Below are 576,716 nucleotides of genomic sequence, written 5' to 3'. Positions count from 1 at the left end.
CTCATTCCACCATTATTGAGCTGCTTACAGTGCTGTGTGTGTGGTGGTGTGTGTTGGGAGGTGGTAGGTGGTGGTTCACTGCAGAGTGCTGGAAGGTATTCCAAACCTTAGGGTAAACATGGCAACCCTTTTTGGAGCATAAATCTCTTCTTGAATATGTGGGGAAAATAAGTGCAGTGAGATTATTTATTGAAACCTTAATTTGTATTTTGGTTGAGGGCGTGGAAGCATCAGAAAGAATGAGAACGATTTTTTTTTTAATTTTCCTGAATTCTGAGAAGGCCATTGTGTTCTTGTTGCAGTAGCAGCTTGAAGATAATCTTTCAGGCTTTTCTCAAAACTCTAAACTCTTTGAAATTGTGTAAGGGCATGCGTATGTATATGCAGGGAAGGAGAGATGTGAAGAAAAGAGTTGGAACTGACAGAGAAAGGAGATTCTGAGAAGCCTGGGAAGGGATGCAGGGCTATGAGGGGCCCGGATGCCCCTATCCCTGATTGGCAACTGAGAACTGCAGAGGGTAGGCTGGCCTTGGGTGCTGGGCTCTAGCCTTAGCAAAAGTCCCAGTGGTAGAGCAGAGGCTTGGCAGAGAATGTGTGGAGCTTCCTCACCCGCTAACTCCAAGGGCCATGCACAGTTGGGCAATGAGCCTAGTAGTGGTAACCAGTACAAACCAAGGACTGAAGGCCCTTCCTCAAATACCCTGTCCCAAATACCCTGAGACTTTGATAGTACTCTGGGAGATATAGATGTGCATATGGAGTTACAGGATTGAATAAGATAATTTCTTGCCAATCTGGCATAGAGAGGAGGGGGCCTACATTAGATTTAGTTTTGCAGAAAAAAAATCTAATGTTTGTGGAAAACTTGGTGTATTGGTTATTTATTGCTGTGTACCCCAAAATATGGTGTCTTAAAATACCAAACCCTGTAATCCCAGGACTTTGGGAGGCTGAGGTGGGTGGATTGCTCGAGCTCAGGAGTTCGAGACCAGCCTGGGCTACATGGTGAAACCTCGTCTCCACCAGAAAAAAAAAAAAAAAAAAAAATCAGCCAGGGTTGGTGACATGTGCCTGTAGTCCCACCTGCTAGGGAGGCTGAGGTGGGAGGATCACTTGAGCCCGGAAGGCGGAGATTGCAGTGAGCTGATATTGCCCCACTGCAATCCAACCTGGGCAACAGAGTAAAATCCTGTCACAAAACAAAACAAAACTGAATGTTTAGTTAGATGTCGCTGGCTCATGGTTTCTCATAAGATTGCAATCAATGTGTCAGCTGGGACTGAAGTCATCTCAAAGTTTGACTGGGGGAAGATCTGTTTCCAAGCTCACTCATGTATCAGGCCTCAAGTGTTCTCTGGATATTGACTGGAGACCTCATTTCCTTGCTCTGTGGACCTCTCCACAGAGCTATTACTCACAACATAGCAACTTGATTACCTTAGAGAAAAGGCTGAGAGAGGGAGAGAGACAGAGACAGACAGACAGACAGACAGACAGACAGACAGACAGACAGAGACAGAGAGAGAAGAGAGGGGGATAGACTGGGGAAAAGAAAAGGCAAGGTGTGGGGAGAGAGAAAGAGAGACTAACACAGAGGCATAGTCTTTTTGTAACCTAATCTCGAAAGTGGCATTCCATGGCTCTGCCACATTCTATTAATTAGAAGTAAGTTGGTAGGTACAGGTCATATACAAAGACAGGAAATTGTACAAGGGCATGAATACCAGTCTGTAAGGTGAATACCACCATACAGACTGCCCACTACACCTGAGTTTGAGAGGGCAATTTTGTTTCCTCTATTCGTAAGCAAACATAATTATGTTATGACATAGAATATGAGATTCTGGGGTTGTTAATTCATGGACTCCTAGTACAAAGCATTTTGGAAGCTTTGTATCCATATGGTTCCTATGCTTAAGGAATTGGCCCAAGTAGGGCTTCCACTCAAAGGACACTGGTTGCTATTTGGGGGCTGTGAAAAGACTGTAGGTAAGTGAGAAGGAAAAGAAAACATGTTTTGCAAAATACTTTGTTTTGCTGAATACAATGCAAGAGAAAAAGGAGGAATAAGGCACGGCCTTGCTCTCAGATGTGATATGGGTAAGTTGGAATCTAGAAGACAGAATAGAAAATAGTGCTGGATTGAATTTAAGCCAATGATCACAGTAAATTTTCATACCTAATAGTGATAGATGAGTGAGGCAGGGAGAATGTCAGAGGGCCCCACCTAGTATTGAGGAAAGATTTTGAAGAAAAGGTGAAATGTGACCTGCATTGGAAATTGTGGGGGTGGAGGTGGGGGCAAACAATGTGGGCAGAGGTTTAGAAAGAGGAAGAATGATGTATTTGGAAACTGACTTAGTTGGAGGGCAGGTTTATATGGAGTCTGGGTCCTGGATTTTTCATCATTGTTTGTTCCTCATCTTCAGTGTGTGTTTTTGGGGCATCTCCTGCCTGCATAGCTCTGTCCTTGGTGGTGGTGGAGAGCCTGAGAGCCCAGGGTGACTCTGGAGAACATGGCCCTTCTTTAGGGAGCTTCCTGGTGGGCTCAAGATTCCTTAATGCCATATCTGATGTCACATTGCTCACCGCTGTGATTCCAGGATGGAAAACTGAATAAGAAGCATTTTTTCTTTCTCTGGAAGGGATAGCCTTTGGGGGCAGAGGGGAAATTAGCTAGAAAAAAACCAAATAGGCTTCTCTGAAAAAACAGTGTTTAATCAAGGATCTTGAGAAAATAACCAGCTGTTTTATGAGCTAATTGGCTATTCTTTTGGAAAGAGTTAATGTACCACAAGGAACACAATTATTTTTAGAACCCTAAGGAAGCAGAGATTTGTTTGAAGCTCCAGATTAAAGGTGGATCCAAGGTTCTATGAGGTGACGGGCAAAGAGACCAAAGAAAAAGTTTTCTGAACTTTGAATTTGTGTGACTTGTAAGGAGGAGGGGCTGTTTTATTTTTTTCCATTTTATTTCCTAGATCGCTTGTCAGAGCTTAGATGTCACACTTTGGGGATTTAATGAGTTGACATTTTCACAGGCTAACCTGGTAATTAATTTCTGCTCATCATGGGGCCAGTGTCAGCTCATTCTTCCTTTCTGATCCAGAGCCAGGAGTGTGAGGTCTGAGTCCTGTTTGTCTGACTTTCTCAGGAGCTGGCACTGGGCAGCAATGGGTGCCCATAGGCTGGACCACTTTTGGGGTCAAGGCAATGGTTGGTTGAGAGATGAGTCTTGCAGAACAAGATGGGCCCCATAAAATTTAGGGAGTTGAAATCTTATGTCTCTGTTCACACAAACAAACACAGTTACTTTGTCTTTTCCTCTCCTTACAGTAAAGAGTTGGTTAAGTCATGGAATCATTTTAAAAAGAATCCAGCAAATATACATTAATATTTATCTACATACTATTTGCTTAATCACTCACTTACTTACTTAAAATATTTAGTTTAATTTTAATCTGAGTTTTTAGGGGAACTCCTGTCAGTTGATGTTGAGCCAAGACTGCTCTCTAAGGATGTATTGCTAATTATAATTTTGTGTTGTCTTTCTTGTATAAACATCTCCCCTAAATGCATCATCTCTGATTTCTAATTTTAGGATTTTAAAACATGGAGTGAAAGTTATACACACTTGCAACGTAAAATCTTAATATTTTATAATTATGGTTGTCTCATTCACATCTGACTCACTGATAATTTTTAGCATGGTGTGATGGATATTTTTCAATGTATTCTGCTTAATTTTTAAAATTTTTTAAATTTTAAAATTTTAAAATAGAAACATTCTTCCTTTTCACACTCATTTTATTAATATACACAATATTTTATTGAATTAGATATTTACATCAACACATGAAATTGACAAAACACATTTGGGAACAATTTACTCTTGGAAAGAATATAACTAAATTGGTGGGATGCAAGGATATATTATTATTTATTACTTGTTAGCTTTAAGCTCAGAGTGCTGTATGTTTTAAAGGGAATGAAGGATATCAGCTCATCTAGAATAGGGGTTAGCAAACTTTTTCCATAAAGGACCACATAGTGCATGTTTTAGGCTTTGCAAGACTCTACAGTTTCTATGGCCAACTACTCAACTCTTCCATCATAGCACAAAAGCAGCCATAGACAATGTGTAAATGAATGAGTGTAGTTATATCCCAATAAAACTTTGTTTCCAAAAACAGGCAGCAGATGGGATTTGGCCTGAGGGCCATAGTTTGCCAACTCCTGATCTAGAGTACTAGTTAAGCTGAAGTAGATTAAGAGAGTTGCTATTCCTCTTGATTCACTCTACCAAATGTTTATTAAATGTAAATTGCATGCCTACCTGTTCATATCTGTGATAGACAGGGTAATAATGTGGCTTATTCTTCCTAGCTATAATGTGATGCATGCCTTTGTGTTCATTCTTCTGTGGCTTGATGTCCTTTCCATGCCCTTTTCATCTCCTGGCACATTTCTGCCTATCTTTCAAAACAGCTCAAAAATTACCTCCTCAGGGAAGCCTTCCCTGTCTGCTGGGCCAACTTCAATGCCCCTTCTCTGGGTTGTTGCAATTGTCATCCCCTGCAATCCTCCAACCTAGTGCTTGTCATGCCGCATTGTAAAAAATGGGCTTTGTGTCTCTCTCCTTCAAACCTGTGACCTTTTTGAAGGCATGAACTGAGACTCAGTCATGTCTGTATACCTTTGTACATAGCAAGCATTCAATAAATGTTTGTTGAATAAATGACAGAATCAATGTGGCAAAGCATGACATAAACAGACTATATGAATAGCCATTGCTATTATTTGTGTGTATGTATTTTGACCTTGTAACTTTTTTCTTTTATTTATTCACTAAGAAGATGGAGGGAGTGTGGCAGCAGATCTTGACAAGTTTTCCCATAAAAACAAATTTACTTATTTGTTATTTATATACATTTTAAAATTTATAGACATCAAAACATAAAAGTAATATGTGTATATAGTTTTAAGATCAAATTGTGCTACAAGATTTGTGAGGCAGGCACTTGTTTGGCTATTTGCAGCCGTTCTCAACCCCTGTCTCTGTTGCTTGCTTTCTACCGCAGAGGATTAAAGTCCAGATTCTCCCATCACCAGCCTCTCTCATAGGCAGAGGTGGCCATGTGACCCAGTTCTGGCTAACGAGATGTAAGGCGGACTCTACTCAGGGTCTTCCAGGAAAGATATTTTCCTTTCTAATTGTGGTGAAGACTGCCAGGTATCTGTTATTTTGTTCTTCCCTTTTTTTTTTTTTTTTAGAACTTTTAAGTTTTAGCTGTGCATATGGCTACTAGGAATAAATACTGCATTTTCCAGTGTCTTTTCTAGGTAGTTGTGGCTTTGTGACTAAATCCTGGCCAGTAGGATATAAGCAAAAGTGTTTTGTGGCAGCTTTCAGGAAATTTCGTCAAAAGAAAGCTCTCATGTGTCCTTTTTATTCCTCATTCCTCCATCCTGCTGGCTGTAATGTTGACATGATGGCTGGAGCTGCTGTAACCTTCTGGAACTATGAAGTCACCTTGAGAAAGGAAGCTGTGACTAGTAGAATGACAAGAGAGATGGAGCCTTGTTTTCTGAAGGGATCACAGAGTAAGTAAACCTCATACCAACCCTGGACAACCTACCTCCTCTAGAGTGGCGAGAACAAGATTTTGCCTTGCTCTAGACATTCTAATTTTGGGTCCCTATCACTCATTATCAGAAGTAATCCTAACTGATTCACTAAGGAGAGGGAAGAGTTACATGAAGACAACTTTCTTGCTCAGTCACAGGCAATCTCTCTCCCATGATCTGCCTGTGAACACAATGTTTGCATCTGTGGCAGCCACCTTGCAGCCCTGAGTGAACAAGGTTGAAAAGCAACGCACTGAGGATGGTGGAGCAGAAAGCTGGAAAGCAATGAGTCCTCAGTGATGTCACTGAGCTTCCAAGCCCATCTATTTCTGTACATTTTTAAAAAAAGTAAACAACAAGTGTCCTCACATAGTAAGCCACCGTTAGTCCAGTTCCCTGCTACTGGTATCTTAATTAACTTGGTTTACACAAATCAGTAGTCCCTTGTCTCATGCCTGCTCATCCTGATTCTGTCTCCGGTAGGGAACCACTTTCAACTCTTAGCTGCTTTTCTTTGCTGTTTAGCTAACTATGTAAAAATAAAAGGACGATGATTTTGCTCTCTTAAATAACTCCTTTTATACACTTCCTTAATGTCTTAATGTCTCTCCTTCTGTCTCTCAATATAGCGAAGCCACTATTTGTGTTCATCTTGACTTTGTCAATATTATTTGCAGCTGAGACATAGTGTTCTACAACTTCATTTTTTTCTTTTGCAACTTTTCCTTGGAATCATTAATTGACTTCCTGTATCATTTGCTTAGTTTTCTATGTATCTATCAATAATTCATTCCCATATATTTCACTAAAGCTGTAAAACTCGTTTTACTCCATTTAAACACATGAAGTAATCAAATAGTTCCTTTATTCCTGTAGGAGACATCCCCCTGGGAGCCTCTAGTCAACTACTCCAAATGTGGACGAGCTGCTATCTCAGTTTGCTGCCCAGTTATCATCTTAGGATTCTTTTGACCTCTTTCCTGTGTTGGAGTCCCTATTCTTGATCCTCATGTCTCCTTCTTTCCTGGTTTTCTCAGTTGTTTGGTTAGAACACATTTGGCTGAAGCTTTCTAAAAAAGAATACATGGGCAATTTTCTATTTTTTTAAAAAAAGATTGAGCATGTCTAGAGATATCTTTATCTGACCTTCTTACTTGATTCATGATTTGGCTGGCATAGAATTCTTGGCTGGAGAGTGTTTTCCCTCAGAATTTTGTAGGCATCTTCTTTTAGCTTCTGCTGCTTTTAAGAAATAGGATGCTATTCTTACCTGCTTTTTTTGTTTGTCTGGAAGCTTTAAGCATCTTCTCTAATCTCCATTGTTCTGGAATTTCATGGGGATGGTTTGTGTCTTTTTTTTTGTTTATTTTACAGGATATTTACTAGGCCATTTCAATCTGGAGACTCATGTATTTTAGTTCCAGAAAGTTCTTTGTATTATTTCTTTGATTGTTTTCTTTCCTCTGACCTTCTGTACTGATTTCTAGAACTTATGTAAATCTGATATTGGATTTGATCTTCTGGATTGACTCTATTTTCTCTTTTATCTTCTACCTATGCCTTTTTGTTCTAATTTTAGAAATATTTCTTCAACCTTATCTTCTAATGTAGTAAATTGTATTAGTCCATTTTCATGCTGTTGATGAAGACATACCCAAGACTGGGTAATTTATAAAGAAAAAGAGGTTTAATGGACCCACAGTACCACATGGCTGGGGAGGCCTCACAATCATGGCAGAAGGTGAAAAGACGTCTTATATGGCAGCAGACAAGAAAGAATGAGAACCAAGTGAAAGGAGAATCCCCTTATTGAACCATCAGATCTTGTGAGACTTATTTGTTACCATGAGAACAGTATGGGGGAAATCGCCCCCATGATTCGATTATCTTCCAGATGGTCCCTTCCACAACATGTGGGAGTTATGGGAGCTACAATTCAAGATGAGATTTGGGTGGAGACACAGCCAAACCATACCATTCTGCCCCTGGCCCCTCCCAAATCTCTTGTTCTCACATTTCAAAACCAATCACACTTTTCCAACAGTACCCCAAAGTCTTAACTCATTTCAGCATTAACTCAAAAGTCCACAGTCCAAAGTATCATCTGAGACAAGACAACTCCCTTTTGCCTATCAGCCTGTCAAATCAAAAGCAAGTTAGTTACTTCCTAGATACAATGGGGGTACAGCCATTGGGTAAATATAGCAATTCTGAATGGGAGAAATTGACCAAAACAAATGGGCTACAGGCCCCATGCAAGTCCAAAATCCAGCAGGGCAATCAAATCTTAAAGCTCCCAAATGATCTCCTTTGACTCCGTGTGTCACATCAAGGTCACACTGATGCAAGAGGTAGGTTCCCATGGTCTTGGGGAGCTCCTGGCCCTGTGGATTTGTAGGGTACAGCTCTCCTGCTGGCTGCTTACATGGGCTGGCGTTGAGTGCCTGAGGCTTTTCCGGGCACACGGTGCAAGCTGTTGGTGGATCTACCATTCTGAGGTCTGGAAGATGGTGGCTCTCTTCTCACAGCTCCACTAGGCAGTGCCCCAGTAGGGACTCTGTATGGGGGCTTCAACCCCACATTTCCCTTCCACACTGCCCTAGCAGAGGTTCTCCATGAGAGCCCACCCCTGTAGCAGACTTCAGCCTGGACATACAGGCATTTCTATACATCCTCTGAAATCAGGCAGAGGTTTCCAAATCTCAATTCTTGACTTCTGCGCACCTGCAGGCTCAATACCATGTGAAAACTGCCAAGGCGTGGGGCTTGCAACCTCTGAAGCTAGAGCCCAAGCTATACCTTGGCCCTTTTTAGCCATGGCTAGAGCAGCTGGGATGCAGGGCACCAAGTCCCTAGGCTGCACACAGCAGGGAGCCCTGGGCCAGGCCCATGAAAAAATTTTTTCCTCCTAGGCCTCAGGGACTATGATGGGAGGGGCTGCCGCAAAGGTCTCTGACATGCCCTAGAGACATTTTCCCCATTGTTTTGGTGATTAACATTTGGCTCCTTGTTAACTTATGCAAATTTCTGCAGCCAGTTTGAATTTCTCCTCAGAAAAGGTTTTTTTGTTTTTTATCACGTTGTTGGGCTGCAAACTTTTCAAACTTTTATGCTCTGTTTCCCTTTTAAAACAGAATGCTTTTAATAGCAGCCAACAGCCAAGTCACCTCTTGATTGCTTTGCTGCTTAGAAATTTCTTCTGTCAGATACCCTAAATCATCTCCCTCAAGTTCAAAGTTCCACAAATCTCTAGGGCAGGGTAAGATGCCACCAGTGTCTTTGCTAAAACATAGCAAGTCACCTTTACTCCAGTTCCTAACAAGTTCCTCATCTCCATCCGAGACCACCTCAGCCTGGATTTCATTGTCCATATCATTATCAGCATTTTGGGCAAAGCCATTCCACAAGTCTTTGGGAAGTTCCAAACTTTCCCACATTTTCCTATCTTGTTCTGAGCCCTCCAAACGGTTCCAGTCTCTGCCTGTTACTGAGTTCCAAAGTCGTTTCCGCACTTTTGGGTATCTTTACAGCAGCACCCCACTACTGGTACCAGTTTACTGTATTAGTCCATTATCATGCTGCTGATAAAGACATACCCAAGATTGAGTAATTTATAAAGAAAAAGAGGTTTAACGGACTCACAGTTCCATGTGGCTGGGGAGATCTTACAATGATGGTGGAAGGTGAAAGGTATGTTTCACATGGCGGCAGCAAGAGACAATGAAAGCCAAGCAAGTGTTATAAAACATCAGATCTTATGAGACTTATTCACTACCACGAGAACAGTATGGAGGAAAATGCCCCTGTGATTCAATTATCTTCCACTGGGTCCCTCCCGCAACACGTGGGAATTTTGAGAGCTACAATTCAAGATGAGATTTGGGTGGGGACACAGCCAAACCATAACATAAATTTAAAAAGTATGCCTTTATATTTTTAATTTCAACACATCTTTCTTGTTCTCCAATTATATTCCTTTATATGGCATTTTACTATTCATCCATAGATTCCTTATTTGTATCTTTGAGATAACATTTTTTTGAGTGTATTTGAAATTCTCTTCTGCTTCTTGTGTTGTCTCTCTTCTTTTGGGTTTCTTTTCTTTTTGTTTGTTTGTATCTTTCTCTTTTATGTTGGAGGTTTCCCTCAAATACCTTTCCATTTTAAGAGGAAAGTGCTAAAAATATGATTGGAAGATGCGCATGAGGGAAAGGGGGTTGTGCCAAAATATGGATGATGGCATGCAGACTTAGCTGTTTCATTGGAGGACCCCTAAATATCACCATCACTATTTTTTTTTCTTGAGCTGGTCAGTTTCTGCAGAGGATCCTCACATCTTCTGCCTGGAAGTATAAGATTAGTTCCTAGAGTTCCAGAAACTGGGGATAGGGTGATGTCTCACCACTTAGGATGCTAACTTCCAATTAATTCCTTTGTAGTTTTTTTTTTATGCGTGTGGGGTTTTTTGTTGCTTTTTAACCGATTTATTGAGGTATAATGGATATATTTCCTTGCATTGCTTTTCCTCCCATCCTCTGTTGCATAACCCTCTCCTTTGTTCTTCCCTAGAGGGGGATTCTTCAGAAGTCCATGGTGATTTCAATTCTTAAGTTTTTCTGGGGACTGCAGCACAAGCCACCTTGACTCCTAGTTTAGGTTTTAGTTTTCTCTGGTCTGACAAGTAATTTACCACAGCCCATCTACTCTCCAGTTTTCACAATTTGAATATTATCATAATTTTAATGGGATTTGAGAGGAAGTGGAGAAAAAGGCACATATTCAATCTGTGAAGTTTAACCAGAAGCCCTATCAGTTGTATTTTACCAGCATTAATACCATCAATTCTTACTACTCATATGTGGGTCTCTTGAGCTGTTTGGAAGCTAGGGATTAGGAGTAAAGGATGTACATACATGTGTGCATGCTTCTATCTCTTTGTGTATATGTGAGGTTATAGTATGAGATTGTATGTGTGTGTGTGTATTGGTTAAAATGAAAACAAGTGTGTTTGCTGGGGAACTATTAATAGGACTAGAATGATGAGCTTCAGGAGTTAGAAGGTGAGAAGAAGAGCAGAAAAGAGAAAGGAAGCAAACCTGCAAGTTTTGGAGTGATGGGTTTCAGGACATGTTACCCCAAAATATGGCACCTTGGCAGTTGAGGAAACAGCAGAAGGAAGAAGATCTCTTTGACTTTCTCCTGCTCTTCTCTCCTGAAGCAGGCCATAAAAGAATTCTCTGATCTTCCTCTAAAGCAGTTCTTAAGACCCTCATGTGAGAAGTGCCTACCCCATAGTCAGAGGAAAGGAATATCCTTAACTTTGGAACCACAGGAGCACAGAGAAGAATCTAAACAAACTGGCTTGTCTAATCAAATGTCTCTACAACTATCCACTTCTTCATCAAACTTGGCATAAAAATACACAGGTTTCCCTGATTCTTTGTGTCTTCATTCCTGAAGGTTACTATATCATGTAAAGCTTGTATTAAATAAATTTGTATGCTTTTATCTTGTCTTTTGTTATAGGGGCTTCAGCCATGAACCTAGGGATGCATGAGAAAAGCAATCTTTTCTCCACCTTCAGGGGTAATGTTCTACCTCAATGAATATTTCCTTTTCTTAACCTGGCCCTTTAGCTCATTTCTTTAAAACAGAAACACTGGGAGTAGGATTGAACATAGGAAAGAGGGAACTTTGTTCTCTCTCCAGAGCCTTTTAAACTCTCTCTACTACCTCACTTGGTGACTTTGGACTTTTTTAGAGTTCTCTAGGTGCCCAAACTTCCACTTCCTTCTTACCTTTTATGTAGGGATCTCTGTTTCTGCCCACTTCTTGGATAGATTCTGAAGACACAAAATGCCTTCTTCTTTTTCTTCTTTTCTCTCTGTTTATTTTTTTTTATTTTTTTATTTTTTGAGACAGTATCTCACTCTATCACCCAGGCTGGAGTACAGTGGTGCTATCTCAGCTCACTGCAACCTCAGCCTCCCAGGTTCAAGTGATTCTTATGCCTCAGCCTCTCGAATAGCTGGAATTAACAGGCACATGCTACCACGTCCAGCTAATTTTTGTGTGTGTATATATATATATATATATATATATATATATATATATATATTTTTTTTTTTTTTTTTAGTAGAGATAGGGTTTCGCTATGTTGGCAAGGCTGGTCTTGAACTCCTGACCTCAAGTGATCTGCCTTCCTTGGCCTCCGGAAGTGCTGGGGTTATGAGTGTGAGCCACCGCACCTAGCGTGACTTCTTTATAAGCATTCAGCATCTCATTTATTTTCTCTAATACCTTGTACATAGGTCTAGTTTTTTTTTCCCATGTGATAGATGGAGAAACAAATGTTTAGAGAGATGCAGTCTTTTTCTCAGACACACAGATATCAAGTAGCAGAACTATGATTATTTAGCTGCTCTGGGTTTAAAGTCCATACTTTAGCTAATATACTATGCTGCTTCATTGTGCTAAATTGCATGAGTATTCATTTATAAATATGTAAAATGAGAACACATCAAAATCAATTTGATGAACACACTGGTATTTGATGTACACATAATTGGCATTTGATGTACAAGGTAAAATATAGATTCTTCTTGAGGTAGGAGTACAGCTCTTTTTTAAAAAAATTTCAAACTTTTATTTTAAGTTCAGGGGTACATTGTAGAATGTGCAGGTTTGTTACATAGGTAAATGTGTACCATGGTGGTTTGCTGCATAGATCATCCCATCACCCAGGTATTAAGCCCAGCGTCTATTAGCTATTCTTCCTGATCCTCTCCCTCCTCCCACTTTCACCCTCTGACAGACCCCAGTGTGTGTTGTTCCCCACCATGTGTCCATGTATTATTCACCTCCCACTTATAAGTGGGAACATATGGTATTTGGTTTTCTGTTCTGGCATCAGTTTGCTAAGGATAATGGCCTCGAGTTCCATCCATGTCCATGCAAAGGACATGATCTTACTCCTTTTTATGGTAGGAGTGCAGTTCTTAAGGGAGAAAGGCATAGTCCCTGCCTTCAAAGAACTTACTTTCTGCCTCTCACTGTCAACATCTAGAATTGGGAAAGACAAAACTTTAGGATTTCAGATATGGTGTAAAATCTAGGTTCAAATAATAGTTGTGTTACTATGAGCCAAACCTCTTCCGGGGTTCATAGGTGTGAAGATCAAGAAAAAGAATGAGAAAGAAGGGTTTACCACCACCCTATATAATGTGTAATTACACCCTATGTAGGTAATGCAGTATCATTATCTGTATGTTAAATGCAAGGAAAATGAGGACTGTGAAGCTGAGTTCCTTGACCAGCATTACATGACTGGAACCCAGTCTTCTGAAGATCAGCACAGGATTTTTGTCTTTTCACTGACATATTTTTCCAGCTCTATATAGTTTTTAAAGCAGTGATAAGGTAGATAATGAAGGTAATGTCATTTTCATTTTATAGATGGACAAACTGATGAAGAGCTATTTTCAAAGATGCTTTTAGTAAATGCTATTTTAGGATGGATCTGAATGGCACCCCCAATTTCTAAGCAGCTTGGGTCCATGGGATAGTAGGAGGGGTCTCAAGATGGAGGGAGGAACAACCAACATTTATTGAACTTCTACTGTATGCTAGCCAGCCAGACACTGTACCAGAGGTCACACATGATCTTGTTTAATCCTTACAACAGTACTGAGAGGTTATGATTTGTATCTTCATTATGTAAATGAAGCTCAGAGAGGCTATGAAACTTTCCCATTGTCACACAGACCTTCAGGCTATTATTAAGTGGGTTCATTTTATTAACACTTGACAAAGTTAATATTCAACTCCAGGACTATATAATTTTAGAGCTCACAGGAGTATGTGTTGACAACATTTTCCCCAGTGTCTGTGACTTGTCATTGAAATTTCTACGGCTTTCTTAGAACTGAAACCAAAGGTAAGCTTCTCAGCAATCACTTTGCAAAGATGCCTCTCATTTAAAAAGCACACTCATATCTTTTTCTCTCTGTTCTGGGAGAAGGATAAATCGTGTATTTGAGCAGATGTTTCTTCAGTGGGTACTTAAATAATGGTTTTTCTTTTTTTTTCTTACTTCTGGGTCCATAGACAATATTTTTAATTGCTCTGCTTTTTTCCCCTTGCATTATAAAAGCCATGCTATGAAAGTTATAAAAGTTAGCAAATTTTATTCATCTGCTAAACTCTCTGCCTCAGAGATATATTTTGTTGGTTTGGATTTACTCAAAAGTATTATAAATAAAAGATTTAAATATAAAATGTATTTGATATGGAAATTCCATAGTTAAGAAGCCCACAAAACTTGCCGTATGTTTGTTGAAAAGCTAGCAGTTCAGGTGGGTAAGTATTTATTGCTTCCTGTAGGGCCATATGAGTTACTTGGGAGCCATGAAATAAAAAAGAGACCCTTGCCTGCATTGGGGAAAGAGAGTGTAGTGACATTGACTTCGTAATTAGGGAAAAAAACCTAAATATAAGGATGTACTAACACACATTTCTCCTGTCTCAAAAATATCTTCTTATTCTAAAGATAATGACTTTGTATTTTCTTTTGCTTATGATGCTATTTTTTTTCCAGGGAATTCAAATTTTATGCTTGGAGGGTGACCTGAGGAGAAGTTTACTAGACATGAGTTTTAGAGTATGTAATTTCTAGGGCCATTTCTGGAAGCACATATTGGCTGTTGTCACGGATGAGGTGAATGAGCTGCTGCCCACGTCCGAGGGCAGCCTGCACACAGCAACACAAAGCCCTCTCAGGACTAGTCACTGAGATCCAAGTGGGAATTAGTTCTGTTCCCTTCCTGTACTTTACAAAGCAATTCAAGTACGTTCCTCAGCTTATCATATCAGAAGTACTTTCCAATGGGCTTGTTTTTTCTTCTGCTTAAATTAAAAAAGCCTCTCATTTTCATTATTTTAGTTTTCTTTCTAATTGTGCTGAAATGACAGCTAGTTCTGGATTTTCCCCAATTTTTCTTTGTTTCTTTCTTTTTTTTTTTCCTTTGGAACACATGAGGCACATGTTCACATATGGGTTTTAATTGATACTCTGCCTGGGAATTGTTGTGGCATCATGGGAAATATAAAGGAAGTGAAGTGATCACCTATATGAGAGTGATGAGATTAATATACTCAAATAATCAGAGGAAAAAATAAGGAGTAAGTACAACTGGACTCTCATGCCTGCAAATATTAGGTGCTCAAAAGCATTTGTTGGTAGAGTGATTGAGAGAAGTTAACAATCTAGAATCCTCAAATAAACAGAAAGAGGTTCAAGCAAAAGGCAGGATTTGAGCTGGATTTTGAAAGATCAGCTGTAGTTAGATAGATAAGAGGGAAGTCCTACCCAGCAGTGGAGAATATTGAACAAAACTGAAGAGTTGAGCAGTGGCTTGATTCATGAAGGGGCAAGTTAGATGATCTATCTGGATCAATTGGAGTGTCGTCTTGGGGAGAGATGAACAACATATCTGTAAAATCTACACATTTCTGCACAAGTCATCCTGGTTCTTCTTAGTTACTATTATTTCCAGTCTGTTGGCACTCCTAGGCTTTGGGGAGCTCCCTGCTGGGTTTCATCTATCCCTGTAAGCATCAGGGTCAGAGATACACTTGTTTAGAAAAGCAGCATATAATGATAGAGGAAGTGTCTTCAGGTCCTATAGGGTGTGTGTGTGCTAATGAAGAGAGGCATTCCCGAGTCCCTAACCCCTGGCACCCAACACTAGATAGCTTGTGTCAGCATTTCCTGGTCATGAATTTCCTCTTTGCAGAATCTTGCATTGTATTTCAAAATTATGCAAAGAGGTTTTTAGAAGCATAAAAGGAATGCTTAGTTATCCCTTTATTGGTGAGTAAATTAGATGGTTATAAAGTTAAATAAAATCCAGAAAGTTCCAACTGCATTTTCTTAAAATCCTTTGTCAAAACAAATAGCCTTGAAATGCACATACAAACTTAAATGACATTGACTCTAATGAAACATGGAACCTAATGAAGTTGAAGTGCTATGAGAGTACTGGGAAAGCAGGGCTGCTTTTATCTTGCTGGAATGTTTATGTCCTTGCATGTCTCCTAATCACACTGTGGTAACGTCATTTGGAGAAAATGCTTCAGGAAAGATTGCTAATAAAAACCAAAAATAATACAGCCTCCAGTTAACAGTCCAGAGTACCCCAAGAAGTCAGACCAAATCTGTTGTCTGGTATAGAGGGCACAGGGCTGGAAGAATACTATTAGAGATGTCTCTGATTGTATATTTGGGTATGTGAATGTTTGGCAACATTGATAAAGGGGCTGTCAACTATTCCTGGGATAACATCTCAAAATTTACCTGTTGGAAATAAAAGCCTTTACCATTCTCTGAGAAACCAGCTTTCTATCCACTGTTTCTATTTCTACAAGTGAGTCTCCCTCCAGGCACTCAGACTTGAGGCTTTGAGTCATCCTTAGTTCTCTCCTCTCTCCTCCTATACTCCAAAGTTACTAAATTTTTATCAGTTCTTCTCTCAATGCTTTAGAATCCTTCTCATTCATTCCGTGGCTATAGCCATGGCTCAGCAACTTCTACCTCATCCTGCTCAAAGTGGTCAGATTAATCATCCTAAACTCTATGAGTGTTCACCTGAACACAGCCCACAGGATAATCCTGATAGTCAAGGAGCTGACTTTAGCACCAGTTCCAATCTGCTTTCCAAGCTTATCTCCTGAAATTTCTGTATGAACATGAGTCCAGTTCTACAATCAGACTGATACTGCATGTTTTCCACTTAAACATGGCTCGTTCATTTTCTCACCGTTCTCTTGTTTACTTGTTCCTCTAATTAGGATGCTGCCTTTATTTGTCACTACTTATGCAATTTCTTGCAAAGCAATGGCTTGTAAAGTTTTCAGTTATCCATTCGAGAATCTGATGAAGGCCATTAACTTTATCTCACAAAAATGTATCTCTAGAGGGTTCATTGAGACCTGAAACTCCATTCATGTACTCCTTAGGAGAACATTGACCTTAAATTAAGAATCCTTGCTCAAGGTCAAGTTGAAATTCTCAAGCCTCCATGAAACTTTCCTAAATCACTCTGGCTAATGTTGATAACTTCTCTACCCCTTCCTTTCTCTTCTGAACTTCACTGAAATTGTTCAATTCATTTGGTACTTACTGAAGACCATTGTGTGTTGTTTGTTTTCTTTCTATGCACATGGCCTATTTACTCAAACAAACTAAAATCTCCTTGAAGGTAAAGCCCCGATACGTATCTCTTGGAATTGTATATAACTCAGTGTTTGTTGCTTTGATTGGTCAAAGAATACAATCAGGCATATATGGGAATCCAGTTATTTTCTTCTTCTACTCTAGTTGCTGTAGAACATGTTCTAGAGAGCCCTCTTATGCTCACCATGTTCACTGGGTCAATTAGAACCTGAAAATTCTGGAAGACCTCTTGATCTGTAAGTTTACCGGAATGATTATCAGAGTGACCACTGGTTCTAAAATTCCTGATCTAGAAGGAATAAAGGAAACTGGTAATGTCGATATTTAAGGGCCTTTTGGGATGCAATAAAGAGACTGTCACTTAGTATAGGATATTGGCAAAATTGTGAAGATGATGAATGTGTTCTTGGTGTGTCCACTTTCCTTTTCTCTATTTTCAAGGCTCGCTCTTCCCTGACATTATGTACCTGAAGTATCCCCTCTCCTAAACTGAATCCTAGGCTTAATGGAAGCTTCTTTATTCTTTATAATTAGTTATAAATATAATTATATAATTATTATATCAATATATAATAATTATATAATATATAATCATTATATAATGATTATATAATATATTATATAATCATTATATAATAATTATAATTAATTATAATTACAGGATTACTTGTAATTAAAATCTTATTTCTAATTATGGCATGAAAAAGTTTTCTGGTGAAGATAGTCCAGGCATCTGATAGTGTGTAAAAGATAGTCCAGGCATCTGATAGTGTGTAAGTATGGCTCATGCTTAAAATCACCCCATGGAATTTAACATCTATACCCTTGTTTTTAATCCCTAATACACACACATATACACACACACAGAGATGGAACTGCCTTCTGTGTAGTGGATCTACAGTCTTAATTACATTAGTCATTCATTGAGGAAACCCTTTCCTAAGTTTCTCAAATAACCTGAGCCATGAAGCCTTTACCATAATCCCATCATGTTCTCTGGTAGATAAAGAATATGTAATAGGAGGAAAGAGGTGATAAGGAACTGGAAGAGCAACACATTATATGTTTAACATTAAAAAGAATTGGTGTAGATGTAACAGTTGCAGGAGTGCTTGAGTCACAAAGCCTAACAGCAGCAAAGGCTATCTATATATTGCCGGCAGCCAAGATCAGCGGCCCTCAAAGTAGTTTGGGTGATATCACCTGAACAAGCCGGTGTTCTTTGCTTACAACGTACTCTTTGTGGAGCACCATAAAATGGTGATATATTTCACTCCAGCAGGCAAACAAGGAACAATGTTGCTAGCAGAAACCATGCCTGTATTATATGTATGCAATAGAATCTCACTATCAAAAACACACTTGCACCATACAAAATGAAGCATGACACCTCAGTCTGGAGTAGGGGACGGATGACTTCTCCAGACTGCTGACAGAGAGAGAAGGTCTGCAGATATTGGGTGTGGCTGCAGCTCTCCTAGAGCAGTGGCTTGAGAAGAAGTAAAGTCAGTGGCCAGGGCCATCTGGAGGACAAAGAGCCATTTCTCCCCCCTCCCCCTGCCAACCCCTTTTCTCTTGAAATTTTTAATTTGTGTTTTTGTAGAACTATATAAGCCTCTGGGTTCTGATTCAACCAAGGAAAGGTGGAGAGGGTGTCCTAAATAATTGCACATAGATTTTCTGCTCAACAGGTGGGACTGTTTAATTTGATTTAAAACAATAAAGAAATGTGATATTTCTTGCACCCAAGTACCATGGAGCAATTCTTATCATTACAGTTTTTGTTCTGATTTCACAGTTGGGACTGGTCATCCTCAACATTGCCTATATGAAGTCCTGATTTGAAGAATTCCTCCCATCATTCTGTTGGAATTTGGCTTAAGTGCATCCTGTTGTTACATTTCTGGTGATCACATAAGCTGCTGTCTGTCTGAGTGTGCTAATAGAACACAGGGACAGGCTGTAGGGGTTAGAACATAATGACGAAACACTTATGTCTTTTTTTCCTGTGAATTGAGGAAAGACCATCATCAGTCAAAGTCATGTGAGAAACACCTGGGTTCAGTTTCCATTGGATGACACAGAAGTAGAGACCTATAAAAATAAAGCAGTGCTTTTCAGACTTTAGTGTCCATGTGAATTACCCCAGCATCTTGTTAAAATGCAGATTCTGACTCAGTGGGTTTGGGGTGGGGCCTGCAAGTTTGCCTTCCTAACCAGCCCCCAGCTGAGGTCGTCCACAGACCACACTTCGGGTAGTAAGGGTATAGAATATTTGATGAAATTTCTGTTCCATCTCTTCTTCTAACTTGCTCTTTGACTTTAAGTTATTTAAACTTTCTAGATCTCAGTTTCCTTAACTGTAAAAGACGAGAATTGGCTTTAGCATTCCCAGGAAGGACATTTGTTATGTTTTGCTACTCAGTATGCATTGCCTTTTCCCAATAGCACTTTGATTTCCTTTAGGGGAATTAACTGCCTTCCTTTGTGTACAGTTGTGATGGGTAGATAAGTCTCAGGGCCTTCTGTCCCATCATGGCAGCTGAAGGAAACTCTAGAAGCTCATTTCCTAAGATCTGTCTTTCATAGCCTAGGTATAGCAAGAGGCAGGATAGGACTAAAACTTAGTGTGCTGGTTTCTTTCTCTATCAGAACTTTGGTCTTGAGTACAGTATACCTAAGGTAGAGGAACAGTTGAAGTTCAGCTCTTCCAGCTGTGGGGCCTGGGCTCAATTGACAGTAAGAACTTGTGGAGTCTCTTAATTTCTGTCTTTCCAAGCTTGGTTCCCTAATCTTGCCTTCAGTATTGTGAGCAGCACCATAGCTTTCCAGAATATTCTCTTTTTACTTACGTTACCATTTAATTCCAGAAAGTCCATTTCTGTTGCTTGCAACCAGAAATTAATATACTCCTCTTAGCTTCTGGCTAGAGATTTGTAGGATTTAAGTCCTGAGCAGCTTATTGATGAATTCGATTACTGTTTTCAAAAAGAAAAGGAAAAGGCATCAGAATATTTTCCCTAAAGAAGATCAATGGTTTTGAAATCTTGGCTGTGTAGTTGGGAGTAGGTTACTGGTGCTGGTGAGGGATGTAGATTATTTTCCAGCAAATCGGTAATTGTAGTAAGGTAATGAGGTTATTCTTCTGGAGAAACAGGTGAAGACAGAGATGGAACTTGTGCTTCAGAAGCAAGCAGTGAGGCTCCTCATGAGGCATCTTGGACCTATTTATACTTGGAAATGCCAGGGAGCATTTATATTCTGCTTACTTTGACCCTAGTGCAAAAAGTTTTCTGAGAGGCTCCAGAGTTTTCTTTCCAAAACTGAGAATAGTAGCTAAAAGCTGGCAGAGAAGATTCTGGAGAGCAAGATCATGGCTAAGCAGTAACAGAGCTAATGGCTCAGTCACCTTGAGTTGCAGCTTGAGGAATGAAGACACTTGACACCTTACCCTCATTGTCAGGACTGTAACAAGAATAGGAAATGCCATATGCATATGTTACTACCTCCTAACTGTGCTGGAGTGGCCAGCAGCTCATTAGCTGATTTAGGCTGCTCTTTCTGGTATAGAGCTTCAGCTGCTAAATCCTTTTCCTGTTGTCTGTCAGAGCCTACGAGGAATGAAGTTGCAGTCCATCAGTACATTCCTCATCTTTCTTGCCCGTATCCTACATTAGGGTTTTCAGGGGCCGGTAAATAACACTCCTCTATTCTCACTCCACAATTCTGAGGAGTCAGAAAGATGAAGAACACATGCTAGCTTTATTGACAAAACTATATTGAAGGATGCAGCTTGGACCACTGGCTGATAGGCTTTCCAGAACTTCATTTCTGGTCCCAGTCTGGCTGTAGGCCCCTGCGAACAAGGGGCAGCACCTGCTGCACACTATGTGTGTGTAAGCCTGAAAAGATAAGAGAGATGCAGTCAGTGTGATTCTGAGCTGAATTATGTTAGGGTTTTCTGTTCTCTAGTTTTCCATGACAAGCCAAATAACTTCTTTTCCTCCTTTCAATCCTGCCCGCCTTTCAGTATTAAATTGAACTGTTTGCTTCCTGAACAATTTCTTCATACTTCCATTGACCTGAATCTTCTTTGCTTTACCACCATATTTAGGGTCCAAGGACATGAAACAAGAATCTACCTTGAATATAATGTTCCTAGAATTCCTAACTTCAGTGAAACATGGTCAGCCTGAATGCTGAGGCCTTATCAAGCCACTTTGTGCAATAGGGCCAACTGTGAACCATTTGCTGAGGAAGGATTTTGATTCTGCCCAGCAGGTGCTTCCTTGGCAGAAGTGGGGAGGCCCTCTTTTTCAGGTGCTGTGCTACTCAGGCACTTTGATTTTCATAAGAGAATGTCTCTTATGGAAGAGATGTATGAAAAGAATGTTCCTCCTCAGTAGATTGTTAAAGGATACAGACCTGCCCTGGGATGCCTGTATTCCAGGTTTCTGCTAGAGACCATGACCTTGAACTCTGTTGTTCATTTCTTATCAAGAGCTCAATTATGAGAAATAAAACTTTCAGTGGATTGTTGGAAGGCTATCAGTTTTTCCAGGCAGCCCAAAATCCATCCCTAGGTCCAGCTAGACCATTAAAGAACAGCATACTTGGATGACATTGTTTTTGGTTTCTTCTAAACTGGACTTTACTAAGCTGGACTCTGGGGTTAAGCAAGTCATATGAAAGTTGCTTATTGTACTTTTTGAAGGAGTATTGGTGAGGGTATTGTCAACTATACCTCACCATGCCTTGTAATGAGGACCATAGGAGAAACTTTTTTCAGACATAAATACTAGGAAAATCTACCATTCTCCTGAACAAATGGAGTTGGAAAATTTTATGTTCTTTGTATTTCCTGTAATCAATACATTTTTTTAAAGCTGTGACTGCCTTGACACTTAGAAGTGAATTTGGGACACTTAACATTTGTATATGACAATCTGATATCTTTTTTTTTAATATATTCAGTTTGCTTATACATGTGCTCCTTGACTTATGATGGGATTGTATCCAGATGAACCCATCATAATTTGGAAACGTTGCAAGTAAAAAGTGCATGTAATACACCTAACCTACCAAACATCATAGCTTAGCCTAGCCTACCTTAAAAGTGCCCAAAACACTTACATTAGCCTACAGTTGGGCAAAATCATCTAACACAAAGCCTATTTTATAATAAAGTATTAAATATCTCATGTAATTTATTGACTAGTATATAGAAAGTAAAAAACAGAATGGTTGTATGGGTACTCAAAGTATGGTTTCTACCGAATGTGTATTTCTTTCACACTTAAAAGTTGAAAAAGTGATAAGTTGAATTATTGTCAGTTAGGGACCATCTGTAATTTCAAATACTATTCTACTGTTGTTTTCTTCTTTGCTCTGATCTCTTTATCAATTGTCTTTACCAATTTGTCTTACACGTTGTAAACTGCTTTAAACCCTCCTTATAAGGATGAGAGAGAGTATAAGTAAATTAATTAATTTGAAAAGTAAGTATGACGGTGGTCAAGATGGGTGACTAGAAGCTGCTAGTGTGAGCCACTTTAATGGAGAGGAATGGAAGGGGCAAGGAAATAGAGCACCTTCAACTGAAACATCCAGGTACATGCACTGGGACTAATCAAGGAAACAAGTCGACCCACAGAGAACAGAGAAAAGCTGGGCAGGATGATGACCCACCAGGAGCAACATGGAGCTAGGGGACCCTTCCGCACCCAGGAAAGTGGTGAATAAACGTGCAACCCTGGGAACCCATGCTTCTCCCACAGATCCTTGCAACCCCTCAGATCAGGAGATTCCCCTGGTGAACCCACTCCACCAGGGCCTTCAGCTGACATACAGAGCTACTTAGAGTTTTGGAAGAGCAGCTGCTCAGGCACATGCAGAGACCCGGGAGCCTTAGATACCTGGGTTTTCTGGGCTTCCTGACAAAAGCAGCTGCAAATCTGGCAAAGCGGGAGGTTAGACTCTCCCATACATATCCCTAGGAAAAGGGCTGAATGCAAGGGGCTGAGCAGCGACAGTCTGCAGGCGCAACTTGCATGACACCTCACAGGATAAGACCCACTGGCTTGGAACTCCAGCCAGCCACCGGTAGCAGTGTTATACCTCCCTGAGGCGGAGCTCCCAGGGGAAGGGGTGGGCTGCCATCTTTGCTGTTTGGCCAACTTAGCTGTGTCAGCCTTTGGGCTTTGGGCATTTCGGAACAATTAGGGGCTGAAGCAGACCCCCAGCACAGCACAGCTCAAAATGTGTGGCCAGACTGCTTTTTAAAGCAGGCCCCCAATCCCATTCCTCCTCGCTGGGCAGAACCTACTAATTGGGGTCTCCAGCTACCCCTGCCCGTGATCTCTAGCTGACAGAGGTTTAGAGTCTCCCTGGAATGGGGTTCCCAGAGGGAGGGGTTGGCTGCTATCTTTACTGTTTGGCTGATTTAGCCATTCTGGCCTTTGGACTTTGGAGAGTTCAGGGTGTCTGGGAGCTGGAGTAGACCTCCAGCACAGCACAACTGCTCTACGAAAACGTGGCCAGACTGCCTTTTAAAACGGGTTCCTGTTCCACTTCCTCAGTGGGCAGGACCTCCCAACTGGGGTCTCCAGCCACCCCTGCCAGAGTTCTGCCACTGAAGGAGGTTTCAAACCTCCCTGGGATGGAGCTCTTAGGGGGAGGGGCCTGCTGCCATCTTTGCTGTTTGGGTGACCTAACCTTTCCAGCCTTTGGGTTTTGGAGACTTCAAGGTGACTGGGGGAAGCAGACCCCCAGTTGCTCTATGAAAATGTGGCCAGACTGCTTTTTTAAGCAGGTTGCTGATCCTGTTCCTCCTCACTGGGTGGGACCTCCCAACCAGGATTTCCAGCCACCTCCTACAGGTGCATTCAGGCTGGCAACAGGTCAGTACCTCCCTGGGACAGAACTCCCAGAGGGAGGGGCAGGACACTATCTTTGTGTTTTGCAGCCTTCACTGTCGATACCTCCAGGAACTAGAAAATTTGAGGTGACTAGGGTCTGGAGGGGATCCCCAGCATACTGCAGCAACCTACAGAAAAGTGGCCAAACTGTTATGTGGGTGCCTATTCCCATATCTCCTCACCTGCAGGTCCTCCAGGTCTGAGTATCCAGCCAGCCACCACTGGGGCTATTGAGCCAGTAGCAACTCTGTAACTCACTAGACAGAGTCCCCAGGGGCAACCAAAAGCCTCTCTACCACTGCCTCTGCAGTGGAACTGCCGTTGCTGCCCTCGGACTAATGAAGGAGGAAAGATACTAAGTGCCTTATCCACCCCTCCAACAAGGTGCATTTGACCCAAAGAAAGGAGGCCAGTTCATCTCCCACAGGTCCCACCCACTCCCTCTGCTCATCAGTAGACAGGGAATCCTGACTTGGGCCCACAGCACAGACCTTCCATCCTGAGGTGATTGCACTGAGCAATTGCTGATCTCATCTCTTTGGTATGGAGCCCCCAGGAGACAAGAAAAATACCATTGGCCACCAGGTCCCTTCCTCTGCTGCCTGTAAGTTTGGGGAGGAACATAAACCCTGAGATCATCCCAGAGCTGCAATGGGCAGCATAGAAGTGCCAAGCCATGATCTATGGCCGGCACTCAAGGGGCAGAAGAGCCCACACTTTCAGAGTCTTGAGAGGGAACATGGCTGCAATGTGAGGAAACATAGGGGAGCCACACAACTGAGAATAAGTCTACCAACTGACCAGTACACTTAAGCACCAGCTACTGGATCACACCCCAAAGCTTCGACACCAAAAATACTTTGCTAACAAAACCCTCTGTGAAACCAAAGACAAGAAGTCAGCTTCAAATAAAGACCACGCACAAAGCCTCAGACCTGTGAAAACATTCAGAAAAGAAGTCTATTGACTGTATTCAATCTACACTTCAGTTAAAGGAATACTCAAACACAGAGATGAGAAAGAACCAACACAAGAACTCCGGCAACTCAAATGGCCAGTGTGTCTTATATCCTCCAAATGACCATACCAGTTGTTCAGCAAGAGTTCTTAACGAGGTTGAGCGGAGTGAAATGACAGAAATAGAATTCAGAATATGGATAGGAATAAAGATTATCAACATTCGGGAAAATAGCAAAACCCAATCCAAGGAAACTAAGGATCACAACAAAACAATATAGGAGCTGAAGGATGAAATAGCTGGTATAAAAAGGAACCTAATGGATCTAAAAGAGCTGAAAAACACAATGCAATAATTTTGCAAAGCAGTCACAAATATTAACAGAAGAATAGACTGAGAAGAGGAAATAATCTGAGAACTTGAAGACTGGCTCTCTGAAATAACACAGTCAGACAAAAATAAAGAGAAAAGAATGAAGAGGAATGAGCAATACCTCTGAGAAGTATGGGGTTATGTAAAGAGGCCAAGGCTGTGAATCACTGGCATCCCTGAAAGAGAGGGAGAGAAAGCAAACAACTTAGAAAACACATTTCAGGATATCATCCCTGAAAACTTCCCCAACTTTGCTAGACAGGTCAACAGTCAAATTCAGGAAATGCAGAGAACTTCTGCATGATTCTACACAAGAAAATCATCCCTAAGACATATAATCATTAAAATTTCCAAGGTCAGAATGAAATAATTTTAAAGGCAGCTAGAGAGAAAGCCCAGGTCACCTACAAAGGAAGCCTCATCAGGCTAACAGCAGCTATCTCAGCTGAAACCCTGCAAGCCAGAAGACATTGTGGACCTACCTATATTCAACATTTGTAAAGAAAAAAAAAATCTTTAACCAAAAATTTCATATCCAGCCAAACTAAGCTTCCTAAGTGAAGCAGAAATAAGATACTTCTCAGATAAGCAAATGTTGAATAAGTTCATTACCACCAGACTGCCTCACAAGAGATCTTGAAAGGAGCACTAAATATAGAAAGGAAAGACTGCTACCAGCTAATACAAAACCACACTGAAATACACACCAGTGACACTCTAAAGCAACCACACCAACAAGCCAGCATAAGGAGATGCCTTCTCACACCAGTCAGAATGGCTATTATTAAAAAGTCAAAAAATAACATGCTGGCAAGGTTGTGGAGGAAAGGTAAAGGTAGCTAACACCACCATGACAGGATCAAATCTACACATGTCAATACTAACCTTGAATATAAAAAGTTTAAATGCCTCCACTTAAAAGGGACAGAGTAGCAAGCTGGATAAAAAAGCAAGACCTAATGGTATGCTGTCTTTAAGAGATCCATCTCACATGTAATTACACCCACAGGCTCAAAATAAAGGGATGGAGGAAAATATACCACACAAAATGGAAAACAGAAAAAAGCAGGGGTTGCAATCCTAATTTCAGAATTAAACTTTAAATCAACAAAGGTCAAAAAAGACAAAGAAGGGCATTACGTAATGATGAAGGAGTCAATTCAACAAGAAGACCTAACTATCTTAAATATATATGCACCCAACATAGGAGTACCCAGAGTCATAAAGCAAATACTTAGAGATTTACAAAGAGATGTAGACCTCCACACAATAATAGTGGGAGACTTCAACACTCAACTGACAGTATTAGACAGATCATCAAGGCAGAAAATTTACAAAGATACTCAGGACCTGAACTCAACATTAGATCAAATGTATCTGATAGACCTTTACAGAACTCTCTACTGAAAAACAACAGAATATACATTCTTCTCATCGCCACGTGGCACATACTCTGAAACTGACCACATAATTCAACATAAAATAATCCTCAGCAAATGCAAAATAACCGAGATCACACCAAACACACTCTTGCACCACAGTGCCACAAAAATAGACTAAAAAAATTGCTCAAAATCATGCAATTACATGGAAATCAAACATGTTCCTGCTGCATGACTTTTGGGTAAATAATGAAATTAAGGCAGAAATCAAAAAGTTCTTCGAAATTAATGAGAACAAAGATACAACATACCAGAATCTCTGGGACACAGCTAAGGCAGTGTTAAAAGGGGAATTCATAGCGCTAAATGCTCACATCAAAACATTAGAAAGATCTCAAATTAACAATCTAACATCACAACTGAAAGAATTCAAGAAGCAAGAACAAATCAACCCCAAAGCTAGCAGAAGAGAAGAAATAACCAAAATCAGAGCTGAATGGGAGGAAAGTGAGACATGAAAAACCATTCAAAAGATCAGTGAATCCAGAAGTTTTTTGTTGTTGTTGTTTCCGTTTTTTTTTTTTTTTTTTTTTTTTGAGATGGAGTCTCTCTCTTTCACCCAGGCTGGAGTGCAGTGCCGCAATCTCGGCTCACTGCAAGCTCCGCCTCCCGGGTTCACGCCATTCTCCTGCCTCAGCCTCCCTGGTAGCTGGGACTATAGGCACCCACCACCACACCCAGCTAACTTGTATTTTTAGTAGAGACGGGGTTTCATGTGTTAGCCAGGATGGTCTTGATCTCCTGACCTTGGGATCTGCCCACCTCAGCCTCCCAAAGTGCTGGGATTACAGGCATTTGTTTTTTGAAAATATTAATAAGATAGGCCACTAGCTAGAGTAACAAAGAAGAAAAGAGAGAAGATCTACATAAACACAATTAGAAATGATGATGGAGATTTTACCATTTACCCCACAGAAATAAAAATAACTATTAGAAACAACTATGAAGGCCTTTGTGCACACAAACAAGAAAACCTAGAAAAGATGGATAAATTCCTGGACACATACATTCCCAAGACTGAACCAGGAAGAAATACATTCCCTGAACAGACCAATAATGAGCTGCAAAGTTGAATCAGTAATAAATAGCCTATCAACTGAAAAAGCCCAGAACCAGATGGATTCACAGCTGAATTCTACCAGATGTAGATCTGGTAAAATCATACTAGCTCTACAAAGAAGAGCTAGTACCATTCCTGTTGGAACTATTCCTAAAAATTGAGGAGAAGGGACTCCTCCCCAACTCATTCTATGATGCCAGCATCATCCTGATACCAAAACCTGGCAGAGACACAACAGACAAAGCAAGCTTCAGGCCAGTATCCATGATGAACATTGATGCAAAAATCCTAAACAAAATGCTTGCAAACTGAATCTAGCAGCATGTCAAAAAGCTAATCCACTATGATCAAGTAGGCTTTATTTCTGGGATGCAAGGTTGGTTCAACATATGCAAATCAATAAATGTGATTCATCACAAAAACAGAACTAAAGACAAAAACCATGCGGTTATCTCCGTAGATGCAGAAAAGGCCTTAGATATAATTCGACAATGCTTCATGTTAAAAACTCTCAGTCGCAGCCTCTGTTAACCATCCTTCTACTCTCTATCTCCATGAGTTCAGTTGTGTTAAGTTTTAGCTCTCACAAATAAATGAGAACCCATGATGTTTGTCTTTCTGTGCCTGGCTTATTTCACTTAACAAAATCACCTCCAGTTCCATCCATGCTGTTGCAAATGACAGGATCTCATTCCTTTTATGGCCTAATAATACTCAATTATGTGTATATACCACATTTTCTTTATCCATTAGTCTGTTGATGGACACTTAGGTTGCTTCCAAACTTGGCTACTGTGAGCAGTGCGGCAACAAACATAGTAAAGCAGAGCTCTCCTTTTTTTTTTTTTTTGAGACACAGTCTCGCTCTGTTGCCCAGGCTGGAGTGCTGTGGCACAATCTCAGCTCACTGCAACCTCCGTCTCTCGAGTTCAAGCAATTCTCCTGCCTCAGCCTCCTGAGTAGCTGGGATTACAGGCATGCACCACCACGCCCAGCTAATTTTTTTGTATTTTTAGTAGAGATAGGATTTCACCTTGTTGGTCAGGCTGGTCTCAAACTCCTGACCTCATGATCCACCCGCCTTGGCCTCCCAAAGTGCTGGGATTACAGGCATGAGCCACCGTGCCTGGCCCAGATATGTCTTTAATATACTGAATTCAGCGTCCAGAGTGCTCACCATTACACCATGGAACCTCTCTTAGATATGATAATATCTTTTCTTTTGGTTATATACCTAGCAATGTGATTGCTAGTTCATGTGGTAGCTCTATTTTTAGTTTGTGTGTGTGTGTGTGTCTGTGTGACCTCCAAACTGTTCTGCATTGTTGTTGTACTAATTTACAATTCTCGCCAACAGTGTATGAGGGGTCCTTTTTCTCCACAGCCTTGCTAGCATTCATTATTGCCTGTCTTTTAGATAAAAGCCATTTTAACTGGGGTGAGATGATAACTCATTGTAGTTTCAATTTGCATTTCTCTGATGATCAGTGATGTCAAGCACATTTTCATATGCCTGTTTGCCATTTGTATGTTATCTTTTGAGAAATGTCTATTTAGATCCTTTTTCCCATTTTGAAATTGGATTATTAGATATTTTTCCTATAGAATTCTTTGAGCTCCTTTTATATTCTGATTATTAATCGCTTGTCAGACAGGTAGTTTGCAAATATTTTCTTCCATTTTGTGGGTTTTCTTTTTACTTTGTTGATGGTCTTCAGTGATATGCAAAAGCTTTTTAGCTTGATGTGATCTTGTTTGTTCTTTTTTGCTTTGGTTGCCTGTGCTTTTGGGCTATGACTCAAGAAAATTTTGCCCAGACCATTGTCCTGGAAAGTTTTCTTGGTATTTTCTTGTGGTAGTTTCAGAGTTTGGGGTCTTAGATTTAAGCCTGTAATCCATTTGGATTTGATTTTTGCATATGGGAAAGATAGGGGTCTAGTTCATTCTTCTGTATGTGGATATTCAGTTTTCCCAGTACCGTTTATTGAAGAGACTGTCCTTTCTCCAATGTATGTTTCTTGGCACCTTTGTTAAAAATAAGTTCACTGTGGATGTATGGATTTGTTTCGGTTTCTCTGTTTTATTTCATTGGTCTATGGATTTGTTTTTATACTCATACCATGATAGCTCTGTAATATAATTTGAAGTCTGGTAATATGTTTCCTCCTGTTTTTTCTTTTTGCTTAGGATAGTGATGATTTGGCTGTGTCCCCACCCAAACCTCATTGTGAATTGTAGTTCCCATAATCCCTACATGTCCTGGGAGGGACCCAGTGGGGGGTAATTGAATCATGGGGGCAGTTATCCCCATGCTGTTCTCATGATAGTTAATTCTCATGAAAACTGATGGTTTTATAAGGGGCTTTTCCCTCTTTGCTCAGCACTTTTCTCTTCTGCTGTCTTGTGAAGAAGGATGTGTTTACTTCCCCTTCCACCATGATTGTAAGTTTCCTGAGGCCTTCCCAGCCATGCAGAACTGTGAGTCAATTAAACCTCTTCCTTTATAAATTACCCAGTCTTGGGTATTTCTTCATAGCAGCATGAGAATGGACTAATACAGAAATTGGTACCACAGGAAGTGGGGTGCTGCAGTAAAGATACCTGAGAATGTAGAAGTGACTTTGGAACTGGGTAATGGGTAGAGGTTGGAACAGTTTGGAGGGCTCAGAAGAAGACAGGAAAATGTGGAAAAGTTTGGAACTTCCTAGAGACTTGGAGGGCTCAGAAGAAGACAGGAAAATGTGGAAAAGTTTGGAACTTCCTAGAGACTTGGCGGGTTCAGAAGACAGGAAGATGTGGGAAAGTTTGGAATTTCCTAGAGACTCGTTGAATGGCTTTGACCAAAATGCTGATAGTGATATGGACAATAAAGTCCAGGCTGAGGTGGTCTCATATGGAGATGAGAAACTTGTTGGAAACTGGAATAAAGGTGATCCTTGCTATACTTTAGCAAAGAGACTGGTGGCATTTTGCCCCAGCCCTAGAGATCTGTGGAACTTATTACTTGAGAAAGATGATTTAGGGTATCTGGCAGGAGAAGTTTCTAAGCAGCAAAGCATTCAAGAGGAAGCAGAACATAAAAATTTGGAAAATTTGCAGCCTTATGATGTGATAGAAAAGAAAAATCCATTTACTAAGGAGAAATTCAAGCCCACTGCAGAAATTTGCATAAGTAACAAGGAGCCGAATGTTAATTGCCAAGACAATGGGGAAATGTCTCTAGGGCATGTCAGAGACCTTCATGGCAGCCCCTCCCATTACAGGTCCAGAGGCCTAGGAGAGAAAACTGGTTTCATGGGCCAGGCCCAGGACCCCCTGCTCTGTGCAGCCTTGGGACATAGTGCACTGCATCTTAGCTGCTTCAGCTCCAGCCATGGCTAAAAGGGGCCAAGGTACAGCTTGAGGCATTACTTCAGAGGGTGCAAGCCCCAAGCCTCAGCAGCTTACACGTGGTGTTGAGCCTGTGGGTGCACAGAAGTCAAGAATTGAGGTTTAGGAACCTCTGCCTAGATTTCAGAGAATGTATGGAAATGCCTGGATGTCCAGGCAGAAGTTTGCTTCAGGGTCATAGTCCTGTTGGAGAATCTCTGCTAGGGCAGTGTGGAAGGGAGATATGGAGTTGGAACCCCAACATGAAGTCCCCACTAGGGCACTGCCTAGTGGAACTGTGAGAGGAAGGCGACTGTCCTTTAGACCCCACTATGGTAGATCCACCAGCAGCTTGTACTATGTGCCTGGAAAGGCCGCAGACACTGAATGCAAGCCTGTGAAAGCAACCAAGAGGAAGGTTGTACTCTGCAAAGCCACAAAAGTGCAGCTGCCCAAGGCCATGGGAGCCCACCTTTTGCATCAGCATGACCTGGATGTGAGACATGGAGTCAAAGGAGATCATTTTGGAACTTTAAGGTTTGGTGACTGCCCTGTTGGATTTCAGACTTGTGTGGGGCCTGTAGCCCCCTTGTTTTGGCCAATATCTCCCGTTTGGAATGGGTGTATTTGCCCAGTGCCTGTATCCCCATTGTATTTGGGAAGTAACTAACTTGCTTTTGATTTTGCAGGCTCATAGGTGGAAGGGACTTGCCTTGTCTTAGATGAAACTTCAGACTTGGATTTTTGGGTTAACACTAAAATGAGCTAATACTTTGGGGGGCTTTTGGAAAGGCAAAATTGTGTTTTGAAATGTGAGGACATGAGATTTGAGAGGGGACAGGGTCAGAATGATATGGTTTGGCTGTGTCCCCACCCAAATCTCATTGTGAATTTTAGTTCCCATAATCCCCATGTGTTGGAGGGACCCAGTGGGAGGTAATTGAATAATGGGAGCAGTTACCTCTATGCTGTTCTTGTGATAGTGAGTGAGTTCTCAGGAGATCTGATGGTTTTATAAGGGGCTTTTCCTCCTTTGCTTGGCACTTCTCTCCCCTGCTGCCTTGTGAAGGAAGATGTGTTTGCTTCCCCTTCTGCCATGATTGTAAGTTTCCTGAGGCCTTCCTAGCCATGCAGAACTGTGAGTCAATTAAACCTCTTTTCATTATAAATTACCCAGTCTTGGGTATTTCTTCATAGCAGCATTAGAATGGACTAATACAGACAGCTTTGGCTATTCTGGGTCTTTTGAGCTTCCATATACATTTTAGGATTGTTTTTCCTATTTCTGTGAAGCATGTTATTGACATTTTGATAGGGATTACATTGAATTTGTGGATTGCTTTGAGTAATATGGATATTTTGACAATATTGATTCAATATTGATTCTTCCACTTGATGAACATGGAATATATGTTCAATTTTTTGGTGTCCTTTTCAATTTCTTTCATCAGTGTTTTATAGTTTTCATTACAGAGATCTTTCACTTCTTTGATTATGTTAATTCCTAGGTATTTAATTTTATTTGTTGTGATTGTAGATGGGATTAGCTTTTTATTTCTTTTTCAGATTGTTTGCTGTTGGCATACTAAAAGGCTTCTGATTTTTTTATGTTGATATTGTATCCTGCAACTTTACTGAATTTGTTTATTAGTTCCAATAGTTTTTTGGTGGACTCTCTAGGTTTTTCCAAATATAAGATCATATCATCTGCAAACAAGGATAATTTGATTTCTTTCTTTCCATTTTGGATGCCCATTATTTCTTTCTCTTTTATGATTGCTCTAGCTAGGACTGCCAGTACTACGTTGAATAACAGTGATGAACGTGGACATTTTTGTTAGGTTCCAGATCTTAGCAGAAAGGCTTTCAGGTCTTCCCCATTCAGTATGATGCTAGCTGTGGGTCTGTCACATATGCCTTTTATTATGTTGAGGTATGTTTCTTCTATACCCGTTTTTTTTAGGGTTTATATCATGAAGGATGTTCAATTTTATCAAATGCTTTTTCAGCATTAGTGGAAGTGATCATGTGGTTCATTTTGTTGATATGATGTATCCCATTGGGGATACATCCCAATGTGTATGTTGAATTATCCTTGCATCCCTGGGATAAATCCCACTTGGTTGTGATGAAGTATCTTTTTAAATATATTGTTGAATTTGCCTTGCTGGTATTTTATTGAAGATTTTTTCATTAAAATTTATCAGAGATATTGGCCCCACAGTTTTCTTTTTTTGATATGTCTTTGTCTGCTTTTGGTATCAGGGTAATACTGGCCTTATAAAATGAGTTTGGAAGTATTCCCTTCTCTTCTATTTTTGGGGATAGTTTGAATAAGATTGGTATTAGTTTCTCTTTAAATGTTTGGTAGAATTCAATAGTGAAGCCATCAGGTTCTGGGCTTTTCTTTACTGGGGTACTTTTATTATGGCTTTGATCTTGTTAGTAGTTATTGGTCTGTTCAGATTTTGGATTTCTTCCTGGTTCAATCTGGGTAGGTTGTATATGTCTAGAAATTTATTCATTTTCTCTAGATTTTCCAGTTTATTGGCATGTAGTTGCTGATAATAGCCACTAATGATCCTTTGAAATTCTGTGGTATCAGTTGTAATGTCTCCTTTTTCATCTCTGATTTTATTTATTTGGGTCTTCTCTTTCTTTCTTAGCCTGGCTAAAGGCTTGTCAATTTTGTTTATCTTTTCAGAAAAACAGCTTTTCATTTCTTTGATCTTTTGTATTATTTTCTTCATTTCAGTTTCATTTATTTGTGCTCTGATCTTTATAATTCATTTTTTTTCAACGAACTTTAGGTTTGGTTTGCTCTTGCTTTTCTAGTTCTTTAGGATGCATTGTTAGGTTATTTATTTGAAGTTTTTCTTCTTTTTTGATGTAGACACTTATAGCTGGAAGATTTCCTCTTAGTACTACTTTTGTTGTATCCCAAAGGTTTTGGTATATTGTGTCCATTCTCATTCGTTTCAAGACATTTCTCAGTTTCCTTCTTAATTTCTTCATTCACCTACTGGTCATTCCAAAGCATATTGTTTAATTTTTATGTGTTTTTGTAGTTTCTAAAATTCCACTTGTTATTAATTTCTAGTTTTATTCCATTGTTGTCAAAGAAGATGCTTGATATTATTTTAATTTTTTGAATGTTTTAAGATGTATTTTGTGATCTAACATATGACTTAACCTTAAGAATGATCCATATGCTGGGGAGAAGAAGGTATCCTGCAGCCATTGCATGAAATGTTCTGTAAATATCTACTAGGTCTATTTGTTCTATAGTGTACATTAAGTCTGATGTTTCTTCATTGATTTTCTGTGTGGAAGATCTGTCCAGTGCTGAAAGTGGGGTGATGAAGTCTCCAACTATTATTGTTTTGAGGTCTCTCTCTTTAGCTCTGATAATCTTTGCTTTGTATGGTTGAATGCTCCAGTGTTGGGTGCATATATATTTACAATTGTCATATTCTCTTTCTGAATTGATGTTTTGTCATGATATAATGACCTTCTTTGTCTCTTCTTACAGTTTTGTCTTGAAGTCTATTTTGTCTGATATAGGAATAGCTATTTCTGTTCTTTTTTGGTTTTCATTGGCTTGGAATATCTTTTTCCATTTCTTTATTTTCAGTTTATGTGTGTCTTTATAGATGAAGTGTGTTTCTTATAGGCAACAGATCACTGGGCCTTTTTTTGGTTTGTTTTGAATCCATTCAGCCACTCTGTGCCTTTTGATTGGAGAGTTTAGTCCATTTACATTCAATGATATTTTTGATAATTAAGGACTTACTTCTGCCATTTTGTTGTTTTCTGGTTGTTTTGTGATCTTCTCTTCTTTCTTTCCTTCCTTCCTGTCATCCTTTTAGTGAAGGTGATTTTCTCTAGTAGTATGATTTAATTTCTTGCTTTTTTGTGTATCAGTTGTATGTTTTTGATTTGAGGTTACCATGAGGCTTACAAATACTATCTTATAACCTGTTATTTTAAACTGATGACAACTTAACACTGATTACATAAACAACAAGCAAAAAGGAAACTAATACAAACTCTACATTGTAACTATTTCCCCTTGCTTTTTAACTTTTTGTTGTTTGTCTTTATGTCTTATTTTATGTCTATGTCTTCAAAAGTTGGTGTAGTTATTATTTTTGATCGTTTCATCATCTAGTCTTTCTATGTAAGATAAAAGTAGTTTATACACCACAATTACAGTGTTATAATACTCTGTATTTTTCTGTATATTTACTATTACCAGTTAGTTTTGTACCTTCAGATGATTTCTTATTGCTCATTAATATCCTTTTTCTTTTGGATTAAAGAACTTCCTCTAGCTTTTCTTGTAGGACAGGTCTGGTGTTGATGAAATCCCTCAGCTTTTGTTTGTCTGGGAAAGTCTATTTCTCTTTCATGCTTCAAGGATGTTTTCACCAGATATGCTATTCTAGTATAAAAGTTTTTTTTTTTCCTCAACACTTTAAATATGTCATGCCACTGTCTCCTGGCCTATAAGGTTTCCAGTCTGCTGCCAGGCATATGGGAGCTACATCTTGTGTTATTTGTTTCTCTTCTTTTACTGCTTTTAGGATCCTTTCTTTATCTTGATCTTTAGGAGTTTGATTATTAAATGCCTTGAGGTAGTCTTCTTTGGGTTAAATCTGCTTGGTGTTCTATAGCCTTCTTCTACTTGGATATTGATATCTTACTCTAAATTTGCAACATCCTCTGATATTTTCCTTTTGAATCAACTTTTTACTCCTCTCTCTTTCTCTATTTTCTCTTCAAGACAAATAACTCTTAGGTTTGCCCTTTTGAGACTATCTTCTGGATCTTGTAGGCATGTTTTATTCTTTTTTCTTTTGTTTCCTCTGACTGTGTATTTTCAAATAGCCTGTCTTTAAGCTTACTCATTCTTTCTTCTGCTTGATCAATTCTGCTATTAAGAGACTCGATGCATTCTTGAGTATGGTAGTTGCATTTTTCAACTCCAGAATTTCTACTTGATTCTTTTAAATTGTTTCAACCTCTTTGTTCAATTTATCTGTTAGATAGGATTCTGAATTCCTTCTCTGCGTTATCTTGAATTTTATTAGGTTTCCTCAAAACAGCTTTTTCGAATTCTCTGTCTGAAAAGTCACATGTCTTTGTTTGAGATTGGTTCGTGGTGCCTTATTTAGTTCATTTGGTGAGGTCATGTCATGTTTTTCTCGATGTCTTGATGATTATGGATGTTCATTGGTGTTTGGGCATCAAAGAATTAGGCATTTATTGTAGTATTTGCAATCTGGGCTTGTTTGTACTCATCGTTTTTTGGGAAAGCTTCCTAGGTATTCTAAGGGACTTAGGTGTTGTGATCTAAGTTTTTGATCACTGCAGCCATATCTGCGTTAAAGCATACCCCAATCCCAGTAACACTGTGGCACTTGCAGACTGGTAGAGGTACTGCTTTGGTAGTCCTGGATAAGATCTGGAAGAATCCTCTTTATTATCTGGCAGACACTCTATTTGTTTTCCCTTATTTTCTCCCAAATAAACACAATCTGTCTGTGCTATGCTGCCTGGAGCTGGGGGAGGGGTGACATAAGCACCTCTGTGTCCACTACTACTGAGACTGTACTGGGTCAGACCTGAAGCAAGCACCACATTAGGTATTGCCCAAGGCCCATGGTAAATACAGTCTGGCTACCATCTATGTTTGTTTAAGACCCTAGGACTCTACAATCAGCAGGTGGTGAAACCATCAGGCTTGTGTTCTTTCCTTCAGGTCAGTGAGTTTCCTTCAGTCCTGGCTGGGTCCAGAGATGCCATCAGGAGCCAGGGCTTGGAGTCAGAAACCTTAGGAATTTACCTGGTGCTGTATTCTACTGTGGCTGAGCTGGCACCCAAGCCAAAAGATAAAGTGCATCTCACTCATTCCTCTTCTTCCTATTAGCAGAGGAGTGTCTTCCCCCGGCCACCTTTATCCCAAGCCTGTGGCGAGTACTACCTGGCTACCACTAATGTTCACTCAAGGCCCAGTGGCTCTTCAGTCAGCTTGTTTTGAATGCTGCCAGACCTGGGACTCTCTCTTCAGGGCAGTTGGCTCCCCTCTGGTTCAGGGCAGTTCCAGAAATGCCATTTAAGATCCAAGTTCTGGAAGTAGCAACCCCAAGAAACTGCTTGGTGGTCTACTCCACTGTGGTCAAGCTGGTATCTAAGCTGCAATACAAAATCCCCTTTACTCTTCCCTCTACTTTTCTCAAACATAAGGAGTACCCTCACTGTAGCTACCACAGCTAGGAATGTGCTGGGTCTCCCCTGAACCTATCGCCTCTCTGAGTCTCACCGGGAGCCTATGGTGAGTACTCTGTGGGTACCATGGATGAGTATTGAGGGATCAAGGGCTCTTCAGTCAGCAGGTAATGAATTTTGCCTTTCACTTCTAGGCAGCAGATTCCTTTCTGGCCCAGGGTGTGCCTAGACATGTCATCTGGGAAGTAGGGCCTGGAATGGGGGCCTCAGGACTCTTCCTGCTGCTCTATCCTGCTGTGGCTGAGCTGGTATTCAAGTTGCAAGATAAAGAGCACTTTACTCTTCCCTTTCCTTTTCTCAAGGGGAAGAAAGGAGTCTCTCCTGGAGCTGTGAGCTGCATTGCCTGGGGTTGGAGGAAGGGTGATGCAAGCCCTCCAATGGCCACCATAGCTGGTATCTCACTGGGTCCTGTGCCCCAGAAGTCCACTGGCTCCAAGCCCAGCACAGCACCAGGACTTGCCTAGGAATTGCAGTCCTTGTGGCCTAGACTGCCTTTCAAGTTTGTTTGTTTGTTTATTTATTTGAGACAAAGTCTCACTCCATTGCCCAGGGTGGAGTGCCGTGGTATGATATTGGCTCACTGCAACCTCTGCCTCCTGGGTTTAAGTGATTCTCTTGCCTCAGCCTCTTGAGTAGCTGGGATTATAGGCATGCATCACCACGCCCAGCTATCAAGTTTATTTGGAATACCAGAGCACTTTAGTCCATGGTGGCAAGGCTTGCTGGAACTCAGGTTCCAACTGCTGGGATGGGCCATTCCTCTCTGGCTGGGGCTAGTCTAAATGCTCCTTTCCATGGGCACCAGCTGAGTTCGGTCCAGTGTTGCTTTCTGCTCTTATAGGGCAGCACTGAGTTCCAATGCAAAGTCTCACAATCACTGTACTCTTCCTCTGCAAAGTGCGCAGATTCTTTCTCTGTGCCATGTGGCTGCTGCTGGGGTGTAGGGGACGGTTGGCATTGGTGATTCAAGAGTGTCTTTTCTACCCTCTTCAGTGCCTCTTTCAGTTATATAAAGGTAAAACCAGGTAGTGTGATTACTCACCTGATTTTTGGTTCTTATGAAGGTGCTTTTTTTGTATGGACAGTTGTTCAATTTGGTGTTCCTTGGGGAGGATGATTGGTAGAGGTTTCTATTCAGCCATCTTGCTCTGCCTGTCTGCTCTGAGACATTTTGTTAAGTGACAAAAAGCATGAAAAATATGTATAATGACCCCATTAATGCAAAAAGTGTGTATATGTTCATATATGATTGAAATATATAAGTAAGTAACTTAAAGGAAACCCTAAGTTGTCACGCCTTTGGAAAGTGGCATGTGTTTGGAGGTGTGGAAGCAAAAGATACAATGTTCCATTTTACACTGTATATCTATATTTATAACTGTATCTGGATCTATGTCTATATCTATACCTATGTCTTGTCAATGTTGATATAGATTTCTATATCTGTATTGTTTTGGACTTTGAGGTCATAGAGTACTCATGTAATACAAATAACCTTTTTAAAGAAAAAATGGCCCTTCAACCTAGTCCTGGATTCACTCAGAAAATTATTACTGTCAGTAGAATGAAGGGGATGGCCAGAAAAGTCTAGAAAGGAAGAAATGGTCACTTCTTGGCTCTGGTTCCTTCTTTCATCTCCCATCTTTCCAGTATAACATGTACAGGTAGAGAGCATCTGGTGGCGCCTACGTGTGCTTGCCCAACCTTTTCATGACTCCTAGTCAAAATACACCTGAGGTTATATCTCTCTAAGTGGATGGTGCCAATTTGCAATGTTTTTACAATGCCTTGTTTCTTGTGCTTGGTTGATGTCTCTGGTGCTGCTCAGTGTGCTTGCTTGCTTTCGGTAGGTGGAATAGCAATTTGTCTTACACTCTGCTTTGTACTTGCTTAGTGGAACCACAAAGGAGAGCTTCTCATGCTGGGACCAGGACTGCAGACCATGAACTCAAAGCCCGTACTTTATTTATCAAATGGAATAGCTCTGCCAAAGGGATCTGTTGGAAACCCTGGTCTTATTTCCCAGGAAAAAAAGATAAAGAGCCTGCATTGAGCATTTGGAGTGCTCTGCATTGGCTCATGCTAATTAGAGGTTGGTGCTGGCATGGCACCTATACCTCAGGGATGCAAATCACACCTTCCACACAGGAAATGTATGGAATAGAGAAGCCAGAAAGGCAGAAGCTTAGGATTGTCCCCTCAGCTTTTCCATTGATTATTCATTTATTCAGCAAACATTTATTAGCTTTATTGACTCTGGTCTGCTTATGAAATTAATCACTAGGCACATATCAAAGCCCACCATTTCTATGATTTTTCTCACACTGCCCTCTCCCTTACCTATTTTGACTCATTGTTCCTGGCTTGCTTTAGTTTGTCCCTGGCTTGCTTTCTTTTGTCCCTGGCTATCTGCTCTGTTGGTTGCACCCTTCTTCCCCATAGTGAGTATTCTAGGACCCACTTGATTTGAAGGACTGCCTAGACACAATTTGCCTGCCCCAACCCACAGCTCTGTTCCTGGATTGTGATTTGCCCTTGGTTCTTTGGTTTGTTCCTGGCCCACAGAAACCAAATGAGCTTGGTCAATCCTTTGGGATCTTCTAGGCAGTGGAGAGGATCAGATAATTCCATAGCCAGGCATTGTACTGGGGACTAGTTGGGAGTGGGAGGAATTGGGGCTACAAAGATTCATTATTTATTCATTCAAAAGACAGAAAAGTTTAAAAATACATAAAATATATAGTCTATCAGATGTTGAAAAGTGCTTTGAAGAAAAATTAAGTATGTAAGGGGAATAAAGGGCACTGGGGTAGGAGGAGGGATAGAAATGTAATAGGGGGTTCAGAAAAGGTCTCGCTCAAAAGGCACCAGTGAGAGAGTCTGCATTGTGGATTGCTTGGGAAGAAGATACTCCAGATAATGGGAAGAGTAAGACAAAAGGCTCTGAAGTGACAGCATGCCTGGAATGTTGAAGAGTGACAGGCCAATGTGAGTAGTGACAGGAGAGAAGAGTCGGGGGCCATAAGCTCAGTAATATAATGGGTAGCCAAAGTGTGTGGAGCTTTGTAGTCCCTTATGAGGACTTCAGCTTTCATTGCCAATGAGGTGAGGAAGACAGTCACTACTAGTGGAGTCTCGTGAATCAAGGTGAACACCCTACAAGTGCACTACATTTGGATCATCTCATTTGGGTTGATGAAACAGGTGTCTTTGCAAGGCTGGTGGAGAATAGCCATCTCTGCCAAGGGTCACTGGGGAAGAGTTGAGTCTGGAAGTAGCAAGTGTTTTTCAGGCAGAAGGACTAGCATGGACAAAGGCTAGGATGTGTGATGTCATGACATCTTCAAAGAATGCATAATATTAATAGTTTGCTCAAGATGGCAGAACAAGGGTGGAGAGGCAGGAAGGGAGCTAAGGGAAGCCTAGTAAGCTGGCAGGCAGCAGATTAGACAAGCCTTATATGATGTAATAATGTGGTTAGATTTAATCCTTCAGTCATGGAAAACCACAAGAGGTTCACAAATACAGAAATGTGACTTACTCATTGGGAAAAAGAACATAATTTTACTCTTATACCTCAGTTTTCACATAACAGTGGGCAGGATCAGGATCTAGAAAAAGAAATGGGATTGAGTTCTCACTTCTCAAACAGTCCTAACTTTCCTGATTTATGAAATGGAGTTTTTATCTGCTTTATATACCTCACTAGGCTGCCACGAGGAACAAAAGAGATAGTGTATATGAAAGGGCACTGCTATCTGCAGAGTGCTCATTATCCCCATTTTCCCATCCACATGACCCAAGAGTGGGATTGGTGGACTTGGCAAAAGAATTGGGCAGTGTGCTCAAGTGGAAAATACATGGCTCTTGAGTTGAACATTAGCTGGAATCCTGGCCCACCACATACTGACTTTGTGACCTTGGACCACATGAAGGACCACTCTGAACCTCAATTTCCCAATTAATAAAATGGGTTTTTGCTTCCCAGGATTGGTGTAAAGATTGGAGACAAAGTGTGTGAAGTGCCTAGCCCTGTGTGTGGTCCAGAGGAGAAGCTCCGTGTTAGCTGTTATTTTCTGAGTGTCATCACGGTAAACACATGATCAGATGGATACAGTCGTCCTGTGGGCAAGATACTGTGTCTGGTGCCTTGAGGTGGAGCTATTAATGCTGGTAGGATGTGCCATTGTGCTGCTTCTTTAGTAGTGAGGATGTGTTTGTGCTGGTCCTTCACCTCACCTGGATCTGTTTGTGCCTGTGGCATGCTGTACATCTGCGGTCAGGGTACATTTTGGATACATGGAAAAAGTGTAGCTAATGGACCCCCAGGGTACCAGGCTTATGGCTGATATGATGAAAACTGCAGGCTCTGCATGTCTAAGCTAACTAGCTGCAGCCCAGCTTATGGCCTTTGATTCAGACAGGCCAAAGGGAAATGGAGGGTGAAACATGGGTTCATATAACTAGCTCATAATTTCCTGCTACTGAGGGGGAAAGGCTTATTTTGTCTGAATTTAACAGAACAATTGTTCACATTGATTGAATTTTCCAAAAATCTTCTCATCTCCCTCCTCTGTTTTGTTTCAGAGCACACAGCTTCACATTTAAAAGACAGAAAAAGAAAAATTACTGTACAGCTGCAATTTCTCATTTGGCAGGCACCCAGCCATTTTCTCAGAATTTGACAGAATATGATCTCTCACTTAACTCACTTCTTAATACTGCCCCTGGGCAAGACTGAATTGAATCAGACCCTGGTGCAATCGTTATCTTGGCTGAAGATTCACACCTACAGTTCTTCCTATAGATTGTTCAGTGTGGCCACAGTGGACTCTGAGAAAAACAATCAGAAAACAATGTACTTGCCAAGCTGAAACAGGGCTCACTGTTGTTTCCAACAGGGCTGCTTTTTAACAATTCTCCACAGTCATTAGTTATTCATTCATTCCATAAATAATTAAGAACCTAGCATGGTGCATAATGCAAATAGTATAATCTATGGTATCTTCCTTCAGGGAACTTACAATTTAGTAGAGAAGATAAGATGTACACAATTAGCTAGGTTGTCATGTGGGAGCACTAAGTGGATGAGAAATAGTAAAAGTAGGATTTGAAAGCAGGGAAAGTGACCTTTGGCTAGGAATTATTTCATGGGGCAGGTGGAAGGGTTTTGGTGGGGAGTTGAAGGAGTCGGGTATGCAGAGGTCAAGATGAGTAGCGATTGGTTGGTATCCCAATCTTAAGTGATGTGAGGAATAAGAATGGTGTGCTCTATAATTACTTTTAAAATTAAATTGAAGTGGTATCATTTGGAGTAATGCAGTCCAACAGTCTGAAACTTTTAAAGAGCATGCATAGAGGGAGATGAATTAGGAAACTAAGGGTAACAATGGATGTGGTGAGAAAGGGTGTGATTCTAGGCATATTTTAGACTTTCCAGTATCATTTTAGCTTCTGTATGTGCTGCCTTCCCAGAAGATCCTTGTCTTTCAGTTTTCTAAAAAAATACTATTGAGAGTAATTGCTGCCTGTGTGTGACACAGATATCTTCCCTCACTCCACCTATGGCACTACTGCCCTTTGAGTTATGGCTCTGCACCATTTCCAGCTGAGTTTCCTTAGGGTCATAGAACCACAGAATGAGAGGGCTTGGGCCGAGGGAGCTTATAGTCCAATGTCTCATTTTACAGATGAGGAAAATGAGGTTCATGGAGAGGTAAACTGGCTGGTCTAAGGCCTGACAGGTAGTTAGTAGTAGAGTGGGATCAAAACCAGTTGTCCTGATTCTGAGTCCCATGGTCTTCTTAGATCATCAACCACTATCTTGAAAGGAAGCCAAGATGTGCTTCTCCTTTGTGGCAAAGACCATGAACCAAACTCATTTCTTCCTGCTCAAGCTAGTCTTCCCAGTTTTCTTTGCAACTAGGTGTGGCCATGTGACTGAGTTCTAGCCAGTAGAACGTCTCTGGAAGTATGAATGCTCACTCTTAGGCCTGGCCCATTAAAAACTTCCTTGCACAAGCCTCAAGCTCTTCCCCCATTTACTGACTAGATACTGATGCCCAGGGCAACCTCGGAAGAAATGTGTTAAAGATGGAGGAGCATCCATTATCCTGGAACCTTGAATGACTTCATGGAGAAGATACTCCTACCCCACCTTCCCATCCCAATGATAAATTCTATTGTGTAAGCCACTGAGATTTGTGGGTGTGTTAAAGCAGCTATTACTATCTTATTAATTAGATAGCTATTACTATCTAATTGCACCTTGTCACCTTAAATCTGTAGACAGGGGATTCAGTAAGACCAATTGAAGAACTTAATATGTGCCCCCTGCAATTGGACTTGGGTTTGACTCTTCTCCAAGAAATCTAGAGGACAGGACTCTTACGCAGCAAAACTGGGATGGATGCGTTGAGATTGGCCTGCATTCCCATTATATATCAGGGCCAAAAGGGTAAGGACCATTTGGTCATGCAGGAGAAAAAATCTGCCTAGAGCTGTTTTGACTCCTGTCCAAGTGGACTTTAAGGGAAGGAGACACTGATAATGAAGAGAATCTCTGGGTGGTGGGAAAACCTGAGGTGGAAGAAGAAGCAACAGTAGAGGAACCAATGGCAGTGACCCAGCATTGGAGCTGCAAGTCAGAAGGAGCCTCCAAAGAACCCTGAAATCGCTCACAAAGAAAGAATCAAGTTTAAAAATTAGTTAGGCCAAGGGTAAGATGCCAATTTAAGACCCTATCAGTCAAGTAAGGGCTTTCTGAGTCCCTTTCTTCTTCTCCCTCCCTGGTGTTCCAATTCTGGAGAGGTCAAAGAGAGATGAAGCCAACCATATGCCTTTTCTCAAGGCAGGAAGCCTGTCTATCATAGGTTTCTAACTGGTAAAGAAATGCAAAAGAGTCTTAACCATGAATGAAGATGGACATGTGGATTAATATATTGGAGTGGAAATTATATTTTCTCAATCGAGTCTGTGTTTTACCACAGACAAATTACATCAGAGACCAAATTACATCAGAGGGCCTGACCGAGTTTTTATCTAGTGGCAGGGAAAAAATTCCCCAGATGATAAGGTTTTCAGGGTCAGTGGGAAACAAAGAATAAAGATGATTAATTCATCAAGTGACACTTGTTTAAGGTGACACCACCAGTTCCAAGCAGCATGATAAGCTCTTGAATGGGAGTGTGGGCTGGATGTTAAGGAAGCACATGTGAAGAGTACTGAATCCAGACCTGCTGGAAATGACATCAAAACTGGAACCTAATGGAAGAAGCAGAGTAAAGGTGGAGAAGGGCTGTCCTGACACATAGAACAGTGAGCAGTGAGCAAAGGGGACTTTAAGGAGCTGAAAAACAAAATGTACGATGACTAGAATGCAAGAAGCAGGTAGTCCAGAGTGTTGCAGAAGCCAGCTGGTAGTAAACATGTTGAGAAATTTGAATAAACTTGAGGGACCTTGGGAAGCCTTGGAAGGATTTTAAACAGAGGAATGACATGATCTGTGTTTTAGAAATATTTCTCTGGCTGCCATGAATTGATTGGAGGAGGTAGGAGTGGAGGCTGGGAGACAGATTAAGAGGCTTCACAGGTGTGTGATTTTTGCCAAGAGTGTTCATCTGCTACGTGTAAGATGTTTAGGTTTATGTAGGGTCACAGATTGGTCCAGGAGGTGTATTGGAAACACGAAGGACATAAAAACTTGTCAACCCCTACTGCTCTGCCTTCTGGAACTTCAGTTCTCTGACCACAGATTCACCTATATCAGATATTGGCAAATGATGGCCCATAGGCCAAATCTAGTTTGTTGCCTGTTTTTGTATAGCTCACAAGAATAATTCCTACATCTTAAAGTGGTTAAAACATAAGTTTTCACTGCATGAAAATTATATGAAATTCAAATTTGTGTCTACACACCAAGTTTTATTGGAACACAACCACACTCATTTATGTATTATCTATGAACCTTGAATGTTTCACACTTCAGTGGCAGAGTTGAATAATTGTGACAGAGACTGGTGGCCCACAAAGCCTAAAATATTTATTATCTGGACCTTTAACAGAAAGTTTGCTCACCCCTGCCATGTATCCTCAATCTATACTTAAAATATTTCTTTTTTCACTTTCTCATCTTAACTTATTAGAATCAACTTTGGCTTCGTATTGTACTTACCTGGGGATCCTAAAAAGTTCTAATATGGGCTGGGTGGGGTGGCTCATGCCTGTAATCCCAGCACTTTGGGAGGCCGAGGCAGGCGGATTGCCTGAATTCAGGAGTTCGAGACCAGTATGGCCAACATGGTGAAACCCCATCTCTACAAAAATACAAAAAAGTTAGCTGGGCATGTTGGCATGCACCTGTAATCCCAACTACTCGGGAGGCTGAGTCAGGGGAATTACTTGAACCAGGGAGGTGGAGGTTGCAGTGAGCTGAGATCACGCCACTGCACTCCAGCCTGGGTGACAAGAGCAAGACTCAGTCTCAAAAAAAAAAAAAAAAAAAAGTTCTAATACATAGGATTCATTCTGAGAGATTCTGATTTAATCAGCCTGGGGATATGGCCTGAGCATTGGATTTTTAAATATTTATCACGTGGTCCTAATGTGTATCTAAGCTTGGAACCCCTGCATAATAAAAACCTGCCTGCCCCCAAGGGCATCTCTTAAGTGGACACTGTGTTCCACATTTCACATACCTCAGGGCAGGATATGGGTTAGTATCCATCCTGCTTCCAGGCCATGAACTCCTTTCTGCGTTTCAAAATTATTAGGTTTGAGGGTTAGCCACTCAGCTCTGAATACCCTCGCCCTATACTGGTTTATCATGGAGATTTCTTTACCACTTTTATTCATTATTTTACCATCTGACTCATAGTCTAATTCTTCATATAATTCTTGGTGACTTCATCATCAACATGAACCATCCGGTGCTTGAGACCTTGAGTAGTTAAAACTACTCATCTTTTTTTTTTTTTTTTTTTGAGACAAGGTCTGGCTCTGTTGCCCAGGCTGGAGTGTAGTGACGCAATCTTGGCTCACTACAATCTCTGCCTCCTGGACTCAAGCCATCCTCCCACCTCAGCCTCCTGAGTAGCTGTGACTATAGGTGCACACCGCCATGCTCTGCTAATTTTTGTATTTTTAGCAGAGATGGGGTTTTCATCATGTTGCCTAGTCTGGTGTTGAACTCCTGAGCACAAGCGATCTGCCTGCCTTGGCCACCCAAAGTGCTGGGATTACAGGCATGAACCACTCCACCTAGCTAAACCTACTCATCTTTAATGACCATTCTGTTGCCTCCTCCTCAACCACAAAATCTCATGGCCACACCTTGGACCCCAGGACTGCCATCACATATAAAATCTCAATTTTAAACATGTTACTTTCCAACCTTAACTTCCCACCCTTCTAGCTTACTTGTGGAAGTGTGCCTATTGCTTCCCATTTTCAACCTTATTTAAATCTTCAATCCAGTCATCCTCCCTCTTCCTCCTTACCAATTTCAATTTTTTTTTTTTTTTTGAGACGGAGTCTCACTCTGTCACCCAGGCTGGAGTGCAGCGGCGCGATCTCAGCTCACTGCAAGCTCCGCCTCCCAGGTTCACGCCATTCTCCTGCCTCAGCCTGCCTAGTAGCTGAGACTACAGGTGCCTGACACCACACCTGGCTAATTTTTTTGTATTTTTAGTAGAGACGGGGTTTCACTGTGTTAGCCAGGATGGTCTCGATCTCCTGACCTCGTGATCCTCCCGCCTCGGCCTCCCAAAGTGCTGGGATTACAGGCGTGAGCCACCGCGCCCGCCTCTTCCACCAGTTTCTCACTCTTCATCAATGTACTGGCTTTCCATCCTTCTTTGACTTGCCTAGATGCCATGTTTATGTTTATAATCACTCACCTGTAACTTAGAGATGATAATGACGGGGCACCCACCTGGTAGAGTTGTGACGAGGATTAAGAGAGTTAATTTTTTTAGAGTACTTATGACAGTCCTTGGCATACATTAAGAAGCTCAATAAATGTTAGCTGAATGTCACTGGAGAAAACATACCCACAAGCTGACTGTTTTTATTCAAAACTTGTGATCATGAACCTTAAGTGAATATTCCACTGTTCTACTGAACCTACTGTGTTTCATTGGTAAATTAGCCTTCCTACTCCTTAAGAGGACTCTTTCACACTACCTGTTTTCTCAAAACTCTTATTTATCTATCCTCACTTCTAGCTGACGGCCTTACCTCGTACTTTAGAATACATCTAGAATAAAATCCAGACTCCTTAGTATGACTCATGTGATCTATCTGCAGAATCTTGCTCTGACTTGCTATAACTTCCTATATGTGGCTTTCCCCCTCAGTCTCTGGTCACCTCTGTAATACACCAAGCTCTCTCCCATTTCAGGGCTCTTGCACATGCCCTTCCCCTTGCCTGGAACGCTTTTCCTCCACTCATCTCATGACATTTATTAATGTTTTTGGGTCTATTTTAAATGCCATCTTTTTAGACAGGCCTTTCTATTTACTCTATATTAGTTTTCTATTGTTTCCATAACAAATCACTGTAAAATATAGAGGTTTAAATAATGCAGGTTTATTATCTTACACTTCTGGAGGTAAGAAGTGTAATATCAAGGTGCTGGCAGGACTGAGTTCCTTCTGGAAGCTCTAGGGAGGAATGTGTTTCCTTTGCTTTACCAGCTTCTAGAAGTCACCTACATTCCTTAGCTTGTAGCTTCTTTTTTTCCACCTTCAAAATGTGCAACAGTGGGTCATGTGCTTCTCGTACTGCCATATTTTTGGTTCTTCCTTCCATTTCCCTCTTCCACCTTTAAAGACCCTTGTGATTACATTGGGCCAACCCAGTTACTCCAGAATAATCTCCCTATTTGAGGACTGGCTGATTAGAAACCTTAACTTCATCTGGAGCCTTAGTCCTGTAACCTAACGTATTCACAGGCTCCAGGGGTTAAGATGTAGACATTTTGGGGGTCATTATTCTGCCTATCACACTACCTAAAGTAGGCTTCCCTAATATTCTCTTGCTTAGCTCTTGTTTGCTTTCATGAAACTAATCACAAATTTGAATTTATTTCATTCTTTTCTTGTTTTCTTTTTCTATTCCTTATCAGAATGTATTCTCTAGTAGGGCAGGAAACTCTCTGTCTTGTCTTTGTGTTTGTAACAAATAGTAAATTCTCAGTAAACACTGATTTAGTTGATGAATGAATAAAGGAAGAGTTGTGGATAGGATGGAGCATGGAATTTAAATTGGAAAGAGATTAAGGTGAAACCTTGAAGAGGTAGTGAACATCCAGACATCAGAGGAGTAGCTAAGGAAAGCTGGAAGGTGGGAGGCTATGCACTGACAGTAGGACATTGGAATGTATAATGTCACAGATGAAAAACACTGAGGGCAATTTTAATAGCCAGGGAAGTTATTTTTAATTATCCTGGGGGAGGTCATGGGGTCCTTTGACAATAAAATGGAAAGTATGGGCTCTCTAGGAAAGTACACAACATATGCATAAAATTTTGCATTTACTTCAGGAAGCCTACAGTTGTCCTCATCTTCAGTGAATGAGGGAGTGAGTTGGAGGTCAAAAAAGACATTATAAGGAGGATAAACTTATAGTGGTTAATGGTATGAGCCTTAAAAGATATTTCCTCCCAACACTCCATCATGGCACCTTAACTTATGCCAGAGTTGGTAATAGTGAGTGGGTTGCAAGTAAGAGATATATGGGCCACTTAGAATTGGTTACTGGGCCAAGATGGGGCAAAAGGAAGTGAGATTTTCACCCCCACCCCTTTATTTTAGGTTTGTAAGTATAATGTATGCTATAAAGTATAAAATAACTACTCAAGTTATCAACACTATTCTTTTGGGACCGCATGCTCTTTGAAAATGAAGCTCTGGGGAAATGGGTAAGATAGCTGTAGCCATAGACTCATGCAAAGGGGATGATAAATGTTGAATCTGGGGACAAGGGTCTTCTGACAACTGTTCTGAAAAGGTTATATTTCACAATTCTCACCACAAAGCATGGAATGAAATTTGAAGCTTTTATGTGATCATGAAGAAAGAATCTCTCATTGTTTATTAACTCTGCAGGGTTGAGAATGCTGAAAATGAAACGCAGAGATAGCATTTATAGTTGCTAGATTACAGTATCAGTTAGATTTACATCTTTGCCAGGGCTGTGGCTAGTTAGAACATTGTTTGGGAAGCAGTGGAATCTAGACAACTGAGATGAGGGTTTCCAAGAGAATCCTTGGCATTTGGAGACTCTGGTTCTCCAAACTGCTGTAGGCACATCACACTACCCTTTCCTTAGGGGAGAAAACTGGCAGTTCTCCCTCATTCTCAGTGGCAGAGACCGCTGGTTATCCCTTAATACTCTTTCTCCCTTTCTTCTAGAGAAATAGAATTTCTGATTTTTTGAGGGGTCCAAGGCATCTCAGAGTAAAGATTCCATTTTCGAGACCCCTTGTAGTTCAGTGGGATGATGTAGCTATATTTTGGCAAGTGGGATAAGAGTGACTGGCGCAACTTCCAGGAATGGATTTTTCTCTTCTCTTTCTCTTTTTTCCTTCTTACTGGGTAGAATTCAGATATGATAGCTTAGATCAAATCAATCTATTGAATCATTAGGAGCCTATTGGACATCATGGAGCAATAAGATAATAGAATCTGGGTTCCTGGCACCATGGAATGCTATATTAGCTCTGGGCCACCTACCTGGACTTTTACGTGAGAGAAATATAATCCTGTCTTGCTTAAGCTATTGTTATTTGAGGTTTTTGTTACTCTCATCTGCCTAATTCTTATCCTTGTCATTCACTCAGTGAGGTAGGGGAGGAATCTGATGATTTTATCAAGTAACCTGCTTTATGAATTATGGTTCGTGTTCCTGTGAGTCTTGCTTCTGCTGATTTAGAGGTCTTGATATCTAAAGGGGAAATTCTTCCATCAGTGACAGGAATAGGTCCATTGAATCAGAAGTTGAGACTGCCGCTTGGCCCGTGTTAGGCTTCTCACACTATTTGCAAACAGAAAAAGGTGGTTATGAAGTTGACTGGATGACTTACCTTGATTACCAAGGAGAAGACAGGTGGCTACTATGTAAAAAATGGGTGCAATCTGAGGAAGCCTTTATGGTGCCAAGCCAAGTGGTCAAGGTTAATGTGTAATTGCTGTATCCCTCTACAGGAAAAACCATCAGGGGCTCAAACCCCCTGGAAGAGTCATTTCTCCTGTCTTGACAACCTCAGCTGGTTCTTCAGAGGTTCTGGTTAAAGGTCAGAGGAACATAGAGTGGATATTAGAAGTCATGGAAAACTATAAACATCAGCTGTAGTATTATGGCCAGCTGGAGAAATGAAGTTACAGCCTCTACTTGCATCTTCTTTCATACTGTATAACATTTAAAAAAAGTTTTTCTTGCATTTTCGCTTTTCTACTCAGTTTACTTGGGGTTGTTTAACATTTATCATTTAACACGTAAGTGCAGACCATACAGATATAATCATGAGAAGTTCGAGACCTAGAGAGTTCGAGACCTAAAGAACTCTGTGTGTGTGTGTGTGTGTGTGTGTGTGTGTGTGTGTGTGTGTCCTGGGCAGCTACCAGGCAATGGACCATGGTAGTTATTTATTTTTATCTGCCTATTATACTTTCCTGACCCCCTTCCCATTCCTTTTTCTGGTAACAGATGCTGTTACCCCTGATACTGTTCCAGCCTGGGCCTTCAAATAGTATCCCACGCCCTGGTTCCAGGGATAAGTTGGGCCAATTGCAGTCTTTATTCCAGAACTTCTAAACTTGAGCCAAGGCATGGGTGGATGGCAGGCTGTTAAAGCTGAATCACCTATGGTAATGCCTTTGAATGAAGCACTGCAGGTTTCTGCTCTTTGGATTTCCAACACTTTGATTTGTATCTTCCCTATGCCTGACAGTTCAGTTCTTCCTGCAATTTTGTAAATGATCTCAAGCTGCTCTCAATTTTATATTTATGTTAGGCAGAGTAATTTTCTGTTGCCTGCAACCAAAAGACATTAACACAGGATCCATGAATTCCAAAGTTAACATCGGCTTCACGCCTTATCTAGTGAAGTTCAGATACTCCCACTTTACAGATAAGAGAAGGCAAGTGACTTTTTACAGCCAGCCAGAAAATTGGTGGAGCCAGCACTAGCACCAGCTCATTTGACTCTTTGTTCAGTACTCTTTGAACTAGTTTATATTATGCTCAAACTGCTTCCTCTAATGAAAACACAAATGGGTTGCCTTTTTCTTCAAAGCAAAGTGGATATAAACATGATGGTACAGGCTGTGAAACAAGGGAAAATGTGAATCATCTTTGTCCATATTGGGCTTGGAAGCAAAATAGCAAAACATTAAAAAGAAACACAACAAAACCTGCAAGTGTTGATTAAAGACAGAACAAATTGTCCCCAAAGTTTACAATGTAAAACAAGGCAAATCCTGAAAATTAAGTTGACAAGCATATACAGCAATGTGATTTTTTCTTAATTAAACTGACAAAGATCCCCAGTTCCGCACAAATCAACAAAAAGCAACAAAACTACAGCACTAAAAGGAATGATATTAAGAGCTGCTGAAAGGAGAGTGCAAGAAAAAAAAATGTAATGAAATCCACACTTTGCTGACTTGATATCCCTGGGGTAGGTGGTTGGTTGGGATGGGGAGGTGAGGTGAAGGGAAGTGACAGGTAAGTAGTGGGATCTACAAGTTAATTTCTAGTGTCATCCCAAGCAGAAGGTACACATGACGCAGGCACAGTGGCTATCTTTTTCTGCCTTTTGAATAAAAGAAATATGAAATAAAAATAAAGATGAAGAGAAGTGCCACAAGAACAAAGGAGAGCTGACCCAACAGAAAAACCTGCTTGGAGATGAAAGGGTGGGCTGTAAAAGGGTGTGGCATTGTGTCCATCTGTGTCCTTCTGGCACCACTCTGGGTGGGGGATTCCGTGTGTGCATAAGCTCATCTTCCTCCACTCCCTCAGTGCTTGATTCTTAGGAGATCCTCTTGATGGATTCTCTTTATGGCTGTGTTGATACGTTGCACAGATTCAAACCATCTTTTTCAATTCATTTTATTATATATAAGAAATGGCTTAACTTTCAGTAAACAGATGCAAAATACACATGCCTCCTGCACTCACCAAGTCCTTGCCAACTAATAATGGCACTGTTTCTCAATGAGTTTTTTATTGCATCAGAATTCTTCTTAACACAGCTTCTAGCTAGCCATACCAGCCACTCCGAACTGGTCTATGTTGTAAAACCTGTTTGCCACTTCTGGAAAATTAGAAGAGTAGGCTTTAGAGGCAGATGGGTGAGAATTTACCTGCTATGTAGCCTTGGGAAAGTAACTGAACTACTCTGAGCCTCATTGGTAAAAATGGTGCATATGTTGTACTAAATCTTACCCTGGATTTGTTTTAATCAGGTATGGTAAGATACACAGATATGGAAATGATTGTCATGAATAAGACTTTTATGTTCAACAGATCCCTAGAAACAGGAGGTATATAGCACACTATGCAGGGCCACATGGGGGAAGCACCAGACTGGGACAGGAGGCAGAAGGAGGGTGAAGGGAAAGAAAGAAAGGGCAGGACAGTGTCTTTTTGTGGTTTTTGTGGGAAGGAATGGGTGGTTATGTTGACCAGGTTTGGTACTGGCTAGTTTGAAAAATTTTAGCTGGTTCCAGGGTGTAGGGGCTGTCCTAGTTGTCTGATGCCTTATCCTGGGATAATTTGGGTAGAGGAATGTTGCCTCCTGGCATATCAAAGCCAGATAGAGGAGCTAGTTCAGAGTATGGGCTTTGGATTTGTTGGTTTGTGTATTACAGGCATGCTCCTGATGAACAAGTCCTTTACCGGCTTTAGGAATTAGCTAGCCCTGGGAGGGGCAGTCTCTCAGGATTAGCGAGTTCCCAAGATGTGAAACCATTATAAATTACAAAATTTTTTTTAAAAAACCAACTTGGTTAATACAGTTGTCCTAAAGTTTAAAGAAATACGTTCAGCTGGATTGTATTTGTAGGTATTAATTGTTTTTTCCTGCCTGTATTTCTCCTTCACCTCCCTGCTTCCCACACATTGTGCAGAATGCAATGTCCAAGAAGAGCTAAGTGAGGGGAAAAGAAGCAGAAGTAGCCTGCAGATGGTTTCCAGCTTTTGTTTTTAAATGCACAAGGCTATCAGACAATGTAGAGGTTTTCCAGAGGAAGTAGAAGAGAGAATTGTGGAAGAAACAGAGTGGTTAGAAAAAGCAAGAGGAAGGGAGGAGCTTTCCTCAGATGGAAAAAAAAAGATTCCCTAGTTCCTCTGGAGGTTCTGCATTTCTTTGAGAAGCAGGGATCCAGGACCTACTTCCTGACAGGACCCCAGACAAGAATGGCTGCAGGTACATGCATCTCTAGGTGGGGTTCCCTGCATAGGCCCCGTTTAGGGAGCATTGGAAGATGGAGTGAGCCACTGGATGAGAAATGCCATGTTGGCTGGGACAATGGATACACCTGAGAGAGGCTGTGTGCACTCACGACCCAGGCTGGAGGGCTGTAGTACCTTGACACTGTGTATTGCCTCTTGGATTGCCAACACCCAAAAGATGACTGAGGTGAAATGCCATGCCAGCCTGGTAGGATGGGATCTCGAAATAAATATTAATTTATAGAAAATAGAAAGGTCCACTATTTCATGCACCCCTGAGTCTGGACTGAGATTCATATCTGCTTCATCTGTGAAGCACCTAGAACAGTGCCAGGCATACAGTGAACACCTTTAACCACAGACACTGTTATTAGGAAAATTACTTGAATTCTTTTGTAAAAAAAAAAATCCATTACAATGTGCATAACTGTCCCAGTAAAACTACATTTTTCTCTTCATGCTCATTCCCTACTTGCTCCTACCCCAGACTCATTTATTCCCATTTTTCTGCTGCATTCTGCCCCAGAAGGCTGACTTTTATGGGCTGCCTGGCCCAGGTTCCTTTGCTGTTGGGCTCCGGGATTGGGCTGACCAGGGGGAGTCACCAGCAGGAGCTGGGAGTGTGGGAGAGACAGAATTAGGGGCTTTCTTCCCAGCTTCCTCCTTGCTCGTCACCAAGGGTCTGGTTGCATCCTTGGGTGACCACAGCTCCTGCGGGTGGCTCCCCCTTCACCTGTAATTACAATGATTTCTCCCTTGCTTGTTGAGGCCCCAGAGTGGGGATGGGATGGCTTTCTCCTGTGATTAGTTCCTTAAGCTCAGCACTCTGTTGGTTCTCTAGTGCTGCCCATTCCTCTCAGGGCAGTCCCTTCATTACATTCTCTTCATTTGAAACATCTAAGTAGAATTGTTTTTTGCTAAGACCTTGACCAATAACATAAGCAAGATTATTCTTTTGGTTGTTTTTCTGGCAATGGGAATGGTTATAGTGATCTGGTCACTTTGTCCAACTCAGATTCCATTAAGACCCATGGCTCCTATCAGTAAGCATGAAGGCTGATTGAGACTCTGAGTCAGCCAGCACTGTGGGGCAATGTTTGGTGGAACATGGGAAGATGTATAGCCAGGGCCTTAAAAAGTCTTAGTAGCAATTTGACCTGGGTTCAAATTTCATTCCTCCCTGCGATTTACTTGCACTTAGGTAATTTAAATAGCCTAAGTGTTCATTTCTTTATCTATACTGTGTGCTTCATATTAGTATTCATCTCCTAGGGCTATGGTAAAGATAAGTAAGATAATGATGAAAAGAACTGAGCACATATGTATTAGCTTCAAGTATGTGAATGTGGTTAGAGGTGTTGCTCTTTGGCATCAGCAGTTGGTTTCCATAAAGCCAAACCCTTGTCTTAGCTGCCTTAACATCTTGCTCTAAGCTAAAAAGGTGCAGGTTCTCCCATCCTGGGAATGCCTACTGTAGAGTGAGACTAACAGTTCAAAGCCCTTGCCTTATCTGTACAGGACAAAAACTTCCAGAAACAGAGAATGTATTCACTTCTTGATAGTCACTTCCTGGGTGTGACTTTTGAGGCAAAATGAAAGTCTGCTCCGAGCTTGATGGCTTCGTTGAATCTCTGATTCCTCAAAAGCCCTTTCATAGATTGCATAGTGAGACTCCAGGCCCAAGGTGACTCGTGGTTGAAGAAACAACCCAGCTTCTAATTCTCACTACTATACAAATGACCTACAACTGAGCCTCTCCCGAACACATGCTGTGATGAAGTCCTGGAGGAGAGGTTTGGGGTGCTAGGTGCTCAGAGGGGTGGGAGATCATGGAAGGAATAGGCAGCTTCTCTAGGGATTTTTCTAGGAGTAAAATCCTTGAGGAAGGTTAACTTGAGGCTCATTTGGGTTAACCATGTGGGACTGGCAAAGTCTTTTCTATGCAGCAAAAGGAGTCTGGGTAGTGATTCTCAGCACTGGCTGCACCTGGGAATCATCTGGGGAGCTATAAGAAATTGATTCTTGGGTTCCACCCCAATTCATAGAGGGCAGAGGCTAGCTCATATTACTAAATAATACCCCTCTCTTTAGGACCCTTTATGTACAAATATCTGTTTGCCTTTCAGGTTTGCATCTCTGTTCACTTCACAGGAGGAAGTTAGTCTTGTTTTGAGGACTTATTAATTCTAGCCAAGATCACTTGTTAGTAAAATACTGACATAGGTTGGATATTTGTCCTCTCCAAATCTCATGTTGAAACATTGTCCCAGTGTTGGAGGTGGATCCCTCATGAATGGCTTGGTGCCATTCTCATCCTCTCAGTAATGAGTGAGTTTTCACTCTATTAGTTACCATGAGATCTGGTTGTTAAAAAAAGCCTGACACCTCTTCTCTTTTCTCTTGCTATCTCTCTCACTTTGTGATACACTGACTCCCCTGTTGCCCTCTGCCATGTTTGTAAGCATCTTGAGGCCTCATCAGAAGCAGATGCTGGCACCATGCTTCTTGTACAGCCTGCAGAACCATGAGCCAAATAAACCTCTTTTCTTTATAAATTACCAAGTCTCAGGTATTCCTTTATAGCAACACAAAATGGACTAACACAAATACTAAGGGAAACAACTCATACCTTTGGTGTATCTTGCTGTAACCTGCCATGCTTCTCTGACTTTGGGACAAGTAAATGAGTAGGGGAGAATAGGGAGGAGGAAGAGCTTTGTCATCTGATAATCAATAGTTATTCCATTCTCCTCCCCTCCTTGATGAGGATTTTCAAGCACAGAGGTCATCTGAGCTGGTGCATCTGTGTTAGCACTCCTGTCTCTTGGCTACTCCTGGTGTTGAATTGGTTTCTGGTTTAGCAGCTGGAGTTTTGCCTCCTTCCCTTCCTCTCATGTCCCCTTTCCTTTCCACCTATCTCCCTCCTTAGATTTACCAGCCCTCAACACAGTCCCTGATACTCAGCAGAGAATGAATGTATTCATGAGTGAATACATGAATGCATATGCCTGTCCTCCTTGCTGTGGGACTCTCAGGGGACTGTGCTCCAGTGAGTCACTGCCCTCGAGTGCAGGGCTCATCATCACCAGCAAGAGCTCAGCCCCCAGTGGGAGTTTTCTTAGCTGAGGTCCCTGTTAACTGATCCTCTTTCTGCCCTGGCTAATATTCTCCGCCACAGTCTGTCACAGTGGCCAGCCTATCCAGCCCTGCCAGGTGGAGACCCTTGGTCCTGCTGAGAGATGTCAAAATGACCATCCTGTGGGCCTTTGCTAAGGCAGGGAGGATGCTTTCATTTTAAATGACAATTTGATACCAAAAATAGGAAGTGAAACAAAGCCTGACAATCAAGCTGGGATTCTAAGCTAGGTGAATGGGAAATCTTCTTGGCTCTGGGTGCTAATTAGTTCTTGTGACCTTGGGTGAATGGTCACCATCTCTGGGCCTCAGTTTCCCAGTATGCACATTTAGAAGAAGGAAATACATGATTTCCAAGGTCTATTCCGAGATTTGTTCTCTATACTGCTCTGCTACCGTGCCTCTTAGACAGATGTTACTTTTCCGGCTGCTAACCACCAGCTGCTCTATTTGGGATGCAGGAGCCTGTAGTAGGAAAAATGCCTAAAGTGTTCTGTGGGAAGACATTCCCAGCTTGAGTACAATCTCTGTCCTGTGATGGAGGCCATGGAGTCCCTGGGTCATGCCCCTTGCTTCTGGGGCTAAATGTTCTTGAAAGGGAATCTTTTAGAAGCAGGGGCTTAGCTGACCTGAGGAAGGTGACTGGGCTTATAAAACAGAGCTGGATTTGGAAGAGATTTAGAGCTTCCCTCACCCTGAGTCCTTCATCCATGTCTTTCCTACAATACAGGTAGGCCAGTGGAAACCAAACTCCAGGTCTCATTTATCTTTTTTCTCTCTAGATGCCCTGGCAAAGACCAGGCTACAACCCAAGGATACATTTGAATTGAGATAACATTTGGCAGCAAATCTTTAATAAATGATGGCATTGATATTATATCTCTGTTAGAGTAATTTACTCCTTATAGTAATTTTGACTCAGTTTGTTCTACACAGAGTGTTATTTTAATCATCTTTTCAGTTATTATTGATGAGGGCTCTTGGAGGAAAAATCAGAAGATATATTTAAAGATTTCCCCCGTGAATTTAAAACAAGAATAGGGATATGAATACAGACTAAAACAATTCATGGGCTACCATAGATATATTAAAAGACTGTTGTTTGCTACCATAGATGTATTAAAAGACTATTGTTTGATAAATTGGCAACATAATGGTAGCACTGATGGCAAGGTTCAGGCACACTCTTTCTTATTCAACTTGTCCTGAGATTACCCCTTCCTCTCTCCTGGCTCCTGCCTTTCCCTCATCACTGCCTTTGTGCCTTTGCTCATACTCTTTCTTTGTTCTGTTGTGCTGGACCCATCTAAATCTCTCTAGTCCAAAGGATCCTTTTGATTCTCACCTTTCCCAACTTTCTTTAAAACTGATGTCTCCATCTTCAATGGCCAGGGCGATATTGTCTGTAAACATGCCCATAATGTTAAGAGGGGTTTCTATTAGTTTCCCAACAAACTAATAGTTACTCTGAGAAGGGCATGGAGTTTTATGAACAAAGATCTTTGGGGAATGCTGAGCTAAAGGTAAAAAGGTGTTTTTTTTTTTGTTTTTTTTTTTTGTTTTTTTTTTTTGCAGCATTTACCAGAGCCTTTAATATACTGTTGTGCTTTGTTGTGAACCTCCCAATAGGAAGACAGAGTATGCAGCTTTTTCCAAAGCCCCTTGGTTTACCTCCAGTAATGGGGATACTTAATGTAAGATTTGTGGAATAATATGGAAAACATAAATCTTTCTAAAAATTATATAGTTACACTGCTGGAGGTTATGGAGATTGAGATATCGTCTAAGATCTGGAAGGCTCCAATGAGGTTTCAAGTTGTTTATATCCAGAGTTTAGGGACTCTGGTATCCTCTTAGAAATAGAACTCACATACTCACTGGGATATACTTCTGTGCCACTACCATGTTTCATTCTCTATCTCCAATTCAACTCAATTTTCATGAGAAAGTTAATGTGTCTGAATCAGCTAATAACTTCTCCCTCCGGTTGGACATACTCTTGTGCCAGGCCGTGACAAAGACCACTAAAAAAATGTGAGTGTGCTCCCGTTTGGTCTTTAGTACAATCAGTGGCCCCTTCTGCACAAAGTCAGCTTTAGCACCACTTCCCTAAAAAGGGGCTGTCTTCCAGGCAGCTTTAGTTAAGGGAAAGACTGGGAGAGGCCATCTCACAAGTGAACTAGGATAGTTCACTCCTTGAGTACAACACACACACACACACACACACACACACACACACACACACCACTTTTTTCCCTTTATATTTATTTCCAAAGAGACCACAGCTAATATGACCTAACTATCAGGCCTACAACTGCAAAGGCACTGTCATCCCCAGGTGGGAAGCAGCACAAAGTCATGGCAAATAGTGTATGTCAAGTTTCAGTTGTCATGAAGCCTCAGGTGATCAAGTCCACAGTCTCGCAGTGATTTGCTTAAAGCAAAGGATCTCTCAGCCCAGGAGGGGTCTGTGAATTACAGTCGTAGTGCTGAAATGCATCTTGTGTCTTTCAGATAGTGAATGCATTGATTGCTTTGCATCTGGATTAGTGGGTATCTAGATAGTACTTGCAAGTGTGTAGCAAATTGTTATGATAAAACACACCTTTTCAGTCAAGGCAAAAAAAATCTCTTTTTAGGTTTGAAGAAAGGAAAGATTAATTATATTGTAGCTTCTCTTGTAGATGAGTGCTTCGCTTTGGAGCTTGCCAACAGGAGTTCAGATGGGTCAAATGCATCTTTGCTTCTTTACTTCCATATGGCGTCAGCTGACTCTCTAGGAAACATGCTGCCAGAGATGCGCACCATGGGCTGTCTTTTTCAAGACAGTCAACCAACCCAGCCTTCAGGCTTTGTAAAAGCAAATTTTCTAGTAGTCTTAGTTTTAGAGCAGTTGGAGAATGTGATCATATATGTGAGTTTGAATTCATCGAGGAGCTTCAAGCTCTGTTATGGGAGAAACTATCTTATGTATCATAAATTGCATGTCCCTGGCTTCTAAGCATGATATTCAGTGGGAATGATAGGTGAATTTGTACTAAGTGCTGATAAATAGAGTGGGATGAGGAAAGCTGAGCAGGGCAGCAGAAGTTAGCACTCCAGGCCAGGGGATCCAAGACATTTTGACCATTGCCTATGCAGTCTGGCTGGTGTCAGTGTCCAGAGGGTCTGATTTATGGATGCAGATGTGGGAAAACACAACTTTGAAGTTTTATTAAGCAGTGGTGATTCTGATTGATTCTCTGTGTTAAGTTTAAGTATGTGTCTGGTGGAAGCCATATAGCATGGCTGAAAGTGAACACATTTAGGAACCAGACAGACCTGGAATGGTACTTGGATCTTACTACTTGCTAGATATTTACCCTGTATTAGTCAGTCCTCGCATTGCTCTAAAGAGATACCTAAGACTGGGTAGTTTATAAAGAAAAGAGGTTTAATTGGGTCACGGTTCCAAAGGCTGTAAAGGAAGTATGATGCTGACATCTTCTCAGCTTCTGGGAAGGCCTCAGGGAAACTTTCAATCATGGCAGAAGGCAAAAAGGAAGCAGGCACGTCTTACATGGCCAGAGCAAGAGCAGGTGGGTAGAGGTGCCACACACTTTTAAACAACCAGATCTCATGAGAACTCACTATTGCCTTGATAGCACCAAGGGATATGGTGCTAAAACATAAGAAACTGCCTCATGATCTAATCAACTTCCACCAGGCCATACCTGGTGATCGCGATTTGACATGAGATTTGGGTGGGGACATAGATCCAAACCATATCAGGCCCTTAGATTTATTTTTGCATAAATCTCTAGGAGGCTCAATATTCTCATCTGCAAAAAGAATATAATAATACCAACTTAACAGTTTTTCTTGTTTACATTACAGGATGCTGTTTATGCAAAAGTTTAGAAAAATACTGGAAACTTCACTGACTTTCAGTAAACTTTTCTCTTTTTTCTAATCAGCATGTAGGGGGTTTTGCCTTTTAGTTTACAAAACCAGTGGACTTATGTTGGTACACACATCTCCTCCCACTCCACCCTCTCCAACTCATTCCTTGTCCCCTTTTATTAAACAAAGAAAAATAACGGGAAGACAGTTGTGGCAAGAACCTCAAATCTTGCTTGACATGTTGCATTTTTTTTTGAGTTCTTATAATTCAGTTATTGTTAGTATTATCCTGCTTATTTTAGGAGTATATCCTCCTCACCACCATTCCCTGACTTTAAATTGCCTCATCCAAGGCATGGATATACTCAAAACTCAACTTGGAAGTTTTACTTATACATGACCTAAGAAGACATTCTATGAGAAGACATCTTCCCTAAGAAAATAAAAATCATTTCTGTTGATTCTCTTAGCACAGCTGAAGCAGCTGGAATTTTTAAGTACTACTAAATGTTAGAGGACAACAAATAGGAAATTAAAACAAGGATAAAAAAAGTTGGTTTACATACTTCAGATTTCTGATCCTGCCACAAGTAGTTTGCACTCAAGGTTTTCAGGCCTTGTTCTTTGATTCTTCCTGATAATCAACACAATGTTGTGTGTGTGTGTGGGCAGGGTGTGGGGAGGACAGAAGGATGGGGAATAGTGTGTGTGTGTGGTGGAGGGATTGGCACAACTTTACAGGCTGTGAGCTCCTCATTCTCGCATCTTAGTTTCTCTTCATTTGGAGATGGCAACTAACATAGGCTACCAACATATATCACAGCCACTTTTTCACTTTGTTTGTAGTCCCCTGAGGGTTCAGACTTCCAGTTTAACAGGCAATAGCTTACATTCCCAACTAGTTAAAGCCAAGAGTGATTTAGCCTGTAGGTGAGGTCCTTCCTTTTTCACACAGGGAAAGGTCTTCCTTTTGCAAGCTCTAATGATAATGGTCATAGCATCTGTATAATTACAATATTCACACACAGCAACTAATGTCTTTCCCAAGATCTCTCAAGTGGCTGGCAAAGGATGATATAGAGGAGTCCAACTGTGGAGTCCAGTCAAAGGCGAGGCTGGAGGGATTAGGCCAGAAGGTCAGAGCTTCCCTGTGGGAAAGCTGGGGTTAAAGGAGAACTGGACTTATAGCTCCAGAGACAGGACACACCTAGGAATGTTGGTTTCATACAGGTGTGTCATACAGGAGCTAAAAAATCATCATCTCCAAGTTAGAGACCAGGTGCTTGGGGGCCAGGTGCATGCCTGGGCCTTACTTGATGGTGGGGTAGGGACCTCTACAGGATCAGTAAGTCTGGACTTTGTGGACACAGGCCTTGGCAGGGCTGACCTTGAACTTTCAAGGGGCAGAGGTTGTTAATGGCAGCTGGGGAGACAGTGCTGGGGTAATAACTGGACCTCTCTCTTTTGGTATTGCTCTTAGCTCTCTGGGATTCTTTCTAGAAAAGGTTCTAATCTTTTCTCTATTTTCCCAGCTCTTCCTTAGGCCTAGATGCATAACATTCCCTTGAGTGCCTATTAAAATTGCAGTTTCCTGGGACCCATTCTAGTGATTCTCATTCTTTAGGTCTGAGCAAGTGCCCAATAGTCTGAAATTTTAACAGCCACGACCAGCTGACTCTGAAACAAGAGTCTCTGAACCCCACTTGACAAAGGTTATCTTAGAGAGCTACAAAATCTAGACCTGGATTTTATTTGCTGTATATGAAGGACTATTAAAATAATCTGTTCTTAAGAATGTTCACATGCCATTTGTAACTGTTGGCCAAACACGAACTTGCAGTTGACTTTCTGACTATATCATGGGCATTAGTCAGGAGTTAAAACTGGTGTAAGGAAAAGCTATCATTTTAATTCACCAGATACATACGTGTATAGTTCATGGCACTACAGTTATCTGTGTGCACACTCAGAGTTCATTTATGTTGAGTCTGAGTAGCAGAGATTGTCACTCAGGAATTAAAGCCCATTTCTATAAATTGATAGTGGCTGCTGCTGCTCCTGACTGTGGATTGAAATGAACAATCAGAAATGTTAATGTTTCTCTGTTTGTGTCATTATTGCTGCAGTGTGATGTTTCCCAGCCCCCTCAGCTCCAAACTCTAAATGCCGTTGCAATGTTTTTATTTAAAGAGGATATACAAAGCAAATGTTTCCAAGGTATTAAGATATACAGGGCTTCAAAGTTTAATCATTTTTTCTTTCAGGTGTGGAGCAGAAGAAATGTTTAAGGAGACTAGGTTGACTCTCTCAGGTATGCGATGGGCAGCCTCTGGCTTCCTTCCTTGTGATACTTGCTGAGGATGCTTCTGGAAAGTCTGGGCTCTTCTGGAAGGGTGTGGTGCTGCTACAGCCTGAGATGATGGTGCTGCTGGCTGATTGTGCTGATCCTAGGTTAGCCTTGGGATTTAATTCTATATTATTATTTTTTTCAGATCTCTCTTTACGTCATTACGTTTAGAGATAATTTGTTATGTGGTTGATGAAGGTCAATTCTACATACGTATTTAGTAGTAGTACTGATGTCTGAGATCTTGTTCCTGCCTGTCACTAGCCTGGTGTGTGACTTAAGACAAATCCCTGCATCCTTAGTTTTCTCAACTTATGACTGGGGATGGTACTTGTCTTATCTTCAAAGTCTTTGGGAGAGTCAAATGAGAGACTTGGTGGGGAGCTTCTTGGGGCAACATTAACTTGACCCAAATCCAAAAAGTACTGTTATTTTAGGCCTGGTTTTAATAGAAAGCCATGGTGGAAAGATGTATCAGTCTTTATGTTGATGCCTAATGACCAGAACCCAGTTTTAAATAAGTATCATTTTTATAAAGTTAAAAAATTAAAACCAGCAGCATTTGGAATCTCCTCTCTTCTTGATAATGGTCTGTTTCTTGGTTTTCAAAATATGTGATTCCCAGGAATCTCTTATCTGAAGAACTCAATGTATGCCTGAGTCCATTTATGTGTACATCAATACAGGAAGTAACCAATAAAATCTAAAGAACATTAAAGAATCATAGCTCTAGAAAGAACAGTGGTTCCAATGGTGACAGCAGAGATTAAGAACTTGCTGTGATCTTTAAGGAACTTAAACAAATTTATAAGAGCAAAACGAAAAACGCCATTAAAAAGCGGGCAAAGGATATGAACAGACACTTTTCAAAAGACATACATGCGGCCAATGAACATATTTTAAAAAGTTCAATATTACTGATTATTAAAGAAATGCAAATCAAAACCATGTGAGATATTATCTCACACCAGTCAGAATGGCTATTATTAAAAAGTAAAAAAATAACAGATGCTGGTGAGGTTGCAGAGACAAGGGAACAATTATACACTGTTGGTAGGAGTGTAAATTAGTTCAACCGTTGTGGAAAGCAGTAGGGCGATTCCTGAAAGAGTTGAAAGCAGAACTACTGTTTGACCCAGCAGTCCCATTACTGGGTGTGTACCCACAGGAATATAAATCATTCTACCATAAAGACACACACATGCAAATGTTCATTGCAGACAATCACAATAGCAGACATTGGAATCAACCTAAACGCCCATCAATGACAGACTGGATAAAGACAATGTGGTACATATACACAAGGAATACTATGCAGCCATAAAAAAGAATGCAATCATATCTTTTGAGGGAATGTGGATGGAGCTCGAGGCTATTATCTATAGCAAACTAATGTAGGAACAGAAAACCAAATACCACATGTTTTCACTTATAGGTGGTAGCTAAATGATGAGAACTTACGAACACAAAGAAAGGAACAATAGACATGGGGCCTACTTGAGGGTGGAGGGTGGGAGGAGAGAGAGGAGCAGGAAAAATAACTATTGAGTACTAGGCTTAATACCTGAGTGATGAAATAATCTGTACAACGAACCCCCATGACACGAGTTTACCTATATAACAAACCTCCACGTGTACCCCCAAACCTAAAATAAAATTTTTTTAGAAATAACTTGCTGTAGAATGCCAGTGTTGTCATTGGTTATTTGAAGTGTCCACTATCATGGAATATTTAAAGCAGGAACCATAAAGCTGTTTATCAGCTGGGTCAGTGGTGGCTTCACACACACCCCTTAGGCAATTAAAAACATCTGCAATTTAGCATATAGTAAGTATAAATCAGTAGATTAAATGTCACAACATCTGTCCCATCACTAGGAAATATCTGTCTCAAAAATAGGTGGTTGGCTGGGCGTGGTGGCTCATGCCTATAATCCCAGCACTTTGGAAGCCTGAGGGGGAGGATTGCTTGAGCTCAGGAGTTCGAGACAAGCTGGGCAACAAGGAGAAATCCTGTCTCTACAAAAAATAAAAATAAAAAAATAAAAAAAATTACAAAAAATTAGCCAAGCATGGTAGCCAGCACCTATAGTTCTAGCTACTCAGGAGGCTGTGGTAGGAGGATCACTTGAGCCTGGGAGGTCGAGGCTGCAGTGAGCCAAAATCATGCTACTGCACTCCAGCCTGGGCAACAGAATGAGACCCTGTTTCAAATAAAAAGGAATAGGTTGTTTAATGTCTTTGTCAATATCTGCAGGGTTGAATTGCATTAATATTAGGTTCATCCAGGTGGGAATAATTAAAATGCTGTTACTAGATTAGGAATTGGTGGAGGCAAAGGTTTTGGTGCAGAATCTACCACTAACATCCCATGCAAGTTACCATATCTCTGTTCTAAAAACAGCACGTTGGCAACTCAATCTATCTCTCAAGATTTTTTTAGTGCACTGAATGTGAAATTGCCTAGAAAAGTTTAAAGTATGGGACAAATATAAGGTATTATTTTGATTTTTCTAAGAGTTGTAGGCATCTCTGAGTTCATTCTTTAAAACAATTGTCTTTTTGAGATATAACATGCATTTCATAAACAGCATACATCTTAAGTGTACATGAGCTCATTAATTTTTAAAATTTTATTTAAAAATTTAAATTCTTTGAAAAATCTTCTCTGCTGTGCCTTATGTGCTTGACCAAGAAGGTGTTATTACAGTAGGTTATGTGTTAAGATTGGATTCATCCAGGCATTAAAGCTGATATAATAATATTACTGGAACAGAAACTAGCTTCATACTAGCTTCATGTGCACATGTCTCTAATCAGTATTGTATATGTGTATTTAAGCATTTACATTTGTGAGTAAAAGACCAAAATTATGAGGGTGTGTGTGACCGAAATTATGAGTTATGATAAGTTTGTGTGAGACCAAAATAGGTGTTATGATGAGAGAGACAGATTGTGTGTGTGTGTGTGCGCATATGTGCGTGTAGGGTTATTTCAACTACAAGGGGCAAAGACCCAGTGAATAAGTAAAAGGATAAGGCTACATGTTTCTTGACCTCAGCTGGAATGGAAAACATCCCAGGATCTGGGGATCAGATTCTTCAGCATCATAGGCTGCTGCCTGGTGTCTTTTTAAGACTTTTTAAGACGTGATATGACTGCTCCTCTATTCATTACTCATAGTTTCTTCTCTTTCATAAATATGTGCCTTGCTCATGAATTCAACATGCCTTGACTTTACTTTTCCATTAAGGCATCTTTTCAATTTTGGCTTTTACTAATAATGGACCAATCTTTTCCTATGTTTCTTAGTTCAAATTTCAGAGAGAAAAAATATTTTGTATAGGCTGCTAACCAGCCTACTGTTTGTCTTTGGGTTGAGAATTTCACCTCTGGCCCCATAAACTATGACCAAGGCATGGGTGGGGAAGACACCTGTGGGACAAAACATGGCAATCTATGTCTGTCTCTTAAGCAGGGACCATAGGCTGCAAAGTGTCACTAGAATACGTGGAAATTAACAGCTTTATTTTTTTATTATTGAGACAGGGTGATCTTGCTCTGACACCCAGGCTGGGGTGCTGGGGTGCAGTGGCGTGAACATGGCTTACTGCAGACTCATCCTCCTGGGCTCAACTGATCCTCCCTCCTCAGCCTCCCAAGTAGCTGGGACTATCGATGCATGCCACCACACCCAGCTAATTTTTGTATTTTTTTTGTAGAGACAGGGTTTTGCCATGTTGCTCATACTGGTCTTGAACTTCTGGGCTCAAGTGGTCTGTCTACCTTGGCCTCCCAAATTGCTGAGATTATAGGTGTGAGCCACCGCACCTGGCCAACAGCTTTAATATTAGTGAAACTGGACTGGGGTACTGGGTACCTTAATGGTCCCAGTAGATAGCAGGACTCTCCGATAAAAGAAGGAAAGGATAGGGAAAAGAGAGAGTGCTACAATAAAGGGGATTACATTTTTCCCACTCATTCTGTAGAAACAGGACTTGTTCAGTTATGAAAAATCATGAACCCAGATAAGTCAGCTGAACAGGTCACTATGGTGGCCTGGCTCACAGATTTACCATAGGTGCTAGCTGCAGCAGAGAGGAGCTCATATTGTGAGAAATGAGCCCTGGCAGATGTCGCTGCATAAGGAAAGCCCTGACTCATAAAGCAACATTCAGATGCAAGTGAGATGGATGGCTTCTCCAGGCTCAAGTATCCCATGAATTCCCATGTCTCTGTGTAGTTTATTCTTAGTGTTGAAAATACATGTGTGTCATACTGTATTTTCTAATTAATATAATTCTGTGAAATGAAGTCTTCTCCAGTATTTTAGATGTACCCAGGAGAAAAAGGAAAAGAGAGCAAGCTGGAGAGAGGGTATTATCCCTGGCATTATTCCAAGAAACAGAATGCCTGGAAGAATTCAGAAAGTTAACATGGAGGGAGGTGCTTCCTGGTTATATTTCTAAGAAAGTAATCTAGATTTGACATTGAGTATATGCATAAGATTAGAGGAAATTAACTACAGGCTGTAGCAAGACATGCTTTGAATGTTTGCTTAGCCAGAGACAGGTTCCTCATGAGCCTTTTGTCAGTGAAATCCCATTTGTGCATCGGGAAGTGGGAGACCCCTTCTGTCCTATTATACATCTTTGGGAGACGGGGGCAGTGCTGAGCAGTCCCAGCTCCTTGTTTCCAGCCATAGTGCTCAGCCTCTCCACTTCTTCCATTTTAGTTTGCCTTAGGCCTGCCTCATTCTTGCTCAAGAGAAACAGGTTAACGCCTTGGTTTACAAATCTGTCTGTGCCAGAAGCAGCTCTGGATGCCAAATGGCTGCACCAGGTCTCCCTCCCTGGCAGCGTGTGTCTGGAGGATTACCTATCTGGAAGTCTTACAGTTGCCTAGAGCTCTGGAAGTTTCTCTTTTCTGGAGCATCAAGGAGGTTAGGAGACAGAGAAGAAAGAAGTAGTTAAAAACACTTTACCTATTGTCAAAAGGATTTACCACTTGTAGATGTCAGTGATTTTCAACACATAAAGCCATCTGGGGGTGCTGCATTTACAAGAGATGCACGTTCCTTTCTTGAGCCTGTCTGCTGAAAGTCCATGGTAGGTCTGGGGGCTCACAAGCAATCAGACAGCCTTTAAGTGATAGCTCCTCCAAACCAGTAGATGTGGATGGCAAAGTCAATCTGTCATTTTGAAGTCACTGGCCAAGCCTGTGTTTTTCTCAGCAAACCCCGGGAGCTCACTGGAAAAGCCTTCTATTGCTCTGTCTTCAGGTTGACCTTTGCTAAGGGAGGGTAAGGATGGGCTACTTGGCAAGCATTTTCCTTAGTAACTGCAGGAGTAGTTTTTAGAATTCATTAAATGTGAGCTGAGGAGACTGGCTGAGGTTTGCCCTGTGATGTTAAATTATGGGGCGAGGAGAATTTGGAGATAGGGCAAAGAGAATCTGAAATCAGGAGCATGAAGGGAGCAAGGGCTCTTTCTACCTGTGAACTGCAGTGAGCAATAACCTGTGGTTAGCGTTACTCCTCAATTTTGAAAAAATTCTATATAATCTATACCGACGTTTTGTCTGCATCCCTGCTTTCTCCTGCTTTGTGCTGCACTTACTGCCTCTTTCACAGACCTTGCATGCCCACACAGCCTTTTCTTTTGTCCAATAGTTCAGCGACGAAATCAGTGTAAAATATTTGCAATCTGTCACTTAGGCACTATGTAACTATTTGTTCACAATCACTTTTGAAGGAGTTGAGTGGCTCTTTTACAGAGGCACCCAACTAACGTTTCTAAGATCCTGCTGTCCTCATGTCGCCCCTTGCTCCAGAAGCTACCATAGCCACCCATGACTAAATCGTAAAATCCACATTCCTCCATCAGTCTCTCAGTGTCTCCCATGATCTACCCATTCTCATGCCTCTGCAATCCTTTTTCCCACTTCTCCCCAAATAGCACTGTCCGTTTCAGTCACACCATCCCCATATCTGTTCCTTTACAGGGGATGAGCTCTCATCCCCTGTAAAGACCACCTGGTAAAGGCTAATCCGGTCTCAAGTCTGCCTTAAATCTTACTTTTGACAAATCTCCCATCTTCGTCTTCTCGTATTGTTTCTCCTTGCCCTGAGTATTCAAAGAGCCAGCTGCTTGAACAGAAAGTTATTGTTTTTAAATTTTAAAAGCTTTGAATATTAAGAAAAATATGTGAATGACTTAAAGCAAAAGTTTTTGTTGTTGATGATGATGTTTTGTAAAAAATATTAACCACAGAATAGGACAGAATGCATGATGATTACTGGGGAGTTTTTGGAGGTAAGAATTTTTTTTCTGGGCTGTTGGTGGGGAGTTTTGAGAGAAGTAGGAGAGGAAAACAAAAGAGAGCTACTCTTGGGCCCTGCTCAAACCCTGGGTTGGGAGGATGGAAAGTAGACACGTCTGGGTAGATTTGGGATCTAAGACCAGAGGCGGTACTCACCTCACTTCCTGGGGGGCATTTTGGGAGGAGGAGGCTCAGCAGGGTGCCCTGCCCACAATGTGATGGCTTCTGAAGCATAGAAATGGCAGCATGCAGTTTTAGGCAGAAAGAGGGCCTGCGTTAGACATCCTCCTTCCCTTTCCACCATGGTCTCATTTGGCTTCTATAAGGCATGGAGAATATCTAATAAGTCTCTCAGATAATAATGATAGGTAAAACCTGTGATAAGGATTCACCTTGGGATAAGTCTGAGAGCCCAAAGCAGGTGCTGTAGGCTGGACATTTCAAGTCTGAGAATAAATTAGGGAGAAGTGGCTGGGGCTGAGGGCCAGCAGAGCCAGTAAAGGCCAAGGTGTAGGCTGATGAGAGAGGAATCTAAGTCTTTCCTGGGGCAATCCCAGGCTTTCTTATGTTAAGAGAAATGATGACAGGATATTCCTGAGGAAAGTGAACTTGGACCACTCAGCTATTAATTATGATGAGTGCTATGAAGGAAATGAATGAAGCGTGGCGATAGAGGATTACAGGTGTAATGAGCTGCATAGGTGGCATTGAAGTTGGGGACAGGATGAGAAGAAAGCAGTCGTGCAGAAGAGGAAGGGTTCGAGGCAGAGTGAACTGTACATGAAGGCTCTGGGAGCAGAGGGAGCAGGGGAGCAGGTTGAGTTTGGGGAATTAAAAGAACTCACCAGCAGCTGTGCTGCAGTGAAGAGATGGAGGCCGGTCAGGCAGACCTTGTGGCCCTAGAACTGAGTTTGGATTTTTGTCCTCAGTGCAATGGGAAGCTTTCAGAGCAGTATGAACAAAGAAGTGACATGGTCTGCTGGGCTTTTGAAAGATTACTGTGGCTGTCCTGTAGAGACCAGATTAGAGGGGCATTAAGGATGGAAGCCTGGAGACAAGATCCTCCCACTCACACAGGAAAGCCTGATGTATTTAATTTCTTTTCTTTTTTGGTTCCTTCACCCTGAGCATCCTTTCTGACCTCGGGCTTGGCGTGAGACTGAGGTGCCGTAAAAGACTTTCAGGACTTCAGTTCAACCCAGTACATGTTTATTAAATATTTACATGTACTCGTCCCTGAGCAAGGCACTGTAGGGGATGCAAGAGACAAAGGTCTGATTTCTGTCCCCAAGGAGCTTTAAAATTATCTAAAGAGAAAAGGCATTTGTTTATTAATCTAACATACAGCCATACTCTACTATCTTGGTGCTGAACTTAGGGGAAGACTAAGATACGGTCTTTGCCCTAGAAGCGGTTGGGTTCTGGGGAGACAGAACTTTCCAGAAAAGTTTGTTCGATGCAGTATAATAGAGGTCTATGCTGAGTGCTAAGGGATGGGTCTTGCTGTGTGAGGCCAGAAAACCAAAGAGGAAGTGAAATTCATGTTGGATCTTAATCACAAGCAGAGATGGGTTGGGGAGAGAGGTGAGAAAGGGCATTTTAGGTTATGAATTAGTCCTATTCAAAAGTAGGCTGCTGGATGCTATTGCTCGATATGGGTCAACAGTATGAGCTGGCTGCAAAGAAAGTGTCATTTACGTTGCTTTTAATGAAAACATAGTTTCTAGAAGGAAGGAGGAGATGGTTGTGAAGTGCTCTTCTGACCACACAGAGTTGTTATGTGGAGATCAAGGTAGCTTTTTTTTTTTTTTAGACTAGGTTCTACTGTCACTCACCCAGGCTGGAATGCAGTGGAATGATCCAGGCTCACTACAGCCTTGAAATTCTGGGCCCAAGCGATCCTCCCACCTGAGCTTACCAAGTAGCTAGGGCCACAGGCATGCACCACCACAACTGGTACCTCTTTTAAAGAGGGTTTTAGACATAGAATTGAATGGATGGTTAGTCTGGGACCTCTGAGAAGAAGATGACCATATGGGATTAAACATGAAGGATTTTTTCAGGGAAATGCCTTGAGAGAATGTTAGGAAAAGAGCCAGGGAAGGCTGGGAGAGCCATCAGACCACAATACAAGTCTGACCCTGATTGCAAGAGTGGGGAAGGAAGTTGGGTGGAAGCATCCCAGACTACCATGCAGGCTAAGGAAGGGTTAGCAAGACTTTTAGGAAGTCCTTGAACCAAAGTTAGCTGGCAGAGGTGTTTTGTGTTTCTCAGGATTTAATAACACGAATGCACTTAGGCATTGAGTGGAAGCAGCCCAGGGCAAGCATAACCTGTGTACAAACAAGGTGGTGGATTTCTGAGAAAGCAGCCATAGCCCTTGGCTGATTAAACCCTTTGTAGCTGGGAGATTGAGAGGCTCACACTTATGTCTGCCCCCATAGGGTGGCTGTGGTGATGAGAAAATTCAACACCAGACATGCTGTGTATAGATCCCGAAGGCATCTCAGAGGTGGTTTGTTATTCATTATTTCAAAAAGATTTTTAAAATTTGACATGTATTTATTGATATGCCATATGCCAGCGATACCAAAAGGAAAGAAACCGACCCTACCCTCAAGGAGCTCATAGTCTAGAGGAGCACAACAGTTTTTAATGGAGGCTGATATGTACCAAGATGGCTGTATGAACAAAGAGCACCAGGAACACAGCTTGGTGGTGATACTGGTGGTTAACAGGGTCACCAGATTCCTGGAGGGGCTTGAGCTGGGTTTTAAGGACAAATTGCAAGTCTTTAGGTAGAGGTGGGGGAAGGGATTCCACTAATATGCAAAGAGGCATTGTATATGGAATGACATTTAATTTTTATGTCAATAATATAATTGGGTTATTTGGGCCCAAATTTTTGGAAACTATGGGAAGATAGATTTGGGATCGATATAAGCAAGAACTTTCTGAAGGACAGAGAAAGGTGAGATAGTGTTGTCTTGGTGAGTTTCTAGTGCTGCTAAGATCTAGCTGGGAGGCTGTTTGCAAAAGTGAAGTCAAGTCAGGAAAGGGTAGTTTTGGTTTTGGAGAGGACTTGAATCCTTAAGCTTCTGTGATTTAAAAGAGCCTTTTCTGCCCTATAATATCCAGAAGGAGGGTACCACGACCCCTGGGAAAGTGCACCACTTTCTGTCTATGACTGTCTTCTCCCAGCCTCGGGCTGCACACTGGCCTGCAATTTTCTTTTGGCCAGTAGTGGGGACAAACGGGCCTATTTCTTGGAAAGGCCAATGTTAATGCCCACCTTGTGCCGTACAACAAAGGCCAGGAGTCCCAGGCCATGACTCTTTCTCTGGCTGATCAGAAGAGAGATTTCCATCAACACTTGCCTGATTGCCGTCTCCAAAGAAAAGAGTGAGGTCATGAACATGCACGATGAAGTATGATTAAAGCAAATACCTCCCAAAGACTCTATCCTTCCTGGAGAAGGCTTCCCTGAAGGCTTAGTAAGTATGAGAGGCAACATACTGCTAATCAGCAAGGAAATTAGCTCACATATGGTCCTGACAGCGTTCATTTTTAATAGAGTCAGATGCTAGTTTAAAACTGTCGGAAGAACCCATAACGAAAAAGATGTTCATTTTTCAGAAGAAAAATCAGAGAAGTCGCTAAAGGGACAATTTCACATACTATTCAAAAAACATTGCTGGTAATTCTAGAAACTGCATGTCTTGGAAAAAATGCTGATCTTAGTCCCAGCACAGCCGTATGCTGGTTGTGGGGCCTTGAAAAATGTCAGTCTTTCTGGGACCCATTTTCCTGATCTGTGAAACAGGTATTAAATACCTCCTTACTCCACTGCTGCCCCTGAATCATTGTTAATTGCTTCTGTGTCTGTGGGTCCCTCCCTGCAGATGCAAAGCTCCAGGAAGGAGCATCTGATTGTGCATCCAGGCTCCATGCTGAGCCCATGTTGGTGAAGGCTGGAAGAAACAAGTCTGCCCTTTCGGTCTCTACAGTTCCTCCTGAGACTCCCAAAGAAAGGAATTCCCCTCAACAGGAAGATTTTGGGATTAATAGATGGCCAAACATAAGACAAAACAAAACAAACGGCCAGTGGCCACTATATTTTCTCTCCAGAATTTGTGAAACTGATGAACGTATATGAAAGTATTTCATGCCACTGAAGTACTCTGCTAATACCAGGATTTACTGAAGATATGATACTTGTCTTTCCCCATGTTTTATCCCACAGATAGATTTCATTTTTTGCTCTTCCATTTCTTGGCTTTAATTCACCTTTCCCGAAAAGCCCTTCTAGACTGGCCATCTCAGCTTCCAGCCCTCCCTAAACTTCTTTGATACTCCAGTCTTCCCCAGTTTGATTTAGAGCATTGTTGTGTTCTGTTTGAAGTCTTGAAGAAATCAGTTGAAGATTTTCACACTGGGTTCCAGGAAGAACCAGGGTTTAGCCTAGCCAGGGGCTGTTGAGATATAGGTACAAGGGAGATTGAAGGGTGATGCAGCCCAACACCAGAGTCTGTCTACTGCACAGGAGTCTGGAGCTAGGATGGCCTTCCATAGCTGTCCTGAGTTGGTCCAGGTTGAGCCAAGTTGGCTGGACTGTTAATGCCAGATGCTTATATTTGATCAGTCTTTGAATGTGGGCCACGCAGAGAAGGGAGTGTAATCTTGGTTGAGGGGCTCTTAGCAGCTGAGGCAATCTCTGGAGGGCTGGTGGCTGAAGGCTGTCTGCTGCCCTCAGCCCCAGCAGCTGTGGTAATAAGACCTCCCTTAAGGGGGGAATCTGAGTAGCACATGGCAGTGTCCACCACAGCCTTCCTCTCTGCTTTCCCACCCAGCCTCAGTAAGAGAGAAGCAGCTCTGCCTTGGTCCATTTGATAGATAGCATTTCTACATGAGTAAAAACATGTGTTCTCTTGCTTAAAAAGTTTGGACATCACTGCTCTTGTCCAGCTGTTTTATTTTTTAGGTGAGGAAATTGAGGACCAGCTTCTCTGGCTTCCAACAAGGTAACTTTTCCATTATACCATGACTGGCACCTCTTTATTTCCTGTCTTTATCTCTGACACCCCTGAGGACAGGCGAGGTGTGGCAGACACTGTCAATTTCCCAGAAATATTCTTTCTCCCTTTCTTTCTTTCTTTCTTTCTTTCTTTCTTTCTTTCTTTCTTTCTTTCTTTCTTTCTTTCTTTCTTTCTCTTTCTCTCTCTTCCTTCCTTCCTTCCTTCCTTCCGTTTGTTGTCAGTGGCACATGTCTAGCTAAAGAACCTGATTTCCCAGCTAGCTTGCAGCTAGTAGTATCCTGTAACAAAGTTCTGGCTCATGGGAAATATGCTGAGGGTTTCTAGGAAAACTCTACTTTCTTAATTTAAGCACCATCCCATCCATCCCCTTTACTTCCTCCTGCCACCTGGAATGCAGACATCATGGATGGAGATCTTGCAGCCATTCTAAGAATGAGGACAAGGTTTGTATCCTAAGAATGGCGGGGCAGAAAGCTGGAAGTGCCCAGGTCCTAGATAACCTTTGTGGAGCTCCCATATATCTCCTTTGCCATTGTGTTACATGAAGAAAATAAAAATCCCTGTCTAGTGAAGACACTACTGTTTGGAATTTGGGCTGTTAAATGCAGTTCCAGATAGATAACACCAAGTTAAACAGAGAAAGCAGGATCTTGGAGCTGATACATTCAGATTAATATCTTTAATAGCCCTGGTCTCTGAGGCATCCTTGGCTTTCTGCATGAAGACTTGATGTAGGTAAAGGACGATGGATTGAGAATTTAGAAAATGGAGCTCCTACTGCAGTTCTACCATTCACTAATTGTGTAAATTTGGACAGGTCAGATAGCCTTTGGGGGCTCAATTTCACGTATTATAAAGAGAGACTTAAAGTAGATCTGAAAGTTTCCTTTTATTGCTCTAAGCCACTGTTTCTCTCGTCCTGTGACTCAGTCTACACTGGGAATGGATCATGTAGAGTCATACTTAGGCAATAGTTTCAGGTTAAGAAGTTGTGAGTGTGACAAAATGTGAGAAATAGCTTTGCTTTTAAAGGTTATTTCTTGCTAAGTATTGAATATAATCCAGTTTACTAAGGATTTTCTTCATAAGAATTGTTTGTATTTTTTGTGGGTTACTGACTTAATTAGTGTAATTAAGCACAATTACAAAATTATTGTGGATCTATATAATTGGGTACTAACAATGTGTAATTAGGTAACTACATCTTGTAATTAGAGACTTGAAAATGTAGTACCATTTTAGAGTTCTTATTCTACTTTGTCAAAAATTGTACCAAATATACATACAGATCATTTAAGAAGTCCACTTTACCTTACAGTTGAATGGGTTTTATTCCTGTAAATTGCTAACAGCACTTGCCTGCCCTCCCAACCCCCCCGCCACCGCTGACATTAGGTAGAAATAGCTTTGTATTGTTTTTTAAATCAAACTTTGGTCACAGAGTTAAAATAAATTTCTTGTATACTTTTTAAAAAATGTATGACTGAAAGAATCAATTAGGGGGTTTGAAATGTGAAAGAAATCCTGGTTTCATTTCCGAGCATGTAAAATAGAATGTGGTGGGCTTAGAAACAGTGATTTGAATTCTGAAAAAGGAAATCCAAGTGTAGCATTTTATGAGTAGAACTGAAGTCATATAATCAGTCTTTGGAATTATATTGACTAATTTTTGTGTACTTTAGATGTAAGTAATTTTTCTTTTTTGGAAAATTCATTGTGGGGGTTTCAAGATGATAGAAATGCTTCATGTTTGTGAGGCCCCCAGTTATACAAATGGATTTGCAAGCATGGTCCTTAAGATAGCATCCAGAAAACGTCCAAGTCAATCTTTTCTTCCTTTTCATTAGAAAAAAAGAGCATGTCTTACTGTTCTGTGAATATACTAAGAGTTGTGAGCAGCTGCCATATTGGTGGAGCAGAAAACCATAAAGAGGCCAGGCACGGTGGCTCACGCCTGTAATCCAAGCACTTTGGGAGGCCGAGGCGGGCGGCTCACGAGGTCAGGAGATTGAGACCACCCTGGCTAACACAGTGAAACCCCGTCTCTACTAAAAATACAAAAAACTAGCTGGGTGCAGTGGCGGGCACCTGTAGTGCCAGCTACTCGGGAGGCTGAGGCAGGAGAATGGCGTGAACCCAGGAGGTGGAGTTTGCAGTGATCCGAGGTGATGCCACTGCACTCCAGCCTGGGCGACAGAGCAAGACTCTGTATCAAAAAAAAAAAAAAAAAAGAAAACCATAAAGAATGGCTCATATTCGAGACACATTGAGGCAAAATGATATGGCCTCTACTGTTCCCCTTCCTTAGAACTTGAGAGCAGCCCTTATAAGGTAGAGGATATGTCCTCAGCTGGGAGTTTGCATACTTAATTTTGGTGCCAGTTCTGCCATTGACAAGCATTGTGATTTTTCTGTTTTTTTTTTTTTTTTCCACTTGGAATATGTGTACCTAAAGGGTGGTTCCCTTAGTTTGTTTAGTTGTGAGTATCAAATGGACAAAGGGTATGAGAAAGGGAAAAGAAAATTATAAAGTACTATATTTGTGTTAGGTTTAAAATTCTATTATTATTTGGGGACAGTGGGTATCTTTTTGATGCCTTTCCATTTTCTTTATGTAAGTCATTACTTACTCGTCTTATTCACACAAGCATAGCTTTTTAAAGCTGGCAGGAATCTTGACAAAATATCCTTATTTTGCAGATGGAACTGAGGCCCAGAGAGGTCAAATGGCTTGCCAAAGGTTGAAAGTTAGTTTGTAATAGAGCCATTTTAGAATACAATTCTTTTGATTCCCAATCAAGTGCCCTTTCCAATCACCCTTATTACACATGGCTGGTGCTGTTCTTGGGAACTGAGTGAAGTTGGGAACACCATCTGCCCTTGTTGGAATATCTCTAGGAGGATAGCAGACTTTTTCTCATATTGACATTTTCCCTAGGGAAGATTTGAATGTGGATGCTTTTCAATAGTTCCCTTTCATAAAAGGCGGGAGGAGGCAGGCATTGCATTTGGTGAGCTAATACAAAGCTTTCCTGGGGAAATTATGAAAACTTGGGATGAAGATGAAAAGCATATGGTGAACTGGCTCTGCTTTCTGCAGTATGTGTAGGCTTATGCAGTGGGTGGTACTCTGAGGATCTGAGATGAGAATGGAGGGGTAGAGGTTATTAGGGTTGTGGAGAAGACTCTGTGTCAGGTATTTTTTTATCCTATGGAGGGAGGTGACTTTGTGGCTTTGGATAGAGCAGGCTGAGTGGCAGATCCAGAATGATGGCCAATAAGTATAGTATCATGTTCTTGTAACACTATAGTTTCATGTGGTTTGTTCAGTGCTAACTCCTGAGATGGCTGGGGCTGCCAGTGTGCCTCAAGAACTTTTTCTTACAATAGATAGAGAGTATTTTTCCCTCAGAATTTGAGGAGGATAATAAAAAGATTCATTTTGGATGACTAAGCTCATACTATGGAGTGGATATATAACTTACAGAGGAGTTAACTTAAATATAACTTATAGGCAGAACTACAATCATTATATAGTATGATTTTTTATTACCTCATCTCTCCTTAATAGGAATTGGAAAAAATGCTAGCCATTTCTGGTTTCTATTCAGCTTCTCTTCTTTCAACACTTTGCTTTTTAATTTCTTGTCTGTGTTCACTGCAGTTCACATTCCACACTGAATTGCCTTAGAATGGTTTCTTTACTGAATGACGAACTTTAATATCAATTAAGGAAACTTGTCAGCATCTTCTCATAGAATTCTTTAAGACTACATTTCTAAATGGACTGCATCTCTGAAGCTCTTGTTATCTTAATGCCCATTCCCACTGTTCCATGTCATACTAAATCTTCTAATTCATACTTAAAAAAAATTCTTGCCACTTTTCTCATGCTGACAAAGTCTGTTGGGCTTATATCTCCGCACAGAGCTGGACTGCTTAGACTTGTGCTGTAGTAATAAGAAGTTTTTCAGCCCGGTTTTTTTTTTTTTCCAGTTGAGAACAAAGACCAGAGAGTTTAGTCATTGCCTGTAAAACAGCGTTAAATCTTTTCTTATTTGGTTTTGCTGAACAGTGGCATCATATGTTTTTTCTACTCTGGGTCAACAGCATTGTGTGTGTTTTTTTAAATTATTTTAAGCCCACTGTATTGTTAAATCAGAAACTGTGAAGGGTCTGGGATTTTACTCTTCATGCAAACTAACAAGTTAGCCAGCCACACTGTGTTGTGTGCACGCACACACACACACGCACACACACACACACTCTGCAGAAGATCTCTGAGTTAGAGAAAAAGAGTCATATATACAGCAAAACTGTGGCCAAGGTAATTTCTTAGCACCAGTTCTCCAAGCCCCATATCTGCAGGTGACATGATGACCAGGTTGTACCTGTATATGCAGTGGGGTGCATTACAGGAGAGAAACCCCCAAATTAGGAAGTTCTGATCCTATATATGGGTGTTGGAAACCTGCCCATCCTTCACTTCTGAGTTGGCAACCTGCTCATCATTCATTTCTTAGTAAAGACATTATCTTTACTCTAAGAAGTATGCCCATCTTCTCCAGGTTGTGGTAGGAAAAGTCTTTATCTTTACTATTCTGGAATATCTCTGGGAAAGGGTTTTGAAGCTTTACTACATTGTTCAGGAGACAAATCCTTCCTCTGACCTGGAGGAATATACCATCTCTAGTTTCCAAGGTTGTTTGCTATTCTTGGAAGAGATAGTTTGAGATGTGCAGACATGCCAGTCTCCTGGAGGATTATCTTCCAACATACATGTAGGCAACACCTATTCCATAAACAAATAAATAATAGAAAACCAAAAGCATGTAAACGTTTGAGGCCCCTCATGACTTACAGGATAAACTCTAAACTCCTGAGCTTGGCATTCAAGGCCCTTCACTACTTGTTTCTTTCTACAGTTCTCCATCTCTAATCCTCCACTTGGACATAACTGGCCTTCTTGTTGCTGGCTTTTTCTTTTTACATAGTTTCCCTTCATGGCCTTTGCTGCTCTTGGAGTGTCCTCCCTCACCTCCTTTCTGCCTTTCTGAATGTTCCTCATGTTTCAAGAACTATGGTTCATCATCAGTCAGACATCCATTCTTTCCAGTTGTAGGCTAAGTACATCTTCCTTTTTGAGTTCATGTTAAAATTTGAAATCCATCCTATGCCAATAAGAGAATGTGACCTGATTTATGTGCAAAGAGACTAGCATCCCTGAAGCCCAGAACTCACCTATTTTAAGGTCAGATTACAATTGAGAATAGAGTGGATCACACTGGTCTGGGTCCCGGTTAGCCTAGTGACTCAACTCCTCAAAGTCTCCTTAGATTAAAACAGGATGCTAAGAAGGCCAGGGCTATGGATACTATTCTGGTTCTCTAAGTCCAGGATTAAAACATGCCCCCAGACTCTTTACTTATGTCACACCTCCAGCTTTAATCAGACTTCTAGAGAAAGGCTTCTCTGGGAACCTGATTCAGTAGGTCTGAGAAGGAGACCTGAGAATTTGTATTACTAACAAGCTCCCAAGTGAAGCTTATGCTGCTGGCCCACAGATTACTCTTTAAGCAGGGATCTAGATAATTTTTCATGATCAAGATGTGCATGAATACGTGTGCATGCATGTGAACCTCTGCAAATATTTTCCTAGAATTAGAATCCGGAAAAGGAACGGATGTTTTCTGAGCATATTACCTTACTTAATCTTCACATGAGAGTTAGGATTTTTTTCTTTCTTGGTTTCGCGGCTGTAAAAACCGATTTTGGACAGGATAAATGACTTTGTCAAACAAGCAGGAGAGCGGGGATTCACATTCATTTCCCTTCATTCCAAAACCCCAAGTCTGCCCATCACACTAAGGTCAAGCCTGGTATTTCAGGTCTCTGACTAAGAACGGGAACTAATACCCTAGCAGACCACACACTCTAACTAACCAGGCAGTGCTTTCAGCAGAGGTACACTGTGGAGCAGGTGGTCGGGGGTATGTATGTTGTCAGTTTGGCTCTAGTTGCTGAGAGCCCCTTGGAAGGCAAGACATCTTATACATGGAAGCGTGCTTGAAAGTTCACAGAGCTTTTCACCTACTTTATAATTTTCTCCGAATTAACCAGATAACTTAATCCTCTGCAATTTTCAGAACCTAATACCTTTTAAAGTCTTTTCTCAATATTTCATTCATTACTCTTTTGATTGGATCGTTTAGCTTTTTTGTTTTGAGATGGAGTCTCGCTCTGTCACCCAGGCTGGAGTGCAGTGGCCCAATCTCAGCTCACTGCAACCTCTGCCTCCTGGGTTCAAGCGATTCTTCTGTCTCAACCTCCCCAGTAGCTGGGATTACAGGTGCCTGCCACCACGCCCAGCTAATTTTTATATTTTTAGTAGAGACAGGGTTTCACCATGTTGGCCAGGCTGGTCTTGAACTCCTGACCTCAAGTGATCTGCCTGCCTCAGCCTTGCAAAGTGCAGGGTTTACAGATGTGAGCCACTATGCCTGGCTGAGTTGTTTAGCTTTTAACCAAATGGCATATAAAGGTGGGCAGTGAATATCAGGAAATAGGAGCCTCTTGGGGTTGGACAGAGGTGCCACCCCTCTCCCTTGGCCTCCCCCAACCTCTGCTTCTTCTCCCAGTCCTACCTTCCCCCGACCACACCTGCAGCTTCTGTGTGATCTCAGCGGGATAGAGCCTGGCTAGTAAGCCATGGGGAGGAGGAAATTTCATGTGCTTATCTTCTGATACTGCCTTTCACACACCAGAGGATCCCTAAAAGGGCATCAACTCCATGGAGGCCCCACCAAGAACAGTGTGGCGGCCACTGACTCTACCTAGCAATGTATCAGAGCCACTTGGGAAGCTTTATAACAATGCAGATTCCCTGTGTCACCCAGATCTAGTGATTCAAGATTTCTGCAAATGGGGACCTACAGTGTTTATTTTTAGAAAAGCTTTCTAGGTGGTATTGATACAGCTTGTTCTTTGATCAAGGTTTGGGAACCTTGTGTATAGAAGGAAAAACACCCTCATACCAGGCTGGCAATCAAAGCTGAACCTGGTCACCACTTATTCCTGGGGCTCTGGGCAGATCATTTCCCCTATCTTAGGCCACTGTTCTCACACCTATAACATGAGGAGTTGAGTTAGGTAATTTTTTTGGCTCCTCGTAGTTTTAACTTCCTAAGACTCAGTTGGGTTTGCTTGGCCCTAGAAAAAGCTCATCCCGACCTCAGAATCACCTCCAGTGAAGATCCTGTGAGGTGTGGTTCCTCGTTTAGCCTTTGTGTATTTCATCCTCGGATGCAAGACAGAGATCTTCCTTTCAAGGGTGGAAGGTAAGAAGGACTTACCTTCTTCCTTACCAGTCATGTGGAGACACTAGATATTACCATTTTCAGAGTAGTAATGTTTTAACTGGCTTAATTCAACTTGGCCTCAATTCACTCCACATTACAGCATGTCTAGCACTCTGCCAGAGTTTATGAGCTATGGTTCCTGCAGATGAGTGGCTTGTCATCTGGCTGGAGAAAGACGATGTCAGTACATTGAACTTGGCAGTGACTACAAATGGGATTTTAGGTGCTCAGGGTTGGGAAGACTGGAGTGGCCTGGAGGAGTTGGGAGGCTTCACGGAGAAGCTCACCAGCTTGGTTTCAACCAAGTCTTTAGCACAGGTAGAGGTCAGGTGGGCGCAGAAGAAAGGAGAGGCTGATACAGGAAGGAGGATCATCTTGGACACACATCCGGGACTATTTGTGGAACAGATGGGAGACTAATTGGAAGGAATGTCCTAGGGAGTATGAGATGAGGGTGGGGAGGCAGGTTGGCATATTAAAGGACTCAGAAAAGAAACTCTCAAGAGAGTAAACAGACTATCTAAAGAATGGGAGAAAATATTTGCAAACTATGTATCTGACAAAAGTCTAATATCCAGCATCTTTAAGGAACTTAAATAAACTTACAAGAGAAAAAAACCCATTAAAAAGTGGGCAAAGGACAGGAACAGACACTTCTCAAAAGAGGACATACATGTGGCCAACAATCATGAAAAAAAGCTCAATACCACTGATCATTAGAGGAATGCAAATCAAAACCACAATGAGATACCATTTCACAGCAGTCAGAATGGCTATATGAAAAAGTCAAAAAAAAAAAAAAAGAGATGCTGGCAAGTTTGTGGAGAAAAAGGAACACTTATACACTATTGGTGGGAGTATAAATTAGTTTAAACATTGTGGAAAGCAGTATGGCGATTCCTCAAAGAGCTAAAAGCAGAACTTTCATTCAACCCAGCAATCCCATTACTGGTATATACCCAGAAGAATATAAAGCACTCTACGATAAAGACACATGCCTGTGAATGTTCACTGCAGCACTGTTCACAATAGGAAAGGCATGGAATCAATCTAAATGCCCATCAATGACAGACTGTGTAAAGAAAATATGGTACATATACATCATGGAGTACTATGCAGCCATAAAAAAGAATGAGCTCATGTCTTTTGCAAGAACATGGATGAAGCTGGAGGCTATTATCCTTAGCCACAAGTCTCCTGGTGCAATACAAAGAAGAAAACAACAGACATTGGGGTCTACTTGAGTGGGGAGGGTAGGAGGAGGGAGAGGAGCAGAGAAGATATCTATTGGGTACTGAGTGATGAAAAAATATGTACAACAACCCCCCTGACATGTGTCTATCTATGTAACAAACCTTCATAAAATAAAAATTAAAATTAAAGTTAAAAAAATAAATAAAAGTTAAAAAAAATAAAGGACTCAGACACTGTTCCATGGCAAAAGGGATCTGTGGTAGATTCTTGAATGAGGCAAGGATGTGATCAGAGCATTATATTCTAGGAATACAGTTTCAGGTGGAGGCCTACACAATCATCTAGAGAAGGGAGATAGCAATTGTAATATTAGTCAAAGATCTAATCTGTGGCTGTGGCTGCTACCCAGCAGGGAGCCCATTTCTAGGTCTGTTCTTGCTTCTTCGGCCTGAGGAAAACACCTTGTCTTGTCCCCTGGTGCAATAGGACCTCAGTCAACTTAGTACACACTCAAACACATCTTTGGTTGCAGCACTCAGGCCCCACAGGGATATGAAGAAGTCAGGAGAGGGGCCCTCATTTCAAGAAGACTGTAATCTAGTAGAGAGTTGTGATCCTGATCAGTAGGTCCTGGCACTGTGCCAGTGAGGTTCAAGAATTGTCTTTCACATCCATTCATCCACCCTTTTTCTGAGCACCTCACTGTGCACCAATAACTATCAAAAGTGCTAACGGGAATTCAAGTCACCATAAAATACTCTCCCTGCTCTCGTGGGTCTATACAGAGAAACCTGTGGGGTTGGGAGGACAAAAGTAACCATCACCTTCTAAATTGTGAGATTTCACTGTAAGTGAAATGGAAGCCAAAGGAGGAAGAAAACATTGTGATGAGAGAGGTCAGAGAAACCTTCTTGGAGAAAGTGAGTCTTCATGTAGCAAGGTGATAGGATGTGCCCAGAGCAGCAGAGTCCAATAGTCTGTGATACAAGTCACAAATATCATTTTAAGTTTTCTAGTAGCCACATTAAAAAGTAAAAAGAAACAGGTGCAATTAATTTTAGCATGTCTTTTAACCAATTTTTTAAATCTAAATTATTATTATGTTGACATGTAATTGATATAAAAATCTTCACGAGCCAGGGCATATTTTGCACATGTGGTACACCTCAATTTGAACTAGTCGCATTTTGAATGCTCAATAGCCACATGTATTGGGCAGCTCAAGGGGGTGGGTGGATGAGCAATTTCATGTGGCTGTTGATCCCTAATGTCTGATCTGGAGTAGGGGACTCTGGGGATGGGCTAGGTGGGCACAGCTGTTGTAGGAGGGAAAAGGCTGGGACCAAGAAAGCAGAAGACTTTGGAAAAATGAGGAATAAAAATAACTAAGTTCTAGGGAGTTAAAAGACTTGGGGCAAGGAGGTACACACGTTTTCTGCCGCAACAAACGAATTCTAAATGGCTCTGGCAGAAAAGAGGGCCCAAATAGGAACTGCATTTCTAGAGAAATGAGAGCCCTTAAAGCTGTCTGAATAGAAAATAAGGTTATCATTATGCCTTATCATTAGAAGAGAGAAGAATATTAAAAGGACTCAGTTCAGCTTGAATAAAAAAGATAAATTTCAAGTAAACTGGCATACAGTTTATCCATGACTGGATTTGCTGTAATAAAGTCAGTGAGGGAATAGGCTGGGTGACTTACAGGGCTCCTGCTTCTGTAAAATTTACAAACTGCTGTGATAAAATGTCACCTTTTATGATGCATTTCACCCGGGTTGCATATATAAAGGGCACTGCAATGGAAAGAGTTGCAAAAACAAAGCAGCAGCCTAGCTCCCCAGCTGCCTTTGTCTCCTTTTCCAGCAGAATTGGGGATTTATAGAAAGATGACTTCCCCACTTGCTTTTTCTGGCTGTGGCTTGCAACCAGTGAAATGGCACCATTTCCTTTAGTTTTTATTTTGCGACCTGGGGTGAGGGGGACTGCTTACAATAACATAGACTAGGAAAACTTGAGGTGGGATAGGGAAGCATCAGATGAGGGAGGAGAAGAGTATTGACTCCAAGGGTTTCCAATCCAGTGGGGAAGGCAGACACACCCAGGAGTGATTGAACACCAGTGTAGCAGGGTTGAATTTTTAATACAATCCATGTTGTCATTCTTTACTTTAATAGATCAAAGTGTATCGCTATGAGTCTCCATCTACTTGTTTGATGAGAAATTAAATCTTAGTCATTATTGGGGTTTCCTCCCTGACTCTATGAGATCACAGAAGAGTCTGGGGCTTACCTGGTTCCCCAAACTGGGGAGGAGCCAGGTCCTTGGTCCGTGGTGTTTTCATTTTCACATTTGCCCTTTTGTCTAGACAGTGGCAATGTAGAGAGTGATCCTGTTCCTCTGTCTCTCAGTCCTGATGCTCTGTGGGAAGTCACAGAGATGCCCCTCTTATGTCTCCCCCAGTGACTGCAGACTGCCATCCAACAGCCACCAATCTCCTATCCTCACCCATCCAGGGCATTGCCTCTGAGTGAGGGCACTAGCATCTTGCCCTAACCTCTCTCAAAAGAAACTTCAACTCCCCTCACCTCTGTTGGCTTCTCCCTTTCTCCTTACAGCACTCATGTCCATGCTTCTCCTGCAACCACCTGACCTCAGTCTTTTTTAGTGGGCCTGAAACATAAATCCCTTCCTTCCTGAATCTCTGCGTGTGTGTGTGTTTGTGTGTGTGTGTGTGCACACATGTATGTGTTTGTAAAAATCAACTTGGATCTTGGAAAGAAAACATTGTTGGCTCCCTTATTCCAACAATGAATATAGGTGGATATAGGGAAAACAATGTTCATACCAGTTTCTTTCTCAGTAATTCTCCCATTTATACTAGGTGGACAAGGGTAAATGCCTTAATGGGACTAGAAACATGGTGCCTTGGCATACTATGGGTGAGAGATTACTTCAAACATGGTGGAACCAGGAACCAAGGAAGGCTGCATGGAAGGGGTGAGACTTGATCAAGGTTGTGAAGGCTGGGAGAAGTTTGCTTTGTGTAAGAGATAATTTCACGTAGAAGGAAAAGCTTGAATCAGGCCTGCAGCTGGGGAGATGGAGCCTGGAAAGAATATTTATTTGGTTTGTATATGTGGGTGAGGTATGGGGCTGGGGGATGTGGGAGTGGGGCTGGGGTTTGAATAAGTGGAAGGTAGGTTGGTGGCTATTGTGTGGGGGTGCTAAGCAGTATAAAAAAATAACATGGCTCTATCAAGTCCTTAGATAATGTTTGGCAGTTTTCAAGTAGTGGAAATAATTTCACTTATAAAACTGGATATGTAGGTGGCACTGAAAACAAGAATGCTTTTCTGAGACACTACCACAAAAATGCTTCTCCACCAGATACCAGAGAAAATCCCAGGCAATCATAGCCAAACGGGTACTTAGATAACTTTATCCAAAGTGCACTCCTTTACATTAACTTACCCAATACCTAATTCTTTGTTGCATTAAGGGCCCGGGGCAGCATGTGTACCTTCCAGTGCCTGGATCCCTGTCCATTAATAGTTCTGTGTGCAGCAGTTAATGTCTAGTCCCTGCTTATTGATCTGGGCGATTCTAGGAGGGGGAGGACTTGTCTTTCAGAAAACAGAGCCCAACAGAGGCCTCTGGGGTTGTACTGGCTTGGGAGGCTGGCAGCTGCAGGCAGGCTTGCTGGAAGAATAACCTGAGGACATGGTAGTGGAGAACCATGATGTAGTTAGTAGAAGTTGGGAACAGACTAAGCAAGCAATCAATCCCTTTAGAAGCAAAGAGAATTGAGAGCAAATTAATCCATGGATTGGGTAAGGTAAGTGGTTCAGAACCAGTGCTGAACCAGCAAGGGCATGCTCCCATTCCTCAGTTACAGGCTGCTTGGTACATATAGTGCTGGGTTGGTGTGGAGACTTGCAAGGACTATGGTCCTAGTTTGCTAATGAGGGAGTAGAGCTGTCTCATTTGAACTTTACCTTCCCATGAGATGTGAACTCCCTCTTAGCTGAAGGAAGAAAACATCAGCTTCCTTGTTCCACTCTGCCTTGGTCAGAAAGTGGCTGGGGAGTCTAAGAGAGTGGCCTGGACAGTCCCCTCTGTGCAGTCACAATCAGTCACATCTGGATAACATCCCAAACCCAAAATGTTGGGCTCAGTGCTTCTACGCCTCGGTTCCCTGTTTTCCTAAGTCAAGTCAGGCTTTGGGAACTGTCTATTAAGTCCCTGTCAATTGCAAATGATATATCTCCCAAATTAAGAGTTTAACTAGATTTCACTCTGGGAATTGAGCAAGAACTGGCAATAATTTAGCTTATAAAACTGTAGTTTAATGAAAGTATAAGACAGTAGGCCTGGTAGAGGCTTTTTACTATCATAAGATGAGAGTTTCTATGGGCTGTTCTGACAGATTTACTGTTGTTTTAACTTAATAAGCTATTTCTGTTTTAGCGTTGTTATTGTTTCTGTGGTTATAGGACACTCTGTATTGCTTTATTATATTATCCCTCCCTCCCCCTCAATTTTTATGGTGGCATTTTTCTCTTTGCTTAGCTTGTAAATATAAGAATTTTTTCTGATCCTCCCAACTCTTCCAAGCACATATAGAAACAGAGCAGCTTGTTAGCACATGGGGTAGAATTTGCCTAGTCCCTTCCTTCCTTCCTCCCTCCCTCCCTTCCTGCTTCCTTCTTTTCTTCCTTCTTCCTTCCCTCCTTTCTTTCCATTCCTTCAGTTCATAAGGGCAGGCTCTTCTTGAAGTTGGCACTCTCCTCTCAAATAGTTTCCATTTCTTCCTTGAAGCTGTCCAGATACAAATAACATTAGTAAGTTCTTACACTTGTAAAGCATTTTAACTTTTAAATCTGTTGTGATCTTTATGACTACTTTCTGTGGTGGGTCAAGCATGTTTTTTATCCAAAGCATGTCTATGCATTGGAAAATGAAGTTCTAAGAGAATAAATTAGCTGCACATGATAATCTAGCAAGTAAATGGCAGAGTATAGACAGAACTCAGGTTTCCTGGCCAGTGGTTGAGGTATGTCCAAGAATAGAGTGTCAGGTTGAGGGAAGAAGGACCTTCCAGCAGCAAGGACTAATAACCAAAGTGGTAGTCTGTTGGCTGCAGAATCCTCTATCACTAGTGCCATTATTAACTCAGGTGATACAGAGCCTCCCCACCACCCCCTTAAAATTCTCCAAGAATTGTAGCTGGGAAGGAAAAGTAAATCCAAATCTATCTCCTTCACTGTCATTGGGCAGAGCTGGTCAACACTGATAGGCAAAAAGGTGGCCACAATTAAGTAGAGTAGGGGAGTTAGAATGTTGACTTAGAACTGGTTTAAGGAAAAATTCAAATCTAGTAGGGAAAGAAATGGAAAGAGAGGCAATACTTGTCCCAGGTACAATGTCTTAGTCGATCCTTTTCAAGTTCTGCAAGGTAGGTGAGTCCCAGCTTGCAAAAGAGAAACCCTGGGGTTCAGAGAGAGTTAGAGACATTTTTGGGATCAAGCAGCTAAGCGTGTGGCCGAGTTGAGATTCAAATCTTCCTCTAAAGCCAATAGCATTGGGCACCTATCCACTTCTATTTCTGCCCATTCTCCTCCTCAGGTAATTAGAAGCCATATCCTTAGTGAGAGTCTTTATTCTCTCCCAAGACTAGGGGTTAAAAATTTAGCAGCATCTCATTGTCTCTGAAAGAGATACAGGGCCAACAAACCCAACCCTTTTGGCTATGTTTGAATTGTAAAGCCAGTGAAGTAAATTAATCTGTTAGATTAATCTCTTTTGAGAAGACAATAAGGGGTGAGAAAAAGTGAAATGACTATTCCTGGAGCTTCAGGCAGTCCGTCAGCCTCCAGTCCTTGTTCATCTGCATCTGTCAGCTTCTGGTTCCTGAGATAGAATGTAAAGATTTTTTTCTGGTTTTAACATTCTATGTTTTTAATGACTGAAATCACCTACATTGATTCCTATCTGGGCCTGGCCTCTGTGCTCTGTTCAGGAAGGGCATGCACTCAGTGTGTGCTGCCTATCGGTAGATTTTCTGTATGTTGGAGCCGGTTTCTACCTAGCTCACTTTCTGCTTTCTGTGGATAAATCACAGCCTTCAGAGAATCTCCTGCCCCAAAGTCCCTAACCCAGCCGAAAATCCAAAGTGTCGGGGGAAGGGAGCTTTAGCCTATCAGGTTCACACTCTCTTTTATGTCTCCTTTTGTTTTCTCTTCCCCCTACAGCCCTCAGAGTGAAGATTTCTGGGATTTGAGCATCAGAATGACAGGGAGAGGGTGCTTTTTTTAGAGACAGAAATTCTTCTTAATCTGAAAAGACCCAATTTACCTCTGTAGTTGATTGAGCCTTCTTATAATGTTAACTTTTCCCTCGACTTCTTGCTTTTCTTTTTCTTCTTTTTGAAATTCATTAATATTGTTTTTATTGAGAATTTTCCTTTGGGGCCCCCATCAGAGGGAATGCTAAACAGGATAGGTCATGGAGGTCCTCCTAGGAGCCATTCTGATATTTTTAGGGTCTATTCCCAGTGTGGTTTAGAAGTGCCAGCACTGCTAACTTGGGGTTATGCTTCTTGATTTATTATATTCTAAGAGAGTGTTTTTACTATTATTATTAGTATTCTTTTTTATGCTCTTTCAGCATCAGCATTCCTAGCTCCAGATGACTACCTTATTTATCACCAATATTTTAATTTTAGCCAATTCTGCTATTTCTTTGAGCCCCAAGTTAGCATCCCAAGTCTCAGCATCATAACTCTGAGAAGAGAATATATAGGGCATGGATACAAATTCTGATATAGCTGGTTGCAACTCAAAGTAGTTATTCTATAAGCACTAAATTCAGTTTGCACCAAAACACAGCCTTCAAGACAAAGAATACAATCAGTTTTTGGCAATGATTATAGACCTCAGACAATAAAGTACCTGCCAAAAATTTTGAGAAGGAGATAGACATAGTCAATGTATTATTTTATAAAGTATTTACTGAGATTTTGGGATACTTCAGGTCATCAATTGTGTTTTATTCATCTCTGAATCCCTGGTGTAGAGCTCAGCACCAAGCATATGGAGGCATGAATACTTTGAGTAGCATTAATGAATAAATGAATGAATAAGTGTGTGCATAGCACTGATTGTGAAGAGGAAAAATCAGAGGTTGGAACATTTTCAAAAGGCTTTTGTAACAGTGAGATAAAATGACATAGTGACTGATCATGTATGGAGGGAAGAAAATAATAAAAACTGATTTTAGGTTTATTATTAAAACTTTGGAGAATGGAGATATTATGTCTTTAGAAATAGAGGAGTTAGATAAGGGACCAGGATTGACATGGGGAAGGGAAATGTCAACATTTGTGTAGGCATGTTGGGCTGGAAGTGATACTGGGGCCTCCCGATGAACACAAAGGAGACAGCAGGAGAGAAGATAGGAGGTCAGAATAGGAGGTCAGGACAGAGGTCAGAGCTGGGGGTAGGGATGCTGGAATTCTCTTCTAGTAGGTGTGATATTTGCTGTAGGAGAAAATTAGATATCTGAGGGATGGAGTGGAAAGAGAATCCAAGAATGGCTGAAAAATGTCACTTGATGAGAAAGCAGTCTTTGTATGAGTTTGGTGGCTTTGACTAAATATACTTTAGTCACATAGAAAGCTAAATTAGTTATGGTACCATTTCCAATGCCATATGCCAACTCCTAATGACCACTGTTTAAAAATACTACTGTCTGAAAGCAAAGAATAAATTTTTCTTTGTGATATAGAGATCCATCCATTTATCCACCCATCTATCCATCCATTTATTCATCCACATCCATTTACCTGTTCATCTCTCTATCCATCCATCCATCTTTCTATTCATCCATCCATCCATCCCTTATCCACCTATGCACCCACTCACCCATCCACCCACTCACCTATCCATAATCTCTACAACATTTATGGTTATTCTAGAATAAGCTAAGGAATAGGGACTTTTTAGCACTACTGATAAATCTTTACACTCAAGTGAAACTTTCCTTGGAGCAAAAGTGTCAAACAGACCTAAACCCTAAAACTGATGTTTGGACCTTTTCCCTCTTACTTCTTCAGCACCTGGGGAAATAAACCTGAAAAAGGGATTCCAGAGCCTTCAGAGGTCAGATGTCAGTCTTAAAAATGTTTTATAAACCTCAAAAGTGAACTTTAGGCACTTCACTCTTCTTTCTCTCAGCAATTCCATCCTTCCTTCTTTGTCTCTAGGGTCTAGAGCTTGCTTATTTCCCTGTCTATGTGAAATATAGTGATTGATATTTGTTAATATGGGCAGGTGATCTATGTGCAGAGAGAGTCCCATTGTGGTGGTTGGTGGGAAGTGGGGGTGGATGAGCTGTTTCATGGGTGGAATTTTCATTCCAGATTCTGGAAAGGGTAATATGAAAAATGTGTAGGGGTGGGGGCATCCAAAGGAACAGGAGAAGAAAACTCCACCTGGTCTGTTGCTTAGGTCTGGGATGGTGGGAGATCCCTCTCTATCTCTTCCTTCTTCCTCCCTTCGAACTCTATTTTCTCTTCTTTCTTTCTTCTCCTTTGGGGCTCTTCTGACCTCTCTATGCTGGAGTGAAATTACTGACCCACTCCAGTTCAGCCTTCCTAGAGGTTTGGGGTCAGCTGTGTTTCCTCTTCAGTGGGGATGACAGTGCGTCCAGCTCAGTCTCTATCTCTCCTGTGTGCTTGGTCCCTGTCCTGTGATACCAGATGAGGAAGATTAGAATGGTCTGTGCTTCAGGAAGGGGAACATCACACTCTGGGGACTGTTGTGGGGTGGGGGGAGGGGGGAGCGATAGCTTTAGGAGATATACCTAATGCTAAATGATGAGTTAATGGGTGCAGCACACCAGCATGGCACATGTATACATATGTAACTGACCTGCACATTGTGCACATGTACCCTAAAACTTAAAGTATAAAAAAAAAAAAAGAATGGTCTGTGCTTATAGCAGGGTGGAAAACTTACCTTTTTCCTCCTTATCAGTCAGTTTAAGGAACCAACCGTAAGGGGCATTTCTGAAGGGCTGCGTTTGCACTGAGTCTGCCCACATATGTGTCCCAGTGGCATCACCTTCTCACTGTGTCTACTTGCTTTTTCTTCTGTTCCAGATTGTACAAAAATATGATATCCCACAACCTGTTGTATCCTCATGGTAATTTTCCCTTCTGTAACCATTTCTCCTTTGGAGCCCTCCTATTACCAGCTTAGTGTAGCTCTGCCCAAGCCTAATCTTCCCAGATGATAGGTTGGTCTCCAGTCCAACCCCCTAAATAAGACAAAACCTAGAATAAAATCAGTAGCCTCAGAGTTTCATTCTCTTGGGATCCTTTTGCAGCTGGCCATCTGCACTGGTCAAAATTTATTTACTTTATAAAAGGAACTTGGAGTGATATGCTTTACCTTGAAAGACCAATAAACCCTGTACTTGGCTAATAGGGATATATTTTGGGTGGAGGCTCTTCCCATAGTACCTCTAGGCTCTTTATGATACTTACTGTGGCAATGCTGGTCTTTGTACCAGTCTTAGCAGTTAAGAGCATGGATTTTGGAACTGAACAGGCTTGGTTTGAATCTGGCCTTGTGAGTCCTCATTTGTATAACCTTAGATAACTTCTTTTACCTTTTAAAGCCTCAGTTTATGCATTGCCAAAATGCTGATGTTATCTGTCTCATAGGGCTGATGTGAAGGTTAAACGGGATAGTAACAATAGCTATTTACCTATGGATGCTTAGTGTGTACCAGGAACCAGCCTAAATAGTCTCTACAGGAGCTGCATAATTTTGTGCTTACGATAACTGTATTATGCCCACTTGGCAGTGGAGGAAGTTGAGGCTAAGAGGGTTAGCTTGCCCAAAGATACATAGTTAGCAAATGGCAGAACTGGGGATGACTCTAACAGTATGACTCTGCAGGCTTTCTCTCAAATGGTTCACCGTACAGCCTAGATTATGAGTCCAGACTTTGGCATGTGGTTAGGACTCAGTAATTGTCACCTATTATTGTATACTGCCCCCCTCCAAGCCCAAATTTATTCAGCATTTTTACTCATTTATTTACTCATTAAATTTTTAGAATGTAAGCTTGATGAGGGCAGGAATGGGATTTTTGTCTGCTTTGTTTACTGTTGCATCTCCAGTGCTTATAACAGTGTTTTGTGTAGAATAGTCAAAACATTCACAAATGAATGCATCTGCTCACTCATTCATCCATTTATCATCAAAGATATTGAGCACCTACTATGTGCCAGACTCTGTGTCAGGTGCTAGGATAAGATAGCATCCCTTACCAAGTGGATATCATAATCTGGTGAGGGAAACAGATTTATGAACCAGTAACTCAATTTAAATGTATGTTTCAGGGTGTTACCAAATACTAGGGCAAGTTGAGGGGACAGTTCTCTTTTCTTTTAAGCTACTGCCTAATTTTCATTTAGTGCTGTCAGCTGATATTCTTCTAGTCAGCAAATTCCTATCAGAGTTATCTTGCATTCAGCTGGATGAGTTGTAATTTCCTGCAAAGAGAAGGCAGGAGGCAGGGCTGTAATTGAAAGTGTTCTGCCATGCCAGTTGTCCACTGCACAACTCTAGGGGGTGTCATTAATGTAGACTATGATGGGAATGGTGCCATCATAGTTTTGCAATATGGTGGACCTGTGAAAGCTGCCTTTAATTCAGATCCTAGGAGATTGGAGATGATTTACATAAAACCTTTGAAGGTACTTACCAATGCACTTTCTGGATCACAGTGACCTGTCTAGAGGGCAAGACATGGTCAGACAGTAAGCAGTGTGAACAGACTGCATTGCTAAAATAAATGAGCTCTACTGGGGTATCATTGCTGCTTAAGCCCAACTGGGTGTGGGCCACAGTGATGTCATCAGGGACATGAGTATGACTTCTAGGTTTTCTCTTATGCAAACTTGGGCCTCTTTGATTTGCCACGTATCTCAGCACTATATTGGAGTCTGGCAAAGCAGGCTGCAAGCTCAGCCTTTGGCAACCTTTTGGGAAGGAAATTAGCAGGATTTTTTTAAACCAAGTCTTCTTATGCTTTCCCAGGTCTCTCTTACTGGGTGGGGAGGTGGAAGGGGTGAGGAACTTCTGATATTCATCACCCTGGGATGGCGGGGACTCAGTGCTAAGGGTACACTGAGATTTTAGCAGAAGACTGGAAAATAGCAATACTTGCTCCAAAAGGGAGGAGGATGCTTCAATAAGGGATTTAAGTCTTGCTGACTAGGCTGTGTTCCTTATATTACATTAATTTGTCTAATGTAATGTGTCCCTTACATTAGAACTTGTGGATCTGCCCTGTTTCTGGATATGGGGGCTCTTCATAAGCCCCATAAGGGGACCCCGTAAGTGGTCAATTCTGACCCTTTATATCTAGGATCTAATGCCACCATAAAGGCTTTTGAGGCACACCCCAAGCTTAGCCAATGTTTTTCACCTGGCTCACTCTCCTTTTCTTATATTTGGATCTTCTCCCATGGCAACTTAGTTCCTGTCTTTTGTCTTGGGGACTCCAACAAATGGGTAAGAATTTCAGAGTATGGTGGAAAGAACTCTGCTTTGGAAAACTGGGAAAATTAGAGCACCATTCTGCAAAATTATTTCTAGATTTTGGCTCTGCCACTCATCGACCATGTAAGTTTTGGAATAGTTTTCCTTTGTGGGTTATCATTTCTCCATCTGTAAATGATATCGCATAAATCCTAGACGTTTTATGAGAATGCAATGGTCTGAATTTTTGTGTCCCTCCAAATTTCATATGTTGAAATCTAATCCCCAAAGTAATAGTATTACAAGGTAGGGCCTTCAAGGCAACTATCAGATCATGAGGACCCCACCCTCAAGAACAGGATTTAGTGCCTTTATGAAAGAGGCCCAAGGTAGCTTGCTTGCCCCTTTCACCATGTGAGGACACAGTGAGAAGATGGCCATCTATGAATTAGAAAGTGAACCTTCAGCAGACACTAAATCTGCTGGGACCTTAATCTTGGACTTTCCAGCCTCTGGAACTGTAAGAAATAAATTTCTGTTGTGAGTTTATGATATTGTTACAGAAACCTGAATGGACTAAGACAGAGGATAAACCAATATAATAAATGAGAAGGTGTTTGAAGTAGTATTTGTGCTATATGTGAAATATGGTTGCTTGTTGGCTGTTTCAGCACAGTTTGGCTTGATCTCATGGATCTATGGACACAGAAAGGTGCCTTTTAGTTCCCAGACATCAAGGATTGAGCCCCACCTATGGAAAGGTAATAGTGGCAGCAAAAAGCATTTTGAGTCTGTTTTGGAATAACAATGAAAATATTTCATTAGGTCTGGATTCCTAATGGACTACATTAGTTAGAATAATACTGGTTGCTGTAAGAACTAAATTTCCAAAGTATCAGTAGCTTAAAATATTAGAAGTTTATTTCTCCCTATCACAGTCAAATGTATTGTTGCGAGTGAGTTTTTTCCTTGAACTGTTTAGAGACCCAGGTTTCTTCCACTTTGCAACTTCACCATCCCCCCAGGGCAGTGGTTCCAGTCTTGGCTGATCATGTGAATCACCTGTGGAGCTTTAAAAACTGATGCCGGGATCCTAGTCCAGAGATTCTGGTTTAATTGGTTTTCGGTGTGGCGCTCGTAATGGGATTTTAAAAGGCTCAGGGGAGTCTAATATGTAGTCAACGTTGAGAACCACTAGCGTGTTTTGGAGTTCTTCACTTTTGGCTACAGAGACGGAAAGAAACAGTGAAGATGGTGAGTTTCCTTCTTAAAAACCTCAGCCCATGGTTGATGAGGACATCTGCTCACATTTCACTGGCAAGAGTAGCTGCATGGCTGCCCTGAGTGCAAGGTAGGCTGTGAAATGTAGTCTTAGGTTGGGTGATACTTTCTAGCAGTGGCTTTATACTATGGCGAGAGGACATGCATTTTGGTCATTTATTTATTTGTGTCCTGGGGCCAACAGGTTGACTTCCCCAGACCCTGTGAGACCTGACCTGTGGCACAGAAGCTTAGGGCTGTTGTTAATTCAAAGAGCCCGTATTGGGGTGGGGGTAAGTGTGAGAGGAATGGGTATCACCTGTTTGCCCTGGATTTGGGAGCCATACCCAGCCCACATTCTTGTCAATGTCCAGAGGGCAGTTCGTTGTAATAAAGAGTGTTGTTTTTGTAAGCAGGCAAACTTGGTTAAAATCTTCACTTACTGCTTACTAAGCCTGTGATTTTGGGTGTGTTAGATAACATCCTTAATCTTCATTTTTCCCAAAAGTAAAATATGTATAATTATGTCTATGTTGAAAGGCTTTATAATAACGATACAAAAATGCCTACCTTGTCTTTAAATAAGATAATGTCTGTTATGGTGCTGGAAAGGACAGGCATAGAGCAGAGGTGGGATCTTTGCAGACTCTTCTCACTGAAGGGAGTTGGGAGGGGCTCTCTGTAGTGGCTGGGAAAGAGGGAGTGAGGAGAGAGGCTGTTTTACTGAGAGGCTGAGAAACAGCCTCAGGACCACACTTGTCCTATAAGATTGGTCAGGATGCTCCCAGCAGGCTGGAGCCTCCTTTAAAGTTGGGGATCAGGCTCCTCTTATCAGCCCAGGGACACCAGGTATGAGCTGCCATCCATTTTCTCTGGATCCTCCCAGTACTAACTGCCCCCAGTAAGGAGGAGACCTTCCTCCTGGAGCCCTGTGCAGCTTGGATGTGAGACTTCCTTCTAGGAACAAAACTGTCTGAACAGGGAGGGGCCCATCCTGATCCAGGATGGAGGCACCTGCTGGGGCTGCTGGGGCTGCTGAGGCTGCTGCCTGGGGCTGTAGATAGGGAGAGATGGCAGAGATAGTAGGAAGCCTTCCTGTTAGTGCCAACAAAAGAATAGTTGGGCACAGATAATGCAGCCTGTCATTTCCTAGCCTGGAGTGTGACAAGACTGGCTTTGTGTGACTCAAATTAATTCTTTGTGTGTCTGTGTGTCTGGTATTCAGGGAGGGGTGGGGAAAGGCCATGGAAGGAGGGAGAGGCTGGGGCAGGACTGGGAATCTGACAGAGATAGTCTTTTGGGACTTTCCCATTTCCTCTTTCTAAACCCCTTTCCTCTTCAGCTACCCAGCTCCTTTGGAATTCCTCCACATCCCTTCCCTTGGTTGACCTGCAGTAAGCTGGGGGTAGGATTATCCTAGGTTTTTCCTAGAATGATTTCCTCTTAAAAGCCCAAGACAGCAAAAGTGAAGCAGCATCTGCTCAGAGGCCACTGCTTACCAGCTGATGCTATCAGTGTGTCTGACATTCCAGGCAGATGGCATCAATGCCCCTTGGGAAAAATCTTGCTCACATTGTTGTTTATCTTTTGGGGCCCTGAAACCCTCATCTTTTTGCTGTTCCTGGTATTCAGAGTCTGTAGGGAAAGCTTCTGTCATACAAGTTGCTGAAAATGATGTCAAACACCTACTGTGTGCAAGGTACTGTGCTCAACATACTTTCTAGTGATGGTTCAAGCTTCACAGCAGATGTTCAGGATATCTATTTTTATCCCATTTTTACCACTGAGAAAAATAGTCTCAGAGAAGGTAAGGGATGTGCCCAGGGTCATGCGGCTTGTTAAAAGGTGCAAAACTGTCTGGTTTCAAAGTTGTCTCCTGCATGCTCTGATTCCCAGCTGGTTTTCTAAAACATCTTTGTAGATGAGCAATGAATTATTATATATAAGAAATGGGATGCTATTTATGAGACAGAGTTTTGCAGTCCTAAACTCAAACATACTGTTCTCTATCCTTTTGGAAAACATGATGGTTCTGTATCAGTAGTTAGAAAACCTAAACCCTAAGATCCCGACATGCCTAATATGCCTCCTTGACCTAAGATGACACCCTATTATTGTGGTACCATCATCAGCAAGCCTGTTCCCTTTTCCCTGCTCCTTCTGACCATCCAGTATGGGTCAGTCTTACTTTTTTTTTTCTAAACTATGCTCTCTGACAGTTCTAAGCTGGTATTCCACCAAGAGGATGTGGCAGTGGAGGCGTGAGTCCTCAGATATGGAATGATCAGAATTTCTGGAGAGATGTTTTTATTTTTTTTAAAAAAGCATATTCAATATTATAATTTGATTTGTTTTAGTCATGATACTTAAATTGTGATAATGTGTATTAGTGCATTCTCACACTGCTAATAAAGACATACCCAAGACTGGGTAATTTATAAAGGAAAGATATTTAATTGACTCACAGTTCTGCATGGCTGGGGAGGTGTCAGGAAACCTATAATCATGGTGGAAGGGGAAGCAAGCACATCCTTCTTCACATGGCAGCAGCAAGGAGAAGTGCACAGCAAAGGTGGGAAAAATCCCTTTATAAAACCATCAGATCTCGGGAGAACTCACCATCATGAGAACATTATGTAGGTAACCGCCCCTATGATTCAATTATCTCCAATCAGGTCCCTCCCATGACACTTGGGGATTATGGGAACTACAGTTCGAGATAAGATTTGGGTGGGGACACAGCCAAACCATATCATAATGTTAAATAATATTAAAGTAATACATGAATACATGAAATATCAGTTTATCAAAAAGCACCACAGATTAAAATTTTAAGAAGTATAGTAATTTACAATAAGGTTTGAAAGATGAATATAAAGTGTCTCACCTTTCTCAGAATATTTTAACTTTAACATGTGGCTATGACAAAGGAATGATGGGATTTCTACGGTGGGTCAGGCCAGTGAGAGAAATGGGGGAGAGACATTTAGGAGTAGGAGGCTTTTCAGCGGCCCCAAATTGTACTCCATGGGGCCCAATGAAGGGGCTGAAAATGTATTGGGAAGATTCAAGTCCTTTCTGCTCTTTTTGACTCTCTCAGTGGTAACTTTGACTCCGTGAAGGTTCTCTGCTCCTAGGGAAGCTGCTCCCAGGCCAGAGTGTTTGTGGTGGGGGATGAAGACGTGAAGGACAGAAGACCTTGTTTGGGGTGGAGAGAGAACCCATTGGATCATTTTGCTCTAATTGAGAGCACTTAACTTGACTGTGGTTATAGCCATTTTGCTTATAACCAGTAGGGGGAAGAAACAGGACTTGTGAGGGAAAGAGAACACTACCTTCTCTAGATCTAGATTAACTCATTGGGGAGGTTCGTTCTGTGCCCCTGGAGGCAAATACTGGCAGGCTCATGGCCTTTGTGCTTATCTTTAGGAAATAGACAGTCAGGTGGACACCGTCATTCACACAGACTCAATTCAGAAATGAGAATAGCCAGTCTAAAATATATGTATATCAAAATTCTGAAGTGGACCAACTGAAATATTTCCCTGCTCCACCCTCAAGATTGCACCTCCTCATTGTGGGAGTTTTTGAGTGGGAATGGGGGATCTTGCTCTATGTTCCCCTCCATTCCCCCGCTACCTTTTTTTTTTTGGCTGCTGTTTTGATACCCCATGAATTGGTGTGAGAGGGAGGGAGAGAAGAGGACAGTTTTTATTGTCTGGGTGGATATGTGCTTCGCTTCTGGGGACTGGAAAGTGGTTAAAGCGAAGTTTCTCTCTGTTGAGTGCTTTTGTAGGCTCTCTGGGGTTTTCCAACTGGGCCTCTTTCCTTGTCCTCTTATTCCAGGTGTTCCCTTGGGACTCCTGCCTCAGCTTTTAGACACTGGATATACTGCCAGCCTCTTACTGGCATCCCTTCCAGGGCCCGCGAAGACCTCATGTCTGTTTTCTTTCCTGGGTGGCTCACATGTCACTCATGGGCTTGTTCCTATGCAGCAGCCTCTCTCAGCTGTCACCACGCAGTTGCTTTTTACTCAAATTCTGCATTTCCTATGCCACAGTCAGACCTCAGTCTACAGTCCTTTTGATCTTCCTCAGACATGAGCCAGGCACCAGTCCCCAGTGTTCTCCTGTTGTAGAAGCCATAGTACAGAGCATCCTGAGTGGTTGCCTCGGAGGCCCTCTTTGGTGAGTTGTTAGAGGCAGCTCATCCTTATCCCTGAAAAGAGAGTGGAGTGGTGAATCACAGCCTAAAACCACTCCCTCCAAAGAAATTTCTAATTTTAACATGTGGCTATGACAAAGAATGATGGGATTTCTACAGTGGGTCAGGCCAATGAGAGAAATGGGGGAGAGACATTTTAGGAGTCTCTCTCAATCAATTTAAGATCCTTCTATGACTCAATTTTATATCCTAAATCTGGTTGAGGGGTTCATGCCTCAGGAAACAGATTTGTCTTCATTCTCTTTGTAAATTCTTACACTGTGCATGTCGGCCTGGGAGGTCTGCCTTCCACTTCCTTTGATATACTGATATCTATCATTTTGGTGCCTACATAAAAACTGAAGACAGATGACCGATATTAGGACAGATGTGTTCTGTTCTAATACCCTGTGCATGATCCATCTGATGTTGGCTGTTATTCTTCAGGTACACTGTCTCTCTGAGTGGAGACACAGGAGTCTTAACAGTGATATGAGGATACCTACCACGCCACATACCTGCCATATCCACAGAGCAGTAGGGTTTTGGGATGGTGCAGCTGAAAAGGGCAGAGGATATCAGGGTGGGATTGGGGGATAAGTGGGTGGAGGAAGGGGGCCTCATATCTCCCATGGTGATAGAGTTCTTTAGATGAGACTTTGGACCCATATGAGCTGACTGCAGTATCCTAGGGAGGGGGTATAATCTTTGGATCACATTAGCCTAAATCCTAAGCCCATTGGCGCTTAGCAAGGACAAGCTACCCACCTAGAAAGAGCAGGAGGTGTCTGTGATGCTAATGCCTTGGCTCACACTGAGGAACCTCCAAAGCCTATCTTTCTCCCTGGCCCTGATTCAGCCTTTTCTTAGCTCCTTGCTGAGTTACAGCTCTGAGTCCTGTTGAAGTAGAATATAAAGATGGGCTGAGCTGCCCAGGCTTACGCAGCTTTCAAAGGCAGAGCCCAGGCAAGAGCATAGGTTGCTTGATACCTGAATGCTGGAAGTTCCAGGGAATGTTCCCATTGCCAAGAAATGCCTCCCATAGTGTACACATTTTGCCTAGTGGAGAACTTCACTTACCCCTTAGGGTCAGAGCCTCAGTGCAGAGCTCTGAGGCTCATAAACTCCTTCAGAACCTCAGAGCTTTGGTCTGTTGACTCCTTGCCTTTGAAGCAGCATCACACAGGGGCTCGGAAGCCTGTCCCTGGAATGAGGGGACTGACATTTGAATCTCTACGTTTAAATTGCAAGTTTAACAATGGTGAAACATTGTTTAACATTGTTTGACGTTTAAATTGCAAGTTTAACATGGTGAAACCCCGTCTCTACTAAAAATGTGAACATTAGCCTGGGTGTGGTGTCAGGTGCCTGTAATCCCAGCTACTCAGGAGGCTGAGGCAGGAGAATCGCTTGTACCTGTGAGGCAGAGTTTGCAGTGAATCGAGATCATACCACTGCACTCCAGCCTGGGTGACAGAGTGAGACCTTGTGTCAAAAAAATACAATATAATACATAAATTGCAAGCTGTATAACCTTCAGCAGGTGACTTGTTTCCTGGGCCTTAGTTTTCCCATCTGTAATTTGAGAATAATGGCAACATAATTATGAGATAATCCATGTAAACCGTAAGGCACATAATTATCTCTTTAACTGTTACTTTTATCAAATTACTTTGTGGCAACCCACAGAGAGATACACTTGGCACTTAACAAACACAAAGCAACCACAACCAAACACAGATACACACACACACATAGACACACACACATCATGCACATATACAAAACCTTCTACAAGTGATGGAGGTAGTGTAGGAGAATCTGTGTTGGGAACAGACCCTTAATTTGACAAACACAGATTTAATAATATTCATGCTCATGTGATTTTAACACAATGAAGCACTGTCCCCTTCCAACGGAGTACACATTGTTCTGTCTTGCTTGAAAGTGTATTTTCCTAAAAGTAGCTTGGATTAGCGAGCAGGGGTCAGTGATAAGCAATCTCACTTAACTGGATATCCTGGTTTGGGAACCATGTCTGATGTCCAGTTTCCTTACTCCACACCTCCCAACCCCTGAACCCCATCTACCATCTTGTTAATATTTACGGTTGCAGTTTGCTCTTCCAGTACAAAATGCCAGAAGTGTTCTCGAATTGCCTCATAAAATAAACTCAATTTAGAAAGCTTTATTCACTAAGGATTTATTAGCTCTTCACACTCTGGAAGCCTGAAGTTTTATTTTGAGCCAGTTAGTTGTGCACCCAAATCGGCTGAGTAATTCTACCCTTGAGACAACAGGCCGGTTGGAGGCAAGAGTTTTTGAGCTGCCAGCAACTTCCCCTTTGGCTTAAGGTCACGTGTGTGTGTGTGTGTGTGTGTGTGTGTGTGTGTGTGTGTGTGTGTGTGTGTGTTCTAGAGGTGGGTGCTACTTTTCCAGGGTGTAGCCATCCACATATACCCTGAAAGCCCAAAGGCTGACCCAGAAAGGCTGAAGTTTTAACCACTAGGTGTTGGGAATAGGGGTGGGACAGATGTTTCTACAGATTCATTGCCCACAATGATTTCCAGTAAAATTTACAGATAGTACAAGCTCTATATGTGGTCAGAGGGATGATGGGGGTAATGAGGAAAGGTCACACTTGAAGAGTTAAATCCCAGTGGGAGGCAACCTTGCCAATGTGGTCTCAAGGGGCTGGATGAATAACTGAGCCCAGAGCAGAGAAGGACATGTCAGAGTGGGTTGGTTAGGGAAGACTTCATGTCATAAAAAGACAAGATTTTAACTGGATCTGCAAGCTTGGGTTTATTTGCACAGGCAAAGAGGAAGAGGAAACACTTTGAGGATTATTAGAAAGACCTCCCTTTGGTTTGGATTTCAGCCAGGACTTGTCTGCCACTGTAAGGAGAAACTTACCAATTTCAGAACTATGTTCAGTTTTAGTTACATACACTCAGACCAACTATCTGGGAACATCAGGAAAAAAAGGAATTATCAGAAAGCTATCTCTATCTCTTCCTACTTTTTACTCTCCCACCTAAGGCTTAAAAACTAAGTAACTAATGCGGGCTAAAGGAAAAATACATTTTGTAAGTTACATATGTATTTAGTAGCAACCTATCTCCTGAATTTTTGGGGAGGCAGGGAGGTACTTCAACATCTGGAAAACATCCTCAGATATGGAAGTCAGTGCCAAAGACCTCTGAGGACAAAGAAAGGGAGCTGCCACAAGGCCTGTCTGTGAAGTCACTCTGCAGGAAACAATAGCAGAGGTGTCTTCTGGCCAGAATCTATTTAGAATTAGTTTTGTGAAAATTGAGGTTGCTGATGTGGCAAAGCCCAGGCAAGAGAGGAATGAGGGTGGAGGGAGGGAGTGCTGCTTGAAGCTGACGCTCCAAAAAGTTCCCAAAAAGAGGAAGAACATAGCAGAATCTGTAGTTTGAAGCCACTCAATGTAGAAGCAGTCTTGTGTCTCGGTTATGACCCTGGAATATCAAGAAAAAGCTAAAAGATGTACATTTTGTTCTGTGTAGTAAGTTAGAAAAGAGTTTTAGAAAGATTTCTATAAAAGTTGGTCAACAATGTTGACATATCAAAGGGGAAGTCTCAGATGTCCACATCGGAGAGAAGGGAGTGGGCCCGTGCTGAGAGCTTACTCTGTTAGGTGCTCTCAACTATTGTATCATTCAGCCATCACAGCTCTGGTGAGGTATTCTTATTCCATTTTTCCTTTGGGGAAACTCAGGCTCAGAGATACTAGGTAACTTGCCTGTAGTCAAATAGTAGCTGAGGAAGGATTTGAACCTACTTCTTAGGACATTACAAATCATATCACCATTTATGTAGAAACTTTGTTTTTCAACGATGTGCAGGACAGTTTGTTGTTCCACTTTGTGGGACCTCTTTCAGGCTGCTTGAAATAAAGCCGTCTGAGGACAGGCACTGGCTTGGTTTAATGTGAGTAATTAGTGCCTCGTGCCCCCTGATATTTAATGTTTTCCAAGGCTAGAAGGAGAATGAGAAGTGGTAATTCATCTACAATGACTTGCACATACTAAGAGTTCAATAAATGTTATCTCTCATCATGATGATGATATGAAGATGACTAAATAATCTCTGCCCAAAAGGATTTCCTCTGACAGACTATTGATTTCTGCCAAAGGATAAAGATTGTCATCTCAGCATCATTAGTTATGAAGCATTTATAAAATGAAGGTGAGGAAACAGGCTCTGCAGCCCAGAGCTTAACTCCCTGTTCTGCTGTCTCCTAATAGTGCTACAGAGCTCACCTGTTATGTAATGGAAGGCAAAGTATATCTGTTAGTAGTTTTTGTTATTTTAGGCAATGAGAAACATTAGAGGTTTTTCTCCTTTTAGAGCTAGAATAACTTTCTAAATAGTCTTGTGGAGGTTTTCTTTGGGAATATACACAGCTTTTCAATCCTGCTGAGTGACAAATGTTCTCTTAGCTAGTAAGAAGCTGTCCTTTTGCATAGCCGAAGCTCATCCTCACTTGACCAACCCCTCCATTCCTTTTGTGAAGACAAAATACTATGCATAGTGAAGTTCCCATTTGGGGCTAAAGGCAGATGAGGGGACAGCATCTTTTAGCCTTGACTTCCACACAAGAACACCAGAAGGGGAGTTAATTACCAATTAGATTGTGCTGAATGTAATTGCTAGAAAACTTCAGAGTGGGGACAGAAATGATGCCTGGGATGAAGTGGTTAGGTAGGTTTCTTGGAGGACACAGTCCTGAACTAGTGGGGCCCAAAATAGTCCTCAAGGCAGATAAAAGCCAGACTTAAACGGTATGAATCTCAACTCTGCCACTTACTAGTGACCTTGGTAGCTTTCTGCATCTTTCTGTGCATCGGTTTCTTCATTTATAAAATAGGAATAATAGTAACACCTACCTCATACATTGTTTTGAGGATTAAATGAATTGGTATATCTCAAGTGCCGAAAACAGTGCCTGACACCTAGTAAAAGCTGAATGAATATCAGGTAATTTTATTAAAGACTGGGGAGGTTTGGGTAGTCAGAGAGGAGAAGCCAGATCTCAGAGGCAGGAAAGAGAATTCAGGTTAAATTTACCTTCCCTCCCAGCCAAGGCAGGAGACCTGACTCTTCCCATTCCCCAGTGACACAGCCGAGGGCAAAATGTTTTCCTATTGACACCCCTGAAGACATAAGTGAGTGACTGCCTTGGTGGCTGCAAGCTGGTAAGCAGTTTTTGGAAGAGCTTAGTTTGTTTTTTTTTTTGGAATGTATTTGGGCCTGGGGAAATGCTGGCCCTGAGGGGCATATTTATTTCTCTTAGAAAACATTGCTTGTTGGAAATTCAAGACTTGACTACTCAGCTTCACTCAAAGCCATGCTTGAGCCCAGCTATTGATTTCCATATGAGACTTCAGGGAAGACCTGGGTCTCGCCTGAGGTTGGATCTGTTCTTAAGACACCATATGGGTTCTTTTAAACATGAAATAGGCATTTATTGATCATCTTCAATATGCTATGTTTCTGCCTTTGTGGAGCTCACAATTTATTAGGTGACAGAGTAAAGTAAAGAGGCAATTGCATTGTAATGTGACAAATTTTCTCATGGGAGAAGTGTAGGACACCATGGAAGCAAGTGGGAGATGCAGCTGGTCCAGTCCAGGATGGTGGAAGAAAAAACATGTAAATGAAGACCCAAAGGAGGGCCGGGTGCGGTGGCTCATGCCTGTAGTTCCAGCACTTTGGGAGGCCAAGGTGGGCAGATCACCTGAGGTCAGGAGTTTCAGACCAGCCTGGCCAACATGGTGAAACCCCATCTCTACTAAAAATACAAAAAATTAGCTGGGCATGGTGACGCATGCCTGTAATCCTGGTTACTTGGGAGGCTGAGGCAGAAGAATCGCTTGAACCCAGGAGGCAGAGGTTGCAATGAGCTGAGATCGGGGCACTGCACTCCAGCCTGGGCAACAAGAGTGAAACTCCATCTCAAAAGATCTGGTGGAGGAGGGTTTAGCCTAAAGCTGTGGGGTTTGGGGAATGGGTGGGATTGTGGAAAGTAGAAGGAATGTCTATGAGGCTGTGAGTACTGACCTGCTGATGTGGGCTAAGGTTAATACTGTGTGTGCATATATGCATATGTGTTGTATATGTGTGTAAGGGGAAAGAAAGATGAGATGGGATGATGCAGTTTAGGATAGTCAAGAAAGACCTGATCTGGATTAAGGAGGAAAAAGTCTGCTTTTGTAATGTCTTACTGGCCAACTTTGGGTAAGTCCCTTCACTTGTATGGAACTTGTAAAATGGAGAGAGTAATAATATAAATGTGGCCTATTTCCTAAGGCTATTTCATAATAGTAGTCTGAAAGCGCTTAAAACTTGTAGTAGTACACATATTTAAAGAGCTATCATTGTCATGTTACTATTTCATTTAGGAATCATGTTATGATTTCATTTAGACTATAAATCTGTAGTACTAGGAATATGTGAATGTGAATGATTAGGAATCATCATTATGAACAGTATCTTTAATATTTCCACTGCTATCATTAGAGGCAGAGAAGTAGAGCCTCTGTTTATGATGGTGGGCAGTGTTTGTAAATGGTCGACCATTCCTCCTGCCATTCCACCTGTCCCCACCTCCTCCACCTACTTACACACAAAGGTGGTGACAGAATATATTAACAAAATGGAGGCTGTGTTTCTCCAAATCCAGTTTACAGAATAGCAATTCTTGTGATTACTTTTCCATTATTGGTTTACAGTTATTACTTGGTCAGATGGGTCAGGCAATGGCGGGAGCACTGTGGATGGTGGCATAATATGATACAGCAGGGAGACTTCCCTGCAGAGGGATGATGGGGAGGACTTCAAAGACAAGCTCCAGAAATAGGGCATGTGGAAGCCAATCTGGTCGTCGGAAAAGTCTATTAATCTTCCATTCTGACTGGAAGGCCACCATGTGAACTTGGCAGGTTTTCTTTCTCAAAGCCTCAGTTTCTTTATCTTTAAATTGGAGATAATAATACCAATTTTATATATAATAAGTATGTCAGATTTTATGTAACTCATCAATAAATGAGGGAACCAGTGAGATGACATAACTGGCTTACAGAATAATTCAAAGAACCACACATAATATAGGCAATAAGGAATGCCAAAATGAATGTACAAATAAGTGCAAGCTGAGTCTATCAAAAGGCAACAATCGATTGCATTCCGCTGGGCAGATTCATTTGCATTTCAATGGATGAAAGTTATTTGCATCGTTGTCAGTTTTCTGCATTTTACAGTGTTGAGGAATAGCTAAAAATGGTCATAACCCAGATCATGGCTTGTTTTCCATTTATAATACTCAGTAATCTTTTTGGTCCATTTTAGTCTTTTTTACAATTTTCCCTCACTTAATTAAGTAGAGATAATGCATACAGAGTGCTCGACAAAGAGTAAGTGCTCATCAATGCTAGCTATTATAAAAATCATTTAAATAATAGTAATAATAAAAATTTTCTGCACTGCTGGCAGAGTTATCTCTCCAAAGTACAGCTTTAGCCATGATAGCTTCTTCTCACATTCAGTGACTCATCATTGTCTCTGAAATAAATTCCACACTTCTTAGCTAGATATTTAAAGTTCTTTGATCTGTCTCCATCTAAACTTGCCAGTCTATTTTCCACACATAACTGCTTGCAAGATCTGTCATGATGACTAGAATTTTACCATTTGGGATCAATCTTTTTTGATAATGAAGAGTTTGGGGTCTCTGAAGATGCAAATGTCACTAAGAAAGGATTTTGCCCAGAAATGATCTGGCAGCAACACAGTTGCCCAAATTAGCAAGTGTATTAGTATGCTTGGGCTGCCATAACAAAATGTTTAAGCTTGGGTGGCTTAAACAACAGACATTATTTTTTCTCACAGTTCTAGAGGCTGGGAAGTCCATGATCAAGGTGCTAGCTGATTTGGTTTCTCATACTGGCTCTCTCCCTAGTGCAGATAGCCATCTTGTTGCTGTGTCCTCACATGGCCTTTCCTCTGTGCATGTGGAGGGAGAGAGAGATTTCTGATGTTTCTTCCCCTTTTGATAAGGACCCCAGTCCTATCATATTTAGGTCCCCACCCTTATGACCTCATTCAACCTTAATTACCTTCCTCAAGGTCTTATCTCCGAATACAGTTACATCAAGGGGTTGGGATTTCAACATGTGAATTTTGAGGGGACACAATTCAATCTATATAGCGACATACTAGAAGATAGGGTATAGTCAAGAATGGAGACTGGGGGTTGAGTGCAGTGGCTCACATCTGTAATCCCAGCACTGGGAGGCCAAGGTGGAAGGATCACTTGAGCCCAGGAGTTCAAGACCAGCCTGGGCAACATGGCAAAATTGTATCTTTACAAAAAATACAAAAATTAGCTGGGCATTGTGGCGCATGCCTGTGGTCCCAGCTACTTGGAGGCTGAGGTGGGAGGATCACTTGAGCCCAGGAAGATGAGGCTGCAGTGAGCTGTGATTGTGACACTGCACTCAAGACTGGGTGACAAAGTGAGACCCTGTCTCAGAAAAAAAAAAAAAAAGGGAGAGAAACTGGGAAGGCCGGCTTCACCGTTGTTCCACAAAATTATTCTGCTGAGTTTTCTTTGTGATGAGATCAACACATGTCTTACTTGAAGGACTCTGAACCTGACTCCCATATTCCAGAACAGGAGTCTTAGCTGGGGAAGATGAAGTGTGGGACTGGGTTCTCTTCTGCCACTCTCTCAGCCTCCAGTGGGTGTCTCACTTAAGCTGAAAACTGGGGACAGCTGCCTAGGACTGGCTGAGATTTTCACTGAAAGACAAATGCCGAGAAATGCTTCTCTTAAAAGATTCCTAAGAATCTTTCCTAAGAATCCTTTTCCTAAGAAACCTTCTCTTAAAAGATTCCTAAGTTTCTGTAGTTTGCTCTTTTGAGTGTCTAAGACATATGATTTTCTTTGTTCATACATTTGATTTTTGTCCAGACATGTTTATTTTAAAGTTTTCCATTCATACCACTCTTTAGGGACATTATAGGGCGTCATTTGGCTTAATTAAAACATCTAATCCATCACAACGCTAATAGGTTAAAAAAACTACAAAATAGATGCATGATTTCGGGATAGCAAAACACTTGGAATTAACTAATGAAGTTTTCGATTTGGGAAAAGTATTATTTCTTTTTCAAAGTGTGTTATATGCCAAACTCAATTACTAAGGTTTACAGGAAGACATTTGGGTAATTTCAGAAGCAATTTCAGTAGGTACTATCATATGAAATTGTCTGCTGAGTGGGTAGATATCACTTTCTATTATTATGGTTTGTTTATTGGGAGCCAAGAGGGATGAGAGTGTTAAGTGGTGTGCACATTAAGTTGAGGCAGTGAAACATAGTGAAAAAGAAAAAATAACTGGATTTGGAGGCTAATAGACAACTAGCTCTGTGACATTGGTTAAGTCCCTTAATTTTTAGGCCGCAGTTGACTTATCTGTAAAATGATTGTTGATGACCTCTAAAGTTCTGTAGTAGTTAGGATAGTTTTAGCTGTTGTAATAAACTCCACAATTCCAGTGGCTCAATCCGATAGAAATAAACTTAAAATACTTTTGGCTGTTGAAGTTTTTTTTCTTTTTTAAATGAAATTTAAAATTGAAGTATGGGATGCATGCTGAAAAATGCACAAATCAAAAGCGTGTAGCTCAATTAAGTTATGAAAAAGTGAATGCCCTTGTAACAGCATCCCAGGAACATTTTCTATAGCTCTCCAATCACTCTCCCTCCAAATTCTTCAAAGCAACCACCATTCCGACTTTGAAAATCATAACTTAGTTTTGCTCGTGCTCATATACCATATAAATGAAATCATATATGGCCATTGATGTGCATAAAGTGTGTATACTTTTGTGTTTAACTTCTCTGAAAGAGCTATAATCATGAGATTCATACATACTGTTATATGTAGCAGCAATACACTAATTTTGATTGTTTTGCAGTATTCTATTATATGAATACACCAAAATTTATCCATCCTCTGTTACTGGATATTTGGGTTGTTATGAATAATGCTGCTGTGAAGATTCTCAGGCATTCATTTGGGGTTGTGTGTGTCCGTGTGTGTGTGTGTGTCCATTTCTATTGGTACAGATTTAGGCATTGCATTGTTAAAAAAAAAAAAAAAGCACTAACAGTTTTCAAAGTGGTTGTACAAGTTTCTTCTTCTAACAGCAGGATATGAATGTTCCTGTTCCTCCTCATTCTCACCAATGCTTGGTGTTGTTGATCTTTCTAATTTTAGCTATATTGGTGGGAATAAAGTGACATCTCATTGTATTTTTAACTTACATTTCCATAAGGAGCTCATAAGGCTAGGTAACTTTTCATATGTTTATAAGCCATTTGAATATTCTTTTTGTTAAGTGACTGTGTAAGCTCCTTACCTATTTTTATATTGGGTTATTATTTAGCAATCTAATATAAAAATAGACATTCCTTATTTATTTTGCATATGAGCTCTTTGTCAGGTCTATGACACTATATTTTTTAAAATTACTTTTTACTAAAAATGGCAGTGAATGCTAAATGTCCAGCTTTACAATAAGTACAGTAATAGCAACTCAAACTAAAACAAAACGTACTTCTGATAGCCATTATTTTTCTGTTTAGGACAATTTTAAAATCTTGTTTGTCACAAAAACAGGAATGTACCTTACAAAGGCTCAAAATAGGCCATCCTTTTAAACAAAAAGGCAATGATTCACAAAAGACTATGAATAGAACATGTAACTAGTTGACACAAATCTAATAGGATTTGTTAAAATCAGTCACATCTAACACATCTGAAGTGTTCTTGTATGAAGTATCACATGAAGAAAAGAAGACTTTATCAACATCTAAAAAAGTGGGTTTGCTCATGGACAGTCTGACAAGTTACCGTAAAAAGTGTTTCCTGAGACATAAGGAAATGCAACATTATCTTCTTAAACCTTTTAGTTCAAGTCTTTCCACTCAGTAAAACAGCAGAGGATCTGAAATTGAGAAAATATATTTGAGTACAAACAGCTTGTGAAACTTAACACTTTTTTCATCATTAGAGGGTTTTACCAAACAACCAACTTGTCTGCTCAGTAGGCATTTCAGATGTGAGAGACACTTCTCTGTACAGGAGCCTGTACCGTCTTCAATCCTATGTATCAAGTGTCTACCACAGGCAAACAGTTTGCTTCCCCATTTTGTAGTAATGCAATCTTCCTATTAGCAAAAAGAGGTAACCAGCCCCTGTAGACTGAAGGGACCAGAGTCACAGGATAAGGATTTCCTCTTAATATTTTTTATTTTGATGTTTGAACTCCTGATGCAATATTCTAGAACAAGGTGTCAGGACCTGCTATGCTCAAGGGACTGACAAAGGAAAAAGCTGTTTATTTTGTGTGATTTGATGCATGGATGAAAAACTCAACACACAGTAACAGAAGTTGGTTGTTAATAAATCACAACCTAGTCTTTCAGCACTTCCACAAGCAGATGACATTTTCAGTTTTCTAGCTCTTGTAGTTTTAACACTGCAACATCAATGATGCATATGTCCAGAATCAGTTAAAAAGACCGTCACATTATTTTATTTCATCTATTTGTTCACTCTCTTGGTCCCAAGTATATTGGAATGATTACCTTTTGGCATTCTCTGCTATTGTGCGTTGGGGTGCTCTCGATTGTCTCCGTGTTTTGTGGGCTGGTTGGGAGAGGGAGCTTGGGAAGGATGTACCACTGTCGGAAGATTGTGAATCACTGGGATGCCTCCAAGGATGATCCCTTCCGTGGCTGCAGGGAGTGCTCCTGGAGCCACACCCACGATGCCTGGCAGATACCTGTATGTGGCACCACTGAGCTCGAGATGAATTGCTTGCTGGTCTATTACTGACCAAGGCGCTGATGTGACAAAGAATTCTTGTTCACACAGTTTCTTAAGCTTTCTGAATGTAACCTGTGATGGCTCAACAGATCTCAGTGGCAGGTGCCTCTCATCTCCAGTGACGCCTGCTCACTGTACCAGGCAGTGTGGGGAATACAGATAAAATTCGTTGCATCTTTAAACGGACCCTGAGCAAAGCCAAAGGGCTCTGATTCCTGCATGTCGAGGGCTGCGCCTCTATCCTGCTCTCTTTGAGTGCCTGTCCTAAGGCTTTCTTGTCCACCAAGCCACCACGGGCTGCGTTCACAAGGAATTCTCCCTGCCCCATCTGCTTTACAGTAAAGTCATTGGTGAGGTTGTGGTTATGTTCATTGAAACTGCAGTGCATGGAGAGGCGGTCACTCTGATACAGCAAATCCTGCAGGGCATAGACCCTCTGCAGGCCCAGGGACTGCTCTATCCCATCCTGCAAGTAGGGATTATAAAATAAGACACTGAATCTGAAGGCCTTGGCTCGAACTGCAACTGCCTGCTCCGTGCCACTGAAGCCGAAGGGGCCCAGCGTCTTCGCAGGGATGCAGGCCGCTCCTGATCCACCTCTGCTCCGGGCTCTGTACCCACGTGCCTTCCCGCAGCGCCTGGTACAGCCACGGTTCCTCCGGTACAGATTGAGGATGTGGCAGGTGGTGGAGTCGGCTGTTTCTTCCTCGGCTCGGAAGGGATGTTGCACACAGCAATCCCGAGCTCACAGCCAGCCTTGATGTCCACATTGTCGTGGCCAGTGCCTATCTGCAACAGTCACTCTCAGGGCCTTGAACTTCTCCAGGTCCTCCCTGGCGAAGGTGATTTTGTGGTACATCATGGCGCCCACGGCTTCATTTAAAACATTCTGGTGGATTTCCTGCGTGGACTGTGCATCACAAAAGGGCATGGTGGCCAGGTCCTTCAGGATGGGCATCTCCACGGTGCAGTTGCGGTGGTCCAGCAGCGCCATAGGGGGTGGGGTGCTCGGGGCCGTTCAGGACGTGGGGGCGGATACCTTTACAGATTGTGTCCAATCGCTGCCTCTTGACCTTGCGCTTATCCACAAGGGCCATTCTTAAGGAACTGTGCAAATCTCAGATCAAAAGGCAAAGCAATCCTCTAAGAACTTAGGGAAACTTGCAGGAGTCTGCGTGCATGACGCCACCATGAACCCAGTATAAATCTGTCCACTGACTCTATAGCCTAATGTGATTTTTTTCTCTACTTCACTTTGAATGTCCTAAAGATTTTGCTTTATATTACTCTAGAGCTCATATATATTCACACTGTTTTATCCTCATTGAAATTTGTACCCTTTGGTATTAAAAAAATACCCGTCCCTGACTTGTTAAATACTTTTTAGCCTGAATTTAACTTTGTATAATATTCAGATTGTGATTTTCTCCTTTTTGTGTGAGTTTGCCTAATATATTTTTGTCCATTCTATTATTTTCAGCTTTTCTGAGACTCTATATTCAGCACAGAATTGAATTTTATGTTGTGATATAATCTGAATATGTCTTTTTAAAGAGGTGAGTTCAACTCTTTCACATTTATTAGTATAACAAATATAATATCCCAATCCTCTATTTCTTTATATAGTATCTGTTGATTTTCTCCTACGGCCAATGGATAGAATGAGGGCATACCTTTTCCTCTCTGTTTCCTGCTCTGCTTCCTGGTACTACAATTATATTATCTTCTTACTATTTACCTTTGTATTCTATATAATTAGGTCTTGGATTTGATTTTTAAAAAGCATATCCTTTATCCTCAGCAGAATCATTGAATCTACCATGCCTCTCATTTTTTTTTCTTCCTCTGTTGATATTTGTTGGTTATAATAATTCTACATTGTCAGGGCATATAACATTTGCATTTTGTTCTGTCACTCTTCACTTGGCATTTGTTTTAAGCTTGGTAATCCATTTAAGCAAAGGGGACTTTGTTTTACTTGTCTTTTTGTCATAACTTTACTAGTAATCTTTTGGTTGGATAGAGTTTGGCTTCTAGTAGATTCCTGTTGCAAATAAGAGGGCTTATGCAAATAATCCAATTTGTCCATTTTATTTAAACATAAATCACAGCTTCAATGAATATAAAAATCCTTGAATCTCATCTTCTTTTCAGAAGGTTTCAAAGGTGTTGTGCTACTCTCTTCTACCACTGAACATTGCTATGAACATTTTCCCTCTTGACTTCGTGACTCTATTTTTTGTTGTTGTTGTTGTTGAGACTAGATGGTAGCCTAACTAGAAGTGGTGTTTTTTTTTTATTTTTTATTATACTTTAAGTTTTAGGGTACATGTGCACAACGTGCAGGTTAGTTACATATGTATACATGTGCCATGTTGGTGTGCTGCACCCAGTAACTCGTCATTTAACATTAGGTATATCTCCTAATGCTATCCCTCGCCCCTCCCCCCACCCCACAACAGGCCCCAGTGTGTGATGTTCCGCTTCCTGTGTCCAAGTGTTCTCATTGTTCAATTCCCACCTATGAGTGGGAACATGTAGTGTTTGGTTTTTTGTCCTTGCGATAGTTGGCTGAGAATGATGGTTTCCAGCTTCATCCATGTCCCTACAAAGGACATGAACTCATCATTTTTATGGCTGCATAGTATTCCATGGTATATATGTGCCACATTTTCTTAATCCAGTCTATCATTGTTGAACATTTGGGTTAGTTCCAAGTCTTTGCTATCGTGAATAGTGCCACAATAAACATACATGTGCATGTCTCTTTATAGTAGCATGATTTATAATCCTTTGGGTATATACCCAATAATGGGATGGCTGGGTCAAATGGTATTTCTAGTTCTAGATCCCTGAGGAATCACCACATTGACTTGCACTATTGTTGAACTAGTTTACAGTCCCACCAACAGTATAAAAGTGTTCCTATTTCTCCACATCCTCTCCAGCACCTGTTGTTTCCTGACTTTTTAATGATCGCCATTCTAACTGGTGTGAGATGGTATCCCACTGTGGTTTTGATATTTGCATTTCTCTGATGGCCAGTGATGATGAGCATTTTTTCATGTGTCTGTTTGCTGCATAAATGTCTTCTTTCGAGAAGTGTCTGTTCATATCCTTTGCCCACTTTTTGATGGGATTGTTTGATTTTTTCTTGTAAATTTGTTTGAGTTCACTGTAGATTCTGGATATCAGCCCTTTGTCAGATGGGTAGATTGCAAAAATTTTCTCCCATTCTGTAGGTTGCCTGTTCACTCTGATGGTAGTTTCTTTCGCTGTGCAGAAGCTCTTTAGTTTAATTAGATCCCATTTGTCAATTTTGGCTTTTGTTGCCATTGCTTTTGGTGTTTTAGACATGAAGTCCTTGCCCATGCCTATGTCCTGAATGGTAATGCCTAGGTTTTCCTCTAGGGTTTTTATGGTTTTAGGTCTCACATTTAAGTCTTTAATCCATCTTGAATTATTTTTTTGTATAAGGTGTAAGGAAGGGATCCAGTTTCAGCTTTCTACATATGGCTAGCCAGTTTTCCCAGCACCATTTATAGATTCAATGCCATCCCCATCAAGCTACCAATGACTTTCTTCACAGAATTGGAAAAAACTACTTTGAAGTTCATGTGGAACCATAAAAGAGCCCGCATTGCCAAGTCAATCCTAAGCCAAAAGAATAAAGCTGGAGGCATCACACTACCTGACTTCAAACTATACTACAAGGCTACAGTAACCAAAACAGCGTGGTACTGGTACCAAAACAGATATAGACCAATGGAACAGAGCCCTCAGAAATAATGCTGCATATCTACAACCATCCGATCTTTGACAAACCTGATAAAAAGAAGAAATGGAGAAGTGGCGTGTTTTATGGTTGGTTTGGGGAATGTATTTGGCTTTCTCAGGCTGTTCCTAATTGGAAGCAGGTGGGGAGGGTTGCAGGGGTGGATGAGAACATGGAATTAAGCTGATAGTTCTTGACCAAGTCCTGGCTGTTTTGGGCCAGTTGCTACAGGGGTTGTTATTTGGTTTTCTGGTCACTGCAGAGTGTAGGTCATAGTTGTGTTTGTATATATGGTCTTGATATTGTCCATCTGTATATTCAGTCTATCAATTTTGCTTTTTCTTTTTTCTTTTTTTGGACATTCTGATTATTTTTATTCTGGCTAACTTTAACTGTCTTCCATATCAATTACCTTCTCTGAAGTCTCTTAAACTTTATTTCCACTTAATTTTTTTCTTTCCTTCATGTCTCTTTATGTCTCATACTGTGTTAACTGGTGGTTGTTTTCCATTTTGCTCCTTCTAATTTTGCTTTTATTTCTGTGACGGCTCTATTTTTTTCTTTTCTGAATGCTTCCAGCCCATATTTAGCTCTTCTGGTTTTGTTCTTTCTTCCTTGAGTTCTCGCATATGAGCTTTGTGTGCATGTCTAACAGAGGACATTGTTTTTTAGTTCTTTTAAATTTCTATTGCAATTTTCCTTTTCTCCATGGCACTGTTCTGTATTCTTCTTCGCCTTTCTTTAGAAAGCATTTGCTTTTCTTTATTCTTTTCTTTTTTCCCTCTTATCTTTGTGTGAATTCTATGCTTTTTAAAAAAATTACTCAACTTCAAAAGAGGCAAACATTTCTTGACCCACTAAACGCGTAAGGGAGGAGAAAGGCTATTCAGATTAGCATTTTTTTCTATGATCCAGGATTTTGTGTGTAATTTCATTTAGTCTTCATTCAACGAAGACAGTCAGCTCTACTGCTTTTAATTTACTATTATTTTAAATACATTTCTCTATTCTCTTCTGACGCCATAGACACAGATTGAAAACACATGTTTCTTCATTTATCCCAGCTTTCCCTGTTTCTTGGATCTCACAGATACACCCTTAGTTTGCATATCCCCGTCTTTCTATTACAAACTAAAATTGGCATCACAGTGTGTGCCCCTCACTTTCAAGGAGTAAATGTTGTCTCACACTTTTTGGAAGCCGCAGTTTAGTCTTTCTCTCTAGAATCTGTTTTCTGGCTCCTTCCTGCATGGCCCCTTCTAAATTACAATTGTTGTTTGCAGCTCTTGAATTTTTGTAGGCAGAGTTGGTGTGTGCATGGGTGTCTGTCTGTGCTGCTATCACAGAATACCTGAGACTGGGTAGCTTATATATAATGGAAATTTGTATCTCGTAGTCTGGAGTCTGGGAAGTCTAAGATCAAGGCACTGGCAGATTCAGTGTCTGGTAAAAGCCTGGTCTTTCTGGTCTCTGCTTCCATGATAGCTCCTTGTTGCTATGCCCTCTGGAGGGGACTAATGCTGTGTCCTCACATAGCAGCAAAGAAACAAAAGGGCAAAAAGGGTCAAACACTGTATAAAGCCCCTTTAAAGGCCTTAATTTCATTCACTAAAGAGGAGCCCTCATGACCTAATCACCTCCTAAAGCCTTTACCACTTAATACTGCTGCATTGGAGATTAAGTTTGAACGTGATATTTGGAGGCACACAAACATTCAAACCATAGCATTTCACCCTTGGCCCCCCAAAGTTCAAGTCCTTCACATATACAAAATACATTCTTTCTATCTCAATACCACCTAAAGTCTTAACTCAATGCTAATTGAATTCAAAAGTCTGAAGTTCAGAGTCTTATCTAAATATCATCTAAATCAGATATCGCTGAGACACAAGGTATGATTCATTCTGAGGCAAATTCCCCTCCAGCTGTGAGCCTATGAAATCAAACGAGCTATATGCTTCCAAGATACAGTGGTGGAACAGGCATAGGATAGACATTCTCATTCTAACTAGGAGAAATAGGAAGAACAAAAGGGGTAACAAGTCCCATGTAAGTCTAAAAGCTAACAAGGCAAACAGCATTAAATCTTGGGGCTTGAGAATAATCTCTGACTCCATGTCTTACTTTTTAGTCACTTGGTTGGGGTTGGGTTCCCAAGGCTTCAGGGGACTCTGCTCCATGGCATTCCTGGGTACAGCCCATGCTACAGCTCTCATGGGTTGAGGCCTAGAGCCTGTAGCTCTCCTGGGCTAGACTTGGACATTGGTGGATCTACAGTTGTTCAGTCTTGGGGGAAGCCACACCCCTAAGGCTTCATAGCGCATCCCCTTAGTGGAGGCTGTCTGCAGTGGCCCTGACCCCATAGCTGTAATGGGCATTGCCTTAATGGGGATGCTCTGTGGTGGCCCATCTCTGTGGAAGTTCTCTGCCTGGGCCCCAGGTCTCTCCAAGGTACTGTTTGGAATCTAGGTGGTGGTAGCCATGCCTCCTCAGCTTGTGCACCCTGCACCTGCAGAATCAGTACCATGTGGACACCACCAAGGCTTATAGCTTGTGCCCTCTGGAATGGCAGCCCAAGCCACACCAGGGTGGCTAAGGATTGCTGCATTAGCATGTGTGGAGCAGAAGCTTGAGGTGGCCCTGGGCAGCAAGACCCAAGTCCCATGCTACCCTGGGCTCGCCCCTTGAAACCATTCTGCTTTCAAAGCCTTGGTACTCTGACCTGTGGTGAGAGTGGTAGCCTCAAAGTTCTCCAAAATACCTTTCAGGTCATTCTTCCATCATCTTGATCAAGGCACCCAACTTTCTTCTATTTATACTAATCTCTCCATCAAAATGTTTGCTTAGCTACATCCTTGGTGTTCTCTCCAGAATGTGTTTTCTCATTTTTACAGGCTGAGAATTTTCCAATTAAGTTCTGCATCCCTTTTAGTTAAAAACTGTGCCTTTAGTTTATCTCTTTCTGCATTTTACTATAAGCGGTGAAGTAAGTGCCATGCGGCCCGTTCAATACTTTGTTTAGAGATTTCTTCTGCCAAGCATCCTAATTCTTCACTCTTAAGTTTCAACTTCCACAAAACACTAGGACAAGGACACAATTCAGTCAAGGACACAATTTGGCCTTTGCCACTTTATAACAAGGATGGCCTTTCCTCCAGTTTCCAATATCATATATTGATACCTATTTCCGTTTAAGACCTCATCAGAATGGTCTTCAGTGTCTTCATTTCTACCAACATTCTGTTCACAACCACTTAGATAATCTGAGAGAAATGAGGCTCTTTCTACTACTCTTCTCTTCTGAGCCCTCACCAGGATCTCCCTGAGTGCTCCGTTCACAGCAATTCAGGCTTTTTCTTGCCTGTTCCTCCAAACTCTTTCAGCCTCCACCCATTACGTGGTTCCAAAGCCACGTCCACAATTTTAATTATTTATTATAACAACATCCTACATTCAGTATCAGTTTTTGTCTTAGTCTGTTGTGTTACTATAACAAAATGCCTGAGACCTAGTAATTTATAAATAATAGAAATTTATTTCTCACAGTGTCGAGGCTGGGAAGTCTAAGATTAAGGCACAAGTAGGTCTGATGTTTGGTGAAGGCCCAGTCTTTGCTTCTAAGGTGATGCTTTGTTGCTGTGTTCTCACATGGCAGAAGCTGGAAGGGCAAACTAGACCAAGCTAGTTTCCTCTATCGAAAAACATTCCTAATCCTATTCACAAGGGAGGAGCCCTCATGACCTAATCAACTCCTAAAGACCCCACCGCTTAATACTGTTGCATTGGAGATTAAGTTTCAACGTGAATTTTGGAGGGATACAAACATTCAAGGCAGGGATCTGAGGTTTTAACTATCTTCCAGTTTTGCTGAAAGTGGACTTTCTTTCTGTTTCTTTTTGTTCTTGCCACTTTTGCATGATTTTTATCATTTTTTTTGCAAGACGATAAGTAGGAAATGTTGCAACTTCCTCTGAGATCAAGATAGGGCCACTACACTCCAGCCACTCTTTGCCATCATGTACAAATGATCATTTCAAAGTCCCCGTAGGAGGACCAGGGAATGATGGCATCTGGCAGTGACTAGGAATGTCCCTCAGCATGGCTCACTCAAAAGAAGAAATTCCACCACTCCTGTGACTAGATCAATTTATTTCTCTCTCTGAGTTTTCTCCACTTCAGGTGGCATTTAAGTCATCACATCCATAGTCTTCATTTTTAAAAATCTGGAGGACCTGGTGCCATTCCTTCGGAAAATATTCCAATCAATAGGAAAAGAGGGAATCCTCCCTAACTCATTTTATGAGGCCAGCATCATCCTGATACCAAAGCCTGGCAGAGACACAACAAAAAAAGAGAATTTTAGACCAATATCCCTGATGAACATCGATGCAAAAATCCTCAATAAAATACTGGGAAACTGAATCCAGCAGCACATCAAAAAGCTTATCTACCATGATCAACTGGGCTTCATCCCTGGGATGCAAGGCTGGTTCAACACATGCAAATCAATAAATGTAATCCAGTATATAAACAGAACCAAAGACAAAAACCACATGATTATCTCAACAGATGCAGGAAAGGCCTTTGACAAAATTCAACAGCCCTTCATGCTAAAAACTCTCAATAAATTAGGTATTGATGGAACGTATCTCAAAATAATAAGAGCTATTTATGACAAACCCACTGCCAATATCATACTGAATGGGCAAAAACTAGAAGCATACCCTTTGAAAACTGGCACAAGACAGGGATGCCCTCTCTCACCACTTCTGTTCAACATAGTGTTGGAGGTTCTGGCCAGGGCAATCAGGCTGGAGAAAGAAAGAAAGGGTATTCAGTTAGGAAAAGAGGAAGTCAAATTGTCCCTGTTTGCAGATGACATGATTGTATATCTAGAAAACCCCATCATCTCAGCCCAAAACCTCCTTAAGCTGATAAGCAACTTCAGCAAAGTCTCAGGATACAAAATCAATGTGCAAAAATCACAAGCATTCTTATACACCAATAACAGACAAACAGCCAAATCATGAGTGAACTCCCATTCACAATTGCTTCAAAGAGAATAAAATACCTAGGGATCCAACTTACAAGGGATGTGAAGGACCTCTTCAAGGAGAACTACAAACCACTGCTCAACGAAATAAAAGAGGATACAAACAAACGGAAGAACATTCCATGCTCATGGATAGGAAGAATCAATATCGTGAAAATGGCCATACTGCCCAAGGTAATTTAGAGATTCAATACCATCCCCATCAAGCTACCAATGACTTTCTTCACAGAATTGGAAAAAGCTACTTTAAAGTTCATATGGAACCAAAAAAGAGCCCGCATTTCCAAGTCAATCCTAAGCCAAAAGAACAAAGCTGGAGGCATCATGCTACCTGACTTCAAACTATACTACAAGTCTACAGTAATCAAAACAGCATGGTACTGGCACTAAAACCGAGATATAGACCAATGGAACAGAGCAGAACCCTCAGAAATAATACAACACATCTACAACTATCTGATCTTTGACAAACTTGACAAAAACAAGAAATGGGGAAAGGATTCCCTATTTAATAAATGGTGTTAGGAAAACTGGCTAGCTGTATGTAGAAAGCTGAAACTGGATCCCTTCCTTACACCTTATACAAACATTAATTCAAGATGGATTAAAGACTTAAATGTTAGACCTAAAACCATAGAAACCCTAGAAGAAAACCCAGGCAATACCATTCAGGACATAGGCATGGGCAAGGACTTCATGTCAAAAACACCAAAAGCAATGGCAACAAAAGCCAAAATTGACAAATGGGATCTAATTAAAGAGCTTCTGCACAGCAAAAGAAACTACCATCAAAGTGAACAGGCAACCTACAGAATGGGAGAAAATTTTTGCAATCTACTCATCTGACAAAGGGCTAATATCCAGAATCTACAATGAACTTAAACAAATTTACAAGAAAAAACCAATCCCATTGACAAGTGGGTGAAGGATATGAACAGACAGTTCTCAAAAGAAGACATTTATGCAGCAAACAGACACATGAAGAAATGCTCATCATCACTGGTCATCAGAGAAATGCAAATGAAAACCACAATGAGATACCATCTCACACCAGTTAGAATGTCAATCATTAAAAAGTCAGGAAACAACAGGTGCTGGAGAGGATGTGGAGAAATAGGAACACTTTTATACTGTTGGTGGGACTGTAAACTAGTTCAACAATTGTGCAAGTCAGTGTGGTGATTCCTCAGGGATCTAGAACTAGAAATACCATTTGACCCAGCCATCCCATTATTGGGTATATACCCAAAGGATTATAAATCATGCTACTATAAAGAGACATGCACACGTATGTTTATTGTGGCACTATTCACGATAGCAAAGACTTGGAACTAACCCAAATGTTCAACAATGATAGACTGGATTAAGAAAATGTGGCACATATATACCATGGAATACTATGCAGCCATAAAAAATAATGAGTTCATGTCCTTTGTAGGAACATGGATGAAGCTGGAAACCATCATTCTCAGCCAACTATCGCAAGGACAAAAAGCCAAACACCGCATGTTCTCACTCATAGGTGGGAATTGAACAGTGAGAACACTTGGACACAGGAAGGGGAACATCACACACTGGGGCCTGTTGTGGGGTGGGGGGAGGGGCGAGGGATAGCATTAGGAGATATACCTAATGTTAAATGACGAGTTACTGGGTGCAGCACACCAACATGGCACATGTATACATATGTAACAAACCTGCACATTGTGCACATGTACTCTAGAACTTAAAGTATAATGAAAAAAAATATATAAAAATTTAAGCAATAGCAATCCATTCATATATTTCCTAATATGTCTCATTTTCTGAACTAAAGATTAAAAATTTGAATTTGAAAAAAATCTGATTTATAAGGTGTAACAATCAAGTATCTATTGTTTTCCTCTAGAAAAAAAAGTAATATTCTCTTTAACTTTTTACTGTTAAATAGTAGAAAGCAGACTGCAAATCAGTGTTTGAGATAGTATTTTGGGGAAAACCTGGGAATAAAGTTTGAACTTTGATCGTGCTTAATTGGTGGCATGATAGTTAAAATATTTTATGATTTTTTTTTCCTTGAATCAGCTTTTCTTATAAAATTATCTCAGATCTAGCCTGATAAGAACAATGAAGAGATGAAGAGAAAGATGAAAGTAATCTCTAGTATGTGATTTTTGAGAGACTCTTGAAAACCCCCGTGGTCAAAAATGTGTCCTACATGGGCTTTTCTTCCTGCTTGACTTTGCAAGGATAGTAATAAATTCCTTTGAGGCTTCTCCTGCATTCCTTTTTCAAAATGTAGATTTTCACAGGTGAGGCAATGCACCAAGGACATGTTTTTAACCAGCAGTGAGCTGATTATGAGCCTGTCTTCTCATCTGATTCACACAACTGTTCTTTGAGCAAGATTTCCCCGAGAATTTTTTGGTTCTTCCCTCAAGGGTGACAGCCACATTTTGTGACTGATATTGGATTAGCCCGTCAATCCAATGGATTAAGCTATAATGTCAAGTTTGGCAGCAAAGATGGGGTTGAGTAATTTTACCTCTGTCTGGTTGTGGGGTTTGAGGTTTCATCTCCCTTCTGCTCAGGTGATTGGTCAAAGCCTGAGACTTTGATTAGCTTCAAAGGGAGGTGTAGAGTGGGGTCAATTATGTCTAAAAAAGATCAAAACCCAATCTTTTTACCTTTTTTAATGGTCTCAGCTGTTTCTCTCATTCACAGTTGATACTCATGAGTATCTTTGTTGTAATATTTAGAAAAGGGAGAGAGTAAATAGGGGTCCATTCTTTGACCTTGAACATTGATCCAACTCAGCCTTTAATTAGAGCTATGCACAGGCGTAGAGCATTCTTATGCAGCTGGGAATAAAATGGTACCCTCATTTCCATTCTGCATTTGTTTTCTGTGAATACCTTCCTAGAACTTTGTTGGGAGGGATGGGGTAATTAACTGGGCAAGATGAGGTCATTATCTGGTTCCTGACCAAAATATTGTTATAATAGCACCTGATACTCTCATCTTAACTTGTAAAGTAACCTCATTGAGAAATAAAGACCAAGGGCAGGAAATACTCTGTAGAAAGAGGGGAAAGCCCACCAGCTGAGAGAGAAAGGAGTCCTGGAACATGGGACAGTGAACTAGGAGAAACTTTGGGGCAGATGAATGTGTGTGAGGATGTGGGTGGTGGGGTTGATGGCAGCAGAGGATGAACTTTTTAAATCAGTGAATCATCTTGTGGAAACATACGGCTGATAATATATAACTTTCTTGTTTACAACTCTGTAGTGCCTCCCCATTGCTTGCTCTGAGGATGAAGTCCAAACCTTTTAGCAAGAAACCTCAGGCTGGGTCCATGGCTCATGCCTGTAGTCCCAACACTTTGGGACGCCACAGTGGGTGGATCATCTGAGGTCAAGAGTTAAAGACCAGCTTGGTGAAACCCCATCTGTACTTAAAAAAAAAAATTAGCTGGGCATGCTGGCATGTGCCTGTAATCCCAGCTTCTTGGGAGACTGAGGAAGGAGAATCTCTGGAACCCGGGAGAAGGAGATTGCAGTGAGCTGAGATTGCACCACTGCACTCTAGCCTGGGCAACAGAACAAGACCCCATCTCAAAAAAAAAAAAAAAAAACAAAAAAACAAAAAAAACACCTCTGCCTGATGTGGACCCTGTCTCGCATGTCACACCTCACGCTGTTCCAGACACACTGACCATTAATTCTTAGGCTAAGCAAATCCTGCATTGGTTAAGGGCCTCAACATCATTTGTGCTGTTCCTACTCAGAATTCGATTCACCTGCAAATACCTACTTTTCTAGTACGTCCCTGTTTAATGTCCTCCTTCAGAAAAGTGTAGTAGGTGTCCTCTGTTTAACCCACATAACTCAGGTGTGCAACAGATATGGACTATTCTATATTCTGTTTCTCAGCTATCTTACTTTTAAGCCTTGTTTTGTCTAATGGTGGGGGAAAACCCCCACAGTCTTGCTAATCCATTAAACCCAATCACTTCCAGGATTTTCTCTGTAACTCCAGAGTTAAGTTTAGTCATCTGCGATGTTTTTTCTCACCTTTGGGTCTCCGTGGGAATATGTCTAATTTGTGGGGGTGCTTGCAAATTGTCAAGGCATTTGGGAAGATATCAAGTCCTTGGTCTCTAGCCACATAGCGTTTATTTCTGTGACTGCTTTTAGGTTTATCTCTAGTCCTGGTGTCTGTCCTTCTGGCTTCTATCAAGGTGTTCCATCTTGTCTGACCATGGAGGGGTAATCATTGTCAAGAGAGACGAACATTCTCATATCCTCCGTAGCAGGGCAGTCCACCACCCAACCTCTGTTAACATGCTTCTTTTCTTGGTCATAAGACATCCACAAAATGTGCTGACTTTCCCTCTTACAGCTAACCCCTGGGACCATGTAAATATGTACATTCACTCTTCAATTATTCTCCTTTTGAAGCATTATCATGGAGTAATCTGGTACTCTGATTCCTTCAATGTTTTCTGATTGATCCTCAAGTGTAGGCTTTGAGAACTCAGAAAGCTCTTATTTCTCCAGAAACCCAGCTCTTGCCAATGAAAGCTTTGGTTTCCAAGTCAGTTTGCTCTTATAACAGATTTAAAAGTGTATTTTGGAACTCAAAATCTGTGAATGGACTGTTTCTTTGTCTTTGTATTCTTATTATAAAAATTCTGTTCATCTTTAAGAGTACAGAATTCCTCTGACTGTATAGGGGAGAGTCACTCTAAGAAACTGTGGGATATGGGGAGAAATACTTTTTTCAGGAAATTAATCCACCATGGAAGGTTGCTTCATTGTCAGGACTGGATCAGGCTTCATTGTTTTAGTCTGAAATTATGTATTGAAGTGACTTGGGTCTCTATCCATGTAACATTTGTGCGTCCCAACAAATTCTGAGCTTCATGAGAGATCTAAGACTGTGTCTGTGCCTGTCTTGCTTACCACCAAAGCCTGAGCTCTAGGTACAGGACTTGGCAGAGAATAGGTGTTCCACAAATTCCCAGTAAATAGTTGAATAATCTGGGGAGAGAGAAGAGATCAGTGTGGTAGCAGGAGGGTTCTGGTACCCAGGGGCAGAGTTGGGAGCTGAATGAACACAAGTGGGAAATGGCTGCAAGCTAGTTTCTCTTGATGAGTGTGGTGGTGCTTGTAGTGCAGTGAGGGCTTAAATATTGCTGTGGAGCCCATTGGTTCAGAATTTTTGTGCCCTACATAGATTTCAAATAGGCACTGGAGTTCAACTTGGAACAAATTCTGGGATAGTACCCATGTTCATGTAATAAAGGACAATAGTGGAAAACACATCATCTGCATGTAGGTAGCACTATTTGCGTCCCAATGTGGAGGCTTCCTTACAGGATCCTCCCCACCCCATCCCTCCCCATAAACATGGACCTAGTACAGTTGTGGCTCACTACAGAGGGGGCTGTAGGTTGCCATGGTGAGGAGAGGGCTTTGTAAAGTTCTGTGCTTTTCTGTGTAGCCCTGAGGTTAGAGATTCCCTGCAGAACAAGCAGGCTTACTTGAAGAAAACAAATAAGTTAAAAATAAGTGGGCAATTCACTTTCTCCTTATATCAGGTTGTCAGGAAATTTGTGAGTGTTGTGTGTGTTTTCATAATTTGAAAAGCATATCTGACTTTTTCTTGTCAGAATTGATTATTTTGGGATTTAAAAGGCAATACACTCCATCAGGGAGCAAAACTGTGGAAACTCCTGACGTGAAAGCAGATGGTGCAATTTCTTACTCATGCGGTTCTTAGGGAATCCTGGCACATTGCTGGTACTCCAGACAGAGGGATAATGTCATTAGAGTCACTGTGTCAATTTATTTTTCCCAGAGAAGGACACAGAGGAAAATGTAAGCACAGCTCAGCTAAATCTCTGCGTTACTCAAGCTCCAGAGGTAGGTGGCATGACATTGGCCTTGGAGCTTGACGGCAGAGAGAGATCTTCAGAAAATGGATTCAGAGACCAGGAGGAGATCTTCAAGGCCAGGGATCCAGCCTTCTTATTTTACAGTGAGGAAACTGAGGCCCATAAAGTGAATTGACTTGATGAAGATGGCACAGTTACTTGGTAAGTGGGAGTGCTGTGATATTTTAATTAAACCACGGCTTCTCAAACACTTATTTTCATCCAAATCACATGGAAATCATGTGAAAAATGCAGATTCTAATTCAGGACATTAGAGCCATGGCCTAGAATCTGCATTTTTAACATTCCCCCAGGTGATATTGACGTTTCTCTTCCCTGGGCAACACTATGATTTTTAAAATATTATGTTACAGGGACCTAATCACAAGCCATTCCTGAGTACCTCCTTCAGAAAGGATTGTTTTAAGACATGGAAGAAGGCTCAGGAGTCCAAGACTACTGACCTGGTGTGGATTCTCACCACAGCATGCCCACTAAAGTGAGGATGTCCTGTAAAATCAGAGAAGCCAGTCTGGCTTATAAGGCTCTGACTGTTCAGCTCAACTTCTTCTCTTTCATTGCTGACTTTGTCACTGTTTTCCTGCTTCTCCCATGGAATACAATCTGAGACAGATAGGATATGTGTTCATTGTATAAAAGACTTTGCAATACCCACCCCCCTGCCCACCAAAAGAAACAGAATAAAAGAGATTACTGGGTATTCTTTGGAATTCTAGGTATTGTCTAGCATACCCATCTGGATTATCTGATGCTATAGTCATCTATTCCTCTCATTGTTTATGAGCTGTTTTTAAATCTCTTTAAGTTGTATAATAGAACCTAAGCATAAAGCCAATGATTCTTGTCCCATTAAATGCAATGCATTATTGCCATATGGATATAGACCACATCTATTTTTAAATTTATTTTAGCATTCCTGATTGTCTATATGTTCTTTGAATTATTTGCATTGAGTGTAACATTTTACTGTTCTATCATCAATTAATAGGTTATATAAAATATTTGACAAATGTTCCTTTTATGTTTTATATTTGTGCAAGAGTTACAGTTTTACCCTTAAAAATTGTCCTTTAAAATGATCTTTGATTATTTGGCTGAATCCCTTATCCAAAAGAGGTAAAATTGAATTTGCTCTTTAATGTGAAAATCTAGGGTCTTAATTTTCAACACTTATGTAGCACTTAGAGTCACACCAGTTTGTGGAGTCTCAAAGGATCTTAAGTTACTGATCAGACAGCTGAATCTCAGAAAAATGAAGAGATTTACCCAGGGACACATGGCTGGGATGGGGTAGAGAAAGGAGTCTCCTTTTTCTCATACTACCCTTTAGTTATTGTGTGTTTGAATGACCCAAGTCTTTATTCACCATTGTCCTAATCGGTGAGTTGACCAAAGGTAGGAGGAGCATAGACATGTGGGAAGGGGCCCAAAGAACTGGTGCTCTTTGCCTCTTTTATTGACCCTTCTGCAGAAGAGGTCAAGGAAAATGTGAAGGCTTGTGCCTTGTCGTGGATAGATTTGTGTCTGCAGTTGTTTACCTGAGGCCTGTGGCCTGCAAAGACACAGAGAGTGGCCATGAAAAGTCTCTCTACAGCTAAATGGCTCAGCACTATTGCAGGTGACCATGATGACAGTGACGGCAATCATAAAAATTCTTGGAATGAGCATATGCTCTGGAGTCAGACTGACTTGAGTTTAAATTGTGCTCTGTTTATTACAAATTGTATACCCTTGGCAGAGTTGCTTAACCTCCTCAGAACTTTGTGCTACCCCATTTTACACATTAAAAAATAATCTCATAGAATTATTGTGAAGAATTTTTGAGACAACATGAAAAGCACAATGTAGTTCCTTGTCAGTATTCATCGAATGTTCTTTTCTCTTTTTTATCTTCACTTTTGCCAAGAAATGTATTCATTTACATTCAACTCTCTTTACCCAGAAAAAAGTTAACTGCTCAATGGCATTTATTGAACACTGGTTATGAATCCAGCCTGTGTCAGGGACTACGGGGTATACAGAAATGTAAACGTTCCTTCCCCTGCTTTCAATGAACAAACAGTCTAATTAAGGAAGGGTAGTAACTGACCTGGAACAAATAAAGACATCATTGCATTGAGAATTTGGAGACATGAGGCATCAGTGGAGGTTGGAAAAGGTAGTTGTGGACACAGCATGGACAAAGGGGAGGTGGTGGGAGGGAGGGAGCACGATGTGGGGAAGGAATTGGCTTAGTCCTCAGAGAGGGTATTGGTGGGGAGCAGTGGGAGCCTAGGTGGGGAAAGCAGGCCTGTGCAGGTTTGGAGAGAACCTTGGACGCCAAGCTGAGTAGCTAGGCCTTGCTACAATAGATGGCAGCAACCCCTGGCGGGTTCTGAGCAGAGGAATAAGTAACATGCTTTGCAAGCCCAGATGTTGCCCTCTGCAGTTTCTTTTATGGGACTCTGTTTGTTGTTGTTGAGCTCCCTGAATTTCTCCTGGAGGTCAGAGATGTCACTTGCTGCTCTGACACTGATTCAAAGGTTGATTCTGAGGAGTGCTGAGGAGGCTGATTTTTGTGGGAAGAGATGACAATTTAAATGCCCCATAGAGGCAGCTCCCCCAGATTCCTCTACATCAGTTTTTTTCTCTGAGTGTCTATACTTCTGGTTACTCTGAACAGGAATATGTTATCTGTAATTTTTCATTATAAGTCTGATTAATGATCTTTTTTTTTTGCTTTGTAGCCTCAATTTAATGAAAAAATATAATCTTGACTGCTAAAAAATTGAGCTTTGATATTTTCGTCCATATTTTTCATTACCATTGTCATTTCCAGACAAGCCTCTTGATAATAGAATTTCATATGAGCACTTTATGAAGATTTTGACAAACCTCCATTCAAAACCAAGGCAATTTCAATGACTTAGGGAGCAGATGCTCTGGGCCTTGGGGGGAAAAGGGATAAGGGCGACCTCCTTTTTTTTTTTTTTTTTCTTTTTTTTTTTTGAGACAGAGTCTTGCTGTGTCACCCAGGCTGGAGTGCAGTGGCGCATTCTTGGCTCACTGGAGCCTCTGCCTCCTGGGTTCAAGCAGTTCTCCTGCCTCAGCCTCCTGAGTAGCTGTGATTACAGGCACCCACCACCATGCCCGGCTAATTTTTGTATTTTTATAGAGACGGGATTTCACTATGTTGGCCAGGCTGGTCTCGAACTCCTGACCTCAGGTGATCTGCCCACCTCAGCCTCCCAAAGTGTTGGGATTACAGGCGTGAGCCACCCTGCCCGGCCCTATGACTTCCTTCTTATGGACATATAACTGCCGAGGGTTAGTGTCAGTGCAGGTATAGCAGGCAGATCATCATGACCATGCACACATGTTTATCAGTGATTGAAGTGGGACACACTGAGCCCTGGAGCAAAGGGAGATAGAAAACATATACATGAACCACTTGGGAGGGGAGATGAGGGGCCGTTTATGGAGATGAGATGCAGAATGCAACTGATAAATGATACTGATGGGAGCAAAGCCAGTGTAGCTGCCAGCCTCTAGAATGACCAAGATGATAATGAAAAATAAAAATAACAGATATCCTTGCTGAGTATTTTACATCCACTATTTCATTTTTATCCTCACAACAACTCTGAAAGGTCGATATTATTAATCTGATTTTATAGAAAATGACAGATCTGCATTAAAACCCTGGTCTTTGTGAGGCTGACAGCTGACCTCTTCATGGCATTGCACTACCTCCCTAGGGAGACATCTTCTAAGTAGAAGGGATCTTGGCTTGAGATTAAACTCATGCTCTAGAGGGCAGATGAGTCCTAAGGAAAGGTGGGTTGTGCTTGCCAATAATCTATTTGCATGGGAGACTGGAGAGTGTCTGGGAATGAACAACTTCTCAGTGAAAGAGAGAGCGAGCTAAGTCCTGTTAGCCAGACCAGAGTTTCCAGCTGAAATGGGGGACTGCTTTTGAGTATAGAGACAGACCTCAGGCCGTCTCTGGTTCAGTCTCTGTGGAATGATACCTGGATATTAGGAACCGCAGGATGATTGGACACGATGATATCAAGATGTTAGGACTAAAAAATAGAGACTGGGTGAAATGAATCATCAAGGCCATCATAAAGTGATGAGGGAAATAAGATTCTTGTGACAGAGGTGGGAGAAGAGTTTTTTGAAAGGTTTGGATTAGAGAGGAACTCTGTGAACTGCCCATGAAAGGAAGGTGGATGGGGAGGGAAAGGGAATTTTATGAACCATGTCTCCATTCAGTGTTTGATAAACGCAAGCAAAATTATTTTGAAAATACATTTTGGTTTCCTAGGCTGTATCTCTTTAACTGTGACTTATCTCTGAGGTGTCTGCTAGGTTGGTCATGGTTTTGTAGTTTTTATGCCAACAAACTTGGTATTAGCCATGGTAACTCATGTCCCTGGGGCACTTTTGTATAAGTAGGCATTTTTAACCAGGAAAATGGGCCTGGTTCTTAGTTCAAAGAGTTATTAAATGTGAAGTATCAGCAAAATCAAGAAAACAGAACGCTGTTATTTTTCCTTTTAGTTTTCTATTTTTTTATTTACCATTTTAATCTCTCGGCTGGGCACGGTGGCTCACGTCTGTAATCCCAGCATTTTGGGAGGCTGAGGCGAGTGGATCACGAGGTCAAGAGATCGAGACCATCCTGGCCAACATGGTGAAACCCCATCTCTACTAAAAATACAAAAAATTAGCCAGGCGTGGTGGTGGGCGCCTGTAGTCCCAGCTGCTTGGGAGGCTGAGGCAGGAGAATGGTGTGAACCCGGGAGGTGGAGCTTGCAGTGAGCTGAGGTTGTGCCACTGCACTCTAGCCTGGGCGACAGAGCGAGACTCCGTCTCAAAAGCAAGCAAACAAACAAACAAATAATCTCTCTCTTTTTTTATTTTTGTGAGATAGGATCTTACACTGTCACAGAGGCTGGAGTGCAGTGGCGTGATCATGGCTCACTATAGCCTCGAACTCTTGGGGCCAAGTGATCCTTCCACCTCAGCCTCCTGACTAGCTGGGACCACAGGCCTGTGCCACCATGCCCAGCTGTTTTTAATTTTATTTTTTTTGTTGTTGCTATGAGGTCTTCCTATGTTGCCCAGTCTGATCTCAAACTCCCAGGCTGAAGTGATTCTCCTGTCTCAGCTTCTCACAGTGCTGGGATTACAGGCATGAGCCACTGTGCTGGCTTTCCTCTCATTTCTCATAGTGATGTGAGTTCATGTTGCAGTGTAGCAGCAAATTACAAAAGTTTGCTATTGCTTGAATTTCATCGAATTGTAATTTTACTGGCCATACCTTACCTGCCATGGATACAAGAAACAATTTTGTCTTTTTCTTGGACTCACCAAGAGGTGACCAGGGCCAGTTTCATGTCCCACCACCAATCTTCCATCCCTGTAGAAAATATAACCTTGACCCAAATAGAAAAATTTCGAAGAGATTCTTGGATGTGTGACCTAATATTCATTAAGTCCCTTCTCTATTTGAATACCAGTCTCTGTGCCTCCCTTCTTGCCCGAATATTGGGGACCACATGTTAGTCCTTTGATAAATAACTACATCAAAAGAGAGAAGAGACCTTCACAGTCATCAGAAGCATCAGAAGGTGGGACCCATCTCTGTCTTTTATATATGCCATTCCCCTTGTAACAAATATCCTTTTGCTATAATAAGATATACCATTTGGGTAACTCAATATCCCTAGACTCAGTATATCTGTAAAATGAATGGGCTGAACTAGATGACTTCCAAACTATATTTTAAAGCTTTAATGTTCTAAGAGTCCATGGTTTCAGGCATAAACAATAGGCAGTGAAGGTCTCCCCCCCTCATCTTCCATTATGCCATAGCCTATTGTAATTCTGGCACTGGTTTTGAATCTTCTGTTTAACAGAGAGTCCAACTTGATTCTTGATTCAGAGAGAACTGGATTCCATAGAGAACTGGAGTGAACAATTCTCTCTCCTTGAATATTTTGGCTAATTCAGATTTTGCTGTAAGGACACCCAGCTATCCAAATCTCTCCTGGGTCCTAATGGAAATTTGAGAGCTCACATAGGCAGAACAGGTCAAAATTAGTAGAATTTAGTTGCATAATGGCAACTGGTGGGACCAGCCATTGATGTTGGTTGACACTGGTCACTTTCTCAGTGATTGTGGCAGTAACTTGGGAACTCCACAGAACCAAGCTCATAGAACATATGGGCACAAGGAACCTGGGATGGGAGAGGTGATGCCACAGAATGTTCAGCGGGAAAGCAAACAAAGGTGCTAAAGGTAAGAGTCTCTGGCTTCCTGTCTTGCTGAGGGATGGAGTTAGGACCTGGTGACCCAGGACAATCCTGGGTAGCTCATGTGTCCTATCTCAGTCTCTTGAGGTCAGCTCTACCCACATGAAACCAGGGACAAGACCAGCTGTGAGTCACCTTGAGCAGTCTGACATAACGTCGCTTTTTCTAAGCCCTATGGTGGTCACTGAAAAGTATCACCCAGGCATCGAGAAGTGTAAATGTTATTTGAAAACTAGCACTTACTTTCTGGTGATAAAAGAATTGTCTTTCTTTCATTATTGTTCCATCGACTCCAACTCACAGAGGGGCTCAAAGAGCACTCAAATAATTGCCTGCTGTAGTAATAAAGAGGTTATAGTCTCTTTCGTTGTGATGGCAACAGAACATTTTAGGAATTTCAGCTCCCCTCTGGCTTCTCCACTTGTGTTTTGGGGGAGGGATTCTGGATCTGACTCTCATTGTCTATTTTCTACAATTAAATTCCCCTGTAACTTTGTTCCAAATAATTTAGATGAAGGATCAAAATCATGTGCTAACTGGTCGATAACACTCAAGTTTCTCTCTGGTTTTGCCTGGAGGCACTTTTAAACCACTTTCTGGGAGAATCAGGGGGTTAGCTGTTGTACTTGGTTCTGGCTTTTTGAAATACTTGCCTCTCCCCAGTCTTTTTTTCCTGTTTGTTTCTCCATACTGGCAGGACCTATCCTTAATTCAGCTCACCACACTTCACGCTGGCCCATCTACCCTTCCAGCACACACACCGCACCATCACCAGGCCCTGGGGCCTCAGCATGGGTTCCTTTTGCTGCAGAAAACAGGTGGTCGGGGGAGGTGGTCACTCTTTGTCCCATTAGGTTCCCTTCCAAATTCTGCCAGAGACCACATAGGGGATACTTTTTGAGACTGTCTATTGATAGTTAGGCATTGATAATTACATCTGGACTATAAGAACAAACCAGGACCATCCCAGGCAAACAGGGATGTGTGGTCCCCACACCAATGGACTAGGCATTCTTTGGCCCTAGGCCTTTAAATATGCTTTTCTGGCTATCTGGAATGATCTTCCCATATCTTATCCTGGTTAGTTCCTGTTCACTCATTCTTCAGGTTTCGCTACAGATGATATTTCTTCAGGAAGACTTCCCTGATCCTCCCTTGGGCTGATTAGAGATCCTGCTTCCAAAATTTCCCCTTTCTCCCCCCTCCCCAAAAATAATGAGAATCAATAAGACTTAATATTTGCTAGCACAACAGGGTGACAATAGTCAATAATAATTTGATTGTACATTTACAAATAACTAAAAGAGTATAATTGTATTGTTTGTAACACAAAGGATAAATGCTTGAGGGGATGGATACCCCATTTTCCACGGTGTGATTATTACACATTGCATACCTGTATCAACATCTGAGGAAACTTGTGAATATATACACCTACTATGTACCCACAAAAATCAAAATTAGAAATTAAAAAATCGACAAAATTTCCCCTTCCCTATCACGCCATCACAATATCACACAGGTGCACATGTTCTTTCTCTCATGAGTATGCACACAGGGCTCTGGGGCTGGGCACTATTTACCTTGTCTCTGCAGCACAGCAGCTAGCTTGTTGACTGCAGCTTAGTAAATATTTATTGAATGCTACACTGATTTCCCTCCTTCCTTCCCTCCCTCCCTCCTTCTCTCCTTCCTCTCTTCTGGTGCCTTGAGTCTTTAGTATCCTCTACAATATTTGCCGGCATTTAGTTTTGTTTTGGCTTACTTCTGGTTTCGCTGTTCCTCAGTTTTCCTCCTCATCCTTTTTCCTTCCACCAAGCTCATCCTTTTCTCTTCCCTGCTTTCGCTGTGTCCTGTGCTATGTAGCTTAAATTCTCTTTTCGCTGTTTTCCCATCTTAAAATAGTGCCTAAGCTGAGTGGCTGGCTCCTTTTGTGAAAGTGCACTTCAAGAATACAAGTGTCTAGGTTATATGACTTTGGAATAAGAAAAATAGGATCCCAGAATTTGCTAGCCTATAAGATCTCTGCTTCTATTTTGAGTCAGTGATGAATTCCCTTTAGCAGGTGTGCTTGTTTGTAAGCCTTTACCTCTGCTATCTCCCTTTACAGTTTGGTCTTTTTCATAACTGTAGGTTTGAAGCAGGATGGCTGCTGGGATGACTTCTATTCCTAATGATAAATTTCATGTGAATCTTCAAGCATTCAAGATTTGAGAAGTGGGTAACATTGTTTGTTCTTGGTCCTCTCGGGCACTGAAAATCTGAGATGTATGGAAAGATATCCTGCTTGGCATAGATATTCCTCAAAAAGATGAGGCTTATTTGGAAGGAGGCTATTCTGTAGAAACTGAGCTTTCTTCCCTGTGCTGCCCCTTTGGATTCCACTTTCTTCCTTAGTAGAACTCCCTTTTTGAGTAGTTTTGCTCTTTGTATTTGTTTTCTTTTCCTGCCTTTATTCAGAGCCACAAATGAATCTGATATCTCTGCTCACTTCTGGCTTATCTGAGCTTCTTTGCCACCTTGTATGCTTTATCATGTGTGGCTAAGAAGCCTGTATCCCCAAAACAGAAGGCTAGACATTGGTATGCTGCAGCCGGCTGGCACTGGCTCGTGAGCACCAATCCTGTGTATCTCTCAACTCAGCATTTGGTGACATCACATCAGTGGTTTGAAATCTGCCATAGTGGGAGTATTTACAGCACGGAAATCAGCAAACTTGGCAAACACTGCAAATCGAGGGGGATGTGTGTATGCATGTGCCCACCTTGTTATTTAACATTTACCAGTATACCACTCACTGGCTAAAGCATCAGAATTCCAGCTCTGTGGTGTCCAATATGGTAGTCGCTAGCTATATGTGGATATTTACGTTTAAATTAATTAAAATGGAATAAAATTTAAAATTCGGTTTCTCAGTCTCCATAGCCACATTCAAAATGCTTAATATTATAATCACATGTGGCCAAGTGGCTACTTTATAGGTACAGATATGGAATGTTTCCATCATGACGAAGTATTGGACCCCCGAGACTAGCTGTTTTGCCTTGTTGGATGTTTGGTATCGTGGTCCAGTCTGAGGTATTAGGATTAGAATTAGGTATGTGTTGTCTCCACAATTCACATATGCCAAAGGCAGTTTATACTACAATCTATAGATTAGGGGGTCAGCAATTGTTTTCTGTAAAGGCATATAAGTACATGGCTATAAGTACATTGGCTACATGGGCTATAATGGTCTTTATTGAATGGTCTGTAACTATTCAACTTTGGTATCATGGTATAAAAGCACCTACAGCTAGTACAAAAAAATATAAACCTATCTGTGTTTCAATAAAACTTTGTTTACAAAAACGGGTAGTAGACCAGATTTGGCCTATGGGCCATAATTTGCTAATCCCTGACCTATGCAGATATCTGATTTTTCAATGGAACTTAGAAATATATTTGAAAAATCCAATTTGGGTACATTTAAAATTGACCAAATTTATTCTATTTTAGAAATTAAGTATGCAAAATTTCAAACAGATACAAAAGTAAAGACAATAGTATAGTGAATGCACGTGTACCCAGTCACCTAGTTTTGACAATTATCAATACAAGGCAAATCTTATTTTGGCTACCCACCCTGTTATACTTTTTTATGTATGAGAACATTTTATATTAAAATACAGTAAAAAATTCGAAGATCATTTGATAAAGTAGGAGCCCTTTTAACCTACACAAATCAAACTTTGCATATTTTCAAAAGCAAGCTTATCTTATGCTATTTGATTATAATCAGTGACTCCTGGGAACCAGACATTCTGAACTCATGCTCTAAAAGCATCTCTGCCTCCCAAGACAGGAGGCTCTCTCCACCTTGGTAGAGTGAGGCAGAGTTGCATGTCATGGGTTTGCTTGCAGTATTAAAAATGAAATGGGCTGTGTGGAGCATGCAGCAAAATGCTTCCACTTCTTTGTATTATCTCAGCCCCTGGGCTATTCTTTAAGCCCAGTCCTTGTCTCTAGGGAGCAACACAGGCATATTACAACACTGTTGTGAGCTTGGCAGCTGTTCAAATGCAGAACCCTCCTCCTCTTCTTTCCCTTGCACACCCTCCCCCTACTTTTGCTATGAAGAGCTCTCAAGGATGGGCTTTGTTTCAGTAGAGAGAATCGTAGAATCACAGCAAGTGAGAATGGAAAAGCACGTTCATGAGCATATAGTTCAACTCTCACAATTTACATGTGCTTCAGAAGGGGCTCAGAGAAGTGAATGATTTCCCCAAGGCCACACAGCCAGGTTGCAGCAAAGCAAGGTCTAGGATTGAGTCTCCTGATTCCTAGTTCAGCATTGGGAAGGAAAAGAATGTGGAAGAGGGAGTCTTGTACCACATCACCAGCTACTTCTTTACTCTGAGTTCCACTCACTTGGGCCCTACTAACCTATCTTGTTTTCAGCTGACTATTAACTACCTAATCCCTGGCTAAAGCATGTCACCAACTCAAATAGCAGCTGACGATGTTACATCTCTCAAAGAAGATTTTGTTATAATAGCAGAGGCTTGGGCGTAAGACCGATGCACTGATGCTAAGGAACAAGTGAGGCCTTTTAGTTTGTCCTTCCTATTTGCAGTATCTTTCTCTCCTCCCGGCTCAAATCAAGATCTTTGAATGAGAAGACCTACCTCTTCTCCATCACATACACACACAGATATCACCCCCACTGATAGCTTAGGAAGCTTCTTGTAACTCTAGGATAGGCTCTGTTTCCCAGTGAATGATCCACCCCCTCCCCGAATAGCTAGAGTCAGTTTTAACTGACTCATGTCACGTTTAAACTTCAACCCAAGTGGCTTTTTCCTTCTCTGGACTTCCATTTCATTAGAGAATGGATCAGTGACTGAATCAGCAAATTTGAGTGATTCCCAGTGTCCTATGCTGTTAAAACATTAAGCTGACGATGACACTCCTCTGCTTAAAATGCTCCAAAAGCTTTCCATTTTCACCGGAATAAAAGGCAAATTCCTTCCCTTTGCCTCAAGGCCCTGCATGCTGGGCCCTGCTCACCTCTCCATTTTCCCCTTATGCCTACTCCCCTTTGCGACGCATCTTTTCAGGAACTGAAGCAGTTTCTCATCTCAGACTTTGCGCATGCTCTTCCTCTGCCTAGAACACCACTCCCTGGCTTTTCAATGGACTGATGTCACATCGTGAGAGAAGCCTACTCCAGATCCAAAATTAGCTTCATTAGGCTACATGACACATGCTCTTTTTGTGCCACTTATCACATATACTTTTTTGTGTTTTTGCTGATTTAACATTTTTCTCCCTACATAGACTTCTGCTCCATGAGGAGAAGGGCCACATCTTATTACTAAATACCTAGGCCTACTATTATGCCTGGCCAATCAATATTAGATATATTTTTCTAATTGTCTCATCTCTGCCCCTTGCAATTTTTAATTTTCCCCAATCAGTTTGCAAACTCTTTGTGTTTAAGGGACCAAGATTTCTACTTCTTGTCTTTTTACGACAGTACCTAGTACAGGGCTTATTCAATAATTGTGCCTACAGCTTGAGGAGAAATAGAGAAATACGCACCCCCCAGCCCCCAACAAAAAAAGTAAGACATTTCCTGACAATTAGGTACAGAGACATGTGGGGCAAGTAAATTCCTTCTCAGTAGAAATGAGTTCATAAGACCTATATAATGTACTCCCAAAGCCAAGATTTAGTAATAATGTAGTCCCCAAATACCTGAAAGTTGTGTTTAAAAATGCAGGTAAGGCTGTAACTGAAAAAACAAAGCAAAATCCAAATACTGTTTTTACTATATAGAGAAGGGACCTTGAGGATCACAGCTCAGTGAGAAGATGTTCCTCTAATTTTGTAGTTATTCCATGTAGAATGTAATATAATTTTTTTGAAAAACTTTAATTTTTAGAGCCCTTTTAGATTCACAGTAAAATTAAGCAGAAAACATAGGGCAGTATCATATGCCCTCTGCCCCACACACCCACAGCCTCCCCACTGCACCCACAGCTTCCCCCACCAGAGTGGCACATGTGTCACAATCAGTGGAGCTACATTGACACGTCATTATCACCCAAGCCCATAGTTTACATTAGGGTTCCCTCTTGACGTTGTACATTCTATGGGTCTGGACAAATGGACGTGTCCACCATTATGGTATCATGTGGAGTAGTTTCGCCATCCCTAGAATCCTTTGTGCTCTTCCCTTCATCTCTCCTTCATCCCTAACCCCTGGCAACTGTTGAACTTTTTACTGTCTCCATAGATTTGCCTTTTCCAGAATGTCATATAGTTGAAATCATGTGATATGTAGTCTTTTAAGATAAGCGTCTTTTGCTTAGTAATATGCATTTAAGTATCTTCTGTTGATACAATTTTTTGAAGCTATAAGATTATCTAACCCAGCATTTCTTAAATGTGTGTTTCATTGGAAGGTCACTGAGCCTCTAGGTGAAAAAGTGATTCACGGCCAATTAGGTTGGAAAACCTGACTACCCTTTCCTCCTTTGGGAGGGTCAAGTTCACGTTGGCATTATTAGCATCATTTAACCCACGGTTTGCCTCAGAGACTGTTCCAGAAAGAACTATTGATCACTTGCTACAGGACATGGTCCACGAAGCCCTTATCTAACCCAGTGCCTTATTTTTTATCCCCTTTTCTGTTTTGATTCCTGCCCAGACAGTGGCTCCCTTACATTATCTTTGACTATCCTGGTGGAAATAGTACCAGAAAGTACTTCATAAAGCGGTATTTTAGCAGTACCACATGTTCTGTGCCAAATTTATCTGTCCAAATGTTGCTGTGGTAACAACACAAACAGCCAAATACTAGATAACACAAACTGGCAGGGAGAACAAAAATTCCTTTTAATAAATTCATGGTTGCCTTAGACAAACCAAGCACATTCATGGTATGTTAATTTAAGGTTGTGTAGGAATTGTGAAATTGTTAAAGACAGACTCACAAGTCTGAAAGTTTACCACTGACTGATGCTACTGGAATAGATTCATGCATATGTCTATTCATATTGCATGGTTGTTGGTCATTTGAGTACGTGTCAAACAAGCTAACACTGGAAACTGGCCAATATCTGCTAATTTTGTGCAAGTCTGATACCATATTGATATTTCTGCTCAAGTTTGGTAGCTGGTCCATTCCTCCTCTGTCGTCTGAAGTAGGAGCTCTTATCATGTCATCTATTCGCAGTTGCCCCAGTGGAAAATGTTCTGCTGTTCCATGCTCTGAGTACATCCTCTTCCTTCTATCTGTGACATTCTTCTTCCTCTTGACTGAAAAACATTCATCCTTCAAGGCCCAACCTAGGTGTCTCTTTTTGGTGAACATTTGTGGGACTCTACCCTACCGTCTTCCACAGAACCTTCTGTGTAGAACCTTGTCTGATTTGTAATTACAGCTTTCATCTTTCTCATTGTTTCACAATTTCTTGTCATGCTAGAATGCAAATTTCTTAAGGATAATTACAACATCATATTTCTCTAGTCCAGAAATCAGCCCCATCCCTGGCACATAGTAGACATTTTATAAACATTTGTTCAGTGAATGAATGAAAGAATGGATAAATCAATCACTCAAGCATATAAGTCCTTAAAATCAGCAATTAATGTTGGGACTATGAAAAAACACAAGTCTTGTTGATTGCTTTTTAGGCTCAATAAGCATCAATTTGATGAGCTAATCCTTTCAAGTATAATACGCATAATTTAGATTTTTAGGTTTCCAACGAAATGATCAAAACAGGCGCACACAACTAATTCTCCTCCTAGTAACAAAAGCTTGTTGTTTCACAGTCTTAGCTACAGCAGGGCATAAGTACACTTTTTTTTTTTTTTGGCTAATTAACTCCATCTTCTTTCAAATGTTTAGGAGTTGTTTCTTAACATATAAAAATGACTTTATAAAGTTAAGCAAGAGCTGAGGTTTAGTGAAACAATATAGGCATTTGCTTTTCCTCTTTTTTACCATTAGCTATGTAAAATGTCTCTCAAATTTTCTGGGTTTCATTACAGTTCACTTTATTGCAGAATACGGCATGAGATGGTAATAGAGCATCTTGTTCTGTTGAATAAAAGAGTTGAGGGTGAGAATGTTGAAGTTTTTCTGTATGCCTTTCTTTGCTCCTCCTTTGTTTTTTCTTTCCCTACACTAACACATAAGGCCCATCAGAGGAAGGCTGTTGTCTTGTTTGGTTCCTGCTATATTCCCAATACCTAGTCAGTGTCTGGTATATGGTCATTTCTTCAAAAATATGCTTAGAACAAATAGGTGCTGACAGATGTGGTCAGAGTAGGAGAGAATAAGAACATGAATCACAGTAGTGACCCTGGAGAGAGATAGAAAACTGGGATGATGAGCAATCAGTGCAGATGTAGTGCTGACTGTCCTGGGAACTGATTAGATAGAGGGCACTGGGAAAGGAAGGAGTTAAAGTAACAGGGAAGTGTGGAGCCTGATGGATTGAAATGATGAGCAAAGAGAAATGAAGTTGGGAGCAAAGCTGTGATCTCTGATTTGGGTACGTTGAGTTTGAAGTTCCGGTGGGAGATAGCCACAAGACAATTAAAAACGTGAAACTAGGTCGGGCGTGGTGGCTTACACCTGTAATCCCAGCACTTTGGGAGGCCGAGGCGGGCAGATCATGAGTTCAAGAGATCGAGACCATCCTGGCCAACATGGTGAAACCTTGTCTCTACTAAAAATGCAAAAATTAGCTGGGTGTAGTGGTGCACCTGTAGTCTCAGCTACTTGGGAGACTGAGGCAGGAGAATCGCTTGAACCTGAGAGATGGAGGTTGCAGTGAGCCTAGATCCCGCCATTGTACTCCAGCCTGGTGACAGAGCGAGATTCCGTCTCAAAAAAAAAAAAAAAAAAAAAAAAAAAAGTGAAACTAGAGCTTAGAGTAGACGTCAGGAATGGATATACAGATACTATAGTCAAAATCATAAATGTGATAGATTGTGAAAATAAAGACAACAAAAGAGAGAGGGAGCCCCAGGTTATATCCTTGGAGGATACATACATTGTTGGGAGGCATGGGGAGACTAAAAACTAGAAGCATTATCAGAAGTGTGCAGGTCTAAGAATTAAAATGGGAGACGCTTTTAGGATGAATACTTTGTCAAAGGTGTTAAGGGCGGCAGAGAAGCTCATGGTGATTGTGTTAAAAAGTGATTATAGAGTTTTGTGTTTAAAATATGTATATTTGTTTACTATGATGGTAGCAGGTTCCATAAAATAATGAGTAGTGGGCAGAATCTAGATTGCTAAAGGGCCGTTCAATGCTTATCTAAGATACTTCATATTATTTTTTGTAGCTTATAATAGATGTTCAAGAAATACTTGTTGTTTGAGAGTGAAATCAACATTCACATTCTTTTTAGAAGCAGCTATTTTTGTTTGGGGAGTACTTTCTGATACTGCCTCTGGAACAACTTTAATGAAAGTAGAGTCCGGCACTTACCTGAAGTTGTGATTATCTACAACCATCTGCAATGTGGTTCATCTCTAGTTTTCACTTGGAGCCTCACTGGATGTCAAGCTGCAGGCTACTAAGAGCAATCAGTTGGGCAGGTAGAAAATTATGTATATGTGAGTCTAGGTATATTTATATTGACCTGGTAGATGCCTAAATCTCAAAAGAATTTTAAAATTATGTCATGTTTTATGTAATGGAAAATTAACAATTTTATTTGTAAATTATTTCTGGAAGTTTGCTGAAAATAACATAAGCAGTGGCTTAGCCCATAGGCTTGGGGTTAGATGTGGGGGGTGCAGAGAAGAATCTGGTTTACTGTGTAGCCTGCAGTTACTTGATTTCACCACTAGATGGTGATTTTGTATTAGCCTGGCAAGCTGCCCACTAACAAAGGGTGGCATAAAGTCGACTACAGGTGGTTGAAACCTATTACATTGACATAGAGAAGCTTTTTTGATGTTGTGAAATGGTTGATACTTGAAGTAATAAAAATTAGGGAATGTTAGTGTCCTTCTGACTATACAGACTATGATGAACTGAGAACACTTGAGTATCTGGTTAGAAACCTACAGTGGGGGAAATGGGGAGAATACTGTCTTAGGAAGCACAAAATCTGCGTTCTAGTTCACCTGTTGCTGCTTGTAGCATATTTGGGAAGTCATTTTCCTTCCAAGGGCTTCAGCTCCTTCACCTGTAAAATGGGAGATGATGATATCTACCTTGTCAGCGGCTGTGCCAGTTTTCCCCAAGACCTTTTCCTGTTCTTTTAGTGGTGGGGAAAAAGAGGTGGAGGTGTAGTGTGTCTACAGTAGGAGAAGAAAGAAGGCACTGAGGAATCTTGGTTGGTCTTGGTCTACTTTTTTTCTAATTTTAACTTTCTTCCTTGGCCAGGTGGATGGAGTCTTAGTAAAAGATCTTTCTTTCACTGGGAGAACCGGGAGTGAGAGTCTTTGCTACAGACTGAGAGTAGAGAAAGGAATAGAGGAAAAAACTGAAAGGGAAAATGTTCTATAAAGGCATTGTGGGGGGTGTGTGTGTCTGCATGTGTGTCTAGAGCCACAGAAAGGTGGAGAAGTAGAAGATGTTCATTGTTGGGAATTCCATTATTATTATTGATTAGTTGAGCCCCCTTGATTATTATGATTATTGATTAGTTCAGTTGTCACTGAAGCCTCATAAAAAGCCATGATGATGGTCTTGTGTCCCAATTTTACAGTTGAGGGACATAAGGAGAGCTTGTGATACATCTTTATTCAATGTTAAGGCCTTATTTTCAATCTGAGAGTCAATATAATAAATAATGGCAGTGGGTTTTATTTCATGCTTAATCAAAGGGCCTTGTATGAGGGACATCTTAGCCAGTTATGCAGAAATAAATTATTTGGCTTATAAATTGATACTATTTTACTAGGAGAAAATAATATCTTTAGTGGGGTAAATTTCTTGGAGGCTCAAATTACAACTGTTTTTCTCAGTTTTTCACAGGATGCTATTCAAATGATAAATTGCCTTTGGCAGAGAAAAGGAATTTGATTCTGTCCTCTCTAATCCAGAAATTCCATAATGGAGCCACAGAAAGTGTCTTGCTCAGTTTCAGAGTGATTAGTGATTACCCAGAATTACTTGAAGGAACTGGATTGTATACTTTCTGATAGGAGAACCCATGAAAGACTTTATCCTAACCATTTTATATCTTCTTATTAGAATAGAATAGAATCAAAATAGATGAAGATTTGATCTTTCCTGGAAGGAAAGGAACAGATAAAGAGAAATGGGAGTTTGAAAGCATGTGCTGAGAGAAAAAAATGAATTAAATTAGGGCAGGAATTGTACCCTATAGAGGATATGGTTTTGTGACTGTCTATTCACTCCCCTCATGAGTTTCTGCCTTTGAGAAATTTTTGTTGTTTTGTTTGTTTTGAGACAGGGTCTCGCTTTGTTGCTCAGGCTAGAAATAGACTACAGTGGCATGATCATAGCTCACTGTAATCTTGAACTCCTGAGCTCAGGTGATACTCCTCCTGCCTCAGTCTCCCAAGTAGCTGGGAATACAGACATGTACAACCACAACCAGCTAATTAAACATTTTTTTTAAAAAGACAGGGTCTTCCTATGTTGCCCAGGCTGGTCTTGAATTCCTGGCCTCAAGCAATCCTCTCGCCTCGGCCTCCCAAGGTGGTGGGATTATAGGCATGAACCACTGTGCCTGCCCTGAGAAATGGCTAAAAGTAGTCAATTATTCTCTCTAAAGTACTCCTGGTGAACTTTGATCAAACTCAATTGACTCTGAAACTCTCTCTTTGGTTTGATGATGGTCAGGAAAGCTGTGTAGGCTGAGTTCAGCTAGAACATACTTGGCTCTGTACTTAGCCAAGATAAACTTTTTAAAATAAATTGTAAGATAGAGGGTATTAATGACAAAGCTTTTGTTATGTAGCCTTACTATTTTTGGAGTCCCACATGGCTCAAGTCTTTGCAAATTGTTGGTTTTCTTTTCTGAACCCAACAATGGAGAACAGCAGCAGGGAAAACATTGGCAGATCTCAACCATTTTCATTAGCTAACATGAAAATGTGAGAACTCTTAGGAAGATGAATGTGTTTGGCTGCCAGGCTGGGAGAAACGACAGCCTGGAGAGGAGGAAAGCCAGAGACATCCGGGTGGCAGAAAGCTTTCTAGTGTTTCCTTTCTTTTCCCCACAGTACTCTGGGTGACCGGTTGCCTAGATCTATGGGCAGGAAAGCAACAGAATCAGGCAGAAGTGGCAGGGTAACATCAGGGCAGCTCTGGAGTCAAAATGTGAAGCTAGTAGTGACAACACCTGGATGCCCCCTGAGCATTCTTGCCTTCTCCTTCCACCCAGTGGAGTAGGAAATTACACAGGCTTTTTGTTCTTAAGAACACGCCTGGTGATGAGAGGCCAGAGAGTGTTTGGTGGAGTGGTGTTGGGGTTTGGAGGATGGCTGAATTCATATTGCAACCTTTGAGACTTTCTGCCTTGAAGACCATCCTCCTCCAACTCACATAGAGAAAAGGGCAAGGCCTAAGTGTCTACCCCTCTCCCACATAGACATTATTTGCAAAAGCAGTCAATAGTCTAAAGAAATAAAAGATGAGCTTACGAGAAAAAATGGTAAGATGTGAGTAGTAAGAGTTCCGTGAAAGTAATTTAACAAAATAAATAAGCTAAACCAGAGGAAACAGAATGGACAATAATTTTTAAAAAAAGGTGTAGTAATTATCCTTAGAAACATAAAGGAGACTCTTGAAACAAACAGGGAGAAGAAAACATGAAGAACAAATTGGAGATATTGAGGCTCTAAACATAATTGCTGAAATTACTCAATAGATGGGCCGCATGTCAGGATGCATACAGCAAAATAATATATCAGCATACTGAAATATTGAGACCAGGAACTTCCTCAGGAGACATTGGAAAAGGATAGAGATAGAAAGAATTCAAGTCAACAAATATGGAGGACTGAAGTTGAAGTGTAAATATCCTTCCAAGAGCGTCATGTAGGAAGAAAAATAGACCTCAAATGGAAAGGACACAGAGTGCTGAACAGAAGAGGTGACCTCCTCACATAGAAATGTTCTACAGTAACATTAAAGAATATTAAAAATAGAACATTCTAAAAGGCTTCAAGATAAAAAGCATATTACCCAAAAGGAACATGAAAATTAGATTACAATCATTGTTTTCAACAGCTACGTTAGATATGGGAAAGCAATGAGTTAATATCTTCAAAGTGTTGAAGAAGAAAAGAAGACAGTAAAACTAAAATTTCATGATGGGCAAAATTATTACTATAATGTGAAATTGAAATACACGTAATTGCTATCATTTTGAAAGAACTCCTGGAGTTAAGTGAATTAAGTGAATTTTGGATGAAGCAATTAAATCCAATTAAATCCAAAAGGATGCAATGACTCCAGGAGGAAAGGTGAATAAATAATGAACAAACACAGAATGCACATTATTTTGAGTACACAAAGATTTATTTTTAAAAATTAACCATGAAATTATCCCACAAAAGATTTATCATTGAATCCAAAAAGTCAGCCTCAGACCAGTTTTTCAACTATAAGGAAACAGTTCAACAATGAGAAATAATTAAAAGCAACTTATATATTTATTGGCATTTCTTAAAGAATGGTGCAATGGTCATTCTTATATGTGTCTTCTTGTGCATAAGACTAAGTCTTCCTTGGGGCATATTCCCAGAAGTGAATATTCTAAGTCTTCCTTGGGGCATATTTGGCCGGAGTGCAGTGGTGCGATCTCGGCTCACTGCAACCTTGCAACCTCCACCTCTTGGGTTCAAGGAATTCTTCTGCCTCAGCCTCCCGAGTAGCTGGGATTACAGGCACACACCACCACTCCCAGGTAATTTTTGTATTTTTAGTAGAGATGGGGTTTCACCATGTTGGCCAGGATGGTCTTGACCTCTTGACCTTGTGATCTGCCCACCTTGGCCTCCCAAAGTGCTGGGATTACAGGCATGAGCCGCCACCATGCCCAGCCGATATGTGCATTTTTACTATAGCCAAATTGATCTCTAAAGTTCTATAAATCCCTACCCATGAACTAAAGTTTGGAATTTCATTGAATTGTATTGAATTTATACATTCATTTGGGAATGAATTGATACATTTGTAATATTGAAAATTCACATTGATGAATGTAATTTATCTCCTCGTTTACTTAGGCCTTCTCTCAATAAGTTTTACGCTTTCTTGTGAAAGTCTTGTCCTTATTGTATGTACTCTTGTGTACCTTACAGTTATTGCTATTGTGAGGATTTTTTTTTCCCTTTTTCTACTATATTTTCTAATTGTTACTAAAGGAACACAGTTAGATTTCTTTTGTGGATTTAAAATAAGTTGAGGTATAATTTACATACAACAAAATGCATAGATATTAAGTGTTCATTTGATCGGTTTGATAATTGTTTACATCTGTGTAACTGCCACACAAAACATAGACTATTTCCATTATTATAGACAGTTCTCCTTTTCAGTCAACCCTCTATCCCTGAGATGACTGCTTTTGGACTTATATCATTGTGCATCAGTTTTTCCTGTTCTTGAACTTTATATATATGGAAAAATACAGTATTTACTCTTTGGCTCTGCCTTCATTCACTTAATATACTGTTTTTGAGATTGATTCATCATTATGTACTGTATATCAGTAATTTATTCATTTTTTATGGCCGAGCAGTATTCCATGGTACAAATATACCACAATTTATTTATCTATTCAACTTTTGATGGACATTTGGGTGCTTTTCCAGTTTTTGGTTTTTATGAATAAGGCTGCTGTATACCTTTTTGTTATGTATATTCAAAATTTCTCTTGTGTAAGTAACTAGAAGAGGAGCTGCTGGGTCCTAAAGTAGATGTGTTTGCCCTCCCTTATTTGTTGGGTTATCTTTCTATTGCTTATTTGCAGGAGTTCTTTATGTATTCTGGATATGAGTCCTGGGTTAGAGGTGTCTTAAGTGTTTTTTCACAGGTTTGCCCTGCCTTTTCATTTTCTTAATGTGTCTTTTGATGAACAGAAATGTTTAAACTTGATCAAGCCCAATTTATCAATTTTTTGTATATTAATGCTTTTTGAGTCCTGATTAGGAAATCTTGGCTTGCTATAAACTTGTAAAGACAGTTTTACAGAAAAGTTTTATAGTTTTAGCTTTCAGAAGCTAAAAGATCTATTTCTATCTTTATTGTGTTTTCATTCAGTCATTGCCATTTCATTTTTAGCATATATTCCTAACTAAAATATTTTTTCTACATCTAAAGTTATTATATCTCTTTCCTTATCCAAAGCATCAGAAGGCCTTATATCCTTATCTATTATAGTCCCCATTTCCCTATGGCTTTACTTCTCTTCACAGGTCTGGGGTGGACAGCTCTTGCAGTCATTGCCTTCTGGAAAACCATCTCTGTCCTTGCATTTGAACAATGTTGGCAGAAAGGGTCACAGTTGTGCCCTCTGGGGTTACAGCTGCATTTTGCTAAGCTGATTTCTGTTGATAATCATGCCTTGCTGCTGGGTCCTCTGTAACTGACTGTCAGACAGGGGCTCACACTGGGCTCTGGTGCAGGAGTGTGAGTCATGTGACATGGCTGGGTTGCTGTTTAATGCTCCTTCATTTCCTTTTGGCTGTTTCTTCTCCTTAAACACCCATCTCCCCAAAGCTTTAATGCTGCCCATGTGGCTGCCTAGTAAGCACTGATTCCACATGGATTCACTCTGGCTCCCCAGTGCCCTGACTCTTCCACCTGCATCACACAAGCCCTGTGTGCACCCATTCCCTAAGGGTAAAGTGATGTGGTGGAAGGAGCTCAGCTAATTAAATCCCATTAGTTAGAGACTGTTCCCAACAACATTTGTATTCCAGCTGGACCCATATTCATGATGTTTGGGCAGTTTCTGACATTCTTTCACATACTCCAACTCACACATTCTTTCCAAAACAGGGTGAAGGGTAGAGTTCAAACTTCAAGCTAGTTCAAACTAGGTCTTTGGACATGTTTCATGCTCTTTCCACCATCATGCATCTGATTGATAGGATGGGGATTTCAGGTGTTGTGAGGTACTGATATGAAGGTGATATGAAGGAGATTGTTTTTTGTTCTTTTTTTTTTTTTTTTTTTTTTTCATTTTATGGAGTCTTGCTGTCGTTGCCCAGGCTGGAGTGCAATGGTATGATCTCAACTCACTACAACTTCTGCCTCCTGGGTTCCAGCAATTACCCTGCCTCAGCCTCCTGAGCAGCTGAGATTATAGGCACCCACCACCATGCCTGGCTAATTTTTGTATTTTTAGTAGAGATAGGGTTTCACCATGTTGGCTAGGGTGGTCTCGAACTCCTGACCTTAGGTGATCTACCTGGCACGGCCTCCCAAATTGCTGGGATTACAGGTGTGAGCCAACGTGCCCGGGCCATGGGGGAGATTCTGAATCAGTGTGAGGAAGCAGGTAAGGGAAAGAAGAGAACGGAGGGGGGTGCGAGGGGTGGTGAGTAGTGAGCTTCAACCTCCTTGGAATCTCAAGTAGAGGACACTGGTGAACAGACATCTAACCTGTAGCTCACAGTGACCTAACTAATTCATCCACAGTTGGCAAAGTACACTTTAATTGTAAATTTCCTTCCTCTTTGGTCATTAAGTGATATAAGCACAGACCCGCTTTTCATTCTGTTGAGGCTGAGAAACATTATAAGGATTCTGCAGCATCTTGGGGAAATAATCTGAGAGTCGTAGGCAATGGTAAGCTTTGCAGATATTTACTAGAGTTGGAGTAAGTGGTAGTATACATGAAACTAGAGTTGGAGTAAGTGGTAGTATACATGAAACTAGAGTTGGAGTAAGTGGTAGTATATATGAAACCAGAATTGGTTGCCATATATACTGCAGAGGCCCACTGGAGGGTAGAAGGGGTTGTGGAAAGTCTAGTGCTTTGCAACTAGGCAGATCCTTGACCATCCTGTCTCAGGTAGCATCCACTCCTTCCCAGATTCTCCTGATGATATCCCTCCTTCGTTTACTTATATTAATAGCACTGTCCCAATCTGTTATATTGCTTCTTTCTTGTTGTTTATTATCTGTCTTCCCCACCAGAATGCAAGCTCCATTTGGGCAGTGGCCACCTTGTTTACTGTGTACCTGTCTGTATCCATGAAGTCTGACATAATGCCTGGCATATGTTATGAGCTCAATAACTATTGAGTGAATGAAATAATGAGAAAATCCTGTTTGATCACTTGCCAGCCATATAATGCTAGTCAATTTTTTCCACTTCAGTTTCTGCATCTGTGAAATTGGATAACACAAATGCTCACCTTGTGGCATTGTTGGAATAATTACCTGAAATCATGATGTAAATTCATAGCATAATATTGGAAGTGTTAGGGCTCAGAACGTGATACCCCACAGTATGGTGTCTTGGTGTGATGAGTGCTTTGAACTGAAGGAAACTGAAAAAGCTTCAGAAACAAAGTCTTTCTGGCCTTCTCCCACCTTTCTTTCCCCTGCTCTCCTTTCTTCCCCAAGGCAGACCAGAGAAACTAGAATTCCTCTTCCCCAAGGTGGGTCATAGAAACCAGAACTCTTCCCTAAAGACAGCCATAAAACCTAGACATATTACTCTAACCTTCCCCTGCCTTTCTGTGTAGGGGCTGGCCATAAAGAAATTCTCTGACCTAACTTGTCTGATACATGATCATGAGACCCTCATTCCAGAATGAGTCCTGCCCTAAACCCAGGAGAAAGAGCTGCCACACAGAGAGGCAAAGAAGAATGTGAACAGACAGGTCTTGCGGGGTTTCCTCCCTCTGCCTGCTACCATTAGACCAAACCCTTTTTGTCCAATCAGATTTGACACAGTTGTCCCTTCTTCACTGAATCTGAGCATACAAATGGACAATTTTCCTTGATATTTGGGTCTTCATTTCTGAAAGCTCATGTGACGTGTACAACTTTGATCAAATAAATTCGTGCGTTTTCTCCTATTAATCTTTCTCTGCCAACCCTAGGCAGGTTGAGGAAACTTTCTCTTTGACAGGCACATCATAAGAGCTGAACTAATATTAGCTCCTTTATTTCCTAAGATGAACCTCTGTCTGAGTGCATGCCAGTCAGTAGAAGAAATCAGATGGGCTATTCCCATTTTGTCTCCAATGAATATATAGTTTTGAAGAAGGTAAATGAATGTGTAAAACTCCAGGCAGGGCATCCTTCTCTATCACCGGGCACAGTGCCCTGCCTGGTAAAACTGAATTTGGTAAAACCCTCTGTGCTCCCATAGTAACTTGTTCAAATGACCACACAGAAGGAATTATGTTTACTTGTCTGTTTCCTTAGTTGGTCTGTGTGGGGGAAGGAAGATATTTTACTAATTTTGTAATCCTGCTGCCTAGCATGGTGCCTGCTTCCTAGTGCTTAGTCAATGGACATTCAGTGAAAAGTGATATTTGAGCTGAGTTTTATAGATAAAGAAGGCATATCCAGCAGACAAATGCAGGGAGGGCCTAGGCAGGGCACATGGCATAATCAAAGGCATGGCAGCCTAAAAGGCAAGGCATGCTCCAGGAGGAAAGTTGAGGAGGTTGGTAGAATAGCAAGGGAGGAGGGAGTCGGCTTCTGAAGGTGAAGACTTCCGAGGTGAGGGGGCGATTTCTGGATATTTCAGGCTTGGGATTGTCGCTACAAGTTACCCAGGTCCATGAAAGTGTAAAGCACTGGGAACGGGTAAGTCAAAGCATCGTGAGGCTGAGGTCCAGACTGGGTGATCCATGAGGATGCTGAAGTCATCAGGAAGGTGCAGAAGTGGGGAAGGAGATGGCAACTGAGTTAAGTGCCAAGGGTTCTAACAAATATGGAATGATCTGAATGGCAGAGCCATAGCCAAAGTGCATGTGTCCCAAGTGAAGGTGTCAACACTGGCCTGCAAGTTGTGCTTTGAATGGTTTTCTCAGCAGTCGGTGAGGGAGAACACTGACTCACCTCTACTTCTTCATGAAGACCACCACTCACATCTGCAGGACTCAAGCAAGGGTGCAAGTGGAAACCCTGCCCTGCAGAGCTCCTTTTCTCTGTGTGCCCTGGTTGCACTGAGCATGCATTATGCCACTCAGCCTGCACCTCTGAGTTCCATTTACACACTGCAAACAGCCATCCTTAGGCCTGTAGTGTGCACACTGTGGGCGTAATCCACCCTCGGGTGGAGAGGGTCAAGGCAGACCTTGAGTACTCAGGTAGGAGATTTTGGGGCCTCAAGTATCAGAGCATGTTCAGTACAAATTTGGGTGCTCATGTCCCATTGGCCTCATGGGCTCCCAGATTCCTTGCCTATGGGTAAGGCATGGCCAGAGGAGGGCAAGAGAGAGCAGGGTCCTCTAAAGCATGGTGTCCAGGAAGGGGACCACATATCTGCCCTTAACTTGCTTCATTACAAACCAGCACCTAAATCTGAAATGCCTGATTGCAGCAGAGAAAATAGCCACGGCCAGGCAATGGTCTTATTCTCTTCCAGCAAATGGTCTCTTTTAGGGATGAACAAAGACATGCTTAAATTAAAGGTTATTCTCCTCTGGAGGAAACACCTTAGAGCTGTCAAATTCTTTCTTAACTACACTGGCTCACAGTCAAGTTTGGCCCATGAGTTAGGGCTCTCCTGAGCCACAGTACATTTCATTGACTTTTATTTTTCTCTCTTCCTGGCTTTTGCTGAGCTCAACTACATGCCAGTCAAGGGGTGCCCTGTGCTTGGGATCAGGAGGAGAAAAGGTATTACAGGGAATTAGAAAAAGCTCTGCTCACTGGATCACTGAGCTTTGCTTTGTGACTCTATTTTCCTTGTTCATCTGATTAAATTCACATCATCAAGGCTTCAGCATGGACAGTGAGCATCAGCTGTGTGAGAATACAGTCCCTGGTCAGCTGCTGGCCTAGTCTTGCTGCCAGAAGTGTCTGAACTAGGTTGCTGCCCTTATTCATGTTAAGGCTGGTGTTTCCAATACCTCTACTTTTATGTGACCCTGGGAAGTGGACACATTCAGTTGTGACAGTCATCAAAGAGACAGTCCAGACTGGAACCAAGGGATTTGAATTCTGCGCTTATTCTGCCATTGTTTAGGTGCACAACCTAGATAGGTCACTTAACCTTTGAATGCTAATTTCTTCTTTTATAACAAGGAAACCCTATCCTCCTTTCTACCTCACAGGAATGTTTTGAGGATCTAATGAGCCAATGCAAGCCAATGTCTTCTGGAATTTGTAAAAAAACCCATTGAAATATAGGAGATTATTATCACCGTGGTGTGAACCATTTATCATATTCTTTAGAAAGTGACAGCCCCACAGGAGAGCAGCTTTGCTGTGGGGTGGGTGGAGAGATGATGGCAGGAGAGAATTAGAGTGAGGGCTGGGAAAACAGGAGAGAGTGGAAAAGGGGGAGGATTAGGTGCAGCAAGCTACTAAAAGAAATGAAAAGTGACTGAAATTCAAAATTTCCTAGTGTTAAATACTAGGCTAGGCAATCTACACACACAAGCTCTATTAATACTTATTACAACCTTTCAGGTGTCTTTTTTTTTTATTCTTAATCACCCTGCTTCCACCCTTTTAGAAATAGAGAAATTGAAATGATCTAGCTTCCTGAACTTTTTTGTCTTCATTTCTTGCTACTCTCCCTCACCCCTTTTTCTCTGCTCCAGCCACAATGATCTTGTTTTTCTGGAGCAAACCAGGTTTACTCTCCCTGGGCTTTTGCACTTGCTGTTCGCTTTGCCTGGAGCACTCTTCCCTCAGTATCCACACGTCTCACTTTCCATTCCCTCCAGGTCTACTCAAGTCACGCTCTCAGGGAGGCCCCAATGTCGCCCAATCCCTCTTCCCTGATTTATTTTTTGTCACCAGCACTTGTCACTGCCTAGCACCAATGCATTTTACTGAGTTTGTATGTCATTGGTCACCTCTACTAGAATATAGAGTCTCCAAGGACAGAAATTTTTTATTTACTACTTTATATCCAGTGACTGGAATAGTGCTTGGTTTAAAGTAGGCACTCAATAAATATTTGTTGAATGAGGGAATGCATAAGTGGAAAATAGAATTGTGTGGGCTTGTTCAGAGTTAGTTTTTGATTTCTCTAGGTGGCTCCCAGTGATATAATTTACCCCAACACCAAATATTTTTATAGTTCCAAATACTGACCCTTATGTCTTTGGTTAGACTCCGTCTCACAAATTCAAGGGGGCTGGCTCTATTTAAGTTTCTTGAATGTTGATCTAAAACTATTCTCTGAAATACACAGAAAACTGCCTTACCCATTCCAGACTTCCTAGGAAGGAGGGCTTGGCACAAACAGCCTGATTGATCCGTAGTCAATGCTCCAACAGTGCAAGGTGGATGGAGGGCTTCCTGGGTCATTTCCTAAAGAAGCCTTGGCTTGTGGCACTGGGAAGCCTAGGCTGGCTGCAGCGCACGCTGCACACGGAATAGATGGAGATGAGAATTTTTCAGGGGTCTCTGTAGGGATGTGGTATATGAAGGTTTCCCATTACTTCATAGACAGAGACAGTCTATTCTTCATATTTTCCACATTTTCTTTCTTTTTTTCCCTCCCTTGCTTCCTTCATTCATTCCCTGTCTTCTTCCCTTACCCGCTCCTCTTATTTGTTCCTTTTTACTTCCCTTCCCTATGCTTTCTGTGAAGAGGAAATTACCTAAATCTCTTTTGAATAGAGAGCATTTGCAATTACCTCACGGATATTAGAGGAGCATGCAAGAGTGGAGTTAAAGGCCAGGGGTTCTATACTTCCTATGGTGTTAACTAGGAGTTAGTGCACCCAATTTTTTTTCCTCGCAGTGGCACATTCAGAGATTAGAAACCAATACAAACAGATGTGGAAGAACATGAATTCCCATAGCTCTTTCAAAGTCTTAGAAAACCACCCCCGGTATTAATTACTTAGAATGGGAAGATTTTTAGGCTGACTCCTCAATTCAAGGGGGCTGGCTCTATTTAAGTGTGGACTGTGTGTGTGTGTGTGTGTGTGTGTGTGTGTGTGCGTGCGTGCGTGCGTGCGCGCAAGCATGCGCATGACTGATGTATGTGCTGCCAAGTCCCATGATTTAAGGGGGGAATTATAAGGAAGAACTCTGGTTTGAAGTCACAGCTGAGTTCCAATCCTTACTTGATTACTATTAAATACATTACCCTGGACAAGTCATTTCTCCTCTTTATTCCCCTGATTTCTCATCTTTGAATGAGGGCCTTGGAGAAATAAGTCACTGGTTTCCTTCAGTCCTGAAATTCCATGACTGTGCATTAGAGAGTTAAGCCAGACTGTCCTAGGTAGTGGATGGTGCTGCGCACAGTTTTCGCACTTGGTAGGCTCATCCTCCAACCCAACTTGCAAGGACAGATAAGAATAATTATTTCAACTCCTGAGCCACCATGCCTTCTCACTTGTTCAGGTGCAGGAGGCAGGTAGTTATTTGGGTGGCCACCTCTCACTAGGTGCCCTGGATGTCCTTCACCTTCACACTCTGCAGGCTGCCTGATTTCCAGAATAGGAACACAAAGCTGTTTGGTAGCTCCATTCTTTGGAGATGGGAATCTTGCGGTACAGGTTTTGCTGCCTGTGAAACAGCAACTTTAAAATATTCACTGGCCAAACTACATCTTTGAGCAACTCATTAATACCTGGCAGTTTAAATGACTCTTGCTAATGATAAATTGGGGGGTGGGGGTAATTGCCTGAAAGTTCTCTAAGTGCAGAACTGAAAATGTCCTTTGCATCTTATCATGTGGAGAACATAACTACACATAAGATAATTGTTTATATTCTTCTTTTGTGTGTGTTTAAGGAATGTCACAGGATTCAAGGAATCCCGTAATATAAAATAATGAAAGACAAGGAAGCAAGAGCACAACAAATCGATTGCTCTTACAAACTTTGGGGTTTAGTATATTTTTGAAGCTTATCTATTCCAGAACAAAATGATCAGGGGCTGTGACTAATGCTATTGGGAAGAATAGAATATGATGAAGACCTTGTGTCATGAAAAGGATCAAGCTATCTCTACATTTTTCTAATGTCTGACATGGGGAGGCTTTAAATATCTTCAGAAATATTTTTCCATTACTCACTTTTTGAACTAGATCTGGGGACCCCACACGATGGTATGTAGAGCCCTGGGAAACCTAGACCATCATGATATGTCCATTGGGCTTTTCTACTGGGATCTAAAACTGAGCTCATTCAGTGTTTTGAATTGAACTCTTGCAACAAGTTGAAAAGGTTTTCTTAAGACAAAGATAAACAAGTACCTGCACAAAGGGACATGATCAGGGCCTGGCTTTCTTTCACATTGCCCCTTTCCTTGATATTTGTCTTGCCATTCTCTCTTTTCCTCATGTCTCCTCCTTCCTATCCTAGCGCATTTCTTTTGTTACTTCTTTTTCCTCTTGTCTCTTTTCTTTCTTTTTTTCCTTTTCCATTCCTATTCCCAAACAGGGTTTCATGGACAATGTGTGACTCTAATGGTTGCCTTTAGATCTAAGTAGTCTCTAGGGTTTGTTTCAGGGAGGGATGGAACAGACTACATGGAGAGGAGGAGCTGCACTGCAGGTTATAATGGAGGGAGGGTGACAGAGGAATGAAGACAGGAAATGTGAGGTGTAAAGGTGCCATATGTATTCTGACCTTGAATCCCACTGGCTTCATCCCATGAGAGAGGATTTGGGTTGACTCAGGTTGGAGGATGAGGTTGCCTACCCATTCATTCCCCCTCTTCTAGTACCTGCTTCCACATTCCTGACTGACAGAACTTGCCTTTCACTATAGAGGCTGAATGTGGCAGAGGCTCATTTTGTGACCTCTCTTGCAACCAGGGCAGCAATCTTGGATAGTGAATAGAAAGGAAGGCTTTCTCATGGCCCTTAATGAGACATTTTATTCCCTTTGAAAAGAGAGATGCACAGAAGAAAAGACATCTCTTCTTTGTTTCTGGATTTGGTCATGTCTGCTTGGGGCATCTGGAACTGCTATAGCAACCTACTATCATGAGGGAAGACATGGCTGAAGACTCCAAAGATGGCAGAGCAAAAAGATGGAAAGGTCCTGGGTCTTTGAGATCATTGAGCTGCCAATCCAAGCCTGGAACATTTTACATAACTGGCCTTACTGTTTAAGGCTTTTTTAAAATAAGAGTTCTGCTTCTTGCCACTGAAAGCACTTTGATGAGGGTCAGCAAATACCACCTTATAGTTGAGCTTTCTTTTGTGTGGACGTTTATTTAGTCTCTTTAATGGGTTCAGTTATATTTTAAACAAACAACACATCCTATATATTTGTCTTCTTTCTTCAATGTCCCTTAGTATGCAGTAGCTGAAAGTTTATTACCTGCTTGTGCCTTTACAAACTTTCCTAATAAAATACTTTATGAACCTGAAGGTTGTGGCCATCAGTTTCAATGATCTTTTTCTGATTTTTCTAATGCCATGTGATACTGACCTAAATAAGGTGTAGTGCTGCCTGTGGTAAGAGTTGCAGTATCTTGGTGATGCAAGTGCAGGGGGCTTTTTCTCTTATTCTCTTCCTCCCTCCATTTACTCTTGCAGAAACAAGGTATGAAGGGTTCCCCATGAATAGCACATGGAGCCTTTTAGTGAAATAGTACTCTCCAGTGCCCCTCATTCCATCCCCTTCACCAAAACTAATGCATCTGTATGTGACAAGATAAAAATTTTTGATCAACTTGTGTACCTAGTTCATCTGTTCACTCTGACCCATTCACTCTGGATTTATCCATTCAGTCAGTCGCCTTGCTCCAACCCCACCAAGGAGGATCCTACCTTGTCAGATTTTCTTGGGATTTAGTCAAAGGAGTATATGGAGGAAAGTTGGTGGAGAAGGGAAGACAAAATGAGAGGTTTTCCAGGACGGGGCTGAAGAAATTTATGATGAGTGAAAATCTGAGAAAATAGACATGGGAGCAGGTCCAGTGTGTGGTCAGGGATAGGAGGCAAAGATTTCATTTTGCACCAGGATGGCCAAAGGCAATATCCATCATGAGAGATCAGTATTTGTATTGATATTTTCAGTATTACCCATGGAGATATGGGTACTTTAAGGAATCTCTGGGAGCTATTGTCCTCTTCATGGCTTTTGAGATTTGCAATACAAACTTAAAAAATAGAAAAAACAAACTTGTATTAATCTGAAACTTCGTGCGCGCATGTGTGTGTGTGTGTTCCCTCTGGGTCACCACTATGGGACTGAACTGCCACTCCAGGAGGTACAACTTTAGGGGTGTTACCTGTATAATCACCTTTAGGGGGAAGAGTGATTTCAATGGTTTTTATTATAATACAGGAAGTGTAGGATGTTTTTCTTTCCCTTTAGATTTGTCTAAAGGGTTTAGAAGCACTGAATTTAGCTACCCATAAATATGTTTGCTTGTTTGAGAAAAGTCTTATCTCTTACCAGGAAGTATTATAGTGATGGAAAAAATGTCTTCTGAGTGTCTCTTGCTGTATATTTGTCTCTGAGCACATTCTTGCCTCTCAGAGCCATGATTTCTTAAACCGATGTGTCATCAGCAGCTATGTTGTGGAATAATTAATACTCTATTGTATTTTTAATTTAGCTGCAACTTGCTTTTGAGTCCAGATTCAGAAATACATTGCCTCTGGTCAAAAATAAGGAAGATGAATGACTGCAGATGGAGCTGGGACAGCCCAGCAGTGCAGCAAACGAGTGTGTGGGGGCTGGGGAGAAAATGCTAGCTGAAAGCCCTGTATTTTTATATAGTTCTAGATCAGTGCCCTCCAACTGAAATAAACTGCAAGCCATAAATGCAAGCCACATAAGTAATTTAAAATTTTCTTGTAGCTACATTAAAAAATGTAAAAATAAATAAGTGAAACTAATTTTTAAATGTATTTGTCCTGATACCTCCAAAACAATATTGTCCTAGTATGTAATCAATAAAATAATTATTGAGCTATTTTACAATTTTTTATATGAAGTATTTGGAATCCCATGTGTATTTTACACTTACAGCACATCTAAATTCAGGCTAGCCACGGTTCAAGTGCCCAATAGCCACATGTGGCTAGCAGCCACTGTGCTAGACAGTAAAGCTCTAGACTATTTACAAGGACAATTATTTTATTTTGCACTTGATGCTCACAGTATATCAAAATGGTGCCAGGTCATATGGGAAGAGACGATTGCTTTTTCTTCTGGCTCTCTAAGGACTTCCTCCAAAATGCTTTTGGGATCAACTTTTTAAATGTTTGCCAAAGGGTAAGAGGAGGAAGGGCTGGCTTCTGACATTGAAAGAGAAGACGCAGAGCTTTGTGTGCTAGTCAAGGCACAGAGCTTGGTGGAATTTATAGTTGATATTTATGACCGAAATTATCCAGATGGGGTCATTTATAAAATAGATGTGGGTAGTATGGTTATTTATTGAGAGCAATATGCTATAATGGAATGAGTTCTAGACTGAGGGTCAGGAGAGGGCACTAGACCAGGCACAGGTCTGGGAGGAGAGAAGTGAACTAACGTTTACCATGCCAGTTACAGCACTAGGCTCTTCACAACCATTTTCTTATCTACTTCTTACAATAAGCTCAAAAGTTAGCTATATAACCATCTCTAGTTTACAGAAATGGCAGCTGAGCCTAGTGAGGTCAGGTCCTGGCTTATTATGGAGTCCTAATAAAATCTCAGTGCTGTCTGATTCCAAACTGCTGTGTTCTTAACATTACAATCCATATGCATGTCATATAATAGGTGTTAGGGTTCAAGTAGAGAAGCAGAACCAGTGATATATTTGCATGCATGTAAATATATATAGGTGGTAAATATTTGTTACAGGCTCACACAGTTGTGGGGAGCTGGTTAACCTGTCTTTGTAAGGATGTCTCCACAGCTGATGCCAGAACTAGAAGTCCTCAGGGTGGGCGATCATAAAGGGAAGATCACAGCATGCTGGAAGCAGCAGCACAGGTAGAACTCCACAAGCACACCCTGAGCCCTGCTTACATTCTTGTTGCCTCTGACCTTGGTGATGAAAGTGCCCTACAGAAGTTGGACCCTTTATCATGGAGCTTAACAAATATACCTGGCCCAGGACGAGTCTGAGAACCTGAAGGAGGATCCAGGGAAAGGTGGAGCAATTGGAGACCCAGCCGTTGCTTCACAGCAGTGAGCTGAGTCAGCATCAGCAACAGAGTGTGCTGAGCTACAAAATGGCTGCCATTTTCCTCTGCCCTCCTGTTTTCCTAGAGTCCTCACTATGGCCCACACTAACTGGAAACACATGAGGAAGGGAATTCTGGGAAATGTATTTCAACCTATCCACACTGACGCATTACAAAGGCTTCAGATGGGTGTTCAATTAATATTTGTTGAATGAATGAATGAATGAATACCATGGTGCTTCTCTGGGAAATTCTCTGGGAGTCGGAATACCTAATCCTGGCTCTGCCTCTTACAAACCAAACAATTTTGAACAAGTCACTTAACTCTTTGAGTCTTGGTTTCCTCATTTGTAAAACTCCAAGAATAATCCCTGTCCTGCTTATTTAACAGGGATCACCAGAGATATCTGAACAAAAGCACTTTGAACATAACGTGCAAAAATAACGTATGTAAGGATAAAATATGTAATATAGTATTGCATTCTTTAATTATTATTGTTGTTACTAATAATTCAGCTTCCTAATGTATCACATGGAATTAATAGTTCCTGACCAATTTACCTTAAAGGTATGCCAGGAATATTAAATTAGATGAAATATGTAGAAGCACTGTCAGCTATTTGTGACATACCCTTCAAAGGCAAGACTGAATTATCATTCAACACTCAGATACATTTTCACATTGTGTTTTACTTTTGGGCTAAATGACTTAGAGGGACAAGTATGTAAGTGGAACCATTGGTGACTCTGGGAGCTGAAGAGCAGTGGCCATTCCTTGGATGGGTGTTGTGGGCAGTGGATGAAGTTTCTGTCCTATAAATTTGGGCTTGCATTTCATAGCAGCCACACTTGCTCAGCAGAATGAAGAAATCTCTGCGAAAGTTTTTGGTAAAGATGGCATAGAGGAAGGGGTTGGCACAGGAGTTGATGGGGTAAAACAGAACTAGCAGAATCTTTGCTTTGGACACAGTGATGAGGGGCACCTTGAGGGAGGCAGAAATGGCAAAGAAAGAAATGGGTGCCATGCAGAGGAAGTCAGTGAAGATGAGCATGGCCATGCGCTTGGCGATCCTGGTGTCACTAGAGGAGGACACGATGTTGGGGTTCCGCACTGTGAGGTAGATGTGGATATAGCAGCCACAGATGACCACAAAGGCCAGGACATTGAGCACAAGGAGGGACATGACATACAGCTGTGACAAAGGGCTGTCAATATCCATGGGCAGGCAGATGCTCACCTTCATGTAGCTGCTGATGCCAAAGATGGGAAAGAGGGCAGCTGCAAAAGCAAAAATCCAGCCCATCACCATGACACTGGCAGCATGGCGGAGCTGCACCTTGCAGTCCAGCTGCATGGCATGGGTGATGGTATGCCATCTTTCCAAGGTGATAGCTGTCAGAGTGTAGACTGACAGCTCACTGGCAAAGACAGTGAAAAAGCCAGCAGCATCACAGCCTGCCCCAGTTTGCCAGTCAATGGCATAGTTGTGATATTGGCTCTTGGTGTGGATATCAACTGATGCAATGAGCAGCAGGTAGATTCCAATGCAGAGATCAGCAAAGGCCAGGTTGCACATAAGGAATCTGGGGACCGTGAGTTTATATTGGCTGGTAGTTAGGATCACTAGCACTATGATGTTCCCTGTGATGGCCAGGATGCTGATAAACCATATCAGGACTCTGAGGATGTTGTACCCCATGATATCTTCACATGGGTTGAATGCATCTGGCTTAGGGGAGCAGGTCACATCAACCACTTCATTGCATAAGTCATAGTCAAACTCAGTGTACGTCATGTCAAATCCTCTGCTGTAGCTGGACTCATTGTCTTCTGCCAGAGAGGCTCTCTGACCCCTAGCCTGAGTCATATAATCAACTTCTTGCCTTAAAATAGATTTGTTGCAAATTGGATGAAGCTCAGAGCTAGAAAAATACAAAAAGAAATAGAATCAACATCTCAGATCCAGTATAGCAAATATATCACTGTCTTTGTGCAGGGTAGAAATGGTGAGTTTCTTCCTGAGATTTTTTTTTTTCTTCTCACATCATACCTGCCCTTGAGGCTAACCTCAAGGGTTAATGCTGCTTACTGTAAATGAATATAACAACTTGTATACATATTACTAGGGCTGGATGGCTCACTGGGGAAACCATCTTGCCACAACCTGAATGTGGGGAGGAAGGCACCTGAGACTAAGCCTTGCTATTAAGTGAAAATAATTTACAGACCTGGTATCAACTCTACCCTTTTCCTTCTCCCATCTCGATCCAGCTATCTCTTAATACACCTGAGTAGGACATATTCCTATTCGTCTACACTCAAATCACTGGAAGATCCAGACTGTTCTCTGACTCAAATGAGAACTTATTTGCTTCTCTTATCTACATAAATTAGGGGATCAAAATCTGTAGTTAGTTCCCAGCCAGCCCCTATTCCCTGGCTCTTTGGTACTCAGGCTATTAGGAGGCCAGCTAATTTGCCGGAAATGTTACCAGGGTCTTTCCTGTTCTTTATTATCTCACTTTCTGGGGGCCACAATAGGCCTCAGGCATGTGTTTGTCTGCAAGGTAAGCCTGGCTCTCTCATATTGAACAGTTTCCTAGTGAGTGCCCCAAAGAACAATGCAAGCTGCAAAAGGACCTAATTTATTCTAAGAATGGAACTCATCCTCTGGGCAGCCTAGCTCTCCTTGGGCTCACTTTACTGTCTTGGTTTTGCCTTTAAACCCAAATGTACAAGGGGCCTTGTCAACAGGATAGAGGTACTTACAGAGGGATTTGAATGAAATCCAGGTGATAAATATTCAATCCACGAGTATACCCATAAATATTCTACCCCAGAGTAGTCTATCAATACTCTGGATGTAGAGACAAGGAAGGTAATACTTCTGTTTGGAAGTAAAGGCTTGTGGAATGGGAATAAGCCTTATGTTAGGACCTTTTTGGATGCAAAAAATAATAATAATAGTAATACATACACATGCATACCTTTCCCTCCTTCCCCAAGGGGCAAGTTCACAGCAATATTAAGTTGACTGTATTTTTTTTAAACCTTGACATAACCTCAGATATAAGTGGCAAAGTAAGTATCAAAACCTTCTTAAGAAGGAAAAAGGTGGCTAGGGGAGTGGAGGAGGTAAAGACTCCATTTGATGCTAAAGGATGAGTCTTGCCAGGTGTTCCAACCTATTATACAGGGACTGAACCTTGCCCCATCAACCTGGATGAGAAGGGGCTGTTAGGAAGAGTGCTCTCCTCTCTTCTCTCACCCCTGGGAAGTGAATTGAATTGCCAGGAAGTCATTTTCCCTTGGCCTAAGGGATTCTTTTTGTTTGTTTGTTTTTTTAAGGCTAAATGATTAACATACACAGAATTGAAAGTGAATGGAAACGGAGCCCAGAAAATGTTTTGGTTTAGTCAGTGGTCTTCCAAGAAAGGTGAGGCAAGCTCCATAATGGGTATAGAGGGGAGAAGAGGGGTATCCTGTGGTCCTTAGTCTAACTCTAGACTCTTAAACCCTGTTATTGAATTAGTTGCAGCCTGATTCCAGGAAGAGAAAGTAAGTAACCTGGTACTTGCTGACTGCAGTTTGGTTCATTGGACTGAGCTCTGACTTAACTCTCTACAAACAGCCTTCACTTCCTATGGCTTATGGTTGCTGTCTGTGAAGGTTCTTATTGTTGATACTGCTGTCCATGTATTTTAAATATGTGCTTCTCTTTTTCTGAAACAGAAGTGACCCACTGACATGAAGTAAGGAGAAAAGTAAATAACTTATGTCTCTGAGATAAGAACAGAAACAAAAGTGGAAACCAAAGGACATCAAGTCTTGCCTCCACAGTACTCTGGAAAATCCTAACTATCATAAGGAGTTGGGAATTCAGTTTAGGGTCAGTTTAAAAAGTGGCACTCTTGGACTCTGATCAGTCAGTGAACAGATGCTTGGGGGTGGCATAGCAGTGTCGCAGAGCCTAAGCTTTGGAGGCAGGCAGACCAGATTTGGATCTGTTTGGTCAGTGTAGGTCAAGTTATTTAGTATCTCTGAGCCTTAGTTTCTGTCTCTGTGAGAAAGGAATAATAATGATATTACCATTGTGGGAATTAAATGAAATAAAGATACAGAGTATTACAGTGCTTGGTAGTGAATACTTGGCAAATGTCAGCAGTACGAAGACAAATGATGGTGGTTACTGATGGAATTCTTGAGGTCTAGGCCCTGTGTGGGTACTTAGAAGCATATGCCACAGCATGTCAATTTAATACTGAATTGTGAAGAAATGGCCTTCACAACATTGAGTTGTGAAGAAACACAATTTTTATTGTATTTAACATTAAAAATTGAAGAATAAAATGAGAGCAAAGTAATGCAAAATGAATACAGAATTATGACAAGGAAATATCAGGTTCAATGACAAATGAAGACTGTAGCTGATACGAACTTTTGGGAAGAGCCCAGGAAAAGTCCAGGAAGAGTCTAGGAGGACCACTGGCCAAAGTTTTAGTCACAGGGGCCTCATGTTTACACTCTGGGCATTATTTCCAAACGAGGATCTAAAGAAGAATTTCATCATACAAGTTAAAACTTGAATCCCGCTACCAAACCACATCTACTATGATATACAATGAAATGTCACTATTGAAGGAATAAATCTGAAATTATCTTCTGAATAACAATTATTTTGTGTTATTTGTGTGTGAATTTGATAAATATGAAAATCAAATACCCATTGCTAAAAATAAAAAATGGAAACCACCTATCACAATTTTTGTTACTCCATTTTGGCACGTTGTGGAAGAACCATGTTCCTCTCCCTTGCTATACCCCAACAGGCCTGGATGGTAAGTTAGAGCAGCAACCTAGAGGGATGAGAGCCGAGTGGTCTGGAGGGATCAGAGAAGACCTCATGTCCTGTGACAATATAAGGTAGATGTGGAGATTCTGGTTGGGAAAGCCTTGAGGCTATGTCTAGAGGAGTCTGAGTAACACGATGAGACAACAAATTCTTGGGGTGTGTTGGAACTGGGCCAAATAGCACACTGCAAGCTGCTCTCACAGTGATCTTAACATTTTCTTCTTTTTTTAAAGACAGGGTCTCTCTCTGCTGCCCAGGCTGAAGTACAGTGGCACAATTATGGCTCACTGCAGCCTCGACCTCCTGGGCTCAAGTAATCCTCCCACTTTAGCCTCCCGAGTAGCTGGGACTACAGGCATGCGCCACCACACATGGCTAATTTCGTTCATTTTTTTTGTAGAGACGAGGTCCCACCATGTTACCCAGGCTGGTCTCAAACTCCTGGGCTCAAGGAGTTATTCCGCCTTGGCCTCCCAAAGTGCTGGGATTATGGGTGTCAGCCACCTTGCCTGGCCAATCTTAATGTTCTTTATTTCTCCTTTGGGGTATTCAGTCCCATGGACTTGGTGCAAAATTGGTATCTTTCTCATTCTGGATAGAATAATTCTTATCTGGAATATAAATATAGAGGCAAGCCACTGTTTCAGCCCAGGACCTTAAGAATTCTGATTGTCAGGAAGAAATTTCCTGGCTCTTGAGCTAATCTATGCAGAGTTCCCATTCTGGATAATATCCCAATGATGCATGCAGATTCTGAAAAACAGCTATTTTTCTACAAATCCTCCAAAAGGGTCTGAGTAGGGACTTCCAGCTACTCTGAAAAACATTTTAGGGTGTGTACTGTTTTGTTGCTCTTTTTGTTTTGCTTTGGAGCAAGGAATATGTCCACATGGACTGGTCAATGTATGTTAAAGGTTGAATAATGGAGGAGACTGTGTTAAACAGAGAAATAATATCATAGGAAAGCTGTATTAGTTCTAGGCTAGTATATAAGAGTAATGAAAAGACATCATTTGATGAGTGCAACTACATGGTGTGGCTTATGTAGATGAGCTCAGAGGAGCGTGAGAGCTTTGAGAACTCTGATACTCAGTAAGTTCTTACCTCCAATGGATCGTTTAAATGTCTGGAACATGTGTACAATCTCCAAGGCGACTTTCTCTTTACTCTTTCCAGATCCTGTCTATGATTACCTCACTTTTTTAACCAGTTAGCTACTAAGACTTGTCTCTGTTTAGATGGCCGTCTTTAAGTCTGGGCTTCCTTGAACCCGGCTTTCTTTGAAAGCCAAAGTAACGAGATGTCTTAATCTTTATCCTCCCTGTGAGGTAGGAAGATCCCAAGGTGGATTAGAGAGGCTTAGAGTGATTGGGATGTGCTGCAGATATGTACATCAGTCTCTGGCATGGCATTTATGCATCCCCCCACCAAAGATGACATGGATGGGGCATTTATCAGGTGCACAGTTTGGGACTTGAAGGATTAAATCTATAATGGTACAAAGGAAAGAGGGAACAGATATTATGCACCAACTCTGAGGCACTATGCTTAGTATTTTTCATGTTTTCTCATTTAGTACTTGGTATATGTTCTGCCCCATGAGTAGCCCTCTCCTGTGAGCCCACTTTCAAAGAAATGAAAGAGTTCAACTATTCCTCACTCTCCACGAACTGAATTTTTGACCCAGAATGTGCCAAAGGGCTTGAGACAGGTAACTCTCTGCAAGTAGATTCTCTTCATGTCACAGATAGACAGGAATTGTGGACTAAGTTCTACATTGGGGAAATGCCTGAGCAGGGCTTAAAGGATGGACTCACATTTGCCGTCTCCAGTTTGCAAAGGCACAGCAATGGCTGGGATAGGTGAGGCTGGCTTCCATGAGGGCAACAAGCTTTTCCAGAGTAGGCAGCTTTTTTAAGTTGTAAGTCGACCTGGCCCTCAGCTTCTTAAGATTTTCTAAGCCATAGCTAGGCAGGGAATGGATCCTTGTTCTTGAAATATCTCTATAAAGAGAAAAGGTAAATATAGCAGGATTACTATGGACCTAAAACTTTTTGCTCTTGGTTAGCAGGCAAAATAGCAGACACACTAGTGATATTCTTACATGGATGAGGAGAGAGACTCCGGTTCCTCCAACACACCTTGGCCAGATCAATATTTGGCTAATAGGACTTTTGGTTCTGTAGGAGTCCTGGTCCTTCTGTTCCTGGTAGGAGGAGTTAGATAACAGGCCACTCTGATTCCTGGATATACTTACATCCTGGCTAATTTGGGGCATAAGTGTTGCTGGTGAGTAGAATTAGCCACCTTCCCTTCTACAGTCTATTTGTACCTGCTAATTTGCATGGGACTAAGGGATTGAGACCATTTGTCTGTACCATAAAACTAGCTATAAAAATATTTCTGATGAGCTGGAGTAGAATCTGTGGCCAAATTTCAGAAAAAGGGACAAGAAGGAAATATACTACAAGAGGAATAAGAGTCTGGCAGGTGGTAGGGGCAGTGTTAGCACAAAGTCCAAGTGGCAGTACAGAGTGGTGGTTATGAACTTGGCATTTACAGCAGACCTGCCTGCATATGTACCTTGCCCCTCCCCCTATTAGATTTATGACCTTGGTCAAGTATGTCACTTCTCCATGTTTCAGTTTCCTCAGCTGTAAAATGGGAAGACAAAAATCCTATCTACCTCAGAGGGTTGTTGTTAAAATTAGATGAGTTAAAGTGCATAAAGAACTTCCTGACCAACAGATAACACTTAGTGTCTGGCAACTATTCTTAGTAAACATAACACTGAGTGTGAGAGAGAGACAGTTGTTCTTATTTGGTAGGAAAGTCTCTGCCTGTCCATTAGACCTCAGCACAAATGACCAGTTTAACCAGGTCCCTGCCCCTGATGGGCTGCAAGTTCCATCCTTTCTGGCAGCAGCACCAGTGATGTGGGCGCTTTTCTGGCAGCACCACTGGTAGTTGCAACCTTCAAAACCAAGACCGGCTGGTGAGAACAAGGAGATTTAAATGGCACCAGCTTGGACCTGGCGGGGCCAACAGCTTGGCCATGAGTGGGTACTTCTGATGGGGGTGGTAGCAAGTGATGACCAGGATGAGTTCATTTTAGCATCCTTGGGGACCCTTGGATATACTTGAGGAAGAAGAGTCTTTTAATGTTGGCGTTCCCTGTAAATCAAAGCAGTAGGCACTCAGAGTAATGAAACTTGGGGGTGTGAATATATATTTGCTACCCCATATGTTCTCACAATCTGGTGAAAATTACATTTTCAAAGTCTTGCTTTCATTGTATAATTATCTTGCTCAAAAATTTATAATGGCTTCCTATTGTCCAGTGAAACCCATCCCTAACTACTGCCTTATTTGTCACTTCCATTTCCCAAGCAAATTTATACTAGTTGTTCATGCTTTTATTTCCTCATCTCACAATTCAATTGAGTTTCTCTTCAGCCTCTGGGGAAATAGTACTCACTAAGGCCGTGTCTTAGTTCTGATCTCCTTGATTTTGTAATTACATTTCACAGGTAGAATGCTCCTTCTTTTTGAGATACTCTCTTTCTTGGCGTCATACTCTCCTTGACATATTTTCCTCTGACATCTCCGTTGACTTCTTTCTGATGCTTTTGTTTTACTTCTCTTTTATCTGTTCTTTAAATATTGGCATTTCTTTATACCTAGACCCCTTCTGACTATACCCAATCTTTTCAGGTGATCTCATTCATTCCCTTAGTTTCAGATACCAGGCATGTGCTGATGGCTTCCAAAATGTGTGTCCCCATTCAGATCCTACTTCTGAACTCCAGGTCCAGATAATCAGTTGTTCTTTGAATTCCACCATTTTGATGACTTGCATCAAAACTGAAGTTACCATCTTTCTTGTAAATATGTTCCTCCTTGTTTTTTCCATCTCAGTAAATGACTCTTCCAATTTCCCCTGTTTTTCGTAATGGAAACCTGGGTGCCATCCTTGACTCCCTCATGGGACATCAGTGTCTTGTTCTCTCAAGCCTAACTTTTAAATGTGTTTCAAATCAGCCTACTTCCCTCCTCTCCTGTGACTTTGGTCTAAGTCACCACAATCTCTGCCTAGACAAATGCAAAGGTCTTATAACTGTCCTCATGACCATCTATTGCAATCTTAGTACTGCAGATGTAAAAAATGCCTATTAGATTGTGACTTCCTGCTTAAGACCCTTTAATGACTCCCCATTGCTCTTAGGATGAAGGACAAGTCACTGTATACAGTGTGTTGATCATTTGCCTCTTTTCTCCCACATCCATATTATGCCCTTCTCTACGCTCTTCTCTGTGTTGCAGGAAGGATGATCCCTGCAGTTCCATTTCCCAGGTACCACCTTATCAATCAGCTTTCAATTGGGTTTAGCAAATGGCACTAGTGGGATACTGGAGAATAGGTAAAAGTGCATATCTCATCCCTTCTCTGTCTCAGGCAGCAACTGAGTCTTCTCTGTGACTCCAGCTCTCGTTGAACAGATCCTTGGAGGATCCAGCTTCTACCAGTTGCCCCAGTTCCTGGACATCAGTAAGATGACTTCCTCATTTGTTCCTCAAGTCCTAGGGTTAGTAGTGGTTACTATTGCCAATCTCTGGACTACTGATCCCCTGTTTGATGTTCAGGAAGATTTACATTTTCAGAACAATTACCTTTGTTAGGTGTGTGTGCATTTGTATGTGTGTGTATTTTACACATAGTCCCCTCTTTGTTAGCTGTCAATTAGATCAAATCTCCTATATACTTACTGATTTTTTTGCTTCTTTGTTCTATCACTACTGAGAAAATTATATTGAAATCTCCAACTATGATTTTGGATTTGTATATTTCTAGTTTTGTCAATTTTTGCCTTATATATGTTTGATGACTTTTTAAGGCTCATACAAATTTATAAATTTTATGCCTTCCTGGTAACTTTCTGTATCTCTAGTAATAATTGTCTCCTAGCTCGCTGGAAGTTTCTTCTTATTTGCTGGTTCCTCCATGACCTCCAACTTTAGGAGTGCCAATGAACTCAGTGCCTAGACTTCTTTTCTCAATCTTCACTTACTCTGCAGGTAAGCTTATCCAGTCTTATGACATAAACACAATTTATATGCTGATGGCGCTAAAATTTGTGTTTCTAGGTTGCTTCTTTTTCTTGAAACCCAGACTCATATTCAATTGCCTCCTTATAATCTCCACTTAGTTGTCTAATATGCAGGTCAGACTTTGGATAATAAAAATGGCCTTCCTGATCTTTTCTGAAAATCTGTTCCACCTTTCCAGTTGTTCATGCAAAAACCTTGATGCCTACCTGGACTTGTCTCTTTCTCTCATACCCTATATCAAAACTCTCAGAAAAACTTCTTGACTTTTTATACCACATACATCTGGAATCTAATTACTTCTCGCAACACTCATTGCTATCACCACAAGGTAAATGTTCTGGTGGTTCAGGGCATCTTGTCTAGCTCCCTCCCTATTATGATTCTTCAGATTTGGGGTCCCTGGAGATCAGAGTCTGGTCCATGAACCCTTGTCTCTTTGATGAATCTTTGATCTCTGCTGCTGTCTCTCCATTTATACCTCCCATTGTTTTAGAGATTTCCAACTTTTTTCTTTGCTACAGGAGATCTTTGTGGTTTCTCTCTTTTGGCAATGCCTCTTCTAGCCAGTTCTGTTAGTGACACTTGCCCTGTTTTCTGTGACCGAGTTCTTATCTGTCATTTGGGTTCCTCTTTTTTTCTCAAATGTGGAAAGAACAAAGGTTGAGACCCAACTCCCTGTTTTGTCTATAACAATTCAGGACTCCCTCCAAGAAATGAGATAAAAAAAACATTTTAGAAGTCCTTTAGGAACAATTTAGACCAAGACCATCATTGCCTCTCATGAACATTTTTCACATTTTTCAAAACGAGCAATACAAAGCAGGTTATTTTTCTTAATTATGTCTCCCTCTTGAGTTTACAGTATAAAAATTGGATTAATTGAAGATTCTAAAGAGAAACAAATTTTTATACTCCATGGAATATCATCCCATTATCTCATATACTCTGTGGTAGATTAAAGATGACTGCAAATTCTTTTACACTCTTTCCCATCGAGGGTCTATTTGTTCTCCCCTTGAATCTGGGCAGAACTGTGATGTCTTCGGATAAAAGAATATGATAGAAATGTTGCTATTCGTGATAGATCTAGCCTTTAAGAGCACTGACATCTTCTACATTGGTCTTAACAGAGTCTTCAGCTGCCATGAAAGATCTCTGAATACCTTAAGGCTGCCATATTGGTAAAAGCCTAAACCATGCAGAGAGGTCCTGGAGAATGAGAAGCCGTATGGACAGAGTTAGAGAAGACACCACACACACACACACACACACACACACACACACACACAGACACACACACACGCACACGCACGCACATGCACATGCACATGCACACGCACACCCAATAAACACAGATGTGTGAGGCACATAAGTGATGGGGACAACTTGGAAGTGGACCCCCCCCGCCCCGCAGTCAGCCGCCTGAGCTGACATTGCATGGATCAGGGCCAGCCATCCAAGTGTCTGACACAAAATTGTGAGCAAAATGGAATGGTTGTTTTAAGCCATTAAATTTTAATGAGGCAATAGAGAACCAAAACAAACTCCACTGAGGTCTCCATAATGTTTAACAGTTGAAGAAGTATTTTTTCCTTGAAAACCAGTAAGAGTGCGATGGCATTATAGTCTGTATACTTTCTGCCTCTTTTACCACTGACTATCTTTTTGCTTTATGTACTAGCTATTTGTATTTTATCTCTCCTTGAAGGTAGAAGGCTCTAGCATTCTCAGCGGTGCCTTTCATGTAGTGAGTACCCAGAAACTTATTGCTTTGTTAGAAGATATACTGGGGAGTGACATCGGAGAAGGATTAGGAAAGGAAATAGATAGATCACCCCAGCCAACTGTGATGTTCTCCAACTTCCAGAAATTGCACAATCTTGCACCTTGTGTTATGTCTTCTATTGTTTCCTATGGTTGTCTTTTCATATATGTTTGTTTGTCTCCTCAGCCAGATTTCAAGTGCCCTGAGAGCAGACATTATTAAGAGGCTTTTGTGTTCTGTATCATTTCTGGCAAAGATTTGGGCTCATGAAATCTATTCAGTAAGTAGTTGTCCGATAAGCAGATATGACTCAGCATTGTAATAAAAATGAGAGACTGGAGAAAATTTTACAAAAGAGCTAATTCTAAGGGGAGATGAATGAAAGGCAGACCGAGAAATCCAGAAATCTAGACTTAAAGTGAGCTCAGGAAAATGGTGCTTCTGCAGCAGGTAAGTATATGTAGCTGAGAATATCAAAGTTACCAAGAAAGGGAGCAACCTTGTGCAATGCCAACAAGAAGACAGACATGCCTTGGGGAGTAAGCAGAATGATACACTGGGTAGATTGACTTGAATGCAATCCAGTGTTTAGGTGTTAGATTGGGAAGCCTCCTTGGTAAACTTCATTGCCTTTCCGTTGCTCAGTGTTCTGGAGCTAGCTTGTTATTTTGGATTCCTTCTTATCATGGCTACAAGACATATGTGCTGCTGCCATTTGCGCATGGTGGCTTTGATGCTGTGAGACGAAGGCAGCTTGTCAATGTCCTGGGATTGAGATCTTTCATTGGTGGATGTTGAAGGAGGGAGCTCTTGGTAGGAAAGAGGCAAAGTCACTTAAAGTTCAGTAAAGCAAATTTTTAAGCAAAAGTGGTTCCTGGATGACAGGGTAATAAAAGTCTTTGTGGAGGTGTTTACTTAAAGCTTACTGTCTGAAGTGATCAAACATGGAACCTGTCAAGACTTCCAAATTTTGAACTGACAGAAAATACAACATATCTCTAGTATCTCCATGGATTAAGAAAATTCCATAGAAATTTATATTAGCAGGGAGAAAGATGAGATAAGTAGATCTTGTTCAGATCTTGGCTAGAGACTTAACTATAGTATATTCCCTCTTTTGCTCTGTTCTCCTAAAACATACACACACACTCATACACACACAGGTCTATTTGTTGGCTACAGTTCTTCTGCATGGCCTAAAAATCAGATGTTTGATTTTAATTCCTTTATGAAAACACTCTCCATTTTTATGATGCAAATATACATGGGCGTGGGTGGGGGGTAGTAACAAAAAAAGACATCAGTTATTCACATCTTCATGGGAGTACATTATTGTGACCATGATAGTTAATTTTAGGTGTCAACTTGAGGGGATTAAAGAATATTCAGATAGTTGGTAAAGCACGATTTCTGGGTGTCTGAGGGTTTTTCCAGAAGAGATTGGCATGTGAATCCATGGATTGAGTAAGGAAGATATGCCCTCACCCGGAAGCTAGGTCCCCCTTCTTCTTCTACTTTTAGACATCAGAACTCCAGGTTCTCAGGCTTTTGGACTCAGGGATTTGTACCAGTTTCCCTCCCCCACCCCCTTGGATTCTCAGGACTGTGACTTCAGACTCAGAGTTATACTGTCAATTTTCCTGGTTCTCAGGCCTCTTCCCAATCTAACACCTAAACACTGGATGGCGTTCAAGTCAATCCACCCAATGTATCATTCTGCTTACTCCCCAATGCATGTCTGTCTCCTTGTTGACACAGGCACATCAGGCCTCTTGCTTGGACTGAGAATTAGATGGCCTCCCCGGTTCTGAAGCTTTCAAGTTTGGACCAAGCCATGCTATAGCTTCCCTGGTTCTCCAGCTTGCAGATAGCCTATCATGGACTCCTCAGCCTCCATAGCCATGTGAGCCAATGTCCCTAAGAAATCCCCTCTTCTCTTATTTCCTTGAGCAGTGGTTCATAGTTCTCCTTGAAGAGGTCCTTCACATCCCTTGTAAGTTGTATTCCTAGGTATTTTTATTCTCTCTGTAGCAATTGTGAATGGGAGTTTGCTCATGATTTGGCCCTCTGTTTGTCTATTATTGGTGTATAGGAATGCTTGTGATTTTTGCACATTGATTTTGTATCCTGAGACTTTGCTGAAGTTGCTTATCAGCTTAAGGAGATTTTGGGCAGAGATGATGGGGTTTTCTAAATATACAATCATGTCATCCGCAAACAGACAATCTGACTTCCTCTCTTCCTATTTGAATACCTTTTATTTCTTTCTCTTGCCTGATTGTCCTGGCCAGAACTTCCAACACTGTGTTGAATAGGAGTGGTGAGAGAGGGCATCTTTGTCTTGTGCCAGTTTTCAAAGGAAATGCTTCCAGTTTGTGCCCATTCAGTATGATATTGGCTGCGAGTTTGTCATAAATAGCTCTTATTATTTTGAGATACAGTCCATCGATACCTAGATTATTGAGACTTTTTAGCATGAAGTGGTGTTGAATTTTGTCGAAGGCCTTTTCTGCATCTATTGAGATAATCACATGGTTTTTGTCATTGGTTCTGTTTATGTGATGGATTATGTTTATTGATTTGTGTATTTTGAACCAGCCTTGCATCCCAGGGATGAAGCCGACTTGATCGTGGTGGATAAGCTTTTTGATGTGCTGCTGGATTCGGTTTGTCAGTATTTCATTGAGGATTTTTGCATCGATGTTCATCAGGGATATTGGCCTGAAATTTTTTTTTTTTCTTGTCTCTGCCAGGTTTTGGTATCAGGATGATGCTGCCTCACAAAATGAGTTAGAGAGGAGTCCCTCTTATTCTATTGTTTGGAATAGTTTCAGAAGGAATGGTACCAGCTCCTTTTTGTACCTCTGGTAGAATTTGGCTGTGAATCTGTCTGGTCCTGGGCTTTTTTTGGTTGGTAGGCTATTAGTTACTGCCTCAATTTCTGAACTTGTTATTGGTCTATTCAAGGATTCAACTTCTTCCTGGATTAGTCTTGGAATGGTGTATGTGTCCAGGAATTTATCCATTTCTTTTATATTTTTTAGTTTATTTGCATAGAGGTGTTTATAGTATTCTCTGATGGTAGTTTGTATTTCTGTGGGATCAGTGGTGATATCTCCTTTATCATTTTTTATTGTGTTTATTTGATTCTTCTCTCTTTTATTCTTCATTAGTCTGGCTAGCAGTCTGTTTATTTTGTTATTCTCTTCCAAAAGCCAGCTCCTGGATTTACTGACGTTTTTGAGGGATTTTTTGTGTCTCTATCTCCTTCATTTATACCTAATGTAGATGATGGGTTGATGGGTGCAGCAAACCACCATGGCACGTGTACACCTATGTAACAAACCTGCATGTTCTGCACATGTATCCCAGAACTTAAAATATAATAATAATTATAAAATCCACTCTCCTCTCTCTCTCTCTCGTTTCTGTCTTTGAAGAACCTTGACTAATACAATGACTATTTGCTAAAGATAGGCTTAGAGAGAGGCCCAGAACGTAAATCATGGCACAGTGAGGGAGGGGTATTTAGAATAGTTATTCTGGGCAATCATACTTGGAGGAGTAAAGGGAACCATGGGACGGGATTAGATCTCTGAGCCTTGATAGTCATGCGGAAGAGTTTAGGATTTATATGAGCAGAAGAATGGTTTATTCAAAGCTGGATTTTTGTAAGATTACTCTTGAGAACCTTGATACCAGCATATGGTGGGTGTTCAATAAATAGTTGGTAAACTAATGGAAGGGGAAAGGACTGAGGGTAGGAAGGGGACAAAGTGACTTTTGCAGAAATTCAGGCCTAGGATGACAGAGGCTGTCTCCTTCCACACTATCACTTCACGTGTTAAAAGTCATTGTGTGACATGATGACAAGGGTTTATTAGGCATCTGCTGTGTATTACTATAGCCATTTGTGAACATTTCTGCAGTGCTCATTGTACTGGGAAGTAACATTCATCCCTTGGCCAGATGCATTACAGTAGGTACTGTTTTTTGTTTTCACATATATTTCTTACCCCTTGCCAGACACACAGTAGGTGTTTAATCAACATCCACTAAATGTATGTCATGTAAGACTTGATGCCCTCAATGAGTACTTGAGAATGTTTACTTTATTCCTGCCCTTGTGCCTGGAACTGGTGGGCTGGACAAGCGGGGAGGGGTAGTTGTGGACTGGTGTTTTTAAACTTTATCTTTCAGGCTGGTCTGTTCTAATGATTTTGGTCTTTCTTTTAAAAATATCACTTTTAACATTGCAACACATGCTATATTCAGACAGTGAGTAGTTTTGAGAATTTAAATCCTGAAAAGACCAGTGGAGACCCCATGGGATTATGACTTGCACAGAAGAGACTTAGTAATTTAAAATTGTTTCAACATTGTTAGGACTCTTCATTTTGAGATACAGAGTAGCAAGAGAGACTGCATGGGTAGGAAGGTAGTAAGAGGCTGAGACAGGAGAGGCAGGAGTTAAAAAGCACTCTGTGCCCCATTTAATAAAGTGTGTTATAGCCAGTGCCACAAATTTGATTTGAACAATTTCTATTTTTCCCAGCAAAGATGTTATTACAGGTCAATCATTTCCATAAGTGAGAGCACATTTCTGGTGTATACTACACTGACAGATGGCTAGAAGACCTCTCTTTCATGATCCCAGGCTGGATAAAAAGGCAATTTACTATCTATAGGACTGTGGGTACACTGGTAATGGAAGAGAGTCATTCTTATACAAATAACTCAGTGTTTGAATTTGAACTATCAAATGAATCTGAGCTATAGCCAAATCAATTTGATAAACCATCAGAATATGATTGTACTGGCTCCAGCCTGCAAAGGCAATGCATTAAATTTTCCCCACAGGAAACTGTTTCCCAAAGAAACAGCAATTGCTCGATTGCTTAAAAAAAACAACCTTGAGTGAGTTCAGAACATCAGGTAAAAACTCAGATGGCTGCTGATGTTCAAGGTCAAGACTCACAAGGGGGAAATGAGGATGCTGAGCTGCTCCTCTGAAACTCGATGAAACTTGTTTGTATGCCCCTGGCTTTCTCTGCATCTATCTTTCTTTGTGTGGAACAGTGTACCCTTGCACCCTCAGGTGTTCAGAGGCTCCCTATTCTTCCCTCAACTACAAATTTTGCCTTCAGGAAAGGAGCTATCATCAGTTTGAGTGTGTGCCCCTTAATTTTCTTAGAATTCCTTGCATATATCCACTGGAGAAAAAGGACTGAGCCAGTGAGGGAGGAAGATTCACCACATTTGGCTTGTGGAGGAGATATTTTGGAGACTGAGCAAGGCTTCCCAATTCCCAACATTGGTCCTAGGGCAGTAATTCTCAGAGAGCACTCTGGACAAGCAGCATCAGTTTCACTAGGAAGATGTTAGAGATACACGTTATCAGGCCTCAACCCTGACCTACTGAATCAAAAATTCTAAAGGTGGGGCCTGGGTGTTATGACTCACTCCTGTCATTCCAGTGCTTTGGGAGTCCAAGGCAGGAGAATCACTTGAGGCCAGGAGTTTGAGATCAGCCTTGGCAACATAGTGAGACCCTGTCTCTGCAACAACAACAAAAATGGCCAGGTGTGGTGGTGCACACTTGTAGTCCCAGCTACTCAGAAGGCTGAGGCGGGAGGATCACTAGAGCTCGGGAGTTTAAGGCTGCTGTCAGCTATGATGGCACCACTGCACTCCAGCATGGGTGATTAAAAAAAAACACAAAAACACCCCCCCAAAACCTACTCAACTCTGAACATGCTGCTCTAGGACAGCTGAGAACCACTCACAGCTGAGGTGGCTCATAGCTGAGTCTACTCTGGGAATTGCCCTCAGCTGACTTTCTCCTCCCCAGGAATTTGGTTCCTCCCCAGGGACAGCCTGCACCCAATAATTCTTGATATGGAGGACTTGCCCCTTACCTTAATTCAGTACAACTTTGAAGGACCATCTTAACTCCAGATCTCCCCATGGGATCAGCTGAGCCTTTTGTTGCAAATGCATTACCCTGATTCTGCTTCAGTCAAGGGTTCCCTGTACATTCTGAGAGCACCCTCCGGTAAACCTCCCGCATGCAGATATATCACAGTCTTTTTGTGTGTGTGTGTGGGAGCGGGGACTGCAATCTGACCCAAGGCACAGTCAAGATCAGCATGATTTGCGCCTACTGTGGTCTGAATAGCCTACGCATACTCCTACTCTTACCTCTTAACTCATCACCTGAGGTGGGCTGGTCTACTGCACACCTACACAAGCACCTCTCAGGCCAGGGTTTAGATGGTTTAGTGTATCTGGTTGCAGAAGTGAGATGTGGAATAGGCTATTAGTCTTCTTGCATCTCAGGTCAGCAGGGGGAGAGGCTTGAAGAACATCTATGGTCTAATCTGAAAGCCCCAGAAAGGGGGGCTTGATGTTAAGGTGAACAATTCTTTTGGCCCCAGGGGGAGAAGAGGAAATTAGCAATTATAGGCTGGGCTTCCAGCCAGGATCCTGCACTGAGATGAAAATATGTGGGAATGTATTATCACTCTCTACCTTTTTAAGTCATGGGGAGTGCTTCCTAATTCCATGGATTTTCTGTAAATTTTATTCCCTTAATTCTAGACAGATGTGTTCCTGTGGTAAGAAGGATAAAACAATGGGCCTATAACTTGAGGACCTTGTAGAATTGCTTCTGATGCTTTCACAGAGGCTCTCTTCCTGCCTGCATTCACAGTGGGGCTAGATGGGGGATTCAAGTTTTGTGTTCTCTGTTAAACATTCTTATGAGATACATTGTGCAGTATCTTTGCCTGGAATCTGCTTGTGCAACCTCAGGAGATGTTCTTCTGTGCCACGTTTATCTAACATTGACTGGTGTTCTTAGGCTGGGAGGCTGGTGTTAATAGTTATTTTCCTCTCTATTTTAGCTCACAACCAGTTTCAGGGGGCGTCACCGAATAACTTTTAGATGTTCAATTAAACGTATTTATGGCAACATGGTATGGTGGGAATACATGGAATGTGAGGCAGAAGACCTAGTTTCTGGTCCAGACTCTGCCCCTTCTACTTGCAGTGTGATCTTTAACAGATCACTCTCCTCTGGGTTCCGATTTCTTCAGTTGGATAATGAAGGAGTTGGGGGATCTCATCCAACTTCGTTATTCTCAGCAGCACATAGTAGGTTAAGATGCTATAGATTCAATATTGTACCTGGTACAGGTCACATATATAAACACACCCATCACTGACATATTCTGCCATGAACAGATAGAGATGCCTTCTTAGGAACATTCAAAACTTTCAGGGCTTTTTGCTAAGTGAAACTGACATGCTGCTATTGTGGGGATCAAAGACATCAAAAGTACTTGTCAAAATTCATTTGTCTCCCAAGTACTCTAAGAACAGGGAACATGAACTAACCAGTACAAGTTTTGAGTACTTTGTATTCTTGAGTACATGGACTATATGCCCAACACTCTCCATTTGTTAGCCCTGGGTCCTTCCTTGTACTTCATAGATAGATCATGACTTGATATATTAAGTTGTATATTTAATGTATTGCCTGACTCCTCTCTATTCCCACCCCCAATGAGAATATAAGCTTTCTATGAGGAGGAACTTTCCTTTGTTTCCTGCATGGCACAAGACTGATGCTTAAAAATTTATCTGATGAGTGAAAAAATATTTATGTATGTGTGTGTGTTTTATGCTTCAAATAATATTAGGAAATAGGTATTTTTTTGGCCATTTTTTTAGGTGAGGAAACCGAGGCTTAAAGAGGTAAAAGAATTGGTCTAAACCAAGGCAGTCTGCTCTGTATCTCTGCTTTAATCACACGGATACTCCATTTGTATAGGTTTCCTATCTCAAGCCAGGCATTCTCAAATAATCTCTGAACATGGTCAGGATGACAAATCTATCTTGAAGTGTATATTTCTTCTTCAAAGCAGCAGAATCTCATATATAGATCATAACACACCCTTTATCATTAATAATAAATATTTAAAATTCTGACTCTCCATACCAGGTCTGATTCTAGAGGTACACAGGTTCCAGCCTGAAGGAGAATATTAGCTATTTGGTGTAGACAAAAGTGATGCAGATAGATGGTTGGTCGGTAGGTGGGTAGATAACCACACATGGTAGCCTATGCTAACTGCCAAATAAGAGGTTCAGGCAGGTGGCTTCTAAATCCCTGACTTGACTTAAGGCAGGCTACATAAGGATCATTCAGTAAAACTGTAGATTTATTAACATGTTTATCTATTGCTCTGCTCACCATCCCTTCTTGTACCTCATTCTCTCCTTTTGGGTTCCTTTCTTCATCTTGAAGTACTTTCTTCAGTCAGTAAGTGTAGTAGGTCTTGCTTAGAGCCCAGGAACACATTTTTAAAAAGGCTTTTTGTGATTGTGATGCAGATTGTCCCCCCACCAAAGAAGCCTTGAAGGCCATGAGAGCCACGGGAAGAAGTCACTGATGGCGAGGTTGTCAGAGAGACTTGAGGAGGTAGAACTTTGGAATGATGCTTGATGGAAGGGGCAGTGTAGGTAAGAAGAGAAGATGGGAAAGTCACTTTTGGAGGGAAAGATGGAAGTAAGGAAATGACAAGAGGGAGGGGTGCTGATGCAGGGCTATGAGGCACGGAATGCATCCCAAGGGATTTGGAAAGAGGATCCAAAAATAATGTGTATATAGGTCTCATTGGGTTGAAGGAACCTCCTGAGTGTTGAGGATGATGGAGAATTGTGCTTTCCTTTCCAGGGAAGAGACACATGGTTGAGTGGTTGTGGGTCTGTACCATGAGTTAGATCAGTTTAAATCCCTGCTGTAACTCTTGTATAACCTTGAGTGAGTGAATTAACCTCTCCAGGGAAGCCAGTTTTTCCTTCTGTAAAATGGGAATGATAGCTCCTACCACAGGGGGTGATTATAAGGATTAAACAAGAAAATGCATCTTAACTTCTTAGAACACCATCTGACACTCTGTACATGCTCATTACATGTTATTATTAGTGTTGCTTTTTAATGGAGAGTTAGACCGTGGATAAGCCTTAAATTGTCTCTATAAATTTTTGCAGATGACACGAATAAAAATTGAACTTGATGGCCAGCCCTGTGTTGGAAGCTTCTCCCCTAGCTGCACAGAGTTGACTTCTAACTTACACAAACTGAGCTCTTACACACAGAAATGGGGAAAGCTACTCACAGAATGACTGGTCCAGAGGCTCCATGGAAAACATCATTAGGCAATTCTTCTAAATTATTATTATCGCTTAGATTCCTGGGGATGGGGTTGAGGAAAGAAGAAGGAAAACACAAAGCCACATAAATATTGCTGTTGTAAGAGCCATTTCCCTTTAAATGGCCTTGAAGAATAGTCAAGGCTACTTACAGCTCATCTAGTTGGGTTCCATTGAATGCACAGTTGTGTATTTCTTGAATCCCATTCTTATTCAGCCATCTGAAATAAAAGGCCTATTAAAAAACCAATAATGTCAGATGCAAACAATACATGGGTTTCATAATTGGAAGCACTGAGCAAGGGCAGACAGCACAGGTTAGTGGCATAAAGAAAATGCCACTTTTAAAGCTTGGGGACACGGGTGGGAGGAAGACTGATTTATTGCTATATAATCTTTTGTAACTTTTGAAGTTTGTATTACGTGCATGTATTACCTATTCAAAAGAATAAATGAAATTTAAGTTTGAAAGGCACACTTAGGCAGAGCAGCCTGGATTCTGTAACTGTAAGGTCTTTACACACATCATTTGTGTGTAGAGAAGCAATGCGGGGAGCGACAGATCTTTCTCATCCTGAAGGACAGGAATCGTACAATTATTGAACAAGTGTTTATAAGACAGAGAAAGAACATTTTGTGTCACCTTTCTCTAAGGCCTTAAGCCTTTCACCCATGATCACCCACAGCAGCAGGCCTGGCTGTCATCAAAAGTGATCTAATTAAGTTGTCAGACAACTTGAACATCTCCTGTGACCCATAGGGACCTGGTTATTGGAGGTTTGTGGAGGTGGCTCTGAGTTAAGCCAGAAAGGAAGAGAAATCAATTACAGAGAATGTGGGCTGTGGCAGGGTGAGGTGATCTGAATGAGCAGGGGAGGAGGTTCTGGGGGAGGTGGAGATGGGTGTAGAACAGCCATCCTGATTGCACTAAGAAGGTCAGTGAGCAGGGTTCCCTGGACAGGGGAGCCCAAGGACATCTTGGGCTACAGCTCTGCCTTGCTCTGCTCCTGAGTGGATCTGAAAACAAAAACAGATACCAAGGTCAGGAGAGCTTAGCCCGAAGAACCTCTGACTACCTGCTCTTGTTTTGCTGTCAGGTTCTTTTCCCTGTCCAGCTTAGTGGGCTTGCAAATAACACTGTACAGAAAGCTGACCCAGAGAAGCTCCTGTGCGTCCAGGACTCTCTTTCCTGGGCTGCCATGGGTAGCCAGAAAACACTTAAAATCACAGGAGAACAACTGTATGTCTTTTTCCTCCTCTTGAAAACCAATTACCTAAAAAAATCCAGAAAGGGGCAAGGTAAATCTTTTAAAACATTCACAACCGATTGGTGGGTTCTGATGGCAAAGAAGTGGCTATGCACCCCCATGCCGTTTGAGAAAGCCTCTCCTAGGCACATCTGGACTCCTGACTGTTGCAGGATAGTGGGAGTTGCTGAGGTAGCTGTGGCATGTGGATCCCTGGGGATTTGAATCAAATACAGGATTCAGCAAACTTTTTCTGTAAAGGGCCTGATAGTAAAGTTTAGGTTTTATGGGCCAAAAGGCAAAAATGAAAAATATTATAAAAGTACTTTATGTACTTACAAAACAATTACCACAATTTTTTATTGACCAGATTCAAAGTGTAATAATTGAGTATTTTTTTTTTTTTGTAATATAGGCCTAATATTGAGAAGAGAATTTTTAGTGGGGGATGACATTTTGCTTAACTTAGATCTAATGTTAGTGTTTCTTGTCTTAGCTCATGAGCTGGATTTGGCCTCTGGGTTATATGTAGTTGGCTGACCCTTAATCCATACAGGTTCCACCTATTTGCCTATTGAGTAGATAATTAATATTTCTTGCATATTACTGTCCTGTAAATCGATGTTGCTATAATCAAATAAAACATAAACTAATTTTAAATAATTATTGTATTCAAATATCCCTTTGTCTTTATGGATTATCTCAATCAACAGGTACCATCATATGGGAGGAGGATGGTATTTCTTGATATCAGCAGTGGATCATCACACACACACAAAAAATTATGTTCAGAACTGCTGCCCTTGGATTTACGTTATCTGTGGGAATCTCAAGCTAGTAACAAAGGGAAACCCACATTTATTATACACACCCCTTGTCTCTTAAGAGAGGAAGTACCTATTTGAAAACCAGATGATGACGATGACTACAACAACCTGGGCAGAATATCAGCTAAGGAGTTACTGCATCACAGGCTTACCTTAACCCTTTTGTGTCCTTGGGGATGAGGCCAGTGTGCTCACTCAGCAGAGGCTCAGGAAGCTACAGAAGTGAACTTTGCTCTCATCCTAAAGAGTGGAGGTGCTGGGGACTTGGCCCTTTAAAACTCACTGAGGGGCAGGCAAGGGAGACGGGCAGACTGAGGAACAGAGGAAACACGCACGAAGCAGGTCTCTCCTGAGGCCAGAGTGTGCTGGGCACTGTCATGCATATCACCTCATTTTATTTCTTCTGAATTAGGACATTATTCTCCTGGCTGGCCATAGCTAGGTGCTTTCCCCATTCAGGCACTCTGCTTACCAGGGCACAGTGTGGGTGCAGAAGGGCTCAGAAGCCTCTACACAGTGAGTTTTTATTGCTCACTTCTCTGATTCACTAGGCTAGTGTCTGATAATCTTTCATTGCTGGTTGCTTTAAAAATATATTTACTTTTAGAACAGGGCCTCAGAATTTTTTTCAAATTTCAGTTTCAGGGGAGCATGTACAGGTTTTTTACATAGGTAGTCTGCATGTCATGGGGTTTGGTGGACAAATAATTCCATCACCTGGGTAATAACCATAGTACCCAATAGATATTTTTTGTGATCCTCTCTCTCCTCCCTCAAGTAGGCCCCAGTGTCTGTTGTTCCCTTCCTAGAATCCATGTGTTCTCATTGTTTAGCTCTTATAAGAGTGAACATGTGCTATTTGGTTTTCTGTTCCTGTGTTAGTTTGCTTAGAATATTGGCCTACAGCTCTATCCATGTTGCTGCAAAGGGCGTGATCTTGTTCTTTTTTATAGCTGTGTAGTATTCCCAGAATTTTGAAAATTGCTATCCATAGAATACTTTGACAGTCATCAGCGCCATTTGCCATGCTTTTTTTTTTTCTTCTGAGTGTGCTCAAATGTCCCCATGGGAAGAAAGCACCCCTGCATCGAAGCTGCCAAACTAGAAACGATTGGAGACTTAAGTTGTGTTAAGTATGAATTACATGATTTTATTGTCTATGGATTAAGGGACAGCCAAAATAAGAACAATAGAAATTGTTTCCACAAAAGTGAATTTATCCTTTAGAGACATGTCTGAGAAACATTCACTCTTAAAAGAAAACTCCTTTCCTGAAAAGTGTGTTCCTAAATTCTGAGAGATCAGTGTCCATGAACAGGAGTTAGGAAAGACAGGATCTATATGTTTCCCTTGTAGCTTTGGGTTTGCAAAGCTATGTCAGAAGTTCTTATTTCCTCAGGTTCTTTGCCTCTAGTTGGGGAGAGTTGAGACCAGGTCACTTAAAGTGCTTTGCCTTCTGTCTTACGGTCTGGACAAAAAAGTCAGATCAATGATACTGTGAGAACAATATAAGCACACTATGCAAAACTGCAAGAATGATATGAGCACACTCCCACTTAATTATATATTTTCTATAAAAAATTGAATAAGTTTGCCACATTATAACATTCATTTAAGTCTATTTAAAATGAACATATATTTCAAGAAAGATCCAAATAAACATAAACATCTGGGTATAAATGTTTACATTTATCACCAATCTCCCTCTGTGAAGTAACCCAGGAATCCTTTTACTGTTGTGTTTGTTTCACAATCCAGCAGACCAATATGACTCATGTATTCACTATTTTCCACAAGTTCTTTGTATTATTATTTTTATTTATTTTATTTTATTATTATTATTTTTTGAGATGGAGTCTCGCTCTGTTGCCCAGGCTGGAGTGCAGTGGTGCAATCTCGGCTCACTGCAAACTCTGCCTCTCGGGTTCAAGCGATTCCCCTGCCTCAGCCTCCTGAGTAGAGGGGATTACAGGTGCCTGCCACCACGCTCAGCTAATTTTTTTTTTTTTTTGTATTTTTAGTAGAGACGGGGTTTCACTGTATTAGACAGGATGGTCTTAATCTCCTGACCTCGTGATCCGCCTGCCTCGGCCTCCCAAAGTGCTTGGATTACAGGCATGAGCCACCACGTCCGGCCGATTATTTTTATTTTTATAAAAGGCAGGTGCTCTTCCTGGTCTTGATTATTCTGTTCCCTCTGCACGCCCTTTGCCAATTCCCTAGCTAACTACTGCTCATCTTTAAAAGCCCATTTTAAAAACAACCTCTTTTTCTTAGCTTCCTTTCCCTTATTTAACTCTTCCTTTAACCCTCGCATCACAGATTAGTCAGATTAAATCATTCCTTCTTTCCTCTTAGAATAATTGTTCTTTTTTTCTTTGTATATCATTCATTCTGCTCGCATTTTAGTTTATTCCTTTTGCTTGCTTTTTTACCCTTTCTGCACCCCATCACCTCAACACACACACACACACACACACACATGCACACACACCCCTTCACTTCAAATATCATGAGCTTATGTGAAATGATTCAGTATCACTCACCTATAGCTTTTGTCCTAATATCTATGTATTTTGAATACATTCCTTTGATTTAATTTTATTGTTCCCTCCATACATTCAATTTCTATGCTAATCTGTTTTCAAACTTTTTCCATTGTTACCTGTGATTAATTTATATCAAATACAGTGCTTAGTTTTACTCATCAAAGTGTTATAATCTGTCTACTATTTCTTTTTTCTTTTAACAGCCGGGTCTCTGAATCATATAACTGAAGGGGGCTAAAATTCTTTATGGACTGGAACTTACGTTTTGTACATATAGGCATATTTTAAAAACTCATACGGGTATATTTTTTAAAAAACACAACAGTTTGTAAAATAGATAAAATGCTTTTCATATCTTACAGATGTAAGTGCAATTGCTGGGTCCCCAAATGTCATTCTGTGCATCTAACTTTCATGGATCCCAGGCATACTTAGATAGCCCATAGTGTCCTATTTCTTGGCCATACTTGTGAGTGGATAAACTGCTACAGGGGCTACTGGCATAAAAGAGTAGAAGGTCTTTCACTAACAACACAGAATGCTTTTAAGAGATTTCCCAAAAGTCAGAGAGAGTAACTCAAGCTCATTAAAAAATGTGATTGTTTCAAGAAAATAAGAAGTCATCTTATGCTCAGCATGGGCCTGAACAGGAGCTGCTTGGCATGGTTATGAGGGAATCGCCATATCTTCCTGATTGGGCCTCCTTCCTGATCTTTTTCTTTGGGTAACAAAAGCCTTGCCAGGCAATAACTAGCTTTATTGATGCATGAGTTATTCTGTCCTTTGGAACAGATGTTGTATCACAGGAGATCATCATTCAAACAGCAATTTTAAATACTTGAATCACACCCCAGAATCATAAATTATTAACATGACTCCACATTGTGATTCTGAAATGTAAAGATGAGAGAAGAACGCAGATCCGGAGAGTGATTTAAGTGGAGAAATGCCAAAGTTACCCAAACAAAAAAGGAGCATCCAATTATGAGAAAGAGATCACTAAATGAAAAATCAAATGTTACTCTGTTGGATTTTTCCCCCTTACTTACAGAATCACACTTTCAAAGCTCAGCCCCACGAAAGAATTTCTTTCAATTGTGTGGATGTTTATGTTATCTTGAATGTCACTAGAAGAAAGTACAGACAAATAAGATACTTACATCAGCTCTACTCATGTAACCTTCCAAAATTTAGTTTAACTGGCGTGATGTGGTCTTTAGCTGAGGTAATGTATTAATATAACTAGTTGTTGTTTAGAAGATGATCAGCTCAAAGTTTGGAGAAAAAAATTGTCTCTAATTTATCTTTAGTATGTTCTTACAAATGGAATTGCAGACATTCAGTGTCTTTTTTTTTTTTTTTTTTAAGACAGGTTCTCTTGCTCTGTCACCCAGGCTGGAGTGCAGTGGTGCCATCAAAACTCACTGTAGCATCAACCTCCCAGGCTCCAGTGATCCTGCCACCTCAGCCTCTGGAATAGCTGGGACTGCAGGTGTGCACCACCATACCCAGCTAATTTTTGTATTTTTTGTAAAGTCAGGGTTTCACCATGTTGCCCAGGCTGGTCTCAAACCCCGTGCTTAAGTGATCTGCCTGCCTTGGCTTCCCAAAGTGCTGGATTAGAGCCATTGGCCACTGTGCATGGCCTACTTTTTTCTTCTGAAGGTTTTCTTAAATAATTTCACCCTAATGTAACAAACACTTAAGCTGACCTTTCACCTCCTGTCTAACTTTTCTGTTCATCTTAGTTGGGCCTTCTTCTCATGTCAATCCGCTTCTTACAGCTAGTTTCCTTCTGCCTGTTCTCCTTGGGTCTCAGAATGGTTTTATCATTGATTTTTCTTTTCCTGAATGAAAGGATGAGGAAAGTCTCATTTTCTGTTTGTATTCCTCATTTCCTCCATCAACCTTCCCTGTTAGGTCTGCTCTAATACGGAGAAGTAAATGTGGAAGTAACAGCTGTACAAGTAGTGTAGTAAACAGCTTGGAACAATTTGAGAAATTCTGAAAGATTTTCATATTTTCCTCTTTCTCTCCTCCCTCCCTGCTTATCTCCTTCCTCTCTGCTTAGCTCCTTACACCCCTTCCCCATCTCCTCCTTTTGGATCTGTCCGTATTCTTACAATTTCACTATTGGAAATAGTTGCCATTATATGCTACCTTTTCTCTTCCTTTTTCAAAATACAAATACCCTGGGAAAAGGCAAACACAGCCTGTCATTAACTCTTTAATATGAGTGTTTGTTAGATAGTTTCTTTGTGCCCAGGGCAGCATAGCAATTCTAGAAAGAAGAGGAGAGGATGCTGGAATACAGGGGGTGTTGTTTATGTGTGTGGGGGGCAGTAATTAAAGCGCTAAATAGTGAAAAAATGAGCCACTTTTTGATTTTGCTACATGCTGGTTTTGTGAACAATACTCTTATTGAGGGGTCTTTCAATTTCCTCCAAACTAATATTGACTGGCCTGCAGGTAAAATCAAGGACCTCACTTCTGGCCTCCCTATCTTTGCTAACCCAGAGCAATACATTTGGAGGATGTAGACTACACAATGCATATTAAAGGCCCAGATGGCCGTTGGGCAAGACAGATACTGAGTAAAGAGTTGGTAGTCGCTCAAGGAAAAAACTTACAGTAAAACTTTTTGGAGAGAATGAATCTTGTGAACATCTGGAAGGTGCTTAATACCTGTGTTGGATATTAACCTAGAGAGAAACAAAATGAGAGTAAGTGAAAATGAAACTGGCTGTTTAAACAGTTGTTAGAGCATGAACTTTCCAGAATAAAAATATCAATTTTGAACCATCAGAAAATTCTATGAGAAAAGCCCGTATATACCTGAATTAGGCTCATGTTTTCTATTTTAAGGTTCGTTCCAGGGTCTTAAAAGCTGTTGATTCCTCAGAGAAAAGAAACTTACACTTCAGTCACAAGGGGATTAGGATGCCACAGTATACATTTAAAAAAAAAAAAAAAAGATTGATAAGTTAATCTGACCCTAAAGCAATTTCCAACTAGTAACAAAAGTTTCTTAAAATTTCCCCTATTTCCAACCTCATCATACTTGTTGGAAAACTCCTTTCTCCACTCCAAGCTATTCTCTTGGGATTAGAGCATGAGATTCCATGCCCTATGACCCTAGGTTATGTATGTGACCTAAGCTGGGCCAATCAGAGTCTCTCCTGCGAACTAGTTAGAGGTTGATTAGAACTTCTGCTGTCATTACCCTTACGAGTTGGTTATAAATTTCTATAGCTGAAAATTTCAGACCTACCCTGGATCCTTCCCAAGGTCTGGTTGTATTGGCCTGGCTTTCCCGGGAAGCAGAGCCTGAGAAGAAGCGTAGCTGTGGTTAATATAGCTGATAGCATGATTTCAGAGCATTCAGGACAGGGAGTGAAACTGGGAAGGAGGTGAAGCTAAGCAATACTACCACTACTGGTGATTAGTTCCGAATCCCAAGGACTTGAGTTAGGATATTTAAAAAATTGGTCCTCAGAACTGTTGATCTGAGTGAGGGAGAGTAGTGGGGGAAGGATGTGTCCATAGACTCCTCTTTCCTATTGGCAAAAGGTGACCCTATGGTGTTAATTCCCCACTTATGGCTTGCACATTTGTGAGCACCCAGTGAGTTCCTGACGGGCATCTCTCACAGTGGTGCCCAAGAAGCCCCAGAGTAGGAAGTGAGAGGTGTACAAGGCTAGGCCTGGTGTTGTCCAGTTGCACTTGAGTGAAGATGGATGAAATGTGGGTGGAACTGGCTGCCACAGCAATGGTGAGGGTTTTTAGAGGCACATATGAATTATTGGACACATTCTCCTTTGTCATTTCTCTAACACCTGTGAGTTATTTGAAATCCTCCTACTACCTCTCTACTCCCATTCCCTTTTCTGTATGTGACTTACTCAAGATGGAGGTGGTGATAGTTGCATGCAACCTAAAGAACACTCATTGATATATATTAATCATTGTGAAGGACCATATGTCCTTTTGAGGTTATGACTCAAGAAGATTTGGTGCCTTGTTCTCTGCTTCTGTATTCAGAGAGGAAGTGAATGCAGTCTATGGGTTCTCGGTGATGGTTCTCAAATTTTTTTTTTCTTTTTTTCCTCTCTTGATTCCCTAATGTCCACATAGAAGCTGTCTTGGGCAATTCTCTTTTAATTACTTCAACAGCCCTTGAGTTAGTCTCCCTTTGCTTTTTATCCAGGAAAAGAGGTTCTTTTTTGAAGGATTTGTTGTGTTGTTAATGCACTAAAAAATTATATACAGAGAAATAAACTCTTTTCAGCATAGAGGTCTATGGGGTAAGACAAATACATATAGCTATGTAACCACGAGCACAATACAGACATAGAACAGTGCCATCACTTTCTAAATTCCCTTGCGTTTTCCCTTTGTAGTTCATCTCTTCATCTACTTCATATCCCTAGCAACACTGATCAGTTTTCTGTTTCTGTAATTTTGCCTTTTCCAAAATGTTATGTCAATGGAATCATCCATGATGTCCCCCACTGGAGCCCAAAGATGCTCTCCACACAGCCACTGCCAGGGAAGTGGGGAGGAGTGGTGTCAGTGATTCAGGACTGTCTTTTCTATCTCTTCAGTGCCTCTTTCAGCGATACGAAGTTAAAACCAGGTACTGTGAGTGCTCACCTGATTTTTGGTTCTCATGAAGGTGTTTTTTTCTGTGTAGAGAGCTGTTAATTTGGTGTCTTTACCCAGGGGACAATTGGTGGAGCTTTCTATTCCACCCTCTTGCTCTGTCTCTATCATTGGAATCATCTAGAATGTAACTTTTGGGTCTGGCTTCTTTCACTTAGCCTAACTCCCTATTTCTCTTTCTTCTTTCACAGCAAAGCTTCTAGAAAGAGTTGTCTGAACATGCTGTCTTCATTTTCTCATATCTTCAAACCATCGATCTTCAACCTACTCCAATCTATTTTCATCCCATAACTCATAACTGAAACTGTGACTGTCATGCCAAAGTCTACAAACTCACCAACTACCAAATGTAAGAAACACTTTAAACAGTCACTTTATGAGGCCTCTCTGGATCATTTAGCATTTTTTTTTGGACTCTCTTTTCTATTGGTTTCTGTCATTTTGCATTCTTTTGTTTCTGCTCCTTCTCCTGTTACTCCTTTTTAGCATTCTTTGTTGATTCCTTTTCCTCTATTTGTGCTCTGGGCCTTTTGCTTCTCTTTTCTATAGTCTCACTACATAGATCTTGTTTCCTGTGATTTTAAGTAGCATCAATATTGTGTGACTCCTAGATTCATACTTGCTCTCTGACTTCACTAGTCTATTGCTTATTAAAGCTTACTTTGCACATCCTCCTGAATGTCTCATTGACATAGCCAACTAAACTTGTTCCCCCCATTATCATCTCCACCAAATGGCTTCTTCTCAATTATTCTCCATAGATAGAATTGCTATCCATCAATTTTAATTTGACAGTTAAAGTTGGCTCGGCTTCTTCTTTCTCACGTTCCGATATCCAGCCCATCTCAAAGTCCTCTTAGATTCCATTTCCAAAATATGTCTTGACTCTATGCAATTTTGCCTATCTCCACTGACACCATTCCCAAAAGACCCTCTGAATGTCTACAATATTATCTCCTCTTCTTTTCCAATCCATTCTCCATACAGCACTCTGGGCCTTCTTTTCAAAAATGTAAATCAGATTGTTTTACTCCTTTGCTGCTAAGGCTTTAGTTCTTTCCCATAAAACTTACAGTAAAATTTATACTTCTTACTGCCTACTCTTGCACCTTTATCTTATGCTATTTCCCCAGTGCGTTTTAGCCCCTGTGGCTTTCTCTCAGTTCCTCAGCTGTATTAGGTTCTTTCCTTTCTCCAGATATTTGCATGTACTTTCTCTAGAAGGCTAACCATCCATTCTTCACCTGGCCAACGTCAACTCACCCTTCAGAGTTTAGTTACACATGTCATTTCTTCAAAAAGGAGCTCCATATATGCTAATCTAAATTCAGGCCCCTGATTTATTCTCAATATAACTGCATCCGTTTTAGCACTCCTCAAAACTCTGAGCCATATATTATTTTGTGTTATTTATCCAATGTCTGCCTCTTCAACCAGATTGTGAATCATGTGAGGGCAAGATTCATGTTTTTCCTGAAAACCCAATGTTGGCACAGTAGTTGACGCATATAATGTGCTCACTGTTTGCCAAGCTCTTTATGCCAGGTAATATGTTATGTTTTGTCAAGAGATGAACTCACAAGGAATTATTCACTGCCTATGTTTATTACAGCTTACTCATTCAACGTTATTTGGGTAGCAACTTCCCCATCTCTCTTAGTGAATGAATAGGTTTTATATAATTGAAAGAATGAAGAATTCATGATTGCTCAATAATAAAGTTACAAGTGCATCATTTAACATCAATTGCATGAGCTTCCATAGCCACTGTACTTATGGAATATCTATAGATATCTGCAGATGCACATTGAGATCTTTGATCTTTATAGGAAAGAAAACACACTGCAAAAAATGGCTAAAATTATTCCAGTAGTGCTGAGTTTAAGGCACTTAAAAAGATCTAGTGACCATCTAGTGAGATGGATTATTGGTGATAATTCGGTAGCTGAGACTCTCTATAACCCCAAGATAATACAGGAAATAGAGTTCAGATGAACACTTAGTTTTCAATTCATTTTTCCTCTCTGATCAATAAATTCATGTCTGATGGAGGCTGGAAGTGGGTAATCAGCCAGGAACTGTATGTCTCAATGGGTTTGCTTTTGTCAAATGACTGTTTGCTGCAAAATTATTTTGATTCACTCAACCATGGTTTATCTTCAAAAAACAGTTAAAGGCCTGAGGGTAAAATGTCAGTGAATTTAAGTTCTGCAAATGAGTCTTTTAAAGAAAGGTAACTGACTCAGAATTTTCCCTCTCTACAGCCAGTTTTACATTCTAAGTTGATGTTAGCATCTTTCATGCCTCATTGTCCTTAATCTTTAGGTTGTAAAGTGAAAGTGTGCTTCTCTCCCATCAGGATAAACTTAGCGGGGTCCTGTAATTGCTGGGAACCATTCTCACCTATTCTGCCATAGGATAATATGCTTGCCTTTCATAAACAGGTGACCCTGAGGCTCTGAGGCTCATTGTCCTAAACATCATTAATGCTTTTATTAAGCTTCAGTAGTGTTGATGGGCTCTTATTTTTTCTTGAGTTAATAGGGTCTGTGTTTGCTTGTGTTACACTGGTCTATGTGCCATCCTTCCAATAAAATCTCTATTTTATCCAAGGAGGAAGGCAGACACAGTGTGCCAGTTTCAGGGAGTTTGGGAGTGAGTTAAGACTAGCACAGGTGAAACACTCAGAATGGTCTAGTGGAAAACTGTATGCTACTGATTGTGAATGCCTTATGAGTTCAGAGAAGGGGCTGGAGGAACAATATGGGCTGGAGTAGCCAAGAAGAAGTGCTTATAGGAAGAGGAAAAAAGTCAAGTATCTTAGAAAGTACAGAGCCTTCTGGCCTAAACTAAGAGTAGCAAGTGTGTATATCCAGACCACATGAGGTGGATGAAAGGATGGGAAGCAGAGAAAAATGAAATTAAAAGTCAGGGAGGAGGCAGGATTCCAGAAACTTTAAAGCTAGGTAAAGAAACATGATAAAGAAGAAGCATGGTGTTAATTCCCCACTTATGGGCAAGCATTAGAAGCCACTTTATGGGGCTGCAAGGGGAAGCAAGAAGACTTGAGGGTTCCCTGAGCAGAGCTGGCCCATGTTTTCACCAGTCCATCATCTCAGGAATTCACAGCAGTAATCAGACCAAACTGATGGTGGTTGAGAACCAACTGTGGAGATGAATACTTAACCTACTGGAGTGAGAAAATTAAGCCAGGAAGGACAAGACATCCCTTTTTATCACATATGTCAACAAAGAAAACATTTTTTTTTTTACCTCTGTTCCACACCAAATCTACCACGGCATGGAATGATCGATTCTGAGACTGTGTGAAACAGCTCTCTCTTAGTCTAGGACTTAAGGCAGCCACAGAGTTCATGCTATGGCTTGAGTAGATCATTGAGATGCTTTAGGCAAATTTGATTAAGAGAGAGGATGCTGCCAGTTGCGTGTCCAGTTTATCCTTTTAGCCAAAGCGCATTTCCTAGTAACCAAGGCTGAGGGTTTGAAGTTGAACTCTTTTCTCTACCTACTAATTGGTTTCCTATGATATAGGATTTGTTTGCTTTTAAGCCATTTGATTCTTTTATTCTTTTACATTTTTAATTACATTTTTAAAGTCTCTTGCATAAAGTTGAAGTTGACTCCTCCTGACCATTCTGAGAGAAGTTAGGGCAATGATGGATAAGACTAGGAAGAGTGGGCTGAGCTTAACTATATACAGTTGATTCTCATTATCCACAGCAGTATGTTCTAAAAGTCACCTCAAACATGGAATTAGTGAATCACTGGCCCCATGGGAAATTCAGGGTTAGATTCCTATAAGCCTTTGGTGGCAACATTTTTGTCATGGCTTGATCAATATACAACCGTGTTTTATATATGTTTCTATTTAAAGACACCTTATTTAATATTTCTTGTTGATTCATTAACACAACTCATGTTCTGGAGTATATAACTCACGTCTGAAGGAAGCTTATCTTACACGTATATTTTCGGCCATTTTAAACAATGACATCACCAAGAAAAAGCACAAATATGGGGATAAAAGGCCCTAGATAGACCATGCAAAGAACACTTGCTTTTCAGCATGACAGCTGAAACGAGGTGGCAGAATGCAGAGTCATTCAACCTCAGTTGGGAACCCATGTCAAGACACTCAAATTTTTGTCTTTCTGCACAAGCACATGTCCAAGAATAATGCAAAAGTGTTTCACGTACTGATTTTGGATTGCAAATACATTTTAACAAGTAGATTAATTAGCACATACAGAATCTGCAAATAATGAGGATCAACTGTATATGAAAAGACTCCCTACTTTATGAGGCTTGCTAATATTGATATTTCTATTAATTACAGATCCTTCTTAACTGGGAGTTTGTATATCTATATACAACATGATAAAAGATGTTAACATATGCTTTCTGAATCATTAAATAAACATTGCACTAGGTATAGTATCACAGAATCATGGAGTTAGGTGGCAGAGCATGTAAGGTGTATGAAAAAGGTCTTCAACTTAAGGTTTAGAGACCCTGGGTTCCAGTGGTCTCTCTAGCTACTGGATAACACCAAACAGTTCACTTACCTTTTCAGAGTCTCAGTTTCTCTCTGTAAAATGATTTTGTGTAAGAAATTATGTGAGACAGTAGGAAAGCCTGGTTTCTTGTCTTTTCAATCTCACATTTTCAAAACTAGAACTATTTAACTCTCATATTTAACTGGAACTCTTTGTCTCAGTCTCCATGGAAACCAAACTCCTTAGTAATCAGGGGAAATTTAAGGAGCTCGAGGGTAACATTTCCTAGAGGAGAGGTCAGTCCTATTGGCTTGGCTGCAGATTCTGTTCGGACCTAGCATCCTAGATTTGCAATCAGCCTCTGTTTCTGAGCAGGGCATGTAGCATAGCTTCAAAGGTAAGAGCTCTGTTGCCAGATGGTCTGGTTTCAAGTCCTCCTGGCCTTATCATTTTTTAAGATGTGTAGCCTTAGGGGTTAGTTGGAGTCCCCAGAGCTCAGATCTCTTATATTTTACACAGGGAAATAAGATTTACCTTTCAGGAAAACTTAGCCCCACGTCCAGGAATTGTTACTGCTGTTGTCATGCTCCAGCCTTGTATTCCAGTTGCCATATCTGAGACTCTGATTTCCTTGATCCACTAGGACCTGGGTCATGTCTTACATCTCCCTAGTTCTCTTGGGTGCTGAAATGCTGTTTCCTTGCCTGAGTCCCTGTGGGACTTATATGACACTTCAGTAGGCTGGTCTGTTACCTTCTACCTGAGGCTCCTTGAGCTCTACTGAGAACATCGGAAGTCACAGTGGACTTTCCCAGATTCCTCCTGCCCTCGTTCTCTAATTGCCTTCTGCTTCCTTCTGATAAACCTGCCTGGATCAACCTTTTTACCTTTTTACCTGTCTGACTCTGTTTTAGCCTCTGGCTCCTCAGTTTTCTGATCAGGATCATACTATCACTTAGAGGTTTGTTGAAGTCAAGGAAAACTACTACCTAGAGTTGATAAATTAAAGATGACTTATACATTTTTTTTTCAAAAAGACAAGTGATCCAAATTTGTTGAGTTTTTCTATGACAAATGGCTGTCAGAAATAATGGTACAAAGCAGATATTTTCTAATTAGACACACTTGATTTGTCTTTTTAAGTGAAAGGTGATATATTAATGAGGAGGAAGGCAACAGGATTTGGAAAAATCTGCTATGGATAAAGCATTGGGAAAAATGTATGGAAATTGTTAATTTATTGTTGAAAGTGATGTACGTCATTATGTATGAAAACTCTCATAGTATACATTTTAAACATAAGGAAATTCAATTTTCTAACCGGTTTGTTTCTCATGGAGTTTTGAATGCTTTCATGAAAAGTATAAAAAATTCAACATATTCCAGGTAGTTTCCAGGTACTGGTAAAATTCAGCTGGTGTATTTTTTTCCCTGATGTCAGCCAGAACATCTGACTGACATTAGGGAAAAAATATACTAGCCGAATTTTACAACAGTATTTGCATAAAAGGGGTATAAACACTAAGTATGATGACTCAGTGAGTATAGGTATGGAGCTGTTCTTCCATTGGATCTATCTATTTTAGTGAAGTTTTGTTCTCAACTTTGACAGCCATTAAAATCTAATATTACAATGACCTCTTAAACTAAGGATTAAAAAAAGCATATTCCATGAAAATGCTTTCTCAAAATATTGTTATTATATTTAGTGAGAGCAAAACAGGATTTTGTGCTATGTGAAATGGTATATAATAAGAGAAGATGCAAATATCGAAGCACATTATTCATCTTGATTTCATTCTTTAAAATATTATTTTTGTGTATGTGTGGTAATGCACACAAGACTGCAGTCATATGTGTATCTACTTTATCAATAAACTTATTTGGAAACGTATGCTTTGTTTGTTTGTGTGTTTGTTCGCTGATGGTGTGAGGAATCAAGATCATACCATCCAGTGCATAGGATACTTTGCTTGGGAAAAGAAGCCTGTGTGATTCTGAAGAGCTGCCAGGTGGAAATGGTAACAGATATGTGCTATTCTGTTCTGGAAAGTAGATACAGTATTCATAATAATAATGGTCAACATTTATTGAACACTTCCTATGTACCAGGTACCGCACCAAGCACTTACTATCGATTATTTAATGTATTCCTCTCCACTACCTTAGGAGACAGGTACCCTTACCATCCTCATATTAGAGTTGAGGATGCTTAGCTGAGAGAAGTCCAGTAGCTTTCTCAAAGCCACATAAGGAGAAGTACAGCTAGAGGTTGAATTTAGATCTTTCTTAATGTAAAGTTTGGGTGCTTATTGTTGTCTTACCTTAAAGACAGATTCTAATTCATTATGAGAGTTGCCCAAGAAGAAATGGATTGTGCTGCTAAGCATGTGGTTCCTTATCTCTGCAACCATAGAATTACTATGTCCAAGTAACTGCATGGAGGGGTTTATTCCTGAAGAGGGCCTTAGACTCCGTAACCTCTAAGATGCCTTCCAACTTAGAAACTGAGCATTTCTCTAGAAACGGTATTTCCAGAAATACAAATACTTTGTTTGTGAATGAAATGCTACAATGGTCAAATACGTTTAGGGAATGCTGGGTTAATAAGGTTAATTAAGCAGCTTCTTTCCTGCAGGATTCTCAGAGCCTTTATCATGATATTATTCATTATAAGTTTCCAAGAGAAGGAAATAGTATGCTGGCTTTCCCCAAACATACTGACTTTGGACTCCCACATCATTGTATAGTATATCCTGAGTTTGGTGTTTCCTAGTTCAACCTTGGAAGCTCTGCTAAAAGCTAAAGCATTTATGTCAACTTCTTTTACTGTAGACTAGTTCTTCAAAAAGACTATCACTATTAGGACATGGTTGGTAAACTGTCTCTTAGGAGGAGTATTCTGTCAGTCAGCACACTCCATTCTTCTACCATGATGTACATCAGAAAGTTCACAATACACAAAATCAGAACTGTATTGGTGAAAGGGCAGACTATGTCCAGTGAACTTTGGTTTACTGTCCACTACCAAGTTTGCACATTTTAGGATGGACCTCTTAGATTATAACTAGGGGAGGTAAAGCAAGGGACTCTGTGTAACTACGCTAGGGTTGTAAATGATATCAGTCACAAGGTCAGTTTCCTACCCCTAGTCCAACAATTAACTTCTACATATAACCAGATTAGGGTAAAAAGAATCATGGCAAACTAAGTCAAAAGGGAAGTAAACCTAGGAGAAACCTTTGAGAAAATAGGCCTGACTTGAATGTAAAAAAATAAATAAGTTTGTGATGGGCTACCGTGTAGCTGTCACTATTGATGTTGTTTGTGCTTTTAACTTGGAGCAAGGTATAGGATACCTCCGTGGCTAAGGCAAAGCTCAGTGTAGCCAATGTCATAGTTGGAGTTTTCCCTGAGACACAGTGGTAGAAGAAATGTCACATTCCAGGTTTCTGGAAACCAGTTACACAATTTTTAACTTCTCATGCACATTGGGCATGAAAGTAGTGTGGAGAGTTAAATTCGGGGAGAGACTTTGTGAGAAGGGTTTCTGGAGAAAGCTGTAGATTTTTCCCTTCCTATTGCTGTACCATGGAAAGGGTGGGGGCTGCTTGCTGCTTCACTTAGGTTGAAAGAGGGACTTTAAAAAGACCATGTGGAAAGTTGCATAGCTGCTACCTCTAGCTTGGGGAACACAGTGACCAGTGTCTGAATTTGGGCTGAGTGAGAGGCTGGCTAAAGTGGCAATAGACCAGAACACTGCTAACTGAAAAGGAACTGCACTCCTAGGAACTGGTTACAGAGGTCACAAGTCTGACCCAGATTTTTCTTCTAAGAAAAAAAGACTTGAAAATAAACTAGCCTTATTATTTGTGTAGCACATACCTGACAAAGGTATTTCATATGATCTCATTTGACTTTACAATAGCCTTCTAAGGTAAACATAATTATGATTACCATTTTACTGATAAGAGAGGCAAGGCTTACAGAGAGTAACTGACCTGCTCAAAATTTCTAGATCTGAGCCAGAAATAATAATGGTTAATACTCACCTATTTCATTGCCATAAGCTAGACACCATTGTAAATGCCTTACCTGTATTAAAGTCATTTAACCCTGCCCATAACCCTATGAAGAAGGTACTATTATAAACTCTATTTTATAGATAAGAAAACTGAGGCTTAGAGAGTTCAAATTATTATAGCTTGTCTGATAGAAAGTAGAACAGATGGAACCTGAACCCAGGCACTCTGGCTCCCCTGCCTCTTGGTGATGTTGCTTCCATCATACTGCATTGGCTGTATAAGAACTTTTGAAACCTAAAGATATCTCTAGGTGAGATTCGCAGCTAACAGAGTTGCCAAGCAGCAATCTTTTGAGACCTTCTTGGATGCTGATGTTAGAATAACTTGAATTAAACTACCAATTTGTGGCAAGCCATTACTTTTAAATTACATAAGGGAGTTGCAAAAGAGTTAATATTTTAAACAGTTTGCACACCCTTCCCACAACTCATTTCTAATATTAATCATTTAGAAACCTATTTCTTAGGTACACTTCAACTTAGCCCAAGAAGATGATCACAAATTCCAAGTGGCAAACGTATTAATAAGGTGTCAATATTGTGTTCTGAGCACGGGGCACATTGATGTTGGCTTCATCCACATTCTACATCTCTCTAGCTGTGCTGTGTTGGAATGCAGGATGAACTGGGTTGGAGTCTGACATTCCTGGCTTCAGTTCTTAATTATATCAACTATGTAATCTCTGAGTTTCAAAGACCTCATCTGTAGATTGGGAAAAATGCATACCTCACTGTTTTAGAAGATTGGAAGGTAACTTGTGTGAACAGAATGCTTAGTTCAGAATCTGCCATCTAGTAGATGCTCAGTAAGCTCAGCGTCCCTCGGCCTTCTTCCCCAGTATAATTTCATAATCCCATTTTGTAAGTTTGGGGAATTCAGTTAGCATTTCTGAACCTCAAGCTTCTTATCTGTAAAATGGAGCCACCAGTAAATATTTTACAGGTCTTTTGTAAGACTAGTTAATTAATACAAAGTAAAAGAGCTTTCTGCATTATGATTTCTGTTACTCATGCCCATATCATCCAGCAATACCTTAATACAACTAGCAGTGCTTGCATTTCTTCATTGCTTTTAACTTTCAAAATGTTCCCACACCCAGTTTCATCTTGCCTCTTCCTTCCTCTTCTCTCTTTACAATAACCTTTTGTTAAGAAATGAGGCAGCTATTTTTTTCTCCATTTTCCTTGAGGCCCAGTGTATTAGTTCCTTCTCATGCTGCTATGAAGAAATGCCTGAGATTGGGTAACTTATAAAACAGAGAGGTTTAATTGACACACAGTTCCTCAGGGCTGGGGAGGCCTCAGGAAATTTATAGTCATGGAGACAGGGGGAGCAAACATGCCTTCTTCACATGGTGGCAGCAAGAAGAAGTGCCGAGCAAAGGGGAAAAGCCCGTTATAATACCATCAGATATTGTGAGAACTCGCTGATTGTCACAAGAACAGCATGGGGGTAGCAGCCCCCATGATTCAACTACCTCCCATGAAGTCCCTCCCCAACATGTGGGGATTACAATTTGGATTACAAATCAAGATGATATTTGGGTAGGGACACAGAGCCAGACCATATCACCCCAGGAGGCCCTGTTACTTGCTTACAAGTTCTCACAGGCAGGGCCAGGGCTGGAACCTGGGTCTTTGGATCTCCTGTAAACAAAAGAGCTTATCCCTGATGTCTTGCTAAATGAATCTGTGTCTATGTGGCTCCCGTGGTTTGGTCATTGTCCAGAGAGACCATGATGGATGATCATTGTGAGGGAGGTTGCCTAGCTGCTTCCCTTGCGAGTCCTTCAAGCATGCCAGGCTTTCTCTTCTTAGCACTGCTATCTTTGAATTCCAAATGGGTGAGGGAAAAGCTCACTGCCTCTTGAACTAGATGTTATTTGTGGATTGTTTGCTGTGGGTGAGCTCGTGATTAAACCACAGCAGAACATTTTTGTGATGTCTGTTGAAGATGAAAATATTCTTTTGTGGAGCATTTTTCACTTCAGTGTTCACACTCTGTGACGCCCCAAGATATTTCTCTAAAAACAGCAGCTGCTCCCCTCTCTGCCCAAACAAAAAGGTTCCAACCACTCCAGCCCACATTCTCATGAAGGGCCACTGTGTGCAGACCCTGTATTCTGTGGGGACCTAGAGATAAATTGGACACAGCCCTTGCTCTGGATTGGATGTCAGTGGAATCTAGTGGGGAAATCTCCAGCCACTTCGTGGTTTCCCCGTCCTGATCTGGCTGACTTGTGAGTCCCTGGATGCATTCCTCCTGCAGACTTGCCCTTGGGGAAGACAAAGTCCTTCCCAGAAGGATAAATCAAGAGTTTGGGGGCAGCTGGGACAATTCAGCTAGAATATTCCTGTACCAGGATCTTATTGCCTAAGAATACATGTTATGAAAGATAAAGTAGAAGAGATGAAGAAATAGATGGAAGCAAGGAAAAAGTGGGTCTCTCTCAGCAAGTATTTCAGAGTGGGGCGAGGACCAGGTGCAAGCATCTGGATCACAGCCAGGTTTCTATAAAAGAAAAAATGAATAATCCTCCCTCCCTTCACTGGGGATATAGTGATGGAGAAAACCTGGTCCCCCACCCCCACCCCCTGGAGTAGTGCAGAATCTGTCACTTGAGTGACACTCTCCCTTCTCTCCATGTCCTGACTACCCTTGCTGCCCACTGCCCTGCCCTGCCTCCTCTGGCCCATCCCTATGGAGATGGGTAGCTCTTAATGTGTGGCCTGTCCCAGGGATAATTGCAAATCTAAAAGGGTCTGTAAGGACAAAGATACCTTTTAAACCTCCCAATATGAGGCTTTAGTAGTGGAATAAGAGGCAACAGTTTATTTTCCATGGAGGTGGGGTATTTGCCTAATGTCTCTTCAGTTTCCACCGTCCACACTGTCATTCTGTCTGTGCCCCAGGCAGGCCCTGCCAAGGATTTCTCCTTCCCAGGCCAGCTCTAATGGCCGCTGGGTGCTTTCTGCCTCTTAAATATCATTTCCACATCCAGTGCCTCTGAGGCTCTGCTGAGGTGGTTGTTCTCATTTGTCAGGGACTGGGGTGGCAGGGATACATCTATGACTGTCCTTTAGCTCTAGGAGCTGCACTTTAGCTGTGCTTAATTTATGAGTAATTTACAGCTGATTTAAGCTTCTCATTGCTTCTGCAAGATCTCAGCATTTGAATCCTGGGGAAGAGGAGCTGGGAAGTGAAGTGGTCTGCAAGATGCCAAACGTTCTTATCTTGCAGAATCACTTCCTCTTTCCATACAGGGCCCCTCGTGTGGGGCCTGAATATGATGAACTCAGGACAGGCAGTGACACTGGGAGCCCCAGATTCATGAAGATCACAGTTCAGAAACCAAGCACTTCAGGGCTAGAGTAGATCTTAGAGGATTTTCCATTTTCCTCATTTGACTAGCTTCTTGAAGCATATTTTGTTATTTGCAGTTTTCAGATGAAGAAACTGAGACCTGAAGAGATTAGTACATCACTGGCTGATGGGGGTGTCTGATGAGGATGATATAGCAATAAGAAAAAAATCAGAGCTAAGCTTTCCTAGGCTAATCTGAGACTTGCTTTTCACCCAGTCCTCTCTAGACTTGTCCTTATATCTGATTTCTGGTGATGAAAGACAGACAGGTCTTATTTCAAAATTAATGAGGTAAGGATACAACTACCTTGTAAGAAGGCATATCCTATGAAAATAAAATTGCACCGAATCTGCAAATGGGTAGAGTAGATGGTCACCTATGTGCTATTTGAGTGGGTCCTGTAGAAATTTTCTCTGCTTCTTGGAAATCCCCCATCATGGAGTCCATCACTACCAACTCTTGAGTTTAGCGTTACCTTTTTCAGGTTCCTCTTTCAAAAATGCAAATTCTCCTCGAATGGAGACTATCAGAGTCTGAATATGTTGATATAAATTGATGGATCAAGTGATCTCTTTGCTGATGGAAAGGACTTGGGCTTCTTTCAGGAGAACGCATACTGAACAGGTTAGAGGAGAACAGGGAGGAAAGGTAAGCAGCATGAAAATGTCACCACCTTTACAATCAAGAGATGGTCCTTGCCTCCCTGGAGATGACCGGCTTGGGCTGAAATCTCACCTTCAACATCAGTGTTCTGGAAGGAAAAGCTGGCCACATTCTCCTAGATTTGAAGATGGTAGGCAAAGTTGGCTCTGCCAGACAGATTACTGATAAAAAAAGCAATTGTAAATCTCGATTGTGCCCAAACATCCTTGTAGTCATGGCAACATCCTTAGATACTTGCCACACTGACAGCCGGGAGATGGCTAATAATTTCTTCACTATAATCACAGTCCTGTATAAGATGTCTGGATTCTCGATGAGTGATATCTGCAGGATGACTCTGTGTGGGAAGTGCTTAGGAGGAGGTACTGGGGGAAGAGAGGGTTTTAGGGGTTACTGAAAGTGAGTGTGCAAAAAAACAAATCACTGCAACCACTTAGATGGATGTCTGACCCAGAGATAAAACATATTCCAGTGATTCTGTTTTAGAAATGTGTCCCTATTGAACCATGCCTTTCTATCCCTCTAAGCACCACCATTACTGTATCCCTGGATTATGGCAACTGCCCTGTGATGGTTGAGTGCCAACTTGAATGGATTGAAGGATGCAAAGTACTGATCTTGGGTGTGTTTGTAAGGGTGTTACCAAAGGAGATGAACATTTGAGTCAGTGGCCTGGGAAAGGCAGACCCACCCTTAATCTAAATGGGTACCATCTAATCAGCTGCCAGCATGGCCAGACTATAAAGCAGGCAGAAAAAACATGAAAAGGTTAGACTGGCTTAGCCTCTCAGCCTACATCTTTTCCCAGGCTGGATACTTCCTGCCCTTGAACATTAGACTCCAAGTTCTTCAGCTTTGGGACTCAGACTGGCTTCCTTGCTCCTCAGCTTGCAGATGGCCTGTTGTGGGACTCTGTGATCGTGTGAGTTAATACTACTTAATAAACTCCCCTTTATGTATACATCTAACCTATTAGTTCTGTCCCTCTAGAAAACCCTAACTAATACATGACCCTTAACAGGTCTCCCTATTGTATAGTCTGCACCCTGCTACTGGTCAACTTACAGTCCAAGTCATTCTCATTATGTCACTCTGCTGCTCAAGGATATGTTATAACTTATTTTTTCCTACTGCGTTAGGCCTAAACTTCTCTGCCTTAATTTTTCTCCCAATCTTACCCAGCCCTATCCATCCAAATCTAGTCATACTCCTTCTCAGTACACACCTTCTTTTTAGTTGCGACTCAGTTTCTTTACATCCTTTATCATTTCCGTGGTTATTTCATTCTATTCATTTACAGTACTCACTTCTTTCTTTCCCAGGAAATTGATTCTTCTTTTATGTCTCTCCAAATCATATTTATCACTCAAGTTCCAGCTATGTTACCTCCAAGAAGCCCACAACAAGCTTTCCCTGACTAGTCTGGCCTAAGGCACAGGGTCAGTCTTCTCACTCAGGATCAGTGCCACACAGCTCTACAGAGGTACTGCTATTTCCAGAGGTTAACGTTTGATAGAATTTTCTCCCCAAAGGACTGAGCTCCTTGAAGTGAGAGCTGTCCATTGATATCTCCTATATCTCATACAAGCCATCCCTTCCATCCTTTCTCAACCACGTTTTCTAAAGCATGACTCTCTACTTTTCCTGCTTTATTTTTCTTCATAGCACCATCACCACCTGACATTATCCAACATTGTTTGACAGGACAGATGAAGCCTCTGCCCTTATAGAGCTTACATTTTAGTTGGAGAGACTAATAGCTACAACAAAGCCTGGAGTGTACTATGATCTCAGTAATTGATTGTTGAATGATTGGCTGAGTGAATGAGTTCTTACTGATTGGCCAATTCACTTCAAAAAGGATGGAGGAGAAATGGGGAGCCACCAGGCCTTTCCACCATGCACATGGCTACCATAACTTCTAAAAATGAGCCCAAGTATGGCTCTTTTTCCACCATCATAGAGAAGTAAACATAGCTAAGCATGAAAAGTATAAGAATGATTCATTCTGTAGGGACATTGCATCCTCCTGTCAGAAGAGCCCTATAACCAAGTACTATAGACAAGTCAGCTTACATCTCCTGTAAAATGGCTGTGTGTCCCACCTACCATGTGGATTGTTGAGGTTCAAATGCAACAAAGGATGATGTGTTAGATTATAAATAAACATAAAAATGGGAAGCATTATTCAACCAGCTGTTTGTGTAAAAAACTGGAATTATTTTGAATAGGGATGGCAAGGGAGCTTGTGGACCACTAGTGTTGAAAATAAACATAAAAGGCAGGGTTGAGAACTTTCAGAATTGTGCAGGATAATGTAGTTTTGCTTGTTGGAAGGACTTTTTTGGATATGTCAGGGGTTCTGTAAGAAGGCTCCTTTTGTCTTTTGAGAAACATGAATGATGTATTTCCATGATAGAATGCTGAGTGGTAGATGTCCTAAAGAAGCAGTTAAAGAAGGCTTCAAAACCTTAGGAGTAACAGAAAGGAAAAGAGACCCCATCACTACTGTCACCACCATCATCATGACCATCATCAAATCAGAAACATTTATTGTGAATGGATAATATACCAGAAGTTTTACAATCAGTATCTCATTTAATCCTACACTGGTCTTAAAATGTAGGAATTATTATAATTTTATCTTTTCCTTTTTTTTTAAGCAGAGGAGAGAGCTGAGGTACAAAGAGATGAAGTCTTTTGCATGGGCACCCTTAACTAGTAAATGGCAGGGTCAGGAATTTAATAAGAATGGATAACATTTGTTGTGAATTTTCTAAATGTCGATCATTTGTCTAAACATTTGTTTTAACTCGATGAACACAACTCGGTGATGCAGGCAATGTTAAGATTCCTACTTTTCAGAAAGCAAAGTTAAGCCAATTATACAAGCTTATGCAGCTAATAAGGGAAGGAGCTGAGACCTGTGCCCAGACAGGTGGCACTGGATTCTTTGTGCTTCCTTGTTACTCTGAGCTGCCTCTTGACTCCCTGCCCTCTGTCCCTTTGCCGTGCTACCTCCAAAAGCAGTTCAGCTTTTATAACCAGAAAAGCTACTTTTAATACTCCTACCAAATTAAATTTAAGGGACAAACACAGAAAAGAGAGAGACGGACTTAGCTGAGGGTTGGGAAAGAAACAGCCTGGATTGCTGAGGGGAGTCCCAGTGAAGAATCTCCTGGAATTGTTCCCACCTGAAGAAAGCAGATGTCATGGCAGCCATTAACAGGCATCATAAGGAGGTCTAACAGGCCCACATCTGAGTGGAAGATGGTTGTCAGTGGGGCATGGGGGTGGGGCTTACAGCACTGTGTGAAAGGTTTGCTAAAATGGAATTATGGTTTATTGAGCAGCAAAGAGAAACATCCAGCTGCCTGAGAATTACTTTCACAGGATGCAAAGGCAAGAAAATATTGTGTAAACCTTATTTACAGATCAATAGACAATCTTTCGTACACAAAAGGTCAGCTCCAGGAAGGCAGAGCAGTAAAGAAAGAAATATTGCCGGTAAATACAATATTGACTTTAAAAAATCCACCTAGATGAATCCTTTGATGCATATTCTTCAAGTTAAGAGCATTTCTTTATTCATGAGTTTTTTTTCCTAACCACTTAAGGTTCCTCAGTGAAGCATGAAGGCATTGATGAAGAGCACTGATTTCTAGTTGTCTTGAATTCTGTGCCATCAAATGAGCAGCATGAGATGGCATCAACAGGGAGAACTTCAGAACAACATTTTTAAGTACGCATGTGCAGAAATTAGGACATTCAAGTCAAATAGCAACTCACCCCTACCCCTTGTAATCTCCTGCTTCAGTGGCTGTGATGATTAACATTTATCCTGGCTTAAGAAAAAAACAAAATGAAACAAAACCAACAACTCAATCCTACTGGTCCCCTCTGAATTCCTTCATCCATTTTGAGTTTTTTGTCTTGAAGCAAGTAGTTCATCATCCCAAAGAATATCTGAAATCGTTGCCATCTACCTCTACCTGGCTGCTGGATCACGAAGCTGTTAGGACTCCTGCTCAGATGAAAATAAGCATGGAAGATATGCTATGGACTGAACTGTGTCCTCTCAAAACTCAATTGTTAAAACTCTGATCCCCACTGTAACTGTATTTGGAAATAGAACTTCTGGTAGGTAATTAAGGTTAAATGAGGTCATAAGTGTAGGGCCCTAAACCTGTTAGGATTATTGTCATTATATAAGATAAGACACCAGAAACTCACTCTTGCTCACTCAAGTCTCTCTTTCTCCTTTCTCTCTACCTCTCTCTCCCTCTCTCTCTCTTTCTCTATCTTCCCCCCCACCCCCACTTTCTCACTCTCACTCTTGGTACTATTTGAGGACACAGGGAGAAGGCAGCTGTCTGCAAGCCAGGAACCAAATTGGCCAGTACCTCTTGGACTTCCCAGCCTCTAGAACTGTCAGAAATAAATTTCTGTTGTTTAATTTACTTAGCGTATGATATTTTGTTATGGTAGCCCAAGCTAACTAGTGTGAGGTGGAAGCTTAATTAGGTTTTGTTTCCCTGACAAAATCTTTCAGATTTAGAGGGCCACCTATGAGTTTAGGTGATCCCTCTTAGCAGTTTGGAAAATATTTCAAAGAGCTAGAGTCTTAGCCCTGAATATATATATATATATATACACACACATATATATATGGTTTATTTATTTATTTAAAAGCCCTGAATATATATATATATATATATATATATATATATATATATATATGGTTTATTTATTTATTTCAGGTAGAAGTGCCTTTGGAGGGCAGAGTTGCCATACACTGAGGAGGAGTACATAGCTGGGAAAGGTCCACCCTGGGCAATAAGTCAAAGCCTTAAGATAGACAACTCTTGGTCTCAACTCCCTAATGGGAAATCTACATAGCAGTGGATGTGGAAACATTTTGTACAGTGTAGAATTATATAACTGCAATGAATTGAACGTTTGTGTCCTCCCCAAATTTATATGTTGGAACCTAACCCTCAATGTGATGATATTTAAGGGTGGAGCCTCTGGAAGGTAATTAGAGTTAGATAAGATCATCAGGGCAAGACCCTCACAATAGGATGAATGCCCTTACAAAAAAAGGAAGAGACATGGGATCTCTCTTTCTCTCTGTGTATATGCACCAAGGTAAGGCCATGTACATATACATTGTAAGGATACAATGGGAAGATGGCTGTCTGTAAACCAGGAAGAGGGCCCTTACCAAGAACTGGCCAGCTGGCATCCTGATCTTGGGCTTCTAGCCTCCAGGACCATGAGAAACAAATGTTTATTGTTTAAGCTACACAAGCTACAGTAGTCTGTTAGAGCAGCCCAAACTGGCTAAGAAAATGATATGTTATTTTTCAGAGCAATCAAGGAGAATCCCTCGACAGTGACATAATCCCTTCTGAATCCTTTCTTGTGCTTTTCTTTCCTTAGAAAGCAGGTTTAAAATGCCCTGAGAACAATAATCTTCTCTCAGAAAAAGATGTGGCTGGAATTGGTCACCTCCAGCTTTTTGTGAACTTGATACAGGACTGAGGACTACTCAACACCCCAAAGTGAGACAGAAAGACACAAAGAGGAGGATGGACTTAGTGGCAGGTGGCACAGATTTCAGCCTTTTTCAGAGGCAAAGGCATAGCCTTTGCTATGTTCTCCCTCTCTCCCTTCCTCTGTCTGGAGCTGTGCTTTCCATGCCCACATCCTTACAAGTTCAAGTATCTCCCCTGCCTTCATCTCCTAAGGGAAGGGCCAAGGGGGTCCTCATTAATAAGAACAAATGGTGCTGGCTGCAAGATGTGGGCCAATAATGAGGTCAAATTCTGAATCCTTTGGTTTCAAATTTTGCAATGATTCCTCATTTCTCATTTACCTGTTTCCAATCCACCATTCTCAGATATGCTATTATTATCATGGGCTAGGGATATCTATGTGAAGAGCTGGTTTTCTTCTTGGGTTTGTCCTTGGCAGGAGTGCTTTGCATTAACCATATGTGATAGTTTATGAATGAAAGTGTCTCTGGGGATGCCTCTCCATGTTCTAGAGATCATTTGTTCTGTCACTGAAGGCTCTATGATCCCCATATTCCACTCTGGCATTTTCCAAAACAAAGGAAGAGAAGGATCTGGAAAGAAGAGATGGAGTTGGGAGAAAGGAAGAAAGAATGAAGGAAACTAACTGGGTAACAGGCACTAATAATTTTATATTTCTATAGTTCTTTATAGTTTTTATATAAAAACAATTTGCAAAGTTTTTTTTTTTATTAAAGGCATAATCTTATTTGGTTTTTACAGCCACTCTATAGATAAGCAAACTGAGGTTTAGAGAAAGTAATTAACCAGCTAGCTAATAAATATCAATGTTCTATTTGGATTCCAGTCCTTCTGAATTCATAGTTTTTCATATATAGTTTCTTTTCCATTCTGTTCATTTAAATGCAAAGGCATGCTCCAACTTCCTCTTTTTGAACCCTTGCCAAGCATTTGTATGTAAAAGCTGAAGGTCTTAATCGGCAGTATAATTATTCAACAACTTACTAGAATTTTCCTGAGGATGGGCTGGTAGACCTTGAGTATTTGACCAGAAATAATTATTCTACAAATACATTTATTAATGTTTTTGAGCACTTCGTATTTGACAAAATATTTTCATATCTAAATCTTTTTTGAGGTTCATATAAGCCATGTGCGTCTCTCAGAAGTCCAGTGATTGGCCCAAGATTTCTCAACTATTGAATGATGGAGTCAGGATGAAGACCTAGACTTTCTGATTCTGAGGTTCATGCTTTTTCTGTTGTCACGTATTTCCTCTACTGCTATGTGCCTAGGCATGTTAGCCTCTGCAGAGAGCATAGCAAAGATTCCATCCCTAAGAAACATGATCAACTTAGAGATCAAGACTCCTAAGCCTGAAAGTAGAAGAGCTCGTAACCCTAACCTCTAAGCAGGACTGGCTACGTAATTTGTGGGATTCTGTGTAAATGAAAATGCAGAGCCTCTTGTTTAAGCATTTCAAGAAGGTAACAGCAGAGAATGAAACCCAGCAGTCCTCTGAGTGCGGGGGCCCTCCTGAGCACAAAGCCCTATACAACTGCACTTGTGTGCCCATGAAGCCAGCCTACCTCTGACAGTAACTTAGAAGCAGATGACTTTGTTTCTTTTTCAGACCCTTTCTGGGGTACCTGTCAGAGAGCACAAGTTCCAGGTCATATGGACTGTCTTCTATTAAGTCTTTTATTACCTCAGTTCTCATTCAGAGAGCTAAGGCACATGATGGCCCAGTGTTTCTTATTATACCTGTTAAGTCCAGTTCTTATGAATGAAAATTTAGGCACAGAATCATAATATCATTAATAGCTAATATTTACTGAGCATCTACTATCAGAGGCGCAGTACAAAAATGTTTAAATACTTTAAACTGATTGCAAAAGTGGCTTCAAAAAGTGGCTTCAATTCTGTATCCTTCCCTATGCCTTGTGTTGTGACTTTGCTGCTTTTCCCATCAAGAAGTAGCATCTTCACCTTTTGAATCTGGATGATTCAGTGAATTGTTTTCGTTAATAGAATGCATCAGAAGAGATAGTGTGCTAGTTCAGGATCTTGGCCTTAAAATGCTTGCAGTCTTCAGCTGTCTCTCTTAGAACCCTGGGACTACCATGAAAACAAGCCTACTATGCTACCCTGCTAGAAATGAGTGCCTCTTAGAGGAGGGCTGAGTCATCCCGATTGAGGCCATCCAGAGTGGCCAACCTCCAGTTGATGTGCCAATTAACAATAGATGTATGAATGAACTTAGCTGAGGTCAGGCAGACCTAGTCCAGATCAGCAGAACCATTCCACTGATCAACTCACAGACAGGTAAAAAGTGACAAGTAGTTGTTGCTTTAAGCCTCTATCTTTGGGTAGTGGTTGGTTGGTTATGTATGATTATGATGCTAATAGATAACAGATATGCAAGGATTATTATTTCCATTCTCTTGATGAGGAAACAATATGCGAGGTTAAGTCCATACCTATGATCAGTAGCTGGTAAATGAACCCAGAAAGTTTAACTCCAGCGACCAAATTCTTATCTGTTATTTTGTGGGGTCCCATTATAACACTGATGGCTCTGTCAAGCCCTCAGCTAATCTGAAAGCCATTTGAGTGGAGGAAGCAGTGCATTTGCTGATAGGGGCAGGCCCAAAGAATACAGCTGAAACACTAGGAATCTCTGCTGATAAAATACCATGTGTGTTATTAACCAAAACATACAAAATAAACAAAATAAAATGCTGTAATTTATCAAGGGAAAAATGCATATACGCAGAATAAGAGAGACAATGGCTTCGAAGTCAAGGTCACAAGCTAAATGCTAGCAGAAATTTTGGCTGCATCTCATTAACACTAAATTATGACTGAGTTCTGTAAGAGGTCCATGTGACTGTCCCATTAATGCAAATGGCATTTCTTATGTCTGTTTTTGCAAATGAAAACAAGATACAATTACGTTAGTAGAATTTGCTCATTAAACTAAAATCCATCACCAAGTATCTCTCCACCTCCACTTCTGCCCCCACCACCATCCTTGATCAAAAGTAATTGCTCCCCAGAGTATCAAGTGGGCTTTTTAGTAAAATAGGCTTGCACTATTTAATCATAGTGGGGGTACCAAACTACATGAGTTCTTACAGATATTGAAGGTTGGGAAGGTTCTGGAAGGCCTCAGGGTTGATGTAGAGCAGGTTGTTGGCCTTTTCAATTCTACTGTAAAAGAAGAAAAAACATGCTAGTGATCTTGATGGTAAGGAATGCTGTAGTATTTTTCACATTTTACAGAGTACATAATAAATCATTCATCCCATCCACTCATCCACCCATCTATTCATCCATCCATCCATCCATCCATCCATCCATCCATCCATCCATCATTTCAATAAATATTGAGGGAGCCTGCAGTGCCTTTTATCATACTAAGCTGTGCAAACTAAATATTAACCCTGTCTCCCTGCTGTTTCATTCTTATTACCTGGGCCATGTCTACTGGAGGCAAACAGAGCATTGGCTGGGTGAGTTCTCGTCACCCTGAGCAGAGCTGCATCTTTAACCAGTAAGAATCTCCCAGGATTGGAGGAGGCTAAGAGGTTAGGAATGAGACTAATATGGCGAAATGAGTGTTTGTCTGGTCGGGAGGCAAGAGAAAAAGGAATGAAAGTAATGAGAAAGAGCAATGAAAAATAGAAAAAAGGTTAAAAGAAGATAAGGAAGGAAAAAATGAGGGGCTAAAAGATATTGGAGGAAAAGAGAGTGAAATGGCAAAGAAAAAGAAAGTTGGGAGAAAAACAATCGATATCTTTTTGCTTTTAAGCATGAAATCCAAGCATACAGTAGCTGGGAATGGCCATTGATTCCCTTTATGCAGTAGACTGAGGCTGCTCACTCAGAGCTCATGGAAAGGGGTGACTTCTGCCCTATTTTGGCTTGTGCTGTGTCTTGATCAACAGTCTGGAAGTGAGCATGTTCACATTTGGATTCCAACACAGAGAGCCTGCCCTTTCCTTGTCTTGCTGGATCAATGTGTATTTGTAGACATGCTCTCTGTTAATTACTTCCTCCCTGTTTCATTAGCTTTAATGTTGCTGTAACCTGTAGCCACCCAGATCTACGTACCAGGCAATTAATCATTTTAAGTACAGTCAGTGCTACATGGAGGTGAGCACCTCTTCATGCAAGGAAGAGATGAAAGACCCAAACCACTACCTTCACTATCCATTGAAATGTTTCAAGGGATGCCTGCTTGACCTTGCTCAGAGGGCTAGCTGCCTTTTGGTTCATTTCTCTGATAATGTCTGTGGGTTCTTCCCAACTAGACCAAGTGGAAAGAGAAGAAAGGAAGAAGCATGAAAGTAATGGGGAGAGCGAGGGTGAACATCAGTTGCGGAGTGCAGAGGCAACGAGGAAAAATGAAGGTAGGAGGCAGAGTGGGTAGAAGGAAGTAAAAGGGAGAGGGGGGATTGCCAAATGAACAGACTAAAGAAATTCACACACACGCGCATGCACACACACACACCTGTGTGTCTATGTGTGTGTGTGTGTATTTGTTCCCTACTGATATTTGGCAAATGATAAAAATAAATTCATCCTTGTTAAAAAGATACAAAAGAGTCAAAAGATTAATGTTCAAGTTCTTATTTGCGTGTAGATTTGGACAGATGACCTTAGATAAGCCTTACAACTTCTCTGTGCCTTTCCTTCTTCATCTGTAAAATTAGGAGGTAGTTCATTGGCTTTCTTAAATGTGTTCCATGGGGATTTTGTGAGATGGTAATCACCAATCTCTAAAGAAAACTTTCCAGTGACATTAGTTGACAAACACACAATATCCTTCTTGGAGATTCTAAATGCATATTAGCATATTACAGACTCTGAAAAGTTTTCCTATAAGAGGCAAACCTATCTAATTTTATTTACCTAATATTTCCTAATCTTATTTGACCATAAATCTTTTCCTTTTTAAAAATACCTTATAATTCCCTGAGTTTTTAGTGATACACAGAATATACTTTGATAAATTGTTGACCAGTCTCTAAAGTCTCTTCTGGCTTTGACATTCTATGATTCTATGAAATAATTTATAGTAATAATAAACTGGTATGAAACAGAAGTGGATCTGTGTGAGCAGCGCTATTATGTAAAACTGGAACATCAACAAGAGAAAGTAAATTTGGCTGGAGTAGTAGAGGAACCAAGGATCATTATAACATACACAGTCTAGGCCAGTCAGTATGCTAGATTTAATTGACATTTATCTCCTTTATTCATCAGGGTAATCCTATGACATATGTAATTTTATTATTCCAGTTTTACAGATGAGAAAACTGAGTCTCAGATAGTTATCTATCTTGGCCAAGGTTTCATGGTGAATATATGGCATAGGCCAGTAGTCAGACCAGGACTAATCAACTTCAACTACATCATGTGGGACTTATTTTGGGCTTTGACTGGAATAACTCTGAATGGAAGGATGACACAGAGGTGCTTGCACATAGTCACTGGGCAAAGTTCTTGGGTCTATGATGCAAAAAATGATGACAGACAGGCAACAGGATGAGACTAGGCTCTGAGCTGGTCCCTGGGTCACCAGATAGAGACACATTACAGTGCCTTTTAGGCTGATTTTGACATCTTATAATGACAGTCTAGGGATCTGAGGCCATGGCAGAGTCAGGGCCTCCCAGGAATGTAGAAGAACTTTAAGGGTTTTTTCAAGAATGGCCATGAGCAAATCCCCCAAGCTTCTTGCTTACATTTCATGTAATTTGGGAAGGTTGGAGAACACATCTGCCTCTATCACCTCCAAGACATCATTCTGAGAGATCTCTCTGTGGAGAAAAAAATATATAAGTGAAGCCAGTTCAGTTACACTCCTTGAATATTTTTAGGGCTCAGCATAGAGCCTTGTGTCTGGGAGGATTCACGAGACACACAAAACTCCTTTCCTGCCATTAAAGAAGTCAGCTGCAGCAATGAGGCAAAACTAACATACTAGAGGCTAACACTTACAGAACAAGAGGAGAATAAGTCGAAGGCTGTGGCTCACCTTGGAGATTATCCAGTCTATAGTTGTAGAAAGTGAGGTCCAGGAAGGAAGAGATTTGCTTAAAGATATTTAGGGAATATACAGGATGAGAACAAAATTTAAGTTCCCTAGACCACGGGTCAGTAAACATTTTTTTTTTTTTTTTTTTTTCCACAGGGCTAGATAGTAAATACTTTTTTGCCCTTGCTGTGGTATTTGGTCTCTATCACAACTGCCCAATTGACATTGTAGCCCAAATGTAACCAAAGGTAACACATGAATGAATTAGCCTGTGTTCCAATAAAACTTTATTCATAAAAACAGGTGTCAGGCTGGATTTGACCCATTGGCTGTAGTTCAGTGACACTGTCCTAGATCGTGGAGTTGTCTTCTCTCTGCTAATCTGGCTTTGAGAGATGAGAACTTCAATCCAGTCTGTTTTAAAATACGCATGTTTGTTGGTCCCATTAATGTCCAACGTAGGAACAGAAAGCCAAACACTGCATATTCTCACTTATAAGTGGGAGCTAAACAATGAGAACACATGAACACAGGGAGGGGAACAACACACACTGGGGCCTGTCAGGGGGTAGGATTGAGGGAGGGAGAGCATTAGGAAAAATAGCTCATGCATGCTGGGCTTAATACCTAGGTGATGGGTTGATAGGTGCAGCAAACCACCATGACACATATTTACCTATGTAACAAACCTGCACTCCTGCACATGTACCCTGGAACTTAAAAATTAAGAAAAATAATAAAATAAACATATATTTAAATCCCTTTCCACTCCATGCCATTACCTAGGTGGAGGGTGTTGCAAGGCCATTGCCATTAATGATGTCTTGGCCTAGAATACACAGAAAAGATTCCTCAGGTCTCAGCCTTTTTTTCTCCCAGAGTAATTTGAGGGCAGAAGAGAATGAAGTCCACTAGGCAGAAGCCCAGAGGTTGTGAGGAGAGAGGGCAGCTTAATCAGTTAATATTTATAAAGTGTCTCACAGATGAAATGTGCTATTATTAGGCCTCCTGAGGAAGACTCTTATGCAGTTTTAATGCGGCAGCTGAGTGTCTCAGGAAATCTCACAGGCAGCATGCATTCAAACTGGCTGGGGTAGAAGTGCTGTCTGCTGGCCTAGGAGTTAGCGGAAGAGTTCTAGAAAGGCTCTTGATCAAGAGAAAGGCCTGGAAGGGAGGGAAAAAAGAAGGCCCACGGTGGAGGGGAAGTGTGACTGTGAGCAGCAGCAGTCTGCTGGTGCATCTGTGACTGGTGCATCTGTGACCAGGGGGCTGGTGACATCTGTGGCTTGTTAACCCAGTGGTGGCAGGGCCATTTCTCAGAAGCCCCCATGAATGAGGAGACATTATGTGAGAAGAGCTCCTCTTATTCCATAATAACATCTTTCATGATTTATTTGGTAAATTAAAGTCCTCACCATTTGCACAGTTGAACATAAATAAGGGTGGGGTATGTGTCTTTCTCTCTTTCTCTCTCTCTCTCTCTCTCTCTCTATATATATATATATATAGAGAGAGAGAGAGAGAGAGAATGAACATCATGCTGGCTATTGGCCATTTATTATTTCATTCTTTATCCTGTAAGTACAGGGAGTTCTGAGAGGTACATAATTGAGAAGGAGGGGGAAAGGGATGGAAGAAGAAGGCCTTCATTTGAATGCAGTAGAGTGAAAGAATGGCACAGGTAGAGAATAAGGCATGCAGGAAAAGGCTAGCTAACAGGAAGGGCTCAAATGCAAATAAGGCCATCTCCTCTAAAAGCTATTTCCAGGTTCACTAGCAGTTAGCAGTACATTTGGTCACCACTTGTAGAGACATACGTCCTTGCCGAAATTCGCATATTGAGAATTCCCTTATCTGGATTTGTTTTTCAAAAAGAACTAGAAATTATTAGAACAAATAAAGTAAAGAAACACTTCTAAATTAGTGATTTCAGAAAGTAGTCCATATTTGACGGTCTCAACTTCAAAGACAGTACCAGGTGTTAGGGTTGGGTAGGGAGATGCCTTTGGCCAGATGAGGGTTGGGGGCAGGTGAACAGGGTACAGTCATGGAAAAGTCCTTCACTGAGAAATTTAGACATCTTATTCCAATCTAACCCAATTCTGTCTCTAGTTATTACTATTATAATTTATTGGGTGTTTACCGTTTATCAGCCACTTTACCTACATACTCTGTAATCCTTTTGACATGCTTGTGAGGTTGGTATTTTGGTCTCCACATTAATAAATGGTCCCACCTGTATGAGGGACCAACTGTGGCTGACAGAAGGGCTCACACACTTTCTTCTACCCTCCCTGCCTCCCGTGCCATATTGAGCACCCCTCTGGGCCTTGGATTCTTTGTAAAATAAGGGGATACGATGAGATCATTTGTCAAGTCTTTTCCAGAACAGTGCAAGGAGCCTTCATCCTCAAGCACAGAAGCTCTGCAGAAGACAATTTTCAGAGATGAGTCTCTCCTTTCCTCATCTTCTGGGACAGCGCTTCTCAAATGCTAACACACATGAGAATCACCTGGAGATCTTTTTAGAATGCAGATTCTCATTGGGAAGGTCTTGATTGGGGCCTGAGGTCCTGCATTTCTAATAGCCCAGGTGCTGGTCATACTTTGTACTGCAGGGTTCTTTAGGGAAATAGTAATAATATGCTACCAGACTTTTTGACCCAATGTACATATTCATAGGTGGATATGCAGAGTGTGATAGAGGAGCTCCAGGAGAATGAAGTAGTTGGTTTAGAAAAATCTGCATTCCCTCTGAAAAGCCCTCCTTTACTCTACCAGCACTGAAGTTTTCCTATTGTCTAGCTTCTCACAAGATCTTTTTCATTTCTCAGTTAAAGCAATCACCACCATTGCTTTTTTTGCTCATTGTCTAATTCATCTGTTTTTGTATCTCTAGCATCTAGTGATAATTTGATATGTAGTTATTGCCCAATAAATGATTACTGGTTGAATGCATGGATCAAAGGGTAGACTAAGGAAAAGAAACCTTCAGGCCTATGAATATCATCACTAAACTGAAGGAGATGAAGTTTGTGGCATTCTTTTACCCCCTTTTCTGCAGGCAACATGTCTAAGTCCAGCAGATGACAGCCCAGCCTAGCTTGTCTATGACTTAGGATTTTGTTCCAGGGAATTTTACTAATACAGAGTATAACATGCAAGTGACACACAAAAATATTTGGTCTGCTGACCAGATAGTATCTGGATACCTTTATCCGTGCCTCTCTGGGTCACAGCTCTCTCCCTAGGCGTTCTCTGGCTATCAGTTGAGGTCCTTGAATTGACAAAACACCCACAGAAAATAAAACAGGAGAGAGGACTGGTGACTGTAGGAGTTCACTGAGTGTCTGACTGGGGATTAGGGAAGATGACTTTTAAGGCCCCTTCTGTACATGAGATTCCATGTTTGTATGAAGGATAGGGACATGTGCTTCCATGAGGTACTAGGGGTTATCAAGGCATTCTCTCTGGTGTGGGTTTCAGAGCCATTATCAAATTCCTTTCCTTCAAATACACAAGTACATTTGATGGAGGGTTGGGGTAGGGTGTTTTCCAATACTGGGGACTTTAGGGAGCGAATAAGCATGTAGAATTTGGTCTGCTCCAGCATGAAGTTTCAACCTCTTACAGAGTCATATTAATTTGTTCACCATTACAACTGATACTCATTTGACAAGTGCGAACTGTTTTATTCCGAGTAGAGTTGTTACTGATTTATTGGATACAAAGAACTGAAGAGCTGTGACCAGTAGTTAAAGGCCTCACTAGGATTTCGATGACATGAATTGGAGAACAGGATGGCACATGTATACCTGTGTAATAAACTTGCACGTTCTGCACATCATGTATCCCAGAATTTAAAGTAAAATTAAACAAAAAAAAAGGGCTGGGTACAGTGGCTTATGACTGTAATCCCAGTGCTTTGGGAGGCTGAGATGGGTGGATCACCTGAGGTCAGGAGTTTGAGACCAGCCTGAGCAACATGGTGAAGCCTGACCTCTACTAAAAATACAAAATTAGTCATGCGTGGTGGTGCATGCCTGTGCTCCCAGCTACTCAGGAGGTTGAGGCAGGAGAATCACTTGAACCTGGGAGGAGTTTGCAGTGAGCTGAGACTGTGCCTAAACTCCAGATTTTGGTGAGTAAATAATATATCGCTGAAATGAATAAAATAAATAATAAAAATAAAAGAATAAGAAATCAAAAACTCACAGAAACCTCTTTTTCACTTTCTTTCTGATAGAGGAGATATAGTCCCCCTCTGGGTCTTTCCCATCTTTTCCCTCCTCCCCTGCCTTTCTCTTCACAGAGCAGTTTTCTCCAATATATCCAAAATATTTCTCCCTAACTCAGTAAATTAAGAGACTCAATTGCATTAAAATATTTGTAATAGTCACTGAATCAAATTTTTCTTTTGTTTTTAATAAGCTCAAACTAAATTCAGTTGACTGTTTTCCTTCCCTGAGTCCTCAGTGGTTGAGGATTTCCATAGACCCTCTATTACTGCCCCTTGCATATTGCACTGGGTTTGCATTCTGCTTTGTTTCCCTCACTAGGCTAAGAACTGCTGGAGGACAGTGACATTGCCCTTTATCTTAATATTCCTGCTCCCAGTCAAATGTTTGCTGAATGAATGAATTATCTTTGAAAGATTATAAAAGATTTTCCACCTTTGCTTTTGTACAATAAAACCGTGTTCCTGAAAACTTGCAGTAAACAGAGTATTTGCAAATCAAATTGTGTATTCGCACAGGAGGGAAGCTTCTTAGCAGAAAACTTGGAGTGAATCTTTAAGAGAGTGGAGAACTAATTCAACAAATGTTCAACGAATTTTGATTAAGGAGCTTCTGTGTTTCAGGCGCTGGGATCAGTGCTGGGAATCTAAAGATGAATAAAATGGATCCTTGGTTCATCAATCATCTCTAACTCAGTGAGAGTAGTATTCTAGGCTTTCCTTAACTAGTGCTATCTGTATTTGATGGGGTACATTTTAGTTACTAGAAAAAATAAACTTTTGGTATATTGCTTTTCAATATAACAAGATAGAGTATGTGCATATAGTAATTCATACTATATAGGTAACATATGTTGTATACCTTGTGATATTGAAGTGTAATATGCATATAATATAATTATAATATGTGTAATACATATATGTCATGTAAAGGAAGGCAGGTGATAATTCCCATGAAAATATGTTCCAGAAAAGTTCATAAAGCTCTCTTTGCGGAGTTCGGGACTAAATTCATCTACAGCTGGGAGACCTTGTGACAGTCAACCACTGTGCTGAGGGAAAACTCTACTGGCAAAGGTCCTAGAGAAATTCAGGTTATTCCCTTAACCTCACCTATAGAATCATTTAAATACTTAAACCAGGCTATGTTATTATTCCGAACCCCAGCCCCTTTCTAAATCCTATAGTGAGATTGGCTATCTGGTCTGCTGGCCGCATAAAGGAGATTAGGTAGAGCATGTATGTGCCTCAACATGGATTGTCTCCACCACTGAAATCATAACCTAAAAAGCATGCTTTTCCCTTTAGGAGAGGGTCAGTTCAAGGTGGGACATGTCAGGGTGTGGTGAGGATGTTGCCAAAAGGCTCCTTTTACCTCCTCCGATGACAGCCAGTGGTGCTGTCCTTTCCTGACATGCCTGAGACGGTCTTGTCTTCCCAGATCTGCTTCCTTCTCATGGGCAAGGTAAGTCTTTGCTAGAGTCATCCTACAGATATCCCCAAAATGAGACAGAGATAAAAGTACCTTCAGCGGCTCAGCCTAATTCAGAAATTTGAATTAAATGCACTTGGTTTCAAATACATCAACAACAAACTATTGTGTTCATTTTTAGGTTTACCTTAATTTAAACCTTAAGTAATCTAAAATTTGACATAATGTATTTCCCTTGTTTCCCTCAGTAGGTGAGGAAAGGGACTAAAAATCACAGTCATAATAGCTAACGTTTATTAAGCACTTACGTGTCAGGCAACTTTTCTGTGCTTCACATTTATTAAGTTGCTTAATCCTCACAACAACCTTGTCAGCTAAGTGCCATCCTTAGCCCCTTTTACAGAAGAGGATGGCACACAGAAGTTCAGTAATTTCCCCAACAGCACACGTAAGTCAAAGTTCCAAGCAGCAACTCGTATAATAAGCACCTTTTAGTACATTTTCTGTGCAAGTATAAAGCATATAAGATGGTAAATAGTACTGCCCTTATCTTGCAAACATCAGCAGGTTAGTCATACGCATGAAAAGTTGCGAGTGCAGAGTCAACAGAAGTGGAGGACAGTGTGGGAAGGATGCCCGGTGCCCAACACAGCCGAGTAAACAGTGGGGCTTCGATACATTTTATTATTTTTCCCTGTACACCATATTTACCCCAACACACTCTCTCAATGTCACCATTTCTTAATCTCTGTCTTGGTGTCCCTCAAGCTTTTCCTGTTGACCCCCTGAGGTCACCTCATTCCCTCAGTTAGGACCTCTCTGCTGATGAATCTGCTGATGAGGCAAATGAGGTTCCCTCTGAGACCAGCATCCCTTGTCTGTAACAACCTGAGGGATACATGTTTTGTGAACCCATCACAGACAATCAGTCTAGAGCAGCTAGATTCTTTTCCTCTCCAAACTCTCTTCCCCTCCCTAGTCATGACCCCTGCCAACGGCTCTGTCTGACATCCCTACTGGCCCACTGGACTAACCTAAGTTTTTAATTCTGTGGCCATCTCCAACTTCTCTCCACCATTTTTATCCAAACAGATCTTAAATTCTCTCAATTACTCTCTTCTGTATTTCTTGCAAACCTCCCTTTATTTCCCACCATCATTGTCAGCTTTGCAATTTCCACCACCAATAGTTCTTAACAGCCTTGTGGTGACTCCGGAGTGGTTTGATGTTGGTCATAGGTCATCTGTTTTCAAATGAATAAAGTGTACCAATTATTTACTTAATATTTGGGAGAGATTTAAGTTTATGTATATAATATGCAAGACTAAGAATGAAGGGATGAGTAGAGAAAATAGTGAAGTGGAAGCTGGTAGCCTATGAGTCTATCCCTATCTGGACACAGGGGTGCAGCTCGTCTTTGTGCTTGGGAGCCATGCATAGGATAATTATTTGGGAAAGCAAATGGAATTGAAAGAAGATGAGAAAATGTGAAGGAAGGGCTGGGCGCAGTGGTTCACGCCTATAATCCGAGCACTTTGGGAGGCTGAGGTGGGCCGATCACTTGACGTCAGGAGCTTCAGACCAACCTGGCCAACATGGCAAAACCCCCTCTCTACTAAAAATACAAAAACTAGCCAGGTTTGGTGGCACACGCCTATAGTCTGAGCTGCTCGAGAGGCTGAGGCATGAGAATCACTTGAGCCCAGGAGGCGGAGGTTGCAGCGAGCTGAGATTGCGCCACTGCACTCCAGCCTGGATGACAGAGCGAGACTCTTTCTCCAAAAAAAAAAAAAAAAAAAGTGACGGAAGGACAAAGATTTTCTGGAGGTAGAGTCAGATTAGGGTTGGAAGCTAGAAAAGGTAGTCAATTTCTTTCTTAAGCAGGAATTTACTGAGTTCCTAGTGATGAAAGACAAGGAGTTTGGTAGGTAGTAACGGAGTGGATATGCTGTGTTGAGGAGAAAGGAAAGGCATGTTGATCAGGTCGTTTGGGTTTCATGTGTCCTGACACCTTTGGCAGAGGCAAAAAAAAGTGAGGTGCGAGGTTGGAGTAGCCTTTGACATATAAGGAACAGGGACAGTAAAGTGGCCATAGGTTTGAGACACTTGTAAGTTTGAGTTGTGTAACTCAAGGCTGCAGGAATAATGATGACAATGATAATAATTAACCTTTATTAGATGTTTGCTGTGTAGCAGGCACAGTGCTAAATGCTCTGCATGGGTAATCTCACTAATGGCTTTGTCTCATCAGGGCCCTGCTGACTCATATTTGTCTTGGTTGACACACATGTGTGAGTGGCAGTATGAACCTGGAAGCCAGCAGGTCTAGATTCAAATTCTAGCTTTATCATTGCCCAGTCATGTGACCTTGGACAAGTCAATTAATATGCATGACATTTATTTTAATGGGAATAATTATACCCACTTGTTAGGGTTTTTGTGAGAATTATGGAGATAATATGTGGCATGGAATAGATTACTAACTGTCCTCCAAAATCAATTTCCCTCCTCTTATTCCTGGGAGCATAGCTGGACTACATTTCTTGGCCAATCTTACTGTTAGTTGTAGCATTGTGAGAAGAAAGCTCTTCCTGCGGAAGGTGAACAAAAGTGATGTGTGCTATTTCAGGCCTGGTCCTTCACCCACCATTGTGCTTCTCCATACACTGTCTCCTTTTTAGCTGTTGGTTGGAGGTGCCCAGAACAACCTTGAAGGCCACAGTTGAAGATGGCAAAGCTGCTTTTGCCCTGGGGTCTTTAATAAAATGCTGAGAAATACCAACCCAGACCACTCGATGAGAAAGAAAGAAACTTGTTCTGAAAGTCCCTGATATTTTGGAGTTTGTTGTCATCTGTCCTACTCTAATACCTAAGGTTAAGAGTCTAGTACCCTGGGTGGTTGCTAGCACTTGTTCAGCAAATGCTTCTCACATCAGGGCAGGGTAAGAATTTTATATCTACCATCTGGTGAAAAGTGGGTACATACAGTAGGTGTTAAGTACATTTTTATTGATGGATTAATTAGTATTGCTTGGCCAATTTGAAGAAAAGAAATAACCAAAAAGTCTTCCTCAAAACGAAATCTATATTTGACCTAATTTAACCGGAGACTACTCTTCTTCAGTGACACAGTATTTACTACCTGTGATTGAATTGCCTTCCCTCTTGTGAGCACACATGGTGGCTGCTGTTTATTGAATTACGGGCCCTTGGCTGTTTTATTCCCTTTTTCAACTGTTTCGTGAAAAAACAACAACAAAACTTGGCATGCTAGAAAGAACAACTGTTTAACAATGGGGACTACTAAATCCATTAGCACACGCAGCCTGAGAGGGTGTTAAGGTTAAGAAATTTGAACCCTCAGCTCTCTAAGCTCTAGAAATGCAAAGCTGCATATGGAAAGGTCTCTTGAGTGGGCCAAAGGAAGCCCTTCATCACTTTGGCAAATCACTGGAACTTTCTGAGATCCATTTTCCTCTGTAAGATGTGTGAAGGTCCTCTGTCCCTCAGTACATTTTATACTCAATCCTTTGTAGTTGGCTGGGCTGTTGAAGATCACATGAATAATGCATGTCATGCACTAGGATAAAAGCACATAGTGTTATGCAAAGGTCGTGCTGCTTACTATTATTTTTATTATTTCACTGGAGTCAGGAGGCCTAGGTTCTAGTCCTGACTCTGCCACTAATTAACACTCTTCTTGAGTCAAATCAGTTACCTTCTCTGGGCCTTTGTTCCTCATCTATAAAACAACACTGTTGATCCTAATGATCTCCGGGGTCCCTGCTAGCCCTGGAATTCTGTGATTTTAATTATTTCTGTGATTCTGTTATTAAAAGGCAGCCAGCCTTATCCTTGGCAGTCCTCTATGACAGCCAGCTTTCATTTTTAAAAAGCTAGGGTGAGGTGGGGCTCCATGCCGCAATCCTTCTTATGGCACTGCATCTTTGGGAGTGGCTCTGTGGCAGACCTATCAGGGAGTAGCAGCAGGGTAGCCAGCAAGGGCCATTTACCACTCGAAGCCCTGGACAAGTGTGAGAAAGGACCTCTGGCCTGAGCCATTATTCTCTTAAAGAGAGCATATGTTTTATTGTCAGTTTAAAGAGGGCTCCGTTGATACCCCCTACAAGCCAGTAAGCCATTGTTGATTTCCTCCTTGACATATGACTTGAGCCTCTTTGCTAAAGAAATAGTAAGTAAGTGTGTGTGTGTGTGTGTGTGTGTGTGTGTGTGTGTGTGTTATTGGAGGCTGTCCTGTCCATTGCTGGCACCACAGAGCACCCCAAAACCTTCCTTAATAATTCTCTCTGGGTTCGATTGTGCCTTTTTGATACCGTACCTGTAACAAATGGCTTCCCCAAATGGCTTTTCTCCTGCTTCCAGCCTCTGTTTTCACTCTGTAATTTATAATTACTCTATTTTTTTATGCCTCTCCATTTTATACCTCATTAACTCTTATCTTGGCTTGAAAGAGCTTCCTTTATGAGCCACAGTGAAGGAGCAACAAGGAGCTCACATTTGGCTGCTTTTGTATTTGAGTCACATTGATGGTCTTATTTTTCCCCCTTGGAAGCCTTGAATGTAGCACCCTTATGAGTGCCCTGCATGCAAAGCTGTTATCCATCCTGCCCTTTGCAACCATTCAGAAATTTAGGGGTCTGTATTCTCTGACTCCATGTTTAACTGGTTTTATATCCATTTCTGAACAGTAGTTATCCCCCATTCTACCCCCAAATTATAGGCAAAAGCCCTACTCCTGCACCTCCTTTGTCTCCTGTTGGTCCTGAGACTGTCCTTGTTTTTACAGTGAAGGGACCTGCAAGGTCAGGAAAAGGAAATGGTTTTTAAATGCTTCCTATTTTATGAGACTACCAATGCCTAGAGAAAAATGCCATCATTCTAGGGAGGAATAAGAAGACTGGATTATTTTTTAACATGAGTCTTTCTTGTTAGTGATCCAGCCAGTTAGGCCACCCAAGATACTGGGGATCAACAACCTGGTTCAGTATATTTTCAGGCCTTTGCTGTACCTTTGGGACCCTTTGTTTAAACAAAAACTTAGAGAGTAGCAACACAAACAGTGGAATGGCTCCTATTGAGGATGGAGGGTACTGGCTTTGTTCAGAGGGAGAAGAGAAACCAGATCTCATTCCTCATGTTAGCAGCTTCTGAAGGGGTCCTCTGTACCCCTATTGATGTGTATAATTTAATTGTGAAGCACACATTTGTCCTTTACTAAAATAATTTCAGATAATGGGGATCCTGTTAGAAAGACACCTTTTAGAAATTTTGTTTTGTTTTTCCAGTGACCCTGAAATTAGAATTTCAGAGTAATCAACAAAGGAAGAGATTTTATCAGCTATCTCCTAGATTTATTTTCCTACACATGCCCCCTTTCCCTTTTTTCAACATGTAAAGTAACAAAGGTATAAGAAGCTATAATTACATGGCTAATAATGGAACTGATCTAGGTTAAGATGTTCTTGATATATGATGATAGGAGTGCATTTTCATTAATGCACTCTAGTTCCAGGGGCCTTCTTGCTGAAGCTGTAGAACCAATGGGTTAAAGCTATTACTTCCAGGGAAGGGGGTATCTAGGTTATGAGCCAGGCAGCAGAGGTAGCATTGTAGATCCATATAAGCACTTACTAGCTGGGTGAAGCTGGCAAAGTTATTTAGCCTCTCTGAGCCTCGGTTTTCTCATCTTTGAAATGGGGATAATGGTATTTACTTCTATAAAACTTTGTGATAATTCTTTATGAAATAGTTACATGTTAAGTATCTGAAGCTTAGTAAGTAGTAAAGGAATGATATTTATAATTATTGTTATTATTTTCTACTAGAGTCTAGTCTAGTGACTATAAATCCCTTAGGGTCAAGGATTTTGTTATATGCATAGCTTGTATTTGTGCACCCAGAAGGTACTCCATAAATGTGTGTTGAATGAACAAGTGACATCCTCAGGGCTTGAAGTCCTTTGCCTTGTATTGAGTCAAGTAAACATATACTTTACCCTCCCACCCGAGCGGTGGAGTGGGAAAGAAACCCCATTCCAATTTTAAGGCCCAACGTTTAAAGTTTTCTCCAAGGAAGCCTTCCCTAATCCTCCAGAATTAAGACATTTTCCTTTCTCTGAGTTTGTCTATCACATTGCTTTTGCCTTTATCAGAGTATTTTATCATAGTCAGGCTGTCACACCAGCTGCACTTCTGTTTGTGGGCCCCTGAGTGCTGGAGCTGTGGCAACTGTCACATTCTCCATAATACCAGGCCCCACAAATCACACTTGGCAGGCTCTCAATTTTTATTTAGTTGGAGGGAGCAAGAATTAACAATACTGTAGTATTTTTGGTGCCAAATCTCAAATTCCTTTGCAGGCCTCTTCTTCATACATATTTGAAAGAATATAGTTTCTGCCTTCAAGGAGCATCTAACTTAACAGAAATTGTACTCTCTTTGGAGTACATAGTGACAAGAGAGACTGACTTTCAATGTTTCCTGCTAATAGCCTGGAACATAGCAGGTGCCCAGTAAGTGATCACTGATGGGCGAAATAAATGAAAAGCACAAAAGCTGTTATTTTGTTTGCTAGTGAAGAATAATAAGGCACAGAAAAGTTAGGTGATTTACCCAAGGCCACACAGTGAGTGAAAGATAGAAGGAGGAGCAGGATCTGGGTCTGCCATCTCCTGCGCTGGTGTTCCTTCAAGCTCGCAATGCAGCATACTGGTGTTATGGATCCTATCCCCAATTTTCAGCTGTGAATAGCCACCCCCTTCCTGCTTCCATGATACATTGTCTTTATTTATTTTTTCCTAAAAATATAAGTATTTGGAGAAAACGAATACCTTCTGACCAAATGTGCCTTTGGTAGAAATTCTGGGACCAATTTATTACATCAAATCCTTATTTAGATTTCAGAATTCATTTGAATACATTAGTTTTACAATTTGCATATCTAATTATGTTTTCCTCTGTCACCAACCACAAGCAGTTTTCCCCCTTTTAGGATCATTGTGTCTTTAAATGTAAGACAGAAGATACAGGAATTACCATAGCAACTTGCTTTCCAATTAGACTGCAATTGCTGACAATCAATATGATTAGACAAGGCCACTGACTGAGTAAGCCCAAAATACTTAAAGAGAGCTAGAGATGTGCAGGGACAATGAGGAAACGTGAAAACTATTGGAAATCTCTCCCCAGAGTTGAGTGTGATTTTTTTTCATTGCTTGCTGCTTGTGTAACCTAAAGATATGTCTTATAGTAGAAACAGTTTATAACCTGCCAAGAAGAACCTGAGAATGGATTCTAAAGGATGTTCAGTTATGGTTGGTTTTTCTTTCTTCTAGCACCTAAATGCTGTGCAAAAGTAAGAGGGAAAATCACCAATTTGAAAGTGAGAGTAAGTAGTAGCTGAAAGGGGAGTTGATGAAGAGGCCAACGCAGGAGGGCTATTTTCAGCTCAGATAAGGAAAGAGGGCATTTGAGAGGAAAACGGATGGTCCGCAACGAAGCTGCCTGCACCGGGGGCTGTGTGCAAGCTGGAGCCTGGCATACAGCATCAATGGGAAGCATGGCGAGCCTTTCACCCTGCATCCCTGGGCCCCTTTGAGAGCCCTCCTCCCCCCTGTTTCCCTATACTAGTCTCTGCTGTAAGAAAAAAAATCATTTACCCCCAAGTGCCAGTGTCTGAGGACTAAAGTCTGATTGAAGGGGAGGGGATTACATTTTAATAGGGAGCAAAGCTTTAATAAGAGAATTGTCATGAATACAGGGCACAAAGGAGCAGGGACTGGAGGTATTTTTAGAGCTTTAAGTCCTTTCTGGAGCCCCTTATATCGCATCTGTCATATACTATGATTTTATAGCAGGCTGGATATAAATGGGCTTTAGGTCCTCAGCCACTGAAGGAAAAGATGAAGTGAGGTAATTGTTGTAGTGGCTGAATTGTAGACGTCTCTCAGGCACAGTGCAACACCGCAGAAAGTAAACACAAAGCCAGCTATCAGGGAGCATTTGTGTTGAGGAAACAAGACCCAGAGTCTGGAGGGCTCAAATGTTTAATATCTATAGGAGAACTTACAGTGATTGATTTTCTGCCTGCCACTCCCTCCCTCTCCCCTTCCCCAGTTATTCTTAACCTGAGGACTGAGTAGGAGGAAGCCAGTTCTAACACAGGAGAGGATGAGAGCTAGAGCTCATGAAAGCTGGTGAGATGAGGCCTTGGATTTTCAGAGTATTGCCTGACCCCCCTTCCGAGGTCCCAAGGAGTTAAGAAAAGTCTGATCAGCAAAGAATGTGGTTAACTTCCCCAAATCTCCTCTATTAAGGAGTCACTGTGGCCCTGTGGATACCTTTAGAGCAAAGTGGTATATGCAGGTGTCAATAGCTGGCATCTAGTTTTAGTTTTCCACTTGCTTATTAGTAGTGTGGTCTGGAAAAGACCCTTTAGTTCTCCAAATCTCAAGTGTAAAGTGAGTAAAAAACTGTCTCTTACCTACTTCATATGATCAACGTAAAGATTAAATTATGTCTGTGAAAGCATTTGGTAAACTGTAAAGCATTTAACACATAAACACCTTTTTTGGAATGATTAGAATTATTATTATCCCTGGTGTTATTACAGTTAATTTTCTTTGATGATACTGCAATTCCCTGCCCCATTCTGTATTCCCTTTTCTCCTTGCCATTATACTTTTCTTCCAGACACCCATTTTTGAGATGAAACTCATAATCGACTTGATACATGGACTCCCAGAGCTATTAGTCTAGACCTAGCATTTCTCACCCCTGGAGAAATAGATGGAAGGGTTAGAAGGAGGGTGGCATTTAACACAGAAGATGGTATTTGAAGGTGGAATTTGGGCATTAGGGATAAGCCAGCAAAGGTGTTTTATTTTAACATTCTCTTTTGTGGCAACACGCCCTCCCAGTGCCCCTCACGCAATGCTGCAGATGGGGCTGCTTCCTCTGCTTACACAGGTGGCTACCCAGTGTCACATTCGACGTGTTTCAATGTCTTTAAGCATCAAGCCTGGTCTTTATAGGCCTTATACTTTATATAAAGCACTGCTCTTTTAGAACTTGGGATGACTGTGTTAAACCATGTTCTTTATTGCTGCTGAAGGCAAATCACTGATAATTACAGGAGAGGGACGGGGACAGAAATGTTAACAATGTCCTAAAGAGGTCCTTGTATGCAACTTGCTCCCGTGAGCATGGTTTTCTTACATGCTTTATTTGATTTCACATTGCCTTTCATTTTCGAAGGGTCTTTGCCAGTGACAGAAGAGACCAAGGACAATTGGCATTTTAGGTATGTATTAACATCATGCCCATCCAAGGGGCAAAGCCATGGAGTGTGATTCCTCAGTGGTATCCTCTTCTCTGCCTCCCACCAGGGAAGTGTTTTGGATCCAGAGGCCTCTGTGGCTATGCCTATCTTGGCTGTAACCACCCCTCCACTCCACTCCAGCTTCCCTAAGTGGCATTTAAGGCTCTTGATCCACCTTGACTCCTAATCCTCTATCAAAACATCAGCCTATGAGATCATCATATTATAGAATTACAGAACTACAGAATAACGCTTAGTGAGAGAAGGGACCTAAGAGATTATTTATTTTGACTCTGTCAGGAATCTAAGGCCTCAAGGAGGTGACTGGTCAAAACCACTCATGGGTGCTGGTGGTTTGTATGTTACTATTTACAGGCAACAGCTTTGCATTTAATAAAGGACTACAGTCCTTAAAGCATGAGGAAGATGAAAATTTCAAGCACTCTGAGAAGCCAGTAGGAGGAGAAATCTTTGAGCAAGTAGAGCTGTAGATAGGTATTTCTTAGATCATAAGATGTAGAAGTTAGTAACTTTCATTTGAGGTCAACATCATTAGCAAGTTTAAGCATGTAGATTTCATTTGAAAAGTTGAGCGACACTTCTCTTACTTCCTTTCTTTCTTCTCAAACCCATGATCGATACATGGATAGGTAGATATAGATACTGTATCTGTTAGATTCTAACAAAAAGAAAGGTAGATATATGTACCATGTATTTTAGATTCTCTATTATGATGGACATTAATCAACATCTGTAGCCATGATTATTTATACTTCAGGGACACTCCCATTGGAAATATGTATCCAAATTGTGATGAGAGGTACAGTGGCTGATTTTGTTCTCAAGGAAATTATTTTTCTTCCTCTTTTGGGGTCTGAAATTTATTACCACCAAAAAAAGGTTAGACTTGTTATCTTTGATCTCTGTTTCATCATCTCCAGTCACCCTTTGTTATGTTCATTTATTTTATTTACTCTCCACTTAAACATTGTTATATATAAATACCTATATCCTTATTTATATGGATATATTTTATATATAAATTAAAAAATCATGTTATATATTGTTATATCTTACCTATCTCTCTATATTTGCATCTGTATATCTATATCTATATATAAATACATAGGACACAGTCAGGGCTGCAGCTTTGGACAAATTGGCCTTTGGTGTATGTTCTCAGCATCTTGTTTCCATAACGTCTTCCCTCTTTCTAGCATTTCTTCTTTGTCTAGATGCTCAGTACCATCAGGCAGCCCCAGTTTGTCAAGGTAGAACATAATCTAAACTATGTCTTTTACTAATTTATTGGTTACCTCTCTCTGGCATTTTTGTATCTTTAAAGGAGAGGGTGATAAACTATCACAAAGATTAAAACAGTGATGTTGCGAGTTTTGGCTGACATGGAAGTCTGAGACAAAAGCCTCTCCAGATCCAGACACAGAAATGCTGAATAAAATATGTCAAACATTTAAAATTTTTTAGAAAATTTAGAAATTATAAAAGTAACCCCATCTTCAACATGATCAGAACGCTGAGCATGCATTGAAGCAAAAAACCAAGGAAAAATTTTAATTAGCATAATGGCTGGGTCTTGGAACTTCAAAACCCACTTGGGAACATGAGCCCAAGTTCCAGAGTTCTTTGAGAAGAATTAGAGATCAACTACTTGCATAAAGCCTGGAGTAAGGAAAAGCTTCCCATTAGAGAAACTGGGGACTCTAAGCCAGGGAAAACATCAAAGCAGTATCCTGAGGCCCTTGGTGGAAATAGTCACCTGCAAATATTTATAACATCAGGCCAATGACACATGATTATGTTGGGTGAGAATTCACAGCATCCACTAGGCACAGGGACCTCAATAAACTAATTTAAATGTTATAACAGAACTGGAGAAAATTAAAATGCTTGATAGCAGCAAATGTTAGGATATTTTCATACCTACAGCATGTGATCCCCATTGAACACACTTCATCCTTCCTGCTTCTAACCCACTTCATGGGATGAAGGTAAATGTTAGAAACCATAAAAGGAAATACCATATTAGAGGGAATATTTGCATTTCAATAACTGAGGATTTTTAAGAAGCTGCAGCAGATTTTAAAATGAGTACCTTTAATTGCTCAAAGAGATACAGAAAGATATAGAAATTATAAGAAAAATAAGAAAATTTGAAAAAGAACAGATTTGAAAAAAATGGAAAATACTAATACACGAATATAAAGTTAAGGTAATTAAACACTCAATAAATGGACTGAATAATAGAATAGCTGTAAACAATGAAATTAATGAATTGGAAAATGGATGAGGCAATCACTCATGATATTGCTCACAAATAAAAAGATGTTAAATTGGAAAGACAAGTAAAGAGACATGGAGGATAGCATAAGAAATTCCAACATAGTCCTAACAGGAAATCCAGAAAGAGAAAATGACGAAAGAGGAAGAGGATAAAAATAACAATAAGAACATTTCTAGAACTGAGGAAAAGCTGCCTCAGTTTAAGGAAATCATTAAACCACAAGCATTAAAAAAAGCCACACTCAATAGTGAAACTACAAAGATAAATCTGAAAACCCACCAGAGAGGAAAGACAAATTACTAAAAATTAGACTGACAGCTGACTTCACATAAGCAACAAGAGATATCAAAAGATAATAGAGTTATGTGCTGAATAGAAATTACAGTCAGCTCAGATTTATGAGTTCATTAATAGTTCAGGAGGAATAAAGAAGATATTTTCAGACATGCAATAACTGAAGAGAATTTACCACTCATAAATTTTAATTAAAAGGATAATTAAACAATTTTCTTCAACAAGAAGAAAATTAGACCCAGAAGAAACAAATAGAGTTTAAGAAGTGAAGTCTCTGGCAAGTAATAGTAATATTAAATACTTACACAGTTAAAAATAATACTAGTTTTTGTCTGTGCACGGTGGCTCACGCCTGTAATCCCAGTACTTTGGGAGGCCAAGGCGGGCGGATCACGAGGTCAGGAGATCGAGACCATCCTGGCTAACATGGTGAAACCCCGTCTCTACTAAAAAAACAAAAAAAAAAAATTAGCCGGGCGTGGTGGGGAACACCTGTGGTCCCACCTACTCAGGAGGCTGAGGCAGGAGAATGGCGTGAACCTGGGAGGCGGAGCTTGCAGTGAGCTGAGATCGCGCCACTGCACTCCAGCCTGGGCGACAGAGCAAGACTCTGTCTCAAAAAATAATAATAATAATAATAATAATAATACTGGTCTAGGGGAATTTAAAAACAAGATACAACTAAAATACTGAACAAAAACGATGTAGAAAATTGCGAGAGGGAGACTAGAATTAAAACATTCTAAGGTTCTCATGTTGTTCATATAGAACAAAGTGACACTGATTAATTTTGAGACTTCATAAATATATTTTTAAGAATTATAAAGTAACTATAACATAATGTGAATAGAACATGTAACTTCCAGAACAATAGAGAAGGAGAAAAGAAGGGCTAAAGAAATTGTAATGATAACACTTCAAACCCTAATGGGAAAGATTTTATTGTACGTGTATTTGTGAACGGGTGTGCATATGTGCTGGATGAGTATGCCTTCTGAGACTTCAAAAAAATCTCTATTTCCATGAGGCCCTGTACATGTCCTAACTAAATCTAAAGTACAGTTTTCACACATCCATAGACTCAGAATGATATTTTTTTTTTTACAGGTTATTTTGTTGCAGCAAGTACAATTATACATGTTGCTGCACTCAGTAGATTCTTTTTCTCTAGGAAACCAGGCTGCAGGTCCCTCTAGGGACCCTCTTACATCTTTTGTTTTCTGGTCAGTTTTTGAAGAGGCCCAGGGTCTTTCTTTTTCTTGTGTTACCAAGCTTGTAATTTGAAGATGTGATGTCTCTTACATTGATTTCTCTCTAATGATATTCAACATCCATTGACTATAATGACAACATATCACAGAGTCCCTTTCAGAGAAGTCTCCACCTGCTGCACTGTCTAGACTCAGCCTTCTTGGAGGAGGGCACAGAGCAGCATACAAAGGTCAACAGTGCTCCACTTTCTTGTTATCTTTCCAAAACGATTAACAAAAATTTACTTTTCTCATCAAAGTGTCTTCTTGGTGATTTTTAAAATTTTATTCAGCAAGGCTTTCGGCTTAGGCTAGAGGTGACATGTTCCTTGCAGACTTCTACTTTTTTCCAAACTGGTACCTGAATCCTTTCCACTTGTCACAGTCATGTGTGAGTTCTGCTTTCCTTGATCTCTGAATTCTTCCTTGTCTTTTTAAATATTTTAATGGCCATCAGTTTCCTCTAAAATATTTTGCAGGTCTATAGTTAAGTGAAAAAAGTTGGTTATAAAAGAGCATGTGTAATATAATTTTGTTTTATGTGTAAGTAGAGAAAAAGTTGTGGAAAGCTGTTCATCAAAATATTAACCATGGATATCTTATGGTGGAATTATGTAAAATTTTTGTTCTTTATAACTTTCTACATTGGTGGTTTTTTTTTCTATAGCAGGCATATATTACTTTCATAATCATAAAAATGTCCTATCTTAATTGTGAAAAATAAAATCTGAAGCATTTCCAAAACATTTCCAAAAGAGGCAGCATTCCTGGAATCACAGCTTGGAGAGTCTATAGATTATCAAAGGAAGGCATACAGTGAATACATAGAAGTGTTCTGTGAAACAATGTATATACTGGAGTTTGCTGCGCTACTTGAAAATCAAATTTGATGTCTACTTTGTTTTTCCTATTCAACTGCAATCAGGTTTATTTTAGAAAAAGGCCTCATAAAGTGTTTCAGAAGTGGCCATGGAGATATTGTGAGATGGTTAGACCAGCATGGACTTCTGTCTTGTAGACTGTGTACCTCAGACCTGGGTAGTGGGCTTTCTTAGAAGAGTACCTCCCTATCCTTCTAACCCTGCTCTAATTTTTCTCGCTGACCACCTCCAGAACTTATCATCTTAATTTCTATATAAGTTACTCAATTTTTTAAAAAAGGTCTATTGTTCATTTATCTCTCTCCTGTTCCAAGAATCTAAACCATATGAAGGCAAGGAACTCTGTCTGTTTTGTCAAGGTTGTCTGTGGCATCTGGTACACAGTAGGTGCTCAGTAAATATGTGTTGAAAGTAGGAAGGAATAAATGTGAAATGGTTGTCTATGTGGAGAGAGGTATGGTACAGTGCAGGCAAGGGAATGGCATGAGTAGAGATAAGAAGATAAGAAAAAGAATAGCATGGATGTGGGGCCATGGGGAGTCTGGACTGGCAGCAGGGAGGGTCCTTGAAGATGAATAATAGCAAACAAAGTTTAATGATTGGACTGGGAAAAGATGATAAAAGGGGCTGTAAAATAAACAGAAGAGAATCAAAATAAGGAGTGAGCATACTCAAGGGGATGTGCTGAGAGCAGTGCAGGATTTCCTGACATGGCGTTAAATCAGGGCCCAGCATTGATTGATACAGAAGCATTGACTGATTTACTGGAAAGGAAAAGTGGACACTGGTATGAGATTTGGAATAGGAATGGGATGGATGGTTTCTTTCATTGTCGGTCTATGATAATATTACCTGAGCTAAAAATTCAGAGTTTAAAGGCTTTGCATTTGGAATTATTTTCTCTTCAAACTACCTGACAATGCAAGACAGCTATACACATGCAGAAACAGAACACTTAGGGAGACACAGACCTTTTTCTTTAGGCTTCTTTGAAACTCTAATTAAATGAAATGGATCTGTGCCTCATGCTTAGCTCTGATTTTTTTCATACAGTGCATTTGGGAGGCACACCGTGAATATGTATTTGAGTATTTTGGTGGTGCTCATTTGTGATGAGTATGGATAGAAATGGAACTCACTCAGTATAAAATGTTTACATGCTACAATGAACACGCCTTTGCTGTTTCTGAAAAGAGACAGCAAGCCTTTTTGCTTAGCCTAGCTTCTGAGGGTGACATGTCAGGGAGCTCCTCCTGCCATACAGAAATCATGAATTATACTAGAAAATGGAAATTGTAATTAGGATGGGCAGGACTGAGACCCTGTCTTCTTTCCAGATGCGTGCATATCTATTTTAAGATTTCCAAGCTGTATGAAGAATTATTTTAGTCTTCATGTTATTTGATTGATGGTCCTAGAGGATTTTATTTTACTATTTCTAGATTATTCTGAGGAAGGCCCAAGACAGGTCTTGGGTCTTTCAATTCTGGAATTGGAAGGGAATCTGAGGAGATCTATAGCAGGCAATGTGTTATTTCCTTGAGATTATCCCCTTGACATCCTTACCTGAAAGGAAGAAGACAGACTCTCTCAGCCCTAGGGAACTTCCTTCCTTTCTCAGCATCAGACATTTAAAGAAGTGAAAAAAAAAAAAAAGAAAGCACACTGAAGAAATGGTGCAATGATAGTAGCCTAAAGTACCTTAACCAGGCTGGGCACAATGGCTCATGCCTTTTATCTTAGTATGTCGGGAGGCCAAGGCAGGCGGATTGCTTGAGCCTAGGAGTTTGAGACCAGCCTGGCAACATGGTGGGACCGTGTCTATAAGAAATACAAAAACTAGTTGTGTGTGGTGGTGTGGGCCTGTAGTCCCAGGTACCTGGGAGGCTGAGATGGGTTGATCACCTAAGCCCAGGGATGTTGGGGCTACAGTGAGCCGTGATTACAACCTGTCCACTAGGTACATAGCCATTCATTTTAGAAATATTTCTAGGGGCATAGACAAGGAAAGTGCACATTCTTCTATATCATATTGCATACTATAGAGTCCAGAGATGCTTTTGAAAACTTACCTTCCAATTTTTTTCCCCCGAGTGACTTAGTTCTGGGGCATTAAACCTGTGGCTGGTCTGCCACCCCAATCATTAGGGATTATTTGAAATGAGAACCAAACCAGACTAGATAACAATGGGGGAAGGAGAAGATTTTTGCATGCTAAAGAAGGAATGATAGAACAAGAGCAGAGAAACGCAACATCCTAAAAACAGGATCATCAGGGCAATGGGATAAGTCTCACAAGGGGCAGGGAAAATAATTTGACAAAGGTAGGAGTCAAAATTCAGTTCCCTTAATAAAGAGTTGAAGAATTCATTGCCATTAACATTTTCTCCTCTATACAGGATGATCACAGAACGTCCACATGGGTTTGTATATTACTAAATCTTTTGAATTCTTTCACAGGACATAGTTTTGCTTTTAATCACTCATTAGTTAACACTGGAGCAGCAATTTCTTTTTTTCATGACTTCAAATGGTGCATAGTCAGCTCTAAAGAGCCAAATGTATCTATGAGGTTTGTCATTCCTAGACTCTAGGGACAGGAGGAGGTTACTGCCAGAGAGACAGAGGTTAAAGAGGAAGGCCTGAAGATGTGGCATATTTGGTTCAGTCAAACCTTTCCATTTTCATATAAATAGAGGATTGCTAAGGGGCAGAGACTGGCTATAGTGTATGTCACCCATAAACTTACTGACCAGGCACCGTCTATTTTTTTATGCCTAACATTGACAACAGCTTTATGAAAAAAGGAAGAATATAGCAGATCCTATAGCACTGGAAGAAGCATACCAGGACCAACCAAGATTTCTACAAATGAGAAAACCAAGCTTGAGAATAGCCATCATTCACTTGACTTCCTCTAGGGGACATCAGGAAAACACTGTTGTTTTTTCAATAGGAGCAGACTCTTTCCCTTTATGGCTTCATTCCTTTCCAAGCTTAAGGAAGGACTGAGAAATTTTACTGTATCCTCTTCAAGGAGAAGCACTTCATAGAGCTAAGAGCTCTGGTTGCACTAAACTATCCCAGGTGTGGTTTGCCACTTCTCCTATGTGTGCTTCTGACTGGGGTGGGCAGGGTAGGGGGTGGGGTAGTGGTGTGCACATTTATTATTTACTCAGCGAATACAACCCATAAAAACATAGAAACTGAAAAATTAGTAATAGCCCTAAAGAGAATTTTACATGTACCCTGATTTGACTATGTAATTAGGCTGAGATAAATGGGCACATATAAATCTCTCATTTCTCTGGTTCCCATGAGCCAAACCTAAGTTATGTCTATTCTTTGGAGACCTCACTTGACAATGGCTCTCCTAAGTCAATGACACTAAGCAGTTTTAGATGTAATTTGAATCTGTCTATTCTACGCTGACTACTGCACTATCAGGACATTGATGGACACATTCCTACCATCTTGCCTAGAGAATCACGGGTGGGGCATAAAAAAAACCAAATGTTCCGATGAATTCAGATACAGTTATCCCAGTGCATGAAGCAGCTTCTTTTCTTCTATTCCTGTTTGAACATTCAGAGCTCAGTGGGAGCCCACTGTGCATAATGGGATCAAAATGACATGGACTGTGGGAGCCTGCAACCTCTTTAAGAAGACCTCAGATTCCCATTATGACTTTGAATCTGTTTCATTAATATCCGCCACTCAGAACACTTTCCCCTCTCTTCTTTGATAATGGAAATCCTACTGTCTCCATAAAACCTTCTCTTGCTTCTCTGCCTGACATAGATCTAACTCCCACGTCTTTCAACTGCTTTGGCACCAAAGATCTGGACAGCAACATTTCGGGGTTGCTTATATTCTGGTTTATGCTCTGTTTTACATGAATTCCAATTTCTGTAACTACATTATAAATTTCTTGGGGGTTGGAACCAAATCCTATCTGTTCTTTTAGCTCCTAATATGGAAGACTGGCAGCGATGAATGGATAGCTAGATTGATAAAAACAGCTTAGGAGCTACTAGTAAGAATGAATATGAGAATATAAGTGATATGCTGTTTTTTTCTGATTATATAAAGTCGTAAACAGCTGGGGGAAACTCACATTTTCAGTTGGTGAGGAGCACCGATTTTGTTTATTACTGTTTCTTCCAGGAACCCTCTCGCCCTCCCACCTTCCCTGGTTCCTTTTATACACCACACTTAAAATTGGAGGCATAACCTTGTTCAAGCATGTGCAAAACGGGAACATGGTAATGAACTCTCGTTGCTGCTGTAAACTTGATGAATGGCTTGTGGAGGAAGGGCATTCAATGGCAATCTCAGTCCAGTGATTAGCTCTGCAGCATTCCTCCTTTGGAACTCATGCAGACCAGCGTAGATTTCATTCTGCTCTAGGTTTCCTGTGGGCTCCATCAGGTATGCAGAAATGCTACTGGGCCTTGGCTGGAGGGGAAAGGAGCAAAGAAAGTCTGTTTCCCCCCTCCCCCTCCCCCAGCACTCTTACTGCCTGTTTTCATCTCACCTCCCCCAACCCGCTTCACTCACAATTTTAGCTGTATTTGATCTAGAAGAAACCTTATGTGCTAACTTGCCCTGCACTTTCCCTCTGACTTTTGCCCACCTCAGACTGCCAGGACATAATGGCTATATTTCGACTTGTGCTTCTTCCCTGAGATAGTTTTTCTGTCACAAGAGGGAGTGCTCAGGCTCAATTAGCCCAGATGAACCATACAATGGGCTCCTGAAACAGTTGTGTGTGAATTGCATTTGTCAGTGTCCAGCTGTGTTTCCAGAGCACCAAGAGAGGGGCTTTTAGAAACTGCAACACTACTTTTATAAGTGACTAATTGTACTAAAAACTGAGGACCATTTTAACAATTAAATGTGATCTGACAATGACAAAGGGAATATGAAAAGTGTTTTTTTTCCCCATAATCTATCATTTGGCTAATAGCAGTGAATTATGTGTTTGTTATGTGCTTTTCTCTAATTGTTTCCTGCGTATTTTATCAACAACTACACTGAAGCAGAGGCTGTGTGCCATTTCTCTTGTATCCTCTACCACACAGGTCCCAACACAGGAATTGTATTTCATAGACCAGGAGCATTGGCTTCACCTGAGAGCTGGTTTAGGCAGACGAATCTTAGGTCCACCCAGACCTACTCAATCAGACTCTCCACAGTAGTTAGATCCTCAGTGATTTGTATGCACATTAAATTTTGAAATGCTTTATGTAGGAGACATTGAACAGGAACTCATGAAATGCTCATTGAATTTAACTAAAAGAAAAATCCTCTCTTGCAGAGATGAAATCTTGGCTAAGAGGTTCTGGTTGAATCTACATGTCACTAGAATGTTAATTTCAAGGGAAGGCAGACAGAGGTAGGCAAAAACAAGAACAAAGAAAGCCAATAAGTCTAGTTGACTTAGGAAATTTTCTTTAAAAAAAATGTTTTGCTGGGACAGCTTGGGTCAATATTTTATTAATAGATACACCTTATTGGAGCATTTTCTCTTTGGCGTGGAAAAGGCCAGCTTTGCACTTGGATTTTTACTGCTTGGATTAGACATCCATCCACTTCTAAAACATCCTTTTTTTCCCCAGTGCCAAGTGCTCAATGCTGAGTGGGAAGTATGAGAAATATTGAGCAAAAACATGTGCATATGAAGGTTACATACTTGGCAGAAATTTAAGGGTTATTGTTTTCTTCAGACTTGGACACACTATTTTGTACTGACATGACTATAAGACTCTCAAGATCTAATTTCTTTTAATAGATGACAGGCAACATGGCACAAAACAAAACATTATATGGAGAAAGTGCACAGGATGTGGTGTCAGAGAAAACTCACCTACATGACTTCTTAGATGTTGATCTCAGGCCAGTTACCAAATTTTTCTGAGCTTCATTTCCTCACCTGTGAGGTAGGCACAAATACTTGTCCCAGCTGCTACTTAAAGGTTGGTGTGGGAGATTAATGAGCTAATGGGTATATGAGGCATTTTGAAATTATAAAATAGGATAGCCACATGAAGATATTCATACTACTACTACAAATTAAATGGATGATAACTCTGAATTTGTGTTTATGTATGTCCTACTTCTCTCCATTAGGGAGCAAAGTTATCATTGTCCTACATCTTATATTATCTGGGCTATACTTTTGCATTCATAAATATCTCAGAATAGTAGATTAATGCATGAACTTTGGAGTAAGAATGCCTGGGTTTAAATCCTGGCTTCATCACTTATCAACTGTGTGCTGATGGGCAAGTCACATAACCACTTTGGCTTCAACCTTCTCACTATAAAATTAGAATGATAGTAAGATTCTTACAATCAGATAAGACAACGCATATAAAGTGGCTTAGCTCAGTTTCTGGCAAAATAATCACACAACAAATGGCAGCTGTGATTAATGTTGTTGTTAAGCAATATGAGAACTCCTTGAGTGCAGGGACTGTGTATCTTCATCTTTATTGCTCACAGCATCTATCAGTGACTACCAGGTAAGTTTCATCAAATCATGTCCTCATCTAATTAGCACACATTTTGTAGCTCAAGAAGAATTTGTTGAATCATTGATTGGTGGATGGATTATGCTTCTCTTAGTTGGCTTGGTCTCTCTTATAGTTGCTCACAAGTAGAACAGAACAAACACAACAGCATATTTGTGAGTCAGAAGGAGGTGTACTCAGCCCAAGGAAGCTCATTAGCTCCACAAGCTTCATCTCACAGACATACAGGGACTGATGGAAGTCACAGTCTTTTACTCTGTGAACCTTGATAAATTACTTGATGAATTAGCTGGTGTCATTCATCAGCCTGCACTTGTCTCAAGTATTTGACTGAAGTCTATAAATCTCCTCCTTTTAAAAAGCCTTAACCAGTGATCTCAGATTTGGCCTCACATCCTTAAAATTAGAATGGAACTTACTCTATATGTAGGATTTTTTGTTGTTGTTTTGGGACTTGGTGCTGCAGTAAACCACCACCCTTTTTCTCCCAAGTCAAATGTCTGCTTTACTAAATGAAAAGTTACATCTCAACTGTCTTAACTTGGTTGGACTGAGAGGTTATATGTACACGTGGAGAGAAGCAGAAAAGGAAATTTAAGGGAAGATATAAAAGGAGTATGTTTTAAACAAATATGTGATGACTGACACCTCAATTTTCAACATTCAGTAAAGAAAAAAAATAATTTGAGTTTTCCACCTGGTCAGAGAGTGAGGAGCCCATCAAAAGACGGGATCTCTAAAGCACTAATGTCAGTGTGCTTACAGCACGATCACCCTGCTCTCAAATTTAAGTGTATGTACACACAGACTTTGTGGTCCAAACAAGTAAGTCAGCCAGGATATGGTTTTTCATGCATTAAAGCAGCTGTCCTTAAGCATATGTTCCACCCTGACTAAAATCCCACCATTAGCAATTCAATCCTTTGGATTGGGCATTACCCACTTTATGATTTTTACAAAAGGCAAATTGGGTTGGAGGAGCCAGTTTACAAATTCCTTAGACTTTTGGTGTCAATAAGTTCTTCAGATGCTGTTATCCTTACTGGGAAAGAAGAATTACGAGCAAGATTTAAAAACCTGAGAGCTTGACTTAAGAAACATGAGGTGATGGGCATTTTATTAGCTTGATTGTACTATCATTTCACAAATATGTACACATATCAAAACTTCAGGTTGTACAGCTTATTTATTATTATTTTTTGAGATGGAATCTTGCTTTGTTGTCCAGGCTGGAGTGCAATGGCACAATCTCAGCTCACGGCAAACTCCGCCTCCCAGGTTCAAGTGAGTCTCCTGCCTCAGCCTCCCAAGTAACTGGGTTTACAGGTGCCCACCACCATACCCAGCTATTTTATTTTTTCTGAATTTTTAGTAGAGATGGGCTTTCATCATGTTGGCCAGGCTGGTCTCAAACTCCTGACCTCAAGTGATCTGCCAGTCACAGCCTCCCAAAATGCTGGGATTACAGGTGTGAGCCATCGTGGCCAGCCTGTATAGCTTAAATTGATACAATTTTTATATGTCAATCATACCTCAAGAAGACTGGAAAGAAAAAGTTGAGGATGATAAAAAAAAGTAAAATAAATAAAAAGTGGTTTTCTTATAGAAAAAAAAACTGGGGCTCTGAAAAGTTGGGAAAGGAATCAAGAGGTAGAGACTGCAAATTAATAAACGTTACCTGCCATTATCATTCCAGTGTGCCTAACTCTGTGCTAGGTGCTTTTGAGGAATATGGGAAGAGGGAAAGGGCAGGATTAGTAGTCAGTGTGTAGTCAGTCAAGCTGAGACACTATAAATGGGAAACAGAGCAAACATGCTGTCCTTATTATTCATACCTTGCATTTGCACTCACTTTTAACTTTTCAAAGCATGCTCACGTCCAAGTGCAAATTATGTGTTTATAAAACATTTGGCATAAACAATTGCTATCTCTCTGCCCAGACTCTCTCAGAACCTCAGACCCACTGGGATGGCTAACTTCTGCTTCATTCATTTAGGCTTCTCTAGCATTTACCCCTAGCTCCTGTACTTTTCCTCTCTGCCTGCTTAACTTCTGGAATGGTTATATATAAAAACACATCTTTGGTCATTTGATTGCTGTGTAGGCTGGCCAGGGTGAATCTGAGCACTGCAGGGGAGGTTTATGAAGTGTAAGATTCAGGTAATTTATTTGTTGGAAGGTGGACAGGCAAGTGGGTCCATATTCTATTTGAATCTTTTATTGTTTAAAGCATCTTATTAAGTCATACATAGCCCAGATGGATGTGGTTGTGATGGGCATGGGCTAAATGAGGAAATAAAAATAAATAGTTCATGCATTGATTGCAGCTTACCTTTAGATTGCTTCTTTTTATTTTAACACCATCTATTAAAAAAAAAAAAGCTAGAAAAATCCCCAGAGCAGAGCCACAAGGATATTTTTAACTCGAGTATTATGCTGCCTTAATTGTATCTTCACTGGATAGACAAAAACATTGAGTTACCAGCAAGGAGGAAAAAAAAAGGGGTATATCTCCGAGCACTGACAAATATAATTCACTGGAAGGTCTCACACACAGCTTGCTTTGTCAAGGAGAGTCCAAAGGGAAACTGTGGCTGAAGCAGAGGTTGTAAAAGATAGATAAGATGACCTCACTTGGCTGTTGATTAGAAAATGGAAGAAGATTGTGTTTGATAGCAAGTCAGAAATGCCTTGAGTAACCTCTGTCATATCTTAGCACCTGGAAGTCTTAGTTGCTCGATGAGAGGTACCAAGCAGAAGTCATCAGGACCATGAATGCTTGGAGTATCAAATGGCCAAGAGGGTGGGGGATATTAGAGATGAAAGATGTAAATGAGGGCATATCTGTGCTCTACCAAGCAAGGGAGCATCTATGACATACATCTTTATTACTATAAGCTTATTAGCTCACAGTGGGCCTCTTGCCTGTATTCTTCCTGTATTTTCTTCGTTGTAATCCCTTTCAGCCAAGGAAATCCCACTCTAACCTCATGGATAAAGCATAAGTGACTGAGGTGTGAAGAGTTATTATGAGTATAAGGTTGGGAACATCTATAAAATCACAGATCTCAAGAACTCTGCTTTCTTTATCAGACTCATATAGCCCCTACTCTAATATACATATATATATATATATATATATATATATATATATATATATAAAATAAAAACTAAACCCAAATAAAAGAAAGAAGCAAAAAATCCAAACATATAAATACAAAGCTAATAAATTATTCCCCTTCTGATCTGGGCAGTTCGTAGATACTGTAGAGTTTATTTTAAGGACACACCTAGCAAGTTAAAAATAGGGAGACTTAATGGAAACACTAAAACCACATCAACTCAAAAAGTGACAAGAAAATAGCTTCTTGTGTTCTTGGTTGAAGCAATAAATATAACAAAAATAGTTATTTGCAGAATATTTATGGAGAACAGGAAATGACATAAGGATTTTCACCTTCTAGACACTAACTCACGTTTGACCTGGGTCAATAATAACAGCTTAATTGGCCCAAATCTTACATTTCCCAACTGATGGCTAAGTTAATTTGCAACTTAACAGCAAGCTCAGTTTGCAAACCCTTGTACTAAAGCTACTCTTAGCAGGAGCTTTACCCAGAAATGAGTTTGCAAGCTGAAACTTGAAAATAGCTCCAAGAAGAGGTTTCCTTCACTCTGTGACTGTAGGAGTAGAGAATGACTCTAGGTTCTGGTTTGTGGCAGTTCCAAGGGCTTAGGCACAGACATCCTCTCCTCTGATAATAAATGTCACCAAAGGAAGCTAATAGCTTTAATTTTCCCGTCAATCCCTCTTTTACCTTAGCAGGAACATGTGGGAAAATGGTAGATTCCAACTAAAAGAAGCCTTGTGTAGCAGAAAGGACCAGACTACCTTGGGTTTAAATCCTAGCTTCACCACATAAGGATCCTCTGATGTTGCTTGGTTTCTTACGTTTTGTGAATGTCAGTATCCCTGTCTATAAAGTGTGAATTAACTGAGATGTAGTATTTAAAACACCTGTCCCAGAATAGGTGTGGAATAATTGCTGATTTTAAAAATCAACTTTGTTGAAGTATAATTTGACAAATAATAAAATGCATTCATTTTAACTCTTCCATTTGTTACTACTACCACAATCAAGATATAAAATATCTTCGCCACGTTAAAAAAGTTTCCTTGTCTGCCTTCCCAGACAATCCCTATCACCACCCTGGGAACCAGGCAACTAATCTTTGTGTTACCATAGTTTAGATTTTCTTCTTTTTTGAGGTTCATATAAATAGAATCATATGGTATACCTTCTGTGTCTGGCTTCTTTGCTTACTATAAAGCTTTTGAGAGATTTATCCATGTTGTTTTACATATTAGCAGTGTATTCTTTCTCATTACTGCTTAGTATTAAATTGTGTGGATATCATACCATTTGTTTACCCATTGGCCTGCTGATGGACATTTGAGTGATTTTCTGTTTGGGGCTATTATGAATAAAACTGTTATGAACATTCTTGCAGTCTCTGTTTAGAAATATATGTATTTATTTCTCTTGGGTCAATATAAGAAACTGACAAACTATTTACCAAAGAGGTTGTACAATTTTAAATTCTCACCAAAAGTGTAGGAGAGTTCCAGTTGTTCCACAGCCTCACCGGTAACCTACTATTATCAGCTTTTAATTTTGGCCATTTTAATGGGTATGTAATAGTATTTCATTATGGTTTTAAATTGCATTTTGCTAATGACTAATGATGAGCATCTTTTTGTATGCTTATTGCCCATTCGTGTATCTTTTTTTGTGAAGTATCTGTTCAGATATTTTGCCCATTTTAAATTAGATTGTGTGTCTACTTATTTTTTACTTCTTTATATATAGAAAGATATGTTCTTGATACAAGTCCTTTTTCAGATATATGTATGGCAAATATTTTCTCTCATTATGTGATTTGGTTGTCATTTTCTTGATGGTGGCTTTTTTTCACTTTTTTTATTGTCTTTTGAAAAGCAGAAGTTTTTTCTTTTAATGAAGTCCAAAATAACACTTTTATTTTATGCTTAATGTGTTCTACTTAAGGAATCTTTGCCTATCCCCTGATTGTAAAATATTTTCTCCTAACAGTTTTAAAATTTTAGTTTTTTGCATTTAAGTCAATTATCCACTTAAAGTTAAATTTTGTGTATAACATGAGGTAAGGGTTGGGATTTATTGTTTTTCCAATATGGATACAAAGTTGATTCAGCATCATTTGTGGAAAAAAACTATTCTTTCCGTATTGAATTCTAGAAAACAAACTCTTTTGGGATATAGATGATGAGAGAACATTTCCCAACTCATTTTATAATACAGGTAGAACAAAATCAAAGAAACGACAAGAAAATAAATATACAGACTAATATTGCTACAAATATAGATAAAACATTTTAAACAAAATATTAGCAAATCAAAATTTGTGTGTATGGACAATTTTTAACAAATACAAATCAGATTATGTCACTTTGTTGCTCAAAACACCCCATTTAATCCCAATCACACTAAATATGACACCCAAATATGTCCCCATGGTCTATCAGGTACTATATGACCTCGCTCCCAGCTTCCTCTTTGATCTTATGTCCTGCCAACCTCCTCTTTGTTTTATTCTTCTCTAGCTACAACACGTAGATACACTTTACATACTCATGAATGTTCTTTGTACAATTTGGATTCTGACTAAACTATCATCTACGTCAGTGGCTTTCCATTCTAGATGTACATTAGAATCATCAAGGGAGCTTTAAAAAATGATTAATGCTTAAACCTCGTCCTGGACAAATGGAATAAAAATCTCTGGAAGTGATATTTGGGTGTGTACATTATTTTTAAAGTTCTCCAGGGGATTCTAAAGTGCAGTCTAAGAAGAGAACCACTCAACGTCATTTCCTTGTTATTCCCAGGGACTCAAATCCCCTCTTCCCATTCAGAGATCTAACTAGTCTAACACTGGCCTTTCATTTTTTACCAGGAGCCAGTAGAATCATCAGCCTCTCCTTTTCACTTTGAGTAAGCAGGACTCAAGGCTGCTTTGCCCATTAACTCTCAGAATCACAGAAGGTTGGGTTAGGAAGGAACTTAAGTCATGTAACAAGGAGGTGCTCTGAAGGGCAAAGCTGAGTGGAACCCAAATTTTCTAGCACTGTTGCAGTTACAGTTCTGGTTACCTGATTTACTTCCTTTCCTTTTATCTGTGCTGAGTGAGCCTGAAGAACTGAGAATGGGGACGATCCTCAACTTTTTTAATGTGCTTGCAACAATCCTCATTCAATAAATCTCTTTCTCTAAAAGTCCCTCTGTTAAGTTAACTTTTCTTTCCTCAGTGATCTGGGGGTGGAGGCTGGAGTGTCAGACTAGTGTTCTCATTTCTATATGCAAATAAATCACTTGATTATATTTTTTGTCCTTATGTTATCATGAATATTTCAAATGAATTTTATGTGGTTCATATTTATGGTTTGGGAGCTATTTCACATTTTGGCTTATTGCCGCCTCATCTGCATATACCATATTTCAGCTGATGTTGATTGGTCTCATTTACATATTCATCATGCTCCTATTTCCAAAGATATTTTGTCATAAACTAGCTTTTCCCCCACCTCCAGTGTTATAATAACACATAGATGTGTTTTTAAATTGAACTCATTTCCATACATAATTTTTCTGGTTACCATAAATCACCACATTGTCACCTACTCCCCCCACCCTATTCAATGTAATCTTCACACTTTATACCAAGCTGACATATGGCTCCGAAGTAATTAAAGACAATGTAAACAGTTTACAGTGCACTTTGCAAAGCCACTTCATGTTGCAGAGAGTTTAATGATTTCTTTTTTCCCCACAAAGTCTCAAAGCAATGAAGAATAGGGAGGTTTGAGATAGTGATGCAGATAAAAGCTAAGGCGTGAACAGTGGCCATTTCATTTCTAATGGAGAAACTTCTATTCCCGGTTCTTAAAAAAAAGAAAAAAAAAACAGTCCTTTCCCTGTTGACTTCTGATAGAAGTAGAGGAGGCTGAGTTAAACTGGGATAATAAATGAGGAAGAATCATCAGCAAGGGTTGGGGAATTTTTCCCAATCATTTTAACAAGAGGATGGGAGTAAGAAATAAATTCGTCAAATGCCCATGTTGTGCCAGATACTGAGATTGAGTATTAAGGGCCTTGACAACTCTATGACATAGACCTTAGTATTAACATTTTCCAGATTAGGGAGATGAGTATTAGAGAAGTTGAAACACTTGTACAACACAGAGACAGATCTAAAGAGAGAAGAAAATAAAGATGTGTGAACTCAGCATCTCCACAGACTAGTCTAGTTCCATGTAAGTGAGGTACATTCTGCAATATCTTTTTCTATTGCTTACCCATTGTGTTACCTTGGACAGAGAATTTGATCTGTTTAAGCCTGTTTTCTTATCTATAACATAGCACTAATGATGTTACCTATCTCCTATGCAACTGGGAGGATGAAAAAAGTGATGAATGTAGCTCTGTGGGTGGACCCCAGCAGGTATGCCCCCAGGCCAACCTACTAGCCGTGTGCCCATGTCTTGGCCTAAGAAATAGCCCACAAGTTGCTGCTGGCAGACATGCCTCCAAGCTGGCTAAGCAACCTTGCACCCACATCCTGAATCTAAGAAACAGCCCCAGAATCCACCCAAAGAAGACACACGAACCCACATCAGCCAGTAGGCCATCCAACCATGTCCAAGGTCTGCAAAACATCCCTGTGGGCCACCCCAAGCAGATATACCCCCAGGCCAGCCCAGTAGCTATGTGCCTACATCTGGGCCTGAGAGATAGCCCCAGGTAGACATGCTTTCAAGCCAGTGGAGCAACCATGCACCCATGCCTCTGATCAGAGTAATAGCCACATGGCCCCAACTCCAGTGAGCCACACCCTGAGTTGGCCAACCCACTGTGTGCACACATGTACCTGTGACCTGACAGACAGTCTAGCAAGCCCACCCCTAGTAAAGCCACAGCACAACAACTGCAGACTCTCTCAGCTTAGGCTGCTGAGACACTCGCAAACATTACTAGCATGGATTACAGAAAAATAAATGACACAGATACTACACTATTGTATCCACCTAGAACCAAAGTCAAAGCACCTCACCAAAACAACACCCCAAGACTCATCCAAATGAATGTCTTTTTTATAAAACCTACTTCATAAAATTGGAACAGGTGACTGTTTGACCAGATGCACAAAAATCAATGTAGAGATACATCAAAGATGAAAAAGCAAGGAAACATGACACCTTAAAGGAACACAGTGACTCTCCAGTCACAGACCCTAATTATAAAGAAATATATAAAATGCCAGAAAAAGAATTGAAAATAATAATTAAGGAAACTCAGTGAGATACAAGAGAATACAGATAGACAATTTAATCAAATCAGGAAAACAACTCATAACTTGAATGAGAAAAGTGGCAAAGAGATATCACAAAAAAAGAGCCAAACAGAAATCCTACAGCTTAAAAAGTCAATTAATAAAATATAAAAGGAACCAGCTGAGAGCTTCAACAACAGATTGACCAAGCAGAAGAAAAAATACCTGAACTTGAAGACAGGTCTTTTGAAAGAACACAGGCACAATAAATAAATAATAAAAAATAATGAAGAAAGTCTACAAAATTTATGAGGCATAGTTAACCAAATAAATATTCATATTATAGGAATTTCAGAAGGAGAAGAGAAAGCAAAAGGCATAGAAAGCATATTTAATAAAATAATAGCTGAAAATTTCCCAAGTCTTGGGAGAGAGATGAACATCCAGATCCAGGAAGCTCAAAAAAAAAAAAAAAAAAAAAAACCCAAATAGAGTCAACCCCAAAAGTTCTTTCCAAGGCACAATACAGTCAAATAGTCAAAAGTCAAAGAAAAAGGCAAACTTCTAAAAACAGGAAGAGAAAAGCCTCAAGTCACATATTAAAAAATCCACATTGGATGAAGAGTAGATTTCTTAGCACAAACATTACAGGCCAGGGGAGAATAGGATGATATATTCAAAGTACTAAAAGAAAAAAGCTGCAAGACAAGAATACTATACCCAGCAAAGCTACATTGCAGAAATGAAGGAGAAATAAAACATTTCATGGACAAGAAAAAAATAAGGGAATTGATCACAACTAGACCTGCCAAACAAGAAATGCTTAAAGGAGTATTACATCTGGAAGTAAAAAGACTGAAACCAACATCATGACAACATGCAAAACTCTAAAACTCACTGTTAGACTTGATACACAAGGGACAAAGAGAAAGGAATCAAGCCTATCACTACAGAAAACCACCTAATTGCAATAATTAAAAATAAGAGAGGAAGTAAGAAACAAAGGATATACAAAACAAACAGATAACAATTAATTGCAAGAGTAAGTCCTCACCTATTAATAATAATCTTGAATGTAAATAGATTAAATTTCCCATTTAAAACATATAGACTGGTGAAATAGATTTTTTTAAAAGACCCAAATATATGCTGCCTACAAGAAACTTACTTTACCTGTAAAGACACATAGACTGAAAGTGAAAGGATTGAAAAAAGATAATCCTTATAAACAAAACCCTAAAGTGAGCAGGAATAGCTATACTTACATCAGAAAAACAGACTTAAGTTAAAAGATGTAAAAAGAGACACAAATTAACCTTATAAAATAATAAAGGGATCAATTCAGCAAGAAATCATTACAATTGGAATATATATATATATCTCCAACACCAGAGCACACAGATATAAAAAGCAAATATTATTAGACCTAAAGGGAGAGATAGACCACAATACATTAGTAGTTGGAGACTTCAACACCCTACTCTCAGTATTAGACAGATTGTTTAGAGTGAAAATCAACAAAGAAACATTGGATTTAAACTGCACCGCAGACCAAACAGACACTTACAGAACATTTCATCCACCAGCTGCAGGATACAAATTCTCATCATCAGCAAATGAAATACTTTTCAGAATTGGCCATATTGTTTCTGTTAGGACAATAAACAAGTCTCAAAAAATTTTAAAAAATATCAAAATTATATCAAGTACCCTATAATACCATAATGGAATAAACCTAAAAATCAATAACAAGAGAAACATTTGAAAGCATACACTACCCGGAAATTAAACAGCACATTTCTGAATGATCAATGGGTAAGGAGGAAATTAAGAATAAAATTTAAATCTTTCTTAAATGAAAATGAAAACACAAAATACCAAAACCTATGGGACGAGCAAAAGCAGAATTAGGAGGCAAGTTTATATCACTAAACCCCTATATGAAAAAACAAGAAAGATTTCCCAGCCTCAAATAAACCAATTAACAATGCAACTCAAGGAACTAAAAAAGGAAGAACAAACCAAACCAAAAATTAGTAGAAGACAAAAATAATAAATATCAGAGCAGAAATAAATGAAATTAACACTAAAATAATAACACAAGAGATCAATGAAATAAAAAGTTGCTTTTCTGAAATGATAAGCCAAATGAACAAACCATTAGCTAGACTAAGAAAAAAAGGGAGAATAACCAAATAAATAAACTCAGAAATGAAAAACATACACAATGACAGTAGCAGTAGTAGTAACATTACAATGGTTACTAAAAAAATACAAAGGATCATTAAAGATTGCTATGAACAAGTATACACCAATAAATTTGAAAACCTGGATAAAGTCCTAGACAAATACAACCCACCAAGATTGAACCAAGAATAAATAGAAAATCTGAATAGACCAATAATAAGTGACAAGTTTGAACAGGTAATTGAAAATCTCCCAACAAAGAAAAGCCCAGGACCAGACGGCTTCACTGCTGAATTCTACAGAACCTTTGAAAAATAATTAATACCAATTCTTCTCAAACTATTCTGAAAATTGAAGCAGAAGGAACTCTTTCTAACTCATTCTCTTAGGCCAGCATTGCTCAGATACCAGACAAGGACATAGCAAAAAAAAGAAAACATAGGCCAATATCCCTGATGAAGATAGATGCAGAAATCCATAACAAAATACTAGCAATCCAAAACCAATAAGACATCAAAGAGATAATACGTGAGAATTAAGTGGGATTTATCTGAGAAATGCAAGAATGTTTTAACATATGCAAATTAGTAAACATGACACATTAAAGCAACAGAATGAAGGACAAAATTCATATGACCATGTCAATATAGAAAAAGCATTTGGTAAGATTCAACATGCTTTCATGATAAAAACTCTCAATAAATTAGGTATAGAAGGAAAGTACCTCAACACAATAAAGGCCATATATGACAAACCTTCAGCTAATATCATATGGATTGAGGAAAAGCTGAAAGCTTTTTCTCTAACAACTGGAATGTTACAATAATTCCCACCATCACCACTCTTATATAACATAGTATTGAAAGTTCAAACCAGAGCAATTGGGCAAGAGGAAGAAATGAAGGGCATCCATATTTGAAAAGAGGAAGTCAAATTGTCCCTGTTTTTAAATGACATATTATACATGGAAAAACTGGCCAGGTGCAGTGGCTCATGCCTGTAATCCCAGCACATTGGGAGGCTGAGGCAGGTGGATCATGAGGTCAGGAGATTGAGAACATCCTGGCCAACATGGTGAAACCCTGTCTCTACTAAAATACAAAAAATTAGCCAGGCATGGTGGTGCATGCCTGTAGTCCCAGCTACTTGGGAGGCTGAGGCAGGGGAATCGCTGGAACCGGGAGGCAGAGCTTGCACTGAGCAGAGATCACGCCACTGCACTTCAGCTTGGTGACAGAGCAAGACTCTGTCTCAACACCCTCTTCCCTACCTAAAAAAAACCTTTAAGAACTGTTAAACAAATTCAGTAAAGTTGAAAGATACAAAATCAACCAACAAAAATCAGTAGCATTTCTATCCACTAGCAATAAACTACCTGAAAAAAAAATAAAGAAGGCCATTCCATTTACAAAAACTACAAAACAAAACAAAATCCTACGAATAAATTTAACTCAGGTGGAAAAAGGCCTCTACAGGGAAAACCACAAAACACTAATGAGATAAATTGAAAAGGATACAAACCAATGGAAAAACATCCCAAGCTCATGGATGTGAATAATCAATATTGCTAAAATGACCTTACTAACTAAAGCAATCTAAAGATTCAATGCAATGACTATCAAAATACCAGTGCAGTTCTAGGCACAGTGGCCCACACTTGCAACTCCAGCACTTTGGGTGATTGGGGCAGAATGATCACTTGAGTCCAGGAGTTCAAGAGCAGCCTGGGCAACATAATCCCCATCTATGCAAGAAAATAAAAAAATAGCTGAGTATGGTGGCACATGCCTGTAGTACTAGCTACTTGGGAGGCTAAGGTAGGAAGATTGCTTGAGCCCAGGAGTTTGAGGCTGCAGTGAGCCATAACTGAGCCATGATCACACTCCTGCCTGACTAAGACCTTGTCTCTAAAAATTAAAAAAAAATAACAAAATAAAACAGCCAACAACAATGCCGTCATTCACAGAAATAGAAAAAAAAATTAAATTTGTACGGAACCACAAAACATCCTGCATGGCCAAAGTAAGCCCAATCAAAAAGGAACAAAGTTGGCAGCATCAAACTACCAGACTTCAAAATATAATACAAAGTTATAGTAACCAAAACAGCGTGGTACTGGCGGAAAAAAAAACAGACAAATAGACCAATGGAACAGAATAGAGAACCCGTATATTAATGCACGTATCTATAGCCAACTGATTTTTGACAAAGGTGCCAAGAACATTCACTGGAGAAGGGACGGTTTCATAAATGATGCTGGGAAAACTGGATATCCACATGTAGAAGACTGATACTATTAGTCTGGTGCAAAGGTAACTGTGATTCTTGCTATTTGAAAGTAATGGCAAAAACTGCAATTACTTTTATATCAACCTAATAGATGCCCCCTTTCACCTCTCATTCTATACAGAAATCAACTCAACGTGGATCAAATTCCTAAATATAAGTCCAAAAATGATAAAACTGCAAGAAGAAAACATGGAGGAAGTGCTTGAGGACATTGGTTTTGGAAAAGATTTTATGAATAAGACATCAAAAGCACAGGAAACAAAATCAAAAATAAAGGGGATTATATCAAACCAAAAAGCTGCAGAGCCAATGAAACAATCAATATAGTGAAAAGACAACCACAAAATGGGAGAATATGTTTGCCAAGTACTCATTTGACAGGGCATTAATATCCAGAATATATAAGAAACTCAAACAAAAAAAACCCAGAAAAATTTGATTAAAATATAAGCAAGTGATCTGAACAGATATTTCTGAAAAGAAGACATATAAATGGTCAACACATATGTGGAAAAATGCTCCACATCACTAATCATCAGAGAAATGCAAATCAAACCATAATGAGGTATCATCTCACACCAGATGGGATGGTTATTAAACGAAAAAAAATACCGGTGAGGATGCAGAGAAAAAGGTACCCTTACACATTGTTCGTGGGACTATAAACATAAAGCCACTATGGAAAACAGTATAAAAAGGTTATTCAAAACACTGCAAATACAACTACCATATGATCCCACTAGGTATTAGCAAAAGGAAAAAAAAAAAAAAAAAACTCAGTATCCTGGGAAAACATGACCTTGACCACTCAGAGAAGTCATGCCTCTCCAGTGCCTAAGTTGAAACTGTGTCCTGCATCCCAGGAAATGATGCCTTGACCAGCCAGGGTGGTCACACACCCCAGTACCTAAGCTGATGTGACACTCTGCATTCCAGGGAAATGGGGCCTGGGCTGCCTAGAACAGTCACGTCCCACAGGCCTGAGCTGAAGTGGCACATTGCCCCTGGGAAGTCAATGCCCTGGCCAAGCTGAACAGCTGCATATTCCCAGGCTGAGCTGTTATAGTATCCTGCCGCCCAGGCAAGAGAGAAGTGACTGAACTGAAATACTCCACCCTATATGCCAAATACCTCTAGTACCTTGCTTCCCTGGAGCCGGACTAGTTCCCTATTCTGGGCTTCTGAGATACCTCTCTCCCTGGGGAGTGCAGTCATCGATGTACCCACTCCCCCCTGGCCCAAACTAGAGCTGTGCTTTGCCATTCTGGGATACTTGCTGTTGCTACACATGGCTGTAAAGAGTCTAGAATGCTGCTAAGCCCCACCATTCCAGGGTCTATGGTCACTACTGCAAAGTGCCTCATCTCCTGGGAGATGCCAGTGGGTATATTTGGCTCAGGTTCTCAAATTGCATCCATACCTTTCTCTTCCTGCCCATACCTCCAGATTACCCCTTCTTCTGAGGGATCAAGGTAGTACTGTACCCTGCTCCTCAGGGGCATAATCACCACTACAACGTGGCACCTTGAACCCAAGCTGCTAGGGGGTGCCTCAGAGTCACAAATCTTGGCTTCATGGGAAACCTACATCTAATCCTGCCAAGGAGAGCAAACTTGCACCTCAAGACCCAGGTGCCATAACAGGTATGCAAGACCATAAGTCTGGGACCCTGCCCCCATAGCTGCTGTGAGCATCTAAGTATATGCTGCTGATATGAAGCACACCTCTCACCTGTAAAGACAAATATAAACTGAAAGTGAAGGGATGGATAAAAGTGATTCTGAGCAAAAGGAAATCAAAAGTGACCAGGAGTAGCTATCATAATTACATCAGATAAAGGAAACTATGGGTCAAAAACTGTAAAAAGAGACAAAAAGGGACATTATATAATGATAAAGGGATCAATTCAGGAAGAGGATATGATTCTAAATATATATATATTTAGATATATAAAAATAAATACATATATACATATAAATATATATATTTAGAGATACATATCTATATATATCTAAATGTATATATATTTAGATATATAAAAATAAATACATATATCTATAATGTATATAACTATATATAACTATATATTTATAACTATATATAATATATAATTATATATATTTATAACTATATATAACTATATATTTATATTTATATATATTTATATTTATATTTATATATATTTATATATAATATATATAAATATATAACTATATATATAACTATATATAACTCTATATTTATATGTAACTGTATATAACTATATAGTTATATATAACTATATATGTTTATATAAATATAAATATAAATATAATATATTTATATATATATATTTATCTCCAAACCTGGAGCACTCAGATGTATAAAGCAAATGTTATTAATCCTAAAGGAAGAGATAGCCTCTAATACAGTAATAGTTGGGGACTTCAACGCCCCACTGTCAGCACTGGAGAGATCATCTGGACAGAAAATCAACATTATGAACATTAAATTTAAATTGCAATTCAGACCAAATGGACTTAACAGACATTTACAGAACGTTTCATCCAACAGCTGCAGAATATACATCTTCAGCAACCCTGAACAAAAAGAATAAAGCTGAAGGCATCACAGTACAGGACTTAAAAATATACTACAAAGCTATAGTAATCCAAACAACGTGCTATGGGCATAAAAACCAAACCATATGCTGGTGGCACAGAAAAGAAATAAACCTACATATTTATAGTGAACTGATTTTCAACAAAGACATTAAGAATGTTCATTGGGGAAAGGAAAATCTCTTCAATGAGTTGTGCTGGGACAACTGGATATTCACATGCAGAAAAGGAAACTGGATATCTATATTTCACCACATACAAAAGTCAACTCAAAATGGATTAAAGACTAGAATGTAAGATCTGAAACTATATAAAACTTCTGGAAGAAAACATTGGGAAATTCTTCAGAAAATTGATCTGTGTGAAGATTTTTATGGAGAAGACCTCAAAAGCACAGGAAATAAAAGGAAAAACAGACAAATGGCATTATGTTAAGTTAAAAAGCATCTGTAGAGCAAAGGAAACAACTGAGTGAAGAGCCAACCTTCAGAATGGGAGAAAATATTTGGAAACTACTCATCAAACAAAGGATTAGTATCCAGAATATACAAGGAATTCAAACAACTCAACAGCAAAATTAATAATCAAATTTAAAAATGATCATATGGGTCAAATAGACATCTCTCAAAAGAAGACATACAAATGGTCAACAGGCATATGAAAAAAATGTTCAACATCACTAATTATCAGAAAAATGCAAATCAAACCACGATAAGGTCTCATCTCACCCCAGTGAGGATGGATATTATAAAAAAAACAACAGAAACCCTCCCAAAACCAAAAACATTAACAAATACTGGCAAGGATGTAGACATAGGGGAACTCCTCTACACTGTTAGTGGGAATAGAAGTTAGTACAGCCATTATTTAAAATAGTATGAGTATGAGATTCCTCTAAAAACTAAATGTAGAGCTTCCATATGATCCAGTAATTTTACTAATGGGTATGTATTCAAATGCAAGGAGAGGCCCTAAATGCCCAGGAAGTGGTACCAAGAGCTTTCAAAGGGAGGGAGGATTAATTTAAGTGTGGGAGGATTTGCTCTGTCTTCTGCCACTGTACCCTGGCTTGAGAAAATCATATTTTGGAAAAACCCTAAATTAAACCAGCTTAATATGAACTGAGTGTTTGCAGTAACAAAGGATTCTTCTCTTTTCAAAGGAAATCTTCATCAGTGCTGTAAATATGTCAAAGACCTATTTGCACTCTGATGTTTATTGTAGCACTATAAATAGCCAAGGTATGGAACCAACTTACACATTCACAAATAAAGAAATGAATAAAGAAAATGCTATATATATTATATATAATATATATATGTATGTGACACACACTCACAATGGAATACTATTTAGTGATGAAAGGGAGCAAAATTCTATCATTCACAGCAACATAGATAATCTTGGAGGATATTATGTTAAGTGAAATAAGTTAGGCACAGAAAGGGAAATACTGCATGTTCTCACTCATATGTGGAAGCTAAAAAAGTCTGACCTCAAAGAAGCAGAGAGTAGAATAGTGGTTATTGGAGGCAGGGAAGTCTATGTGGGAGAGAGGATACCAAAAGATTGGTTAATAGATATAAAAGTACAGCAAAATAGGAGGAATAAGTTCTAGTGTTCTATAGCACTATAGGGCAACTATAATTAACAACAATTTGCTGTGTATTTTCAAATATGTAGAAGAGCAGATTTTGAATGTTTCCAAAACAAAGAAATGATAAATATATGAGGTGTGAGATATGTTAATTACCCTGATTTGATCATTACCCAATGTATATATGTATCAAAATAGTACAGTATACTCAATTATTTTACAATTATTATGTGTTACAATTATTGTAAATATGCACAATTATGTGTCAATTAAAAAATAATAAAAAAGGAAAAAAACTGTGTGGAACAAGAACAAAAAGAAAAAAGTGGTAAGGCATGAAGAGTTTGTGTGTGTGTGTGTGTGTGTGTGTTTGCACGTGCATGGTGGGGCAAATATGGAAGATGACATAATCAGTTACGAATTTAGAAAATATTACTCTATGTTGAAAATGGATGAGGGAGAGAGAAGAGCATGCTGGTAAATGGGGACAGCACAGGTTGAAGGCTGTTGCAGTTACACAAGTGCTCTGGTTTAAATGTTTTTTTCCTCCCCAAATTTCCTGTTAAAACTCAATCTCCACTCCAACATTGGGAAATGTGGCCTTTTGAGAGTGGTTTAGGGCCCACACCACAAGGGCCCCATCCTCATGAATAGATTAGTGTTGCCATTAAAAAGGGCTTTTGGGAGTGGGTTCTCTCTCTTCTGCTCTTCTGCCATGTAGGGACATGTTTGTCCCCTTTTGCCCTTCCACCTTCCACCATGTGAGGACTCAGCAAGAAAGCCCTCACCAGATGCTGGAGCCTTGATTTTGGAGTTTCAAGTCTCCATAACTGCAAGAAAATAAATTTCTGTTCCTTGTAAATTATCTAGTCTGCAGTATTTTGTTATAGCAGCACAAATGGACTAAGATACCAAGGAAAGATTGTGGTAGCTAGAGAAAGAGATGGGTGAATAGGATAGACGTGTAACGAGGTAAAAACAACAGGACTTGGTGTTGTACTTCAGTATGAAGTTTCTACATTCTGATCTTGGCTTTAAAGAATAACCAAGGGATCTGAGAAACTGTAAATTCTGAGTACAGTCTGATAAATGTGCTGTTAATATTATGAATACATGGTAATGGTTTGGAAGAACTTGGAAAGTTCTGGAAAAGTTCTGTAGAAAAGTAAGCATTTCATCTGGTCCCTGAATGAGAAGCAGGATTTTATGAAGTGAAATTTTAGACAGAGGGACAGCATCTACATAAGAACAGTGTGAAAGTATATTTTGTTCATTTGTTTATTTGTTGATTCATTCCCCTGCAATTATTTTTGATCCCTTTATGTGCCAGACATTGTCCAAAGAACAAGCTGTCACATTCTAAATATGCAATATGATGTCTGGTAATAATAGTGCTTGGGGAATAGAAAATTATTCCACCTGGTGAGAGTGTAAGGTACACAGTGCATATGGTGGGAGATAAAGGGTTTTGATTTCTGTGCCAGGAACTTATGACTTAAGTCTGCAGTGAGGAGGATCCCTAGAAGTTCTTCTGCAAGAGAATTTAAACAGTGCAAGTCTGGCAGCAGAGTGGCAGGAAGATTGGAGCTGGGATAGGCATGGAAGCTTCATACAGTAGGTTATGTAAGTGATGATGAGACTTTGGGTCTAATAGCAACAGGAATGAGAAGAAGACTGGGTATCAGAGTACATCTGAGAGGCAGTCAGTAGGACTGGAGGAGCACCTTGGCATAAGGGATAGAGAATGCACCTGAGTCAAGGGAGACTGGATTTTCCTTGTTTGGGAACCTGGGCAGATGGTGACATGATTCACTGGGCAATATGGGAATATGAGAAATTTAAAAATAAAGATAAGCTAGTTCTGAATATGTTGAATTCCAGGTATTTGCAGTTCACTCAGATGTAGATGTTTAGGCATCTTTCCAATTCAAAACAAGAATTATGGCCTCAGAAGAGAGGTGGAGGTTGCAGATGAAAGTTTAGGAACCCTGGTAATAAGACATTATCTGACAACTGGTCATTCAAGGGTGGAGCTAGAAGAAAAGAAAATGGCCAAAAAATAGAACCCTATAATACCTAAATTTTTGAAGGACAATTGAAGAACAAGAGAGATGAAGAGAACTGGATATGGAGCAATCTGGGAGGTTAATAGGGAGGCAGGAGAGTGTGGTATCCCAGAAGTTAAGTGGGGAAAGGGCGTTGAGAAGAATGACATTAATGGTTAATGAAATTTAAAGACTACATATAAGGTAAGTAGAAGAGGATAAAGTAGAATTCATTGGATCTTGTAACTATGGTATTTTTGAGATCTTTGATAGAATAATTTAATAGTGTTGAAGAATTTTTGGCCAAATAGCGAGTGGGCAGGCTAAGAAGTGATTGAAAAGAAAGGATAGAGAGGCAGTGAATGTAGGCAACTCTTTCAACACAGTGGTCTTGATGGGGAAGAGAGAAAAAGGGAGCAGAATAGGAAGGTGGAATTTGTACAGAACACTTTTCTTTTATTCTCTCCAATATGGATAGGTGAAAGTTGGTCACATGTGCAGAATGAATGAAAAGGACTTTGTGATTTGTGGAGGGGGAGATACTGAAGAAAAGGCCAATATTTATTAAGTTCAGGAAACTGATTAACAACTGGGAGAACACAAGTGAAGGAGATAGGTCTGGAAAGGAGATGAGAATTTCTTGGTGACCAAGAGTGTAAAGTAAGACAATGGACAAAGGTGAGCATGGAGACTGAGGAATACGCAAGTCTCCTCAGGTTCAGTTCAGTGCTGGGCCCTCTGCTAGAAAATGCTTTGAAGCCTTATGGTATAAAAAGGGTAAAAAAACAAAATCAATTTTATTTTGGTGTATCACTGTGCCAGTTCAGTATGATTAATGAAGACATGAGGTAAAAACGTACAAGCTGCGTCTGAACAAGTTGAGTTACTGAGCCAGCTGCTGTGGTTCTTGGATTGTTGATATGTCAGCTCAGCTCAACCATTCGTATTGCCACAGGAAGGTTTGCCTGATACTGAATACCCAGTGAGGGGTCATTCACACTTGCTGGATTAAACTTGATTAAAGTAGCTTATTTGTGACATCTGAAATGCCTGTCTTTAGAATTCTATGTAACTATAGTCATGTTTAGGGACACAGGGATATCCAATAGTCATTTAGTCTATGTTAGCTCCAGGCAAGGGAATTGTGAATACATCTTGAGCACAAAGCTCTTCCACTCTACTGTTTCCGTGGTTTCCTTTGTGAACTCTGTTCAGGTTTAGTATCCCCATCTTCTAATCCCTGTGATAGTTGAATGTCCTCAATGAGGTAAACCCGGAAGATTACAGGTCTTAAATTGGGCTCTCCTGCAACATGGGGATAGAAATTGGAAATCACGTAAGCCCCTTTTTAAAACTCCTCTCTTAATACACAGATGAGGAAACCAGGGCCCTGAAAGATAAAATGCTTTAATCGAGGTTATGCAGTAATTTTATATTAAAACTAGCACTGAAACCAGGATTCTGACCACCCTCTTTGAAGCAGGTGGCTTAATTGCTGGAACATAATGACATCTTCTATACTTTGTGATTGTTTTGTTATTGGATTCCTTTCTTGCTTCTTCAAACTTCAGGAAGTACTATTCTTAAAGGGATATAAAAGAACCAAAAAGATAAAGTTAATGACTTCAAGAAAGAAACACATGAACTAAAGGTTTTCTTTCTTGCCTTGCTTTCATTCCCTTCTGTATATACTCTGTCTATTCGTTGCTATACTTACTGGCATTAAAGTCCTGAATCCTGGCTGTCTCACTGCAGAGAAGAACATATTTCCCTGGCCCTGAATGCCCAGGAGGTGGTACCAAGAGCTTTCAAAGGGAGGGAGGATTACTTTAAGTGTAGGAGGATTTGCTCTTTTACTATTGCACCCCACTTTGAGAAAACCATGTCTTGGGAAAACTCTAAATTAAACTAGCACAATGTGAACTGAATGTCTGCAGTAACAAAAGAGGCTTCTCTTTTCAAAGGAAATCTTAATCAGTGCTGTAAACTTTCCTAGTACTTTGAAATGCCTATATATCAATTACTACTTGCCTGCATGCATACTTTGGAAACAAGAAGTCTAGAGAATCTCTACAGCATAGATGTTAAGTCCTGCTGTCAATTAAAAATTAATCATAAATGGTAGAAAGTATCTCTGAAAGAGAGTGGATGTCTGCAGAAAAGAAGAGGCTTTGGTTTATGAAAATTCCATTCACAGGTACTCTGGGAGCAACCCCTTATTTGAGAAATGATGAAAATTGCTTGGATTGCTCTTTTGCTCATTTCAATGGCCTCAGTGAAAGACTCCACACTATCATTTAGGAACCATGGTAACACAATAAAATGTGAGGAGATGCAGAAAGTTTGGCTGACCATGTCAGTTTGGCTACTAAGTGCAGATAGTCATACTAGATGTGGTCTGAGGTTGCTCCCTATAGCCCCCTTGAGGCATTCACTCACAGCAGTGCTAGGTACATACATTTTCTCCAGGTCACCAAATCCTGAAAATGCACCTTTTTGGATGACTCGAAGCTTGGTGAGGACAAACCTCCTGCAAAGAGAGTAGAAATAAAATATCACAACCTATCCATTAATAAGTAATTGAGTTGCTAATGTATTCATATCAGCAAACAGCTACCATATACTAAGTGCTTGCCATAAAGTAATGTTGAAATTGCTTTTACATTCTCTCTTTTCATCCTGTCTACAAGTAGTGATACTGAAACTATTAGTCTTTCCATTTTGCATAAGGAAACTAGAGTTTAGGGAGAACAAAAAACTTACCCAGGGTCACATGGCTGATACAAGACAGAGATGGAATATGAACCTTGCTTGTTCCCACTACCGTATGTTGCCTTCTGCAGCCCTGTGTGAGGCCTGTTCTCTTCCTCTACTCCAACCCCCATTACCTCTTCCTTTATTGTCATTCTCAGCTGACCTTGCCTTCTATTCCAAGATGAAAATGAAACCAATAGAAGAAAATGTCCTTATACCCTCTCAGGGCTCACTGCCTGATCAACCTGCCTGTACCTGTGCTTTATACACATTGCCTTCTCTCCTGGTACTGTGAGTGAACTGTCCAGGGTCCTAACAATAGCTTCTCCAATATACACTAGGTCTGTTTCCCTCTCTGCTAGTCCCAGTAACCACTATGACAGTTTTCCACTTTCTTAGACACATTTCATTCACCTTTTTCCCCTTCTTTCCTGGATTCTGCTTACTGATATAAAAGCATGCCATAATGTCTCTCATCTAAAAAAAGTCTTCTCTTAACCTCAGCTGCCTTCAGCTTTTGCCGTTTTCTTCTGCTCGAAATAATTGTCTCACGCTTGCCTCAAAATTCCTTCCAATGGCTCCTCATCTCACTAGGGGAAAAATCAAAGTTGTTTACAAAGGCCTTCAGTGCCCTACAAGAGCTTTCTCTTCTTTATTTCCATAGACCCTGTATTCTCAATTTTGACAACTACCCTTTGATCATCCTGGTCTTGTCATGGTATCCTCTAAAAATTCTTTGGACAAGCCAGGTTCCTTCTGGCTTAATGTTTCCACATTTGCGGTTCTCTCTATTTGGAACATTTCTCTCTCAGATATCCTCATGGCTTGTTATCTCAGACCCCCATTTGCTCAAATGTTACCATCTCAGTGAAGCTTTTGCTAACCATCTATTTAAAATGATAATCTCCCAAACTTGGCCCAGACCCTCTTTCCTGCTGCTTTAATTTTTCTTCATAGCAATTCTGACATGTTATATCTTCATTTATCTATTTGTGTATCCATTTGTTTGTTTCTTCCTCCTAACTAGAATTCAAGTTCCATGAGGGCAAAAATGTTTGCCTGATTCGTTATGATTGTATACCAAATGCCTAGAACAGTGCTTAACATGATAGGTAGTCAATAAATATTTGAATGACTGAATTAAATGGCTATTGAGCACTCTGAAAATTCTAGGTTTGAGGTTGAAGTTACAAGTGACCCTTTGAAAATCTTTACAATAAGAATAATATTCTTTCCCCAGCCTTCTCTCTGGCTTTTTCTAGCTTTGTAACTGATTAATAGGGATTTGGTTTTCTTTCATCTTTAACACGTCCTTTTACAAGGCAGTCTGTGAGCAGGAATTGTAATCAAACACCATGGACCTGGATAGTTTCATAAATATTTTATTGCTTTAACCTTCTATTATATATTGGTGTTAGTGAAATTTCTGTTTCAGGTAGAGCTGCTACTCAGGCAATCAGGTCTTTTCTTTCATCTTGTTTGTGCTTGGCTGCTAGGTGTACCAACCCTGTCGTGATGAATCATGAGAGAGAACCCTGTGTGCTGTTGCTGCCCTGGAGCAGTTTATATACTTGCTGGGAAGGCAATACCAGAAACCTTGAAATTGCCAGGAAACAGTTGAGGGCTATAGTTGATGTAATAGCAATAAATGCTTTACAAGGATTAAGATGAGAAAGATTCCAAAATACACAAATATATAACAGAAATATTGTCAACAGTAGATGAGTTTTGAACCCAAGCCTCAAAAATATTAGGTCATACTAAGAGCATTGTCTTTATTAAGCCATTTAAATAAAAGGTGATCTAATTTAAGATCAAAGATTATCTACTTCTAGAATATCTATCTAAGATTAATCAAAGTTAGCTCAACACCCTACCTTAATTGTACTCACTTAACCTTAGTTAATACATACGAGTTCCTTTTGTTCCTATTTAACACAACACAGAAGAATGATGAAAATAAACCAATAAATGAAGAAAATAAAATTGTTTTAAACTACTCAACACTCTAAAGGTTTTAAGGAAATTGAAACATTAAAGTAAAATATTAATTAACGAGATGCATGGAGAGTGAGGTCTTGAATAACGAACTCTTCTATTTAATAATGTCAGCTAGAAAGCATTTTTTGATTCAGCCCCAGTAGTGTGCGTGTTTTTCGAAAATTTTCAAGGACTATGTCTGTATTAAGTAGTTCAAACTTATTAACATAATTAAATATTTTTGACGCTTAAAATCTTCACTGACCTCTATTTCCTGAAATGTTACAAACAAGATAATCTGAAGACATTTTCATGAAAAATTACCCAGAAGTCTTCTATAAAACATTACAAATGTTATTTTAAATGCATAGTAGAGCTTGCAAGGATATGAGAAATCCCCAGGGGCTCAAAGTAAAGCAGCTGAATACCAGATGGAACCCTGAGCAGTGGTGAATGCAAACCAGAATTCTAAGAGGGTAAACTAAAACCAAGGAACCCTGGGGGAGTTTCTGAACTTGGAGGCTAAGAGATTTACATTTTGGTACCAAACTGGCACATGAGATGAGATGTGGAAGATGGAATGTAAAGATATATTTTCATCTCATACACATTGTAGAAAGGTATAGAAAATGGAGAAATGGCAATTTAAATTACAATGAAATAACATCCAGAAATCTTTCATAACTTATTAAAGATATAAATCCTCAGATTCAGAGATCTCAACAAATCCCAGGGAGGAAAACACAAATCCACTGCCAGATACCTATAAATTAAAACTGTAGAGCCATTAAAGAAGATATTTTAAATGCAAGTGGAGGGAAAAATATAGACTATCTTCGAATAAAAAATAATTAGAAAACCTTGTAAAAATATCTTCAAAATTATTAGAGAAAATAACTGCCAATTTAAAATTCTATAATGTAGAAAATCATTCAAATGTGAGGATAAAATAAAATTACTTCTGAACAAATTTAATTAGCTATGAATAAACTTCTAGAAAAAGAATATCTTTAAAGGATAAGAAAATTTAATCCAGGAGGAAGGCACAAAACACAAGAAGGAATAGTGAATGAAGAAATTAGTGTTTCGTATTGAATAGGTGAATGTTTTTGTTCATTTGTGTTGCTATAAAGGAATACTTGAAACTAAGTAATTTATAAAGAAAAAGTTTATTTCACTCATGGTTCTGCAGGCTGTACAAGAAACATGGCATCAGCATCTGCTTCTGGTGAGGGCCTCAGAAATCTTCCACTCATGGCAGTAGGGGAAGGAGGACAGGCATCACGTGGCAACGGATGAAGGATGAGGAAGGGAAGGCAGATGCTAGGCTCTTTTCAACAATCAGCTCTTGTGAAAACTAATAGAGTGAGAATTCACTCATTACTGCAAGGATGGCACCAAGCCACTCATGAGGGATCTGCCCCCGTGACACAGTCACCTCCCACTAGGTCACGTCTCCAACAATGGATATTTCAATATGAGATTTGCAGGATACAAATATAAGTGGGTTGTCATAATGGCTGGAAACCCCACCCAGTCAATAAAGAACACTAAAAACATATTGACCAAGAACTAGGTTACAAAGAAAATTAGTATTAAAAAATTACTTTCTTTGATGATGATGCAATTAAATTACTTAGAAATCAGTAATAAATATAATTAACTCTTCTCCCCCAGTACACATAGACCCATGTGGAAAAAACAAAACCAAAAGCAAAGCAAACCAACCAACCAACCAAACAAACAAACAAACAAGCACCCTTTTAAGTCATACATGGGTCAAAGAAGACATCACAATTATAATTAGGAATTATTTGGATTGACCTATAATGAAAATACAGCATGTCAAACTCATTGGATATAGGTAAATTGCTACCTCTAGCAGAAATTTGTAGATTTAAATTATTGTACCAGAAAAGGAAACAAAAAATTAGATTAAAAATTAATGAGCTAAGCTTCCAATACAATAAACTACTAAAAGAAAAATAGAATTGTGGAAACAGAAAATTATGAACCCAATAATTTTTATTCCATTTTTTGCTAGAACTTAAAGTGAAACTTGAAAGTTGTTTAATGAGAAACATTGGTAAAATGAAAGACTGTTGATAGAAATGTTTGAGAAGGTAAACACTAAGGTAGACATTATAATTTCATATTAGATAAAGGTTTAGTTTAATCTACACTAACTTGCTGTTTTGCAATTATATGGTTAAGTTTCTCTTTGAGTTTATTGGTAACATGGGTAAGGAGCTTTCTACTAGTAGCAAAAGGTTTACTAAAATGGTTTCATGGACTCTTGATTTATAATTTCAACACTGAAAATGATTGTTACAGAGAACTACACCTATTTGAATGTTTACTGAAGAAAACTGGATTTACCACTTAACATTGTAAACTCTGCTTATTATAGAAGGCTTATTTTAACCAGCAACCTTCTGACAATTCATTATGACCTTGTTGATCTAGTTCTAATTAACAAATTCAAAAGGTATGTGCACATTTCCTTTAAATGAGAAATATAGGTAAAGGCATTATATTTGATAAATTTTCATTTTAGAAATAAAGTAAGTGAGAATATAATAAAGTTTAGAATATTTTGCATCACAATTAACATCTTATTGATGCTTTCACATTTCCCTCTGAGAACTAGAACAAGACAAGGATGCCCACTCTTACCACTTTTATTCATAATTGTACTGGAAGCTCTAGCCGGAGCAATTAGGCAAGAGAAAGAAATAAAGGTCATCCAAATTGGAAAAGAGGAAGGAAAATTGTTCCTACTTGCAGATTACGTGATCTTATATATAGAAGAACCTAAAGACTCTACCAACAAACTCTTAGAACTGATAAATGAATTAAGTAATGTTGTGGGATAAATTAATATACAAAATCAGTAGCATTTCAATACATAAACAACATGCTGGCTGAAAGAGAATTCAAGAAGGCAACCTCATTTACAATAGCTACAAAAAAGTACCCAGGAATAAATTTAACCAAGGATGTGAAAGACCTCCACAAGGGAAACTACAGAACACTAATTAAAAAAATTAAAGAAGATACAAATGTAAAGACATCCCATGTTCATGGATCAGAATAATTAATATTGTTAAAATGACTATACCACCCAAAGCAATCTACAGATTCAATGCAATCCCTATCAAAATGTCAATGACATTCTTTATAGAAATAAAAAAATCTTAAAATTTTGTGGAACCACAAAAGATACTGAATAACCAAAGCATTCTAAGCAAAAAGAACAAAACTATATGCATCACATTCTCAGACTTCAAAATATACTACAAAGCTATAGTAACCAAAACAACAAGGTATTGGCATGAAAATAGACACATAGACCAGAAGAACAGACTAGAGAACCCAGAAAATAATCCATGTATTCAACTAATTTTTGACAAAGGTGTCAAGAACACTCACTGGGGAAAGGACAGTCTCTTCAATAAATGCTGCTGGGAAAACCGTATATCCCTATGCAGAAGAGTGAAACTATACTTCCACCTCTCATTCTATATAGAAATGACCACAAAATGAATCAGAGACCTAAATATAAGACCTGAAATGATAAAACTACTAGAAGAAAATGTAGAAGTGCTTCAGAGCATTGGTCTGGGAAAAGGTTTTATGAGTAAGACTTCAGAAGCACAGGAAACAAAAGGAAAAATAAACAAATGGGATTATGTCAAACCAAAAAGGTTCTTCACAGCAAAGAAAACAAAAAACAGAATGAAAAGATAACCTATAGAATGGAAGAAAATATTTGCCAACTACCCATTTGACAGAAGATTAACTCAAACATCTCAATAGCAAAAAAACAACAAATCACCACCAACAAAAAAGTTGATTAAGAAAATAAGCAAATGATCTGAACAGACATTTCCCAAAAGAAAACAACAAATACATAAAAACATGTTCCCTGATCATCCAGAAAATGCAAATTAAAACCACAACGAGATATTGTCTCGCCAGTTAGGGTGGCTATCCTCAAAAGGACAGCAAAATAACAAATGTTGGTGAGGATGAAGAGAAAAGGGAACACATAAATACTGTTGTTGGGAAAATAAACTAGTACAGACACTATAAAAAACAGTATGAAGTTTCATCAGTATGAAGGTTCATCAAAAGGAGCTACCATATGATCCAGCAATCCTACTACTTAGAATTTATCCCAAAGGAAAGGAAATTACTATATCAAAGAGACATCTACACTTCCATGTTTTTATTGCAGCACTACTCCAATAGCTAAGGTATGGAATCAACCTAGTTGTCCAACAACAGATAAATGGATAAAGCAAATGCGGTATATATACATAATGGAATACTATTTAGCCATAGAATAAAATCCTTAGCCAAAGAATAAAATCCTGTCATTTGCAGCAACATGGGTGGAATTGGAGGACATTATGTTAAATGAAACAAGCTAGGAACAGAAAGGTGAATGCTGTATATTATCACTAATATATGGAAGCTAGAAAAAGTTGATCTCATAGAAGTAAAAAGTATAACAGAGGATACTAGAGGCTGGGAAGGGTATGGGGAAGAGAAGGATAAGGAGAGATTTGTTAAAGGATACAAAATTATAGCTAGATAGGAAGAACAATCTCTAGTGTTCTATATCACTGTAGGATGACTATAGTTAACAATAATATATAGTTTCAAATCATAAAGAAGGATATTTACGTTCCCAACACAAATAAATGGAAAATGTTTGAGATGATGGGTATGCTGATCACTCTGTTCTGATGCATTGAAACATCACTATGCTCCCCATAAATATGTACAATTATTATTTGTAAATTATAAAAAATTAAAATAAAATATCACATTGCAAGATTTAAATTTGCCTTGAGAGAGGAAACCTAAAAGAGTGGAAAGAATAAAGAGAAGAATAAAAATTAATTAAAAATAACAATAAAGAGGATCAACAACAGCAAAAGCTAATTCTTTGGAAGGATTAAGACTAGAAAGAATATTTGTTTATAATCAGCAAAGAATAACTGTGAGAGAAAAAAAGCACCCAAACAATTAGAGGCATAAAAGATGACACTTAACTACAGATATAACATATTTAAATTAGAGAACTCTACAATTTTATAACATTACTTTTTTTTTCTTTTGAGACAGTCTTGCTCTGTCACCCAGGCTGGAGTGCAGTGGCATAATCATGGCTTATTGCAGCCTTGACTTCCTGGGCTTAATTGATCCTGCCCCCTCAACCTCTCAAATAGCTGAGACTGCAGGCATGCACCACCACATCTGGCTGACTTTTGTTTTTGTTTGGGTTTTTTTGGGAGAGACAGGGTTTTGCCATGTTGCCCAGGCTGGTCTTCAACTCCTTGGCTGGAGTGAACCACCTGTCTCTATTTCTCAAAGTGCTGGGATTACAGGCACAAGACACCACACCTAGACTAACAGTAGATTTGAAAAATCAGAAAACATGGATAATTTTTACAGAAATATATGCTTACAAAAATTGATTCATGAAGATATAGAAAAGTGAATAGACCTATAATTATTAACAAATTGTGTTGGTAATTTAACAGCTGTCCCCTAAAAAAATAAGGTCAGTACCATGTGATGTTAGAAGTAAATTCCACCCCTTCAAAGGAACAAAAAGTCCCAATCTTATATAAACTGTACCACAGACTAGTGTATTAGTCCATTTTCACACTGCTGATAAAGACATACTCAAGACTGGGCAAATTACAAAAGAAAGAGGTTTAATGGACTTACAGTTCCACGTGGCTGGGGAGGCCTCACAGTCATGGCAGAAGGCAAGGAGGAGCAAGTCATGTTCTACATGGATGGCAGCAGGCAAAGAAACAGAGCTTGTGCAGGGGAACTCATCTTTTTAAAATCATCAGATGTCATGAGACTTAGTCACTATCATGAAAACAGCATGGGAAAAACCTGCCCCCATGATTCAATTACCTCCCACTGGGTCCTTCCCATAACACATGGGAATTCAAGATAAGAGTTGAGTGGGGACACAGAGCCAAACCATATCATTCTGCCCCTGGCCCCTCCCAAATCTCATGTCCTTACATTTCAAAACTAATTATGCCTTCCCTACAGTCTACCAAAAGTCTTAACTCATTTCAATATTAACTCAAAAGTCCACAATCCAGAGTCTCATCTGAGACAAGGCCAGCCCCTTCTGCCTATGAGCCTGTAGAATCAAAAGCATGTTAGTTACTTCCTAGATACAATGGGGTAGAGGTATTGGGTAAATACAGCCATTCCAAATGAGAGAAATTGGCCAAAACAAATTTGGCCAATTTTGGCCAACCGATGCAGGGTTGAAATCCAGTGGGACAGTCAAATCTTTAAAGCTCCAAAATGATCTGTTTTGACTCCATTTCTCACATCCAGGTCACAGTAATGTAAGAGGTGGGTTCCATGATCTTGGGCAGCTCTGCACCTGTGGCTTTGCACGGTACAGCCTCCCTCCCATGTGTCTTCCAGGCACATGGTGCAAACTGTCAGTGGATCTACAATTCTGGGGTCTGGAGGATGGTGGCCCTCTTCTCACAGCTCCACTGGGCAGTGCTCCAGTAAGTACTCTGTATCAGGGTCCCACCACATATTTCCCTTCCATACTGCCCTAGCAGAGGCTCTCCACGAGGGCCTCTTCCCTGCAGCAGACTTCTGCCTGGGCATCCAGGTGTTTCCATACATCTTCTGAAATCTAGGTGGAGGTTTCCAAACCTCAATTCTTGACTTTTGTGTATCTTGACTTTTGTGCTCAACACCATGTGGAAGCTGCCAAGGCTTGGGGCTTGCACCCTCTGAAGCTATGGCCCGAGCTCTATGTTGGCTCCTTTCAGCCACAGCTGGAGCAGCTGGAACACAGGGCGCTAAGTCCCCAGGCTGCACACAGTATGGGGACCTTGTTCCTGGCCCTTGAAACCACTTTTTCCTTCTAGACCTCTGGGTCTGTGATGAGAGCAGCTGCCGTGAAGATCTCTAACATGCCCTGGAGACATTTCCCCATGTTGTCTTGGGTATTAACATTCAGCTCCTTGTTACTTATGCACATTTATGCAGCCAGCTTGACTATTTCCTCAGAAATTGGGATTTTCTTTTCTATTGCATTGTCAGGCTGCAAATTTTCTGAACTTTTGGCTCTGATTATTTTATAAAACTGAATGTCTTTAACAGCACCCAAGTCAAGTCTTGAGTGCTTTGCTGCTTAGAAATTTCTTCCACCAGATACCCTAAATCATCTCTCAAGTTCAAAGTCCCACAAATCTCTAGGGCAGGGGCAAAATGCCACCAGTCTTTTTGCTAAAACATAACAATAGTCACCTTTGTTCCAGTTACCAAGTTCCTCATCTCCATCTGAGACCACCTCAGTCTAAACGTTATTGTTCATATCACTATCAGCATTTTTGTCAAAGCCATTCAACAAGTCTGTAGGAAGTTCCAAACTTTCCCACATTTTCCTGTCTTCTGCCTGTTTCCAACCTCTGCCTGTTACCCAGTTCCAAAGTCACTTCCACATTTTCTGGTGTCTTTTCAGCAATGCCCCACTCTACTGGCACCAATTGACTGTTTTAGTCCACTTTCATGCTGCTGATAAAGACATTTCTGAGACTGGGCAATTTACAAAAGAAAGAGATTTAATGGACTTACAGTTCCATGTGGCTGAGGAGGCCTCACAATCATGGTGGAAAGCAAGGAGGAGCAAGTCACATCTTAAATGGATGGTGGCAGGCAAAGAGAGAGCTTGTGCAGGGGAACTCCTCTTTTTAAAACCATCTGATCTCATGAGACTTATTCACTATCATGAGAACAGCACGGGAAAGACCTGTCCTCATGATACAATTACCTCCCACCAGGTCCCTCCCATACTAGCCAAACCATATCAGCTAGTAAAAGAAGTAATGCTCTCCAACCCTTTTTATGTGGTTAGTGTAACATTGGTAACAAAACTAGACAGGGACAATAAAAGAAAGGAAATAATATAGGGACAATGTGCATTTAGCAGAGTCTAAATAAATAATACATTATTATCAGCTTGAATGTGTCACAGAATTCAAGAGTTGCTAAATATTAGACAACTCTTTCAAAGAAAATTTTCATATAAATAAATTAAAAGAGAAAAAGCCACATGGTTTTCTTAATAAACATAGAAAATGTATTTGATAAAAATGGAAATCTATCATGATAAAAGTTTTTAAGAAAAAAAATTCTTAATCTGATAAGGGGTAATTCGATTCAACACTAAAATAAATATACTGAATGGAGAAATTTTAGGCACATTCCACTTAAAATTGGAATGAGACAACGGTGCTGTTACCTCCTCTATTTGATATTGTGCTGGATACCCTGGCCTACACAATAAGAATAGAGAAAGAAAAAGATATGTCATAATTACTACGCAATAAGAATAGAAAATGAAAAAGATATGTCAGAATTACTGATGAAAAACTATCATTACCCACAGAAAACATCATTGTTTACACACATACACAAAGCCTACTCTGTAACCAGTCTGAGACATCACTATGACAGCTAATAAGAAAGTCTAGTCAGATAGCTGGGTGTATGATTAGTGGACAAAAATAATCCCCCCATATTATTTTAAACTATATCAATTACAGTGACCACAAAAGTTATACTATATCAAGAAATTAGTCTAAGAAAAAAACAGGCTCCAGGATTTAGGAGAAGTAATCAAATACTTAATTGAAAAAAAATAAAAACCCTAAACAAACAGAAATAAACACATTTATAAGTGGTAAGTTTCAGTGTTGTGAAGATAATCAGTTTAATCCACATCAATATATAAATTGAATGCAAAACCCATCTAAAGCACAGTTGTTTTTGTTTGTTTTTGTATGGGTATGTGGAAATTAACTGACTGATTAATAGTTATATGGAAGAGCAAGTTTTAAAGAAAAGGTAAAGCAATTTTAAAGAAGTAGATCAAGATTGAGGGAATTGGCATACCAGGAAATATGATTTTTCTAAAGTTAGAGTGATTAAAATATTGTGATATCGACAGGGATTTAAAAAAATAGACCAATGGAAGAAAATAAAGAGCACGGAAATAAACCACAAACAAAGGAATATGATAAATGACAGTGTATCATCAAAAATCAGTGGTGGAAAATATGGACTAATCAATAAAGGATGCTAAGACTATTGATTTTCCTTGTGGAGTAACCTAAGACCTTTGCTTATTACCACATTAAATCTCAATTCCAATTTTACTAAAGATATAAATAGGAAAAATTAAGACTTTAAAACTTTTAAATAAAATGTCTGTTCAGAAGACTTTTTTAAAAAAACACACAAAAATCCCGCACTAAAATTGAAAAATTAATAAATTTAAGTACACTAAACTTAAAATTTCTGTAAAACAAAGATACATAAACTGAACTGTAGTTTATGTGTAAGCTTTAGACTGGAGAAAGATATTTGCAACACATGAAAGTAAAGTATATAAAGAAATTTGCTAAATAATAAGAGAAATACAAACAACCCAGTAGAAAAATTGGCAAAAGATATGAACAGGCAATTTATAGAAGATAAAATGCAAACGATCAATAAACAGGTAAAAAAAAAAGATGTTCATCTTCAGTAGTAATCAAGAAGTGTAAACAATACTTTGACACCATTATTCACCATTATATTGGTGAACATTGAAAGGAAAATCTCACAGTATCCATGCTGGTGAGGCAGTGGAACAGTAGGATATTTTCTACAGTCTTGATGGAAGGATAATTTGCTACAACTGCTTTCAAGAGTCATTTGTTAATATTCACCAAAGTAGAAGATACAAAATGCCCTTGGACCCAGTTATTCCATGTCCTTCTCTCTGCCACATGTACACCTGGGGACAGACAAAACATTAATTACGGAAGCATCATTACTAAACCAAAAAACTGGAAACAACTTAAGTACCCTCAAATATGAACATAAATACAATGAATACACTGTGGTATATTGACACAATGCCAAATTTTAAAATGAAAAAAGGAGTAAACTGAGCTGCATGCAACCAGCTGGAAAAATTTCCAAAGTATAATGTTGAGAGCAAAAACCAAAAAGTTGATAAGGTGTATGTAAACATGAACAGAATGATATTTTTATAAAGGTTAACAACATGCAAAATAATATAGTATTTTGTTTTGTATTAATCATGTCTTTTTATTGTGTATTTTTGATGCTTTGACGTCTTCTGGCTTTGCTGACCCTGAAGAAACTGCCCCACCCAGTGGTGGTGGCTAATGCCCAGAGACAGCAAACAACTGGTCTGTGAATGCACCTTTCATATGCAAACCAACTAATCCAAAGTCCATACTCCCAGCCATCTCCTTTACAGGATTCTTAACACTCTGGGCCATTATTCCCCTACTCTAATTACCTAGGTCCAGGTATCTGACAACTAGGGACATCCCCTACACTGCAGAGTTTGCCGAGAAGTTATTCAAACTAGCCAATCTTAAGCTGTTTACCTGGTCTCTAGCTGCCCGTTCCTATGGAAAGACAATAAGAGTTTTACCCACATTTCCCCCTTACTTTCTCTGCCTTCTGATTGACCCTACTGTTTCTTTGTGTTCCTCCTCCTGCCCCAGGGTGTGATTCCTTTCTCTTGGGTTCTGTGAGTATAACAAATTATCTTTTCAATGGTAGTTGTCTCTTGATCTGTTGGCCTCACCATTATACAGGAATAGTAATAAAGACTAAATTTTAAAACAGGTTTAAAGATGCATATATATCTGTTAAAAAATTCTGGAGATGATCAACACCAAAATCAGTATAGTCACTTCTGTGACAAGAAGTACATAATTGTATCTAAAGTATCTTATATTAAAAAAAAAAAAACTAAGCAATTATGACCAAGTGTTAAGATTTGGCAAAGCTAAGTGGTGTCTTATGGGCATTTATTATAATATTCTCTATACTTCATGCTTGAAATATTTCATAATTAATTTTCAAGATTGAAATTCTCACCAGAGCATATCCCAAGCATCATTTATTAATTCATTATTAATTCATTTGTTTTTAAACAGCTATTTAAAAGTATCATCACACCATTCTTGTCAGATAATACCTTTACCCCCCCATAAAGTGCCTGAATGATTTCTGTAAAGATTAAATAATTCACCACTATGACACTAAAAAAAATTTTTTTGTCACTATACTGCAGGTTACTTAATGTTTCTTACATGATAAATGGGGTGGGTGGAATTTACATTTTCTTCCCTGAAATTGGGAAGCTTTATGATTCCCTTAAACTCTGTCTCTGTTAGAAATATTTCATACTTTGGGCAGTCCATTCACCCTTGGCCAAATTTAATTTCCCTTTCTGGCTTAAAGGAGAATGGTTTAAAAGATTCCATAGAAAGCTTTCTGGCAGTCTGGAAGACAGCCAATATTCTTTTTGAGAAAGCTGCCTTTTTATGATGGCCCAAGTGTAAATGACACTGGGTTCTGCGTTCTTTGAATTTCACACAAGTTTAAAAGTTAAAGTTAGGCGGAGGAGCCAAGATGGCCAAATAGGAACAGCTCCAGTCTACAGCTCCCAGCGTGAGCGACGCAGAAGACGGGTGATTTCTGCATTTCCATCTGAGCTTTGAAGAGAGCAGTGGTTCTCCCAGCACACAGCTGGAGATCTGAGAACGGGCAGACTGCCTCCTCAAGTGGGTCCCTGAGCAGCCTAAATGGGAGGCACCCCCCAGCAGGGGCAGACTGACACCTCACACAGCCGGGTACTCCAACAGACCTGCAGCTGAGGGTCCTGTCTGTTAGAAGGAAAACTAACAAACAGAAAGGACATCCGCACAAAAAACCCATCTGTACATCACCATCATCAAAGACCAAAAGTAGATAAAACCACAAACATGGGGAAAAAACAGAGCGGAAAAACTGGGAACTCTAAAAAGCAGAGCGACTCTCCTCCTCCAAAGGAACGCAGTTCCTCACCAGCAATGGAACAAAGCTGGACAGAGAATGACTTTGACGAGCTGAGAGAAGAATGCTTCAGACGATCAAATTACTCTGAGATATGGGAGGACATTCAAACCAAAGGCAAAGAAGTTGAAAACTTTGAAAAAAATTTAGAAGAATGTATAACTAGAATAACCAATACAGAGAAGTGCTTAAAGGAGCTGATGGAGCTGAAAACCAAGGCTCAAGAACTACGTGAAGAATGCAGAAGCCTCAGGAGCCGATGCAATCAACGGGAAGAAAGGGTATCAGTGATGGAAGATGAAATGAATGAAATGAAGCGAGAAGGGAAGTTTAGAGAAAAAATAATAAAAAGAAACGAGTAAAGCCTCCAAGAAATATGGGACTATGTGAAAAGACCAAATCTATGTCTGATTGGTGTACCTGAAAGTGACGGGGAGAATGGAACCAAGTTGGAAAACACTCTGCAGGATATTATCCAGGAGAACTTCCCCAATCGAGCAAGGCAGGCCAACATTCAGTTTCAGGAAGTACAGAGAACGCCACAAAGATACTCCTCGAGAAGAGCAACTCCAAGATACATAATTGTCAGATTCACCAAAGTTGAAATGAAGGAAAAAATGTTAAGGGCAGCCAGAGAGAAAGGTCGGGTTACCCTCAAAGGGAAGCCCATCAGACTAACTGCGGATCTCTCGGCAGAAACTCTACAAGCCAGAAGAGAGTGGGGGCCAATATTCAACATTCTTAAAGAAAAGAATTTTCAACCCAGAATTTCATATCCAGCCAAACTAAGCTTCATAAGTGAAGGAGAAATAAAATCCTTTACAGACAAGCAAATGCTGAGAGATTTTGTCACCACAAGGCCTGCCCTAAAATAGCTCCTGAAGGAAGTGCTAAACATGGAAAGGAACAACTGGTTACCACCCACTGCAAAATCATGCCAAATGTACAGACCATTGAGACTAGGAGGAAACTGCATCAACTAACGAGCAAAATAACCAGCTAACATCATGACAGGATCAAATTCACACATAACAATATTAACTTTAAATGTAAATGGACTAAATGCTCCAATTAAAAGACACAGACTGGCAAATTGGATAAAGAGTCAAGACCCATCAGTGTGCTATATTCAGGAAACCCATCTCACGTGCAGAGACACACATAGGCTAAAAATAAAAGGATGGAGGAAGGTCTACCAACAAATGGAAAACAAAAAAAGGCGGGGGTTGCAATCCTAGTCTCTGATAAAACAGATTTCAAACCAACAAAGATCAAAAGAGACAAAGAAGGCCATTACATAATGATAAAGGGATCAATTCAACAAGAAGAGCTAACTGTCCTAAATATATATGCACCCAATACAGGAGCACCCAGATTCATAAAGCAAGTCCTGAGTGACCTCCAAAGAGACTTAGACTCCCACACATTAGTAATGGGAGACTTTAACACCCCACTGTCAACATTAGACAGATCAACGAGACAGAAAGTCAGCAAGGATACCCAGGAATTGAACTCAGCTCTGCACCAAGCAGACCTAATAGACATCTACAGAACTCTCCACCCCAAATCAACAGAATACACATTTTTTTCAGCACCACACCACACCTATTCCAAAATTGACCACATAGTTGGAAGTAAAGCTCTCCTCAGCAAATGTAAAAGAACAGAAATTATAACAAACTGTCTCTCAGACCACAGTGCAATCAAACTAGAACTCAGGATTAAGAATCTCACTCAAAACCGCTCAACTACATGGAAACTGAACAACCTGCTCCTGAATGACTACTGGGTACATAACGAAATGAAGGCAGAAATAAAGATGTTCTTTGAAACCAACGAGAACAAAGACACAACATACCAGAATCTCTGGGACGCATTCAAAGCAGTGTGTAGAGGGAAATTTATAGCACTAAATGCCCACAAGGGAAAGCAGGAAAGATTCAAAGTTGACACCCTAACATCACAATTAAAGGAACTAGAGAAGCAAGAGCAAACACATTCAAAAGCTAGCAGAAGGCAAGAAATAACTAAAATCAGAGCAGAACTGAAGGAAATAGAGACAAAAAAAACCCTTCAAAAAATTAATGAATCCAGGAGCTGGTTTTCTGAAAGGATCAACAAAATTGATAGACCGTTAGCAAGACTAATAAAGAAGAAAAGAGAGAAGAATCAAATAGATGCAATAAAAAATGATAAAGGGGATATCACCACTGATCCCACAGAAATACAAACTACCATCAGAGAATACTACAAACACCTCCACGCAAATAAACTAGAAAATCTAGAAGAAATGGATAAATTTCTGGACACATACACACTCCCAAGACTAAACCAGGAAGAAGTTGAATCTCTGAATAGACCAATAACAGGATCTGAAATTGTGGCAATAATCAATAGCTTACCAACCAAAAAGAGTCCAGGACCAGATGGATTCACAGCCGAATTCTACCAGAGGTACAAGGAGGAACTGGTACCATTCCTTCTGAAACTATTCCAATCAATAGAAAAAGACGGAATCCCCCCTAACTCATTTTATGAGGCCAGTATCATCCTGATACCAAAGCCGGGCAGAGACACCACCAAAAAAGAGAATTTTAGACCAATATCTTTGATGAACATTGATGCAAAAATCCTCAATAAAATACTGGCAAACTGAATCCAGCAGCACATCAAAAACCTTATCCACCATGATCAAGTGGGCTTCATCCCTGGGATTCAAGGCTGGTTCAACATTTGCAAATCAATAAATGTAATCCAGCATATAAACAGAACCAAAGACAAAAACCACATGATTATCTCAATAGATGCAGAAAAGGCCTTTGACAAAATTCAACAACGCTTCATGCTAAAAACTCTCAATAAATTAGGTATTGATGGGATGTATCTCAAAATAATAAGAGCTATCTATGACAAACCCACAGCCAATATCATACTGAATGGGCAAAAACTGGAAGCATTCCCTTTGAAAACTGGCACAAGACAGGGATGCCCTCTCTCACCACTCCTATTCAACATAGTGTTGGAAGTTCTGGCCAGGGCAATCAGGCAAGAGAAGGAAATAAAGGGTATTCAACTAGGAAAAGAGGAAGTCAAATTGTCCCTGTTTGCAGACGACATGATTGTATATCTAGAAAACCCCATTGTCTCAGCCCAAAATCTCCTTAAGCTGATAAGCAGCTTCAGCAAAGTCCCAGGATACAAAATCAATGTACAAAAATCACGAGCATTCTTATAGACCAATAAGAGACAAACAGAGAGCCAAATCATGAGTGAACTCCCATTCACAATTGCTTCAAAGAGAAGAAAATACTTAGGAAACCAACTTACAAGGGATGTGAAGGACCTCTTCAAGGAGAACTACAAACCACTGCTCAATGAAATAAAAGAGGATACAAAGAAATGGAAGAACATTCCATGCTCATGGGTAGGAAGAATCAATATCGTGAAAATGGCCATACTGCCCAAGGTAATTTACAGATTCAGTGCCATGCCCATCAAGCTACAAATGACTTTCTTCACAGAATTGGAAAAAACTACTTTAAAGTTCATATGGAACCAAAAATGAGCCCACATTGCCAATTCAATCCTAAGCCAAAAGAACAAAGCTGGAGGCATCACGCTACCTGACTTCAAACTATACTACAAGGCTACAGTAATCAAAACAGCATGGTACTGGTACCAAAACAGAGATATAGATCAATGGAACAGAACAGAGCCCTCAGAAATAATGCCACATATCTACAACTATCTGATCTTTGACAAACCTGAGAAAAACATGCAATGGGGAAAGGATTCCCTATTTAATAAATGGTGCTGGGAAAACTGGCTAGCCATATGTAGAAAGCTGAAACTGGATCCCTTCCTTACACTTTATACAAAAATTAATTCAAGATGGATTAAAGACTTAAACATTAGACCTAAAACCATAAAAACCCTAGAAGAAAACCCAGGCATTACCATTCAGGACATAGGCATGGGCAAGGACTTCATGTCTAAAACACCAAAAGCAATGGAACAAAAGCCAAAATTGACAAATGGGATCTAATTAAACTAAAGAGCTTCTGCACAGCAAAAGAAACTACCATCAGAGTGAACAGGCAACCTACAAAATGGGAGAAAATTTTTGCAACCTACTCATCTGACAAAGGGCTAGTATCCAGAATCTACAATGAACTCAAACAAATTTACAAGAAAAAAAACAAACAACCCCATCAAAAAGTGGGCAAAGGATATGAACAGAGACTTCTCAAAAGAAGACATTTATGCAGCCTAAAGACACATGAAAAAATGCTCATCATCCCTGGCCATCAGAGCAATGCAAATCAAAACCACAATGAGATACCATCTCACACCAGTTAGAATGGCGATCATTAAAAAGTCAGGAAACAACAGGTGCTCGAGAGGATGTGGAGAATTAGGAACACTTTTACACTGTAGGTGGGACTGTAAAGTAGTTCAACCATTGTGGAAGTCAGTGTGGTGATTCCTCAGGGATCTAGAACTAGAAATACCATTTGACCCAGCCATCCCATTACTGGGTATATACCCAAAGGACTATAAATCATGCTGCTATCAAGACACATGCACACGTATGTTTATTGTGGCACTATTCACAATACCAAAGACTTGGAACCAACCCAAATGTCCAACAATGATAGACTGGATTAAGAAAATGTGGCACATATACACCATGGAATACTATGCAGCCATAAAAAATGATGAGTTCATGTCCTTTGTAGGGACATGGATGAAATCGGAAATCATCATTCTCAGTAAACTATCGCAAGGACAAAAAACCAAGCTCCGCATGTTCTCACTCATAGGTGGGAATTGAACAATGAGATCACATGGACACAGGAAGGGGAACATCACACTCTGGGGACTGTTGTGGGGTTGGGGGAGGGATAGCATTAGGAGATATACCTAATGCTAAGTGACGAGTTAATGGGTGCAGCACACCAACATGGCACATGTATACATATGTAACCTGCACATTGTGCACATGTACCCTAGAACTTAAAGTATAATTATAAAAATATAGAAAGGTTTTCTTAGGATATGGGAGAGCAGTTGTCATAAAGTAAAAACTACAAATGATTGGCCCATGAATGTAATCCAGCCCAAGATATGCTTTTATTTCAGCCCATACTACATTATAGAGAAATTTGAATAGGTGCCAGCACTTTACATTGTGAGAGTTCATCTAAAATTGCAGATTTATGGCTTCTCTTCAAGACAGAAAAGATGTAGCAACCCTGAGCTACACTCTCACATAATCACAATTAGCTATAATTGAGTGATGGGTGACACCTTATGCATGGCATAAGTTGTCAGTTAGTCAGAGTCCTTGCTGATCTGTTCTTCTGTCTTGTAACTTAAGACTTTGAGTTTGAGATTTCTGGTATCTGAAAAGCTACAGCCTGAGTGGGCTTCAGAACTCAGTGATTCTCACCTCTGGCTTCATTTTATAATCACCTGGGGAAGATTTTTCATATTATAAATGCCTGAGCCTCTCTCCTGGAGGTGGGTGTGCTATCAGGCATCCTTATTTTATTTCTTATTTTTTAATTTGTTTTTTTGAGATGAAGTCTTGCTCTTTTGCCGAGGCTGGAGTGCAGCGGTGCAATGTTGGCTCATTGCAAACTCCACATCCCAGGTTCAAGTGATTCTGCCACCTCAGCCTCCCAGGTAGCTGGGATTACAGGTGCCCGCCATCATGTCTGGCTAATTTTCATATTTTTAGTAGAGACGGGGTTTCACCATGTTGGCCATGGTTGGCCAGGCTGGTCTCAAACTCCTGATCTCAGGTGATCTGCCTGCCTTGGCCTCCCAAAGTGGTGGGATTACAGGTGTGAGGCAGCGTGCCTGGCCCAGGCATCCTTATTTTAAAAGATCCTCATGTGATTTTCATGTGTGGTCAATACTGAGAACACCTGCTTTGGTAGAATAGCATAAAGAGCCAGCAGCAAGTTGCTCTGCTCAGTAGTTGAGGGACCCTGTGGGCATGATGGAAAAGGTTTTTTTTTTTTTTTTTTTTTTTGCAAAGCTACTTCTATCCCAAATCTCTCTCCTTTCAGTCACAGGTCAAGGCATTGGAATAACAACACAAATAAATAGGATACATACACATTCCATTGGAGATCCTCTTCTTTGTTCAATGGAGGTTACGCTTTTTGGTAACTGGGGCCAGATCAGGGTGGAAAGGACTCTCCTACCTCAGGTGTATACAGTACATAAATGAGGGTAGTGTATATAACAGTAAAGAAGAAGAGCATTGGATGGAAGTGAGACAAGAAAGCCAGAGAGGGGAGTCCAAGATGAAGAACCAGAAGCAGATATTGAAAGAGCCAGAGAGCATTCACTTGTTCTTTTGACAAATATTCACTGTGTTCCTATTCATATGTCTGATACTGCGCTAGGCCCTGAGGACATATGATAAAAAAGACAAAGTATCTGCCCTAATTAGCTTATGTTCTAGCCAGAGAAATATGCAATCAGAAATAGTTTGAAAAAATAAAAGCGTTTATAGTCATGAGGCAATTACTTGGAATGAAAACAGGATCAATCATGCATAAAGTAATAGAGGTAAAAAAGAAACAGTCCTTTAAAAATTACATACATATGCATAGATGGGTGGTAGATGGATGGATGGAGACAGAGGGAGGGAGCAAGGGAAGGCGAAAGATGTGGGAGAGGACTAATATATCCTGTTATGCATTTTCAAATTATTTATTGAACATCTACGTGACACACATTATCTAAGTTTCTTAGGAGAAAAACATTGATAAGACAGACACATTTCCTTCTCTACCAATTTTAATTATATTGAGAGAGAGATATGTGTAGTCTAATAACTATAGTATAGAGTGTGTGGTGATGATGACAGTGGTGGCATTTAGCACTAGCTGTATCAGGCACTGTGCTAAATATTTCACTTGCAGTATCTAATATAATCCTCAAAATCATCTTGTGAAGTAGGTAACTATCCATACTTGTGTCCACTTATAGATGAGGGCACTGAGCTAAACACGGTTTATTTACTTGATCAAGGACGCAGTTAGAAAGTGGCGAATGTAGTTCTGAAGCCTGTCTGGTCCCAAAGCCCATGCGCACAAGTCTGCATGTGTATGTGGTGCAGAGGGATAAGAGAATGGGACCCAGGGCTGGTAAAGTTTTAATGAGGGCAAGCAGAATGAGTGATAACAAAACAGTTCTGGAGCTTAGATGTTTCTTTAAAAAGTAGGACCAGGTAAGAAAATTCAAAAAAAAAAAGACAGCAGTCATGCGAGGTTGTGCTGGGACTTTGAGAAAACACAAAGATGCCCCAAGAAAGGGAAAGAAGAAATTTTACCAGAAATTCTTCAGAAAGACAGTCTGGTATAAAATTAATTCAGAATTGAAGTTTTGTTACTCTAGATTCTGCACCTCGGTTGGGATAATTCAGTGATGCCCTTACTTTTGCTCTGTCAGTGTGGGTAAACAGAATTCGACTTTAATGATTCACTGTAGTTTCAGGCAGAATGACAAACGCATTGTGCCTCTAAAGCAGTTCTTTAGGTGCCCTCAGTTAATATCCACCTGATTTCACTGTGAATTTTATTGACAATATCAAGATGCAATAATGTGAGGTGACTGTCACATAAAGGTTAGTTTGGGGCTACTTCTGCTTAGATATAGGAGGATTAACTAGGGATAAACTTCCTTTTAGAGTCCATGAACTCTGGCTGACTGACAGTCACTGAGAATGAAGCCACAAGGAAAGCTGATCACTACTCCATGAACCAAAGATAAATTTAGGTCTTTCATAATGCACTTAAAACTAATTTCTGTATTCTATTTAAAAGTTTCACACATTTAATCAGAAAACATATGCATTGGGTAATTATATTTTACTGACTGTGTAAAATGCAAATGTCGAACGTTCAAATGAACTGTTAGAAATAAGAACCTATGCATAAAACTATAATAGATTCAGAGAAAAGTGAAGAAGACTTAGTGCTCAGAATGCAATTGTGTATCCAAATTCACTTCTAAGATAATATTTATTTATATGAGTTTGAGGAATGATTTATTTAATTATTTAATCTTCATGGTGATAACCGGATTATATCTACACCTATTCCTTAAGAACAACATGTATTTTGACAGAGAGAAAGATTCCCTGAAAAATTTAATTTCCTCTGTAGGGATGGAATGAAAGCATTTTTTTTTCAGCATTCTTTCTTTCAAATATGAACCAGAGATTTTTACCAGAAATCAAGATAAATAACTGTTTTGCATCAGAAGAACGTAAAATAATATCAAGGATACATTCTGCTTCTTTAGATACTATTAGAACAGAGCAAGTCCTGAATAAATAGCATACATGTTGAAATAGAGGAAAAGCAGTTGGCTTTTATAATACTTAATTGGTAAAAATAAATAGCATTGGCCAACAGAAACACAGAGACTCTTCATTAAAAAATACTGAAATCTATAAATGCTCATCTCCAGAGTAACCGCGTGTAACAAGACAACAGCTCATCCAGGCTGCAATGCAACAATGATATAATAGGATCAAAACCTTGCGTTTAACAAAGAAAGTATGTCTCCAATTTCTGGAAAACAGTGATATATTTCATGTTACTCTAAGAATGAGATATGTGTCTTGATTTTTGACAGTTCCTAATTTGACAGCAGCTATTGATCTAAAAAATAAATATTCCTGTTAAAAGGGGTCTTTGCACTAATGTAAGTCTGAAAAATGATAGTGGAGAGCTGAGTTACTGCTAGTGATGATGCAGATTTACATAGTCTGCACCAGGCTTTTCTAATCCCAAACTGTGTGTGCAAAGCATGTACATTCTAGCTAGCAGGGACGCTGACCACTCGAAAAAGACTTACCAGTGTCTAAAAGGCAAAAAGACCAGGAAAAATGAACTAACATTTATTGAAGACCTATCATGTACAGCCATTTTCCAGGGTTGTTTATCACATGATCTTGCTTTTAGTTCTCACTACAGTGAAACAAAGCAAGTTTTTTTTTTAAACTAACATACAGTAAAATCGAGTGTGTGTGTGTGCATGTGTGTGTAAAATTCTATGAGTTTGAACATGTGCATAGATTCATGTAACCACCACAATCGGGATATGGAACAGCTCCATCACCACAAAACTCCCTTGGACTGACATTTTGAAGAAACAGTGTCCCTCCACTTTTAACTGCTAGTAATGACCAATCTGTTCTCTGTTACTATACCTTTGTCTTTTCTAAAATGTCATATAAATGCTAACATACACTATATAACATTTGAGACTGGCTTCTTTCAGTTCACTTGAGATTCATCTGTTTAGTTGTATAGGTCAATAAGTAGTTTGTTCCTTTTTGCTGCTGAGTAGTATTCCACTGTATGAATATACCACAGTTTGTTTACCCATTCACCTGTTGAAGTACCTTTGGGTTGTTCTTGCTTTGGGATGATTATGAATAGAGCTGCTATAAACACTTATGTGGAGGTTTCTTATGAATAGAACTTTTCATTTTTCATGATAAATATATAGGAGTGAAATTACTGGGTCACATGATAAATATGTTTAACTACATGAAAAGTTGCTAAATTGTTTTCCAGAGCAGCTGTACCACATTGGGTTCTCACAAGGTATTTTTGAGAGTTCCAGGTGCTCTACATCCTTGTCAGCATGCAGTAGTCAGTTTTGTTTTGAGCTGTTCTGATAGCTGTGAAGTTTTATCACATTGTGGTTTTAATTAATTGCGTAATGGCTACATTGTTTCCTTAGTACTGAGCATGTTTTGTTGTGCTTATTTATCATTCTTTTTTTTTTTTTGGTGAAGTGACTGATTCTTTCCCATGATTAAAAAAATTTTTTTCTTGTTTTCTTTCTGGAGTTTTGAGAATTCTCTATATGTACTAGATACAAGTCCTTTTTTAGACATAGGGTTTACAAATATTGTCTCCCTATCTGTAGTTTGTCTTTCATTCTCTTGATAGTAGCTTACATAGAACAAAAGTTTTACATTTCGATGAAGTCCAACTTACCATTTTTTTTTAATGGATTGTGTTTTTGATGTCGTGTTTTAAAACTCTTTGCCTAAAATCATGGAGATTTTCTCTAGTGTTTTCTTCTAAATGTTTTATAGCTTTTATGTTTTATATTTAGATTTATGATACAATTTGGGAGAATTTTTGTGTATGGTATGAGGTTTAGAACATTAAAAAAAAATTTTTGAGACACAGTCTTGTTCTGTCACTCAGGCTGGAGTGCAGTAGCATGATCACGGCTCTCTGCAGTCTTGACCTCCCAAGTTCAAGTGATCCTTTCCCCTCAGCCTCCTTAGTAGCTGGGACTACAGGTGTGTGTCACCATACCTGGCTATATTTTTTGTAGAGATGGGGTCTCAACATGTTGCCCAGTCTGGTCTTCAACTCCTGACCTCAAGTGATCTGCCCAACTTGGCCTCCCAAAGTGCTGGGATTACAGGCAAGAGCCATCATGCCCAGCCAAAAACAATTTTTTTAAAAACATATGCTCCAGTGCTATTTGTTTAAAAATACTATCCTTTTGCTGATGAATTACATTAGATTTCTGTCAAAAATTAATTAGCTATAATTGTGTGGGTCTATTCTGCTAAATGGATAGATCTATGAGTCTTTTTGCCAATGTTATGTTTTCTTGATTATTGCAGTTTTATAGTAAGTCTTTAAATTGGTTAACATGAGTTCTCTGATTTGGTTCTTCTTTGTCAAAATTATTTTGACTGTTTTAATCCCTTTGCCTTTTCATATAAATTTTAGAATCAGCTAATCTGTATCTACAAAAAATCCTTCAGGGATTTTGTTTGTAATTATGTTAACCTACAGATCGGTTTGAGGAGAATTAACTATAGTGAATTTTCTGATTATGAACACAACACAGTATGGCTTTCCATTAATTAGGTCTTATTTGATTTCTTTCATCAGCATTTTGTAGCTTTCAGGATACAGATCCTGTATCTATTTTATTAGGTTTACAACTAAGTCTTTCAATTTTTTGAGCAACTGTAAGTGATGTCAGATTTTATTTTTGGTTTCTAATTGTTTGCTGCTAAATTACAAATAAAAAGAATTTTTACATGTTGACTTTGCACCCTATGAATTTGTTAAACTCACTTTGTAGTTATAAGAGCATTTTTTTGGAGACCCATTGCGTGGTTTTTCTATGTAGACCATCAGGTAATTTATGAACAGAGACAATTTTGTTCCTGTGTTTCCAATCTGAATGCCTTTTATTTTTCTTTCTTGCCTTATTACCCTAGCGAGGGCTTCTAGTACTATGTGAATAGAAGTTGTGAAAGTGGACATTCTTGCTTTTTATGTTTCACAATTAAGTATGGTGTTTGTGGTAAATGCTCTTTATCAAGCTAATAAAGTTTGCTTCTATCCCTAGTTTGCTGAATGTTTATCCATGAATAGATATTGGATTATTTTCAAATGTTTTATCTTATTTAATTGATTTAATCTTTTTTCTTTAGTCTTTTAATTACATTGTATAAATTGTAGTGTTTGCTTTTGAATTTCTTTATTTTATTATTTTATTTTTATTTTCATTTTTGAGACGGAGTCTCCCTCTGTCACCCAGGCTGGAGTGCAGTGGGTGATCTCGGCTCACTGCAACCTTCACCTCCCGGGTTCAAGTGATTCTCCTGCCTCAGCCTCCCAAATAGCTGGGATTACAGATGCGCACCACCGTGCCCAACTATTTTTTCTATTTTTAGTAGAGATGGGGTTTCACCATGTTGGGCAGGCTGGTCTCGAACTCCTGACCTTAAATAATCCACCTGCCTCAACCTCCCAAAGTGCTCGGATTACAGGCATGAGCCACCACACCCAGCTTTGGTTTTGAATTTCAACACAGTCTTGCATTCTTGGAATAAACCCCATTTGATCATTGTGAATAATTCTTAGTTTATGTTGCTGGATTGCCTTCAATCTTGCTAATATGATTTCAGTGATTTTTCATCCATATTCATGAAGGAATATTTGTCCATAGTTTTCCTCTGTTTTACTATTTCTGTCTAATTTTGATATCAGAGTAATGCCGGCTTTGTAACATGAACTGGGAAATATCAATTAGATTTAGTTGGCTGGTAATGTGATTCATTCTTCTGTATCCTTGCTGACTTTGTCTACTTGTTCATTTGATTGCTGAGATAGGAGTGTTAAAACCTCCAAATAGAGGTGTACATGTGTCTATTCCTCATTTCAGTTGTATCAGTTTGTGATTCATGTATATTGAAGAAATGTTGTTAGGTGCATACACATTTAAATCATTGTCTTCTTGACCTTTTTGTCATTCTGCAATGTCCCTCTTTTTTCATGGTAATTTTTCCTTGCTCTGAAGTCTGTGTTATCTGATATTAATATAGCTACTGCAGCTATCTTTTGATTTGTGTTTACATGGCATGGCATAGTCTCTCTTTTTTCATCCTTTTATTCCAACCTTTCTAAAACATTATATTTACCTTTTTTTTTTTTTTTTTTTTTTGAGATGGAGTCTTGCTCTGTCTCCCAGGCTGGAGTTCACTGGTACGATCGCAGCTCACTGCAACCTCTGCCTCCCGGGTTCAAGCGATCCTCCCGCCTCAGCCACCCAAGCAGCTAGGATTACAGGCATGCACCACCACGCCTGGCTAATTTTTAAATATTTTTAGTAGAGACCGAGTTTCACCATGTTGGCCAGGCTGGTCTCGAACTCCTGACCTCAGATGATCCATCCACCTTGGCCTTCCAAATTGCTAGGATTATAGGCATGAGCCACTGTGCCTGGCTAAACGTTTCTAAAACATTATATTTAAAATGGATTTATTTTACATAGCACATAGTTGAATATCTTTGTTGTAATTGGTGTCTTCAGATCATTTACACATAATTATTAATATCTTTAGATTTAGGTCTATCGCTTTCTAATTTGTTTCCTGTTTGTTTACTCTATATTTCATTAGTTTCCTCCTTTCTTCCTTCTTTTGGATTATTTAAATATATTTCTCTCAAATTGTATTTGACTACATATCTTCAAATAAATTTTTAAGTAGTTGCTCTAGGGATTAAACTTTTAGAATCCACTTAGAATTAATATTTTATTACTTCAATGGTAATACAGAAACCTTGCCACCACCATTAAGCTCCTCCCTCCATGTTGTAATTGTCATAGGCATTTTATTTGCAAACATTAAAAATCGCATCAGATAAGGTTATCCTTTTTGCTTTCAACTGCCAAATACATATTTAAATAATCTAAGAGGGGAGAAGAATAGTTTACTGTCTTTACCCAGATATTGTAGACATTTTGCCATTTCTGTTGCATTTCCTTTATTATTTGTGTTCTGTTTCCTTTTTGTAAAATTTTTCTTCAGGATTTCCCAGGTAACAAATTATTAGTTTTCATTATTTTGAGAAAGCCTTATTTTACCTCTATTTTTGAAGTCTATTTTCACAGGACATAGAATTTGGAGTCAAAATATCTTTTCATTTAGAACTTTAAAATGTTGTTCCATGAATGGAAACAAAAACACAACATCCTGACTTAGGGGATTCAGAGAGAGCAGTGCTTTGAGGAAAACGTATAGCTACAAACGCCTATGTTAAAAAAGAAGAAAAATCTCCAGTCAGTAACTTAAACTTTAAGAAATTAGAGAAACAGAAGAAATAACAAGAAACAATAAAGATTAGAAGAGAAATAAAATAGAGAATAGAAAAACAATACAAAAAATCAATAAAACCAAAAGGTGGTTCTTTAAAAAATCATTATAATTGGACACTTTGATAAAACTAGCTAGAATGACTAAGAAATGAAGAGAGAAGACCCAAATTACTAAAATCAGGGATAAAAGATGGGATATTATCTCTTATAGAACAAAAAGGTTTATGTGAATACTATGTAGTATTGTATGCCAACAAACTAGATAACCTAGACGAAATGGACAAATTCCCAGAAAGAATTTGTCCATTTAATCTAGGAAACAGAAGGTAATACCTAAATAGACTTATAATAAATAAAGGAACTGAATTCGTAATCAAAAAAACTTCTCACAAAAAAAGTCCAGAACTGGATGACTTCACTGATAATTCTACCAAATGTTTAAAGAAGAATTAACAAAAATCCTTCACAAAAATCTTCTAAAATATGGAAAAGAATTGAATAGTTTTCAATTCATTCTATGACTATTACTCTGATACCAAAATCTGACAAAGACATCCCAAGAAGCATTCAGACCAATAACCCTTATGAATAAAGATGTAAAAATCATCAATAAAATACTAGAAAACCAAATTCAGCCACATCAAAAAAAAAAAAAAAAGACTATACACTGTGATTCATGGAATTTATCCCACAAATGCAAGGTTGGCTTAACTAGTGAATATCAATCTTTATTTATATTGTGTTAATAAAATAAAGCACTAAAATGATATTATCTGAATACATGCTGAGAAGGCATTTGAAACAATACAACACTGTTCCATGATTTAAAAAACACTCAACAAAGTAGAAATAAAAAAGTACTTCCTCAAACTGAAAAAGAGCATCTACAAAAACCCCAAAGCTAACAGCACACTTAACTGTGTAAGACTGAAAGATTTCCATATAAGATCAAGAACAACTTAAAGACATCTACTCTTACCATTTTAATTCAATACTGTTCTGGAGGCTCTAGACAGAACAGCTGGAAAAAAAGATGAAATAAAAGGCATTCAGATTGAAAAAAAAAGAAGTAAAATGATATCTATAACAGGAATACAGAAAATTCTAAAGAATACACACACACACACACACACACACATACACTACTAGAGCTAATAAAAGGAGTCCAGAAAGGTTGTAGAATTCAAGAGCAATATGCAAAAATCAGTGTATTTCTATACACATGCAATAAGCAATTCAAAATAAAATAAAAAAGTAGTTCCATTTACAGTAGAATGAAAAAGAATGAAATACTTAAGAATAAATTTAATAAAATTGGTATTAAACTTATACTCTAAAAACTACAAAGTGTTGTTGAAAGAAATTAAACAAGGCCTAAAGAAATGGTAAGATATCACTTTTGTTGGAGTGGAAGACAATTATTGTTAAGATGGCAATACACTCCAAATTATAGTTTTAATACAATTTCTATCAAAACCCTAGCTGCTTTTATTTTTCTTGGCAGAAATTGAGAAGTTGATTCTAAAATTTACAAAAATATGCAAGAAACCCATAATGGTCAAAATAATTTTGAAAAAGAGCAAAGTTGAGGACTCATACTTCATGATTTCAAAATTCACTACAGAGCTACAGTAATAAGATGTGGTAGCAGTGGCACAAAGACAAACATATAAGTCAATGGAATATAATTGAGAGTCTGGAAATAAGCCCATCCACTTATGGGCAACTGATTTTTGACAAGGGTGATGACATTTTAATAGGGGAAAGAATAGTCTTTTCAATAAATGGTGCTGGGACAACTAAATAGGCACATTCAGAAGAAGGAAATTGAATCCCTACCTCACATCATTTGTAAATATTAACTCGAAATTGATTAAAGATCAAATTGTAAGAGCTAAAACTACATTGGACTTAATCAAAATTAAAAATATTTGTGCATCAAAAGACACTACCAAGAAAGCAAAAAGACAACCCATAAAATAAAATATTTGCAAATCATGTATCTGATAAAGGTCTTTTATCAAGAATATATGAAGAACTGGTACAACTCAACAACAAAGGGACAACCCAGTTTTAAAATGGGTGAAGATTTGAAAATATATTTCTCCAGTAAAGATATACAAATAGCCAATAGACATATGAAAAAATGCTCAATATCATTAGTCATTAGGGAAATGCAGATAAAATAATCACAATGAAATGCCACTTTACATTCACTAGGATGACTGTAATTAAAAAGACAGACAATATTAAGTGTTGATGAGTATGAAGATTAATTAGAATGCTCTCACATTGGTAGTAGAAATGTAAATTAATGTAGCTGCATTAGCAAACAGTTTGATATTTCCTCAAGAAGTTGAACACTGAGTTCCCATATAATCCAGAAATACTACTCATATGTATTTATTCAAGAGTATTAAAAACATGCATCCATACAAAAATGGATATTCATAGAAGCATCATTCACAATAGTCAAAATTTGAAAACACCCAAATATTCATCAATGAATGAATGAATAAACATAATGTAGTATGGTCATACAATGGAATACCACTTGGCCATTAAAAGGAATGAAGTCCTGATAAATGATATAACATAGATGAAACTTGAAGACATTATGCTAAGTGAAAAACAGAGGTAATAGGTCATATTGTATATGATTATTTTACATGAAATGCCCAGAATGGGCAAATATATAGAAACAAAAAGTAAATTGCTGGTTGCCATCGACTAGGGGGAGAAGGAAATAGGCATTGATTGCCAATGATATGGGCTTTCTTTGCAGGGTGATGAAAATATTTTGGGATTAGATAATAGAGATGGTTGCAAAACCTAGCAAATGCACTAAAAATCACTTAATTGTTCACTTAAAAAGAGTGAATTTTATGGTATATGAATATCTCCAATAAAATATTACAACTACTACTAATACTAAAATGTTCAGTTTCTTTCTGGCAACCATGGTGATGTAGTTTATGTATTTTTCCTTACCAAAATCTCATGTTGAATTGTAATCCCCAGTATTGGAGGTGGGGTCTGGTGGGAGGTACCTGGATCATTGGTGAATTTCTTATGAGTGGTTTAGCACCATCCCCTTAGTGCTGTCCTTGTGATAGTGAGTAAGTTCTCATGAGATCTGACTGTCTAAAGGTGGGTGGCACCACTTTCTTGCTCCTGCTATGGCCATGCGATATGCCTACTCCCACTTTACCTTCTGCCATGATTATAAGTTTCCCAAGGTCTCCCCAGAAGCCAAGCAATAGCCAGCACTGTGCTTCTTGTAAAGCCTGCAGAACTATGAGCCAATTAAATCTCTTTTCTTTATAAATTATCCAGTCTCAGTTATTGCTTTATAGCAATGCAAGAACGACCTAATTCACATGATTTCTGATGAGGAATCCATGGTCATTTGCTTTATTGTTTTCTTATATAAAATGTTCTGTTTTTCTGCTTTCAGTAAATTCTTTTTTTCTGTTCAGTTTCCATCAGTTTGATTGTGTTGTACTGGGCATAGATTTCTTTGAATTTTTTTTCATTTGGGATTTTCCAAGCTGTAGGTGAATCTGTGGGTCTATGTCTTTCATTAGATATGAGAATTGTAGAATTTCTAGTGATACATCTTCAAGCTCACTGACCTTTTTTCTGTCATATTCATTATTCTGTTGAGCCCACTAGGGAACTTCAAAATTTTGGCTTTTGTATTTTTCAGTGCAAGGCCAAGATGAAAGGTTTCCACAGCAGAGAACAAGAAATGAATTATCTCATTCAAGGATGAGAGGAGAACATAGTTTATCTTGGATGAACTACTGTGCTAGAGAGCTAAGAAGGAATGAAGTGAAGATTTTCAAACCCCTGAGGGAGGGCTGTGCATTGCCTGAATGAAGAACCAACTTGGAAAATGTATCTCTGAGCAAGGGCTGGAATAGAATAACGTTAGGACAGAGAAAAAATTTCTGAGGCAGATCACCCCTGCGCTGTGAGATGTACTGATTTCTGAAGTTTAACATCGGTCCTGAAGGGGAAAGGAAAGAAGGAAACTAGAAAAGTAAGTTTTAAACTTAATTTTAAATTTTAATTGATAAACTGCTGGATTGATCTAAGTTAGTGTTTTGTTGTTAGATTTAATTCATAATAGAGAAGAAATTTAGTTTTAAGAAAAATATGAAGTCTTTTTATTTGCACACATGGATTTTTATCTTATAAATTTATACTCTCTGCCCAAATTTTTATTAAGTTTTAAAAATATTTGGTATCTACCATTATATATCTATATTATCATTCATTCATCCAAAAAACATTTATAGAAATGCAAGTTTTGACAAGTATATTGCTAGTAGGGTTATGAAATAAAATACAGATTACCCCAAATAATTTATTTTAGTTTAAGTGTGCACAGATATTTAATGGGGCATACTTACATTAAAAATGATTCCTGATTGGTTTGAAATTTAAATTTGTAATTGGGTGTACTGTTTTTATTTGCTAAATCTGGCAAGTACTAAAATACAAAGAAAAACAAGCTGTATTCTCTGTCCTTAATGGATTCACAGGCTAGTGGAGTAAACATGCATACAAATAATTATAAAGGCACATGATAAATTTAGTGATAGAGATAAGTAAAGATATAGAAAAACTGAAGGCTGGACACTTGCTTCAATCTTGGAGGATAGAATAGGGTGATATAGAGATAGTTTCCTAGAAGAAGTGATGCTTGGATTAAATCATAAAGTGTAAATAGAATTTGACCATGTGAAAGGGAGGAATGAAAAAAGACATTTAAAGTTGAGGGAACTATCTGTGGGAGGTGGCAGCCACTATATTGTCTTCAGTGAAAGATAGGTACCAGATTTTGGAGAATCTCTATGCTAGGTTACAGAGATTTGATCTTGCTACTTGAATGGAGAGGAAGGCCTGAGGTAGCAGAGAAAGAACATATTAAGAAAAGGGAATAATGTGTGTATGTGTGTGTATGTGTACATATATCTATATATATTATCCATATATTACCCATATATACTTATATATATTATTATATAATAATAATATATACTTATTATAATAATATATATTTATAATACATACTTATATATTATTATATATTATATATATTATATTACATATACATTATATATAATATAATATATACTTATATTATCCATATATTATACTTATATAGGTGTATGTATGTATACATATATATCTGCAACACACAAACACACACACACACACACATCCCACACATACACAAATTAGAACTAGCAGGACTTGGCGATTCATTTGAATATGGTAAGTGTGGAAGAAAGAAGAATCACACATCTCCAGTATCATACGTAAGGTACCTCTGTGAGATCTGTGATGGGTGTCTGTGGTAGGGTGAATTGTATTTTTCCCCCAAAATATGTTGAAGTCTTTGACATGGTTTAAATGTGTTCCTACCCAAATCTCATCTTGAATTGTAGTTCCCACAATTCCCACATGTGGGAGAGACCCGGTGGAAGATAATTGAATCATGGGGGTGGTTTCCCCATACTGTTCTCACAGTATTGAATAGGTCTCATGAGATCTGATGGTTTTATAAAGGGTTTCCTCTTTTGCTTGGCTCTCATTCTCTCTCTTTCTGCTGCCATGTAAGACATGCCTTTTGCCTTCCACCATGATCATGAGGCCTCCCCAGCCATTTGGAGCTGTAAGTCCATTAAACCTCTTTTTCTTTATAAATTACCCAGTCTCAGGTATGTCTTTATTAGCAGTGTGAGAACAGATTAATACAGTTCTAAGCTCCCATACCTGTGAACATGACCTTATTTGAAAATAGGGTGTTTGCAAATATTATAAAGTTAAGATTATGTCATACTTGATTAGGGTGGGCCCTAATCCAATATGACTGATGTCTATATAAAAATAGAAAATAGACATACAGGGAAAAGAATGCCATGTGAAGACACAGAGACACACAGAAAGACAGCCATATGGAAATGGGAGATTGGAGTGATGCGTCTGTAAGACATGGAATGCCAAAGATTGCTGGCCATCACCAGAAGCTAAGAAAGAGGCATGGAACTGTTGTTCCCTTAGAACCCTCAGGAGGAATCTATGCTAACCCTAATTTTAGTGTTCTAACCTCCAGAACTGTGAGAGAATACATTTCTGTTGTTTTAATCCACCCAGTTTGTGGTACTTTATTATGGCATCTCTAGGCTATTAATATAATGTCTAATGAGCAGTTAGTTGGCTGTATAAATCCAAAGCTAAGGAAGGGAAATGAGCTATAAATGCGTATTTGTGAGCACTGATAATAATAATGGTAATAGCTCACTTTCATAGAGCTTACTCCATTGCAGGCTCTTTTACACATATTAACTCATGTAATCTTCACAACAAACCTATTACATAGTTACTATAATCATTCCAAGTTTCTGGATGAGGAGGCCTAAGCACAGAGCACTGAAACGACTTGTGTAAAGTTGCATAGCTATATAGAAGGTGGTGGTGCCATAATTCAGTTCTAGGAACATGCTTGCTCTAGCATCCATGCTGTTGGCATTTTGCTTTCCTGCTTGTAAGTGTGAATTGGTACCAAAAAGAATGTGGGATTATACCCAGAGGTAGATAATGAGTATTAGCTAGTCAAACTCCAGAAATTCACAGTACTTTCTCTCCTTTGATTTCTTCAGTTTAAATAAAATAAAATACTCAACTGTTCAGTCATCCTTGCAGCTCAGATGGCCATGTAAGAAATTTCTTATGGAAGGCCTTGGAAAAGAATTTTCATTCTGAAAAAAAGGAAAGTCTCAAGACTAGAAAGTCTTTGTGTTTCTCCCAAAACCCTTACCCAATCTTCCTACCTGGATGAGATGCATGCATGCAGCACCCATCCTGTGGTCGTGAAGATGGAAGACAAATACTAAGTAAAAGTGGAGCAGAGAGAGGGATAGATCCCAGATCCCTGATCAGATCCTTAAATTGTTAGCTCTGGCTGTCTACAGCCGGGCCTTTTGTTATGTAAGAAGAATGTAGCACTATCAATCTAAACCATTATTATTGTAGGTTCCTATCACTTGTACCTGAAGGCAATTCCAACTGATACATTGAGAGAGTATTTATAGTGAAAGAAGCACTGAGGAAAGCTGACCCAAAGGAAGGGACCAGGGAAGAAAACCAGGGAGGGAGATTGAGAAAGAATGATCAGGGAGCTTCAAGGAGAACTGGAAAGTGTTGTGTTAAGAAATCAAAGGAAGTAGAGAATTTTTAAAAGACTAGTGATAAAAATGGCAAGTGCATCAAAGAGAGGTAATAAGATAAAAACTGAAACATATGCAATGGTATAATCATGGAGAGGTCATTGGTGACTTTATTAGAAAAAATTTCTGTGCATTGTTGGGGAAGACATTTGATTGCACTGTATTGAGGAAAGATGTGGAAAAGTTAAGGAAATAAAAACAGCAAATGTAAAATAACCTTCCAAAAATTTTGGATGAACCAGGGAAGAGATGTTGGAGGGTAGCTAGAGGGAGAGAAAGTCAAAGAAAAACTTTTTTTCCTGCCCAGTTGTGAGAGACTCAAACATGTTTATAGGCTGGGAAAGAAAGAGCAAGTTAGGAGAGCAGGGAAGTATAATAGGGTGGAGTCCCTCCAGAACTGGGAGTAGATGGGGTTAAGGAGATTAGAAGAGATGCCAATCTTGAACAGGACTGAAAGACTCTTGTCCACTGAGACTAGAGAAAATTAAATAGACAAGGGTACGATTACAGCCAATTCTAATGATAAGAAAGCAGAAAATGAAGAGAGAAAGATTATGTCAAAGGGCACAATTTTCTAAATTACAAAGAAGGCAAGAACATTTACTTCAAGTGTGGGGGTATGGTTCAGAACAACATATGAGGAGAGTAGTAGGGATTTAGCTCCTGGTTGAAGGTGGTCTTTGTCCATTGTCTGTTGCTTGTAACAGAATATCTGAACCAAATATCTGAAACTTTTCTTTATAGGTTTCAGGAATCTGAAAAATCCATAAACAATCTGAAGGAATCAGAAATCTATAAAGAAAAGAAATTTACTTCTTACATTTATGGGGTCTGGGAAGTCCAAGGTCAAGGGGCCACATCTGATGAGGGCCTTCTTGCTGGTGGGGACTCTGTAGAGTCCGAAGGTGGCACAGGGTATTACATGGCAATAGGACTGAGTGTGCTAGCCCAGGTGTCTCTTCCTCTTCTTCTAAAGTCATCAGTCCCATTGAAGCTCCCATCAGAGCCCTCATGACCTAATCACCTTTTAAAGGCCCTACTTCTCAATACTACCACATTGGGGATTAAATTTCAGCATGAGTTTTAGAGGGGACAGATATTCAAACATAGCAAAGGGAATCAACAAAGAAGCTAATCAAGGGAAGCTAAGCATGATGGGCAGTGCAGAGGGCCACCTATAGTCCAAGATTATACATACATTTTTATATTTCTGGCTATTTGCCCTGGTGTGTGCATTTCTACCAGCAGTGAATAGTGACCTGGGCATGAGGAGAAGAAGTTGAGCTGTGGCAATGATCTATAGTCATCCTCCTTTGGGACTTTGCTGGGAAGGTGTGGGGGCAGCACAGAAGTACAAAAAATTTGATAATGCTGATGAGACAATAAAGCAGAAGTTCATCAAGGGAGTCTAAATCTATAAAAGGGAGGAAGGCCAAGAGGCATGTGACAGCCTGGAAGACAACTAAGACACTATGGGGTTGGAGTTCAGCCAGGAGGTCAAAATCAAGACGTATGGTGTGTACAAAAATGTGAGACTTGGCAAGTTAGGAGGTGCGGATCATAGAACAGACAAGTGCAGTCAAATCCTCACTAGGGTGGACCAGTACTGGGCAATAAATAGAATGATGTGCTCTGAAAGTGAGTGCTGAAGTTCAGTAAAGTGATAGTCTTTAATAGAGTTAACATAGTCCAGTAAATAGAAAGACAATTGTTGAATGGATTAGCTTCATGGACATTGAAATCTAGGATGATGTATAATCTGGGATAGTACATAATCTATTACTGAGTTGTATGTGAAATAATAAAATATTATAGATTTGTTTCTTTAATTCCAACATGTAAATATTTCTACCAAAATCTCCATGATTTTCAGGATTTCTACCACCTAAACGGTTTGTTATTCTTTGGCATAAAGGTAGAGTGAGATCAAGGATGGAAAGGCATCCTTGAAATCGGATTGTAAAAGCTTTTATTCTATCTCAGTGTTTCTCGATTTTTTTCTCCCATTATTGCTTCCCTAAGGCACTTTTTAGATAGACATTTTTTCTTTAATCTTCCCCGCCTTCCCCCATGAAAATTTAATACCACAGTTATATTGTATATCGGTTTATGTATTGTTTTATGTATCGTATGTATATCTGTTCTTTATAATAAAAGGAGTAAGAACTGTCTTATCTCTCCTCCCCTCCCCAAAACAATTTTTGCCTCCTTGGGAGCAGTATTGCTCTATTGAGAAGAAATGTCCTAGGTTTGGACATTACTTGGAAGGAAATAGGAGCCCCTGAGGATATCTAGGAAGGGACTGATACAGAAATGCTGGTGTGGCTCCTTTTATAATTTGAAAGATCCTCTCTTCTGTAGAAATTAAAGGATTGTAAATAAACTCAGGCTCACATCAAAAAGTGGCACTGGCAAATCTCTCACAACACAGTCAGTCATAAGACAAGATTTAGAAACAAACGTAAAGCCTATTTCAGGTAGAACTACAGAGGCCTCTTCTGCTTGTCTTCTTCCAAGCCAAGAACTCAGAATTTGCCTTGCAGAACCCCTTGTGGATAGTCGTGATCCTCAGCACGGATCTATGGGCAGGGGGCAGCCAATAACTGACATCCAAGGATGTCAAAGGGCACGTTCTGAGATGGCATCCCTACAGAACCGATGGCCTGCCTCTAATGGCTGGCTCATTGGTACAGTGAGGACCTATCCCTATCTTTTAAATTGAGGGCAAAAATGGCAGGAAAGAGAGGGGAAAAGTCTCTAAAGAATGTATCTGATTCTCTTGGCCTTACTGGAATAACCTACATAAGGGTCAGGGTTTTCCTCTCATGATGATCAGGGATAAGAAAGACTACAGTCATGACTCTATCTATGCCCTGGATGAAATTTGGAATAAAGACATATCATTTTATTGCATTGTGAATAGAGGACAACAGGTGCTTTGTTTGGTTTTCTTTTAGTGTGCCTTGCTGCCCCATTGGTTTTCCCCAAAGCTCAAATGTCATGGATTATTGTGACTAGGTGGGCTAAGTTTTTTTTTTTTTTTTTATCCTCTAAAAAGACATTGAAAGAATTCACTATTATCACTGCAATTTCAGTTTGTAAAGGCTTGGGGGAGATGATAGTATCAGTAATCATGCCAGTAAGAGTATAGGAAAGGTCATTATCTAGCAAACTCTTACCTGGAGGAAGATTAGAGTAGATTTAATCTTTGCAAAATGCTGACCCCAGGCCCAATGGCCCTGGGAAGAAAAAGGGTAATCCTTGAAGCTGGCAAGTTGCTTTTCTTCAGCCTCTCAGCAGGCTGATTAGATTAAAAGGCACACCTTGACTTTCTGGTCAGCCATTGCCACTTCCTCAGCACAGGTGGAGGATTGCTATGTGTTGGGTAGAAATAGGTGATGCCACAGAGAGGCCCCCTGAACCCGAACTCTTTGTGAAGGGGGAAGAGTTTCCTTTGTTCGGTGAGAGTTCAAAACAATTCACCATGGAAAGTTGTTCGGAGAGCCATTCTGTTTCCTTTCTGTTTTATGTCCATCAAGGCTTTTCTTTTAGATAGAAAGAAAAGCTTAAGAAAATGTTCTTGTTCAGTCTTTTCTTTGCATTCTAGTCGAGCTGTAATCTTGACAGAATCAGGTTGACTTGCGAAATTAAGTGAAAAATGGTTTGCAGAAAGATACCATGTTCCAAAGGGCATGTGGAGTGGCATGAGAAAGAGATTGGAAGATGACAAGAATGTAAAGAGGACCGAAGTTGCTTCAGCTGGGTGTTTTTTTTTTGGTTCCTCTCTATCTCTGATTGCCATCCTCAATACAGCAGGGTAGAGAGAGAAGGGAGTAGTCAGCCCCATCCCAGCCCAGTATTTCCACCACCTCTGCTTAGCCCCAGTGCCCCCTCTTGGTATGGGGTGGGAAAGAGATGGGGGGAGGGGGGGCGGGCACAGAACTCACCTGTGACAGAGAGGAGACCACCCTTCTAAAAACTTTTGAGGGCATGTAGAGAATGAGAAGGGCTTGGCAATGGAGACTTGTGAATTAAAGGTAAGAATATCCAGGCAACGAAAATAACTCTTTTGAGTTGAGAAATCCATAGATATCAAAACTTTGGGGGAAGGGGCTCATACCATCAATTCTGGACAGGGTGAGGGCAGGGAGTGGGTACTGAGACCAATCACACTTTGTACTTTTCAAACAAACACAAACACAAATCACAAAGTTTAAGTGTGTTTTCACCAGTGTAATCTAGGTTATCTGAATATTAGGAACAGCCTTGAAAAGTGAGAAAGGGAGCCTGTATTGAAAACAAGGGGCAGTTTTCTCCCTTTTGCCTTGGTGTGCTTGGGGAGTGCTGCTTGCATTGATATATCTCAATCATGTTGCACTGATAAACTCCCCTCCTTAGTTTTCTCCACCACCTGCTGCCTCACCAGTTACTCCTGAGCCTGGATGCCTGTTTCTTCAGTTCAAGGGCAAGGTGAGGGTTCCAAGGAAGCTCACTTTAAGTTTCTTAATGCCTTAGAAAGTCAGGCCCCTCCCCTTTTGTGCTTAAAAAACAAAGGTTGGCAATTAAACTTCAAGAGTCGTGAGGCTGGGCAAAAATAAATGGAAAAGATTTAAATGAGAAAAACAACTAAGTTTCTGCTTTCTCAGAAAGATCAGGCTCTGCAAGCTGATTCTCATCAATGTGCCCTGTTGGCTCTCATTTCCCAAAGGCCCATCCCCGTCTCCACATTGATACATTCAGTCTTTCAGGACAAAGCACTGCTGTCTTTGTGAGCCGTGCTCTACTGCCAGCTGCCTGGGAGCTGCCCCACTCAAGGCCACTGAGCAGACAAACAAAGCTTTGGGAAGAGGTGCATCTGGATGTTTTGACCTCTCTCCACCATGTGAGGCTGGCTGTATGTTCCAAGCTGATGGAAGTTGAAGAACACTGACTCAGACAAGAGTTTCATGGCAAGGTGAGGGTTCTCCTCGTCCCACCCAATCAGCAAGCTAGACCTTACTCCCAAAAGCAAACTGGGCAGTCATAAGAAAATCACTCAATCCCTCTGGATCTCAGTTTTCTCCTCTGTAAAATGGGCATACGACTATCTGCTCTGCCTTCTGAGCAGCTTATTAGGAAGGCCAAAGGAGGGAATATTTAAGAGGTATTAGGGACAACTTTCAAGTGCAATGTCAGGAGTATGAAGAGAAGACTCTCTACCTGCCTATCTCTCCTTCCTGAGACCTCAGGCCTGAAATACCTTTAAAAGGAGGCAAGCCTTAATTCTTAACAACAAGATGACATTTGAAGTGCAAACACTCCAGGGAGAAGATATGCAAGGGCACACTTATACCTAGGAGTGAGTGACTATATCAGCGATGTCTCTGGTAGCCAAGTTTGATGGAGGAAGGAGAGAGAGAGATAGAAAGAAAGGAAAAGAGAGAGAGAGAGAAAGAGAGCTCCTGCAGTTGGCCAACAGGTAGAGGATATGAGTGCATGGGGGAAGGCAATGATAGGGAAAAGCTTAAATTCCAGAATAACCTTCAATAATTTTACAGTTTGGCTGGAGATGGTTCCTGCCATTCAGAGATTTTCTTCAGAGGTACAGATTGAAATCAATTAAGTGAGAAGAAAGACATATTTTACCCTATTCTGTTCTTTACTTTTATACCATGTAAAGAGACAGCTTATTAAATTCAACCAAACTGCAGGCTCATGAGCATGGAGCAACGTTCTTGACACTGAATCTACGTCACTGGCTGTTACCTACATTTTGCTCTTTAGGACTCATCCAGACAAATAAATTCAGTGTGGTTAATTCTTCAAAGCATTGCTTGCCTGATGGTTGTGGTTCCCTCTAATCCAGAGCTTCCTAACCCCTGCACCGCTTCACAATGGTGGTCTGCGAGAAGGCTACATATGTGCAAGATGGCAAGTCCCTCAGCTCTCTGCAGCTCTGTGGGGTCTGGAGCAGCCTCTCGCCTTAAGCATCCTATTACTGACCATAATGAGCCATACCTTTATTATACTAATTCACTTGTGCCATTGTGTGAAAAAATAAGTTGGAAAGCATTATTGTAATCTGTTTTCTACAATATCTAAAGACAACTTTCTAAATGAAAATCACATTTCATCATTACCTTTCAATGACTCCTTATCACCTGTAGAATAAAGTTCAAACTCCTTGCCATTTATGAACAATTCCTGTATGATCTGGCTCCTGCTTTAGCCCCTAGTCCTGTCTTCTGATCACCTTAAGCTACTTGCTGTTTCTTGATTGCACTATTTTATTCTTAGCTCCACTTTTTTTTTTACATGCTGTTCCCTCTCCTTGAAATGGCCTTTTTTCCTAGTTCTCATGGGGATTTCCTCTCTTCTTTTGAAATTCATCTTCCATATTTTCTCCTCTGGGCAAGTGCCTCGGACCTGCTTAGGCTCTGCTAAGATCACCATGCTGTCTTGCACACACCTATCTTATAGCACTTATCTTACTACTGTGACTCTAGGCTGACCTGGCTGTTTCACTCTGTTATAATTAGCCCCAGGAAAGCAGGCTCTATATTTCACTTATCTTGTGTCTTAAAAATTACAGGTGTTTAATGAGTACTTACTGGAAAATAATTAATCCATCTATGATGGTAAAGAGAAACAATTTGGTTATAGAATGAAAACTGATTAACAATGGTTAATCACAAAATTAATATTAATAGTCATTACCTTTTATTGGGAATCTACCCCTTGGCAAAAACTATTGGTAGGCTTTATATTCTTATGTTGTAGTCCTTTTGATAACACTACAAAGTAAGAACTACTATTCCCAATTTTATAGGTGAGGAAAATGAGGTTGAAAGAGACCAGGTGACTTTCACAAATTCACATAATTTCTTAACAGCAGAGACAAAGTTTGGACAAAGTATTCCTGACTCTAAAGCTAGATCTCTTTCTCCTCCCAACCCATGGCTTTCAAATGAATATTGAAATATATTTTGAGTACACATTCCTTACCTGGACACATCAATAGTATGATCATGAATGTTTTCTGTCAACCAAGAGATGCCCAGTGCAAACATTGTTTCTGGGTGTTTCTGTGAGGATGTTTCTGGATAAGACTAACATTGGAATCAGTGGGTTCAGTAGATTGCCTTCTCTAATGTGAATGGGCATCATCTAATCTGTCGAGGTCCTGAATAGAACAAAAATGTTGAGGAGGATAAATTCATCCCTTTTGCTTCCTGCCTGCCTGCTTAAGCTGAGACATTGGTCTTCTCTTAACTTTTAACTGAGATTTACACCATCGATTCCCCTGCTTCTCAGGTCTTCAGATTCAAACTGGAACTGCACTACTGGCTTTCCTGGGTCTCCAGCTGGCAGATTGTAGATTTTGAGACTTCTCAGCCTCCATGATCATGTGAGCTAATTTCTTATAATACATCTCTTCCTATATGTATATTCTATTGCTTTGGTTTCTCTGGAGAACCCTGACCTAATACAGATACATATCCATACCTGGGTTTATTTGCCCTCTGTCTCTTACGTGTCTTTTGCCCCTCTCACTCCTTATTTTTCCCTACTCTGGCCAACCAAGCTCAGCTTAGAGTTCTGCTACCTTTGGATCTGGCTATAAAATAGGCAGAAGGCTGGGGGCCCACTGACTTCTCAATTGTTTCGCCTATAATTCTCCTGCCAAGAGCCTCTCATGGAAAAACTGAGCATGGGAGTTTTCAAAAATGGAAGCAAAGCAGAACAAGGCATGTTTGTAAAGGGAGAATAAAGAGACTTGCATTAGTGCAGGGTGGCTTTTGAGAACATTTAGACTGAGCAGGAGAGGAGGGGTGAACTGTGGCCTGGAGGCAACGAAAATGAATGGGGATGAGAGGATATGTTCGAGGGATAGTTAAAAATGAGTCAAAAGTGTTAGATATCTAATTACGTACGAGGCTTTAAAGAATCCTTTATGTATTCATTCTCTAAACATATATAACCTAATATGTGTCATGAGGGGAACAAAGGGACAGTTAGGACCAAAATCCTGCCTTTTTGATGCTCATAGTTCAGAAAAGCAGATGGCATTAAGCACGCCTGCTGGGCTTAAAATGTCAGAGGAGATGTCTTCACCAAGGGAGGGGAGAGCAGAGGAAGCAAATCTGCCTGGGATTCTGGGAATGAGACAGGAAAAGGTATGCAGGGAATATCTTGGAGATCTCCACAGATAAATGTGAGTATATTTGGCTGTGCATAAAAGGATGAGCAGAAATTCCCTATCCAGAAAGATGGGCAGTGTGTTCTAGGCCAAGGGCAAAGTTAAGAACTTTGATGAGACTGGGAAGAGTGAGCGGCATGGTGTTACAGGAGCAGAGTGGGTGGGGGACAGAGGAAAGAGACACTTGAGAGGGGAGTTAGTGTGAAGAGCTGCCTTTTATGCTCATAGAAAAATGTGGAGAAATGCCATGAGAGATGAAGTCTCATTTAAGTGTTTTGTCTGGGTTGGGGAGAGAGGAGGTGCCATGGCCAGATTTATGCTCTTTCATACAGATAATTCTGACTACAGTGTAGAGATAGACTGTAGTGGGCAAAGTTGAATGGTGAGAGAGCCTCCCCTGAGGTCAAGCGCATGGAGGACATAGTGGTTGTTCTGTTCATAGAAAGGGGAGTGGACTGGGGGGACAGTGTGGTGAAACAGGGCATGTCCTGTTTTAGCTATGTGGACCAGACATACTGAGAGCTGGTCAAATAAAGAGACAGCCACCTGCCATGTAACTTTTCCTGCATCTACCACAAGCCTGCATAGTTCAACATCACATCTTCTAAAAATCTTCTCCAGTATCTCAGAAATTGCTTTTTCCTTTACGCCATTATGATGGGGAGATGGGAAGCAACTTTGCTAAATTAGGAACATAAAAATAAAATTTTAAATTAGGAAAAGGATAAGATATCCTTCTGTAAAAAAAGAGTAAATTCTTTCCACTTCTAAGAAATCAAGACAAATCTGTTTTGATGGTACTAGAGATAAAGAGTAAGAAAAATGCCATCCAGAATGAGAGTTGGGGCTATGCAGGTGTCAGATAATGTGAGAGCACCTGAGAGGCAGGGTCAGAACAGTTGCATGAGGAGGCCAAGAAGAGTGCATTTGGGAGCAGGGTTTGCATGTTGATATTTTGTAAACTGAGTCATGCAGGAATTCTCATGTTTTTATGTTGCTTATGCCCTTCATATTTAATATGTCATTACCCAGTGACAACAGCCAACATTAACATGGTGCTTCCTATATGCCAAGCATGGTACTAAGTGTTTTTACCTTTATTAGCTTATTTAATCCTCTCAGTATTCCATGAAGTAGGAATAATCTCCATCCACATTTTATAAGTACAAAAACTGAGGCCCATAGCAGATAAATCCCGGGAAGTGGTGGTCTCAAGATTTAAACATGGGCTGTCTGGCCCTAATGCTGACTCTTTTAACTACTTAATATACTGTCTCTGCATACTAAAGTTCAGTAAGACTTTATGTGAAGAACACTTGAATTGTAAATCATTTATTTCTAGGTGGGGATACTACATCCACCGATATTCCATAAAAGTAAATCAACTGGCACAGTTCAGGGAAAAGGAAGGGATGGAGTTTCAACATCTAGTTGTTAGTTGACTGCATATTTGTCACCCTCATCATGTTTTCAGCCTCTTGAGGATCAAGGATCCTATTTCTTCTGTTTCCCTGTGACAGCTGGTAAAGGATTTTGCAAAAAGTAGGTGCCTTATAAATGCCTGTTAGTCAGTTTTTCACAATTTCCCACTCTTGTCAGACTCAGCAAGCTGCAATTCCTCCCATGGTGTGGAGTTGCTGCTGGGGAATAGCTGCCCAGCCAAGGACAACATTTCCAGCCCCCTTGTATCCAGCTGGGGCTGTTCAGAATTCTGGCAATGGAATTGGGTCAAGGAGTCACCCAGACAAATAGAGATTTTTTTGGAAGGAAAATTAATTTTTGTTACATGATGCTACTGTAATTTAAGGGGACTGATTGTTACAGCAGCTAGCCTACCCTTATTAACACACAGTGGTTAATAAGTTTCTTCAAATGGAACCTTATTAATGGAATCAATTCTTTAAATGGAAAACTGGAGTCCTGCTTTATGTATGGCCTGTGGCCATGTGGCTTGACTGGAGGCAGAAACCCCTCTGGGGACTTGTCTTTGTCTGGATTAGTTCAGTTGTCACTATCTTGTCCTTATTAAATCATTAGGACATATGAGAGCCATGTTCTATATGTTGGAGAGAATGGCAGCCCCAGAGCCCTTCTTTGACAGACAAAGGGCCATTGTATAACCAGGCATTACTTTATTCCTTCCCAGTAACTGTTCTGCCTCCTGAGTTCTTTTTTGGCCTGCCCTGTGAGGGAAACAGGTGAGGGAAATTTTTGTTTTAATCCACTGTCCATTCTTCTCCCCAGGTGTTTTCGCCTTTAAAATGCTTTTGGTCTTTGAATTCAGACCGATTATAGTTTTTGCCAAAAGAATAATCATCTACTTGCAGCTCAGCTGGTCACTTCATTTCTCCAGCCGGCCGAGGAAAGTATTATTATTAGACAATTTTTCTTCTCTCTAAGGGGAAAGAGCAGTGATTTGTTCCTCTGTTCAGGTCTCAAAAGAAGGTGAAAAATATACTTTTCCGGGTGGCTTTTGTCTGAACAGCCTGCACAGTGGTGGAAGGAGCCGTTGTTGCCTGGATGGCGGGTTTATTGATTGAGATCATATATGACGGGGCCTCTCGTGACATAGCTCTGCAGCTGGTGCTCCCCACGGCTCCTCAGCAAGTGTCTATTATGAGTTTTCACAGAAGGCTCTGGGAACCATAGTGGCTTAGTTGGCAGGGAAAATCTCCATATTCTTTATACTTTCCTACTGAGCTCTGCTTCTGCAATGTATCTTTATCACCCCTCAGTAATTATTTCTTACTCTCAAACAGTACATTGTCTTTACAAAGTGATTCCATGTGGATCATCCCATGGGATTCTCACAAAATCTTGGTGAAGGAAGTAGGGCTGACAATATTGCCCGTAATTTATAGAAGAGGGAACTGAGGAAAAATAAAATAATTTACTCAAGGTAACACAGCTTCCAAGCTGCAGAGTAGCAACTAGGAAACACAGCTTCCAAGCTGCAGAGTAGCAACTAGGATCTCTTACACATTATTTTTCACCTCATGATGTCACTTCTTATGGAATACGAAATTAATGCTTTGGTTATGTATGTGAACTTCCTTTAACTGGAGTCCTAAAACTCAGCAAAGAGAAAAATCCCAGCCTAACTATTACATTTCCATTCACAAAACTGCAACTAGGTGTGACCAAAGTGCTTCAGGGTAATGTATATGCATTATTATAAGACAGTGAAGTTGTGTAAGGGAAATGCCATTTTTTTCCCTAATAGAATACACAAATAGAACACACACAATAGAATACACACACAATAGAACACAGAAATATTTATGATGAAACAATAATGTCTAGGACTTGCTTTAAAATAATGCAGTAGAGGAGGATTTGGGGAAAGTTGGTAAACCTAGATGAAACAAGATTAACCATTTACTGATAATTATTGAAGCTGGGTCTTAGGTACATTGGGGTTATTATGTTATTTGCTGTACATTTTTTAATATGTTAAAAATTTCAAAACAAAATGCTAAACCTATAAAGATGCATTGACAGGTAGAGAAAGCCATGTCTTTGAAGTCTTTAAGCAGAAGTAGCAGATCACTTTGTGGGTATATTAAAGAGAGTGTTAGATGAGAAGATCCCTGCAACCACTAGAACCATTGCTGACTGCTATTTAATTTTTATTTTGGAGAGAAAAACTTCCTAATAGTTAACTAAGTAACAAAGACAGTAAGACCATCTTGCCCCTATAAACTTTTGTGAACAATGCTTTATTAAGTTTTTAAGTTGCACCAAGATATTTTTATGAGCTGGCCATGCTGCGTATTTGAAAGATACATTAGTGCAAAATGGGCCATTAGAGATCCAGTCCTGAGAACTTTTATTCCTGACACAAGTCCCAAATGCCCAGGTGGGAGGAAGCAACTGGAGGGAAAAGAAAAGCCTCCATGAATGTGGAAGGGAAAGAAAACGGGCCACTTAATAGACCATGTATGAGGAACAGGCAGGATGGGAGCCAGGGCAGCGCTCTAGAGGTTATGACTAAAGAGGTGAAGATGGAGACACTGTGTTAAGGGTACTCTTCACTACCAGCCTTGACTACCAGTGACCTTGAGCAGATGGCACAGCACCTCCAGACATGTGGGGCTCCAAGTCCCCAGAGCTAGTTCTGCCAGACAGGGCTGAGCCATTTTAACACATTGCTTGTCTCATTGCCAAAACATGGATTGGAACTCTCTGGCAGATGGCTGTATGCAGCTCTGTGCAAGTGTGGTAGGCACCAGGGGTGAGAGGCTGAGCCCTAAAAAAGCTAAATTCTAAGCTCCTATGAGTTCTTAGATCCTTGGTGCTGGAATTTAAAAGGATGATTATTTATGAAAATTGTTAATCCAGCCACATACTCACCTTATGTTCTAGGAAGCTGTGCATTTGCACAGACAAGAAGAGAGCTAAGGTTAGCTCAGCAGGTTAGGAAACAAGATTTAAATAAAAAAAATTCAAATCTTTTTGATTTTTGTTTTTTCTTTTGCCCAAATGCATTTTTCCCTTTTACTTTAACCCGTGAGAACAACATTTTCTTCATTTTTTATTTTCCCCCTAAATAATTCGTTTTAATTGAATTGAATAATCCTATTAGAGACGTAGCATCTGGTTTTCTATTTTGACAGTGACGTTTTGTAGACAGTGGTTTCTGAATTTAAACTGTGCCAAAAAGGACACTTGGGGGGAAGTCTTGGCACCCAGGTACATAGACCCCCACAGATGCCAGATATGTTGGCAGTAAACTCTCCCCCTCTATTGATTATAAGAAAAGCTCCTTAAATGTTTTCATGCCCATTGCCTCCTGTCATCCTCAAGTGACTTCAGAGTTGTCTCAAGTGAGCCTTGTCACCCCCATTAAGAACATGGAATAATTAAGGCTTAGAGAAGTGGCAGTTTATCAAGAGCTCATTTTTCCAGCTTCCAGGTCACACCAGCAAAGCATGCTCCTTCTCCACCTGGCAGGATGGTTATACTCCCAGCCTCTGTTACTGAAGACTTGCTTCCCAGAAAATCCATCTTCTTACTCCCCTCCTTCATTACCGCAGGAGGACACAGAGACCACTGTGCAAACAAATAACTTTGGCACCCCAGCATCACCACATCACCAGTACAATCACCTGCACTTAGGGAGCCTTTGCTGGCTTTCACACCACAGGGCTGAGCGTTATCCAAATGCTGAACATGGTGACTGGGGGCTGATCAACTCTACATCCTGGGGAGATTCTGTGGACACACACATTCATTCTAGACCAAAGCAATACTCTCCCAATGCATTGCTTTTACATAACATGTCAGAACCAGCTTGCTATGATTTCCTTTGTTTATAAACCACAGTCTTGGCCATTGTGGAAGTGCTTCAGAGAAAAAAAGAATGAATGAGAAGGTTTTCACATTAACTGGAAGTTCCATCTTCAGACTGGCTGTAATACTAAACAGCCATATAACCTTGAGTAAGTGAACTACTGTTTCTGAATCTTAGTTGCCTCAACTATGAAAAATAAAAAGAGTAAGAACCCTTGTAGCATTACTGTGGTACTCAAAAGGGACAATATGTGTGAAAATACCTTGGAGAGTGTAGTAAAGACAATAGCAACAATCACGGTACTTTTATACTATTGAAGATGCCAGAAGTTGGGATGGTTTCTGTCTCACTCTGCCTTAGGGAAACTGAGGCACCCAGAATTCAAATAAAGCAGAAATTGTTGGGGGAGGGGACAATAAAAGCTTACTAGGCTCAGAGATGAATATTGTTACAATGATCATACAACCTTTGTGGTAGAATCAATGTGGTATGAGGAAATGAGGATCCTTTGAAAGGTAAGAAGATATGCAGAAAAAGCAATCATTGCCCAGTGCTAAAACCAAAATGCTAGAATTTGGTTTAAACCATTTGGTTGAAAAGTTTGTTTGGCCCCATTCCTGCCCTTAGAACATGATCCAATGAAAGCCCAGTTGTGGTGGACAAGATGTGCATGGAAAGGAGCTGGCTCACTTAAACCTTAGAGTGGTATGTGGAGAAAACCTGGCATACAAGATGAAGGGGAGAAAGAAGGACTTGGCCACTGTATGACCCTTTACAGGATCCAACCAGGCCACCTGGAGGCACCAGAGCAGAGAGAGATTGTTGCATTTGGACACACTACCTTAATACCTCTGGAAATGTTTGGAACACGAACTCCGAACACAGCATTTTTTAGATGTGAAACATGTCCTTGTGATGCTTACTATTATCTCACACCAAGGTCAAGATCATTCAACACATGTTTATTGAACACCTTCTATGGAGCAGACACTATTCTAGCTTTGTGGAAAGATGGAAAAACGGCCAGTGTGGTCATGATTTTTATAGACTGTGTAATCTCGTAAACCAATACTTGTAATTCAGAATAAGTGCTAGGGTGAAAACAAATATGGAGCTGTTTGTGAGAAGAGGAGGAAACTGTAAGGAAAAGTTTCTCTCAGATGTGGCTTATTTTAGGTAATTTTTTTAGTGATGGAGCTGGGATTTGAACCTAGGTGCCACATGCTGCTAGAGACAGTCTTCTTAAATCATGCTCTATTGTATCATGAAAAGGGTAAAGAAATCATGCTGTCGTGATCTACTGGCTCTGTTGCATCATTAGTAAGAATCAGCTGTAGTGCCAAGGTGTCTTCATTCATTTTGCTGACTGATGAAGGTCCAGTTATGGTGCAAAGTGCTGGAGCTAAAATGATGAATATGATATAAATGTTACTCTCAAGGACCTCAATCTAGGGGCAAGAGGGAAAACTGCAATTTGGTGTGATATGTACATGACATAAGTGAAGGGTGGGTTATTGAAACCCAGCAAAAGGGCCTTGTGGGGACTTGAAGCTTTCTGAGAGGAGGTGGCTCTATGTGGAATCCTAATCCTGCATTTGATTCAGAATGAAACATGTCATCAGGGCAGAGGAGAGAGCGAGGAGACTATTTTGGGTAAGGGGAGCATCTCATCCCAAACCTGCAAGTAAGCAAGATCTCGGCATTTTTTTTTTAGTAATTGTAGCAGAGTCATCATGGGTAGAGCAGAGGGGTGAGGAGTTTGTGAGAACTGAATCTGATATGTGAGAAGGAGTCAAATCAGGAAGGCTTTTATTAAGCCATATTGGGAAATTTGGACTTTGTCCTGGAGGAAAATAGGGAACCCTGAGAGGTTTTAAGCAAGGGACTAAAGTAATCGAACTTGAGTGTCTGAAGTTTTCTCCACTGCAATATGGTGGGGATGAGATAACGGCTGACCTAGGAGTTTGAAGGCTCTGACACTTGTGTTACTTAGAGGCAAGGGGGTAAGGTGGAGGATGTGGGCTTTAGCCTTAGGCAGATGAAAGTTTTAGTCTTTGTTAGGCTACTTGTAAGCTATGTGTTCTCTGAACCTTAGTTTTCTCCTCTGTAAAATGAGAATAAAAATAGGACTTCCTAATAAAGCTGTTGTGAGGATTAAATGAGGTAATGTAAATGCACATACATTTCTCAGCACTGTGCCTAACACATGGCTAAGTACTTGATAAACGATAGTTGAAAATGTCAGCTAGAATGTTTCTTAACCTCCAAGTATGTAGCCAATAGCTTTTTATGTACCCACAGTTTGCTACCATTATTCTTTAATTTTTTTTAGATTTAAATTTTATTTTTAATTGACAAATAATGGGGTACAATATGATAGTTTGATGCACGTGTACATTGTAGAATGGTCAAATCAGAGTTCTTAGTGTAACTCTGTTATTTCAAGATTCTGATCTCTTTTCCCAACATCTGCTTTGTTGGCTCAATTAGAAGGCAAAAGGAAAATAAAGGAGCATTTACTCCCTACCCCATTCTATTTCTGTTTGAGACTTTGATATGAATGGAAACATTTTCAATCCAGCTAGCTCTAAGAGGAAAAACCGAGCTTGGGAGAGGGAAGCATTCTTCCCCTTCTTTGCCTACCATTGTGTAAAGCATGGCCCCAGCACTTTGTGAGCCCAGTTAGTGTTAGCTAGAATTGTTATAGGCCTGGTTAGAGTTTGGCCATCTCAAGAGCAGGTCAAGAAAAAAAGGTTCATAGGAGAAGTCTACTTCTGTTTTAGATTAAAAAACAAATCACTGAGGGCAACTACGGAATATCTAGCTTCTGTGTTTAATATTCACCCTTCCAGACTTCTCAGCTGCACTTTCCAAATCAAAGCAATCCTTTCCCTGACTGCCACACACATCTTCGCATCTCTGGTGTGTCATCGGTGTCATTAGGGGGAACCTCTCTAGTGAATGGGACATATCATACATATTTAATGTGATAGAGCTTGCTTTGGCTCTACTATCAGGATAATAATAGTGTACTGATGAAAAGTTGGACACAAAGAAAAGTTAGTTTCTAAGTGGATAGTCATTTTATCTTTTGCTTTTCTGGAATTCAATCTGACTCATAAAAATTAGCAGCTGCTCCTGTTTATGCTGAGGAGCTATAAGAGTTCCGAAGACTGGAGTTTTATTCCAGGTAAATGGAGTGTCCTTTTTGGAAGCACTGTGCAATGAAGCTGAAGGAGAATAAAAAAGGGTCAATGATATCAAAAGCCCAGTAACTGTGTACCAATGAGTTAGATTAAGTATAGCAGGACCAAGGAGAAATATTTTAACCTCCTCACTCCTGCCTCGCTTTCCGTTTTTCAAATTTCTTTTCTATGTGCTCTTTGCTGTTTAATTTGCTTGACCATTCTTGAAAGGGAATTATTTCAATTGTTTCACTGAGATCATGTTATCATTTGTATGTACCTCCAGAAGCTCGATTTTGCATGACAGTGATGCTCACCCATTGTAGCAAAGGGATAGAAAACCCAACATAAAGGAGAATTATAGAATTATTTTAGGGAATTATAAAGGAGCTCCACAGTTTAATCACTTAGCAAATATTGCTGAGCCCTGAACTACAAACTGGTGTATGGGATTCAGATGATTTAAAGGTGTCTGGGCCTACCTGATGAGTAGGTGTAGCCGATGGCTCTGAGGCATCTCTTTGAAAATGTTAATTTGATGGATGGTTGGGGGGAAAGAGTAAAAGCTAAAAAGGTATCTATCCACTCCAAGGTGGACTTGTGTCTGAGCATTCTGCAAGAGGGGCTCCCAGCAGGAGTTGAGAGATGTATTCCCAAGGAGGAAAGGAGGAAAGGAGGAAGGAGGGGGAGGGAGCACAGAGGTTTCAGAGACACAGCCAAGGCAAGAGGCTTCTGTGAGTGGATGGCTGAATGGGGCCAGAGGGGAGAAAAGATGCTTTCTCCCCCTCCTCAACTCAACTAGTGAGCTCATTCACAAAGGGGTGCCGGCACTAGTTGCACCTTGAGAAACAGTGGCTTTTGGACCCTTGTGGCTTTCACCTGGCAGCAGTGGGACTGGAGAGGTGTCATGTGAAGTGGCTTCATGTAAGACGGGAATAATACAGGGTGGTCATGGGAGAATAGAAAATTGCAGGCAGCAGTTTCACATGACCAGCAAAAAAGAAACTGCTGAAATAGCTGCATAAGCTAGAGGTTGATAAGACCCTGAAAATCAGGATGTGGGTCACATTGGCCAAGACCAACTAGACCCAATGTGGTACTAGATTTGACTTAGGTTTCACCTAGGACCTCATTATATGCTCGTTAACATACCCAATCACACACCCACCAGCACCATGTCAGTGCCAGGAACACCCATATTTGGTGTAAAAGTGGGTGGCACCACAGTTCCAAGAAATCTTCACCTTTTTCCAGAAATCTTCATAAATATTCCACCCCTTGGTTTTAAAGAAACCCATAAAGATAGGAGCCAAACCCCTTCGCATGGGATTCTCTCTTGAGTACACCTGCACTCCCCTTTCTTGACTATGTACTTTTTGCTTTGCAATAACTCTCTGTACTTTCACTATTTTCCCACTTGTCCTTGAATTCCTTCTTGTGATGGTGTCAAGAGCCTAGACACCAACAGGATCCAGGTCCCACCAGCGTTTGGGGACCTCCACGTTACATGGGCAGTGGACATCAGTGAGTAGGATAAGACTACTTATGGACACATGACCTGGACCCCGGAAATTTCCAGTGTAATTCAGAGATCCTTTAAGAATGAAGACTGATATTATTGGGGAATGTGATAGTGGGGCAATATCCCCAAAGGCAAGAAGCTAGAGCCTTTGTATTTCACTGTTACTTCAAAGTGATTTTTCGTTACTGTGCTTGTGAGTGTGGGCAAATTTAGGTTACATATATTGGTAAGCAGTGTTCGATAGGCAAACAATACATACTTTGGCCAAATGCTGAGACAAGAAGGATCATCTTTGTTTTTTTTTTTTGTTTTTTCATCCTAGTCGTTTTTTCTTCTCTAGAAAGTTACATGCTGGAAACCTAAAATATTTTCTTAATTTCCCTTTTAAGCCCATCAATTCAATTTATCCAGCACCTGAAAAATTTTTTTCTTTCCTTTTTTGCAATGGCGCATTTTAGAGCCTTGGTTTGTTTCGCTTTCTTTGACAAAATCTGTTATCACTGAATTATCTTGCAGGATTTTTGTGCCAATATTATACAAACACTTAGAACAGATTACCACTGAAATCCCAGGTAACATATATCACCCTTGGACACGCTCCCTTTGCAGTGGTTATGATTGCAATTTTCAACATAAAACAAGTGGACAGAAATACATAAACGAAGAAAGGAATCCAGACTCAGAGTGTGTGTCTGATTTCACACTTAGAGCTGTGTGAGCCAGCATGTTGCACAACCTGGCTGAACCTCAGTTTGCCCATCTGCAAACTGGGACTAATAATAGTCTCTACATTGTAGGGTTACTGTGAGAAATCAATGAGAGAATGTGAGTACAGCAAGTGGCAGTGGCAGGCACACAGTGGGCTCTATGATGGCTCTTTAAAGTGGGAGGAGGCCGGGCACGGTGGCTCACACCTGTAATCCCAGCACTTTGGGAGGCCAGGGCAGGTGGATCACTTGAGATTAGGAATTCCAGACCCACCTGGCCAACATGGTGACACCCCATCTCTACTAAAAATACAAAAAATTATCTGGGCATGGTGGTGCATGCCTATAGTCTCAGCTACTCAGGAGGCTGAGGCAGGAGAATCGCTGGGGCCAGAGAGGCGAAGTTTGCAGTGAGCTGAGATCATGCCACTGCACTCCAGCCTGGGCAAGAGAGTGAGACTCCATCTCACACAAAAAAAAACAAAAAGGAAAGGAAACTATTGCAACCTTATGCTTTAGGTACAGAATTTCATCTCCTAAGTCAGGATAGTAGTGAAATTCATTATAAATCAAAATTTGAGGAAAGTGTATTATGTTTCCCTGTGGATAATACTGATGAATTCTGCTTTCTGTTGCTGGACAGGATGGTCTTTTGTAGTTGGATGACACTTTAAAATAAGTCAGGGAAGAATCTAGCACTTCGAATTGTATTGATACAGTGATATAATATTATGTCCTTGAAAGAGCTAGAATTTGTTGGTGTAAGTTGCACTCCATAGCACTCTAGCAATCTCTAGAATCAAGAGATACTGTGCTCTAGTTGAAACAGGGCAGACCTGGAGCTAGGCACACTTTCTGGGTTCAAATCCTGGCTCATTATCATACCAATTATACTTTGGACATAGTATACAACCTCTCTGGCCTCACTCTCTTCCATGAAAAGAGGCTACAAGGCCAACTCTTTGAAAAGTTGTTTTAAAAGAGCTTACCACATTTGCTGACCTGTAGTAGATGCTGAGTATATCTCTGTTTCTTTTCCACTTTGCTTTCATATTTTTAGGTCTAAACCAATATTATATCCGTACAGGTTGAACAAATATTAGAATATGAGGGTAAGATGCATTGTGATATACCAGGAGAACACTAGTGATTTGGGGTTTTTCTTCATAGCTTAATAAATTATCAGGAATTAGAAGTCCTGTAGAGACTTTCAGATAGCAAGTGATGATAAACCAAATTATTCACCTAACATGGTCATCCTTTGAAAGAAAAATTGCTAAAGCACGTGACAAGCTGTTTTGGATAATATGTGGTCAGTGAAGTTATTGTGTGTTAGGGAATAATGTGCTGCCACTTATTGAGCAGCTTCTATGTGCCAGACACTGCCGAGTGATTTCCATAACCTACCTTTGGGCTTCAAAGTTTGACAACTTTGGATCAGAGTCTGTTTCATTATTTATGAAGTGCATACCTTTGGGCAAGTCATTTAACCTCCCTGACCTTCAGTGTTCTCTTCAGTACAAAATGATAACCTCTATTTTCCTTTGTGGGAACCAAATAAGATAATGCCAAAGTGTTTTGTAAACTGTAAAGTACCCCGTAAATGGTAGCTATTATGAATTAAAAGAGCTCCCAGGAACAGAAATCTGGCCCGTATTGATGTCTCTAAAAGTCCCTAGTCCTGTGCATCTCTAGAGTTGAAAGCAGTGTGGGAAGTGGGTTAATTGTTTATTAGGTGTCTACTACATTCCAGGTATTCTCTAGGGGCTTTCCCATACCTAGCTGAGGTTCTGTGTATCAGCGACAGACTTCTATATGACTTAATGACTTCCTTTGCCTTGCAGTTGTCATTCTGGATAACTTGGTGGTTATATAGACAGCAGCTCAAGGAAGAGCTGTGTGCATAGCAACCTTAACTCCAACATCGGAGTTTGTCACCCAAAAACTGGTTGCCACCACATCGAAGTCCCTGAGTCTTTCATTTTTAATAGCAAAGATTCTTTTTCCTTAAGAAAAATATCCATAAGGTAGTGTTTCTTCTCTGCCTCATCCTTTCGTGATCTGTATCTTCAGGACAAAAATAAACAAACACCCTTTCTTTTGACAGGATGTTTTTCCAGTTATTTATTTATTTGAGAAAATTGTCATCCAAAGCACTTCAATAAAATCTCCTTTTGTATTTACCTCCTGATAACCGCTCAGTCAGGCAACATGCATGCCGCTACAAATTGCTCATAACTAAAGAATCGGAGCCCTTGCTGTAGCTTATTTTCTTTTATCCACTTTTTGGTGCTTTCCAAATCCTGGCATTGGTGGTGAGAGAGGTGAACTTTTCCTTTCTCAACTTTAGGATAAAATATGCTTTGCCTAAAGCATGTTCTGAGCATTTTCCTTTGTACTTTCATGGTGGAAAGAAAGAGCTGAAAACAGACTGACAGACCTACACGGGCATATTCTTGGCTTACACGGGAATGAGCTGGAGCCTTACTGATTTTGCTGACAGAACTGTCATCTTCCTAATGCATAGAGGGGGTATGGCTCTAGCCTTCTCTATGAATGGATTCACGGAGTGACAATAAGCTTATGAAACAGTGAACCAGCTTCCATGGTTACTACATTCGGGGTCTTCTTTCACTTGTCTCTTGCTCTCAATTCTCATTACCCAAAAGTCTGATCACTTCTTCCTTGAAATTGTGTCTTGGATACACTCTTTCTTCTTCATTTCTAGTTTTATCCTGGCTGAGAGTATTGTATACCTCATGACTAACCATAATGGCCTGCATTCTGTCTCCTCCATGTTACAAGTCTCTCCCTTTTCCAATTTGTCTTGGACACTTACCTTCAAGAGAACACTCCAGAAACATGATTTCCAACTCCTGCTCCAGGGTGTGCAATAGCTTTTCACTGTCTATTATATGGAAGCTATTATTCTCTGCCTCACTTTTAAAGTCCCTCCTGGTGAAGAGGGCTGGCTCACTTCTGCTAAGATTAACACCCAGGATCTTGGGTTCCATTCTTGGCCTTGCCAAATCCTGACTCTGTCTTTGGGAAGGTCATGTCACCTTTCTAAATCTCAACTTCTACATTTATTAAATGAAGGGTGTCTTATGGTTATGAAGATATACTGGAGTCTATCTGCCTGGCCCTCTATCATCCTCTTCTCCAAGAACTGTAGTGTTCCTCTTCCCTTGCTTTCCTCCCTCCCTCCTTTCCTTTATCCTTCCTCGCCTCCTTCTTTCCTTTCCTCCACATTTTGGTTTTAGATGAGAAACATCCAAGGCATAAAGAATTTAAGAGACTTATATACCTGAGTCATATAGAGTCTATTTTCCCTATCAGGTCTATAAACTCTGTTTTAAAAGGAATCATGATTTCATGTCTCAAAATAGCTTAAAGTGAGAATTTAAAATGTTTTCAGCCAGGCGCGGTGGTTCACACCTATAATCCTAGCACTTTGGGAGGCTGAGGTGGGCAGATTGCTTGAGACCAGTCTGGGCAACATGGCAAAACCCTGTCTCTACAAGAAATGCGATAATTAGCCAGGCACGGTGGCTCATGCTGGTAGTACCAGCTACTAGGGAGGCTGAGGTAGGAGTATCGCTTGAGCCCAGGAGGTTCAGGTTGCAGTGAGCCATGATAGCATCACTGCACTCCAGCCTGGATGGCAGGGTGAGACCCTGTCTCAAATTTTAAAAAAATAATAAAATGTTCTCATCACAAAGAAATGGCAAATATTTGAGGTGATGAATATGTTAATTAGCTTGATTTGATAATTCCACAGTGTATACATGTATTGAAGCATCACATTGTTCCCCATACATTTATATAATGATTGTCAATTAAAAATAAAATACAACTTTAAAATGAAAGGAATCATGCCCTTCATGCAAGATTCAGATAACAGAGACTTCCATTCAGTGTTTCTCCCAAGGGGAGAGAGAGAGAAGGGATTCAGTGGAAGCACTGGGAGAGGACAAAGCAAGGAAGAACAATGCAGAATGTTGACAATCAAATGAGTAGTTATCATCAGGGGAGGGAGGGTTCTCTTTGCATCTTCACTAGACATAGTAGGGTATGTGGCTTAAGTCTATAGCTGTAGGGATCTTGCTTAGCTATTAGGAGGGTTTTTTAAAGCTATTGCTGAGGTATAATGTAACTCTTCAAGAGCTCTTGAGTTTTCTTTTCTTTTCTTTTCTCTTTTTTTTTTTTTTTTTGAGACGGAGTTTCACTCTGTCACCCAGGCTGGAGTGCAGTGGCATGATCTCGGCTCACTGCATCCTCCACCTCCTTCACCTCCTGGGTTTAGGTAATTCTCTGTCTCAGCCTCCCGAGTAGCTGGGATTACAGGTACCCACCACCACGTCCGGCTAATTTTTTTTTTTTTTTTAAGTAGAGACGGGGTTTCACTATCTTGGCCAGGCTGATCTTGAACTCCTGACCTCGTGATCCACCCGCCTCGGCCTCTCAAAGTGCTGGGATTACAGCCATGAGCCACCACACCCGGCCGAGTTTTCTTTAAGTGTAAGTTTTTAGTGTAGTATTCTAAGGGCAAGGGATGGGCAAAAGTTTATCCTAGGTGGTATCAGAAAACAAAAATATAATTAATATTACATTCATACCCAAATCACAATCTTTAGGCTATAGAATTATTTTTAAAAGTATAAAGAGCTGTCTTTCCTAGTTTTACGCCTATCTCATGATCTTCATCCTCCCTGCCTTGTTTCTCCTGTGTTCTTTTCTCAACCTGGGAAACTGTAGCTCCATTTTTTTTTCAATTGTTCAGGTTTGTAACCCTATAACAATTTTGACACTATTTTCTCTCACGTCCCCAATTAGATTTGTCAGTAGTCTTGTTGTCACAACCTTCAAACTATGCCCAGAATCCGACCCCTTCTCATCACCTTCTCTGTTATCACATGTATGTGATCCATCAACTCCTCTCAAATGGATTATTTTAATAGTCTCCTAAATCATCTTCCTGTTTCTCCTTTGACCTCCTTTAGTCAACAGTAATTTTCTTAAAGCTTTAATCAGATCACATCCTTTCAATTGCTTCTTGCCTCACCCTGAAAGAAAACTGGTGTCCTTACAGGGGTCCATCGGCCCCTCATTACATGCAACCTTCTCTGTTACTCTCTGACCTTATCTTACACTAATCCCTGTCCACTCATCCATTCCTGTCACCTGTCACTAACTTGTTTGTTGTTCCTTGTACAAACAGATGTGTTCCTGTCCCAGAGTCACTGCTCTTGCTTGTTTGTTATCCCTCGGATACCCACATGGTTTGGTCCTTCAACATATATAGTCTTTACTCAATTGGTTCTTTTTCTGATGGGCTTCCTGGACAGTGTATCTACCATGTCTGATCCTCCCTATTCCCTTTCTTTGTTTCGTTACTTTTTTAGTAGCATACATCATCATCTAGCATAGGGATGCTCAATCTTTTGGCTTCCTTGGATTGCATTGGAACAAGAGGAATTGTCTTGGGCCACACATAAACTACACTAACACTAATAATAGCTGGTGAGCTAAAAAAAAAAATCACAAAAAAATCTCATAATGTTTTAAGAAAGTTTACAAGTTTGTGTTGGGCTGCATTCAAAGCCATCCTGGGCCTCATGCAGCCTGTGAGCTGCAGGTTGAACACTTGATCTAGCAAATTATATATCTTATTACCTATTTTTTGTATTCATTATCAGTCATCTGCTATAGAATATAAAGTCCATGAGAGCTGATCATCTCTTCCTATAGTCAGTTCTGTTCTCTGCTGCATCTCCAGCATATAGAGCACTGTCTCGCACACAGTAGGCAATCAATAAGTATTTGTTGAATTCACGAATGAATTGATGATATACAATCTCTGCTTTCTTCTTGCCTTAGGAAATAACATCCAATTACCTGAGGAATCTAAAATCCATCACTGCCTCGAATTTGCAGGACTGTTGTTGTTTGTAAATATTGGACTTAGATAAGGAAAGCCAGGACCAGCTATACACTTAAATTTGAGGTGTTCCTAACTCCACAGTCTTGCCACTAGCTGTCGTGGTACAGATGAAATGTCAGTTGCTAACAGACCTAAAGACTAGGAAACTGTGGATGGCTGATGAGTTCAGTGAACCTCTGCTATTTCTCCTCCTGGAGCAGGGTCTAGCGGGCAAACTGTCCATAAATAGACACTGGGTCTTCTAGCTTATTCCTGCTGCTGCTTAATCATAACAAGCCAGAAGAAAGAGTCTGGTAAGAGAAGTAGAATTTCCACTACCCATGTGGGATTCCTAGAATCACAAATGACAAAGCAGTAAAGGATCTGTGGAATGGTAAGTTGGGAAGGTGTCTTAGTCTCTTTTGTGGTGTTATAACAGAATATCTGAGACTGGGTAATTTAAAAAGAACAGAGGTTTATTTGTTACAGTTTTGGAAGCTGAAAAGTCCAAGAGTGAGGGTCCCATGTCTGGCAAGGGCCTTTGTGCTTCGTTATCCCATGGGGGGAGGGTGGAAAGGCAAGAGAGCACATGCACGTGCACACACAAAAGGAAGAGAGGGGGGAGAGAGAGAGGGGGCAAGAAGGGATTGAACTCACTTTGATAACAAACACCATTCCTGCAATAATGCATAATATAACAATATTAATCCATTTATGAGGGTTCTGTGCCCTCATGACCTAGACACTTCCCATGAGGCCCCACTTTATACCATTGTTGCACTGGGGATTAAGTTTCCAACACATAAACTTTGGGGGACATATTCAAGTAATAGCAAAGGAAGAGTAAACTACACATGAAGCTGATGGTAATATCAAATGGTTGAATGACCTCAGTTATAGTAATTTTCAGGGCTCAAGTTTTCCTTCTGTTTAGTGGGATTGGAAGGGACTGGGGATCACTATGTTCAATTCTGTCACTGTATACAGGAATAAACTGACGCCCAGAGAAGTTAGATGCTTTTCTTAGGTTATATAATGATGTGATCTTCGTACTGCAACCACAGCCCAGGTCTTTTCACTTCTAATCTTGGGCTCACTCCTTGTCCTAGGACACACCTCTCAAGATAGAATGTGAAAGTTACAGAGATGATTTGCAGGCCTCCCTCACAAGGAACCATCCATGCAATATCTCTGCTTCCTAAATTCATCAGACAGAAAGAGTATTCACTTCTGTAAGCTGGTAGAGAAAGAGTGGGCAACCAAGGACGGATTTGGGAAAACTCAGTGGAAAGAAAGGGAGGCATGTGGGAAAGATAGAATAATAATCTTGGATGAAAGACTCAGGTGCAGTGGCTCATGCCTGAAATCCCAGCCGTTTGGGAGGCCAAGGCTGGTGGATCACCTGAGGTCAGGAGTTTGAGACCAGCCTGGCCAACATGGCGAAACCCCGTCTCTACTAAAAATACAAAAATTAGCTGAGCGTGGTGGTGTGCACCTGTAATCCCAGCTACTTGGGAGGCTGAGGCAGGAGAATCGCTTGAACCTGGGAGGCAGAGATTGCAGTGAACCGAGATTGTACCACTGCACTCCACCCTGGACAACAGAGAGAGACTTCGTCTAAGAAAAAAAAAAAAGAAAAACAGAAAAAGATTCTTCCAGTAGCAAAATAACTGAAATATCTGAGCATATAAAAGAGTAGATGAGAAGTAGCAAGAAAAGTGCATCATGGAGAAAAAGGAAAAAGAAACTGAACGTGTCCTTCCTTTCCTTCTTCTGAAATACCCTGTTTCTTTCTCAATGACCACCACAATACACACACACACACCCACCCCATGTACACACAAATACATCTCTTCCCTTATCTAAATCATCCAAGGCACAGGTCTACTGACATCCACACAATGAAGCTTTCCTTCTCTGATACACACTCATCTTGCCAATCCTGCCTCTGCTACCTGTCTTCTCTGAATTCCCCTAAGACTTGTGTATCTCTTGTGGCACATTGATTTGTGCATGATTTCTTCTTCTTCTTCTTTTTTTTTTTTTTTGAGACAGAGTCTTACTCTGTTCCCTAGGCTGGAGTGCAGTGGTGCAATCTCCACTCATCGCAACCTCTGCTTGCCAGGTTCAAGCAATTCTCAGGCCTCAGCCTCCCAAGTAGCTGGGATTACATGATACCTGGCTAATTTTTCTATTTTTAGTAGAGATGGGGTTTCACCATGTTGGCCAGGCTGGTCTTGAACTCCTGATCTGAAGTGATCCACCTGCCTCAGCCTCCCAAGTGCTGGGATTACAGGCATGATCCACCGTGCCCAGCCAATTTATGCTTGAACTCAAATCTGTGTCTGGTTAGTTTTTCTGTGCTTCACAGTGACTGCCTCAGTGCATACTGAACAGACACTTGTTGAATAAATGAGTGAATGAATGGGAGGATTTTCTTAAACTAATAAAGTAAAATTATAAGCATTTATAACTGATACCACACACACAAATTGAGCAATACTGAGAAAAAAGCTTGAAAAAGATTTTACTAAGAAAGCTATACCATGCACAAAATAAAGGAACATAATATTAAGAGTAAAGACAAAAGAGTAACAGGAACCTAAACCTTACAGTGAGCTGTGGCCTGGAAAAAAAAATGCTAACACCTACAAAGCTGACTTTTCATCTTTATTCAGGTCAAGAAGAAAAGCAAGGGATGATCAGCCTGCTGCTAGTGTAACACTCACAGATAACAACACTGAAGTACCTGTCTTCTGTTTGACCTTCTTAATCAGGGAGAATTGTCCAGGAAGGTGTTGAATAGTCTTTTTTTTTTTTCTATAAAAATGAAGTTCAATGGGAGGAGAGAGAACAGAAACAGCTAGCTGCTTTAAATGAGTCTCTGATTCAGACACAGATGAGTGGCATCTCAAAGCTCTGGAAAAACTCAGACATGTGGATAGGAAACTCCTTAATCTTTGAAGAATGACGAAAAATAGAACTGATATCAGAAGACTGGAGAATAACATGTAATGGTTCAATTTTTCAGAAGGTAGAAAACAGATTTTAGAAATTTTAGACCAGAAAATTTAACATCACTCTATTATTTTCACACAGTCCTAATTTCACATCCTCATCTTTGAAGGTCGTTAAAGCATATAAATCATCCAGATTGTTTATCTGTTTTCTTGTTTTTTTTTTCCAGTTATATGTTTCAAATTCATTTAAAATTTATGTCCCAAATGGTACTTTTGTTTTCACTATCTCTTTCCCCTGCCTGTCTTGCTCCTCACACAGCCCAGTAAATACCACTGCCTTCCACTGAATTGCTCATGTCAGAGTTGGGTGTTTTCCTTGAAGCTGGCCTGTTCCTCACACCTCACGTCACCACCCATCAATACCTATTGATTCTGAGTCATCCCTTGCCTCCCTGCCCTCACAGCCAGGCCAGATAGCCTGATTTCTATTTAGTTTCTAGTCAGTAGGGGCTGCTAATTAACCTATCCACAGGATGACTTCCATGTGCTCAGAACTCTATGGAATGCAGATCTTCAGTACTAGAATAGTCAATAATCAGAATCATTTGTGTATTTCTGATTCTGATAGGGTGATAAGTGCTTCTCTGTGTGCAGGGCTATTGGAAGCACTCAATCAGTCCTCACTGATGTGAGCAGCAGATCCAGAGACAGATGGGCCTTTTTGTGTACAAGACAGGAAAATAACACAATGTTAGGATTCCTGGTCATTCTGGAGCTGAAGATGTAGCATGGTGTCCATCACTGACTGGGGGCTCCAAATCCCAAGATACTAACTGAACATTTTCAACATTATAGAGCCGTGTTTTCAAATATAAAGGATACATAAATATAAATATGAGATAATGTGTTATCTCAAAAGCCTTTAGTTTATATAGTATTCTCATAAATTAGAATCCTGATGCACCTTCAAAGTTCTGTACAATATGGTCTGGCAGACCCTACTGAGGTTGAACTTCAGGAAACTTAGAGTTGTAAAACTTGATTATTTTAAAATGTTTGAGTTCAGGAAATTAGGACAATTTATAATTTCAGGTTTTTCAGAGGGAGAAAATTTTTCTATTTCTCCATTTCCTTAACGTGTTTTATTTTGTTTTGTTTTAAATCTTATTTGTGCTATGTTATAAACTCTCTTTCTCAAAGGACTGTGACGTCTTTAAATGGATATGATAAATGTCTTGAGATCTTACTCCCTGGGTTCAAATCCTGGATGTACCACTTAGGCAAGTTACTTAATTACTTTGTGCCTCAATAGCTTTTTCTGAGAAAGAGGATAATAGAGGGGTCTGCCTTGATGTTTTGCTAGGAGGAATAAATAAGATAGTACAAGAAAGCACTTAGAGCTGTGCCTGACACACAGTACAGACTTAACATGGGTGAGCCCAATTATTTGCCTGTATTGTTATCATGTGTGGAGTCTCTGCTCTGCTCCCATTTTGCTGTCTGTCCTGGGGTAAATCGCTTAATCTCAGTGTCCTCAATAGCCAGGAGGGCCTGGACTCCCTGATCATTCCAAGTTCTGGCCTTGATTATCTGGTGAATGGAATACTCTGGCCTTCATTCTGCTCTCATGATAGCCATTCTGTCAGCCTAGAGAAGTAAATTTAATTTAGTTCAATACAATCCAATTCAGTTCAACTCATCAATTCAATTTAGTGCAAGTCATTAATTTCATTTATTCAAAGATATCTCTTGAGGTTTAAGACATGCATAACAGTTTCAGACCTATGTTCCTACAAATCTGAATGACTTTTGTAGCTTTACGTCTTTCTTAGTGGAGAGAAAATAAGATACTTTATCCCTCAGGGGCTTAAGGGTCTTCTCCTTTAAACAATCTTTAGGAAAATGACATTCACCCAGTTGCTCTGAAATGTACTTCTGATTTCTAAATGGTTCTAATTATTCCCTACTGGTGAGGGACATTCCTCGAGGCTGGCCAACCTTCCCTGGAGGGTGTAGGAGACAAGCTACTCAACTTAGGTGAAAACAAGAAGGGGGCTGTTACAGAGTTCAAACTACAGCAAAATAAACAAAGCCCCAATTATGATTCCGGGGAGGTAAATGGGCTTTTCTATTTAGTACAAAAAAATTGATAAATTGATTTCTCCTGGAGTGTTACTTATACCATAATGATTATTGGAAGGAAGACAGCTTAACAGAGTGATGCAAAAATAAAATTAGATGAGCCGTGTATCAGTAGCTGGTGGACTGCTCACCTTAAACGAAGAGTTAGAAAAACACAATAAATGGGGAGATAGGTTATTTAAAACATTTTGGTAATATTTATTATTTATACTCAGTCCTTTATTCATTTGTTATTTTCTTTCTTTAAAAGAAAGATGAGTTGAAGACCAGCAAACAAGATGATAAATTTAAGTTAATTCTAGGAAAAGTTATTTATATCTAATTGGAGCCTATTTGCTTATATGCATAAAAGACTAAATTAACACCATGTTTAAGTAAGTCAGCAACATAGGATGTTGAATCCAAAGACCCTCTAAGCATAGTGTGATCTGAGCCAGTCCATACTGCAGGCAATAAAAACAAATAAATAAATAATCAATTATTTGCTGAAATACATTATTTCTCAATTGCAAACTAAGGCAGAGTCTATATTCAGTTTACAGAGATTTGAGAAGCCGTTTATTTTACCTCACTAAGTTTCTCTGTACTACATTTTGTTTCTTTCTACCTAAACCTCCACAAATTTTTAAAAGAACTGCATTATTTCTTGCTGTATTATCTTGAATGTAAACATCTGACATGGAAATGCTTCAACTACCCTCTCCCCAACTCAAGCACTGTACTTGCACATTTCTAGAAATAAAATAATAATTCAGAGAAAATATTATTTGCTTCAGGAACAAGAACAATTTCTTTGATTTGCTCCTGTTTGACTAGTTCTCCAGAAATTCTTTCTACCAACTATGCCTTCTCTCTTACTATCATATATTTAAATCCTTTTTTATACCCAGCACATGTCTCACCCTTTAAAGGAAGTTCCCCATCCTTTGTTTATTCAAGTGTAGTTACCTCTTCTTTTAAAGAACTTCTGCAGGACTCAAATATTGCTCTGCCCATCCTATCCTTATGTTATCACGTGACAACTTGAAAAGCCTTATTCTATTTTTCTGTGTTTGTGCATGTGTGTCTTTAGGTGCATTAAAAGAGTCTATGTGTCAGGGCTGCATCCTTGGCTCTTAAATCCCAGCAAATGGCTGTATACACTGTAAGTGTTTAATAAAGATGTGTTGCCTGTAGTTACATGTTCTGGATGATGTACTGCTTTGTTTAGGGTCTCAGTGATTTGCTGTGAAGATGCTGAACTCAGGACTTTGATATAACTTTTGGCTTGTTTTCCATTTGGCACAAATGCATGCACTCTGTTGGTGAAATTACTTCAGTCAATGTTCAGGACTGTAAATACTCAGGGAAAAGGTCATTTTTGTTTCTATCCTGCTCAGAAGAAAATAAATCTCTTCTTTCCCTTTAATCTAATAAATCAAAGGAGCACTGGAAAGCATCCTTTCAGTTGTAATTCTATTTCAATGTTTTGCTCACCATATCACACTGTTTAAGAAACTGTTATGTCTGCCAAAAAGAACAGTTATTGGCCTTATTTTGCAGGTGATAGAGCCATTACCATTCACCAGACCAGTATTTAGGACATGCATACTGAATTATTTAACACTAATAATGCACATGGGACACATTAAAGTAAAAAATGGGATAAGTAACTTCATTGCAATAACATTTATTTCCTCCTGGCTTGCCCAACTGTTCTCTTTTGTTCAAGGGCACACCAAGAACTTCAAAGATGATAATCCTGGGTACCTAACTGCTTTGCTTCTTTCAACCACAACCCACTTACTCTCTGCTTTGCCTGGTCAAGAACATAGTTGTGGAATTGACTTCCAGCATGACAGTTTAAGGAGCTCTGCTGTCCTGTTCCACGGTGAAACTGATAAAAATTATAAAAACCAAACAAAAACTATTCAGAGTTTCTTGAAATGGTCCTAAGGGCAAAAGAGTAAATGAGAACACATTTATTCAAGAACATTTATTAAAACTCAGTAAAAAAAAAAAAAAAGGCAAGTTTGTGGTATTTGAACCAACACCGCTTGCTCCCTCTCTCCTCTCACCTCAGAGTGGGTGGAGACCCCACTCCAGACTGCTGCAGTAAAGAACACAGAGTTCCCTCTTTCCTAGCTCCTAACTATAGGACTTTCTTCCCAAGATAAGGAGGACTTCAGCATTTCTCATGCTTACCCCAGCTGCCTGTTGCTGAGGCTAAGTCCTGTGCAACAGCATTTAACAGGTTGGGGTCCCCTTCTTCTGACCAAGCCACAGCTGTGCAAGCAAGGCTCTACCTTGACCATGACCTATTGAGAATATGGGTCTCTGATATGATAGCTCTTGTCCCAGTTCATGAGGCAGTGAATCCATGGCAGGAGAGTGAAGTTATAAGATCTCAAGCTACAAACCACTTAACTACAAACCACTGCTCAATGAAATAAAGAGGACACAAACAAATGGAAGAACATTCCATGCTCATATATAGGAAGAATCAATATCATCAAAATGGCCATGCTGCCCAAGGTAATTTATAGATTCAATGCCATCCCCATCAAGCCACCAATGACTTTCTTCATAGAATTGGAAAAAACTACTTTAAAGTTCATATGGAACCAAAAAAGAGCCCTCATTGCCAAAACAATCTAAGCAAAAAGAACAAAGCTGGAGGCATCACACTACCTGACTTCAAACTATACTATAAGGCTACAATAACCAAAACAGCACGGTACTGATACCAAAACAGAGATATAGACCAATGGAACATAACAGAGCCCTCAGAAATAATACCATACATCTACAACCATCTGGTCTTTGACAAACCTGACAAAAAAAGCAATGGGGAAAGGATTCCCTATTTAATAAATGGTACTGGGAAAATTGGCTAGCCATATGTAGAAAGCTGAAACTGGATTCCTTCCTTACACCTTATACAAAAATTAATTCAAGATGGATTAAAGGCTTAAATGTTAGATGTAAAACCTAAAAACCCTAGAAGAAAACCTAGGCAATACCATTAAGACCACAGGCGTGGGCAAGGGCTTCATGACTAAAACACCAAAAGCGATGGCAACAAAAGCCAAAATTGACAAATGGGATCTAATTAGACTAAAGAGCTTCTGCATAGCAAAAGAAACTGCCATCAGAGTGAACAGGCAACCTACAGAATGGGAGAAAATTTTTACAATCTACCCATCTGATAAAGGGCTAATATCCAGAATCTACAAAGAACTTAAACAAATTTACAAGAAAAAATCAACCCCATCAAAAAGTGGGCAAAGGATATGAACAGACACTTCTCAAAAGAAGACATTTATGCAGCAAACAGACACATGAAGAAATGCTCATCATCACTGGCCATCAGAGAAATGCAAATCAAAACCACAATGAGATACCATCTCACACCAGTTAAAATGGCGATCATTAAAAAGTCAGGAAACAACAGGTGCTGGAGAGGATGTGAAGAAATAGTAACACTTTTACACTGTTGGTGGGACTGTAAACTAGTTCAACAATTGTGGAAGACAGTGTGGCAATTCCTGAGGGATCTAGAACTAGAAATACCATTTGACCCAGCCATCTCATTACTGGGTATATACCTAAAGGATTATAAATCATACTGCTATCAAGACACATGCACACGTATGTTTATTGCGGCACTATTCACAATACCAAAGACTTGGAACCAACCCAAATGTCCATCAGTGATAGACTGGATTAAGAAAATGTGACACATATACACCATGGAATACTATGCAGACATAAAAAAGATGAGTTCATGTCCTTTGTGGGGACATGGATGAAGCTGGAAACCATCATTCTGAGCAAACAATCGCAAGGACAGAAAACCAAACACTGCATGTTCTCACTCATAGGTGGGAATTGAACAATGAGGACACTTGGACACAGGGTGGGGAATATCACACACTGGGGCCTGTCGTGGGGTGGGGAGAGGGGGTAGGGATAGCATTAGAAGATATACCTAATGTAAATGACGAGTTAATGGGTGCAGCACACCAACATGGCACATATATACATATGTAACAAACCTGCATGTTGTGCACATGTACCCTAGAACTTAAAGTATAATAATAATATAAAAAAGAAGACTTCAAGCTAATAACTCCTTCCACTGACTGCTTAGCTCCTGGAGTGGTGGTCTCTGAGAGAAGCTTGCCATTTCTGAGCCCAGCTAAGAGATTTTGACTTGGAGGAGAAGCAGGCTATAAAACAGATTACTGGTCATTTTTCCCCCCAAAGTAACTGACTTTGTTTGCAACAAAATGTGGAGTTTAAGCCTAAGAGCATGCTTGAGGACAATAGAGGTTATGGTGAAAGGCAATTGGGAAATTCATTGAGTTAAAGAAGCTCTAATTTAGGCCAGCTAGATAGAACAGAGTAAAGCATACAACTGGAAGGAGCCATCTGGGAGTCAGAACAAATATCAAGCACTAGCCTCAGAATGATTTCTTTGAAGAAGCCATGATCTGATTAAATTAATTTACAGAGGAATTTATGCCCCAGGGAATTGTTGAGAACAATAGCACTGTCTGATTGCACTTGGTGAAGTGGAACTTCACCAGCTGAAGTTCGTTTGTGTGGTCAGGGAAACTGGAAGAGAGCCCCATCTATACTACCATTATCCCAAGTGACTGAGCAATCCAAAGCTATACCTCCTTGAAGAGTAACATTAGAGGCTCTCACTAAAGTAACCCACGAAGTCACTAAATAAATAAATAAGTAAAAATAACAAGCCATATAAGGGGGAACCAATATGCAGAATGCTACAATATGTTATTTAAAATGTGAAGTTTTCATCAAAAAAGTTACAAGCCATGAAAGAAACAAAGTATGACCCATACACTAGAAAGAAAGCAGGCAACAGAAACTGCCAATGGAGTGATCAGATGTCACATTTAGTAAAAAGAGATTTCAAAGTAACCATATAAATATATGAGTAAAGGAAAACATGATTAAGGAAATAAATAAAGGTATAATAGTATTGCATCAAATAATGACTATCAATGAAGAAATTAAAAATATTTAAAAAATCAAATAAAATTCTAGAGTTGAACAGTAAAATAACTAAAATTTTAAAAAATCACTAGAGAAGCTGCATAGTAGATTTGAACTTGGAGAAGACATATTTAGCCAACTTGAAGATAGATCAATAGATATTATTCAAGCCAAAGAACAGAGAGAAAAAGGAATGAAGAAAAATGAAGGAGCCTTAGAGAAATGTAGGGCAAAATTAAGTACACCAATATAAGCATAATGGGAACTGTAGAAGGAGATGAGAGAAAGAAATAAAAAAAGAAGAAATAATGCCTGAAAACTCAAAAATATTAAAAAAAATAATGCCCTACACATCTAGGAAGCTTGATAAACTGCTGTAGGAGATAACTTCAGGAGACCCATAGACAGACATATTATAGTAAAAATCCTGAAAATCAAAAACAAAAAGAAAACCTTGAGAAGAGTAAGAGAAAAACGACATTACTTGTAAGGAAATCCAATAAGATTGTCAGCTCACTTCTCTTTGAAAATTTTGGAGGACGGAGGCTGTGGGATCACATATTTAAAGTGTTCAAAGGAAAAAAATGTCAACCAAGAATGCTATATTAATATAAACTATCTTTCAAAAATTAAGGCAAAATGTTTTCCAAGATAAATACAGACTCGGAAAACTTGTTGGTACCAGATGTGCTTTATAATAAATACTAAAGGAAATTCTTCAGACTAAAGCTAATGTCCCCTAATGGTAATTTGGATCTACACCAAAAGTGGTATTTAAGTAATCTAAAAAGACACTATAAATACATATTTTTCTCCTTTCCTCTCTTATCTGATAGGAAACAGAGTTATATAGGCATAGCAATCTCTCTCACTCTGTCTTGCTCTCTCTCTCACACACACACACACAAACACACACACAGTGGAATTAATCTATCAAAAATCTGAAGCTTATCCTCATGAGATAATATGTATATGGTAAATCTTACAGCAACCATCTCAATAACAAAATTTAAAAATGTAGTAAAATATCATTAAAGAAATTAAAGAGCAACATTAGAAAATATTCACTTAATGAAAAAGAAAATAGTGAAGAATGAATAGAGAAAAAACAAGATGAGACATAAAAACCAAATGGTGAATGTAAATCCAACTATATCAGTAATAACATAAAATATGAATAGATTAAACAATCCAATTATAAGGCAGAGATTTTTTAAACTAAATTAAATACAATCCAACTATGGTTTTGAAGGGACACACATATTAGATTTTATAGCACAAATAAAGAAGTATGTCATGCAAATAGCAACCACAGGAAAGCTAGAGTTGCTTAAATAGCATCCAACAGCAAAAAATGTTACTGGAGATAAAGAGGAATATTTTATAATATTAAAAAGTTAATCCATCAAGAAGATATAGGAATGATAAACATATATGTACCTAATAACAGAGCACCAAAATAACTGGGGCAAAAAATCAACAGGAATTAAGGGAGAAATAGATGTCAAAATAATACTTGAAGATGTCAATACTTATTTTCAATAATGGATACAACAACTAGACAGAATATCAAGTACATAAAAGACTTGAGCAATGTTAAATCAACTAGACCTAACAGACATGTATATAGAAGAGTTAATTCAACAATAGGAGATACACATTCTTCTTAAGTTCACATGGAACATTCTCCAGGATAGACCATATGCTAAGCCATTTAAAAAAAAATTCAATATTTTTGATTAAATAGAAATAATACAAAGTATGTGTTCCAACTACAATGAAATGGAATGAAAAATAAATATTAGGAAAAAATTTGGGAACTCACAAATATGTCAAAATTAACCAGCACAATACTCAATAACAAATGGATACATTTTTTAAAAAAGGAAAACAGAAAACACTTTGAGATGAATGAAAATTAAGACACAACATACTAAACTTACGGAATCCAGCTAAGGTCATGCTTACAGAAAAGTTTATAGCTATAAATACCTGTATTTGAAAAAAATATTTCAAATTAATAACCCAACCTTCATCATAAGATCCTGGGAAAAGAAAAGCAAATTAAATCTAAAGCAAGCTGAAGGAAGGAAATAATAAAGATTGTAGTTGACCCTTGAACAATGTGGAGGTTAGGTTTACCAACCCCCATGCAATAAAAAAATTCACGCATAACTTCGAATCCTCTAAAACTTAACTACTAATAGCCTACTGTCAACCAAAAGCCTTACTAATAACATAAACAATTAACACATTTTGTATGTGTATCGTATACTGTATTCTTACAATAAAGTAAGCTAGAGAAAATAAAATATTATTGAAAACTTTTAAGAAAGATGGGATATGTTTACTATTTATTAAGTGAAATGGATCATCATAAAGGTCTTTATCCTTGCCATCTTCACATTGAGTAGGCTGAGGGGAGGAGGAAGACAAGGGGTTGGTCTTGTTGTCTTGGGGGGCTGGCAGAGGTGGAAGAAAATCTACATAAAAGTCGCCCCACATAGTTTAATCCATGTTGTTCTATGGTCAAGTGTCAACAGAAATTAATAAAATAAGGAATAAAAAAACGACTCCCAAAGCTAGTTCTTTGAAAAGATTAAAAAAAGAAGACAAACTTTAGATAGAATGACCAAGAAGAAAAGATAGTAGACTCAAATTAGTAGAATCAGAAATGCAAGATATGGTATTACTACTCACCTTAAAGAAAGAAAAATAATTTAAAGGAATATTTTTACAAATGCCCACCAATAAGTTAGATAATTTATAACTTAGATAAATTTGGAAAATCACTGGAAAGACACAAACCACTGAAACTGACTCAAGAAGAAATATATAATATAAATAGATTGTGTAAACTGAAGAGATTAGAATTAGAAGCCAAAAAACTACTTGCAAAGAAAATGCCACATCCAGATGGCTTCACTGTTGAATTCTACCAAATATTTAATGAAGAATAAATACCAGTTATTCACAAACTCTTCCCAAAAGTAAAAAGAAAATACTTTTGCACTCATTCTATGAGGCCAGTGTTACTCAGATACCAAAAGCAGACAAAACATCACAAGCAAATAAAACTACAGACTAGTATCTCTTATGAATGTAAATTCAAAAGTCCTCAATAAAATGCTTGAAAACTGAATCCAGCAACATATCAAAATAATTATATATCATGTTTAATTAACTGAGTTTTATTCCAGGGGTGGCAAATTTGGTTTAATATCCAAAAATCAATTAATGTAATATATTACATCAATATAAATAAAAACAAAAATCACATAATTGTCTCAATTGACACATGTAAAGCTTCTGACAAAATCTAACACCTTTTCTTGGTAAGAATACTTAACAGAAATAGAAGGAAACTTCCGCAATCTGATAAAAAGTCATCAGTGAAAAAACCACCACTAACATCACACGTATTGGTGAGAGACTGGATGATTTTCCTTAAGATCAGGACCAAGACAATGATGTGCACTCCCACTACTTCCATTCAACACTGTACTGAAGGTTCTGGCTAAAGTAATTAGACAAGAAAAAGTAATAAAAGGCATACAGACTAGAAAGAAGTTAAAGTAATTCTATTCACAGATGATATATTCCTGTATATGGAAAGTCCTATGGAATCCACTAAAAAATTATTAGAACTAATAAATGAGTTCAGCAAGTCCCCAGAATACAAAATCAATATACCAAAATCAATTGTAGTTCTCTGTACTTGCAATGAACAAATTAAAAATAAGAGAAAAATTTCATTCACGATAGTATTATAAAAAATGAACTTAGGAATAGATTTAACAAAAGAAGTACAAAACTTATATCTTGAAAACTATAAAATAATTACTGAAACAAAATTAAAATAGATGGGAAAATATTACATATTCATAGGTCAGAAGACTTAATATTGTTAAGATGGCAATACTCCCTAAACTAGTCTATAGATTGAGTGCAATCCCTGTCAGTATCCCAGCTGATTTCTTTGAAGAAATTGACAGGCTGATTCTAAAATATATAAGGAATTGCAAGAGACTCTAAATAGCTACCATCCTGAAGGAGAACAAAGTTGGATGATTGTACTTCTGACTTCAAAACGTAGTAGAAAGAAATAGTAATGAAGAAAGTGTGATACTGACACAAGGATAGATATATAAGTAAATGGAACAGAAATAATGAGAGTCCAGAAATAAACCTATATATCTATCTTCAACTGATTTTCAATATGGTCCCAATTGTTTAGTAAGGGACAATTAAATATTCACATGCAAGATTGAAGTTGGATACTTATCAAGCATCATATACAAGAATTAACTAAAAATGGATAAAAACCCACAGGTAAGAGCTAAAATTATAAAACTCTCAGAAGAATGCATAAAGATATAAATCTTCTTAATCTTGGATTTGGCAAAGGATTATTGGATATGACACCAAAAGCACAAAAAAAGAATAAAAAAATACATTGAATGTTATCAAAATTTAAAACCTTTATGCTTCAAAGGACACCTTCAAAAAAGTGAAAATGCTCACATAATGGGACAAAAATATTTGTAAATTATACATGTGATAAGGGATTTATATCTAATAGAAATTTAGGGAAGAGATATAAATGTCCAATAAGCCCATGGAAGATGCTTGGCATCATTAGTGATCAGGGAAAGGCAAATAAAAACCACAATGAAATAGCACTTTATACTCAAGAGGATTGCTGGAATCAAGAAGTCAGATATTAAGCAATTACAATGATGTGAAAAAATAGTAAACCTCATACACTGTTTGTGGGAATGTAAAATGGCTCAGCCACTTTGGAAAAATAGTCTGGTGATACCCTAAAGGATTAAACATGACTCAGCTATTGCACTCCTAGGTATACACCAAGAAAACTGAAAACATATGTCAGCACTAAAACTTGTACACAAATGTTTAAAACAGCATCATTCATCATAGCCCAAAAGTGAAAACAACCCAAATGTCCATCAACAGATGAATGGATAAACGAAATGTGGCATATCCATACAATTAAATATTTTTCCACCCTTAAAATAATAGAGTACTGATACATTATAATTTGAATTAACCTTGAAAATATCCTAAGTGAAAGAATACAGTAACAAAAGACTTCATATTGTATGATCCCACTCATAAGAAAGGCCAGAATAGAGAAATCTATAGAGACAGAAAGTAGATTAGTGCTTGCTCAGGGATGAATGGAGGATGATAGCTAACATGTATGAGTTTTTCTTTTCAGATGATAAAAATGTTTTAAAATTGACGGTGATGGTTGCACATATCTGTGAATATACTAAAAGCCATTCAAATGCACACTTCAAATTAGAAGATTATATTGTATGTGAGTTATAGCTCAAAGCTATTTTTTTTTAATAATGCAAAAGTAAAAATACCAGTGGAATTCTAATGCTCGTAATTTCTGGAAGGTGTTCCCTTGGGTGTGTGGGGTATGAGATAAAGGTGGTAGTGGGAGGTCGTCTGTGCAATAGCAAGCTTAAAATTGTAGGCTTTGGCAATAATGGACAAACAATAAATTTAACTACTCACATGATCTTAGACAAATCATTTAATTTCACTGGGCTTCATTTTTCATTTCTAAAACAAGGGGAAGGAGGTAGTATATACTGTCTCAAGCTCATCTGGCAATGTTTTCTAATTTGAAGAACAATGCAGATTTTCACAGGAGACTTGGCCCACATAGAACTTTAAAAAGGGATTTTGGTGTCTACCATCTATTTTGGGTTGTACATAGTACCTTTCTCAACCCTTCAGTTCCTTTGGGTGTATATGGAGACCCATTTGCCAAAGCCTATTTTCAGTTAGCTACATTTTACTAAATCAGAGTTTCCTGAAGTGTGGAAGGTAGAATACTTATGAGTTATACAAAATTGGACTGCCTCTGAGAGCGTTTATTTTGTATGTGCATGTGAATCTCTAGAATGAGGGTATAGCACGCAGCATTTTCCAAACCAAGCTGACCATGGAAGACCTTTTAAAAATTTACTTTTTATGGAGTGTCATGAAATTAGGGTTGTGAGGCATATACTTGGAGAAATGCTAAAGTGCCAGCCTTTAAAGGTAAAGATTTTTAACTTCCAAGAATTTTTTTTTTTTTTTTTGAGATGGAGTCTCACTCTGTCGCCCAGGCTGGAGTGCAGTGGCATGATCACGGCTCACTGCAAGCTCCGTCTCCTGGGTTCACGCCATTCTCCTGCCTCAGCGTCCTGAGTAGCTGGGACTACAGGCACCCCTTACCATGCCCGGCTAACTTTTTGTATTTTTTAGTAGAGACAGGTTTTCACCATGTTAGCCAGGGTGGTCTTGATCTCCTGACCTCGTGATCAGCCCGCCTCGGCCTCCCAAAGTGCTGAGATTACAGGCGTGAGCCACCGCACCCAGCCCGAAGAAATTTTATGTTTCAAATGCAGAGTATTTGAAATTAGGGCAATCTTTAAGGCTCCAAGAATTGATTTATTAATGGTGGTATTGTGACAAGTAGCAGAGGATATATCTGGGGGCAACTGAGCCAGCTTAGTGCCTCTCAGATTGTATTACTTAGGGAACTATGGATTTGTTAGGGCAGCTTGGGCCTAAATAGGACATCACATCTGACGTAGTTTGGACATTTGTCCGCACCCAACGCTCATGTTAAAATATAATCCCCAATTTTGGAGCTAGGGCCTGGTGGGAGGTGTTTGGGTCATGGGGGTGGATCCCTCATGAATGGCTTGGGTCATCCCCTTGGTGATAAGTGAGCTATTGGCTTGAGTTCACACAAATCTGGTCGTTTGGAAGTGTGTGGCATTGCCCCCGCACCACCCCACACCCATTCTCTCTCTTGCTCCTGCTTTTGCCATGTGATGTACAAGCTCCCACTTTGTTTTCTGTCGTGAGTAAAAGCTCCCTGAGTTCTCCCCAGAAACTGAGTGATATCAGCTCTATGCTTTCTGCACAGCCTGCTGAACTATGAGCCAATTAAACCTCTTTTCATCATAATTACCCAGTCTCAGGTATTTATTTATAGTACTGCAAGAATGGCCTAACACTACAAAAATTAGCCAGGCATGATGGTGCGTGCCTGTAATCCCAGCTACTCTAGAGGCTGAGGCAGGAGAATCCCTTGAACCCAAGAGGCAGAGGTTGCAGTGAGCTGAGATTGCACCATTGCACTCCATCCAGCCTGGGAGACAGAGCGAGACTCCATCTCAAAAAAAAAAGAAAAAGAAAAAAAAAAAAGGTACAGTTCCCCATATCTAGAAATAAATCTTAGAAAAGGCTATGAGGTCATGATAGATCAATAATTTTTTTTCCTGAACTCTATGGGATTTTTAAAATACTATCATCAAGGTTCATCTAATTCAGTGAGGAGCATTTAGGGAGCATTTACAGTGATTCCTGAGCCTCCATTAAGTACTCCATTTTCACATGGCGTTCACTTCTGCTAAGCCTCTACATCTGCAGAAGATTAGCTACGCAACCTGCTGAGAGTCAGTTACTTCTGGGCACCATCTTCATAAGAAATGTGTAAAAGGCAAAATAAAGTTGGAGCCAGCCCTGATACCGCCCACTCTATAGATGGGCATACATATTGCTCAAACAGCTCCTTGACATTAGCCAGCTTTTGATTACTTTGTAATTTATTTCTGGAAATTGTCATCACATTTACTTTTTAGTCCTTCTATTTATTCACAACCCCACTGATTGAATCTCTCTTTCTCTCTCCTCCTCATGGAGTAGTTGCTTGTACCCATCTGTGTTAGGCTGTTCTTGCATTGCTATTAAAAAATACCTAAGACTGGGTAATTTATAAGGAAAAGAGGTTTAATTGGGTCATGGTTCTGCAGGCTATACAGGAAATGTGTGGTGCTGGCTCTGCTTGGCTTCTGCGGAGGCCTCAGGGAGCTTTTACTCATAATGAAAGTTGAAGGAGGAACAGGAATCCCACATGGCAGAGCAGGAGCAAGGTGGTGGGGAGATACCACACTTTACAACAACAGGAGTTCACGGGAAGTCACTGACTATCAAGAGAACAGCACCAAGCCATGAAGGATCCACCCCCATGACCCAAATACCTCCCACCAGGCCCCACCTCCAACAACGGGGATTATGTTTCCATGTGAGATTTAGAGGGGACACACATCCAAACTATGTCACCAACCCTGACTGGGTGCAGGAGAAGAGTGCAGTGCTAATCTTCAGCTTACTATATATGGGAGACAAAATAATACATAAGTTCTGTATTAAAGATGAGTCCAGAATTTTACATACATAAGTGCTCAGATGAAGAGTTTAGACTTTTACTTTAGGAGTTCAGAGTAAAAAGAGGCCCACTGTGTCTTTTTTTCCTTGTTCATACAAAGAATGGGCATGTTAAAATCAGGTGTATAACAGATGTCAATTTCAATTCTGATACTGAGCTGAGTGACTTTGGGCTAATTCTTAAATTTTATTTTCCTTATTTCCAAAATAGGGACAGTAATAGCTACAGTGCAAAATTGTTGGGCAAGATGCTATAGGTGGCATGCAGCATAGTGACATAGTAGGACTTATTAGATGTTTGTTACATTCAGTCTTTCCTTCTAGTTATTATTTGCTTGTGAAGCCCTTTCATTTATTCTTTCAACTCATATATGTATTGAGTGTTTACTCTGTGCCGGGGACTATTCAACATGTTGAAATCTTTGCCATCATTCAACTTTAGTTCTAGTTTCTAGTGGTGGGGAGGAAAGTAAAGAAATGAAAACATTCAAGTTGTAGTAAGTTTATGTGCTATTATAGTGGAGTGGTCAAAAAGACCCTTCTAAGGAGGTGGCATTTGGGTAGAGACTGAAAAGATGAAAAGTCATCTCGTGTCATTTCATCATGCTGAAAGATGTGAAGAGGAAAGAGAAAAATAGATCTAAGGTAGGAAAGAGCCTAGTGTTTTTAAAGAGTAGAAAGGGGTCCAGGGTGACAGGAAGGGGTCAAATCATGGGGTGCCTTGTAGTCATGGCAAAGCACATTAGCTCCACAAGGAAAGATATTTTGTCTGTTTTGTTCACTCCTGACTCTCTGGCACCTCAAACAGTGCCTGTCATAGTAGGCAGTCATAAAACATGAGTGTAATAAATTTTATTCTAAATGAAGTTCTATGTAATTGGATGTCATATGCTTTTGAAATGTCTCTCTAGCTGCTGCATAGGGGATAGACTGTTAATTCAAGTGAAACAACGAAATGGAAAAGGTAGGGGACATTAGAGTAGCCCAGGTGAGGGATGATGGTGAATTAAGCTATAGTGGTGGTAGGGGAGATACGGATAAATGAAGACTTTGGAGCTATATTTTATGTGTCAAATCCCCACCACCTGTTGATGGATTGGATTTGGGAGTGACAGTTTGGTGACATGTGCATTTATACAGATGATGAAGGCTGGGAGAAGAGATTCTGTGGGGCTTAAAGGAAGGCAATTAAGTGTTACTATTTTCTATTTGTTGGTTTTGAGATGCTTGTAAAAGTCAAGTGGAGAAGTCAAGGTTTCAGTTGAATATTATATGTCTTGGGCTCCATAAGGCAGTCAGAAATGGCACACATATTCTGAATGTAGGTGATATTTAAAGCTGTCTGGATGAGCTCACCATACAGAGAGAACAGATGCACAACAGAAGAAGGTTCAGGAGGAAGCCTGGGAACTCCAACATCTAGAGGCTGAGAAGCAATAGAGAACTCAGCAGAGGAGATCAAAGTTTTGCCTGAGCTATAGGAGGAAAACTAGTGTGGCATCACGGACACTGAAAGTCAAAAAAGGAACGTGTGTCAAGTACTCGAATGGTCACTGCATGGAGTGTTCCTGAGAGGCGTGTAATGTGAACACAGAAGTGACCACAGAATCTGCCATATGAATTCAGCACATTCCTCTTATATTCAAAGTTGTAAAATGTAATATAACCACTGTACAAAACATATGGAAGATAAAGAGAAATTTTTTGGTACCTGTGACGAGAAGAATTTTCAGCTCAGTGGAACCATGGAGACAGAGCCAGATTGAGTGGGTGAATAATGAATGGGAATTCCTGGGTAGAAATGGCATATTAAATAAACAACTATTTGTTTCCTCCTGAAACTCCACTGAGAAGACAATAATGGAATTTGTTTTTTAAATGAATAAAGCAACAAGGACAGAAGAACAAGAGCAAGAAAATTTTAGGATTGCAAAGATGGAGAAATGTGGTTCTGGAACTAGTACTGACAGCATCCCAGAAAGCTGAATTAAAATCTGCATTTCACAATATATTCCTCTACTTTGCAAGCACATTAAAGTTTGAGAAGTGTTACTTGGTAGACTCTAGAAAATGGAAGCCAAAGTGATTTATACTGCACCATCCCTAAAACACTCAGGGACTGGAGGCACTGGTATCTCTAGGAGTGGGGCAGGGGTGGAAATCGGGTAAAATGGATAGAATAAAGAGGATTGGTGGAAAATATATTTAAAAGGCAGCCAGACTTTCCCCTCAGAACAGTCAGGGGAGTGCCCCTACCCACCCAAGCAAAACCCCAAAGAATTATTCTTTAGAGAGCATAAAATAGGGAGTTTCTGGACTTGAGGATGCCAGGTGCCACTTACGACTGTTGGATGCTGAGACCCTAGTTCTTTTCCCAACCACCAGAATGCTGGTAGTCAGGACTTCATCCTCCAGTAGGAATTTGGAAGAATCTTCTCCAGGAAATTCAACCAGCCCGAGTCAAGACATAAAGATTCTGATGCAGCAATTCCCCAACAAACAGCCTAGCTGTTTCTTTGGCCGAGGTTCTTAAATCTGCTGCTGCTGCTATTGTTGCTCTTCTTCCTCCAGAATCTTACCCCAAACATCTGCTTCCAGAGCCACTTTGTAATTTTCCTATCTGACTAGCATAACTGTTTGCACTTCTTTCCCCTTATTTCTAGTATTTGTTTGGGGGAATGAGATGCCATTCAAAGACTGTGTGTTCTTATTAAAGGAGTTCAGCAGATTTTCACAATCAGGGGCATGATAAGCAATTTTGCTACTGTTTGCAGGATTCCAGATGACCTCTTTGCTGTTCATCATAATTGTCATATTTTCTTTCATTGCTTTTCCAGTTTGTTTTCTAACTTAAAATAATGTTTCTTGTTGCATTTTCTACTGTCCTCTCCAATGTATTTACTTAGAGAAATGCTGCACTGCTTGCCCACAAAACAAACAGCAATTCATTGAAGGTTTCTTCCTTTCCTGCCCTGACGAGAAATTAGCTTTGATGGGTACATGGTAGTGGCAAGGGTTTGTTGTTGACTGTGGGTACCTGCTCAGGCTGTGATCTGATGGTAGACAGTGATCATTCTTTTGCATTTAATTTGTTTTTCTACCCTAAAGCTAATATAACCATGCCAAATAGTTTGAAATTTAGAGGACAAGGAAATTACTTATAAGTTCAAGAGCATTCTGTAATTCCTTATTACTGCCCCCCTCATGCCAAAGCAAAATGTCTTAAGGTGTGTCATTTTTGGAGGGCTATGGCCTTTGTTAAGATTAGCTCTGGTCTTTTACTAGATTCAGGATCATCCCAGCTGCTTTGGGGGAAGCTGGCATACACAGCCAATTGACGGGTAAACTTTTACCCAACAGGCATAAAATAGTATTTATGAATACAAGTAGTTTTGGAAAAATGGTGAAGTTGGCAAAGAAAACAATGCAGCCTACATTTCCCTTTGGTGCTCTTTTCTACCTTCTGTGTTAACCTCCTTTATCCAAACTGAAAAGATTGAGTCTCTTGTATTTTGACAATTTGTAAACTTTTAGTCAAACTTAAATATTTGGACGCCTTTCCATTGAACCCTATCATTAATTTGCTGATTGTTCATTATATTTTAGTTCAGGTCTGTGCCCTTCTTGTAAGATAAAACAAGGATTTGCTAGCTTTAAGGCAATGGAGTATTTTGGAAGTGGCCCTATATAGCCCCTGAAATCATCCCACGGTGGTCAAGAAGGCAAATCTAGATGGGACAGGCCAATGGCTGTCTTCTCATCATCTCTGTTCTGGCATCAGGCAGGCAGGTATCCATTCCTTCTAGCTCTCACAATCTATGATTTCAGATTGCACAAAGCAACATGCAATTAGTTGTCAAATTAGTGATTTCGACAATGACTATTCTGAGTTCTGAGAGAGATACTGATAGTTGCAAGTAAGAGCAAGGAAAAACATTGTCACTGCTTGTTTGAGATCTCTTTTGGCAACTTCATGAGGACAGGGATCTTGCCTTTCCTATTGATTGTTTTCTCTCCAGTGCCTAATATAGAACCTTGAACATATATAATTAATAAATATTTGCTGTTCAAAGAAAACTTCATGAAAAATGAGCATGTTTTCTTTGGTATCAAAGGTGAGTAATATTGGAGTAGGAGAATATATTCAGGCTGGAGAAAATAGTAGTACTTGAGTAGGGGAATATAAAACATATTTGGAAGCTGGGGAGTAGAAAATAGCACATAGAGCATAGGGTTGAGAGGATGGAAGAGAAGAGATGAGATAGAAGAGTTAATCTGAGGCCAAAAATACAGAGGATCTTAATGCCAAACTTGTGACTTTGGATTTTTGTTCTGAATTTGGGCATTGGTCCCCACAGAGGAATTAAACCAGGACAAGATCTCAGAGCAGGGATCTGGGAGGGAAGAAGATGGAAAGCTCAGAGACCAATTCAGAGGCTACTATTGTGAGAAGACGAGGAACCACAAGAGGCAATGCCATCTTCTAGGGATGTAATCCTATCTTACGAACCAACATTTTGTAAACTTTCTTAAAGGGACAGAATATTTGAAACCAAAACCACTTCAGAAAGTCCAGTGCTCAAGGATGTGGCCCTTTCATATAAGGGGACTTTCTTTCTCAAGTCCTTATTCCAAGAGAATTCAGGAGGGATGCAGTGCTCAGAGACCTGTCAGCCCCTGTTTAGTTATGAAATCATTGCTGGAGATAGGATCCCTCATAAATTCTTTGTTTAAAACCCCTCAACAAGTTGAAAATATCGAGAGAGAGAGATGTTTGTGTGGGGTTTTTCCATGCTGCATCTCAAAATAACAGAACTGTTCAGCCCAAGGGAAACATGCTCACTCTCTAAATCCCGCAAGTGAGATCAGAGGAGCGTAAGGATTACACAGCTGCTGGAATCTGACGCCTAGAGAAAGCCTATTGGTTTGGGCAAGTTTGGTGCCTGAAGATGCTTGTAAAATCGAAGCATTTGAGAATTGAAAATATCTCAGCATCATTTTACATCAAACTTTCATCAATCTACTGATGAGTTTTCTCTCAATATCCTCAATTTGTTGATCTTTCTGTTGCATCGAAACAGTTAAACTTTTGAGGTCCCTATTTCTTAGAAGTTTTCATCAAGCGTGCCATTAGAAAGATACAAAAATGGGCTCAGCTGTGCATTCTTCATGGTTTCTGACACAGGACTCTGTGATAACTTTATGTTGACTCTTGCTGAAAAAGGTCTGAGAGATGAGATGCAAAAAAGGGCTCATGTTACTCTGAAGACTAAAAGTATAATTGAATTCAAGTGCATAGCACGGGTTTGGCTGCTTTATTCAAATATTATTTTACATATCCTTTGAAGATTTTCAGATCAGCCAGCCTATTTCATACGAAAGAACAAGGTAATGGCATGTTCAGGTCAGAGATACGAAACATGCTCTGAGATACTCCAGGGAGAGGTCAGATTAAGAACAAACATCCATATCTCATTATAATCAGATCCTAGGCAATTAAAAATAATTACTCTCTTTCCTAGCTGACCTTGTGGGCTATATAAGCTAAAATCTAGTCTAAACAAAGCTAAATTGGAGAGTCTAAATGTAAGCGCCTAAAGAAAAAGTATAGTCCAATCAACCACAGTGGCTAGATAACCCAATTAGTGGCTTTGGAGAAAGATAATCAAAAGTTAAATGAATTTCCCATTTGCTGCCACAATGTCCTATTTCTGAAGCATAGGCTTCTTAGAGTAGAGGACTTGGGTGAGGAAGGATAGCATGCACCTTTAGGTAAACAAGGGGGTTTTATCATCACCAAGCAAGTGCAGTTCTCTGCTATCAAACCCCTACTCTTCAATTGCTAATAATGACTCTGTAAATTATAGCTCTTAGCCAATTCTCAGGATAGAGTTCATCTTCTACTTTAAAGGATTCTTTCCCTGCAATGTAATTTCCACTTTTTCTCTTTCAAGGTACTGCATTCTATAGCTGTTCCTTTAGTCATTTTTTTTATTCTTCTGCAGGGAATATAAACCTCCCTTTCCCCAGCCCAATTAAATTCCAAATGTTGGACATAGACATATCATTTCTCACAAAAGTAGGTGCAGGATTTTATGTCAAGAGAAGGGATTATGTATATATTAGTGTGAACGCTGTGCTGTTTGTTTCTGTCAAAGAAGTATCTAAACAAGGCTATAGGAGACTCCAAACATGGGCACTCAGGGCAATTTGCACAGTGGGGTGTTCAGTTTTGATAATCAGAGAGAACTACAACAATCCAAGTACATCTGAGGAATATAGAAAACTTAAAATTCAGGGTCTAGAATCTGACCTTAATTGGCAAAAATTATACTTTTTGAACACTTCTGTCTGGTTTAAAGTGATTTTGTTTGGGCCAAATCACTTTCCTCTTTTCAATATTTTTGTTAGGTATAGAGAGGCAAGTATTATCACGTAAGTCAAGAGAATTGAATGATGTGCCTAGAGTATAGAATATTCAACTTTTAACTCAGTAGACCTTGTTTCTAGTCAATGTCTCTTTCTTTCTGTATAAATTAATGGATTCTGGAATGACACACAGGAATTTTCTGAAAACAAACACATAAAAAAGCAAGGAAAATAAGAAAGCTATCCGATCCTATACTAGTTCACTGCAGGAGAAAGTAATAATCATCTTTTATAAGAATTCTTTATTCAATACTGAGGAGCAGAGCAAATAAACAGATGTAATTCCTCCTGATTTATCGAATCATTTGTACTACCTGTAATTGAGCATCCAGAATACACATCGTATTGAACCAGACACACTAAGGTGTACAAAGGAAATTTTCACTACAGTTGAGGAAATAAGACACACATGAAAAATTAAACGCAAGGCAAGATTAAGTGTGAAATGAACTGCACCAGTGTTTGAATGAAAGCAAGTTTAAATAAAGACGGAGTGGTAAGGGGAGACTTCATGAAAGAGGCAACCTTTAAGCAAGATTATAATAAAACTGAATTTCAAGAAACAAAGAATAAACTGAGAATAGTACAAACAAGAGGCATAACGTAAAGACACAAAGAGGTAGAAATGCACAAACTATGCTTGAGCCTTGTGGAGTAGGCTCCTGTTGGAGAATAAAGAGAGGTAAAGTCAGAAAGATGAGCTATTGAATGTTTTTGAACTGGGAAATCACAACATGGTGGCAGTGGTGTTTTATGGAGAAAATAGAATGACGGTGTGCAGGCTAGTTTGGAGAAAAGAGGGATTGATAAGAAAGACATAAATTAGGAAGTAATTATATAATCCAGGATTTAGATTGCCAGGGCCCAAGCAAAGATAATGGTAATTTTTTTAAAAAAGTATTATTATTAGTAGCAGAAATATGAAAGGAACTTGTAAACTGATTAGATGGGTCACCAGAAAAGTTTGAAACCTATATGATGAGGAGAAGTAAACTGTCAACATTCAACAAATGAGGAAGTTAGGAATGGTTTTTATAGTTTTGTAATCCATTGTTTTATCTTCTCTTTCTTCACCTCAGAACAGGTAATACCTAGTTACCTCATGGTTACCTATAGTCTATACTTCAGAACCATCTCCTTCATGAGAACACAGCACACTTTAAAATACCTACTTGTCAGGCACAAAGCAGTAAAAACCCATCCAAGAGTCCTTTTCTAGCTGTGATATTGAACACTGAATTTGAGAGTCAAGAGGCCTGGGTTGTGGTTCAGACTTTAGAAGGAATTTATCCTGATGGCTGGGGTTGGATAGACCAGCCTTTCCCAAAGCGAGCTCTGTGGAATGTTAATCCTCAGAATACTCTTAGAAAAGTGGCTCAGTTTGCAAATATCAAAAACTCTGTTTCACTCTTAAGACATCACAGAAAGCCTTGGTAAAGCAAAGGCTACCCTTTTTGTACACGATTGATACATCCCTCTGAACTAAGGACCTATTAAACAAAGACTAACCTAGACACACTTTAAAATTCCTAATAATAATCTGTGGTTATGGAATACGGAGATCTAAACCAGGATGAAAAAATAAGGAATGTAAGGCAAAGAAAGAAAATAAAAAGAGGAAAAGATAATTTGATAATTAGAAGTAAATGCTAGTGAAATGAGATTAGAATGAGATATGGGAACTTGCTATAAGGACAAGGTTTAACACAGGCAGCCTATAATATAATCCCAGGACAGGTTTCCTTAAGACAAGAATGACCATCAATAGACCCTTTTCTTCTTTAGTATTATAATCATCTGAACCTGCTGAAGAAAAACATCATTGCGTCCATACTGTTGCCTAGACTTCAAATTTCAGATGTAGAATGGGTGTTTGCATTCTCCTTAGGAATTCTAACTGCAGGAAGAATAAAGTAAGATCAAAGGCACTTTTCTAGATCCACTGACTGCCTCTAGGTGAAGCTGAGTTTCTAAGATAAGTCAGAAACCAAAATTCCTTTGACTATAGTCAGAATGAACCTGCTCCCTGAGTTCTTGACAAATATGGACAGCGTTAAGGGACACATTTTCTTACCCAGAAAGTAAGTCCATGGAGATTAAGTGCTAGATACCCTGGGAGGAGATTATTCTTAAACAAATGGGAGGTTGTAAACTACCTCAGAGTTATAAAGATCTTTATATCAATTTTCCAAAATCAGTCTCATATCTCTTGACTGACTTGGTCCTCACGAAAGCCCTCTGTGGTAGATAATTTTTGCCTAATATTTTACAGTTGAGAGCAACATTATTATCATCAACAACAATAACAACATGAGAGATATTGTGCAAAGTGTTTCACCCACATTGTCTCATGTAATCCTCATAGCATCTCTGCCAGTTAGGCACACATGGTGATTTCCATTATACAGCCAAAGGTCCAGATAACAGAGCTAAAATTTAATGGAACATCCTGGGTTTAAACTCAGGTCTCTCAGATTCTAAACACTATACTCCACCATCTCTGACTCATCAGAACCAGCTAAAGGCTGCCCGTGAGTGACCCTGCTCCCCTAGTTTAGTACTTTCTCCATGGTGCCATGGTGCCATGGTGCCTCAGGCTGCATAAACCCCACTCAAACCAGTAATACTTAACCCACTCTCTCAGCTATACTCTAAATCAGAAGTGGGCAATACATAGTCCATGGGCCAAATTTGGCTTGCCCCATGTTTTTCTATGGCCAGTAAGCTAAAAATCTTTCTCACCTTTTTACATGGTTGAAAAAAATCAAAATAATGCTTTTTTTTGTGACGTGACAATTATATGAAATTCAAATTTCTGTGTTCATAAATAAAGTTTTCTTGGAACATGTCCGTGTTCATTAATTTACATGTTGTTTATGGCTGCTTTTCTGCTACTGTGATAGAGGTGAGTAGTTGCAAGAGATGGTATAGCCCATAAAGCTGACTTCTGGTTTAAAATGTAAAGGATTACTCTTTTTTTTTTTTTTCAGAATAAGAAAGGTATAGAGTCAGATGATGTTCATTTCACATGGCATGCAGAGGAGATATAAAAGATTCAAATTTGGATCCCAGCTCTGCCATCCAGGAGCTGCAGGGATAACTGCCAGAGCTACTCAACTTTTTTGTGCTTTGGTTTGTCTTATTTGAAAAACAGAGCAATAATTCCAAACTTGCAGTTTTTGGTGAAGTTTTAATGAAGTAGTATGTACAAAACATAGTGCATAAAGCAAATAGTAGGAGCCCCTTAGTAAATGAAATCTACTTGCCTGTTGATGGTGCTTCTGTTCTTTTAGCATTAATATCAGCATGTGCAGATCATAGGAAATTAGCAATCTTTCATGATAGCTGGAAGATGTATCAAATGAAATGAAACTGCTGCAAGGTGAATGGAATGATAGGATAAAAATGTACATAGTAAAATGTAGGAATTGTTTTCCACCCGGTGAGCCTGAGTAACAATGAAGCTTTGACATGTTGATGGATTAAGCAATTGCAGTCAATGAAGTCCAATAATCCATCCACCTACACCTCATGTAATCATTAAAGTTAATACGCAAACTTGGAAGATTGTAAGGTGAATTAGAGATACTTAGTTGAACAGTCCATTTCATCCCTCTTCTGCCATTTACTTAGATAACCTTGATTCACTCTTTTTAAGGAAGCAAAAATAAAGGTAATTGATCTTTCATTCTAACAGTATGTCTGAGTTGTAATTCACTTGACATTTTATCTGCTCTTCAGTGATTAACACACTGACCTCAAATAATTTTCCTTTTTTAAAATCTAATAGACAAAGCAACATTTCTCTTCTCACCTCAGTACACCTTTCCAAGAAGATTGCAAAGCCAAACTCTAAGATGGTCCAACTCAAGCCCTACCAATGAGTGTGCAGAAGACAGAATCTTCTTAAGACTGGGTATTTGAGAGAGCTTCCAAAGCTCTTAACTATACTCATTCCTTAGGTGGAGGAAAATCCTAACACCTGGCAGGAACTTTCTTTCCTTTTCTTAGTTTTATGCAACTTTGTCCTCTAATACGTACACTGAAATAAGGAATTGACCTAGAGCTAGCCTTTGTCAAGAATGTGAAATTTGTTTCTGGTGCTCTGTTCATCACACTCTCTCACACAGTCTCTTTCCATACTATCTCAACATCTCATGCTCTCTTTCCTTAGTTGCAAAATGCTCTTGGCCAGAGATGTGTTTTAGTCATTTATAGCTTAGCATTACTTTTTTTCAAAAATTCATATCCTCTCATAGTAATTCATACAAATATACTCCCTGAAGCTTTAGGGTGTGGGGGTGGATTTTCTTTTCTTTCTTCTTTCTTTTCTTTCTCTTTTTCCCTTTTTCCCTCCATCTTTTCTCTTTTTTGGCCTATGTTTTCTCTGCAGAATGAAAAAAGAAAATCTCTCTTCTGATAATGAGATTTCAGAAAGCAGACAGGCTAGTGTGGAATCACCCTAAAATTAAAACTTGTTTGGGTCTGTTTGTTTTATCAACTGGATGACACTGCTTGACCCACATGGAAACATTGGAAAAAGTGGAGTAGGTCCAGGAGAGGTGGAAATTAGGGTGTAGGGGGCATCTATATCTTTTAGTGTTCACAACAATTCAACCAAGCAGGTTGTACTAAAATGGCTTCAGAAATGAGGAACTTGAGGCTCAGAAGGGGTTAAGTAATCATTGAAAGTCACTTAGGAGCAAATGACTTATAGGAGCTCAGGTACATTGGCCTTCTCCTGTGCTTATATTTACCTAATAAATCAGACTGTCTTTGTGCATGGGCACATTCTTCAGCATAATCAGGAGTAGCTGTCTAATCTGAGACAGTGTAGCCAAAACACAGAGCTGGCCAGTTATTTTCCCTGCCTCTGCAGCTGCCTCTGGATAAGGACTGAAGACTTGAGATGTTAAGGGGAAATGTGGCAAACAGAATCAATCAGGTCTGCAAGTCTGCAACTCATTGTCCCTGAGTGAAAATCTGAAATGCAACACCAACATGTTTCAGTGTCAATATGGCAATTGGTGAACTAAAGAGATGACCACCTTCTTCAATTAAATGCAAATCATCCACAGCTTTAAGTGACAAAGGTTGAAACAGGCTTCTGTTTAAAATCCTTGCAATAAAAACACAGAGAGTATCTAAAATCCCTGAGTCCCAACTTGCCAGTTCTCAGGGGAAGCAGTAACTGAACAATTACTTCAGGCTTCCCTCACTGTTGCTCTAATGGAGTCAGTCACAGTGGGTTGGGAAAACAAAACAAAACAAAACAAAACAGTAGACTGTGAGTCAAAAGGCCTGATTTCTACTATTGGCTCCATCTCAACTCATCACGAGAGTTTGGAAAATCCTCTTTACTCTTCAGACACCAGATTCCTAATTTGCAAAAGAAAAAGAGAGTAGGATGGTGTCTAAATTCTTGGCCAACTCTAGGAGTCTACTTCCTGTTAAAATAGTTGAGTAAATTTCTAACTTATTAATCACACTTTTTTCCAGTTGTGTAAAAGATTATCCTGTATTTCTCCCTCTCTCTGTGTCTTTCCTATCTTTCTTTCTTTCTTCACACCCTTTCTCTTCTCTACCACCTCCTTTTTACCCCCAAAAGCAGAATCGCAGTTCAGGAATTATTTGCTGCTGCCTTCAAAACGACAAAGACTATGGCCTTTTAGATTCAGTGTCCTCGGGAGACATACCTTGTGTATTCTGCTTAGATCAAAGCTGCCTTTCTGCCTCCAATTCTGGGTCTCCTAAGTTTCTCCTTTGCCTTCATTTTCCTTTTCTAGTTCCACTAAAGAGTGTATGAAACCCAAGAGCAAATGTATTGAAAAGACAAAACTTTTCCCTTTGCCTTTGGATTCGGGTTCTCTGGCACTGCCGTTCTCTGACAAATGCTGATACAAACTCTCATCTAAGATTCTTGGAAAGCCACAGGCAGGAGGGTTGGGCTGGGGAGTTAGTTGTTTTATTCAGGACTTCGGTCAAGGGGCAGAAATATTTCAGTCTAACAGATATCAGCCTAATGTAAAAATAATAATAGTACGCAATGCACAAATGCCAGCCATGCAGTTGTTCCCGCTCCCTCTGATACTCACAGTTCAACAGCATTCCTCGGGAGGTCAGAAGGAATCTCTGTCACCTTGCTCTCTTGGCAGAGAAAAACCCTGTTAGAACAGTGACAGATCCGATGATGACATCCTGAGCCCAAGCTCAGGAATGCCAGCAAAGAGACCAGGAGCAGGGCCATAATTATGCATCCATCCACCTGATTTCTTCCTGCATTTGCAGAGGAAAACCTCCACAGATCTCAGAAGCTCCACACAGTGCCCTTATGAGAAGAGATCTGACTTGAGAACTGGTAGGGTCACGTGACCCACCAAGGGATGCTTTTTTTTTTGTTACTTCCAGGCAAGATAAGCTACTCTGTTTTCCTTCAAGATTGGGTTTCTTACACCCTGACCTAAGGCACACAGCAAATAGAACCATTAGGCATGTCTGGAATAGTTTGTATTATTTCATTGCAAAAGGCTCCTTGCTGTTCACCATTCTCTTCTCAACAGAGTGACATGATTGACTTTCTCCAAAAAAGACACAACCCACAATATGAGACATCACTAAGAGGGGTACTAATAAGTGAAGGGCTGGGACCTTCAGTCTTCAGCATCAATTTCTTCAACCAGCCCACCTGAGAGAAAACCAGCCCTTCTGGGTTGCATTCAATGATCCTCTTTTTTTGCTGTAATTATGCCAAAAATGGCACTATTCAGAAACAGGCAGGTGGGTTAGCAAACCTTAGGCAGATTTCCGTAGGTGGGAGGTACTTCTGATAGGGTTATCTGTAGCGATAATTGACTGAACTGAATGATCTAAGAAATGTGCTATGTTTCCAGTGGGGATTTAGTAAATGCCAGCACATCCACCCCCTCGTGCATATCCTGCCTGCCTTCTCGCATTTCCAGGCTCTGAAGATTGCCCTTGCCTTTTGGCAGTTGGCATAAATGAATTTATTTAATCTATGCTTTTAACTTACTTTTAAATGTTCCCTGAGGTGACAGCCCAGCACTTTTGTTGGCACTCCCCTCCTCGATGGTGAGGGATCTGAGGAACGTTTGGCAACACTTTTAGAAAAGTGGCTTTCTACTTTCAATTCTAGAATCTATGAAGATTAAAAGGCAGAATATTCTCTAAGATCCTGCCCACAACTTATTACCTGCTAAAATTAGTTTCAATACTATCTTTAGATAATTAGTTGCATAAAATTGAGCTTCATGAAAATGTTAAAAATACATACTTATCCCACCCCTCCTTCCCTCTCCCCTGCCTTACCAAGGAAAACCATGTAAAGAATGATTAAATTATTAAGAAAAAAACAGAAGCAAGTGATTTGGGGGGCAAAGTTGATCCCTAGATTTTTCTGGGAGCAACTGGTTTATTCTAATTCTGGAATTGGCAGACAAAGGCAGTAGCTATATGAACTTCATATTTTTAACAAATTGGCTAACATGAATGGTTAAATTAGTTTGTTCAACAACTGATCCAAGGAATTATAGTCTTTCAGATGTAGAAGGAAGTTAATTCAATCAACCAACTAATGCTTAAAGTTTAAGTATTCATATTAATTTAAACGGATTTTCTCATCTGTACTTGAATAACTCCAGTGACAAGAAACTCACTACCAATTAAACCTTTTACCCAATTCCTCTGCCCCATAAGTCCCCTTCTAGCTTTTGGAGAGCTCTGTAATTAGTCTTAGTATAATAAGCAGAAATCTTTTTAAAATTGAGATTTTTATTTTAAATGCTATGTCGTATTCACAACTTATAGGTAACATAAATGTAATTTATTAAGCATAATAATGCAACAAACAATTGTGGGCTGGAGAATAAAGGACATAGCCAGTCCTGTTGCATCTACTTAGTTGATTTTCCTTTATTACCTTCTTGTATTCCTATGCCCAAGGTGACCATTAATCTGAATTTTGTGGTTATTATTTCATTTGTTTTGTAAAATTAATCTTGTCACGAAATGTATCTCCAAAGAATATATTATTTAATTTCTTGCTTGTTTTTACATTTTTAAAAAGTCTATCAGTCTTTTAGCAGTATTTTGCTGCTTACTATTTTACACTAACTAGACATTTTAAAGAAATAACCACGTTGTTATGTGTACCTGCAGTTTATTAATTTTGTACCTGTTAGGTATACCTGTAGTTTATTAATATTATACTACTGTATGATATTCCATTGCATAAATATACCATAATTTATGTTTTCATTCTCCTGTAATTTTTAAAATCCTGAGGTTGTGAAAATATTATTTTATATCTTCTCTAAAATTTTTTAGTTTTGCTCTGCACATTTTGGCCTTTGATCTATTTGGCATTGATATTTATGGGTGTGAGTAAAGGACTCAATTTGTTTTTTATCTGATGGCATAATGGTTTTATCCACATGGATAAACATTTGTCCCAAAACCATTTATTGAATGGCCCCTCTTTTCTTTTCTCACTTGTAAAACTACCTTTCTCATATCTCAAGTAACTATTTTGCATGGGTTTGTGTCTAAGCTTTTTTGTATTCCACTGTTCTTTTTTCTACATTACACCAATGTTATACTGTCTTAATTACTACAACTTTAAAGTAAGCCTTGATATACTGTAAGAAAACACTTCTATCTTATTTCCTATAGGAGTATCTTGCCTATTTTGGACCTATGACTAAATTTTAGAATCAGATTATTACACTCCTTGAAAACACCCTGGTATAATTTTGTTTGGAATTATATTGATTATATAGATTAATTTGGGCAGAAATTATCACCTTTAAGATAACAAGTCTTCTTATCCATGAATATGGTATAGCACCATGTTATTTAAGCCCTTCTTTGATGTCTTTAAAAAAAGCTTTATACTTTCTTCCATATATGTCCTAATATCTTAAATGTGTTTCCTGATGACATCTTGTTTTATGCTGTTATAAATGAAATCAATATTTAAAGTCACATTTTATGTTTGTTGTCATACTGTAAAAATGCAATTAATTTTGGAATATTTATCATATCTAAATTACCTTATTACATTTTCTTTTTTTTTTTTTTTTTTTTTTTTTTTGAGACAGAGTCTTGCTCTTTCACCCAGGCTGGAGTGCAGTGGCTCGATATTGGCTCACTGCAAGCTCTGCCTCCTAGGTTCACGCCATTCTCCTGCCTGGCTAATTTTTTGTATTTTTTAGTAGAGGTGGGGCTTCACCGTGTTAGCCAGGATGGTCTCGATTTCCTGACCTCGCGATCCACCTGCCTCGGCCTCCCAAAGTGCTGGGATTACAGGCATGAGCCACCATGTCCAGCCACTTATTACATTTTCTATGCAAACAATTATCCATATCTAAATAATTCTGTGTATGTGTGTGTGTATGTGTACAGAGTTTCTTTCTTTTCAATTCCTTCCTCCCTTCCTCCTTTTCTTCCCTGACTCCAACTTCCTTTTCTTCTCTCTCTCCTTCTTCCTCTCTTTCTACTCTTTCTTTACAATAATAATTTTTTTTGTTTGTTTTTGACATGGAGTTTCATTCTTGTCACCCAGAGTGGAGTACAGTGATGTGACCTCGGCTCACTGCAATCTCTGCCTCATGAGTTCAAGTGATTCTCCTGCCTCAGTGTCCTGAGTAGCTGGGATTACAGGCACCCACCACCATGCCCAGCTAATGTTTGTATTTTTAGTAGAGACAGGTTTTACCATGTTGGCCAGGCTGGTCTCGAACTCCTGACCTCAGGTGATCTGCCCACCTTGGCCTCCCAAAGTTCTGGGATTATGGGTGTGAGCCACCACCCCCGGGCTACAATAATGATTATATACTATTAAACTACACATTTCCTAATGCTTTATTTAGAAATTTTGCATCTATGTTCATAAGTTATTTGTAACTTAATTATGAGTAATTTTTAGTGCATAATTAATTCCTAAGTTTTCTTTCTCATGTTGTCCTTGTATAGTTTGGTGGCATGGTTATGTTTGCCTTATAGTCTGAATTGGGGTATAATCCCCCTCATTTTATTCTTAGGGAAAAAAAACTGTTTCAGATTAAAGTAATCTATTCCTTTAAAGTATGCCTGTATTTGCCTAAAAAACCATTTGAGCCTTGGTTTATATTTGTGTGTATATATGTGTGTCTGTGTGCATGTTTGTGTGTGTTAGTGTATGTATGAAAATTTAAACATATTGATTCAACTTCTTAATTGTTATTAGATGATTCAGGCTTTCTATTTCTTCTTAAATTTATTAAATTATATTTTTTCTAGGAATTTTTCATTTTATTTAAGTTTTAAAATTTACTGTCACAAAGATTTTTAGTATTCTCTTTTTAAATCTATTCTAAACAATTTCTAGTCTTGTTTATTTCTGTCTAGTTTCTTTTCATTAATCAACCTTTCCAAAATTCTCTTTATTTTTCTTGTTCTTTCAAAGAACGAACTTTTGCCTTTACCCTTTGCTGATCCAATTCTATCTTTATGTTTTGTTTCCATGATTTTTGTGCTTATTTTTTTCCTTTTTTGTTGTTCCTTTCTAAAATGTTTTATGTCAGATTATTAGTTTTCAGCCTTTCTTCCTTTCTAATAATATACTAAAGCTGTAAATTTTTCTGTGATTTCTGCCTTGGCCCTCTTCTACAAGTACTGATAGGTAGATCTTTCATTACAATTTATTTTTAAATATTTCTCAATTTCCCATGACAATTTCTTCTTTGGCCCATAGATAATTGAGAGGTGTGTTTTTGAAATTTGCGAACTTCAGAAATATTTAAATTTATCTTTTTTTGTTATTGACCTCCAACTTAATTGCATAATGGTCAGAGAATGTTGTCTGTGTTGATTCTATTTTTCCCCCAAACATGTTGAGATGTGTTTTATGGCTTAGGACACAAGTTAATTTTTACAAATACTTAATGTGAGTTTGAGAAGAATCAACATTCTCTGTTTACTTGTTTCCAGGTTCTATTTTTGCCCCATAAATTCAGCTTATTTTCCTAAAATCTATATATTTACTAACATTTTAAGTTTTACTTAAACTAATTGAAGTATTTCTGTTGAAATTTCACATGATTCAGATGATCCAAGTCTCTACAGTTCTGTCAGTTTTAGTTTTTCTTTATATATTTCAAGGCTATTTTCTTTGGGCCATGAACATTTAGAATGGTATACCTGGTGAATTAAACCTTCTATCTTTTGTCACATCTTACTTTACTCATAATACTGCCTTTTATCTTGAAGTCTATTTTATGTGATACTAATATAGATATACCAGCTTTTTCTACCTTTGTACTTTCAACCTTTCTGTGTCTTTATGTTCTAGGCATGTCTTTCATAATCACTTAACTGAATTTTGTGTTTTAATCCATTTCTACAATCTCATTCTTTTAACAGGTGAGCTTAGTCATTTACATTTTATTGCTCTATATAATATTGATCTATATAAATGCTTGTTTTTCTACTATGCAACATGCTTTCTATTTGTTCTAGTTTTACATGCTTTTTTTCTTTTATGCTTTTTGTTTTATTTGTTGAGTTTTTGTGTGCTGTTTTTTTAAATTGCTTTTTGTTTTCTTGTTTTATTTTGTTTCATTTACTGTTTTGCAAGTTTTATACTTTCTTTATAAATGTTTATGGTTACTCTCAAATTTTTATCTTTGACATTATGCTTTTACTGTATACTTATACCTTTTACTTAATGCAGTTTAATTTTATCAGTATTCTAACTCCCCTTCTAATAAATACATAAACTTTACATTGTTAAGGTTATTTGCTTGTCAGGTAACATGCATTTATTGTTGTCTAGGATCTTAGTTTTACATTATTATATACCCTCATTATTTTATACATTCAATATTTGCTTAGATTCCTTGCCACTCTGCACCGTGTCACTGGAGCTCCTAGGGGTTTATTTTCCTTTGCCTTTGCAGATACTGTATTGCAAAGCCTTGAGAAGCATTGTGTATAACCAAGTATAATCTCATTCCAAAAAAAGGACCCAAGTAATTGAAGACAGCTAACTTCACAGATATGTAGTAAATGCTCAACAACCAGCTCTCCAGAAAAAAAAAAAAACTCATTTGTAGCATTCGTTAATTTCCATGGTGTAACCTCTCCCTCTGCAGCTTATATCAAGCTACCCACTTGATGCCAACCAGCCTGCAAAATTCCCATTTAGCAATCTGTTCTTGTGAGCTGGTAGGAGCTGGTTCCAGCACATCACCAGCTATTTTGTACTTTTTGAATCATCTTTTTTACTTGTTGAGGCAATCTCCAATTCCTTCAGCCATTCCTTATCTGACATAGTTTTAAATGTGCTGCATTTTGTCTGGATTTTCATTCTAGAATAACCTCCAACCTCAGTTGCTTTACCTCAGGGACTAGAACTTACAGGGTTGTTCTGAGTTGTTTAACTCTATCTTAAGTTATATGAGCTTTATGAGAGTCTGGCCAGACAGAAAGTGTTTCAGGGCGTGAATATATACGGCCTGCTCTCTGAAGCAACTATCTGGAGTTGCATTCTTCTTCCAGAGTGAGGAGAAAGGCTACTCATACTAGAATTAGAGAATTGGGCATAGCAGTTGTGGCAACAACGTTTGGCTGCAGTATTAGATGCAAAAGGGGGAAAAATAACTCCTCTGATGTAAAAGGGAATCATGTATAGAAAACGAGGCTTTAACATCTTAGCAGGAGATTCGTGGTGATAAACTGGAATTAAATGCCTTATTACTAAGTGTTCATCCCTTAAAAATTATGTGGAATACAGATCTTTTTTCTACCTCTGTAAATCTCCCACCTGACCACCTTTATTCTTTTAAACTTATCACTAGCACTCCTTGCGTGTCCTCACGGTTTTTCTACTTTATGAAGAACTTCCTTTTGAGGTTATTTTCTAGTTATTCCTTATTTCAGAGGACCCTTTGCATTTGGCACTGCCTTCAGGTTGCTCAGACTTCCATAGGGATTAAGAACTATGCAAACATTAGGTAGTGATGATTATGATGGTTGTGATTATGATTCACATCTTAGGAATCTATCTGTTAGGAATTGTATTGGAAAGTCAAGGTCCATTTTAACTTCATGATTTTATAACTTAAAGTTTCCTAAATCTCAAAGATCTCAAATCTCAACAGTGAGGCAGTAGCACATTTTTACACCACAGGGCTAGAGGACTAAATAGTTCTTTCAGGCAGATTTTATTTCTTGGACTTTCATGGTTTCATAGAACTGTATATAATTCTTAATCAGAGAAGACTTGTCACCGGTTAGATAATTGAACTGGTTTATAAACAAATCTGTGAAATTAATTTCCGGGTCAATTTTTTTTTTTCCTTTTTAGGGTAGTCATGTGAAGGTAAGGTCTCTGGGGTCAATTGGAAAACACCTGTGTATCTATTTGGCTGGAAAGAAAGCCATCCTAACAGTGGTGAAAGTTGCTATATAAAAAATAAAATCTTACAAGTAGGAGTGCAGAATGAGTCGAGGTAGGGACATTTGTACTGATATAAGATGTACTGATATAAGATGATGTCACGCCTGTAATCCCAGCACTTTGGGAGGCTGAGGTGGGCGGATCACAAGGTCAGGAGATTGAGACCATCCTGGCTAACATGGTGAAACCCCGTCTCTACTAAAAATACAAAAAAATTAGCTGGGTATGGTGGTGGACGCCTGTAGTCCCAGCTACTCAGGAGGCTGAAGCAGGAGAATGGCGTGAACCTGGGAGGCGGAGCTTGCAGTGAGCCGAGATTGCGACACTGCACTCCAGCCTGGGGGACAGAGCAAGACTCCATCTCAAAGAAAAAAAGAATGTAAGATGATGTTGTTTTCTTTCTCATGTATTGAAACAGATTTTTATACTTAACAAACAACACCAAATCATCGTGTCTGAAAACAACCAGTATTCATTTTATTTGTGATTCTGGGGGCCAGCAGTTTGGTCTGGGTTCAGTTGAGCAGTTTTAGACTTGACTGTGGTTAGCTATTGAGTCAGCTGGGATCTGGCTGGTGCCAGATGACTTCACCCGGGATAACTTAGCTGTGCTTCACATTCCCCAGCAGACTGCCTTGGTGGTATTCATCTGATGGCATTCCAAGAGGCTCACAACTGTCATACCATACATAACTTTTGCTGTGGTCTATTGGTCATACCAAGTCACAAAGCCCAGACCAGATTCAAGGAGTCAACCAGATTCTGTTGACCCCACCTCTTGAGGAGAGAAACACAATGTCACACTGCAAAGTGGTGTGCAAACAAAGGTAGAAATAAAGACAGCCACTTCTGCTAACAATTTACCACAGGTACCCAAGCACTTAGAGGACATCGTTGTCCATGCTTGGTAATACTTGCTTGCTTTATTATTGTTTTTCAAAGTACAAGTTAGGCCAACCAATAGAGAGACTGACAACAATAATGTTGAAGACTCATCTTTAGCCTTTAGAAATTTGTTCAATTACTGACTAAGCATGTTGCTGTCCCAAGAGGGAAAATAATGTAGGTTGGTCTTTTTAAAATTATGTCATTATGAAGGGACCAAAGACATTTATTCACCATTCAGAAATTCTTATTTGGTAGATTTATATTTATTTTAAAAAACAAATTCCTTTTCTATTTAACACATTATCCTTTATTTTTGATTGTTTCTGTGAATGTAGTGCAGGCATACTATAATATTATAGGCTTTAAAATGTATACTATGAGATTTATGGCAGGAATAAAAATTCCTTGTAATATGGTGAGACCATAAAGATGTAGCTTGTGAATTTTTAGTACAACATGATCATCTTTGAACACTAAATATTTCCAGTTAGCATCCTTAAATTCACGTTATTATTAATATTAGAACCTTGTTCTTTTACACATTAAGCTTTCATATTTTATTGCTTTATCATATAATTTATATATTATACCATATAAATTATACCACATAATATAAATTATTATATTATGCCGTATAATACAAATTAAGGATAGAACATATAGATAGAATTAGATGGGATTATGTAAATGTACCAGGATATTATATAGGAGGCTAGCATACCAGCTCTACAACCAGCCACACCTGGCCTGTTGGGACATGGCACACCTTTAGCTTACTGAGACAGGACAGTCATGTAAGCCATAATATTAATGAACCCTCTTGGGCTGAGCAGTGCACGACCTACACAATTGCACCTGGCTGTCTGCTGGTGATGAGTGCTGGACCTGTGGAGGGTAAGCTCATTGGATACTGGCAGTGGAGGCTGAGGAGAGGCACTTGACAGAGTACTCAGAGTGTTGGGAGGAGGTCAACAACCAGCAAAGGAAGGAACAGTATGCTGGAGTTGGAGATCTGGGCTCCAGTCATAGCTTTGTCATTATTGTAGAATCTCAGGACATTGCAATTATGTGGAAGTGTATTTCTTCTTCTCCAAAATGGGGGTGTGAACACTTACAGGGTTCTCATGAAGACAAAATGAGAGAAGCATGTGGAAATACTGTAAGAGAGACTGGTGTGAATGTATGATATTATTCTCCTCACAGCTGTTGTCATGAAAGGGAGAAGTAGACTGCTCATCACTGCAAAAGTGGGCCTTTTTCATGGCAATTTTTCAGTTTGCTTACGTGGTGAAGGGGTGTACAGACAACTCTGACTATATGGATATTTGGACCTCCACGCCACTGACCATGCCTGAGCTGTCTGCCACAATTCTGCCATTGGCAACACATACCTTCACTACCTGCACTTCCCCTTTTGAACCCATTCTCCCACTCAGGACTTGAGGAGGTCAGGGCTGACCTGTTGCCGGCAGAGTGAAGATTCGCCTTCTTTGACTTGTCCTTGACCACTTTGGATAACAAGTGAAGTGTATGGGCCAATTTACACAACAAAAATGTTACTGTGAAAACTTATCACAGGTGGAGGAAAAATGTAATTGTAAGCTTGTTGGGGAATTTAGTGCTGCTTTTAGATGAACAAAGTAGATTCTTAAATTCTCGTATTAATTTAATTTCTTGTAGAGAGAAGTCTTGGTCTCTTTTAAAAATAAAATGGAGTAAATTTGCATCACATTTTAGTTGTAGCAAATGATCTATAGGTGACTGTTTTTATCCCCACATGTCTAGATTTCAGAGTAAGCAGAAATTGAAGGGGGGCATGTTTGGGAATTGGGGTACACTAATATGGAAATCATATGTCTTATGTTTTGACATAAGGAGCCAGTGGGAAGATGGGGAGCAGTAGTTCCAGATTTGACCAGGGAAAGTTTTCTAAAAATCTCAGGGCAGATAAGTATTCTCAGGAATACTTCTAGTAAGACCAGTATTAATATAAATCTATACCCAATAGCTGCAAAAGAAGTCTGGCCCTAGGAGTTGATGTGTGTCAGTCTAGGATACTGCCCCTTCCCTTGGAAAACTCAAACATTTAGCCATGATAACATGACTGAATCATATAACATTCTTTATTTCACAGGCATATAATCAAATTAAAGTGTAGCACCATACTTAGTAGCTAACTATGTATGCTGTAGTGCTTGAGGAAACACTGATTTTAAGCTGAGCTGGCAGTGAAGATAAATAGATTTGGCAATTTTCTAGCTGATCTGGTTCTTGCACTCACTTAAAGCTCTCAATCAAACTCCTAGTTAAACAAAATATTTTAAATATGTATATATATGCAGCATATACACATATTCAACACATAACAACATCTCAGGGTAGGGTCATTGTTTATGAAAGCAGGAGTGTCAGTTGTCAGCAACACAGCACTGCAAGCTGAAAATCCAAGGCCTATTTTCTATTTTTATACTTTGGAATGAAGAAAAATAATACTGTGTTTCCATTATTTATGAACACGGTTAAAAAAAGAGAGAAGCGGTGAAATTTCACTGCTTTCAAAGAATAATTTATTTTTATTCCACACAGGGCCTCTAACCTTTCCTCATAATCTCCCCTTCCCTGTGGATACCTCAGGCAACCCTGGTGGTGTGAAATCTTGGCTCCTGCTGGGGAAGGGGAAAGAGAGCTGGTGGGCTCTGTCTGGGAGTGTTCACTGAGCTTGGGAGGCAACCGATTAATTGATCAGAAATGTATTGAAGGGTTGCAGGCACAGCTGAGGTATAAAATGGAGACTTTGTCCTCAAGGAATTTACTGACTCACAGGAGAGTTGAGAGCAATGTGTATAAAAAGAGGAGCCCATTTATAAGATATGGAGAGTCACATACCTAAATTCTTCAGAATTCAGATTTAGGCTATGAAACAGCTTCTACTTATTTTGTGCTAATTTTGTGCTAGACATCAGGCTAAATATCTTACATAATCTCTGATCCTCATACCAACCCTACAACGCAGCTCTGATTATTCTCATTTTATGGACGGAAAGGGTGAGGCTTAGAGAGGTGAAGTGAATGTGCCCTAGGTCACACAGCTGGTAAGTGATAAGCCCAGGCTTCAAACACAGGTGTGATGGTTTTCAAGCCAGCACCCACTCCTTGGGGGCAGCTCTGTCCTAGAAAGCCAGGGCAGCAGGGAGATGGACTGAGGGACCGGGAAGCAGGAGGCTGAGGCTGGTTGACTCTCAGGCTGACACTGACTTCTGCAGGACTACACAGCCACCCTTCCTGGGGAGAAGAGTCCCTCCCTCGGTTGCCTTGGTGACCCAGGAAGACTATGGTCCCTCTTTCGTTTCTGCCAGATGGTCCTGCTGAGTCATTCCCACCTCATCGTGGCTAAATTACCTGCCTTAGTTCTATATTTTTATTTCTGTGGCTCTGACATAATGGGAAATAGCTCAGTTTTAATGTTAGTTTTTAGAGTGAGGTTTCTAAAGAAATGATTTAACTTACCTTGTAAACCAGAACAATTTTGAGAGTGAAAGGAGACTCTGTTAGTAATTACTGCCAGGACTATCCAAGGCATCCAGGACTTAAAATCATTCTACCAATATGGGATCAAAGGATATAGTTAACATGGAAATGAGACCTACATTATTCAGACAAGAACATCTTTAGGGCATCGAGCAGCCAAATGGAAATGCACTCCATTGACAGCAGTAGTGGTTATCTGCTGCCTGATGTTAGGGTACAAATTTGGGCAGCTTAGTCCTCAACCTTCACCTACCCCTTACTAAGCCAAGGCAGCCCTGATTTACTGTGTCAGGGTGACATTGTTTTGTGGAAACCTCTTGCCTACTGCCAAAGTTAGTGAATTTGCACCGTTCTAACTTACAGGATTTAAATAACTTCTAATCCTTGAAGGCCTTTTACCTCTTTTCTGCTTAAAGTTTACAAATTGGACTGCAACCACAAATACTGAGGTTTACCCACATGGAAATTCTGGCAAGAATCTGAAAGAAATCACATACTGACAAGCTGGGCTCCAAAAGAAAGAAAGGAGGTGAGGCATGAGGAGGGAAGAATAGGAGGATGGGAGGAGGAAGGGAGGGAGAGAGGACAGTCTAGGTGATTTTAAACCAACATGATCCAGGAACATCTTCCAATATGACAGTGGCCTTCTAACACAAGGCTTCTCTTTTCAATCCCTGACCCTCTTGTCATTTGTTCTTTTCAGGTTGACAAATGGGTGTTGGTTTATGACAGCATCATTGATCAAATGACACGTTGTCTTGTATTATGTCTAGTAATAAAAAAAGACATAAAAATGCTTCTTGGAATAACTAGACAGTGTCTATTTAGATAGTAACTTCCAGTCCTAAATCTCTCTGGGAATGAAAACAAATTCCATTTATCTAAAACCAAGGTGTTTTTCATTACTAATGCTGAAAATAATGCTTACTTTGAGATGAGAGGGTCGTCAACAATTTTCATCAAACTACCCCGATGAGGGTGGAGTTTTCCAAAGAGAGCCTCAATAAGGTCAACGTTTCTTTGGTGTCTCTTATTTTATATTATAAATGTATGCAAATTTTACATTCTCTTTTACAATAGAGTCATGTTTATTTTACTATCAAATTTCTCAAAATATTTTTAGTAAGAGGTATGTGCAGAGATGAAAAGATGAGCCATTTTTATTCTGCAGCTTCATGTTTCCCTTTGGCATCATTCCAGGCCCTTCATTCTCAGAATGTGGGGATGAAACCACCCCAGAGCAGCTGACAGAAGGGAAGAGTTAATTATTTTAAAAGTTATAAACATAGATTTTTGATGATAAAAGTCAACTGTGAATCTGGAAATACTAATTTATTTCAAAGCTTTAAAAGTAGTTTATTAAACTAGAAGCACAGTATTGAATAAAGAAGTTACTCTGATGATATTATTACACATATTAGCTGACAAGAAAGACAGGGAGAGGATATACAGAGAAAAATAGTCTACTAAAGTCTTTGTACGGACCAAATAAAACCTGTAGTGACTCTTTTCTCCCAAAATATTCCATTATCCATAAGTGTTCCCTTGGTTTTTATCAGAAAGATAATTTACAATTTTGAACTTCAGGATAAGTAGAAGTGAAATGAAGTCATAAAACTGTATGTGAAGATTTTTTTTTTTTTTTTTGAGATGAAGTCTCACTCTATTGCCCAGGATGGTGGGCTGAAGTACAGTGCTGCTCACTGCAAGCCTCCACCTCACAGGCTTAAGTGATCCTCCTGCCTCAACCTCCCAAGTAGCTAGGACTACAGGCATGTGCCACCAGATCCAGCTAGTTTTTAAATATTTAGTAGAGATAAGGTCTTCCCGTGTTGCCCAGGCTGGTCTTCAACTCCTGGCCTCAAATGATTCTCCCACTTTGGCCTCCCAAAGTGCTAGGATTACAGGTCTGAGCCACTACACCCAGCTGAGGACTTAATAACTCTGAATTTACCCTTCTCTTTGCTGGAGACTTGCTTTTATTTCTGAGGTAAAAGCAGATGAGTATGAACTTTGGCATTCATGGAGTAGACTTAAAACAGAAAACAGATGTACTTTCAAACATATTGATTTTCTGATAAGAACAATTAACCTCAGTGTAAATCTGTTGACATAATATGGTTCTTCATTATACATTACTGTCAGCATCCTAAAAACAACAGCAGCAACAAACAGAAAACCAAAAACGAATGACTACCTTAAAGCCAAAACAAAACACAATAAAACTGAAGATGTTGATAACATTAAAGGAAAAAGGCAAACTTGATTTTATTTGACATTGTCTTACTTTTTGAAATTTCAAGTAAGTGTATTGATGTATGTAATTACATTTATTTTCACAGTGAAATTCTTTTACAATCATTTAGTCACTGGAGTCTGGTCTTGCTTGACACGTGAAAGATTTTGGTCCCAAGAATGCGTAGCACCGTTTCCACCATATGCTTTGAGAATGATTGAAAACACAAAGGCCATATCTGCGTTTTTAATGCTCTTCATTCATTGCCCAGATCTCTATTGAGTCTCTGCTATGTCTCAGGCACTGTGCTTGATGCTGAATAATTTAAAATGGATAGAACGTACTGCCTGTCTTCTTATCTCACAGTCTAGAGTACAGACAGTGAAGGTGTGCTGTATTCTGTTAGGTGAACTTGGCCAAAGCTGGAAATTTTATTTCCCAGGACAATAACCTTCTCTGACTGGTTTTTTGAAAGAACTCGCTTGCAATTTGCTTACAGAAATGAAGTAGAATTCATTACTCTCAGAAGGTTGTCACCATCGACCATGGTGATAGATAGATGCAGAGGTGCCTGATGGGCTCCTCCTCTTCCCCTCCAACTTGTCTTCACTCAGTGGCCCCAGGCCTACCACCAGGTTCTTGGCTGGGGACACACCAAAACTGCATCTCTGCACAGGCAACTCTTCCCAGGAAAAACAATTTTTGTAGACTTCATAAGCTCTCCTTTTTTGTGGTTTCACTTTGGTGGCTTTTTCAATTTCATTTCAAGCTCCTGCTGGTGGACCCACACCTTTGCTTCAGGGCATCTGGCTAGTGACTAATTTTTTTTTTTACCATCCAACTCTCCCTTCCAAATTTTGTCTTCCTCAGCTCCTCCCATATTTGTATAAGGGCTAACACCTACAATAAATTTTTTATTCCCATAACACTTATGGTAAATCTAATTTTCTGTCTGAATCCTATACAAACCCTTACAAGAGGATGTTATAATGAAGACAAGTAGTGAGCATTAAGGAAGATCAGAAAGGAATGACATCTCACCCATATTGGGTGGTATCACGAACCTGATCAGGGAAGGCTTCTGGGACTAGGTGAGGCAGGCCTGGCAAAACTGGTAAGGGCATTCCAGAGAGATGCTATGTGATATGATTTGGCTCTGTGTCCCCACCCAAATCTCATCATGTAGCTCCCGTAATTCCCATGTGTTGCGGAAGGGACCTGGTATGAGATGGTTGAATTATGGGGGTGAGTCTTTCCCATGCTGTTCTTGTGATAGCAAATGGGTCTCACGAGATCTAATAGTTTTAAAAAATGGGAGTTGCCCTGTACAAGCTCTCTCTCTGCCTGCTGCCGTCCATGTTAAATGTCACTTGCTCCTCCTTGCCTTCCACTGTGATTGTGAGGCCTCCCCAGCTATGTGGAACTGTAAGTCCAATTAAACCTCTTTCTTTTGTAAATTTCCCAGTCTCTGGTATGTCTTTATGAGCAGTGTGAAAATGGACTAATACAGTAAATTGGTACCAGTAGAGTGGGGCATGCTGAAAGATACCTGAAAATGTGCAAGCGACTTTGGAACTGGGTAACAGGCAGAGGGTGGAACAGTTTGGAGGGCTTGGAAGAAGACAGGAAAATGTGGGGAAGTTTGGAACTTCCTAGAGACTTGTTGAATGGCTTTGACAAAAATGCTGATAGTGATATAAACCAGAAGGTCTAGGCTGAGGTGGCATCAGATGGAGATGAGAAACTTTTTGGGAACTGGAGCAAAGGTGACTCTTGTTATGTTTTAGCAAAGACACTGGCAGCATTTTGCCCCTTTCCTAGAGATGTGTGGAAATTTGAACTTGAGAGAGATGATTTCAGGTATCTGGTGGAAGAAATTTCTAAGCAGTAAAGCATTCGAGAGGTGACTTGGGTGCTGTTAAAGGCATTCAGTTTTAAAAGGGAAACAGAACATAAATGTTTGGAAAATTTGTAGCCTGACAATGCAGTAGAAAAGAAAATCCCATTTTCTGAGGAGAAATTTAAACTGGCTGCAAAAATTTGCATAAGTAACAAGCAGCTGAATATTGATCACCAAGACAATGGGGAAAATGTCTCCAGGGCGAGTCAGAGACCTTTGTGGCAGCCCCTCCCATCATAGCCTCAGAGGTTTAAGAGGAAAAAGTTGTTTCAACGGCTGGCCAAGGGTCCCTGTGATGTGTGCAGCCTAGGGACTTGGTGCCCTGCATCTCAGTCACTCCAGTCATGACTGAAAGGGACCAACACAGAGCTCAGGCTGTGACTTTAGAGGGTGCAAGCCTCAAGCCTTGGCAGCTTCTACGTCGTGTTAAGCATTTGAGTCCACAGAAGTCAAGAATTGAGGTTTTGGAACTTCTGCTTAGATTTCAGAAGAAATGTGGGGTCAGAGTCTCCAAACAGAGTACCTACTGGGGCACCACCTAGTGGAGCTGTGAGAAGAGGGCCACTGTCCTCAAGACCCCAGAATGGTAGATCCATTGACAGCTTGCACTGTGCACCTGGAAAAGCCACAGACACTCAACGCCAGCCTGTGAAGGCAGCTGGGAGGGAGGCTTTACCCTGTAAAGCCACAAAGGTGGAGCTGCCCAAAACTATGGGAACCTACCTTTTGCATCATTGTGACCTGAATGTGAGACATGGAGTCAAAGGAGATCATTTTGGAGCTTTAAGATTTGACTGCCCTGCTGGATTTGGGACTTGCGTGGGGCCTGTAGCCCCTTTGTTTTGGCCAATTTCTCCCATTTGGAATGGCTATATTTACCCAATGGCTGTACCTCCATTGTATCTAGGAAGTAACTAACTTGCTTTTGATTTTATAGGCTCCTAGGCAGAAAGAACTTGCATTGTCTTGGATGAGACTTTGGACTGTGGACTTTTGAGTTAATGAGTTTATGGGACAGTTGGGGAGGCATGATTGGTTTTGAAATGTGAAGACATGAGATTTGGGAGGGGCCAGGGGCAGAATGATATGGTTTGGCTCTGTGTTCCCACCCAAAATCTCACCTTGCAGCTCCCATAATCCCCACGTCTTGTGGGAGGTACCAGTGTGAGATGATTGAATTATGGGGTGGGTCTTTCCTGTGCTGTTCTTATGATAGTGAATGGGTCTCATGAGATCTGATGGTTTTAAAGAACGGGACTTGCCCTGCACAAGCTCTCTCTTTGCCTGCCACCATCCATGTAAGATGGGACTTTTTCCTCCTTGCCTTCCACCATGATTGTGAGGTCTCTCCAGCCTTGTGGAACTGTAAGTCCAATTAAACCTCTTTCTTTTGTAAATTGCCCAGTCCTGGATATGTCTTTATCAGCAGCATGAAAATGGATTAATACAGTAATCCAACCTTGTGGAGCTGCAAATAATTCTGTGTGACCAGATCACGAGACACATGTGGAGAGGTGTTGTGAGAGTTAAGTTTGGAGAGGTTAGACAGGAGGCAGATCATAAAATTATTTTATGCCTGACCAGGGAGTCTGTGTTTTATGGACAATGGGGGATCTTGAAGTGGTTTGAAGTAAGTAAGAGATTGATGAAGTTTACTTTGGAAAATTTCTGTGGCAGCTATATAGAGGCTGAATGGTAGATAATCAAAATTAAAATCAGGGGGGCCAAGAAGAAGCCTGTTACATCAGTCCAAATTAAAACAAAATGCAAACATCACTAACAGAGAGGAAGAGGGACAGAAGAGAAAGAGGGAATGTTAACCTGTGATGGGCTGAAGCATGAAATTTGTGCAAAATGCTGAGAAGGAGAGGTCAGAGAAGTTGAAGGAGAATCAGAAAAGAGTGGGAACAAAGGGAGGGGAGAACTTTAACAGAGGGAAGTGGTCAATAGTGTAAGGAAATTAGGAGGATAGAGAACTGCCCATTCTTTTTCAACCATGTAGATATCATTGGTGACCATAGGTGAAGTAGTTCCTGTTGTATTTGTTTTACTATTCTTCACTAGCCTTCTGGACATGGAAACTCTTGAGAAAATTGCATTGTAAATACAGCGAATCTCTGCAGTTAAGGGAACACAACACCCTTAGCTCCGGCAACCAGCTAACTTTTCTCAATCACAAGTCCGAAGAGGCTGATCAAGGTCTTAGAAGCCTCCTTTTCCTCTGACCTATTGCCCTCAAAAGAACTCAATTCTGACTTGTATATGTGGCCAGCCATTTAAAACCTTTTAATAGCTTGTCAGTAAATTGAATGATGATGGAGAGAGGTGGGAAAAGAGATGGCTTTTCCTAAATCTGAAGCTTGCTTTGTCTCGATCTCTTTAGTCAGAAATAGTGTTTGTTGATTCTCTGAGTGAGCCATCATCATCGTTCATGAGGCCATGCATGGGGTGATTCTCCATTGCTCTCTCCGCTGTAGGACTCATAGGCACCTGCCCTCAACCCAGGTGACCCTGAAGAAGAAACTTCACCATATTAATAAGACCACAGAGGCTTACACCAGAGGATAAACGTCCTAGGTGAAGTTAATTATTGAGTTCACAGAAATTCACTTTATGATTTGCGTTCTCCTGACATTTTTAACAAATGTTAAATTAACAAATGTTAATTTGGTCTTTTTCCTTTCTAAAAATCTATCTATTTAGTTTGTAAAGAGTGGGATAAGCTACAGTTTCCATGGAGCAATCTCTTCCTCCCACAGAGCCGGTGACTGAGGAGTGGCTTTTGCTATGTCCTTGTTTGTTAACCCAGTTGCTCTAGGTTAACCACTAGCTTATTCCAGAGAAGGAGCAATTTGAGGCACCAAAAACTTTCCTCTTATACAGACAGATTATGAACCTGGAAATGACTACTCATACTTTGACATCCTGCTGTTAAAATGCAACCCTCCCAACCTGCCTAGCACCTCCCCTACACACTCACAACATTCACCCACAAATGGCCACCCAGTAGATTTTAACTGCTTTGAGAGAAGGGGCCGTGTTTTATTTACCTTTGTATCTCTAATTCCAAGCATGTGTCTGGCACATTTATCATATAAATGGTAAATGTAACTGGAAAGCCCCCCTTATTTTCTTCCTAAAATGGGTACTAAATGTTTCATGAATAACTTTTTTTGAAAATCCATCTTTCTCCTAGTTTTCTCTTCCAGAGGGGCTCCCCAAGGAAGGCTTAGAGGTTCTTCAAACTAATCTTGGTAGTCACTTGTTATCCTGTCCACCAACTCAGCTCTAAACTGTTGTTTTCCCCCAATGCCACATTATCACGTTGTCTTATAATTCATTTCTCCTGGCTGCTGGTGGGCACAATCTCCTTTTCAAAAGTACAGCTAAGGCCAGATTCATTTATGGATTGCTGATGAAGTAATAGAAGCACCACCCCAAGTATAATGTGCATTGTCACAGCAGTGGCTGCTTCTGCAACTCACAGACACTAATCCGTGAGCCTGAGAAGGTTTTATTTCCTCTTCAATATGAACTTCCATTTGTTTCAAGGGAACTCTAGAAAAGTCAGTGGCAATAGTCAACAATATATTTTCCCAAGTCTACAGTATTCTTATTTAAATAATGCCATATAAGGAGCATTAATTATTAAACTTGCTTTTTAGAACAGTTATCAAAATCTTTAAGGGTACATCCTGGCTTACCATGGATGGATCAAATTTACCCAACTAATAAATGCAAACTTCAGCCTACACCACCTGCATTCACATTAGTGGGGAAATCACAGTTTTCTCTGAGAACAATCGTTGTTATTTACATGATTTCTGTGTAATCCTGTTGATTTCTCCAGAACTGAGGAAGTTGGTGTTAATAGTTTCAGATTCCCAAATAGCAGTTTTGTCATTAAAGTACAATTACAACATTTAAAGTTTGTCTTGGTTGGTACCCCATTGTGTATTTATTGAATTAAATGGATTTTAGAATCTTGTGATTAAAAAAGAAGCTTACTCTTAATAATTGCTTCTCAAACAATGGCAAATAAAGCAAATGGTTAAGGCTAGAGAAATTCCTCTAAAATTCTGCATCATCAGCATGTTATTGTTGCTGTTGTCATTTGAAAATAGGAAGTGGCAGTATTTCATCTTAATAGAGAAGAAAAATGGCTCTTGATTCTTCCCTGTTCTTGTGTACCCTATTCCCTTTCTAATCATACGTATAATGTGAGAATCCCCTGCTTCTACATATCTTACTCAGATGAAGCAGAGTGTTTTAATGAGAAAAGCATAAATTGGGAGATCCGTAACTTCTCCCCATGATTTTGGACAAAAATATTTGGGCTACAGTTTCCTTATCTATTCAGAGGGGGTGATGAGGTTTGTCTTCTCACAGGGTAAAATAAAACAATTCAATGTAGGACTCAGAGCCATTACTTTACTTACTGGTGAACCTCTCTTGGGGAAATACGGGTGCTGGGAAATAGATGGTTCTATATCCGTGGGTGGGTTACACAGAAACAGGAGTGTGGGCCTATGTTTAGGTTCCAGGGGAAGGGTGCTGAGAATGGAGCCTCGGCATGTGTTTGAGAGATGACTCCAGGACCAAGGTTTTCAATAGTGGAGAGTCCTTGAAAGAGCTATGCCACTCCCTGCATACTGGATGCTAGGAAATGAGCATACATGGTCTGTGATTCTCAGACTGGAGCTCATGGACAAAAACTTTCAATAGTCCAAATGTTTCATAAAAGAATGTTTTAAAAATTATGTTGCATTTCAGTTATAATGCATTGCCTGACAGGCATATTTAGGCATTTTAAAGATCACTCATTCCAAGAATGGAGCACAGTTTCCATGTGGACATTTACATTTGTTTTTATAAATGTTATTTTCACTAAATGAAAGTCAAGTGATGTCAGGGAGTGATGCATTAGTGAAAGTATCACAGGAAGAAACGTGATGGGAGAGCTGAGCCGTCAGAGGGCACAAGGACAGACATGCCTGTCAAATTCACCATGTGCTCCTGCACAGGCGCTCCAAAATTGTACAGACACCCTCTACAGATCCCATCTTTGAACAAGCCGAACTGTCACCGCTCATTCCTTGTAAGCATGGCCAGGCACATGAAATGAGACCTGCTTCTGGCAATCAGGATTTATTTAATGAAAATTTCAATAATGCTGGAATCATAACCTTCTTTTCAAGCAAACAAGACAGCATTACAGAGTTATCAAATGACACTTAATTAAAATTGGCACTTGAAGATTGTTTGTTGGCAATGTTTTGGAAAAATATGAGGTCTATTTGTTGTGAACCAGCAAGCAAAGCTTTGAAATAATTAATAGCATACTTATGCTAACAGGCATTATCTGAATTACTGAAGCCAAAATACCAACAAAAATTATTCAGTACAGAACCTGACCTGAGGCTCATCTTTTTCCTATTAAAACCAATACTGAAGATCTAGTTTCAGCAAAACAACATGCTTTATCACAGTGAATTAATGTTTTTAATTTGAATTTTATTGGTCTTATAGCTTAGTTATTACATGTTTTTAATGTATATGTTTGGTTTTGGTTTAATGATTTTAGGAGGAGTTTATAGCTAGTTTTAGTCAGTACTGGAGATCCACAGGAATGTTTTTCTCTTTTAAAGGGATCTGTGTATCATTCATATTTGGGAGGCACTGGTACAGGGGTTAAGAGCACAGAGTTTAAAATCAGACCTGGGTTCAAAACCCAAGCTCTCACACTTAAAAACCATGTAAACTTGAAGGTGTTATTTAATTGAATTGTGTTTCATTTTCCTGATCTGCTAAGATTGATATAATAAAAGCAATAATCAGTATCATAATTATAATTACAATGACTTACATCATTGGAATAAATAAAATAATAGCCCCCTAGTGTAAAGATCTCTGGCATATAGTAGGTGCTTGATAAAAGTGAGTCATTATCATCATCATCATTTTTTAAACTCTGGTCTGAGAGACCCAAGAGTTGGCACAGCCAGATAAGGAGGTAAGTGATGCAGGAGGAGCAGCTGCTAGGAGTCATTGCTTTCAACAGGAAATGTTTTTTAAGGGTCGCTGGACTGCAGCGGCTGCAGGAACTACCATTATCTCTGGAAGCAACTGAGGATGTCTGTCTGTGGACACCTCATTGCCTGGAGGTCCCACCCCTTCTAACAGCACTATAGCATTAGTCACCTCTGGAGAGGAAAGCAGTTGTTTCAGTCCTCGTCTCCTAGACTGATGCCTCCTGAACTGTGTTGACCTCCTCAGCACAGCTCTCTGCTGTGTACTCTCACAGTCACCCCTTGCATCTATCCCTTTGTATGGATTTTCAGGTCTTGGCTCTTGATTTTCCTCATATTATGTCTGTCGTGTACATTCAAGGGACATCCTAGCCTCATCCATTGTGTTTCCTGGGACCCTTGTGGCTGCCATTCCCTCTGCGTTTCCCCAGAGCCCAAAAGGGGAAGGCAGAGCCTTCCTATGGGAATAAGATGGCTGGTGGGAGGAATTCATGGTGTAAATTACTTTCTCCTGTTGTTTTCCTCCTTTAATGCCTAGGGTTTGTTGAAACGTATCTCGAAGATATATTTCACAGAACTAACAGAAGTCCTGATCAGATTGCCCCATGGGGTTCCTTCAACCCTAGCCTCCTCCTGCAGTTGCTGCTATCAGAAGTTTCTCAGATTTGGTTAGGACATCTCAGAGCTACTGCCTAGTGAATCTGGGGAGAGAATGGGGACTGAGGTTGGGTGAATATCAAAGGGCAAAGCTGATCTTGATGGAAAGGAGACAGAATCCTATAGGGATGATGGAGAGAGAAGAAAAAGGGTAGGCTGTTTCAGCCTTGCAGACCACATAGAATGTTCACTGTGATTATTATTATTTTTTTAAAAAACCACTTGCAAACCTGGTTGAACTCCCACCGAAATCCAGCCTGATTCCTTATCATGGGGTCAGTGGTGAGATTTGCTGATGTGGGCATCTGGTTAGAGTTGCATTAACATGTAGTACACACCCCTCCTCTCTTCCCAAACCGCAAAACTCTATGGACAGATTTTTTTCCTCTTCTTCTTTTTCCTAGAGCATCCTAGAGCCTTTCTGTGTTCCCAAAAGGCATGAATTATTCACCGTATATAGCATCAAGCTTTAAAAAGCTTACTTTTAAGAAAGTAAAACTGCCCAAACCACCCAATAATTTGCTTCTGCCTTCATTTTCATTAACTGAACAACATCTTTAGAATTATTACTCACTTTCCTTCCTGCCATCTTTTTGTTGGTTTGATTCTCTTTTTTACTTCAACACTCCCCCTCCCCCTGTACCACCAAGAATGTAGAGGATTCATCCTTGTCTTGCTTCTGGCATGTCCAGGCCAAGGGTGTGGTTTATACTTGTAGTCAGGTTTCCATGTAAATGTCATCATCTTCATTTTAAATACCTTCCTGACCATACATGGAAAGACATGATATCTCTCTTGTATAGTATCAGCCCAGCTGCAAATTCTGCTGACAGAAGGCATTGACCACCTACCTGCATCCCTTTAGCATTTCTTAAGATTCAGGAAGCACCTACAGCTTAGGTTTGCATTCCACCACTGCCATCAACTGAAGTAGGGACTTTGGCCAATAGTGGAGTCTTTCTGAGCCCCAGTTTTCTCATCTGAAAAAGATGATAATAAATATCCAGCAGCATGGTGAAGGTTAGAGACACGATGCCTACCCAGCATCACCTAGCATAGAGAAAGTATTTAGTGGTATAAATATTTTTCTTTTTTTAAATTTTTGGTTTTTTTTTGAGGCAAGGACTTGCTCTGTCACCCAGGCTAGAGTGCAGTGGTGTGATCATGGCTCACTGCAGCCTCGACCTCCCAGGCTCAAGCAATCCATCTACCTCAGCATCCTGAGTAGTTGGGACTACAGGCATGAACCACAATGCCTGGCTAATGTTTTAAAGAACATTTTGTAGAGAGGAGATCTCACTATGGTTGTCCAGGTTGGTCTTGAACTCCTGGGGTCAAGCGATCCTCCTGCCTTGGCCTCCCAAAGTGTTGGGATTGCAGGAGTGAGCTACCACATCTGGCCTAAATAATTTTCTTGATCAAGCTGGGTGTAGTGGTATGTACCTATAGTCCCAGCGACCTGGGATGCTGAGGTGGGAGGATCCCTTGAGCCTAGGCCTTCAAGTCCAGTTTGGGCAACACAGCGAGACTCCTTCTCTTAAAACAAAAGTGCTTTATTTATTATCCATAGTCCAGATTAATGATATTTTAGCTCCTGGCTTCACCAATTGCAGCCTTCTGATATTAAAAAAGAAAAAAAAAACCTGGCATGATCCTTTTGTGTTTGCAACGGGACACAAAATATGCTAAATGCATTTGTAGGTAAATACTAAGACCGAGAGACAGTAGCAACTTGAAAAGAAATCTTATACCTTGAGTGTTAGACGTTAAGGAGCTAATAGTCATCAGATTTGAGTTCAAATTCTGTCTTGGCCACTTACTTGACCAGGTGACTTTGGGCAATTGATTTCACGTGGGAATCATTTCATCTTCCTAAGCTGATTTTCTCACGTGTGAAATGGGGACCATACAAGCACCTAACCATGTAGGAGTTCAGTCAGGGTGGTAGGTGAAATTATAAAATAGACACAAACCTTCTTGGAAGGCCAGAAGGTTTTGCAAAAGTCTTAAGATAGGGTTATGACTGAAGGCAGCCTACTCTTCTTACCTTGAGCTAATAGCTTAGAGTAGGTACAAAGGAATGTAAGAGAGTTTATCTAAAGAGCCTGTTTACTCATGTGGTCCTAAGACTGGCCTTTGATCATTTGTAGGACTGCTCTCTCTGGGGGGAGGGCAACCAGGTTAATTACCCACAGGTGTGTTGATTAAAAGCCTTTGTCATTAAATATGTGCTGAATAAATGCCCACGAAGCCAGCTAGTCAATATGTGTGGCTGCCACAACTCTTTCTGTGAGTGGCCCGGCACCCCTGGCCTGCTCTGTCACTGAATATCGGTGCCTGAGTATGTTACTCATCCATCGTGCAGCCTGCATCTTCAGGTCAGACCCCGGCATACCCAGGTGCTTTTGTGATGATTAAATAAGATATTGGATATAAAATATTTAGTCCAGTTCTTGACACAGGATAAATGTATGCTTTTAAACTGTGACTTTTACACAGTATGGCTGGCCATTTTGTGTTTTCTCCACAGCTATAGAAAAATGTTGAAAATGTGTGAAGGGGAAAAAGGAAATGCCACAGGCAAAGTGATCTGGTGTTTTCCAGAACAACTTCTTCAGTTTTTTTCTCCTTTTATTATGAAGCATTTAATACATATAAAATAAGCAACATGTGAGCTATAAATCAGAAGAATAAACATATTACCTAGGAAAATACCTTTCAGGATAGTTACTTAAGTCCTTGAAACGTCTGTAATTTTTCTTGATTTCATTTCCCTGCCTTACTCAGAGGTAACCACTATCTTTGACTGTTTGTTTTTATTCCCTTGCTTTTCTTCATAGAATTACCACATATGTATGTATCCATAAACAACATATTGTTTAGTTTTGTTCTTTTTGGGCTTTATGAAAATGATGTTACACTGTATATATTCCCGTGAAATTTGCTTTTCTCAGAAAACATTTCTTTCTAAGATTCAAATAAGAGTGTCTGTGGCTGCTGTTCTTTTATTTTATTGCTGCATAGTATTCCATTATATGGGTAATCTATGATTAACTATCCTCCTGTCAATGTAGATCTAGAGTGTTTACAGGATTTTTTTGTTATGAATCACCAAAAATATAAACCTGCTGTACATGTTTCCTGTGATTCCTTAAGTTATGCTGTCCAATAGGATAACCACTGGATACATGGCTATTGAGCACTTGAAATGTGGCAAGTTAGGATTGGTATGTACTCTACATATAAAATACACATCAGCCATTAAAGACTTAGTACAAAAAACGTAAAATATCTAATTAATATTTTTCATATATTGATTGCATGTTGAAATGATACTTTGGTTGTATTGCGTAAAATTAACTACATTAAATTTATTATTGACAGTGATTTCACATTTTTTTACTATTTTGAATGTGCCTATGGAAATTTTTAAGTTTCTTTTGTGGCTTGTATTAAATTTTTATTGGACAGTGCTGCTTTAGGGTATGGATAATGTATTCTTAGGAGTGGAACTTCTGAATCTGAGGGTAATGTAAATCAATCTTACAAGATGAGGTTAATTTTACTTCCAAATGGTTGTACTAATTTGAATTCTCATTACTAGTGTATAATCCTCATTGCTCCACATTCCTTTCATACTTGGTATTATCTGATTCTTAAATTTTTGTCATATCGGTGATTGCAGATTGAATTTCATTTGTCTTATTTTGAAGTTCTCTGATTACCATTTCAGGTAAAATTTTTTCCCACATATTCCTTAGTCATTTGTTTTCCTTCTTCTGGAAAATGCTTGTTAATATATTTTGACCATTTTTATGTGGGGTTTTGGCCTTTTACTTGTTGAGTGTTTGCAGGTATTTTAAAATGGAATATTTGTTCTAATATTCCTCATAGTTTATGGCTCATATTTTCATTTTCTTCCTGGAATATTTTGATGAGCAAAAGTTCTTTTTTTGTCATTTTTTTATTATAGTTTAAGTTCTGAGGTACATGTGCAGAATGTGTAGGTTTGTTACATAGGTATACACATGCCATGGGGGTTTGCTGCACCCATCAACCCATCATCTACATTAGGTATTTATCCTAATGCTATCCCTCCCCTAGCCCCCAACCCCCGACAAGCCATGGTGTGTGATGTTCCCCTCCATGGGTGCATGTGTTCTCATTGTTGAACTCCCACTTATGAGTGAGAACACTTGGTGTTTAGTTTTCTGTTCTTGTGTTAGTGTGCTGAGAATGATGGCTTCCAGCTTCATCCATGTCCCTGTAAAGGACCTGAACTCATCCTTTTTTATGGCTGCATAGTATTTCATGGTATATATGTGCCACATTTTTTTTATCAGGTCTCTCATGGATGGGCATTTGGGTTGGTTCCAAGTCTTTGCTATTGTGAATAGTGCTGCAGTAAACATGTGTGTGCGTGTGTCTTTATAGTAGAATGATTTATAATCCTTTGGGTATATACCCAGTAATGGGATTGCTGGGTCAAATGGTATTTCTAGTTCTAGATCCTTGAGGAATTGCCACACTCTTGTCCACAATGGTTGAACTAATATACACTCCCACCCACAGTGTAAAAGCATTCTTATTTCTCCACATCTTCTCCAGCATCTGTTGTTTCCTGACTTTTTAAATGATTGCCATTCTGACTTGTGTGAGGTGGTATCTCACTGTGGTTTTGATTTGCATCTCTCTAATGAGCAGGGATGATGAGCTTTTTCTCGTATGTTTACTGGCTTCTTTTGAGGAGTGTCCGTTCATATCCTTTGCCCACTTTTTGATGGGGTTTTTTCTTGTAAATTTGTTTAAGTTCTTTGTAGATTCTGGATATTGGCCATTTGTCAGATGGATAGATTGCAAAAATTTTCTCCCAATCTGTAGGTTTCCTGTTCACTCTGATGATAGTTTCTTTTGCCGTGCAGAAGTTCTTTAGTTTAATCAGATCCCATTTGTCTATTTTGGCTTTTGTTGCCATTGCTTTTGGTGTTTTAGTCATGAAGTCTTTGCCCATGCATATGTCCTGAATGGTATTGCCTAAGTTTTCTTCTAGGGTTTTTATGGTTTTAGGTCTTACATTTAAGTCTTTAATCCATCTTGAGTTAATTTTTGTATAAGGTGTAAGGAAGGGATCCCATTTCAGCTTTCCAGATATGGCTAGCCAGTTTTCCTAGCACCATTTATTAAATATGGAATCCTTTCCCCATTGCTTGTTTTTGTCAGGTTTGTGAAAGATCAGATGGTTGTAGATGTGTGGTGTTATTTCTGAGGCCTCTATTCAGTTCCATTGGTCTATATCTCTGTTTTGGTACCAGTCCCATGCTGTTTTGGTGACTGTAGCCTTGCAGTATAGTTTGAAGTCAGGTAGTGTGATGCTTCCAGCTTTGTTGTTTTTGCTTAGGACTGTCTTGGCTATGCGGGCTCTTTTTTGGTTCCATATGAAATTTAAAGTAGTTTTTTCCAATTCTGTGAAGAAAGTCAATGGTAGCTAGACTGGGATAGCATTGAATCTATAAATTACTTTGGACAGTATGGCTATTTTGATGATATTGAGTCTTCCTATCCATGAGCATGGAATGTTTTTCCATTTGTTTGTGTCCTCTCTTATTTCGTTGAGCAGTGGTTTGTAGTTCTCCTTGAAAAGGTCCTTCACATCCCTTGTAAGTTGGATTCCTAAATATTTTATTCTCTTTGAAGCAATTGTGAATGGGAGTTCACTCATGATTTGGCTCTTTGTTTGTCTATTATTGGTGTATAGGAATCCTTGTGATTTTTGCACATTGATTTTATATACTGAGTCTTTGCTGAAGTTGCTTATCAGCTTAAGGTGATTTGGGGATGAGACAAAAGGGTTTTCTAAATATACAATTATGTCATTTGCAAACAGAGACCATTTTACTTCCTCTTTTCCTAATTGAATACCCTGTGTTTCTTTCACTTGCCTGATTGCCCTGGACAGAACTTCCAATACTACATTGAATAGGAGTGGTGAGAGAGGGCATCCTTGTCTTGTGCCAGTTTTCAAAGGGAATGCTTCCAGTTTTTGCCCATTCAGTATGATATTGGCTGTGGGTTTGTCATAATAGCTCTTATTATTTTGAGATGTGTTCCATCAATGCCTCATTTATTGAGAGTTTTTAGTGTGAAGGGTTATGGAGTATTGTCGAAGGCCTTTTCTGCATCTATTGAGATAATCATCTGGTTTTTTCATTGGTTCTGCTTATGTGATGGATTATGCTTATTAATTTGCATATGTTGAACCAGCCCTGCATCCCAGGGATAAAGCCGACTTGATCATGGTGGAAAAGCTTTTTGATGTGCTGCTGGATTTGATTTGCCAGTATTTTATTGAGGTTTTTCGCATCGATGTTCATCAGGGATATTGGCCTGAAATATTTTTTGTTGTTGTTGTGTCTCTGCCAGGTTTTGGTATCAGGATGATGCTGGCCTCATAAAATGAGTTAGGGAGTATTCCCTCTTTCTCTATTGTTTGGAATAGTTTCAGAAAGAATGGTACCAGCTCCTCTTTGTACCTCTGGTAGAACTTGGCTGTGAATCGTCTGGTCCTGAGCTTTTGTTGGTTGGTAGGCTATTAATTGCTGCCTCAATTTCAGAACTTGTTATTGTTCTATTCAGGGATTCGACTTCTTCCTGGTTTAGTCTTGGGAGGGTGTATATGTCCATGAATTTATCAATTTTTTCTAGATTTTCTAGTTTATTTCCATAGAAGTGTTTATAGTATTCTCTGATGGTAGTTTGTATGTCTGTGGGATTGGTGTTGATATCCCCTTTATCATTTCTTATTGCATCTATTTGATTCTTCTCTCTTTTCTTCTTTATTAGTCTGGCTAGTGGTCTATTTTGTTGATCTCTCCAAAAAGCAGCTCCTGCATTCATTGATTTCTTTGGAGGGTTTTTTGTGTCTCTATCTCCTTCAGTTCTGCTCTGATCTTGGTTATTTCTTGCCTTCTGCTAGCTTTTGAATTTGTTTGCTCTTGATTCTCTAGTTCTTTTAATTGTGATGTTAGCGTGTCAATTTTAGATCTTTCCTGCTCTCTCCTGTGGGCATTTAGTGCTATAAATTTCCCTCTACACACTGCTTTAAATGTGTCCCAGAGATTCTGGTACATTGTGTCTTTGTTCTCACTCGTTTCAAAGAACATCTTTATTTCTGCCTTCATCTCGTTATTTACCCAGTAGTCATTCAGGAGCAGGTTGTTCAGTTTCCATGTAGATGTGCGGTTTTGAGTGAGTTTCTTAATCTTGAGTTCTAATTTGATTGCACTGTGGTCTGAGAGACTGTTATGATTTCTGTTCTTTTACATTTTCTGAGGAGTGTTTTACTTCCAATTATGTGGTCAATTTTAGAAAAAGTGCGATGTGATGCTGAGAAGAATGCATATTCTGTTGATTTGGGGTGGAGAGTTCTATAGATGTTTATTAGGTCTGCTTGGTCTATAGCTGAGTTCAAGTCTTGGATATCCTTGGTAATTTTGTGTCTCGTTGATCTATTATTGACAATGGGGTGTAAAAGTCTCCCACTATTATTGTGTGGGAGTCTAAGTCTCTTTGTAGGCCTCTAAGAACTTGCTTTATGAATCTGAGTGCTCCTGTATTGAGTGCATATATATTTAGGATAGTTAGCTCTTCTTGTTGCATTGATCCCTTTACAGTTATGTTATGCCCTTCTTTGTCTCTTTTGATCTTTGTTGGTTTAAAGTCTGTTTCATCAGAGACCAGTATTGCAACCCCTGCTTTTTTTTGCTTTCCATTTGCTTGGTAGATCTTCCTCCATCCCTTTATTTTGAGCCTCTGTGTGTCTTTGCAAGTGAGATGGGTCTCCTGAATAGATCACACCAATGGTTCTTGACTCTTTATCCAATTTGTCAGTCTGTGTCTTTTAATTGAGGCATTTAGCCCATTTGCATTTAAGGTTAATATTGTTATGTGTGAATTTGATCCTGCCATTATGATGCTAGCTGGTTATTTTGTCCGTTAGTTGATGCAGTTTCTTCATAGTGTTGATGGTCTTTACAATTTGGTATGCTTTTGCAGTAGCTGGTAGTGGTTGTTTCTTTCCATGTTTAGTGCTTCCTTCAGGAGCTCTCGTAGGACAGGCTTGGTGGTGACAAAATCTCTTAGCATTTCCTTATCTGTAAAGGATTTTATTTCTCCTTCACTTATGAAGCTTAGTTTGGCTGGATATGAAATTCTGGGTTGAAAATTCTTTTGTTTAAGAATGTTCAATATGGGCCCCCACTGTCTTCTGTCTTGTAGGGTTTCTGCCGAGGGATCTGCTGTTAGTCTGATGGGCTTCCGTTTGTGGGTAACCTGACCTTTCTCTCTGGCTGCCGTTAACATTTTTTCTCCATTTCAACCTTGGTGAATCTGACGATTATATGTCTTGGGGTTGCTCTTCTTGAGGAGTATCTTTATGGTGTTCTCTGTATTTCCTGAATTTGAATGTTGGCCTGCCTTGCTAGGTTGGGATAGTTCTACTGGATGATATCCTGCAGAGTGTTTTCCAACTTGGTTCCATTCTCCCCATCACTTTCAGGTACACCAGTCAAAAGTAGATTTGGTCTTTTCACATAGTCCCATATTTCTTGGAGGCTTTGTTCTTTTCACTCTTTTTTTTCGAATCTTGTCTTCTCACTTTATTTCATTGAGTTGATCTTCAATGTCTGATATTCTTTCTTCCACTATCAATTCGGCTATTGATACTTGTGTATGCTTCACGAAGTTCATGTGCTGCGTTTTTTAGCTCCATCAGGTCATTTATGTTCTTCTCTGAAATGGTCATTCTAGTTAGCAATTTTTCTAAACTTTTTCAAGGTTCTTAGCTTCCTTGCATTGGGTTAGAACATGCTCCTTAACTCGGAGGAATTTGTTATTACCCACCTTCTGAAGCTTACTTTTGCCAATTCGTCGAACTCATTCTCCATCCAGTTTTGTTCCCTTGCTGGCAAGGAGTTGTGATCCTTTGGAGGAGAAGAGCCTTTCTGGTTTTTGGAATTTTCATCCTTTTTGGGCTGGTTTATCCCCATCTTCATGGATTTATCTACCTTTGGTCTTTGAAGTCGGTGCCCTTCAGATGGGGTCTCTGAGTGGATGTCCTTTTTTGTTGATGTTGATACTATTCCTTTTTGTTTGTTAGTTTTCCTTTTAAAAGTCAGGACCCTCTGCTGCAGGTCTGCTGGAGTTTGCTGGAAGTCCACTCTAGACCTTGTTTGCCTGGGTATCACCAGTGGAGGCTGCAGAATAACAAAGACTGCTGCTTGTTCCCACCTCTGGAAGCTTCGTTCCAGAGTGGCACCCACCAGATGCCAGCCAGAGCTCTCCTGTATGAGGTGTCTGTCAGCCCCTACTGGGAGGTATCTCCTAGTCAGGATACACAAGGGTCAGGGATCCACTTGAGGTGGCAGTCTGTCCCTTATTAGAGCTCCAGTGCTGTGCTGGTAGATCCGCTGCTGTCTTCAGAGCTGCCAGGTAGGGACATTTAAGTCTGCTGAAACTGTGCCCACAACCGCCCCTTCCCCCAGGTGCTCTGTCCCAGGGATGTGGGGGTTTCATGTATAAGTCCCTGACTGGGGCTGCTGCCTTTTTTTCAGAGATGCCCTGCCCAGAGAGGCAGTCTGGCCACAGGGGTGTTGCTGAGTTGGGGTGGGATCCGCCCAGTTCGAACTTCCTGGCAGCTTTGTTTACACTGTGAGGGTGAAACCGGCTACTCAAGCCTTAGCAATGGCGGACGTGCCTTCTTCCACCAAGCTTGAGCGTCCCAGGTCCATCTCAGACTGCTGCTGTGCTGGCAGCAAGAATTTCAAGCCAGTGGATCTTAGCTTGCTGGGCTCTCTGGGGGTGGGACATGTCTGGTTACTCCTCAGTCAGCATTACTACTTCTTCCTTAGCTTCCTACCCCTACTAGTGAGTTGGCCCCAAAATCAATCCTTGAATCTCTTCTTTTCTGTCTACACTCACACTCTTGATGATGTCACCGAGTTGCACAGCTTTATAAACCAGCCATTTACTGATGACTGTCAAATATATAATTTCTAACTGTGCCCCTCCCCTGAACTCCAGATTTGTATATCGGGCTGACTACATGATGTCTCTCCTGCATGTCTAATTGACATCCAAAAGTTGACCTGTCCAAAATGGAGCTTCTGTTCCTCCCACAGCCTCTCATTTTAGGAAATAGCAATCCATCTTTCTGGCTGTTTGGACCAAAAAACCTTGGCATCTTGTTCGACTTTAATAGTGTGCATCCAGTCCGTCAGCAAATCCCACGGACTCTACTTCACAGTAAATCCAGAACCCAGCCATTTCTCATCACTTTGACGCTACCACCAAGTTCCAAGCTGCTGTGATTTCTCACTTAGTTTTGTAATAGCTCCCTAACTTGTCTCCTGGCATTTGTTTTGCCTCTTCAGTCCATTGGCAGCATAAATGTCAGAGTGGTATTTTGAAAATACAAATCAGGCCAAATTCTCTTCCAATGTAATCCTTTCTCACTCATAGTAAAAAATGAACATTTCTTATAATATCTTTGGGGTCCACCTGATCTGGCATCCCGTATCTCTCAGACCTTATTGCCCGCTATGCTCCTTCAGGGTCATTCTGCTTCAGCTGCATCACCCACCTTGGTGAAACAATCTAGGCATCCATCAATCCCAGGCCCTTCTTATTTCCTCTTTTGTCTGCCTGGAATGCTATCCCTCCAGGTACCACATGGCTCCCTCCGTGACCTCTTCCGGGTCTTTGCTGAAATCTTTCTTTCTCCATGCCCTACCTATCTAAAATTGATACTCTTTCCCACTCTATTCCCTTTCCTCATTTACAGTTTTATTTATTCTCATTATTTATCATAATCTAATACACTATATGCTTTACTTATTTATTATCTGTCTTCTTCCAGCAGAATATAAGGTCCATGAGGTAGTGGTCTCTGTTAACATTTGTAAAGATTCCATGTGTGCCTGAAAACAAAGTGTTAGCTACAACATTCTTCATATTCATATTCTTCATTCTTCATATTCATTAATTAAGCTTTCTAATATTTAAATCTTCGCTATGCTTACTAATTTTTGGTCTGTTTGATTTATACATCAATGAGGATGTTAGTATCTCCCACAAATGGAAGAATTTGCCAATTTTTCCTTATAGTTCCTTTAGTTTTTGTGCTACATATTTTGAGATATCTTAGGGTAATACAAGTTTAGAATTATTACATCTCTCAGGAAAACTGAACCTTTTTTTTTCATTATGGTGTAAACTTTAACTCTGGTTTTACATGTATTTGTGGGAAAGCCTATTTTGACTGGTATGATATAGATATACCAGATAGATATCTAGGTTAATTTGCCTACTATGTTTATTTCATCTCTTTATTTAAACATTTCTGCTTCTTTATTTTGAGGTTTGTTTCATCTAAAGCGTGTATATTCCTTGAATTTTTATAATCAAATCTGACAGTTCATGCCATTTACCCGGAGTTCAGTCTATTTTCATCTACTGCAATTTCTAAAATATTTTGATTTATTTTTATCACCTCATTTTTAAGCTTTCTATTTGTGTCCCTCTCTGTGTCTCAGATTTTCCTCCTTTTTTTTTCTTTGAATCAATTTATTTCCCCCTATTCCATTTTCTACTCTTCCTCATAAGTATTTGGGAGAGATATACTCTCCTTCTATTTTTAATTAAAAAAATTTAACATCCACACTTCTTATACTTAAATCTAAATTAAGAGTTTTTCCTTCCCTTCAAAAATATAAAAATTATAGAATATTCTATTTATTTTAAGATAAATTTATAGAAAGAATGCATGGACTGTAAGAGGGATATGCAGGAATAAGAAGGTTCGGCACTCACTCTGTCTCCTACATCTCTTTCATATTTTTCTCCATAGAATTTATCATCACTTGACTTTGTCATTTGCTTATTGGCTGCCTTTCTCCTCTAACATGCAAATTTCACAGGGACAAAATTTTTTAACAGTTTGTTTACTCTTGTTTACTCAATGCATCAAATAGTTCCTGCTTATAATAAGTGCTCAGCAAATATAGTTACTTTTATGAATGCTTCAATTGCAAACACATACTTCAAGCCTGCGTGATATTGTTGCTTAGCCTTTTAAACTCTTTTATTTATTCTTAACGTCACTAATTACATCCCTTAGAGGCTTTAGTATAGGTCTGTGGATAGCAAAGTCTCCGGAGGCACCTACTCAAGTGATGCAGGAACTTGAATATCTGGAAGGAGGGATGAGGAGCTGGACAGTAGTGCTATGGAAGTCACAAACAAAACAGGACAGTGGGAACCAAACTTCTGTGATAGTGCTAGTACTTTAACACCTCCTGGAGGAGGTGCCCATAGAAACCCCTGTTACAGCTGTATTTCTGACTGTATTTGTATTTGAATTTTTGGCCCCACAGATCCTATGGCATTGCTCACTAAGCCTTTATTCTACTTGGCTGTCAGAACGCCATCAAATACCCATCAGTTGGCTCTGGTAAGAAAGCTTGTTTATTCAAATAGCAAAGAAGAAAAAAATCTCTTGCTGCCTCTCCCTCCCCCACTTGTTTTCTCCATGTCTACTTACTTGTTTCTTAAAGGTAGGGAGAGGGATAGGCTTGCCTTTCCCAGCACCCCCTTAAGGTCCTGAAACTACTTCTAAAAGGGGAGGTCCAGTGGCTAAATACATTTGCATAGTTCACAGAGTTAGAGTTCTGGAAATTGCCTGTTTTTTATTTTCATTTTAAAATTTTTATTCTTCTACTCTCTGCTTGTCTGCATGACTCCTGATGTTTCTTTCTGTGGCAGGCTGCATTTGAACAACGCAAAGAAACAAAGTAGTGTGGTCAATGAACCACATGTTTACAACCTTTTGCAGAAATGGCTATATATTTGGGTGTTTCTTTCCTTGGGGGCTACTACTGCTGCCTAATCCCTTCTGACAATTGAACTCTTAAGAATTATTTCCCAGGTCTTAGTTGTGAGAGTCAAGGAGGTAGCCAAGGTTGTCTAGGCAATCCCCACCTAGCTTTATAACTAAAAGATTGTTTCCATCTTCAGAGCTGCTTCTAAACTCAAGGAAGGAAAGCACTTATAATTTATCTGAGTGTTAAGAGTCAAAGTTCATTGAGTCATAGAGTATTTCAACATTTAGATTGATACTCTGGCAGTGGATATCCTACCTCCTGGGAAGTGGGAAACAGAAGAGAGTGCTCTCCTTCCCTGACCACTTTGCCTTGCTTTTGTGTATGCATATGCAGTTCCTTCCCTAGTCATTTGGTTCCAGGATGTTCCAGAAGGAAGAAATATCAGAAGCCATTATGCATTTAGTTTTTCTATTTTATTTAAGAAAATTCAATTTTGTTACACTCAGAATAAAAGAAACAAATACATGAGGTGGAGATGAGACTAATTATAGATAGTAAGTAAGCAAATAGCTGTGGGTCATAGAGGAAACTCAAAAATGTGTTGACCATGGATAGTAAGTTAGTAACTTGAGAGGCACATTAGACCTAGCTAGAATTTGTAGAACTTTTTGTTGAATATAGATCAAAATGATGGAACAAAAAATAGTGTGACTTGTTGATAGAAGATGGTGGAAAGCAAAGTAAATGTTGTTGATAGAAGATGGTGGAAAGCAAAGTAAATGTCAAAAATCCCCAAAGCACAAATTATGTCACCTCCAGATTGATAACTATGCCATATCTCAACTGCCATGTACCTCTATTCTGGTCCATGTGTCCTCTGTCCAAGACACACACTCTTAACTGCTTAGAGTGCTATTGGCCACTTACTACGTAGCCAAATAAAAAATTGGCTGGGAGTTAGTTTTAGCAAGAAAAGGTCATCACTCTTCATTGTCTCTTTTCTTTCTTTGTTAGCCCCCAAATGGTTATTATAACATTCAGTTTCATTGTGTTTCCTTCCCTATCTCATCAGTAAGGAGTTTACAGAGGGAGTCTCTGGAGTCAAGATAAATAGGAGACTGGGAGTTCTATAAGGCTAAACGTACATTATGTGAAAGTTGTGGATGTTAGATATGAGGTCCTCAAAAACAAATCTGTTCATGCCTGCTTTGTCTAGCTCAGCAAAGAGTTGTGGACTATTGATGAGGGGTTGGTCTACTCTGATGTCCTCTTTTCTCTGGAAATTGGTCTTTCTCCACTATATTCTGTGATCCTAGTAGGACTTTCTAACATAGCACCCAGTCTCACTGGCCGTTGGGATAGTCTTGTGACCAAGACCAGCAATTTCCTTATAGTATCCATAGTGCCTGGCTTAACTGCCTCTGCATTTATGAACGGAAAACTATGAACTGAGGTTTGGCTCTCCTGTCTTAGAAGACATCACTGTCTATAGAAGGAGGGAATAAAATCAGAGAAAGTAGGTTTAAGACCTGGATGTACAAGTAAATGATCATATCAGCATCAACTTCTTAGGCTAGTTCTCATTGGTCCCAGAGCTTCCCTTCTTCCCTTAGTGACACTTTTGTTTCTGTGAGCCCATCCAGTCTAATGGGACAATAAGGCCCTTTTAGTGTGAGCCACTTTCTGTTGAGTTTCTGTTACATAATATACATTCCTGAAAAAATAGAAATCACTCATTAGAAGTAGGGTGTCATCAGGCCCTAGAATTCGGAGTTGTTTGACTTTGGGTGGTGTATGATTGATAGGATTGCCTTCTTGTGGGTTGGGAAAACAGGATTATTGTTACATGATCCCATACCAGATGGTTGAATGCTTGCCTTTCATCTCTTGGTGTCATATACCAATTAAACATACCAAGACAGAGCCATTAAGGACTTGGGAAACAATTGTAAGTTTATTAGAGGGTGTTGGTTTTTTTCTTAGTTAATATGGGAGTCTAAGTAAAGAAAAAAGTCTTATTACTAGCTGACATGACTAAAACTATAAAAGGAATAGCATTCAATATTGTTGGGATAAGCCCTTTCCACTTGTCACCAGCATCCTGCTTGGTCCTGTCCAAACTCCATCTCCTGCATGAAGTGTTTCCTAACTACTCTAGCCCACACGTTCATTTCTTTATGGGTTAATTCTTCAAATATTTAGTTTGCACCTACTGTGCATCAGAAATTGGGCAAGGTGCCAGACATTTCTACTGACTCTATTGTTTCTAGGACATAAGTCTTTTAATAACACAGTTTATTTACTGATGTTTCCATTGAAGAACATAATGAAACCTGAAATCAGTGGCAGCTGAATGAAGGAGCTCTGGCCTTGTGATAGTCTGTTAATACAAAAGAACCACAAAAAGCGAGATCCACATTGGGCAACATTCATTGAGTACCTACTATGCAAATTTGACATGACTTCTGCCCTTGGGGAGGGAGTTCTTAGATTCTGGGAGAATTGTTAGAGTCACACATAGGGGTCATTGTGAATTATCAGGAAAAGTGGCTTCTGGGTTTCTCTTCCCAGGGATTATATATTCATTCTCTCCTAAAAGGAAATCAGGCCAAGGAACCGATGATATATTCTGAACATTTGGGCAAATGCCAAAGCTACAAAATCACCTTGTGAACAGGAAGAAACCTTTTCTGCTGCTGAATAAACTTTCTTTGTGGGGTTGGTATTCAAATCTCTCTCTATTACACATTTCCTAGTTCTCTGTGTTCTTAAAATAACATTACCAAGAGTCAATTCCAATGGCCAAATAAATTTGTAAGTTTACTATGTTATTCATTCATTAGTTTGTTCATCAAGTATTTATTAACTTATGCTGTGTAGCAAGTTGTTTGCCAGGTGAACCATAGACAGCATAGAACTGAAAGTGAAGAAACTTAAATGACCAATCCTGTTTTGCAGCTGAGTGACTGTGTGACCCTGGGTGAATCATGAAAATGCTTTGAATCTCAATTTATTTATCTGCACTTCACAACTACATAATTAGGCAGGAACATGCATGAAATAGATGTCTGTGAGTTCAAAATGATATAAATAAATGGTCAAATAGATAGGGAAAGGAGCAGATTAACTTCAAGTACATGTAGAAAGACTAAGATACGATTATCATTAGATGATTGCTGCATGCAAGATCCACAAGTAAATGCTGAAACTTTACACAGGATATTTGGATAGCCTCAAAGTATCTCCTCCAAATATTTATTAAATAGATTGGTGGTTTTAACGTGTCTACAGATTCTTTCACAGTCCTCCTTTCAGGAGGTGGGCCTTAATCCCCCTTTCCTATAATGTTTGCTGGGCTCAGACTTTTTTCTAACAAAGGACATAGGAAAAGATGCCACTTTTAGGTGGAGAAATCCAGCAGATACCACCGTAAGCAAGTGATCACAGTAACGTCACCAGTACTGTCATAGTGACATTGTGTAGCCCCTGAAGAAGGCTTCATTAATGCAATGAATAAGATAAATTACTTTTGTGGTATTTTTCCCCAAAATCCATAACCCCAGTCTAATCACGAGAAAACATCAGACAAATCCAAATTGAGGGGAATTCTGCAAATACCCAACTAGTTCTTTTCAAAGGTGTCACCAGCATGAAAAATAAAAGCTAAGAAATTGCCACAGATTGGAGAAGATTAAAGAAAATGCAATGTGGAATTATCTATTGACTCCTAGAACAGACAAAGGATTAGTGGAAACTAGAAAATTTTGTGAAATCTGAATAAAGTCTATAGTTTAACAGTACAGCATCAGTATTAATTTCTTAGTTTTGATAAATGTTTCTTAGTTACATAAGATGTTAATATTGGGGGAAGCAGGGTGAAGGGTCAATGTGAATTCTCTGAACTATTTTTGCAACTTTTCTGGAAATCTAAATCTATACCAAAATAAAAAGTTTTAAAAATATTGTATCTTACAAAGTTGTTTAAGGAACCACTTCAATAATATTTGAAAATGCCTAGAAAAGATCTAGTATCATACTTACATATAAAAAAAATTTCTTTTTCTTATGGGGAAATGGAAAGAGTGGACAGTAGGGATGGCTGCTGGAAGGTGTAAGAGATGAAGGAAAATATTTTAAGTGACATTCTTAAAAGGTCCAAAATCATTTTCTAACCCCTGCTTATTAGAATGTCAGCTCCATGAAGGGAGATGGTTTTATTTGTTTTGTTCAGGGCTGTATACATAGCAAGTACAGCAATCATCTAATGATAATCTTATTATTGGAACAGTGCCTGGCACATAGCAAGTGTTCCATACACATTGTTGAAGAATAAATGAATGAATTAATTAATGCTGGTCTATATCGGTCACCAGGTGAGGCAGTGTTGGAATGTGGTGATAGCAGTGAGGAGAGATTATAAACTCACCAAATCATGCTTAGGATGTGGGAGAATAATCCCAACCTTAGTCTGTTTGGTAGGGGTGAGGGGTGAGGTTAAGATCAGAGCAAGATGAGGGTTATCAAAAGCAGGGAGTGTGGGTGAGTGAGATGTTTTGGGAGAACCCGGATTAAAAACACCCAGAAGAAAAAAGAACCATTAAAATACAGGACTTGAGGTGACCCAGCATCTGGAGCAGCTTTCAGGACCTTTGGCCTTTTTCAGAAGTCAGACTGCTCCTTACCAAGGTCTCAGTTCCTCTAGATGAGTTGAGTCTCAAGAGTATTATCCCCTCCACAGAAGAGCCCACTGACTGGAGGTATGGAAAAACTGCTACCTGAATATAAACAAAACACCCTCATTACAATTAGACAGTGATATGCCTAAGTACACAATACCCTTTATCCCAGTACAATCAGGAATATGGATTTCCACCCCAAAATGGGTTCCAGTTCCTCAAAGAAAGCATCTTCCACACTCATTTGGGGACAAGGTAGAGGGTATATTTCACCTGCCTTCAAGTAGTTGTCTAAATTGTAGAGATTGCCATGTTCTTTCAGAGTTGGGATATGGCGTTTGGTATAGCAAAACAAAGTGCAGGCAGGAGGAATAAAAGTAGAGTCCTGAGTCTTAGGCAGGCAGTTTCTTAATTGCAGGGAACATTTCAACCGTGTTTTCTAGTTCATGACTGTTTACCAGGACCGGGGAGCTCATTCTGCAGGCCAGCCATTTGTTGGGTCCTGGCGGTAGTGTTTCTTAGAGAGGGAGACTCCGTCCCCCACAGAGACCATGGCAAGGCCATAGTGGCTTTTGGTACCATTATCAGAGGCCCCACAGAATGCTGTATCAGCAGCTCTCTCTCCATTTATGTAACACAGAAGAATTAGTTCTTTCCTTGCCTTCTTTAGATTGATTTAATGTCCCAGGCTGAGCTCCATAATGTAAGCTAAGGCCTGCTTCAAGGCCTATGACCATTAACGTTGAGTTGCAGTTTCCAGCAGAAAGTTTTTCTGAGAGTTGGTAGCTCAGCTGTTTCATTTCATAATGGGTGGGAATGTGGCAGGCGGGCTGTCAAACCTGATGCAAATGATATTTTATAAAAAGTGGTTTAAATTGGCTGAAGCTGTTTTTAGACTGATCAGTTAAAAAATATGTAGGGCATCTTTCTGACTTGCAGGAACACAGCTCCCAAGAATTAGATTTTTCATCACATACTTTGAGAGAGGTTTGTAGGTGGGCACAGGCTCATCAGAAAAAGCAGATGAGGACTTGTTAATATGGGAACATGTAAATTGGGTTCAAGCTGCCCTCAGTTAATTGGAAGGGATTTGTGAGCTAAGAAGGGAGAAAAGGAAAGCCATATTGATAGGAATACACTTAATGCCCTGGAGAAATAAGCCTTGTTCTTTGTTCTCCCCAGGCTATTAGAACAGTTGCAGGAATTCTGCCCCAAGACACAGAGGCAGTGTTTTTAGCTCCTGGGACTACAATTGCTGTCATTTTCAGCAAGACCTGAAGAAGCAAGTGATATTTTGACCCTTGATAAGCAGATTTCAGGAGCAGCAGCCAGCAACTGTGGAAGGTTAGCTTTCTGAGTTTTGCAAAGACTAGTGCTCTTGAGATTAGACAAGCAGAAATTCAAAATTCCACTGAGAAACTTGGGAATTTATTTATTAATTATATTTTTTGAGACAGAGTCTCAGTCTGTTGCCCAGGCTGGACTGCAATGGTGCGATCTCAGCTCACTGTAACCTCTGCCTCCCGGGTTCAAGTGATTCTCCTACCTCAGCCTCCCAAGTAGCTGGGATTACAGGCACCCGCCACCATGCCCAGCTAATTTTTGTATCTTTTAGTAGAGATGGGGTTTCACCATGTTGTACAGGCTGGTCTCAAACTCCTGACCTCAGGTGATCCATCCACCTCGGCCTCCCAAAGTGCTGGGATTATAGACGTGAGCCACTGTGCCCGGCCTGGAATTTGTTTTATATTAATATCGGAGCTATCTAAATGACTTTCTTCTCCTCCTTTCTACTCAAATCCTACTTTCAGCCATTTTCCTGGGTCTGGGCCAGTCTAGATGCAGCATGCATGGTTTCTTCTCTGGTGCTGTGCTGGGGTTTTGACCCTGCCAACTCAGGAGACATGCTCCTGAACAGAATGCGTCTATTGCTTTGCCACTCTTGTCAAGTCTGTGGAATTCGGCTCTTAGGACCCCATCTCTCATATATAAATTTAGATGAGATGCAAAATATTGTACATACATACATTTGGCTTCACATAAAGTAAATGTTGGAAGTTTGTGTGGAAATGGTTAATATGTAAATGTCTACAAAATCTGCCTCCTCCTTCCTACTCTCAGAAATTCTGTGTTGTTTTATTTGGGATTGCTCTGCTTCTTTTTTGGATTCTTTTTAGGACTTAGGGGTTGAAGAATTTGGGAGGCAGGGGAAGAGAGGACCAGAGGGAGATAAAAATACAGTTTTAAGGGTGGCTTCAGGTGGTTTTGAGGAGAGGTGTGAGAGCAGGTGCAGTGTGTACAGCTTGCAGACTGGAGAGGAAGTTTTTAATTTAAAACTTTTAAGAAATGTTGCTATTGATTAAAATCTTTTGCAATGTTAGGTGTTAAAGAAAAATATAAGCATTAGAGCTGAAATACTTTTATATTATTTTGGTTGCATGGACCATGTTTTTGTTTTTAACTGCAATCCCATTTTGATGACAAGCCATGTGGATCACAGTATTATAAGCATGATATTTGTTTTAACTAGTTGGCTAATCCATGTGTATCATGTCCATGTGTCTACTCTCTTCCTTCATCCGTCCACTGTCTTCCTTCCTTCAACTTATGTTAGGCAGAATGTAAGTTGTGGTTTGAGACCTAGAGAAAGGAGAAATTCATTTGGGAACATAAAAGATGAGAACAATTTATAGAAGTTTTGGTTGTCCACTATGATGGTAACCATGGGTGCAACAAGAATTGGAAGAAAGGCTAACTAACTCAAACAAGAGCTTCAGTAGATCCTGTTTGCTGCCATAGCTGATCTCATATCTGTTTAGTATTGCAGTGTATCCAAATGCTGGCCTCAGCCTTCCTGGCCTTTCTTCATGTTCTATTGCAATACTCTTACTTGCTTCCTTCAGGTTGTTCTCTCTCATCCTTGCACTTCTTCCTCAGTTCTGGTTACGTACCTGTCTTGGCTCAGGCTATCACCGTCACTTGGAAATATATTCTCATGAATGTGAGCTCTTATGATCTATGAAACTTTTTCAGGTTCCCAAGTCCCAGGACCTTTCTATATTCATTGGACTCCTTTAAAGTACTCTTTATTTTGCACAGTTTAATAATTAGAATCATAAGATGTGAGAGTTGAAGGGGTCCTTACAGACCATATCTAGCCATCTCCTTTCATTTGTCAGATGAGACAACTGAGCTTTGGTGACAGGGTGTTACGTTAGATCATATGCTTGGAATATATGTTAACATGTTTATAAACTGAAAGTTGCTATAGAAATAGTAGTTAGTACTCTTTGAGTGGCAGAGCGGCATCTAGAAGCCAAGTCCCCTGACTCCTTTCTGCACTGTCTGTTATGTCAAGCTGCCTCTACTAAATTGCTGTCATTCTATGTAAGCCTTGTCTGCCCAGCTTGTAGTGAGAGAACATGTAAAAGGAAGCCTCATCTAGCACCTACCATGTAACAACCACATTTATTACCAATACTCTGTCAGATAATGTATCATTCTTATTTTTACAAATGAGGACACTAAACTTCAGAGAGGTTTAAACTTTTTCCCAAGGAGACACAGAAATCTGAAGACTCAGCATTCAGCTCCAGACTTGTGTGACTCAAAAGCAGTGTGTCTCCTTTTTCTTTCATCTTTATCATGCCTCTTGAGGTCAAGATGATTTTTTTCCTTTTGTTTCTCTCAATATTTATGCCACCTTAGACCACAACATATGATTAACCTCAATATTCTACTTCATCAGCGGCTGAGTCCTCCAAAGGAAGTCTCTATGAACCTTTTCTTTTTTTCAATGAACAATTTCCAAGGAGGATCCATTTCACAAATTCTAACAGTCCATAATCATTTTAAAAATCATGATCAGATTAAAATAACATGTGCTATGGCTCTCTGGAGAAAGATGTGAGAATTTGGCTCATGCTTTGTACTCTTTAGTTGAAAGTTACTCTTGAAATATAAAGGACAATTCATCTTAGTTTATAATGGGTGAATTCTGCATGATGATTGACAAGCACAAAAATGAGTTCAGGAGTTTTAACAGCTCAAACTGATTTGAAGATGAGTGGCTACCTGCTCCATCACAAGAGCATAGATGCTGACAACCTCCCTTCTGGACAGTGCATAAATGGCAATGACCCGGGAATGGTGGGCTTTGGTCAGCTCAAGGGGTTTCCTGCTTTCCAGTCTTTTCTTTTCTTTTCTTTTTTCTTTTTTTGAGACAGAGTCTCACTCTATTGCCCAGGCTGGAGTGCAGTGGCGCAATCTCTGCTTGCTGCAACCTCTGCCTCCTGGGTTTAAGCGATTCTCCTGCCTCAGCTTCCTGAGTAGCTGGGATTATAGGCATGTGCCACCACACTCAGCTAACTTTTGTAATCTTAGTAAAGATGAGGTTTTGCCATGTTGGCCAGGCTGGTCTCAAACTCCGGACCTCAGGTGATCCTCCCTCCTCAGCCTCCCAAAGTGCTGGGATTACAGGTGTGAGCCATGATGTCTGGCCTCCAGTATCATTTTCCTCTTTTTCAGAGGACCTTCTTACTGAGCCTGGACATTTTTTTCTCTGGATCCGCCCAGTTGGCTTCATGAGATGAGATGCCCCACGTGACACCTTATGCTGAGGCAGCCCTAAGAAAGTATTAATGCTTCTGTTCTAGAAGAAACCTACACTTTAAGAGGGGTGTTAGAGATAATGCCTCTAACCCTAAAGTGTGAATGTAATTTCGGATTCTTGGTAGAATGAGAGGCTAGTGAGAAGGTTGTTTTTGGATGAGTATATAATTAAGTAAGTGGGGAAAGGGAAGGAACATATATTTTAGGCCATAGTAGCCATTGAGTACTGCACATTGAAAATACAACCTAATTTGTAAGGAAGTAATAGTGGCTGCAAGCTGAGAGAGATAAGGGGAAAACGTCCAAATTAAGGGGCATTTAACATTTGACCAGAGTCATTTTGAGTCATAACTTGCTATCCTTTGTCCTACTTGCAGGCCTTACTCTATGTGGCTCTGGCCTTGCTTTGTCATTTGCCTAGGTAGATAACAAACACTGCCACTGATGAGTAGCAGCCACACATTCACCTGGCATCTTCCCCTCTTCCCACCTGGCCTCTCTTCCTTATTTTCTTTTCTTCTTTCTGTGGCAATGACTAGTGAGTGATTTAACCTGAAATGGTAATCTACACATTCAGAAATGACCCTCAGGCATTCCATATACATAACAGGGTACCCTTCATTCAATTTTACCTGTCACCTATCTTTTCACCTAATGGTATGGGAGTCTATTTGCCAGACAATTGCAGTTTGGACTATGATTTTGAATAACATCTCTGGCAAATGGGTTTCTTCAGCCTCTGGGAATAGCATCTCCTTATCGCTCCCCTAATGCCCTAGTGTTTATTCTTTTCACGCCAAAGTGCTCTCCCATTTATCTGAACCTTCAACTTTCCCAATAACCTGTCTTTTAAAATAGCAACCATTGTCCCTCTGTGTCCCCTGAGGACAGAAAGGTATAAAGTAAATTTTCTGCTTCTATAGCATTCAGCTGCTAGGAGAGGAGTTCTTGACCAGGGAATTTCTCTATCTAAAGTCATACTGCAGAACCTTGGCTAATTAAAGAAAATTGGGTAGCATGATGGCCAATGCATTCTCTCCCTTTGGTTTGGAGGGTTTGTCCCTTGACATCTGTCATAAACCATTTATTTATGCCTATAGTGTTCTTTTCTCTATCTTAGGTGCTGAGGGGCTCTGGAGCAACTTAAAACATATCCCTGCCCTTATGAAGTTTACGACTGAATTCATCTATTCAAGAATATGTGTGGGCTACCTATTACATATAACACATTGTGTCAGGGTATTAAGTGAGTAAGATGTGGGCTGTGCTCTTGAGGGATCACAGTGTAGTAAGATTAGTTATACACAAAACATACCACAATACATTATGCAATAAATGACACAAGAGCGTATTACGAATGTTTAGAGACAAGGATTACCTAGCTGTCTTGCATATATACCACATTTTTAATGATGAGCAGCACCAAACTTATTTTGCCTTTATTTTTCCTCTCCTACCCCAATTTGCTCCTCCTTTTGTCTTCTTCAAATAATGTCAATCAATCAAACCAACAGGTCTAAAATATCAATATTTTCCATTTTTCTCTTTTACCTTCCCTTTCTAATCAGATTTTGTCAATTTTATATTATACTTGTCTCAGGAGATATTTCCCTCATTCTCTTCATCTGTAATTTGGGTTATTGGAATAGTTTCTCAATGATTTATCTGTATATATGCTCATGGTTTTGTGGGCCATACAGCCTCTGTCACAGCTACTCAACTTTGCCATAGCAGTGCAAAGCAGGCATACATAACACATAAATAGACATGGCTTGTTCCAAAAAAAATCTTATTTATAAACACATATCATTTACAACTGTTGTTTTGATTTTTTAAAGTTAAAAGTGTAAACACCGTTATTAGCTCACAGGTCATATACAACAAATGGCAGGCCAGATTTGGTCTACAGGATAACTCTTGGCGTACAGAGCCTTGAGCCCTCCTAACCTCCCTGATGACTCAGTACTTGCACTCCTTCATCTTTTCCCCAACCCTTTGTTTCTGCTGCAAAAGAGGATTAGCCTATTCCTGTACATGCCATATAGTTTTATATTTCTATACCAGTGATTTTTAACCCTGGCTGCCACTTGGGCATGACTATCTAATACTGAATCACAGAGAATCTTCTCATATCCTTGAAACTGACTCATGAGACTCCTGTGTTTCCTCTTTTAGAAAGCCACGTCCCTGTGAACATCCCATTATTACCTCCCAAATTATCAGGAACAGTGAAGGGTCTGAGATTTTATTTCGTGTGCATTCACCCTCGATTAGGAGTTTGTAAAACTTTCTCCACTTTAGACTTTATTCTTAAAATAACCTGCTGAGATTTCTAGTGAATATCCATGCATTATCTTGAGGCTTTTCTGAATTCAGATATACCAAGAGTTCCTTTTCCTTTCCTTTGTGTACTCCTGCACAGTTATGAATACACAGGTCCTATCATTAAGTAGTTTAAACTCGCTTACTAGTACTTTGGAGTTCCTGGTGATATCATCTTGTCATCTCATTTTGCAGCAGAAATTGTGGGTTCTTGGTTTTCTAGATGATCTGTCTGTTTTTATGGGGGAATTTGAGGAGATTCTACAACTATGATGCTGTTGTAGTCTTCTTCTCAGAGTCATGTCATTTTTTTCTTTCACTTTTAAAATCTACTACCCTTCATTATTTTTCATTCTCTGAAGTTTACACTCAGCCTCAAGACCTTGCTTAGAACATATCTTGTTTTCTTTTGTTCCATTTTCTAGTTTCTAGCCCAGGCATCTTTCCCAGAATATGGACTTTTTATAAGGTGCTATAATATAAAGTATCATAAATGATAACATCTTAATTCACTAAAATTTAACACCACCTGAGGTTATTACTCATTTTATACTAAGCCTTCTCTTTGAGGAATGAAGTAAGTAATTTTCTATAATATGTTTCACTACCATTCAATGAAAGCTAAAAAGTCGCCTAATACCAATGACAGGAAAAGAATTGTCAAGTTATACTTTATGGGAAGTATTAGTGTCTTTAGCTATTTGTAAAGTTAATGAATGGCCAAATCACCTTGGAAAGGCAGTTGAAACTGAGAAATATCATGGGTTTTCTGGCTTTTTATCTAGCCATTGGAACCTAACTTATATGCAGAAGCATGTAGATTCTGTCAAGCCTCATTTATTTCTTGAAGATAAAAGTACTGAATATTTATATCATAAAAGTCCTCTTTTAAAATATAAGCTTCTATAATATTATGTTTTTGTGTTGTAAAATTCTCCAAAGATATGCTGAATCCAGGGAATTGGACTATCTATTCTGAATCAGATGAGGCTTTATTAGAAATATGACCTGTTTGAATATTATATTAGTGTTCTTTGCTGCCGTAACAATTTACCACAAATTTAGTAGATTAAGACAACACAAATTTATTGTACCACAATTTCTGTTGGTCAGATGCCTGAGTGGGCATGACTGGATCTTTTGCTAAAGTTTAACAAAGCCTAACTCCAGGTGTTGGCAGAGCAGTATTCCTTACTGGCACCTCTGAGGAGAAATCTGCTTCCAAGCTCATTCAGTTTAATTCTTGAATTCAGTTTCTTGCAGTTGTAGAACTCAGGTCTTTGTTACCTTACTGGTTGTCAGCCAAGGACTGGTATTTGCTCCTAGAAGCCACCTGCATTCTTTTCATGCTTTCCAAGTAGTTCTAAACATGGCAGGTTGAGAGCCTCTCCTGATTTGAACCTCTGTGACTTCTTATTACACCTTCCTCTTGCCTCCAGCTGGAGGGCATTCTCTGCTTTTAAGGACTCCTGTGATTAGATTTGGCCGTCCAGATAATCCAGGAAAATCTCTCTATTTTAAGGTTAGTAACCTTAGTTATATTTGTAAACTTACATATTCCAATTCCAGGAGTTGGCCATGGACTTCTTTGGAGTACCATTCTGGCTACCACAAATATTGCTACTATCTTTATTTCTTCATGGCTAGAAAACCTATTGGGACAAAAAGAATAATTAACAACATGAAAATAACTTTATTTATCATGAAACAGGAACCTTCACATCAGCTTCTCTTCATCATCCTCATGAACATTCCATTCCAGACTATGTGTCTGATATACATTAGATAGTTAATAGGTATAGCAATAGGTACCAAGGGTTTTATAGAAACCATTGGTTTGTCAGTGGTTTCTATAAAGGCCACAGACAACCCTACACATAGTTTCTTTTCAAAACCTCTTACATCTCTGTTATCAAAAGAAAGGATGGAATGAGAAATTCCCCTGGCAAATGACAATGAAATTTGTTTCTAGTTAACCTAGGGAATAAAGATAATGGCTAACATTTATTGTGCCCTTAATATTTACCAGACTCTTTCTTTAATTCTTTTTACATTTATTATCATACTTGATAGTCATAACAACTCTGTGAAGTAGATATTATTTCCTCCAGTATAGAGACAAGGAGACATTAAAGAAGTTCAGAAATATTCTCAATACTAGTAAGTAGCAGAGGTAAGATTTTAAAAGCCAGATACAAATTCTATGCTGTTTAGAAAAAGAGTATATATTTTCATTAAAGTTATACATGAAAATATTTTAAAGAGTTATATAAGATTTGTTGCTAAAAACAGCATATATTAAATATAAACAGCGTATATTAAATACTATGCAGCCATAAAAAGGATGGGTTTATGTCCTTTTCAGGGACATGGATGAAGCTGGAAACCATCATTCTCAGCAAACTAACACAGGAACAGAAAACCAAACACCGCACGTTCTCACTCATAAGTGGGAGTTGAACAATGAGAACACATGGACACAGGGAGGGGAACATCACACACCAGGGCCTGTTGTGGGGTGGGGGGTTAAGGGAGGGATAGCATTAGGGGAAATACCTAATGTAGATGATGGGTTGATGGGTGCAGCAAACCACCATGGCACGTGTATACCTATGTAACAAACCTGCACGTTCTGTACAAGTATCCCAGAACTTAAAGTATAATAATAACAAAAAAAAGCAGTCTTTTGCCCACATGACCACCATGTTCAACTCCAAAACACAACTGCTTCCAATTTTATATGTTTGATTATGTCCATATCTCTATAAAATATGCCTACACAGCTTTTTCAGTTTTATTACTTGTCAATTGCCTCCTCATTTTTAAAAAAGCTCCCATTTTGCACACCTGTTGGAGAAATTCTCTCAGCTTTTAAAAAACTTCTATTCTCTCTACTGAAATTTTAAATGCATTCAATCATAGTTTTAATTTCCAAAAGTTTTTCTTTAAATGTTCCATTTGTATAGCATATTGTTCTCAGTTCTCTGAGGATATTAATGACATATTTGTATATTTTTTTTCCCAGATTGCTCTTATCTGTTTGTTTTGGTTTCTGTCTTTCAAATAGAAATTTTTCTTAGTTTTCTGCTGATTCATGACTCTCTGTTCATATTTAAGAGAATAGAAGCTGAGTTTGCATGGACTGGTAATTGCATGGCATTATAATGGGACTTTTTTGTGGGCTTCGTTGAGTGGTGTTATAATGGGGAATGACCCATGTTACAGATTTGGGCTTTTTCCCCAGAATTGGTCCAGTTTCCGATTAGAATCTTTGATTCTTCTTTCTTGAAGGATAAGCCTTCCTAGTAGACCATTCTGAGAACTTGTTAAGGAAAGAGGACTGGTGGAGAAGTGGTAGTAGGGATATCTCCAGATTCTACCTACAGGCTTTCACATTTTCTCCCTTACCTTAGTATCACATTCCTACTCTTAACAGTGCTAACTCTCTGTTAGCAGATAAGAGACTCTCTGTTTTCCTCACTGGAGGATAAATCTCTAGTCTTCTGATAAGGTGGGAAATTCACTAAGTCAGAGAGATGATCTTGGGATCCAACCACTTTGTATATGGACTTGGTACTGATCCATTTGCAGTCCCACTTTATCTCCACTTCTAGGGAATAGAAGATAATTGATAATAGATGATGCCCCTTTCTGAGCCTTTTGTGGTGTTCTGTAGTACGCATCTGGTTGCTTTTAACATTCTCGTCTTCATTTAAAATTTAACTTTTTGGTTTTGCTTCTATGCTTTCCAACTTCCACAGTGTTTTGCCATTGCCTCCTCTCCTTGTCTTTATGAGTTTATGTCTTTTGAAAATTCCATTTCTATCACTTCAGTAAGTGATAGACTAGGAGCAGAGGTGAAGACTTGTGCTCACTCTGCCATCTGCCTTCTTCCAATGGCATCTGAGCCAGTTGCATTATTGACCCAGGCCTGTTACTCTTTCAGGCCCTCCTCAGTCAACATTGGCAGTTTGAATTGTTCATTCCAATGAACAAACAAGGATAAAGGGTAAGGGTAAGAAGAAAGGCCCTTACTTACTCCAGGGCCTTGTAGAATACACTGGTGTTGAGCACAGATTTTCAGATGCAAATACCGACACTCACACTTTCCTCCCCAACAGCGGCCTTTAGAAGCAGCTGTCATGCTACCACTCCTCTAAGTTTAGAAAAGGCTGATACAAGGACTATGAAGATTGTGGTTGAGTGTTCTCTCTGCTCTTTAAGGAAGAGGACCAGAGCCATGACTAATTGTGTCTCCTTGAGAAGAACGAAAGCTAATTACTTGTATAAACCTAAGCATTAAAGCAAGATATCCAGGTTTTTCTCTCCTCAGCAGAACATGCCATTGAAAAGTTACCAGGAATTCTAAAGGGAGATTGGAAATAAATGTGTTACAGTAATCACTGGAAAAAGTTCAATGGAAAAGCTTTAGTTCCTTTGAATCTGTAGTTTTTCTTGAGCTAATCAGTCATTTGATAACTGCTCACTAAGCACAAGCTCCAGGCCAGGCAGAATGTGAGGCTCATGGTGTTAGAACTAAAAAGAGATGTAGGGTAGCACCTACCAAAGTGCTTGGAACATCTTGGTCTTTGCTAATCATTTATTAAATTCAGAATGTGGGCATTGTTCTCAAGTAGCGTACTTTCTAAACAGTGAAGCAAAGGCCTTTTGTGAGAGTGCATAGATGAAACAAAGATTTAGATAGTTCTAAAAATTAGAGTAATAATCAATAGATAAACGTTAATTGCTAACCTGACTCTCTTCCTATGCATGCCTAAAATACTTGACCCAGTTGAGGGGAGAATAAATAATTGCCCGTGGGAATGTTGTGTAAAACATTCAAGGCACTGAATATTGTCTGGTGTGGCTAGAGATGACAGGACTCATACAATTGACCCTTGAACAACATGGATTTGAACTGCAAAATCCACTTATATGCAGATGACTTTTCAATAAATGTATTGGAAGATTTTTTGGAGATTTGTGACAGTTTGGAGATTTGTGACAATTTGAAAACAGTAGCAGATGAACTTCATAGTCTAGATATCAAAAAAATAGGAAAAAGTTAAGTATGTCATGATTATATAAAATATACATAGATACTAGTCATTTTCTTATTTATTACCATAATACATATACAGGTCTATTATCAAAAGTTAAGTTTAGGCACACAAACACAGACTGTACATGGTCAAGAGAAATGTGAACAAATGTAAACATGCATTATTAAATCATAACCACACAAAATTCACTGTAGTATATACTGTACTATTATAATAATTTTGTAGCCACCTTCTGTTTCTGTTGTGGTGAGCTCAAGTATCTGCTTAAAATGTTGTGTGAGACTAATCATCTCCTTGGGAGCAACATCTCCAGTCAATTGTGCATCCCAGTAAAAAGTGATCACTCACAGTTCTTGCATATTTTTCATCTTTGTGTTAGTGCAATACCGTAAACCTTGAATAACAACACGGGACCCATACAAAGTGCAACTAGTGATATTGGAAGTGCTCCCAAGAAGCAGAGAAAAGTGCTTTACAAGAAAACATTGAATTGTTTGATATGCACCATAGATTGAGGTCTGCAGCTGTGGTTGTTCATCATTTCAAGATAAATGAATTCAATCTAAGGACCATTACAAATAAAACAAAAACAGAAAATTAATAAAGCTATTGCTGTAGCTACAGCAGCAGACACAAAAGCCTTGCAGTTTTTGCAAAACACCTTTTTATCTCATATTGAAAACATAGCTTTCATGTGGGTGCTGGACTGCTATAAGAAAGGTATACCTATAGACTCTAATATGATTTGAGAAAATGTGAGTTCATTATATGACAACTAAAAGCAAAAGGAAAGTGAAGGACCTAAAGCTGGAAGGTTTAGTGACAGCCAAGGATGGCTTAATATGTTTAGAAAGAGAGGTGGCTTAGAAAACATGTCAAGATACCAGGAAAAGCAGATTCTGCTGCCCAAGAGGCAGTAAAGTTCCTAGATGCCATTTAAGAAAATAATTGAGGAAAAAGACTATCTGCATGGTGAAAGGCTAAACGCTTTCTTCCTAAGATCACGAACAAGTCAAGTATTTCTGCTCTTACTACCTCTATTTGATATTTCACTGAAGGTTTCAGCTAGTAATAAATAAAAGGCATACAGACTGAAAAAAATATATATATCTGCCTGAACAAGTTTTTATTTCAGACAAAAGTGCCCAGTTTTGGGAAAAAGCAACGCAAAAGACATTTATTAGAAAAGAAGAGGCATAAGCACCAGGATTTAAGGCAGGAAGGGATTAGCTAACTCCACTGTTCGGTACAAATGCAGTAGGATTCATGATGAGGACTGCCCTTATCTATAAAGCTGCTAACAACTCCGCCTTAAGGGAAAGAGAAAACACCAGCTTCCAGTCATTTAGTAGTATAACAAGAAGGTCTGGACAACAAGAACCCTTTTTCTGGATTGGTTCCACTGATGTTCTATTCCTGAAGTCAGGAAGCACCTTGCCATAAGAAACTGCCTTTTAAAGTTCATTTGATATTAGACAATGCTCCTGGCGACTCAGAACTCCACGACTTTAACATTAACGTGTCAAAAGGATCTACTTGTCCCCATACTCAATGTCACTAGCTCAGCCTCCAAATAAGGAGGTCATAAGGACCTTGAAGGCTCATTACATGTAGTATTCTATGGAAAGGATTGCCAGCTCCATGGAAGAGAAGTCTGATAGAGAGATTATCACAAAAGTCTGGAAGGATTACACCATTGAAGATGCCATTGTTGTTATAGAAAGAGCATTATGACTCTTATAGAAAGAGCATTATACATGACTTCACAGGATTTGCAACAGAGCCAATCAAGGAAATCATGAAAGATGTGGATATGAAAAAAAGGTGGGGGAAGGGGTGGATCAAGATACATATCTTGGTAAAATTAGAGAGTTAATAGACACCACTCCAGAGGAATTAACAGAAGATGACTTGATGAAGATAACTGCTTCTGAACCAGTGACGGAATAAGAAGAAGAAGATATAGGAGAAGCAGTGCCCGAAAACAAGTTGACGTTACACAATCTGGCAGAAGGGTTCTCAGTAATGAAGCCTGCTTTTGACTTCTTTTAGAACACGCATCCTTCTATGACATGGGCGCTGAAACTAAAGCAATAGTGGATGAAGTATTAGTATCTATAGGAACGTTTTTAGGGGAATGAAAAAGCAAAAAGTCAGGCAGAAATTATGATGTATTTCCGTAAAGTTACAGGGAGTGTGCCTGCCTCTCTTGCCTCCCCTTTCGACCTCCTCCACTTCTTCTACCTCTGCCACCCTTGAGACAACAAGACCAATTCCTCCTATTTCTCAGCCTACTCAGTGGAAATAATGACAAGGATGAAGACCTTTATGATGTTTCACTTTAACTTAATGAATAGCAAATATATTTCCTCTTCCTTATGACTTTCTTAATAACATTTTCTTTTCTCTAGCTTTATTGTAAGAATGCAGTATATAATACATATAACATACAAAATACGTGTTAATAGGCTGTTTATGTAATTGGTAAAGCTTCCTATCAACAGTAGGCTACTAGTACTTAAGTTTTGGGATCCGCTAACCTCTGCATTGTTCAAGGGTTGGCTGTATTTGGAATCTCAAAAAATTTCATGAATAAACAAGGGCAAAAAAAAATTTGTATCTTAAAGCATTCATATCTAACTCATTTTTTCTACTTTTTCTCAATGAAATGGGGATATAAACATGGGCATACCAGATTTATAAAAATTACATATAAGGCATTTCTGAATAAACTGTTTTGACTAGATTAACTGTTCAGTCAAAAACCCACTAATATAACAGGGTTTGAGTGACATTTTAAAATCCTGAATCCTTTAATTTCATATATGGTGAAATCAGTGTATTCATGTAGTTATCTTGTTTTCATGTGAATACAGTGATAATTTAGGGCTTAATTTATAAAACTGATGCAAGGTGCTTGATGAATTTTATACCATGAATCTTGCGATAATTTCAGTCTTGAAAAATATATGCCGTTGATCAAAGGAAATATCAAAACTGATTTAATATGTGTGGCAGACATTGTTTATCGGCACTCAGCACTACACCCACCATTCTACTGGAAACACACTTATCAGACCCTCTTTTTAGGCGGGCTGAAGGGAAAGTCTTCCCATGGAAGATCTCCATGGGGTGTTAGAAGACAGAATGGTGATAGACGTCTGTCTGCTTCTGCTGCACCTTAGGTAGAAGAATCAACAGTGGTTGCAATAGGGTTGTACTTCCTGTTTAGTCCTTTGGTGGCACCAGCAGCAAGTATAGTCCCTTGGGCTCTTGCAAGGGCACTGGAAGCTGCTTGCTCTCTGGGCAATACCACCCTCCCTCTTACACTTCCCCAGAACTTCCAACCCTTTTCTAATTTCTTGCATTAAATTTTTCTCTCCACAAGCTATGAAGACTGTTTTCTGTTTACCTCCCTGAATACTAGCTGATAAAAAACAGAAATCAGGAATTTTCTATATGTTTTATATATCTATAGAAAAGTGTTTTTCTATAATTTCTGGGTGTTGGCTTGATGCTCTAGTTCTCTACCTCTTGGTCTTCTAAAGGAATTGATTTGGTCTACTTTGAAGGTCATATATGTAACTACATAGATATTATTTTTATATAACCAAATCAACTTCAACCTTATTCTAGTTTATATTTTATATAGATATACCACACTTTATCTACTTTTCTACTATGTAAGATATTATATATTTAAGTGTTCTTGATTTAGTTATCTATTGTAGCATAATAAATTACCCTCAAACTTAGTGGATTAAAACAATATTCGTGGATTTCTGTTCCAAGACAGCCAAATAGGAACAGCTCCAGTCTGCAGCTTCCAGTGTGATTGACACAGAAAACGGGTGATTTCTGCATTTCCAACTGAGGCACCTGGTTCATCTCACTGGGATTGGTTGGACAGTGGTGCAGCCCACGGAGGGCAAGCCAAAGTAGGGTTGGGGCATCACCTCACCTGGGAAGTACAAGGGGTCGAGGGATTTCCCTTTCTTAGCCAAGGGAAGCTGTGACAGACAGTACCTGGAAAAACGAGACACTCCTGCCCAAATACTGTGCTTTTCCAATGGTCTTAGCAAACGGCACACCAAAAGATTATATCACGTGCCTGGCTCGGCGTGTCCCACACCCATGGGGCCTTGCTCACTGCTAGTGCAGCAGTCTGAGATTGACCTGCGAGGTGGCAGTCTGGCAGGGGGAGGGGTGTCTGCCACTGCTGAGGCTTGAGTTGGTAAACAAAGCAGACTGGGAAGCTCGAACTGGGCGGAGCCCACTGCAGCTCAGCAAGGCCTGCTGTATAGACTCCACCTCTGGGGGCAGGGCATAACTTAACAAAAGGCAGCAGAAACTTCTACAGACTTAAACGTCCCTGTCTGACAGCTCTGAATAGAGAAGTCATTCTCCCAGAATGGTGTTTGACATCGGAAAATGGACAGACTGCCTCTTCAAGTGGGTCCCTGACCCCCATGTAGCCTAACTGGGAGATACCTCCCAGTAGGGGCCGACTGACATCTCATACAGCCAGGTGCCCCCCTGGGACGAAGCTTCCAGAGGAAGGATCAGGCAGCAATATTTGCTGTTCTGCAGCCTCTGCTGGTGATACCCAGGCAAACGGGGTCTGGAGTGGACCTCCAGCAAACTCCAACAGAACTGCAGCTGAGGGACCTGACTGTTTGTTAGAAGGAAAACTAACAAACAGAAAGGAATGGCATCAACATCAAAAAAAGGACATCCACACCAAAATCCCATGTGTAGGTCACAAACATCAAAGACCAAAGGTAGATAAAACCACAAAGATGGGGAGAAACCAGAGCAGAAAACCTGAAAATTCTAAAAATCAGAGTGCCTTTTCTCCTCCAAAGGATCGCAGCTCATCTCCAGCAATGGAACAAAGCTGGACGGAGAGACTTTGACGAGCTGACAGAAGTAGGCTTCAGAAAGTCGGTAATAACAAATTCCTCTGAGCTAAAGGAGGATGTTCGAGCCCATTGTAAGGAAGCTAAAAACCTTAAAAAAAGATTAGACAAATGGCTAACTAGAATAAACAGTGTGGAGAAGACCTTAAATGACCTGATAGAGATGAAAACCAAGGCAAGAGAACTACATGATTCAAGCACAATCTTCAATAGCTGATTCGATCAAGTGAAAGAAAGGGTATCAGTGATTGAAGATCAAATTAATGAAATAAAGCAAGAAGAGAAGTTTAGAGAAAAAAAGAGTAAAAAGAAACAAAGCCTCCAAGAAATATGGGACTATGTGAAAAGACCAAATCTACATTTGATTGGTGTACCTGAAAGTGACAGGGAGAATGGAACTAAGTTGGAAAACCCTCTTCAGGATATTATCCAGGAGAACTTCCCCAACCTAGCAAGGCAGGCCAACATTCAAATTCAGGAAATACAGAGAACACCACAAAGATATACCTCAAGAGCAACCTCAAGACACATAATTGTCAGATTCACCAAGGTTGAAATGAAGGAAAAAAATGTTAAGGGCAGCCAGAGAGAAAGGTCAGGTTACCCACAAAGGGATGCCCATCAAACTAATGGCAGATCTCTCAGCAGAAACTCTGCAAGACAGAAGAGAGTAGGGGCTAATATTCAATATTTTTAAGCAAAATAATTTGCAAATCCAGCCAAACTAAGCTTCATAAGTGAAGGAGAAATAAAATCCTTTACAGACAAGCAAATGCTGAGAGATTTTGTCACCACCAGGCCCGCCTTACAAGAGCTTCTGAAGGAAGCACTAAACATGGAAAGGAACAACCAGTACCAGCCACTGCAAAATCATGCCAAATTGGAAAGACTATCGATGCTAGGAAGAAACTGCATCAACTAACAGGCAAAATAACCAGCCAACTTCATAATGACAGGATCAAATTCAAACATAACCATAATAACCTTAAATGTAAATGGGCTAAATGCCCCAATTAAAAGACACAGACTGGCAAATTGAATAAAGAGTCAAGACCTATCAGTGTGCTGTATTCAGGAGACCCATCTCACGTGCAGAGACACATATAGGCTCAAAATAAAGGGATTGAGGAAGATCTACAAAGCAAATGGAAAGCAAAGATCGAAAGAGACAAAGAAGGCCATTACATAATGGTAACGGGATCAATTCAACAAGAAGAGCTAACTATCCTAAATATATATGCACCCAATACAGGAGCAGCCAGATTCATAAAGCAAGCCTTAGAGACTAAGACTCCCACACAATAATAATGGGAGACATTAACACCCTGCTGTCAATATTAGACAGATCAACAGACAGAAGGTTAACAAGGATATCCAGGACTTGAACTCAGCTCTGCACCAAGCAGACCTCATAGACATTTACAGTACTATTCACCCCAAATCAACAGAATATACATGCTTCTCAGCACCACATCACACTTATTCCAAAAATTGACCACATAATTGGAAGTAAAGCACTCCTCAGCGAATGTAAAAGAACAGAAATCACAACAAACTATCTCTCAGGCCACAGTGCAATCAAATTAGAACTCAGGATTAAGAAACTCACTTATAACTGCACAACTACATGGAAACTGAACAACCTGCTCCTGAATGATTACTGTGTAAATAACGACATGAAGGCAGAAATAAAGATGTTCTTTGAAACCAATGAGAACAAAGACACAATGTACCAGATTCTCTGGGACACATTTAAAGCAGTGTGTAGAGGGAAATGTATAGCACTCAATGCCCACAAGAGAAAGCAGGAAAGATCTAAAACTGACACCCTAACATCACAATTAAAAGAACTAGAGAAGTAAGAACAAACAAATTCAAAAGCTAGCAGAAGGCAAGAAATAACTAAGATCAGAGCATGACTGGAAGAGATAGAGACACAAAAAACCCTTCAAAAAAAATCATTGAATCCAGGAGCTGGTTTTTTGAAAAGATGAACAAAATTGATAGATCGCTAGCAAGACTAATAAAGAAGAAAAGAGAGAATCAAACAGACACAACAAAAAAATGATAAAGGGGATATCACCACCAATCCCACAGAAATACAAACTACCTTCAGAGAATACTATAAACACCTCTACACAAATCAACTAGAAAATCTAGAAGAAATGGATAAATTCCTGGACACATACACTCTCCCAAGACTAAACCAGGAAGAAGCTGAATCTCTTAATAGACCAATAACAGGCTCTGAAATTGAGGCCATAATTAATAGCCTACCAATTGAAAAATGTCCCGGACCAGACGGATTCACAGCCGAATTCTACCAGAGGTACCGAGAGGAGCTGTTAACAGTCCTTCTGAAACTATTCCAATAAAAAAAAGAGGGAATCCTCCCTAACTCATTTTATGCAGCCAGCATCATCCTGATACCAAAACCTGGCAGAGAAATAACAAAAAAAGGGAATTTTAGACCAACATCCCTGATGAACATTGATGCGAAAATCCTCAGTAAAATACTGGCAAACCTAATCCAGCAGCACATCAAAAAGCTTATCCACCACACTCAAGTCAGCTTCATCCCTGGGATGCAAGGCCAGTTCAAAACATGCAAATCAATAAATGTAATTCATCACATAAACAGAACCAAAGACAAAAACCACATGATTATCTCAATAGATGCAGAAAAGGCCCTTGACAAAATTCAAAGCCCTTCATGCTAAAAACTCTCAATAAACTAGGTATTGGTGGAACGTACCACAAAATAATAAGAACTATTTATGATGCACCCACAGTCAATATCATACTGAATGGGCAAAAACTGGAAGCATTCCCTTTGAAAACTGGCACAAGACAGGGATGCCCTCTCTCACCACTGCTATTCGACACAATGTTGGAAGTTCTGGCCAGAGCAATCAGGCAAGAGAAAGAAATAAAGGATATTCAATTAGGAAAAGAGGAAGTCAAATTGTCTCCAATTGCATATGACATCATTGTATATTTAGAAAACCCCATTCTCTCAGCCCCAAATCTCCTTAAGCTGATAAGCAACTTCAGCAAAGTCTCAGGATACAAAATCAATGTACAAAAATCACAAGCATTCCTATACACCAATAATAGACAAACAGAGAGCCAAATCATGAGTGAACTCCCATTCACAATTGCTACTAAGAGAATAAAATACCTAGAAATCCAACTTACAACGGATGTGAAGGACCTCTCCAAGGAGAACGACAAACCACTGCTCAACGAAATAAAAGAGGACACAAACAAATGGAAGAACCTTCCATGCTCATGGATAGGAAGAATCAATATCGTGAAAATGGCCATGCTGCCCAAAGTAATTTATAGGTTCAATGCCATCCCCATTAAGCTACCAATGACTTTCTTCACAGAATTGGAAAAAACTACTTTCACATGTAACTATTTCATTTGGTTAATATGGAACCAAAAAAGAGCCCACATTGCCAAGACAATCCTAAGCAAAAAGAACTAAGCTGGAGGCATCACACTACCTGATTTCAAACTATACTACAAGGCTACAGTAACCAAAACAGCATGCTACTGGCACCAAAACAGAGATATAGAACAATGGAACAGAACAGAGGCCTCAGAAATAACACCACACATCTACAACCCCCTGATCTTTAACAAACGTGACAAAAACAAGAAATGGGGAAAGGATTCCCTGTTTAATAAGTGGTGCTGGAAAAACTGGCTAGCCATATGTAGAAAGCTGAAACTGGATCCGTTGCTTGCACCTTATACAAAAATTAATTCAAGATGGATTAAAGACTTACTGTTAGACCTAAAACCATAAAAACCCTAGAAGAAAACCTAGGCAATACCATTCAGGACATAGGCATGGGCAAGGACTTCATGTGTAAAACACCAAAAGCAATGGCACAAAAGCCAAAATAGACAAATGGGATCTAATTAAACTAAAGAGCTTCTGCACAGAAAAAGAAACTACCATCAGAGTGAACAGGCAACCTACAGAATCAGAGAAAATTTTTGCAATCTACTCATCTGACACAAGGCTAATATCCAGAATCTACAAAGAACTTAAACAAATTTACAAGAAAAAAACAACCCCATCAAAAAGTGGGCAAAGGATATGAACAGACACTTCTCAAAAGAAGACATTTATGCAGGCAATGGACACACGAAAAAATGCTCATCATCACTGGTCAGCAGAGAAATGCGAATCAAAACCACAATGAGATACCATCTCATACCAGTTAGAATGGTGATCATTAAAAAGTCAGAAAACTACAGGTACTCGAGAGGATGTGGAGAAACAGGAATGCTTTTACACTGCTGGTGCGAGTGTAAACTAGTTCAACCATTGTGGAAGACAGTGTGGCAATTCCTCAAGGATCTAGAAGTAGAAATACCATTTGACCCAGCCATCCCATTACTGAGTATATACCCAAAGGACTATAAATCATGCTACTATAAAGACACATGCACATGTATGTTTATTGAGGCACTATTCAAGATAGCAAAGACTTGGAACCAACCTAAATGTGCATCAGTGATAGACTGGATTAAGAAAATGTGGCACATATACATTATGGAATACTATGCAGCCATAAAAAAGGATGAGTTCATGTCCTTTGCAGGGACATGGATGCAGGTGGAAACCATCATTCTCAGCAAACTATTGCAAGGACAGAAAACCAAACACCGTATGTTCTCACTCATAGGTGGGAATTGAACAATGAGATCACTTGGACATAGGGTGGGGAACATCACACACTGGGGCCTGTCATGGGGTGGGGGCAGGGGGAGGGATAGCATTAGAAGAAATACCTAATGTAAATGATGAGTTACTGGGTGCAGCAAACCAACATGGTACATATATACCTATATAACAAACATGCATGTTGTGCACATGTACCCTAGAACTTAAAGTATAATAAAAATAATTAAAATTTTAAAATGTAAAAAACAAATAATAATAAATGAAAATACATTAAAAAAACAGTATTCGTTATCTCACAGTTTCTGTGGGTCAGAAGTACAGCATGGTCTAGTTGGGTCCATTCTTTCTCTGGGTTTCTTTCAAGGCTGCAATCAAGGTATTGGCTGGGGCTGTAGTTGCTGGCAGGATTCAGTTACTTATGAGCTATTGGACTGAGTGCCTCACTTCCTCATTGGTTATTATCCAGAAGCTGCTCTTAGTTTCTTGCCACGTGGGTTTCTTCATAGGAGAGCTCACAAAATGGTGGCTGGCTTCATTACAGAAAGCAAGAGAGAAGAGAAAGAGAGGTGTCACACTCTTTTATAACCTAATCTTATAAGTGACATCTCATCACTTTTTTCATATTCTGTTTGGTAGAAGCCAGTCACTATGTGCAGCCCACACTCGATAGGAAAGGGATTACACAAGCATTTGAATGACAGAAGGCAGGGATCGTTTGAGCCATTTCAGAAGGTGCCAACCACATTACTTTCCTAAATAAATGGTCAATTTCTTGCTTTCTCCCTTAGTGTTTAAATATTGATGAAAACTGGGCTTTTGTGTGGTGCAGAAACAGTCTAATTATTTAGTTTCAGTAACTGAACATCTAAACTTATAAGCAGTATGTGGTAACGGTAACAACAGCCAAACAAATAAAGCCACCTCCCCTTTTTACCCAGGAATATAAATTTATTTCTTGTGATTGCAGTTCAAACATTATTAGTTTTTACTTGTATATTTTGTAAAATCACCACATCAATAAATAACCTTAGCTATTACTAGTTTATCTGAGAGATTTTCTTTAGTTAGAAAGGAAACTTTAGTCAAACTTCACTCTGGGACTCATCCTCTAATGGCCACAGAAATAGAAAACGTGCCACCTGCAGACTTTTAGATAAACCGATCCCCATTTCCGCTGGGTGTGGATATAGCTGCTTTTAAAGGGATCTTTTAAAATTGCATCATGCTTGCACTTCAGTCTCTTCCCTAAATCCTGATAAATAGCAAAGTGCTCTCTTTGGATGGGGGCACGTTTCTACTGTTAAAGATGTTCACACGGAAACCCCGTGTTATCTCTTACAAGTCCTGCCAATGCTTTCATCATTTCAAATCTAAAAAGGGCTTAAAGTGGCTTCGTTAAAACCCTCTCTATGAAAAGCTTAAATCCTTCAATAAGTCAGAATGAGATGTACAGCTATATAAAGGCACCACAGTTACATGATTTTCCAGGTAGGAAATGTATTGGCTGTGTTTTACAGTATTACATTTGAAGAAGAAAGTTTTAATATAAATTTGATATATCAGAGATATCAGCACACACATTTTAATTATACACATAAAAAAACTGGTACAAGTCTTTGCCCTGCGTGAATACAGATACAGCATTACCAAGGCAGTTTAATTTGAAGAGCAATCGGCAAACCAATACCCTAAAAAATTGTATAGTAGTTCACTCTTATCCCCTGGGAATATGTTCCAGGACCCCCAGTGGATGCCTGAAACCATGGACAGTGCCAAACCATATATATTTTATGTTTTTCAATCTGTTAACCAACATGTCTGCTAAGTGACTAACAGACAGGGAGGTTGTACAGTGTGGATGTGCTGGACAAAGAGATAATTCATGTGGGGTGGGGTGGAGCTGGAGTGGGATGGTGTGAGATTTTATCATGCTCTTCAGAATGGTGCACAATTTAAAATTTATAAATTATTTCTGGAATTTTCCATTTAATATCTCTAGACCACGGATGACAATAGGTAACTGAAACTGTGGAAAATGAAACTTTGGGTAAGGAGGGAATACTGTACTTTCTATCTAGTACAGGGAATACTGTACTAGTTTCTATTATTTAAGAGGCACCTCTCCGGATGAATTAATTGTCTCCTTTGTAAATGCAAATGCCTCTGGAAAAGGAAAACAAGAAGTAAGTGATTTTCGGAATCTAGTATCTTTGAGTAAATTAATATATATATATATGTATATATATATTTTTTCCCCCATAGGACTATTCCTGACAGATGGCAGAAGGTGAGGGGAAGGAAGCTGATTACCTTCCCTAGGCAATGAAGAGTGAGGCTCGTGGGGCAGGTAGGTCATTAGAGGGCAGATGACACTCTAGAGGGAGATGCAAAAAAACAACAACCATGAATCAGGCATTTATTTCTGTGTTGGATACTGTGTAAAGTGTGATATATACATTGCATAATTCAATCCCACATCTCTCTCACATGGCTAGACAGGGCAGAGCTGGGGTTCAAGTTCAGCTCTGTCTGACTCTAAAGGCAGTGCTCTTTTTATCACACTTTCTTAGAATAAATCTGAAAGTGAAGGTGGGAAGCCCCAAAGATAGAATTGGCAACTTATTTTGTTAAGTGTATGTAAGTTTAAGAGTGAGAGAGCCATCCCACACTAGAAATAAAATTTCTGCATTACTGTCTTAGAGAGAAAAGAAAAGCCACTCACATTTGGATCCACTTCCCTTTCTGAAGGAAAATGGTTTGTTTGGTTGTCTTAGATTTTCTGTCTTGCGTGCTCTAGGCCATTTGGCATAGATGGCTCAGGGAATGGTGAAGGGCAACATTTGCTTCTGTGACTCCTCTCCTTCCTGCAAATGTCAGACCAAACTACATCTACAGAGGCAGAAGCAAACAATAATTGATGCTCACATAATAATCCTCAGACATCAAGAAAATATCAAATTGTGTTCACTGACCTACATATAAGAAGGCAAAAATATGCGTCCTATATTTCAGAAATAATTTTAATACATTTACTTTTCTAAACATTGGTGCCTAAATCCATTAATGTTAACTCATGCTTTGACATACTGCTTAATTATAGAAAACGTCTAAGAGGCATTTGGCATGATTCTCATTCTCAAAGATTTCTACTTTTGCTCATCTAAAAAGTATTTATCAGGCACCTATTGGATTCTGAACAAAGGTGTAGAAGCTACAGATAAAGCAGTGAACACAGTCTTCTGGGACAAGAAGGAAAACGAGACAAAAAGTTTTAAAAGGCTAGATGTGGTACGCAGATGTCTAGTACTATAGGATTGCAGGGAGAAGGGAAGGCCAGAGGAGCAAGCAGGGAAGAAAACTGGGGATGGGGTGGGGGCAAATTGGGCTTGGAGAACTTTTCACTTGGCCAAATAGAGACAGATTTTAATTTCCTGAAAAGTCTAAAAGTAAACTTTGAAAAATCTAACTTATTCTTTCATAATGGCTATCTGATTCACACATTCTTCTCCACAGGTATACCCACCTACCATCTATCCATCCATCCATCCATCCATGCATCCATCCAACCATCCACCTATCCATTCATTCTTTCAATAAATACTTCAGTGCCTACTATATGCAAGACAATAGGTTGAGTTCTGTTAATATAATGGGGAACAAAAGGGCAAAACCTGCCCCTCACTGAAAGACTTAAATTTTGCCGAATGCTACAGAAGAAAAGAACAAAGGGTTATTTGACAGAATACCTAATGGAAGGCTTATTTTAGGAGGTGGCATTCATGCTTAAACCTGACACATGAGAAGGGGCAGCTAAGTGAAGACATAAGAGAAATGCATTGCACACTCAGCATTCAGCCTTCATAGGGAACAAAGGTGAGGATGAGATTAGCATATTTAAGAAGGGAAACAAGGCCAGTGGGGCAGGTACATTGGGAGTTAGGGTGGCAATCATATGCGATTTGAGAGCTGGGCAGGAATTAGACTGCCAGAGTTTTGTAAGCCATGGTAAGGGGCTTAGGTTTTATTCTAAATGCAAAGGAAATCATTGAGTGGTTTTAAGCAGGTGGTGATCCAATTTATGTTTATAAATATCCCATTTATTTTTATAAATATCATTTTGGCTGCTGTGTAGAGAATGGAATGAAAAGGGAAGAGAGTGATGAGAGACCACTTGTAGGCTTTAGCTACAGATTAGGTGAGGACATCACAAGCTTTTCACTTGACAAAAGTAACAGATTATAAAAGTAGAGTCCACAGTACTAACTTCCTTCATTTGTCTGAAGCACTTTTTAAATTCAGAGATATTCAATCAACTGAACAGTGGGAAGTGGCTTTTCTGGAGATCACTCTGACCCAATAAACATTCAAAGTCAGTGTCAGTTTAACCCACATTGGCGTCTTCATTCCTGGCTATCCAATACTCTTTCTCTTCTTTTGTCCTCCTCCTCCTCCTTCTCTTGTTGTTGTTGTTATTATTTTTCTTGTCCTCCTCAATTCCACCAAATAATATCTTTTATCTCATGCTACATCTACTCCCTCATAGTCCAGCTGAAACATATTCTCAGTCATCCTAGTCAAGTCAAAGGGTAGAGACTGACCACAGTATGTACTATGCACAGAGCAGGAGAAGAATAGTTCTTATATGATCAATGAGATTATATCACATTCACCATATAACAATATGCACAAGAAAATAGCTAAGTGATGAGAATTATGATTACCAAAGGAAGGTGAAGTCAATGGGTGAACTAGGAGGTGAGAGGAGGAAGTTGCTACAGATAGGAGGGTTGGCCTTGAAACTGCCTATACCAATCATGGACCAATTACAGGGCCTATGAGAGAAGAGAAACAAATCCTGTTCTATCTTAAGGGCATCTACACCAAAGAGAGGCAGAGGAATGGATGTCAAGGACACAAATTCCCTAGACCGTGTACTAGTCTCTAACCTCCATCATGAAGGCCTGATCTTTATGATCTCATCTAAACTTAACTACCTTCCATGGGCCCCATCTTCAAATACCACCATTATATTGGGAGTTACAGCTTCAAAATAGAAATTTTGGGGGGATACCATTTAGTCCATAGCAGACTGTATAAGGCCCTCTGGGACATGTCACAGCCCTTTATACTTTCTTTTCATAAAAATGATGAAATATGCCTATGTATTATATCATTATATATTGTTACATAAAGTATAATATTTATATTCATTTGTATAACTATTTAATTCATATCTGTGTCTTCCATGAAACTAAGCTCTGTAAACACAGTGACTGAGGTCTTTGCTCATTATTGTATCTCTAACGGTTTAGATGATAGGTACTCAACACATATTTGCCTAATGAATATGTTTAAATATGAAGCATAATATCAATTTATATTAAAAAACATTTTGTGATTCTTCATTGATATTTTACTCTTTACATGAATTCTAATACATGTATTTCATTGCTAAGAAACTTTGAAAACATTGCCCTATAGAACTACCGAGGAATACCTCTCTCTATAAACTCTTCTATCATTTGCATTATGGGCAAACTGACAATTTATAGTGTTACATAAAACCCTCCATAGCTTATATTTGATAGCTTCTATTATAAAAATTACTTTCAGTCTTTCGGGCTAGAAAACCCTAGCCAGGCACAGAGGACCCCCCTACAATCTTCTTTCAGTTGATTCTCTAACTTTTTCACTTGTTCTCCTTTAGTCTGCTGGCTCCACCAAAGACAGTCTGCTGGTTTATCTGTTTCAAAAACATGCCCTACTACTTTGTCCTTGCTGCCTTCCTAACCGTAGTGATTGCATTCTGTGCTGAGCTTTCCCCAAGCTTCACATACATAATTCTATTTAATTTTCTCAATGATCCTGTAAGATGGATATTGATATACAAATTTTAGCTGAAGAAATTGTAGGTCAGAGAAATGAAATAATTCACCGAAGATGATGATGTGGCTAATAAGTGGCAAATCCAAATCTCTACCCTAAAGCCTGTATTCCCCAACATAATAGCTTCACTTTTGAAAGTCTCTACCCAAGTCTACCGAAATATTTGAGGGCCAATGTGGATCACATTTCCTCTATAAAGCTGTTGCTATACACTTTAGTTCAGTGAGTCATCCCTTTTTAAAAACAATAAAACCTGCCATATGTACCCTATGTACTAGAACTTCTGTTGAATTCTTACATATAAATTATCTTATTTAATGCTCTCACTGACCTTATGAGTTAGGATAACATTTTAATAGACAAGAAGCTGGTTTCAAAGTGATAGAGTAATTTCACTGATGTTCTCAGAGTTACAGTAGTTCAGAGAAAGGGCTTAAACCCAGATCTGTCTGGTCCAAGATCTAGAGCTTTTACCCTCTTGTATAACATCCCACTTTAGCAGCATCACCTGCCCCACCAGGAATGGCTGGTTATGGGATAATATTTAGCATTTAATTAATGTTTAGAAAAATTTAAATGACATTATCTGATTATAAATAATGAGAAAGAATGACCAACACAAACAACACAGATCCATGTTAAAGAGTCTGAATTAAGTGGTTATATTAATTTCCTATTAATCCTATAACTACCACAAACGAAGGGATGTAAAATGACACACATTTGTTATCTTACAGTCCTGGAAGTGAGAAGTCCTAAAATCAAGGTGTTGGCAGGGCATTCTTTCTGGAGACTGGGAGAAAATCTGTTTATTTGCCTTTTCTGGCTTCTAGAGGCTGCCCACATTCCTTGGCTTATGGTTTTAATAGCTATCTTCAAAGTCAGCAGTGTATTATCTTCTAATCATTTTCTCTGTCTCTGACCTTTATGCCTTTTTCTTAAAAGGACTCATTACTTTGGGCCCGTTTGAATAGTCCAGGATAATCTCCCTATCTCAAAATTCTCTGCTTAACCATATTTGCCAAGTCCCTTTTTCCAGATAATGTAACATATTTATGTTTTGGGGATTAGGACATGAACATCTTTGGGGGTCCATCGTTCATTCTACCACAGCGGTCGTGGTTTATAGGACATTCTGCTGTCCATGGCTAAGGAGAAGGAGTTACGGATTTTTTTTTTGATCCATATTATGGCATTGTTATTTTAAGGAAACAGAATAATGTGAATAATAGGAATATTCCACAGGAAAAAAAAAGAGCTGTAGTGGTGAGATTTTAGTCACTGCTACCTACAACATTTTCCAAAAAATTGCCTGTTGTACTAACACAGAACACCAACCCAGGAAAAATACCCACAGAAATTTCTCAGTAATTCCTTACTAGGGATATAAGTACGGTGATCACACATCCTCTTTGTGAACTTCTTCAACCATATTGGAGTGCTAGGAGTGGAGATGTGGCCAAATAGCAGGGCTGGGTCTGCTTAGCACCTCTCCAGCTGAGATGGGCACACCCATTTTTTAAGTTGTAGAGGATGGCATCCAAGTGACTGACCTACTTGCCCAAGTTTTTACTGAAAGTAGGTTGAATGGTTGGAACTAAATCTGTGGTTGCTCAACTCTCAGTCCAGTGCTCTTTTCCATCTGACTCACTGAAATCAAGAAATGTTTTGAAATGCAATGGAGAGAAAAGAGGTGTCAGCTAGGAGAGAACAGAACAGACTACAGAAAGGGGACTTGTGTGGGGAGTTAGCAGAACACCAGATTTCTTTCTATGCTTCAGTTCTAAATAGGGCCCCACTTTCCATAATCTCCTCTTGGTTCCTTTTTCCTCTCCAAGAAAATGACAGTCTATGGTGGTGGCCCATGGTATTAATGCTTGGCACAGGAAAGGCTAGAGTTGATGGAGGAGTACAGCAAATGCTTTTGCTCTCACCTCGAGTCCTGTTTGAGTTGTTCGCATGACTTAGAAGTGAAATGGTTAGAGGGGCAAACAAGTTTCTGCAGCCAAAGAAAATGTTTCCATTTGTCATACAGGATGTATAATGGTATCCAATTTCCATGTGATTAATATTTTTGAAAGTTGGACTCCTAAACTTGAAGTTACTCTACCCTTCCCAATTCTGCAGCACAAGCAAAATGCAGAACGCTGAATTTTTTTTTTGAGGATTCTATATCAAGCACTCAGAACAAAGATATAGATGTAATTCCAGCATCTTGCAAATAGAGATGCAAATAGTAAAAGAAATAGATGACAGGCATTTGCAGAGTAACCTAAAGGAAATAAGTCTCTTAGAGAATTTTGAGGTAGTTAATTTTAACTACAGGAGGTAAGCTGTAGTTGGGTATCTGATTATTGCATTTAAGATCTTGATATCCACATTTGGTGAACTCGGTAAGATAACACTTGAAAAATGTTGGTTTAACAAGATGTATTTAAGTCTTAAGAAGCTACATGTTAACAATTTCCACTCCAGAAGACAGTTATGGCTACAGCATAAGAATTTGCTCCAGCCTGTACAACATCTCCTAGATATATTTATTTCATCCACACTGACACAGGCTCTCTTATTCATCCATGATGACATGGCAGGGCTGATGGGCTTCCCATTCCAAGGGAATTTGCCTTTAAAAGGAGTCTGAAGTGAATGATACTTTCTACTATAAGTAATGCAGAATCACAGGTAACAGTAGAGAATATATTTGGGAGAAAGAGGATTTTCTCCTGCAAATTACATTTTATATCCTGGTATTACATTCTTCCTTACCACCAAAAGGAATTTAAATGTTCATTTCTCTCGGTGTAATATCTAAGTATTTTTCTAATGCCTCAAATTCTGGAATGCATACTGATCTATTAACAGTTGACTTGGGAATGGATTACCAAATATTGATCAGCTATCGTTTTCCAGTGCTAGGGCCAGGGCTGAATCAGCAGCCTAACGACCTACAAGCAGCTGGAACACCTGGAACGACATCAAAGGTATAAAGAAAACAATTTCTCATGGCCAGGTCTCAGACTAATTCAAACACAAACAAATTCAAACTGATGATAAATTCACTTTGGCTCTAGCTCTTGTGTTAGAAGCATCAAGTCTCTGCCAGGACAACTAGTATAGCTGAAGGGAGGAAGTTAAAACAGCAATTAGATGGCACTAATATGGCTCCAATATAATCTCTTCCCTGGTTTCGAGTCTCTGCCTGCCAGGGCTCTTGGCCACCATCCCAGGGCTTAATTGCATTTTGCAAGTAGCCATGGTACACTTGCCACTATATCTCCCTAACAAACTTCAAACACAGTCTTCATGTCCAATTCAGCAAAAATGAGCTGAAATACCTCTGACAGAAAAATGAACGTGTTATCTAGTTTAAAGATTTGTTCAATTAAGAGAATAACTGGTTCTGAAGGGGAAAGAATAAGGGGATAAAATGGACAAATCATAGCCTTGAATTCTAAAATTTTCAGTAAAGCGCTGTAGAGGAATGGTTAATGATAAGATTTGGGACATTGCTATTGTTTAATGTTTATGTGCATTTTTAGGTGGAATGAATTTTAAATGTGATTTGACCTTGTGGTAATTGAGGGGCATTAGGGCTTAGCAGAAAGCACACTCTTCTCATTTTGGAAACCACTGGCTTTAAGCCAGATAAACTGTTTTGTCTCTTCTGTTCTAGTTACTAAGCATACGAACTTGGAGAAGTTCCTTGAAAATGCCACATCTCCATTTTCTCACCAACATATTGAGCATGAAAAAAATTTTTCTTATCTAATCTGTGGGGTTGGTTACTAAAATACTCACACAATTGCAAAATGAGTTTAAGGTCTTATATTAAAACCTAACTAGTAAATATTTTCAGTAAGTGTTTCTTGTAAAATAAATGCATGTTTATCAAATGCCGTCATCAATAGAATGATGTGGAAAGCTGGAGGAAGGTAAAGAAAATGGATAAGTTTTATGGACGACAATGACATGGCCAAGAAAAGCACATTGGGAATTGCACCTCTTTGTGCTAGTTCTAGGAGAATAGGCAAATCTTATTTTTCCATTAGGCTACAGTGCAGTAAAATGGAGCTTCTAGTCCACCAGTTGACAACATCTATTGAGCACTTATGGTATATTTAACACAATGCTAGCCATTGTGGGAATTAGAGAACATTCTAGTTTCTTTCCTTAAGGAGATTATAATCTAGCTGAAGAAACAAGACCCAGACAGTATGTCATTAAATAAGAAAATATATAGTAATAATTAAGTACACATTTTAAGAAAAGTAAGAGTTAAAGTCCTAAAGAGAAGGGAAAAAAATGAAAAGAAAGTTTAAAGAGGCTTCATAGAGAAGACAGGATCTGAATAGGACCTGAAGAGATGGTTATGATTTGAAAATAGAAAATACGTAAAAGGTTAGATATTTCAGTAGAGGAAAACATAACGAGTAAAAGTATATAGGAGAGAATAGGGATGATAGAAAGAGAGGTGGCTATGTTAAATAAAATGTGACTTATTAACTTTGTTTATAGCTCCTATGTAAGCAGGTATGGGAAAGTTTCCTATCAAAAAGGCATTGGCTGTTAAAGACCTATACCAAACAGTCACTGTTTAATTCATGAAGTCTGAATCTTCCTAAAAGATAACAGGAACAATGATAAACAAGACTGACCAGAACACAGAATATTTCAACTGCACACAAACAGATGAAAATTAAAGGACCAAATCTAATAAGGGCAAGAATCAGCTGTCAAAGTCAACTTAGAGAATCAAGAGTTCAAAGTTCCGAAATCAAGGTCTAATGAGTTCAAGCAAGAGCAGAATCTTCAGAGAGAGAGAGGGTCCTGAGTGTTTGTCTTCGAGGCCAGCTACTCATCGGGACTTGCATTTATGAGCCAAAGGAAGATATTTGAGAATCTGACTCAAAGACCTGGGGTGGGGCTGGAAGGGAGACCATTAGGTTAATAATAGCTCTCGATAATCACATTTCTCATTGCAACACTATCCCTTTAAGATCCAAGACATGGGAAGAATGTTTTTATGCTCACTGAGCCCAAAAGCCATAAAGCCTGAAAGAGGCCTTAAATATCCTTATTGTATTTCAAATAAATTGTGAATACTAGTAAGTTTGGAGGAATGTTTGGAAAGATTTAACTCCACAGTCCAGAAGAAAACAATAATTAAAGTATGTTTTGGAGCATCAAACTTTGACTTCCAATAGTTATAGGGAAATGTTAATCCCTATGATCTCCCAGATCATTTGTGATAATGGGAGACATTTAGGGAGGAAAACAGAATTTTACAGAGCAGAGTCACTGCAATGAGTGTCTACAGGGTAGTCTCATATAGATTTATAAATTCTCTCTGCAATTTTCTCCAGAGAGACCAGCATAGCTATGTGAGTCTATCAATGCTTTTGCAAAGGTAATGCTTACAGTGCTTGTTGTCTTCTTAATAGCAACCTTAGCCTGAAGACCAAATTTGGCAGAGGTAAAAAGGAATATGTTCAGGAAAATAGTTGTTACAAAGCCTATTTACCTTATTAACAAGTGTAGAGAAGAAAAGTCAGAATCTATGAATTAGACTCTTGCATAAAATAATGATCAGGATTTAATCCGGTTAACCTTTTATTCTTGATACCTTTGGTTCTATCTTAGCAGTAAAAAAACAAAACAAACAAACAAACAAACAAAAAAACACACACAAAGAATAGAAGAGCAGACAACACGTCAATTGAATTAACATGTGAAAAAAATCTAGATTCTTACTGCATGCCTTAAGCCAAAATAAATTCCAGATGGACTGAAGTTCTAAATATAAATAACAGAAGCTTGAGAGCAATAGAAGTAGGTAAATAATAATGTTATACTTGGTAAAGGAGAACTGCCTAGGCATATCTCCCAAAACAAAGCTCATAAGAGAAAATAGTGATAGATTTGATAACATAAAATTTTTATTTTATTTATTTTGTTTATTATACTTTAAGTTCTAGGGTACATGTGCACAACGTGCAGGTTTGTTACATATGTATACATGTGCCATGTTGGTTGGCTGCACCCATTAACTCGTCATTTACATTAGGTATTTCTCCTAATGCTATCCCCCCCCAATCCCCCCACCCAACGACAGGCCCCAGTGTGTGATGTTCCCTACCCTGTGTCCAAGTGTTCTCGTTGTTCAATTCCCACCTATGAGTGAGAATATGTGGTGTTTGGTTTTTCTGTCCTTGTGATACTTTGCTCAGAATGATGGTTTCCAGTTGCATCCATCTGCCTGCAAAGGACATGAACTCATCTTTTTTATGGCTGCATAGTATTCCATGGTTTATATGTGCCATATTTTCTTAATCCAGTCTATCACTGATGGACATTTGGGTTGGTTCCAAGTCTGCTATTGTGAATAGTGCTGCAATAAACATACATATGCATGTGTCTTTATGGTAGCACGATTTATAATCCTTTGGGTATATACCCAGTAATGGGATCACTGGGTCAAATGGTATTTCTAGTTCTAGATCCTTGAGGAATCGCCACACTGTCTTCCACAATGGTTGAACTAGTTTACACTACCAAGAACAGTGTAAAAGCATTCCTATTTCTCCACATCCTCTCCAGTACCTGTTGTTTCCTGACTTTTTAATGATCACCATTTTAACTGGTGTGAGATGGTATCTCATTGTGGTTTTGATTTGCATTTCTCTGCTGACCAGTGATGATGAGCATTTTTTCACATGTCTGTTGGCTGCATAAATGTCTTCTTTTAAGAAGTGTCTGTTCATATCCTTCACCCACTTTTTGATGGGGTTGATTTTTTTCTTGTAAATTTGTATACGTTCTTTGTAGATTCTGGATGTTAGTTCTTTGTCAGATGGGTAGATTGCAAAAATTTTCTCCCATTCTGTAGGTTGCCTGTTCACTCTGATGGTAGTTTCTTTTTCTGTGCAGAAGCTCTTTAGTTTAATTAGATCCCATTTGTCTATTTTGGCTTTTGTTACCATTGCTTTTGGTGTTTTAGTCATGCAGTCCTTGCCCATGCCTATGTCCTGAATGGTATTGCCTAGGTTTTCTTCTAGGGTTTTTATGGTTTTAGGTCTAATGTGTAAGTCTTTAATCCATGTTGAATTAATGTTTGTATAAGGTATAAGGAAGGAATCCAGTTTCAGCTTTCTACATATGGCTAGCCAGTTTTCCCAGCACCATTTATTAAATAGGGAATCCTTTCTGCATTGCTTGTTTTTGTCAGGTTTGTCAAAGATCAAATGGTTGTAGATGTGTGAAGTTATTGTGGAGACCTCTGTTCTGTTCCATTGGTCTGTATCTCCGTTTTGGTACCAGTACCATGCTGTTGTGGTTACTGCAGCCTTGTAGTATACTTTGAAGTCAGGTAGCATGATGCCTCCAGCTTTGTTCTTTTGGCTTAGGATTGTCTTGGCAATGAGGTCTCTTTTTTGGTTCCATGTGAACTTTAAAGTAGTTTTTCCCAATTCTGTGACAAAAGTCATTGGTAGCTTGATGGAGATGGCAGTGAATCTATAAATTGCCTTGGGCAGTATGGCCATTTTCACGAAATCGATTCTTCCTCTCCATGAGCACGGAATGCTCTTCCATTTGTTTGTGTCCTCTTTTATTTCGTTGAGCAGTGGTTTGTAGTTCTCCTTGAAGAGGTCCTTCACATCCCTTGTAAGTTGTATTCCTAGGTATTTTATTGTCTTGGTAGCAATTGTGAATGGGAGTTCACTCATGATTTGGCTCTCTGTCTATTGTTGGTGTATAGGAATGCTTGTGACTTTTGCACATTGATTTTGTATCCTGAGACTTTGCTGAAGTTGCTTATAAGTGTAAGGAGATTTGGGGCTGAGACAATGGGGTTTTCTAAATATACAATCATGTCATCTGCAAACAGGGACAATTTGACTTCCTCTTTTCCTAATTGAATACCCTTTATTTTTTTCTCTTGCCTGATTGCCCTGGCCAGAACTTCCAACACTATGTTGAATAGGAGCGGTGAGAGAGGGTATCCCTGTCTTGCAACAGTTTTCAAAGGGAATACTTCCAGTTTTTGCCCATTCAGTATGATATTGGCTGTGGGTTTGTCATAAATAGTTCTTATTATTTTGAGATACGTTCCATCAATACCTAGCTCTTTGATAGTTCTTAGCATGAAGGGCTGTTGAATTTTGTCAAAGGCCTTTTCTGCATCTATTGAGATAATCATGTGGTTTTTGTCGTTGGTTCTGTTTATGTGATGGATTACGTTTATTGATTTGCATATGTTGAGCCAGCCTTGCATCCCAGGGATGAAGCCCACTTGAGTGTGGTGGATAAGCCTTTTGATGTGCTGCAGGATTTGGTTTGGCAGTATTTTATTGAGGATTTTCGCATCGATGTTCATCAGGTGTATTGGTCTAAAATTCTCTTTTTTTGTTATTTCTCTGCCAGGCTTTGGTATCGGGATGATGCTGGCTGCATAAAATGAGTTAGGGAGGATTCTGTCTTTTTTTATTGATTGGAATAGTTTCAGAAGGATTGGTATCAGCTCCTCTTCCTACCTTTGGTAGAATCTGGCTGTGAATCCATCTGGTCCTGGACTTTTTTTGGTTGGTAGGCTATTAATAATTGTCTCAATTTCAGAGCCTGTTATTGGTGTATTCAGGGATTCAACTTCTTCCTGGTTTAGTCTTGGCGGGGGTATATGTGTCCAGGAATTTATCCATTTCTTCTAGATTTTCTAGTTTACTATAAACACCTCTACACAAATATTCTCTGATGGTAGTTTGTATTTCTGTGGGATCGGTGGTGATATCCCCTTTATCTTTTTTTATTGAGTCTATTTGATTCTTCTCTCTTTTCTTCTTTGTTAGTCTTGCTAGTGGTCTATCAATTTTGTTGATCTTTTCAAAAACCAGCTCCAGGATTCACTGATTTTTTTGAAGAGTTTTTTTGTGTCTCTATTTCCTTTAGTTCTGCTCTGATCTTAGTTATTTCATGCCTTCTGCTAGCTTTTGAATTTGTTTGCTCTTGCTTCTCTAGTTCATTTTATTGTGATGTTAGGGTGTTGATTTTAGATCTTTCCTGCTTTCTCTTGTGGGCATTTAGTGCTATAAATTTCCCTCTACATACTGCTTTAAATGTGTCCCAGGGATTGTTATGTTGTGTCTTTGTTCTTATTGGTTTCAAAGAACATCTTTATTTTTGCCTTCATTTTGTTATTTACCCAGTACTCATTCAGGAGCAGGTTGTTCAGTTTCCATGTAGTTTTGCAGTTTTGAGTGAGTTTCTTAGTCCTTAGTTCTAATTTGATTGCACTGTGGTCTGAGAGACAGTTTGTCGTGATTTCTGTTCTTTTACATTTGCTGAGGAGTGCTTTACTTTCAACTATGTGGTCAATTTTGGAATAAGTGTGATGTGGTGCTGAGAAGAATGCATATTCTTTTGATTTGAGGTGGAGAGTTCTATAGATGTCTATTAGGTTGGCTTGATGCAGAGCTGAGTTCAAGTCCTGCATATCATTATTAACCTTCTGTCTCATTGATCTAATATTGACAGCAGGGTGTTAATGTCTCCCATTATTATTGTGTGGGAGTCTAAGTCTCTTTATAGGTCTCCATGGACTTGCTTTATGAATCTGGGTGCTCCTGTATTGGGTACATATATATTTAGGATAGTTAGCTCTTCTTGTTGAATTGATTCCTTTACCATGATGTAATGCCCTTCTTTGTCTCTTTTGATCTTTGTTATTTTAAAGTGTGTTTTACCAGAGACTAGGATTGCAACCCCTGCTTTTTTTTTTTTTTTTTTTTTGAGCCTGTGTGTGTCTCTGCACGTGAGATGGGTCTACTGAATACAGCACACTGATGGGTCTTGACTCTTTGGGGCATTTATTCCATTTACATTTAAGGTTAGTATTGTTATGTGTGAATTTGATCCTGTCATTATGATGTTAGCTGGTTATTTTGCCTATTAGTTGATGCCGTTTCTTCCTAGCATCAATGGTCTTTCCAATTTGGCATGTTTTTGCAGTGGCTGGTACCAGTTGTTCCTTTCCATGATTAGTGCTTCCTTCAGGAGCTCTTGTAAGGCAGGCTTGGTGGTGACAAAATCTCTCAGCATTTGCTTGTCTGTAAAGGATTTTGTTTCTCCTTCACTTATGAAGCTTAGTATGGCTGGATATGAAATTCTGGGTTGAAAATTCTTTTCTTTAAGAATGTTGAATATGGGCCCCCACTCTCTACTGGCTTGTAGAGTTTCTGCTGAGAGATCCACTATTAGTCTGATGGGCTACCATTTGTGGGTAGCCTGACCTTTCTCTCTGGCTGCCCTTAACATTTTTTCCTTCTGTTCAACCTTGGTGAATCTGACAATTATATATCTTGGGGTTGCTCTTCTCGAGGAGTATCTTTGTGGTGTTCTCTGTATTTCCTGAATTTGAATGTGGGCCTGCATTGCTAGGTTGAGGAAGTTCTCCTGGATAATATCGTGAAGAGTGTTTTCCAGCTTGGTTCCATTCTCCCCGTCACTTTCAGGTACACCAATCAAATGTAGATTTGGTCTTTTCACATAGTTCCATATTGCTTGGAGGCTTTGTTCATTTCTTTTTACTCTTTTTTTCTCTAAACTTCTCTTCTTGCTTTATTTCATTAATTTTGTCTTCAATCACTGATACCCTTTCTTCCACTTGATCAAATCGGCTATTGAAGCTTGTGCATGCCTCATGTAGTTCTCATGCGATGGTTTTCAGCTCCATCAGGTCATTTAAGGTCTTCTCTACACTGTTTATTCTAGTTAGCCATCTTCTAATCTTTTTTCAAGGTTTTTAGCTTGTTTGCAATGGGTTCGAACATCTTCCTTTAGTTCAGAGAAGTTTGTTATTACTGACCTTCTGAAACATACTTCTGTAAACTCGTCAAAGTCATTCTCTGTCCAGCTTCGTTCTGTTGCTGGTGATGAGCTGCAATCCTTTGGAGCAGAAGAGGCGCTCTAGTTTTTAGAATTTTCTGCTTTTCTGCTCTGGTTTCTCCCCATCTTTGTGGTTTTATCTACCTTTGGTCTTTGATGTTGGTGACCTACACATGGGGTTTTGGTGTGGATGTCCTTTTTGTTGATGTTGATGCCATTCCTTTCTGTTTGTTAGTTTTCCTTCTAACAGTCAGGTCCCTCAGCTGCAGTTCTGTTGGAGTTTGCTGGAGGTCCACTCCAGACCCTGTTTGCCTGGGTATCACCAGCAGAGGCTGCAGAACAGCAAATATTGCTGCCTGATCCTTCCTCTGGAAGCTTTATCTCAGAGGGGCACCTGGCTGTATGAGGTGTCAGTTGGCCCCTACTGGGAGATGTCTCCCAGTTAAGCTACATGGGGGTCAGGGACCCACTTGAGGAGGCAGTCTGTCCATTCTCAGAGCTCAAACACCATGCTGGGAGAACCACTGCTCTCTTCAGAGCTGTCAGGGACGTTTAAGTCTGTAGAAGTTTCTGCTGCCTTTTGTTCAGCTATGCCCTGCCCCCATAGGTGGAGTCTACAGAGGCAGACAGGCCTTATTGAAATGAGGTGGGCTCCATCCAGTTTGAGCTTCTGGGCTGCTGTGTTTTCGTACTCAAGCCTCAGTAATGGCAGACGCCCCTTCCTCAGCCAGGCTGCTGCCTTGCAGCTGGATCTCAGACTGCTGTGCTAGCAGTGAGCAAGGCTCTGTTGGCATGGGATTTGCTGAGCCAGGCATGGGATATAATCTCCTGGTCTGCCGTTTGCTAAGACCATTGGAAAAGTGCATTATTTGGGTGGCAGTGTCCCGATTTTCCTGCTATAGTCTGTCACGGCTTCCCTTGGCTAGGAAAGGGACATCCCCCAACCCCTGTGCTTCCCGGGTGAGGCAATGCCCCACCCTGCTTTGGCTCACCCTCTGTGGGCTGCACCCACTGTCCAACCAGTCCCAATGAGATGAACCCGGTACCTCAGTGGGAAATGCAGAAATCACTCATCTTCTCTGTCAATCATGCTGGGAGCTGAAGACTGGAGCTGTTCCTATTTGGCCATCTTGAAAAATATGGAATGCTTCATGAATTTGCATGTCATCCTTGCACAGGGTCTTGCTGGTCTTCTCTGTATTGTTCCAATTTTAGTATATGTGCTGCCATAGTGAGCACCATAAAAATTTTATATTTGGTAAGGCAAATAAACTCACAGATATGATGAAAAAGCAAGTCATAGTCTGGAAATGTATTTATAATACATATAAGGAATTAATTTTCTTAATATTAATATGTATTCATTAATATGTATATGAGATACATAAAGAATTAATTTCCTTAATATTTAAGTAAATCTTATAGGTTAATGAGAAATGACAGCCCTAGTAGCAAGAATGAACTAATAATCATAAGGGATAATATTAATAATCATAAGGGATAATATTCATTGTCACTAGTGATTAAATAAATGCTAATTTAACTAACAAAATCATATAAAGGCTTTGAGATTATAAAAGAAAAATATATTGTGTTAATAAAGATATGGTGAAAAGATAATTTCATATACTGAAACAATAATGGTTGAATTTTATTTAGTAAGTTCTGTGTGTCAGATCCCATTTTACATTTTATGTATATTTTCACATTTAATCTTCAGAACAACAATAAAATTTGATATTTTACCTATTTTTCGTATGTGGATACAAAGAAGAATTCAAGAACTTGCCCAGTGCCTTCAACCAGATGAAGGTGAGCTAAGATTTGGACTTAGAGGCTACTAAGAGGCCATGGTCTTACTCATCACTTGAAAGCTACTTTCATTTATGGAAAATATCAATTGATAATGCCTTTCTAAGAGACAATTTGGCAAAAAATCAATTTAATTACAAAAGTTGTTATATTTTTACCCACAAATTCTTCTTTTAGGAATATAATAATGTGAGAAAAATACAAAATTATATGTGCAGAAATATTGTTATAATATGGAGCATAGTGAGAAGATAATGCAAATATGAAAGAATTAGGAAATGGCAGTGTAAATTTAAAGAACAGCTATAGTGGAATATTATGCAGATATTAAAAATGATGTTGAAACATATTTAATGGTCAGAGATACACACTTTGAGCTCAAGAAGCATGGTACAAGCAGTTCCTGTATTCAAATTGCTGCCAAGTCCAATTACAAGCCCTTTTGATGGTAATGATATTCTTATTATTATTATTAACATTCATAGAGCTCTTTATGAATGTTACTGAGCATTTATAAACAAAAATGTATTTTCATTGCCATGGACTTTATATTCTAGTGGAAGAGACTGACAATAAGAACAAAATGGAAAATATACAGCATATTATAAGGACTAAAGAGAAAAACATAAAGCCTATGCAACATTGGTAAGGGCAACTAAAATTTACAGAGAATGACCAGGGGCTCACAAAAGAATCAACTCATAAAACAGAGATCATAAAAAAGTCAACTTTTTAGCAAACACCACAGATCACCAGAGGAAATTGAAATACAGAGTCAGGGAATAATTTTTCAGAGTTCTGACACCTAGTTAGAACAAAAGGTAGAACACACGCACTCTGATTTTCATATGCTACAAATGGAAACTTCAAAAGAATACCATCTAATCATTAATAGTAATTATTTATGGATGGTGAGACACATTGAATTTTTTGAAAAGTAACATGTATCTTATACATCAGCAAACATGGTATCTTTTTAGTGATGTTTGGCATTGTCATCACATTGGTGAAGAAATAGAAAAGTGGCTTATTAGACATTTTTTGGGGGGAGTTGGGGGATGCAGTTTTGCTCTGTCGCCCAGGCTGGAGTGCAGTAGTGCGATCTCAGCTCACTGCAAGCTCTGCTTCCTGGGTTCACGCCATTCTCCTGCCTCAGCCTCCCGAATAGCTGGGACTACAGGCACCTGCCACCACACCTGGCTAATTTGTTTTGTATTTTTAGTAGAGACGGGGCCTCACCATGTTAGCCAGGATGGTCTTGATCTCCTGACCTTGTGATCTGCCCACCTCAGCCTCCCAAAGTGCTGGGATTACAGGTGTGAACCACCGTACCCAGCCATTTATTAGACAATTTTTGAATGGATTTCAAGGCACACTAAATCTGACTCACATCTTTGGCTTCTGCTGTAGTTGCTGTACTCCAGCTCCATACTTTATTTTTTATAATAACTTTATATCCTATGTATGAAGTCTCCAGAGTGGCTTCTCCTGTGGACTGCCTGTACAATGACACCACTATTACTAAAGCCACTGGATTTCTCCTTTCTATACTCTCTACTTTTCATGTCCCATGTTGAATAAATGACCAAATCTAATAGACTTTTACTTTCATCATTTTCTCAGATATGCCCTCTGTTTTCCATTGTCATGACCATGGTATGTTTAGGCTTTAAATTTCTCTCTCTCTCTTTTCCTGAGATAGGCACCACACCAATCTCCCTATTCTCTCACAATTTATCCAGAAAGCCATCTTCAGACCTTCTGGTTAACAGCTAGATTATCAGCAAACCCAATCAGATCATCCTCCTAATCTTGTTCATTCAATCTCACCCTAGTTCCTAGGGTTAGTGTAAATTCTACATCCTGACAGTCACTACTAGAAGTGGCTGACATTTTCCATCTTATCTTTTACTCTCCATTGTATATGTTTCATAGCCCAGCCATGAAAGAGATAACAATGCTCACCAAATAATCTCCTTTCTCCCACTTTATGCAGCTTCTTGCCATTGAGCTGGCCATATGGCTAGTTCTGGTTAATTGGCTGTTAGCAGAAAGAACATACGTCATTTCTGTGCCTGAGCCTAGAAGAACAGGTGTGAGTTCTCCATGCTTCTTTATTCTCTTCCTGAAGCAACAAGGAAAGTTGCACATTTAAATCCTGCAGCTACAAAGTGGTGGAATCTGAGACCTCATTGATCTAGTGTGTGAGCAAAAAATAAACATTTGATGTGTGTTGGTGTGTTGTGCTGCTGGGATTTTGAAGTGAATCTGTTACTACACATAACTTAGCCTCCTTAAACTAGTACATCAACCAAAGTGGATGAACTCACCAATTCCTGCACCACATTGTGCTTTCCCTTATTCTTACCTTTGCCTTTGTGTATCTCTCCATTGGGAATATCTTTCTCTGAATGATCAATTCCTCCATCCCCACATTGCCTTATTCTAATTATTGGCATATTACTCACCCTTCCAGAACCATCTCTAATGTTAATCATGTCTAGGTGCTTGCCCAATCAGATGTAATTTAACTTTCTTCTAATCATGAGGAGGCTTGATAGTCACCTTTTTTATTGCTATTCACAAACTCTGTCTCATCCTATAGTTATTGGTATACTTACTTTTCCTCTGTGTTAGAAAGCAGGCCCTTCAGAGGGCCTGAATTATACTTACATGTCTCACCTGCACAGCCCTTTGTATCTAAGTTTTCTGGAAAATATTTACAAAACTGAGTTGAAGACTCAGAGTGTGCAATATAATTTTCAAAAATTCTATCACAGTAGCTAAAAGAAATTATGTTTTGATATTTAGAGAACATCTACATGATGATTTTTACAGATTTTGTTACTTTCCTGTTTCTTTTCTATTTTCATGATGAAATGGTGAACTCTTTTTTCACTGTTTTCTTCTCTGGGCCTAGCACATTGCTTGGCACAAAATCAAATACTAGATAACTTGTGGGTGAATAAAGAAAGATTCAGTACATAAAACATTACTATATTAAAAATTGAGTTAGCTAAGACTTAATTGCTTACAAGACCTCTATAGCTGGAAAAAGCATTTAATATATAAGAGTTTTTAGAGGTAACAGTGACTTCAGAATAAGAAAAATGAAAACTAAATTTAGAAGGTGTTATATTTCATAAAATATTCTTATATATGTTATCTCAGTTGATTGTTGTTCTCATTGTCTGCAGTAAGCAGATATTATCCCTATTTTACAGATGAAAAAACAATCACGGCAAAGTTAAGTGACTTGCATAAGGTCAAACAGCTGGTTAAAAACTTTCTCAGGTCTTAATTCCTGGTCCACAGCTCTGTATTCTACGTTATTACCTTTTTCTAAGTTCAAGACAAGGAACACCTTTAGGATCATCATTTTGCTTGTGTAATGTGTTATCTTGGCAGCAGCAGCTAGGTAAGTAGTGTAGTTGAAGAAGGCATACATGTACATACACACACACACACACACATACACACAAACATAATTATACAAGCGTCCTCCAGTCTGGGCCAAAATGGAATTAATCCTGTGTTCATTGCTGGTGAATGCTGAAATCTTCCATCTCAGTGCTGTGTTTAAGATTAAGTCCATATACACACTCTGTAATTGAATGTCAGAAAATATGAAAATATATTGTTTTATTGCCACTGTACATTGATTTATCGAAGTGATTTATTGACGATGGACATGCAGTACAACAAATCACTTTGCTGACACCATCAGCTGCCTTAACTAGGTTGTCAGTTCACGACATTAAAGGTAATGGATAGTGATTATTTTACAGTAATGGGTTTAATCAGCACTTTGAATGACTTAGCAGTCATGTCAGAGGAGAGCCAACTTATCATTTATCATGGCAGCATTTTGTTTACCAACATCATCTATAATTCATTTGATTTTTAACAATCATCAGCAAGTACCTCTCAGGCAAACTTTTATCAGAGATGGAAATCTGCACAGCTGCAGCATGCTAAGTTACCCCAAGTGGCTGCCTGAGCAGACACAGGTGGGGAGGCATGCTGTTACCCTGGCCCTAGAGAGGTGGTTTCCACCAACTGGGCTTTTAATCTTCTCACAGTGGGTTGGATTCTTTATGTTTCCATCTCTTCAACCCCCTGATTCCATAGGATCTTCAGTAACACAGAAAGGTTTCAGGTAAAAAATCTATGAAGGTAGGAAAATGAGAGGCACAAGATCTTGTGTTAAGCTTGAGTCAGCTTAACATAGCTAAATACATCATCTTGGCTCTGCTACTTGTCACAGTAGAAGCCTGAGCTGATCCACTACTGAAGTATCAGACATGTCTGGGGAGGTTTGATGACCCAATGGGACAGACATAGCAGGAGTCTATTTTCATAAAAGATTTTACAGCTTCCTACAGGAAAGCTCAACAAAATGCTAGGACATTCTTTTTGCCCTTTGAGCACCTGAAATTTATCTCTAGAGGGTAAAAAGCACATGCATACATCATTTTAAATATAATTTTAGTGATTTTGCAAGCTCTCTAAAGTCTAGCCCTAGGCAGTAAAATAAAGTAATTAGGAGCTTGGATTCTGGAGGAAAGCACACTTGACTAGAACATCTGCTTCGCCCATTGCCAGTTTTGAGACCTTGGGCAAGTGACTAAACACCTTTCAGTTTCATTCATTCACAGCAATAATAATATTACCTTTGTCAAGGGTGCCTATGAATATTAAATGAATTAATGTTGCTAAAGTGCTTAATGTCATGCCTACACAGAATAAGTGCTCAAAGACTAGTTTTTATTATTGCTATTTTTTAACTTATGAATTCAGTCTTACAGCACCAGTCTTTACAGAAGAGAGAATCAGAAAGCCAAATTAAGGTGGAAACAAAGCCTTAGTTGTATGAATCCCTTATTGTGTTTTAGTCCTGTTTGTCTATTCATTTTCGGACATAATGACAGCAACAGACAGAGGGAGGAAAACAGGAGCCATAAATAAGAAGCTGAAAGAAAGAGCTGTTCTACTAAATCTTGGTGGTGGGCTGCAATATAAGTTACACTATCTTGCTTTCCTCTATAACATAAGAAAGCACTACACGGCACATAGCTTTGGCATCTTAAAAGTCCCAGGGCATCAGTGGGGGGTAGAATGCCCAGGGGGAGATGACAACACCAAGAGGAGGGGCAGCAGTGCCTAACACAAGCAGCATGCTCAGCAGAAACAGCAGTGGGAACCACAAAAGCTACAGGACCTGGAGGTGCCATGGACCCAGATGTATAAAAAGCATGAATGAGTAATTCAAATAGCTGATTAAGAGAGGCAGAAGAGGAACAGAGAAACCATGCAGTGGCTAACAGGGCAGTCTGACTTTAAGCATAAGTGGAATATCCCCTGAGGGCTTCCAGAAATTATTTTATTTGGAGGCAAGCCTATGTCACCAGAGGCTGGAGACCTAAACTATCAGGGTAGGGATAAAAGCCAGAGAAGCACTGCTCTACAGTCATTAGCAACTTGTCTTTGGCAGAGCCATTTATCCTCTCCTGTCATCATTTTTTTTCTCCTCCATAAACTGAGATTATTAGTATTAGACAGGATGTGTAGACACCAGTGGGTAAGGGGTCGGTAGAAATACATCAGAATCCTCCTATAGTCTTTTTCAAAATACATATAGTTGTGGTCCTCAAAAAATCTTACCAAATCCCTGGTCGGGGTTTGGTAGATGTTGGATGGGATGAAGTTGGGAGAGTTGCACTGGGGTGTGTGTTTGTGTGTGTGTGTACTGGGGTGATGGTATGTATATTTAAACTCCCTGTTATTCTCATTGATATTTCTACTTTTGATAACCGTAGATTAAACCATCTCTGATTTACTTTCAGTCCTGTGATTCTATACATTTTTGATACATTAATTAAATTCTAATAGTTATATTTAGTTTCCTTTCATAGATCTTTTCTTAGTTCTTTGCCTGGTCCAACCATCCCTGGTCATGGAGTAAGCAAACCCCTCTAAGTTAGGTACTATAGGAGAGACATTAGAAAAGGGGAGCACTCTCAAGTAGTTTAAGAAATGAGTACAAATATTATAATAATAACTTTCATTGATTGCAACGTGATAAACACTGTTCAAAGTGCTTTTAATGTATGAATTTATTTAATCTTCACAACATACTTATGAGGTAGGTTTGGTTATTATTCCTGCTTTATAGATGAAAAAAATTCAAGCACTAGGAAGTCAAACAATTTGCCCAATGTCAACCAGCTAGAGAGTGCTAAAGCCATTCTTTTAACTCAGGCATCTGATTCCGGGGACTGGGCTGTTAACCCTTTCTCTACAGGGCTTGAGAATGATTAACACATAAACAAACAGCTAGGGGAGAATGACTCACATAGTGCACTCCTCTCAGATGACAATTGGCACACAGGTGGGTAAGAAACCCTTTCTGAACCTCACTCATGTGGGTAACAGAAAGACTAATATTGTCCCTACTGGAATTGACAATTAAGATGTGCAGCCAACTTCTTTACTTGGCATGTTATGCAGTATATGCACAAATCATACTCTCTTTGGTGCTGAAGGGAGAAGGAAAGTGTGGAGACAGGCTGGCCTGGGAATCACAAAGGTGATATTCCAAACATTGGAGCTGAAGTACTGAAGACAACTTTGCCTACTTCACAACGTAACTGGGGGCAGGCTCTACTTTTGAACCTGACCAACTCCGTCTGGCCTGGATAAGCAGTCTTTTTTGTGAGATGGAATCTTGCTCTGTCGCCCAGCCTGGAGTGTAGTGACACTATCTCCGCTCACTGCAAGCTCCGCCTCCCAGGTTCATGCCATTCTCCTGCCTCAGCCTCCCAAGTAGCTGGAACTACAGGTGCCCACCACCACACCCGGCTAATTTTTTGTATTTTTTAGTAGAGACAGGGTTCACTGTGTTAACCAGGATGGTCTCTATCTCCTGACCTCGTGATCCGCCCGCCCTGGACCCCAAAGTGCTGGGATTACAGGCATGAGCCACCACGCCCAGCCCAAGCAGTCTTTTATCTATACAAATCCCAGGGAAAGAGGATAATGTCCAGGAAAAGAGGGACTGTTGAGAATGGCCACCATGATGATGAGATTACAATCACATTCCTGTGGCATGATCAGGAATCAAACATGCACTGACCCCTGAAGGAGTGGCATCTTATGACCCCTGGAATAGTGGCAGGGATTTTTAAAAAAAGAAAAGACTTAAATCCTGGTAGAAGAAAGTGATGATGCAGCTCGCCTAATAGCATGCACTTTATTAGCTAAACATTTCTTTCCACCTATTATTTCATCATCTGCAAAAAGCTAGGAAATATTCAGATTTAAACAACTGGTGTGAAAAAGAGAAAACAATAAAGGAAACTTTTATTGCTTTTGAAATAACCCCATTTACTTATACCTCCATAATGCAACAGTAGTTGTCTGTCTCTGCTCTGGCTCCAGGAAATATTAACTTGAAAGTCTTCTCTCTGCCAAAACCATCTTTTCTCATCTCCGGGTGATAAGCAGGATACTCAGGAAGGAGGTAGAGGAGAATAAGGGGTCTTCAAAATGAATTTGTTCACAACAAGCAAAAGCTGCTAGTGCAGAGATATTTCCTCATTTACTAAAACTTCTTCCTGCCACATGCCCCTCACAAGACTCCAAAATGAGGATATGCCTGCTCAAATACCAGTACATTCCACTGGGAAGGAGAGTCCCTTGCCAAAAGTGATGTCACAGCTCAGAAGAAATGAGAAGTGCTCATAATCAGGAAGTATATACCACTTTCTCTCCTGCTGCAAGGGAAAGGATGGAAGCTGGGTGTATTAGTCCCCACTCATGATGCTAATAAAGACATACCCAAGACTGCATAATTTATAAAGGAAAGAGGTTTATTGGTCTCACAGCTGGGGGTGCCTCACAATCATGGTGGAAGGTGAAGGAAGAGCAAAGGCACTTCTTACGTGGCAGCCGACAAGAGAGCATGTGTACAGAAACTGCCCTTTATAAAACCATCAGGTCTCATGATACTTATACACTATCAGAAAACAGCACGGGAAAAACCCACCCCCATGATTCAGTTACCTCCCACTGGATCCCTCCCATGAGACATGTGGATTATGGGAGCTATAATTCAAGATGATATTTGGCTGGGGACACAGCCAAATCATATCACTGGGATTGCTCTTTTTCTCTGAAAATCCAAATGCTTGATTTATTAAAATTTGAAGAAATTTAAATAATCAAAGTTTTCTGCTCAAGTGCTAAACATGAAGCTCAGAGCTTTTGAGAGATTTCAAATATTCAATTAATCACTGTTTTATTGAGGGCCTGCACATACATAAGATAAGCCACAACCTAACCAAATGATCAAACAGACTGTACAAAGAGGAGATGTTAGTGTTGGCTAAACAAGCCTTTAGAACAAAGTGAGCCTTGAGGAAATGATTGACCACAAAAGGGGTGAGGACAATCAAGAAGACAAAAACTGCATCAGCAAAACTTTGAAGATGGAATATTATTGAAAAATGAGGTCATCCCCATGAGGATAACTTGATTTGGCTACAAGTGTGTGTATATAAACTACTGCCTGAAAGTATGTTAATATTACTGTAATTTTTGATGAATATCATGAGTCATATCTAATTTTCAGTCCTTCAAAATTAACTGGATGGGTGCAATTTAGCAAAGTTGTGACAAAATAGTAATGGCAGTGTTGCAAATTTCCTTTCAAATGAATGAGGGCGTGACCAGTGTCTCCATATGGTACTTTTGCTATCGAATGTGCATTGTTTAGACATTTTAACAATTGGACCATTCTACATTTTGGACAGGATATGTTAACAGACAACTTTTTCTGAACTAACTTTAAATGTTTAATAGAAACAATGCATCCTATATATGCTCATTGTAGATTTTTAAATTCAGATTTAAAAAATGAAGAAAAAAGGTTAGACGAATTGCTAACTAGGATAACCAGTGCAGAGAAGAACATAAATGACCTGATGGAGTTGAAAAACAGAGCATGAGAACTTCGTGAAGCATACACAAGCTTCAATAGCCGAATCAATCATGCGGAAGAAAGGATATCAGTGATTGAAGATCAACTCAATGAAATAAAGAGAGAAGACAAGATGAGAGAAAAAAGAGTGAAAAGAAATGAACAAAGCCTCCAAGAAATATGGGACTATGTGAAAAGACCAAATCTACATTTGACTGGTGTACCTGAAAGTGATGGGGAGAATGGAACCAAGTCGGAAAACACTCTTCAGGATATTATCCAGGAGAACTTCCTCAACCAAGCAAGGCAGGCCAACATTCACATTCAGGAAATACAGAGAACACCACAAAGATATTCCTCAAGAAGAGCAACCTGAACACGCATAATCATCAGATTCACCAAGGTTGAAATGAAGGAAAAAATGTTAAGGGCAGCCAGAGAGAAAGGTCGATTGCCCACAAAGCGAAGCCCACCAGACTAAGAGTGGATCTCTCAGCAGAAACTCTACAAGCAAGTAGAGTGGGAGCCCATATTCAACATTCTTAAAGAAAAGAATTTTCAACCCAGAATTTCATATCCAGCCATACTTAGCTTCATAAGTGAAGGAGAAATAAAATCCCTCACAGACAAGCAAATGCTGAGAGATTTTGTCACCACCGGGCCTGATTTACAAGAGCTCCTGAAGGAAGCACTAAACATGGAAAGGAACAACTGGTACCAGCCATCACAAAAACATGCCAAATTGTAAAGACTATCGATGCTATGAAGAAACTGCATAAACTAATGGGCAAAATAACCAGCTAGCATCATAATGATGGGATCAAATTAACACATAATAATATTAACCTTAAATGTAAATGGGCTAAATGCCCCAATTAAAAGACACAGACTGGCAAATAGCATAAAGTGTCAAGACCTATCAGTGTGCTGTATTCAGAAGACCCATCTCACGTGCAAAGACACACATAGGCTCAAAATAAAGGGATGGAGGAAGACTTACCAAGCAAATGGAAGGCAAAAAAAAAAAAAAAAAAAAAAAAAAAAGCACGGGTTGCCATCCTAATCTCTGAAAAAACAGACTTTAAACCAATAAATATCAAAAGAGACAAAGAAGGCCATTACCTAATGGTAAAGGGATCACTGCAATGAGAAGAGTTAACTGTCCTAAATATATATGAACCCAATACAGGAGCACCCAGTTAGAGACCTACAAAGAGACTTAGACTCCCACACAATAATAGTGGGAGACTTTAACACCACACTGTCAATATTAGATCAAAGAGACAGAAAATAACAAGGATATCCAGGACTTGAACTCAGCTCCGGACCAAGCAGACCTAATAGAAGTCTACAGAACTCTCCACCCCAAATCAATAGAATATACATTTTTCTCAGCACCACATCACACTTATTCTAAAATTGACCACATAATTGGAAGTAAAACACTCCTCAGCAACTGTAAAAGAACAGAAATCACAAAAAACTGTCTCTTAGACCACAGTGCAATCAAATTAGAACTCAGGATTAAGAAACTCACTCAAGACCGTACAACTACATGGAAACTGAACAACCTGTTCCTGAATGACTACTGGGTAAATAATAAGAGGAAGGCAGAAATAAAGATGTTCTTTGAAACCACTGAGAACAAAGACACAATGTTCTTTGTGTCGGGGACATAGACACAAAGAATCTCTGGGCCACATTTAAAGCAGTGCATAGAGGGAAATTTATAGCACCAAATGCCCACAAGAGAAAGCAGGAAAGATCTAAAATCGACACCCTAATGTCACGTTTAGAAGAAATAGAGAAACAAGAGCAAACAAATTCAAAAGCTAGCAGAAGATACGAAATAACTAAGATTACAGCAGAACTGAAGGAGATAGAGACACAAAAATCCCTTCAAAAAATCAATGAGTCCAGGATCTGGTATTTTGAAAGATCAACAAAATAGACTGCTAGCAAGACTAATAAACAAGAAAAGAGAGAAAAGTCAAATAGATGCAATAAAAAATGGTAAAGGAGATACCACCACCCATCCCACAGAAATACAAACTACCATCAGAGAATACTATAAACACCTCTACACAAATCAACTAGAAAATCTAGAAGAAATGGATAAATTCCTGGACACATACACCCTCCCAAGACTAAACCGGGAAGAAGTCGAATCTCTGAATAGACCAATAGCAGGTTCTGAAATCAAGGCAATAATTAATAGCCTACTGACTAAAAAAAGTTCAGGACCAGACGGATTCACAGCAGAATTCTACCAGAGGTACACAGAGGAGCTGGTACCATTCCTTCTGAAACTATTCCAAACAATAGTAAAAGAGGAATCCTCCTTAACTCATTTTATGAGGCCAGCATCATCCTGATACCAAAACCTGGCAGAGACACACAAAAAAGAAAATTTTAGGCCAATATTCCTGATGAACATTGATGAGAAAATCCTCAGTAAAATAATGGCAAAACAAATCCAACAGCACATCAAAAACCTTATCCACCATGATCAAGCGGGCTTCATCCCTGGGATGCAAGGCTGGTTCAACATACGCAAATCAATAAACATAATCCATCACATAAACAGAACCAATGAAAAAAGCCACACAATTATCTCAATAAATACAGAAAAGGCCTTCGACAAAATTCAACAGCCCTTCATGCTAAAACCTCTCAATAAACTAGGTATTGATGGAACATACCTCAAAATAGTAAGAGCTATTTATGACAAACACACAGCCAATATCATACTGAGTGGGCAAAAACTGGAAACATTCCCTTTGAAAACTGGCACAAGACAAGGATGGCCTCTCTCACCACTCCTATTCAACATAGTGTTGGAAGTTCTGTCCGGTCCAATCAGGCAAGAGAAAGAAAGAAAGGTATTCAATTAGGAAAAGAGGAAGTCAAATTGTCTCTGTTTGCAGATGACATGATTGTATATTTAGAAAACCCCATCGTCTCAGCCCAATATCTCCTTAAGCTGATAAGCAACTTCAGCAAAGTCTCAGGATACAAAATCAATGTGCAAAAATCACAAGCATTTATACACACCAATAACAGACAAACAAAGAACCAAATCATGAGTGAACTCCCATTCACAATTGCTACAAAGATAATAAAATACCTAGGAATCCAACTTATAAGGGATGTGAAGGACCTCTTCAAGGAGAACTACAAACCACTGCTCAATGAAATAAAAGAGGACACAAACAAATGGAAGAACATTCCATGCTCATGGATAGGAAGAATCAATATCGTGAAAATGGCCATACTGCCCAAGGTAATTTACAGATTCAATGCCATCCCCATCAAGCTACCACTGACTTTCTTTACAGAATTGGAAAACCCTACTTTAAATTTCATATGGAACCAAAAAAGAGCCTGCATTGCCAAGACAATCCTAAGCAAGAAAGAACAAAGCTGGAGGCATCATGCTACCTGACTTCAAACTATACTACAAGGCTACAGTAACCAAACAGCATGGTACCGGTACCAAAACAGATATATAGACTGATGGAACAGAACAGAGGCCTCAGAAATAACACCACAGATCTACAACCATCTGATCTTTGACAAACCTGACAAAATAAAAAATGGGGAAAGGATTCCCTATTTAATAAATGGTGCTGGCAAAACTGGCTAGCCATATGTAGAAAGCTGAAACTGGATCCCTTCTTTACACCTTATCCAAAAATTGACTTAAGATGGATTAAAGACTTAAATGTAAGACCTAAAACCATAAAAACCCTTGAAGAAAACCTAGGCAATACCATTCAGGACATAGGCATGGGCAAAGACTTCATGATGGAAACACCAAACAATGGCAACAAAAGCCAAAATAGACATGGGATCTAATTAAACTAAAGAGCTTCTGCACAGCAAAAGAAACTATCAGCAAAGTGAACAGGCAACCTACAGATTGGGAAAAAATTTTGCAATCTATCCATCTGACAAAGGGCTAATATCCATAATCTACAAGGAACTTAAACAACATTAGAAGGAAAAAACAACCCCATAAAAACATAGGTGAAGGATATGAACAGACACTTCTCAAAAGAAGACATTTATGCAGCCAATGAACTTATGAAAAAATGCTCATCATTACTGTTCATTAGAGGAATGCAAATCAAAACCACAGTGCGATACTATCTCATGCCAGTTAGAATGGTGATCATTAAAAATCAGGAAACAACCAATGCTGGAGAGCATGTGGAGAAATAGGAATTCTTTTACACAGTTGGTGGGAGTGTAAAGTAGTTCAACTATTGTGGAAGACAGTGTGGCGATTCCTCAAGGATCTTGAACTAGAAATACCATTTGACCCAGCAATCCCATTACTGGGTATATACCCAAAGGATTATAAATCATTCTACTATAAAGACACATGCACATGTATGTTTATTGCAGCACTGTGCACAATAGCAAAGACTTGGAATCAACCCAAATGCCCATCAATGATAGATTGGATAAAGAAAATGTGGCATATATACACCATGGAATACTATGCAGCCATAAAAAGGATGAGTTCATGTCTTTTGCAGGGACATGGATGAAGCTGGAAACTGTCATTCTCAGCAGAGTAACACAAGAAAAGAAAACCAAACACTGCATGTTCTCACTCATAAGTGGGAGTTGAACAATGAGAACACATGGACACAGGGAGGGGAACATCACACACTGGGGCCTGTTGGCAGGTGGGGGCCTGGGGGAGGGATAACATTCGGAGAAATACCTAATGTAAATGACGAGTTTATGGGTGCAGCAAAGCAACACGACACATGTATACCTACGTAACAAACCTGCACACTGGGGTATGCACATGTACCCCAAAACTTAAAGTATAATAAAAAGAAATAAAACATTTGTAACCTCTTTCCCCTCTCAAAGATAATGTTTTTGTGTATTTCTTTCAGACTGTATGCATAAGAATGTATGTGTGTTATGATATGAATATAAAGGGCATGCAATTTGTGGTAGATTATACGTTTCCCAATGTATCAACCTTCCATGTATGCTAAGCCCTGGCAGAGTGTCCCTTCCCACACTGACTCTGGGGTGAGCCGTGTGACTTGCTTAAATCAGTGGGACACCAGCAAACAGAAGACTTGGTCAGCTCCAGATCTAGCTTTCTTGAGAATAAAAGACCACGTTTATAGAAAAGTCCAGTCATCCCACTTGTCCCAGATGAGCCAGGCCTTGAGTAACCCTGTGGCTGCATTTCATAGCACCGCTGTGTGAGTCATCCCATGAGAATCCCACAGAATGACTGCTTAGCCAACCAAAAAATTATGAAATATAATATATTGTTATTTTAAGTCACCAAATGTTAGTGTATAACTGATGCAGTGTTTTAAACCTGATTTTTCATTTAGTGTACTGTGAACATTTGTTTTTGCTCTTAAGTAGAATTCAAGAACCTAATTTTTAAAATGATTTTATCATATTCCATTACAACATGTACCATAACCTGTTTAACTAATGTCTCATTGTTTGACATGCTTACAATTAATTTTTAATACCCAATTGGTGACTCTCTAATGCCACTTCCACTATGTAAACTTATTTTAAAACAAGTTTATATGTAATTACCTTCTAAGCTCTTTGAGAACAGTAGCTGTGAATAAATAAGCCTGTCTCCGTCTTAAGCTCTTCCACTGTTCATGGCAAATAGTCAGTGCTCAAAATATTTATTGAATGAAAAAATGAATAAATAGCTTATAAATGTTAGAAAAATAGCATTTAATAATAGCCTACACATTTTAATACAATGTTATATTCAGGCAAAACATTATAGAGAAAGTTTGCTATTGGTAGACTCTTTTCCCTCACCTCATACTTTCATGCTGTCCAAAAACACTAAGAAATGAGCATTTTTATGAAATCAGTGTTGCTGCATTAAAACCTATTATTCCCCTGTCCCATTCTTTCAATGTCTTGTTTAGAGTGGAGGTGACAACCAGCTAAACTGATGAAAAAATTTGTACTAAATTGATACTCTACTCTGTTTACCATCCTGAAAAATGTGTATGTTCATGAAGAAATAGTTTGTGTTTCCTGAAATCATACTACATTTACCCATATTCTGACATTTATGACCAGAAAATACTTCGAGGCATCTACTGTTTGAGTTTTTGTTTCTTTAGTTCACTTTGTAAATAAGGATAATTCAGAGATGACCATATTGTGTTTTTCAATAAATTATCATCTATCATTAAAGTTAATCCAATATCCAATTTAGGTTTGAATTGAAATGTTTTAAATCGGTAAAAGAATCAAGATAATAATTTCTTTTCCTATTAACCTTTAGGGCAGTTTTTTTTATATTTTGTTTCCTTTGGATAAGGGGAAGTACATTGTAATCTTTATTTTAAATTAGGTTTTATAGCATATTTAATCCCCAGGTTAAAGCATATTATTCACATTTAGAAGAGAAAATGAACAACCTTAAAGATGTCAGCTTCAGACTGAAACCACAGTGGAAATAAGCTATTTGGATAACGTTGTCTAGGAGGTACCAAAACTTCAAAAGATATCCTTATAGTTTGAAACTCTGACCCAGAAAACCCTTTTTCTTCACTGCTTTTCATGGTGAACCATTTTGAATATCTACTCATTTTACTTTACTTTTCCCACACTGTCATTCTTTCCCTTTGAGAGGCAGGCCCAGGAGTGGGAAGAAAGGCTCAAAAGGAAAGAGGACCAAAACTAACTGAGCACAGTTTGTTGCCACCTGAAATAGAATCTATTACCAAATTTTACGCTAACAAAACTGAGGCTTAGGTGATTACAGAAGCAATCAGTTACAGAGTCGACACTCAGATCTCTCTAGATCCAAAGCACATTATTTCTTAAACTGAGCAGTCAGAAGGCCCAGATTCTAGTTATGGTTCTTGCAATCCTTGTGACATCTTGAGAAGATACATGGGCTTCAGCTTCCTTATCAGCAATATACAGATAAAGCACCTTTCTTTTCTGTTCATGAGGATAACATCACCTTTCCTACCTATTTCATGGGGCTAGTATAATATGGTTGAGAATATGTTTTAAAAATGGAAACATCAAATAGGAATACATTGCCTTAAGTTCCAGGTTCTGAATGAATTTAAGTAATAGATTGACTGGGCCCACATAGGGTATCTTGGTCATTCCCATGAGAGGGAAAGAGTAGGGCTCTTCAGAATGTCCCTTTGAACTGAGCCTCTTGTTCTTCCTTTCATGGTGACTCATTGATTTTCTTTTCTTCTTTCCTCACAGCAGTCTTTGGGATTAAAAACAAAAAATAAAAAACCAAAACCCCTCTAATAAGGCAGAGATCTACTCACTGAGAACGGTTTATGAAGAGAGAAGAAGGGGCAACCATATAGGGCTAGTGCTGTAGGAACACACGTTTTGAATCTGGTGAGAGAAGAACTAAGTTGAATTGGATGATTTCTAAACTTAGAGAGAAATTTCTTTTAGTCAGTAATAGCCATTACTGACTTCTGTTTGTAGGTCTGGTGAGTCAACACCCCTTCTACTCTTCTCTACACCCTTAGGTATCATTCATTTTCTTTCACAACTTTTATATCTCTGCAATGGTTTACCTCCTATGTTCTCATTCTCTAGGGGTGCATTCTAAAAAATCAACTTTGGTGCCAAGAATTGGACAGTAAATGATGGGGAACACTTTGGCCATTGCTCTGCATTATGGTGGGTCCATTTATTTTTTAGTGACCCTTTAAACTTCCCCTGCAAAATGGGGATATGGCATTTGCTCAGGTCTCTTAATCTTGAATATTAAAAAGGTCTTTAAAAAACTCTAGGGTTTCTTTCATTGACACTGCTTGCTTATAGAACCTTTTTTGATGGCAAATACTAGTTCAGTGTTCCAGCACTTCGAACTTTTTTCTCCTCCAGAGGCAATATTCACTTAGACAAATAACATGTTTCTACCTGGTTGAACCGTATGCTATTGCTGTGTTTATAGGGCAAAAATGGTTAAACGCCAGAAATTTCATATAGTTCAGCCTAGCATCTCAAATTTTTATTTTTCTTCATACATGTCTTCCTCCCTCCTTTTATTCCCCTTTCCCCTTCCCCTTCCTCTTCCCCTCCCTCCCTTCTCTTTTCCCTTCTCTCTCTCTTTCTTTCTGTCTCTCTCTCTTTCCGCTCTTTCTCTCTCTCACACCCAGGCTGCAATGCAGTGGCATGGACACAACTCACTGCAGTCTTGAACTCCTAGGCTCAAGTGATCCTTTCACCTCAGCTTCCCAAAGTGTTATTACAGGTGTGAGCCACCAAATTGAGCCCATATTTACCTTTTAATATATAAACAAAACGATATGCATTCTGCTTCCCCAAAGATAAATAATAGCATTATGTTTTCCTGTTAATAGATATTATAGAGTAATAAAGTTTTCGTTTTTTTTCTGCAACCTAAAATGCTGACCCCCCGGTTGATACAGCTCAGGAGCTTGATACAGATGATAGAGACATGAGTAAATACTGTATCCCCATTTTGCAAGCGAACATTTTTGTGGCATTTCAGTGCTTCGGGAAAGAGAAAGTAATGCAGACCATTCCTTGGAAGAGAGAAGGATGGGAAAGGAGGAGGTCGTGACCTGGGCCAGATAGGAAAGAGACAAGGGATACCAAGAGGATTCCAGAGCCTTTTCTCTAGGGAATCACTTCCCGTAGAAATGGAGTTCTGACTGTTGAGAAGATACCCACTGACAGTAGGGAAGCCCAAGCTCTGAAAATTACAGGGTCTCTCTCCCCAGATCCCATTTTACCACTTACTCCAAGTATTACTTATAGTCTCATGATGAAAACAAAGTTTAGTGATTTAACTGTGATTTGTAATCTTCAGATTTAAAGTTTACATATTATATGCTTTTTTATTAATTATATTTTTTCTACAATTTTGTTCTCAAAACTGATGTTAGAGTATAATATTAGAATGCCCAGTGGGGTACATATTTCTAGATATGTCTGTGAAACAATGCCTAGGAGAGTGGAGTGCCTCTGAAACTGTGGTAGAGGTCCTGAATGGCAGCTGTAACCTCTGTAAAGGCAGCAGTGGTTACCCACGGTCATTTCACAAAAGGTGAATTTACTGTGCATTACAAAGCAAAGATCTTGGGGGGAAATAAGAGGAAATAAATGGAAAATATGGGTGATCCATTTTTTTTGTTTATTTTTCTCCCAGGTGATTATGCGTTGAATACTGTTGGAGTGTTTTTTGCTCATAGGCATTCGCTGTATAGCATTAATGACTGCAAAAGTGATATCAAACACATATTGAGCACTTTTTATAAGACAGATTCTCTAGGCCAAGATTAACTTGTATATCTCAGTTCATTCTTACAAAATTCTTGCATGAGAGATATCATTAGTACCCCCATTTTGCAGAAGAAAAAAAATCTAAATTTAGAGAGGTTAATTACATGCATTTCGGAAGGGCAGAACCAAGACTCATATCATGATCGATCTGACACCAAAGGTAGAACCTTCAAAATGACCCTCTGTGACCTGTCAGTCACACCACTCTGAAGAGCTTATAAAAGGCCAGAAGGAAAAATCTGGCTGGACAGTTCAATGAGTTAAGAAAGAAGGATGAGAGTTAATGCAGGTAGAGAGGCAAGGCTGGAGAAACAGCCAAGTACTCTTACAGTCTATGTATAGAAAAAAATCTCCACATCCCTACAGCCATTGTATCAGATAGTCTTCTTCATTTATTCCAGATTAACTGCCTGTTAATCTCCAGGTGATTCTCTATTCTTCCCTTTAGAAATCTAAACCATTTCTGAGTGAAATAAAACAGAGATCAACACAAACCTCCATACTCTTTCTTTTAAAGTTGGAAACACTGGCATGGCATTAAAACTTAAATATTTCACTGGCCTTTACTGGCCTAACATTTCTTCTCCCACATTGATTTTGCTCATCTTGGAAATGGAATTTGGAAGTAGATTAATAATGTTAGAACTTATGTTACTATGGTGACCCAGGATAGAGGGTATGAGATTTCTTCCCTTCAGATCTTGATATTGAGAATTCTGCCTATTTGTCCCTGTCTTTTACAAAAGCTCATGGTGTGATAGAAGGGATAACGTGTGGGAAGAAGCATTATTACAGAGAAAAGCAGATTTAGAACTGGCCTCTCCCTGCTTCTGAAAGGTCCAAGTGCAGATAACTCTGTAATTCCTGTTCAAAGACCAATAAAGTCTTGGATGGTTTGAAGTCTGACAACTGTACTGTGATTTATTTATGGATTTCCGAAGTATATCCACAGGTCTCATCTCTTTTCTGTCCATATTCATCCCTAGGTAATCTCAGTCTCAGTTTTAAAATACATCACATTACGATGCCTCCTAAATTTTTATCTCCATCCAGAAATCTCCCCTGAACTTCAGACTTTTAACCCAAATGCTCTTTGACTAGTGTTGTCAGGTGAAATATAAGATGCTCAGTTAAATTTGAATTTCAGATGAACATTATTTTTAATGCATGTCCCAAACATTGTATTTACTTATGCTAAAAGATTATTCATTGTTTATCTGACATTCAGATTTAACTGGGCATCCTTTATTTCATTTGATAAATCTAGTAACGCTACTCTTTAACCAAAGACCTCTATTTGGATAAGTAACAAATGCTCGTAGCTTAGGATGTTCAAAGTGGAACTCCCACATATCCTCAACTAAACATCCTCCTCTCACAGTCTTTCTCAAATCTGTGAATGACAACTACATTCTTCTGATTACTCAGACCAGAGCTCTTGACTCTTCTCCTTTTTGGGGCACTATATTGAATCTAAATATAAATGGTTTGATTCTACCTTTATTGTCTGTCTAAAATCCAATCACTTTTACCACATTCATTGCTACTACCTTGAACAAAGTCATTGCCATCATTTGCTGGACTATTAAAAGCACTTCCTTCCTTTTGTCCCTGTAGTCCTTTTTCCACACTGAAGTCAGACTGATTCTTTTCAACCAGAGCACGTCAAAGAGCTCTAATTGCGAGTAAAGGCCAAAGTCATCAAAATTGTCTACAAGGCTCTCTGTGCCCAGCTCCTCGGCCACTGCCATTGCTTTGCCTCTCCTTCCTCATCCCCAAACATTCTCCTATTCACTTGCTCTGTGCCCTGTGTGGTGGGTGGCGGGGAGGCGCTGCTCACTGTTCCTCAAACACACCAAGTCTTTGCACGGCACTCTTGTTTGTCTGGAAGTTTCCTTTCTCCTTATATGCACAGCTTGCTCCCTCACAATGCCCTTTAGGTTTTCAAATATCTTATTAAAGATGCTCTCCTTTCTCCTCCACCCCTCAACATTCACCATTCCAGTTATATTGTTGTACTTTTTCCATATATGTTCACTACCTGACATATATGCATATATATATCTTTTTATTTTCAAGCCTGTGAATATAACCTCAATGAGGGTATGAACTTTTTTTGTAGTCCCAGAACTCAGGACAGTACATGGCTCGAAGTTGGTATTCCAGGAAAATTTGTTGATTAAATGAATGAAATCAACAATTGCTTTGCAGTAGTCAGATGCAGAAAAATCCCACACAAAGATTAAATGGGCATATTAATGTGCATATAAATTGGAATATGCACATTTGTGTACTTGGACATATAGGAATAAACATCTTTGTGCATATGTGTGGGTCTCACATAATCCCAGCGTGCTTACTGAGAAGAATACCATAAAACATACCTTTCCTTCTCTGTTCTTAAATCTGGTGTTATTACCAGAAATCCATTTGTGCCTCTGTCTAAAGCTTTATGTGTCTATAATTGGATTGTTTTTCTTTTTGCTTACTTTTTTTGGAGGAGACTTTAGTGAGTTTTTTTCCTTAGTATTTTAGGTAATGCCTCCCTGAGTCATATATTAACAGTGATAACTGTTTATCTGGCTGTCCCTCTTTCTCCTGGCATCTGTATGATTTCTTTTCATCACATTCCCATTATCCTCTAATTATTTAAAATTGTTATATTAAATATAATTTCTACTGGTAGCCACAGGGTGGCATTCATGTTCTTTGCTATCATTTTAATGACTGATAGATTACAAGGTCACTTTGAGTAGATAAATAGCCTATAGATTCTTTCCAGTGAGGTTCACATTCTGATTTTTCATATTAACACTTGTAAATTGCAGAACTTATTATGCTTTCCCACCCATCCCTCATTTTGCTTCCAGCACCTTCAGTCCCTTCCTGCAGGAATCCAAGATGACTCTATCAGGTGGCCTTGTTTTAATATTCGCCTCAGTCAAAGAGAATCTCTAATGAAAGCCAGAAGCTGACACTGCCTCGGTATTCATTTCAACTCAGCCATCATGGGAAGATTTGCCAGCAGCCTTTAGCACAGGGCTCTGACTGAACACTTGCTGGTAAACACTAAACTGAATAGCAAGTAGGATCACTCACCCCAACAGGTTTGTGCCAGTCTAGGTGTAATCTCCAGACAAGTACTTAAGGCACTAAAGCCATCTACTGAATATTTAAACATGACTTTGATTATCAGGAGAAAACACACACACACATACACACACGCACACTGAAATGTTTACCTGGGAAGTTCAGCTCTGAAGAAGCATTTGGATGGTATTTTAGATATGCAGAGCTTATTGCTTTTACTTTGGAGCTGGGTATTTCATTCATTCATTCATTTATTCATTCTTTTAGGTAACCTAATTATCATTCATTTAACTTATGGTGAGTTCATACATCATTACATATTTTATCACATTAATTTATCAAATATTATTTTTCCCATTTTAGAGATGAGGAAAGTGAGTTAACAGTTAACAAGGTTAACAATTAATTGAAAGCAACACTGAGAGTAAACTACAGAGGTGAAATAAACATAAAGGACTTTTGACTAATTATTTTTTCTCTTTTCACATCCCCACAGTTGTTATGGGAGTGATATAAACACTTCTTCCCTCCAGGTACCCCATATCTTGAAATATCACCATTTTTTCACTATCTCACGTGGACTTCTTTTCATAGGGGCTCTCCTGGCTTTCCTCACTCCAGCTTCTTCTCCATTCTCTTTCTGGAACCACCTTACTAAAACTCTGCTGTGATTTTTTTTTTTCTGACTCAGAAAAGTAGAATATCATGCAAAACTCAGCTGTGTTTTTTACTCCTCATTGACCCTTTAAAATTAATTTGCTGAAAATTTCTTTCTCCTCCTTTCAATAAACATCTTAGCAATCCCCTATGAATTTTCTGGGTACTTATAGGTAATAGAAAGTCCTACGCTTTCCATAAGTCACAAATATAAACTCAATACAGAAACCAGGATGTCTATCCCAGTATCTTAAGCAAGACTTTAATGGAAATGCTTCTCCCCTTTCACCTGCAGCTAAGCTTCCTGCCTTCAAGGAGCAGAGTGCAATCAGATTCACCTTTTTCTTTTCTTTTTCTTGAGATAGTTTCACTCTTGTTGCACAAGCTGGAGTGCAATGGCGTGATCTCCACTCACTGCAACCTCCGCCTCCTGGATTCAAGCTGTTCTCCCCCCTCAGCCTCCTGAGTAGCTGGAATTACAGGAGTGTGCCAACACGTCCAGCTAATTTTTTTTTTTTTTTGTATTTTTAGTAGAAACAGGGTTTCACCATGTTAGCCAGGCTGGTCTCGAACTCCTGACCTCAGGTGATCCACCCGCCTTGGCCTCCCAAAGTTGTGGGATTTACAGGCGTGAGCCACCGTGCCCAGCCTCAGATTCACCTTTCTTACTTGCTCGCCTTTTCTCCTACTTCCTAGATGTTGTTACTGACTTTTCTGGGGTAGTGGATGAAAGAAGAGAAGTAGTGGAACTAGAAGTTCTTACTTGACTGGTATAAGAAGATAGCTTTGCTTTCCTAAGCCTGAAAGATGCATAAAGCCAACTCTCTAATGGCATTTGTGGGTTCTCTAGATGCTCCTTGGCTTGACCCTCTTCTTTAACTTGCTTCTCAAAATGCCCTCGGTTTCTGCTTTTTTTTTTTCTGTTTGTTTGTGTTTTTTTTTCAGCAGTCCACTCTAGACCCTCTGTTGAAATGCCATTGCCCCAGAAGCAAATCTTTTGACTCAGAATCATTTAAAACATGATCACAGGCTCAAATTTTTACCATAGTTCCGTATCTGGCCCCCAGGATTCATGCATCTTAGACCATCATTGGGGGAATAGTAGTTACTCCCTCAAGCATTTCACTCTTCTCCCATGAGATGCTTTAACTGGCCTCTCATCTTTGGAGTCTTTCAGACTAAGCATCCTTCCTCTGTATTTTCTAGCTGAAGAGAATGTTTCTCAAATTCTGACTAGTCTTATAGATCGCTTCTCTAGTTGTGAAATTAAGCCTCTCTCCTCAAAAATCCATTGCTTTGTTGCATTTTGTGCAGCATGTTTTTGTCTTCCTTGTGGACCAGTTGTCAAAACTGGCTTTCTAGAATCTTCTTTGAAAAATCGGCTCCTTTGTCACCTCACTTTTGTATTTGATACCTATTGTTTGGCTTTCAAATTTTAATCCCAGTACACACACACACACACACACACACACACACACATACATATATATATATATATATATATATATATATATATATATATATATATATATATATTATTTAGATTCTGAATTTTGGAACTGGTAGTTCAGCCTAGCCATGTCACTGACAACAAAACACAAAGCAACTTGGAAACTCAAAACTCTGAAAAGTGATACAGCATATTTGAAAATAATCCAATATAAATTCTTAAAATGGAAATGTAATAAACAAATTCACTGAGTTTATAAAAGAGAAAATTAGTGGAATGTGATATAGACTGAATAAAATGTCTATAAAGAAGTACAAAGAGACAAAACAATGGAAAATTCAGGAGAGTGGGTAAGAGAAAGATGATGCAGTAGGGTCTAATACATGTTTGAGACAAAGGGAAGAGAGAATAGTACAACCACACATATTTAAAGTGCTAATGTCTAAAAATTCTCCAAAATTGATGAAAGACCTCAATCCATAGATTGAAAAAAATTCAACAAAACTATAGCAAAATAAATTTTAAAAATACCTACACAAATCACAGTGAAATTACAGAAATCAATAGAAGACATCATCTTAAAAATATCCAGAAGGGGGGCAAAAGATTTCCTTCAAAAGAGCAGTATTTTGACTGAAAGCTGATCTCTCAAAAGCATTGCACCTTTTGAAAATTAGAACAAGGCAATGAAGTAATATCTTTAAAATGGTGGAAGAAAATAACTGGAAACTTAAATTTTAGCCCTGTGACATATCTTTCAACAATAAAGGTGAACATGACAACTAAATGTACCGTTTGAACTGGGACCAATTCTGGATCAGAAAAAAATGCTATAAAGGATACTACTAATACCATTGCAAATATTTGAGTATGTACATGAGATACTTGCTACTCATAGTACCATCTGGGGATATGCCTCACCTGTGAGCTTCTTAAATTATGAGCATAATCACAGGCACCATTCCAGATCCAGTGGATCATTTTCATATTTTTACAAGATCCCCAAATGGTCTGTATGTACATTAAAGTTTGGGCAGCACTGTATTAGTTAATTATATTTTATTTATGTTAAATGTCCTGAATTTGATAAGTAAGAAAACGCGACATTTTGGAAAATGTCTTTGCTCTCTTGATATGTATGCTCATATATTTAGAGTTGAAGGATTATGATGTCTGCAACTGAATCTAAAATGGTTCATCAAAATGATGACAGGACAATAAGTAAAAATATATAGTAATAATTATAAGAAAATGCATTGTTACCATGAGAGACACTGCAAATATGGCAAAATGTTTTTAATTGGTGAGTCTAGGTGAAGAGACAGGTGTTCATTGTGCTATGTTTGCAATGTGGAAAAATAGCTTTGGAAAGAAGTTTGGAAAACATATTCATTAGGGTTGAAGATACACATAATGTATATCCCAACATTCCACTGCTAAATGTGTATCCAAGAAAAATATTTGTGTAAGTCTACTAAAAGACACATGCAGGAATATTCAAAACAGTTATTATTTGCAATGATCCCAATCTGAAAACACTCAAAGTTCCATCAACAATGCAATGGATAAATTGTGACATATACAATGGAATATAATAGAATATTACAAAGCAATGGAAATAAATTATCTATAATTACAGATAATATTCATGATTGTTATAAATATAATATTGAATGAAAAAAGCAAGAGCTAAAAGAATGTATGCTGTATTTTATTTCACTGTATAATTTTATTTCAGTTGACAGAGGCATAATTAAGTGCTAAAAGTATAAATAAAAGCTAGCAATTTATTACTGCCCATGTCAAGATAGTGGTTACCTGTAGGAAAGAGGGAGATGGTTGGGATTGAGGAGGAGCATGTTTAAATTTTACATGTTGGGAAGAGTCTAACTTTTGAAATGGGGGGTGGTTCTATAGATGTTTGCTTTATATTAATTTATTAAGCTAAACATTTATGTTTTATGTACTTTCTGTATATGTGTTTTATTTCTGGACAAAAGAAAGGTTTAAAAAATAAGAAAAATATGATTACTCTGGTTGGTATGTGGAAAATGTACTTGAAGAGATAAGAACAAAAATGGAGAGATAGGAGGAACTCACCATATTCTGAGATAGATGGTGAGAGTATGTACCAGAGAGGTAGCAGGAACAATAGAGAGAAGTGGATAGATTCCAAACAGTTTGGAGATAGAGTCAATGAGACTTGTCAGTGGAATGTATGTGCAGACTGAAACTTTCACCTCCAAAAAACTGTATAAAGAACAGTATCTTGGTTTTTGGATGGAGTAACTATGCAGATGATGAGGCCATTGACTGAGATGGAGAACAAGGAAGGGACAATTTTGAAGGGAGAAATCAATAATGTATTCTGGGGTGTAGAGAGAGAAGACAATGGGATCAAGACCAAACCTTAGGGCATTTGGGTGAATATGGTATCATAAAAGCAAAGATAAAAGAGCGTTTCAAGAAGGAGGGATTAGATGAGCAAGATGAAGATAGATAAGTGGCTTTTGATTCTGGCAAGATGAAGATTGTTAGTAATTGTATTACAATAAGAGCAGTTTCTGTGGAGAGGTAGGTAGGAATAGTAGCCTCCTTGAACTGGGTCAAAAAGACAATGGAAATGAGGAAGTCAAGAAATCAAGGATTGAAAACCTTTTAAAGACATATTGCTGTGAAACTGAAAAGATAAATAGTGTTGTATGATAGCTAGAGTGGGACACAGGGTCAACTTTTGAAACAAGGACACATTTCCAGTTGATGAGAATAATCCAATGAAAGGAAAATTATGATGCAGAAGAAGGATGGAATACTTCTAAGGATGAAGGATGAAATCCCTGAGTAGTAGAGAGAATAGAATATAGGTGATAGTGAGCATTTATTATGTGGTAGTCATGGTTCAAAGAACTAGAGGTATACGGCATAAAAATTCATTTTCCGCCTTTAAGGACAGCACAGAGCAGCAGTAAGACAGGTTAGTAAACTAACAATTGTAACATAGTATGCTGTTAAAATACAGGAATGCTCAGAATTACTCTAGGATTACAGAACTCGGCCTCGGAAACGGGATGGGGGAGGCTTTCTCAAAGAACTCAAAGGATGCATCTAATCTAACCAGACATAAGAGGGATAAGTAAATGTTCTTTCACAAATTCACCACTGCTAAACTTATCAGAGCATCCCTTCCTCCAAACAAGCACATCTGAACCTTCACTCACATCAAAGCATCTGTCATTTGTTTAACATGTCACGCTACGTTATTATGCATGTGCTGTTGGTTTTCTGTAAAATGCTTTTTCCTGCCTTGTGCATATCTCTTTGTCTACATATCTCAAAACTCAGCTTAAAGGCCAATTATTCTCCAGTTTGGTTTCTAACTCTACAGGCAGAAAAAAATCACTTTTTTCCCTGGGCTCCTATGGCACTTTCAGAGCACCTTTATAGCATGGGGATTTGTGACTTTTGAGGGAGTACCATACCATGGTTAAGCATGTGGATGCTGGTGCCAGGCTGCCTAGGTTCATACTGTAGCTGTGCCATTTACTAGCTGTGTCATATTAGGAAAGTTCCTCAATCTCTCTGTGTCCCAGTTTTTTCCTTTCTAAAATGTGGATATTCAAACCAACCCACTGCAGTGGAAGTGAGAGAGATAGGAAAAGAGAAAGAAGGCACAGATGATATAGAAACAAGGGACACCCAAGAGGAAAATTCCAGACCCTGAGGGTTTGCTCGGAGGTCTGTCCTGCTTCCTTGACCAGCCTTGCTCAGCTTTCCTAGAGAAGAGATGAATATATGTGCTGGAGGGAAAATTGGTCCTTGTTCCTATCTTTGAAAACATAACCGCGTTGCCTATGAATTATGTGTGATTCTAGAAATGAAACCAATTTTATTTTTGACAAGGTCTTTTTTGTCTTCTGCATTCTCTCCCTTTAGTTTTTTTAAGTGCACTGTCCATTTTGCCAATTTGTTCCCATGGAAACCATTGAAAATTTATAGCTTGTTTAAGTGGATCTGAGAAGAGGCACAGGTTGTTGTGGGTATTAAATTAGTTTACAATTCAAAGCACTTAGAGTGGTGTCCGGCAACTGAAAATATGCTCGCTAAATGTTAGCTATTATTATGATAATTATATGTTTTTCCACTATGATAATAAAAATATCTCTTATTTATTTTTATTTGTTCTTTGCATCCTGCCACTCTTCTACCGCCCACCAACTTGCTCTTAAATGACGTAAAGGAGCTCAATAGAGACATACAGAAGAAACGAATGAGTAAGTTTCCCTCCCCCACTACCCAACAGGTTTTTATAGCAAGGCTGTCTCCTTGATGTCTCCTTTGGGCTTAGCTAGGTTTGGACATAAAGCACGCAGGACATAGTGTTATTTTAATAATTTTTATACGTGCTTGCCCCTAAAGATTTTTTAAATAGCAGAAATATCAGGGGCAGTGCATTAAATCCTTAACACTTTAGTGCAACTGCTAACAAATCAAAGATTGTCAGAATAAAACTTGAAGCTAAAAAAGTTGAATTTCCTTTTTGTTACGGAATCTTTTCTCAGCATCCATGACCAATGTTCTGTCATTTAGTCTCTGCCTAACCCCCAAAACTGGTTATCAAGAAACCTCTCTTGGGAAAATTTGAACATTGGGTGCCAGAGAGGGAGTAAGAGACAAAGAGGAGACAGGGACAGAAAAGACGGAAATAAGAGACACCCAGGACAAAAATTCCGGATTCCTGTGGGTTTGCCTGCCAGTCCTGCCCTGCTTGGCCAGCCATAGCCAGCTTCCCCAGAGGAGTGATGTACGCACTGGAGGGAAAATTGGTCCTGATTTCTATCTTTTGAAATCATAAGTGTAATGACAGTGACATCTCTGTGATTTTAGAAGGGAACCTGGTTTTATTTTTTCACAAGTTCCTTTTGGTCCTTTGCACTCTCTCTCTCTCTCGTTTTGAAGTGCACTGTCCATTTTGCCAATTTGTTTCCATGGACACCACTGACAATTTACAGGTTGTTTAAACGGATCTGAGAAGAGGGAATAGTAATAAATAAAGCCGTGACATGGCTATAAATACCAAGAGTGCTCTGGACTTTCATCCTCCACCTCTCTACTTACCATTTAGCAAATCAACTCTTACAATAATAATATAAAAGAACACTGAACTTTTTTTTTTTTTCTGTGAGTGGCAGGAGGGAAGTAAATACATATCAGTCCTTATCTCTTTGGATTGAAAGTGGTGGCCAATCTAAGGAGAAGAGGGCATTCTCGAAGGAATCTATGGATTATTAGTTGGCGTCTGGCCCACGCACAGCTGTTAGCACTTACTCTTTCTCAGAGTAACTAGGGAAACTGTGGCTCCTAATTTGATTGCCAACAGCAGGGAAGAAAGACCTGGGGATTTTGTCATTCTCACTGATAGTGAAAAGGGGTGGATGTAGCAGAGAAGAGATGGTTGCTGAGAGCGACAACAGAGAGATGCCAAGATTAGGAGGCTGAAACCCACAAGGGCAATCTCTGGTACTGCAGGGAGACCATCTCCATAGCATCCACAACGGAAGGGGCAAAGTAGAGGGTAGATGCCTGGGCCACCAGGGACTAAGGCCGACTCAAAGGAAGAGGGTTGCCTTTATTCAGAGAAGAGCTGCTCAGATTTAAATTAAGAGGGAGAAAGTAAAGGAGGGTTGTGACTCATAAGAAATTTTAAAAGGAAAGGGAAGCAGGGTGAGAAAACAAAAAGAAATGAATACAGTAGACATAGACATAGAGAGATAGAAATTCAAAACTATGTTCAAGGAAAACAAAATCACCATTTTCCAAAGGTACATCTTATAAGATTGACTCTCACAAAATTAGTGATTGTCTGCCATTTTTCCAGCATTCTGCTAGGCACACTGGGGGAAAAAAAAAAAAGGTCAAAATTTCTACCCTGAAAAATTTGCAATGGATGAAAGAAAGCTTGAAAAAACATTTCTCCATCAAATACCATAGGTCTTTTCTGTTAGATAAGAAAGTGACAGCTCAAATGGAAGTTGATAGTTGTAATTTGGGTGAAGCTGGAAAGCCCTTGAGAATATAGCCACTCTTGTTGCTGTTGATCAGTGCTGAATCAGTGTCAGCCTAGAATGTCAAAATGGCCCCTGGACAAATACCTTGGAAAATAAGGAAGTTGAAGAAAATGTTTTACATTTATGACATGGTAATGACTTAAGCAGGTTACCTTTACAATCATGTCTGTTCCCAGTCTTAAGCAACATACTTGCTCTAAGGCTTAATTTGGATTTTACATACTAATACCCAGGAGGTGGTAGAATTGGGGAACCAAGAAGAGGCTATCATGCTGAACAGCTTAGAACTCTACTCACAAGTTGGATATTCCAATTGGCTTATTGTAGAAAAGGGATGGAATCTAGAAAAATCTTGTCTGGCTCCTCTCTTGCACCCTCATACACACAGAGATTAGAATTTTTAAGCAGGTTGGAGATGGCACTTTTACAATTTAGAGTGCTGACATACATGGAGTTTGATGGAGTATTTTAAAGAATAGCAAAATACTCATTCTATATATCAATTCAAGTAGCCCGGAATTGCCCTGTGATTATATGATGTAAGGTGCTCCGAATAAGTTAGGTAACAGAATAATTGATTGAAATAATTAGATAGAACTAAAGGTCCAATATGGGGTCTAAATAGGAAGCACGAGGAACTTTTCAAAAAAGGCTGGTAAATATGGGCCACTCCTTTAAGAAACTCAAGGAATGAGCCAAGTAGACCAAGTAGATAAAATATCCAGTGGATGATATATTCCTATACAAGATGCTGAGAAACTTGCCCATTGACAACCTTACCAGTTAGACAGAAGACATGAAAACAGATGAACAGCCAGATAAATATTGCATATAGTAATTATGCACCAGCTATAAATATGGTGACTTGATGTTTTCTGCCTCCAGGGAAGTGCAGTTAAAATTGGGATAGTGATTTTCATGAGAAGGGAATCAGAATTCAGGGAACCTGAGTTCAGAATTTTAAGTAGCCTGGAGATTGAGTCATCATAATAAAGCATTATAGACCACCAAGGAGAACTTTATTTTCTCATGTCACTCCCATGATGTTTGCACGTGAAGAGGTTAAGATTCTTTCCTGCCTTTTTGTTTCTAGCAGGATTCCTTGGGCTATGATATCCATTTGTGTTAAAGTATTTAGCCACAGGCAATCTGGTCTGGTTGCTTTTTCTTTGTTTAGATGCTCCGCTGAAGTAATAATAAGATTAGCTCCCAAAAACCCAAAAATTTTGACCCCTGTCTTTGCTGAAAGTTGTTGTCTAATGTTAGGGAAGTGTAAATTCCAAAGCTAAATCCTGTGTTATAGGAGGAAAAAAGAAGCCTAAGCATACCTCAGAAAGATATCTCTGCTAGTGATTTATGTTTTCTGCTTTGTAAGCTGTGATAGAAATATGGTTTTAGATATGAGGATCAAGTGCAATATCCTAGTGTTCAAAACATATATCCCCAGTGCAAGCTTTCCCCACTCTGAGTTGCTGTAATTTTGGTTAACTGCTTTCTTTCTTTTATTCTTGAAAAATCTGTTTCCTGGTATGTGACACAAATAGGCCAATGATAATTCTAGGAAGTGGCTGCTCTCCCTCCATCTTGATAAGGCAAACAAGTAAAGGAAGCAGTTGCCATTGGTATGCTTTTATTTGTTGAAAATTAGTCCAGAGCCTATGGGGGAGGGGACCTCATGCTTGCACTGTGCATTCTTGTGCATTCCTCTGTTGGAATTCTTCCTTAACATGAAAGTGCTCAGGACACATTTCTACTTTAAAATATTACCTGGGGCTGGGCACAGTGGCTCACGCCTGTAATCTCAGCAATTTAGGAGGTTGAGGTTGGCGGATCACCTGAGATCAGGAGTTTAGGACTGGCCTGGCTAACATGGTGAAAACCAGTCTCTACTAAAAATATAAAAATTTGCTGGGTGTGGTAGCACATGCCTGTAATCCCAGCTACTCAGGAGGCTGAGGCAGGAGAATGGCTTGAACCCGGGAGGTGCAGGTTTCAGGGAGCCGAGATCACACCACTGCACTCCAGGCTAGGCGACAGAAGGAGACTCTGTCTTGAAAAATAAACAATAAAAAATAAATAAAATATTACCTTGTTTCTTGTCACTTGCCGGTTTGAGTCCGGATTTCCTAGCATGGCATCCAAAGCCTTTTATAATGTGACCCCAAGCATGCGAAGCTTCTCTATTGCTGTATGATCGCTGATCATACCTCCCTAGGACTACAACCAGCCCACCACACCTTCATGTCTTTTTGCCTTTGACTAGTCTACCTTCTCTGTTTGGAATTCTATTATTTTGTTTTCTGTATCATGTTTCCTCTCCAACTCTTCTTCCTGACCTACTCATTCTCCAAACTCCAGCTTAAAAGTCATCTCTGTGAAGTCTTCTTGAGTAACTCTCTTGATCCTAGTGTAACAAAATGGTCTCTACTTGTCCCTTTTGTTATAAATTGGTTCAATCAAGGTCAAGGATGGTGTCTCATTAACTTCTGTATTTCCCAGTGCCCAGAAGAGTGCTTAACACATACTAAGTACCAGTAGGAACAAGAAAAAAAATGAGAGAGAAAATAATGAATAGGTACTAGTGAAATACAAATAATGGTGAAAAGAGAACTATGTTAAAAATTACATAACTGTCTTTTGAATACACAATTCATATTTTAACTTAGATAATTACATTACCCAGATTCATTTTGTTACTGAGAAATCAAACTATTGAAACTCAAAAGTAAATCACAAAATTCAATCTTTTTTGTTAGTCCATAGAACTTCAGATTTATATGATATGGACAATTGTTCTGATAATCTATTTTTTCTTAACAAGCCATCCTAGAGCCTAAATGCTTAAAATAAAAATTCATTATTTTATTTATTATTAATTTTTTATTTATTGTTTTATTTAAAATGTTGTAGGTCAAGAATTCAGGGAGAATTTTACTGGATGGTTGGTGTCTATAGTTGCAGCGTAGGGTCTCCTTACACATGGGCATTTTGGTGCTGCTTGGCTTCTTTCTATCTCTCCACGTGACATCTCATCCTCCAGGCCTCTTAACAGAGCCTGGAGTTCTCACATGATGTAGTAAGTTATACTTCTTACCTGGTGGCTGGTCTCCCACAGGCAGGAAGTGGGCACTGCCAGGCCACTTAAGGGCTAGCCCTAGAACTGGCACTGATTGCTCCCTCCACACATTATTGGTCAAAACAGTAACTGAGTCTATCAAGTTCAATCTCTCTTAATGGGATGTGATGAGATCACATAGAAGAAAAGCATGTAAGATGGAGCATGATGTTGTGGCTATATATGAGAAATGCAACCAATGACACAATATATATTTGATAAATCAGCACCTAAAGGCCCTTGTCATAAACATCAATCAACCCTCTAGAAATGTTCAATGTCTCTCACTCTAACAAAGTATAATCCAGTATAAGCTTCTTTCTGTAGCCTCTCTGCCACAGAGATGGAATCTCTGAGGAAGAGAAAGAAATCCAAGTCTACTTTTCTTCACCTCGATGTTTTGATTCCATGTATATTATGAAATATACTACAGAATACAAGTAAGAGTCCGTTTTGCTTCATATTGTGAGTATTCACCCTGGCATAACTAATTTTCCCACAAGGTGGCTTTAGGTAAATTCATGAGTATTAGAGCCTCACTGGGTTAAATAGAAATAGGAGTGTTACCGCATGTTCTCACTCATTAGTGGGAGTTGAACAATGAGAACACATGGACACAGGGAGGGGAACATCACACACTGGGGCCCGTCAGGGGCTTGGGGGGCTAGGGGAGGGAGAGCATTAGGAGAAATGCCTAATACAGATGACAGGTTGTTTGGTGCAGCAAACCAGCATGGCATGTGTATACCTATGTAACAAACCTGCACATTCTGCACATGTATCCCAGAACTTAAAGTATAACTTAAAAGTATTAAAAAAGAAATAGGAGTGTTAGAAACCTACTCCTAGCCTTTGAGGCTGACAGCAAATAGAGCAAGGTTTCTTAAGCTTTGAGTTGTGATACTATTAATGGGTCAGGAAATCAGTTTAGTGGGTTGGGGCCAGTAGTTTAAAAAAAAAGAGAGAGAATGGAATACAAAGTGTTAGTTTTATATACATAAGTATGTATAGGTGTGTTTTGTGCATGTGTGTGAATGTGAGAACTGGATTACAATGTGATCTCTATTTCTAACTATGAGCCACAGTCAAAAATGTTTTAAAGCCACTAAAATAGAGCATCTGTGTCCTCTCATGAACCCTCTCTTGGTACCACTTTCAAAGGCAAACATGGGACTAAAGGGACCATTGGTTTGATCCAGCATGGCATTTCTGATGTTCTTATAAAAAATATTCTGTTTGGGGCCCAGAATGACAAATAGCTCAGAGTCTAATAGAAACATCGTTTTCTAAGAGAAGAGATTGCTTTACAGACAGTGTACAGCAAAATAAAATATCTCACCTCTACAGCTTGTGCCCTCTATCACCAATAAAGAGTTTTTATATAAGATTTTTTCTCTCTCTTTTCAAACTTACATTTGATTGAATAGATTTCCCAAGAGCTGAATTCTTCACCTATCCGATGTTTCTGACCCTTGACAGGCTACAAGAGATGGTTCTGGCTAGACCCTGAAGTACTGAGAAATGCCTAGTTGTGCAGCAACAGCCATGTCTGATTGGACTGGGGGATTCCTTCTGCACCATTCTCAGCTCAAGTATGGGGGTCTTGACATAGAGGTATTTCTTTAATCTCTGTTCTGCCACATGCTACTCAGTCTTCTTCCTTCCTACTAAATGTTTTACCACTCCTATCTTATCTACACCTATAAAGGAAGAATGATTTACTTTAGTATCTGTTTTTGACTCTCCAAATTAGGCCCCTTTAAGATTATAATTTGTTATGAATAGTAAATAGAGCTTATAAGTTGCTTTTCAAATATGTGGTTTCACTTAATATTCAGAAGAATCTTGTGTGATGGTTATTATAAATATTTTCATTTTAAAGTTGGAGAAGTTGAGGCTCAAAGAGGTAATGTTGCTTGTCCAAGGTCATACAAATATATTAAGCAGCAGACATAAGATGACTTTTGGCCCCAAATCCTATACCATGCTGCCTTCGGCCAGAGAGGAATAGGTCTGAGCTAACTTTCTGGACTTGTGAATTTTCTTGACTTTATTTTAGGTTTCTTTCCTAAGGATGCCTTTAGGGCATTCATCCCTTTATTAATCCAGCTCTCAAAATCAGAGTTCAAATCTTGCCCTACTTCTAGAAGTCGATGTCATTGCAAAAAAATAAAAGTGATATTAAGGCATATATCTAATGATAGCTAAGCGGAGATATTTCACATAGAGAGGTACTTTGTTTTGGGCCTGCCAGACTCTTCTATATCTCTGCCTGGCTCTTAATTTGATTTTTTACAAGATGGAGTCTCAAAACTCTGTCACCCAGGCTGGAGTGCAGTGGCGTGATCTTGGTTCACTGAAATCTCTGCCTCCTGGGTTCAAGCGATTCTCCTGCCTCAGCCTCCCAAGTAGCTGGGATTACAGGTGCCTGCCACCCCGCCCAGCTAATTTTTGTATTTTTAGTAGAGCCGGGTTGCAGGGAGGTTTCACCATGTTGGCCAGGCTGGTCTCAAACTCCTAATCTCAGGTGATCTGCCTGCCTCGGCCTCCCAAATTGCTGGGATTACAGGCGTGAGCCACTGTGCCCAGCCTTAATTTGAGAATGTGGTGAATGAGCCCCCAAAACATTGGTATGTGTCTTAGTCAATTTGTGCTACCATTACAAAATACCCAAGACTGGATAATTTATAAAGAACAAAAATTTAGCTCCTTACAGCTCTGGATACTGGAAGTCCAAGGCACCAGCAGCCATGGTGTCTGGTGAGGGCCCATTCCTTACATGGCACCATTTAGCAGTTTGCATATGGCAGGAGGAATGGAAGGGCAAAAGGGGATGAACACTGTGTCCTTACATGGTGGAAGAGCAGAAGAGAATGAACCCACTCTTCCTCAAGCTTTATAACATGAGCCCTAATTTCATTTATGAGGTGCCACCCTTCTAACTTAATCACCCCCTAGAGCCCCCACATATTTATACTATTATATTGGTGATTAAGTTTTAACATATACATTTTTGGGGACACAGTCAGACCATAGCATTCCACCACCATCCCCCAATCCCCGGCACCCAACAAACTTTGCAGATAGATCACTGCTCTACTGATGGATGTTGCGAATATCTCTGCTTTGGCCTCTACAGGGGACACTGCTTTTATTGGAGTTACTTTAAAATATAGACCAGGTCTTCCAACTGTTGCTGCTGCAAAAAAAGACAATTCCTAAAGACCATACACCTAAATCAGACTTCAGAATCCCTTGGCGTATGAATTCCTTACCTCGCTCCCCTGCTGTTCATCACATGACAGTAACTAGCCTACCTTATCCCCATTTTCCACCAATTACTAAAAATCTCCAGAACTTTCTACACTTTAGAATTCAGACCCAGCAAAACTCCCCTGATCCAGAAAGAGCTGTTGCTACCTCTAAGAAAAATGGTTAATGCCTGCCTTACATCTGTGTAATCAAATGGGCCTTGCAAATCATTCTCTCCTAGAACAAAGAGATTCTCTGCCCTAAAGGCAAACCTCAGAAGCAGAAATGACTTATATCTTTTAAAATGGCATTTTTTTCTCTCAGAAATTGGTTGGCTCAGTCTTTGTTGGACACTCCATTATGCAGAGAATTTTACACATTGCCATTGCAATTGCCCAGAAATTCAAAATCTTCACAACTGTTAGCCAGTTGTTTTTATATTTGTAAGTTGAGTGAAGTTGGGAACACCAATTTCCCTAAAAATTGGGTAATGAAGAAAGCACATGTGTTCCTGTAAGCCAGTAAGCACTAATCTTCAACCCCTTACATTCCTGAAACTTTCTGATAAGTTTTCATTTGATTTTAGTTTTTACTCATCTCCTATTTCATATACATAGCCTCTCCCTCATGTACCCTCAGTAAGGTGTACAGCATGTTGGCCAAAGGCCAGAGGCACATTGTTCCTATTCTATTGTCTCTTCCTCCAAAATTCTGGAGCCTAAAGATAAGTCGGGAAAGTGGCTTTTTAGTGCTGCTGCCTAGTCTAAGTTCTGTCCGCCTTAGGCCTGGAAGTCCATCAGCAGGCCAGTAATCTTGCTCAGCTGTGTATATTGATCAGATTACCAAAATAGCAGCTGAATTGCCAAGTCATTTCTGTCAACCTTGTTCCTTGCTCAGGGCATACCACCTGAAAGGGGTCCAAATTGTCTTTCCTAACATTTATTGTGAAGGACAGCTGTCTCTGTAACTTCCAAGGTCCCCTCTCACCAGCTGAGCTGGGATCCTGGGCCAAACTCCCACATGCACTTATACCAGCTAGTGTCAATTTGCTGACAGCTGACATTTCTTATTGCCAATCATTTATGATAGCATGGCCTATTTGGTTAAGAAATAATAGGACTTAGGAAAGGAGGAGAAATAAGACGGAGTGAGAGAGGAAAAAATTGTGATTCTAAAATTACAAAAAAACCAGTAATTAAAATGACTGAACACATAGGGGCCAGGCTTTTGGATTATATTTGCAGTATGTCTGTTTTGTTCATGTATTTATCTCTCTCCCACTCTGTCTCTCTCCCTGTCTCTTTCTCTCTCTCTCTCTCTCTCTCTCACACACACACACACACACACACACACACACACACACAAACACAACAAACATAAATAAAAAGTCTTGTCATAACACAAGGCCGCTAAACCCACCTTTATGGTTCACAAAGCAAATTCAATATTACCACAACATTCTTCCTTGCTTACCTGGCATTCATCATGATTCTCATTAGGCCTGTAGCCTTTTATGAGATTTACTAATATCGATGAGGACTAGATTGGTAGATGACAATTTATAAGTTCTTCCTTCCACCTTTCCTCCCTCCCCCTCTCCCTTCCTTCCTTCCTTCCCTCGTTCCTCCCTCCCTTCCTTCCCTCCTTCCTTCCTCCCTTCCTTCCTCTGTCCCTTTCTTCTTTTAAAAAACTGTCATTGAATACCTATAATTCATATTGTACTACTAAGTTTTGTGAAGGATTCCAAAAAGCATAGATGAAGATATCTTTGCCCTTAAGAATGTTGTACCTTGGAAAATGAAATAAAAGCACAGGAAATGTTAAACATTAAATGTCAAATGTTAATAACAACAACAACAATAATACAGTATATGCCACAAGTTAGAGTAAGGACCATTAAATTCCAAAAGGACAATACAGAGTAGATGCTGTGTGCTCAGAGCAGGGAAAGAGTGTGAGCTCAGGAGATGTTTTGCAGAAGTGATAGGACTATGATAGAGCTTTTATGAAAATGTATGTTTGGGATAAATGGAATTAAGGTAAAGGAGAAATAGGTAAAAGGTAATAGGTAAAAGAAGAGTGTCTGTAAGCTTCTTCCTGTTGGAGAACATCTGTCTGCTACCTCTTTAGAGCTGAGAATAAATATGCCTTTTGCCACTGAATGTTCAACAGAGGGCCTGGGACCACATGGGATCTGCCGAACAAATGCTGAATGCAAAGATAAGATTCCAAACAAAGCCACAAGAGCATACACACTTACTTCGTGTGTGTGTGTGTGTGTGTGTGTGTGTGTGTGTGTGTGCATGTGTATCTGTATACTTTAATATGGAAGATTTAGGGAGCAAAGTGATTTGTTTTCTGCCTTGCTTTGACTACATCTATAATGGCTACTGAAGAGAGAGCTCTAAGCCACTGTCAGGGAAGAGAAATACTTTAGGGGAAGATGAGCGATAAGGACAGGGAGGTTTATTGCTCACAACTTACACAATTATAGACCCCAAACAAGAAGCCACCTTATGGCCCCAAGCTTTCTAATTGTTTTTTCAAGTAAAGTGGAATGAATAAGTTCCTAACATTCCCTTTTTAAGAGCTGTTCTTGAATTGGGAATATTTCTTTTATTACAATCAAGGGAATATATATCAGGATAAGGTAAGTCATCCAATTCTAGCCCAATACCACAGCCAGTAGTAGTCTATGAGGGAAAGTAGTCCCAAACCCACACCTGTCCAAGTTCCCAACTTGGAAAAAAAATTTTAAGAAACAGTCTGTCAAACTGTTCTACTTTACCTAAGATTATGGTAGCTACATAGGAAATAAAACAATGATATTCTCTACCCCTGAGACTTTTTTTTTCCTTGTGGTGAGCTTGGTTCAATTTAGATAGAAGAATTGTCTTTTATCTTTCCTGCTTGTAAATACTAACATGTAATCTGATTGGTTCAGCTGTCAATACTTTTACATTTCTTCCTGACAGCATAGTTGCACATAGGCACCAAAGTTTGAGATCTTATTGCTAATTTGCCAGATTTATTGGGTTATTTTTTTATTACACTCTTCAGGGGCAAAAGTAGAAAAAAATCCAATTTCTGATGCAGCTTTAATCTAGTGAATACTGCTGGAAACTAATAGAAAAGCAGCCATAAGTTCAACGTGCACAAAGAGTGCTGGATGGGTGATGGAGATAGAAAGGAGATTTGTTCATGTCAGATTTAGAAAGCAGTCATCTGTATTTCTCAATGATAAGGGATACAATGTAACAGGCAGCTACAGAAGTGCACAAATGGCAGGGGATTTTATGACTAATCCATTTATTTTCTTGGGTCTACAACAATTATTACATGAGCTTGATGTTATGCTCTTTAATTATGAAGCTTCAGGTCCCAGGGTGCCCAAGGAGTGTGTACCTACTTCTCGTAAGACTCAGGTCAACAGGTTGCTATTGTCTTCTCGACCCACAACCTTGGGCAGCTCTCTTCAGTAATCCTGGCTATGAGGTGACTGTGAGGGGAAAAGGCAAGTCATCCTGCTCAGTGCCCTCAGAACATGCTTTTTTTCTTTCAGTATCTGCAGTGCCTAGAACTGTGCCTGGACAAAGAAGACCTGAAGTACACATTTGTTGAACTGAGTCTCTTTTAATGTCTAGTAAGGCTGGTGCTATAACTTTATCCTTATGCCGTCAGCAAATATTCGAATATACACTGAGAGAATCCCCAGAAAAAATGAGTACTATAATGGTTAAGAGTACTATTATGGTTTGGACTGTGATTGGTCAACTTGACTGGGTCTTCACCCAGATACCCAGATAGTTGGTAAAACACTATTTCTGAGTGTGTCTGTGAGGGTGTTTCTGGAATAGATTAGTCTTCAAATCAGTAGACTGAGTAAATAAGATCCAACCTCACTCCCCAGTGTGGGCAGGCATCATCTAATCTATTGATGGCCGAATTAGAACAAAAAGGTGGAGAAAGGGTGAATTTTATCTATCTTTCCTTAACCTGGAACATCCATCTTCTGGTACCCTCAGACATCCAGAGACACTTGTGGCCCCTCCTGGTTCTTGGTCCTTTGGCCTCAGACTGTGAGTTAGAGCATCAGCTCCCCTGGTTCAGAACTTTGGAGTCAGGCTGAATTATAACACTGGCTTTTCTGGTTCTCCAGCTTGCAGATGGTATGTTGTGGGACTTCCTTGCCCCCATAATTGTGTGAGTCAATTCCCGTAATAAATATATATATGTATTATATTATATATAAATATAAATATATAATATATAAATATTTTATATAAATATATTTATTATATATAATACATTATATAATATATGTTAAATATATATTATATTATATTATATTACATATATACATTTAGTTCTCTATTTCTCTGTTTGGCTCTGTTTCCCTGGAGAACCCTGACTACTGTAAGTACCATTTAATGCCCCATTTTCTCTAACTGGGCTGGAAGAAGTAGAAAAAAAGAGACACTGTCTCTTTGTCTTCTCTATCAGAGCTCTACATGAGGCCTGGTGAATTGCAGAATCCTCAAAAACTCTATTGCTTGTATAGAGTGTTTTTTAAATGGCCTTTTCCAGTCCTGATCCTTAATCTACTCACTGAAATCATGACTCTGGCCATGTCTAAAAGTCCTAAATCTACACCAAAGAAGCCAAGTTTCTAATATTCACGTCCAGAACACCAAGATGTAAATGGTAGGGAGAGAATATGCCATTCTGAGGCAGTTCCTAGAATGGTTTCTGCTGTTGTACCCCTGTGCCTTAGCACAAGCTCTGTCTAGAACTGCAGACTCTGCTGGTTACTGCCTATTAGTTCTACAACACTCAGCCCAGGCTCATGTCTTCTGGGAACCTTTCAGTGCACTCCACTCCGGGATAGGCACCATTCCTTTGTACTCCTATAAATTTCCATGTGTTCACAAACTTTATTACTTGCTTCTCTGATTAAGCTGTTGACTTTAGTTATCCTTACACACAAATATATACACAGAATTATAAACACCTTTAAAGCCAGGTCATGCATTTTATTCATCTCTATTGTCTCTTTAATGACCACAGCATTTGGCAGATCCTGGGGATGCAATACATATTTTTGAATAAAAAAGTGAAGCTGTTCCAAAGACACTAGGATTAGGCAAATGAAAATATGGTAGAAGGAGATAAAGAGTGGAAAGGCTGCTTTGGGTACTTCTTGGATTGATCTAATTTGTAAAATCATTAAAGTCCTAGGTTAAGGATGGTGGGCCTGGGCTCTCTAGTCACTGGGATGATGCCTTCTCTTCTTCCAAAAACTGTTCCATTCCTGTGAGAAGAATGGAACAGTTCTGGTCACTTTCCTGAGCATAGAGACAAACACTACCCCAGATTATTCTGTACACAAGAGGCTTAAGGACCAGGATATGCAAGGCCAGACTCACAATAAAGGGAAGGGCAGCATCCTTTAGCCCCCTGTCCCACTTTACCATCTTGAGTGCATAGTCCAATGGACTGGACAGTCCACTGGATCTGTCCAGATGGGCTGACTACCACTAATGGGAAAAATAGTGAATTTCATAGAACAAAACAACTTAACAACCCTGAGGGAAAAGATAATACTGTTCCCACAAGTGTATTAATACTTATTGAGCCTCTCTTGTTCAGAACCTGTTTCTATAGATTATGTGAGGTTGCATAGACATGCAATGGTAAAAGATATATGACCCAGTTCCTTCTCTCCTGGGGCCCTGAGCTTACAATATGGCCAATGACAGGGAACAGTACAAAGCCACATATGTTGACATATTTATTAAAAGGTGAATAAAATCAAGTGTCATAAATGTACGTTCAGTAAATTACCATGAGTAGATCTTAAAAAAGTCAGTAATGACTGAAGTTATCAGGAGCTGAGAGGTGAGGTTTTTATACTCTTCAGGTTCCAAGGACATTGCAGCCCTTCAGGCTTTGTTTTATTCGTACCAGTAGGCTTTCTCATATATGCCTCCAATCTTGTCTCCAAAGTTATCAAATATCTAGCCTCTGGCTCATAGCTGCTATCTCTACCCCACTGCCTGCCATGTTTTGAGTGTGATTTCAAGGTCTGCGTGGGCAACTTTCCCCAAACCTTGTACTCTTTGTTTCTTGATCTACTCAATTTTAGTGATGTTCATATCTACGCATCTTCAGAAATTCTTACTTAGATCTATCTAGGTTCCGATGTCCCTGTAACTATTCCTACTCTAAGATTTTAAATCCAAGCTCTACGATCACTTAGGGAGTGAGAGGGGTATGGCTAGACAAGAGGGCAAAGGCAGAACACTGGGGTACCACAGCATTCAGACCTTGAGTAGAGGAGAAGGAGTCAGCAAAGGTCAGTGAGACGGAAGAAAACCAGGAGGGCATGGCATCACAGCAGAACAAAGCAAGTTTTTTTGAGACACAGTGGGGTCAATTGTGTCAATGCTATTGAGAGATTGATTAAGATAATGAGAGAAAAATGGCTGTTGGGTTTATTAATATGTTCGAGGTCAAAGACAAAGTTACAACAAATTTAAAGATTCAAATTGGCTTTTATTTGTTATTCTAGAATAAGGCAAAACTTCATTCTTGAAAACAGAATGAGTTTTCTGATGAGCTGACCAGAGGAGGTTGGTTTTACAGACCAAAAAGAGCAGAGAAAAGCAGAAATAGGGAACAAATAGCTGATTGGTCATTTCAATGTTACTTTTCTTATAAAGGTTGAAGCCAAGACTTCCTTATGACATGCACTAAAATTGGCCTGTTTAGGGATTTGGTTATTATTTCTCTCTCTCCTGATTTCTTGGAAGGTCAGTTAAACAGTTTGGTTTCAGCTTGGTGGCATGGAACTTCAGCATGAATGATTCCATTTTGGTTTGGTCTGTCGGGGGCTCAGTACAAACCAGTGGCCTCCTATAAATTCTATTTAACATTGGTAATCTTGTAAAGTGCAACTTAAAGCTTTCAGAATGATATCCTGAATCAAGCAAACCTCTAAGTAAATACTCCTAGGAAGGTGCTACTGACTGGAGGCAGAGGGAACAGCAGGAAATGAACCAGCTTGTACACAATGGAGAGTATGATTTTTGACAAACTGAAATGACTAATCAATTAAGGAACAGACCTGGGAGATTCTACTGAATCTTTAGACAATACTCTAAAAATGTTGGAGGGAAATTAAGTGTCAGGCCTCTGAGCACAAGCCTGCACATCCAGATGGCCTGAAGCAAGTGAAGAATCACAAAAGAAGTGAAAATGGCCGGTTCCTAGCTTAACTGATGACATTACCTTGTGAAATTCCTTCTCCTGGCTCAGAAGCTCCCCAACTGAGCACCTTGTGACCCCTGCCCCTGCCTGCCAAAGAACAACCCCCTTTGACTGCAATTTTCCACTACCTACCCAAATCCTATAAAACAGCCCCACCCCTATCTCCCTTTGCTGACTCTCTTTTCGGACTCAGCCCGCCTGCACCCAGGTTAAATAAACAGCCTTGGTGCTCACATGAAGCCTGTTTGGTGGTCTCTTCACTTGGACACACGTGACATTAAGTAGCCTAAGAAGGTCAGGAGGACTAAAACAAGCGTCAGTTGGGTAGAGACAGGTAGATAGTAGAACCAAACTGGAGTTCAAATAAGGACTAAAGCTGAAACTAAATATTTCCTGAACATATGCTGGTCATTGCTCATTAAATAAAGAGGAGCTGAAATTTGGATTTGATAAACAACTTCAGGGAGAAAAAGGGATATATAGAAAGGAAGAAAAAGACTTGAGGCTACAGAGGAATTCAATGGTTAATACTACACTCTGAAAGGGTTTTGTCACATGGAAGAACAAATACATGGAATGTATATAATCTCCTTAGCTGACCACAACCCTGTGTTCAGACTTTCAGTGTTATGTAGAGAGATTAAAGCATTCTGCCTAAAAAGACCAGGAGAGTCACAATGTCTTCTGAATTATAATTAGACCCACAAATACAGTGTTGCTTTGGGCCAACTATTGAATTCTCTGAGCTTCAATACATTTATATGTAAATTGAGGAGGAACGTACTCAGTAAGTCATAGGAAGCCAGTTACTTTCTCATCTTTTCACTGACCTGCCTAAAGGAAGATAATTATCAAACTGGCCAAACCCAGAACAAACTGTTCCAATGAGGCATATATACATTGCAATGGAGCTGTGGGCCCAGCAGAAGGGAGCTTGAAATAGCAATTTCCAGAAAAGAGGTGCTGCTGAGACTCCATCTTTAGCCTCATGCATTATGCCTTTGTTTTAAAAGAGGCAAAAATCTAAGGAAGGAACTGGAACAATTTGCTCTGGGCTGGTGACAAATCCTGTGGGCTGGTTCATGGCAAAAGGAGTTGCTATGTCGTTGTCAGTTCCCTCCTCTCTCTTTTCTGATGTGTCAAGACAATTCAAAGACTTTTTTTTTAACTTATGTGATCCTGTATTAAACATGAATTGGAAATGTACTGTGTGGTGGGAATAGAAAAATAAACTTGGATGTCATGGTCTCTGCCCTTGAGGAACTCCCAGTCCAGTGAGGAGGATAAATATACATAAGAGAGTTAAAATAACTGTAGGTGCTGTAACACCTGTGTAGTACACAATGTTGGTATATCTCCAAACTCCAGTTCACCTGGCCTGTATGGACAGTATAGATAATTGACCCTTGGGAGTTCTGTTTGTTAATTCTGCCCACATCTATGTCTTCATTAGACTCTTTAATTTAACATTGTGAGTTTGCCATCTGTAATTCTGAAAGAACTTTCAGAGTGCTATAAGTAGCAAACATTTTAAAGTACCTACTTTAAGTCATGAGTAATCCACAAGGCAAGTTTATTAGTGCCATTTCACAAATAAGTAAACTGAGGTTCTGAGAGTTCATGTATTTGAACTGAGAGGTCCAATAAATTACCTGATTCAGTATATTTCAGAATCATTTTGAAGGTTTTTTAAAGTTAAGAGTGCTAGTCCTTCCCCCCTGATTCATTAGGTCTGGGTGAAGGCCTTAGAATTTGCATTTCTAACAAGTTTACAGATGATGCTAACTCTAGTGGTCTAGGGACCACACTTTGGGAACCACGGCTCTAGTATTGAAAGTGTCTTTACAAAAATTATAACAATGAGAAAAGTATGACAGTGAAAGAGATATAACATAACAAACTCTATCTTGCCTTTACCTCCAAATTGTCCTGGGTCATTCCTGAACATGGGCCAAGCTGACTTTAGAAGAAATTTAGTTCATAGTTTAAATAATAGCCCTTTCCAAAACTAAACTACCTTTGTAAAACTAGTGAAATACCACCAGGTTAGGAGAATGAGAGGGGTCTCAATTCTGTAAGTGTAGCTAAACAATTACCAGCCATGATTCTGGAGGTCACAAGATTTGCAACTTCCCCAGTTACTCCGTAAATAACATCATTATTGTAGAGCCTAAGATCGACCTTTTAAGATGTCTTTTCAGACTTTTGCATTTCTGACTGTGACTCCACTCAGACCAACATCTCCTCTGTGGCCCCTACCCAAAGGTGGACTCTGTGCATGAAGACCATTTTCCACACCTCCGTGATTTCATCCCCAACAAGTCAGCAGCACCCATTCCCTAGCCTCCTGCCTATCAAGCTATCCTTGAAAAATCCTAGCCTCTGAATTTTTGGGGAGGCTCATTTGTATAATAATAAAACTCCACTTTCATGTTTCACCAGTTCTATGTGTATTAAACTCTTCCTCTATTGCAAATCCCTCGCCTTGATAAATCAGGTCTATCTGGGCAGTGGGCAAGAAGAACCCATTGGGTCTTTACAATATTTGTTAGTATCTGGCAGAGCAGGTTTTTGAGACCAAATATGTCTGCCTGTGATAACTATGTCCTTTCTACTACACCATACTTTCTCTTCTTGCATAAGCATTGTTCTTAATGTTTCTTTTATGGAAGCTTAGCTTAACAACAAGAAGTTACATGGAATTAATTTTAGCAAATGGTGACACTCTACTGCCTTTTCAAAGGAATTGCCATACATTCCAGGACGCCTAGGATAGTTCTGTTTTTTTGTCTATTAATCTTGCATATGCATATTAGTTTTCCGTTTTCCTCCAATAAGTGTTCAAGGTTGGATAATACATTATAGGGCTATTCTACTTTTAGAGATTCACAGCTCAACAACTCACACTCACATTTTAAAAACTCCAGAAAGTACTTGAAAAGGTTTTTGAACTTAATTTAACCCAGTGTTCTCAAATTTATATAAGCATGGGACTCCTTTATTCTATGCAGGTAACACCTTTCAATACTTTGGTGAATGCTGACCTACATGCATTTTTTTGTATTATCTTTTTAAGTATGTGTACCACTAGAAAGTGGACTCCTAAGCATTATATCTGACACTCTATATCCTTCTATGGCACCTTGTTGGGTGCATGCCAGGCTCCCAGTCAATGTTTGTTAATTAAAATTGATTTAGGCAAAAATAAATCCCATATTTTTTTAGTAGAAATGTTATGGGACAGGGAAAAATTTCAGTGTTTACTCATACTCTACAGAGATGTGATCTGTGAACAGGGCATTGCATCTGGTGGAAAGCAAACCTAAGGCGCCCTATCATCTTTCAACTCAGCTCTAATCTTCTGAGGTGAAATAGACAAATAACAGCTTCCTCACACCAATAGGCTTATGATTATGAAACGCGTCATCCTGGAAACGTCCTCTTTTAGTAAACCAGTGAGAGAGGAAGGAGTCTCAGCCTTGGACATATCCATATCCATGCTGGTTCCTGGGTGACTTTCTTATGTATCACCTTGCTGTTTACTGATAGGTGGAGACAAAGGGCAAAGAATGCTATAGACATCACACACTTGGGGTTAAAATGGACTTTGTTCACTGACATTATTCATTAAAATAGGCTAATAAATCTAAAATCTCATATAGAGCTTGCTAGGTGTCCAGTACTCTGAAGAATTGTTATACATACATGCACACACACACACACACACACACACACCCCTCAGCCTTATCCTATTTATAAAAGTGGATTTGTAAAAAGTTTCATAGGTTGTACAATTACTGTACACATGAGCCAGTTATATTTGCAAAGAGAGAAATCTTTCTTGGTCCCAAGTCTACTTCTTAATATCCAATAGACAATTCTCAAATGGCTGTCCAAATGCCAAGGCATAATTCTACAACCAGACCCAAATCCACATTCTCTTTAAAGATGAATTTATTCACTTTTCTTTCGTTAACTTTCTTAACCTCATGAATCAACTTACACACCCTCTCTAGGATGACTTCCTTCAACCTCTGTCTGGGCTGATAACCCTTCCGTATGGATGGAGGGAATCCTGAGCTAAGCTCTAATGTATCACTTATGTTATATTGAAATTGTGTGTTTATGACATCTGTCTCCAGTGAGTTCCAGACAGGGATGATGTATTGCTCATTTATGCACCTAGTGTGACCAGGGTCTAACACAGTACCTGACACATAATTTTTGCTCATTGAATATGTGTCGAATCCACCTGAGCTTTCTACAGGGGGTCTCATCTGTCATTGAACTCGTAGAACACATTGGTGATATTTCAACAGGGGTGAAATGCCCCCTCAAGAAGGTGAATAGTAATACTTAGAAGGTGATGATAATGTAGAAATTAAAATGGTTGTATCTTCCAAAGGGCCACAGTACATAAACAGATGTACAGTATATTTTGGAATTACAAGTTCATGGCAGAGTGTGATTTTTTATTAAAATGGTTGAAAAGGCTGTTTGCCCGGTGATCGTTGATAAAAGGTTGAGAAACACTGCTTCTGAATAGTGTTTCTAGAAAAATGGCCAAGAGGACATCCCTCCAAAACCAACTTGAGAGTTTGCTAAAATGTGGATTATAGGCTCCACTGCAGATGTTCTGCCTCACTCACTTGGTAGGTGACAGAGACTAGCACACAGTAGGTGCTCAATAAGTGTCTGCTAAATAATTGTTTGCTCTTCTAATTTCCCATTTCCAGAACAATGACAGGACACCTTTTTTGTAAAGATTCATTCTTGTCAACTAAGGTTTGCATCTTGCTGACTTATATTCATTGCATTCATTACTCAAGGAAAAGAAAATAGTCCTAGTTGATCTATTGACAATGGAAGAGCATCCACAATGTGGGAAAAATCATGCTTACTCAAATTTGGCTGGGTTAAAATGTTAAGCTGGGATAAACACCACATTCTCAGGCCCCACTGTTAACTTCAGAATGTGTGTACGAAAGAAGTCTAAAATTCCTTTCTTTTTATCCTCAGCCAGAAGTCACTACTTCTAGAAGTTCCTACTTGCCCCATTATCACATGGCTTAACTGCTCCAAAGGGCCTCAGCTAAGCCAGGGAAATCAGCTTTTTAAAGGCAATACAAACTGGTGTGAATCACAAAGAGACACACTGAGAGTCTCTTCAGAGGGTGTCAGAAGATTATGGATTGCTTCTTTTCTATATCTAGTTGTTAATATTCCTTCCAAGGCTAGCAATGCCTTCTTGCTTTACTCCCTTGGGTGAGCTCTTTCATCCACCTCTTCTTCCACTCTAGTTTTTCCTTCTGCTATATACCTTGATCTGTTTACTTCCTTCATTCCCATTCAGTGTGTCTGCTTTCCTCTGGGCAATTATCCTGAATTATTTAACAGTTGTTCCATTTATTTCCTGCTCATTTCATTCCCTTGTTTTCTTTCTTTGTTGGTTTGTCTGGGTTTCCTTCTGCCCACATATGTAATGCATCCAGCATTTCTCCTCTTTCTAAACCATAAACCATGGTGGATTGTATTTGAACACCAGAGAGGACAGGAGAGATGCAGCCCTATGTGGGTGGTTAGAGGAGGAGCATGCATCAGTGTCTTGCTTTTAGGAGATAACTGATTTGATCGTTTTTCGGGGAGCACAGTAGGCGGCCTATAATTAGTAATGAAGATACATCTTTCCATCAATTTGCTGGACTGCACAGAACTTGGGTTCACTGTGTCTGCAGTTTTCAAATTTTTTCACTGAGCCTTTCTCCTGGCAACTCTGGGTCAAAGTAAAAAGAAAGTAATTTTGTTGTTAAGAAAAATTCTATTCTAACTTTTTGAAGTTTTTACATTTGTCAACAGCTGGAAAAGTAGTTTTCAAAAGGAGAAAGTCACATATCTACAACTATCTGATCTTTGACAAACCTGACAAAAACAAGAAATGGGGAAAGGATTCCCTATTTAATAAAGGGTGCTGGGAAAACTGGCTAGCCATATGTAGAAAGCTGAAACTGGATCCCTTCCTTACACCTTATACAAACATTAATTCAAGATGGATTAAAGACTGAAATGTTAGACCTAAAACCATAAAAACTCTAGAAGAAAACCTAGGCAATACCATTCAGGACATAGGCATGCGCAAGGACATCATGTCTAAAACACCAAAAGCAATGGCAACAAAAGCCAAAATTGACAAATGGGATCTAATTAAACTAAAGAGCTTCTGCACAGCAAAAGAAACTACCATCAGAGTGAACAGGCAACCTACAGAATGGGAGAAAATTTTTGCAACCTACTCATCTGACAAAGGGCTAATATTCAGAGTCTACAATGAACTCAAACAAATTTACAAGAAAAAAACAAACAACCCCATCAAAAAGTGGGCAAAGGATATGAACAGACACTTCTCAAAAGAAGACATTTATGCAGCCAGAAGACATATGAAAAAATGCTCATCATCACTAGCCATCAGAGAAATGCAAATCAAAACCACAATGAGATACCATCTCACACCAGTTAGAATGGCGATCATTAAAAAGTCAGGAAACAACAGGTGCTGGAGAGGATGTGGAGAAACAGGAACACTTTTACACTGTTGGTGGGACTGTAAACTAGTTCAACCCTTGTGGAAGTCAGTGTGGCGATTCCTCAGGGATCTGGAACTAGAAATACCATTTGACCCAGCCATCCCATTACTGGGTATATACCCAAAGGATTATAAAACATGCTGCTATAAAGACACATGCACAAGTATGTTTATTGCAGCACTATTCACAATAGCAAAGACTTGGAACCAACCCTAATGTCCAACAACGATAGACTGGATTAAGAAAATGTGGCACATATACACCATGGAATACTATGCAGCCATAAAAAACTATGAGTTCATGTCTTTGTAGGGACGTGGATGAAGCTGGAAACCATCATTCTCAGCAAACTATTGCAAGGACGAAAAACCAAACACTGCATGTTCTCACTCAGGTGGGAACTGAACGATGAGAACACATGGACACAGGAAGGGGAACATCACACACTGGGGCCTGTTGTGGAGTGGGGGGAGGGGGGAGGGATAGCATTAGGAGATATACCTAATGTTAAATGATGAGTTACTGGGTGCAGCACACCAACATGGCACATGTATACATATGTAACAAACCTGCACGTTGTGCACATATACCCTAAAACTTAAGGTATAATAATAATAAAAAAAAGAAAATGATAAAAAGAAAACAGTAAAAATAAGGCAAGAATAAGAAAAGCCATATCAGATTGACAATTATATAAATTGGTTATATTTCCCCATGAAAAGACAGAGATGCTGAGCAGGAAAAAGGAAAAAATCCAGCTACCTGCTATTTTGTAAGAGATGTAAAGAAAAAAAAGAGAAAAAAAAGTACAAGAAAATACGAAACTTATGAACAAATCATTAGTATTAATTATTAATGGACAGAATCATTCAGTGGGACAAAAGAAATATTTCATATTGGTGAAAGATATTATCCACCAAAATTATAAAACAATGTAGCTTCATAATACATAAAGGAAAAATGGATAGAAAGCAGAGGATTTGACAAATCTACAGTGGTAACATATTTTAATGCTCTTTTCTTGGGTCAGAGAGAGAAAAATTAGTAAAACTATAAAAGATTTGAATAACCCAGTTGTAAGCTTGACCATAGGTAATTTGCATTCTTTTCAAATACATGTGGGATATTTATAAAAATTTAACATGCATTAAGCCTTAAAGAGAAATCTCATTTTCTAACCGCAATGTAATAGGAACAGAAATTAACAAAAAAAGATAGTCAAAAATAAAAACAAAGAAACAGTAAACTTGAAAGTTAAAAAATTAAAAAAAAAAAAAAAGGAGAAAGTCCTTTTTCCACATGGCTCCTCACAAATATACATACCCTCATACACATTTGGGAAACTCCTGACATTAGATAAGTTAAGCCTTTGGTAATCTCTTCCTAAATGCTGTCTTTCCCTCCAGGAGTGTAGCCATGGAAGGCACCCAATGTATTTTCTAGGCTTCTCTCTCTAAATTGGAAGAAAAGAATATTATAGGATAAAAATGGCTCAGTATGGAATGAGAGCCTCCTACCAAGGAAGACTGCAATTAAGAGGCACAAAAAGGGAGCCTAATCCACTATAAGCATTTCAATTTTCTGGCAATCCAGTTTGGGAGAGACTTTAGAGGTAGTGACAGTTACATTGATATTCCCTAAATCCTTGCTGTTATTTTCTCCTACTTTTGCAGTAAACTGAGGAGGAACCAGCCACGGGCATTTTGATGTCATTTGCCAGATGCTGCTGCTTAGACTGCTCTTTGGCCTAACTTTGTGACAGGGATGCTACCCAATTGGGTACTTGTGAGTGCTTCATCCAAATTGACATTCCGTCTGTGGCCATTTACATCCTATTTAATCAAGTATGAAGCTTATTCATTCTACCAATATGTTCTCAGTTCCTATATGCAAAGCAAAAGGAGTCTTACTGAGTGACACAAATAAAAACAAATCTAGTCTTGTGTCTCTGCATTCATGGCTGAGTCTCTGTCCTCTAGTAGGAGAGAGAATGTATTCAGGTATTCACTAAATTGTTGTCTCTTTAGAACACCAGAGGCACATGATGGTGTTATAGAGTATTTGTTGTGGGGAATGAGTTCCAGGGTGAAACAAACAGGGGAAACACGAAACTACACTTGGAAAATCACTGGGAAGTTAAAAAAAAAAAAGTTTATTCACTGCAAAGTCTTGCAGTAAAGTCTTTGATTTGCTAATGACATAGGAGCTGATCCTTTCAGAGTTTTTCCAGATTTTATCTTGGGAAAGGCTGCCTAGTCCAATGTGGATAGTGGTTAAGTACTACAAGAGACATATTACAACTTTGGTTTGAGTGAATAGAAGATTATTTTGATGCCTGGAAAATCAACAATTCTAGAGAGAAGATTGTATTTAAGTGGAACTCTTAAAAGATGGGTAGAATTTAGAATTGGGATTTGTGAGGGCACAACACGTAGAAGAAGGACATCTGAAAATAAAATTAAAGAGGTAGGAAACTTGACACATACGTGAAAGATTAGGTGAGGTGGACAAAAGAATAGCTTGTGGAAAAGTCAATGGTGGTGGATGAAGGCTGGAAAGATAAATTAAAATTCTGGAAGATTTGACTCAGATGAAGACTTTTTTTTTTTCGGTATTTGTTTTACAGTAAAAATGATAAGCACTTCCTTTCTAGTCTAAAAAGTCCTCCAAGAACAATGACCAGCACAGAGTTTAAAAGAGTAGGCAGTAAGAAGAGACTTAGTAGTTTGTGTCCTTGAACAAGCTGTGTCATATTGTACTGATCCTCTATTTTCCATCTGAAAAACATGTGGAGGATCATAATGACTCCTTGGGGTATTGTGGTCACTAAATGAATGTTCCATGTAATATGTTTAGTACAGCATCTGATCTATATGTGTGTATGTGCATGTATGTGTGTATATTCTCCCTATGTATATATAAAACCTAGCGAATATTAGTTGCTTGAGTTAATACTTCCTGTGAAGAGAAGAAAAGTATAAACAATGACTATAGGTAATTTTTTTAAAAATGTAAAACACTGGTCAATTCCACCTGCTTGGATCAGCATCTGTTAATTCTTTCATTTGTAAAGATTTCCTGTGACCCAGATTTACACCTATACTTACAAATTTTAAATATGGAAATCTGGACTCGTCATGTCTAATTTTCTGTCTTTGGAAATTTTACGTTTGGTAATATCTGCTCTGTCTTTACTGGGTTTGTGGTACAACCATCTCTCTTATATACCCTATAACAATCATCTCCCTTATATGTCCTATAACACGTACACACACACACACACACACCACAAACTTATTATGAATCTTACTGACATAAAGGATGTGTGGCACATGATTTACAAATCATAGTAAAATAACCAATATTCTTTATGGTAAATTCCGTAAAGCCAATTGATTAGTATAAAATGTTTTTGTTGAAGTCGTAGACAACCTATGATTGTATTTGATGAATAAGTATATTTCCAACCTAAATATTGGCTGAAATTTCTCTTTACATCAAAGAGAAAGATGAAAGTAAAACAATGAAAATGCATATAAAATTTGTTTCTCAATGACATAAGAAACTTTTTTGTTGAGTCAGATAAAGTTTTTTAATATTGAAATAATATTTCTTCAACTTTTTGTGCCATTAACAATGTGAAAACTAGAGAATGACACACATAAGTTAAATGTGCATTATTACTGTTTTCTCCATCACTTAAAAAAAATCTAGACAATCAACAAAACAATAAGCTAAACCCTGATTTTAGGGTTTTCTAGTTACTGTAATATAGATACTCCCACCACGGCCAATTTGAATAAAAGTAAAATGTAGTGAGTTAATAAGGAAGTGATGGGTTTTAAGAATCTGTTTTAAATTTAATTTAGTTGTAAATTTACAGAATTTAATTTGAAATAATGATTGTGTTTAACAACTGACTTTCATAATTCCTGAAAATTTAATAGTCAGATATTGAGGGTAATCAGATATCGACACTGAGGAGTTTTTGCTAAAACTGAACTTTATAAGGAAGTACACAGATGGGCTTGGGAGAAGGTTCTGGAGCCTGACTAGTTTGGCTGACAAAGGAACCTTTGTCACATTGAATTAGCTTGAGTTGGCATTTATGTTTATGGTACTGGGAAAATGTTCTCATGATTGAGACTTTGGAATAGCCCTCTCTCCTGCTCTTCCCTCAGCAATTTCTTGCATTGTGAAAGAAAAATTTTCTGCTTTGATTTTCCAGCACAGACCTGCCTCCACTAGTGCTATTTTAATTTGGTTCTGCAACACCCCTCAATCCTGCCTGCTCTAATCTCATCACAGCATGTTCCAATAACATTTCTTGGCTCATGTTTTTGCTACTTGGCATCAGCACCTCTAAAATGAATGCAGTATTTCACAGAGAGGCACATGATCAAGCACTAGGTAAAACATCACAACTATGGTCACTGTTTTGGGGGTATTCCGGCTTTAAGTTTCTGAAACAAATTTCATGCATGGAGATTTAGCCATTTCACTTGCATTATAATTTCACTTAATGATTAACTTGTACTTCCAATTTATGTCATCAAAATGTGTCCTTTCCGGAAAATGTCAATGATAACCTGCATGATTTATTCTTAGGACCTTCTCAAAAATGCTACATGTAAATGAGGAACATCTGAGTTTGAGGGCATCATTTCTCCAATTTGATACTTTTTATAAAGCTGCATCACTCTCTTTGTAATGCACAAGTGACTGAGGCCAAATGGAGGAATTTTTCAAAGCCTCTCTGAAAGCAAAGAAATACAATTGTCTGTATACCAACCACATCCTGCTGAGGTTAGAGTTAATTCTCATGACTAAAAATGGAGATATAAGTAGCAATTACATAGTTGTGGCTACCCACAGCACATTTAAACAATAGAAATATTAGTCCCCAGGTTTAAATACCTCTGTATTTCTCCCAGACTCCTCTTCAAAATCATGCAATAGGTTACTGGGATCTGCATTCCTAAGTTGGCTGTCCTTCAGGACAATGTTTAAAGGTATATTTCCCTATCTACACTACTTCCACTGGAATCTGCTGAACTGATCTGTGTTTTTATTTCTTAGAACATACTTATGTTTTTCAATTTAAACTGTGTTGGTTTTTTCTTTTCAGTCCCCTATTACAAAGGCTTTTCTGCAATGTCATTCCAAACTACAACACAGGGATTATTTATATCATTGGCAGCTTGTCAGTGCCTCTCATGTGTTTGGGGTTCTTTTCTTTTCCCTCCTCCCCATCTTATGCAAAGACAAATGTTATCCCTCATCTTAAAGGTTAATATGGATGGTGAAATCCCATGATCTCAAAGGCAGTGCAGTAATTTTTATAAGCATCAATACCTGCATTGTTTACAGAGTACAGCAGGGATGAGTTTGCTCATTACCACATGCAGACTAAGAAAATTAGGACAAGTCCATGCTTAATCACTTCCCAAAGAAACAGAAATGCTATCTTCCTCAAATGTTCCTCTGAGAAGGATGTACTGAATGTTAAAAATATAGGTATCCAATTACCAGATGAAAACTGAGCTACATATTCACTGTATCCTTCATCTAAAAAGTTCCATACATAAGGACCTTGCCATATTTTCAGACTTTTTCCACTTCCATGTATCTCTCTGAGCAATTAAGTGATTTGCCTACTGGCAGTTCAATAAGCTTTTGATAGAATGGACCCATTTATTATAAAGAAATATGCCTAAGTCTCCCTCTGGGACTCATAGCTAAGGCATGGGTAGCGTAAATATAATATAGGGTAATATTCAAATGTTGGAGTCAAGTATTCACCCGTCTCCTGGAATGATTTTTCTCCAACCGATCAATTGTGACTCTTTGCAGGGATAAAACAATGGCCACTATAAAAATGCAAAATATTGAATACTCATCTTAAATCTAATTTCTCTCAATCTCCATAACCAAACTCATCTGTATTATTGTAATAACTTCCTAATTAGTTTGTTTGCTGTTTATGTTTGTTGTTTATGAAAGATTTGTTTCTCTCTGACCAGGGGGTAACTCAATGACATGCGGTCATTGTGCATTGGTGCATAGAGGCTTCTCCACCATGTCTTCAGCTATACACATTTCATTGTGCAGATATTCCATGGTTTGCTTAACTGGTCCTTATCTGTAACCACCTTAGTTGTTATCAATCAATTGTTGCTACAAAAAATGCTGTAACTTTACATAAACATAATTTCATGTAGCTAGAAATATAAATTCCCCCAAATAAGGTTGCTGGGTTAAAAGGAAAATGTATGCTGTGTGTTGAATTTTGTCTCTAAAAAGTTATGTTCAACTCCTAACATTTAGAACCCGTGAATGTGGCTTTAGTTGGACATAGGATCTCTGAAGATTTAATCAAGTTAAGATAAGGTTGTACTGGGGTAGGCTGGGCCATAATTCAATGACTGGTGCCCTTATAAGAAGAGAGAAGATTGGACAGAGATATACAGGGAAAAACACTGTGGATATGAAGGCAGAGACTGGAGTGATGCATCTACCAACCAAGGAACAGCAAGGATTTCCAGCAACCACCAGATGCTAGTAAGAGGCAAGGAAGGATTCTTCCCCAGCACCTTGATTTCAGACTTCTAGCCTCCAGAACTGTGACATAATAAATTTCTGTTGTTTTAAGCAACCAAATTTGTGGCACTCAGTTATGGCAACCCTAGGAAACTAATACAATACCTTTGTAATTTTGACAACTATTTCTAGATTATGCTTCATGGACATTGTATCATGCTGTCCTCTCACTAGCAAAGCAAGGCAATGGTTCCTGTCCTTCAGCCTCACCAGCAGAGGGTAATGTTAAACTTCCGGATAACTTATTATCATCTATCGGATAGGCATCAAGGTAGTTTTCATCAGTGTAGTTTTAATTTATCATCAGTATAGTTTTAATTAATATTTTCCTTCTTATAAGTAAGTGTTTTGTCATATGTTTAAGGGCTATTAATATCTCTTTTTCTGTGAATACTCTGTTTATATTTTTTGTCATTTTTTTCTGTTTAGCTATTGTTGTTTTGTTTCAATTCGTAATTATATTAGAGGATTAATTCTTTGTGGCAGATTTTGTAAACATCTTTTCCACTTTATCATTTGTCCTTTAAAATACCAATTCACTAAATTTTTGTTTAGACTAATTTATTAATAATTTGTGTGGCTTCTGGAATTTGAATTGTAGTTAGGAAAGATTTCTCTACTCCTAGTTTATAGAGGAATTCATCCATGATCTTTTTTTTTTCATCAAAGCAGTTCATTGGAAATTTTGAAAGGATAAAGTTGGATCCAACTTTATCTTTTTCCAGATGGTACATAGTTTATTTCAACACCATTTATGCTTGAAATGTTACCTTTATCATATACTGAATTCTCATATATGTTTGGATCTATTTCTGGGAATTCTATTTTGTTATATTGGCCTGACTTTCTATTCATGTGCCAATAGAAACCTGCCTTACTTTTTGAAGTTCTGAATATGTTTGAATGTGTAAGCCATCTAGTCAATTTTACCACTCACTCTCTCTAATGAACCCACTCCAATTAAGCCTCCATCTACATCACTTTACCCAAACTGCAGCCATCAAGATTTCCAGTGAACCCCATGTGGCTAAGACAAATGGTTGGTTCTCAGCCCTCAACTAACTAGATTCGTCAGTGACATTTGACATAGTTGAAGAATTCCTCCTGAAAATACTTTCTTCAGTTACAGTCTTCTCTCTTGGTTATCTTACTACTTCACTAGTTGTTTCTTCTTAATCTCCTTGCACATTCTTTTCATTTCTCTGACCTGCACATCCCCTGTAAGCCCCATGGCTTAGTCTTCTGACATCTCTATTCTCTCCATACTCACTTTCTGAATGATCCCATTTAGGGATAGTACATTAAATACCATCTGTATCCTAAAGACTACCATATTTTATATCTTTAACCAGGTCCTCTCCCATGAACTCAAGACTCATATATTTAATTGTTTGTTCAATGTTTCTACTTGTACTTAAAAATTACTCTCTTGAAGACTCCATTCACGATTTCCCTCTACCAAATATGTTCCTTTTTTAAAAAAACAAAACAAAACAAAAATCTTAACTCTTTTTTCCCTCACACACCTCACATCTATTACATAAGCAAATCCTGTCAGTTCTAACTTCAAAATATTTCTGGAACCTAACCTCTTCTCAACATCTTCACTGCTAAGCTCTGGTCAAAGTCCAGTCCTCTTTTGAGAGGACTGCTGTAATATCCTCCTGCCTGGTCTCTGCCTCACCATATAGTCTGTTCTTCCCACTGCAGTCAGATTCTTTAGAAGACATAAGTCAGATCATGTTGCTTTTCTGCTTAAAATTCTCCACAGGAATATCCATCTCGCTTAGAGCAAAGGAAAGGCCAAAGTCTTTGTCATGACCCAAAGACCCTAAAATAATGTGAGCTTCACGATGACCTGATCTCCTTCCACACTTTCATATTCATTTCCAGCTGCAATGCCTCCTTGTTGTTCCTCATACCTGCTAGCTACTCTTTAATATTTTATTTCATTAAATCATCACAATCCTACCATGTGGGGATCATCCTCGCTTTGCAGCTGATAAAGGGACACACAGAGAGTATACTATTCTTCCCAAGTCTGTACCATTAGTAGTAGAAGAACAAGGCCTCTGATATGGTTTGGTTCTGTGTCCCCACCCAAATCTCACCTTGAATTGTAATTCCCCAAGTCCCCAAGTGTCAAGGGTGGGACAAGGTGGAGGTAATTGGATCATGGGGGTGGTTTCCCCCATGCTGTTCTTGTAATAGTGAGTTCTTATGAGATCTGATGGTTTTATAAGTGTCTGGCATGTTCCCTGCTTGCACTCACTCCATTCTGCTGCCCTGTGAAGAAGGTGCCTGCTTCTCCTTGGCCTTCTGCCCTGATTGTAAGTTGCCTGAGGGATTCTGCAGCAATGCAGACCTGTGAGTCCATTAAACCTCTTTTCTTTATAAATTACCCAGTCTCAAGTATTTCTTCATAACAGTGTGAGAATGGACTAATACAGTCTCTAACGTAGATCTCTTTAGAAGTTAATTCTAAATACTTTACTTCCTTTTGAGAGAAGTTCTCTCTCTTGACCAGGCTGGAGTGCAGTGGTGCGATCTCAGCTCACTGGGGTCAAGCAGTTCTCCCACCTCAATCTCCTGAGTAGCTGGGACTACAGGTATGTGCCACCACACCCAACTAATATTTGTGTATACACACATTTATTTATTTATTTATTGGTAGAGACAAGGCCTCACTATATTGCCCAGGCTCTTCTTGAACTCCTGGCTCAAGCAATGCACCCATGTCAGCCACCCAAACATCTAGGTTTATAGGTGTGAGCCACCACACCCAGCCAATTCTTTCTATTATAGGAAATTTCTGGTTTGTAGTTATATCTATGTTGCTGTGTTACCTGGAGCACCTCCCTGAGTAACATAACTTGGCTACCTGGAGCACCTCTCTGAGTAACATAACTTGGCCTTAGTTTATTCACCTACAAAATGAGGACTTTGGTCTAAGTGTTCTCAAATTTCCTACTCACTCAGCGGCTTAATAATTTCATGACTCTGGAATAGTCCCTGATACTTCTCAAAGAGAAGTTATTAGTGATTTTGCTGAGATGAGGAGGATGAAACAAAATATGAGAAGATGTCAGTACAGAGAAAAACTTACTATAGCAGAAGTGAAGAGGTACTAAAGGCATGTTTTTTATTACTCAGGAATTTTTTTTCTAGGTCTGTCCCTCTTGATTGTGGGGCATTTCAATTCAGTGTCCATATGTCAATAAAATAACTTGCCTTTACCTGTTACTCTTTTCATCACCTCCTTTTTCAGATCAGACAGTCAGCATGTGGAGAAAGGAGAAAACTTATTTTTATCCAGGCTCATGAAGCTTAAAAGAACTGTTTCCATTTCTTAAGTTTAGAAGGTTTATATAGCAACTCATCTCCCTAATTCTGCTTATAGTCAGGATAAAAGTTAAGTCACTCCAAAAGATAATGGTATACCTATAATCTACTATCTCAGTATCAATTCCATCAGAGGGCCAAGGGGACAACACATTGGTTCCTGACTCTAAATCTATCCATGCTATGATACCAACATTCTTGCATCCTACTCACCTGAGGCAACTCTTCCATAGCTTCTCTAGGGTTTGTCAGGTGGCTATGACATCATCCACTTGGGTTTAGTGCTGCTCTTGCCACTTCCTTGTGATGTAATTTGCTCTGTCTATAGTTGATGCTCCTCTCTCCTAAGGCCTGACTCTATAGGTTTGGGGGTAAGGCCTTCTCCAACTTTCTCCAATCTTTTACCTCTAGTCTCCTACAGTGCTATTCACACTATCATTCTTTATCTTACATTCATGACGAATTGTTTTTTCCTTCTAGGAACCTGAATGGTTTCATTAGAGACTAGGATAGAAGCTAATTTGATAGAGTATAACGTATTACTGCTCCATGCTTCTGTGGCAGAAATAAAACTACTCAACTTTGGGAGTACACAAGAATTGCTTAATTTTTTTTTTCTTTTAAATCAGATTAAATCTAACTCAAAGCCTCAGTCCACATACATAACAAAAAATGTAAGCTCACTTTTCACTGAGGAGCCCTCCATGAGCTGAAATAAGCAAAGTTTCTCATTTAGAGATTTTACATGATCAAAAGAGTACCTAGGTCCAACTTTCTGAGATCTCATGGCTGAAATAGCTGGTCAGGGAGCTGCATTTATTTGCACTGTGATGTGACTGGAAGCCCTGGGGATGAGCAAATATTTAAAAAACAGTATACGTAAAATAATAAAAGAAATAATGAGTAGATGATTCCAGATGCTCTTTCTGTATAACTGTGATCCCCACTTTCCTTTAGAATCAGTCCAAATTCCCCACATCTCTGTTTTCTGTGGTCTGCACAGTGGTCAATGACACTGTAACATAAGACCAGAGAGCTCTGTGCTTTACCTGTCATAGCCCACTACCCTGGTAGGTAGGTAGAGGCCATTGTTTCTCCCACTTTACAGAGATACAGACATTTTAAGTAATTGGTGCAAGGTTACACAGAGATTAAATAGCACAGCCGGTATTTGAGCCCAGATGCTGTGGCGCCAGAGTTCACCCTCTCAACACATGCCACTATTAATCTCACATCAGCCCAAGAAGTTGGCAGTCTTCTGACTCCCACTTTACAACAGCAGAACTGAGGCAGGTGTGGGCTCTCTCTTGCTCATAATTACGCACCTATGAAAGGGAGAATGGAGTCCAGACCCAAGCCTAGATCTTCCAATCCCATAGCCCTCATTTTTGGTTTCTCTTTAATCCTTGCTGCTATAGACTGGTTGTTTCTTTGAACAAACAAAATTCATATGTTAATACTAATCCTCAATATGATGATATTTGGAGGCAGGGCCTTTGGAAGTTGATTAGGTTATGAGGGTAGAGGCCTCATAAAAGGGATTAGTGTTCTCATAAAAGAGACCTGAGATAGCCTGCTTGCTTTCCTTGCCATGTGAGAACACAGTAAAAAAGACTGCTATCTATGAACCAGGACACTGTGACAGTGCCTTGATATTGGACTTCTCCACTTCCGGAACTGTGAGAAATCAATGTCTGTTGTTTATAAGTCACTCAGTCTGTATAGTTTGTTATAGAAGCCCAAAAAGACTGAGACACCTGCTTTCCTCTTCGTTCCTCTTGTTTTAGAAAAAAGCAGATTCCCTTGAGAGGGTAATGGGGCACTCTGTTTGCTGTGTATCCCTGAGCTCACTCTTACATGCAGAGATGAGTCCAGGTGGGAGCAGCAGGGCTAGGAAACCTGTGCAGCGGAGGAGCCCAATGGGATCCAGTGACTAAGGTCACCTGTGCCTCGTGCATGCTTCACTACGACCCTATTTCTTAGCATTTATAATCAGACACAGGCCAACAAGATGTAGACAAATACCTAGAGAGATAGAGACATCCCTTGCAGAGCACACCAAGAGAGAATACTCTGTCTCGAGCCAGCCTAAAAATATACTCTGTTTACAGCACATACACCCTCCCTCGTGCTGCAGTATCTCAGAAACAGAGGCAGAATTTAATCATCCCATCCTCTGATGTGAAGGTCTCTATGGTTTAATATGCACACATCATAGATTTCAAATTTTGCTGCGGAAATTCAGTCTTCAACAAAAACCTAGCTGTCTCTTTGACTTGAAATGTGTTCTAAAATGTATAATAAAGGTCTACTGAAACCAATAAAGCATCTCCAGAAAATGCTGGTTTAACTCACACAGCCAATTCTCTTTTTCATAAATTCAATTTGTATTATTTGGTTGAAGAGACTGTTCTCTGAGCCCTGACATAAGTGAGTGCTGAGGCTGCTGACACTCAGTCCAGAGTCTGCATGGACAAAAAAATCTCTGGGAAAAAAAAAATCACGTATAATAATTGATCTCATTTGTTTGGTTTGTCAGGCCCTGGCTGGCTCTACCTCTCTGCACACCTCTTCTCTCCACTGCTGAAAGCTGCTTGACCAACAGGGTTGGTCCTTCTATAATCCCTGGATCCAAGAAACTCCAGGCCACCTCTGGTTGGGATGGAATTGTGTGTGTGTGTGTGTGTGTGTGTTTGTGTGGTGGAGGGGGCTTGGCTCTGGAAGGCACTGCTTCTGGAGTGTGCCCCAGTTCTCATAAATAAACCCATGTTGTTTCTGAGACCTAGTCCTCACATTGTATATTGATTCTAGCACAGAATTCCCAGCTCCTTATGCTCAAGTCCCTGTTTGCCTTCCTGTTTATTTCCCTAATTCTGTACGGAATGGAGAAACCCACCTGCTTATGCTAATCTTAACCTTGGCACTATTCGTATTTTGGGCCTGATAACTCTACTGTGGGAGCTGTCCTGTGCATTGCAGGCTGTTTGGCAACATCCTGGCCCCTACCCACTAGATACCAGTAGCATGGTTACCCCAGTCATGACAGTTAAAAATGTCTTCAGACATTGGCGAATGTGCCCTGGAGGGGGCAAAGCAAATTGGTGCTGGTTAAGAATTCGTGTTTTAATTCAATCCAGGGATAAGCACACTGTCTTTGTACCCCAGTGTGGTTGCCAGCAATTGCCAAGAGGCTTCTATGACCTCAGGGCTGACCAATACAATGCAATATCAGCCCTGAATGTGAATCACCAATGTCATTTTAAATTTTCTAGTTACTAGGCATGGTGGCTCACATTTATAATTTCAGCAATTTAGGAGGCCAAGGCAGGAGGATCCCTTGAGCCCAGGAGTTTGAGACCAGTCTGGATAACACAGTGAGACCTCGTCTCTAGAAAAAAAAAAAAAAAAAAAAAATTAGCCACGTGTAGTGGCTCATGCCTGTAGTCCCAGCTACTCTGGAGGCTGAGGCAGAAGGACTGCTTGAGCCGGGGATGATGAAGCTACAGTGAACTGTGATCACACCACTGCATTTGAGCTTGGGTGACAGAGTGAGACCATGTCTCAAAAACAAATAAATAAATATAAATAAGTAAGTAAAACTTTTAGTAGATACATTAGCAAAGCAAAAAGGAATAGGTAAAATTTATTTTCATGCTATATTTTATTTTATCCAACACATTCAAATTATTATTCTTATTTCTATTGGTAAGTCTTCAACATCAGGTGTGTATATTATGTTTATAGCACATCTCAATTTGGATTAGACATATTTCAAGTGCTGAGTAGCCATATATGGCCAGTGGCTACTGTATGGGCAGCACTAATGTAGATTTCTAAAACACCCACTCCTCTTCAATTCATTCTGAGAATCAGAATGTTAAAGTGATAAGCCCCAGTAAGCATGGGGCTTTTGTGTCAGGAGTACCTGGTTTAAATATTTCTATATCTGACACTGTGAGCTTGAAATAATTAATTGATGTCTTTGAAGCCCAGCTTCAATATTTGTGTTAGGGAAATAATAACAGTTGCTCTCTAAAGAGTTGTTACAAGAGTGACATGTAATAATGTACACAGTGCCTGGTATAGAGCAGACACTTAAGAAGTGGGATAGCTGTTTTCTGAACCTTTGCTATCATCAGAGAAGTTGAGTATTTAGTTCCCCTAGTCTAGCCTCTTGCTTGAAGCAACACTCATGCTCCATCTTTTGGACACCATGCTCTATGCTTAACTGGACACTCGGTGTGCTTGCAAAAGATTGCATCATCCCAAAGAATTCAAGATTATTCTCTCGAGGGAGGGCATTCCAAGATGGCCGAATAGGAACAGCTCTGGTGTGCAGCTCCCAGCGTGATCGACGCAGAAGATGAGAGATTTCTTCATTTCCAACTGCGGTACCTGGTTCATCTCACTGGGACTGGTTGGACAGTGGGTGCAGCCCATGGAGGGCAAGCTGAAGCAGGGTGGGGCATCACCTCACCCAGGAAGCACAAGGGGTCAAGGGATTTCCCTTTCTCAGCCAAGGGAAGCCGTGACAGACTACCTGGAAAAACAGGACACTCCCCACCCAAAGACTGCACTTTTCCCAAGGTCGTAGCAACCGGCATACAAAGTGATTCTCTCCCATGCCTGCCTTGGTGGGTCCCATACCCACAGAGCCTTGCTCACTGCTAGCCCAGCAGTCTGAGATGTATCTGCAAGGCAGGCAGCAGCCTGGCTGGGGAGGGGCATCTGCCATTGCTGAGACTTGAGTACGTAAACAAAGCAGCCAGGGAAGCTCGAACTTGGCAGAGCTCACCACAGCTCAACAAGGCCTACTGTCTCTAGACTCCACCTCTGTGGGCAGGGCAGAGCTGAACAAAAGGCAGCAGACAACTTCTGCAGACTTAAACGTCCCTGTCCCACAGCTCTGAAGAGAGCAGTGGTTCTCCCAGCACAGCATTTGAATTCTGAGAACAGACAGACTGCCTCCTCAAGTGGGTCCCTGACCCCCATGTAGCCTAACTGGGAGACACCTCCCAGTAGGGGCTGACAGACACCTCATATAGGTGGCTGCCCCTCTGGGACGAAGCTTCCAGAGGAAGGATCAGGCAGCAATATTTGCTGTTCTGCAATATATACTGTTCTATAGACTCTGCTGGTGATACCCAGGAAAATGGGGTCTGCAGTGGAACTCCAGCAAACTCCAACAGACCTGCAGCTGAGGGACCTGACTGTTAGAAGGAAAACTAACAAACGAAAAGCAACAGCATCAACTTCAACAAAAAGGTCATCTACACCAAAACCCCATCTGTAGGTCACCAACATCAAAGACCAAAGGTAGATAAAACCACAAAGATGGGGAGAAACCACAGCAGAAAAGCAGAAAATTCTGAAAACCAGAGAGCCTCTTCTCCTCCAAAGGATCGCAGCTCGTTACCAGCAATGGAATAAAGCTGGACGGAGAATGACTTTCACCAGTTGATAGAAGTAGGCTTCAGAAGGTCGGTAATAAGAAACTTCTCTGAGCTAAAGGAGGATGTTCGAACCCATCACAAGGAAGCTAAAAACCTTGAAAACAGATTAGATGAATGGCTAACTAGAATAAACAGTGTAGAGAAGACCTTAAATGACCTGAAGGAGCTGAAAACTGTGGCACGAAATCTTCATGATGCATGCACAAGCTTCAATAGACGATTCGATCAAGTGGAAGAAAGGGTAGCAGTGACTGAAGATCAAATTAATGAAATAAAGTGAGAAGACAAGGTTAGAGAAAAAAGGGTAAAAAGAAACAAACAAAGCCTCCAAGAAATATGGGACTATACGAAAAGACCAAATCTACATTTGATTGGCATACCTGAAAGTGATAGAGAGAATGGAACCAAGTTGGAAAACACTCCTTAAGATATTATCCAGGAGAACTTCCCTAATCTAGCAAGGCAGGCCAACATTCAAATTCAGGAAATACAGAGAACGCTATAAAGATACTCCTCGAGTAGAGCAACCCCAAGACACATAATTGTCAGATTCACCAAGGTTAAAATGAAGGAAAAAGTGTTAAGGGCAGCCAGAGAGAAAGGTCGAGTTACCTACAAAGGGAAGCCCATCAAACTAACAGCGGATATCTTGGCAGAAATCCTACAAGCCAGAAGAGAGTGGGGGCCCATATTCAACATTCTCAAAGAAAAGAATTTTCAACCCAGAATTTCATATCCAGCCAAACTAAGCTTCATAAGTGAAAGAGAAATAAAATCCTTTACAGACAAGCAAATGCTGAGAGATTTTGTCACCACCAGGCCTGCCTTACAAGAGCTCCTGAAGGAAGCACTAAATATGGAAAGGAACAACCGGTGCCAGCCACTGCAAAAACTTGCCAAATTGTAAAGACCATTGATGCTAGGAAGAAACTGCATCAATTAACAGGCAAAATAACCAGTGAACATCATAACAACAGGATCAAATTCACATATAGCAATATTAACCTTAAATGTAAATGGGCTAAATGCCCCAATTAAAAGACACAGACTGGCAAATTGGATAAAGAGTCAAGACCCATCAGTGTGCTGTATTCAGGAGCCTCATCTCATGTGCAAAGATGAACATGGGCGCAAACTAAAGGGATGGAGGAATATTTACCAAGCATATGGAAAGCTAAAAAAAAGCAGGAGTTGCAGTCCTAGCCTCTGATGAAACAGACGTTAAACCAACAAAGATCAAAAGAGACAAAGAAGGCCATTACATATGGTAAAGGGATCAATTCAACAAGAAGAGCTAACTATCCTAAATGTATATGCACCCAATATGGGAGCACCTAGATTCAAAAAGCAAGTCCTTAGAGACCTACAAGGAGACATAGACTCCCACACAATAATAATGGGAGACTTTAACACCCCAATGTCAATATTAGACAGATCAATGAGACAGAATTAACAAAGATATCCAGGAATTGAACTCAGCTCTGCAACAAGCAGACCTAACAGACATCTATAGAACTCTCCACTCCAAGTCAACAGAATATACATTTTCCTCAGCACCACCTTGCATTTATTCTAAAATTGACCACATAATTGGAAGTAAAGCACTCCTCAGCAAATGTAAAAGAAAAGAAATCACAACAAACTATCTCTCAGGCCACAGTGCAATCAAATTAGAACTCAGGATTAAGAAACTCACTCAAAACTGCACAACGACATGGAAACTGAACAACTTGCTCCTGAATGACTACTGGGTAAATAATGAAATTAAGGCAGAAATAAAGGCATTCTTTGAAACCAATGAGAACAAAGACACAACATACCAGAATCTCTGGGACACATAAAGCAGTGTGTAAAGGGAAATTTAGAGCACTAAATGCCCACAGGAGAAAGCAGATAAGATCCAAAATTGACAGCCTAATATCACAATTAAAAGAACTAGAGAAGCAAGAGCAAACACATTCAAAAGCTAGCAGAAGGCAAGAAATAACTAAGATCAGAGCAGAACTGAAAGAGATAGAGACACAAAAATCCCTTCAAAATATCAGTGAATCCAGGAGCTGGTTTTTTGAAAAGATCAACAAAATTGACAGACCACTAGCAAGACTAATAAAAAAGAAAAGAGAGGAGAATCAAATAGATGCAATAAAAAACGATAAAGGGGATATCACCACTGATCCCACAGAAATACAAACTACCATCAGAGAATACTATAAACACCTCTAAGCAAATAAACTACAAAATTTAGAAGAAATGGATAAATTCCTTGACACATACACCCCCCCCAAGACTAAACCAGGAAGAAGTTGAATCTCTGAATTGACCAATAACAGGCTCTGAAATAGAGGCAATAATTAATAGCCTACCAACTAAATAAAGTCCAGGATGAGATGGATTCACAGCCGAATTCTACCAGAGGTACAAAGAGGAGTTGGTACTATACTATTCCTTCTGAAACTATTCCAATCAATAGAAAAAGAGGGACTCCTCCTTAACTCACTTTATGAGGCCAACATCATCCTGATACCAAAGCCTGGCAGAGACACAACAGAAAAAGAGAATTTTAGACCAATATCCCTGATGAAAATCCATGCAAAAATCCTCAATAAAATACTGGTAAACCGACTCCAGCAGCACATCAAAAAGCTTATCCACCATGATCAAGTGGGCTTCATCCCTGGGATGCAAGGCTGGTTCAACATACGCAAATCAATAAATGTAATCCATCACATAAACAGAAACAATGACAAAAACCACATGATTATCTCAATAGATGCAGAAAAGGCCTTCGACAAAATTCAACAGCCCTTCATCCTAAAAACTCTCAATGAACTAGGTATTGATGGAACGTATCTCAATATAATAAGAACTATTTATGACAGACCCACAGCCAATATCATACTGAATGTGCAAAAACTGGAAGCATTCCCTTTGAAAACAGGCACAAGACAAGGATGCCCTCTCTTACCACTCCTATTCAACATAATGTTGGAAGTGCTGGCCAGAGCAATCAGGCAAGAGAAAGAAATGAAGGGTATTCAATTAGGAAAAGAGGAAATTAAATTTTCCCTGTTTGCAGATGACATCATTGTCTATTTAGAAAACCCCATTTTCTCAGCCCCAAATTTCCTTAAGCTGATAAGCAACTTCAACAAATTCTCAGGATACAAAATCAATGTGCAAAAATCACAAGCATTCCTATACATCATAAACAGACAACCAGAGAGCCAAATCATGAGTGAACTCCCATTCACAATTGCTACCAAGAGAATAAAATACCTAGGAATCCACCTTACAAGGGATGTGAAGGATCTCTTCAATGAGAACTACAAACCACTGCTCAATGAAATAAAAGAGGACACAAAGAAATGGAAGAACATTCCATGCTCACGGACAGGAAGTATCAATATTGTGAAAACAGCCATACTGCCCAAAGTAATTTATAGATTCAATGCCATTCCCATCAAGCTACCACTGACTTTCTTCACAGAAGTGGAAAAAACTGCTTTGAAGTTCATGTGGATACAAGGCTACAGTAACCAAAACAGCATGGTACTGGTACCAAAACAGAGATACTCACCGATGGAAAAGAACAGAGCCCTCAGAAATAATGTCAGACATCTACAACCATCTGATCTTTGACAAACCTGAGAAAAACAAGCAATGGGGAAGGGAATCCCTATTTAATAAATGGTGCTGGGAAAACTGGCTAGCCATATGTAGAAAGCTGAAACTGGATCCCTTCCTTACACCTTATGCAAAAATTAATTCAAGATGGATTAAAGACTTAAATGTTAGACCTAAAACCATAAAAACCCTAGAAGAAATCCCAGGCAATACCATTCAGGATATAGGCATGGGCAAGGACTTCATGACTAAAACACCAAAAGCAATGGCAACAAAAGCCAAAATTGACAAATGGGATCTAATTAAACTAAAGAGCTTCTGCACAGCAAAAGAAACTACCATCAGAGTGAACAGGTAACCTACAGAATGGGAGAAAATTTTTGCAATCTACCCATCTGACAAAGGGCTAATATTCAGAATCGACAAAGAATTCAAACAAATTTACAAGAAAAAAACAAACAACCCCATCAAAAAGTGGGCAAAGGAAATGAACAGACACTTCTCAAAAGAAGACATTTATGCAGCCAACCAACACATGAAAAAATGCTCATCATCACTGACCATCAGAGAAATGCAAATCAAAACCACAGTGAGATACCATCACATGCCAGTTAGAATGGCGATCATTAAAAAGTCAGGAAACAACAGGTGCTGGAGAGGATGTGGAGAAATAGGAACACTTTTACACTGTTGGTGGGAGTATAAAGTGGTTCAGCCACTGTTGAAGAGAGTGTGGCAATTCCTCAAGGTTCTAGAACTAGAAATACCATTTGACCCAGCAATCCCATTACTGGTTATATACCCAAAGGATTATAAATCATGCTACTGTAAAGACACATGCACACATGTTTATTGCAGCACTATTCACAACAGCAGACTTGGAACCAACCCAGATGTCCATCAGTGATAGACTGGATTAAGAAAATGTGGCACATATACACCATGGAATACTATGCAGCCATAAAAATGGATAAGTTCATGTCCTTTGCAGGGACATGGATGCAGCTGGAAACCATCATTCTGAGCAAACTATCACAAGGACAGAAAACCAAACACCGCATGTTCTCACTCATAGATGAGAATTGAACAATGAGATCACTCGGACATAGGGTGGGGAACATCACACACTGGGGCCTGTAGAGGGGATGTGAGGGGCTGGGGGAGGGATAGCATTAGGAGAAATACCTAATGTAAATGATGAGTTAACAGGTACAGCAAACCAACATGGCACATGTATACCTGTATCAAACCTGCACATTGTGCACATGTACCCTAGAACGTAAAGTATAGTAATTAAAGAAAAGAACAAAGGAAGTTACCAAAAAAAAGATTATTCTCTCTTGTTCCTGTCCACTTGCTGTTAATTAAGCCATGTTTAGCTCTGTCTAAGAAAAACGGCAATTAAAAAAAAACCTGAGCTTTCTGTTTATTCTTATTTAAACTGATACTTGCTCTTGTTACTACAAGTCAAATAACACGAGGTAAAAAAAAAAAAGAAAATTCTTGAATGCATCTTCTCCATTAAGCAGGGTCACGTGTACAGAACAATCTATTAAGCCACAGTAACAGTACTATATTGCTGGCAGGTTTCCTCTGCAGAGACACACAGTCAACATTTTGGCTCGTGTTAAGAAGAGAACAGAACAGAACAGATCCCTCAGAAATAACTCCGCATATCTACAACTATCTGATCTTTGACAAACCTGAGAAAAACAAGCAATGGGGAAAGGATTCCCTATTTAATAAATGGTGCTGGGAAAACTGGCTAGCCATATGTAGAAAGCTGAAACTGGATCCCTTCCTTACTCCTTATACAAAAATTAATTGAAGAGGGATTAAAGACTTAAACGTTAGATCTGAAACCATAAACACCCTAGAAGAAATCCTAGGCATTACCATTCAGGACATAGGCATGGGCAAGGATTTCATGTCTAAAACACCAAAAGCAATGGCAACAAAAGCCAAAATTGACAAATGGGATCTAATTAAACTAAAGAGCTTCTGCATAGCAAAAGAAACTACCATCAGAGTGAACAGGCAACCAACAGAATGGGAGAAAATTTTCGCAACCTACTCATCTGACAAAGGGCTAATATCCAGAATCTACAATGAACTCAAACAAATTTACAAGAAATAAACAACCCCATCAGAAAGTGGGCAAAGGATATGAACAGACACTTCTCAAAAGAAGACATTTATGCAGCCAAAAAACACATGAGAAAATGCTCACCATCACTGGCCATCAGAGAAATGCAAATCAAAACCACAATGAGATACCATCTCACACCAGTTAGAATGGCAATCATTGAAAAGTCAGGAAACAACAGGTGCTGGAGAGGATGTGGAGAAATAGGAACACTTTTACACTGTTGGTGGGACTGGAAACTAGTTCAACCCTTGTGGAAGTCAGTGTGGCGATTCCTCAGGGATCTAGAACTAGAAATACCATTTGACCCAGCCATCCCATTACTGGGTATATACCCAGTGGATTATAAATCATGCTGCTATCAAGACACATGCACATGTATGTTTATTGTGGCACTATTCACAGTAGCAAAGACTTAGAACCAACCCAAATGTCCAACAATGATAGACTGGATTAAGAAAATGTGGCACATATACACCATGGAATACTATGCAGCCATAAAATATGATGAGTTCATGTCCTTTGTAGGGACATGGATGAAATTGGAAATCATCATTCTCAGTAAACTATCACAAGAACAAAAAACCAAACACTGCATATTCTCACTCATAGGTGGGAATTGAACAATGAGAACACATGGACACAGGAAGGGGAACATCACACTCTGGGGACGTTGTGGGGTGAGGGGAGGGGGGAGGGATAGCTTTAGGAGATATACTTAATGCTAAATGATGAGTTAATGGGTGCAGCACACCAACATGGCACATGTATACATATGTAACTAACCTGCACATTGTGCACATGTACCCTAAAACTTAAAGTATAATAATAAAAAAAAAAGAAAGAAATGGTGAAAGGCTCATGGATATGACCTCAAATCTGAAGTGAAGGCAGAGTTGGAATGGAGTTTAGAGCAAATAGAAATATTGGAGTAATTCGTGCTCATGGCCAGCTCCTTCAAAGCACTGAAGTGTATAGAATGGCTGCAAGGAAAGACCTGAGCTTCTCTGTCTTGTGATGAAAGTGAGTTTTGTTTTTCTAAAACAAACCAGTTCTCTGCCCAAATTTAGATTTTTATACATGCCACATACATTTTCAACCTCTAAAATATTTTGGTTAAGATGTTTTCAAAATAAGAAATCTTCAAAATAAAAAAAAAAAAGAAGAGAACAAATGGCTGGACCAATTTGACTAGATAAATGGTTAAGTAATCCACCCATTTTTTTGTTCTAATGAGTGGGATGCGTAAAAGATATAAACTTAGTATAATATCAAAGACACCCCACATTAAAAGTATATCTTTAAAAAGTATAGCTATTACATTTTCATTTACATTTAGTTCAGAACTCGTATCCAGGAGTAGTGGGGTTAACTGCTTATGATAGGAAGCTTACAGTCTTTCTGTGCAGTATTTATTTCTTCATAGTTTTCCTACCTGTGCAGGAGATTTCCTCCTTTCTTCTGTGTAAATCCCTTTTCACTTGTGTGCAAACAAGAACTGTTCAGCACAATGTGCTAATTAAAACACCCATTTTGCTTGAGTGGTCTTTGTCAAAGGCTTAAAGAAAGCTTGTGTTTTGCCTGGATCGCCTTGAGATTACCGTGAGAAACCTATCAGGATTAGTTGAGAGACATATTCTAAGTGTCTACCATTTGTCAGGCACTGAGGTTACCCAGATGATTAAAGGACAGTTTGTACTCTCAAGAACTTCATGGCCCAGGAGGAAGCAGCGTGTAAATAAATGATCAAAGAGGATATGTGACTCACAATGTACAGGACACTGGGAGCACAAACAGAGGAGCAACTTTTTATTCATTCACATCTTTATTGATCATCAAGTATGGGATAGACAGGCACAGGGTGGTGAGGAAAAGTGACAGCAAAAGTAAAAGATCAAAGGTAAGAAAGGCATATTTTCTGCCTTCTTTTTCTTTGTAAAATTGTTCCTTTTTCCAGGAAGAAAATAGTAAAAGAAATCTTTTGATCTCTGTGTTCCACCATGTAAGCATTTTTTAGATTATCCCTTTTCTAACTGCTATTTGATTCTGAATTTATGTGTACACTCAATTAAACCAGACAATAAAAAAAAACCCCTAACAATTTACCTGAACATTTAAGGCTACTATAAACATTAATTTCCCTGACCAAATTAATAAAGAGGGGGCTCTAGTTAATAGAGTTGCTGTATATATGCAAAATATAATTTGGTAATCCACTTTCAGTTAAATATTATAATACAATCAACTTTAAATCTCTCTTAAAATTACTTTATTCTATTTTTGCTAAATTACAATGTTTTTCAATATCTTGCAGGGTCTTAGAATCTTTACCAGATACAAAAATAATAACTTCACAATGGAAATGTGGACTTATGGTGAATTGTGTATTTTTCGAAAAGAATTGTATCCTAGGCAGAGCCTTTATATAGCAAGTTTTTCCTCTTCAAATTTGTTTTTAATTCAGTCTCATAGTAGTCCTATAAGGTTAAAACATTATTACAGTATTATTTTTCTCATTTTACGGATAGGTCAACGGACCACAAAAAGATTAAGTGACTTGCCTGGGGTTACGTAAAATAACTTTACTGGCAAAGCCAGGACTATATCTCAGGTTTCCCGAGTCTCAGTTTTTGAGCCTGATCAGAGAATTTCTACTTATTTTACGTACAATTTATCTAACTTTTAATTGATTATTTGACAAATTTCTATCCTTTAAATATTTTAATATCATTCCTATTTACCTATTAGTTGAGAAACTTCCTAGTTCGAGGTAATCGATCATTGAATATCTATTAGGTATGGGATGGCCTACTACAAAACAGGGAGAATAAATGCTTTTCTCAAGAAACTTGGAATGTAAATATTGATGTATAAGATCACTTTCACATGGATTAGACTAATTATAATGCTTAGCATGAAACATGTTAGTTCTTGTAACCAAGGAAAGTATTATCGTCAGAAATCACTGTACAATTATTCCATCTTTGGTCCTAGAGTTGATGTGATATTGGCAAGAGGTTAGACAAATAGACCAACGGAACAGAATAAAGAGTTCAAAAATATACTCACATGTCCACAGTCATCTGATATATAGCAAATATGTCATTACAGTTCAGGGAGGAAAGAATGGTCTTTTCCGTAAATGGTGCTTAGTTACATGGATACTTGTATGTGAAATAAATATAACTTGACCTCTACCTCATACCATATGCAGAGTAATTTAGGATTAACCATGGACCTAAGTGTGAAAGGCAAAGGAATAAAGCATCTAGATGAACGTAGGAGAATGGCTTGGTGTCTTCAGGGAGGCCCAATCTAATCACACAGGTCCTTAAAAGTGGAAAAGAAAGGAAGAAGAGTGGTCAGAAAGATAAGGCATGAGATGGTCTCAATCTACCACTACTGGCTTTGAAGATGGAAGAAGGGCTTTGAGCCAATGACTATGGCAGCTTGCAAGCTAGAAAAGGCAAGGAAACAGATTCTTATAATATCCAGAAAGCAGTATAGCCCCAGTGACAATTTTATTTTAACAAACTGAGACTTGTGTCAGACTTCTAACCTATAGAATTGTAAAGTTACACATGTGTGATATTTGAAACCACTAAGTTTGTGATAATTTATTATGGCAGCAATACAAAATTTTAAAAAAAGGAAATTTAAAAACAAAACATTCCTATTCCTCCTTTATGAAGAAGCTTAAAAGTGACACTCGCCTGCTTCCTTTAAACCTAGTTACTCTACCCCTGGAGACCTCAGAGAACTCCATTTTACTACCATTCATCTTGTTTTACCTTATATTTTTACTGGATTGTGGATTCTCTGTAGGCCTCTTTACATCTTCCATTGTATATATGCCAGGCACCATACATGTGTTCACTTTATATACTAGGTGCTCTATGCATCTTTGGTAAATTACATTAAATTGAACCATTTATTTGCATGAGGGGCAGCAACCAGGAAAGACAAGATTCCACTAATGCGTTCTCTTAGCCTGCTTAGCAAGCTTTCCACTGCAAAGATACATTAATGCTAGGGTTCTGAATAATGAAGCTGAGGTTGTTTAAAACAGCAGGCTGGCATCAGATGAAACATTTCCATATCATTCTACATTAAACAAAACATTTACCATTTCATGCTTTCTTTTCTGGTAATTTTGCCTTGTCCTTCACATTAGTGATTTGTTCCACATGGCCACTCATTTAGGATAACAGCAGGCCAAGAGGTGTGACAAATGGAGACAGGGCCATACCTGATCACCAGGATTCCATTATGCTTCCTTGAGTTTAGAACTAGTAAAACTGTCAGTATCTTAAAACAAAGGAACTGTTCTTGAGTCTACATATTAGGAATTCAATGACTGCAGTAGCAGTGATCACATTATATAGCAAGTGGACAGACATGGCTATAAAGGGAGCCTACAGTCAAAATGAACTGTTTTTCTGTGTCCAGTCAAACAACAAATATTTTCCAGTGCCTATTTTATGTGTAGCCCTGTGATAAGTACTGCAAAGGGATATGAGGGGGAGAAGATAGATGCTTTATATTTCAAAAATATATAACAGTGGGGAAAGAAAAGATTAGGAAAAGTAACACAAGGGTGAAACGAGTATATGCAATAAAAATTCAGAGGAGCGAGGGAGCATTTCACCAGGAAGGCTTTGGAGAGTTGATAGGAATAAAGGTAGTAACATTTAAGCATTAAGTTGGACAGCTGAAGATGTATGGTGTTGGTATGTGCAGGGTACATTCTAGGAAACACTCTCAGTCCCATTTGTCTCAAACAGGGTTTGTCAACCTCTGCTCTATTGACCTCCCAGTCTGTGTAGTTCTCTGTTGAGGTTGTGGGGAATTGTAGGATGTTTAGCAGCATCTTTTGCCCCTACCAACTAGATGCCAGTTACTTTACCTCCCCTTGGAGGTATGACAACCAAATGTCCCCTGAGAAGCAAAATTGTCCCCAGTTAAGAACCACTGTCCTGGAGTAAAACTTCAGAGAGAGGAGACATGAGAGTTACATGCCATGTCAAAGAGTTGGGAATTTCATTCCAAAGGTAATGAGGAACCACTGAAAACATTTATGCTGGAGAATGGCAAGTTAAAAATTGTTTGAAGGCAATTTATTTGACATAAGCACCCGAGAAGAACTGGAGGGAGGTGTTGTAGGGAAAGGGAAGAACAACTTAAAAGCTATCACAATTGTCCAAGCATAAAATGAGGAGGTTTGGTGGCAGCAGAACTAGAGAGCACTCAGTGGCTATAGGTATTCTTTTTTGTATTTTTAAATTTTATTTTAAATTCAGGATGTACATGTGCGTGTTTGTTACATGAGTATATTGCATACTGGTGGGGATCTGTCCTGTAGTATACCCATTACCCAAATAGTGAACATTGTACTTGATACGTGATTTTTCAACCCTCAACCCCTTCTTCCATTCTCCCCACTTTTGGAGTCCCCGGGGTCTATTATTCTCCTCTGTATGTCCATGTGTACTAGTTGTTTAGCTCCCACTTATAAGTGACAGCGTGAGGTATTTAATTTTGATTTTCTGTTTTTGAATTAGTTCCCTTAGGATAATGGCCTACAGCTCCATGCTGCAAAGAATATGATTCGTTCTTTTCATGGCTGCATAGTATTCCATGGTGTATATCTACCACATTTTCTTTATCCAGTCAACCATTGATGGAAACTTAGGTTGGTTCCATGACTTTGCTATTACAAATAGCACTGTGATGAACATACGAGTGCAGATGTATTTTTTATATAATTTTTTTCCTTTGGTAAGTACTCAGTAGTAGGATTGCTGGGTTGAATGTTCTATTTTTAGTTATTTGAGAAATATCCACACTGTTTTCTATGGAGGTTGAATGAATTTACATCCCCATCAACAGTGTCTAAGTGTTTTTCCCCACATCCATGCCAACATCAGCTACAGATACTCTTAATGCCCTACAACTTCAAAGTACTTTTATATTTAGATTAGCATTTCAATACCATGTTTTATATGAATACCAAGTTCTCAGAGGTACTTTTCCTTACATGAAAATAAAGCAGCAGAACTCCCTGGTCCTGTGTGTAAGCTTAGATGGAGAAAGGAACAGCCACAAGCAGCAGCTAAAGCAATCTGTAGCTTGGGAACCTTGGCTAGGAACGATTCACAGACTGTTGGTTAGGAAAAAGCAGTGTAGCAGCATAGAAGCAGGCATGTGGTGCCAATCCTCTGGGACCATCTTTCAGGCCCATGGAGAGAAACTAGCAGCAACTTCCAAGCCACCAGAAGCCTCTAAAACAATACATTTTCACTTTCACTCCATTCTGTCTATAAATTTTAAATTCATATCCAATTATTGTAAAAATATTTTAGTAAGTTTTTTAAAATAGTTAAATAGCACTGAAAGGAAAAAGAGGGGAATATATGCTTGGTTCTCCATTCTGTGGCCATTTTTGAAGTTCACTGAACACAGTTTGGAATTTTGGAAAACCTGTTATTGTGGCTGAGCTCCATGGAAGGTCACTTCCTTCATGTTTTAAAAGTGACACTGAAACGCAATAGGTAATTTTCCACGTTTAGGCTACAATGATATAATTAATGAGATTTCCTCAACTGACTAAAAATTCCATAAGGGCAATTACCACATCATATATTGTTATTCTCTACGTCTTTGCGCAGTAAAATAGGGGCAAATAACAGCTTACACTTGTCACCTGCCTGAAGTTAAATTCACTATTACTCATGAGCAAAATGACTTGTGAAAAGAATGAAGTTCTTGATACCACAGATTGAGGAAATGTTCTACCCAAGAGGCATGTGGTATATTACCTTGGAGCACAGGATCAGGAATCAGACAAACTGTGTTCAATTCCTGCAATCACCACTTCTATGTGTATGAACTTGAGAGATTTGTTTACTCTCAGTGCCCCAGACTGACACCTCACACGGCCGGGTACTCCTCTGAGACAAAACTTCCAGAGGAATGATCAGGCAGCAGCATTTGTTGTTCACCAATATCTGTTGTTCTGCAGCCTCTGCTGCTGATACCCAGGCAAACAGGGTCTGGAGTGGACCTCCAGCAAACTCCAACAGACCTGCAGCTGAGGGTCCTGACTGTTAGAAGGAAAACTAACAAACAGAAAGGACATCCACACCAAAACCCCATCTGTACGTCACCATCATCAAAGACCAAAGGTAGATAAAACCACAAAGATGGGGAAAAAACAGAGCAGAAAAACTGGAAACTCTAAAAATCAGAGCACCTCTCCTCCTCCAAAGGAACACAGCTCCTCACCAGCAATAGAGCAAAGCTGGATGGAGAATGACTTTGACAAGCTGAGAGAAGGCGGCTTCAGATGATCAAACTACTCCGAGCTAAAGGAGGAAGTTCGAACCCATGGCAAAGAAGTTGAAAACCTTGAAAAAAAATTAGATGAATGGCTAACTAGAATAACCAATGCAGAGAAGTCCTTAAAGGACCTGATGGAGCTCAAAACCATGGCAAGAGAACTACGTGACAAATGTACAAGCCTCAGTAGCCGATTCGATCAACTGGAAGAAAGGGTATCAGTGATGGAAGATGAAATGAATGAAATGAAGCGAGAAGAGAAGTTTAGAGAAAAAAGAATAAAAAGAAATGAACAAAGTCTCCAAGAAAGATGGGACTATGTGAAAAGACCAAATCTATATCTGACTGGTGTACCTGAAAGTGACGGGGAGAATGGAACCAAGTTGGAAAACACTCTGCAGGATATCATCCAGGAGAACTTCCCCCAGTCTAGCAATGCAGGTCAACATTCAAATTCAGGAAATACAGAGAATACCACAAGATACTCCTCGAGAAGAGCAACTCCAAGACACATAATTGTCAGATTCACCAAAGTTGAAATGAAGGAAAAAATGTTAAGGGCAGCCAGAGAGAAAGGTCGGGTTACCCACAAAGGGAAGCCCATCAGACTATCAGCTGATCTCTCAGCAGAAACTCTACAAGCCAGAAGAGAGTGGGGGCCAATATTCAACATTCTTAAAGAAAAGAATTTTCAACCCAGAATTTTATATCCAGCCAAACTAGGCTTCATAAGTGAAGGAGAAATAAAATACTTTACAGACAAGCAAATGCTGAGAGATTTTCTGACCACCAGGCCTGCCCTAAAAGAGCTCTTGAAGGAAGCACTAAACATGGAAAGGAACAACCAGTACCAGCCACTGCAAAAACATGCCAAATTGTAAAGACCATCGAGGCTAGGAAGAAACTGCATCAACTAACGAGCAAAATAACCAGTTAACATCATAATGACAGGATCAAATTCACACATAACAATACTAACCTTAAATGTAAATGGGCTAAATGCTACAATTAAAAGACACAGACTGGCAAATTGGATAAAGAGTCAAGACCCATCAGTATGCTATATTCAGGAAACTCATCTCATGTGCAGAGACACACATAGGCTCAAAATAAAGGGATGGAGGAAGATCTACCAAACAAATGGAAAACAAAAAAAGGCAGGGGTTGCAATCCTAGTCTCGGATAAAACAGACCTTAAACCAACAAAGATCAGAAGAGACAAAGAAGGCCATTATGTAATGGTAAAGGGATCAATTGAACAAGAAGAGCTAACTATCCTAAATATATATGCACCTAATACAGGAGCACCCAGATTCATAAAGCAAGTCCTTAGAGACATACAAAGAGACTTAGACTCCCACACAATAATAATGGGAGACTTTAACACCACACTGTCAACATTAGACAGATCAATGAGACAGAAAGTTAACAGGGATATTCAGGAATTGAACTAAACTCTGCACCAAGCGGACCTAATAGACATCTACAGAACCCTCCACCCCAAATTAACAGACTATCCATTCTTTTCAGCACCACATCACACCTATTCCAAATTTGACCACATAGTTGGAAGTAAAGCAATCGTCAGCAAATGTAAAAGAACAGAAACTATAACAGACTATCTCTCAGACCACAGTGCAATCAAACTAGAACTCAGGATTAAGAAACTCACTCAAAACCACTCAACTACATGGAAACTGAACAACCTGCTCCTGAATGACCACTGGGTACATAACGAAATGAAGGCAGAAATAAAGATGTTCTTCGAAACCAAGGAGAACAAAGACACAACATACCAGAATCTCTGGGACACATTCAGAGCAGTGTGTAGAGGGAAATTTATAGCACTACATGCCCACAAGAGAAAGCAGGAAAGATCTAAAACTGACACCCTAACATCACAATTAAAAGAACTAGAGAAGCAAGAGCAAACACATTCAAAAGCTAGCAGAAGGCACGAAATAACTAAGATCAGAGCAGAACTGAAGGAAATAGAGACACAAAGAACCCTTCAAAAAATCAATGAATCCAGGAGCTGGTTTTTTGAAAAGGTCAACAAAATTGATAGACCACTAGCAAGACTAATAAAGAAGAAAAGAGAGAAGAATCAAATAGATGCAATAAAAATGATAAAGGGGATATCACGACCAATCCCACAGAAATACCAACTACCATCAGAGAATACTATAAACACTTCTATGCAAATAAACTAGAAAATCTAGAGGAAATGGATAAGTTCCTAGACACATACACCCTCCCAAGACTAAACCAGGAAGAAGTTGAATCACTGAATAGACCAGTAACAGGCTCTGAAATTGAGGCAATAATTAATAGCCTACCAACCAAAAGAAATCCAGGACCAGATGGATTCACAGCCGAATTCTACCAGAGGTACAAGGAGGATTTGGTACCATTTCTTCTGAAACTATTCCAATCAATAGAAAAGGAAGGAATCTTCCCTAACTCATTTTATGTAGCCAGCATCATCCTGATACCAAAACCTGGCAGAGACACAACCAAAAAAGAGAATTTTAGACCAATATGCCTGATGAACATCGATGCAAAAATCCTCAATAAAATACTGGTAAACCGACTCCAGCAGCACATCAAAAAGCTTATCCACCATGATCAAGTGGGCTTCATCCCTGGGATGCAAGGCTGGTTCAACATACGCAAATCAATAAATGTAATCCATCACATAAACAGAAACAATGACAAAAACCACATGATTATCTCAATAGATGCAGAAAAGGCCTTTGACAAAATTCAACAATGCTTCATGCTAAAAACTCTCAATGAACTAGGTATTGATGGAACGTATCTCAATATAATAAGAACTATTTATGACAGACCCACAGCCAATATCATACTGAATGTGCAAAAACCGGAAGCATTCCCTTGGAAAACAGGCACAAGACAGGGATGCCCTCTCTCACCACTCCTATTCAACATAGTGTTGGAAGTTCTGGCCAGGGCAATCAGGCAGGAGAAGGAAATAAAGGGTATTCAATTAGGAAAAGAGGAAGTCAAATTGTCCCTGTTTGCAGATGACATGATTGTATATCTAGAAAACCCCATCGTCTCAGCCCAAAATCTCCTTAAGCTGATAAGCAACTTCAGCAAAGTCTCAGGATACAAAAATCAATGTGCAAAAATCACAAGCATTCTTATACACCAATAACAGACAAACAGAGAGCCAAATCATGAGTGAACTCCCATTCACAATTGCTTCAAAGAGAATAAAATACCTAGGAATCCAACATACAAGGGATGTGAAGGACCTCTTCAAGGAGAACTACAAACCACTGCTCAATGAAATAAAAGAGGATACAAACAAATGGAATAACATTCCATGCACATGGGTAGGAAGAATCAGTATCGTGAAAATGGCCATACTGCCCAAGGTAATTTATAGATTCAATGCCATCCCCATCAAGCTACCAATGACTTTCTTCACAGAATTGGAAAAAACTAAAGTTCATATGGAACCAAGTCAATCCTAAGCCAATAGAACAAAGCTGGAGGCATCATGCTACCTGACTTCAAACTATACTACAAGTCTACAGTAACCAAAACAGCATGGTACTGGTACCAAAACAGAGATATAGACAAATGGAACAGAACAGAGCCTTTAGAAATAATGCCACGTATCTACAACTATCTGATCTTTGACAAACCTGACAAAAACAAGAAATGGGGAAAGGATTCCCTATTTAATAAATGGTGCTGGGAAAACTGGCTAGCCATATGTAGAAAGCTGAAACTGGATCCCTTCCTTATACCTTCTACAAAAATTAATTCAAAATGGATTAAAGACTTAAATGTTAGACCTAAAACCATAAAAACCCTAGAAGAAAACCTAGGCATTACCATTCTGGACATAGGCATGGGCAAGAACTTCATGTCTAAAACACCAAAAGCAATGGCAACAAAAGCCAAAATTGACAAATGGGATCTAATTAAACTAAAGAGCTTCTGCACAGCAAAAGAAACTACCATCAGAGTGAACAGGCAACCTACAGAATGGGAGAAAATTTTTGCAATCTACTCATCTGACAAAGGGCTAATATCCAGAATCTACAATGAACTCAAACAAATTTACAAGAAAAAATCAAACAATCCCATCAAAAAGTGGGCCAAGGATATGAACAGACACTTCTCAAACGAAGACATTTATGCAGCCAGAAGACACATGAAAGAATGCTCATCATCCCTGGCCATCAGAGAAATGCAAATCAAAACCACAATGAGATACCATCTCACACCAGTTAGAATGGCGATCATTAAAAAGTCAGGAAACAACAGGTGCTGGAGAGGATGTGGAGAAATAGGAACACTTTTACACTGTTGGTGAGACTGTAAACTTCAACCCTTGTGGAAGTCAGTGTGGTGATTCCTCAGGGATCTAGAACTAGAAATACCATTTGACCCAGCCATCCCATTACTGGGTATATACCCAGTGGATTATAAATCATGCTGCTATCAAGACACATGCACATGTATGTTTATTGTGGCACTATTCACAATAGTAAAGACTTGGAACCAAGCCAAATGTCCAACAATGATAGACTGGATTAAGAAAATGTGGCAAATATACACCATGGAATACTATGCAGCCATAAAAAATGATAAGTTCATGTCCTTTGTAGGGACATGGATGAAGCAGGAAACCATCATTCTCAGCAAACTATCACAAAGACAAAAAACCAAACACCACATGTTCTCATAGGTGGGAGCTGAACGATGAGAACACATGGACACAGGAAGGGGAACATCACACACCAGAGCCTGTTGTGGGGTGGGGGGAGGGGGGAGGGATAGCATTAGGAGATATACCTAAGGTTAAATGATGAGTTAATGGGTGCAGCACACCAACATGGCACATGTATACATATGTAACTAACCTGCACGTTGTGTACATGTACCCTAAAACTTAAAGTATAATAAATAAAAAATAAATAGATTTAAAAAATAAATAAATAAAATGGGGCTAAACAGCACCTACCTGACAGGGGAATTATAAATAATTAATGGATATATATGCTTGAGAATGAAAACTATTATTAGAATGGTGAAGACAAATTAAATATAAAGTAAATATTTTAATATATATATTTTTTAAAAATTGGTATTTGAAATGTGCTGGCTATTTAAAGGCCCACCCCCCTAGAAAATCCTTTGGTACTATAAAGAATGACCTTCTAATTTATTATTTAGTGGTAGTGGATATATATTAATTTACTGAAAGCAGACAGCTCCAACAAATCATGGATCATCTAGGAGTCAGCAAAGGGTAGGAAAAGCAAGATTTGGGGTCAGACCTCAGCTGTGACACTGATTCTCTCTATGAACATCCTCTCCTGAGCCTCATGTCCTTGCCTGTGACAAGGAGATAACCACCACCTCCCTTGCTAAGAAAATTAATGTGTGTAAGTCACCTACTGCAGGGTTTGGGTCACAGAGAAGTTTAGTGTCGCACTGACCTGCCTCAAGAAAGGAGACTTTGGTCTGTGTGACTACGTATGTCTCTCCTAATCTTAGAAAACAGAAAAAAATCTGAGAACTACTGGTAGAAAAGTTCTCATTCTCCATATAAATGCAAAAATATTTCCATTTCAATGACAATCAATCTCAAATGCATGTCTCTCAATCACCTTTACTTTTTCCATCATATACATCAAGTAAATGGGCCTGATTCAAGTGGGCTACAAAGCTTGCTGGGGGAAGGAGCAGCTAAAACATTAGAGAATAAAGTCCTGCATTATGATTTTTGAGGAAGAGCCATATCTGCTTTGTAGCAATCACTTCCATAGCCCATGAAACTCTTTTTTTATTGACTATGGAATGTAGACATACTGTCAAAGGATTTAAATCAATTTTTACAATCGCTTTCTTGAACTATCATTACCTCAACAAGATCCATAGCTGTAGCTGATTTGGAGAGAATTGTGACTAAAATATCAGAGCTGCAGCTCTTATGGAAAAATTTCTCTCTGTGGATTGTTATTTTTCTGACACTTAAAAGCCTAATGCCAGAAAGAAATGAAATCCCATTTTGCATCTGCCTGTTTAAATGTGAGCTTTTAACTATCATAATTCCTAAGCCTGGCTTCGCATGTATCACCTTACTCCAAACAGAACGCTGGGATTAATGGCCTGGTATTAAAAGCAGAAACAAAAAGCAATTGCTTTGGGAGGCACTCAAGTACAGTAATACCTAGCGGAAGAAAAGGGTTTGATACATAGCTGAAAAGCTAGTTTTGCACTAGTTATCAATGCAATCTTGTGGAAAAGTAATAGATCATTCTTCTATTTACTGGCATTCTGAAACTATGGATGCAATTTATTGTTTAACCCTTGAAAAATTGGATTTATTTACTGAAGCATTGAAAATCAATGGAAAAGACCAATCCAGGTATCTCTCCATCTTCACTCTCTGCTAAATACTAAACTTCTTGACAGGTGGGATTCCGTGTTATGTTATTAGCCTTCATAAGAGCCACAACCCTCAACCCACACGAGTCCTCAGTATGCCTGCCCAAGGAATTGGGCAGCAACTGGGGTCACAAAGAGGAAGAAGAAATGATTCCTGCCTTTATGTACCAGTAGGAAAGGGCAAAACAGATGCCTTAAAGTAATAGAAAATTACTGTCTAATTCTAGACTAATTGGAAAACAAGCAGACTACTGGCTCCCTTCTCTAGATATTGGGATCGCCACAAAAGGGATAAGGAGGTGAATGGGTTTCAGAACAGTTTTATCAGACAAAACCAAAACACTGTCAAACACTTTGAGAATAAGATGATTTGACCTCTGGATGTTTGTTTGGTGGAGGAGAATTGGAATTAGTGCTGAAAACCAAGAGAAGGATGTGGTAATATAAAATAGACTGCAACATGAGAGGGGCAAGGGGACATTGAGGGTTATCAGAAATCATTTTCTAATCATTCTCTTTCCCTTCTTTTATATTGAGTTGAGTGGATCACCACATGCCTAATAGCTACCATGGGAGAAAGAAGTAGCAGATCCAGTCTAGTACCAACCATATCCAGTAAGCTCGTATCAGCATGGAAACTGGATGATGGATAGATGCTATACCCGGGACTGCAGGCATGCTGTTCTGATGCAGACCACCCTTCACCCTGCTTGCTAGTACTTCTATCTACAACCAATAGAACAATTAAATAAAAGGTTGGTGAAGGACCCCAGAAAAGAGTAGTACCTGAGACTGAGGCATTAGGAGATTTTCTGGAGTCAGGAGATGCCTATGGGAAAGGTGAGAGATGCAAAAAGGAAAGGTCAAACTGTAATTCCAACTAGCAGGCTAGACATTTGGGTTGAGAAACTATCTCAGGAGACATCAAGAAGAGATAGATTAGAAAAAAAAATCCACCATGAAAGTGGAGCTCTAGAATCCTCAAAGAAACAATCCTAACTGGTGAATATTATCTATCTATTTATCTATCTAACCACTTAACATCTCTGGAAATTGTCCTGACTGCTTACAACAAATGAGTAAGTGTTCATTAATGAAACACTAGTCAGGTGTGTACTACTTTGGTCAGGTACAGCCAAGAAGACAGCTCCCAATCAAGGGATATGATGTCTCACTTGGAGGGGCAGGACACTAGCATTTCTCTTTACTACTAGTTCTAAGTTGCAGAGGCTAATGTCCTGGTAAGTATAGTTTAGAAGCTAGGGGTTCTCTTCTCCCACCCATCTCCAACTTGTAAAGTGGAAGCTCTAACCCAAGGGTGTTAGGCTGAGAATGTTGGGCCTAATTACTCTTGCCCCACCTTGCTTGTAGGGCCTACATTCCACACTGGGTTAGGTAAGCTGAAAAGACCAGAGTCTAGTGCCTGCACCCAGCACCCAGCTAGTAAGCAGGCTGCCATGTGAGAGAAGCCAGCTACCGATTCTACCCTCAACTCCAGGGCTGTGGCTCAGGGATTCTTATCAAATACGATAAACGCAAAATGAACTTCAAGTAGGATAAAAACAAAAGGATCCATAACCAGACATATGATGTTAAAAATGGTGAAATTCAAAGACAGAAATTTTGAAAGCAACAAGAGAAAAACAGCCCCCTGCAAACAAGGAAGACTTAGTAAATTTAACAGCTGACTTCTCATGAGAAACAATGGAGGCCAAATTGCAGTAAATGACATATTCAAGGACTGAAAGAAATAAACTGTCAACCAAGAATCTTATCTTCAGCAAATGTATCTTTTAAAAATGAAGGCAAAGTAAAAGTGTTTCCAGATACAAACGAAAAAATAAAATAAATCATTTCTTCAGATCTACCTTATAAAAAAAACTAAAGGAAGTTCGTCAGGCTGAAAGCAAGTAAACCTAGATGGAAATTCACATCCAGATGAAAAAATAAGGAGCAAAGGTAATTATATAATTACAAAACATTATATATATATGTGTGTGCATATATATACACACACATACATATGTATATTTATTCTCTTAACTGATTTAAAAATAATTTTTATAAAAAAATAGTATATAATTAGATTGTTTGGTCTATAGCATACAGAAATGCGATATATTTGACAATACTAACACAAAGAAGGTTGGTGAGAACAAGCTCTATTGGAGGAGGAAAATGACACAAGACAGTAACTTGAATCCATGGGAACAAATGAAGAGAACTGGACGTAGTAAATAAGATTAATGTAACAAAGTCTACAAATATATCCTTTCTTTCCTTTCTTTTCTCAGCTTATTTAGTAGCCACAAAACTATACAAAGTACTTATAACAATGTATTTTGGGGTTTGTAACAGGTATAGATATTATATCCTTAACAATATTAGCATAAAGAAATAAAAATGGAAGAGAAATAGAACTGTATAGGAGCAATGCTTCTTTATTTCACTGGAAATATTTTCTTGACAGTTTAAGTCTGATTTTGCCACCATGCAGACAAGGTAGTTTGGTTTTGCTGCTGCATAAGTTACGAAAAAGCACTCAGTTTTCAGAAATATTTAAATTTTGGGTTTGTGAATAAAGTACTGTAGTCTGTATAATAGAATTTTAATAAATGTAAAAAATACTGAAACATGTTGAATACCAGAGATACACTTAGAAAGTGTGAAAATATAAGGGTAGAAAAAGTATACCAGGCATATCAGAAATAAAATATTTCTGACAAAATTAAACTCAAATGATCAGTGTTATATAGACATATAACAGCATATACCATTTTATGCTTATAAATGGAGCAAGAGAATAAATCAAAATCAGATGTGTGTAGCCTCATAATAGACCCAAATTGCATAAAGTAACAATTGACAGAATTATGGGGAGATAGGTAAATTAACAACTATAATTATAGATTATAGTATATCCTTCTTGGTAACTGTTAAAGCAGAGAAAAATAAGGATAAATAATATTTGAAGAGTACAATCGATACTCAGTTTAAATATTTAAATACATGTATATAAATATAGTTCTGCACTGTATAATGACATTTTGGTCAACAGTGAACTGCATATGTGACAGTGGTCCCATAATATTATGATGGAGCTGAAGAATTCCCATTGTTCATGGTGATGTTGGTGTAAATAAACCCACTATATAGCCAGTTGTATGAAAGCAAAGCACATACAATTATGTGCAGTACATAATACTTGAGGATGACGGTAAATGACTATGTTACTGATTTATGCATTTATTATGCTATATGTTTTATTGTTATTTTAGAGTATATCCCTTCTGCTTATAAGGAAAAAAAAGTTAACTGTAAAACAGCCTCAGGCAGACACTGCAGGAGATATTCCAGAAAAAGGCATTGTTATCATAGGAGACAGTATCTCCATGCATGTTATTGCTCTAAAGACCTTTCAGTGGGACAGGATGTGGAAGTAGAAGGCAGTGATACTGATTATCTTGACCCCATTTCGCCTAGGCTAATGTGTGTGTTTGTCTTAGTTTTTAACAAAACCAAAAAACTTAGCAATTAAAACATAAATAAAAATGGAAAAGAGCTTATAGAAAAAGGATATAAAGAAATAAAATATTTTTGTACAGGTATACAATGTGCTTTTTAAGCTAAGTATTATTATAAAATAGTGAAAAAAAATTAAATTTGATATAGTTTGGCTCTGTGTTCCCACCCAAATTTCATGTCGAATTGTAATTCCCAATGTTGGGGAAGGGACCTGGTGGGAGGTGATTAAATCATGTGAATGGATTTCACCCTTGCTGTTCTGGTGATAGTGAGTGAGTTCTCATAAGATTTGGTTGTTTAAAAGTATGTGGCACTTCCCACCTCTCTCTCTCTCTCTCCTGCTCCACCATGGTAAGATGTGTTTGCTTCCCCTGACACCATGATGGTAGGTTTCTTGAGGCCTCTCAGCCATGCTTCCTGTATAGGCTGTAGAACTAAGAGTCAATTAAACCTCTTTTATTTATAAATTACCCAGTCTCAGCTAGTTCTTTATAGCAGTATGAGAATGGACCAATATAAAATTTAAAAAGTCTATAAAGTAAAAATGTTACAGTAAGCAAAGTTTAATTCATTATTGAGGAAAAATATTTCTTTATAAAGCATACAGTAATGTCTTAGGCCTTCATATTCACTCACCACTCACTCACTGACTGTATTAGTCCTAGTTCATTTTACATCACTATAAAGAATACCTGAGTCTGGGTAACTTATAGAGAAAAGAGGTTTATTTTGGCCCATGATTCTGCAGGCTGTACAAGCATGGCTTTGGCATCTGCTTAGCTTCTGGGGAGGCCTCAGGAAACTTTCAGTCATGGCAGTAGGGAAGGGGAGTCAGTATGTCACATGGTGGGAGGGGGAGATACAGAGAGGGGGGAGAGGTGATGGCCTTTTTTAAACAACAAGATTTCATGTGAACTCATACAGTGAGAACTCACTCATTACCATGGGACAACACCAAGCTATTAATTAGACATTTGCCCCAATGACCCAAACACCTCCCACAAGGCCCACCTCCAACATTAGAGGTTACGCTTCAACATGAAGTTTGAAGGGAACAAAAAACATCCAAACCATATAACTGACTCACCCAGAGCAACTTCCACTCCTGCAAACTCCATTTATAATAAGTACCCAATGGGGTATACCATTAAAAAACATCTTTTATACTGTATTTTTTACTGTACCTTTTCTATGTGTAGATATGTTTATATATAAAAATACTTACCATTGTGTTACGATTGCCTACAGTATTCAGTAGAGTCCTATGCTGTACAGGTCTGTAGCCTAGAAGCACTAGGCTATACCATATAGGTGTGTAGTAGGCTCTACCACCTAGCTTTGTGTAAGTATAGCCTGTGATGTTTGCACAATGGTGAAATCACCTAATGACACATTCTCAGAATATATCCCTGTCATTAATATTTGGAATCTATAAGGAACTTAAACAAATCAACAAGAAAAAAAAACAAATAATACTATTAAAAAATGAGCAAAGGACATGAACAGACACTTCTTAAAAAAAGAGATACATATAGCCAAAAACATGAAAAAAATACTCAACATCACTAATCACCAGAGAAATGCAAATTAAAACCACAATGAGATACCATCTCATACAAGTTAGAAAGGCTATTACTAAACAGTCAAAAAATAATAGATGTTGGCAATGATGTAGAAAAAAGGGAATGCTTATACACTGTTGGTGGGAATGTAAATTTGTTCAACTCCTATGAATGACAATGTGGAGAGTTTTCAAAGAACTAAAAATAGAACTACGATTCAACCTAAAATCTCACTACTGGACATCTACTCAAAGGACAACAAATTGTTTTATCAAAAAGATACCTGCACTCATATGTTTATCACAGCACTATTCACAATAGGAAAATGTCCACCAACAGTGGATTGGATAAAAAAAAAATGTGGTACATATACACCATGGAACACTACACAACCATAGAAAATATGAAATCATGTTCTTTTCAGCAACATGGATGGAGCTGGACACCATAATCCTGAGTGAAATAATGCAAAAACAGAAAATCAAATACCACATTTTCTCACTTTTAAGTGGGAGCTACACAATGCGTACACATGGACATAAAAATGAAAACAATAGACACTGGGGACTCCAAAGGAGGGAGGGAGGGGAGAAGGGTTGAAAAACCATTTGAGTGATAGATTCACTAGAAGCCCAAACCCACCATTACAAAATATATTCATGCAATAAACCTGCACATTTACCTTCTGAACTTGCAATGGGAAAGGAATAAAGTACACTGGAAATGGTAAATATGTGGGTAACTATAAACAATTTTAAAAATAAACAAAACAATGAAATTCTTCACAATAAAAAGAACACATCCCTATTGTCAAGTGAGGCATGACTTCATAGAATTTAAAATTAATACACAGAAAATTTCTTTAATTATACATATATACACATATATATATAATTAATAGAAATTGATGATACATTAGGCCACATGTTAAGGAACAGAAAAGGAACACATCAGAAAATGTAAGTTGTTGATAATTTTCTAGTTCTTGCATTAGATGAAGGGCTCCAAAGTGTCTATTATAATATACATAAATAAATGAACATGTAAATAAGCAGACAAAAAAACAAATCAAAAAATAAAAGTAGGTTATGCACAGAAAAATAGTTATAGTGTATTATGATCCAAGGATTAGAATTAAAATTTCTGTACAAAAAAGTAGAAAAACATTTTAAATGTAGGCCTTGGACATCAGGGAAGATAGGAAAGAAGGAAGTGCCAGGTATCCACATGCCCATCTAGACCTAGACAACAATTGTACTGGTAGAATCTGTTGGATGTGACTATTTTGGAACTCGAGAATCTATCAAAGGCTTGTAGCTTCCAGAGCAAGACATGGACACTGAAACAGAGTTGATTTTGATCAGTTTCAGCTTTTTATGGGTAGCAGCTACCTATCTCTTTATCCAACTCTCTGTCAGGCAGCCACATTTGTGTTCCTGGAACAGCTTACACACAGTTTGTGGGAGTCAGCATGGGCAATAAGGATCTTGTCCTCTGCATATCAGAGATGTGTGTTCAGATTACCTATTGCCGCTTTTGATCATGGAGGTGCAGACATAAAGGCAGGCTGCCATTCCTACAATGCCCTCTGCTATTTTTACAACATCCTCTGGCTGAAGTGGATTCCAGAGGACATAAAGCACCAGACCCTGTGTTTTGTTTTGTTTTTCCCCTTTATTTTCTTTTGGAACTCAAACATTTAAAGACTAGGACATTTAAAACCAACCATATATCCTAGGGAATTTAGAGAGTTACCACACAGCCTAGGAAGGAACAGAGGTTCAGAAAATAATTGAGAAGATCTTAATTATACATCTCAGGCTGATCCCTGGCACGGAGACATCCTCCAACAATCAGCAACAAACAGACAGACAAAAAACAAACGGACAAAAAAACAGTAAACCCTAGGAAAAGACAGGAAGCTTTTCTTCTAAAATTAGAAACAACAAGCCAAGGATGCTTCGTTTCACCACTTCAATTCAGCATAGAAGTTCTAGCCAGTGCAATTAGGCAAGAAAAAAAAAGAGGAATTCAAACTGAAGTGGAAGAAATAAAAATATTTCTGTTTGCTGGTGACATGATCTTATATGTAGAAAGCTAAAGATTTCACAGGGACAAAATATTGCACTTAATAAATGAATTCAGAAAAGTAGCAGGATACAGACCTCACACACAAATACCATTTGTGTTTATATCCACTAATAATAAATAATCCAAAAAGAAAATTAAGAAAACAATTTCAATTACTATAGCATCAAAATGAATAAAATAATTAGGAATTAGCTAAGAAGGTGAAAAACTTATACAATGAAAACCACAAAACATTGCTGGATAAAATTAAAGAAAACAATGAGTAAAAAGATATCCTATGTTCATGGGTTGAAAACTTTGTATTGTCAAGATGTCAAAGCAATCTACAGATTCAATGCAATCCATATTAAAATCCCAACATTTTCTTGAAGAAATAGCACACTTCATTCCAAAATTTCTATGAAATCTCAAGGGACTTCAAATAGCTAAAACAATCTTGAAAAAGAATAAAGTTGGATTACAAATACTTCTAGATTTCACAATTAAGTGTTAAGCTAAAGTAATCAAAACAGTGTGGTTTTAACATAAAGATAGACATATATGCAGATAAAATAGAAAATCCAGAAATTGACCCTCATCGCATATGGTTGAATGTTTTATTGACAACGGTGCCAGACTCAACAGAGAAATTATACCCTTTTCAATAAATGGTGCTGGGAAAAATGGAAATCCATATGCAAAAGAATGGACCTTTATGTACAAACTTATACAAATATTAACTCAAAATGTATCAAAGACATAAGTGTAAAAGCTACAACTATAAAACTTTAGAAGAAAGCATATAAGAGCTTTTTGACATTGGATTTGGCAATGATTTCTTGACTATGACACCAAAGATAGGCAACCAAAGGAAAAATAAACAAATCAGACTTCACCAAAATCTAGATTTTTTTTTTTTGCATCAAAAGACACTATCAACAGAGTAAAAATGCAACCCACAGAATGGGAGGAAATATTTGCATCACATGTCTGGCAAGGGATTAATATGTAGAATATATGCAGAACTCTTAAAATTCGACAACAATAAAACAACCCAATTTATAAATAGGTAAAAGACCTAAAGAAACATCTATCCAGAGAATGTATACAGATAGCTAATACGCACATACAAAATATTAATATGCTCAGCCTCACAGATATTTAGAAAAATGCAAATCAAAACAACTATGAGATACCACTTCAGAACAATTACGATGGCTATTACTAAGAGAACAGAAAATAATAAGTGTCGGCATGGATGTGGAAAAAATGAAAACCTTGCACATTTCTGGTGGGAATGTAAAACGGTGCAGCTGCTGTGAAAAACAGCATAGTGGCTCCTCAAAAATTAAACATACAATTACCACCTGATTGAGGAGTAATTTCACTTCTAGGTATATACACGAAAGAATTGAAAGCAAGGACAAACAGGTATTTCCACACCCATGTTTATAACAGCATTATTCTCAATAGCCAAAAATAGAAACAACCCAAATGTCCATCATCAACAGGTAATCAAAATATGGTATAAACAATAGATATATATACCTTAAACAAAGAAATTCTGTTACATGCTATGACATGGATGAAATGTGAAGACATTATGATAAATGAAATGTCAGACACAAAAGGAGAAATATATGATTCCACTCTTATAAGGTAATTAAATTAGTCAATTTCACAGAGCCAGAAAGTAGAACAGTTATTGTCAGGGGTGGGAGGAAGGGGACAATGGGAAGTTATTGTTTAATGGATATAGAGTTTCATTATGAAATGGTAAACATTTCTGGAAATAGATAATGGTGATGGTTTCACAACAATGTGAATGTACTTAATTCTACTGGACTGCACAGTTAAAAATGGTTAAAATGGTAAATTTTATGCTATGTATATTTTACCATTTTTTAAAAAAGTCCTGAATTAATTTCAGAAATTAACATAAAGAACATGTCCTTGATTAAATGCTATAAAATTTAAAACTATAACAAAAGCATAAAAAAACTCCTATTTCTTGAAATCAAAAAACCTCTTATTAACACTTTAAGAAAGAAAATTGAAATAAAAAATACTTAAGAGCTGAATGACAATTAAAACACTAAATGTCAAACTTTTCAGAATAAAGCTAAATTATTTATTGGTTATTGGTTTGAACTCATACATTAGAAAAGTAGCAAACAACAATGACAACAAAATAATGAAAAAGCAAATGATCTAAGCTTTGTACTAAACTAGAAAGATAGAAGGAAAAAAATATTAAAGTTAAGAGTATGAATCAAGAAGTACAAAAATCTCACTAACATGACTAATAAATTAAGAAACTGGTCCTTTAGAAGATTAATGTGATAGAAAAATTTTTGCAAGACTTGAAACAAAAAAGTTGATACAAATAAGCAGAGTATTAAAATGCATATATAAAAATATAAAGTATTATGAGTAACACATGACTTATTTGAAATATATACTTAATATAATATAAACAAACTTCTAGAGTATAAAATAATATTTAAAGAAAATATGAATAGACCTATAAACATTTATGGAATTTAAATGGAAATCACAGTATTTATTTACAAAAAAGACTTAAATCCAGATAACTTTATGGTTAAGTTCTGTAAAAGTTTCAAGAATAATCCTTTCTTAATGAAGGTTTTTAGCAGAATAAAGATAAAGAAGGCAATCTGAACAAGTAAAAAGAGACAATCCAGTAAAATGAAAGTAAAGCCAATTTTACAGATATGTATAAATGACAAAATCCTAAATGAAATATTAAGTACCTGAGGATAAATGTTCACATATGTACCATAATCAAGAGGGATTTATCCCAAGAATGCAAGTCAGAAAATATGTTGATATTATTTTACCCATTAAAAGATAAAGGAGAAAAACATACGATTATGTTAATTGATACACATAAAGCAACTGAAAGTTCAAAACCAATTATTATAAAAAAAAAACCTAACACATAAACATTTAGAAAAATGGAAATAGGTGGTAATTTCTTATCATGATAAAGGTTATTCAATGCAAGCCTGTAGCAAATATATTTAATGAAAAACCTTTAATTGTCTTTGAAGTAAAAAATATGACAAGGATGCTTGCTACCATTCTTACTGGTTAACAGAGTTCTTTCTCTCTCAATCTCTTTCTCTCTCTCTCTCTGTCTCTGTGCATACATATGTATGTATATATGACTTAGAAGGTGTGGTAGGCACAGAGATGGACTGTTCACATTCGCCTTCAGCAAAAGCCTTGCCACCAGCCATGGGGAGTAGATGGCCTTCAGCAGTCTGCTCCTTTAGGGCTTTGCTCACTTTCAAAGAACTGAGTCACCTGAGGTCATGCCCTTTCTTGGATCACCTGTCACCTGGTGATTGAACAAGTCAGTACATAAAGGTCTGGCTCTTTTGACCCACCAGAGGACAATTCTGATTAGCATTCCTCATTTCAGAACTCCTTGCTGAGACGTCTGAGGCTTTGTTGGATCTGCATAGCAGTTTTAACTTCTCTCATTCCCCTATGCTGAGACCTCCTCTTTCCTTTCATAGGTGTTGATCCCCCATTAAACACCTTGAATTCTTAACTCTATCCCAGAATCTTCTGCAGATGAATCCAAAAGAAACAAATATATGATCAGTGACATAGAAAACTTAATGGAATGACTAAGAGTGTTTAGAAATGTTGCTTACAGGATCAGTATTTTTTAAAAATCAATTTTCTGGCTATGTTGGACTAGCAATTTACAGATTGAATTTCTCACCAGTAACAACTAAGAAGGCGGGATAAAATAGGGAAAACATATATTTGAAAGAAATAGAGAATTGAAAAGACAGTAATAACTTGAGAGGCCAAGATAAGCCAGCCTTCCCTTTGTTGCATTTGTATATTTATTATTAGTGCAAGCAGAGAGACTAAGAAGCAGTGCATAAAGTAGTTGTTAAGAGTCAGAGAATCTCAACAAAAATTTTAGCGGTCCCACTTTTAGGGGAAAAGAGAAACCACAGATAAACATCTATTTACTAAGGTAAAGTTAAAGAGACTGTGTGCCACTAACCGAAGAACCAATCAATAGGTAATAAAATAAAATAGAAAACCTAGGATCAAGCCTACATCTAAAGAGGACACTGGTGTGTAATACAGGTGTCACATATTAGTGGGGTAAAGAATGGATTTCTGAAGAAATGATATTGGAAAAATAGGTTCACTGTACTGAAAATCATAAAAACAAAATTACACCTTTATTTCCCAGCTGAACTCCAGATGTATCAGAAGCCCAAATGTATAACTCCAAGTTAACATAAGAAAAATATAAAAACTTGTGTCATCTTGGAATAAGAAATTTTTAAAGAATACACCAAAAAGGACTATTCAAGGAGAAAAATTGGTAAATTTTCCCACATCCAAATCACACAGTTCTCTTTACTGGACTACATAATAGACAAGGTTACTGGTTTTGTGACGAGATTTGAAGGTGGTATTTGCTTCATTTAAACAGATAAGTGATTGATATCTGTAATATAAAACAACACCTGGAAATAAGTAAATGACAGAAATTTGAGGAAAGCATATGAACAAGGAAGTCACAGAAAGAGACCAAATGACAAATATGTAACAATAATGATGAAAATATTGATAGTAATTGTTATGAATAATTCTATTGTATTAATCCATTTTCACACTGCTATAAAGCTGCTACCTGAGACTGCATAATTTATAAAGGAAAAAAGTTTAATTGACTCACAGTTCCACATGGCTGGGGAGGCCTCAGGAAACTTATAATCATGGCAGAAGTTAAAGGGGAAGCAAGGCACATGTTACATGGCAGCAGGAGAGACAGCAAGCAAAGGGAGAACTGCAAAACACTTTTAAAACTGTCAGCTCTCCTAAGAACTCCCTCACCATCATGAGAACAGCATGGGAAAATCACGCCTGTGATCCCGTCACTTCCCAATAGGTCCCTCCCTCAATTACAGGGATTACAATTTGAGATGAGATTTGGGTTGGGGGACAGAGCGAAACCATATCAACTATGTTCCTAGGAATAAAGTACATATATTAATTTTACATATATTAATTTATAGAGCTCCACAGAGAGACCTGCACAATAAGACCCATTTCATAACTGCTTATGGTAAAAGTAGGACAAGAAGAAGACAGGTGGACCTCACTATAAAATGAGAAAAATGTAATATGTGCATGTGGTAGAATACCATACAGTTAAGGAATTAGACATATATATGCCATCATGGAAGAAAGTTGAAAACAGCAGGAAATGCATACAAAATACCTTTCATGGAAACCAAACACATACACGTAATACCAATTTTAAGTTCACATGTATATCAAAATATATATGTTAAGATGAGTTTGATAATTATGTACCCAAAACACTAGAGCTTAAGCAGGGAGGAAAACAGAAAAAGTGAGAGGAAATGCTGAAGGGGTGCTGCATTTAAGAGACAGAATAAACATTGGCTATTATTTTGAGAATATCATACATTCAGTTTTTTATAAACATTAAGACTTAAGTGAAAAAAGAAGGAAGCAAAAAAAGGAAAGAAGGAATGAAGGAAGGGGCAAGGGAGGGAAGAAAGTTAGGGCGGGAGGAAAGAAATCCCATCAGAAACCAATTTAAACAGTTAGGAAAGTTTTATCTCACATACTTGGAAGGCAATCCAGTGGCTCTGTCTCCATCCCCTGAGACGCTCTACTCTATGTGATATTCATCCTCAGGCTGGCAGCAAGACAGTTGCAGCAGTTCCAGTCCCACCTGTACCCAACAATGTTCAGAAGGAGAGATGATAGTTTTTGGAGGCTCTTTTGGGGAAAGAATGTTCCCCCAATATCACAGTAGACCTCAACTCCAGTCTTATTGGCCCAAATTTGGTCACATGTTCTTTCCTGAAACAATCACTGGCAAGGTGATCGACTGATTTTATTCCTAAAAAACTGGTTTTACCAACAACTCTAGAAGTGGGGTTGGCTTCCCTGAGGCTGTGGTTCTCAACTGGGAGCAGTTTTGCCTTTCAGGGCGAATTGGCAATGTCTAGAGACATTTAAAATAATATATCACAACAAGGGGTCAGTTGCCATTGGCATCTAGTGGATAGAGACCAGAGATGCTGCTAAATATATTGCAATGCACGGTATAACCTCCCAAAACAAATAGTTACCCACTCCAAAATAGTATAACCCCCCAAAACAAATAGTTACCTAGTCCAAAATGTCAATATTTCTGCCCTAACACATACAGCCTCTATGAATAGCTGAAGAATATAAATGGAATAACTAGATAGGAAGAAGGAAGAAGAAAACATAAATAATTATTTGCAAATAAAATGTTATGGAATCTCAAATACAGGGGGAAAGACTACAGTGGGACGAAAAATGTTTTACTCCATCTGGTGGTGATGAGTAGATGGATATTTTCAGGAATGGCTAAGAAAAGGTATTTAGAGGATAATTAAGGCCACAGTGTCTGATGTTCTACAGACATCAGTTTGTACCCCAACCTTGAAATAGTCTAGCTATATAAATTTGGCAAATTATTTAATCCTTCTGTAAGTTTGCTAGATAAGGCATCAAAATACAGAATTTAGTTGCATTTCTCTATATAACAAATAAAATATGAAATTTAATAAAAATATGATTTACAATAGCATCCAAGAAAACCTTATAATCAAATCTAGAAAAATATGTATAAGACTTCTACCTAGAAAGTTAAAAAATTAATAGTAAATTTTAAAAAATTAAGTAAGTGGAAGAATATACTAATGTCATGGTATGGAAGACAAAAATGAACAGATTAAACACAATTTCAAACAAAACACTACCCTATCCCCTCTTAGGTGGTCTGTAGTTTTAACTCTTGAACTTCCTTTGGGATATATCATCTATAAAATGGGAATAATAGTGTCTATCTTATAGTGGCGGTGGTGGTAGCTTTAAGTGAGATAATCATGCAAAGATATCACCATACTGTCTACAATACATTAAAAATCAACAAATGCTAGACTTCACATCATTATTATTGGACATTATAATAATTGAGACACTTGTGCTAAAAATGATTCTTGAAAGAGGGAGAAATTTTCCAGGCATGTAATGACAGAAGAAGAGCATTGCAAATCATAGGAAAATCCTAGGCAAAATCCTGAGCCATGAAGCAGTATTCATTAAGGGAACTGTAAGTATTTCTGTTGGGTTGAAGCCAGGGTTGTATGGTTAGAGGTGTCACCTATAAGCAGCTGGAGGGGTGAGCAGAGGTTACAGCAACTACCTTCCCACACTCTTAAAATGCTACTTGGCTTTACTTTAGTTTTAAATGAATGGCCTCCTTTTCCTTTCAAAACTTGATTCTAAGTCATCTCTGATATCCTTGGATTTTCAAAACTGACAGGATATATCTGGAGAGCTGGTTTAATTTGGAGATGGGGTAGTGACTGTAAGGAAAGCTGTATGTTTTCTTAATAAAATCAAGCCTTAATTCTGTAAATTTGGTGAAGGAAAGAGGTGTTGCCTGTGGTATCAAAGTCCATATCAAGAGATCAAATGGGGCAAGTAAAATCTTCAGGTGGTCTATGACTTCCAACTCATTGACCCCTTCTCACATGGAAATTCTTCAAGGGATCCAGAGGTATTACTTGGAGTCCAGGTGGAGAGAAGAATGAGAAGCCCATGACACTGAATTAAGCCCAGTGAATTGTTTAGCTTTAAAAGGACCAAAAAGGTCCTTTTGACTTGCAGATTTTTGAAAGAAATATAAGGTCACCTATAAGAATAGCTTTTTAAAGCACTTAATGGGGGAAAAATAAATTACTAGAGATTAACATTTTTCATTTTTCTTTAAAATTCTACATTGCAAGGATGAACAAAATGGGGAAAAATGCAGCAGAATGGACATTATCTTGTGTTTTATTCCAGGACAGTAGAGAATACAAATTTCAGAGCTGAAGAAAAAGACATTTATCCCGCCAGCTCTGGGGCGGGCAGCAATATGCTTTATACTTCATTTCTATTCTAACCATCAGGTCTCCAACAGTTTCCCCTTAAAATACAAAAATGAAAATAAATTGCATTCAAATGTACAATGAAAGATAAGAAAGATCTGGTTTGTTTTTGTTATTTCTTTATAGTTCAAATATGTCTGAGGCTCTTTTTTTCAGAATGACAAGTGCTCATGGTCTAAAATGCAGTCAGTCTGTGTCTCCCAGATGGTTTAGCAATCAGCAAGTTGCTGTGCTGCATTTTGAGGGTAAAATAAAGTCAGGTGGGGGCAGGGTCATGCCAGCATTCTTGTACAGACTACATAGGGGACAAAACACACAACCTGATTGGGGTTAGGGTCCACGTTCACTCAATGGCATGATGAAATCATATATTATCCTCAGGGGTCCTTCCAGAGATGCTCCCAGGAATTGCATGGCTCCACTCTATTCCCACCACTCTCTAAACATCAAGTCCAGCCTAACATAAGACTGGTAAATGTCAAGAATTTTGTCTCCTTTCAAATATGTCTTCATGTAAGTTTCCCAGCAGCTGGTTGTTACTTAGGGGTTATTCCAGAGAATACGTATTGGAGGAAGTACACTCACACTGTGTGTGCAAGTAGGATTCTGTGCTACTGTTGATAGTATTGATTCACATCCAAAGGCTATGCCTCCTGTGCTCCACCAGGGATAGGATCTGTGTTTTTGTTTTGGAAACACTAATAATTGCTACACAATTTTTTTGCAGTATCTGTGTACCACCTAAACTAGTGTTTCCTTGAAACGTTCTTCCTCCCTCCTTTCTTTCCCTCTTTTTCTTTCTTTCTGTATCTATTTTTCTTCCTTCTTTTCTATAAATAAAATTTTAAAGAAAGAAATTATATGTCACTACATTACTTGACAATAGAAAGTAAATTTAAAAAAATGAAAACAAAAACTGTTATTACATTTCAGCCAGATTTAGCTGCCTACCAAAGATCTATGCCTGCAACTTGACTTTTTTAATCAAAAAGGAAATTAGTAAATGTTAATGAAATTTTAATTTCCAAAGAATCTCATCTCTGATGTAATCAGAGGGAATGGATGGAAAGGGAGTATATATATATATATATATATTTTTTTTAACAATGTGACTCAGTGTTGGCCAATGCCCTGTCCATGTGACACATAAAAGTTCACATCTGGTAGCACCAGAACAGAAAAACACTGAACTAAGTATATTTTTACAAAATCTCAGGGCCAGCTCATGACAAATCTGCTTCTCCACTCAGCAAATACTTATTGCACATGTACTCTGTGCTGGTCACTGTTCTAGGCTCTGGTGATACAGTGGAAAACAAAACCCATAAAATCGCTCTTCTCACAGAATTACACTGTATGAGTAGAAATTCAAAATACACAAATAAGTGATAAGGAAAATACATAGCAAGGCAGAAAGAGATCAGTGTCGTAGAAAATAACAAAACAAATATTGAGGATAGAGCGCTGGGGTGGTTGTAATGGGAAAGGGTGCCTTTGGCAGCAGGAACGATAAGCACAAAGTGCACACCTGCTCTGCTGGAGGAACAGGGAGGGGGACACTGGCTGGAGCAGACTGGACGAGGAGAAGCATGGTAGAGATGAGGAGAGACAGGTAACATGAAACTGAAATATGGACAGATCATGCATGGCCATGCAGGCTGCTTTGGCTTCTACTCTGCAGAGTGGAATAAGAAGTTGATTGAAATGTGCTTGACTGCCCAATATCTCCTTGCAGCACTTTTCTCCTCTTACTAGCGGTATTTCCACTCCTATCTCCCCGCCTCAGGTGGTCTGCGGTTTTAACTCTTAGTTTCCTATGTGGTCCTGTTCTCAGGAACAGATCTGAAAAGCATATTCACAGTGAAATAAAGGTCTGTTATCTCTGGAAAGTTGGTGGGGGGCATTGCTTTAATGAAATTTCTCTCCTGATTGGATTCATGCCAGAGTTAGTTAGGTTAATGCTCTGTTTTTGTGTCCCAGGGCAGAGTCAAAACAAAACCCTTTTGCGATTTCTATTTTACATATCCACACTTGGGTACATGGATTAGTTATCTAACCAGAAGGACAAGGGAAAAACTGTAAGGAAAAATGTGCAGAAAAGGCACATTAAAATAGCTTCAAATTTATGCAGAAATATAAACTAGGTAAAACTATATAAGATGAGTCAGAGTAAAGCAATAAACTTTGTGATTTCTAGGTTGGAAAGAACAAGATCCTTGCAAATTGTGAGGAGTAAGATCCTTGCAAATTGTGAGGAGTAAGATCCTTGCAGATAATAGTTTTCCATGGATGTAAGCAGTGAAAGAGCTGGCTACATGGTATAGTGGTTTAAAGAGAGTTGAAAGTCTCCATTGGTTGCCAAATATATCTCATATTCTATTATAGTGCAAAGAAATTGTATAGAAGGAATTGACTATCAAATGTAGGTTTTCTGAGAGTAGTGGCTTAATACTTCAGAATAAGTAATTGACACCATAGCTGGAATTAATCTATCTGAGTATGTTATCTCCTAATTGGAGATAAGACCCAACATGTATTAGGTCAGGTATAGAGGAAAGGGGGAAATTAAAGGAAGGTTAAAAAAATAAGAGTTTACCTATGTGGGACTTCCTACTGGAAAGCCATGACTAAAGCAAGTAAGTGTGTGTGTGTGTGTGTGTGTGCACGCGCACATGTGTGTTATAGAAAAACAAGAACCATACTGTGATATAGTCTTGCTTATTTTCTCAGCTCTGAAAACAGCACCTAGCACATGATGAGTAATCAAAATACATTTTTGAATTAATTTACTGAGTAAACAAATAGTGAAAATGTGAGAGGAAAGAGAAAGTAGGATATAAATACCTCTAGGGCAGGGAGTTTTTCAGTAAGGAGAAAAATGACTACTTGAAGGAACTTTCTGAAGACAGGAATGCTGAAGTGTGGTAGGGGAGGGTGATAAAATAAAACTGATAGGGAGGATAGATGTCATCATTATCATCTGTCCCAGATTATAGAAAACACTTTGAGTATCAGATAGACATGACATTGACACCAAGAGTCTGAGGGTGGGTCAGGCCTAGGGTTTCCTTCGTCTTCCCGTTGCCTCAGAGTAAATAAGGGGCTGTGATCTTGTTGCAAGAGAGTGTTTTTGTGCCTCAAGGTTCATATGGGTTTAGGAAGTTGTTCAGGTTTGCAGAAAGAGAGAGAAAGAGAGAGATCCATTAGAAATATGCTTTGCTAGTATTTTTTAAGTTGAGGAAACAGCATTGACCTGGAATTCTAGTATTATAAATGGGCTGACTACTCTATAAGGCAAATCTAAATTTGTACGATGCTCATCATCTGTATACTGGGGAAAGAATCTGAATTGCCTGGGGACCTTTTAAAAATGTAGGTCTCCAGGCCCACTGATTTATATCTTCTGAATTATAACTTGTTTCTGTTTTTAAGTTGAATCCTTCCATATATTTCCGAAGTTGGCATCCTGGCAATAGGAAGCTACCTGGGTAGGAGTCAGAGCCACCTTTGACAAATCTCAGACTTACACATTTTCTTTCTCCTTGAAAAATAGAAACACTAATAGCAACTTCCCCTATCGTATGTAATACTACAATGTCTCATACACAATATACAGTGAATGTACAGTTATACCTTGTCATATACCATCTCTATAACCTTAGTTCCATTGTCCTCTTAGTTATTAACATGTTTGGTATAAATGACCACCTGTATCAAGGGACAAGATATAAAGGTTAAAAGCTTGGGCTTTGGAGTCAGGTATTCAGAATACGACACTACCAGATACTTGCTGGGCAATTTCTTCAAGGTCCCTGAAGCTGGCTTCTCTGCGTGTGTGCATGTGCGCGTGTGCGTGTGTGTGTGGGTGCGTGTGTAGGTTTATTTTCTCCCCTGAAAAAGGAGGATAACATTCAAACCTGTATCACAGGGTTGGTAGGAGGATTAATATAGTTACGGTGCTCTGAAAGCACTCGCTTTAGTGCCCAGCACAGAACAAGAGCTCGTATTTTGCATTCACTTCTATTGCATTGATATTCCAAACCAGAGTCACAGTGTGAGATGAAATTGTGTTTTAGGTGTGAAAGGAACATAGAACAAGAAGAATCAGTAGGGAAGTTATGATTGGAGACAATTTTAAGTGTAGGGACAGAAACCTTTGTTTCTGAAAAACAGTATGTTTAAGGTCAGGTGATAGGGAACAGGGAGTTTGGCTATGCATTTGGATATAAGTGGCCTACAGTGAAGTTCATCTCAAAAAGACATTCTCAAAGTCTGCTCAAAACATTGAAATTTTAAAGAACCCGTAAAGCAAGGCCAAGCATGGCTAAATAACTTGCCTGAGGTCTCAGAGTTAGGGGCAGACTTAAGATGAGCTGAATTCTAATATGTTGCACAGATGTTTAACACAGTCCAAATGACTAAGAAATAACTATAGCAAAAGTAGTTACTGAACATATCCACATCTGTGCACGACATCCATAATTTTTAAGCCTGCTGACCTGCCATCATATACCAGTTTAGTTTCTTTGTTTGGTTTACAGCATATGACAGTAACTGAAATATGCGGGGGAGTGATGTTGGGTAGAGATTTATTGATCTCTAATCAGTTGAGGGAATGCCATGCCATTGAGGTGTGTTAGAGCATAAAACGAGTTGAGAACTACTGTTTTATGTCTGCGATTGCCTTGAGATATTCTCTTTGAATTTTTTTTCAATAACCCATTATTTTGTGTCTTGAGTGTAATTTCATGCCTGCCCTTAGTACCTGAAGAATGATGATTGTGTGTGCTAATGAATCCTGAACTGACATTTCCACCAGGATGGGCATAGCACAGAGTGCTGGGAGGCCAGGCTGGGTAGTCAATGGAGCGTTTGAGATGAAAATCCAGTCCACATTCTGAGAAGGGGGAAAGCAAGAAGTCTGTGAGGGTGGCATCTGGAAGTTACTGCCTTGACCCTCCCGTTGGCCATGATGCCTAAAGAGGAGAATAAGAGCCCTGCCTCTGGTTCTGAAGGCAGCTGTCAGTAAAGCACGAAGCTGGAGTGAGTTGGAAAACAGACACTCATGAGACGGGCCTATCTCTGTGTCTGTTTCCCAGCTCTCCCCAGGTGGAATGCAACGGAAAAGTGTAGAGGAATCCTTATTCAAATGAAGGGCCAGAGTCATACCTGAACCACAGCAGCTGAGCAACAAATGGCAATGGGCAGTCCTTGCAAACAGTCTACACAGATCAAACCAAGCATACTTTATGTGAGCTTTGCAGAGAGAAAGGCCAGTGCACGTGCAGGGCTTACCTCACCGCAGCACCTCCTCTGCCCCTCATCTCCATTCTCAGATCCATTTTCAGGCCTGTATTCCCTAAGAAGCAACTAACAGCATTAATATGAACAGCTAACAAATTTTAGCAGTTGCTGTACTTCATGTACTGTGCTGAGCCCTTTGCATGTAAGCCTCACAATGACCTCCCTGGGAAGACACCATTTTAATCCTTCATTCACAAACAAAGAAACTGAGACTTCAATAGGATAATTCCTGAGAGTAGGTTGTGGATATGGGGAGGGAAATTGAGGTGTGAAGGTGAAGAGAGACATTAAAAAGGTCTGAAAGTAGTTTGTGTGGGCTGTTTGTAGGAGCTGCTTACTGCCTTTTCTGCTAGAAATCTGTTAGTAAGAACAAAGGAAATCTGAAAAAACTATGGACCTTAATTATCATGTATCAATATTGTTTTATTAATTATAACAAATGTACCATAGTAATGTAAGACGTTGATAGTATTAGAAGCTGGGTGAAGGGTTTATGGGAACTCTTTGTCCTATCTTTACAATGTTTCTGTAAATCTTAGACTGTTCTAAAGCATAAAGCTATTTAAAAAAAAAAATAAGCATGGTCCCTGACCCCATAATCATTATGGTGTACTAGGAAAGACATACTGGTTGCTGAGAAGGGGTAGAGGTGGTTGAATCAGTTAGGAGGCTATTCAATAATACTGCAAGAGAGATTATGGCACTTTGGAATAGGGTGATGTGCTATAGATGTAGAAAAGAATAGATTTCAGATTTATTTAGAAGGAAAAAGAGCTGAATTGGTGAATGGAAATAACATTAGTTCAGACTTGTGCAGGATGACGAATGGTGGTAATATTGAGAAGATATGAAAGGCATATGATTCTTGGGATGATCATGATTTCTGGCATGCTTGGTTCATGGTGCCAGAATAGTGCAGAATACATTTGTATTTACCACATACCTAGAACTCAAAGTGGAGGTCTGGTTTGGAGACATGACCTTTAAAACATCTGCTTAGGAGTGGTAATTAAATCCATAGGATTAAGTCAAACAGAGACAAAGTACTGAGAGTGAAGAAAGCCTAGATTCAAGTACTGAGGAACTCCAAAATAGAGTGGAGTTAGATGAGCTTGCAGAATGGTTGAGCTAGAGTTGCTAAAAACATGGGAAGTCGATCAAGAAAGAATAAATAATATCGTGGAAGCCAAAAGAAAAGACTGTTTCCAGGAAGAAGTGGTCATTGGGAATATCTCTGAGAATTAAAGTGAAATGAGGACTGGAGACATATGGCGATTTAGTAGGATGGAAACCTATAGTGGGCACTACTGGATCCCCTGTGCCATTTGTGCACCCCTCACTTGATAGTGGGCTCTTATTCTAACAACTCACAACTGCAGTTCCCTTTGAATGACTTGCCTCAGGCTGTCATTCAATATGTTAAATATATATATATATATGTATATATATATACACACACACACACACATTTATTTATTTATTTATTTTTGAGATGGAGTTTCGCTCTTATCACCCAGGCTGGAGTGGAGTGGCGTGATCTCGGCTCACTGCAACCTCCGCCTCCCAGGTTCAAGCGATTCTCCTGCCTCAGCCTCCTGAGTAGCTGGGATTACAGGCGTCCACCATGACACCCAGCTCATTTTATGTATTTTTAGTAGAGACGGGGTTTTGCCATGTTTGCCAGGCTGGTCTCAAACTGCTGACCTCATGATCCGCCCGCCTCGGCCTCCCAAAGTGCAGGGATTACAGACGTGAGCCACCTGCACCCGGCCCACGCATGCACATATATTTAAATCCTTCATATAAAATGGGGATAGGTGAGAAAAGGAGTCCTTTCTACCAGAGATTTCCCCTTTCCAAGTCTGGAACAGTGCTTTAGAACTAAAAGTCCAACATCGCAATTTGCAAACCACTGAACCACAACAAGCCACCTCTCCAGGAGGCCAGTAAGTCCTCATTATTAAAGACAGCCATGGCATTCAATGCCCCCTCTTTATGGGAAGGGTCTAGCATAGAGGTAGGTGTGATGCAGAATATATGTTTGTGTAGACAGCATATGAAATGGCTGGAATATGGAGGGACTCATGGGAGATCCTAGATTCAAGGGTCCACAGAGACAGAAAAGAATTGTGGAGGACTGGATGTAAGCAAATGTGGCTCAGCTACTTCTAGTACCTGTTAGGGAGAAAGATATGGGAGTTTATAGTGGCCATGTGGCACTTACATGAGCACACCTACTTGCCTGCATATCATGTAAAATGTTGGAATACCATTTTTAAAAAGGGAGACTTTAAAAAGAGGATAATATCATCTCAGAGAGAAATAAGTTCGTTGTAAACCTTTGGAAAGATAAACTTCATCCAGCAGAATCACATGTTTTGACCTCATTTCTCAAAATATAGTTTTTCAGGATAAAGATCTAATCATTACCATTTTAGATTTATGATATTCATTAGGCTATAAGAGAGGTTTTATTTCTCAGAACAGAATGAATCAAAGACAGCTTTCAGGCAAAGACCAGGCAAACATATTAGTTTAAAACAACGACACCCTATGGCAACAGATAAATCAATAAAAGAGTTTTTAGGATAAATTCTTATATATTATGCTCAATTAGCTCATATATACTGAAAGAGTTTTTATGTTATGGATACAGTGAATGTGCTTTAAGTGCAAGAATGATTTAAAGCCCCCCAGGGTGAGGAAAATGTAGAATGTAGCAAAGGCAAAGGGTGTGAGGTCATCCATTAACCTACTTACATAAACAGGCCGCCTCATGCATTCACAGAGCCGGTTTGCTGCATATGTATGTTATGTCAGGGGACACAGCAGCATCAGATGCCCTGTCTTCCCCTAGCTGATACCTCTAATAGAGCTTTAGTGTACACAGGCATGGCAATCATCCTTCTCTGTGTCCAGTGTTTCTAGCTAGAAAAATTCTACCCATGGCCCCTGCAAGAAAAGAAACTTTGCTCAGGAGCTGCCCCTGATTGGATCAAGAGTGATACCTTTCTCAAGGGTGGCCTGCTCACAGGCTGATCAGTAAGTCCATGGGTGTTCTGGTGTAAAAATCGTGGTAAGAATGATAAGAATGATGGTTTGGGTTATAAGCTAGCTAATTAGGTCAGGTGCTTACAGAATTTTGATGGGCAAATTTTAGAAGATTTCCCAGTTAAAAATTAGAAGACAGAAAAACAGATCCAATTGTAAATCTGAAAACGTGAGTCACAAAAAATCCGGGTTAGCAAGGCACAAGTTGATAGTGATCCTTTTGCATACTACATTTCAAACAAACTATTTTGGTTCCCGCTAGGCTGGCCTATGTGCTGGCTGTGGACTTCATATTGACTTCTTAAACTGAGAAATTTATATCGCTTTTTGCTCTCAAGTCTCATCCAAGGCAGTCTGAATTCTAGATCTACTTTATGAGACTACTGCTGTTTTTCTCCCCACCCCCCCCTACCCCCGCCAAATTGAGATTATAATGATCTCTGAAAGAGGGAGAAGTGATGTTCTTCAAGGGAAAAAAGGAAAAAGGCATGAGGCCTCATTATAACCCAGTGGCACAATGGTGTTGAATATAAATTTTAGGCCTCAGGCAAACTTTTGCAAAAGTTCATCTCCTTGGCAAAAAAATTATCTTCCATTGGCTGATTCTTTCCTATACTTTATATATAATTTGTACCTCTAAATGATTGAATTTTAGAGCTAACAGGATTATCTCATTTGTTTCTGTCCTTGTTTGGATGAGATAACTAAAGCACAAAGATAATGATATGACATTGCCAGGCATTTGGGGTCAGAGGAAAAACTACATTCCAGGTTCCTAACTCTCTCCTGATGGGTGATTTTTCACACCATCACACTGTCTCTGAGGCAAGCTCTTCTAGTTCTACAGGACACCATGCATCAGCTCCATCCTACCCCATCCCATTGTGCATGCCAGAAATTACTCCTGGCTTAGTTTCGTTGAACTCCTCCCTCTAACAAGGAGCACTTATGTAGACATTGTTCCAGGATCTCCTGACTCAACCATATATTAGGTTCTTGATGACCTTGATTACTCTTTCTTTCCTTAGCTTCAGGATTATAAACCTCTTTAAATTTTATGCAGAGTTTGCGTCTAAGTGCCTCCAGTGTAAAGGACCCATGATTTTCATTAAAGATATTAAGAACCATGGCTTTAAAAACGCATTGTAAGCCTGACTCTTGGCTCTCCTGAATCTAATGAATGGTATGCCTCCCACTATGGTCTCTTAAGAGTCTGTGCATTGATTAGATATGACAAAACCTTTACAGGGAAATAGAGATATTACTACATGTTGCATTAGTTGTCTTTGCAGTATCTGGCTCCAAATATTTCTTGCCAATGTGCCCTGTTTCCTGCTTGAATCTTATGGTAGATGGCACCTTGTTTCCTGATGATAATAAATGGTAGGCATAGGAGGTAAAAGAGAAAGCAGCACCAGATGCTCACGCATCCACAAAGTTTGAATCAGACTTGTCAAATAAACCTCCGAGAAGCCTTTCCTGATAACTCTTAGAAACCAACAAACCTATTTTCTCTAACCATAAAACTTGGTATGTTCTACAGAACACAGCTAGTTTTTATTTTGGGGCAAGATAGTTCTTCTGCACAATTTATTAACACAAAATTATAGCATTTAAGACATGCAAGGCTAATCTTCAGTCCTCTCATCTGGCAGGGGATATGACTAGGACCCAAGTCACTTCCCACTGAGTACCTACATATCTTACCCTCCTTAGTAAAACCTAAGGACCAAATAAGGGTAATTACCGGTTAATATTTTGAGTTCAATACCAACCCTCACAGTGTTCACTTTAGTCCAATTGTGAGGCTAAATTCAGAAAATGGACAACTTGTTTGGACCAGAGGAAAGGGTCAGAATGGACTTGTGCAGGTTGAGCTCTGCAAACTCCTAGCGCTGTGACACCTCTCACACATCAGTCCAATGTAGAAACAGTGTCTGCACTACGTTTAGGAAGCATTACAATCACTTATTGTGCATAATTAATTTCTAATAAATATTTATTAAATACATACTAAAGGCCAAGAGACATGCTAAGTGTTAAATACATGTTAAACATATATATGTATATATATATAGTATAATACATATAAAACAAAATCAAAACCAAACAAAAACCATGGTCCTTGCATCCAAAAGCTCATAATCTAGTAATGGTATTTATGCCTCCTATTTATTGAACACTTACTATGTGGTAGGGACTCCCTTAGCAATTTCAGCTTTTTATCTCATTTAATTTTCTTAATACTATGAATGTACTTAATACTATTTACTTAATTTACTTAATGCTTCTCATTGTGTAGTCTAGGTATCAGTATCAGCCTGCAAACTGTTACTTGTCAAGACCAGGTAAGTTTAAAAATCGTGACAAAGTTTAGAAACTTTAATAGAAGTGTGACATTGTTGTGACATTCAGTGATTCATTGACGGTCTCATCTCATTGAACAGGATATAGATCATATGTGTGTTTTTGTACTTACACAGTGAATTGTAGTGGAGTGTAGGTAAACTGACTTTCAAGAAAAAGCAGCAAACAACAACAACAAAAACCCACTTTGACTTGTAGCCTTGGCCAATTTATGATGTAAATACTCCCACATGGTTGATTTGAAGCTACCAATATGATACAGAAAACAGAAAATTTAGCAATCAGCAGTTCCAAGCCAGCACAAGCTGGCTTCAACACATCCTTGGGTGGTATGAGCTGTATACTCATGATATACTCATGCATGACAAGTGGTCGTGCATGATAGGGTCACTTATTAATCCATGACAGATTCGAGGAAAAAGAACTTATCTTTCAGAATTACAAGGTACAAATTACTGGCTAATTACACATTGCGGTGAATTCTTCCTGTTTTTATTATCAGGTCTAAGTTAACCTTAGACGTAATGGTTTAGGGCCATCTTCCCAAAGATGCCAGGTGTGAAGATGAAAATTTAGCACACTTATCAGGATCCATTCCTCCTGGAAATTTTATAAGAGTTTTTATTTTTTATTTTTACATTAGTTTCCACGGTTTACTTCACTGTCACTCAGTACGTAGTTTTCATTGCTGAGCCAAGAAGTAGACTAATTGGAGCTCAGTGGTCTCTTTCAATCCAGAGATTCGTGATCTTCAATTCTATTTTTTTTTCTTCTTATTTGGTAATTTCGTCTCCTCCATTTTTTCTGTACTGTTGTTCTTCTGGAACAATGGCTTTCTTGCCATTTTTTTTTTTCTCTTATTTTCTATCTCTGAGTCTTTCTCTTCCACCTTCAGGTAGATTTCCTCCACTATATATCTAAACATCTCTATTGACTTTTAAAAATTCAGCTAGTATATTTTGATTTCCAGTAGGTCTTGATCTCTGTTCTTTGATTTAAAAATAGTATACCATTTTTCTTTCCAGAATGTGATGTTTCTCATTATTTCTCTGAAGATTCTATATTAGGCTCATTAATTTTTATTTCTTCTGAGTTTATTTTTTTCTGTGTATTATAAAAAGTCTCTTGTACTGGAAGTTTTTTAAATTTGTGGTGATTCATTGATGCTTGACTACATTTTAGAGTGTGGCTCTAGAGATCTAGTTGGAACCACTACGTGTGTTTGTTTGCAGGGATTGTCAACTAGCGAGTTCCTTTGTGGGGCAATGAGGAATAACTGGCTTTCTAATAAAGAGGCCCACAAATGTCAAATCTACAGGGTTTATTCTCTGGTTCAGTTTCTCTAGAAAAACATCCTCTACTTTGCTGTGTGAGGAACAATGTTGGGTCTCAGTGTTCTTGGCTCTGAGGGACACAAGGACCCTGGGGGTTTACTCCATTTCCTGTATAGGCTTTCACTTAATTCTCTTGTTTTCAATATGGCATCTTTCTTCTGCCTTCCTATGTAATTTTATCAGTGGACTGAAGTCCCCTTTTGGTTCAATTTCCTTTCAGAATATATCTCTGATCTCCTTCCTGGATTAGAGAGAGTTGTTTGTGTAAGACAATTGAGGGGCCTCAAGGAGAAAGCCTGCCTAATAGGCTTTCAACTACTTTTGTTTTTTCAGCCAATTCATGAGCATTTCTGGGGTTCTGTAGCACAAATGTGTGGGCATCCCCATCTATTGTCACTTAGGATTCAGCCTTCTCCGTTTTAGTACCTCTTATTTTTCCTTTCTATTGAACAAAATTTGACATCTCATATATTTTATTAAAAAATCTTTCCCAATAAATATTTTCAAATTTTTCTTGTGGATTTATGCCTCTTTTTATGCTTTTCCTCTTGGTTTTGGGAAAATATGAATAAAAATGTGTTTTGTTTCAACATGTTACCAAAAGAAGGGTGCTTTTAAGTATAAGCTATAACTCATGTCATAAGGCCTTGACCAGCTTATGACAATAAGCCAATTTTATAGTTCATTTTCAGGTAGATATTATTAAGGCATGCAGTTCTAGCAGCTTAATTGCTGAAAATTAGTTTTCTAAAGAGTTCTTTCTGTGATTTCTCAAAGTATCGTTTCATTTAAGATCTGGAAACCTACAGTAAGCCAAACACTACTATAGTACTGGTACAAAAACAGACACAGACCAATGTAACAAACAGAAAACCTTGAAATAAAGCCACACACCTACAACTAACTGATCTTTTACAAAATCAACAAAAATAAGCAATGGGGAAAGGTCTAACCATTAAATAATGCTGAAATAACTGGCCATCCATATATAGAAGAATGAAATTGGAACCCTATCTATCACCACATAAAAGATTAAATCAAGATGGATTAAAGACTTGAATGTAAGATGTTAAACTGTAGAGGTTCTAAAAGAAAACCTATGAAATACCCTTCTGCACATTGCCCCAGCAAAGAATTTATGACCAAGTTATCAAAAGCAATTACAACAAAAACAAAAATTGACAAGTAGGACCTCATTAAATTAAAAAGTTTCTGCATAGCAAAAGAAACTATCAACAGAGTACAGAGACAACCTACTGAATGGGAGAAAATATTCACAAACTATGCATCCAACAAATGTCTAATATCCAGAATCTATAAGGAATTTAAGAAATCAACAAGCAAAAAACAACCCCATTAAAAAGTGGGCAAAGGACATGAACAGACACTTCTCAAAAGAAGAGATACATACAACCAACAAACATGAAAAAATGCTCAACATCACTAATCACCAGAGAAATGCAAATTAAAGCCATAATGAGATACCATCTCACACTAGTCAGAATGGTTATTATTAAAAAGTCAAAAAGTAACAGATGTTGATGAGGATGTGAAGAAAAGGGAATGTTTATACACTATTGTGGAAATGGAAATTAGTGCAGCCACTATGGAAAGCAGTTTGGACATTTCTCAAAGAACTAAAAATAGAACTACCATTCAATCCAGCCATCTCATTACTGGTTATATAACCAAAGAAAAATTAATTGTTTTATCAAAAAGATACCTGTACTTGTATGTTTGTTGCAGCACCATTCACAACAGCAAAGTCATTGAATCTACCTAGGTGCCAATCAACAGTGAATTGGATAAAGAAAATGGGATACATATACATAACGGAATACTATCCAGCCACAAAAAGGAATGAGATCATATCCTTTGCAGCAACATGGATGCAGCTGGAGAGGATTATCCTAAGCAAATTAACAGAAAACCAAATAACTCATGTTTTCACTTACAAGTGGGGCCTAAACATTGGGTACACATGGACATAAAGATAAGAATATTAGACATTGATGGGACAGGGAGCAGGGCAAGGAATGAAAAGCTACCTGTTGGGTAATATGCTCACTACCTGACAGGTTCAACCATACCCCAAACCTCAGCATCACATAATATACCCATATAACAAATCTTCACATGTATCCCCTGAATCTAAAAAGGAAGAGTTGAAATTTAAAAATAAAACAAATAAAATCTTAAAACTGATCTGGAAACCTTGTTTTCCAACCAAATCTCTATTCTGATTGCCAGCTGCTCTCCTGAGAAGGCCATGGGGCAGGCAAAGCAGGTCTCTGCTGGGCAATGACTGGCCTCCTCACTCTGGCTGTGGACCTTGACCTCCCCAAGATATACTTCATGCTTTCCCTAACTCTCCATGTACAATTGCAACCAGTGAAAAGTGTTGAAAGATAATGTGATTGAAGTCTTGGATATGACAAAGCTACAACATAGAGAAAAAATTATCTTCAAAAAGCTCACAGGTCTAAACCTCAAAGGTTCCCTTCTACGCTCCTGGTGTGCCATTATTGGGTTAGGGCCAGTTCACTCCCTATTTCTGGTCAGTTCCAGTATTTCAGAGTCCAGTGGAAATTGACCCACATTGCCCAGAGAGGATATTTTCCTTCCATATTTAAAGACAACCTGATTTCTCCCCTTTTATGATTAACACTGATTTCAGGGGAAGCCCCCTCACTGTCACTCCCTAGAATGTGATCTGACTTCACAGACTTTAGGTTTCCAAAGATTGAACTATTCAGACTTCCCTCATGCCTATACAGAACACCAGGTAGCCAGTTCACACGGTGCTTGGCCAGGCTCATCAGTTCCTTTTCTGAGTCTTTACTTTAAATAAGCAAAAACAGAATAAGCCTTTCAGTCTCCTCTTGCTATAACTTTCTCTCTGCTTCTGATCAGAATATATAACCCAATTTTAAAAAGGGGCAAAACACACTTTAGCAAAGAACAAAGAAGGATGGCAGATGAATACAAGAAAAAAATGCAAAAACTTTAGTCATTAAAGAAATGTAAATAGAAACAACATGGATATCACCTCTTATTCACTAGAGTAGCTAAGATTCAAAAAACCTCACAAACATCAACTGATAAAATCAAGTGCTGACAAAATTGCAGAACACTGGGTCTCTAATACATCACTAGTGGGAATGCAAAATGGTATCATCACTTTGGAAAACAGGCAGTCTCTTATAAAGTAAGTATAAATCTCTACTCATAGTATGGTACCATAGCCATCATATTCCTAGGTATTTACCCAAGAGAGTTGAAACTATCCATACAAAGATCTGAACATGAACATCTACAGCAGCTTTAGCCATAATTGCCCCAAACTGAAAACACCCCAGACGTCCATCAGCTGGTGAATGGTTGAAAAGATTGGATACATATCTACAGTGAGAGAGTACTTAGCAGTAAAAAGCAATTTTTAAAAAGCAGTAAAAAGGAACATGCTACTAATACAGGTAACAACAATGATGAATCTCAAAAACATTGTGCAAAGTGCAAGAAGCCTGACATGAAAGCCTGTATGATGCTGTATAATTTCATTTAGATAACTTTCCAGAAAAGGCAAAACTAAAGGAACAGGATAGATTACATGTCAGTGGTTGTCAGCAGCTGGGAATAGGAGACGAAATTGATTTCTAAAGGACATGAGGAAACTTTGTGGACTGACAGAAATATACTGTATTTTGATTGTGATGGTGGTTACATGGCTATATAGATTTGAAACTGGATAGTTCAGCCTTAATAGAGCTGCTTGAGATGAATGTAGCCCAGAACAGCTTGACTGCAACCTCATGAGGGGCCTTGAGCTAGAACCACCTAACTAAATTGCCCTCAGATTCTTGACCAACAGAAGCCATAAGATAATAAATTGTTCTAAGCTGCTAAATTTGGGGGTAATATGTAATGCAACTATATATTAATCTATATTATATATATTAAATATATTAATGTATTACACATTAAATTTATCCATGTGTCATATTATTTATTATATATTATATAATGTTATATATTGATATATTATTATAACATATATTATGGGTTTTTTTTTTTTTTTTTTTGAGACAGGATCTCACTCTGTCACCCAGGCTGGAGTGCAGTGGCATTATCTCAACTGCAATCTTTACCTTGTGGGTTCAAGTGATTCTCCTACCTCAGCCTCCTGATCAGCTGGTACTAAATAGAGGTGCATGCCACCATGGCAGGCTAATTTTTGAGTTTTTGAGTAGAAAGGGGGTTTCATCATGTTGGCCAGGCTGGTCTCGAACTCCTGACCTCAAGTGATCCACCCACCTTGGCCTCCCAAAGTGCTGGGGTTAGAAGTGTTAGCCACTGCGCCCAGCCTTATAGTATATATTGTTTTAGTTAAGGTAGTGTACATGTCAGATTATGCTGGATTTTTAGGTCATACATATGTATTAACTATTTTTTGTTATATCTGCTTTATATATATATATATATATGTATTAACTATTTTTTGTTATATACCATCTACTGGCCTTATCTACCTATCTATCATTATTCCAACATAATCTGCACGGGCTTAGATCCACTGAAAAATATACACACTGTCCTTTCATAAACAAAATACTTACAGTTTAAGTCTGAAATATTATCATTTGTATGACTTTAGTTTTCTTCTTTTCCACAATTGTCTTTTATATGACTAACCTAAGGGGCTTGTCACAATGATTCCTTATGTAATTAAGAGAGGGGCTTTCTTCAAAATACAGTATAGCATTTGGCATAAAAAGCTACAGTTTTAAACTGGTCATAATTTTTAAATGGCAGTACATTTATTCAATCATTGTTTTGTGAGCATCACTTCTGTTTGAGACACCAAGCCAGGCATAGAGGTTATACTGCTGTAGGACATAAACGTCATCTCCACCTCCATGAAAACTTGTGGTCTAGAAGGGAAGAGAGACATTGAATGAATAAGCCAACAATTGAATATCATTGTGATAAGATGCCATGAAGGAGATAGGCAGGATGGAAATTTTTCAGTTTCAAAAATATCTTATGGTTTCTACCAATCATTTCTGTATACAGGAAAATATTAGTTGGTTCATGATTATAAAACATATTTATGCCCATTTGACATAAAAAGAGAAAAATTAAAAAAGAGTTAGAGAAAAAGGTATAAATTACTCCAGAAAGCCTTGTGTCCCTTTTAATCTCCTTTACCCATGGAAATGTTCCTTCCTTTTTTAAGCGGGAGAAACTGGTTCTGTGACTGACCCTACAACTGAGATTCCACATAAGCACCAGCTGTTAAATCGTGACCTACATCCTGCCCCACACCTTGATAGGCTGAATTAGTATGTTGATCTTTCTGTCAGCAGCCACACAGGTCTACTAACAGCAACCAGCAGCGATTTCTAACGGCCCTGAATGGCCTTCAAGTCGTTTATGAGGTTGATGTGAGCCGAGGCAGTATGGTGAGAAATCAAGGAGGTGGTTGCCCTGGGACTGAGCTGCTGTTGTCTAGGCAACTTTATTAAGAACCTTCTGTTCCTGGGAAAACGAAGCCTAAATTAACTCTTGAGTTCTTACAACTAAGACTTTATTTCCCTATTGGTCTCTGGTATTTGGGAACTTTCTACTGTTTCCAATGGAATTCTTTTTACCTTGTTTGGGGCCCTAAAATATTTAGCAAGTGGTATTGGTTTTAAAGATCTCTTAATTCTTCATATACAATTAAAAACAAACCCTTTTACCATTCAGATGCCGGTCAATATATTTATAGAATTACATCTAACTCCAAATTCAATGATCAATTTCTGATTTGACCTCCAATTCTAAGGCTTTCCATACTAAGAAAAACCCACAGAATGTGATTTTTTTTTAAAAGCATGTTTCTTCACCTAAGTATAATGTACAAAAAATCACATGCATTTCCTAAGTTTCAGCAGTGGCAGCCTCACATTTATAAATTACAGCATGCGATGAGATATGTGCTTCATTGGAAATCAACATACCTTCTTTCAATATTTCCAACATGGAGAGTTTCTTCTCCAGTGTTGGGGCAGGAAGCTGTTTGTTCAGTTGAGGAGACAGGAATACTTGATGTTTTATGTAAATATTTACTGTGCACCAGGGACTGTGTTAGGTACTTTGAAGGTATTAACTCATGTAATCTTCATAACAACCCTGTGAGACAAATGTACTCGTATCCTTATTTTTTAGGTAATGAAATTGAGACACAGAGAGGTTAAGCCCAAGGTCACACATGTGTATAATTTGGAGACAGGATTTAAACTGAGGCATTCAGGCTCTAGAGTCTATGCTCAATCATTTTTCCAGGACTTCCCAAAGCGGCCAGCTTGTGCTTAGAAATTACAGTATCGGAAAAATTGCCGCTTTAAAATACTGGAACACACTTAGCACACTAAATGTTCACACTACGAGAGGTGTATACAGGGACTAAGACCAAATTATAAAATTGCAGGTCAGACTCACATCTCCCAGCTTAGTTTTTTTTAGGGCATATTCCCATTGAACCATTTGGTAAAATGGTAGGCTGGATTGTCAGCATTATGACATTCTCCCTCTCTCTGTCTTTTCCTTGACAAAGCATAGGCTCTGGAGTCCACTTTGAGTCTTGGCTTTATTTTATTTATTGTCTTTTTATATCGGTCCATTAGCTTTTTGATTTTCTCATCTATGAAATTGGCCTGCTATTCCCACCACAAAATTCAAAGGAGGTAGAATATGTGAATGTTATGTAAAATATAAAGCACAAAGAATTTCAGGAATTGATTTTTGCTGTCTATATGTGCAGTAGGTGACCACTTATCTGGTAGAATTTGAAATCTTCCAAGAAGGTCTTGCTTTCTTCTAATATATCTCAGTTTTTTTAAAATCAGTGCCTGAAATCCCACCATTAATGAGCAATTAAGTTTTGAAGACTTTATTTTAAAGAACTGATTTTTTAAAAAGCTAATACCAATTACAGGCATAATTCTTAAACCTATTCTGCCAATACATTGGGGATTTTTCAACAGATAGACTGGCCCTGTAAGAGACAGTTAGTCACCAAACAGGAAGAGGACAATAGGAAAAGAGGAAACATACACTTTACAGATAGTACATTGTTGCTAAATCCCAACCTTGAATTATTTGAAAGCCAGATCTCTGTGTCTCTTAATAATGATACTGTGATAGTCTTTACATTTCTCTTATAGCAAATTTGATTGCAACATTCTCATTATAATCATATTTTTATTCATTTATTAGGTATGTATGTATGTATGCATGTATACTGAGCACCCACTCTGTGCCACACAGTTTAAGATGGAGCACATACAATGGTGGGTAAGAAAGATAATGTCTGGTGAGGAAAAGGGAATTCGGACCATAAGCAGGTGATGGTTGCACAGTGTGATGAGGGCTAAGGGAGGTGGTAAGTGCGGGATGCCCTGGAACCACATTGGAGGAAAACCTAACATTGCCTTTGAAGGTCAGGAATGCTTTCTCAGAGGAAGTGATGTCTATTGTAAGAACAGAAGCAAAAGGAAAAATTAGCCAGGCAAAGCTATGGAAGAAGGGGAAGTGGAGGATTGATGTCTCAGACTAAAGGAATGGTGCATTCAGTGTTTCTGAGTTGAAGTACAGCAATATGCAGATTCAGAGAACTCAAAGTTCCCCAAATGACTTAAGCATAGAATGTAAAGATAAGAAATTTGGTTAAAAAGGTAAATGAAGATAAGGCCAATGAAGACCCGGTAACTCAAACTAAGATATTTGAATTTTACCATGATTTGTATTATTATTGATCTGGGAGGCCAGATTTGATTCTGCATCTTTCATGGTCCCCAGTGCTCTCTGATCTCATCTTCTACAACTTGTCTCTCCACCCACTGTGCTGTAGCCAGGTACACTCTCATGTTATCACCCGTGCACTTGTGTTCTATCAGTCTTGCCCCTTCCCCAACCCTTTTCCTTCAGGCCTTTGCTGAAATAGCAACTTCTCAGTTAGACCTTCTATGTTCCTCTGATTTTAAGATCAATCTTCCTTCCTAACCTTCTCTATCTGTACTCCTCCTCCTGACTTCCCCTCTCAATTGTATATGCCACCTTTTGATAAACTATGTAATTTATTTATTTGTTTATCTACCTCCACTCCACTTCTGGTTAAAAAGGAGGTTAAAAATGTACCTCCACGAGGGCAAGGACTTTTGATTATTATGTCCCCAGGATCTAGAACACTCCCTGGAACATGGTAGGAGGTAAAATATGTATACTGCTGAATGAAAAAAGAAAAGATTTTTAGAATAGTTACTTTAACTTCAATGTGGAGATAGGATTGGTGGCAGGCCTGAACCAGGAAGGCCAGCTGGAAGCTACTGGAGAAATCAAGACAAGGGATGGTGGTGAACTATACCATGGATTCTAACAGTCTTTAAAAGTGAAATCAACAGGGCTTAGTGATTGATTGGGAATAGTGGTAGTAGAGGTGGTGATATGTTAAAAATAAGGAGGAAGAAATACTTAATAATGATGTCCCAGTATGACAGATTGAATTATTTGTAGAGAAATATTTACTCTCATCCCCATTAATGTTGGATTTGGCGCTGTGGCTCATTTTGGCCAATGGAATATTAGCAGAGCAATACGAGCAAAAGCCTTAAATGTCTTTGTTCAGTTTTGCATGGCTCTTGCACTCCAGTAATATGGTATCTGAAGAAAATGCTCAGGGTAGTCATTTGTCCTTTCAGCCTTGGCCCCAGAAGATATATGGGTGGAGCAGACCTGGTCCCAACTAGTTGACTTGACTAGTTGAGCCACACTAGTTGATCTGTAGCGCGAAGCAGAGCTGCCCAGCCAAGTTCATACAAGATCAGCCAAATGAAAATCAGCCTTTAGACCTATAGGCATGAGATTAAATGCTTGTATAAACCAATGAGTTTAGAAATAGTTGTTATGGCTGGGCACGGTGGCTCACGCTTGTAATCCTAGCACTTTGGGAGGCCAAGGTGTGCAGATCACGAGGTCAGGTGTTTGAGGCCAACATGGTGAAACCCTGTCTCTGCTAAAAATACAAAAATTACCCAGGTGTGGTGGTAGCACCTGTAATCTCAGCTACTCAGGAGGCTGAGGCAGGAGAATCGCTTGAACCTGGGAGGCAGAGGTTACAGTGAGCTGAGTTCATGCCCTGCACTCCAGCCTGGGCAACAGAGGAAGACTTTGTCTCAAAAAAAAAAAAAAAAAAAAAAAAAAAAGGAAAAGAAATAGTTGTCATACAGCAACATTTTGGCAATATCTCACTAATACACCCAGGTTCTGGCTTAGGCTACTTGGTAGACAGTTGGTGCCTTCTACAGATATAGGAAATCAACAAAAAGGAGCAAGTTTAGAGGAAAGATATACAGTTTAAATTTGGACATACTAGGTTGAAAGTGCTTCTATGGCATCCAAGTGCTTTTGTCATTAGACAGATGGATGATTTGGTCTGTAGCCTAGGAGTGAGAACTGACCAAGAACTATGTTTGGCAATCTTTAGAAAACAGCAGATGATGGAAGCAATGAAAGAGAGTTTTGAATGAGAAAAGACCCTAGGACAGAGACCTGAGAGGCAGTTCACTTTATAAAGGGCATACAAAGCTCTTTTGAGCTGAAGTACCTTTTAAAAAGCTGGGTTTTATATGCTGGTTGAAGGCAGCAGAGTGTAGACAGAGTACATGTTCCACGGTTCTGGTTTGGGGGCTAAATTCAGCAAGCGTGTCTTAGGTCCAGAGAGTAGTTACACCTCACAGCTTCTCCGAGTTTGATCCTGTCCTGTTGGTCACATATGTCACAGCTCTCAACAGATACAACAATAAGCACAAAGGACTGAGAAGGCCAATTTATATTGCCTTTTTCTAGGCTATATGCAAAGGCCATTTCTAAAATCTTCGTTATGGAAACACATAACAAGTTGCAAGTTCCTTCTGATTATTGAGAAGGACAAGGAAGGGCAGAAATGTTCTTCTCTGCTCAACGATCCATGCAGTTTGAACAATATCCATCGTAGGCAAATTCAAGGCAGAGATAAGTTGAGATGTATAGCTCGGCAGCTCTCATAAATGAATTTAGTGCAGGTTGAATTAAGGTGATCTGTGAAAATGTGTTCCAAAATGATTCTCTTCAGTATTGGGGACACCAAATCATTGTGAAAAATGGCTTAGCACTTTTGGTAAATGTTTCTATTATAGCCTCATAATTCTATAGAATTTAGACTAGGGACCTCTAATGAGCTTATTGAAATGGTGACCACTAAATGCTATTTAATATTTGCTGTCCCTTTTCTGAAGGCAAAAATATCTCTTCATTATGTTTTTGCTGACTGTTCTCAGCTCTATTGTGACTGGGTAGAAAGACCATATTTTCCCGGCAGGGAAAAAACAGTCTGCTAAAGCTAGGAATTACAAGTGATTGTTCTTGGTGAATAAGGGTGATGGCACTTGAAAGAGACAGGGACTTTTTCTGCTGGAGAATTCTACAAGCAGCATTTGCAGATTTAACGGAAAATGTCAGGCGTCAGATTTCTCTCATTGTTTACTTATCAGCCTAGGCCAAATTCAGCTTAGAACTACCTCAATCCCACTTCATAATGTGTTGCAGGGATCAAGGAGATGTTAAGGAGGCCAGGGAAGGTTTCAAGGCATGGGGCACTTCTGGAGGAGAACTAAAGAAGTATGATTTCACTGGCTACTGAAAGGGAAGGGATTAAGTCTCTACATTCGGTACAATTGGGAATCATTAAGTATTTCAAACATTTGGAAAGCATGAGATCACTTGGGTAACTGACTGAAAGGAAGAAAGAGTTTATAAAAGTGAATCAGTTAGGACCCTATTGCAATTGAGTTGTCCAGGTAAGAGATACTGATAGGTTGTGTGAGGGCGAAGGTGGTGGTTATGTACATGAAAATATGTATTTGAGACATAATTAACATGTAATCTAGGCAGGATTTGAAAATAGATGCAGAACAAAGAAGGAAGTTGTAAGAATCACCTTAGGAGGCTGACTAAACTCTGGAAGAGGTCCAGTTTCTACTAATTAGTTAGTTAGGGTGCAAAGTGGGATAAGTTGGTACAGAAAGATTATTGACTTGGTTTTGGACATTTTAAGAACAAAGTCTTATGAAGACATCAAGGTGTAGATGTACAGTAAGCAGGTGAATATACTGGTCCGAACTGCAGGGGTAGTCTAGCCTGGATATAAAGATTGGTGAGGATCCTGCATTGGTGGTAATTAAAGCTAAAGGAATAAATATATTCTTGTAGGGGGAGGATACTGAGTAAAGATCTTGGACAGGACTGAGGACCTACAAAATTTAATGCTTAGGAGAGGAGGAGATGTCAGAAAAGGGGGATAAGCAGTGAGTAGGAGAAGAAGAAGGACAATGAGATATCTCAGAAGCAAAGGAAAGAGTATTGTAAGAAGGATGAAACATCAGCAATTTCAAGTAAGATCAGAATTGAGACACATCCCCTGGATTCAGTGACATGGAGACATTTTGTGAAACAATGAAGAAAAGAAAGCACATTTGAGTAGAATATGGGCAATGAGTACATGCAACGCCTTATGAAATTCGACTCTGCAGGGAAATAGAGAGACAGGGTATTAGATGAATCAGGAGGGAAATGGCATGTCAAGAGGGGTTTTTGTTTACTTGTTCTTTATATGGGGGACACTTGATCATGTTTAAAAGTAAATAGATTAAGAACAATAATGAGGTAGGAGAAATAATTTTCATTATTTCTAAATAATGGAAATTATTTAGAAAATGGTATAGTTCAAGGGTCTAGCAAGGACTAAGGTAGATCAGGGAGTGCGCACTGAAGATGGAGTGGCAATGTGGGTCACTGGAGGAGAGAGTCAAGGAAATGAATGGTCAGCGGGTTGGACCGGGAATTCATGTGGATGATAAAGTGCTCAGATTTATAGCAGGACTTGGAGTGAAGGGCTGTGGACCAAGTACCAAAGTCTATAACTCATAAGAGCACAATCAAACACGTGATAAAAGACAGCAATGAGGAAAGGACAGAGTGGTATTGCTGTATGGCCTAGAAATCAAAGCAGCAGACATTTTCATTAGAGGGTCAAAGCAGTGGTAGAGAGTAAGGAAGACGCCTCCACCTTTGAAGCCTAAGGTCACAATTGAGAGGGCTGTATGAGAAGTAGGATCTTCAAGGAAGGTGCATGTTCAGTTAAAACCAGTCGCCGGGCGCGGTGGCTCACCCCTGTAATCCCAGCACTTTGAGGGGCTGAGGCGCGCGGATCATGAGGTCAGGAGATTGAGACAATCCTGGCTAACACAGTGAAACCCGGTCTCTACTAAAAATACAAAAAAAATAGCCAGGCCTGGTGGCGGGCGCCTGTAGTCCCAGCTACTCGGGAGGCTGCGGCAGGAGAATAGCGTGAACCTGGGAGGCGGAGCTTGCAGTGAGCCGAGCTTGTGCCACTCACTGCACTCCAGCCTGGGCAACAGAGCGAGACTCTGCCTCAAAAAAAAAAACAAAAAAAACAAAAAAACCAGTCATCCTGAGGATGCTCAAGGGTGAGACTGGGTTTTGGGGGGATTTTTACTATATGTGGAATAGCAGACCCACTAGTTACTATGAAAGGTTTAGCATTCCAAAAATAATAATTATCTTATAAAGTATCTTTGCTAAATACTTAAAACTTAAATACTAAAAACAAGTATACATAGTAAATTTTTAAAAATTAATTTCTCAAAACTTATCTAAATTTGCTTTTGGTCAATTCAAATTGAGTTTTTAAATTAATAAGTCCTATTTCTCTGTATGCTACACTTCAGAAACAAGTTGTTTCTGTCTGCGATATTAGTGATCTTGCTATTTTCTTAAAACTGGAAATAATCATAATTACATTTTCCCTAAACATTATACATGGCATATCTAATTGTGCCACCGGAAGACTTCATCAAACAGCCACTCTAATAAGGAAAGCATAGCTTTTATTTGAATGGGGATTTTCAGTGCACTCAATGCCAACGTGCATGGTAGACTGTGATGTAAAAATGCAAGGCTGTGCTTCACCCTGAACGCAGTGGGTCTTCTACATGGATAAAATTTGGTAGCTGTCCAATGGCTCCCTACAGTTGCCCACAATAACCAGAACCTCAAGAACCCTTACCAACTCAACCAAGCGGGAGGATTGAAAGGCAAAGTGTTAGCACCCAGATGGGTATACTTTTTATTATTGTTACTTCTATATCTATCTGTATTCATTTTTCTTCCTTGGAATGTACTCAGCTCTATTCTGGGGAGCTTAGAGAATCTTATCCTCTCATCAGAAAGTTGATGAAGGAATGAGAGATGCTGTGGAATGGGCAATTTTAATTAGAGATATTTGAATAACATGGAAACTGAGGACAGAATTTATAAAATGAGTTACTTGTTGAACCAGAGATTTCTGGATCTCAATTTGCCAGTTAGCTTTGGGCCTTAACATATCATATAGTGTCATTTTCAATTCCATTTTAAATGCCTGGAAGTGCTTTATTCGTAGACACCTATGTTGCCAACTATCTTTTTAGAAACTGGCTCCAATTTTTTCCCCTCTCTCCAATACATAACAAGCATGTATGCTATAAATTGCCAGAAAAGAAACAGGCACCCATTCCTATAAGATTAGCTCTAAAAAGCTACAATCAGCACAGCCAGTGATAAAAACTTCTATTCCTAATTGGCTACGGGGATTAGGGATATAGTTCTTGAGACCTGAAAGTCACACAGACACTGGAAAAATGAAGAGACTGGTAATTTTCCAGTGTCCCTAATTAGAGCCATCTGTGTTTCCCCAGTGTGGTTCCCCTAATGTATTCTAATGCAAAATATCCTCTCCCCTTGTTTATTTTGGAACACAGCTGTTGTCTTAATTGAGCCTAATAGATAATGGAAATACTGTTGCTTTCCTTCCCCTTCTTCAAACCAGCAGTTTGTGGGATTTGAGGGAGAAGGAAGGGAATCTTCTTTACTGCTGGGAATCTATATGTTCGTTTTAATTCTCCAAATTTATTTAGTTTAAAAAACGGGGATGGAATATATATGTATAGATGTGTGCACATACATGTGTGTATGCAACTTCTCTTGGAAGTTGAACTTTGGATAATTGCTTTCCTCTGAAGTCTTTTAATAGATACTTTTTCCCCACATTGTTATCACGTGATACATTCAGTGATTTCAGTTGGACTTTCAAAGATTTTTTTTCTAGCATTTACCTTCTCCAAACTGAAGGAGGTACAATAATAAAGACTGGTTGGTTTGCACTTTTCCCACTTCCTACCCATTCCACCTGCCCACCTCCCCCACCCCAAAGTCATAGCATGCTACTTTGAGCAAGTTAAACTATTTCAAATTCCATTGTTGTCTTGATCTCTAGCAATTTACTTATATCATTACAGGATATTTCAGACTTCTGTAATTTAGTTTTTGCGGGCATGAAACAAAAAATCTCATGGGCTGTCATGAATGAAAATAATGCAACTTTTAAAAACTAATAGCTCAGAATTTGCAATTTTAGAAAAATATTTTTATTTAGTACCAAAAACAGTTCTATAGGAGCTTCTTTTTCCTATACATTTTCACTTCACACCTTTTGCTTGTTCGTTAGGTAATGAGTTTTAAATTATTTTCTATTGGGAGAATAAAAAGACAAGTCAGTCTTTTCTACAGATTTTTAAAATTATTGTAGTTAGTGTGACACATGAAGAGTGTGATTTCACACACAATTGTAATTACTGTTTTGAACATGGCTATAAATTTGTGCTGTAAAATACAGAAATTCCAAAAAATTTATATTGCATGAGTTTCAGCAAAAAAAGAAAAAAGAAAATGTATGGGGTTCCATTCACAATGTAACTAGTTCTGGACTTGACCTCCTGCCATAAACTATAACACTGGAAAAAATATAAAGGACTGACATTGACAATAGGAAGGACTGTACTTCCTGGAAGGACATCACAAAAAATGTGCCTCACATTCACCATGGCTTTCTGATTGAGGCTAGTTTCCTGATTCTGGCAAGAGGTAGAATCCAGACAAAAACCTAATGAGTGGTATTCCTTCGGTGAGAAGGCAGATATGGAACCCAGGAGTGCTGAAGTCCATGGAACTTTCCAGGGAGGATATAGGAAAGGAGATAATTCTATATATGGGGGAACCACAGAAATTGCGTGGAGTTTCCTGTAGGACCTTAGTGAAGGCCTGGGCTGCATATGTATGGAGTGAGACCCCTTGACTACTAGCAGAGAACAGCCAACATGGAGTGAAAAGTGAAATAATGATACTAAGGGTCACACAATGCTGGCAGAAATAATTGCTCTAGCCCAGTCAGAATGGTAAAATCCTGTAAAGATCCATTCTTTTATCTAAGACACCAGAAAGGGCACCCCTTTGCAGTAAGAACACCCTAGAATAAGGGCAACTCTAGTGGAACTTAAAACAAAACCTCAACAGGATCATAGAGAGTTGCCAAAAATATTAACTCCCTGGCCCCCAAAACAAAACAAAAAAATAGCAGCAGCTCAATACTCTTCAAGTTGAGATTTGGGTGGGGATACAGCCAAACCATATCATCCCACCCCTGGCTCCTCCAAATCTCATATCTTCACATTTCGAAACCTATCATGCCTCCCTAACAGTCCCCTAAAGTCTTATCTCATTTCAGCATTAACCCAAAAGTCCACAGTCCAAAGTCTCATCTGAGATAAGGCAAGTCCCTTCTTTCTGTGAGTCTGTAAAATCAAAAGCAAGCTAGTTACTTCCTAGACACAATGGAGGTACAGGTATTGGGTAAATATAGCCATTCCAAATGGGAGAAATTGGCCAGAAAAAGGGGGTTACAGGGCCCATGAAAGTCCAAAATCCAGCAGGGCAGTCAAATTTTAAAGCTTCAAAATGATCTTCTTTGACTCCAGGTCTCAAATCCAGGTCATGCTGATATAAGAGGTGGGTTCCCATGGTCTTGAGCAGCTCCACCCCTGTGGCTTTGAAGGGTACAGCTCCCTCCTGCCTGCTCTCATGGGCTTGTGTTGAGTGTCTGTGGTTTTCCAAGTGCATGGCACAACTGCCGGGGGATCTAGTATTCTGGGGTCTGGAGGACGGTGGCCCTCTTTTCATAGCTCCACTAGGCTGTGCCCCAGTAGGGACTCTGGATGGTAGCTCCAAGCCCACATTTCCCTTCTGCACTGCCCTAGCAGAGGTTCTCCATGAGGGGCCAACCCCTGCAGCAAACTTTTGCCTGGGCATCCAGGCGTTTCTATACATCTTCTGAAATCTAGGCAGAGGTTCCAAAACCTCAATTCTTGACTTCTGTGCACCCACAGACCAAACACCACACATAAGGCACCACAGCTTGGGGCTTCCACACTATGAAGCCATAGCCTGAGCTGTACACTCACCCATTTCAGCCATGGCTGGAGAGGCTGTGACACAGGGCACCAAGTCCCTAGGCTGCACACAGCATGGGGACCCTGGGCCCAGCCCATGAATCCACTTTTTCCTCCTGGGCCACCAGGCCTGTGATAGGAGGAGCTGCTGTGAATGTCTCTGACATGGCCTGGAGATATTTTCCCCATGGTCTTGGGGATTAACACGAGGCTCCTTGGTACTTTTGCAAATTTCTGCAGCCAGCTTGAATTTCTCCCCAGAAAATGGGTTTTTCTTTTCTATCGTATAGTCAGGCTACACATTTTCCAAACTTTTATGCCCTGCTTCCCTTATAAAACTGAATGCCTTTAACAGCACCCAAGTCACCTCTTGAATGCTTTGGTGCTTAGAAATTTCTTCCACCAGATAACCTAAATCATCTATCTCAAATTCAAAGTTCTACAAATCTCTAGGGCAGGGCCAAAATGCTGCCAGTCTCTTTGCTAAAACATAATAAGAGTCACCTTTGCTCCAGTTCCCAACAAGTTTCTTATCTCCGTCTGAGGCCACCTCAGCCTGGACCTTATTGTGCATATTGCTATCAGCATTTTTGTCAAAGCCATTCAACAAGTCTCTGGCAAGTTCCAAACTTTCCCACATTTTCCTATCTTCTTCTGGGTTCTCCAAACTGTTCCAATCTCTGCCTGTTACCCAGTTCCAAAGTTGCTTCCACATTTTCGGGTATCTTTTCAGCAATACCCCACTCTACTAGTACCAATTTATTGTATTAGTTCATTTTCATGCTGCTGATAAAGACATACCCTAAACTGGGAACAAAGAGAGGTTTAATTGGACTTATAATTCCATGTGGCTGAGGAGACCTCAGAATTATGGCAGGAGGTGAAAAGTACTTCTCACATGGTGGCAGCAAGAGAAAAATGAGGAAGAAGCAAAAGTGGAAACCCCTGATAAACCCATCGGATCTTCTGAGACTTATTCACTATCACAAGAATAGCACAGGAAAGACCAGTCCCCATGATTCAATTATCTGCCCCTGGGTCCCTCCCACAACACATGGGAATTCTGGGAGATATACTTCAAGTTGTGATTTGGGTCGGGACACAGCCAAACCATATCACCAGGTATAAAGATGAGTTGAAGAAAGTAAAATATAAACTGGTACAATATTAATTCTATGTAGACTTTGATAAGAATACAACCACTAAAGAGTAATAAAAAGAGATATTACTAAAAACTAAAAAGCCAATATAGGAAATAAAATGGAATACAAAGGATGCTTAACTCAAAGACAGCCTCAAATAGTGTAAAATAGTGTAAAAATAGTATAAAAAGTAGTGTAAAAAAAGACATAAATAGAAAAACTAGCAAATTGTTAGACTTAAATCTGACCATATCAATATTACATTAAATGTAGTAAACTAAATATTCCAGTTGAAGTTAGATATTGCTAGACTAGATGAAATAGCAAGGCCCAAACATATAAAAGGGAAACACTTTAAATATAATGATGGAGATGGTCTGAAAGAGTAATAATATGTCATGTAACAGCATAAGAAAGAAAAAGAATATTACCCATAAAGATGACCATTTCATAATGATAAAGAGAGGCTAATTCAATGAAAAGACAAAATAATTATAGATTTATATGTAACTAAAAACAGAACTTCAAAATTTTTAAAGCAAAAATGGACAAAACTAATGGAAGAAATAAGTCAATCCATAATCATGGTGGGGAATTTTAATATCCTATTATCACTAATTGTTAGATGAGCAGTCAGAAGAATTCATTGTCAAAAGGATATAGGGGATCTGAACAATACAATCAACTCAGTGGATCTGATTCACATATTCAGAATACTAAACCCAGCAGTTACAGAGCACAAGAGCACACATTTTTTTTAAAGTCTCAACATTCTTGAAGATAATTAATTCTTGTAGACTATGTTCTTTAACCATAATGTAATTAAATTAAAAATTAATAGCAATAAGATACTTGTAAATTTATCAAGTAATTAGAAATCATAAAACACTTCTAAATAACTCAAACCTCTGTAATGAGTCAAAAAATAAATCGCTTGGGAAGTCAGAAAAACTTTCAAACTGAATGATAATGCAAATATAACTTTACAATTTGTGATGCAGCTTAAGCAGTTCTTAGAGCTATGTGTATAGGTATAAATGCATATTTTACAAAAGAAAATAAGTTTAAAATTAATAATCTATATTTGTACATTAGAAAGCTAAGAAAGAAAAGGATATTCAAATCAAAGTAATCAGAATAGAGAGAATAAAGATAAGAACAAAAAACAAAGTAGAATAAACAAAGTCAACAAAAATAAAACTTGGTACTTTGAAAAAGACTACCAAAATTGACAAATCCAAGCAAATCTTAATAGGAAGAAAAGAGGAAAAATACAGATTGCCCATATGAGATGAAAGAAAGAATCCACTACAGATTTCAGAGCCATAATAAAAGGATGGTAAAAAATATTGTGAATAACTTTTTCAATAAATTCAATAACATAGGTGTAATAGAAAAGTAACTTGAAAGCCCTTCTTGCTAACACTTATAAAGGTGAAATCAGAAATATGATTATTATTTTTAGGAATGAAATTGAATCCATAATCAAAACTTTCCTGTTATTATAACTTCCCATGTAATATAACATGATTTCATTAGTAAACTTCATCAAACATATAAAGAATAGAAATCTTAAACTCTTCAGATAAAGGAAAAAAGGAATACTTACCCATATTTTTTATTACACCAAAAACTGTCAAAGGCATTAAAAGAAATCAATATCTCTTATAAACATAATAAAAAATCTTAAAAATCTTAGAAAATTGAATCCAACAATATATAAAAAGGTAAAATGTCATGATCTATCAAGTGGATGGATCTAAGATACAAAAACTTCTAATAATACAAAAATTCCAACATTAATCATTAGTCAACACTAATCTAAGTTAATAGAATAAAGGAGAAAAAAATCTTATTATTGTCTCAATAGAAGCAGTAAAAGCATGTTACAAAAGTCACTTGGGATAAATGTTTCCAGCAAATTAAAAACCAAAAGAACTTTATCCATTTAATAAAAGGGATCTGTGGATATATTGAATGCTTTTCACTAAGACTGGGAAAAAGCAACAATGGCCACTCTTAACCATTTTATCTAGTATTGTCTTGGATATTCCAGCCTGTATAATAAGGCAAGGAAAGGTGTAAGGATTAGAAATGTATTTTCTATATGTTCTTTCATATGGAAAATATTAAAGAATATCTCAAAGTTATGAAAATTAGTAAGTGAATATGATGTTACAATATACATAAATGAACAAACAATTGGCAAATAAGGTTCTTATAATAGCAAATAGCAAATATTAGATTTTTAACAAACAACAAAATATGTGCAAAATCTCTATAATGAAAACTATAAAATATTGCTGAGAGAATTTAAGGACCACTTACAAGTAGAGAGATACACCATATTTGTCAATTACAAGACACTGTTAAGATATCAATTCTTTCCAAATTGACCTACCTATGCAATTCCAATCAAAATCCAAGTGGGCATTTTAAAGAATGGGAGCTAATGAAAAAATGAATTGCTCTGCGTAAAGTAATAGAAATCTTCTGTTAAAAAACAAAAAACAAAACAGCAAGAAACCGATGAAAATGACAACTGACAGTGAGTCTTCTTTTCCATGAGACAATAGAGGTGATGGGGTCTATGTCAAACTGAAGAGCACACTTATCTCAGAAGGGTCACACCTACTGATTTAGTGTTACTTGATGTGTCGAAATGGTAGTGGCCAGTATTATGAATTTCTGACTTTTCAAAGGAAGCTAGAAATTATTTATGTGAAAGTTTCTAATTTCAATTTTCAGAATACTTCAACCCATTTTTTCTAACCATAAGAATGGGGAAAAATGAGATGTCTGAGAATCTGAGGTTCATATTCCATCATTATGTGTTCTGGTATAGACTTTAAGAGATGGTAGTTTTGTAAAGAAAATAGTCATTGGGCGATAAGTTTGAGCTGGAATTTAAAGACCTAAGCCCATAAATTTTAATATGTATTGAATACTTTCTGTGTATCAGGAAGTAAATGTAGGAACTACTTGTATTTTTGAAAAGGAAACTGAGTCTTCAAAAAGTAGCACATACAGGGAAGAGCTGGTGTTTAAACTCAAGTTCGTATGATTCTTGAGCACAAACTGTCAGCCACATAACTCTGTTTCTCCCCAGTACTTAGTAGGTGTCTGGAAAAAGTCCAAGTTAAGGAAGCAGCACAAGTAAGGGGTGGAACTTAGAACTCAGCACAAAGCATACCTTTTATCTTATCTGTGTTGTTCCTCCCAATTGCCACCATCAATTGCCACCATCAAGAACAGCACAGCTTTGTGTTACCATGTCAGGACCAAGACAATCAGCACACTTACTCTTTGCATTGAGAACATCCTCCAGGAATGTCATTCATTGTTTAAGACTTATCACTGTCTCTGCAAGCAAAGCTCATAGTCTCAGCTGACCTCAGTGAACATAGTAATTTCCAGACATGAAACTAATAATCTACTTGAGCGTTTGTGAGTCCAGTGGAGTGAACTGCATTACCCACTCTCATGTGTGATTAAAATCAGAAGAAGAAGACAGGCTCAGGAAGCATAGTAAAGCCCAGGGACACACAGGGGGATACTGGCTATGCTTTCCAGCCTGCCTGCCTCCCAGGTCTTCCACCTCCATCACTTCCTGGGAAGCTCCACCACCTCTGCAAGGATCCTAATGTGGTTCAGGGGAGGAAGACCCAAGGACACAGAATGTTGTTCCAAATAAAGATGGATCCTTGTCCTCAGAGAGCCAAGGGGACACTCCTGCTCCCAGAGGGCTCTAACTAGATAAAAACAGAGTTGAGTTGGTATGTATTAGCATAGCATGCAGGTAGGCAATCCATAGACAAATGTGGATGCCTAGTCATCTCCAGTACACATGGGGTCTTGGCTTGCCAAGATGCACTGCTGGTACCTTCCTTTCCTTAATGCCTCCCTCCTGTTCCTTGCTGCATCCACCTCTTTATTCCCCCAAGTCTTACGTGGGAAATATCAAGAACAAAGGCAAAGCAAAAATAGTCCTGAGATGTTTGAAAAATATCGCTAAGGGAAAGACTGTAGAGTGTGTTTGTTCAAGGCAGTTTTTTAAAATAATGTTAATTCAGTGGACTAGTCTTCAGAACATTCACAGCTAGTGGATAGAACACACACTGCTGTAATATAGTAAGTGCCACACAGAGATCTACACCCAGTGCTTTCCTTACCCCCGCTTCCAACTGGCTTCAGGCAAAATTAATCACACTCTGGAAATCCTCATACATTGAAGTTGGGGACAGGACAACACAGCTTGAGCTCTGCACGTGCCAAGAGGGCAATTTTCCAGCCCCACACCCTACTCAGTTGTGCAATGCAAACTTATCTATAATTTCCTACCTAAAATGGAGCTGTTTCAATGGGAGGACTTTATTCCCTGTGGTTTTTTAGTACATTTTGACTTTCACTGCCATGAGGTGACTTCTCTTAGTTAAGCCAAGCAGAGGCATCTCACTATTTGATTGGCATGTGCCTTCACAGGAGAGTGAGCAAACATCCTGGACAGCAAAGGAATGATGCCTGACTTGCAGATGTTTCATTTTGATGGAGGGTCTGATGCTTTGCTGCTCCAACTCTTCCTGTTTTGTGGAAGAAGAGGTGAGCTTCCCAATTAGATGAGTCTGGGTTTGAATCACAGTAATGAATGTCCTTGGGCACATTACTTAAACTCACCAAGCCTTAGTTCCTTCACATGTAAAATTATGACAATAATACTTGCACTACTTAAATCATAGAGTTGTTGTGAGTAGTTAATGAAACCATGCCCACAAGCTACTTAGCACAGGACCTAAAACATATGAACTTTCAGTAAAGGTTATTTATTGCACCAACTGCCACCCAGTCACACATAAGAGATGTTCAATAAACATTGTGCAAAATCAACAAGGGAAATAGACAAAATGAGAACATGCAAACACACATCCTTCAAAGCTGAAGTTACACTTATAAATTAAACTCATTGCATCTGTTCTTCCCAAAGCCACCTTCCCTGGGACAGAGAGGCTATATGGTGCACTGACAGGAAACTAAGAGGAGCCACCTGGCATGGCTGACTCCTGCTTTGTTAAAGAATGGAAACCTTAAGTTTTAGTTGTGCTGAATTTGTGAGATTTGCCATCTCTGGATGCACAAACACAAAACACAACCACATAATGCAGTGTGGAAATTAAGTATGATACGCTATATCAGTTCTAGGCACATTAGTGGAGATTGAAAATGGTTTCACACTTAGACATTTTCAATGGATGATAAACAGGGTTAATGGACTGTGACTGAAATACTTCTGCCCTCTTAAATCTTCCAGGAAGCTTTTAAAACTGGTAAATACATATTCTTCATGATGGCTTGCTAAAGTCTGCACTAATTCAATTTCAAGCTGCTTAGGACTGTGCAAAATGCAAAAACCTGATTGCAGAAACATCCAAACCTTGGCACTTTAAAAAAATTGAAAATGATGCTTTAAATCATTAAGCTTCCTAGAGTTTTTTGAAGTCCTATACATTAGCATTGGCCTGGTGTTATTCTTTTAAGAAAAGAATCCAAGGATAGTATTTTGTTTGCCTGTTTATCTCTGGAAGTTTTGGAATGCTCAGGCATGTTCCTTGGATTGATTTGTGTAATGATCCACATATGTGGAAAGTCAAAGAGGGATTTTGAGCCATGGATCTTGTCATCTTGTAGGATGCAAGGTCCCGCACTTTAAGACACTTAGTCGTGAGGGAACCAGGCTCACTTGAGTCAAAGGAGGAATAAGACAGACAGCACTGCCACACACTGTGTAAAGTTACCCACCATTGTTTCCTTAGTATAATTACAAAGGCTTGACAAACATATTCCATGAAGAGCATTATGATCCAGTTATCTTTACCAAAGTATTCAGTAGTTATCTGCTGTGTTGCCCTCTAGTGATAACGAAGAAATCATCAATGGCAAGAAACTAGTAGCTGTGACATCTCAGCAGGATAGATAAAACACCAGGAACAAAGAAGAAATCGGAGGCAGCTGCAGTTTGCCATGGAGCTGGTGAACCCAAGATGGAAAGGATGTAAGGAAAGAACAGCGAAGCATGAGAAATATTAAGACACGAAGCACACAATTCAAGCTGAGACTAAATAGGTGTGTCTTAACTTCCCCAAACATATTACCTTTGAGGCAAAAAGGGAACAAAGTCATTATCTTTTAACCCACATCCTGGGGATTGTAGAAGTTTTTCTACTGGAAGACCAACATAGCTGTGCAGTACAGAAGCATGCTTTAATTTGGGTGGGAACTCTGGTTTCAAGCCACTTTCCAGCTAGACTGGCTTTTAGTTTCTGTTTTTTAAAATTTTTCTTGTCTTGAGATTTTAATTGTATCTTTTGAAAAGGGGAACAGTCAAATCTGCTGCACAAGACTTCTTTTCTATATTCAGTGAGACAGAAATGTTTTATAAACTTCAATTCTACACAAATGTCAATCATCTACACTAACACAATCATTAATTTCTCACTAGGAAATAAACCAACAAGACAGAGTTTCTCCTTCAAAGGAGCTCAAGTCCAGAGACCTTGAACTAATACGAGTACTGATTCCTGGTGGATGGACTGGAGAAGCAAGTTTACCTAAATCATGTTTTCGTCTTACTTCAATGTAGCCTCCACAGCATCCAAATAGTAAATTAACTACAATGAGTATTTCTAAAATGATTTGCTAACAGTAATGGTGAATTGAATATTTTTTTTTTGTCTTAGGAATATTCTCAAGAGATTTAGAAGAAATGACTCCTGGGGGCCAAGCATTATACAGATTGAAAGTGGTTCCACTTTTTTTTTTTTTTTAGTTCAAAGACCCTTAACATCTGTGCCAACCTGGGAAACAGATAAAGAATTATCAGTGCTTTGTTTAACCAAGTAAAGACTTGACTACAAAACAAAACAGAAAATTACTATCTATTCTTATTCTCATTTTATAAAGGCAAGATCATTTTAACGCCCTTTCTTCAAAGTTGGAAGGACACAATCACTTTTTTTATTTTTATTTTTGTAATAGCATCAAGAAAAACATACTTAAAATCCTTCTCGTGTCCTAGAAAAGTCAAACATTGCCAAGCTGGTAGTGTCTGCATACCTGCATTTGAAAACAATTTCAAATTGTTCTCAATTTGAATGGTTCTGGGTACATTGGTCTTCTAAGACATCTCCCAAACCTAATTACTTCTTGCCTTCTTCTCTCCTATAAGTAGCTACACCATCTTCAGGAGCACTGAGGACAGATGAGACTCTAAAATTTATATTCTCAGAAGCTTGTAACCCTTGTTATGGTACTTCCTGGAATAACTGATTTCTCACTGCACTGGGCATTTGACAGCCACACTTTCCCCCCTGCATGTCTTTCATCATACAGAAAGAAAACCACTCAGGATAATGGAATAAAGTACCACATCAGGATCTGTAAGCATATGTGTATTTATTCATAACAATCCTGAAAATAATTGAAGGCATTTAAATCAATTGCACATGTATTCACCATATAATTTAATTAGCAATTATGGAAGGCACCATAAGAGCTCCTATTACACTATTTCTATTACAAATAATTACAAATGAAAAAATACTTGCGGCATTAGGAATGGTATTCTCTTTGTGACTGTAAGAGGGCAATTTGTTTAAAAGCTTCACTGATGTCATATATGCAATAGCTATTTGTCATTTCAGCAAAATGCAGTAGGTATATCTCTGTTAAAGGAAACACTGTCACTGTAGCACTTCACATTATTTAAATATACATAATGAAGCCAATAGAGTTAGGCACTCACTATCTACTTAAATGGTCTTATTTTTAAAATCAAATGGAATTTTGGGGAAAAGGAAGGGAAATATAAACCTCGATTTTTATATTTACCATAATAATATTTACCACAATAATATTTACCACCATTTTTTAGATACCTGTTTGTTCCTGGGTAGGGTACTAGATTTAACATATTTGATGTCTCCAGTCCTTATGAATAACTCTAATTCTTACAAGTAATCTCCATGTTACTCATGAGAAAAGTAAAACTCAGCCAGTACTTCATGTAAATTGTACAGGGTCAAGTTACATGCATCAGAATGTAAAGTTGTATAAAAATGTCCATATTATTTCCAGAATAGCACATTGTCATCACTAAGGTATAGTGCTTTAGTGTAAATAATAGGCGAAAAATCCACTGTGATGTGCTTTTGGATTTCCTTTTAAGAAGAGCCAAAAGAGGCTAAATTATACACTGCTAGGTGCAGAAGATCCCATGAACAGTGATAGAAATTCAGACCTATTCATTGTTTCTAAATTTCATTGCAAATATTTTTGACTATGTTAGTGAAAGCAAACAAAAAATGAATTCCTTTCTCAACAATTTTCCTAAGAAAAATGAAAGACCTTTTTTTCTTCTTCTACAGAGACCAAACATAATCAAAAGACCTTCTGAGCACTTAAAATATAAGATCAAAGGGAGAACCTCATTCATGCAAACTAAAACTCAGCTTGATTGAGACAGTCAGCATATGACCTTAGTTACTTCCTCATTCCTCTTTCAAATATTTTTGATGAGTTCCCAAAAGTATAGCAGGCTCACCTCCCAACCCATTTCTTTTCTTTCTTTTCTTTTCTTTTTCTTTTTGAGATGGAGTCTTGCTCTGTCACCCAGGCTGGAGTGCAGTGGCCGGGTTCAAGCGATTCTCCTGCCTCAGCCTCCAGAGGAGCTGGGATTACAGGTGCACACCACCACACCCAGCTAATTTTTGTATTTTTAGTAGAGTTGGGGTTTCACCATGTTGGCCAGGCTGGTCTCGAACTCTTGACCTCAGGTGATCTGCCTGCCTCGGCCTCCCAAAATGCTAGGATTACAAGTGTGAGCCACTGTGCCCGGCCTCCCAACCCATTTCTTTGGAGAAAGAACAAATTCATCTGGTAAACACAACTGGCAAGTTTTCTTTTTTTTTAATTGGTGTTTCAATACCTTTAAAAGTACTCCACTTTTTTTTTTCATAATTTTAACTTTTACTTTAAATTCAAGGAGTACCTGTGCAGGTTTGTTACCTTTTATCTGGGTATATTGCATGATGCTGGGGTTTGGGATATTAATAATCCTGTCACCCAGATAGTAGGCATAGTTTCCAACAGTTTTTCAACCCTTTCTCCACTCCCTTCTTCCCCACTCTATTAGTCCCCAGTTGCCATCTTTATGTCCATGAGTATCCAATATTTAGCAATGTTCTATTGCAGCCATCTTTATGTTTATGAGTATCCAGTGTTTGGCTCCCACTTGTAAGTAAGAATATGTGGTATTTGGTTTTCTGTTCCTGTGTTAATTTGCTTAGGATAATGGTCTTCAGTTGCATCCATGTTGCTGCAAAGAACATGATTTCATTCTTTTTTGTGATTGTGTAGTATTCCATGGAGTACAGTCAACTCAAATTGTTAATTAATAGAAAATTACATCTCTAAAAGAATTCTAAGAGTGATTGCTTTATTCAGAGCTTGCTTATTTCTATGACTCTGAAACCATTCTTTATGTTGCAGGAAAGGGGTACATATCTGATACATTTCATTGTGAATATATGTTCCTCAGGAACAGGACTTTACCTGGGACTTTATCGTTGTAAGAAAGATACTATCTGAACGGATCAGTATTTTTTCTCGGTTGGTATAAACTAAGTAAAAAGTATCTGGAAGTTTTGTTGTTTGGATCTAGGGAACCACAACGCATATTAGTATTATAAAGGCTCTGAGAAATTCTGCAATAAAGAAACATGTTTAAATTAGTTTAACTAAGCAATTATGGTTTGAGAGTATTGCACTGTTTTCCAGCACTTCTGTTAGCATCCTGTAGAACACTTATAGTGGACACAGAAATGTGCTATCCAGATATCCCTGTAAGGAAGGATTTCTTGCTCCAACTATCAGCTCTTTTAGGGTTTGCCTCAGCTACAGAGAGCCTTACCCAAGCGTCTGCCCCTTCCAGTGGTCAGGAGGGGAGTGGCTCTACATCCAACGGCTTATTGAAGTGCTAGTGTAAATGCCTAACCATTCTGGCCAAAGGTAAGATAGGTTTGACTGGCTGCATGTAATTCCAAAGCTCTCCATGGGGTTGAATAAGGTTTTATTGGGCTTGAGTGGCAGTTTGACTTTTCCTCTGCTTAATCCTGCTTCATGTCCCTCCTTTCCACCAGGTGGATCTCAATAAATACCTTAAACACCAAGCTCCACTTCAGAACTGTTTCTAGAGAATCCTATATGTGAACTTGTTACCAGGAGTGGTCTGAGAAAGCAAGGAATAAGATGAGATTTTAAAGCCAGGTAACTTATTACCCAGCAGGCATTGGAGACCCTGCTATTGGTGTTAGGGGAAGCACAGAGGGCTTCCAGCACTAATATGTCAGTGAATTGTTTAAATTCTTTTCAGTAGTGAACCAGGATGGTGCATTGGTGAAAAAGAATGCAATGGCTGGTGTAATTTATCACGTATATGAGAAATCCAGAGGAAGTAGTAACTATATTGATGTGAGATAGGATGACTAGTGATTGCTTAGCTCCACTGGTATCCACCCCTTGATCCCCCTAAAAAATAACAAAAAGTTGTGATTGACTGCCAGGCGAATGAAAGCCAATTTTAGGGTCAGACAGTCTCCCTGGTAGCTTATAAAGATGCTCTTATCTTTTGAAGTTGAGGTGGGGAAGAGCAAGTTGTGGACAGGACTAGGACTTAATAGTCACAGTGGCCAATCTATGACTAATCAGAGGAGAATAAATGCTCAACCAAGGCAGATCTATTACTCCAAGGTCAGGGCACTATCTGGGTAATATATGGATGATGAATATCATTCCACTCTGTTAAGTGGGGCACATGAGCAAGAAGTGGACAGCACTCTGGAAGCCTTAGTAAAACACATGATCTTCAGAAGATAGGAGATAAATCTTAGTAAGATTCAGGGCCCTGCCAAATCAGTGACATTTTTAAATTTTATTTTATTATTATTATACTTTAAGTTTTAGGGTACATGTGCACAATGTGCAGGTTAGTTACATATGTATACATGTGCCATGCTGGTGTGCTGCACCCATTAACTCATCATTTAGCATTAGGTATATTTCCTAAAGCTATCCCTCCCCTCTCCCCCACCCCACAACAGTCCCCAGAGTGTGATGTTCCCCTTCCTGTGTCCATGTGTTCTCATTGTTCAATTCCCACCTATGAGTGAGAATATGCGGTGTTTGGTTTTTTGTTCTTGTGATAGTTTACTGAGAATGATGATTTCCAATTTCATCCATGTCCGTACAAAGGACATGAACTCATCATTTTTTATGGCTGCATAGTATTCCATGGTGTATATGTGCCACATTTTCTTAATCCACTCTATCATTGTTGGACATTTCGGTTGGTTCCAAGTCTTTGCTATTGTGAATACTGCCACAATAAACATACGTGTGCATGTGTCTTTATAGCAGCATGATTTATAGTCCTTTGGGTATATACTCAGCAATGGGATGGTTGGGTCAAATGGTATTTCTAGTTCTAGATCCCTGAGGAATCGCTACACTGACTTCCACAATGGTTGAACTAGTTTACAGTCCCACCAACAGTGTAAAAGTGTTCCTATTTCTCCACAAAAAAGGATTCCCTATTTAATAAATGGTGCTGGGAAAACTGGCTGGCCATATGTAGAAAGCTGAAACTGGATCCCTTCCTGACACCTTATACAAACATTAATTCAAGATGGATTAAAGACTTAAACATTAGACCTAAAACCATAAAAACCCTAGAAGAAAACCTAGGCATTACCATTCAGGACATAGGCATGGGCAAGGATTTCATGTCTAAAACACCAAAAGCAATGGCAACAAAAGCCAAAATTGATAAATGGGATCTAATTAAACTAAAGAGCTTCTGCACAGCAAAAGAAACTGCCATCAGAGTGAACAGGCAACCTACAAAATGGGAGAAAATTTTCACAACCTACTCATCTGACAAAGGGCTAATATCCAGAATCTACAATGAACTCAAACAAATTTACAAGAAAAAAACAAACAACCCCATCAAAAAGTGGGCGAAGGACATGAACAGACACTTCTCAAAAGAAGACATTTATGCAGCCAAAAAACACATGAGAAAATGCTCACCATCACCGGCCATCAGAGAAATGCAAATCAAAACCACAATGAGATACCATCTCACACCAGTTAGAATGGCAATCATTAAAAAGTCAGGAAACAACAGGTGCTGGAGAGAATCAGTGACATTTTTAGTCAGCTAGTGTTCAAGGGTGTTTTGCAATATTTCATACAAGTAAAAGACAAGTTATTGCACATTGTACCTCCACTATGAAGAAGGAAGGACAACACCTGGAGGCCTGTTTGGGCTCTGGAGGTAACATATCCTACAGTCAGGAATAGAGCTAAAACCCATATACCAGATGGCATGAAAAGCTGTCAGTTTTGAGTAAAACCCAGAGTAGGAAAAGACTCCACAGCAGGTCGAGGCTGTTGTGCCACCTGAGCCGTATGACCAGACTCTATGGTAATGGAGGTACCCGTGGTGATGTCACATGGAACTATGGAAAACCCAGGTAGGAGTCTTCCAGTGAAGAGTCCTGGGGTTCTAAAGTGAGGCCAAGTCATCAGCAATATAAATTTTAGGTCTTTTGTTAGCACCAGGTTGACAACTCGCGGTATGCTATCTCATCCTACTAGAAAAGGAATACCTAGTGATGAGACACTAAATAACCATGCATCTGGATTTCTTATGATGAGCTGGGTTCTTTCAAATCCACCAAGTCATAAGGTGAGGCAGGCCCGGCATTCCATCATAAGATGGGAGTAGTACTTGGTATATGTGGGATGAAGTATTTTAGTCATGAATGGAGCACAAGCAAACTGGTAACCCAAACTCTCATGTTAGCCACAATGGTGCAACAGAGCTTCTTCCTCAGCTCACATTTATGGTCATATAAAGAATTCTTTAAGATCAGGTAAGAGAAGAGCAAAAAGCCTAAATTTGGCTTGCAGATGTGTGAACTTAGCATGTGAATGTAAACCAAAAATGACCAGCAGCTGCACAGCAGCCTCACTTAGGAGTGGCCTTGAACGACAGTGGTAAAGGAAAACGTCTCAAGGGGTGGAGTGAGGAAATGGATTTTCATCTTGTGTAGAAAGAGAAGTGGCTTGAGATTAGAGTATACACAAACTCATGAAAGTGGTAAAAGGCCTGGCCAGCTGGCCAGGAGCTTTAAAAAAAGAAAACTTAGAATTGTGGGACAAGATCTGAGCTAGAGGGATGTAGAAAATCAAACACAGGAATGGGGAAAAACAAATCTAGGAATGAGCATGAAGTGGAATATTTGTGTTAATACCCACAAAAGAGTACCCAGCAGGGAAGAGGCAATATGCGACTGTGTAGACAGAATAACTTGACCATTGTTACCAGTCAGCCTCAGACATTGCCCACCCCAGGGTTGGCACAAAAAGCATATGAATGGAGTGGTCAGGGTTGGAGAGATTTAG

The 576,716-nt window shown here is 39.3% G+C and overlaps 1 protein-coding gene, 1 long non-coding RNA gene, 1 other non-coding gene and 1 pseudogene across 8 annotated transcripts; 1 reads left to right on the top strand and 3 right to left on the bottom strand.

Annotated features, from left to right (window-relative positions):
- Window positions 1–111,722: 111,722 nt before the first annotated feature.
- On the bottom strand, window positions 111,723–113,044 carry LOC101154029 (C-terminal-binding protein 2-like; annotated as a pseudogene).
- Window positions 113,045–160,926: 47,882 nt separating this feature from the next.
- FSHR (follicle stimulating hormone receptor) lies at window positions 160,927–353,611 on the bottom strand. 6 transcript variants are annotated; one of them, XM_004029220.5, is made up of 10 exons: window positions 353,350–353,611; window positions 262,518–262,589; window positions 214,407–214,481; window positions 211,792–211,866; window positions 188,456–188,527; window positions 186,875–186,952; window positions 181,355–181,423; window positions 181,169–181,243; window positions 166,927–167,112; window positions 160,927–162,179 (listed from the first exon to the last, which is right to left on the bottom strand). In XM_004029220.5, exons 1-10 carry the CDS (start codon window positions 353,499–353,501, stop codon window positions 160,946–160,948), a joined length of 2,088 nt encoding a protein of 695 aa, XP_004029269.4. In that variant the 5' UTR covers window positions 353,502–353,611; the 3' UTR covers window positions 160,927–160,945. The 6 variants fall into 6 exon arrangements, with proteins under 6 accessions (XP_004029269.4, XP_055234815.2, XP_004029270.4 ...); XM_055378840.2 differs by having other exon boundaries at window positions 211,792–211,863; XM_004029221.5 differs by lacking the exon at window positions 186,875–186,952 and having other exon boundaries at window positions 353,350–353,599.
- Window positions 294,142–417,551, top strand: LOC129531817 (uncharacterized). The gene is made up of 3 exons (XR_008677241.2): window positions 294,142–294,452; window positions 304,942–305,035; window positions 417,382–417,551. It is a non-coding gene; the product is annotated as an uncharacterized lncRNA (long non-coding RNA).
- A 15,465-nt stretch (window positions 417,552–433,016) lies between these two features.
- On the bottom strand, window positions 433,017–433,122 carry LOC115933702 (U6 spliceosomal RNA). Its single transcript, XR_004069556.2, has one exon. It is a non-coding gene; the product is annotated as a U6 spliceosomal RNA (small nuclear RNA).
- Between the last annotated feature and the right edge of the window lie 143,594 nt (window positions 433,123–576,716).

Source organism: Gorilla gorilla, chromosome 12 (assembly GCF_029281585.2).
Source record: "Gorilla gorilla gorilla isolate KB3781 chromosome 12, NHGRI_mGorGor1-v2.1_pri, whole genome shotgun sequence".
Lineage (NCBI taxonomy): Eukaryota > Metazoa > Chordata > Mammalia > Primates > Hominidae > Gorilla > Gorilla gorilla.
Note: the sequence above shows the minus strand (reverse complement) of the source record. Positions and strands in the feature narration are given on the sequence as shown.

Bases quoted from the DNA above. Each gene is read 5' to 3' on its own strand.
- FSHR (XM_004029220.5), bottom strand. From the start codon at position 353,501: ATGGCCCTGCTCCTGGTCTCTTTGCTGGCATTCCTGAGCTTGGGCTCA. The intron at 181,244-181,354 runs GTAAGTAGCCTT...CCCCATCCCCAG, and splicing joins GGAACCCAACTAGATGAGCT to GAATCTAAGCGATAATAATA. The intron at 162,180-166,926 runs GTGAGTCCATCC...GTATTTTTCTAG, and splicing joins GCAAACTGGAGACGGCAAAT to CTCTGAGCTTCATCCAATTT.